Raw genomic sequence first — 493,565 nt, 5'->3', positions numbered from 1 at the left:
GAGGACGAGGACGCTGCACAAACCAGGGCTCTTAGACGAGCCCGTGAAGGCGGGCTGGGCCCGAGGCGAAAGTCCGCCGTTAGCCCCTACCCACCCATCTGAGATGGTGCCTCCACCGCCCCAGCCACACCTGGAAGGCCAGGTCTCCAGCTGGGAAACTCTAGGTTTCTGAGAGGACATCTTTTTGCCTTTGTTTACATATCTGCTGGGGCAGTGGAGGCTCCCAACCCCCATCCAGACACCTGGCTGCATGGGAACGGTGTGGTGGGCACTGCCCATGGGTAACAGGGAGCCTCTGTGACCTGTGGTTTCCTGGGCCAGTGATGCCAGGACCCCTGTCCACGTGACTCCATCTGAAGCAGGTTCACCCCAGGACACTGGCCACCTGGCACCTTCGGCTTTGTCTAGGTCTGGCCTTGGGAAGTCTCCTGGTGTTGCACCCAGCAGCCCACACTTGGCACACCAGGCTTGCCCTTCCCCCTCCCAGCCATGCCTCCAGGTTCCCATCAGCTCCAAACCCAGGCTGCCAAGACAACCAAAAAGCTGCTCTGAGTTCCAGAAGCACCTTCCTCTCAGGGCTCCAGGGAGTTTGCAAACCCAGGCTGCCTGTCCTGACACTGCCGTGATCCAGAGGAGACAGGACATTTCCGGCTGCCCCACTGGTACACACTGCTTCAAGGCCTTCTGTCTCTGCCCACACCTCCCTGGGCAGTACTTTCAAAGGTGCCGGAGCCACCCCATAGCCCACCATGGGCAGGGGCTTCCCTCACCTTCCCGTGGTGCCCACACTGGGGGAGGGGCTAGAGACGAGGATGCAGGCAGGGGGTACCATCTGAGCAGCAGCCACTGGCTCCTGAGTGCCTGCCTCTGTGTGGTCCTGCCTAGTGCAACCCTGACCACCACCCTGAGCACAGGTGCCCTCTTGGGACCCCACCACCACCACCATTTGTTTCTGTAAGAAAAACCAAAAGCATTTAAATGTGTTACCTTTCTTTACTCATAGACTCCAAAAACAAAAACCAACGCAAATCTTTATTTTTTGATTTAAAAGATATAATGAAAAATTATGGGGAGAGTATTCATTATGGCCGGTGTCTATCTGTAAGAAATATATAAATATATATCTATATGTCATATAGCTTGTTAGCAGGTTTATTTTTTAAATGAAAGGTAAGGAAGAAACTGATTTGAAATATATACCATGAGAAGTCCCATGTCCTGTCAAACTTGTCAGTATTTTATAAATAAACTTTTTTTTTTTTGAGTTCTGAAGCAACATTCATTTTCCCTGGAAGGTAAATGAGGACCCCCACCCCCATCTGATGCTCTAGCCATCTGCTCCCCCAAACACTCACTGTTAGCCATTCTCTGCTTTTGCAGAGAGAGTCAAGGGTCCAACTTATTTGCTTTCTTAATTCGTAGGTGAATGGACATCTGTGCCTTCAAGTAAAATGGACTATTTTCTTTGTTTTATGCTTTTAGGATAAGAGCCGCTCAGATTATGCCAAATTAGAGGCAAAACCGTAATGGTTAATAATAGCAATAGCTAACACTTGTATGGAATTCACCCTGTGCCAGGCGCTGTTCTAATGACTTTACATGGATTAACTCCTAAAATCCTTGTGACAACCCCCTAGGAGGGGAGCTGGATGAGGGAAAATGTAAGTGGCTTGCCCCTGAGAATTGGAAAAGCCAGGATTTGTACTAAAGCCATCCCTCTAGACATACCTGCTGCCTCTCTGATATGTTAATGTTAAGGCAAGTTCCTTGCCCATTTTCATTTTAGTTTCTACAAAACCGGCACCCCGCGCCCTAGGGGTCTTCATACAGTGAGGACCACGGTGGTGTTGGGTGGATCTAACCTAGTTAATCCACCCAGGTTTAGAGTTAAGGCTTGACTCCCTGCATTTATGAGTGCAGTGGTGTCCCTTTATACCACGTTTAGCTCACATAAATTAAGTCAGATGGGTTCAAAAAAGAGAGAGTGAAGGAAAGATGAGTTTAATGGTACATGTAATGCCGCTCGATGAGTCTACTGAGCTCTCATCGTCTGCATCGTTCTATTAAGTACATGAGACAGTTATTCACACAGGCTGCTGTGTAGAATCAAAACATAGATAAAGCAGGGAAGTTTAAATATATGTGTGTGTGTGTGTGTATGTATATACACACACACACACACATATATATACATTATACACTATTTTTATAACTCACAGATGTAAACTCGTTCACCAATCTTAATGTTGAGCCACAGTATTTTTCTTTTTCTGAGAATGGGCTCCACGTATAGAGTTCCCTGTTGTCTTTCTTACATAAACCACATCTCTAATGCATCCTCAGTGAATTCCAGTTTCAATCTCTTTAAAGTAAAGCAAACACGTATAGAAATTAGGAATTGAAGACTGCCGGTTTCCAGTTCTGCATGCAAGGAGCTTGGAAGTTCCCGGTCCACCCTAAGAACAAGTAAAAAGCTGAACATGCTAAAAAACAACAACAACGAACTCTTCTCAGATCCGTCAGAGAAGTGAAGGGACAGGGCAGATTGCTGCCTCCCAAATTGGAGAGACAGAGGAATATGGAACACCTCAATTTACCAGAGTAGAAATTATGGGTTGCTATAAGAGCAGAGTCCCAGATTTTATCATTTTTTTCCTAATAGTTTACAGTTCCTGTCCATGACTAATTCAAGATGCTCTTTTATTTTTGCAACGTACTCCTTTTCCAAAGCATTCGATGTAATTTTCAAAGAAATCACAATTCTTTCGCATTCTTATCTTAGGCACTTACGTCATACTTAATTAAATTGTGTGATTACTATAAAAAGTACAACTGGCACAAACAAGTTTGGGAACAGTGATAACAGACTCTGTAAACATCCAACTCGATTCGGCAGGAGCAGAAGTGTATACAGCGTCTTAGCCTTCAGTATTCAGGAACTATGGGCATTTAATGGTTCGCAGAAGGAATACAGAGAATCATTGAACGTGGCCAGTTGGTTAAGTGGAGTTCAGATAAGAGAGCTTCTCCTGTATATATTGCAGGGCACACCATGCATTCTGTACTTGATGGCCAGTTTTCAAGGTGCTTAAGGGATTTGCAAGGGTAATTTTGACTACACATAATCTTTACATTACACATCATTTGGAATCCACCCCACACAGAAGATGCAACTCCCAGAAGAGCGCGTTCTAGTTCTAGAATGGTAACTTGCAAACTGTGTGCAATCTACCACCCATCAGCTCAATGGAAAGAACCAATGAAATGAGATTTGAAAGGAAGGGCTTTGACCACCAAAGGCATGTCTTTCTGGTGGTCAACGCATGTTTCTTCTCAAGTCACACAACACTCTTTAATTGCAATCTTCCCATTCATTTCTAATCCCAGACTGGCCCCGCCCTAACTGTGGCCAGTGGTCGTGGACTTTGGCTGTCTCCAGCTCCATTATCAGTCAAATACACTGGAAAAAAAAGACAATGTCTGCACCCAAAAAATGAGGAAGGTAAATCTGCTGAGAAGGAAGGAGGGAGAGAGAAAGGAAGGAGCTTTCCAAAGCCAAAGCTACATGGTGGGATTATCATGCACTGGTCTGGATTATACACAATACTTCTTTCCACTGAGAAAGGTAACCTCACCTGGAAAACATCAAAGAGGCCTCTCAGAATTCAGTGGAGTTTCTTTTCTTAAAGCTCCCAGAGTTACTAAATGGGAAAAGCACTTTTGGTTGGCAAGGCTGACCAAAAGGAGCAAAATTCCAGCTGGAACTTGAACTTGGGTTCAACCTCTGCCAGCCTCCACTATCTCATCTGTGGAATGGGTGCAATATCCATCTGCCTTTTTTAGTATCAGATTCATGGAGCAAAGAATAGGGAAAAAACCATTCAGACAGAGGTGACCTCCAGGGGGGCTCTCTCCTGACACCACCACCCCCACACACACACACACACATGCTTCCGTCCCAGTTTCTCTGTCCCGTACATGGAAGGGCAAGTCCGGAACCATCATATAGCTGCTGTTTTTTTTGGTTTCCCGATCTTGATGGCAAAGCGCTTTGGCAATGGGGCTTGGCTGGAGTCAACAGATGGAGATGACGACCACTATTTTTCTTTTTGATTTCCTAGCTTCTGGCAGGGAGGAAGCAGCTGGCTCTGGAGTTTATGGGGGAGGTTCTTATACTATACAGTGTAAGAAGGGGCGATGAGCCTTGGGTGGGCCTGAGCAGTCAGGCTCCAGCTTGGTCTGGTCAATTGGCTCCATCAGACTCAAGAAGAGCTGCCCCCACCACCTGCCACAGGCTCCCGGCACATTTTGCAACCACCCTTCTCGAATGCTGGCCCTGAGAGGCTCTGAGGAAATCCAGGAGACCTTAGTACTTCCCCTTTGGGGACAGTTTGGGCTATATAGAGCCAATTGCTCAGAAGCTAACCAGTACCATGGGGATGAAAATAACTAAATAGTGTTTGGTTCCCTTTCCTGCCAGTGTTGACTGTCCAGGTCAACCAAGCCCTGTGGGTCACGGCTCAGTACTACTTAACCCGAGCTGCTGCCAGGGCCAGGTTACCCCAAAGGGCATGGGGTCAAAGCCCAAAGAGCACCATGCATTGTTCCGGAAGATCTGGATGCAGTGACACCCTGGGCCGTGTCACCCTGGACTCTGCCCTGAAGGCTGTTGCAGTGACCGACAGGGAGGCCCCTCCTTGTGGCCTTCCTTAGACATGCAGCTCAGGTAGGTGGGGCTGCAGGGTGCTGGGGAGCTGGGCTGGCTGCACCCAGCCCTCTGTAGCCACATGGTCTTGCAGGGTTTAGGATCTGTACAGCAGCTCTTTGTGGGGCCCAGATAAAGTGGCTGATGCATGGGGTCAGCATAGGTGACACCTATTGTCCCACTGTAATTATTAATAATGCTACCTTTAACTTTGGTCAATATGTTATCTGGTTCCCCTACTGATGGCTCTAGGACTGCCATGTGGAAGTTCTTGGAGAACTAAAGGGACAATCTCCTAGGCACAAGCTGTGATTTGGTACGAGGGGTGGCATGGAAGAGGCCACAAGTCAGGTTTCTTCTACCGTCAGATCTGCTCAGAATTTGGAGTACTGCGACCCCAAATTCAGAGGGAAGCTCATCCCTCTTGTAGCTTTCTCAGACCCCAACTCCTGCCCCTACTGTCTACTACTGTCCTCAGTTCTCCCTACCAAGGGCTCTGGGACACACACACTGGTGTCTGGAGGACACTGCCTTACCTAGACTCTTTTGAAGGAGAGGGTCTTATTAACAGAGTCACTGAAGAAAACAAGAAACACGTCTTCCATCTCTAGCACCTCCCCCCAATCTCCACTCCCAATCCCGAAGACTGACGGATTGTTTGTGACAGCTGGTCGAAATGGGGGAAATCATGCTGGTGCTAGTCTGCAGACATCTTATTGGTCAGCACAGCTGATACAGCAGAAAACACAGCCTTTGGACGGAGGAAACCTGGTTAAAGGTAGGGTTGCCGGATAAAACTCAAACCAAATTTTGCACAGGACCTATGTATCCTAAAATATTATTTGTTATCTGAAATTGAGATTGAACCCGGCAGTCTCTATTTTTATTTGCTAAATCGGCCACCTGACCCAAACCCTAACTCTCCACCAGAGGTGGGGGCTCCTACAAAACTTTCAGAACCTCAGTTTCCTCCTCCAGAAAATGGGGATGCTGAAAACCCCTCTGTGTCCCTCGCCAAAGAGCGTGTGGGTCTTAGAAGAGCGATTACTTGTGAACATAATTCATAAGTCATGCAACGCTCTACACATGTAAGGGATTATCGCTATTGTTCGTGGATAAAATGACACTTCTGTAGAATCATCCAAGAGCTTCTGGCTCTGGGCACCGTTCCGGCTCAATCAGTCCCCACTTCCAGTCCTCACCGAGTCGTGCTCTGCCTGCTTCAGGACTTTTCCTAGCTGGAAATCATCTCAAAAGAAAACTTCTGAATCTCAGCAATTTTTTTTGGCGGGGGGAGGGGTGGTTTGGAGGCGGGGAGAACACAACTGGCCTTTCAGGGTATATCAATCATGCTGGAAGGCAACAGTACACTCAAATTAGGATCATTTGTGAAGAGATTCATAGAGACCACTCCCCATGTTGTGGTAAGGTCAGGAACAGCTGGGTGCCATTATCACCCGGGGTCGGACATGGCCAGTGGAGGAGGAGGATACTGGAACCTGCAGGCAGAGAACGCTGGACGGACACAGAGACACCCCACAGCAGCAGGTCGGGAGCTGAAGCATCACCTTCTCCCCACTGATCTGCCTCTCCTTTTTGTCCTCCAGTCTCCTGCCTGGGCTTCTTACCGTCCAAACCCAGTGGGCAGTCACAGGTCACTGGAATGTGGTCCACACAGGCCAGCCTCCCCAGGGGGCAAACAGTAATGTGGAGCGTGGACAGGAGGGTCATGTGGGCGCCGGCAGGCCCACGATGGTGCTCACCTGTGTCTTCTAATGTTTTTTCTATGGAAAGTTCCACTCTTACACCCAAGGCTAACGAAAGGTACTTCTCTTACTCTGTTTTCTCGATGTTGATAAAGAATGGAATTAGGCCCAAAGAGGCTTGCTGGAGCTTTCACCAGAATAGGTGGGATTTTCTAGCGTATGAGAGAATTGACAAGGCTGTTGACTTTCTATGGCTGGCAACCTCCTGTGTCAGCTAGAACCTAATGACATCAATGAGAGCAGCTGACCTGTGTTGACCGGGCTCTATGCTGAAGGGCTTTTTTCACCGCTTGGTTAATCCCTACGGCAGGCCCACAATACAGGAATTTCACGTATCCCCCCATTTAACAGATAAGGACACCTGACGTGGACCGGAAGAGACCTGCTGGGTAAGTGCCCGAGCCAGGATTGGACCCCAGGCCTGACTGGCTCCACTACAGCCCCTCCCCCCATGTAACCATGCAGCCTTCACCCAGGGCTCAGACGTTGCTGGACCTGGAGGAGGGGACCTGGGCCCTTGGGGAGGAGGGGACCTGGGCCCTTGGGGAGGAGGCCTGTGCAATCTGCGCTGCCACAGGCCAGGCAGGGAACATTGTTTCAGGGCAATGCTATCTACATGGTTGGGCAAACCTTCTCCCTAAAGGGCCAGGTAGTAAATAATTCAGCCTTTTCCAGCTACGGTCTCTGTGTAGCATTTGGTCCTGGTGAGGAAATAGCCAAAGACAATATATATAAATGTGCATGGCTGTGTTCCAGTCAAGTTTCATTTATGGGCACTGAAATTAGAACTTCATATAATTTTCACCTGTGAGGAGATATCATTCTGGTTTTTATTTTTTCTGAATCATTTTAGAATGAATCATTTAAAAATCATTCTTAGCCCATCGACCACCCAACAACAAGCAGAGTTTGCTGCCCTCTGGTCTAAAGTGGCTTCCGGTCAAGTGTACACTTGCTAGAATCGCTATAGGGCTCTGGTGTGACACCCCTCCCCAAAATGTAGTCTGTAGGGTGCTGTAGGAGGTTGAGTGGTGTCCCCTAAAATTCACCTTCATCTGGAACCTCAGAATGTGACCTGATTTGGAAGTGGGATCTTCGCAGCTGGGATTAGTTAAGATGCGGTCATACTGCATTAGTGTGGGCCCTAAACCCACGGCTGGTGTCCTTATAAGGAGAAGAGAGGACACAGAGAGACACACAAGGGAAGAAGACCATGTGAAGACACAGGCAGAGACTGGAGTGATGTAGCCAGAAGCCAAGGAATGCCAAGGGTTGCCAGACGCCACTGGAATTAGGAAGAAGCAAGAAAGGATTCTTCCCTAGAGCCTTCAGAGGGAGCCTGGCCCTGCCCACACCTTGATTTTGGATTTCTAGTCTCCAGAACAGGGAGAGAATAAATTTTTGTTGGTTTCAGCTGCCCAGTTTACAGTTATTTATTACGGCAGCCCTAGGGAGATCCAATGTGCATCTTTTATCTCGGAGTTTAGGTTCAGTAGACTCGCAGAGGCTGGCAGGATCCCAGGACCAGGTCCCTCCCAGACCTTGGGCCTCCCTTTAGCTTCTCCCTCCCAGACTTAGATTTCTGTAGAAAAGTGCCAGCCAGCGCTGAATTAAATTGGCAACTATGGGATGCTTGTTTTCCTGTTTCTCTCCAACCTTACCCCTTCTTAAATTGTTTCCACCTCTCACTAGGAGCCAAACAACGGTCCTTCCCTGAGGGTCAGGAAAAACCCTCACCCACCACCAACCTGCAAAATATTAATCACAGATGCTGGTGACTAGGTGCTGGTGACAGAGGGGTCCTCTCTCCCTCTGTGGCTGTCGCTGGGTCAGTGCAGGGGGTCGGGAGAACAGCTGAGGAGAAGAAGGGGTGCAGCCAGCCTGAGTGTGGGTGGCGGGCAGACCTGGCGTTCTGGGCCGGGCACTGTGCCTGGGACGTGGTGAGGCCGGGCAGGCTTCCCTCTGGGTGCCGAGGACCACACACCCTCTCAAGACAAGGTTCCGCATCCCACAACTTCTACTAGGACCCGCCAGCAAAACAGGCTACATGGAGGGAACCCAAACCCCACCGGGACACCTGTACCTATGTACCTCTGAACAGCAGCTCACCCTCAGCCAGACACTTTCCTAAGCATTTTGCATCCATCCATTCATTCACTATAACAAAGGCAGACGTGGAAACAAAGGCCAAAGTAACCTGCCCGAGGTGAACGGGCCAGGGTCTCCAGTGATGGCCCCGATGGCTGGGGCCCAGCCGAAACACCCAGTGTCCCAGCTTGAGAAGAGCTCGGCGCTCTTTGTGGTGAAGGGGCCTGCCTGTACTCCGGGGGGCGGCCTCGAGCTCAGACCCCTTTCCTGGCTGCTGGTCCAGGACTGTGCCTGTGTCACTATCTCTCCTGAGGAGAAAATCATTGGTTGAGATCAAGGCTCTGGGGATGAGATTGGAATCTGGTCAGCAATCCTGGCATTGTTTACGTTAGAGGCTTGCGTTGTAAGGGGTTTTGGCCAGTAGCAGGGAAGATCCGGGAAGACGGCAGGACTGGAAGGGATGAGAGTGGCAGGAAGTCAGGGACGCCACCTCAGAAGTAGCCTCCATATCGTTTCTTGGAAGGAGAATGGTGGGGGCAGGGCAGAGGCGGGCGGGGGACCGGTGGGGCCCAGTGAGGGTGGCTCTGACCACATCTGTTTGCAGTTTTCCAGCTCCCCTCCCCACCCCCACCTCACCCTGCCCTCCATAATCAGCCAGCTGCCTGTGCTTGTCCGGCCTCGGCCTCCTGCCTAGACCAGTCCTAGAGACGCTGGGGCTGTGAATCAGAGGCCAGCTCATTTCTGTTGCCTCTGTCGGCTCTTGGGGTGGGGGTGGAGTTTTTCCAGTCATGACACCATGACTTCACCTCAGGGGAGTTCCTGGGGTTCTGCCTGAGGAAGCTTCCTCTGCACAGCTGGATTTCTCACCGACTGCTGCACTGCCTCGGGAGATGAGAGCCCCATGTTGCCAAGTTCTGATTCTTTAAGAACCGGAAACACAAATGTATGTAAGTCCCCCTATGCTTAAATATTAGCAACTAGAAAAATATTTTGTAAGCGTTGTTGTGGCAGATGGTAGCTTTCAAAAACAATTGCAGCAGTATCTCCCATCTCATATGCTCTTCTTATAAATGTAACTGACATTTCTGCCTTCCAAAGGTGGAATCCATGTTCACCCTCCTGAACCTGGTGGGGAGAGGCCTGTGACCACAGCAGATTTGCACAAGTATTTGCTCAAAAAGAAGGGGAAACATTCTCTTCTGCAAATTTCCATGTAATTATTGTAGATTCAATTACAAGGCCCATAAGCCTCCTTGCCCCAGACTCTCTTCGTGTTAACTTCGGGTGGCCTTGGACGAGCAAAGTTTTGCTTTACTGGAGGACTCCCTAGATGCCACTCAGCCGTGACCTCATTTGCTTCTCAGAAACTGCTCTCATCTGGGCTCGAGGCAGTCTGCTGCCTGAAACTGACCCCTCATTGCGAGCTGACCTAACATGTCTTTGGCCTGCAACCACAACGATTTTCTGAAGAGCAACTGGCTTGTGGAGGTGACAGAGGGCTTGGGGAGAGGACAAAGGTAGCGTCCAGAGGCATCAAGCTGGGGAAGTGTCAATTAGCTCTGACATCAGGCTCGGATGAGTTATTGTTATGACTCAAAGGCTTTGCAGGAGCAGAGGAAGGACACACACACACACATAGAAACACATAAACACACATGCGCACACAAGACAACACTTAGGAAACTGAAAACTCTGGAGAAAACAATCTCTAGCCACCGTGATGAGCTTTGACAATTACACCCAGCCCACAGACATGGTTTCCTTTACCTCTTCCTCATTCCCCCACCGCAAGAACGGACAGAGATGCCAGGCCCTTCTCCATTCTCACCCCTTCTTTGCAGCCATTGGCTCAAGACATAATCCCACTGGCATGAAAGTGAGGCAGATTTGCCTAGTCAGGGGACAAGGCAGATACCTCTCAAAGGTCTTTCTTCCAGAGAAGCACTGCTCTGTGTGCCCAGAGGGCTAGGAAAGTGTAGGGAGACCCCAAGGTCAGACAGAAGTGTACAAACAGATGTTCAACCTTAGGGTCTGGGATTTGGGGGGTTCAGTGCAAAGGGAGGGATGGCCATGGGAGCACCTCAACAAAATGCACAAGCACAAGAACTTGCTGATTTGAGGGCGCTGTTCCTTTAAGCGCTTGGAACATCTGGGCAGATGTGTCACATCACATTGAAATGGAGAGGATGCTGAGTGATGCCTCCAGCTCCAGTCCTTCTCTTCACCACAGGCCATGCACTGAGCTCTAGGAAAGCATTTAATTGGGGTCTTTGGTGTGGATGTGGGCTGGGGGTGGTGGGGTGACGAAGACAAAGGGGGACATTACTGCGGCCTTCGAAGAACTGCCTTGAAGTGGGGTGTGTCTGTTCTCCTTGAAACGATGTAGAACCTTTCTGGGCAGATAGGAGTCTGTCTGCTTGGTAAGATGACGGTCTGTCTCTCCGAGCGACCTTCCCTTGCCCACCATGGCTCAGTGTGGTAGCAAGATCACCCACACTTCAGCTAGAATCTGTTTCCTTTCCTGCTGTCTCGTGGCTTTGTGGCTACAACTGTGGGCTCTGAAGCCTGACCTGTCAGGATTTTCCGGTCCAGGATCTGGACTTTAGCTGTGTAACCTTTGGCAAGTGATTTAGCCTTTCCTATTTTTAATCTGAAAAGATGGGAATGAAGGCAGCAACTACTCCATGGGAATTGAGACGCAGAATTCCTAACCCACAGTAAAGTGCTCAGCAAATGACAGTGACCTTGCCTTTTCTCAATACTCATTATTTAGACCCCATTTGCCTCTGAGTCAGGTTCTAGGGGAGAAGAGAAGGCTTTTCTGAGCACAGATTTTTCCTTCCCCCTAGTCCCTTTTCTTTCTATCTCTCTGGAGGTCCAGGAGGGTGTCTGGCTCTTATGGGATGCCCTCCCACAGAGCTGGATCTCTGCCCACCCCTCCCCAGAGACAATGACAGAAAGTTCTGGTAAGCCCCCGGAGCCTGACAGACTCCTTTATCAGATGTCCTGGACTGCCTCTTGCACATAATAAGGGTCATTTTTTTTCTGTCAGCTCAATTCTGGGAAACACTAACGGGTGTGGGTCCACTCTGTACCCACGGAGGGAAACTCTCACAAAAAACTTGTTCCAGAAGGTCACCCTTGGACCCTTAATTTTGAGACAGGCTGGCGTCCAGGTGGAGAACCCTCGTGTGGCCCCAGCTCTATGCTGAGCTCTGACCTGCATTATCCACCAAACTCATACCAGGTCCATGTGGTCCCAATTTATAGATGAGAAAACTGAGTCCCATGGAGCTCAAATGACTTCTCTCAGGTCACTCAGTCAGGAGTCCAGCCCAGGATTGTCTGACTCTAGGGACTATGTTCATTATCCGGCTCTTCAGGAAACACCAAGAGGAGGTGTCGCCTGAGAGGCAATGCTGGGCTTTGGCTTGTCCCAGGGTTACTAGTGGGTGAAGCTCTGGGCTTCAGAAATCTGGCAACCACACGGAACATTCCTTCCAGGGTCCCTGTTTCTGAGGCTCACTGTCTTTAGCAGAAGCCTATGCTATTTTTCTGAGGAGCCCATTTTTTTCTCCCTCCCGGATAAACAGTTAGTATCATCTCCCAGCTTCCTGGATATGTCCCCACTCAGTGGTCAGGGGCACGTGTTAATAACATGGTGACATAATAACACAGTGACAGCTAGGACTCTTAGGTGAGGTGTGGGGTGCTTGTGCCATCTGTCCTTTCCCTTGCAGAGGGATGGAGGGGCCACCACACTCCCCAGAAGCCTAAAGTTTGACTTAGCAACAACCAAATAGTTTCCAGCGCCCCTTACATTGGCTTTGACAGTTCACAAAGCGAGGTCACATGCTTTATCTCCTTCCATCAGTCTGGTAACCTCCTATACTCTGGATTGTTACTACACCCTCCTTACAGACAAGCCTCAGAGAGATGAAGTGAATCTTCCAAGATCACATGACCCAGATGTTCTGACCCCACATGTGGACTCGTTTTCAGTAAACTCCATGACCTCTCTGCTCTGCCACCACCCTTGACCCACACCATCGTTTCTTCAGGCCTAGCTCAACCCTCCTGCTGCCTCCTGCCCCCAGAGGGTCCCCAGCCTGGTGAGCAGCATCTCCCCCACCCCACTCAGGGGTCCTCTGACACAGCACCTCCCTCAGTCCCTGAACCTGGGAGCTACAGTCCTAGGAGGATGTGTGACCCTGTGTATGGCCCAGCGAGTTCATTGAGGGGGTTACTAAACAAGGCCAGTTTGAGTCTAGGGTTGTAACGGGGAGAAGAGAGGGCTGTGGGGCTCTGGACACTGCTAATCTGTCCATCTGGCCAGTGTATTATGTGCCTACCCACAATGGAGATTCAAACACCAATCGGACACCACCCTGTCCCCTAGGAGCCCCTGGGGCAACCTGCTGTCATACTCCCTGGGTGCACGGGCTGCCCCAGAGCCCTGGTGTGTGTTAACTCCCTGAGAGGAGGGCTTATGACCTGCAGGCCTGGGGGTTTTCCCACAGTGATTGCGGGCCTTGCCTTGAGCCCCAGGCCTGGTATCTTGGGGATTTTCCCAGGCTGCTCAGCAGAGGTTGGCCTGCCCGTGAAAGAGCTCCAGGTGGTTCCCAAGAACAGGGAACCAAGGAGTGACAGACCCTTTGCCAAGGGTGTGGGAATGAATAGTCCAGGGCAGGGAGGGCCTCAGGGCACTAAGGTTCCATCCCAAACTATGCAGACATCAGGCCCTGGTGACACCCCGAGGTGTCCATCCAGGACCATCTCCACTAACCCCTGGAGGGGGACAAGTTACAGGGCACAGAACTCAGGATAGAGATGGAAGTCATAGAGCGTTTGTATGGGAAGGGGCCTTGGAGATCAGCTCATTCCAGAAAATGAAATGATCGACCAAGCGTCATACTTCATGGCAAACACCAAACTGGAGTGAGTGGGGCCTCCCACTTCTCTATAAGGAAATAGGATTAACCAATTTAATGGACCCTCTTAGGGCTGGAGCAAAATAATGTGAGCTCTCATGCCCAGAACCCAGTGAAGACAAACACTAGAGCAGGGGTGTCCAAACTGTGGCCCGAGGGCCAACTACGGTCCGCAATCCATTTTTAATTGGCCCGCAGCAAATTCCAAAAATATATTTAGGTTACTTAAATAAACCAGGTGAGGCAATACGTACTTCCCCTCGAGGAGTGGCCCGGCTGTTTGTGTATTTTACCACATATGGCCCTTGGACACCTCTGCTCTAGGAGGTGTGAATTTGGGGTGGGTGGGGCGCATGGTGGGGCAGGATCAGGCCCGTGCAGCTGTGAGGACCACATGCCTCCAAGTCCCAAGGGCAGGCCTCAACACCTGGGACAGGCAGAGACACCACCCAGGCCTAAAGGCTTAGAGGTCAAGTTACACCAAAGGTGCAGTTAAGATCTGAAATCCCTCTCCAGAGTCAGGGCTTAGCGCTTGCCCAAAATTTCAAGGTAGGTATTCAGGCGTCAAGTTCTTTATTATTATTATTATTATTATTTCCTCTGATTATCAATAGACAGCTCTTGTCTGAAAGGCTGGAGCAACACTTTGCCTCAGCAGATACTTAGGAGGCAGGGGCCTCTCTAAAATCCCAGGCCTGGGACTGCAAACTTCCAGGGAAATTAGCACTTTCTTCCAATCAAGCCTCCCTGCAAGGGTTCCAGCAGCGCCATGGGGAGTCACGTCTAGAGTCATCTGAGCTCCTTCCCTGGGCAGCCTCTGTCCACTGTGGGCCTCCTCAGGGCGGGATTGGGCTTCACGCAGCCTTGTCCCCACAGGCAAACTTCAGCGAACGTGAAATGTTGGTGGAAGGGAGCCTGAAAGTCAGAGCTAATGGGCAGAAGAAATCACCAAGAAACAGAAAGACTTCGTCCTGGAGTTGCGTTTCCTTGATGTACTCTAACTGGGAAGGCCAAGCCCCAGACACCTGTGAAAAGGTGAGCAGATTACAGTCAGCTAGTCCTAAAACAAAATAATTTGTTTTCAATGAAAGGAAAGAGAAGGGGCTGAGGGGGAGGGGCCTTGAAGAATCTGGAAAGCTTTCTTGCAACAGATTAAAGAGGAGCTGCAATTTCAGGAGGGAAGGTGTTAGGCATGACCGTGGGAGAACAATATTGGTCTATCAGAATTTATTTGGCGTGTTTGAGCTGCGGGGGGGGAGGGGGGGTCAGGCTAAAGCAGAGGGAAAAGATCATAACCTCCCCCAAGCTAACAGGTGTATGGAGTTTTATAGGAGGGGTAAACGAGGCTGTTTCTCCTTCAATGCTTCAGAGGGTTTTCCTTGACAAAGGGTTTCAGGGCTTGACCAAGCCCTCCAGCTCCACATCCTGGCCCCAGGTCGCTGTCTGGACGCCCAGGCTGTCTGATCACAGGCCCCTAGGAGATAAAGCAAGACAGGATCAAGACAAGATGGCTTTTAAGATAAAGTTTCTGCTCCTGGCCTAAATATGAGACCCTGGACACAGCAACGAGTTAGGGCTTACAGCTGGCAGCAATGAGGGGACAACACTAGCAGAAAGGGACCCACTAAGGGATCTCCTCCAAGGCCAGTTGGTGGGAAGGTCTGAAACCTCCACTACCTCCACCCCTCTTTCTTGAAAACGCAGGCAAGGGAGCGACTAACAGCAAGGAAACTTTGGCTTTGTGCTGTGTTCACTCTCCTGTGGAGTATTTCATTTTGATTAGTGACGATCGTTTACAGATGGAAGCTATCCCTCCTACCAGAATCAAACCCAAGGCCTGCTTCTCATAGGATTCAGTCCCTGGGGCTCAGGAGGCTCATCCCCTTGAGGTTTCCCGAAGTAACGGGAAAGCGGGACTATCACAGAAGAGTCTCCAGCTGAAACCCTTCTCACACCCGGTGCGAGGCTGGCTTCGGGGCCGGCTCCTCCCTGGCCCTCTCGTCTCCATTAAGTCGGGGGGTGCAATCTACCACCCTGGTGGCGCCAACCGTCGCCTTGGGCTCCCATTTCCGGTAGGTACTGAGTCCCGGAGGGAGTAGGCGGAGGTTATCGGCGTCTGGTCACTGCTCCGAATGGGAGCAGTCTCAGGACGACCTCGCGTTGGCTCCCCCCGGGGCAAGTGGCGCCTCTGGCTCCAGGGCCCCAGGTTGGGGGATCCGGCGGGAGCGCAGCGAGGCAGAGGCACCTCGAGGCCTCACCAGCCCGGGACCCAGCCGGCTTCCCAGCCCCGGGCACCCCACCAGGAGCTCCAAAAGTCTCAGGCTCTCAGATTTGAACCATGGAGGCCAAGCGGCCGGGCTGTAATTCCCAGCGGCCATTGGCTGCGGCGGCGCTGTGATGTAAGCGCGGAGGGGAGCGGGGGGGAGGATGCAGGCGGAGCCTGGAAGGGGAGTGTCCGTGAGGCTACAGTTCTGGAAGCCCGAGCCAGAGGGAAATAAACGCCGGCGCTGACATGGGCCGCATGCCCTGGCGCCGCGCGGAGCCCACTCAGCGGAGAGCGCAGCGATATATGCCCGGCGCTCGCGTCTCTGGGGACCCAGGTAGGCGACCGTGACAGCCAGCTGTACCCTGCGAGGTCCGGGTCCGCTCAGCTGGGGGGCTCGAGCCCTCCTGTGCGGCGGAGGGGATTGAAAAAGCCGCGATAAGGGTGTGGGGTGTGGACGAAGGCTCAGAGACACCCCTGCTCGGCGCCGCCGCTTCTCACCGCGCCCGCCCGCGGTGGCAGGGCTGGGGCTGAGGACCGGAGCCGCGCACCCAGTGTCGGAGCAGAGCGGGGTTTGGGGCGGAGGAAGTGGCAGAGAGCCCGGTGAAGCCTCGCTCGGACTCGATTTCCTCTCCCAACTGAGGTTCTCCGGCCCGGGCTGGGGTGGGGTGGGGGTGGGGTGGGATGGGGGCCCGGATTTAAAGGTCCACCCCTGCCTTGGAGTGGGGTGTGTGTCGGTGTCCGCAGGGGCACAGCCGTTGGCCGCGCGCCGCCTGCGGATTCCCCGAGGGGGGCGTGTGTGCGCTCGGGAGTTCTCCATGAATAAGAGCCGGATTATTCGTCTGTCGTGGCGGAGGCGTGTACACGCGCTCTTGCTCTCGTACACCCTGCAGCACACGCCACCCAATGTCACTGGGCCGGAGGAAGCTGCCTGGAAGGGACTGGCCGAGGAAACAAATACTCTCCCTCCAACCCGGTCCACCTCCGCCTCCTTCCCTGGCGAGCGGTTCCCTCCCCGCCAGGATCCCGCCTCGCCCGCCTCCTCGGAAGATCGAGAGGCCGCCGCGGGGTGGGGCCCAGCCCAACTGGCGGCCCATTTGGAGCCTGGGAGGGGGCTACGCGTGGGACCGGCGCGCCGGCTGCGCCCGGGGCAAAGGCTCCCGGCTTGGCCGCGGGCGGGGACTGGGTGGTTAATGATTTAATCACCAGCTTGGGAAGGTGGAGCTGCGAGCAGCCGTCTCTGGCTCCGCCCCCTCCCAGGAGCGCCCCCCTCTGGGGGTACAAAACTGCCCCCTGCCCCTGGTGCTTCCTGCACCAGCTGCCCTGCGGGCTGGGCCCCCAGTGGTTAGTTGCCGAGCGGGAAGTACTGGGCGGGAACCCAGAGAGGGGCCTGGAGGGCTAAGGCTGGGCGGGCTTCCTGGGAGAGGACAGAGCCGGCGCTGGGGGTTGTGTGTGAGACGGGGGGAGGGGTGCCCTCTGCTAACTCAAACCAGATTCCTTGTGTTTCCCGATGAGATACTGCAGCTTGGGCTTTGGAAGTTTTCTTTCTCTCCCTAGGAGAATGGAGGAGAAATACAATGGTTTTTCTTTTCTTGTTGTCACCCTTGCAATCTGACCGGCTCCCACGGCCCTCGCCGGCGTCCACGGTGCTCATTTTTTTGCCCCTGTGTCTGAGCAGTTGAATGGGGAAAGGGTCCCTGAGCTGTGAGGCCCCCTGCGCCTCTCTAGAGGGATTGGGTGCTAGAGAGAGACTCTCTCTCATCCTTACCCCCAGCAGCCATCTGGACCAGAGAAAGCTTTCCCCATCCAGCCAGCGTAAACAATGAGGGGCCCGTTGCAGGAGGGTCTCCCGCAATGCAACTTCTTTGCACAGTCTGGGTTTCTAATAACTCTCTACCCTCCGCCCCTTTCTGAGGCTGGGGTGGAGGAGGGGACCACCGGCAGGGTGGACTGAATTTTAAGAGAACAAAGAACAGGGCACAAGGAAGGGGGAGTGGCGCTGTGGATTTCCCCCAGAAATGGGGAGTTTGCTGGACCAGAGCTGGGCCCAGCCAAGCCTCTAGGTAGCCCCAGGGCTCCCTAAGCAATAATAGGGCATGCACTTGTGAGGGACTGTCCCTGTGGGGTAGCTAGGACCCTGCTGTGAATGTGGGGTGCCATGTGGGTTCCAGCTTTCATCAGCTGCACTGTGTGAGCCGCCATGTGACCAACAGATTAGAGTGGTTTATCTCTTCTCAACTTGGACTTCAGCCCTCCACTCCTTGAGGACAGCTGCTCCTTCCCACAAAGAGGGTTTAGAGAACCTTGGGAGATACTCAAGTGGGTTCTCCTGGTCACCCCTGCAGGGACTGGGAGGGTGCCAGTGTGATAAAGTGAGACTGCTCCCAGGAGGTGACAGGTTGAGGTGAGTCCTATCCCCTCTGATACCTCCCTGAGTTCATGGCCCCTGCTCACTGATGACTGAGGGCTCATATTATACTCTGGCTCAGGCCTCTACTTGGAGCTTACCTTCCATTTTCTGGAGTTCCGACCTTTCCGCCCCCGTTTCTCTCTTACACCCCCACCACGGGTGCTCATCCCAAGCGGATGTGCATCCAGACCCAACCAGGACTGAAGGTCAGGGAGCCCCAAACAGATGAGTCTTATCTACGAAATGGGGCGGGGTGGGGGACAAATGACCTGGGAGGGGAATCTTAGACCCTTCTTTATAAGTCAGGAGCTTTCCCAGAAGGGCCTCAGGTTGGCTCTGGTTCAGGGAGTTCAACCTCCTCCACCTTTGGAGTGGTTGGTTGATTTCTGTGGCCAGGACAGGCTGTGCCTAGGTGTGGCAGGCAAGGTGTTCACTACTGATATCTCCCTCTCTCTGTGTCTCTCTCTGGTTTAGATTGATTAGGAGTGGAGCCCTCAGACGCCAGAGCACCCAGGATTCCTGTTGGGCAGTGACTCTAGCCTCCTTTGGCAGGGTGTTCCAGGGACTCAGAGGGGCTTGTCCCCTGTAGGGGAGGGAGGAGTCTGTCCTGTGGAGGAACAGGATCTGGGTTGATGCCAGAGATAAGGCTTGGGGGCGGAGGGGGAGGGAGGGGTTGAGCAAGCTTGTCCTAGAAGCTGAGAGCTGACCCTGAGCTTAGGTCTTCTGACTCACGTACCTGAGGCTTTTCCTCAACCTTGGCAAAAGGTACCAAACCCTGGAGCTTCTGGCCGAGGGTCCTGAAGGCCAGCTCCAGCCAGGACTTGCTGGGGTGCCCTAGGGAGGAGAGGCTCATGCCAGCCTTTTCTGGACAGGGCACTAGATGGGCCTGAGGGGAGGGACTTGTGTGTGGCCAGACGTGGCCCTTTTCTCTGCTTGCAGTGCCTTGTGAACGAAGCTTATCCATTACTTTTCCTCATTCCCACTGGCTGTGTCCCTGAAGCCCCAACTTAAAACATGCCTCTTGTGAGCCTTGGGCCTCCTTCCAGTAACGTACATCCGTCTCCCCCAGGCACTGCCAGCGTGCAGCTCGGGGCTCCAGGCCAGGGTGGCAGCACTGGCATCCGGAGCCTTCCTTTGCTGGGGATGGGGCCATTGGTGGACTGCACTTCTCCTCCCCAGAGGAGGGAGGCTCTCCCCTCCGGGTCAAGTGAGGGCAGTTTGGGGCATATTCATGAAGGAAGGCTTACATTTCTCACCCAGCCACTCTGCACTGCTGGCATTTCCCCCTCATTCCTTCATCCCAGGGGCTGAGGGCATCTGAGAAGCAGTGGTTCCAGGGCAAGAGAGAGCCCCCCCAGCTGTGTACTCAGAGACAGCGTCTCTGCTCAGCCAAAGCTGCTCAAGCCTCCACCTTCTGCCCTGGCCACTGGGGTGGCAGATGGGGGCATGCAGGGCAACCTCCTTAGGAGTCTGGGTTCTGCTGCCTCTGTCCATGCAGTTGTCATGGTAACGGAACTTGGTCTGCAGGCCCCAGCTTCAGAGCTCCCCACTGTGACAATGAAGCCAGGCTCTGTTTCAGCTTTTGTTCCCTACCCCTCCTTCCCCTTCACCCCCAGGTTCCCACTCAGTGCAACCTTCTCCGTGCCTGAGAAAGTTGCCCTGTCCTTGAAGCATCAGAAGGGGACTGGTGTTACCCCCCACCCACTGTGGGGTTTAAGGCTCAATAAAATAATGGGAGTAGAGGGGCAGAGGGCACAAAGGAACCTCCTTAGGGCTGGCAGCACAATTTATGGACACCTAAGGAGAGTTTGGTTAGGCCCACAGGACCAGGCTGTATTTTATTGGAGGCTTTGTGCATTTTTTTGTTGCTGGTAGCACCCAAGGTCCCCCCAAATCCTGAGTTATGAAGGAATGGAAGTAGAATTTCTCTCTTCTACCTCACGCACCCAGTTGAAAGTGAAATCAGAAAGAGCTTAAGCCCTGTCTGCTAGAAGCCAGACTCCTCCGTGGGCATCATTAAAGGTGAAGAAGGGTCAAGAGGGACATCAGAGGGGGGAAGAAAGCAAGTTTGGGGCTGGTTCCCCCCCTCTGGTGGAAACTGCTGTCTGCACCTGGGCTTCAGAAGCTTGGCGCGCCCCTTCCCCTGCAACAGTTCATCCTGGGGACCACCAAGAACTTTGAAAGAGGTCAGCCCTGGAGCCTTTGGATGAGGTGTCCTCAGGCGACACTGGAGGTGTGTGTCCCAGGTTAATAGTGTGTCCTCTTTGAACTTAGGGGAGTGACAGTGGCCAGAGTGTCACTGGGGATGCCCGAATTCTCCTTCTACCTTTCAAGGTCTAGACAAAGGGCACCTGCTGAGGGAGAGAACACGTTCCATGTTCCATTATTGTCTTCCTAGCAAACACGCAAGGGAGCTCAGCCTTTATGCACCGTTGTGCCAAGGGCTTACATATATTAGCTTATTTAATCCTCACAGTAGCGCTAGGATGTATATAATGTTATCAATCGCTTTGAAAGCTAATGCAGAAACTGAGACACAAGTAACTTGCCCAGTGGGGCTGAGCCAACCCATGGAACCTGGGGAGTCTGGCTCTAGGGTCCACGCTTTTCACCCCCACATTACATGCTCCGGCAGGACTGAGGCTGCAGATTTGCGGGCCTGCTCTGGAGTGAGTCTGGAGACCCCAGAGTACCCTTTCACTCCATCCCTCAGCTGGGCACTCTGATCTCAAGAGAAGCAAAGTGAACCCTAACAAGGCCTGGCAGATCTGATTTCAAGCCCAGCCGCTTCCTTCTGAGGCCCTGAGGTGAGAGTGGAGGGGTGGGGGGGACAGCAATAGGGCCACTCCCAGATGAGGGAGACGTGGCTGCATGGGGACAGTAGGGCCCCCACCAGGCACCCCTTCCCCTCTCCTGGCTCTCCCTCTAGTGGCTTGTGGGGAGCTGGGGGTGAGGAAACAGGGCTCCAGGAAGAGCCCTGTAAACAAACAAAGTTGTTACATGTCCTTGAGTCAAACACTGGCTCCTCATCGTCTTGACTCCTGATTTGTCGCTTCCTGTCACTCCTAGGTCATGGCTTGCTCTTCCCTTCCCATGCTGTTCTAACTGGTGAAATGGGCTCCCCCCACCCAACCCCCCACCGGCCTCCCTCCCCTACGTCCACAGCCCATGGCTCTGGGATGACAAGTGAGGTGGATGCAGGGACCAAGACGCAGAAGCAGAGTGGAGAGAGTGCCCCATTTCCAGCCCAGGAGGAACAGCCGTTCCCCACAGGATGGACCTGGGGGTCGGGGGTGGAGGGACCCTGTGTTTTGTATTTCCCAGGATTTATCTGTACTTGTCCTGGAATTGTGGGGAATGGGGTGACCAGACCAGGGAAATTTTAATCTGAAATTCTCTGTAAAACTGCATCCTGCAGGTTTTATGCATCCATAACCTTCATCAGACCTCAGAGGCCTGTCCCCACCATGCGTCTGACCCTCCCCTGGTGCAGGAACAGTGGGAAAGGCCCAGAGTTCAGAAGCAGGCAGACCTAGAATCCTCTCTGCTCTGTCCTTAGCAACTGTGTGACTTGGGTAAGTCATTTAACTCTAAGCCTCAGTTTTCTTATGTTTAAGATGGGGATGATGATGATAACTCCATGGGATTGTTGAGATAAAATCTTTTAAATACCTAGGACAGTGTGTTGCTTATAATTAAAAAAAAAAAAAAAAAGGCAGTTTAATCAAAGCATCTAACTTGGTGTAGAGTAAAAGCTCAGTGAGTGTTAGTTCCTTTCGTATACTTCCTCCATGACCCATGGTTGCAGGAGGGGGAGGGGGTTGGCATGTCCACCTGAGGTCCATGGGTAGGGTCCAGGATGTCATTTCCCAGAGTGGGTTCCTCAGCACACAATCTCGCTAGCTGTCAGAGCCCACATTGGGGAACGGTATTCCCTAGCCCTCTCCATTACAAGTCACTGTCAACTGAACCAGACATCCTCTTCTATATTTTCCAGCAATGAAAGGGTAAATTATCCTAACCATGGTGTGTTTCCTGCTACTCAGCCTGGTTGAATTATTGCCATCCTTTTCCTATAAACTGTAAGAACTGTAAATTCCTTAAAATGCTTGAGACTATCTAAGCACGGTGATTAATGGAAATACCCTAGACAGTGCTGTCAATAGGAATATAATACTGGCCACATGTGACTTTCAGTTTATCAGTATCCACATTTAGAAAACTAAAGATAGGTGAGATTAATGTTAATGATAATGTTATTTAACATAGTACCGTGTTTCCCCGAAAAGAAGACGTAGCCGGACCATCAGCTCTAATGCGTCTTTTGGAGCAAAAATTAATATAAGACCCAGTCTGACACTTTAATTATATTATTATATTATATAAGACCCGGTCTTATATTAAAATATTATTATATTAAAATAAGACCAGGTCTGCTACTTTAATTATATTATTATATTATATAAGACCCGGTCTTATATTAAAATATTATTATATTAAAATAAGATCAGGTCTTATATTAATTTTTGCTCCAAAGGACGCATTAGAGCTGATGGTCCAGCTACGTCTTCTTTTCGGGGAAACACGGTATATCCAAAGTATTGTCATTTCACCATGGAATCAGAAAAAATATCCATGAGCTATTTTACATTATTTTTTTCATATAAAGTCTTCAAAATCCAGTATGTATGTATTTTACACCCATAGCGCATCTCAATTCGGGTGCCAAATCTCAGAAATATGCAGTCAGAATTTGGATTTCCTAAAAAGTACAGTTGAAAAAAGTACAGATTCACACACTCATGTTGTTTTAAACTGAAGTTTTCCCATAGCTGACCCAAGCATCAGGTGTTACATTTAAAAGAATTAACATGAAATAAGATAAAACGTTCAGTTCCCTAGTCTCACTAGCTACATTTCAAGCCCGACAGCCCCCATGTGGCCAGTGGCTACTGTGTTCAAGATTGGGGTTTAGAATATCACCACTCATGCCAGGAACAGAGATGTTTTATGTCAGCAGTATTATTCAACACGATATTGGCAATTGTAGCCAATATAACAAGATAAGAATGAGGAGCAGAGGAGGCAGAATTGTTATTAGTTACAGATGATGGGCTCGTCTACTTGCAAAGCCCGAAAGATTCAATCATAAAGTTGATTAGAGTGTGTCAGACAGTGCAAGCTTAGTAAGGTGGCTATGAAATAAATGTGCGTACATTAAAAAAATTGTGGCTTCCCACATTCTACCTCTAACCAGTCAGAATATATAGCTATGGGGGGTGAGGATGCAAAACCCAGTCACAACAAGAGACCATAAAATAATCCAGGATAAACATGGCAAGAAACGTGTAAGACTTGTAGGAGGAAAAAAACCCACATTTCATGGAGAATGTCTAAAGATGGATGTGAGGACTTGAAGTTGTGATAAAGTCAGATCTCCCCCATTCAATTTATTGTTCCCTTTCAATTCCAATATAATCCTGTCAGGATTTCTTAATACAAGGTTTCTAAAAGTCCACCTGGAAGACTAACACATTAGAAAAGCCAAGAAAATTTTAGAAAAAAACATTAAAGTTGGGATGCTACCCTACTAGATACTCAAAACGTATTTTACAGACTGTCAGTGGAGACCTGGTTTAGGAATGAACAGAAAAGGGAGTCTGGAGTAGACCCACATGTGGGTGGTATTTATAGATAAAGAATTTAATAGCTGATGAAGGTAGCGTCTGGTGCTTCACTCATACAACAATTCTATAAGGAATTAGTGATTAACATTACTTTATTGTTATGTTTTACTTTTTATTTTCTATTTTAAATGGCCGATAATTTTACAAGCCACAGGCATCTCTTAGTTTGTTGTAATTCCTTTTAGATTATTTTTTTCTGAGTAGTTTTGAATTATTGCACTACCTGGTCGTTTTATAAGTGAATATTTTCATAAAACTGGGAGTGGGATTGTCTTTACTTCATGATACTAACATGAGAAACCATAAAGCAGACTTGACCATGTACAAATTAATAAGCATCTATGGGAAAGAAAACAACAAGATCGCATAATATAAACAGGTGTATGATAAATTTGCAGAAATCTTTGCAAAATGTGATGGTCAAAAATTTAAATAGCTTTCATATTTTAAAAAACCATACAAATCCACTGGAAAAGGTGAAGCCCCCTCTCTCCCACAGAAAAGGGGGTAAAAGGCTTTAACAAGCAATTCACGAGGGGATACAGATGCCAGCAATATATTTTTTTAAATGCTCACCCTCGTTAGTAATCAAAGAAATGCAAATTACAAGTTTGTGAGGGTGGTGGGGGTGGTGGTGATTGTGTTTTGTTGTCTATTCAGTTAAAGAAAATGTATTTCCTGGTGTTGGATACCATCATCCTACTTGGTGAGACTGTACTTGGTAAAACCTTCTGGAAAACAAGTTAACAATAAGAAACAAAAGTAACTTTACTCACTTGTAAGTATGCATCCTCCGGAAATAGTTAAGGACTTACGCAGATTCAGCTGGAAGGATATTTGTTACAGAGTTCAAACAAAACTGAAACAACCCAGCATTCATCAGTGGCCCACTGAATATAAAATGTAGGCTCTTAGGATCTAATCTAAAATAATGTAACATTATTTACTAACATGTTCATATTTTCACCCAAATGTGAACAATGGTTGGCTTTATTCATCTCCAGTGGAAAGTGTTCCTTGTGTAATAAAAGGGAAAAAAGTCTGAATCGGCAGGATCCAACAGAAATATCATGCAAGTCCCCTATATAATTTACATTTTTAATAGCTACATTTTTAAAAGTAGAAAGAAAGGTGAAATGACCAATTGTAGTTAACCCGGTATATTCCAAGTATTACCATTTTAACATGTAATCACTATAAAAAATATTAATGACCTGTTGGGCATTCTCTTTTTCATTCCAAGTCTTTGAAGTCCATTGTGTATTTTACCCTTCAGCAGAAGTCAGTTTGGAACTCACCACATTTCAAACGCTCTCACCAGCCACATAAGGCTGGTGGCTGCCATATTGGACAGTGTAGGTATAAATTATTCAATAACCCTTGGAGAGGCAGCATAAAGTGGAAGTCGCTGAGAAGTTCTGGCCTGGACTACTGCCTTCTTCCTGTGCAGTTCACCCTATGAGCCCTGCTCTGACAAGAGCCTAGTGTCCTGGTTACCTAGGACGGCTCACCCCCTCCCCAGTCACACGCCTGCCTCCCCAGCAGGACTGCCTGGGGAATGTGTATTGGCTGCTTGCAGCTGTGGAGAGTGTGTCGTGAAACGGGGCCTTGTTCACTTTCCTTTCTTCCAGGAAGAGGCTACCAAAGCAAAGAATGTTTATCTCCAGGAAATGCGATCTGCCCGAGTGTGGCTGGGCAGTGGCACCCTTGGGCCTATGGGCCTGGTCTGGATTCGCTGGCAGGGTGCTCAGGCTGGGAGATTTTAGGGAGAGAGGTTGGGTCAGGGCACTGGTCTTCCTTCTTGGCAGCTGGAACTGTCAAGAAACATGGGATGGAGATTGGAGCATGAGAAGCGGGGCTTGTGCTGGGCCCACTGCTGAGTGTGTGGCGGAGTCCAGGCTTCTGTCTTCAGGGTGGTCCTCTCACCTCCCAGGGAATCAGAATGCTGGGAGGCTCATCAGAGCAGGAAGTGGGAATGAGATCAGGTCAGGAGGGGCCCATCCTAGCCAGGCCTGGAGTAGGTCTGTAATGGGCTTGTCAGTCAAGTGAGTACTGGTTCCAAGGGTCTTAGACAAACAGCGTCCCCAATCCCATCCTCCCCTGTCCCTCTGTGTGCACGTTCTCAGCTTTGGCCATCTGAATGAACCAGGGGGCATGGCCTCATACCGGAAACCATGTGTTCTAAGGTCTGCCCCAAATGGGCTCACATTACCATTTAGTGTCTGTGAGAGTGAGGGAAATCACCCTGTCCAAGCCTCAGTTTCCCTTCCTGTAAAATGGAGGCATACATTTAGGGTGTCCCAGCTCAGTGCCCGGCATGCAGCAGGCACCCAGTGAACAGGAACTGCTGACAGGATTGCTACTTCTGCATACGGCTGGGGGGTCCACCAGCTGGTGGAGCACTAGGGTGCTGGAGGTCCTTGTGTGACCCCCGCCCCTTCTGGTTTTCTCTGGTCCCTACAGCCATCAGAAGCGCTGAGCTGGGGCTGCAGGAGCCGCAGAAGTAGAACCTTCACCTGCCCAGGGTCTCTTGGACAGGATCCCATTGTGGGATCGCCCATGCTAAGATGCTGGCCTCCAGCTTAGAGCTTCAGTGTCAGTGGAACTTGGCCAATCTCCGGTGGTGGGCGTGGCGGGGGCGGGGGAAGGGGATGGTCATCTCTTATCTCCTGCTCAGCTGAGGAGGCTCAAACATCAGGAAGCAGCTGTTGGGAAGCAAGATCTTGTAGGATTTCCTAAGCTCCGGGTTTTCCCTGATGCCAGATTGTTCCAAATTGTTCACTTTCTCCTTCCAGAAGCCTTAGAATAAACAGAGGACCCAATAAACATGTCCAGCTTGGGGGTGATTTAGGGGGAGAGAGGGAGAAAGAGAATACACGTCAATGGGAGATTTTACCGTATCGGGGGAGTACACCTGAAACCATTCTCACCCAGCCCCCATTGGGTGCCTTGTATGAGAACTAGTTTTGAGCTGGTTTTGAAATTAGAAGACTTTTCCTTAAGCCTTTGATGCTTTGGGATTTTTAAATTATTATTAAAACAGCACTACCACATTAAAGGAAACTTTTTTTCAAAAGCCTGTTTTCCTCTCCGGCCTGACACAACTCCTCAATTTCTCTGGTGCCTTTAAGACTTTCACGAGGGCTCATTTTCGTAGAGATGCATCCAGTTCTGCCTTTTCCCTCACACTTGGTGCCATTGGGTGACCAGTTTTCCATGTCACAGCGTGGTCTTCACAGCCCCACTTTTCATGTCTGCGTGATGACCTGTTGAGTTAATGGCTCCCAGTTTTCCCAGCTTTTTCTTTTTGTTGGATATTAGGTTGTGTCCATTCTTTTGCTATTATGAATAAGGCTTCAATGGATACCTGAGTTTGTGACTTTAAAATATTAGGTTGGTGCAAAAGTAATTGTGGTTTTTGCAATTATTTTTAACCTTTTAAACCGCAATTACTTTTACACCAATCTAATAGTTCCATAGGGTAGATTGCCGACTCACATTTGTTTTACAGCCGTTATTTGAAGAAACTTCCATAGTTGCTGATGCCACGACACCCCCCGTCCTAGGATCATTTTGATGGTCAGCAGCTCTTGGTCCAAGGTCGTGTTCCTTTCTTCCTGCCCAGTGGCACCTAGTACCTGCCACTTGGTGGGAGGGACGTCCTTCCTTCCCTCTTGCCTTTTCCAACATGTGTTATGGGCGAGATGATAACAGACAGTAGATCTAGCCTGGTGCCTGGCAGTGAGTCAGTCCCCATGTCATCTGGGAAAGACTTTTCAATTGGGGGACAGGACACCTGGGCTCCAGTGCCACCTGGGTGACTCACCAGCACCATGACCTATGGCAAGTACCTCTCCCTGCTTCACCAGTTGGGTAGTGCCCTTCATTGGTCTTGGGAATCTAAAGTTGCAGGCATTATGCGTGCCTCAGTGGGTGTCATATGACACTATGGGTGCTGTGTTTTAGCACCCCCAGGGGTGTGCAGAAAATCCACTGGGATGTGGGAAGAAAACATAAGAACTTACGTGTATATTGATTTAACAAAAAACTAAAACTTAATTGATGCATGGATTGATAATAGACATGTCTTATAAATACATGTATGTATACACGTGGATACACACAAGTTCCATGCTCCATGTTTTTTATGTGCTGGGGGCCCCCTCACGAGGGGAGTGCGCGGCTATTTTAATGGCGGGAGCCCTGGTGTGGGAATACGGCCTTGGCTTCCGTCCATGACCTCGGGCAAGTCCCTTAATTTAGTCTCCATCTCTGAGCGTGGTCGCTCCACACCCAGGTATTTTAAGGAGATTATTTGACACAGACACACAAATGGTGCAGGACTTATAATGGTGATGGTTCATGTTTCCATCCTGGGCTTCTTTTTTTTTTTTAATTGTGGTTGTTCAGGCTCAGATTAGTTTAAGACAGTGCTTCTTAGCCTCCTGGTGCAAACAGCACACTTTCACATATGAGGGCTTTTGGCAGTGCACACGAAGGAACTAAAAGAGTCTGAGTAGCACTAAAGTCAGCAAAAAATCACAACACAGCCCCATTCAAGGCCCTCCGGCAGGATGTAAGTGTGGATCAAAGCAGCCACAGTTCTCCCCGCTGTGGAGCTGCCAATCGGCCCTGTCCACTGTTGGAATAACAGCCTTCCACCTTCACTGCGACGTCTTATCTTGCAGGATAAGGCTGGTGAGCCTTCCAGAAAGCACCAGATCTTCCTTACAGAAAGCCGGGTCCGTGTTTCTTGCACAACCCCCTCTCGCGAGTTGTTCCAGCTGACATTGACAGAATGCGTCCCCCACACAAGGCGTCCCCCACCTTGTGTATAGTAGAATGCCTCCCCCATCTCAGTAAAGTTACGTTCTACCTAGTGGTGGGACATTGGTCGCACCCCTGGGAGAAAGGTCCACAGCCCACCGGGGGAGACCCACCACTGGAAGAGGACACCTGGTGCTGCTCTAAGTGGCTCTGGAAGACCTGAAGTCCCCTTTGAGTCTGCCCTTTCTCTCCTCCCTGATCTGGGCCCTCAACATCTTGGGGTGTCTCTACCTTTAAAACATGCCCTGAATGTGGCCCCATCTGTCCAGCTCTTCAGCCACACCTGTGCCCTGGCCCCCTTCCTCTTTGCCCTGAATTCCTGCTTCCCCTGCCCCATGCCACCAACGCCAGCAGCCCTGGGAACTGCCACATACGCAGACTGGGTGGCTTGCCTGCTTAGGAGCTGCTCCTGGTTTCCTTGCTAACCTGGACCGGCATCCAAACGCCTACCTGCTCGTACAGGGAGGGGGGCCCTGGGTGACTTGGGCCCTGGCCACTAGGTTGTTATTGTGTTCCTCAAACATCACGACCTTGTTCTTACTTCTGGACCTTTGCCTGTGCTCTTCCCTCTGCTGGAATATTCTTGACGTGCCTGGTTCCTTCTCACCATTCAGTTCTCAGCTCACAGTGCCCCTTCATCAGAGGGGCCTCTGCAGCCCTTTAACTCCCTCGCTTGCCCATATCTCCCATATCACCTCATTTCCCTCTTGGCAGGACAGCAAGATACAGTTTTCTTCGCATGTTTATGGCCGGACTCCCCACCCACCGGCACTCACACTGCAAGTGTGCCCTGGAAGGCAGGGGCGTGGCCTTGTTTTCACTGCTCTTGTCTGCAGGGCCCAGAGAGTGTGGGAAAATCAGTGGGTTCTGTCTGCAGGGCCCAGAGAGTGTGGGAAAATTGATGGGTAGGCAGGTAAGTCAATAGATGAGAGAGGGGGAAAGAGAAAGAGAAAGAAGGTAGTGAATGAAGCCTCTGTGGCCATTCCAAGGCACGAGAAGCCGTGAGCCAATGCCTCCTGTCCAGCCATATGCTTGGTGCTGGTGTTAGATGGATGGTTAGCACTATGGAGGGGCCGGCTGTGCCGGGGCAGTGGCAGTGGGTGTGGAAGCATATGTACTTTGTGTACCAGGGTGAGCTGCAGGTCAGCTGCAAAGTGGGAGGCCTGGCTGCCCCGGGAGAACTTGGGTCTGTATCCTGCGTGGGCCAGGCTGCCAGGGACAGGCCACTACCTGGAGCTGGGAGCGCGTTGGTCCAGCCTGTCCTGCTGTCTGTCTAGCAGCAGCTGGGCTGGCTGATCTGGGAGGCCAGGGTGATTGGCGATAGTCCCAGGAGGGAGAGAGCCCAGTCGGAGGTGTGGCTTGTGTGGAGGACTGGCGACCTGGGCTTCAGGGGAGGGCTCCTTGCTCCTGCCTCAAAGGAATGTTTTGTGGTCAGCGGGGCCAAGGGTAGAGGAATCTGGTTCCACAGGAGGCGGGGAGGCTGGGAGAGCTGCGAGTACTGCTCTGGTTTCCTTAGCTCTGCCAGGAAAGTGGGATGTGGCTTCCGGGGTGGAGTGGGGGTGTCCCGCCCAGGGCGGGCTGTGGGGAGTGGCTGCCCTGTCCTGTCCTGGCAGCCTAACTTAGCCACTTCCCCAGAGCTGACTCATGCTTAGCAACACCCCTTCCCAAAGCCACAGCTCCCTTTGGCAGATCCCTTTCCATTGGGCACTCGGGCCTCCTGCTGCCCCCAGCGCTGGCCCAGTCCTCTCCTTGTGTTTGAACTCGATGTTCCGTTTCCTCCCCCCTCCCCCCAATTGTTCTGTTAGAAGCTTAGGGTGACAATGTCACTAGGGCCGAAAACAAGCCTGTGAATGAGTTCTCGCCAGCCCTCAAGCCTGGGCTGTCTCATCTGTGCTCTTAGCTCTAGGTCCTAGAGACCCAGCCCTCGCCCCCTCCCCAGGACTGCTGGGTCCTGCGGCCCCCACTTGCTGGGCAGTGGGACCGGTTGGTGGCCATTGAGGCCCCAACTCTCGGGACTTTTTCATGCTGGATATTGAAGATGATTTGGATTTTCACAAGCCCCAAAGCCTCATTCTCACCACAGGGAGTGAGACCACAGGCAGCAGAGAGCACCGGCCCGAACTCTCCCTGTCTTCTGGGGGTGTTGGGCCATGTAGGGTCCTGGTAATTCCGGGGCTGGCCTAGGGATTTTCCCGCTGGCCCCTCTCACTCTTTATAGCCCTGCCCACAAGGATATGCTAGAAGGAGGGAGGGTGGGAACGTGGGGACCCTCCTGTCCTGTGGGGACCCTCCTGTCCTGTGGCCAGGCCCTGTGGGTGGCCACGGGTCTGCATCATCCCTGCTGAGTCCTGGACAGCTGGGCCTGTGGTTTTCCTTTCTTTTTCGAACAAGCACTTAAGATGGGGAAACCACAGGCCTCAAGTTGCTTCCTCAGTCGGGGGATTCCTGCCGTAACATTGAAACCCTTAATGCAACTCTGGCAGTTCATGTCACTGTGTTCCCACAATTCTAACCCTTTGTGTTCACTCCCTGCCTCTCTCCCTCCCTCCTTCCCTGCCTGCACCCCTCTTTGCTTTTGTTTACCTGGTGAGTAAGTACATGCATTATTGTCACCTGTGTGTTCTCACTCCTGGGCAGCAGTTCTACACCCGCAGTGTTACCCCCAGACATTTGGCATTCCTGGAGACATTTTGGTTGTCACACTGGGGGAGAGATGCTATTGGCATCTAGTGGGCAGAGACCAGGGATGCTGCTAAACATCCTACGCTGTGCAGGACAGCCCTTCCCACAAAGAGTGGTCCTGCGCAGTGTCAACTGTGTCGGGATCTGCTCAACGATTATACAAGAACGTTTTGGAGGCAGCAGCCAGGCTCCTCCTTTTTCTGGACACCCCCTCCCCACCCCAGCCAGAAGTGGGGAGGGGTGCTCAGTTGGTAACTGATCAGGGATGCTACCCCCTATGGCCAGAGAAAATCCTGGGGTGGAGTAGCAAGAGCACTGGACCCGGAGCAATGGTGAGAGGATGACCCCAAAGCCAGTGCTTTTTGTGTCTATTATCATTTAAGAGTGAGCAAACTACGGCCCACGGGCCAAATCCGACCCACCACTTATTTTTGTAAATAAGGTTTTATTGTGACATACCCATTTGTTCATATATAGTCTACTACGGCTTTCCTACTGCTGCGGCAAAGACACTTTTAGCCATGAAGCCAAAAATCTTCACTGCCTGTCCCTCTGTAGAAAATGTTTGCCAATCCTGGTCTAGGTGTTCCCATCCAGTTGCTTAGAGGTTAGCTCCCAGAGTGTGGGCGGGACAGAGGGTTCAGGTTAGGGTAGGGGGGGAGTACTTTCCTAAGCATTGGGAGGGAGAGCTGCCTGACTGTAGTGGGTCATCTCAAGGCCTGCCAGGACAGTCGTCACCTGGCTCTGATCCCAGCCCAGGTCACCTGTGCGGCAGGGCTGTCCTGGTACCTGGCTCCCACTGCCTGCCCTGGACAACTTTGTTTGCTGGAGTGACAAGTAGTACCAGTGCCTGGGGTGGGCGGGGGGGTGGGGGTGTGGGGGTGGTGACGACTTGCTGATGGGAGAGCCATGAGACAGGATGGCAGCAGCTAGGCAAGGCAGAGAGCTGTGGGAGGGGGTTAGAGGACACAGAGGTCATGCTGGGAGCTCCGGAGCCGGGCTGTAAGCTGAAGTGAAGCCAGCACTATCACTGGGCTTGAGAAGGTGAAAGAGAAACTAGGGGGCTGGGGGAGGGAGGCATTGGCCTTTCGACAGGTGTTTGAAACCAACTGTGCCATGCACTGCTGGATGGGAATCTGGTGAACAGCCCCGTCGGAACCCTCTGGAAGCTCAGAATCCAGTGGGAGATTACAGTCCAGCCAGAAGGACGGAACAGTATAACCAGAGCCTGCTGGGTTAGAGGACATCCAAAGTGCTGGGACGGGGCGGGTGGCTGGCAGGACTTACCCTGGCTAAGGATGGTTTCCCAGAAGAAGTGACATCTCAGCTGAGCCCTGAAGGATGCTGGGTGAGCCAGGTGACGGTGTTGCAGCGGGGCACTGTATTCGTCCAGTCCTGGAGCCCAGGAGACAGAAGCTCAGGGGCTGGTACAGAGCACACTGGGGTGGCAAAGGGCGAAGGATGGCATTGAGTGGGTGTGCGGGCACTGATTATGAGACCAAGGAGTCTGGCCTGGAAGTCCTAGAAGGGTTTTTCCTAGCGAAAAGGAAGAATGAACTGGAAGGGGACAAAGCGGGAGCAGGGAGACCTGTTGGGTTGATGTCAGGGACCAGGTGGGATACGGTGGCCTCGCTCGGGGCAGTAGCCGGGGGTGAGCAAGAAACTCAGATGGCGCACCCACGAGTTGAGCTTTGCAGTGGAAAGGGTGGGTCTGCAATGAGGGTGCTGTTAGCAGGACTGGTGGCCCCTCACCTACCATCTTTATTAAGTCTCATCACCCTTCTGAGTCCTTTGCTGCTGGGTTTAGCATTTGGGGCAGGTCCCCCATGAGGGAAAGGGGCTGGTGTGGCTCTAACTCTAAACTTCACCTTGGCCCTTGCCCGGAACTGCGTAGGTGGCCCCTCCAGTTTTCAGCTGGCCCTCTGCTGTTCTTTGGTTCAGGTTAATCACCTGGGGGTCTGCAGATCCCGGGGGACCCAGGGTATCTAGGGTCTAGTCCTTGCTCCCCTGTGCCCCTAATGATTACAGGAATAGGGAGAGAGTTTTCCAGTCTTGATCTCCCCGAGAGGTGGAGTATAGGTCCTTGGCAAAGAGCTCGGGGCCCATAATGGAGATATCGCAGGTGGGATCCTCATTTAAGGGACACCCAACAAGGACTGGAAAGCCGGGGAGCTGGTTCTGTGGGTGCCAGCAGCCCCGCCCCACTTTTGATTCAGAAAGTGAGTCGGGCCGCCCAAATATGTGGCGGTGCCAAGCAGCACCTCTCTGGGGCCCATCCTGTCCCCTCCCTCCTGAGGACTGCGACTCAGGTGGAGGTGTCTACTCACTTTACAGGGATTGAGGTCAGACAGCAGGAAGAACTTACAGCACGTCTCCAGACTAGCTGTTTAGAGGAGTCAAGTCATAGGCTCGGTCTCTTTCCTAGACTGCTCTGTGGAGTCACCTGTGCATCTCCATGTCCTAAACTGGTCATGTTTACTCTGGCAGCATCTGGCTGGGGAGGAGGTGTGGAGGGCGGGGAGACATTGTCCTTTAGAAGAAAGATCTCTGCTCTCTCTCCCTCTCCTCTTTCTCTCCCCGCCCCCAAGTTTCAGGGAAAGTGTGTCTGTGGCTACTTGAACTGCAACCAGGTTTGCAAAAAGTACTCCCCTAACCGGAGAACCTGTGGATGAAGAAATAGTCAGGGTTATGAAATTGATTGCTGGCTCATTTCACATTATTTAATTTTGGTGGCAGCTGGGTAACAGCCTTTGAATAACAGCCCTTGGGCAGATGGTGAGGCCAGCCTGGGTTAACCCTTTGCCTGCTGTTCTTTCTTGCAGCCCTTTGAGCTCTTCCTCATCGTCCCCTCCACCTGCCAGACTTCAGATTGGACCCCAGGACTGCTTGCTGCCTCGGGAGGGCCTGCCTCCCCTCCTGTGGGCACAATGCCCATCCTCAAGCAGCTGGTGTCCAGCTCCGTGCACTCTAAGCGCCGTTCTCGTGTGGACCTCACGGCCGAGATGATCAGTGCCCCGCTGGGTGACTTCCGCCACACCATGCATGTGGGCCGGGCCGGGGATGCCTTTGGGGACACCTCCTTCCTCAACAGCAAGGCTGGCGAGCTGGATGGTGAGTCCCTGGACCAGCAGGCCGCCTCCTCGTCCTCCAAACGCAGCCTCCTGTCCCGGAAGTTTCGGGGCAGCAAGCGGTCGCAGTCGGTGACTAGGGGGGACCGGGAGCAGAGGGACATGCTGGGCTCCCTGCGGGACTCAGCCCTGTTCGTCAAGAATGCCATGTCCCTGCCCCAGCTGAACGAGAAGGAGGCTGCAGAGAAGGGCTCCAGCAAGCTGCCCAAGAGCCTGTCGTCAAGCCCTGTGAAGAAGGCACATGCCGGGGAGGGTGACCAAGAGGCGGCGGGCACGGAGGAGGTGCCCCGGCGGAATGGGGCCACCGCCCTCAACTCCCGCGACCCCCTCCTTGAGGAGCAGGCCTTTGGGGACCTGACGGATCTTCCCGTCGTGCCCAAGGCCAGCTTTGGGCTGAAGCATGCAGAGTCCATCATGTCCTTCCACATCGACCTGGGACCCTCCATGCTGGGCGACGTCCTCAGCATCATGGACAAGGAGGAATGGGAAGCAGAGGAGGAGGCTGGCGGTTACCGTGGCGACGAGGACCCAGGCATGGCTCCCCCTTCAGGGGCAGCGGCCCTTCCCTTGGCCAGGCAGGACGACAAGGGTGGCCGGGACTCACCCCCACTGCCCTCACACGCTCCTCCACAGGACGAGGGCTGGGCCGCGATGGCCCCCAGCCCCGGCTCTGCCCGAAGTGTGGGCAGCCACACCACGAGGGACAGCAGCTCCCTGTCCAGCTGCACTTCGGGCGTCCTGGAGGAGCGCAGCCCTGCCTTCCGGGGGCCGGACAGGGCCCGGGTCACTCTCTCCAGGCAGCCAGACAAGGAGTTCTCCTTCATGGACGAGGAGGAGGAGGATGAGATCCGAGTGTGAGGCGGGAGGCGGTGAGGGCTCCATGCTCTTGGCTTCCTCTCCCTGCCCCCAGCCCACCACCTCTTTTCCATCCCCTTCCCATCCAGGGGCAGCCAAGAGCCTGGCTTCAGCCACAGACCCAGGACCTCATGGATGAAGGGCACTGGCTGAGCCTGGGGGGCCCCATAGAGGACTTGGGGAGCTGGCCTGGGTGCCGACCGGTGTCTGACTTCGTCGCACACCCTGACCTCCCCAGCTCTGTAGGATGGGGCTGTGTTCTCCCAGCAGGAACCAGTTTCCTTTTCTCCACCCAAGCCGCAAATGGATGCCAGATGTCAACCTGAGTTCCTGCCTGGTCCTCATGCTTCAATAGCAGGGCAGCGCAGAGGGGTCGGCCTCAGTGCCAGGGCTAAGGACACCCAGTTCTTCTTTTCTCGCCTGGCATTTCTGCTGTGACTGGGGGTAAACGGGTGCGACAGGAAGAAGGAGGAGGTCACACGTCCCCTCCCACCCCCCTGCCTGGCTCCTGCACCTGAAGCCTGGAGCCCTTTGGAGTAAAGCTGGACGGAATGTGTACACTAAACGCGGCCCCTTCCGGGATAGAGAACAGGATGGGGAGCGGAAGGAAGGCCCCTGGGCTTCGTGAATTTTCAAGAGGGGGCTCTTCCAGGATGACACTAGGAACAGGCCGTAGCAGTCCCTCAGCCCTTATGGGTTTGTTTGTTTTTTCTTGTTATGTTTAAATCCTTCTCGAGCAATATAGGGAACAGTGTTCGTCCGTCTGCCACCAGAAGGAACAGCGAATCCGTTTAGAGATCCTTTATACTCAGTGCTTCCAAACTTTATTTAGAATTGTATGGGGTGGGTGTCTGCGTGTATGTGCCCCCCCAAACACACAACTCCATAGCTACTAACAACTGAAGGCGGCCAGTGTAGAGTATTTCTAGAAAATGACTTTTTCAAAAGTAATATATCATTCCTATGGAGGATGAAAGCTTTCTTTTTGGACTGGGTTTTCCCTCCTCCCCCTCCCCCCCACTCCCCCCCACTCCCCCACCCACCCCCCACTACTTCCTCTTCCTTTCTCAGGCCTCTCTGCCAGCTCCACCTCCTCCCTGACAGCTGAGGGCAAGGGCCCTGAGGGTTGCCAGATTTAGCAACAAATCAAAAACAAAAACCCAGGATTTTGAGTTGAATTCAAATTCCAGGCATACAAAGGATAATTTTTGTAGTATAAGTATGCCCCCGTGCCATATTTGCAACCTACTTATGCTAAAAAATAATTTATTGTTCTTCTGAAATTCAAATTTCACTGTGTCCTATAACCCTGCCCGAGGGGATTGAGTAGGAGCGTGAGTGTGGGCCCCGGGGGTTAACTGATGATTATTTTTCTGTCCTGGGAACGGGCTGACCCACCTCCTGTCCTCTTGTAGCCCATAGGGGGAGGGGAGGAAGGGGCGGGGCCAGCCAGGGCAGGTGGGCGGGGCCACACCAGCCTCTCATTTTCTGCGGGATCCTGACTCAGACACTAACTTAGTTCCTGATTCCATGCCCTCTGGGTGCTCAGTTTCCAGTAGTGTAGCTCCCACAGTGAGGGAGGAAACAAAGGGGTTGTGCAGCCCCTGCCAGCTGCCCTCGAAACCCATCCAGAGGGTGGTCAGTTCCAGATTCTCAACTGTATATTTTTTTCATGGTATTGTTAAAACAGCGAGGAAACATTAAAAAGCCCTATAGCATGCCCAGTGTCTGTCTCTGCTTCTGGGGAGGGTCATTTCAGGATGTGGGTGGATAGGGATGAGGGTGCAGACTGGGAGTCCTGTGGCTGCCCGTGCCCCTGTGGCACTTGGGGGCCCGAGGTGGCTTCTCTCTCAGTCCTTCTGGGGCCTTCACCTCCTGCACGGATGGCTCCCCAGCCTCTGCTTGGGCAGGCCCTTGGGGGCTCTGGCACTTTGGTGTCCCAACTGCCACTTACCAGTCGGGGCCCTTGGGCATTTACTCACTTAGCTGCTTTGTGCCTCGTTCTCTTCATCTGTGAAATGGGAATCCTGCTCCTACAGGGCTGGGGTGCAGTCACTGAGATGGTATTTGCAAAGTTGTTATTAAACTGAGGGAGGCTGTGTTCTTGCAAACCCCAGGTGCTGACACACGTGGGATCCGTCACCACCAGGACACAGCAGGTGCCGTTTACCATGTGACCTAGAAAATCAACTTACAGGTGGCATGATATCCTTCAGCCTCGTGGCCCAGTGAGGTAGACTCTGGTGTCCCCATTTTATAAAGGAAACATGCTGAGCGGCTACGTGGCCACTTTCTCCAAGTCAGAACATTACTGATTTAAAACCCTTTGCCTCACTACTCACAGGCACCTTGAAGCTTCATTACTTGGGGAAATGAGGTCGGGGTGTGTCTGCCCAGGTTGGGGACCAAGTGACCCCCCTGGCCTCACCACCCTCCCTTCCCAACACCCACCTTCCCCCCTGCGGTGGCCTCTGAAAAGAGAACATCAGCCTGGGCTCCTCTCCCCCTGGGGGCTCTGAGTTCCTGCCCCTGTCCCTTCCCAAGCATCTACAGAAAAGTTTGGGCTATACTCATCCTCTCCCTGAGAAGCAATCAGAAGCATCATTAAAATATTTGTCTCAAGATTGGCGCATGAGAGCTATGAAGGAGTTAGGAGCAGGCGGTGTGGTGACCCTGAGGGAATGCGGGGAGGGGAGGGGTGGGAATGGGGTGCACATCGCAGCCTCATTGGAGTGATGGGGCCCCAGGGGGCTGCAGTCTAGCTCTAGGTGGTCGGAGAGAGGAATGCACTGTTCAGCAAGGCCCAGACAGGTGCAGGGAGAACACCTGAGATGGGGCTGTGCTTCCCAGATTGTAAACCGCCCCCACGCCATTCTATCCACAACCACTCACACAGGATTCTTGAGGATGTGGGAGAAGCCAGACACTGGAGGCCCCAGACCTGCTTTTCGACTTGATGGAGCAGTGCCATTCAGGAAGACGCAGGGGCTTATGGAGAGACCTGGCAGGGCCCACACCTTCAAGAGCACATATTCCGATTGGGAGCTCAACAGGCCTACCAGACAAGTACGGGATAACCAGGCATGGTGAGCCTAACCCCACAGCAGCTCTGCTATTGGTTTGCTGTGTGGCCTTGGGCCAGTTAGTTTCCCTCTCTGGGAGGCTTCCATTTCTCCATCTCTAAAATTGGGCATTAGCTCAGTGCTTAAACTTTTTACCGGAAATTTTATTTGCAATGTGGTTGTATGTGGAACCCCTATACGTAAACAGGCTGAGCCAGAGCTTCCCTGAGTGGGGTTGGGGTTGTGGGGTCCTTTCTCTCTCTTTGGTCTGCAGGACTCACCTGAGAAACCTAGGGCCCCACAGAGCACCTCTCACCTTTGATGTTTGGTAGGGCCCTCTCCTGCCAACTCAAAGCAGGAGCCAAGAACTACTTCAGGGTAATGACGTAGTAATTGTAATTCAGATTGTAGCTAATATCTCCAAGAATGGGATGGGACCCAAAGCCTACTTACTGCCCCGGTCCAGCCATCATCAGGGCGGCTTCCTCCACCTCCCCACCTGCGAGGGGCTCTGCTGTTCTGTATTGATAATGTGATCAGGGCTGTGTGTTACCTGGTAGGACTGCCATATGCCACACACTGTTCCTTGTATTAGCCTCACTTATTCTTGCGACAGCTCTGAGAGGTCTATACTATCCATATTACCCCCATTTTACAGATGACAATACTGAGGCAGCTCAAGGGGAAGGAACTGGCTCAGCCCCACTGGGATGGTCAATAGAGGAGCTGGGACAGGCTCCAAGGCCCTTCCTTACAACTGCTGTCCCAACCTGATGATTGACACTTTGGGACCCAGAATGACCAGGTGGGGTCAGTGACCCTGGTTGGCAGAGACAGGCCCAGCTAACAGCCCGGCTGGTCGGGAAAGGGGGGTGCTATTTGCAGTCAGGTGAGAAGGTGAGGCATTGGCAGCTCTGGGCCCCTCTCAGCAGCAGCTACTGTTCACATTGTCCAAAGGGCCCAGCGGGTAGTGCAAAAGCCGAGTATACTGGGCAGGCAGACGCTGACCTTCCCAGGGCACCAGGCTGACTGTCGCTGCTGGTCAGAACCAGGGCTCCATCTGGACCCCCTTGCCTCTCATGCCTGCAGCCTTGGGTCTGTGTTCTGCTGGTACCCTCAGGCTGCTCACATTTGACTCCATTCTCACACATATACTCCAACCACCCCTCCTCTTCACCAGGGTTCACCATGTTCCTACAAGAGAATGGACAGAAGGAACAAAGGGTGTCAGGACACATGACAGATCTTCAAATTTTAGAGTCTCATTGACCACCTTCCTCCATCCCCATTTAATAGATGGGAAGACAGAGGCTAGGAGAAGAAGGTACTGGCCGAAGTTCCATGAGTAGAGCAGAGCTGAGAATGTGAAGTGGACTGGGCTGGCTTTGGCTCTGGCATGGCAGGTATGAGGGACAGGCTAAGCCGTTGGACTGTGGAGTGCAGCAGCTCACAGAGCTGGGAGTACAGTAGTTTGAGGGGTGGTCATGGGGAGGGGGGTGACCTTTTCAGGTATGTGTGGCACCCCCACCCCACCCTGCCTCACCTTGGCCTTCACACACAACTTCCTATAGTAGCCTGACTCCCTTCAATACTCTGGCAGGGGCCCTTCTCGGCCTGGCCCCCCTCTTGCTGTGATCACCGATACACAAAAGAATCTCTGGACCTCAGGCCCTGATTGAAGATGCAGGAAAGGAAAGTTAGGAACACAAATGGGAGAGTTTGTCTAGCTACTTCCGCTTTGCAGTCTCCTCTCGGCAGTGCGGCCTCCTGCCAGCAGCCAGATGGGAGATTGGGAAGAACGTTTCGGGGGAGGGAAGGTATTTCCAGGCAGATGGATGTTGGTGGCTTTGCCTCTAAAACCTGTTGCTCTAACCCACCGAGCTGTTGTTCTTCAGGGCAGACTCCCAGGAGGGTACTAGAGGAGCCAAGGAGAGCTGCCTTCTCAGCAGGACTCCAACCATGAAATGACACTTGGCCTGTTCAGAAGTCCCCGTCAAGGCCACAGGACTCTGCTGAATTTATTTTGTGTTCATGCCCTGCTTTGTTCCAAAAAAGATTGGAGGCGGCTTATAAAAATACGTCAATTACTATAGGATAAAAATAGGTCAGAGGGAAAACAAGGCTGGAGCACACAGGGCAATGAACTGAGGTTTGCTCCACAGAACTGGCCTCCATGGTTCTCAAAGGTGGGCTGCAAACTGGGCTCTGAGCTTCCTATCAGTCAAAGCAAAGAGTGAAATCCACCTGCTGGGACACTCACAATGTCCACAAGGTTGAAACAGTCCCAGAAGCAGCTCAGCTTTTTCTGACACTGGCATCTGACAGGGATTCTTGTGAGATCTTTGACGGGATAGGGCTGGCATCCCAGGCAACGTCCTCACGACGGTTTCCTAACATACAGTCGTGCAAACCCCGTCAGGCTGTTCTGCGCGGTATGAATTGAAGGCTTGATGCCAAGACACAGATCAATAAAACCAACTTCCTGGAGGGCCAGACCCAAGCCATCCAAGTCATTCATCCAAGACACACAATTTAGATTCTTCTAGAGCAAGGTTTCTCAACCTCAGCACTGTTGATACCTGGGGCCCAATCGTTCTTTGTTATCGGAAAGTGTTCTGTACACCTTAAGATGTTTAGCAGCATGCCTGGCCTCTCTACCCACTAGATGCCAGTAGCTTTCCCCCCTCCCCAACCAGTTATGTCAATCCAAAATGTCCCCAATGTCCTATGGGAAGCTGAAAATCACTGCTTTAACAGGAATGGTGAGAAGCCCCCCCCCCTTTTTTTTTAACATAAGGGCCAATTTAAGACAAAAATGTTTTCAGGTTACATGCTTTTTGTTTAAAGAAAAAAAAACTTACAGAGTCCCATGGGGGGAAATGTATCCGAGTATACTTGCATCTTAAATTACCCACTTTATTGAGAAAATTGGCACTTCTTTTCAGCCAGTGACATGTTACTTACTATCAGGGTATTATTTGAGAAGGAGCCACACAGAGGCACTTTCTAGTTTCTCATCCTGGAGTCAGACTGGGGAATGTATTGAGAAGGTAGCTTGGTCTATCAGCTGCTGTCTGCAGATCTAGGGCTGCCCTAGAAGATGATGCTGCCTCAATATCATTTCTTACAACCAAGGTTCCTCTCCTCCCTCAGCCAAGCCAGGGCTGATTCTAGAGAGTTTGGAGCTGTCTTCTATGAAAGCAGAAATCTACAGCACAGATTCATTTATTCAGCAGATATTTATTGAGCACCTACTATGTACCAAGTACTCTGAGAAGTGCTGGGAGGGACATACGAGTGTCTACGAGACAGTAGACAAGATAGACATAGCCCCAGGGTGGCACTGTGACTTTCATCAGCCCCTTCCTCCATAAAAGTTGTTAAAATTATGTTTTATGACTGTTAGTAAAAAGAAGAATGCATTAATATTATATATTAAAACTTTTTCATCGACCTACGGGCTCATGTATTTTCTTCTGGTTTTAAAGAAATTAAAGCATTTTCATGGGTCTGCTGAGCCTGATGGAGAAGTCACACGATGGGAGCCTGGTCCCTCCTCTCAATGACTTGGAGTGACGTGGGGTGGGGGGAACAGAGAGACCCATCAACAAGCAAGAAAATAAGTGGAAGCACCGCATGTGGTGCTCAGGGCTTTGGAGGAAATGAGCCGGTGGCTGTTGAAACAGAATGACTGGGGTCTCACTTTCGATAGGGGGTGGGAGGTCTCTTCCTGAGGAACTGGGGTTCATACCAGACCAAAGGATGAGGAAGAATCCAGGAGGTAGAGATCAGGGACCAGCATCCTCGGGGGATCAAGGACGCACCTAGCTTTAGGCTGAGCACCTGGGTGGTGGTGACATTCCCGAGAGGGGAAGACTGAAGGTGGTACCGATTTCTGGGAAGTTTGGTCTTAGACACATGGAAATCATTTCAAGTAGAAATGTGGGGAAGGTGGCCGACATTTGTGTTTGTGTTCCCCCTAAATTCCTATGTTAAAGCCCTAACTCCCGATGTGGTGGTGTCAGGGGGCGGGGCCCGGGGGAGGTGATGAGGGTTAATTGAGGTCAGGAGAGTGAGCCCCATGGTGGGATTAGCTAGCGTCCTGATGAGAAGAGGAAGAGGTCAGAGCTCTCCCTCCACTATGTGAGGAGAAAGCAGAAGAGGAAGTGGGCCCCCACCAGGAACCTCAACTGCTGGCACATTGATCTTGGACTTCCCAGCCTCCAGAACTGTGAGAAAGAAAGGTCTGCTCTTTAAACCCCTGGTCTGGGGGATTTTGTTACAGTCGCCTCAGCTGCCTGAGACAGTGGGCACTAACTTCCTACGTGTCTGGAGCTGCATATCTACATGGGAACTCGTGGCCTGGAGATGGAATTCAAAGCCAAGCCAAGAAGTGAGACCAAGGGCAGCTTTATGGGTCTGAATTCGCTGTAGGAGGCAAGGTCAGGACCCTGAGCTTCTCCCCCGTGGGCCCTGCTGATTCTCTCCCCAGCCCCCACCCCTGGTGGGCAGGGTTGTGTATCCAGGCTGAGAGTGTGGGGAGGGTGCCCTCTACTCAGCCACTTGTGCCACCCAAAGCCATCGGGCTTTGAACACAAAGTGGGCACCATTGACTCCCTGTCAATAGCCTGGGCCTGGAGGGTTTTTCCATCTGTACTCTGTCTGCCTTGTGACCCAAGAATCATTTAGAGATAACAGACTAGAGGGCAGTCTGTGGTGATGAAAATGGAGTTTTTCTTCCAGACTCAATTGACCTAAAGGCAGATCGAATGTGTGACCCTGACCACCAATCCATCCATGTGACTGCCCCAGGCTGTGGCTGGGAGAATTAATCCATCACAGCGGCCATGGCCAACTGGCGGGTCTGTGTTCTATAGAAACCTTCTGCTCCCACCTCATCACCCCAGGAGGTACACAGACCGTCCACTGTGGTGTGGGGATAGTAGAACTTTGCTCACCTAAGATTTTGAGCCTCCATTTTTTTTTTTTAAAGATTTTATTGGGGAAGGGGAACAGGACTTTATTGGGGAACAGTGTGTACTTCCAGGATTTTTTTCCAAGTCAAGTTGTTGTCCTTTCAATTGTTGTTGTGGAGGGCGCAGTTCAGCTCCAGGTCCAGTTGCCATTGTTAGTTGCAGGGGGCGCAGCCCCCCATCCCTTGTGGGAGTCGAATTGGCAACCTTGTGGTTGAGAGCCCACTGGCCCATGTGGGAATCGAACTGGCAGCTTTTGGCATTAGGAGCACGGAGCTCCAACCGCCTGAGCCACCGGGCCGGCCCCGAGCCTCCATTTTCTTGACTGTAGGAGAAAAATAATACTGGCTCTCTTTCCGGGGTTGGTGGGAATTAGAATATAGCGTATATAGTGATCCTCCACTGATTAAGTCCTAGTACCTGGTAGCAGAGGTTGGGATTAGGCCCCCATTCTGACATCTACTGGCTGTGTCAGCTTAGGCAGTCACTTCAGCCCTCGGGGCCTAGGTTTCTTTATCTGTAACATGGTAAGAATGACTGCAGTGAGCTCCACAGGAATCCCTGATGAGACATGCGGGGCAGCTCGTTAGTCCTGTTACTGTGCCCAAGCCCCCAGGAAGAGACGCCTTTCCCAGAGTGTAGTTCCTAGAATCACTGGACTCCCAGAGACCGAGCTCCTGGGTAAAGACAGAGCAGGACCACCTTGGCAGGACCATCGCAGCTGCTAGATGCCCCTGCCCTGTACTTCAAGTGGCTATTGTGGGGCCAACAGCTGTCCCCATCAAGTGGCATCTCTGGGACACAAAGAGCAATGGAGAGGGCAGGGCACACTGGCTCATTGTCCCTGGGGCTGAGTGGCAGCAGCTGTGGGTCACTGGGGTTCCTCCTGACCCCACCCCCTCCCAACGCCATGGCTGCCCAGCTGCGAGGCCCATCCCTAGTGAACCTGGTACAGCCCCTCCAACAGCACCTGAACAGCACGACTCCCCCCCACCCCCAGCATCTTCTATCAGGGCCCTTGAAGAAGGGGACACTCTATGGACCGGAGCAGCACACCTGGGGCCTTGAACAGCGGGCCACACCCAATCCTAGCGTCTCAAGGTGCATTCCTCCTGGGAAGGGCTGTTCCTGGGATGTGTGGGTGCTCACACAGCCGCACGGACTTCTCACTTGTCAGCTCCCCAGGGAGGTCCTGCTGTGGGTCCCATTTTACTGAGACAGAATCTGGGGCCCAGAGAGGTGACTAAATGACTGGCCCAGGATTACAGGCTAGGGACTGGCAGAACCAGGATTTGAACCCTGGTCTGCCTGATGCCACAATCTGCACCCTTTCCACGAACTCAGGGTGCCCAAGTGGCAAGTAAGGCAGATGCACAGATATCAGAAAGGAGGGTATGGCCACAATTCTACCCAGAAAAGCACTGGCTGTGATTGATTCAAGGCCAGGGGACTGGGCACAATGATCTCTGTCAGTTCCTGGCAGCCAGAGATTTCTAGAGCCCCCCGCACCCACTGCTTTTCAGAGCAATGCATTTACAAAGGGAGAGGAGCAGGGTGATGATGATTCAGGAAATCTGCAGCCGGAGTTAAATGACAGCCCCATAATGATGGTGATTAAAAATTATCACCACTGTTTGTTACAGCGATTTGCGCGTCCACTTCGCAGCCATAAATTAATTAATAAATGAAAACACAAATGCTGGGGATAAGCTTCAGGGCACAGAAGAGTGGATTGTGAGTTTTCAGAGGGGACATCCCAGATCTGGGGCGCCCGGCTCCCAGCCCTGTCCCCTCCTCTAGGGCATCGCCAGGACAATGGGGGTGCCACTTCACTTGGGCGCCATGAGGTGGTAGTATCACAGGGTCAGGGGTGGGTGACAGGCTCCCCTGGCCTGACTGGGACAGAGGTCCTGTGAAGTGGGAAACCCAGATCAGACTTCCAGTTGACACTGATTAGCTGTGGCACCTTGGGAGTCACCCAACCTCTCGGTATTTCTATTTGCTTGTCTGTAAAAGGGGTGAGGCCTTCTGATACTCAGTTTCTAAGTGGGAAGATGTATTAGTTTCCTGGGGCTGCCGCAACAATTTGCCACAAGGGTGGTGGCTTAAGACAACAGAAATTGATTTTCTCACGGTTCTGGAGGCCAGAAGTCCAAGGTCAAGGTTGGTTCCTTCTGGAGCCTCTGAAGGAGAAGCTGTCCGAGGCCTCTCTCCTGGCTTCTGGTGGTGGCTGGGCTTCAGTGGCGTTCCAGGGTCACTGGATCACGTCAGTCTCCTCCTCTGTGTTCACACGGTCTTCTTCTCAGGGCCTCTTCTGGATCTATGTGTCTCAAATCTCCCTCTCTTTTCTTCTTATAAGGACACCAGTCATTTTGTTTAGCACTCACCCTAATTCCAAGATGCTCTCACCTTGAGATCCTTAATCACATCTGCACAGACCCAATTCCCAAATAAGGTTAAATTCACGGGTACCACAGGGGTTAGGACTTCGATTATCTTTTTGCAGTATGTGTGTGTGGGGGAGATGTTGGGGGGACAATTCAACCCACTATAGAAGGAATTTTGGAGAACCAAAAACCATGAATGCCAGCCAGATATTGTTATTCTTACGCTAAACTGATGAAGAAGCATTGGGAGAAAGGCATCCATCTCTGCAGCATCCTCCCCTCACCTTGTACCAGCCAGGCACACAGAGGTGGGCCGGGAGTCCAGGTGGAGGATGGACCTGGACCAGAAGAGGAGGGGACGCTGGGCTGGATGGATGGAAGAGTCTCCCCTGAGGCCTCCTTTGTGCTCAGCCCTCATGAATTCTTTTGGGCCACCAGTGGGCTGGTAGTGACCTCAGCTGTCTCTCTAGGGCTCAATTATTAGTTATCACCCCCTAAGCAGCCTCCTGTCCCTGTTTTTCCCCTGTAATTCTTCCCCAGGGGGCTGTGTGTTGCTCTCCTAGCCCTTCCTTCTAGGCTTTTCCACTGGTTTCATGATTTAAAAAATCAAGTCCTAAAAGATACTCCAGATCCAGGCCCTACTTACTTCTCCAATCTTGTCACCCACCACTCTTGTTTGCTAAACCAGCTCTTCCACCACACCAAACCCTTGACCATCCCCTCAAACTGCCATGTTCCTCATATGGCTGGTCCCCCTTCTGGAACATTCTGCCCCATCATTACCAGAGTCTTGTCTGAGAGGCCTTCCCGAAACCCCTCCCTGCCTCCGCTTAGCTTGCTCCCCACTTCCTATTATCAGCCCGTCACCATAGCAACCCATTGTACAATTGTGCTGTTAAATGTGCCCCTACTTGACTGGGCCACCCAGCCCTGAGGACAGAGACACGGTCTTTTGTTTTGGGGTCCCCAGTCCCTAGTATAGAGATGCTCCTCGGATGTTTATAGATGGCAGTCATCAAGAGACATGGATCTGAGTTCCATCGTTACCAGCTTTCCAACCCAGTGCCATTGGCCTTGCTGGGCCTTGAATGCCTCATCTGCCCGCCCTGCCGGGCTGGTGTGAGCCTAAAATCAGCCTGTGTTGACAGATAACTGTGTTCTTGGACTGCGAATCAGTGCACACGAATAGGGCCAAGTGAAGCAAGGGACCCCGCTCCCTGCCTCCCACGGCCCCCAGCTCAGCCCTCTGCCTTCCTGGGAATGTGGTCAGAGGGAGGCCCAAGCTTCTAGAAACTCCTGGATCCCTTCCCTGCCCGTCCCGGTCCCACCTCGGCACCAGGTGTCTATCTCTCCAGCTTTTTTTTTTTTTTTTTTCTTATCCAGAGTTCAAAAGAACAACAAATCTAGGAGCTAAGGCCTTGGGGAAACAAAAGTCAGCAGGCTCATTCTTGTTGGCCCGCTGGGGACCCGCAGGGCGCGGCCCACCCTCCCGGCTGGTCCAGGAAGGAGGGCGGTTGGGTTCTGTGGACATGGACTCCAACGAAACTCGGAAAACACTAGCTCCAGTTAGAGAGAAGGCCAGTTAGGGGGCCAGAGCAGGGGAGGCACAGGCCTGCCCTACTTAGAGCCCTACAAAGCTCCTTTGAAAGCATTTTCAGATGTCCCCAGCCCTGGGGGCAGGGGTGGCGTAATAATAATAAAACAACATTTGCATAGAGATTTCATTTACAAAGCACTTTCTCAGGGGCGGGGAGGCTCTGGGGTGGCCCGGTGGAATCCTGGTGGGGAGGCGTGACCTCCGGCTGGTTCCACCCCCAGCCCAGTGTGCGATTGTACGCGAGGTAAACAAAGCACCATTCATCCAACTATTTCCGACTCCTCTGGGTTTCATTCCTCTTCCCTCTCTCCCATGAAGAGCTCACTCAGGGCTTGTCACTCTGGCCAGAAAAGGGGTGCCAGGAGTCCCAGAAGGAGGGGTTGGCTGGGACCTGATTGGAGGGAAGGGGGGGGGAACCTCCCTCCCTTTGCATCCCCGCCCGGCCCCGCCCCCACACCCTCTGGCTCCCAAACTCCTGCGAATCAGAACAGCCTGGCTGTGCTTGGTTTGTGCAACTCTTCACTTGCTAACCTGGGTGGTGTCTTCATGTTGAAAGTATGAGTACAGGTTTGGTAATGTCTGTGCATATGCTGTGTGTGGGTTTGGGAACAAGCAGAGGTAAACAGCATGTGGGTCTCTGCTAATCGCTCCCCAGCACAGTGCTTTGGGAGTGGGACTGATTTACACAATGTGGGCGTGTGGGGCCCTGGGGCTTCTGCACCTGTGCTGGTGGGAGGGGCGAGACAGCTGGGCCTAGAGTGTAGCCTGGCGGTCACCTGGCCACTGGCATCAGAGCCTGGCCCCTTAAGGGCCTCTATGAGCTATATAGGGTCCACCTGCAGAGGCCTGAGCAACTCTTAGCAGACCCAGAAGGAGATGGAAGAGGTCATTGCAGGGCTGGAGAGGTTCACCTTCACCTTTGAGAAGGATGTAGAGATGCAAAAGGGCACTGGACTCTTGCCTTTCCAGGGCATGGACAGTGAGTGGACAGGCACCAGCCATCCCTCTTGAGGACCCTGCACCATCCCTCCTTCCCTCCCTCCCCCAGCCTGCTCTACAGGCCTCTGCTCAGCACCCTGATGGTGTGGCCCCTTGGGTGGTTGTCTGGGCTTCCGGGCTTAGCCTCTCTCTTCTCAGGGGCTCAGGACCCCAGGAAAATGGGGCTGGCTTCCAGACTTTCCAGGTTGGGAAAGCAGAAGGTGAATCGGAAAAGCACACTGGCCTCCTGAGCTCCCAGGCTGGCCTCAGACCCCTCCATGGCCTCTGTTTCAGAGTTGGGGGGCTTAGGTATTGAGGTTTGGAGGCTGGGTCCAGAGACCAGCATTCAAAAGCAGGACCTGGAGGGGGGTAGCCCATGTCCCAGCTTTGGGGATGTTCGGGGGAACTTGCTGATGGGGGGGAAGGCCCTCCAGCAGCCATGGCCTCTGGGGACCCTCTTCCCTTCTCCCCTTCCAGAGTCTGGCTCAGCTTTGTGCAGCTTCTTCACTAAAAGACGCTGTGAGAAAGGTGGGTCAGCAGATGGCCTTGGGTGGGGTGGGAGCAGGGGCTGTCTAGGCCACACTGGGTTCAGCGTGGCCTGTAACAGGGTGTCGAATTTGCACCTGGGGAGGGGAAGTTGGAATGAGGCAGAATTTTAGTCTAATAAGAAGGCAAATGGACGGGTCTGTCAAGAAGCCTGCCCGCCAACCCCCCAAATTTCCCTGATTCAGTAACGTTGACTAGGGTGGCTAGAGCTGCCTGGAAGGGACCATTCCTTCTTTCCGTCTTGCTGGTGGTGGGAACGTTTGTGGGTTTCAGCCTATGTACTCCCAAAAGACCCCTGACCGCTTTGTTTTCTCCTATTTCCTCCCCAGCCAGGAGAGTGGCCTCCTCCCCACCCCACACTCTCGTCTTCTGAATCAATGTGGGACCAGCTCAGCTGTTCCATCCATTCCATATGCCCTGAGGTAGCTCGGGCCACAGTCTCTGGAATGTTACTGACAGGCACCCCTTATTTCTCCCCTCCCCAACCCCAACTTGGATCGAGCAGTACCCTCTTCCAAGCACCTCTCCCCAAGTGCAGCCATTATGGGGTGGCCTGACTCAACAGGCATTCTCACCGTTTCTTCGGGCTCATGAATCACTCACAGGATCTTCCTATAGAAATGCATAATTGCCCCAAGGTATTGCCTCTAATGTGGGGATTCCCAGTCCCCCTGTAGACGCAGGTCAATAATCCCTGCCACTATGAATGAGTTTCGAACCTGCTTTTTGGATCCATGTGAGTCTGCTCTTGGAAGCCGGGAGGTCAGGACAGGCCCAGGAAGGCGAAACCTGGAGCCATTTTTGCCGTGTGCCTTGTCTGTCTTTGGGCCAGGCCTGGACCATGGGTGAGAGGCGAAACGAGCTTACTGATCACTGGAAGGTTTGCGAAGCTGGGACTAAGTGACGCCTCCTCTGGCCCTATGTCTTCTGCTCGGCCCATCCAGTTTCTAGAGCAGTGGTTTGTCTTGCAAAGAAGGAAAACTGTTTTTGTGGAAGGTAGATGCAAGCAAGTCGATGGCCAGGGATGGAGGGTAAGGCGATGTAAAAAGAAACTTCCCAGCCCCCCTCAAATTCTCTCTGATGCATGAGGCTGGTCCTGCTTAGAAACTTGGGAACTGGGGTGTCCTTCCTGCTGATGGCAGTGCTGCCTTGATGAAGGTGACAGAGTTAAATATAACACTCCCATGTCCTTCTAATTCCTTGCAGAGTTGGCTCTTATATCACTATGTTAGGGTGTTAGGTCTTCGGAATCATAACATTTTTTTTTTTAAGACATGAATTCAATAGGCCCTAATGAGTACTTACTATGTGCCAGGGAGTGTGCTTGGGGGTCCAGGGCTAGAAACCATGGCTCTGCTCTCTAGGAGGAGCCCCACTCTAAGCCTGGAGGAGAGGGGGGTGTAAAGTGCTATGGGGGGGAAGTCTTGACAACAGCACGTCCTCCATGTTGCCTTTAGCCCCCAGTTGTAGCCTCCACCAGGGTCCAGGTGGGGAGACGAAGGGAGGTCAGCTGGGGTCTGAGCTCCAGAACGCTCCAGGGGAATTCCTTCTAGGGGTTGGGTGGGCCCAGGCTGGGCAAGTCAGGTTCACAGCTGGGTGCTCTGGTGTCGCAGGGAAGCTCTGCCCATTCCGGCACGACCGCGGGGAGAAGATGGTGGTGTGTAAGCACTGGCTCCGGGGGCTGTGCAAGAAGGGTGACCAATGCAAGTTCCTGCACCAGTACGACGTCACCAGGATGCCTGAGTGCTACTTCTACTCCAAGTTCGGTAATGCTTCTTCCTCGCTCTGGCCCTTCACCCCGGAGGGTGGCAGTGGGGGACGGGAAGGTTTGGGAGGAACGCCTTGCATGACCTAGGTGGCAGAGCAGGCCTGTCTGAGCCGCAGATGTCTGCCTCTCCAATGCCCTAGAGAAAGTGGAACCGGACTCTGGTCCCTATTTAACTGCTCACCAGCCTCAGGCACATACCGCTTACCCCCAAGGGAAAGAGAGGGTGTGGTTGGAATCAAAGGCTGAATTGTTTCCCTCCCCAGTCCTGGGTAATCACACACCCAGACTGACTGTCCGGAAATAAGCCCCAAATGGGACATCTCTCAGTCCTGGAGTTGCCGAGAGGGTCATATCCAGGCGAAAGGTCTGTCAGGGCCACTTTCACGATGCTTGCCATTCTCCCAAAGCACCTGTACAACTGACCTGCACCATCGTCTCATCTTTCAACTGTCTTGCTATTTTTAACTCTTATGTTAGAAGAAAACTTTTCCTGGCTTCCATAAATGGAAAACTAACATCACTTATTGGCAATAAAAGGTAACTGTACACATACAGCCATGAGGTTCAGAGTGTACCCCCTAAAAGTATCTTGTGTGGTCAGGTCTGGACCCAGCATCTTACCTCCCTCTGGCCTCATGTCCTTCTTTTGTCGTCCAAGGGGCTACCGAGGGGGAAAAGCCAGACACTTCCTGCCCCATTTAAGAATGGAATCTGCGAATGTGTCTCCCACGTCATCCTTCTCAATAAAATTCTATAGCTCAGGGCTTTACAGAGCTGGAAGGAGACTTAAGGACTATCTAGTCCAGTGGTTTTTAAACTGTGCTCCAGAAAGAGTGACCTCTGGGAGGGGGTGAGAGTTGGGACGGACAGTCTCTAGGACGCCTTGAACTGAGGTGGCTTGGCTTTGAAACTGAGCCCTCACAGTGTCAGTGTGTGTGTGTGGGGGGACTGAGGGGGTCCTTGGTATGTACCCATACGGCAAAGCACCTCCTAGGTCAGCAAGAGCTCCCTCCAGGCTGAAATCTGTGTCCTGCCTGCTCCTTGGAGTGGAGAGCTGTGGCAATTTGTGAGGGCTGCCTGCATGCGTTCCTTCAGGGAAAGGACAAAGGTTATCTGGGGCCCGGCTCCCTGCATGCAGTGCCTAAACCTCTTTATTTTACAATGCCACTTATTTACTCCTTCAATAAACCTGGGTTGGCTTTCTTTTGGGGATCGGGTACTGTGCTGGGCATGGCTATAGGAATAGGACCAGGTCTCCTACCCTCAAATGACTCCCATTGTAAGGCGCAGACATGTAAGTGGGTGATTATACTATGTAGCCTGTGTTTCTGTTTTTAGAGTATTTTTCAATATCATACCAAAGTATTTATCATTCTTGTTGGAAGTACATTGTTTCATTTTTAAAAATGTTGCTAGGGAGTGTAGGAGTGGGGAAGGGCACTTGAAAGGGGCTTCTAGGAAGTCCAAGGTCTTTGGCCCTTCTGATTGAGCGCCTCAAAGGTACACCAGGCGTCTCTGGAGGGTGAGGTGCGGGCGCCACCTGCTGGCCGTAAGGGGAACGCAGCGACATGCATCCAGGGCAGAAAGGCGATACCAGCGCATGCGTGACTTCCTGTTGTCTCCATCTATCAAATGTTCACCAGCCCTAGGTGTTGTGTCACTTCGAGTCTTTGGACGACTCAAGCCCAGAGTCAGCTGCACACTTGATGAGCAAGTGAACCCCTCATCAGTATGAGGAAGTGGGGTGAAAATGGATGGATATGGCGTCTCCCCTCTCGGGACGTGTCCTCGTTTGTGAAATGAGTGCTGGGAAAGAACTGCGATTTAGAAGTCTTAGGAGTCAGCGGTGCTCATCGTCAGGTGAACCCGTGCTTTGCAGAAGCCCACTGTATAAAACAGATCTCTTTGGAGCAGTAGGAAAACCAACGGCATAGACACACGGAGTTCCTTTTGGCTCTGAAAGGCACAAGCTGTAGACTTTTAAAAAGGATGAGATTAGAAACACTCCTCAATTCTCCATGTGAATGAGGTGAGAAGTGGACTGAGAAGCACCCTCAGGGTGCCTTCAGTGGCCCTGGGTCCCTAAGAGAAATATAAGAGGGTTCTCACAGCAACTCTCCAAGAGTCTCTGCAAACGGGGCTGGCTCCTTCCAAGACACACGGGTCTTGGTCTGAGCCATAGACAGGTGACGGCACGGGCTTAGGGAACCTACAGGTGCCCTTTGTGCAGTGTCTATCTTCATCCCTGTGCCACCTCTGAAGCAGGGCTCTGCTTTTCTTGGCAATTCCACCGAAAAGAGCTGCACCCCTAGACTCTGGCAGCAGTGCTGGTTTCATTGTAGAGAGGTTTCATTCTAGTCACAGCATACGGCAACATCTCCAGTCAGTGTCTTATGTCTTCTTGGATCCTCAGCTGTCAGCTCTGGGTGGCCCCTTCCCTGTCTCTCCTCATTCCTTCTGTCTGGATAGCATCTAAATGACGCTAGTTCCAGTCTGTCCTGGATATCCTGCCCCGCTCCAACTTTTCCAGATGTGTGTATTCATGCCCAAGCACTGCCAGGCGAATATGATTGGGGTCCACCCTACTTAGATTGCAGGAAGGCTTAGAAATACTTTACAATCTTCAAAAGCTTTTGACGACCAGAAGGAAGGCAAGCAGCTTATATTCAAGAGGCAAAGTCAATCCAGTTAGGGGTGGCGGGCGGGGGGAGGTGTGGATGTGACCATAAAGATGAGCCTGCTTGTACACAAAGAATGCTGAAATTTTCAGGTGAATGCAGCAACAAGGAATGTTCCTTTCTTCACATGAAGCCAGCTTTCAAGACCCGGGACTGTCCTTGGTATGACCAAGGTTTCTGCAAGGACGGTGAGGCCCTGACAGAAAGGGAACACTAGGGGATTTGGGTGACCAGGCTGGGGGGTCTCACTGCAGGGTAGTTTGCATATTGCTGATTGAAGCCCCATGGGAGTGGGGTCTGCCCCTGGGTTGAAATCCCAAGAGAAGGCCTTTCCATAGTTTTCTCCAGGCTCTCTCCAGTGGAAAAACCTTCGTGACACTATGACATGCAGCCTGGTGTGGTGCATGATGGGCTCTTTGGAGCAGGATTACTTGGGTTCAAATCCCAGTGGCTTCAGCATATATCGGCTGCGTGACCTTGAACAAATGACTGAATGGTTCATTTCCTCACTTATGAGAAGGGAAAATGCCTCCCTCATAGGGTCGTTGGGCCGCTCTGATGCAGGACCCCATAGGGAGCCCTTGGCATAGGGTCTGGCCATAGGGGACACTCAGTTCACATGTGTCCTCTTCTCTATTCCTTTTACCCACCTGGGGGTGTTCTGAGTGTCATGTTCCACCGACCCCATTACAATCAGCCAAACTTCAGAGGCAGGGCCCCCATTGGAGTCCCTGTGCTCTTAACATGTGTCCCTTCTTTTCCTGTAACTTCAGGTATGTCGTTCTCACTGAGTTCCTGGCAGTGTTGGTTTGGGGAGAGCGTAGGGGACAGGTGCTGAAGGAGGACCAGTAAGATGTGGGGTTAGCCTTTTCTCAGCTGTACTTCCTATGGCTAAATAAATAAAAGCTGGCAAATTACTGCCCACATCCATTAAGTCTCCCAAGACACAGTGTTAGGGACACTCCCCATCCTATGCATTATGGCGGTCCCCTTTCTTGTCTCAGTCACGTGGCTAGGAAGTGCGTTGGGGAGGTACGGGAAGGGCAGGAAGACTTACACCCCCGTTAAGTGGAGAGCCTGTGGCCATCCATATCCTTCCTAGGGAGCTGCGTCATGTGTGTTTCCCCCCCCTTTGCTAAAGCCGTCCTTCTGGCTGGTTTCTCTTTGCCTGGCAGGTCCCCTGTGTAAATACCGCCATGTCCACAGAATAATGTGCAGTAACTACTTAGCTGGCTTCTGCCCCAAGGGACCCAAGTGCCGGTCTGCACAGTAAGTATGGCCCTACTGAGTGCTGGGCCCACTGTCTGGCTTCTAGAGTTAGATCCTTTTGCACCGTCACTGGCGCAAGGTGGGAAATGAAGCACCGGCCCAGTGTTTTCCTTGCATTATCCCCCCCCCCGCCCCGTCCCCACCAACACCCACCTCTTTGCGGTACTGTTGGCTGCACTGAATTCTAGCCTGTGCTGTTAGTGTTCATGCTGAGGATGGGCACAGACTGTTCTGGAAATAAGAGTAGAAACATCGAATACCCAGTCCTCCGCAATTCTCCCTCACTCCCCGGCTAGGGTTCCAGCTCCTTCCTATGGGGTGTGAAACCAGGAAGGCTGGTTAGAGGGTTGGAGAGCCAGGCTGTAATTGTCTCTCTCTACTTCCTCAGTCCCAAGATGAATCTTTTATTCAACCCAAGTTACATGAAGGTGAGTGTAGGCAGGAAGGGGCAGGTCTGTCTCACGCCCCTTACTGCATGTGTTCCCTGGGGAGCTCTGAGTCCCTAGCACTGCCCTGTCCCCAACTGTCCTCACTCTCACACGATCAGCTCTGAGTCCCAATGGTGAGAAAGGCACATGCCATCACGTGTGTGTGGCACAGACGTGTGGTTGTCCATCTCAGACCCCCTCCAAACTCTATAGTCTCTACCTCAGGTAGGACGTCTCAGCTCTCAGCCTCTGAGGCTTTCCTTCTCAGTTGTATAATACTGTGTGCGGTTCTGTTCAAGAACGCGGGCCCCGCTCAGGACCGGTGGTCCAAAGCTGTTATTGTGAATCAGGGCCATCCTGGTTTGTGTCAGTCCCGCTGGGAATAGACTCTTCTACCCATAGCAGGCGCTGATGACAGCCTCCCGCAGGGTCAGCAAACTATGGTCCACGGGCCAAATCCAGGTTCTTGCCTGTTTTTGTACAGCCTTGACCTTGACCTAAGAATTATCGCTACTGAGCTCTGATTAATTAGCGGCCCTATATCTGGTCAATTAGCAAGAGGCCCTGGAACCGTGCTGGGATGGCGATGGCCCGGGAGGAGGGCGACCCCTGCCGGTTCTGAGTGGGGTCTCTGAGAGAAGGTGGGAAGCAATCTTCAGTGACTGGGGAATTACAAGCCCATTTCTAACTTCCATCAAAAGAGATGCTTTTGGCGATTAAAACTGTAAATAAAGGTATTTCATGCCTGGTTTCTGTCTGAACGCCTGGCCAGAGTCCCTGCCCTCAGCGTAAAGTCGCCCTGTGTGCACAGAAGGAATGTCTGCAGGAGATCCTTATTTCCTCACACTTTCCCTTTACCTGCAGCTTCTCAACTGGCCACGGAGTTCAGCACCTCCTGCTTCCGCCTGGAGACCTCGCAAGCCCCCTCCCCCAACGGCATGCCTGCTTCACCCCTGTCAGATGAGACCCCAGGAGCAGCTGGTCTCCTATTGCCTGGGGCCCAGGGTGCAGGTACATGGCCCCTGCTACAGGGTAAGAGCTATTGTTCTGTTGAGGGCTGGAGGGTGGGCGTGATTCGCTGCAGAACATGGGACTACTTTTCTGCCACAAATAAGAAAACCATACGTGGGTTTAGGAGCGTGAAATAAGAGAGTGAGGGAACACTGGTAAACCAAATGTTATAACTGCAAAGTCTGAACAACGGAATCTTATTTGTATCTTCTGCAAGACAAGACTGTTTATTTCCTTTAAAGGCTAATAAGTGAAACATCTTTCATTTCTTACTTTGCTGTCTACTAATTCTCTGGATATATAGTGTCCTCAGGGTTTGGGGGGCAAAGGTTGATAAGGAAGGGAATGTAGCACCTTGGTTTTCTTTTTGCTCTTTTCCGGTTTAGCAGGAAGAACCTGCTGTTTTATCATACTTTCATGAGACAGCCTCTAAATTGCCCTGAGCTTTGACTTCTCTATTCTGCCAAAGGTAGTGCTCTCTGGATGGGACGTAAGGATGCAGACCGTGGCCTTCCTCGTACATTTGATTTAATGGCCTTTGAACGTCCAGAGGTGTATTCTCGCAGATAGGGACGCCCAGCTTGAATCTCAAGGTCTTTCAGGCCTGAGATGGGGCTTCACTTATGAGCAGAATCCACTAAATTCCTAAGAAAGCCAGCTCTCTTTCTCCTTTGGTTCCCCAGACAATTTAGGAGTTTTCTCTTGGGATTTGAATTCACCAAGTCGTGTCATTAACTTTTTCTCTTTTCAGTGTCGAAAAATGGGCCATTATGCCAGTAACTGCGGTAAGACGGACCTGGTCCGAGTTACTGAAGCATCACCTCAGGTGTGTCTGGGGACTGGGCAACCTGCCAGGAAAGACTGTCATGGCCTTTCTGTGGTCTCCTCTGTTCCCAATGTCCCAGTGAACCCGCTGTCGTTGGCCTAAACGGATACGAGATGCGAAGTGGCCTGCTGTGTTTCGGTTTATTTCCTCTTATCCTGTATGTGAGCCCGCTACTAAGAAGACAACAGGACTGGACGGAGGCAGGTTGACTGGCAGGATGAGTTATCCACAAAACGGGGGAGCAGAGTATGTGTGAAACCAAAAGCTTGAGTGTACGGAACTAGTCGTGATCACGCTCTGCTCAGCTGCTGCACAGAAGTTGGGGCTGCGCATGGCAGTTCCTGCCCGTGCACGTGGTTCGACTGCGGCTCCAAACTGGCAATTAAATCGGTGGTGTTCTTTTGCATGACAGCTGCTTCCCTGTATGGCTTACTTCAATTGAAAGCTATATTCTGGGCAGGCCTCATGTGGGGAGTTACAGGGAAGTAGGTGGTACAAACAAGGTTTATCCTGGGAGGCAGGGACGTGGCATGGAACATTTAATGCTATACGATCTACACCATTGTAGAAGTCAACCCCAATGCAATTTAGTCCCCTGGGAGAGGGGTGGGGATGCTAAGCTGTGACTTTTGGAGAAAAGGAGGAAAGAGCAGCTGTAGAAGGCGGATGGTAGGATGAGCCCCCACCCCCCCACATCCTTTGGCAGATGGACAGCTGCCTGGCCTGCCTGGAGCTGGAGGGTAAGGGGTAAGGCAGCCTGAAAGAAAGCTGGCCCAGGAGGCAGCTTTGGGGAGTCTGAGAGCCAGCTCCTCCCTGGGCTGCAATATGACAAATACCACATAGCTGTGTAGGTCAATCACTTAATCTCCTCAAGCCTCAGTTTCCTCATTTTGGAAAAAGCATCATAGCACCTGCCTCCCAGGGTGAGTGTAAGGGAAAATGAGAGAATGCACGTAAAGAACGTTTGGCTTTGACAAAGCAAGCACCCAAATGGCAGCTTGATTTTAGTGTGGACTGTGGCGGGCTCTCTTTTGCTTGGTTCGAGTTTAGAATGTGAACATAGTACAATGCCACCAGAGGTTTTTTTGAGGAGCTGTTATTTTAATTCCTACTGTCTGTCAGGTCTTGCTGGAATTAAGATGTAAGACTTCTAATCTCACCAAATCTCTGCAAAGTACATATAATTACCCCCCACTTTATAGTCCAGACCATGGAGGCTCCAGTAAGTGAGGTAAGTTGCACAAGGACACACCCACCTATTTCACAGGTGAGGGTCTGGAAGAAGCAAATAATCAGAATAGAGGAATTCTCTTTATTTAAAAAATATTTTTGTTATAAAAGAATGGTGATAGTAATATGTAGAGGGAACATGGGTGGGAAGCAGGTACTGAGAGTAACTAGAATAATCTGCAAATCAGGAAAAACAGGACTAATAAGAATAGTGGCAGCAGAAAGGGTCTCCCAGAAAGCGTGCAACACCCTATTAATACAACAAAATGATTTTATTTTTAATAGCTAAATGTTTTAATGTATATTAGAAAAAATACACTGTCTTTAGTAAACTCAGTTATTTCCAATATTAAGGCTCAGGATTAAACTCAAGTAGGCCCCAGGGATAATCCACCTTGCACGGACCCCGTCAGTTACAGCAGGGGTTCAGGAACGTGAGTACTTCCGACCTTAGATCTCTGATCAAGGAACCTTCCGGTAAGTCTTCTCAACGGTGGAGCGCGCCCCCTGCAGGCTGGATGGGACGGTGGCAATGGATCGCTTGTGTGGACTGTCAGGCTGACCATGACAAATGAACTTGTAGGGATATTTGCATATACGAACAATGACTGTATCCTCATAGGACAAGTTTACACCAATATAGCCAACCAGAGCTAGGAGGCAGATTCCTTCATCGTGCTGTTTGTTTAGATCTCAATCGAGGAAAAAAATTAGTTATCGACCGACCTCAACAACTCTCTTAAACTGTTTTGAACATTCTGAAGAAACCCTTAAAACACTTAATAAAAGGTCTTCCAGTATTTTCCCACCTCTGTTACTTTGTGGACATGACCAAGTGACTCCAGAATCTGGAGGTTCTGCGGACGGCTTTGAAAATGGCCGCATCCTTTTATTTAAGAATCAATGCTGTGTCTAATGCAAAGAAATCAGTTACGATTTGCTTCCCTATTATGTGTGAGTTACGATTCTTGCTGGTGACTGTGTCCACCCCAAACCCTCTTGTTAATGTAAAATCCCGCCTTTGTCTGAAACTCGGCAACATGGGGCAGACAGCCCTTTGGGACTGATGGGTCACCGAGTAGTTCATTCATGTCACTAAGGATCTGATTTCCAGGGCTGTACAGAACTTATACTCTGAGATAAGGAAGTTAAATCTTTCCATTATGTTCTGGCGTTGATCACAACAAGTGACACTCGTTGATGTACAGTAATGATGACAATGTTCTTGATACAATCTTGGGGGGCTGCTACAAGCCACCACTGCACTTAAGTGTTGTGGGTAATACGGGGGCACTGCTAGGCCACTAAGTTACTAAGTCAAGAAAGGCTTCTCCTGCTTGTTTTCTAACCCAAAAATGTTTCAGAGCAGCAATCCTGCCTTCCTCACTCCAACACAGAGACCGTGAGGTGTCATATTCCTCTAGGGCAGGGGTTGCACCTTTTCTGTAAAGGGCCATACAGGAGGTACTTTCAGGTTTGCAGGCCATATGGTTTCTGTTGTAGCTACTCCACTCTGCCACTGTACTGAGAGCAGCCACCTGAGCACACGAGCAGGGCTGGGTTCCAGTAAGGCTTTACGAAACTGGGCAGTGGGTTGGTTAGTACCTGTGGGCCCCGGTTACCTGCTGACCCCTGCTCTCGGGGACTGGGGAATTGGGAGAGGACATCATTGAGAGGTCATTCTCATCTACCTTCGCACCCTGAGAGTTCCTGATCTGGAGTGAGGACAAAGGGGGAGGCACAGGGAGAATCCCTCCCTAAGTGTCTCTGTTAAAGAGCATTTACAAATGGGCACGAAGCCTTTTTGAAGGGAAAGAGACTATTTTGGGAGTTCCAATGAAGTTGTTAGAAATATTAAAACTAAAATAACTAAATGTAGTAGTACTCAACCATAAATTTCTCCTTATGGAGAATTCTAGTCTCCTTTTCCTTAACCATGAGAATGTGATGCAGAATTTTAGTATTCCCATGGGGGATAATTAGAGAGGGAGAGAGGAACGGGACTGGGAACAGAAAATGTAGATAAAGCAGAAGATAGAGAACCAGAATTCAAGTTTTGAGAGATGTGCAAAACAGTAAATGTCGGCCTTAAAATAGCTCACCTGCTTTTAAAAGAGGGCCTGACCTCACATATCCTGGCACGAGGATAACACAAGCAAAGCTTAGACATATATATACTATATACACACACAGAAAAAATGTGCCAGAAAAAAGTGTATACACATTTTAAGAAAGGAAAAAACTATTAAAACTGTACTACTCAATATAAAAGATGAATACAAGTCATGTTTGACTTCTTCAATTATAAGAGGTGCTCAAAGTGGTTACCATCAGTGTAATTTTAATAGTTTTTTCCTTTCTTGTGTATATTTTTTGGCACTGTGTATCATAGCTTTAGATATATAGATATGGGTATATCTATATGTGATATATAACCAACCCTCTGTGCTGGAAAAGGGGGTTGGAAAAACAGGTATCCATCTGTGCTGATGGATTAATTTCTTCAAAGATTTTTCTATCTCTAAGTATGCAAGTTACTCTGTAGGGGCCAAAGCAGAAGTCATAATATTTTTAGAAAAACACTGAATATTTTGTTGGGGGAGGAGTCACAGAAAACCACCAGCCCAAAACAACCCTAACAAAGTGAAAGGAATGTAAGTATTTCACTGAAGTCATCAGAAGAGATGGGGGTGGGATTCTGAGAAATTTCCAGGAAGAGATGATACACTGAAACCACTGGCTCACTATTGTAGTCACTTAAGATATATAAAAGTGATTTAACATTGTTTCGTGTGCTATTTTATTTTAAAAATAAATAGCTTAAAAAATACTTAAGGCTGTTGCATAGACTCACCAGCAACTCTTTACCCACCTTCCTTTGCTTTTTGTCTTCCACACCAGCTAAGATCTGGTTGAGGACCCAAAAGAGCATAATCATTCCCAAGGGGACGGGCCTGATGTATGCTGATTTTCTGCCAGTTAGATATTATTCTGTATCAGTATATACGTAGCTCAGTATCTAGTATAGATGAATAACGTAGTAAAATGCCAACATTTAGAGTATTTTAGGGAGAGATTTAAACTTGAGATATTAGTTTTTACTGAGAATTGGAAAATCGAAATTTAAAAATTTTAATGATAAACTTTGTCATCTTCATGTCTCCTTGAATAACATCAGCCTTTACGATTAAACAAACTGATGTTTTTCAGTAACCTTCAGTGACTTCTGAGAGCAAGTCAAAGAAATACCCAGACAGAACCAGGTATGTCCACATTAAAAAACGTTGCTTCCTAAATAACTGCTGTAAATAATTTATTCTTCTCACTCCCCGTCCTGCCCCCAGCACAACTTGAAATTGTTAAACATCTACTGCAGCAGTCGTCTCCTCCGCACTTGAGTTCCGGAGCGTTCCGGGTGGGGTCAGGTCGTCACTACTTACGCCAGCGCTGCAGCCCTTTGGACAAACAGAGATAAACGTAAGGATCCGAGAGGCCATTTCTATAGACTGTTTTTATCTCTTGTCTCTATAGATCATTCTGTTAAATTTTTGTTTTATAAATTTAGGAATGAAGTCTTAGGCACCAATGAGAAGTTTCTACTTCCCTTTCTTCAGCCTCAATTTAGAGATGTGAAAAATAACCTCCGGTATCAAGGAAATGATCCCTTTCGGAGGTGCAAGTCTAAGGAAAGGTCTTTTCCCTGCGAAAACAATGACTTCAGGTTTTCCGCATCTCCATTTCTGCAGGGACGGTCAGGAAGGAATCCTTCTTTCTCACCGGTACCCAGGTGTACCATCCCTACCTGTCAGTATACAGCCGCTGGCTGCAGTCCCATTTCTGCTGCTCTCCTACTTACTGACACTGAATTAGCCCCAAATTCCAATTTGAGTCCAATCGGTATTTTAGAAGTTTTCTAAAGTGCATTCTATTGGCTTTTATTGTTAGCGGTTATCTTGTACTTTTATGCCAAAAGTTTTCATTCGAAAGTGTCTGGGGTTTTGTTTGTTTTTCTTAAATTGTGGAAAAATACTGGGCTTTTTGACTATCTTTTTATATGTCTTTTTAAACTTTTAACTATAAGGATATATTTTTATAAAACAGTACATTAAAAAACAAGCAAAAGTCATCTTGAACTAAAAGAGAAATGAAATCCAGGTATTTTCCTCCTGGTAAGATTTGGTGCAAGCTGAAACTGATAACTAGAAGGGTGGTTGTTTTTTAAATGTTAAAAATAGATTAGCTATGACAGCTATTAGGTTGGTGCAAAAGTCATTGTGGTTAAAAGGTTAAAACGTGCGAAAACCACAATGACTTTTGCACCAACCTAATATGTATAAGCCTTAGACACACTGATGAGTGACAGCTGTATTGTTTCTCCCTGTCTTTTGGGGTAGAAACCTGTATGGTTTCAATCCTCAAAAGACGTTCTTAGGTAGGAATTAAAAAGTCACCAAGGAGAAGAGCCCTGATCTTCCAGGAGGCAGATCTTCAATGACAACCGTAAATGGAGCACAAGAGCAATTATGTAAATTCCAGTCAAGTCATATAAAGGCCATTATAACCAAAACCTCTTAGTAAAAAAGAAAAAATCCCGGAGCTTCAGGCAAAGCTCATTCACTAGCGCATGTCAGACAGTGCCAAACTGTAATACAAAAAGCAATTCTGAGAATCCCTGGGAGGTCCCTATAATGGGCTGTGACCTGTAACTGAGGCTAAAAATATAGAAAGGCTTACTCAGGTGCCTGAAGCTCCAGCTACAACAAAGAACGAAGTACCCGGTGACGAGCATCGTGATGCCACCAACTCTGGCACTGCACCTGATCCATCCTGTTTAAAAAGAGACAGGTTGAACTATCATGGTGAGCTGTCACCAGCATTAATTGCATGTTATGCAAATTATCCCAGTGAGCCTGGGAGATGGAATTGTAGTTTAAAGAGTTTACATACCACTACATATATATTTAAACAGGCGAAAAAGCTCAAGTCTGGAAGACGTTTATTTTAAGAAATTTCAATTAGTTCCTGTTGTTTTGGGGAGTTAGGTTAAAATCTTTAGTGGCGAGGAGATTACTACGATGGACTGATTAACGTAAGATTTAGTCTTCCTGGCTTTGGGACGATCAATGTGGGCGAGGGAGAGATGGGGGTAGGCGGCAGACAGGCGGAGGTAGGTATTAAAAAATGAAAGCTGTTTAATAAATGGCAACTGCTATTTTATTAGCTTTGGTGCTTTCAAGTATGTCAGACTCCAGAATGAAAGCAGACAAACAGATGAGCAGGAAGACGACACATTTGTCTCCTTTCTTTAGCCTTGACAGTCATGGCTAAAGAAAGAAAATTCTCCAAATGCTTGGAAGCAGCAACAGAACGCAACAGTTAATGACTCCGGCCTCACCTTTTTGCACAGCTCCCAAGAGCCTCATTAGAGAGACGGTGGAGGTTGCTGGTGGTTCCCAACTCCTCAGAGCAGTCAAACTTCTTCCCAACAAAGGAACTACGGTTCCAAACAGAAGTTACAATGATAGTTCATCTAAATGGATCCTCTTCCCGGACACTCAGTACCCAAAGTTCCCAGGGCTAGGCCTCGGGAAAGTATATTCTAAAGAGGTGGATTAACATCTGCACTGGGCTGCAGCTCTATTGCACGTCAAAAACAGGCTTTTCCAAGGCTGAGCGAGCCCTGGGGATCAGGACCTGGATACACTTTTCGATCTGAACACTCTGCTCAGATGACCCTGTGTACGTGCCTAATGGAATGAATCATTCCTATTCGCTATCACCTGCTAAACATCTTAGCAAAAAGCACGACCTTCTACGATTTGAATATTAACCACTGCTACTTGTCACTGTATCTACGCGCAGCACGTCTGTTCTAGTACCCCATTGCTATTGCTGATCAGTCAACATTTCTTATGTTCAACACACGGATAACCAAAGTGGAAACACAAAGGAGGGTCTGTGCCATGTATTTAGATTTTTCCTGCACCATTTTTTCTTTATGTTTAATGATAGGCAGGGAATGTCTTCGATTGCCGGTTCTCTGGTCTTGGTTTGCTTCATCAGGGACAGTAGATAAATTAAGCAAATATTTACGACACGTTTAGCAAGTGTGGTAAAAGTTGCCGTGGGTGTAAAAATATATACAAATGATCACCATTGTATTAAGTCACAATGAAAAGAACCATGCTAGCTTCCAAGAAATTGCACAGAAGATAATTTTCTTGCAAGGTGATTAGTCACTTGAAAAAACAAAGCATGGCATAACCCATTCATCCTGGAAAAAATTTGAAAAGATGGGGAGAAAACATCTGCAATTATACCCGCTTTCTCAGCAGTGTCAGGAGCCCTGCGTGTGGCTCCTCAAATCTGTTCTGTCTCCAGCCAGCTGAGCCTGTTTATTTTGGCTCAGGCTCAAATTTACGTGTATGACATCAATTCAGGCCCTGAGCAGGGATATCTAAGAAGCCCAGGAGGGGCCAGCTCAGAACCCACAGAAGTCCTGCTACAGTTTTTTCGATGCCTTCTTGCCTGTTGCCCAGGTACCTTGGGTTCTGATTTCCATCCCTTTTGGCCTGGTTGTGGGCCTGGGACTGCTAATACCCATGACCGTGTCTGTCCCCCCATCTCCTAGACACTGCCCCATACCCACTCAGGTGCATTTCAAACCCCACACGGGTGGTTAACCTGCCAGCAACACTGGCTCCACTAACTCAACCACTGAAAACTCTCACCTACCCTCTCGACCTCTAACATTTCCTAACACCCTTCTGGCCTAGTTGGAATTCCAGACGTATGATTTAACTTCCGCCTTTAAATCTCTGGCTATTGATTATATGCATGTTTTGATCTAAAACACCCCCTTCCATGGACTCCTCTGGCCAGTAGGGGACCTACACCCTGGCTTGTTATATTCCTGCGCAAGTTCTGATCCTGACTATTGAGCCCCTTCCTCACGTGCCCCACCTCGAGCATCTCTCACGATACCCGATGGATGGAAATGCTGTTTAAAGATTAGAAAAGAGCCTTCATTTAGCTGTTTCCCGGCCTTTAAAAACCCATGACCCTGTAAGGTTTCTCACTTTACCTTCTGCTATCCCCATCAGCTAAGTTTTGCTTTTTGTAGTTACGTGAACTCTACTTTTTCCAAATACCCTCCCCTCCACCCACCATTTGTCTGAGATTTGCCCACTGGGTCTGAGGCACCTACGTCAGCAGTTCTCTAACTTGGCTGCTCTACAGAAACACTTAGGAAGATAGAGGACTGGAGGCCTTCCGTCTCTACGAATCTTTAATCTAAATAATGCCCGTGTGAAACTGCTGACTGTCCAGACTTGGCAACAAGGACCTCGATCTCTTAAATTGAGTCCCGAAAGCCAAGGCACCCTGAATTCTGCAAAGGCTCCACCAAGTGCCCCCGGCTGAGCGTTCTCAAGGCTACGGGGACTCTGCAAGCTTTCCTCTGAATAACGGAAACGAGTTTCTATCGCTGTACCTGTTGAGTCTCTTGAGATTTAAATCTTGAACTTCTAAAATCTAATTTCTCCAAGGCCAGGAAAACTACTCATTTTGGTACTACCGTGTTTCCCTGAAAATAAGACCTAGCTGGACAATCAGCTCTAATGCGTCTTTTGGAACAAAAATTAATATATATGACCTGGTCTTATATTATTATATTACATAATAATATATTATATATTATTATATAAGACCAGGTCTTATAGTAAAATAAGACCGGGTCTTATTTTCATTTTTGCTCCAAAAGACGCATTCGAGTTGATTGTCCGGCTAGGTCTTATTTTCGGGGGAACACGGTAAGTCCATGAAAAGCTTTCTCCCTGAACCTCGAAAGATGGCTCCTGATGCCGCTGAACTCCGTAAGCTGAATTCTTATCCCTGATTGACTAAAACTCCATGGCACCCTCAGAACTATCAGTTGCCTTGGGACTTCCTAGCTTAGGCCACCAAAATATATCCATTTTTTGTTGGCCATGAGAGCTTTTGGTTCTACCTTGTTTCATTCAAATGACATAATAGTCTTTTATGCCTCACAAGGCCCTGGGCACCTTTTTGTCCGGTGCAATCACGTCGCCTCAGTTTGCTCAGGTGCCCTGCATACGAGGACTAGCTGCTGCCACAGGTTTCCTTACGTGGGAAGCGTATCTGACATCGTCCTGAAGCGTTACAGCCAACAGAGGAAAACGAAGCTTGGAAACGCTTGGCAAAGACCATCAGGCAATGTTAGATGCCAACCTTCAACTGAAACTTGACGTTGGGCAAGTTATTTATCCACTCTGAAACTCAGTTTCCTCATCTGTAAAAGGGGCTAAGACCAGCCTCTCAGGATTGGTACAAGTTTACCTGAGATAATCTATGTAAACATGCAGGCATCATAGCTGACATATACAGTTAATTCAGTTGTTAGCTCACTGACCCTGCCTGTAAGTATCAAAGAAAGATACTGGCTTCCTGAGGTAAAGAAGGCCGAATGGACAGCCCATGCTCTTCTGCAAAGACCCAGGAAAGTTCAATTTAATTTGCAGTCACTGGAGGTAGCCATCGCCTGGTGAAATGACAGAGGAGCCACACTTTTCATCCTTGTAGATTCTGATGGCCTTGAAGTCTTCCTTGGGCAACTGAAGAATCAGGTCTCGACCCGCGATCCTATGGTTTCCTCTAGTGTCTTCTGTTCATTCAGTGGCAGCATCAAAGTCTGAGCATTAATTGTGGAGCCTACTTCTATCGTTTTTCAGTTTGTAACAGAACTAGTGGCACTGTGATGGCCACACTTTGTCTGATAGGAAACCAAACTGATCACATACTACGGACTGTAAAAGTCTCTAGAAACAAAACAGTTCCTAACCCTATTCTAGAAGAACTTATTGTTGAAGGAAGGATTGTATTTCCCCCCATAGTCAATCTCAGAAGCCTAGTGATTTGATGACATAAGTTACTGTGTCTCTCTTCCATTATGACTGTATTCTTGGGACCCACTAAAGTGAGTGTGTCAACTAACTTACATCAACCACGATACCTACCACTAATTGCTACAAATAGTTGCCTGAGGCAGGGTTTAAAGACCGTGGATGTACAAGTCAGATGGACCTGGATTTGGATCCTGACTGCCACTTACGGTATGAGCATGGGCAAGTCAGTTAAGATGCCTGAGGCTCAGATTCCCCACCTGTGAAAGAGGGCAGGTCAGTGACATCACTTCAGAATTGTTAGGAGAGTTAAATGAGATAACAATGCAAAGTACCTAGCACAATGACTGGAACAGTCACCACTTGACAAACGTCAGTTCCCCCTTTTTTCTTCTAAAATAACAAGTGGATGTATCAAGGACACGCCTTAGCACTACAAAAGATAGTACAGACAACAAAGATTTGCTATGGGCTGTGTTTATGCAACTGAAAAGGACAGAGAAGGACAGAGATTTAACAGACACCTATGTATGTTTCTAGTCACGGCATATTTTCTACAACATGGCTTAGTGGAAAGGATTCAGCTAGGCCTCAGGAGACTGGGTTCTACTTGTAACTCTACCACTGATTGGCAACATGACCTTGGACAAATCATTCATTCTCCCTGTGCTTGTTTCATCATCTACAAAACAGACACAAAATCACTTTGCTCACCTCTCCGAAGGGCGAGGCCAAAACAATCGGCGGAAGCACTCGGAAAACCACAGCAACAAAAATGTTAACATTCATTCAACGTCTCATACGGAGAAGAGGCTTGAGAGTACAATTTTGTAAAGAGAGTCTAGATATTTGACCTGTTTGTAAAAAAATCGATAACCGCTGAGGCAGTTGAAGAAAATGCAGCTTGGGCTGGCAAGTCTTAATACACTTCCATTTTGAAATCTTCAGAAAGGGATAATTAAAATACGACAGAAAATGCTTTCTAGACCTGACAAACTGGGGTTTTGTGACTATGCGGTCATTTATAAAATGTATCCGAGGGAAAAATACATCCGTTTAGCAAGAGAGAATACAAGTTTTTCAGGTGTGAATCTATTCGGAGTCACTACAGGTCTCCTGTCAAAATACATCTAAAAGCATCAATAACACTGCACACACACAAACAAGATGGATGCTACATTAACCTGATGCCCCTAGCAAACCTAAAAAGGGAAAAAAACACCAAGTTTCCGGGTGAGGAAAATGAAGACAGTTTCTATACTGTAACTAGAGAGGTAGTCCAATAACTAAAGGTGAGATTCAGCAGGAAAAAACGAGGATACCTGAAATGACACTTGGGAACGTTTTCGCTCCTACCTGGGGCCTCAGTCCAACCCACTAGTTAAGCGATTCTAGGCACCAACAAGGTGCCTAGAAGCTTCTGAAGAAACTGATTTACAATTCAGATCAGTTTCGATGTCCAGTGCCCCCCACCCCCCTGAGCTAATCTCTTATGTCTTCAGGCTCAACCTCTGGTTGCATTCTTGGGTCCTGTTCTTTGTGGATTAATTTTTCTAGTGCATGGATGGCCTTCTGTTCCTTTTTTGCTGCCCCCTCTATTCCTGGTCCTCATCTCCTGCACCTCCACTTCCAACTATCTGCCTTGAATGCCGTGCCTCCCGGGACAGTTTTCATCTCATCTTGCCCCCAAATCCAAAAGTAGTGTCTGCTTGTACCTTGCCGCTCTAAATTCCCAGATGTTGCACTTGACCATAAACCTGGAACCTATTTGTGTACAACCTGGGCCTGACTGAAATCTGAACACAGAGCTTGTTCTATATAGGTGGACCCTTAAGTCTTCATGCTTTTCTTGAGTCTGTTCAGCTTGAATACCCACCCAATTTCTACTGGCCACGCCTCTTCCCAGGGTAGAAATTCAACTGTTATCAATATCACCAGCCACCCTGTCTTAATCCAACCTTCAACTACTGGTGGAGGGGAAGGGAGAGTGATAAAGCACTGTTACCCCTGGAACAAGAAATAATGTTTTCAGAACAATGTAAGTCCAGTGCACTGGAGTTCCCAGGTAAAACTAAGCCGAGTGAAAATATTAGTATTCTGAATCGCATTAATTTAAAAGGCACAGAGCAGTTTCTATGGGCTGGATGGCCCTTGAAATCGAGCATGTTTACCTTGTGAAAGTCTTTCCCCCTGGGGACTGATGAGCTGGGGCTTCTGGGCCGTTGAATTCCAATCCCGAGGCTTTCCTGGCAACACCCCTAATCCAAGATAACCGGGATAGAGCTCTGGAAACCACTCCAGCCCCAGGGAGCCGGGAAGGGCCTTCTTGCCGGGAACATCCACCTGATGGGTGAAGGGGCTTTTAGAAGTATGACGCTGGGTTGGATGTAAAGACGGCTGGCACCCAGGGTGTGAGGCTTGGGGCTGATAGCCAGATGGGGGCTGCCGAGAAGCTTGTTCCTCGCTCCCCATCAATGCCTTTACATCAGGGACTTGATTACGATTGCAGGCTGCTGCTTTCTCTTCTTGAAGAAATTTCATAGCCAGAGAGGCAAGACTTTGATTACGTGACTGTGACACAGAAAGAAACTCATTGCAAGTTGTGTCCCTTGGTGTGAACAAATTTACACTGGGACCTTCATCTCGAGATTTCTTCTCTGTGGCTGAATCATCGGTACTGAAGTTCTTCGAGTTGTCGCTCACGGAAGAGCATTCTTGCATTTCTGTTACAGATACACGTTCCCCTGCATGTCCTTTGTTCCCACATGCCTCTACCCCAAGGTTAAGTCCTCCTTGGTTCTTCTTGACTTGGATTTTACCTAATGGGCTAACTTTAAAACCTAAAACCCTGTTCTTTTCCTGATTCTCAGGGTCTCTAACCTCAGTAGAGACTTCTGAGAGGTGATGCCTGGCCTTGGAGTCTCTCTCATTACTTAAAAACGAAGTTCTTACTCTTTCATCCCCATCATTGACATTTCTGAGAGAACTATGATAATCACCAATAGGCATAGCTAGTAATGTTACTGGAAGCTTCTGTCTTGAGGGATCAATTTTGTCCAATTTTAAATGAGCATAAGTGGTTTGTACATCATTAGCTAAGGCTGAAGAATATTTCCTATCTTGATTTGACAAAGAAGGTTCCATTGGGCCAAAAGGTAAAGATTCTTTGGTTTCTGAAGGATTACTTCTACTTTCCCCTGATTTAGGCAAATCTTTGGCAAGTTCTCTTTTAGGAGTAGTGTTCTCTGATGCATAAAACTGAGCCTTAGTTTCTCCTTGGGAAGTAATCTTTGGTTCAGGATTTTTTAACATGTTGAGGGAGAGTTGAATTTGATTTTTGATGTGTTTATCTGCCTTTGTATTACTTGCTCTTTCCACACCAATAGCTGGTAGTGGGAAGGACTCAGTTGTCTCTTCTGGTTTGTCCTTTATCAACTTAGCATTTCTTTTCCCACTCTTTGTCACCAACTCTCTCTCTTCAGCTTTATTCAGGTCTTTGATTGGACTTTTCGTTTTCTTAGCACGTGAGAGTGTAGGCTGCTTGGACGGACAAACATTTTGATCAGCAGGCATAGTTGGTCCTATCATCTTACAGTACGGCAAGTGGGATTTTAATCGTTTAAATTGTTTCTTACAATACGGACACTCTTCCATTCTGGGTACAATATCCGTCTCCTATTCCTGAAAAAGGCAAACAGGAGAGTATAAGGAGCACATAATTTCAGAGTAAATACCAGTATTTTATTTGTGTCACACCTTTTCAATTCATTTGGAAGAACCTAGGTTAAAGATAAATTTTTAAAAGTTTGTTTTGATCCATTCTTATACAGGTAGAACAATAGAAGACACAGTTTGATTTTGATAAATGTCCCTGGCTCCATTTACACTTGGTATTTTACATTAGGAAGTCTTCTAGGAATCAATCCTTACAGAAGACTATCAAAGAGATTTCTCAACATCCCTGACTAGGAGGTGAGAAGATGAAAGAGTTACGTCTAATGAATTAATGGTTAGTGGAAGGAAGAGGTATCCAAATACCAAAATAAAAGGTTTGCTATTTAAGGTTGTAGCAAGTCGACTGGATATCACATGGGTAAAGAGGAATTGTTCAAAACCCTTAAACACATAGATCATTCAAGGAGAGAGTGGTGAAGAATAGAAAACTCGGGCCAGGAATTGGAGATGGTTGATTGGTTTCTAAAGTGATATATATGGAAGATTCATGGGGTGCAAGAAGAAAATATTAGAACTTCCATTATCTAAGCACGAGAAATTGAGCTCTAGTAACATTTAACATATTAGTAATGTGTATGTTTGTGTATATGTATGTGTGTATATATACATATATTACCTACACATATACATAGATAAAAGTATGTATAATGCACAAATCATATATACACGGAGGGAGCACGGCCCCCAATTTTTTACTGATATTTTGTAGTACAAAGGATTACTGGCAACTTTGTTTAGTTTGACAGTTTGTGACATTTATACCATATAAAAACATTAACAAAATTTATATGTCTTTATTATTTTCCAGTAAGAAAAAGAAATATTTGATTACAAAGTTCAGTTCAAAGTGATCTGTTTTTTTACATTTCTTCTTTCTATAAAGTTCCAGAGGGCAAAGACATGTCTATTCTGTGCACAGTATTCTCAAAATCTAGTACTCAGCCTGGCGTGGGATCCTTGTTCTATGAATTCTTTCTCTGGACATAAACACGCGCATAATATAAAGTATTGTAAGTGTGAATATCTTCCGACCACTACATAGGTCAAAAAGGGAGACTGAAACCATTTACAAAGTAAATATGTATCATCCTGGCCAAACCATTTATCAAAGCAACCAAGCCACCTTGTCCTACATGAAGTCAGGCAAACAAAACCTTTTCTGCCAACAGATTTTACAGTAATTATTCTTACTTTGCAGGTACCCCTTTGACAACATAGTGAAAGTTACGGGCCGGTTATTTACAAAACCACCCACAACTGTCGCCAGTCCCCGGGCCTTAGGCTAATGACTTTCCGAACCCGTGAGACGTGCCTGCCTGTACAGCGTTCCACCCTCACACTTCTCTGTGCCCTCACATGGTAACGTCTGACGGTGGGTGCCTGCTTTCTTACCAGCGCTTCTCTGCTAGGATGCTAAGTGTGCGGTTGTCTCTCCCGGATCTCCATGCCTCACGTTCGCCGTTCCCGAGTCTGGCAGAATGAAACCAGATTTTAATGTCAGCCTGTGCAAGACACAATCGGAGAAGTAACTCGACAGTACTGAACCGAACACAACTAACTGGGTTCTTCGCAGGGCAGCTCCCGTTCGGTGTTCCGGGAAGCGGCGAGTTCAGGCTTCACCGTCCTCCCGGACACAGGGCCGATCTCAAAGATACGCTTATCTCCGTCTTCACCCCCTACGCTCTCCCGCGGACATTTCCCCTCTCGGCCGTGTCACCCCGCCTGCCCTCCGCCCCTCTCTTCCTTTTCACGCCGCTCGCGAGCGGTTTCCAGCGGAGCGGGCGGGGACCGCCCGGCGGCTCCTGGGTCCGAGGCCGGCCTTCCCGCAGCCTCAAGCGCAAGGCGCCAGAGCCCCTGGGGCTCATTGTGCGTCTCGGGGAAGCCCCCCAACTGGCTCATCACCCAATCGACTCCCCTCTCGGCTCCGGACAGTCGCCCCCAGACCTAGGGCGGAGGCGCCCGTAGGAAAGAGCCCCGCCCATCGACACTCCCCCAGAGTCGCGTCCTCACCTCGCAAGACATAAAAGTGCAGGAAGCCCACGCAACAAGCTCCCCAGAGCCGCGCACAGGCGGCCTCCCAACTCCCGGTCCCGGGACCCGCGGCAAGCCGTCTACATGACTGCCTGAGGCTTCGCAGCTATTTTTAAAATTTTTGTTACCTCACAAGGACTGAACTCAAACCCTCATTATGTACCATTATTATGACATAATTTAATTTTATTGAAACCTGGCTTGGCTTTTACGCCGTCCCCGCGAGGTTGCGACAGGCGAAAGCTTCGGGCACCTCTAATGAAGGCCCCTCCTCCCAGAAGTTCCCAGTAGCTCCTCCCCCTCCGAGCCCGCCTCTTCCCGTTGGTGGGGTTACCGGCCTGAGAGGCCGAGGTCGCGCCAATGCGCAGCCGCGAGAGGGCGGTACCACGGCAGCTGCGACATGGGGGGGCGCGGAGCAGACGCCGGAAGTAGCAGTGGTACGGGTCCCACCGAGGGGTACTCACCGCCGGCAGCGTCCACCCGAGCCGCGGCGAGAGCCAAGGCCCGAGGGGGTGGGCGTGGCGGCCGCGGAAACACAACACCCTCTGTTCCCTCTGCTCGCGGAGCGGCGCTGCGTCGCTCCCCTCCACCCGCTGCCATGAGCGAGCGCCTCCGCCCCAGGTGAGCCTGTAGAGACCCCCCTTCCTTCCCAGCCCCTCGCCTGTCTTGGGGGATGGAGTCGAGGGGGCGCGCGAAGCGGGGTCCGAGCAAGTGTGGGCCCTGCGGGTCTTTATCTGGGTCCGGGGGAGGAGAGGAGAGGAGAGGGACGTGCGACTGATCGGGTGTCGGGTCTCTGAGGGTCCTGGAAAAGTGACTTCAGGGTCCAGGTCCCCCCCAAACCCATCTTTTCCACTGTATCTTTCCCTATTTGGACTGAAGTCCGGTCGGTCCCGGAAGAGACACAGGGGCCCTAAATTTAGGAGGGTGGGGGGATGGGAGGAATGTCTGCTCTTTGAGTGGGAGCCCCTAGGGCGTCTGTGAGGGGACGGGGCGGGGAGCGGCCGGCTCCCCAAGGTCAGGAAGAGGGAGCGGGGCTTAATTCCGCAGCCGGGCCTACGGACTAGGTTAGACGGAAGAATTGGTGCCCTGGACGGCGTGAACGCGGAAGGGCAGGTGACCCCAGTGGCTGGAGGAGGCTCCGGCTGTGGCACGTAGAACAGACAGGGTTCTAGGCTGTTTCGAGGCGGGGCCGTTTGACTCCGAAGGCGGGAGGTAGGATTGTGTCGCGACGCACTGCTTTTTTCCACGGAGCCTGGCCTCAGACCTGGGTTAGGGGGTTTACGCTCGCTTGAGAGACACTGAGGACCAAACTGCGATGTCCTTCTTTTCTTTTCATTTGCCCCTGTCACAAGATGGGAGGCGAAAGTTGGGATTGGGTTCCCCAGAAGGAAGAGGCTCAGCCTTATTTCAAATTAGGAAAATCCCTCACCGTGGAGTTTGCAGTGAAGACCTGTCGGTTACCAAGTCCAACTCTTTCATTTTTCTGATGAAGAAGCAGATCTGGAACGCTCAGTTGATGGACCTCGGTCTTTCCAGGTTGACTGCGCTTTGTTTTATTCCATGATGGTCTCAGTGAGGCTTAAGTGAATAAAATAGGACTGCCTTGGCCGATTATGCTGTGCATGTCCTTGTCGGTCCATGTTTTCATTGGCTCTGAATGTAACCGACAGTCTTTCCACCAGGACACTGCTCTGGGGGATAGTTAATTCCTGGGCTTACGATTCTGGAAAGCTTCCTGAGCTTATTTGGTCCAATAGTGAAAATTTAGGGTTCCTCGAACTTCAGCGTAGGATTATTGATTTGGATAATGGTGTGAGGGCGGCAGAAAGCCTCCTTGTAGACAAAATACGAGTGGATCAAATTTGAAATTAGGAGCCCAGTTACTGACACGCTCGCTGTTGGATTAGGAACAAGATCCTTAGGTGTAGCAAGCCTGATCTGACAAGCCTGATCTGACAAGCCTGATCCGACTGCCATTTTTTTCCTTCTCAAACCCAGTTTATACTTCTGATAGTCTCTCGGAACGGCTCACGTCTGAAGAAGTCAAAATATTTTGTACAAAAAAGGTTCCTTTTATCCAGCACTGTGCACAAGTACTCTGAGTATGTTTATACTGGTAGCAGATTTCTCTAGTACCCAAATAATGTCAATATGTTTATACTGGTAACTTCATTTCTATAAAAGAGGTCATTTGATTTGGACAAGGGTTTCTTACCTACTTTTCTCTTCACCCCGTGTTTCATGGTGTGTGATGGACCAGCTCTGCCAGCTCCAGCTATCTTAGTATCGCCAAGTCAGTTCCCTTCTCTGGTTCTGTTTTCTCCATTTTAAGATGAAGCGTTGGTCGACGTTGGTGGTTTTTCCAAATGTTCCACCGTGTCCTGGGATGGCCATAGAGGAGTGGGTATGTGGCAAGGAAGTCCTTACTTTAACCAAAACATATCCTTTACGTCATAGACTAGTATATTTGAGGGATTTTATTTTTCCGGTAGGAAGAAAGGGTTCTGTTACTTTAAAAAAATTGTTTTGAAAACCACTAGTCTCCATTCTTTAGGATTTCTTCTATGCCCGGTCTCTAGGAGATGACAGGAAGATTGGAGAGAAATGAAATGATGAAAAGTGATGTAATCAGCCATCCTTAGAAGTAACATGCTAAACAACCTGTAACTAGATGGCTCGGGAGAATATAATCAATTATAGGGTGGCTGCTAAAATGATAACTTGGTCTGTGTCACTGATGTTGAAAACTGTAATCTGACTGCAGATAGGATTGAGCATGAAGCTGTAATCTTGCCGATATTAATGACATTGTTGAAAGAAAAATGTTTCAAGGACAGAATCTGCAAAGAGCCTAGAAAAAGAATTGAAGAACAGGGAGGGCTCATTCTTAATCCAGTTCCATCCAAAAGAGAGCCCCCCCTACCCCCCCAACCAGGCCAAGGAGATAATTCTGGTCCATGGAGAAAGCAACTGATTATGAGGCTGGGATATTTCATGTGGCTTTCCCAGAGTTTGGTTGAAGTCCACAAAATCAGCCCATCCTCTTTGTTCTTACATTCTTTTTGCCTTGCAACCTCTCTGACCTTCATATTCTTGTCACTGGAAAGATATGTACCCCATTATAAGGGAGGAAATTGGAAAGTTTTAGTCAGCCTCATAAGTTTGGTTAGAGTGACTCAGCAGCCCAAAGCAAAATCAGCTGTTGTCACACTGATAAAAGAAGGGTTTGGGAACCAACCTACTGCCATTTGACGACGAGTTTCTTTTTGGGTGTTACATCAACCAGCCTTCAATTAGACTTTGCTCTGTTACTTCATCACATTCCCACGAACACTCTCCGGTCACACTGGGATAAAAGTAGCAATTTCTTGGTTCAGATCTATGATAACAGCACCTCTTTTTAATGATTATTAAATCCTGGTATCTAGTTTTTAGTCTGGATGGACTTCACATCATTTGTGGATATGATCTAACCTCCTGGGAGAAAGGTAGGTGATCTTATTTTACAAACAGTTGAGCTTTATTTAGAACGAACCTCAGGTAAATGGTGTAGCCCTCTGCCAATTACTTGGTTGGTGCTTTTTTATAACCACACACCCACTGTTCACCATTCCAAGCTTAAACTGGATCCAGACTCATTAATAAAGTTAGATGTATTCAGAATGTTGCAGAGTACAGGGAATTGAACTCAGGGTGATAACTTAAAGTTTCTTCAATATCCAGACCTCAACTCAAAACTTCAGGATGAAGGACCTGTACAGTAAGCCGCCCCGCTCACGTAGAAGGTCTATAACTGTACAGAAGGTACTCTGTGCTCGAATTCAGTGCTTTCCGAAAAGCTGTTTTTCCCTCTAGATAGAGAAATTTGAACCTTTAAGAGTTTGCGTTATAGCAGATTGTGCTGCTCTGTAAATTGGCCTCTAGTCAGCACTGTCCAGCAGCATTTTCTGCCGTTGGGACCCTTCCGTGTCCATGCTGGTCAGTACCATTGCCACTGGCTACACGTGGCCACTAAAAGCACTGAAAATGTGGCCAGTGTTACTAAGGAACTTTTCACTTTATTTAATTTTAATTACTTTTAAATGCCTACATGCGCTTGTGACTACCATATCGGACAGCGCGATTCCAGGCAATTTGACTTAAAATTATACCACCTATAATTTATTTCCACATTCTAATTGGGTTTGAGAACTTCTTCTGACAGCACTTGATTCTTGCATAGAAAACATACACATTTTGTCTCAGTTACACATTTGAGAACACTTGACTGAGAAAGATGTGTGATTTCTCTTTAAACCTGTACATTTTAAGCAGCTTATGCTACAGTCTCAAAGTAACAATCTGGTGAAGTGATACATATCGTAACACTAGGTGGTGTGGCTGAAATAATCTAGTTTATGTGTCCAAGACCAGCTTTTTCAGTGATTGTCCAGAAAAGTAATTTATTACGTTAGAGGGCATAGAGCTTTTGTTTAAGTGATAATTGGGGAAGAATCAGGGATGAAGGAAAACTGAAGATTAGCGGCTACCACGACCCTCTGGGTTTTCCTGTGCAGCACCATCTTTATATGGATTTTAAGCGTAAAATAGGCAAAGCAGCCAGCCCTGTCTTAGGTGTTATCATATGGAAGGGAGTAAAATTAGGTAACTTGGAATTGTAATTTCAGGGAATGTAGAAAGACGATAACATTAATTAGGTGGGGTTTGAATGCTCAGTCATTAACGTCTTCCTGTTCTTATTTATTCCCAGTAGGCATAAATTGTCAAGCTTCATTTCAGAAATTAGTCACACTAGTTCAAGCCGGACCGTATTGCTGCTATTTATGTTTTTGCTCTCTGTACCCAGTGATGGTGTGCTTCCGGTTTTTACCGATGAGAGGGATAGCATGTGATGAATGATATTTTCTCAGGCAAGAGGGCATGTTTCTATATTGTCATGGTTTGCAATTTTAAGTGTCCAAAAGATCAATTGTTGGATTTTTTTTTCCTCCTTGTGATTTAATTTCAGGAAAAGGAGAAGGAATGGCAGTGAAGAAGACCACCATCTTCCCCCCCAGACCAAAAGGAGTAGTAGAAACCCCGTCTTTCATGATTCCTGGGACACGGAGGTAGGAAGTGTGCTCAGAGGCTCTGCTCTTGTCGTTGCTTGAGCTAAATAGCGCAGTTTCTAATGTGTAATTCAAATTATTCTTCGAATGAAGAAAAGTGACCTTACTTGATTGCAATGGTTTCAACCGTTTTTGTCATGGCCCCTTGGAGGGAGCTGTGCACCCTCTTCCCAGCAAAACGGTTTGTGTCTGCACATATTCATACATACACCCTCTCCCCCCGCCAATTTGTATTTGTCAGGAGTTTCATGAAACTTTAAAAGCCCTTCTTTGAACCCCCTATTTGATATTTCAGAGGCCAACTTATTTTCTAATAGTTTATAAACCATTATTGTCTTTAAGGCAAATGTATTTTGTGGCTTCAATTCACTTATCTTTAAGAGAAACTGTAAGCATCCAGAGTATATAATGTCTATGCAAGCAGAATCCTGTTTTAAGTTTTTTCACTTTGTCATTCTGTTGTTCTGAAAAGGGCTGCTGGCAGAGTGACGGGGAGAGAGTGGGGACGGGGGAAAGTGCGCCTGGAGTTGGGTTTCCTGAAACAGTGCTTCAGTGGGCGTCCTGGGGAGACAGTCTCCCTGTGGTCCAAAGGCTGGCCTGCAGTGCAGAAACAGTAAAGGGATGCTGTTGTGAAATTAGGCACCCAAAGATTTTGACCCGTAACAGTTCTCACCCTAACAGAGAAACCCCTCCATGGCACGTTCCTAAGCTCTAGCCTGATAACGTCCAGCACAATTCTGTATACACAATTCTTGCACAACCAGGTAATTTGTAATTTAATTAGCTCTTGATAATAGGACTTGCCCTACATCCAGTCTTTACCAGAAATCCAAGGTAACTCCCCCGGAGGGGTGGGGAGGAGGGATCAGTAACTCGCAGGTAGGTAAGAGCTATCCAGGAGCAATTAATGAACAGTGCAGAGAGATCCTTCTATGCGGAGGAGATTCGAGTTTATTGCTTTAATCCCTGTTTTTAAAATGTTCTATCACATTTTTCCGTTTTATAAAAACAGAAAACTTGTTGAGCTTTGTGTAATGTGGTAATTAGGGAATCTCATGCAAGAAAGAAAACCAGAGCTTAGAGGCTACCGTGAACATGCAGTGATAAAACTGTAATACTAGTTGTTGAATTATAAGACTATTCCTTAAAGTGTGTGTGGTGATTACTTTCATGGTGTCAGCGTGAATATTTCTTTACTTGTACCTGTATGTAAATTCCGCTGTTATGTTCATCCTAGTTTGAAAGTACAGTAGGTCTGACTCTTCATATTGACCTTTTCTCTCTCTGTGTGTAGTTTTGATGCCTGAGAACAGGAATATAAGTTGTCATGTTTAAAGAATTAAACATTTCTGACCTCTTATTTCAAGTAAAACTCCTTAGTATTAGTTTTTGTTTTGTTGTAATTGCTGTTTGTGAAAAATGACCTTCACTCCCGTTCTAAAACCTGTGTGTTGGTGCCACAGAAGAAAACGTGTTGTTATTCAACCTGGTGGTTCATATGTCTTGTTCTTACTTGTCCAGAGAAATTCAGCAGCTAAACCACTCTGTAATCATTAGCCTGGGGACAGACTAGGTTGTCGTTGTTATAATTTACGGTTAATACAGGTACTTTTTATCAGTCGTGGTAATCTGAGCTCACCGGTAGGCCCCTCGCGGCCAGTTGTGACCCCCTGTTTCAGCTTTGCTGAGCAGCGATGTGAGCCAGCGGCCTCTGGCGCTGTGCTTCCCCACTGGTGGTATTAACAAGTAATGAGGCCCAGTGCACCCAAGGAGACCTAGAGAAGCGAAGGGCGGGGGAGTCTTCAACATGGAAAGATAGGCCCTGAATAATTGAGTCGTCACCACTGGACTGGGTGATTATGCTTACAGCACGGAGATACCAAGTTTAGGGGCGTTTGGCTGCTTTGGGACAATTGTGTGTAAAAGGGAAAATAAGAAAATGATTCATTATAAATGGATTATTAATTTTATTAATTTATGTACTCATCTTATTAAAGAAAATGTTATGTTTTAGTCCTAAGGTAGGGAGGGAGGGCCAGGGTAGGTTTCCTTAAGATTAACTCTTGTTAGGAGAAAATGTTTCCTGTGTCTTTCCTGAAATACATAATTTTAGAATTCTTTTTCTTATAACTTGAAGAGCTTTCATTTGGAAGGAGTTTGTTTTAATTCTGAGAGAGATTTAAAATTAATTCCCAAAAGTTACCTTTTTCTCCTAAATGTAATAATAGTAGCAAAGTACTGGGGAATAAGATGTGAGGTGTTTGAACAACTATTGAATGATGCCGCAAGTCAATCATAATTACCTGAAAAATGGAGCTAGTAGATGCCTCTTTTTTCCTAGATGGGGTTGGTGAGCCCCAGATCTTGACAGTTGAGCAGCTTGCTCCTAACCATTGTGGGTGCTGTCCCAACAGAAGACGGGACCGAGGTTCTCAGTGACTTGGCTGAATATATCCAGAGGAAGCTAGGTCCTAGACTGCTCTCAATCGTAGGAACAGAGACAAGTAGCTGGGAAATGTTCTCCCGAGTAAATTCTAGGATATGGTCCGAGCTAGACAGCCATGTTAGATTTCTAGCTAGAAAAAGTGCAGAAATTGGGGTGTAGTGTTTTTTCCCCAAAAAGTAATTGGTGTTTGAATCGAAGACCTTGAATTTTAGCTCCCGTGACTTAGAGTGAATGACTTGTGGGCCCTTGGATGCTATTTTTAAAATTGAGAAGTAATTTACTGGGAGCGGAATAAAAACTCTCTGTAAAGCTGTTCTGTATGAATCATGTTAGTTAATGTCTAAGCCTTGTGTTTCACTTCGGTGAGCAAGAAGTGAAATGATTCGTCAGTTTGTGTCTTCCTGTTGGCTTCTGCACAAAGGCAGCGACATTCCCTGATCGTGGATGATTATTTGGATGGGTAGAAATGAGCTGGGTTTAACTTACTCATAGGTTTGTTCTTTCAGGGGCTGACATTTTTGGTTTGAATTGTATCTTCACTTGTAGGAGTAATGCTCTTTGCCTTCAGTTTTAATACCCTTATCTGCAAAATACACTAGGCATGTCCATGTAAATCTGGCTTCTGGTACGTAGGTATATGCCTTAGAAAAAGGACGGCTGCCTGAGTAAAAGCAGTACCTTTTTACAAGACCCTGAGTTTTTAAGTATCTTGAACTTTACCAAGACCATTTTGATTTTTCAGATCACTGTGAAGTAACAAGCAGACAGTGAGAAAATGTGGAGCTAAAACAGAAGTGGCTTATCTGGAACAGCCTCTTCTTTTCCTTATCTCTGTGAGGGAGAACATTTTAGATAGCACTCAGATCCCAAGGGTATTCTTAGGGGAGTGTAGAGGCATGACAAATTAATAGAACCAGGGGAATTTAATAGAACCAAGGGAATCCATGTCTGATTAAAATTAGGATTCTGTAAATCCTTTTGTTTTAAGAAGAAGAATGAGCTGACAATGGTGATATTGAGCATAATTTTTTCAAAAAGTTATCTTAAGGCTTTTTCTTGGTTTTTGCTCATTCTCATCTTTATGCTGTCGTAGAGTGGTAGGCACATACTGAGAGACAGAGGTGTTTTGGCTAAAACCAGACTCTGTTTTGGGTAAAACTGTCAGGTTATGTGTTTAAAACCCTGTAGCCAATTAATTCTGAAATTAATGTCTAAAAAGGTCCATTCAAAATGGAGGTGCAGTCCGTTTGTGGTGTACATCTTAAGAAACTGGTCACAACTTAAGTCCTTGACATGTTTGTAATATATCAGCTTCTAGCATCAAAAGCTGCCCCAAGCAGTTTCATACTGAAATTGCATCTTAAGTCTGTTAAGTAATGAGGGTATGTGCATTCATGTGTTTCTGTACAGCTGCACATTATGTTTTGGCCTGCTGAAATTTAAACAAATGAAGTGATAACAGAATATTTTGGTTTGGAAAGGATTTAAAACACATTATAAGGTCCATCTTTAGCTTATAAGGATTGACACTGAAAATTGACCCACCTGCATTTTCTTTCCTTGTATCTTTAGGAAGTGGTTTAAAATACCTACTGAAGTCATTTGGAATCTTACTGTCTCACGGGTATTAGCAGACTTGGAGCTCTCTTAAAATTATTGGGCACTTTGCAAGCCCAGGATTTTACATTCGATGCTCTTGCCAACTTGGCTAGAACCATCTCTTGCACTTAATCCAGAGTCTGCAGTGGCCTTGGAATGAACTGCATGTGACTTTGGGATGTAGTGTATACAGGGAGTGAGATGGCGGTTTTCTTTTTTTTTTTTCTTTTGGTGGGGAGAAGGGGAACAGGACTTTATTGGGGAACAGTGTGTACTTCCAGGACTTTTTTTTCCAAGTCAAGTTGTCCTTTCAATCTTAGTTGTGGAGGGCGCAGCTCAGCTCCAGGACCAGTTGCCGTTGCTAGTTGCAGGGGGCCCAGCCCACCATCCCTTGCGGGAGTTGAACCGGCAACATTGTGGTTGAGAGGACACGCTCCAACCAACTGAGCCATCCGGGAGGCAGCTCAGCTCAAGGTGCCGTGTTCAATTTTAGTCGCAGGGGACGCTGCCCACCATCCTTGTGGGAGTCGAGGAATCGAACTGGCAACCTTGTGGTTGAGAGCCCACTGGCCCATGTGGGAATCGAACCGGCAGCCTTCAGAGTTAGGAGCACGGAGCTCCAACCTCCTGAGCCACCGGGCCCGCCCTGGCAGTTTTCTTTTGAAGCTCATGTAAATTAAAAGTGCCGGTGAATGGGGGATAGATGTGATGGAAAGCTGGGGCTTCAAAGAAAATAAAATACGCTGTTGATCTGCTTTCTAATTAAGAAGAGAAAGCATACAGCTCTAGGTAATAAATATACACCTATCTGGTTCTATTTTCATGAAGCAGACTCAGTAATTAAGATTCCTGCCTGGGGGGGCTTTCTAAAGGTTATTAGCAGAAAAAGTCTTGAGAGTTGATTAGGTTCTATCATGAATATAAATGGGTTCTCTCTTAACTGACTTCACACCCTGGGAAAAGAAATAAAAGGTAGGCCTCGCTGAGGGACCCAGAGGTCTTTTTACTTCTGGTGTAATCTATCCCTGTGGACTAAGAACATGAACTTCCTCAACCTCCTGTCCTCTGCTTCACGGTTTACATACGTATTCTTCCTTTCTGCCAAAGAGAAGGCAGTTTTCCTTTGCCTCTCTGTATCTGCTGGCCATTCCACCGAGGGTCCTGAAAGCGGCTTCTGGCATTCTGCCTTTCTCCTCATCTCTGCAGTCTCCTCCTCCACTGCCTCTTTCACCAGCTCCCCTTCCCGTCCCAGCTCAGCTTCTCTCTGCCGCACTGCCCCTCAGCGTACTCTGGGCCTTCTTTCTCCCACTCCCGCCAGCCAGCCTCTTCCGTCTCTTCAGTTCTCAGCAGCCGCTCGCTGCTGGTGCTTTCCCGTCTGCCTTCTCTCCTTTCCTCTCTGGGGCCTGGCTTCCTCTGGACGCCACAGAACGTTCCTCAAGGCTCAGTGACGTGCCTTCCATTCAGCAGCGTGTGCTGAGCATTGAGTACAGTTGACCCTTGAGCAACCCGGGTTTCCACCACGTGGATCCATTTATTTATATGTGGATTTTCCCCAGGAAAACAAACAGTACTGTAAATGTATTTCCTCTTGTGATTTCCTTAATAACATCTTTCCTCTAGCTTACTTTATTGTAAGCATACAGAATGTAATACATATAAGATACAAGCTATGTGTTAATCAACTGTTGTTTATGTTACTGGTAAGGCTTCTGTCAACAGTAGGCTTTTAGTAGTTTTGGGGGAGTAAGAAGTTATACGTGGATTTTTGATTGCAAAGGGGGTTGGCATCCCAGATCCTGTGTTGTTCAAGGGTCAGCTTGTTTGCCAAGCATTGTCCTGGGTGCTCGGTGTCAACTCGCATGTCTCCGTTTCTTCCTGAATCCCTTCCATCTCTGGGGTGTGACACATACCCCTTCATTTGCGTTGTCACAGTCTTCATGTGGGCCTGCTTCCTGCTTGACATATCAGAAAACTTCCCCGATGGCCTCTGTTCAGTGTCCCCTACCTCATTCGACTCAACAGCCCCCTAGCACCCTCACTCCTAGTGTCTTACAGGCCCGGAAGTTCCTGTAGACCTCAGGCACTTACCGGCTAGCATGACCCCTTGTGTGTGTTTCGTCTCACTAACACTTCCCGGGCGGGGTGGTGGCGGGGGGCGGGGCACAGCCACACCACACCATTCGCTTTCCTTCCCTGGAACTCTCCTGAGTTTGCTCTTACTGTTCTCCCAGTCTGTCACCCTGGTTATTACAATTCTTCCTCTTCCTTCTAGGCCCTGTTCAGACACCCTTCTTAAGGAGCCTCTCCATCCACACCTGTTCCTAGATTTCTGTCACTGCAGTAGCTGTACTGTTTGTGTCGGTGGCTGTATTGCCACCGTATCTTGGTGAAGCTCAGTAAAGAAATGCTTAGGTGGCCCTCGTGCCGTGCCTCCCGGGACACAGCAGGCCCACACACATTTGTTTGGACAGTGGTTGGACATCAGAATAACCTGTGCCAGGTTTTCCTGAGGTGGGACCCTGGCATGTACACTTTTTTGAAAAGCCAGCAAGTGATTCCAAAACAGCATTCTTCTAGTTCTTATCCAGGTGCCTGCAGGTACAGGGGTATATGGGTAGAGTTGATTACTGCCTAATTTCAAATCTTCCCTTTTCACCCAGATCTTCACTGCAAGATTCTTAGGAGTTGCCTTTCTATACTTAGAGAGAGCCTGTCCGTCAGAATCTTCATAAATGTAACTGTATTGTGCTTGTATACCTGCGGTTTTATTTCATAGATCATGACCTTTTCCTCTTGATTTGTAATACTAATTTGTCATTGAAAATACCCTGTGGTCAGCACTAAGCCTAAACTGAAAATTCAGAGAAAAGGAAGGAGCTTTGTAACTGGACTTGGTTAAACTGCCCAATGAGGCGTCTGTGAGGAGTCGGGCCTCCTGGGGACAGGACTCTGAGTTGACCAGTCTTTCTCAGTCCCAAAGTTTCAGTAAAAGAACTTGCTGTCTTTTTAAGAACAGGAATAGTAACCAGGTAAACACTTCTGTGCCAGTTTAGCAGTTGTAATTCTCAAAACCATGCCCTGTCAGGGAGTGCCCCCCTCCCACCCCAAGGCTGTGATACTAAAAGGCTCTACCAAGTGGGAGAAAGACGATGTTTTCCTATTTCAAGTTTTTTGGTTTTATAAGACAAAACGATTTACTTCTGTGTTTATCTTAAAGCACTGATAGAGACTTAAAATTTGATTGTATGCCTTCAGGGTTAAAAGTAAATAATAGTCTTTATCCCATAAAATAGACCACTTTGATGGCTGACAGTGTTAAGGCTGATGACAATAACTTTCAAACATTTTTGACGCAAAGAAATGTTTTACTTTGTGACCTAGTAAATACCAAATATATTTGTGAATAATGGAAAAAAAGTTTCACAGAACAATTACCCTTACCATGTTGCCCTCTGTTTCTTTCTTTTTTTTAATGCTGGTTGCTACCCACCAAATGGGTTTAACCCTCCGTTTGAAAAACACTGGCCCATCCATAGATTTTGAGATACTCCCGAAAGCATCTCTTAAAGCAAGAAGACAAGTCTGAATTGGCATAAAATAAGACCCAAAGTATCTCTGAAAAAGAGGTATCATTTTTACCTTAGATGACAGTAGTGTACACACACACACACACACACACACACACACACACACGTAACATTTCGTATGCATTAAAATGACACAAAGTGCTCCCTAGGTTCTGTATAGGCTGTTTTACTAATTTGAATAACACTGAAGCAGTTTTTGATATTTTCAAGTAGTTTGAGGAGGCAAAACAGTCTTCCTAAAATCTTATTGACAATATCACCATATAACTTGAAGGTCCAAATTCTAAATATTTTGGCATATATATACTTCCAGACTATATTTGGTGTATATATATGTGTGTATTATTTTAAAAAATTTAAAACCAGCTGACATACATACTGTATTGTAGCCTGTCAAAAAGATGTTAAAGGCTTCTATTTTTGTTTTTTGTGTGTGTGTGTGATCATTGTTAATAGCCGAATAGAATTTCATTGTTACGAATTATAATTCATGTATTATACTTTATATACCTATAACAACCAATTTCCCTATTGTTAGACATTAAATTGTTGTTTTTAGCTATTATAAACAAGGCCACACTAAACATTTTTATACATGTCTTTATAAAATTAAGTTACAAGATTTTTTAAATGGACTAGAAATTGCTGGTATATTTGTGTTCCTCTCCCCTTTTTTTATGGTTATTGTACAGAAATCTTTTCTAACCTGTTTAGGACCTTTTACCTTGTCTCAGAATAGTGTCACCTTTGCTGTTATATTGTGAAATAAATATAATTTGAGATGGAACCTTGACTTACTAGAAACTGATTCTAGTTCTTGCCTTAATTTTCAGACAGTACCTGTAATGAAAAACAAGGAAAACAGACTAAGAGGAAACAAGGTTTTCTGCGCGGTGGGTTTCTTATCTAGTGTAGTAGTAACGTACTTGTTAAACATTCACGACCTCAGCAGATGTACCAGCGGCCGTCCTAGGCGGATATACTCGAGGTTAGGGAAGGCTTTTATGGGAGACAATTTTTGTTTTTGAATTGGCTTTGACTTCTTAAGTCTCTAAGTAAATGTCATGGCCGCTGCTGCTTTCTCTGCCACCCATTGTCACTCAGTCCATTATGATCCATTCGTGAATTTTTTAAATTGTAGAACGATAGACAGGTTGTCTCCTATGACCTATGGGCAGTGGGATATGTGACCCATGTTAAGTAGCTCCCAATGACCCATGGACCATGACAGTTCTTGGTTTAAGTCTTATTAATAATGGATGCCTTTTGTGAACATGCTTTCTTTGCCATTTCAGGCATGTTTACGTACATATTGTTAGGTATAACTTTTGATGGGAAAAATGGATTGAACTAGTGCTTTAAAAGTCACTTTTAAAGTATCTATCTGAAACAGTATTTTATTTATACATTTATTTTGATAATGAAAATACATAATAACCACATTGAAAAAAGTTATAGTGAAGGATAGGAAAAGAGACGCAGCTATAATCCCTCCATTTTAACGTAACTACTATGGGTTGTTTGTTTTTGGTCTTTTTTCTTATGTGTAGATTTTACATTGTTGTAAGCAGACATTTCAAAACCAGTATCTTTGTCTAAGAGAATATAAATTTAACTCAAAGGGCTAATGCGTTAAAAAAAAATTTATACCAGATCATTAATTACTAGAATTCTAACTTTCTCACGCATTGATTCCTTTTAGTACAATATTGTATTGAGTTCTAAATAAAGGGTATTGCTAGTCAAGTTATTGGGGTTGTCATTTATTAGAAATGCAATGTTAACATTGTACTAACACCATAATTCTGAAAGGATCTTCACCGTTGCCTTCTCTTTTGAGAATCCCACCAGTGGAAGAAGGGAGATTTGTGAAATGACTCTTAGTAGGGATCCCTGGGTACCTTCTTCAAGATGACTAACACACTAAGTCATGTTAGTTACGTTTAAAAAAAGAGACAAGTTCATGCACATGCTTACACACATATAGAACTGCAAAAATGCTAATACAATTTTATAAGAAATACTTAAAAAGTTTTTCAGGGTATGTGTTCTGTATTCAGAGAATACCTTTCGTGTCCATGAGATGATAACCACAAAATTGTCACAGGTTTTTATTTTTTATTTTAACTTGTGCCCAGAAGCCATCATATTTGTTATAAGGACACCTTTTTTATGCCGTGCCAATGACTGATTCTTTTCCTTGGAAGCTGAGAACTTCTTCCTTTGATTATTGGAACTTATTGGAATGAATGATAAAAGCAGGTAGAGAAGACATGTACAGGAGTTAAGATGTAGTTGAAGGGATTTGCAGTCAGAAGGCCTGTGCTTGAATATGGACCCTGCCACTTCCTAGGGATGTGTAATGGGGACAGTATTCCCACTTGACCTTACAGGGGAGTTGTGAAGTTAGACTGGAATGTCTTAGGTGAAGTACTTTGTAAACTGTAAAGCCCAAAATATGTTTTGATGCCATTACTCCTCAAACCAGATAGGAGGAATAATACTCGTAAATAGGGTGTTGTCAGTTAAACCACAGTCAAGTTCTCAAAAAACAAAACAGCCTAACCATGAAACTGTGTTTTTCTCTTTCCAGTCTTCAAGCAGTGACAGTGGTGGGAGCAGCAGCAGCAGCATCAACAGCCCGGACAGGGCCAGTGGGCCAGAAAGCAGCTTAAACCACGTGGTTGCCGGGTGCAGCCCGCACAGCCCTCCGCCCATGCCCGAGCAGTCTGCACTGTGCCAAGGCCCTTATTTCCACATCAACCAGACCCTGAAGGAGGCCCACTTTCACAGCCTACAGCACCGAGGACGGCCTCCAACATGATGGGCTGGCAGCTTCTTGCCTTCTGTGAAGGGACAGCGCTGTGCAGATTTGATATTTCATCTTATGATGTTTTAAAAAATTGCACAAAAAAATGCCTGTTGGCTTTTCAGTCTATATTTGAAATAACAGGTTAACAGGCAGTTGTTTACTTGTGGTTTTGCTGCACTATTGCAATTTCAAAGGGGCTTTGAAGCAATTTTTATAGGATTCTTTTGAGGGTGGGTATCAAATCCATGTCAAGGTAACGGTATGAGGAAATCTCATCTGCGTGTTGAATCCATAGTTTGTCCAATTCAGATTAATTTCCAAATCTGTCAATTAGCAATTCTACTTTATGTAAAAAGGCCTTTTAAAAATGCAGGATCTTCAATTTTTTAAATTCAATAAACTAGTAAAGAGTATCTAGTTTCCATGAAAAAACATAAGTTTTTTTCCAAAATATAGAAAGCTTGATTCAGTCTTGCACTGAAATTAATCGCCATACTACCTCTTAGTATGTAGATGTCCTGTTGAAAGTACTCTCCTTTGTAACAGGGGCACAATCAGATCCAAGTGAGACTGTAAGTGAAGCACCCTCCCTAATGACTGTCCCCCTCTTTGTTACATATTTGTATTCCCGGAGAGAATGTCTTTCAGACTCTCGTATACCCAGATCACTTCTGTTACCATTATTCCTCCAGAGCCTACATCTCAGTAGAAAACATACAGTTCCGACAGTCAAGAAATACGTAACGACTTTTTGTCTTACAAACTTGTTCTATCAGCAGCTTTCTGAGCTCATTGTAGTATCGAGAATTGAGGTGTTGTTGAATGTTGACAACGTGTAAGGTACCTGAACTGAGGTCTAACGTCACAAGAATTGTGAGACAAGGATTCACCTTACGCTTAATGTAACCCCAGCAGTAACCAGTGGGCCACATTCCACCTTTGAAACTGGAAAGACTGGTGCGGCTTAGAAACAAATGAGCAGAGGCACCTTCAGAAGAAATGATGCAATAGTATTTATTTAGAGAGAGGTGGATACGTTCCCATGTTATTTAGTCATACCAGAGAGCCAACCAAGTTTGAATAACGAAGGTGCCGATGAGTCGTCTTCCTCACTGACAAGCTGTCTGAATAAGGAGCCAGGATGCACCGGGTCATCTGCTCGGGAGAGTGCCGCAGGGCCAACCTGCCATTGCACGGAGAGGAAAGTGCCTTAGAGTCTACCCAGGTCCTCTTGCCTGCTAACCCCACCACTCCCCTCAGTCCACACAGCACACAGCAGATCTGAGAAGCATGGATAGCTCTAGTGAAGGGATGTGAAAAGGATATGGGGACAGAACTCAAGTTTGAAGAAGGGAACTACTGTAGGAAAAGGGTAAACATACACACTTCCTTTCCATGGTTTGTTCCTCTACGGATAGAATTTAAAGGTTAGTTATCTGAAGTAGAAATTTAGAATTGTGGGGGAAAGTTACAGCACCAGCCCATGCTTATGAAGTGGATGGTTTGTGCAAGATTTTTTTTTTTTTACACTACCATCTCCCAAGTTTTAAAACCAGATTTTTGACTAGGATTTTGGATCTTAATGGGTTTGATGGCAGGGAATATGGAAAGGATTCATTGACAATATTTTGTCTAACAACAAAGCAAACAACAACTAAATGCTGTAAGAAGACAAGCTGTTTGAGCTCTCACACACATGTACACAACACAATGCAGAAATACCCAGGAGGACTCCTGCAGGCTTAATGGATGGCAGCCTACTGAGACAAAATACGTATTAACAAGAAAATGGAAAACTCGAGAACGCAAATTTCTTTTATTTACCATCCAAGTAAAAGAAATGGACGGTGAAACCACACAAAGAAGTCACTTTTTCCCCCCCATAAATATAATGGTAGTGCTGGGTTAGCAGTTCACTCTCTCACCCGACTAGAACCAAGAAATAACCTCCATCCTGTCCTGCATATGTTCTATAGCTTTGGCAGCTCGAGATACAGTTTGTTATGAGGCTACTTGATAGTGTAAATGGGCATCTTTTAAAACTTCTATCAGCTCAAGCTAGTAAAACCTTGTACTTCTATATTGCGCCACCATTAAAAGCAGCATTAGTGCACTTTGTCCTTCAGTTCTTTATTGGTGATTTAAAGGGGAGCGGACTGGGTGGTTTGGTGGGAGATGGGGACAGGAGCAGCAGGAATGAACCTCTTGCTTTCTGCACTAACCTGGGCTTTTGATTCGATGCTTCTGGTTGATCTGGCCTTTCGAGTGCTTGTCATGCTCAGAGGAAGAAGTCCGAACCTCCAAGACAAGATGGAAGAATTTCAGTAGCGTGAACAGGAAGCTTTGGGGCCCATCAAAAGCCTGAGGCTCATTCATTACCTGATCTGACTCGATGCCAGTGGCAGTATGTTATGGGGTTCCTGGGAGTTGAATGTACTGCTCCTGGGGGTGAACTGATTCTCTGTACCAGTAACCAATCCAAACAGAACCTGACGGATGAGAAAGGGGACAAATGACATGCTGGGTTTTTGTTGTCCAGTTAACAGAAAATCACTGTGTGTGTTAGTCATTGATCACTACTTTGTTTCTAACCATCCTTTTGGGGAATGTTCTTTTGAGTGTGTTAATGCTTCAAAATTACTGTTCTCACTGCCCACAGGTTGGAATCAGAGTCACATGCCTCTGACCCCTCTGAGGCCTTTGTAAAACCTTAATCCTTATCTACAACTGAAGGGGTCACCTCCTGGTTGCCTGAGTGGTGAGATTTTACTTAATCCTCTTTCAGTCTTTAAACTCAGCTATTTGTGTCTTACCGGCTCCCAACACTGCCTCCTGGAGCAGTAAGTGCTGGAGCAGGTTTAGTTTGTAACCTGAGTGTGGTGGTTCATTCACACTGATCCGTTCTTTACTTACAGAAGTTCGCTGCACCAAGCGATTAAGGTTGCTGTTGAGATGTGGTGTGAAAACATCCAGGTCGAATGGGTCAATGAGTGCTTCCAAGTCATCAGTCACTTTCTCAATTCTGAAAAGGGATAGGATGATGATGATTCTCTGCACGTTTTAAAGACAAAAACCAATCTTACGGTATTTTAATGCTATAGAAATCCTGGAACTGGATTTATTCTGCTTAATTGCTGATTTTGTGCTACTTGTCACTGATCTTTGTGCTTCAGTCGTTTCCAAGAGTTTTAACTTTGTGACGTCTAATTCAAGTCCATTCTTCCGTGGTGTTTTTAGGGAGGGCCCTCCAGGCTCAAATTAGAGCCAACAGTTGGTAGGCTGCCTCAGAAGAAAGAGGAATGAGATTCCACCTACTGCACTTGACTGTGGAATCTCTCCAGCAGGTGGTTATTGTTTGTCTTGCTGGTAATATGAGCACTTACTGTTTAAGACAAACACAGCTAATGCGCAATAAGAGGCAGACCGTTTGGTGGTGCCCCAGAAAAGGGGCTGTTTGCATTAGGCAGAGGCTGCAGGCTGCATTGGGAGAGCCCCAGAGAAGGGGATACCTGGAGTCCTGTTTGCTGCGGCCACTTTTCACCTCTTCACCCCTGGTTGTCAGAACAATGTTGAGATAACGCAGATCATAAAGCAGCTGCAGTGCCCGATTCTGGGTCATTGGAAATGCACCTTCTTTCTGCAAATCAATTCCCCAGCCACACCCATTAATGGAGATGACGTGTTACATGAGCGTAATAAACAGCTTCAAGTCTTGGTTGAGTTACAGCTTGTTATTTCAGAAGCAGAAGCTTATTATACTCATGTGGCCAGTTTTATCTCACAACAACACAAACAGGTTATGTTAGAAACTGGTCTTAAAACGAAAACACCTCACAGCAAGGAGGAGACCCAGCCCTTAAAAATGGCCTCAGGCTCATAGATAGTCATTTTAAAGGCAAAAAAGCTCCTTGCATGAAAGGAGCTCAGGAGAGAAGAGTTACCTGAATTCTTTCCCAAATCAGAAGGTGGTCTTGTCTTAAAAGTGTTACTGATGAAATGGGAATACACAGGAAGGGCAGGAGGTGTCACAGAAGGTGAGGGGACTGCACAGCAGGGACTCCCTTAAATGAGTATATGGACCTTGTGTGCCATACGCTGTGCTTTGTAATCCTTCCAACCTCCTCAAGTGTCCCCAGCACTTGATCTAAGTGACCACATTTAATCCTCAGGTAACGGGTTCCTGATTTGCCCCGAGCCCTCAGTGAGCACGTGGCCGTACTGGGGCTGGGAAGCGGGTCTTTGTCACTGAAGCTTTCATCCTCCCCTGCACTGACCTGCAGTGAAGGCCTGCTTGACCTCAGAATGGGTGTCACGACGCCAGCAGGACTACTGCCAGAGGCCTGGGCTCAGAGATCCTTAACCCCGAATCTTAACGCACACTGCTCACACCCAAGAAAAAGCTAAGGTTGTATTTGGGTTTTTAATGGAAAACAAACACCTACCTTCATCTGTTTTTCTTCTGAAAGCTTCTCATAGGCAGCTACTACTTGAACCATACAGCTTTTCAGCATCTCCTGCAGTGTCACCTTTGGCAAGGCATGGCCTCCAACCCGATTGATTTCCTGGCACAAGCTAAACAGGAAGGACTGTACATACCAGGACGGCTAAAAGAACAAAGCGGTGTTGACTCGCCAAGTTGCACCAATGAAATGAGACGCCGCAGTAAACATGGATCCATTTATCCCTACTAGGCGTACACGCCAGGACCTGGATCTCCAGTCAGCTCCTTACAGCAGACCAGTTGGCAGATACGAGTGACATTTGCTGTCATTTCCTCTGGGGCCAGGGGATAACCTGGTGGGTGGCACAGTGTTTGCTGTTGCTGTTTTCCCTTTAGGGTAAGTGGTTCTCTAATTAGCACACAGCCCGTTCAAAAGGAAAGAATCATTCACTGACTTCTCAAACGGTCTGCTATTTAGTTGGCCCTACGTCCACTTTGCCCCCAGTGGAAAGTTATAAATACTACTTGTAGCTCTTCCTCAGAAGCTGTCTGTTGAATGATTTTCTAAACTCTTTTTCCTTTTCCAGCCCACAGCTCTCTGATGGTGGCACTGGCTTACCTGTATAGGGAGTCGGATCTTGGATGTGACACTGCTGCCAGACTCTGCTTCCTCCTGGATTTCTAGTTCATCCCAGCTGGTGGCTGTGGCCAGGATTGAGCCGGCATCATCTAAAAGTAATGACTGGGCGAATCCATGAGCTAAAACCTGGTAAAAAAAGGCAAATAGCCATAAAGGCCGCTCAGATCCTGTAGAATTTGTTTCAAGTTTGTTTCAATATACGGGAGTAACCTTGAAGCCAGCTTCCACTGCTTAAGTCCTGTGGGATGGTGAGTGGCACACATCCCTCTTCTTTTGGCTACTAAAATCAGCAGTGGGAATTTTGTTGCTAATTACTCTACAAATACCAGGGGCCACCTCTTAAAATACCAGTGGAGATTATAGGGAATATGATATTTAGGTTGAAGAGCAGGAAATATAGACCCATGTCTAGCTGAGAAAGTCTTTCATTCTCATCAGATGGAAGGCAAAAAATCCAGGATTTCTGCCTTTAAAATCCAGGCTACAAATGAATGGAAAACTTGACATTTGAGCTATGTGGCAGAGATAAGTGAGAGTAATGAGAATTAAAATGAGATTGTTATTCCCTTACTATTAAAAGACCTTATCAAGGTTGGCAAGACCGGACTATGATAAAAGGGAGACCAAAGGAGGATGACCCGTGAGCACAGAAAGTACACAGTCACTGTCACTCACTTTCACAACTGCTGAGCTCCAGACCCGGTAGCCCGTCACACTCTGCTGCAGGAGGAGTTCCTTAACTTCCTGCCACTGGGCCTGCACAGGAAGGACTTCCTGAGCTTTCCCCTTGCCCTGTTTTTTCAGAGCCCTGGAATCCCTCGCTGGTTTCTCGGAGCTCCCTGATTTTCCCAAGATGCACTGCTTCAGGTGAGGACACAGTTCGGCCAGTGACTGGCAGAGTCTGGCCATGAAAAGGACCATATGCAGCTTGCCACCGTCGAGGGCATCCTGTTGCCCTTGCACAACTCCCTCGATGCTTTGCAGCTCCGCCCGGATGCAGTCTGTGATGTGCTGGATGCAGGCCACGGAGTGAGTGCGCAGCATTTCCTGCACAGTCCCGGCGTCGGCGTATCTGTCAAACGCACAGTTCTTGGCTTGCATGGGGGTGACATCCTTGGAGAGAGACGTGTCACCAGAAGGAAGGTAAGTCAGGAGGTCATCCAGTTTCACCTTCAGCTTAGAATCTAGGGCAGAACAGAAGTTCTGGACACAGGGGCTAACAGCTTGAGCTTTCATGGAGAGCCCACTGCCAGCAAAGTGACCCCGGTTGGCCACGCTGACCCAGGCGGCATCGGAAGGCAGGTCGTTAGCACTCTCGGACCAGAGGAACAGAGACATGTTCTGCTCAAAGTGGATGTGCTTGTTTACAGCGGTGTTGCTGGTGCTGCTTCCCAGTTCCTGCAGAGCTGAAACGAGGAGCTCTTTGGAACTAGTGGAGATGGAGTCAAAGCCCTCTTTTGTCAGAGTCTAAAAGAGAATGAGAAAAGCGTTCTCATGACAGCTGCTTTCAGGAAATCACAAAACAAGAGCACTGAGTGGCAGTCTATCCCCGCGTTCAGAATGTTCTCCACCAGGCTCAGGAAAATGACATGGTGTTGGCGGAGAACAAAGTCATCACTGATTAACATGGACACGTTCCCGACCAACTGACAGACGCCTGGTCTCCCTTTTAGCACCAGAATCCAGATCTCTGGTCATTTCTATGGTTCATTTATCCAAAAGAACCACCCCTGGAAGCCATTCTATGGGACTCCCTAGAATAAGTCAGCAGGGTAAGAATACACTTAGGATGTGACAGGAGTCAACCAGACGGTCAAAAGATCACACGAGGATTGGCTGTGAAACAGATGGACCCATGACTTCCCACCTTACCTGTAATCGGTCAAGGAAGAGCTGCTGCATCAAATCCTCCCAGAACAAGAGTGGCTTCTCTAGGAGCCGGCGACACACCACATCCCAGCTGTGACTGGTGGACTTGTTGGTAAGTAATTCCCACATGGCATCCCGGATCCCTGCGAGCCCTTTCATGCTCTTCACGTACATAAGCAGGTTGGTGATCCCGTTTTTAATGTCTTCATTACACCTGCAACACAATCGTTTTCCTTGGGCCTCATTAGATTTGTGGTTTCACACATTAGGAAAAACAGCAGGATTTCATTTGAAAACCTCTTACCTGGGTCCCAATATATAAACGTATTTATCTCAGAGCATTTAAAGGTATGTATACACACAGAATTTCTGGCTGGACGGAGCGGGGAGAGCCGCAGTCCTTACCAGGCCTACCCTTGCTTCTGTGAGGTGTCTAGAAGGAAGTTGAGAGCCCCGTAGAATGGCTTCAAAATCAATGCGCTAAATAAAAATTTGAGGAGTGGCAGAACCTTACATAAAGAGAATCTACAATTCCCTACATAATATTTTGAAAGACAGACTCCTTCTTGGTTCTCCCACAGTGGGGGCTAATCTGCCACGAAGGCAGTTGAGTGAGCGGCTGGTACCACCTATCGGGCGATACTCAGCGTCACCCAGGGGATCAGGCTTGTCCCCCAGCCCTCACTGGCCTTTGTATGGCCACATACAAGGCTGCCTGGGTGGCTCCTGCCAGCCCTGGGGAAGCTCTGGCTACTTACATGTGGATCCATTTCTGCAGTGTGTCTTTCAGGTACTGCTGGCTGATGGGATGTGCAAGCGTCCGGAGAACCGGCTGGAATTCGACAATGGATGCTGGGAGGTATTTGAACCAGCTGCAAAGCTTCATCTCTTCTTGCAGAACACCAATGCCCTTTCCTAACGAGAAGGCCAAGTGAGAAGTAATTGGGGCTATCCTCTGAATAGCATCTTAAAAAATGGACCGAGGAGGAATTTCCAAGAATCACCTAGTCTTCTCCGCTGAAGAAGGGGCAAAAGGAAAGTACAGACCGTGTCCAGGGCCTTCCTCATCAGGGATATTAAACAGATACTTATGTGTGGATTTGAGTTCAATATCCTTCTGTACCACTAGACTGTGACCTCCACGAAGCTGGGGTCCATATTTGTCCAGTTCATGCCGTATCCCCAGAGCCTACCATAGTAGCTGACAAATGGTAGATGCTCAGTCAACATCAGTTCAATGAACCAGAAAATAAAAAATGTTGGCTAAGAGCTCACCGTTAGGATGCTGGCCTGTGATGGTCTCCAGAGTTGAGAAGAGCATGCCACATGGCAGGGATGGATCTGGAAGCAGCCCTTCTGGTAAAGTGTAGAAAAGAGCATAAGCTTGGTTCAAAGTGGTGGCCAGCAACTCCACTAACGAGCAAATCTGAGCTTTGATACCAGCACCTATGAGAAGAAACCATCTTTGTAAACAATTTCCTTCAGTAAAGTTAGGAACAGAAAATGCTCTGGATGCTTCAGTCTCCCTGATCTCATCCTTCTCCATTCCTATGTTTATGGGCAAAGTGTGGAAAGCAGCCACACCTACCATGGTGCGGCTGGTTGAGGAGTTTCTGAATAGCTGTCTTTCGGGCCAACAGGAAGTCTGTTAGGGCTTGGCGGGGAGAACTCTCTTCTAAGAGCATTATAGAGCAGAGGGCGTCCGCTACAGCTTGGTCAGACACGGCTTGGCCTTTGAGCAGCATCTTGCTTTCATGCAGAATGGTTGACCTAGAAAGACGATGACAAAGGTCAGCAGGGAATTTTTCACACCATAGGAGAAGAACCTTGGTGCATCAGGAAAGAAGATGTGCTCCATAGAACTGTAGTGGTGAAGTGCGGCCCTCACCAGAGATGCTCTTTATGCTGGATCTACTTACCGGAAGTGGCTGGCTGCTGCCACCTGCCGGATGAGTATGGGGAATCGGGAGAGGATGGGGCTGTATCGGGAGCTGGAAGAATCCAGCTGGAGCAGGCTGTGAAGGTGGCAGCACAGCAGGTAGAGCTGAGTGGCATGGAGATACTGAGAGGCCTCCATCGCGCTCCAGATCTTCTCAGGAACTTCTAACAGGAGCTTGATCTGGGCAGCCATGCTGTAGAACTTCTCCTGGGATGGCTGTGGCTGCAGGGAAAGGCACAGAACTAAGTCAGAAGAACAAAACAAAAGCAAGGTCAGGTCCGGCAGGCTTGGGGAGAAATGCAGGGGCATTTTAGGGCACAAAGCTTTCAACAGCCCGATTTCATGCCATTCAGCAAGGCATCCAAGTTGGCGTAGTAGAAATACTGGAGTCAGGAGCGTGCTGCAGGCTCACTGGTTTTTCCTACCAGCCGTGTGCACCTTTGCTCAGCCCCATGGAGAGGCAAACTGCACCTGACCATCTCACAGTCTGCTTCTTAGGGACCCTTGTGAGGTCTCGATAGCGTGGGGCCCCACGGAGCAGCCCTTGAGGGAGCGTTCTCCTTCCTTTTTCTGAGCTTCAGTCTTCCTGTGTCTCCTCTCGCTTCTCTGAGTACATTATGGGCTTCTCTGCCGGCTGTTCTTCACCAGCCCCTTCACCTGGCTCAGTCCTCAAGCCTCCACGCCTCAGTGTGTCCTTACGCAGGATTCTCTTCCCTCAAACATCACCTCTAAGAGGAACACTACTACCGTATCTTTCTTAGTTGTCACCACTCCCCTGAATCCCCATCGAGCCTTTGTGGTTTCACTGCCATCCCATAATCAGTGTATGTAGAACTAAATTCACCTCCCTAACAACCATCTTAGCCATCTGCCCTCCTATGAATCTTGGCATATACCAGCACTCTGCTCCTAAATTCCAGGACAGTCATGTCCTGTACGTTTCTATGACCACTTCCACGGTTCTGACACAGGCCATCATCATCTCATACTTAGATTAATCCAAAAATATTTCACTGTGCTGTGTTCATTCATTACTCACTCCAATCTAGCCTTTTCCTTTGCTGTCAAGTTAACCTTCAAAAGCCATTTGGATCATATCTGGGCTTGGTTCTAAAAGGCTCCTCAATACTCAGTATCAGCCTGGTGGTCAAGGTTTCCTGTCCTTCCACTACTTTCTTCCAGGGCTGCTTGAATCCATTGGTGTGTGTGTGTGTGTGTGTGTGTGTGTGTGTGTGGAGGGGGAGGTCAGAGTGGCGGTGGGGGAGGGGTGATTACATCTCCCAGGGACTATGTGGCAGTATCTGGAGACATTTTTCATTATTACGATGTGATAATGAGTGAGGGGGGTTGGGTGCTACTGGCATCTAGTGCACAGAAGCCAGGAATGCTTCTAAATACCCTATGCACAGGACAGGCCCTATGACAAAGAATGACCCAGGCCAAAATGTCAATAGCACCAAGGTTGAGAAACCCTGCTTTAATCAGATTGACTACCTGTTTTTAATTGTCTTTCAATATTTTAGACCCACATTCCAAATCTCATGTCCTTAAAGGCCCCTCTTTACTGAGCAGGAGGCAAGTCTGAAGTAACTTCCTTCAGAATTCTTATGGTAAGTATACACAATTATTTTGGGAACCAATCACCATTATCAAAATGTTTTCTAGTGCTATTTGAAATGATTTCCATTTTTTTTTTACCAGCTTTCCATGGATTTAATTCCTTGATTAGACTGTAAGCTCTGTCAGAGCAGAAATTGGGGCACTTTTATTTCTTTGTGCCTTGAAGAAGGCAAAGTTTTGTGGGTTTGACTGAGAATAGGTTAGATATAACAATTATACAAATAAATACATTTCTAAAATCAGGCATAGTACAAATTAGCTTTTCAATAAACCTTGAAGCATGACTCATAGCAAAGGTTGGCCACATAAGGTGGGGACGTGGGGATGGGGGACATGTACTAAATGCAAAGCTTGTAGAGGGATGAGGTCTCTCATTTCAAATAGTAAGTTATGTATTTCCTCCCTTCTGCAGTTGTATTGTGCGAGCCCAGCCTACTGACCTGAATTCTTCTAAAATCCAGGTTGAATTAAAAAGTTCCAAAATGGAGCTAAATTGTACTTTTGCAATTTCTTCTTCCATGTTGCTGTAAGGTTCTTTTCCCAGCTTGTTAAAAACAAATTCCTTGTTTACCTTTCTCACCCTCAGTGCCCTTTCACTCTGTCATCCCTAAGTCAATATTCTGTATTTTTTTAAAAGTTTATTAAAAACATAGCTAACATACAATATTTTATTAGTTTCAGGGGTACACTATGATAGTTGTTTAACATTTATATACCTAAAGAAGTGACCACCATGATAAGTCCAGCAACCATCTGACACTGTACCACGCTATCACAATATTATTGACTATATTCCCTATATTATATCCCTGTGACTCATTGTTTTAGACCTAGAAATTTGGACCTCTTATTTCCCTTCACCTTTTCCCCCTTTTTAAATTTTTCAATTACAGTTGACATTCAATGTTATTTTATATTTCAGGTGTATAGTATAGTGGTTAGACATTAATATAATTTAAAAAGTGACCCCCCCCCCACTAGTCTAGTACCCACCTGGCACTATACATAGTTATTACTATATTATTGACTATATTTCCTATGCTTCACTTTACATCCCCATGACTATTTTGTAACTACCAATTTGTACTTCTTAATCCTTTCCCCTTTTTCACCTTGCCCCCCAATTCCCCTCCCATCTATCACCCCAACAAATCTCGTACCCATCTGACACCATACATAACTATAATATTATTGACTATAGTCCTTATGCTATACCCTACATCACCATAACTACTTTGTAACAACCAATTTGTACTTCTTAATCCATGCTCCTTTTTCACCAACCACCCTCCCATCTGGCAACCATCAAAATGTTCTCTGTATCTATGAGTTTGTTTCTGTTTTGGTTATTTATTTTGTTCTTTAGATTCCACAGATAAGCGAAATCACATTGCATCTGTCTTTCTCAGTCTGACACTCCACTCAGCACAACACCCTCCAGGTCCATCCATGCCGCCGCAGATGGGGAGAACCCATTCCCTTCCCTGGCTGAGCAATATTCCATTGTATATAATATGTACCTCCTACTCTTACCCATTCACCCATTGACGGACACCCCCGCTTCCACATGTTGGCCATTGTAAACAACGCTGTAATGAACATACGAATGCACACGTCCCCTCGAAGTAGTGTTTTGGGTTTCTGCAGATAAATACCAGGAAGTGGGATTACTGGGTCTTTCTTTGTCTCTTATTATAGTCTTTGTTTTTAAGTCTATTTTGTCTCGTATAAGTTTTGCTACCCCAGATTTATTTTTTGTTTTCATTTTTATGAAATATCTTTTTCCATCCCTTTACTTTCTGTCTGTGTTTGTTTTTAGATCGGAAGTGAGTTTCTTGTAGGCAGCATACGTAAGGGTTTTGTTTTCTTATCCATTCAGCCCTCCTATGTCTTTTGATTGGAGCATTTGATCCATTTACATTGAAAGTAATTGTTGATAGAAATGTAGCTATTTTATTATCTGGGAAACTCTTTATCTGTCCTTTGATTTTAAATGATAGCCTTGCTGGGTAGAGTATCCTTGATTTTCATCATGTTGAATATTTTGTGCCAATCCCTTCTGGCCTGCAAAGTTTCTGCTGAGAAATCAGCAGTCTTATGGGGGCTCCCTTGTAAGTTACTAGTTGCCTTTCTTGCTGTTTTTAGGATTCTTTGTCTTTAACTTAACCTTTGCCATTTGAATTATAATGTGTCTTGGTGTTTGTTTCTTTCTAAGTATTAGATAGCTCTGTTATATCTCCCAGTCTTGGCTGGGGAGGCCTTATGTAGTAGGTGCCCTGTGGAGCAATGGCACAGTCTCCCTGGTCACCTGCTCCAGGAGTGTCCTTTGTGTGGGTTGTATGTGCCCTCCTGTTATAATTGAGACTTGATCACTATTGGCACCTAGTAGATGGGATTTACCCTCAGGCTGACCGGCTGTGGGGTTTGGCCACATCCACAGCTTATAAGCTGATGTGTGGGGAGCTTACCCCACTGAGCGGGATTCACCCCAGCAAGCTCTGGAGCCTGTTGAGACCACCCTTTGTGTGTGCCACTTGGGCTAACTGGGTGGTGCTCTGCTGTGGTCTGAAGCCAAACTCCAAGTATGTTGGTTCTGGAGCCTCTGGGGAGGGGCTCCCGTGCAGGCCCAGGTCACCCACTGCCTGTGACCTGCCCAGGACTACCTGGTAGGAGTTACGAAGCAATCTGCGGTTGTTTACTGCCTGTGCTAAAGTTGAAGGTGCGTGTGAGAGGCCGCACTGTGAACTGAGGACGTCTGCCATTAGTACCGGGTTTGGGGTAGCTGTGCAAAAACCCAGGACTCCCGGAGGCCGGCTGCCACCTGCCAGTTCCCTTAAGATTCAGCCACTGATAAAGTCTCCTGAGAGTTGGGTGAGGCAGGGTCTCAGGGAGTCTGAAGAATGGGAAGAATTGTGGTCACCAGGTTAATGTAGACTCTGATTTGGTGCCAGTGCTGAGCCAGGAGCTACTCAGCAAAAGTCTTAAAGCACACAGAGGCCAGTCCCCGCCAGCCTGGGGCCTGTGGACTCCAGTACTTTTCTAAGAAAGACTGCAATGTGGGTGGGGCCAGCTGCTGCAGGGAAGTTGGGGAATTTGGGTGGGGAGGGGGTCCTAGTTAGTCAGCAGGGTGGAGCGTGGAGCTCACCAGGCCAATCAGATTCAGATTTGGCCGGAGGGGGCGGGCTCAACACAGGAAAGATGGAGCCTGCCTGGCAGCTGTAAGGGAGTAGGCACCCTCACAGTGAAAATGGTGCTTGTCCTCCAGGCCTCCCCTCCCACCCCAGGCCACACACCTCAGTCTCTCCCCCCCAGTCACCGTCTCTCTGCTGGAGCCCAAGGTGAGTGCGTGCGAATGAGTGAGTCTGTGCATGGGCTGTTTAAGAGGACATTTGGGTTTCCCGCAGCCTTCCGTCCCACACGATGGTTAGAAGCCCCACCATTTTTCACAGCCAGATGTTGTGGGGGCTCCTCTTCTTCACACCAGTACTCTGGGCTGGGGAGGCTGGTGTGGGGCTGGGGTTTGTCACTGCTCTGGGAGGACCCTCTGCAGAGGGAACTGAACTGGCAATTTTGTTGAGCTCGTGCTCTAACCGACTGAGCCATCCGGCCGCTCCTCCGGAAGCTCAGCGGCAGCTCGTTGTCTTCAATCTGGTTGTGGAGGGCGCAGCTCCCTGGCCCATGTGGGAATCGAACTGGCAGCCCTGCTGTTCAGAGGTCGTGCTCTAACCGACTGAGCCATCCAACCACCCCTAGTTGTAATCTTAATGTGTTCATGGAAGTAAGCAGACAGGTGTTTATCTACTCTGCCATCTTGGATCTCTCTCCCTAAGGCAACATTCTTTAGAGAAACAAAATGCTGCTCCAATATTAGGATGTGTTTAGGGCTGCATCCTTCCACATCAGGTCTCATCATTAGTATTTGGGGGAACCAACGCTTAGGATAACCTGATTAGAGAAACCTTAGTTCTTTGAAATGAAAATGTTGTATTAAAACATGATGGCTTCATGGCTGGTAGTATCCTCCAACAAGCGGTAGAAGAATGGCTATTTGGGATTGTGGAAGTTATTCTTGAGTGGGGTGGGGGGGGGAGGACGATTAGGATGAGGAATCAACAACTTGGAAGCAACGTGTGAACATAAAGGGAAAAAATCTGTTCTAAGAATAACAGGAGCAAATGCAGTTGAACTGTCTTGGGAGGGAGACCCCTGGCGTTTTCATCTAACGTTAGGCGGAAGAGTCCAGTGAACCCAGGGGGGCGGTGAGGGGACCGAGGCCCGGAAGTCAGGGAAGGCTCCTGGAGCAGCAGCGGAACGACTGGAGGATGGGTCAGCAGCCAGTGAAAGGGCTGCTGGCGGTTTCCCCTGAGCAGAGGAACCCCCAAAGCGGCGGCCGGCTCTTCGCAAACGCAGGTGAGGCTCCAGCAGGTGGGGGGTGGGGCTGACTCGAGGGAGTGGCAGGTTTGGGGGGGCGGGCTCCCCGGGCGGGGTGGGGACCTGGGGGTCAGGACTAACCTGTGGGTTCCGAGGCGGCCGGGACGCTGCCGAACCCGCCTGGCGGAGACGCGAGCAGTACTGGTCAGTGGCCTTCACGGCGTCCACCAGCCCCTCGGCGCAGCGGCGCATCTGGCCGATGGTGTCGGCCGCCTCGATCAGGTCGCGGTACCGCTCGCCCACCATCTGCCGCAGCTCCTCTTTTTTGTGCTCAATTTCGGCCCGAACTTGACGCTCCAGCCCTCGGATCTCCTCCGCTCCGTGTGTCTCGAAAAGCGCCGCAGGATCGCGCAGATCCAGCCGCTTCAGCGCGGGGGAGGCGGCCGCTGCTGCCATGTTGGACCCGTCAGTGGCCCAACAGGCCACTTCCGCCTGGCGGCCCCGCCCGGCGGCCATCTTGGTTGGGGGCAGAAGTACTTCCGCCCCGCAGGGAGCCACGCCTGTTCCCAGCGGGCGGTGGGCGGAGCAGGCCTTGCGCGGCATTTTTTTTTTAAAGAGACACCACGTGGTTCGGTTCGATCAGAAGCCCCGCCCAGTTCAGGAGGAACCCTTCCTGGTCGGAATTAAGCAGCCGCGGTCTGGTTGTAAAGCCTCCTGGGGATGCTAGTGTCCCTTACGCGACCCATCGCGACCCGCAGAGTGATCTCTTCCTTGCGATGACGCGATTGCACTCTTAACCGGTGTCCTTTCCCTCTGAATCCCGCAGCCGCCAGGTGTGCTGGGCGGGCGGGGAGCCCGGTGGATGCGCAGAGCCCGCCGCTGGTGCGGGACTGCGGCTGCGGTACAACTTGAGTCCTTAGCTCCCTTGCGGCGCTTAGTGTGGATCCTTCTTGGCGTCTTTATTTTTCGGAATTTTCTGTGGTCCGTAACCGAATGCCGCGCTAGGAAAAGAGAAGTTTGAATCCGTTTTTGTTCTTTGGAAAAGAGTAACGTCACTGGTGCTTTGAACCGGGACCGAGCGGAGGGACGGGCTGCCCCCTCAGGGGTGTGCGCGCAGTTTTGCTTTTCTCCTGTTGTTCATTAGTTCTTTGGGGTTTTAGTCTTTGTTTCAAACCGATGTTTCACCACTGTGTAAATAAAACATTAATTTAATAAAACATTAACCCTGACATAGCCTTACATAGGTTCCAGTCCGGGGGGAGGGTACTGGGCAGAGAGGAAAGACCCCAATCCTGAGAAAACAACGCCTGCGGGGGAGGGTGGTGGTGGGGGGAGGCGGAGCCGCACGCGGACTCAGTAATAATAAAACTTGGAGTGTGTTTGGCTGCCCAGCATCTGCTGCTTCTAGGTATTTCCAAGATACTTCATTTTAAACAAAACATTTATTATTAAAGATTTCATACCCATACTAATGTAGAGAGAATGGCATAACGTGCCCACCAGCTGGGTTTCACGCTTAATAACTCATGGTCTGTCTTATCTATATCGCTGCCCACTTCCCGTCACCCACCACCTCCATTATTTTGAGGCAAACCCCAGACATCAAGAATTTCAATCTGTAAACAAGCCATTCATTTATAATCTAGTTTACCTCACAATAGCCCTACAATGTAGGAAATAGTCTCATTTTACAAATGGATAACCCGGGACTCTGAGAGGCAAATGGATTTACTCAGGATCATTTTCAAGGCCTGTCCTCAAAATTGTGTACACATCAGCCCTGCAAGGTAAGTGGGCATCATTATCCTCCTGACAAAAACCCACAAAGCCTATATTACACCTGCCCAAGTCGCACAGCTAATAAACGACAGAATCAGCCCTTGGACCTAGAATGTTTGAATTCCTGGCTTGTGCCTTTTCTACTTTGTCACACAACTTCCCACAAGCTCAAAAAAAAACACTCGCTGATGGCGGGTCTGCAATTTGCTGTCACTGCAGCCCCATTCTGTAGGGGACACTTGTCTGTGTTTGGCTGCCCAGCATCTGCAGAATCTCTTTTCTGTGTTTGCGGATATGGCTTCTGTTTGCAAGATCTTTTCCCCTTAGAGCTGTGGTGGGTGGGCCAACCAGACACAACCACCTAAGCCTTTACATGGAGAGCTGGTGGTGCCAAGAAGCGGGGCCAGTGAAGACTTCATTCTGGTAGTGGCACAGGGACCGCCTGCAGCATCCACTCTCCAGGGCCAACAGCGGTATTGAATCCAGTTGCAGAGCCCAGCTGCCCGTGCTGGCGGTGGTGCTGGTGGCAGCTATGGTGACCACATTAATGCCCTCGCCAGAATCGCCCTGTGGCGTGCTTTGACTGGGTTTTGAATGTTTAGCTTCGCTTTGAGCTGTCCAATATCTTTTTGCTAAATTTCGTTTCTTTGAAAATTCAACAGTTTCGGTTGCTTGCCCTAGAGACCTCAAACTGACACAGACACTCCCCAAGTTTCCAGCTCCAGGGGAGTTTGCCTGCGTCTCTCTAACAGCAAGAGGGGGGAAGGTCAACGTATCAGTTAGGCTGTGGGGGCCTAGGGGTTTGTTTGAGGTGAATTGCCCTTGTGCACACACCTGTTCAGGTGTGTGGAGAAAAGGCAAGCTCACCAGCTGACGTCTTTACTGCGGAGCGTGTTCCCAAAGCCGCTGTGCTTTCGCTACTCTTCCTCTCGGTTTCCCCGGCCAAGTTCACCTGGCTGCCCTGTAGATGCCGCTGTTGCTCTTCTGCCTGCAGAACTGGGCGCCTAACAGGCTGTTGGTTACCGGACCGTCTTGCCTGGGCACTGGAAAAGCTCCCGAGGCTGGAGGAACCGCGTCTTTGATTCTTGACTCTCGGTGTCTCCTTTCCCATTCCCCCTGCATTGAGGCAGCAGCCGCTTCCTGTTCTGCCATCTATTTCCTTGCTCTATCCAAACCCGGATTGGGCAAAGAGCTCAGCTTCAGCAGCTGGACCAGGCGTTGTGCCCGCGACAGAGATGAGAACTGTCTTTTCTGTGTGAGTAAAGGGCACCTAGTTTTATTGCCATTGTTTAGTTTTGATTTAGCACGGATGTCTGTGTGTGTATCGTGTGGCGCCTCTTGACGTCATGTTTTCTTCCTTCTCTTTAAATCTTTAGGGGTAGAATTTTAGACATCCAATGTTTAAGTTCAAGAGATTATGTTTAGATCATCCTGGGCCCCTGATATCAAACCTAAGCATTCTGCCAGTTATAATAGCTGTAATTTTCGCCATCTAAGACCCGGTCTTACATTATAGTAAAATACGATGGGGTCTTATATTAATTTTTGCTCCAAAAGACGCATGAGAGCTCTGATGGTCCCTGTAGGTCTTATTTTCAGGGAAACATGGTACCTTTAGTTCTCACAATAATCCTACAGCGTAGGTGGTCTTACACTCATCCGATAGGTAAACCAAGACTCAAAGGACCAAGCAACCTGTCTGAGATCACACAGATAGTGAACGGCAGAGCCTGTCTTCATAACCTGGTCAGTTTCTCTCTAGTCCTTGATCTTTCTACTTTGTTGTATTATTAGCTTCAAAGAAAATTTCAGAATGTCAAGAGACAGATGGGCCAAACAGTTCTGAGTAACATTCAGATGGCACCCACACTGCTTCCTACCCTTTGCCTAAAGGTGGGTCTCTGCAACCGGAGGGGCATTTCGGGGCCCAAGCTGCATTGGCTCCCAGGTGATTTGGAAGCAGATGGCATGTGGGGTGGCCATGCCTGGTAGCCAGTGTCTGCATGCTAGAGGGCCATCTTTCAAAAGTGGGAACATACTCTGACATTTTTACTTTCTTTTGTCCCATCGGCACTCTTAGGCAGGTTTCTCCGTACCTTTTAATAGAACTGTAGAAAGCTAGCCAGCATAATGCCTAAAATAGAAGGGTTTTTTAGAAGATTTTTGTTCTTTCTGTATGTGATATGTGATCTAGCGTCTGGGAAAGGGTCTCACAGACCATGGCTTCCAAACTAAATGATTCCATAAGTATTTGCAAAGTGAGTGAATGGTGCCATACGTGTATGTCACAAAGTAGCTGCTCAAAGGATGTACCAGAGAAGGCAAAAGGGCCTTTTACCATCAGTGGTCTAATAGTTGAAATACTGAAAGTAATAAGGTAGTTCTCACTCATATCGCACCCATTTCAATGCCTTTTGTTTCACGTAAGGTGGCTGCATTTTTGGTACGTCGCTGTTCAATCTGAAGAGTGAACCTGCTGAATCTTCGAGAACCTGCTGAACCTGCCCTGATGATGTTGGAAGGAGGGCTATATAGAATTAGGAGGAAATGGGGGCTGGCCAACCTGGAGAAGAGATAATACACAGAAAGACAAAATTACCTAGGGCAGTTAACATAAGACGTTGGACTTTGACCACGCTAGGAGAAATGGAAAGGGAGAAAGCAGGAAGGAAGACAAAAGGAGAGGAATCTGACAGCAGATTCACGGACAGCGAGGAAAAAGGGAAATGTGACCTGGTGAAGGACAGGCTGTGTCAATGAAGGAGTGTCGGGCTGGACAGAAGGAAGGGTGGGATTCAGACATTTGGTGTTTGCTCTTGGCTGAGATGCCAATGGGACAGAGAGCCTAATGCAGTCGTCTTGACATTTTATCTTTATGGCAATGTTTATTAGCCTGTGTCTACTGGAGGTGACATTTGTAGTGGAATGGGTGGTTATTTGACTTACCTGTTTGCATATACCTGAGACTCTGCCTTCAACAAATACCCAGGCAGGCAGCACACATGAGGTAGGGGGCCTGGATGTCCAGGCTACACACATTCTCGGCACCTCAACTGAAAAAAGTGCTAGTGAAGCTCATACTGCAAACTTCATGGCCTCGCCTCGTGTGTGATCGACTACTTACTATTTTAACTAGCATGTAATTGAGTACTTACTATGTTAACTAGCTCCGTGCTGGATACTATGGAGGATACAAAGATATTTGATTAAAAGTGAATGATTCTGGGGCCGGCTCGGTGGCTCAGGTGGTTGGAGCACCGTGTTCCTAACGCCAAGGTCCCTGATTTGATTCCCACATGGGCCAGTGAGCTGCACCCTCTACAGCCGAGATTGTGAACAGCAGCTCTCCCTGGAGCTGGGCTGCTTGGAGGTTGGTGTAAGCTGCTGAGTGCTGCCGCAGGCTACCGTGTGCCTCACGGCTGGCAGCCATGGTGAGCAGCCGGCAGCCGGCAAGAGCTGCTGTGAGTGGTCGACCGACGACTGGTGACCGACTGCCTCAGCCGGGGGAGCACAAGGCTCGTAACAGCAGCATGGGCCAGGGAGCTGTGTCTAGACTGAGAAACAAGGGCTTGAACCGGAGTTGGGGGGGAGGCAGAAGAAGGGGGGGAAAGTGAATGATTCTGTGACAGGCTCTCCTCCGTGCAGCCTCCTCCGTTTATTTCCTCCTCCCCACCAGTCCACCCTAGCTGAGGAAGCTTTCTCATATAGATACAGAAGTAACCAGGCAGGAATGTGCTCACAGTGAATCCTTTATCTCTACCTCCCTGTTTGAGTCGATAGTCACACCTTCCACCTTCTCTCCTGTTACCAAGAACAAAGTATTCTTGCTCCTTTGACCTCTCCACTTGACCTCTGGATCTCACCCTTCCCACCTCTCAAAGACCTTACTTCCTTCTCTCTCCTACGTAATTTTCTCCCTTCCAGCCGGATCATTCCTGTTACTTCAAAATACTCTAGTGTCTCCCAGCTTGTAAAGATGCTCCTGCGTCTCCATGTCTCCTTCCAGCCCCTGCCCAGGCCTCCTCTCCTCGTCACAGTGAAACTTCTTGGCCTTCGGTAGTTGCTGTCTCCACGAGTCACCTCCCATTCTCTTCCTCACCTCCATCCTTTAGGGCTTCTTGCGTCACCGCTCCATCCACGGAAAGGCCTCCCTTCTCGACCTTGCCAATTTTAGTAGTAAGTTCTCAGTGTCTGGACCTTTCAGCAGTGTTGAGCATCGCTGGCCTGCCCCTGGTTGGCATGGTTTCCTCTTGACATCTGTGACATGCTCCAGCGACTTTCTCCTACCTCAGAGGCACGTCTTCTCAATCATATTTGCTGATTCTTCTTCCTTTGCTTGACCTCTCAATGTTGGACAAGCCCAGGCTCCAGCCCGAGTCTGGTCCATTCTTGGTCTGCATTGCCTGCCTAGGTGATTCCATCCCGCCCTGTGGCCTTAAGAGTTACAGGGTCACTACAGTGGATCAGGTGGAAGTTGTGATGACAGTGGAAATGGAAAGAATGGAACAGATGTTTGCAGATGGCTTCTACATGTGTTATTCCAGCCCTGAGCTCCTGGATTATGTTTCTAGCTGCCTCTTTAGAATCCCCACTTGGAGGTTTAAGAGACATCTCAAACTGAACACTTCGAAAATAGTAACCCTCTTCCTGCCACCCATCCCATTCCTCCAAGTCATCCCTGTCTCAGGAAATGGCACCACCGGTTATTCACGGCTACAATCCAGGAATAATCCTCTTTCTGTCACCATCCACACTCAATCCATTTATAAGTCGTATAGACTCTTCCTCCAAAATAGGGGTCGATGCACCTCTGCCGTAAGGAACCTTACAGTCAGGGACTTTGCAGCCCTGTGGTCCCCATCACCGCTGTTCCACAAGGCCCTGGAGCACAAAGTCAGCAGGAGACAGTACAGAGATGAACAGGCACGGCTGTGTTCCAGCGACACTTCATTTGCAGAAGCAAGGGCCAGCTTTGGTCCATGGACCGTCGTTTGTTGGCCCCTGATCCAAAAGATATCCCTGTTCTTTTCTATGTCCACTGTCACTACCCTCGTCTAAGCCACCAGTTTCTCCCCTGAACCACCTGAGTACCTTCTAATTCAATTCCCGTTTCTATCCTCGTCCCTGGTCTTGTGCAGCCTCTGCCTCAAACCTCCAATGGCTTCCCACCCCTCTGGGGTAGATGCAAACTCCTGTCCAAGACCTTCAAAGCCCTGCGTGACCTGGCCCGTCCCACCCCACTCTTCTTTCTCCTCCCTTGCTCTATTCCGGCTTCATTGGCCTTTCTGATTCATAAACAGGGCGTGGCCCACTCCTTTCTGAGACTTTCACTCTGGCTGTTTCTTTTACCGGATCTTCACATGGTGGTCGCCTCCTCCGGGAAGCCTGTCAGGACCACCCCAATCTAAAGTAGGAAAAGCTAACATTTGTCACGGGCTCACTATGTCAAACCCTGTTATAAACTCTGAATATGAGTTATCTTATTCAATTCTCACCAAAAAACCCTCTCTGAATTAGATCCTGTTCTTATCTCTGCTTTATAGAGGAGGAAATTGGGGCCAAAGCAGATTATATAATTTGTCCGCAGTCATCGAGGAAGTAGCAGAGCTGAGATATAAACCAGGCTGTATGGCTCTGGGGCCTGTGACTTGAGCCACCACTCTTTCCTGTCTATGTATTTTCATCGTGGCATCTGTCACTATGTTGAGATTACATGTTCATTTACGTGTGAGTTTGTTTGCCGAGTATCTCCCCTATAGCACAGAGCAGAGATTTGGTCTGTCTTTTGTCTCACCAAACTTCTAGCTTCTAGAACAGCGTCTGGCACACAGGAGACACTCAGTATTTGTTGAGCACACAAATAATAATTTTACTTTATAATAATTTATTGGTAGGTTAACAAGTCTGTAACTATTCGAAGTATACCTTACCTTAGAATTCCTATCAAAGAAAGAAAACGATCAGATTCATGTACTCTAATGTCAGAAATGTTGAATTAGTTCATATTCTGATCAGCCCTCTCCGCTCCCCCAAATGACGTGTGTGAATTCTTTGGACTTTCGAATGTTACTTATGGAATTAGAAAAGACGCCTGTACATTTTAACGTTCTTATTCCCTTATCATGCGGCTTCTGGGCTGCGTACGAGTGTGTTCACACACAGTGTTATTCAAGCACAACAATACTGAGGTCGGCATGAGTTCACGGAGATGGTCGCTGCTGACCTGGTTGAATGTCTTCAACTTGAGGACAGATCTATAAGAGCAGCTGTTTTATCACAGGAATGCTGCCTGGTGCAGTGGTCTCCTCGGCATCCTACGGAGATAGCTGCCACCTGAGGCTATTCAGCTCTGATGATAAAAGTTTGCTGGGATGTCTTCCTCTGGGATACAGCATAACTTGGGAGGAGGCAGTTGTCAAGTCCACCTTTCCTCGGGATGCTGCATTGGCAGGGTCACGACGCCCCATCCTGTGAGTCACACGGCCTGAAAATGATAAAGACCCGCTAACGACAGCTTAGAATATTTAAAATTCAAAGATTCAGGTGGGGAAGTCCGGTCTCTGAGAGCGTTAGGAGCAGGTATGCTTGCAGGAAGCTCTCCTTCCACTGAGTTGTGAGGTTCGTGTGTTGTGTGTCTTAGTTACGTTCTTCTAGGCCAGTTGGAAACATCAACCCTGCTTAGCCCAAAGGCTGGATGATAAAACGGCTCTGAATCCTTAGGGTAAGAAAATGTTCAGATTGAGTATTTGCAAATATAGTTTGGGAGCACATGAGCCATTCCTTGACTAAAACGTATTGAACAGCCTGGTTGGTTTCCCACAGGCCTTTGCTGTCTGGGGGGTAGTGGACAAGTATACTCCTCGACTTTTGAATTTGAAAAGTTGTGCGAATGAGTTTATATCTTGCGAAGGGAGAGCATAAAGTTGTATTCTGCAATGCCAGTGCCCAAAGCAGAGGTGAATCTTTGGGTGTTCACCCCCCAGAATGCTGTGTGAGTGGGTGGGGCATGAACCCTCCATACCTTTTGCAGCTCCCGAGCCTTCCAATGGTCATTTTCTCAAAATCCAGTTTATCGTTTAGGGTTTAGAGAGTGCTTCTAAGGTTGCAAGCCCCCAAGGGCCCCTCTGTTGTGTCTGTACCAGGTGGGAGTTTACATGAACTCGCTCCAGTGATTCCAATAGATCGTGGGTAGCTCTGAGAGTGCTGGGTTCCTGAGACGGGGGATAGCCCATGGATTGGAGAGCTGGTGGTTCTCTGCGTGCCTCCTCCCGCCACCTCATCCATTCTGTCCCCCTCTCTGGAGGCTGACCTCTGTGGACTGCCTTGTCTGGCTGTTTCGCCCTCCGGCGCTGGTTGATTTCCGTCATGGGAAGAGAGCAAACGGATCCACTGTGATTCTGGCCTTTGGCTGAATTACTTTGTGGCCACGTCTCCTGTTGGGTCTCACAGGCTCTCCCAACATCATCCTCTCCCTGGGCCCTGCAGCTCTAGGGCTGCTGAAGGCTCCACTTTTCCCTGGTCTCTGGGCACCTCATGTCTCTCTTGCTGATATCCTCACGCCTCCCCACACCTCTGCATGCAGTGCCTTCATTACATTCACGTCAGTCAAACCCCTCTGAATGTGCCATCTGTTTCCAGCAGGACGTGAAAGCGATGCAGACGGTTATAGACCCCGGATTAACAGCTTGAGCCTCTCCCTCTGGTTAGTGCCAGGCCCCAGGCCAACCATGGTCTCACTCTGGAGGAAGAACAAAGAGCTCAGAAATTTGTCACATGCCCGATTTCTAGAACGCTCTGGATATATGAGGCTCTGTTTAGGGAAGTGAGAAGTTATAGCCCTGGTCCATTTTGGCGGAGACCAGAATTCAGTTAGGCTTAGCCAAGGAAGAAAGTCCTCTAGCTAGAAAGGAACACGCTCTGTGTGGACAGAACGCGTGTAGCATTTTATTGGGCAGACAATGCATTTGCTTTTCTGTTCCAGACTTGGCTTTCATCTTGCATCACAGGGTTGGTTTTGATAGAGCCAGCTAAGCTTTCCATTAATGGCAAAATTAGAAGCCGGGGTTTAATATTAGCCCATTTGGAAAATGATCAGTTGTTTAACAACCAAAAAGAGTCTGATCTTCTTTTGCTGTGATTAAAGGGGAGAGAACTTAATATTTACCGGGCACCTCTATGCACCTGATAATGTAATAAATTATTGAAACTATTTTCTTTCATCCAATCTTTACACAATTCTGTGAGCTACGTGGTGTTACGCCCGTTGTGCAGACAGGAAGTGTGGGCTCTGGGTTGTCAAGGGCATGAATGAGGTCCCATATCCCATAGGTACAAGTGCAATGTGGCAAAGTGGTTGAGAGGGTAGGTTCTGGGCAAGAGACGCAAGTATGCGCCATACGCCTCAGTTTCCTCCTCTGTAGAAGGGCGTTCCCAGGAGTCCCTACTTCCTAGAGTTCTTATGGGAATTGAAATGAGAGGATGCATATCAAGGGCTTACAGCCCGGCTTGGTGCATTGTGGGCACTCCAAAAACTTGCTAATTTCCTTTTTGGATTTAGCAGTCTACTTTGGAGTTAAGACTCTTGTTTTAAGCAGCTGGACATTTTTGTTATGTTTTGATTTTGAGTGAAAGGAAGGCAAGGAGGTGACAAAAAGTTGTCTTCTTTGACCTAATTTTAAAACTCTTGACATTTGTCCACGACCAGTTTTGTTATAAGCTAGACCTAGCATGTCTTTATGGCATTTTCAGAGCACCTCTTTTGTCATCGGCTTTACAATGACTTAACCATGCTATTTAAACGGGGCTACAAAGTCTAGAAGAAATCAGATAGGGCCATTAAAAATCAGTCAGTCCTGGGGCAGCCGGTTAGCTCAGTTGATTAGAGCGCGGTGCTCTTAACAACAAGGTTGCCGGTTTGGTCCCCACATGGGCCACTGTGAGCTGCGCCCTCCACAACTAGATTGAAAAAAAGAAATCAGTCAGTCCTTGGACAAAATAGCACTCACCAGTGGCTGTCAATTTTTAAACTTTTATTTTTCTTTTGCTTCCAAACCAATGATTGCTAAGACAGCTAGAAAACATTTTGTAGGCTTTTCGTTGGGCTTAGAGTTTTAAAACAAATTGCAAAATCCCAAAGATTCCAGTTCAGTGTTTTAGGAAACCTGGAAAGTATGGGTTATGTCACTTGGGATTCTGGCCTATTTTCCTGAACATGTGGGGTCTTTTTCAGAGGTAGATGGGGACAGAGGGGAGTCCCCATACCTGGCCTAATGAACAAACTTAAGTCTGAATCGCTTCCATTGAAAGTACGATTTCATATGAAGGTCGTTTATTAAACAGGACACTTGCAAATAAAAAAAATATCAAGTCACTAAAAAGAACTGATTGCGTCTTGCTTTCTAGTATATACAATCAGTTGTAATAGCAAAGATAGAGGTACATTTACCTGTCAGGAAACATACACATACAAAAGCAGTAGCAGCTTATCTGAAAGCAAAACCAGTTTTAACTATATTTTTCTAAATTCTGGACAGGCAGGAATGACATGTTAGCAAGAGTAGCCACATTCGAAATACCATGAGAATAATAGCTTATGTGCACACCTATTCTTGATATATTAAAACCATCCTTTGCATCACATAATTGAAACTGTTTTTGCAGTTGAGGTGCTGAAGGCTTTTTTCTGGATGTCCCAGGTTTCCTTGTATCCACAGAGCGTGGAAGGAGAAGAAAACTCCATTAAACCTTCAAAGACAGGTGGAAACGAACACAAAGGCTCGCATTTCATGATCACTACCACCTCCAGAAAGAGGTGGGGAAGGGGTGATGACATACAGTGTCAGCACCACTCAAAAAAACAGAAGTCGGAGCCGGCCCGGTGGTTCAGGCGGTTGGAGCTCTGTGCTTCTAACTCCGAAGCTGTCGGTTCGATTCCCACATGTGCCAGTGGGCTCTTAACCACAAGGTTGCCAGTTCGACTCCCACAAGGGATGGTGGGCTGTGCCCCCTGCAACGAGCAATGGCAACTGGACCTGGAGCCGAGCTGCGCCCTCCACAACTAAGACTGAAAGGACAACAACTTGACATGGAAAAAAGTCCTGGAAGTACACACTGTTCCCCAATAAAGTCCTGTTCTCCTTCCTCAATAAAAAATCTTAAAAAAAAAACCCCAAAACAGAAGTTGGGTGAAATGCTGTATGGGAGCATGTGTACAAAGAATTTTCAGTCTCCTTGGATAATGATTGAGCTACTGCTTATAAAAACTCGCTGTTGTTTGTTGTGAGTGGCAGCCAGAGAGTGATGGGTAGAGTATGAAATAAGGAGAGTCTACGTTAGGAAAAATGCACTGTACATGTTACAGTATCTTTAAATGCATCCTAAACAGTCAACTCCATACACTCCACACTCTGTTCTTTCCTGGAGAGATGGTTCTTAGGCTGTTGGAAACTCAGATGCAGGTTTTTGAATGATCCCGGATAGCTGAATTGTCTGCTGTTACTTTTGTTCACCACCCAACAGGGTGAGCTGGGCGGAACTGTGCGGCTGGGGTGGCTGATTTCTTCCTGTGAACGGATGGGAGATCAGTCTTCATTAGCTGGTTGTTGTGACCGCAAGCCTTTTTCTCCCGCTCAGCTAGGTATTCAATTCCTGTCCAAGGCCGCGCAATGACCCAAAGGAGGGAGAGGCGGAGAGAAAGAATGAGGCCTGGGTCTGGGTTGTCCACCCCTAGGGTTAAATGCCTCTGCCGACTGTTTCCTTCGAAACCAGTTTCCAACCTGATTTGATGAAAACTAAGTGTCCTCTTCTGTTGTGTAAATGTGGGCATTGCGGCAAAAAGGGAAGACATTTTTAAAATTTCAAATTTTAACTCTAAATATGAGAGAGCCTGTTTTGAAAGATAGATCGAGGGTATCGTTAAAGCAAGCAAACTCTGACGGGTTCAATTTCAAAAATGTGAGACCCGCCCCTGAAAGGCAGCGTCCAGGTCCTGATTCCACCACAGAACCTGGACCTCTGCTGACCTCGGCACTCTCTAAGGTGAAGCTGACCTCCAACGGCAGGCTTTGCTGCCGAGTGACTGCCACCTCAGTGCCTCACTTTGGTTCTTCTCCAGCAACTGGGGTTTATTTCATTGGTCCTGGAGGCAGGGGTCCTCAAAATCCCAAGCCCTCTAAGTACCCACTGCCACATCGGCCCGCCAGCCCAGAACCATGTTGCTGATGGCCGCTCAGTCGGACTAGAAATGTTCCTTAAGATCTAGGAGGAATGGGTGTCCTTGGCTGCAAAGATGGCCCCTAGCAGAGGCCACAGGTGGCGTGTTTGGGGATGCGGTTCTGCCACCTTCCAGTGGATAAGCCCTGGAGCCAGGACATAGGTAGCAAAGGCGATTGCGGGAAGGTGCAGAGAAGAAAAGTGAAGCAGCTGTGGCCCGTCGCCTCTCATAGCAAGCCTGCCATCAATAAAACAGCGCCCATCTACCTGGGAGTTTGGAAGAGACACTTAGGAGACAATTTTAATCTGTCAAAGGCATTAAGCAGAAGCCAAACAAAGTGAGTCTTCATCCCGTCAAAGCCTTTGCTCCGGAAGTGTCTACACTCCAGTTTGGCAGCACAGCTGGGCCTAAGCTGACTTTAATTAATCTTGAGAATGAATCCTGCAGATCAGACTTCTGTTCATCAGAGGAAGATACAGCAACGCTCTCTCCCGCATCCCATACCGGCAGGTACTCAGAAAGCACAGGGTGAGCTGATGTAGAGAGCCTGAGCCATGGACACGGACTGGAGTGGGAACGGGGGCAAGGGAGGACATCTTTTACGTTGAAGAGAGATTTTGGAGGTGTGCCCATGGCTGAGGAAGAGAACCGCAGTTCATTTTCTTGGTGGCCGAACATCTCAGCATCCCCCAAAGCGTTCAACCTCAGATTTGTATTGCGAAGCTTGGTGCGGGAGGCGGGAGGAATGTCGATCTATTAAAAGACTGTTGTTGATGGGGTGGCTGGGTGGCTCAATAGGTTAGAGTGCAGGCTCTCAACAACAAGGTTGCCGGTTCAATTCCCACATGGGATGGTGGGCTGCGCCCCCTGCAACTAAAGATTGAAAATGGCGACTGGACTTGGAGCTGAGCTGCGCCCTCCACAACTAGATTGAAGGACGACGACTTGGAGCTGATGGGCCCTGGAGAAACACACTGTTCCCCAACATTCCCCAATAAAAATTTATGAAAAAACAGAACAAAACAAAACACTATTGGGGGCCGCAGGCTCAGGCAGTTAGAGCTCCGTGCTCCTAACTCCGAAGGCTGCCGGTTCGATTTCCACGTGGGCCAGTGGGCTCTCAACCACAAGGTTACCAGTTCAATTCCTCGAGTCCCGCCGGTTCGACTCCTGCAAGGGATGGTGGGCAGCGCCCCCTGCAACTAGCAACGGCAACTGGACCTGGAGCTGAGCTGCGCCCTCCACTGCTAAGATTGAAAGGACAACAACTGGACTTGGAAAAAAGTCCTGGAAGTACACACTGTTCCCCAATAAAAGTCCTGTTCCCCTTCTCCAATAAAAATCTTAAAAAAAAAAAAAATTAAACAAACAAACAAAAAAACACTGTCGTTGATGAGAATCAATTTGAGAATTGCTTGGAGTGATTTTTCTGCAAAGAAACTGTATTTTTTTTCCCCCCGCAAAAACATTGCTGTTAGCAGAATGTGTGGTTGACTAGTGGGGATGATTTGTAGTAAACCATTTGCACCCTTTCCCAAGTCTTTTTTTTTTTTAAATGGAGCTGGCCTGTTATTGCAGGGGTGGCTGGCTGGGGCTAGGCGTGTGGTCTGTGGCGTGGCGTGGATCCACTGGTGAGAAACCAGCTCATGCACAATGTCCCCCTCCCTTATCTAGAAAAAAGTGACTTACTATCCCTAGACTTCAAATGAACCAGCCAGTACAGTTATCTCTGTCTGCTGAGAACCGTGGAGTATCTCTGTGTTGGAGGTTTTGCCTAAACAACATAGGTTTATTGTGTGCATGTACATGTGTGTCACGTGTGCAGCACGTGTGTGCATGCATATCACACATGTGAGCAGGCCTCTCACTGTGCCACATGTGCTCTGTTGCATGACACGTGTGCATTGTTGTGTATGTTGGAGAGCGCCAACTACAGTGAAAGTGGAGGAGACCTTGCGAACTTTAGAAGACTATCCCTTTCTCCGGAGACGTGGGAGGCTGGTTCATGTCAAGAAGACAGCTAAGCCTTGGTTATGTTATACGAGAACCATTTGGGTTTCTTGTTAAAAAATAATATCCATGAGAAAATTATCCGCTCCCTCGGTCATGACCAGGTCTGTCGCCTGGGGCTGGGAACCCTCACAGGAACTGACACCCCAGCCATCTGCGAGGTCAGGGGAGCACTGCCCAGGGGCATGTGCCCCAGGTGGTACCCGGTGAGCTTACAGCAAGTCCGGTAACCCTGATCGTGGCTCTGGCTCTTTTGAGACTAGCAGTTGTCCCTCAGCGTTCCCATACCAGCCACTTTGTAATCTATTCTTTGCAAGGACCTGGGACATCTGTGTCTCCTTCTGTCCCAGTCTTATTTGGTAGACCGTAGCACACCCCTTTCTCTCTAAAGTGACTGTCACTGCAAAGAGACCTTCTCTACTGCTCAAGCAGTTGGAGGCCCCGGTCACTGAATAATTGAGTGGGCCAGCATGTGGGAAGCCATTTCAGGCCTTGCATCACGCTCCCCAACAGGCTTTTCTCAGAGGACAGGGCAGTTTTATCTCTAACCACGACATGCCTCTTCGGCTTCCAGTCCCAGCAGGATCAGGATGGGACGTGAGCCACCTCTCCCGACCAGACACCAATATTCTGGCAAAGAGGTCTTTTTCTCCCGGCTTCTGCCCCTTCAGTAACGCTAAGAGAGAGGAGAGAGAGGAAACAAATGAAGCCTCTCCCTTCTCCATTTAAAGTCCCTCTCTACCCGTCTGCAGGTGACTGTCATCTGCTCGCTCACGTTTACAGTCTTCGTCCAACGGCAGGCAGACGTCCACTGAGCCTAGTCACAAAGCCACAGCATTGCATTTCATGATATTATACTCACTTTTAATCTTGGAAGAATCAGTAACGTTTTATGTTCAGCTTGGTTAAGTCTTGGTTAATATTTAGCTCTGGTTTTAAGCAGTCAAGACACCTACAACCTGACCCTAGAAAACTTCATGATCTGCCTGTGTTTGATCACTGCTGAGTTAGAGGAAGGGGTGGGCAGTCTTTGAAAGTGTCCGTGGGGGTGGGAGGTGTGAAAGCTTGTCCTTGAGCTGTTATTCTCAACCCTAATAGCCTGCCAACTCAGATAACAGAGCTACAAAAGCTTTTTAGCTGTAAGTAGAATACAGTCCCTTGTGCCTACTTTCTAGCTGAGCTGCTGGAATAAAAAAATTAGAGACTCTGCCTATGGGAATGTTCCCAGAAATTTACTTAGTAGAAGCAAAGCGACCACTTAGGTAAAGGTTTCTTCTGATAGAATATTTGATAGGGAATTCGGTATTTTTGAATCTGGCAAAAATGTAGACGAGGCAAGTGATCGAGGATAAGTCATTACTTACAGGCTCACAAGCTCGGCTTGTCAGCTGTTGTGACTCTTATGCTGATACGTGTTTCAGAAACCCTATTCGGACCTTCCCAACCATATAGGGAAATGTGTGATGACCTTCTTGCCATATTTCTTCGCAAGGCCAAGGTTCATTTCAGCCTTCCACTGTGACTTTGCTGCCTTGCTTGAACTGTCACATTTGGAGCTGACTAGGAGCATGTATCTCAACAGCAGTTGACTTCCTACCTGTCTCTGTGACCAGACTGTACACTTTTCCAGAACAGTGCTCCCGTGTAGGGCAGCTGGGGCTGACTGCTTCCACCACCAACACTTGTATTCGGTCATGGAGAAGAGGTTACCTCTGTGTAAGCAAATAGACTCCAGTTTGCTGCCAGCTCTGGAAGTCCCATCCACCAGTCCACATTTTCTTCTCTGCAGACCATTTATGATAGGTATATAAACCCATGCAAAAATAAAAAGAGGTACAATTGTGAAACTGTTGAAGTTGTTACACAAAAACGCATGCAGTGAAATCCCACACCATCACTAAAGGAAAGGTCGGCTACAGGTTTAGCTCAGGACTTCCCCGCAGCCACAAGTAACAGAGTGACCCCTCCCCCTCTTCTTTTTTCTCCTCCTTATTTTCCTTCTTCTCTGTAAGAACAAGCAAAGGAAAGAAATGCAATGTTCTGGTGTCATCCAGTGTCCTTTTCCTGGTGTCGTCTTAGACTGTCCCAAACTACGACATGAACCCCACCAAAGTTTCAACTCCGTGTCCAATATTTCTGAACTCTCAGTTACTGAAATACAAGCTGACACCATTGAACACAGGCCACAATGTCAGATTCTCTCTCCCGCTACCTTTCTCACTAAATCCACTTAGGTTTAATCAGGGCTTAACTACCCATGCTAATGGAAGTTAGGTAGTTGCTTGCGCAATCCCAGTGACCAGGTATCCTAAAATCAATCGAGTGCATTACTTTTTATTCTCTCCCAGCACCCAGCAGATTTGTCTTCATAATGAAATGTTGAGTGGAGGCCAAGATTAAATTTTGGAATTAAAATTATGTTAACATTGAATTGAAAATGTCGATTCCCTCTTGGATAAAAGAAAACAACCGGACAGCAAGTAATCCTTGAAAGAGATAGTTCAAAAAGTGGAGAATACCTCTTCATGTAGTAGAGACCTGACCTTACCTGAATGGAATTACAGCCTCAATCGTCAAGGCTCCATCTGGTAGCCTCCGAGATCATTCTGCCGGTTGAGTACTCACAGTATACTGGCTGTGCATTTTGTTTCGAGACATGGCTGCTTTGGACCCCAGCTTCCTTGGAGGCAATTTCTCTGATCACGAGGCCATGAGTGTTATAGAATTACTCTATTTGCTTTGAAATTATTCTTTTTTACCAAGTCTCCACCCCTTGGAATCATTTCCCTAAGTAAAAATCAGCATTTATTCAAAGACCCTGGAATATCTCCAATTATAATAATGTTGGGTTTAAAGCATTTCATTCCAAATCTTTGCTTGTTTTTATGAAAGACGATGAGGAGGAGGTGGAGGTGGGGAAGGGAAAGGGAAGAGTCCCTCTCAGTTAGTTGTGGCTGCTGGGAAGTCCTGAGCTGAACTTGTCGCTGACCCTTCCTTTAGTGCTGGTGTGGGATTTTACTGCATGCATTTTTGTGTGACAACTTTCGCGGGCGTCTCCCCTTATAATTGTACCTCTTTTTATTTTTGCAAGGATTTATCTGTCGTAAATCTTACTGAACATATTTTTCTAGGGCACAGTAAGTACTTTTGGCAATGAGGCGGCATGAATAATATAGACAGCTGGAATAAAGACGGCACATTAATGATAGGCACACGTGGAGTTCCTGGTCGTTCCCACAGTCAAACAGCCCATGCATAGGGAGCAAGAAAAGACAAGCGCCATTTAGAATACGGTAAAATCTGTATGTGAGACACTAAGAAGGAGCTTTTCATATAAACCCAGAGGTGATGGCATCCTGACAAACACCCTGGAAATTGTGTTCAGTCAATGAAATGGGCATCATCTCATTTCCTATCACTTGTCCATGAGCCCATCTACAATTTCAGGGAGAAAGAAAATAAAATGCCACTGATGGTGCAAAGTGCCTGTGTATGGCAGTGCTTGAGGAAAATCTGAGTCTGTGGCATTGGAGGTCAGACGTGTAATGTGTATGTGGTGGGTGAGGAAGGTGGCACGGCCATACCTATGAGGATGGGGCACCCCCACTGCTCACCCCCGCACACCTGTAATGCTATATATTTATTGGCTGGTGTATATGCTTATTATATTTAGGGAACATTGTCCCCAGGTCTTCAGTATGCATTGTGATTTCCTCAGTGCCCAGCTTTGTATCGAGTCCTTTAAAAACTCCTTGGAGGGGTTGTTGAATTACATTTCCATCAGGAAGCCATGTCTGGCATTAAAAAACCCAATTTTCATGGTTTCTCATAAAGATGTAATTTTGCTTCATTCTTACTCATTTATTTTCATGATGGGGAGAATAAAATCGTTTCCCCACAAGAACTGTAGTCTGTTTTTAGCCTTGCATGTTAGTGATTCCCATCACCCCCTTTCCTTAGTTCCCTAAGAAAAATTAAAGCAATTTGAGAAGAAAAAATGCAATGTTATAACAAAGCCGGCCTTGTCTTGATAAATGCCGTGATTGATGACCATAACCATTTAAGTCATTTTGGGTAAATGAATAATTCTTTGATTATACCTAAGAAGAGGAAACACATGAATTTATGTTCTGGCTCCTCATATATCTTCTCCCTTCCCCTTCCTGCTTTGATCTAACTTGCCTGAAAGGAATGAAGCAGATGCCCAGGGGAAGAGGCTGGTTTTCCGAGGCTGGACACGTATACAATTTAAGGGGCCCTCTTTAAGAAAAAGAATACAAAAACATCTTCCTTTTATAAATTTTTACAAAAATATGTGGCCGTGTGAACCTACTGCCCAAGCCAGCAAGATCCCTGAAGCTTCAACTTTTATTGGCTCCATGGATAGCCCATTTCTGCAGGTACCATATTGTAATTAACGTCCAAATGCACTACGCACACTTGAATTTGCTACTTGTGTGTTTATACACAGGAAATGTAGATAATGACTGTACAGGGGCTAGATAGGAATATACAAGTGTAATACAAGATTACGTATTGGGTTCGAAACACACAAATACACAGACATTGCTGTCTACCTTTGCTGCGCCTCAGCATTTCAAAGGATCATATCCAGATAATCACCTCTTTTCCAGACTTTGAACTGTCTGCCAGTATTTCAAAGTTCACTTTTAGGGGGAGTTAATCCATGTAACACACATCAGTCACTCAGACACGCCGACTCAAACACGGTTCTCTGAATTGGACTCATGCGGAACAATTCCCTATTCTAGAAGCCAGGTGCGGTGGGTGGGAGGAAGGAAGTGGGTGGGGGTAAGGGGTCCATTGCCGGTTGGCAGAGCTTGGCATTGTATTTCTTTATTTCTGTTTTAGGCAGTTCAGATACTGGTCTGGAGGTCTCCATTCAGATACTGGTCTGGAGGTCTCCATTGAGGAGGGTTCTCTGCGTCTCTGTGGTCTCATTCAGTCGGGATTTGTCCTGCTTGCTGTCACTCCGTTCCCCGTCATCTGTGCCGCTCATCTTGACCAAACAGAGGACATTCTGGAAGCTCTTCTTGAAGTTGTCGGACAAGAAGGCATACAGGATGGGGTTGGCACAGCTATTGGCATAGGTGAGGACCACCACGAAGTCAAACATGCCTTTTAGGGCTGGAGTGGGGCTGATGGCCACCGAGACTGAGGAGACATTGAATATGTAGAAGGGGAGCCAGCAGAAGATGAATACAGCCACCACGATGGACACCATCCGGGTGACCTTCCTCTCAGACTTTTTCCTCTTGGAGGAACCCACTCGGATTCCAGAGGACTTCACCTTGATGATAATGAACAGGTAGCAAAGACAAATGATGGTGAGGGGCACCAGGAAGCCCAGGATGAAGGCGTAGATAATGAACCCTGTGTACCATGCCCCAGATTCCCCTGGCCAGTTAATGGTGCAGCTGCTCCTCCCCCACTGGTTGCTCCGAAGCCCGGCGTATATCATAATCGGCAAGATGACCAGCAGCGAGACGCCCCACACAGCCACATTGATCATCTTGGCTGTCCGGGGTCTCCTCCACTTGGCTGACTTGATGGGGTGGACGACAGCCAGGTATCGGTCGATGCTCATGACGGTCAAGCAGAAAATGCTGGTGAACTGGTTGATGCCGTCCACAGTCATGACCACCCGGCAGATGGCCTTGCCGAAGGGCCAGTGGACCAGAGCCACCTGCATGGCCAAGAAGGGCAGACCCAGCATGAAGAGCTCATCTGCGATGGCCAGGTTGAGGATGTAGATGTTGGTGATGGTCTTCATCTTGGCATAGCGGAGGATGACGTAAATGACAAGCGTGTTGCCACACAACCCAATGATGCAGACCACAAAATATATGCATGTGAGAACCGCATTGCTCGTCAGATCGTAGTATGGCTCTGTCTGGTTTGAGCTGTTGGCTGCCGCCACTGAGCCATTGAGGTCGAATGGAGAGGAAAGCAATGGTCGGCTCCCGTTGAACAGGTCATATGCCGTATCCATGGCTGCCTTCGAGTCTTAGGCGAGTTCCAACCAGTCACAGGTCTTATTCTCACCTTAATGGGTCCCGAAGGCAAAGGATCCACTGTGTCATCTGCAAGGGAAAAAGGAAGATTGACTCATCAGTCAGAGGCTACTTTAAGCTCTCGCCAGCTTTCCGTGTCTCTGGTTTACTCTCTCAGACATAGTCTTCAACTGAAAATTATCTTTCCACATCAACGAAGAGCTATCAGCCCATTCTCGTCAGTGTGCAGAATTTTTGAGTTGTTTGTCCAGTAGTGGGGAAGGGTCTGGGTTAAGCCGTCATAGTTTATCTCTGTCATCTTTGGTGACGCACATGTGGGAGATGGTTGTGGCTGCAAAAAAAAAATGTACTTTGATCCCTAAGAAGTTGACTGGTCCAAACTGTAAAAAGGGAGAGGGTGGAGAAGTCCAGTCTCTGACCTCCGAGGCTGTTGGCCTTTCCCCAGGAGGAAATCTATGCTGACCTGCCTACTTCTTTGGAGTTTTTCCATTCTGAAAACTCAATAGTGGAAAAATCCCGGACTTCAGAGGTGAAACAAACCAGGGTTCCACCACAGAACCTGTGTGACTTTCTTCCCAGCACCTAACTGCTCTGGCTCTCATCTGTTAAAATGGGGGTGTTGGGAAGGTTAAATGATGAAATGTACTTGAAAACGCCGCACGGAGTGTTGGGCTCATAATTGGAGCTCGATAAATCTCTTTTCCCCATTTTTCCTCTGCCATCTCCTTTATCTCTGTTACTGAAATCAGCCTATATGTAATGAACCAATTTAGTCTTAAGTATTTTTTAAAAATCTGGCTTGCTTTTGTTTTTAAAAAGTATGTTTTAGTCTATTTCTGTTTTTCTAATACCCCATTCTTGACCTCCTTGTTGCCTCGGAGCCCCTTCCTGAGGGGCCTCAGCACGATGCTGCCCCAGAATGCGTGTCTTCTAACACCCCAGAGAATGTGCCTGCGATCCCCGGATTAAGGACAAAAACAGGAGCCATGTTCATTCACAGAAGTGAACAGAAGGTTCCAAACCCTGATGTAGCTGATTCACACTCACTGTCCCTTTGATCTTCCCCACAATTCAACAAGTACTGACAGCCCAACATTGAACTCCACTTTCCATGGGACCCAAATGAAGCAGAAGTCCCTCGGAGACCTTAGGCCACTGACTTTTGGTTGATGAAATAAGATCCACTGTGATTTAAACTCATTCCTTCCTTGGAGGAGCCTTCCCAATCCGGACTGGCTCCCCAATTGACCACCTCTGCCACCTTCACCAAGCTCTGTCCATTTCACAGATGAGAAAACCGAGGCTTAGAGAGTTTAAGCAACTTGCTCCCATTGCCTGTACATAATTGCTGGAGCTGGGATTTGAACACAGGGCACCCACATCTTCTGCACTTTTCACAGCATCACATCTGCTGCTCAGTGGACTAGAAAACTAGCAGCTAATAATGGGGCTTTGGTCTGAAGCAGCTGACTCCTGTTTTACCTCCGTGCTGAGAAAATAATTGTAACACTGTTGGCTCTGCCTAAGGTATAAGACAATAGCTTATCACGTAATTAAATGACTTATCGACAGTCATTCCAGAACCATCACTAGGGGCTTCTTTATTCTGTACACCAGGGATACAGGAATGAACAAGACATGGGTGGTACTCTCTAGGAGGTGACAATTTAGAAGGAGAGCCGGGCCAGGAAGCCAGCACATGTCAGGTGCGAGCTGCAGCGAGAACAAAGGACTTAAGAATGCCTTAGCCCTCCTGAGCTGTGCAGAAAAGGCTTCTTAAGAGGGAGGCTTGAGCTGAGTCTTGAATATATGAAGAGTGAAGCAAGGAGGTCATTCCTGGAAGAGGGAAGGTGGTAAAGGGAAGGTGTGTTCGGCACACGGTGGGAATAATTCCCTTGGCGGACACAGTTCCCCTGAGCAGGGCACTTTTCCTGGTGCCTGAGTGAAGATTGGACATTGCTCCTTTATGCTTGGAGAGACTCCTGATGATGTAAGGGGGACTTAGCCGGCAACAAGTACTCGAGGATCCGTTTTTGCCTCTGACTCATTTTGCCCTGCCAGGCTCATTGCTTCTTTTCTCTGTGCTAATCTCCCCATCACACAACTGTCTATACCGTGGAATCGGCTTTGTGGCTGACCTTTCTGCGAAGTACTTTGGGGGACCCGGGATTTAATGTCTGCATTGGATAAAAAGCATAAATTGGTAGCTATCAAAAACAGCTGTAAAGAAACCTTTTTTTTTTTTTAATCTCTAGATTAACTTGGGTTTTTCCCACTGTCACTTCTAGCTGGCTTGTCAGTTACTTTAATTCTACAGACCCAGAATCCTATTTAAGCCACCTGCATTGGAGTGCAATTAATCATTAGCAATTCCAGAGTCCCATCTGTGTAATACGCAAGGTCACACTCCAATGTCTGGGTAAGACTGAAGACCCCTGGGTTCCAGAAGCCCTGTCTGGTATTTGTTGGGGTAGGGATGATGATGGTGCAAGTGTATGTATGCTGGAGGGTTGAATGTTGACCTCCAGACCTAAATGCATTTTTGGCTGGCATCTTATTCAGTAAAATGGAACTGCATGGGGTCAAATAGGATGAGAAGTAGCATTTCTCCACTTTTGAGAGCGGCAGCAATGGACAGGATTCAGACAGAGCTTGGTGAAGGTGGCTGAGGTGGTCAGTGGGGAGCCAGTCCGGATTGGGAAGTCTCCTCCAAGGAAGGAATGAGTTTAAATCACAGTGGATCTTATTTCATCAACAAAAAGTCAGCGGCCTAAGGTCTCCAGGGACTTCTGCTTCATTTGGGTCCCATGGAAAGTGGAGCCCAATGTTGGGCAGTCAGACTTGTTGAATTGTGGTTAAATTAAATGCACAAGGAAGTTTGGTTTTGCTTTTTAATTTTCCCGGCCTAAGAATTGTTAGTGGAAATGGTTGATTATTGGTTTTCTCTGATACTGGGTCCCAACTCTGTTGGAGAGGAGAGTGAGAATGGTTTCACACATCCCCAACGCTTACCAGAGGGGCTGTGGTTACCAGCCTAAGAATTGAGTGAGTGTTTGGATGGCGACCAGGCATCAGGGGTGGTGCGAAATCCTATTGCGCTTCAGTTTTTCCTTTCTCCCTAATATCTTTCTCCTATTCATCCACCACCCCCACATGCTTCGGGGCTTGCTAAACCTGAGTGGATCTTGGGGTGGCTGGAGCCTGAGCCCCGCTGGTGGGGAGAGACCACTGCCAGGTACGCGCCCCCGCGGCACTAGAGCGCCTGGGAAAAGGCCAGGAGGCGCTGGCCGAAGTGCATGGGGGAGAGGTGAGACTCCGGACCGCTGGTACAGAATATCCTCCGCCCGTTCACCCAATTCGCTGACCTTCAGACCCAAGGGATTCCTAAAGGATTCTCTGCTATTTACAGGCGGAAAAGGGTGGGGATCGAAGATTGTCATGTCAGGACCCGGGTCTCTAAACGCAAAGGAGGGTCGAGGTGTCAGACACTGGCCGAAAGCGGGCGACAACCGCTTGGGGATTTGACTGGTGGCTCCCTCGCCGACGCGGGCCACTCAGCGGTCTGTCTCTTCAAACCTCAGCAAGCTGTCCCTTCCGCCCGGGCGCAGGGGAAACGGACCCTAGACCATTTGGGATCCGTCTCCTAGGCCAGGCGGGGAGGAACAGAGAGACACCCCTCTTTTCTCTGCTCCGGCGCATGCCCCTCAGAGGCTGGGATGTTGGGGTGCACACCCGCAGGAGCGGAGGCAGTGTCTTCCCCTTACCCCCCAATGGCCTCGCCTTCTTCTAGTCAGTCCCTTTTAAAGGTGGCAGGGAGAGAAGTTGTCCCTGTTGCAGCTACCACCTGGATACTCGGTTGGGGGACCAGGACTGGACGGGGGCGCACGCCACGCACCCCGGCATGCGGCTATGCGGACACGTCGGTTCCACACACGCGATCCACAGCCCCCGACTCACGCTGGGACACCCGCAGTCGTTCATTCTCACCAGAATCACCCCCAAATGGAAAAAGAGCGGAGACCCACGCACTGGGACCTACACTCAGGCACAGCGAGGCGAACGCCACGGTGCAGCGTAGAAGGCGAACGCCAGGTGCCCAAGTGCGCGACTGGCGCGCTTGCTCCCTCTTTCTCTTCACACACACACACACACACACACACACACACACACACACACACACACACACACACTTACCTTTGCTTTTCCGATGCAATCCTCTGGTTCAGCTCGCCGGAACCCAGCAGTTGTCCCCAATCCAGCCCGGCGCCAGGGCGCGCAGCAGCTTGGCTGGCACCCTGCGATCGGTGTCCGGACCTGCCGGCTCCCGCTCGCCCCTGGCGCTGCCGAGAGCTCGCCGGGCCCGCAGACTCCGGGCGCCGAACCGCAGATGGAGGCTCGGGGCGCGGTGGCTGCGCCGCCTGGACTGGCCCTGTGGAGCGGGGCCCCTCCGCACATTTCCCCCACGCCCCCCCGTTACGTCACGGCAGCTCTGCTCCGCCCACCGGTCCTGTGGGAGGATGAGGGTGGGCCAGGTGGAGGATCCTACTGGTCGGTGGCCGTGGGCACAGCTCAGACGCATGGGGAAGGGGGACCCGCGTGCGGGGGCATGAAGGGCCAAGCGACTTCATTCGGCTGCCGCAAGGCTGGTGGCAGCCACGCAAGCTGCTTGTCCTCAGATTTCACAGGATCGGTTCTTTTTCACCCAGCATATTACAGGCAGCTGGAGTGGCTGCCGGGGTGACCCAGAGCTGCTTTGGTACCTCTGGCATCCCAGACAAGTTTGCAGAGCTGTGTCTACTGTGGGTCATCCCTGGGCACAGGGCCAGGGAAGGGCAGGGAGAAAATGGGTCCGGAGGGTAGCCTGTCTCTGTGCGGGGCTCAGTGCCCCTCTGCATAGTGTGTGAACCTGCGCTTAGGTCCCAACATTCAGTTCAAGGCGCAGGCAGAGGCTCAGGGGGGAGGGCGGGGGGCTCCTCCCACCGTCCCAGCTTTACACAGCCTGGAGGTTGCAGTGGCCACACAGCCAGTCCCCTTCCTTAACCTGTCAGTGGGCACCTGCTGGTGGGAGCCGGCTCAGCCCCTCCTCCTCCCCGCTGGGAGGGAGCCAAGGGGAACGGAAGAAGTGGGGTAGTGTCGCATCAAGTCGCAGCTCTTTATTTTTTGACTCTGATGATTCAGCCTCTGTTCCAATAGTTTAATAAGTCTTAATCAATCCCACAGCCTCTCCTTCCTTTTCCTCCTCCAAGTACACACACACACACACACACACACACACACACACACACACACACACACCATCCTGAGTACAGCTTTAAAGGATGGGAAACAGAAAGCAAACGCCAGCTACGCTTTTCTCTGCAGGCTGAGGTGTCTGTGACTGCCCATCCTATGCCCTGATTTCCAGTTCTCCAGTGAAATGTTCAAGTCCCAGGCTGTTTAGTAGGTAGGGTAAGTCGTAGAGATGGTTGCGTGACAGGGGAAGGGACCAACTGGGTAGGGTAGCAATCAGCTGGGCGAAACAGCGTCTTGGGGTACTCACTGCATCTCGGGGTACCCACTGTGAGGGCGGAAATCAGGGGTTTTCATTGGATTTATCTCTGAGGTGTTGGTCATGATGGGGCTTGCGTGAGTCACCCTGGAGCTCAGGGGCAGTGCCAGTGGAGTCAGTGACTGCTTGGTGTCTCAGCCCATCTAGGAGCCAGTTTCTCTTCAGACGCAGGGCAGAGGGGCTGGGGCGGGTAGCTCACTTGAAGAGGGGTGCCCCTGCTCACCATCAGCTGGAGGAGGGAGAGCACAGTGCAACTGAGGTTAGAATTCTGCACACTCGGAACGCAGCTGCTCCAATAGCACCTGTTGCTACCTCTTGTTTGAGACCAGTGACTCAACTGGTTTCCAGGAAAAGAGGAAAAGCAAGATCCAGAAATGCCTGTTCCACCCTCAAGTTCTTTTCCCTGGAACCATGTTATCTTGTCAAAGGTCTTGAACTGTTGATGCTGAACTCGTGTATCATGTTTAACAAGGAACCACAGTTTTCTTATCTATATAAGAAATGAACCACTGGGTCTCAGTGTCCCCCACCCCTTATGGTGACTCTGCTAGGACAATGCATGGGTTTTGTTGTTGTTGTTTTTAGCTTTAATATGAGTACTAGCAGCAAAATCAGAGGGCTCCTGGAGGGTCAGCTGAATTACCATCTCCCTTCAAGGCTCTGGTCATTAGTTGGCACCCTCTGTATGCTTATTGGTTTGCAACCTTGGGAGCTCCCTAGGTGAAATTTGAAACTGCCTCGCACTGTGCACACAGGGCAAGATGGGGCTGAAGAAAGAGGCAGGCCGTTCCAGATGGGTAGGAGACAGTTCTCGTAAGCACCGGGACCTACATAAGAGGCTTGTCTTGGGCACCGCAAGACGAGTACATCTCCACACCCACTTGTCAGCATCTTAAAGTTTATACAGCGGCCTTAACGGGATCGTCTCAACAACACATGGCTCTCTCGAGGCTGAGTCCTTGAAGTGGCTCCTAGTATGGGAACAATAGGTAGACCTTACGTTCCCAGGACAAGGGGTGGGGAAGAGCCTCCGATTGCCAGCGCCCAGGTCATGGGCCACCTGGCAGCCGTGTCTTCTCAACGACCTCCTCCGAGAAGACTCCTTCCCTTGGATGGTCTGATACAGTGAAATCCCCCCCTTCCACAGTCCTGTCCTTGTGAGCCTTCCCTCTCCCTGCCCCCATAAGTCAGGGTGGGGGGACCCCCCCTAGAAAAAGTACTGTCCCGGTCTAGGTACACCTGTCTCTACTGTAGACTGGGTGAGAGTGATCTGAATAACACTGACCTTGACAGCAGATAGCGTGTAATCTAGAACAATTGTTGATTTTGTCCAGATAGTGTAGGCTTCCTCCTCCCCGCTTTGAATGCCTCGAAAGAGTTGTTTGACTTTGCTGCCGCCTGCACTCAGCAGCTGCCCTCAGGCTCCAGTTCCCTGTTTGACCCTCTAATGGCTGTCCTTTTGACTCCCCCCTCCATCTGCTGAATGATGTCTGCGTTGTCACACTGGGGCTACCTCTCCTTCCTCTCCGCTCGGTTAGTAACTAAGTAACCAAACCTTGAGCTAGAAAAATCGAGGGGTTGGGGAGCAGATAACCTCCGTACTGGCTTGTTTGATATCTTGAAAGCAATTAAATAATACCCCTCCCTCTTTCAGCAGTTATCAGAGAGACAATAGGCAGCAGGAAATTAAGAACAGGCGCATGACAAAGGGCCAGGCCGGTGCTCAGCCTGGAGCACGGGAGATGCTGCTCCCTTCACTCTTGCAGTGAGAAGTTCACAGCCTAGAATACACCGTCCCAAGTAGGTCGTGCTGTCTCTTAGCGGCTTCATGAGTTAGATGGGGAAATTGTTACCCTGCAGTCACTTCAGTGAAAGTTATCCTTTTAATGGAGGGTGGAGGAAAGCAGGAGGGCCCTGTGCAGTCGGTTGGCCCGGGTTGGGAATGGTGAATGCCAATCTGAACAGCCAGTGTGGTTTTTGTTGTCTCCATGGGAATGCCAAGTACTCGTAAGAGGTTTGCCATTTCAGTTGGCGTGAAAAGGGCCGTGCTCTTGTGTGCACAGCATACAGATGTGCAGAAGGTCCCCAGTGTCCTGATCGTATTACGTGGATTTCCTGGGACACTCCTGTTTTCAGCTGTTCTGTCCCTTGTCACCCACAAACCATCTGCATTTTACCGAAATTGAGATGTCAGCTTCTCAGATGTGTGGCCCATGTCCCATCATTATGCAGGTGAAGATACCAGGCTCAGAGAGGCCAGGTGACTTGCCAGAGTCACCTAGATAGAGAGGAGGGAGGTCGAGAGTTGAGTCAGCCCTTCTGGATCACAGACCCAGGCCCCTTCCATGCGGATACCCTCCCCCGCCACCCACGTGGTGTGTGAAAGCTGGAGGAGAATGTTGTCAGCCCTTCCCCTCCAGTACATTCTTCTGGTAACCAGAACGCTGTGGCTCTCCCTGGCCTAAGTCCTCTTTTTCAGTCCCTTGGTAAGGGAGTCGGAAAACGTGGCCATCCCACGCTGTGATTTTTTTCCAGAGTGTGGTTCCTAGAGCACTGATTCCGTAAGACGCTCTGTCGAAAAAGAGCACAGGAATCTAGGAAACACATGCCCGCTCCTTTCCTTAAAGATCCCAGGCTTGTTAATAACACAGGTGACATTTATTAAGTATCTATTATGTGCATGGGGGAGCTGAGTGTTTCACACATCCATTATCTCATTTAACTCTCAAATTTTGAGATACCTTCCATTATTAGTACTGATATGGTTATATTGAGAAGTCTTGCGGTGAAGAGATCTATTTATCTTAAACCCAGTGTTTTCCCCAATTTATTTTGCCGTGGGAACCTTCCCTGTGAACCATTTTTAACACTCATTGAGTGCTTACTGTGTGCCAGGCACTGGGTAGGACCCTTTATATTAACTCGTTTAATCCTCACTGAAACTCTGTGAAACATGGCACCATGTTTACTGTCCCCATTTGGGAATGAAGCATCCAAGGCACAGAGAGGTTAAGTAGCCTGCCCAAGGCTACACAGCTACCGAGTGAAGCACGATTGGGCAGAGCAAGGCGTCTTGGAGAAGGCTCCTTCCTTCTTCACATCATTCTCAGAGGCTGGTTCAGGTGGAGAGGGGGTTATTTCGTCCATCAATGAGTAGCCTTACTTGTTTTCAGCGCTTTTCCCTTCAGTTTCCCCCTCAGGGTGTCTGTTGATGAGTTCTGGATTTCTTCCAAGTTCTCTGAGGCCCCGGCAAGCATCCAGTATTCCTAGGACCCCTTTTTGCTCCCCCTTCCAGATGGAGCCAGGTAACAAGTGTCTGGTGCTCTCCTGCTGTGTGAACTGCCCCCAGTGCCCCCCACCCCCATGCGGAATTAACCTGCTCCTGGTCAGGCCTCTGCCTGTGAACAGGGACCTGCCTTGAGGGTTGGATTTATAGCCCCACAGAAGTCAAATGGGCCTCAGAGGGGACCTCGTTCGGGCTGCACAACCAAGCTGCACATCAGAATCCCCCGGGGAGTTTTAAAAACGAAAGATGCTCTGGTTCATTCTTACCTGTTCTGATGTCATGGACCTGGGAAGGGGCCCAGGTCACGTTTTAAAGCCCCTCCCCCATGACGTCAGTGTCAGCTAGAGCTGGGAACCACCGATGCTTAAACTTCCTGATGCTTAAACTTTCTCCTTTTAGAGGTGCCGGAACTTTGGGTCTGGGAAGCGAAAAGTCTGTCCTGGGTCAGACCGCATGGAACTCCCTGTCTTAGCCCAGGGCCACTGTGGACTCACAATTCATCCCGTAATTCCAGGAGTCCTGTTATGCGGGAGGAGGGAGCGCTGGGCAGGGTTTGTGCAGGCACTGGGCCCGGGAAATTCTGCCCCATCGGCAGATGGGACCAGCGTTTTCCTCTCATAAGGAAAAGCCCTGTTGAGTAGCGAACACCCTGGTCTCGTTGTAGGGTGTCAGGGTGAGATGGGGGCAGGACCTCACTGCCCTTTGGCAAGTGCCCATTGCAGATGCACTGTCTCTTGTAGGAACGGGCATGTCACAGCTTGCGAGAGGTGGGCAGCGATTGCAGAAGTGGGTCAGAACCAGAAGATGGACCTGTGTCAGTGGTTTTGTTTGTATGTAGAGCAGGGAAGAGCAGAGCCGGATTTCATCCTGGCCAATGTTAGAGAATCATTGCACTGGATTGCCCTCCTACTTCTGGCTGTTCTTCCCAGGGTCTGTGTGCCTGTGGAGGCCCACAGCAGGGGCAGCGGAGGGGAAGAGGGGGCACCCCTAGTGAGCAATCCCACCTCATCCTTTCCATGGATAACTCCTTCTGGCTCTGGACAGTCTCCTTGTCCTTTTCTTCCTGCCTTAGTGGCCCAAGTGATAGTGCATCCTTAATAGGACATAGAATAGTTACATTCTCAAAGGATTTGGGGAGGCACAGCCTGCAGGAGAGGGTCTCTAAGTGGAGATGCTGGCTTGATGTCAGCAGAGGGGTCTGCACTTCGAGAGGCGGCTGTCTGATGGCAGAGTGTGTAGCCCTCTCTCCTAGAGTCAGGAATTTCTGCTACTGAAGGGCCTCTGTCCCCCAAGAAGCTAAAGCCAGGAGTTAATTCAGGAACTGCAGTTGACAGATTTATACCTTTCCCAAGGACGCTGCAGTTCCTTTGCTGGCCTCAAGGTGGGGTGAGCGCACAGAACTCACCACCCCATCAGACCTCTGCCCGCTTGGGCGTCAGGCCCGGCAGGATGGGGCCCAACCGCTCACCTCTCGGCCTTTCTTTTCTCCCTCCCACGAATCCGGGGCTGGGATGAAGCCCTGATGGAATCAAATTGATCACAGTGCCTGGGACCCAGTCGTTTGTAGCAGACTGAAGTCTTCCAGAAGGGGCAGTCGCTGCCTGTGCCCCCTTCTGTAGTAGTTGTGCCCCCTTTGGCATCACTGACAAAGACAATCTCCTTTCTCCTGGGCCACTATAGCAGAGATCAGCGTGGTCTTGCTGGGAATGAGGCAGCTGCCACTTCTTGCTGCCTTGCCTGGGCTGAGATGAGGAGGCACTGAGGGTAGACGAAAATTCCACAAGGGGAGTTTTTACAGCCAAATGGATTTGGAAAAGGGCCTTGAAGAGCTGTCTCATGGAGCTGGGTGCCTGTTCTCGGGCTGTGTGCTCAAGTCCGAGTGCGGCTGTCGCTGAGTGGGACAGAAGTTTCTGCAAGGCCAAGAGAACAGCTTCGCCTTCCTTTCAGAGGTGGCCCTATGGAGACCCACGGGCATTGACATGGGCTGCAGCTTCAGGAGGGGCCACGCTGGGCCAGGTGAGGCCCTAGTAATGAGACTTGGCCACTTTCCAAATGTGAGAGTAGAGTAGTATCTTCTCCCTGTCTCTCGCAGGGGAGCCAGGCTGTTGGCTTTGTCTGCTTTTTCAGCTGCCATCCCCACCTGCCCAGAACAGATGGCTGGACTGGGGAGGGGGGAGCCGAGCCTTGCATGCCCCACAAGCCATTCATGCGTCCCGTCTCACTCCCACCGCCCCCAACGGCTGCTCCTCCTCCTCCTTCACCCTGTCTCCCAACCCGCTCTCCTTCTGCAGCCTGAGCTCTTCTCCGACAGATTGTCCCTGTGGCTGCTGTCCAAAACTGATTTCTCTGTGCCACTTCAGACCACTCAATCTATCTCCCTGGCAAGACCCTTTTATTTGGGGTTGTGAAGCATGACAGTTCCTGGGTTTTGTTTCTAGCCTGCTGGAACATGGAACTCTTTTGAATAATTGTATTCAGGAGGTGTTTTTGCTCTTAGTAGAGGTGGGTAAGCGCACTGTGGGATCCTAACTGGACCAGACAAAGCAGGTGACGGGAGATGCGTCCTGGCATCGCTGAGGGACATTGCAGAAGGACTCACTTTAGGGTTCTTTCAGTAATAAGCTCATTTAAATAGAACTTAAAAATCTTTTTCCATGCACATTTTTTACATATACAGAGCGTATATGAACTTTACTCACCAGACTATGGCTCGTTCTAAAACTCAGACTCATCTCTGGCAAATGATGATTTGGCCCCAATGGGTCTATTCTAAACGTTCTGCTGTGGGCTCCAAAGTGAATTTTCAAAGAGGAGTTCTAAAGATGATTTGGCAAACGGCGATATTAATGCGTATTTAGTTTTCCAAGATGAGCACTTTTTAGCACTGTTACAGATCTGTTAGACTATTTAGAAATAGCCAGCACTCACTTTGATGCATAGTTCTGATGGTATTGGCGCAAAGAAACAAACCAGAAATGTACAACAGGCAACTGACCATGGGATTGTGCTTCTGAAGATTGTGTCTGTGTGGAATCCTCCTACAGACTACACATCTCCACTCATTCGTTCATACACCCATTCATTCATTCAATAAATGAGAAGAGTATATCAGAGAAAAGAGTCGAGAAAACTTGTGTTCTAAGTTCTGCAATCAAACTTCTGACCTTGTCTTCTCACGGGGAGGGAACTCAGAAGCCCCTACCTCAGACCCTAAGTCCTTAGCAGGTGCTCAAAAAGCGGCCGGGCAATAATTGCATTTGATGTGCCTCTGTGGACCTTTCAAAATCAGATTTAAAAAAAAAAATTTTTTTTTTTTTTTTTATGGACTCTTTATATCCCACACAGGAAAGCGACTATAGAGGGTTATCACCTCTGAAACAGTCTTTGCCCCTGTTTTTGGTATCCTGCCACAAAGCTGGGGATCCATCAAAAAACAGTTAGTGGTACATGACTAACCAAGCGTTTAATGCATTTCTTTAGTGAGCTAGGAGGGCAGCACTGGAGCCCTGAGAAGACAGAGGCAGCTCATGGATTCTAATTACTTATCTTGGTTAATTTCTTCTAACATGATATCATTCTCTATAATCTGAGGTCCAGATAGTAAAATATATGCTAGTACACACTGGTAGAAGGATTTGTTTGACTAGTAAAATCATTTTATTTTTAATTTAATTTTATTTTTATTAAAATGTATATATATTATGTATATACATACACATAGTATATATATATATATATAATATTCAAAAAGTCTAATAGTAAGATTAAGCTACTAATGAAAAACAGTGGACCCGGCTCCATCCTTCTTTATTTCTGATACATTTCCTAAGGGCAAACACTTTCAATTCCTTTTGCTGTTTCTTCTACTTATTTAACCTCCCATTTTATAAATGGCACACTTGCTCTTCTGTTTCTTGATTTTTCTGTTTTAGATTCCATTGACTTCCTAAAAAAAACCCTGCCTCACCACTAGTACAATGGATTTCTGTACCCCCTTCCCTCTCAACCCAGTTACCATCAAACCAGTGGTCAGTGTTTGCATTATTATAACTATGTAAATATTACTTAAAGCTGAGCCAAGCACTATTCTTTGCTGGCCTCTTCTTTCTTGTAGAGCCTTTTGTTTTCCTTGGAGTTAATGATTACCTCTTTTTAAAAAGAAAACAAAAAAAAACTTGCTTGCTTTTCTGTGTAACGATCAATCATTCATCCCCCAAATTTGACAGAGTTGAAAATCTCTAAATGTATTCCACGTGTTGGTTTCATTTGTGACGTGGAGGCGTCCTTCCTGGATCTCTTTGTTCTTCAGCTTAGTCTGGACCTATTTCCTCTAAGTCAGCATAGTTCTTATCTCAGGACTTCTCTTCGCCATAGTCCGGAAGACTTTCTTTCTTGCTTTCCATTGCTAGTTTTCTGTTTCCTCTCTCTAGCTCTGTGTCTGGCTGACCTCTTTGTTTTAGTGGAGCATCTCCTCCAGAAGCTTCTTGAGAAAGGGTATGTGGTAGCCAGCCTTTCCAGAAGCCCCCAATAATCCCGATCCCTTAGTACCTACCCACCTGGTACCAGGGTTGGTCTGGGTGACCAATAGGATACAAGTAAAGTGATGGTATGTCACTTCACAGATGTCTTTACAAAGGTAGTCTGCGCTCAAGTTTTTGTTTGTTCGGTTTTACTTTGTTTGCTTATCTATGTGACTGTTTTTCGTTTTTGTTTATTTGACTGTTTTTAACCAGCTAAGTATTAGTGACGTGGTTAGTTTTGGACTTGGTTATTGATTTGGCTTGCTAAGTGTAACTGAGCTGGGATCAGCTCACTGCTTGGTCCCTACCTAGAGGACAACTTGCTGCCTATTCTGTCACTCACATTCATTAATCTGGTAGAAGTGGGATGGTGGCCATTGAAGGGTCCAGCCCATAGTGGAACTGCTATGATTCCTAACTTTTCACTCTGGACCGACTTAGCCTCTGATGAACATAATCCTTTGCTGGGAACTGGGACTATAACTAACGAAGTGGAGAGGCTGTCTCAAAAATGTGGAAATGTAACTTCATTCTAGTTAGGGTACCTACACATGGCAGATGGTTGTCAGCAGGTCGTCAGGGCCACATGATGTAATTGACCACCTCCTACTTGAAACTCTTTCTTCTTTGAATCTTCCTTCTAGCTTGCCACCTTCTCCTGTTTGCTTTCTCCTGCCTCTCAGATCCCTCATCTGTCCGTCTAGCTATTCATTCAACCAAATCTGTTGAGCACCTGCTATGTGCTAGGTCCCGTCTGAATAAGATCAAAACACATCCATCACAATATAGTCACGGAGACTGTAATGGAAACAGGAAGGAAGGCCTCACACCCAGCTTCGAGCTGGAAGTTGAGGAGTTGGGGTGGGATGTCCAGATCGGCGTCACCTGGGCTGAGACTTGAGGGATGAGTATGAGATTTTAGAGAGAAGGAACGTAAAAGTGCTCTGGGCAGACGGAGCCACATATGCAAAGGCCCACAGGCAAAGGAGAGCCTATGACAGGCAAAAAGTCATTATGATTGGGCCATAGGGTAAAAGGGGAACGAATGGCAGGAGCTGAGACTGAACAGGCAGAGGCTGCCTGTGCCCTGTATGTCGTGCTGAAGAGTTTGAATGTTATGCTGAAGGAAATAGAGGAATTTTGAGGATTTAATCAGGAGTGTGATGCGAACAATTTCTCCTTTCATGGAGGCAACTGGCCCGCGTATGGAAGAGTAGATCAAAGTGTCAGAAGGCTGCTGGAGTGATTCAGGAGAGAATGGTTGAGGGCTTGACCTGTCCCAGGATATGAAACAAGAACTGTACATTTGCGAGCTTTAAGAGGGAAGATTTGGAGACCTAGTGGCTTAAGGTACTTAGGGGTGAGGGAGAGGGTGCAGTGGGGAAGATGAAGACTCCAGATATCTGGCTTTGGTAACTGGATGGATGGTGGTACCATTTACCATAAGAGGACTGGAGGAGGAGAAGAGATTGTGGGCAGGAATGAGGGAGTTCCGTTTTGGTGCGCTGAGTTGGAGATGCCTGTGGGACAGGTGAAGGAAGTGCCTAGCAAATGGTTTGGTCTTTGTATGAGTCTAGATAGATACCTTGGGAGAAAAAACTGAGCTAGACATTTAAATTTGGGAGTTATTATCTACAGGTGGTAGTTGGAAGTGAGGGAGTAAATGAGGTCACCCAGAGAGAATATAAGGGTAAGCGGAGGAGAGAATGGGGAATGCCAACGTTTAAGAGATGGGTCCTCTAGAGAGAGAAAAGCAGGGAGGGAGCCTCCTTGTTGTCCTGGGTGGCGAGAGGAGAGTCTCGCAGGGAAGGAGGGATAAGGAAGTAGGGCTATGGAAGAGGAGAACAGAAAGGTGAACGTTGGGTTTAACATCCAGGAAGTCACTGGTGCTTTGGGAGGTGGCGTGGACAGAAGGCAGCATGTTGAGGGGGGAGGAGAGGATAGAGATGCAAGTGTAGTCAGTTCCATCAGCAGCTTATCTGAGAAGAAGAGGAAGACAGCAATGGTTAGAGGAAAGCATATGGCTGAAAAGAGGTTTTCTTTAAAAGTGGTAAATGTTATATATATGTAACAGGAGAGAGAAAGAGAGGGAGAGGGAGGTTGAAGAGATGGGAAGAAAGATGGACTTGGACAGCAAATGGAGCTTCTCTTGCATTGTGTTTGGAGAAACTCTTACGTATGAGAAGTGACTGCAGGCGTCAGCGGGTATGTGGGTGCGGCGGTGCATATGGGAAAAGCAGGAAGAATTTGACAGATTTTTCTTTTTTTTGGTCCAAGAGTCATCCATATAACAATCACTTTTTGATTATTTATGCAGTTCCACACACCATATTTCTTACCAGGGTTAGGGACATGAAAAACGTACCCCTTCCTTTGGAGAGCTCACTGACTAGTGGGGCGGATGGACACTGACAAACAAGTACGCAAAATGCTGGGGGAATCTTGCCTTTGCCTGGAGTGGGGTGGGGTCAGGAAGCCATCATGGAGTGACTCTGGTGTCCACCCTGGAGTGAGGTCTGAAAGGATGAGAAAGAATTTCTAGCTGGACAAGGGGGAAACACATGCTTGGCCATGCAGACCATGAATATTTATTAAGCCCCTGTACATACCAGGTACTCTACCAGGCCCACGGGACGTAAGGGCAGTGAGATGCCACCTCACCAAACAGGATACAGCATCTGGTGCCCACATGCTGATGGCTTCAATGTAATGTGCTAAGTGTTCTGATGGTAGAATGGGTATCCTTTTGGGGGCATCAAACGTAGTTTGGTGTGGAAGGAAAACAGAGTATGGGAGAGGGAAAGGCAGGTGAGGCCAAGGTTAAGCTTTAGGGGTCTTAGGTCTTGTTGTATAATGAGTTGGTTTCCTGGACTGCCTCCAGATTGTGGGTCAGAGTTCTATTTGTATATATGACCTGGCCAGTGTCTGTTTGCATATTCAGCCTCTGACAAGTGAAGATGAGGTCATTAGGGTGGGCCCTGATCCCTAAGACTGGTATCTTTATAAGATGACACACAGAGACACAGACACAAAGGGAAGAAGGCCTTGTGATGACGGAGGCAGAGATTCAAGTGAGGCATCTCCAAGCCAAGGAATACCAAGGATTGTTGGCAACACCAGAAGCTGGAAGAGGCAAGGAAGCATTCCTCCCTAGAGCCTCTGGAGGGGGTTTATTCCTGCTGACACCTTGATTTCAGACTTTTAGCCTCCAGAACCATGAGAGATTACATTTCTTTGGCTTTAAGCCGCCAGTTCGTGGTCCTTTGTTATGGCAGCTCTAGGAAACTTAATGTAGATATCCTATTGGATGTTTGCTGGGGGAGGAACAGAGTTTCCTGTCCATGTGGTCTGTGGGCCGCCTGTGTCAGAATCCCAGGGGGTTTCCTAAGAATGTTGATTCCAGGCCCTTGCACATACCTGTGGAACTGGAACTTATGAAGAAGGGACTATAGCAGAATTTGGACTATAGTAAAATTCCCAGGTGATTCTTACGCTCACTAAAGTTCTAGCACTGTTTGTTTTCATGGGTAGTTCTAGCACTGTTTGTTTTAAGGGAAGATTTGAGGTAAGGGAGTAATGCCATCAAATTGTGCCTGAAAAAGATCATCCTATGGGACAAGCAATTTATTTTTTCAACAAATACTCTACAAGGAATACCAAAAGAAGATGGAAAGGACATTTGTAAGTTAAAAATGTCTGAAAAGACATGTCAGCCATTTCAGTGGTTAGTAAGTGACAGAGCCATGTCTGTCCCCGAAGCATCTGAGCATCGCACACACTCTGGTTCTCAGAGAAGCCTTCATGACCCACCTCTGTGCCCCCATGACAGAAACACACCCCCCTCTTTCATATGGGGAGGAGGGTTTGCTCTTAGGTTCTTCATAATTGGTTGTTCCTTTTGTCTTTTGCATGGCCTGGGACAGTGGCTCAAACCCCAGACTTCGTAATTTAGTGGGTGGAGAGGGTCCCAAGAATCTGCATTTAAACAGTCTCCCCAGGTGGTGCGTCTGAGGTCAGCCAGTTCCTGGTATGCAGTAGGCAATGAGCACATGGGCGGATGCGCCATGATTGCATCGGTTCCTATTCGTAGGTAGGATCCACGTCTTCACCCCACCCTATCCCTTTCTTCTGAACTCTTGTCACCTGTCTTAGCCTGTTTGAGCTGCCAAAAGAAAATACTACAGACCGGGGGCCTTAAACAACTGACACTTATTTACTCACAGTTCTGGAGGCTGGAAGTCCAAGATCAAGGTGCTGGCAAATTCGGTGTCTGGTGAGGACTCTCTTCCCCTGCTTGCATGTGGCTTCCTTCTTGCTGTGTCCTCACACGGAGGAGACAGACCATCTTTCTCGTGTTTCTTCTTATAAGGGCACTAATCCCATTCATGAGGGTTTCACCCTCATGACCTAACTACCTTGCAAAGGCCTCACCTCTGAACACCATCACAAATGGGAATTAGGGCTTCACCATGGATTCTGGGGGGTGCAAACATTGAGTCCACAGTACTACCCCAGGAGGGAATTGAGGCTTTAGGACATTATTTTTTGGTGGTGGGGAGAGGGGTAGAGGTGGTGGGAAAGACCAGACCCAAAAACCAGACCCATGTCTTACGTCTCATATCCGTTTTGAAAGAGCTCTTGCTTACCCTCCCCCTTCCCAGCCCACACTCCCCGACCTACCTTCCTGATGAGTATGCCCAGAGGAACGTATCTCTTCCTAATCAAAACAAATCATTACGTTTTGATTACAAAAGGATTGGCTGCTCAATAAAGATAACTTGAAAACACAGGAAAGCACAGAGTGAAAAACACACGAAACACTGTGTGCTCCCTGATGCTGTATCCAGACCCGATCTCTGTAAAAATGCTGTGCCTGGCTTTCCGGGCTTTTCTGTGTGCGGTGTAGCTTCATATAAACACACGCTCTTGCTTCTGGTGCATCCAGCAGCGTGGTTTCCTCAGCCTCCCCACTCTCCTTAGAGCTCCACTGGCTTTGTGGGGTTCCAGACCCATCTGTGCAGTCCTGTTCCCGTTTACTCTCTCCTTCCACAGGACTCTCTGTCTTTGGGGGATGCACTGCAAGCTGATACTGCCAAGTATTTTCCTGACAGTGCTTAATACCCTGTCTTCCTTTTTCCTGTCCAAGGACCGGGGGTGATACCTTCTATTTTAATATTGTAAAATTTTGGCTTAGCAAGAGAGGCAGGTTGAAGACCTAGATTCCTGCTGCTAATTGAAAAACACACAGCTCTGCAGGGGGTAATTCCCTGTGTCCCTCTCTTCTCTTAGCAGAGACTGAAGTCTACAGACAGGCTCTGTCCAATCTCTTGTTAGAAACATGGAGGCTGGCACCCACCCTGCAATCCTCGTGTTGGTGTTGCCAAATGTCACCCGATCATAGTGACTGGGGAGAGTAATGGTTTTATTTGGGGATAATAAACACGAGCTGCTTTGGGACCAAGAACAAATCCTGTTTCCATGTAAATGTAGCCTGCACTAAAAACCTGCCAGGACAGAAGTATGAGGGTGGCTGTTCCCAGTAATTGGCCCCCTTTGACAGCCTTCTTCAGAGTTATCCTGGGAGTGATGAAAGCAGCTGTCAAAAAGGTATGCCTGTGAAGGACCTGGGGGTGTGGCCATTCCTGCTGCATGAAGAAGTGACAGGGAGGCCGGAAGTTGGGTAGGGGGCTTTAGATACTGTAAAGTGGAAGGCCAAAGAGCAGCCCCTTCTCATCTCAGCATTGTTGGCAAAGCCATAGTTTAAAGTCATATTCAAACATTTACTAGTCCTACCAGAGCCGGCAGAATGGGTGCTTCACAGAGACTGGGTGCAGGAGGGCGGGATACAAATACTCACTCTGTGTGCTCCGTGCCCTGCGCCCGGTGATGCTGCTCTGGGAGCAGGATGCCAGCTAGTCCTCTGAACAACGCCGGGAGCGGTGTTCCCGGGAGAACGGAACTCCCCACCCCCACTCAGAGAAGTCAGTGGCTCCCTTCAGCTACCACAGCTAATTAATGCCAGATCGGTGCCACTTGGACTCAGAAACACGAATTCTTTGATCTGATCACTTGAGGAGCCCAAGTTGAGAGACTCACAGTTATCCCCGAAATCCAGAGAGAATGTTACTATCTCGAACCTCATGGAGGGGTCCATTCCAATACTAGCTGGAAACAGAACTGGGTCCAGGAAGCAGAGTTGAAAGAGGACACGACCCCATAGAGGCCCCGAGAGTCCAGTGCTTCTGGAAGAGGGCATGGCCTGGGAATACGGGGGTGCTGCTTTGTGTGGTGGCAGCAAACAGATGGTCCAGGAGCCATTTCAACTTCATCTTCCTGACCAGCTGTCACTAGGAAAATGTGCCCTAGGCTGGAAAGGAGCCAAAGAAAGAAGGGGAGAAAAACCAGGCATCCAGAGCTTCTTTATTTTTTATTCCTCTCCAACCCCCACTGCCAGACGACGGTGGTCTTCATGGAGTATAGACAGCAAACAAGAGCCTTTCAAGCCAGCCATGTGTATGTGTCAGCTTGCTGGGCTCTGGGGTTTGCATCTCCAGTCGGTGATTCATTTGCTTCATGCCCCCGCCTGCTCCATAGGTCATCCCCTGTGGTCCATCTGTGCGGGGCTGCTGTTTGCCTATGCGGGTGCTGGGCAGGTCTCTGGCTGCAGGACCCAGGCAGCAGCCTGTCTGATGGCAACATTGCCAGGCAACACTGAATGCAGCTCCCACAGATCCTACTTCAAGGGTTAAGCTCCTTGCAAAGCACCGTCTCTGCCCAGAGCACTTGGGGAGCATTTCCTGTGCCAGGTGAGAGACAGTGGGACTCCGCAACTTGAATGGCTCACAGGAGATGTGGTCAAAAGCACTTGGGTTGAGAGGATAATTATTTGCTCCAAGCATTGTGTTTGTGGTACATGTCTGAATGGATAATTTTGGTGGGCCATGGGGGCAATTTCACAGTATGTTACAAACTTTTTCAAAAAGGATTTTTGTCTTTTAGAGGGTTTTTTGTTGTTGTTGTTTTTGTTTTTTGGATAATTGGATGATTGCCTCCATATTAAAAAATTTCTGGTGAAACATTTTTTCCCCCCAATCATTCCTGTTTTGTACTGTTGGCAATTGTTACATTTGGAGACCATCTTGGTTTATGAGGCTTGATGAGAGGTGCCATTTTTGGAAAAAGAACTAGATCCTTGCATGGACAAGGGTCTGAAGTAACAGCCGGTATTTCAGAAGCTCACTGTATACCAGGTGTCTGCTCAGGGCTTGGTAGACCTTATTTCATTTAATCCACACAACAACCCTATGAGTGAAGGGGCACTGACATCCTCTTTTCATATATGGGAAAATGGAGGCTAGAGAGGCCGAGGAATTTGGCCAAGGTCATGGGGGTTTTAGTGCAGACAGTTTAAACCTAGAATTTTTGCTCAACACAAACAAGAGCTAACGCTGCTTGTCACTGGGAGGTGAGGTTGTGGGCATTTCACATTCATCTTGTTGTCTGTGTTTTCTTACTTTTAACATGAGCACACTGCTTTTGCAATGGGGGAGAAAAACCCCAAATTATATAAAAGTAGAAAAAAACAAGATAAGAGTCTGAATTTTTGGAGAATGCACAGTTGTTGCTTTTTTTTTAAATTGGGTAACTGTGTTTTTTCCAGGACCCATCAGCTCCAAGTCAAGTCGTTGTCGTTCAGTCTAGTTGTGGAGGGCTCAGCTCAGCTCCAAGTCCAGTCACCGTTTTCAATCTTTAGTTGCAGGGGGCACAGCCCACCATCCCAGGTGGGAATTGAACTGGCATCTTGTTGAGAGCTCGTGCTCTAACCAACTGAGCCATCTGGCTGCCCACTGGCAGCTCAGCGGCAGCTCGTTGTCTTCAATCTAGTTGTGGAGGGCGCAGCTCACTGGCCCATATGGGAATTGAACTGGCAACCCTGTTGTTAAGAGCTCGCGCTCTAACCAACTGAGCCATCTGGCTGCCCAAGAATGCAGATTTAAAAATTTCCAACCCACTTTCATCTAATTATTCCTGCTTCACTATTTTGGCAGTACTTTGGCAATTTAAAAAATTTGCAAAGTCGTTACAATAACCAAGTGTGTATTTGTGTCTTACGTTGGCATATGTGTTACTTTGTCATCTACCCTGATTTGTTTTAGTGAATCTGTGGACATTAAGGCTGTGTCTAACTTACACAAGGCTGGAAATAATTGGTTGGAAATACATTAGAAGTAAAAAGCACAAAGTAGAAAAAAATGGAATCGTAGACAAAATAAAGCGTTATAAAACCACCTCGGGATGTTCTAGAATTACTAATACTTGAGGGGATCACTGGGATAGCAGTTTGGATCAGATTGTCATCCCGACAATATTCAACCAAATTGTATTGTACAGGATACTTGTCTTGGTGGTTGCCCACCAGGAGAACTGTCTTCTGTCTGGGGCATTTTCCCCTTGGGAGACAGAACTCACCTCTGGAAGAACCAGGTGTGGGATTTCCTAGGCTCCATTGTAACTGGGCACATGGGTGCCATGCTGATCATATGTGCCTACACATGGCTTTGGATGAGAAGCTGGTGAGAAAGAAGCAGGGACCATGCTGAATCCATTCTTGTAAGGATGGTAGCAACGGCAGTGACTGTGTCCAGGTTCCAGAAGGTACCGTGGTGATGGTTATAGAAATGGTGTCCAGGGGGCTGGGGTGCTGGTGATGGAGGTAGCAGCACCCCTGTCCTCACTGGGTTGGTTCTATGGAGTACGTAATTACAGGATTGCACCTGGCTGTTTACCTCTGTTCCTCCTGAGGATTCTGAGAGCTACTCAATAACCATTTAATAAATTTTATTTCTGTTTAAATAAATCAGAATTAGTTTCTATTACATGCAACTAAATACTGATGGATGCACATGTGCTACCATTTATTCCCATATATTTACCATGTATGTCTTTAATCCAATAGTCTCTTTATACAATAAAATGGTAGTAGGGCCAGGAAATGCATTAAGGATCAAGAGAGTTTTTCAGAATTTCGGGGCTTTAAAAATTAATACAAGATATTTGCATGATTTATAACTTATGAGCGATTTAAGCTTAAAGTTTTATGGAACTCCCTGAGAACTATTCTAGAGGGATCTTAGGTTTTTTTTTTTAGCTAATCTATTGGGTCATGTATGTAAAGTTTCCGAGGGCCATGAAGGTTGGGATGAAAACCTTACTTGTAACGAATCCCATACTGCATCTTTTTCCCAAGTGGTGGTGCATTTGTATAATTGAAGGAGTTTCGTGCTAAAGTCTTTTGACTTTCTGTGTTGCTGCAATTCTAGCCCCTTTAGTCCAATATCATAGTATTAATATGATTGCACACCATTGAAATCTCCGTGTCTAGGAAATATCCAAGAAAAAGAAAATATTCTTTTTCCAGCCATCATCCCCTGCTCTGCACAAACATAAAACCACATATAGATGTACTTAGGTCAAGGATTTTATGACTTTTTTTTTTGACCATTGTATTGGGTTGTTTTGCAGGAGGTTGGTGAGAGAACTCCGTATATGTTGTCCATATGTGCCGCAAGGGTCCTTTCAACAAACGTGCCCTGAGAACTTCTCAAGTGTCTCCTTAGCTCTGTGCTCTAGGTGCTGAGGTCATGCATTACTTACAATTAAGTTCAACTCCAATAGAAAACACAAAAGAACAGTGGCTTAAGTTAGGTAGAAAATGTCCACAAGTAGTCCAGGGCTGGTACTATGTCCCACAGTGTTAGTGACTCAGGCCCCCCCTATCTTATTGCTCTGCTAGTGGTTATATTTATCCCCAAGGGCCCTTGTGGTCCAAAAGGGTTGCTACAGTGACAGCCATTGCATCACATTCCCACCAGCAGGAGACAGGAAGCAGAGAATAAGGGCATGTTTCCTCCTTTTAGCACACTTCCTGGTTAGAGCTTAGTCATATGACCTTGGATAGTTGCAAGGGATCCCAGGAAATGTGGCCTCTATCAAGGTGGCCAAGTTCCCAGCTAAGATTTGGGGTTTCTTTAACTGAGGATGAAGAGGAGAATGGATTTCTGAAGACAACTAGCTGTCTTATAAAGAATAAGATGAGTTTATTTTCTGAGGAAGGAAATCAACATGTATAGCAGTTAACTACCGTGCAATGTATTAAATGTGTTACTAGTGATGTATTCAAAGGGCTATGGGAAGGTAGGAAGGGAGGCAGCATGGGACAATGTAGAGGCCCATCTAAACCTGGTCTAGAGTGTGACTACCTGGGTTGAATTTGTGTGACATATCCTAGTTATGTGACCTTAGGCAAGTTCCTCACCCCCCCAGGGTTCCTACTTAAAATCCAGGACACCCAGTGTCCCAGTATTGGGGACATGCTTATACTAAAAAACCATGTGTCATTTTTCATTTCAAAAAAATTTAAAATTATTATTATTTTTTTCAACTATAGTTGACATTCAATATATTAGTTTCAGGTATATAGCATAGAGGTTAGGCATTTATATAATTTACGAAGTGATCCCCCCAATAAGTCTAGTACCCACCTGACACCATACATAGTTACTACAATATTATTGACTATATTCCTATGCTGTACTTTACATCCCTGTGACTGTTTTGTAACTGCCAACTTGTACTTCTTAATGCCTTCCCCTTTTACACCCCGCCCCCCAATCCTCCTCCTGTCTGGTAACCACCAGGTTGTTCTCTGTATCTACGAGTCTGAAAAACCGTTTGTTATTTATGTGAAACTTAAATTTCACTGAGTGTCCTTTATTTTTATTTGCTAAATCTAGCAACCCTACCCCTGCCCCATCTGTAAAATGGGAGTTACTACACTTAATAAACAAATAATTAGCCAATGAATTATATATATATATATATATATATATATATATATATATATATATATATATATATATATAATGTACTATATATATATATTCCCTGAGAGTTTATTATATGCTGGATACTGTTCCAAAAATGGGAATAAAACTTCCACGATGGGGTATTTAAGGACTAGACAAGTAAGTTCAGGATCAGAGCTCACTGACTAGTTATGTTGCTGCTGCTCCTACTCATTGGCCTGGGGAAGCTGACGGAGAAGCGGCCGAGGGGTCTCAGCAAAACAATTTCTGACGGTGAGGCTTTGGAACCTGTGACAGGGCAGACAGATGCTGACCATCTGGAGTGGCCACAGAAGTGGCCTGCCCACCCCAAGATCCAGCCCATGTTTTTGCCTCCCTAGAAAGCCTTCTGGGCTCCTCTGACTGAAAACCACCTACCCTTCCTCTAGATTCATAGTACATGTGTTTATAGCTCTTCTTCTGGCCATTCAGGAACAAAAGCCCTTACACCTCCTTCCATTCCATAAAAGATTTGAGGTGACTTAGTTGGCAATTTCTGAGTGACTACATTGGCTCTGCTCTTCTGTTTCTCTCTTTTTCTTTCCTCCCCACCCACCGAGCTCTTGCAATGTTTGATGTTCTGTGGTCTCCCCGCCTTGTTTGTAAACTTCCTGGATTCCAGACCCATGGCCAACAGTCCACAAGAAATAGCCCTTCCAGGTTCAGTAGCTGCAAGGTGCCTCAGTGTCCCCCTGACAGGTAGACCACACCCGTCTTTCATGTCTTTGGATGAAGATTAAAGTTTCACCCCCCCCCCATCCCTCCCATCCTTCTCCCTGGGCATCAATGGGTGGAGTCTGCAGAGCCTCTCCTGGTGTCACCACTGGTCACAAAGCTGTTAGCCAACTACATGGCTCTGCAAGAAATGATCTCACGAGCTGCCATGGTGACAGGGGAAGGAGTGCAAGTGACAGTCTCTCTGCTTTAAGATACTTTGAATAGTGGGCCTCTCTGTGAGGTCTTATTTGAAGAAAGGGTTGCTTGACTGAGTAAAAAGAACAATTAAGCCTCTATTCTACATGAAAGTTTAACAGCCTGGTGTGTTACCCATAAGTTTCAAGGCACCGTGAACCCCCCTGAATTTATGTGCAAAGTTGGGATGTGTTTGCACTTTTCTGGGAGGCACTTCCAGAATTCTTGTCAGCTTTTCAGAGGCTTCTCTAACTAACCAAATTTAAGAGGGTTTATTCTAGAGACAACTCCTATTTCTTGTTTGCATTTCGACTCCAGCTGGGCCCGTCTCCTCACAGGGAGGTACAGCCTGTCTCTTTGGAGTTCAGCTCCCTTTAGATCATTTCTGACTTCATTTCAGCCTCCCCACCTCGCAGTCGGTGGGGTGGTAGGGATGCTCTGGGAGTGGGGATGCATCTTAATGTCAGACGAAGTCATACATGATTAGGAAGGTACGTCTGCTGGGAGAGATAGAGGGTGATGGATGACTCCTATTAACATCGAAAACCAATTATAAATGCTTTGCGTTATCTACATCTTGGGATTTCGGTGCCATTGCATGCACAGTTGGGAGTTGGCTGCACTAGGAAGTAGAATGGCAGGAAAAACAAGAGGGAGCAAGGGACTTGCTGGCCTTGGAATAAGGAGAGAAGCGCTATACCTTCCCGTACAGTAGGACACTGTTTTCTTTCACTATGACAGAGGTCAGCACACTTCTTCTGTAAATGGCCAGACAGTAAATATTTTCGGCTTTGTGGGCCATATTGTTGCAACGACTCACCTCTCCCATTGCAGCAAAATGGCCGTGGACCTCACGTAAATGAGTGATGATGGCTGTGTTCCAGTAAAACGTTATTTGCAAAAACAGGCGGCAAAAAGACTTGGCCCAAGTGTGCCCACCCTTAAATTAAAGTTTACGAGGGCCCAGGTCTCTCTTGATTTCTTCTTTCCTTTGAAAGTTTCAACCAGTACAGGTTAGCAGAGCCCTCTGACTCCCACTCAGTCCGTCCTGGGGTCCGACCTGTTCTACCTAGGAGACCCGCTTTGACTGCAAATTGATCTTGACGTTGTCTGGGCCACATTTTGTGCAGCCTATTTCTTGGCAAAGAATGCTTTAGCTGACTTTTCTCATTAACGACTCTTGTTTCATAAGCCTGTTTGGATGGTTCCCCTGCATCTCCATGCAACTATATGACGCTTTTCCAATCTGTGCTGATGGGTTCCAGGGGACAGGAGATGGAGCCCAGGACTGACTCCTCACAGGCATTGCTCACCCACCAGGGTCATCCCCACTCAGAACCAGGCAGCAGGGCTCTCGTGGGCACAGCCACCCTCTCACAAGCCCATTTATGAAAAACAAAAATTAAAGATAAGTAATTATACATGCATTTGTACATGTGTCTACAGCTTTTTAAAAATCGTGGTTAAAAAACATATAACATTTACCATCTGTGGGGTAATAGAAAATATATATATTCGTCTCTGCCCCCTGGTTCCCTGCACAGAGCTCCCACAACCCTTGTAATTTCCTAAGTGATAAGAACCCCAGGAGCGGAAGGTGAGAGGTTTTGAAAAATAGTCGGTAACCACAAGATGGTCATGGGGGTTTGAAATTAATTTGGGGAACGTACAGAGGGATAGTGGATGGGGGGAGGGGGGTTCACACAGTGTGAGGGATATAAATGATAAACGTCTAAGTTTTGCTTTGTCTTGTGTACCTGAAACTAATTAAAAAATAAATAAATAAATTTGAAAAAAAAAAAAAAAAGAACCCCAGGAGCAGCTCTTGCTCTCTTATTTGATTGTTGACCCCATCCCTGACTCAGGGCTCCTAACACCTTGGTGAATTCCTGTGATAACAGCATCTTTTGGTCGGATAAGGTGACTCCTGGATGGCTTCTGGATGGCGGTGGTCACCAGAAAAATCAAGCCATAATTGGAAGCTTGGAATGTTTGGCCTCCCACCTTCTTCAGCGAGGGAAGGGTTGGCAATGGAGTTAAAGATCAGTCATACCCACGTGATGAAGCCTCCATAAAATCCCAGTAATATGGAGTTCTGAGAGCTTCCAGGTGGGCGAACACATCCACGTAACAGGAAGGTGACACACCCCAACTCCACAGGCTCAGAGGCCCTGTGCGCGGGACCCTCCCAGACCTCACCTTACATATGTCTCCAACTGGCCGTTCATCTGTATCCTTTATCATCTCCTTCAATAAACATAAGAAGCACTTCCTGAGTCCTGTGATTCCCCTCTAGCAAATTAATAGTCCCGAGGGGGTCATGGGAACCTTTGATTTGTAGCTGAATCGGACAGAAGTGGGTGACCTGGGGATCCATTATTTGCAGTTGGCATCTGAAGTGGGGTAGGAGCAGTCTTGTCGGATCTGATGCTGTCTCCAGGTAGATAGTGTCAGAACTGGGTTAAATTGTAGGACCCCCAGCTGGTGTGGTGGGGAATTGCCTGGTGAGGGTAAATCCCCCCACATCTGGTATCAGAAGTGAAGTGATCAGTGTGAGTAGTAAAGGAGACACATATAAGCCTGAATTTTTCCAGTACACCGTCTTACCCATTTTTAAGTGTACAGTATGGTATTGATAACTACATACGTATTGTGCAGCAGATCTCTAGAACATTTCCATCTTGCAAAACCGAAATTGTATCCCCATTGAACAACAGTTTCCTCAGCCCTTGGTAACCACAGATCTATTTTCTGTTTCTAAGACTCTGATGACTTTAGGTACCATATGAGTGGAATCATACACTATTTGTCGTTTTGTGACTGGCTTGTTTCACTTAGTATAATGTCCTCAAGGTTCATCCATGTTGAACCATGTGTCGGAATTCCCTTCTTTTTCAAGGCTGAATAATATTCCACTGTCTATCCAGACCACATTTTCTTTATTTGTTCATCCCTTGATGGACATTTAGGTTGCTTCCTCCTCTTGGCTATAGGAAATAGTGCCCCAGGGAATGCAAATCTACCTTTGAGATCCTGTTTTCAATTCTTTTGGATATATACCTAGATTTTATGGTAATATTACTTGGAATTTTTTGAGGAAACTCCATACTGTTTTTCATAGTAGCTACACCGTTTTACATTCCCATCAACACATTTTATTTTAAAAAATGGGAAAAATGTAAACAAGACCGTCTACATAGTTTCATTTTCTCTTTCATTCAAAAGCGTTTATTGAGCACCCACCCTTGGCTAGGCACTGGGGAGCTACACTGGGCCAGACGAGTCCTTACTTGCCCACTGGAGTTACAGTCTTGCTGGGCAGACTGTCAGTAACAAGTAGGCATATAATTCCACTAGAGAAATAAGAGTTCCATTTAGTTATGTTTTTTTGGGGGGAAAAGTGATATGGGGGCTTCCAGGATAGAAATGGAGGAAGTACTCCCGCGTATGACCCCTCCCAAGTCAGACAAACGCGTCTGCAGAAAACCACGGTTGGACCTTGATGTGGTGAGCCAATTCATCACAGACTTTAAAATAATTGGGGTGAAATACGAAGAACATAACATTAACCATTGTAAATGAATATAACCCATTAAGCAGTTACTAACCATTCTTCCCCCCCCCCCCCCCCCCGTCTCTGACAACCACTAATCTGCTTTCAGTTTTTATGGATTTGCTCATGCTGCCTATTTCATGTAAATGGAATCATATGGTATGTGGCCTTTTGTGTCTGGCTTCTGTCACTGAGCATATTTTTGAGGCTCATCCACGTTGTAGCCCGTGTCAGTGCTGCATCCCTTTTCACGGGTGATGTACCACATTTTGTTTATCCAGTCATTAGCTGATGGACATCCGGGTTGCTTCCACCCTTAGGCTGCTGTGGCAGTGCTGCTGTGAACAAGGGGGTACAAGGATCTGTTTGAGTAGCTGTTTTCAGTGGTTTGGATCACAGACGTAGGCAGCGGAGAGCTCACTCCAGTTCCATCCCATCATAAGAAGCAGAGCAGTGCAATGACACGCCACAGGTTCTGAATCTTGAGAAGTCTCTACTCTTCTCACACAACCCCCAACTCCCCTAATCCACCTCCACCCACAGAGAACGACCCACGCAGTTAGCCATTCTGGAGTCCCAGGAGCCCCTACCTGCTCTGGGCTGCCTGGCTCCCACCTGTGGTCTGCCTGGTAATGTCGCCCGAGGCTCTGATTTCCCTCTGCGGTCCCTAAGGGAGCTGGAGGTGGACCAGGCGGTCCTCAGGGTGGGAGTGGAGCTGGGCGCTGACTTCAGCTCTCCCCCCAGGTAAGTGCTTTTGTGAGGCAGCCTTTGCTTGCGGACAGTGATACCGTGTTTCCCCGAAAATAAGACCTAGCCGGACAATCAGCTCTAATGCATCTTTTGGAGCAAAATTTAATACAAGACCGGGTCTTATTTTACTATATAATAATACCGGATCTAATATAATATAAAATAATACATTGTAATATAATATAGTACAGTATAGTATAATATAGTATAATATAATATAATATATTTATAATGCCGGGTCTTATATTAATTTTTGCTCCAAAAGATGCATTAGAACTGATTGCCCAGCTAGGTCTTATTTTTGGGGAAACAAGGTAGATGTTATGGGCCAGTAGAGGTGACAAGAAGACGTTGTGGAAGCCCCTCCCCGGGGAGGAAAGTATGCCCTCTCCCTAAGTAGGTTCCCTCCCCTGTCCCCACCAATGGATCCCCTAGCAGACTCCCCCAGGGCAGGAACCTCTTGTCCTAGGACAGAGGTTCAGAAGATTCTGGGATTCTCTAATCAGGTGGCAGAGGCCAAAGTCCTTGGTTCTGAGTAGAGGTGACAAGAAGACGTTGTGGAAGCCCCTTCCCCGGGAGGAAAGTTTGCCCAGATGCTTCTATTTTAGGGTCAGTGATTTGTGACACTCCAGGGATCACCATTTGGTAATTCCTGGGAGCGCCATCCATCATCGGTAGGATTAAATAGAAGCCAGAAAGAGGAACATGGGAGAGTGGGAAAGAAAGAAGAATGGGGCATACACAGTAAAAGGAAACATACACACAAGAGAAACATACTGTGGTACAGAGGAACCTGCCTCCTTGGATGCAGTAGGCCAGGTGTGTTTGACCTTAAAGGGCTGCATTTTCTTGAGTGTTTAAGCCTCCCCAGCATTTAACAAAGAGCTCCGTGAGCAGTGAATGCTCAGTAATGAGTCAATGAATGTAACTGAATGACGTCTTCCACTGGAACGAGGCCAGGATGGGGGTATGCCAAGCTCACCAGGCTGCCTCCTTCCGCAGACCTGTGGGACTTTCCCTCTTTGAGATGATAAATCATTTGTTGGGCATCCAAGTAACACAAGTTACCTCTGCTCCAAACAGAATCAAAATGAAATGTCAACTGGTAATTTGGGTTCAATTTAGGAAATAATCATGTTTCCTGCCCAGGTCAGCCTGGCTTCAGGTCCTCAGTGGTCTGACTGACAAGGGTTTCGAGAACTTTGTATTCGCTTATTGGTCTAATGGACACGCTAGACGGTGGCTTCCCAGGACAGGGCTGCTTTTATGTTCCCCCCGTAGTCCTCGGGCATAACTTACCACTGGGGAACATCTGCATTGTCTAATTTCTTCCTTTGAAGCATTTCATTTTTGTTGGTTGCTCTTTAAAGGTCATTACCAAATAAACATGGAATGAAAGGTCACTGCACCCTGTGGAAAAATCATCATAAAGCAGCTTTGGTCCTGCTCAATTCCAACGCCAACCCCCTCGCAGGCAGAGTCTGGTCTCATGGTTTCATGTGGCTAATTGTGCTGCCTTGTGCATCTCGGCTCTGGATCTGGGAATGGGAGGCAGCAGTGGATGGCTGTAGGTGCCACTCTCGTGGCCAATCCTTACTTATGGAAGGGCAGGCTAAGGTGTGGGGGCAAGAGATGGGGATTAAGCCATCTCCAGAGGGCACCCCAAGTAGTGGCCGGGCCTGCTGAGCCCCTGTGTTCCTGTCCCGGATGAGTCGTGTGCTTGGAGACGTATAGTAGATGCGATTGTGGACATGCTGAGCAGGATTTTGGAAGACCATAAGGAAGGGGTTATGGCAGAAGGCCAGGGACATTCACCTTTGTGCTTTATAAGTGGTAAGAAAGGACAACACTTCAGTGAGGCACAACATGAGAGGAATCGATAAGGCTGCAGGGCGGGAGGCTGCATCTGTGTCACAGGACAGACAGGGCCGACCCTTCCCCGTCCTTCGGAGCACTTAGGTGTTTACTCAGCCACACTATACTCCAAGGGGAATGGCGAGGGTGGGGCGGGGCCTGGGCGAGGTCATGCGAAGAACAGCTGGAAAAACCCATATTTAGGTTGGAAGCGGGAGGAATTGGTGTGGCCTGAGTGCTGCCTTTAGGTAACAGGAAAAACATATAGGCGGCTCCAGAGGCAACCCGAGAACTATTGGGCAGAAACTCAGTCGGGGGAGACCCAACACTGTCACTAGACTGCTGGTAGGGTCCCTGTCACAGGTAGGGTTCAAGAGGCCACACATCCATTTTGGGGGACGTAGTAGAGGATGCTTGTGCGTTTTGGTGTGCCACCCCTCCCCCCCAGCCAACCACTGATTTGGGTCAGCCAGCGACTTAGATGAGCTAAGGCAGTGGTCTCCACTGTGTCTCTGGCCTGACACAATAAAGGGTTTGTGGCCCTTTCACCCCGACAGTGTCCCCAGGGCAGTTCTTCTCAATTACTACAGGACCTTGCCAATTGAGATGTGTCTTAGACACTCTATTCCTAAGCGTGGGGCCTGCCGCAGTCTCTCTATCTGTAGAATGGGCATAGTGTCAGTAGTTAGCTTCATTAGGTTGCTTTGAAGATTAAATGAGTTGCGATGGGTAAAGTATTTAGAATGGTACTTTGCCCACGGTAAAGTGTTAGCTAGCGTGTGTAATTTTTTAAAATTCCTGAGATGGCCCTGATACATGTCCCCAACCCGCTCCACCCCATCCCCAACCTGACCAGTCGAGAATCTCTAGTCTGAGCTAGAAGGAGGTCTCTGAACCAGTGAATTCATTGGTGAATTCAGCAAAGTCATTTCTTTCGGTGCCGGTCAAAGAAGGCTGAACAATATCGTGGTGTCGTCCAAGTGCTGTGGAGCTTACGTTCTCACAGGGAAGATGCAGACCAATCAATCACAAAGCAACAGCCCCTCCCCTCCCCACAAACAACTGTTGCAAGTTAAGTTTTCATAGGCCGATCCCAAGATCCATGCCCCATCCATTTGATGACTATTTAGCGATTGCCTCTACTAGTAAGTATTTAAAACCCACCATGTTGTACAGCGTCCTATGCTGGGCCACCATGCTCTCTCTGTTTTTTTTTTTTTAATCTACTAAAACAAATACATTTATTTTAAAAACACGTGTCAATATAGCGACAGTGCAATCACATATCCTGGTTTGCCCAAGTGAGTTCTAGTTAATGCCTCTTGTCCCAGAATAATTCTTCATAGTGCTCTGCTTCATTCCTTTCTCCCCCTGGTATCTTTTTATTTGATAATTTTTATTTTTCAATTACAATTGACATTTCAGGTATTCATTTCAGGTGTACAGCATAGTGATTGGACATTTGTATGACTTACGAAGTAATCACGTCGATCAATCTCGTAGTACATATCTGTAACACCATACATAGTTGTTATAATGTTATTGACTATATTCCCTGTGCTACACTTGGCGTCTCCATGACTCTTTTGTAACTGCCAATTTGTACTTCTTAATCCCTATCCCTTTTTCACCTATTCTCCCCAACCCCCTCGCATCCGGCAGCCATCAAAATACTCTGTATCTATGAGTTTGTTTCTATTTTCTTTATTCGTTTATTTTGTTCTTTGGATTTCACATATAAGTGAAATCTTATTGTATGTGTCTTTCTGTGTCTGACTTGTTCCACTCAGCACAATACCCTCTAGGTTCATCCACGTTGTGGCAGATGGCAAGATTTCGTTCTTTTTTTATGGCTGAGTAACATTCCATTGTGTTTGTACCACCTCTTCTTTATCCATTCATCCATTGATGGACTCCCAGGCTGCCTCTGCTTCTTGGCTATTGCAAATAAAGCTGCAATGGACATATGGATAGACATGTTAGGGGTTTCTTCAGATAAATCACTAGAAGTGGGATTACTGGGTCTTTCTTTGTCTTTTCTTGATGCCGCAGGTTCCCAAAGTCCATCCTTGTTGCAGCTGAATTTTCTAATTCTTGATGCCCGAAGAGAAAAAGGGGGCTTCCTCTCTCTCCAGGCTGGGCTTGCTGCAAGAAGACGGGGTCTCCCTGAGACTCATCAGCCATAAGGCTCATGTCCCAGCTCCTTCTAGTTTGTCTTCATCTGGCTGTGAAGCAGTTATTTTAGTCTCTAGTCATTCCTTGTTGGATCATCAACGGACCTCAGAGCTCAGACAGGCCCTGAGAGAGAAATCTGCTTGAAAGGTCGAAGGGCTGATGGCTGGCAGCATAAATGTCACCTGCAGCTGCTTGTAATACTGATATGCTAGCTGCCCTCTCTGGTTTCATGACTTCCTTGAGAACTCTGCGGTCCTGGGAACTGCAGAGGGGTTCGTTTCTGGTTCACAGGCTCTCACAGAAACCCTAACCCAGCTCATGTTCAGGGGTTGAAGCCAGCCTCTGCCACTAGTGCGCAGCTGTGGTCCAGATGTCCCACTAGCTTGGCAGCTTACCCCATACTTTATTATAGACACTCTGTAATTGAAGAAAAACACCAACTAGTTGGAGAGAATTCAGAGGACAGCCACAGTGATGCTGAGAGGATTGGGAAACAAAACCGCTGTAGGGTTCTGAGGAAGAGCCTAGAGGAGGAAAACAAAGCTGAGAAAAGGCCCATTAATCATCGTTGAGCATGGAACACATTATTATTGCATAGAAGGTTGGGATTAATTGCGGTCTAGTCTTACTGAAGAAAGGGTTTAGACTGATCACAAGAGATTTTGGTGAGACCAAGCCCAGCTAGAGAGCAAGACACTGCATTTTATTGATTCTAAGTCTCCATCAACCCACGGATACACTATTATTTTGTGAACCACCAAGAAAGAAAAAGGAAAACATACTGCCCCAAATGATATGACTTGCTTCTACTTGCTCGTTCTTCATAACCACCTAGCTCCTAGGGACCAAAAGAGTCGCTCTCTGCTTCTTTCCGACCTCCGAGGCCCTACGGAGAGTTTTACGCCTGTGCTTTCGATGTGGGATCGTGGGATCATGATCATGATGCCTGCTTCCGACCTGCCACCGGGCTGACGGCAGTTCCGCAATGATCAGATTTCTGAGATGCTAAACTGGGGGTGGGGTGGTAGTTCCCGCATCTTTGCATTAACAAAATACAGGCCTTACCCTTCTTTACAAGCCTGTTGTGAGGGTGCGACACAGGCTGGCCTGGAGGTGGAGGGGGGAGTTCTCCTCAGTACCCCAACCCTTCTGAGGCTACTCAGACAGTAAATAGCACTGCCGACAGCAGGGACTGGAGCTGCCAGTGCCCCAGCTGGTTTGGCCTGTGCCTCATGCTACCAAGGCTGAGGAGTGAGCCAGATGGTTTCCTCTGGTGATTCTAACAGGAACTACTCAGTGTTTTGTTTTTTGTTTTTGTTTTTTTTTAAACAGTGCTGTTAGAATCCCTCGAGTACCATTCAGCATGGTGCTATATTTAAGAAGAGAAGAGGTCTTCCATGTGCTCTGAGGGTTAAATGATAAAGAGCAGCTGTAAGTGGAGGGGCAGGCGGTCTGAGCTGATGGCAGTGGAGCTGTTTGTCTTCATTAGTGTCACGTCCAGAAAGCATCACCTTAGACATGGGGTGGGCCCTTAGGTCATCCAGCTGGTTTTCTCCAGGCGCCTGCAGGATCAGCTTGGCCTAGTTTTCAAGACTTTAACAAACTCCCTGGCAGGAAAGAATATTGCAGTGTCTCACTCTTGTTGCCCTAAGAGTGTCTCTTCTGTCTGAGATGGTGGTTCTCCACTGGGGGCTGTTCTGCCCCTCAGGAGACACTGGGCAATGTCTGGAGACATTATTGGTTGTCACAACCGGGAATGATCTGGTGCAAAATGTCAGTAGTGCTGAGGCTGAGAAATGCTAATCAACAAAGCAACCACTGAATCCAAGATGTTGTTTTCGACTGTCGCATTGTCTTTCCTGAAATCTGGAGAGGAGAAGGGAGAGAGGAAGTAAAATAGTTTTTAGGCAGTATCCTTCCGACAGTACAGTAATTGCTGTAATTGCTAATCAAAAGCTATAATCCACTTGGCACTTTTGGATGGTTTTCCTGTTCTTGAAATAATAAAAGAAATAGCATTTGCACAGACTCAGCGACTGCTGAAGGAATGAGTTTTAGCCCTCAGTCCTGTGCAATTCACACTTGACAGGTGTATAGAAATAGCCTGGGGATCTGGTTAAAATGCACATTTGCTTCGTTAGGTCGGGTGAGATTTTGCATCTCCACCAGGCTTAGCACCTGGGAGCTCCCAGGAAATGCCCATCCAGAAGCAAGGCACTCACCTGACCTGTGGTATTCCTAAACCTGTGGATGGAGTGGGAGCATGGCTCCCACTTTCATTTAAATGTGGATACTGCTGGGAAAACCCTTTGCAAAGTTCTGTGCGTGAATGGTCCGCTTTCCTTCACATGTGTGATATGATGTGCTGTGACCAAACTCATCCTGGTTTGGCCAGAACTGTTCCAATTAAAACCCAAAGTCCTGCATCCAGCAAAGCCCTCAGTCCTTTGAAACCAGAGTAGCTGAGCACCCTATGAGCCCCACTCTATGCCCAAGGGAAAGGCATAGGTGGACCTTTCAGACTTCCTTGAATGAGGAAGGCTCGGAGTCTCATTGCATTGGGGACTCAAAAAGGGCTTTTTGTTTCATTATTTTGTTTCTCTCCTATTCTGGGCATGGAAGTAGGTATGAAGTCAGGAAACCTCACTGCCTAATTTCAGGGCATAGTTTGTGTCACCGGAAGTGTTTCTCATCCTCTAGCTGGGACTTGTCTTCACTGAATGCTCCCTCAACCTCCTGTCTTTTCTTCTTCCATCCCTGTTACCCACCGATTCCAGATTCTTCCCCCTCCTTTGAGCAGGCCATGCCCCTACTCTGAAACTTTCATTATTTCCTGACTGATAACAGTTGTCCAGGTTTTTGCCCTCAAGGAAATAAGTTTTGTGGTTGGTAGACAAAAAGCGACAGAGGTTTCCTCACTCTTAAGTAGCTTGTAGTCTCAGTGGGTGGCAAATATCCATGCATCTTTCCTTTGAAAGGTCCAAGATTTTATATAACAGACGGCTACCATGTTAGATGGAGTGTAAGGTCTGTGTTGACGTGGATTTGCAGATGAATTAATATAGAATCAGTAAGCACACTCTCTAAACCAGGGGTGTCCAAACTGCGACCCGTGGGCCAACTGCGGCCCGCGATCCGTTTTTTATTGGCCCGCAGCAAATTCCAAAAATATATTTTGTTTACTTAAATAAACCAGGCGAGGCAATACATACTTCACCTCGAGTGAGTGGCCCGGCTCTTTGTGTATTTTACCGCATATGGCCCTTGGTGGAAAAACATTGAAAAAAGTTTGGACACCGCTGCTCTAAACCCTCCCTGACTGACTTGACTCATTTCCATGGGGTTAGCCAAACATTCCTGTTTAATTTCTGCCTCTGGGCCTTTGCTTCAACTGGTCTCGTGATCAGGTATGCCTTCTCCCTTTCTCTCTGCCTGCCCTCATCCTACACTGTTCTTTAAGGATCCTGCCCTCACCATCCCCTTCGTTCTTCCAGCCCTTAATCTCTGCTCTAGGACTTCTGGCATTCAATTGGTGTGGCATCGGTCACCCCAACCTGGCCCTGATGGGGAAACCTCTTTGAGAGAGAAGAAGGAATAAGCACTTAAGGGGGGGAGAACACCTTAGGGTGAGCTCCTCCCTAAATTCCCAGCTGGCCTTGTCACCTCAAGTTTTATCAGCCTCCTGGAGTGGCAGCTGCACTTAGTTCTTTGATTAATTTCGTACTTAGTGTTTTTTGTGTGATCACGTTCTAGAAGTCTTGCCTGGGAATATGCACTGTAAAAATTAATAGTCTTAAAAAAATGTAGGTCACCACTCATTTCTTTGACAAATATTTATTGTCTTCTCTGCTCACCAGGGGGAGAGCACACATTCATTATAATTCCCTTTAGGGCTGAAAAACCTCATTGATATACATGTTAGAACAGCAATGGACAAGGGTAGGGAGTTACTCACATAGTGAACTGTTTTGCATGGATATATTTACATTGTTGTTTTCCTGGCTTCTCAAAGGCAAGACAGTGTGTTTAATTTATTGTCTACTCCCTGTAGCCATGATTCTCAGCTTGGGGTTCCTGAGCTTGAAGGGACTGCCTAGTATTGTGTTCATCAATTATTAATATATCCAAGAGCCGAATGAGGCAAAGGCAAATTAAAATCCAATTTCTTTGCTCTGGGCTGGAGCGACAGCCTCTCATTCTGTCGGCCTGGCATCTTGTGTTGATCTGAAGCTCTGGTGGGTAGTTACGTAAGTGTGTCTTTGATGAATTAAAAAACGGGCAAAAGAATTCATTCTGGGTATGTGTCAGGGGCCCTGCATGAGGAAGCCCTGCTTTTGTCCTTTTCTGGGGCTGGAGGGTGGAGAAAAGGAGCCTTAGACTTGAACACTTTGCATTGAACTTGTGGTTTCCAGGGTGTATCAGGGGAGCACTTGAGATGGCCAGAGGAATGGGGTCTCCCTACGTGGTGGGAGCCCACACGTCTGTGGGTGTTTGAGGGCTCAGATGTTCGGTCTGAGCCAAGGCCCCGCCAACCATCTGTCTGTGAAACTGGAAGGCAAGAGACGTGAACTACAGTGTGACAGGCTCGCCCCATGGTGACAGGCCATCCCCAGGGACTCCTGGAGGAGCATGTGTGAGTGGTGGCAAGGGAGGGCCCTTCCTTGGGCGTTGGGTTCTCATGTCATGGAGACCATCTCTCTCATTCTGCAGCTGGCCTGTGGAAGAGCTAACGAGGTAAAGAAAATTCTTGGGAAATGATTGATTAAAACAAATGGTGGACATTTTCAAGGGAACCTGGCTTTCTGAAGAGCAGGCAGCTTTGGACATAATAAGCACAGAGAGTATATTTTATCGACTGAGAGTCTTGGGCTGAGAATCAGGAGTGTAACTACTGTCTTCAGGTCTTATTGTTTAAGCTTGGTTTCTGTACTCACCTTCTTTTATACCTTATTCAAATATTTTTAAATTATGTAAGGAACATAATATTATAGAAAGGGGAGAAAAACTCTACACGCTCATCACCAGTGCCCCAACTATTTTAATTTGTATAACTTCCTTTCCAGTTTTGTTACTTGCGTATTTTTTTTTAACCACTGTGATCACAAATGGCATCTAATTTTGTATATTGCTTTTTCCCCCAAAATATGACGTCATAAATATTTCATCTGTGTTGCTGCGGTCTTTACCATTTTGACTAACTGTGGAAAAGTCCACTGTATTTATGTTCTGTAATTTATTGTACTGTCCTTTTGTGTAGCATTAGAATGATTACTGTCTTTTATCTCCTGTAGGTTAAATATTTCTATGAGGCACGTTCCTGGGAAATCATACTGATGGGCCAAACCCGTTCGCAGGAACAGAGGGCACGGTTCCAATTGCAGACTCCACCACTCCATTTAATTAAACAAATGATTCTCTGAGTGCCTTTTGTGTCTGAGGCTTTCGGTCTGTGTTATTGTCTCTTGCAGGCCCCTGCTGAGGCTTTCTGGCCACGTGGCAAGACTGTACAGCCTCGCCAGTTACGACGACTTAAGTAAAAGGTCAGTGTGAAAATGGGCAAAGTCTTAATGACAAACTGTTTTAAAATAGTTGTAGGAGTTATACCATGAAAATCACTGTAGTATTCCTATTTCTTGTTTTCAGGATGTGTTAAGATGGGGAATGGGAACCCCAGTTGTTTTGTCAGTGAGTAGGCCCGGAAAGTACTTGAAACATTTACCCTGTTTCCCCGAAAATAAGACGGGGTCTTATGTTAATTTTTGCTCCATTAGGGCTTATTTTCAGGGGCTGTCTTATTTTTTTCATGTACAACAATCTACATTTATTCAAATACAGTCATGTCATCTTCTTCTGGAACATCGTCATAACATACTAAATGCGTCTGTCTGGCTGAGATCTTAACTGGGGCTTCTTTTAGGGGTAGGTCTTCTTTTCGGGGAAACAGGGTATATTGGGATTGGTGTTCTGAGCCATTCCTTGTCGGCTTGCTCACCGTAATCCTTTTTCCTGGTTGAGATGGAAAGCTGTGACTCTCACCCGATGGTTTAGGATGGGTGATTAGGGACTCACAGGTGTGTGAAGTGGGAAAAAGGGGGCTGATGGGAGAGTGGGGTTCCAGTCCCAGTTCTGGCAGCAACCAGCTCCATGTCCAGGGTTGTGCCACCGTCTGTCACGGGAGAGGCTTTAGACCCAAAGTGTGTAGAGGTTCTTCCCAGCACAAAATTTTACTGTGTAAACTACAGTGACCTTCGGCTCTGTATTAGTGTGTTAGGACTACCTAACAAAATACCACAGACAGGGTGACTTAAACAACAGAAATTCTCTCACAGTTGTGCAGGCCAGAAGTTTCAACACCTGAAATCTTGGTGTTGGCAGGGCCATGCTCTCTCTGAAGATTCTAGGGGAGAAGCCTTCCTTGCCTCTTCCACGTTCTGGGGGCTCCAGTCATTCCTTGGCTTGTGGCTGCATCACGTCCATCTTTACCCCGTCTTCACGGGGCCTTCTCTTCTCTGTGTCCTGCCTCTCCCCGCTGTCTCTTACAAGTAGTACACGTGTCATAGGATTTAGAACCCGGTCTGGTTAATCCAGGGTAATCTCATCTCGAGATCTTTAATTATATCTGTAAAGACCCTTTTCTCAAATAAGGACACATTCACAGGCATCAGGGGTTAGGATTTGAACGTATCTTTTTTTGGGCCACCATTCAGTGCACCAGACAGGGCTTCTCAGATGACCTTGTACAGAAGCCACACGTTTCCATCCTGATTTTGTTGCCACTCAGCTCATTGTGAAGGGGTCTGGAGAGCCTTGGGGCCTGCTTCTCTCTTTGATTCTAGAAGGTTGAGGGACCACCTATATACCTTCTTCTCTTCTGTACTTGAAGGGACTTCCCTCCCACTATCCTGTCTTCTGTGGGTTCCTAGAAAGAAAGAGGACTAGAGCTTCTTGGAATCCTGGTTCCTTCCCCATTCCCTGGGGCCTCTTAGGATGTTTGTAGGCCCACAAAGGACTCCTGTTTTGTGAAATCTCATCTCACATTGCACCAAGCATACTAAATTGCTCCCTCATTACACATCAAGTACTTTTTCCCCCATAAAAATAATCAGGTCTTTATAATTTTGATTTTGAAATTCTTTGGCTGTGATTTCTTGGCCATTATTATGCATACTTAGGAGTTCTCTTGACGTGAGAAAAGCTAAGCCTCAGATTGTTTTCTGAATGTAATTAAATTTTTGTGAATATCAAAGTCAACAATTAACAAGGTTTTATGGACATTAATTAAACATTTATTAATTTAAATTTCTACAGGTGTTTTTGTCCTTTTGTTTTGTTTTGTTTTTTTTTGAACCCAGGATCCAGTATGCCTATTTTTTCAATTCTTAACCATTTCATAGGTCCCTGGAAAACTTGGAGACACCAGATACTGGTCTACTAGTTTCTAATTGCTGAGATGGCACTGCTTTTTCCCTTGCCTAGTCCCTCCTTCCCACTAGGAATGGGAATTTCTCCTTCCCTAATCCCAAGCTCTCCTGACAGGGTGTCTGCTTCTGCCCTCCCTGGGCTGGCTTGAATCAGGACTTTGGCGGTCTAGTTATGGTCTCCCCTATGCTGTCCTTCTGTCCTGAATGCCTTAGTTCTGAATCTCTCTGTGGGCTGTTTGCTGAGTAACCACCCCGGGCCTGATTTCCCAGTGTTGACATTGTGGCCTTCCTCAGCCTGGCCTGCCACCTCCGCCTCCATGACACAGCCAGCCTCACATAGGCAGACACCTGTACAGGTACTCATGGCCTCACGCTCAGAAAGGCTCTCTGCTTGGTTTACTGGTCTGCTGTCACCGTCTTGAGATTCCTAATCATTTTATCTCTGCACTGGTGTTTTCTAAGCAAAGTCTGATGGGACAGTGGATTCTGCAGTAAGCAGAGGAAACATGTGAGGAAAGGAGAAAACTTTATATTTTCATACTTTCAATGGCACTTTTCCCCCTGCCTTTTGAATAAGGGACCTCCTCCCGTTTTCATTTAGCACCAGGCCCTGCAAATTAGGTAACCAGTTCTGCCTATTGATGACCACGGGCAAAGACGTCGAGGGCGGTCTTGGTGATTCATAGCTCCACTGGAGAAGGGTGTCAGTGAAATTAGATACTTCCAGGCAAAAGGAAGTGTATGGGTTTCCTATTATTCCTGTAACAAATCATCAGAAATGTAGTGGCTTAAAACAACATAAATTTACTATCTTGCAGTTCCAGATGTCAGAAGTGTTAAAATTGGCGAGGCTGTGCATTCATTCTGGAGGTCGCAGAGGAGAATCCATCTCCTTGCCTTTTCCAGCGTCTGGATGCTGCCTGCATTCCTGGGCTCACAGCTGCCTCCCTTTGACCCACGCTTGCATTGTCACATCTCTCCTCGGACTTTGTGGCCTCTCTCTTCTTCCTTATAAGGGCCTTTGTGATTATAGTGGGCCTACGGCATAATCCAGGATAATCTCCCCATCTCAAGATCTTTAACTTAATCACATCAGCAAAGACACTTTTGCCATGTAAGGTACCTATTCACAGGTTTCAGGGATTGGGACATGGACATTTTTTGGGTGAGGAGGGGTTCAATGTTCTGCCTGCCAGAAGGAGCTATTTGTTTTCCAGCTTAAATCTCTAAACATCTACTCTGGGCACATCAGCTTTTGGGGCTTCTGAAGCTTATACAATTTTAAGGGTCCCCTTTAAGAAAACAATTAGACATTTAGCTCTGAAAATGAATATTACTTTAGAATGAAAAAGAAATCACAAGACTTAAATCGAGGTCCTTTTCTTCTGAAGCCCGTCTTGGCAATTATCCTCTCCCCACCTAGAGCACTGTCCACTCCCAGCAACCCCCTTGCAGGTGGCCACAGGGGTCACTTGCCTCTCTATCCGCCAAAAGGACGCGGTTCTCTCCTGTTGATTTGTTGTCACTGGCTGGAGGAAAGCGTGGATGTTTCCTGAGGAATAAGAGAAAGAAAGAATAGCTGAATACTAATACAATAGTTTTCATAATAAGCCTTCATTTATAATGTGCAATCAGTGCCATGTCCAGAGTATCGAGACCAGAAACGTCATGAGGGCACAGATTGTGTCTGTCTCACTTACTGATGTGGATCCAGGGCTTCAAACATGCCTGTCACATACCTTGTTTTCCCGAAAATAAGAAGACCTGACCGGAAAATAAGCTCTAGCATGATTTTTCAGGATGACATCCCCTGAACATAAGCCCTAATGCATCTTTTGGAGCAAAAATTAATATAAGCCCTGGTCTTATTTTCGGGGAAACACGGTAGTAGGTATGCAGTAAACATTTGCTGAATGGTTGAATGAACCAACAGATCATTCATTGATCCGTATAGCTATAAAGGAACAGGTGTGAAATGGAATTTATTTGTTCAGCGATTCCCCTTAGTGATGATAACAAAATGGCCTTCATAGAATTATTCATGAGAAGCAGAAGACGTGTTTGAAGCAAACGCAGAAAATTCAGAAAACTGACTTACGCCGATTATCATCTTAGAGACAGGCTTGGATTCAGTTTAATCAGTGGTGGTTCTTATCTAGTAATTCCATGTCATATTAAGCCAGCAGTTGAGTAAGCTTGGGTTTGCATTTTAAATACCTGTCTCAGTACTGGAAACTCCTCTCTCAACAATAGATTTGTATAGTCAATAGAGTCTGTTCTTTTATGCCCCCACTTGAGCACCAGTGGTGCAGGTTCAGAATCCTTATCTAGGCAAAAGTGAGAAGGGACCTGACTGCTGACTCAGTTTCTCCCTCTAGCCCTCCAGGGCAGCTCTTCCCTGTGCCAGCCTCCGAAAAGTGGCATCCAGTCACTCGGCTCCTTTGGAGGGTGCGTAGGAAAAGGCTGGTTAGACTCCTGTCATCAGTTTATCAGTCACAATGGAGAGAAAGTCTCAAGGGCAGCCAGATCTGTCCCACCTGTCGGGGAGTCACTGCCAGAGCCCTTCCAGGCATTTCCATTTAGGAAGCCCTGTGATGTCATAGTGTCCTGCGGATGTCATCAGAAACTTACACAATCAAGACCCAAAGGGGTGGAGGAAATTGAGCACATAGCATGTGTGATGGTACGTGTATTTGTGCAGTGATTGTGCTGGACTCTAAAGATTGGTTGGGCAGTTGGTTCTCTTCTTTCTTGCATTTTTGGGTGAATCAAATGCATTTTAGAGTGGATCAGTGTCTTGACTGAGGCCGGATGCTTCTTGAAGGCATATTAAAATTTAGAGAGTGATTTTTATCATTATTTCATAGGAAGAAGCTTACCTTATGGGATTATGCAGGGGTTACTCAGTCTTGACACTGTTGACATTTTGGTCCAGACAGTTCTTTGTTGTGGGGGTTGTCCTGGTCATTGTTGAATGTGTATGTACCCACTGGCACCACCCCACTTGCCTATTGTCCCCTGTGGGGCAAAATTGTCCTTGGCCGAGAGCCCTGGATGACTATTGGGTTAGAAGGAAGTAGTTGGACAGTCTGACCCAATATACAAATATTGTTTTCCCCTAACTCTCAGCAAGGTCTTTAATATGCAAAGTGTAGCCAACAAATAATACTTTTGTATCTGAGTGACTTATCCATTCAATAAATATTTAGTATCTACTATGTGCCTTGCGCTGGGGACACAGCAGTGCAAAAGGCAGACGTGGTACTGCTCTCACAGAGCTTGCATTTGGGGGACTGAGTAAATAAGAATGGTAGATATCAAGAAGTGCCATGAAGAAAATAAAGAGGGTTGGAAGGTCTATATTACAGTAGGTGTTCAAGGGAGGCCTCTGCAGAGGTGACATTTGAGCTGAGACCCAAATGACAAGAAGGATCCAGCCAGGTGCAAATCTGGGAGACAGATGCACCAGGCAGGGGTTCTAGGCAGTGTTCCAGAGTGCAAAGGCCCTGAGGCAGGAGTAGGCTTGGTGTTCACAGAGAAGGCAGACCAGCCTGGCCGAAGCAGCTTGAGGAAACGGGACAGCGGTCGAGAGCGAGCAAGCCAGGTCACGTAGGGCTTCAGAGGTTAAGGGAGGGAGCTTGAGTCCTATTCCAGTGAGGAGTCCTCAGAGGGTTTGCGGTCGTAGACTGACATAATTGGACTTAATAGCTTTTTAAAAAGCACTGTTTGGAGAATGGACCGTTGGGAAAGATTAATTGGGTGGTCAGGCAGGATGAGGAGTCAAAGATATTATTTTGGGCAGAGGTGGCAGCAGTGGAGATGGAGAGAAGTTGATGAATTCTGGACATATGGGTGGGGGCTACTTAAAAAATCCCTTAAAATAACAAAAACCCCCTTACATTTCAATAGCACTTCCATAAACGGCTTATTACTTTTACTTCTATGATGCCATGAGCATATCTGAGTGTAGTGACATAAATGATATCAGGGGCATGACAAAGTGCTCTTTCCTTGGGTTTCTGCGGCTTCAGATAAGACTGCAGGGGCTTATTTATACATGCAGAATGTTCTTTCTGCTTGGCCTCAGGGCTCTGTTCTACCCGCCCCATCTGTTTCTGAGCCTGAAGAAGGCTGTGAACCGGAGAATTTATTCCTCAGGCAGGATCTGCCAATCACAGCCGGGCGGGGCGGGGCCTGGTGGCTGGTGGGACACGTGTGCTGGGAGGGAAGCAGGAAGTGATTTCGGGAGTGGAGCCGGCGAACGAGCGGCAGCGGGGGCTGATGGAAGTGGAGTGGGGGCTTGAGAGGGCACCCTAGTGAGTCGGCTTTTCTCTCCTTCAGCGCCTTCGGTCGGGCTGGAGGCCTGGGGTCTGGGGCCGTCAGGACAAGCGTGTGGGACTGAGAAGGGCAACGTGGAGTTTGGAAGGCAGTTCCTCCGGGGAGCGGAGGAGGTTGGCGGGGAAGCAGGGCGGCTGTGGCAGGTGGCAGAGGAGGCAGAAGGGGGGCGCGGAGCCCCCCTGCCCCTCCCGGGGGCAAGTTGGAGGGTGTCGACCTGCCTTCTTTTGACAGTGGTTTTCCAGGATCTTCTTCATTTAGTGCTTCATGGTGGGCTTGTGGGGGACCCTGGAGCCCTGGGAGTGCAGGTGGCTGCCGTTCCAGCTGCAGCGTGTCTGTTCCCACGCGCTCTGGGGGTCAGCATGTCCTGAACTTGGCTGGGCATCTGGCTCAGGTGCAGCCGGCCCCAGATGGTGCATTTCCAGTCAATCCCCAGGTCAGCTGGTCCGCGGGCCACACTGAGTAGGGAGGTCCTGGAGAACTTTGCCACAGTCACAGCAGCCCAAACCCGAGTCATTTTGCTGGATTCCCCCCGTGGAGTCAGGGCGTCTGTGTGCAGTTCCATTGTGCGCTGTTTCCACCTCTGCAGCCTCACCAACATCTTGGAGCTGACTCTTGGAAGCAGGGCAAGAGGCTTGAAAGGGAGAGAACAAATCCTGGCTCAGCTGGGAGCACCTCCTGTCCTGCCGTAGTGCACACGTGGGGTGGTGTTGGCATCTTTGAAGTTGGGGTGGGAAGAGAATAACCCCCTACTCTGCAAACTAATCAAGGTTTATGTGTTAACATCCAGCTTACAAGGAAGCCCGGGCCTCATTGTGGAAGCTGAGTGACGTCCCCAGGCTGACCGCTCCCTGTCCCCAAGGTGCTATTGGTCTACCTACAGGAGAAAACTGGTTGTTCTCTCGTGACTTGGCTTGGCGTCAGCTTTGCCAGGCCCTTGTAGGGCAGGAGAATCACTTTCTAAGCTCTTGGTCTTGTAGAATTTGTTCCAGCTTTAGACCAGTGCTTTCCACATGAATGTGCCCTGTGCCTAAGAATGCCCCATGCAACCGGATAAAACTCAGATTCTGATTCAGCAAGTCGGGTGGGGCAGAGAGTCAGCGTTTCTAGGCTGCTCCCAAGGGTGACCAGTGCTCCAGGTTCTCAGACCACCCTTTTTTAAAACAGCAAAGGGGAGAAACTTCTCCAAGAGCGGCTGGGCTTTCATGACCAATGATCAGTGCTGCGACTGTTGGGGTGGGAAGGATGATGGCCTTGGTCTTCCTTATGTGTTCCTTTTTCTTATAGCTCAGGGTGCTCAGCTGTCAACGGAGACAGGCCTGGAAGAGTGCCTTTCCCTCCCACCAGCCCCCAGGAACACCCACGAGGTCCTTGTTTCCCAGCCCACAAAACCCACATTGACTTTGGCCTTTTGGGAAATGCAAATGGTTTCCTCTCTTCTGTAGCTGTTAAAAGGCACGAATTCAGTACTGGGGGAAAAAGGTGTTTATTTGTTTGTTTTAATGACCTGTTTTGGGTCACAAGTACTAAGAGGATGATAGCTGTATGCCTTTCTTTGTAAATACTATTGAAAATTTTATCCATAAGCAGCTAGAAATAGAAAATGGGTGTCTTGATCTAGATGTGTCGTTTTAAAAACACACAAACCACTCTTTTTAGGGTAACTTAAGATGACATGTATAAAAGGGTGTATTTTTTTAATGATTTTTTTTTTCTTTATTTGGTACTGTCACCATCCTGGGTTCTACTTAAGCTATGGGGACACCATTTGAGTCCATAAATGCTGTCTCTCTCAGAGGTTTCCTGGCACCGGGGCCGAACCTGGACTCACCTGAGCTTGTTGGGTTCCCTGGACCCACAGCCTTCCTAGGTTTGAATCCTAGCTACGCTGCTGAGCCCTGTGGCATAAGGGCCCCTTACACCCTTGGTCATGGTTTTCTTCCAGGGTCAACAGAGAGAGGCAGTGTCTAGCCCACAGCTGCTGGCTCCGAGCGCTGGGACCTGGCAGGCCTGAGCCCGGTGGGGTTGTGTCCAGCCCTGTGGGTGCTGGAAGGCCGGTGGGGAGCTGAATGAGTCCTTTGAGACGAGGAGGCCCTCGCCCCAATGTTTTTGTACCAGAACACAGGACTTTTCAACAAATGGGTTTCTCCACCGTGTAACTTTCCACAGCGAGAGTCTGATTCCGTCATTTCAGAGCTAGGGTTTAAACACGTTAACACGTTAAAGTCTAGAAGAGGCTAAGCAAAAACACAAGGGAATGTCCTTCCCTTTCTTTCGTCTGTGGGCAGTGGTGTAACCAGCATCAGCAGTTGACTGGGGAAATGCCCCTTATGCTCCATTTCCTTGTTCTTGCTGGGTGTCCTATCAAGGTAAACTTGTCCAAGGTACCATAAAAAAATTCAAGCATCTTTTGGGGGTGCCAGAAAGCTCTACCTACAGGGGTGCCAAATGTGAAAAAGCATCATCCCTGCCCTTAAGCAGCTGATGACATAAAAGATGAAGGAGGCAAGCCCACACAAAGAAGGTGCCCAAGCTGTGCTCATCAGGGACGAGAGTGGAACGGAAAGCATGGAGTCAAAGTTGGCATTAGGTGGACAACAGAGGATGCTCTGGGTGTGATGGCTGAGGGGTTGGGAAGGAAGGCATTCTGGGAGGAGCCACGTGAAGAGAGACTTGGAGCAGGACCCTGTGGGGCTCGTCCAGGTGCCATAAATAATTTGGTTGAGCTGGAATACGGTGCCCACGTAGGGCACCGTGGTAATAGTGGGCAGGCTAGTTGAAGGTCTGTCGGTGGCATATGCCCTTGGCGGGCCACGGGAGCTGCCATGGGGAACTGTTGAAGGTTGGATCAAAACTTAGGTGGAACAGCTTCGAGAGGGAACCTGAGCTAGTCACCTGTATTCGGAGGAGACCGACCCAGTGATTGGCAAGGGCAGGAGGAAGGCCGATGGGCGGGAAGGCTGTAATTAGACCCTCTGCTCCCTGCCTTCAGGCTAAATAATCCACAGTCTTTGAGCTTCCTGTGTTTGGAACTATTTTCCAGTGTTGTAACCTCTTTCACAGGTGTCTTGGGCATCTCCCCAGGTGTCCCCACATTTCTTACTAAGGGATGGCATGGCTGAAAGGTGCATACACCAACCCAGACACAGGCCAGCTCAGGTGGAGGGGGTTAGGACACCTTAGAACACGTGCATGTCGCCGAAAGGGACCGCCGGCAGCTGACCCTCTCTTGCTCCTCTGCACACAGCCGTATCCAGCATGCTCCAAGGTCACAGCTCTGTGTTCCAGGCCTTGCTGGGGACCTTCTTCACCTGGGGGATGACAGCAGCTGGGGCGGCGCTCGTGTTCATATTCTCTAGTGGACAGGTGAGTTGCCTGAACTCAGCCCTTGTAGCAGGCTCTGAACCACTCTGCACAGGCGGGCGGCAGACTCGAGCGCCACTGGCCACACCTCCAACTTGTGGGTGGTGTCCTCTCATTTCCCCCCTTCTCCCTGCCAGGCCTGGAGAGCAGGTGTCTACGGTTTAGGCATCGCTTGCTCCTCCCCTCCTGATTCGAAGGACGGAGGGAGTGAGAGAAGCCCAGTGAGTCAGGCTTCTTTAGCCGCCTGCCCAATTTCTATCTTCTGTCTAGTTTCTTTCAGGCCTGGTGCAGCCGATGTGCATGACTGAAGGGGAACAATAGATTCTGGGTGTGACTGCTGTTCTCTGTGACCTTGCCATAGCTGGGGTGACTGGACAGATTGGGGGGGGGGGAAGGGAGGGAATCTGTTCCCTCTCGTTCACCCCAAATCCAGGGCACTGCATTCCCTCTCCCACCCGCTTTGGGATGGATACACTCAGACCGGCCTCGCCATAGGCCTACAGACCCCCACACCTGCCCGCCCCACCCCCACCCACCTTTACTCTTCCTATGCTCCCACGCCCAACCCCCCACACCCCTGTATCCGCCATACCCCCACATCTGTCCCTCCCCCATAACCTACACCCCCTACACACTCCACATATGCTCCCCCACTCCCACCCTCCTCACACACCCCCACACATTCCACGCACCCCACCCCTTTCCTCCACGGCTCACGCCCTCCTCCTCGGTCCCAGATTCCTTTTTCTTCTCCACACCCTTGACTGCCTCCATCCACTGGTCTAGAGTGGTCCATGGATAACTTGATGAATGCAGCCTTAGAAATTGTAGGCGTGGTAAGCAACTAAGTGATTTAAGATCTATCTAAACATGCTGTGAGGCGGCTCTGGAAACTGAAACGCGCCTGAGAAGTTGGCAAGCCAGGCACTCTTGCGTTAGAGACCAGTAAAGCAGGTATTGATGTCAGTGATGAGATCTTGAGATCTTATCAGACCTCCCTGGCTGCCCGTCCCTGCCCTCCTCAGCGCGAGGCTGGGAGAACATCAACGCACACAGCCCGAGTGCCAGTTTACTGTCCACAGGTAGTGAAAACGTTCAAAACCCGGTTCCTGAAGGAGAGACCCCCACCCCCAGGAGCCAGAGGAGGGGGCACCAGGTTACCTAACCCTCCTCTTTCACAACAGCCATGCCAGGTTTGCTGGGGTCCTGTCCTTGTGGGCAGAGCAGCCCATCTTTTCATCTGCACCAGTTTCTTTTCCTTTAAGAAGGAAAGATCTGAGCCGCACTAGCTGGGGTCTAGCTGGCCGAGCTGGCCCTTGAGACCTGAGTTCCATGCAGCACTGTGGTGAGTAGAACCTCATGGCCCCATGTGGCTCTGGCCAGTGCTATGGGGCTCTTTGGAAGCGGGGAGCCATCACAGAGGGGCCCCCTTTTCCTTTGGAGCTGCAGAGCCCCTAATTTGGCTCGTGTTTGGGTAACCACCCAGGTCAGAAGGAGGAATTGCTGAGACCTTTCTCTTTGTGGACGCATACAGGGGGTCCCCAAGACCACACGTTTGCTGATTCACTAGAGGGACCCATGGGACTCAGCATGTAGTTGTGCTCCTGGCTAAGGTTTATTGCAGTGAAAGGACACACAGCAGGGCCAGCAAAGGAAAGACACAGGCCGAGCGCGGGGGAAATGTGTGCGCAGGTGTCTGCTGCTCCCTCCCTCCTGCGAGGGGGCACACAAAGTGTGCTCTGTGTCCCAGCAACCTAATGCAGCAATGCTGGGATGTGGCTGCCTGGGGCTGCCCGTTAAAGACTCAGCTCTCAAGGTGTTCATTGGGCGCTGGCCACGTAGGTGTTCTGTCCCGTGCTACTTCCAAAATTCTAGACTCATGGGAGGAAGGCAGGTGCCCCACATCAATCACCTGGTTTGTAAAACAGTCCCAGTGACCCACCCTTATCCATTAGGGAATGGAGGGAACAGTTCCAGTACCCAGTTCCCAGAAGCCAGCCAAGAACCAGGCTTGAAAGCAGGACCTTCTAAAGAGAACAGGCTCAGGTGGGCTCTGTCAACCCTTTCTGCACAGGAGGTGTGTGTGAGAAGTGGGAGGGGGCACGACATAGGGAGACAAAGGCCACTATAGACATGAGTCCGCAGAGGTGTGCTCTGGTCCCCTGAGCAAACCTTACTTTCCACCCGACTGAAATGGGGGCACTTGAGAGGAGAGACACTCAGACGTCTGCCTTCATGTGCTGTTATCAACATCAGTATGGCGTCACTCAAAATTTGTTTTCCTGATTTAAAGAGTCATATTTTAATTATAGGAAACTTGTAAAATATGGAAAAGCTTAAAGAAATAATTTTAAAAAGTTTCTAATTCCACTTCTAAGAAAAGAAAAAACTTTCAGATGTGTTCAGTTGTATTTGAACATAAGCATATGTATATCTATTTTCTTTACATAATAAGGGTCAGATTGTTTGTGATGTTTTATTACCAGCTTTTCTCACTTGATATCATAAGCACCCTCTTGTTTCCCTAAATGGGTTTTTGACTATTTTGATTATTTTGGTTACATAAATGGCTATATATATATATAATATCCCATCATAAAGATGTACTGCAATTTATTTGTCCAATCCCTAATAGCTGGACAATTAGGTTATGTTATTTTTCCTTGCTTTTAGAAATAGTGTTATGAGCACAAATCTTTTGAGCATATATCTGGTTAGTTCCTTGAAATAAATGTCTAAAAGTGGAATAACAGGTTTATGGACTGTAAAAAACGTATAATGTTTCTCCCTTGAAGATGCAGATGAATGCTGATAGGGTGATTTTCCCCTGACTTTTGTATGACAGCGTCTGGTTTGATTAAATTAGTTGGTTAGATTAACTTGGCTTATGGCATGGCGTGCTTAGAGAAGAATGTCGTTTCTTTGGCTCACCGGAGTTAAAACCTTCCACCTACCCCAGAGTCATTCAGAGGGCGAAGATGCCACTGGCTGTAGATGACTGACCAGGCGGCTCTAGCTCCCAGACCTCAGTGGGAGTCTCAGGGATCGGGTGGGTGATCGCCACCCCAACATGTCTGTAATGTGTTCACGTGGCTAGAGATTATATCCCTAATTTAGGCCACCTCTTTAAAATAAAAGGTTTTTACTGAAATACAAGGTGCATATAGAAAAATGCACATTTCATAAGTGTACAGCTTGATACTTTTTCACCAATGCCCATGAAAATAGTTTCTAATTCTAGGTCAAGCACTAGAATAGTATCAGCCCCCCAGCAGCCCTTTCAGGCTCCCTTCCAATCACTATCCACATCCCCAACCTCCATTCGAAGGGCAACCCCTCTCCTGGTCTCTAACAGTAGAGAGTAGATTTCTCTGTTTTTATGCATTATGTAAATGGAGTAATCACATAGCATGTACTCTTCTGTGTCTGGCTGATTTCACCCTATTTTCCAGTCTACTGAATGCTCCTGCCTCACTGTGAGCTCCATTCATATATATACATATATATATGTATATACACATATACGTATATATATATATATATATATATATTACATACATATATATACATATATATATATCCATCTATATATTATGTATATGGGGGTGCCAAAAAAATGTATACAAGTGGACACTTTAGTCAGTGTTGCTCAAGCAGTAGTTCGCATAATCAGAAGTGTCTGGATGCTGATGGGAACCACTTTGAGCACCTCTTGTCATTGCACAAGTCAAACGTGACTTGTATTCATCTTTTGTTTTTGGTGTATATTGAGTATTACAAATTTAATATAGTTTTCGTTTCTTGAAATGTGTATACATTTTTTTTGGCACCGTGTGTGTGTGTGTAGTGTGGGTTCTCATTGCCATATGGCATTCTGTTGTTGTATGAATATATCCTACCTTGGTGGGCATTGGGTAGTTTCTTGGTTTTGGCTGTCACAGAGTGCTGCTGAGAGCATTCTTATACACGTGTTGGGAGAATTCAAGTGTGCATTTCTGTTAGGAGTGGCACTGCTGGGTCATAGGGTGCCCTGGTCACTCCCAGTAGATGCTGCCAGTCTGTTTTTCAAAGTGGCTGTGCCAGTTTGTAACCCCACTGGCAGCGTGGGAGGGTTTTGCTTGGTTCACATGCTTCTTGCCACCACTTGCCAGTTTCCATCTTTTAGGCCAGCTACCTACTAAACGTTTATAGTCATAATTCACAGGGAAAGTAAGAGGCCACACATGAGCCGATGCAAGCCATGCACCACACTGAAAGGAGATTCTCGTTGGCTGTGGTATAGATGGAAGGTTTAGAAAATTTTTTCCCCTGGTTTTTGGGCCACTCTATAAAGCCTTGGATCCAGGCTTCCAGGCTGGTTTGAAAACTCAGGTGTGGGCCAGTCTTTATTCCTGTGGCTCTCTTAGGTGTTATGGCTCCTCTTGTCCCAGGAAACAACCCTTAGAATCTGAAACATCTTGTTTTCCTTTTCAGAGGCGGATCTTAGATGGAAGTCTTGGCTTTGCTGCAGGGGTAAGTAGTCGTCATAGGAGGGATGTAAATTGGTACATGTTTATTCTGACATTTCTCTGCCAAAGGGTATTGCAGTTTCTTTCCTTGTGACGAGGATGCATCTCTGTGATCTTTAGGTGTTAATGGCTCCCTCTTATCACCCACCCTGTTTATTTCCAGTGTATTGAGTGTCCTCTCCCCCCCACCCCCACTTTAGACAGTGAAAAAGGCTTGTTGGGCAGCTGCCTGAGGATTTGTAAGCTAAGGTAACACTTAGGAAGGGCCTAGCGCAGGGTTTTGTTGGCATTAAACTTCTGTTTCTCTCCTCCTCTTCCCCCTCAAAAGACCTTTTATTATAGACATTTTCAAACAGGTAAAAAAAAACATGGAGCGAATCCTATGACGCACCCCCGGTACCCTCTGCCCAGCTTCAATTGTTGACATTTGGCTCATCTCATTTCATCTGTCTTCCCCCAACCTTCTTGGGAGGTTGGGATAGTTTGTAAAAGCAAATCCCAGCCAGCATGTCATTTCATCTGTAAATTCAATGCACATCTCTAATTGAACGACTTGTATTTTTGAAGCACAATCACCATGGCATTATCACACCTATCAAAATTAACAATCATTCCTTACCATAATCCAGCACCTAGTCCACTTTCAAATTTCCTCCTCCATTTTTTTTCCCCAAAAGTTGTCGTCTAAAATTGTTTTGTTAGGAACGGGATCCAAATAAGATTTTCATATTGAACTTGTTGTGTCTTTTAAGTCTGATTTATTCTTTAACAGTCCCATTTTTTCTTTTGTCCATACTAGTAATTTGTTAGAGAAATTGGATCCTTTGTAGAATGTCCCGTATTCTGAATTTGGCTGAGTGCTTCCTTGTGCTAGCAAACTTATTCCTCTGTCTTCTGAATGCTGGGAGTTACACCTAGAGGCTTGATTAATTCAGATTCCGTTTTCCAGGTCTGAGTGTGTCATGGTGGTGCTGTGTATTCCAATTGTGTCAGTCACATCAGGAGGCATTTAATACGTGGTTTTCCCTTTTGGCTGATCAGGATTTAGTTCAGTCCTATATTTATAGTCCTGTGAGCTACAAAAACTAGCCCGGGGTTGAGACCTCCCAGAGGTCGGCTGAGTCAGCAGCCATCAGACTGGATGGAGTCTGCGCTTTGGAGAGCAGTGGCGACTCCCCAGGTGTTACACAGGCATGGCGTTGACACAGCCGGGTTCCAGGTTCTCAGCTTCCCACGTTGTTCTCTTTCCCCAAACGGCTGTGCCGTAGAATGCCCTGACAGCTGGTTCTCCTTACGTACGTCCACTTGAACAGTTGCCCTCTTCCACTTCACAAGAGAAACACACATGCTTGTCTTATTGCCTGGTCTCTGGGCAGCACATTCTTGGCGCATAAACAGGGGGACCCCTGGAATGTTGCTGGTGCAGGATTCTAATCGCTTGTCACTGGGCACAAATCCTGTAGCAATTCACATGCTATTCTGTCCTTTGACTGTGGATCGAATCAAATAGTTAGCAGTGAGATCCTTTAAAGTAATTTTCCATGATGGGCCACTCTGGGATTTGGGGCCTGTAACTTGGAAAGAGTTCGAAGAACAACATGGCAATATTTTAACAAAATATCTATTTTTTTCCCATTTTCTTCTTAAGTTTTTAAAAAAGAAAATAAAACAAAGAATGATAGAAATAAATTGATGCCTAAGTCTGTCTTTTTCTAGCAGTGACTACTTAGTATTTATCCACGGGTATATGAATGAATTGAAAAAACAAGAAAAGACTCATCTGTGAAAATGCACCTCTCCAAGAATAGTTACTTTTTAATGTTTAATAATTATAAAATGATGTACTATATTTCTGTTGTTAGGAATCTCTACCACTAATAGTTGTAAGGGTAATTCAATCCAGGAAATTGTTATTTAAGCAGTTAGCACCCTAGGATCAGAGGAAATTTAAAAAAAATTATATTGAAATGTATGCAGATATTTATATTGAAGAGAAGTATGATAAAGAAATCAGTAATAGACTTTCTAGCCTAACATATGAGTTGCTCTAGGATAAAATTCTGTGGGGAAATGGAATTGAAATATAAGTCGGAGCAAAAGGAACGATGTAAATTTTTTGACTTTTGGAGAAGAGCTTGCCTGTGCATTTTGGTGTGTGTGGAATCTAACCCACAACCAGGAAAGGGCATGAAATGTAAAAGCACAGCTTAGTTTATATGTAATTTCAGGAGGATAATGGTAGGTGTCAAATCCCTGCGCTGTTTCGATAAAACAGTTTTGTTTAAATGCCAGATGTTTACATGCCAGAAATTATACCTTTTGCAACTCCATCAGCTTAGATGAAAGCATTTTAAATGTCAATTTCAAAATGAGTGAGGGGTGCCTGGTGTTTCAAGGTTCTTATAGGAGGCACACAGATACAAAGTTTTATGTTCTCTGCCATCTCAATGCTTCTGTTCAGGTGTTTGGGTGTCCTGTTACTGTTTTAGGCCAAATGACACGGTACGTTTGACATAGCAAAAGACAAAAAACAAAAGGAAACAAACAAAACCAGAGGGTGTTAGTCTTCAGGACGTGTAAGAATGAATTTGGGAGCATTTAAACATGAACATTGAAGATCTAATTTCCTTAAAAACATCATCGGACCAGTGTATTCCTGTGTTCATTTAACTGTGAGGATCTGACGTAGTCTTAGTTCTGATTTTTAAAGTAGTTGGTAGGGAAGGAAAAGCAGTTCTAAAAGTTATTTATGTTTATTTATCAGAATATAAGTCATTTGCTTTTCTAAAGTTGACCTTGAATGTGAGCCAGTTGCACAAAGGAACTCCTGGCAGGTCACAAGAATCAGAGAGAAAAGTCAAAGCATGAGGTGGGGACATTTGGGACTCAAACTCGGGAGATTTCAATGGCGTTGGCGAATAGAAGCCTTTATTCTTATAAATGCTCCCCAAACTAGGGAAAGGCAATAGGGTGCAGGTGGCCTGATCTGTAATACTTGTTTGTACTGATCGTGGAATAATTGATATTTAATGTAGCTCACCTGTTGGTTGGGACAGTGGTTCTAAATCAGGGGTGATCTTGCCTCTCAGGGGACATGTGGCCTGTTGGGTTGTCATAACTGGCATCTAGTGGGTAGAGTCCAGGAATGCTGCTGAACACCTCGGGATGCACAGGTCCATCCTCCCCAACCCCCAAATAAAAAATAATCCTGCTCCAAGTGTCAGTGGTGCCAAGCTGAGAAGTCTTGGTCTAGAGAATTCTGATGTATCCTGTCTAGTCGCAGAGTGGAATGCATAAAAATTCAGATGTTTTTAAAATTAACAAGAAGAAGAAGAACATCCCCTTGCCTCTCCCACTTGCTTCCCAGATGTCACCACTGTGAACCTTGAGCTTGATCTTTGGAGAACGTTTGTTATGCCCGTGCAATGTGTTGGGACAGTTAAACGTAGCCCAGTGGCTGGTATCGGAAAGGCTCTGCTTCCTCAGCACAGCTCTGAGATGCTTTTGAATTCATATCTTGAAAAGGGGAAAATTGACCATCAGTCAGTTGACTGGGGTCCCATCGTCCCTTGTGCAGATGTAACATGTTTTTATTATCTGTTGTGCATACATTTATGTATGTGTTACGTGCATTGAAATATGTATCTAATATAATGCTGCAGTGACTTATTTATATGGTATCGTGCACTACAACAAGTGTTTCTATAAGAGAAATTTCTGGGATAAGGGTCATGTGTATTTTAAGCGTGCTTAGCAATATGTTTTACGGTTTGTTTTTGCTCATTAGCAAGGCCTTGGAAGGCATTAATCAGCTCTCCTTAAATGACTCCTCTTAAAATCCATTTGCCTGTTTGTCTCCTGACTCCTTAAATCTCTCTCCAAGACTCGAGTAATCATTGTCTTTTTTCTGAGTACCCATGTCTGGCCTTGATTTTTGCCTGAGGCATGAACTTGGGGAGAAATGTTACCAATTAAAAAAAAAAAGAAGGATAGTCATTATTTTCTGTTAGAGTCCCAGAGTAAGACAACTTTAAAGCTGGAAGAGAGTTTAGATGAGTATGATAACTCATATTTATCAAGTCCTTCCTAGGTACAAGGTGCTTTGCCAAGCACTTTCTGATCATCTCATTTAGTTTTCGTAACAGCTTGGTGAGGTATGTATCCGGTACTCTTATTTACCCTCACTTTGCAGATGAGGAAACTGAGGCACACTGACTATAAATACATTATTCAGGATCACAGAGAGAGCAGAGCTGGGATTAGAACCCATAGTCTGACTGTAGAACTCCCACTCTTAAACCAACATGCCTTCCAGCTGATGTCTGGTCCAGCTGCCTCTACATGCAGATAGAAATCAAATCCAGAGAGAGTACATAACTTCGCCAGAATTGACAGTTGCCTGACAGGGGCAGAGCAAGGATCATACCGAGATGAGAAGTCAGGGGCTGCCAACCTTTAGCTGTGTGACCTTGGGCAAGCTTCTTAGTCTTCCTGGACTTCAATTGACTCTGCTGAGAACTGAGGACATGGGACTGGGTGGTTTGTTAAGAGCTTCTTGGGTTTTCACATTTCCAGGGGTGAGTTCCTGTAAAAGTTAGCGTAGACCTTTTTGTGGTAAAGCAGTTTTGAAGTGTTGCTGTTTGATTTTTGGTTTACCTACTCACTTAACCTATTCGAATGGTAAATTTAAACACGTAATGGAATGTCTTTCTATCCCAGTGAGAATGCATTCACTGTCCCCAAAGATAAACGTTTAGATGAATTTGGAGAGGCCGAAACGTCCAGGGTCACCATTTTCATTTTCATCACTCTGATTCTGAGGTCTCTTTTTGATGAGGCTTGAACCAACGAGGAAATCTCTAAATCAGTACACATTTTCTCGAGGAAGAAGCACCACTTGTGTGGAATAAATGTGACCGTGGAACTGCAGAAGAGAAACACAGCCTACTTAATCAAGAAACTTACTTTTAAGCATGAAAAGGCAATTTAATATCTAGTATTTAATCCCACAGGGAGCTGGTTTCTTATGGAAGACATGATTTTCTTAAAGAGATTTTGGCTGAGTCTGCTTTTGTGCTGCAGCCAGTGGTGAAGAACATTTTCTCCACATAACTGGCTCACTGTTGGACGTTAACGATGCTTTCCAATGATGGCCTCTGAGTCTGGAGGGAGGATGGTGACCAGCTGTTTTCCATTTCCGTGGAGCTATAGATGGGAAAAAATGCACTTAATTGTAGCAGGAGCGATTCAGGGAGGAGATTTCAGCCAGATTCACTAGAAAGGTTTATTCTAGAGTAAGTAGAGAGAGAAGGGCCAGTGCTGGAGAGCAGCCATTGCATTGGGTCTTCAGAAATCCTAGCTTGTATCCTGTAGATCCTGACTGGGAAGTAATCACTGGTGTTACCTTTTCTTTTTCTTATTGCCTGAGAGGTGAGGAAGCCTGATATGTCCTAATGGAGACTTTTTTAATGTGAGGTCTTTTGCGCTACACTGAAATGGGCTGGGCCACAGCCAACGTCCCACCAGACGGTGTATAAGGAGTGGGCTGTCGGGCTGTAAAGAGGCCCCTGCAAAGGTCATTGCTCTGTTTCTCTGAGCCAGGATGTTCCTCTTTGTGAGGCTAAGAGAAACGAAGGGCGCAAGGTGACCTTGCAGGGACACTGAACATGCTTGGACCGGGAGCAGATCCCACTCCAGCATCACTTTAGCTGGACAAATCACCTTGTAAGTTTCGGGGCAGTTGTCCAAAGTGGACCTCCTCTCTTAAATTTGCTTTTTCAAGATTTTGGGAGCTGGAGTGCCCCGGGGCCTCCCAGAGTCTGTTCTCTGCAGGCTTTTTGTCCTGCACTGGGATGTAATGACCAGGGAGGTGATGTTTGTCTGCTTTAGGGTTAAGGCTGCCCTTTAGATGGGCACTCCGTGAAGAAGAGGGCAGGTGTACCCGTGTTAGCTTGGCGGGACTGTAAGCTACTTGCCCCCCCTGGGGGTCTCCTTTGACAAGAAGCTGAGTGTGGCACGATGCGTGAAGGAGATGTGGGGACGGGCCTTTCTCTAAGCAGGACTGTCACAGCCTGACTTCGGGATTCTTGGCACAGTCGCTAAGGAGCCCTAGCCACTTGTGCCATCTTTGCTTCCTGCATAGTGACGCTATAAGATACCGACACTCTGACCTCTCATAATCGAGGGCCCGGGACTCTTAAGGTTTGTGTGACGAGGCATTTTATTTTTAAAGGTTTCCGATGCCTCAGCTAAGACAGGTGTTCTCAAACCCTGCCAGGCATGGCCAGGAGACCCTGAACGCACGAAGGGAGACAGGCCTGACTTTTGGCCCGGCGCTCCTGGCACCCAAACAGTAGTGGTTCTTGTAAGTGCAGGGGCCATGTGATAGCTGTTCCCTGGCTCTCCCTTCATCCCGGGCAACATGTGCCTGCAAGACGAGGGCCTTTACTCCCAGCTCATCCTGTTTCCTGGTTCCACGTTGGGAGGAAAAGCAGCTTTGCTGCAAGAAGGGGGTGTGCGTGAGACAGGAAGAAAGGAGAAAGGGAAGAAACCCACTCAGGAAGGAGACAGATGATTATTTTTTTATTGTGTTTCTTTTCAATTTCATGCTTCAGATTCCCAATATCATTATAAACAGTGCTGAAAAGGAAATGATACATATCACCTCTCGACACTGATGGGAAGTAACAGCATTTGTCTTGGTGGAAGAGCTTACGTGTATTTTCTTGTCCCGCCGAGCATCGGGGGCAGTGTGGCCCAGCCCCCTGCATGGTCGCCTCCCGCCCCATCCTCGCTCCCCTCCTTCCCTACGTACATCTTCAGGCTGCCTCCGCTCTCCTGACCTGTGCTCGCTTCTGCTTTTCCTTCCCGGTCTGGGCCTGCCACATAGATTGGGCCGGGCCATTGTCCCTGGGGTATTGGTTCCTCTTTGGGGACAGCCTTCCCTGTTCCCGTGAAGGAGAAGGTGGGGGTGTATGTAAGTAATGAGCAGGAGATTACAGAGGGCCCAGAGATTCAGGTTAAATAGTCAGATGTGAGTGCTCCAAAGTCACAATAACTTTTATTTATCTCTCTGTAGGAACAGGTAGATGTTTAATACAACGGGGGTGCCAAAAAAATACACACGACTTGTCTTCATCTTTTGTTATCAGTATATATTGAGTATTACAATTTTAATACAGTTTTTTCCTTTCTTAAAATGTGTATACATTTTTTTGGCACCCTCTGTATACTCTTTTAAGATGATTGGCACGTTTTCATTCATTCATTCATTCACTCACTCATTCATTCAGCTGTTGGTAAGAACCTGCCACGTTCCAGGCACTGTACCAAGGGCTCAGGATTTCAAGAAGTGCTAGGAGACAGTCTCTGTCTTTAAGGAAATCATGATCTCGTGGAGAGGTGGGCCCACTACCATATTTCTGTGAATGCAGTAGTCCCCCCTTATTCATGGCTTCCGCTTTCCTCGGTTTCGGTCAACTGTAAAGCACAGTTGGAATGTATTAAATGGAAAATTCCAGAAGCAAACAATTCATAAGTTTTAAATTGTGCTCCGTTCTGAGTATCGTGATGAAATCTCAAGCCATCCCTATCTGTCCTGCTTGGGACGTGAATCATCCCTTTGTCCAGTGTCTCCACCTCGTTGATGGTCCCCCTCTGTTAGTCACTTCGCAGCCGTCTCGGTGGTTAGATGGACTGTCGCGGTGTCAGTATTGCCGTGCTTACATTCACGTCACCCTTGTTTTACTTAATAATGGCCCCAGAGTGCAAGAGGAGAAATGCTGGCAATTCGGATACGCCAAAGGGCTTCCTTGGAGTGAAAAGGTGACAGTTCTTGTCTTAATAAGGGAAGGAAAAAATCGTGTGCTGAGGTTGCTTCGATCCACGAACGCATCTCCTGTCCGTGAAATTGTGAAGAAACTTGTGCTAGTTTTGCTGCCCGTAGCTCCAACTACAAAACTGTGGTCAGTGCTTACTTAAGATGGAAAAGGCATTAAATCCGTGGGGCAACACATGAACAGAAAACGTGTTCTAATTGACGGCAGCGTGTTGTACCAGAAAGCGTGGAGCCTGTGCGAAAACTTCACCAGGGAGCCCCTGAAAGAAGTGATCTCGTTCTCCTCACTTTTATTATGGTAGATTGTTATAATTGATCTATTTTATTATTAGTCATTGCTGTTAATCTCTTACTGTGCCTAATTTATAAATTAAACTTTATCATAGGTATGTGTATGCAGGAAAAAACATAGTATACAAAAACAGAACATGGTATATCTAGCGTTCGGTACTGTCCAAGGTTTCAGGCATCCACTGGGGCTTTGGAAAGTATCCTCCCACCAGTGAGGGGAGAACAGTAAAGACTTACTGGAACCTAGTCATGCACATTTGTTCACATATTGTCTGTGGCTGCTTTTACATTACAGTGGCTGCAACAGGGCTGTATTGCCCTCAAAGCCTGAAATATTTACTCTCTGGCCCTTTACAGAAGTTTGCCGACCGAGTTCGTGGCAGGGTTTCTGAGGCCTGGTGGTCGCACGAACAGCCTGTGACCTTCAGAATCACAGCCCTGTGCCGTGCAGGGCCCGGGCTGGAAGTCTCAGCGTGCACCCTAGAGCAGGGGTGTCCAAATGCGGCCCGCGGGCCAACTGCGGCCCATGATCCATTGTTAATTGGCCCGCAGCAAATTCCAAAAATATATTTAGTTTTCTTAAATAAACCAGGTGAGGCAATACATACTTCACCTCGAATGAGTGGCCCGGCTGTTTGTGTATTTTACTGCATATGGCCCTTGGTTAAAAAACGTTGAAAAAAGTTTGGACACCCCTGCCCTAGAGTGTCTGGGGTTCCCGAGTAGGTTATTTTCTGGGGGCCCGGCTTGGTGGTGGGCCCTCCCACACGAGGCCTGGCCTTCGCTCCCCCTTTGCTGGGCTGGGCCTTGGAAGAAGATTCTGGGGATGGCTTTGTCGTGACGCCGTGATGAATTATGTGGACCCCTTTGCTCCATTCTCCTTGTCACATAAGGCACACGGTGTTAAGACCGATGGCCAAAGGCACAGTGTGCAATTTGAGAACGTGAAAAAATGAAGTTAGGTTTCCAGGCTCAAACCAAATTCAGGTTTGCAACTGTCGGTGGCATCCGTGGTCTATCAGAGTGAGCTAACTTGGCCTTACATGGTTGGCAGTTCGGTTCCAGTAGCTGTCTCTTTGGGGGAACCCCCTTCATTCTGATGCAGTGGTTCATCTCCCCTGGCTGCACAGTAGAATCACCTGGAACAATTTAAAAAGCCCAGTGCCCTGGACACATCCTCAGAATCTCCAGGGCGGGACTAACAACCTCAGAATCTCCAGGGCGGGATGAGGCTTCAGTGGTTTCTAGAGTTCCCAGGTGATTGATGGCAGTGTGTCACCAAAGCCGAGAACCCCTGTTCTAGTGCAGACTGTGTTTTAATGAGGGGTGAACGGGTGTTTGGAAAAAGCAGGCTCCATGTAGCTCTGGGGCTAAGAATCTAGCTGAGCCAATATGTAGGGCTGGGTCATGATTAGGAGAGCACTGGACATGGAGAATTGGGCCTTGGAACTTGGATGGGGGAGCGGGGGAAGGCTTCTGCCTGTGGTCTCCAGCTGCAGCCCTGTCCGCTGCAGGCTCCCATGGCAGCCCACCACACACTTGGCAGTGTCTTGGCTCCCAAGGCTGGTTGATTTTGATGGCAACCTGGCGGGGGAGGGGGCAGTTGTTATACTGTCAGGTTCATTTTCTAGTTGGTCCGATGATATTGGACAGCTGCCAGCTGGGAGCTCAGACTCTTCCTCTGGACTCTGACTCCTGCAAAAGAGAGACGGGAGGCAGGATCTTTACTGCTTGGCTAACTTTGGCTTGAATTTAAATTCAACTTGATGCACAGTCCTCGTTGGGTCATATACTGTGTCTGAAAAATCTTAGGACTGGCAGGCCTTCTGGGAGTTGTCTCAGGCACGCCTCCCTCTGCCATCAGACAGGGTGTGATGTTTTACTGAATCCATCTGGTGGGAGTGTAGCTTGTTCCCCAAGACTTCTGTGAAGCAAGACGTTACACTTCTTTTTTTCTTTTCTTTTTCTTTTTTTGGTAACCTAATTGAGAGTTGAGCTAGTTGTTAGGAACTTATTTAGTCCAAATGCCTTCTGCTGTAATTTAAAGAATAGAGAATAGCTGACTTTCTCATAGGCATTTTGGTACACATCACATTAAAGAGCTTTCTCTGAGTGTCAGTTCTTTTGAAAGAGGCTCTGAGTGCAAGGGATCAAAGTTAATGCTGATTAGGTTTTGCCCTTTAGGCTTTGCACGACAAGACCAAATCTATACACATGTGATTAGCACAAGTGCTTTGTGGAAAGGCTGTTGAAAGGCTGCATATTATTGCTTTTCTGTGGCTTGCCCACATGGAGGGAGAAGAGCCAGTACTCAAAGCTTTGTCAAGGGCCTGTGCAATTTTAGAAACATCCCAAATGTGTGCTCTGTTTGCGGAATAGCCGATTGTTTTCTTCCTTGGAGAGCGCCTGCCCAGAATGTGGAAGCAGGGAGGGAATTGTCTTCAGGCCAAGCCGTCAGCCATTTAGTGAGCACCAACTCTGTGCAAAGCATTGTGGGGAATATGCAAAGAGGCAAGATAGAAATCCTCTCTGCAAGGGGCTTAAGGTAGATAGGGAAGAGAAGTCACATTCACCTGTAATCATGAGAGGTCAGCATGTGGTTGTAAGAAGGTCATGGAAAAAGAAAAAAAAGGTGATGGGAACCCAGACACTGGGAGGTTACGTCTAGTTGGGGAATGAGAGACGACTTTTTCATGGATAAAGTGCTCAGGTTGGAAGGATAGCGGAGTTTGAGGATGGGGTGGGAGGAGAGGAAGGAAATGAATTATAGGCAGAAGGAACACGAGAGAGAAAAATACAGGGCTGTTGGAATTTTTGGTTTGGTTGGGAGGACGTGCCAGAGATGTAGTTTGGGGTTGGATTTGGACAGCCTGAGAATTTGTGCTTTGTTCTCTAGACTGGTGGAGAGATCCTGGAGGTTTTTGAGAGGGTGCCGTGATCAGTGCTGTACTTTCCGGAAGTGCCTTTCGTGGGTACATAGCAGATAGCGTGGCCGTTGGGAGCGCGCAGGGGAGGCTGGCAGTGGAGAGGCAGGCGGGAGGCCCTTGCGTGACTTTAGGTGGTGCCTTGACTCATTAGAGGCCTTGCGTTCGGGCCGAGGCAGAGGAGTTAGGAAGCGGGAGAGCCAAGGACACTCCTTCCTGCTGGAGAACTGAGGGCACCTGGCCGTCCTTGGATTGTGACAGCAGCCAAAGAGGTTTAAGCCTACGACAGGTGCTGTGTTCCTGGGGCGGCTTCCCCTGGGGCTGTTGGAGAATTTGGCATCAGCATCCTGGCATATGGGCTGAGGGGGAACTCTACCAGAAAAGGGGGGGATGGCAGGAAGGGGATGTCTCTTAGGTTTACATCAGGCCTTTCTCATTTGAGTGGGTTTGTACTTTGGAATCTGTGTGTTGGGGTGGTCTCCATGGCAACCAGACACCCACAGCTAGTTGTACTGATGGTGATATTGCCTGCTGCTCTGTTTAGGATTGGGCTTGACTGAGTAACGGGGAGCTGGAAAACAGTGGCTTCAACTAGAAAGACTCCTCTCAGGTAGAAGAAATCCAGTGACTGTGGCTGGGAAAGTAGGTCCAGGGGGTCACCAGGGGTCTAGACTCCTTTTTTCTTGCTCACTGCTTTGCCCCAGAGGTGAGCCTTTGTCCTTCTGGCCCAAGGTGGCTGTGAGAGCTCAGGTCATTACATCTGCCTTCTAGGCCGTGACATGGCAAGAGGGAGGGAGATCCCTTGAAGTCCTGCATGATAGCGCCACTTATGTCTTGTTGGCCAGAACGTATTCGTAGGCCCTCCTCAGGCTGCAAGGAATGCTAGGATGCATGGTCTTCTAGCTGTGCTGTAACGTGCCCAGCTAAACCCTGGGATTCTGGCTCTGAAGGAGAGGGGGGAACAGAAACTGGACTAGGCAGCTAGCCCTGTTGGCCACACAGCCTAGTGCAGAGAGAACTTGGAGCCCTAATGCTGTTACCAATTTACTATCTCTGTGTACATTTTGTATATGCTGTTTTTTAAGCGAGTTGTGTTGTTTATTTCTTTAACTATTAATAGTTTCTTTCAAAATGGAGACATAATACATAAACTTGGAAAGAACTTCAAGAAGTACTAAGGGTGTACAATAAAAAACGAGTTCCTCCATCTCTTTGTATCAGCCAGGGCTTTGGGCGTCATGAATGATGGAAAAACTAAATCTGGCGTAAGGAAGACAGAACACATATTGGCCCATGCAATTAAAATATCCAGGCATAGAACTGGCCTCAGATATGGTTACTCTCTGCCACCTGGCTTTCCCCATCTCCTGGCCCTGCTTTTCTCTGTGTGGACACCCTCGGATAGTCTGTTCACATCCTCTCAGGCTCAAGTCCAGAGGAAGGAGAAGTCTTTCTTCCATGTCTCAGACTGTCTTAGAATTGAGTTCATGGGCAGGGAGTAGGGAGTAAGTGGCCCGACTTGGGTTATGTGCTGTCCCTGACCGCTAATCCTTGTTGCTATGGGCATGTAGTGTGTTAAAGGGCCGGGCCTGGGCCACCTGCCCTGTTGCATGCCCCCCCACCCCCATTAGCTAAAAAGCAGAGACTAATGATGACTAATACTGGAGGGAGAGGTGGTTCCTCTGAAGCAAAATTGAGATATCATTGCCAAAGTAGGTGTAATAGATGCAACATACAGCAAAGATCCCCCCCCATCCCCCGTGTCAGTTTGAAAGCACCCCAGCTTAGTGGCTTATGTCAACAGTCTGTTATTTCTGATGATTCTGGGTTGGCTGGGATCAGCTGGCTGGTCCTTCTATTCTTGCCTGGGGTCCCTCCTGAGCCTGTGGGCATCTGGCAGCTCGACAAGGCTGGAGGGTATACGAGGGCTTCCCTTACGGGCCTGGGGCCGAGCTACTGCCTGTCGTCTGGGCCTCTGTCCACACGGTGACACGTGGGTCAGCAGCGTGTAGTGCATGATGGGGGGAGGGTTCCAGGAAGGTGCAGGTGGAAACCACAAGGTCTCCAGAGGCCTAGTCTCTGGAGCTCACACAGAATCACTTCTGTCAATTCCATTTGCTAACTTCAACACCCAAGGAAGAAATTCGAAGACCCAGTGAAGCTTGATTTGTTCTCTGTAAGCAACAGAGAAGCTAAACCTTTATGGGCCCAGATTAGTCATAGGTGTTCTGGTCTCCTGAGAGGGAAGGGTTTGTTTGGGCTGAGTTCTTCTCAGTACAAGGGCCGTGTTGTTCTGGAAGCAAGAATTAACTGTCGGGTGAGGTGGCATTCTGTGGCTAACAACGTAACCTCCCTAGCCAGAATCTTTTTTGTCACACTACCTCTTGAGAGTGGGTGTGTCCAGACTGTGGAGTTGGAAGGGGACAAGGAGAAATACCACTTCTTACATTCCACGCTTGGTTTTGTGGGCCTGCACCTGTATGATGTTGATTTTTTGTTTTTAAGGATGAAAAGTTCTCTTTCACGTTCCGGCATCAATCTTCTTCCCTCTTTGCAGGGGAGTCTGTCTCATTTGTTGAATGTACGGGTATAGAGAGCCTTTTGCTGAGGGCAGAGTGATGCAGAGAAAGCCCTGGTGTTTCTCAGGCGGGTGGGTGTGTGGGCAGAGCAGAGGGACGATGCCAGACTGGTTTCTGTTCGTTTCATTGGCCCCATGAGCGGGTGAGAGGCCACGGAGCCATAATCCTGGGCCGAGAAGCCTTGCTGGCTGCCTTTCCCAGGCCCTGAGAGGGCTGGCTGCAGGATGGCGCTGGGGGTTTCTTGGGCCTCTCCGCTCTCCCTCCCTGATGCCTCCTGCCTCAAGGACTGGGCCCTCAGGATGCCTTTGTGACATGGCCACTTTCCCTGGGGGAGTGGCGCCCCTCTCCGGCAGGCAGCCCGAGCCCCCTCTCCGGCAGGCAGCCGATGCCGGCCAGGAAGCAGAGCTCTGATCCTGCACAGTAATAAAGAGAGTGCCTAGGCTCAGACAGGGGTCCAGCTCCCGGGGTTGTAGTTCTGGTTGAGCTGCTTCCAATCCCTGTGATTAGTGGCGAGTCCTGTTACCTCCAGGCATCTCAGGGCTCCACCGAGACTGCAATCCTCTCCCCGCTACCTTGTGTGAATAGTGAGAGGAAGAAACCCGGTCCTGACTGTTTAATGCTCCTGACTGTTTAATGCTCTTCAGAGCACAGAATAAAATAACAGGGAGGCAAATGCTCTCAGAGCTTGCTTGGGGAAGCTGGTCTGTGCTGTCAGGGTGCCCTGACGTTTAATACCACATTTGACTTTGGCTCGGGGCCAAGAGCCCTTTCCCCCATGACTGGCCAAACAGCCAAACGGAATAGAGCCCTCAGGCCCCGTGGAGATTCAGCTGCACCAGATTCCAGCATTTGACAAGTGCGGGAAGGGAAGGGAAGGCATCGCACTTACCTGTGCACACATTTTTTTTTCTCCTTTATTTTCCTGTAGCGTTTCTTTGGAAACCTCTCTCAGTTTCTAAAGCTCTGGTCTTCTTGTGAAGAAATCAACCACGACAGCCCTGGAGCTAAGTGAGTTAGTTCTGCAGGAGGGTAGAAAAAAATTTATATTTGTTAAACGCGTAAATGAAGGGAAAACAGATTAGTATCGTATTTAAGGCAGGAGGCAGGGGCCCGGAGTCATTGCCTGTGCATTGGCTTTAAATAGATTACTGATTTGAATTTTCGTGGAGTGAGGGAGTGTCCATGAGCTGATGCTGGGAACACTGCGTCTCATGGGCTCATGAGCCCCAAATATTATTATGTGACATTGGCTTATGGCTTTACGTTTTTCAAAGCAGTCTCCCATCCGTTCCCTCACCTGGCCCTCCTAATAATCCTGTAGCTGTGGGCTTTATTGTTTGCAGATGACAGATGAAGGTTTTGTTGCATCCCATGCTGGACTCCTTTGTCCGACCAGGCCGTGGGATGTAGGACAGTGGGGAAAAGAAGGGGGCCCCCGGTGGTTCTCCCGCACCCTCCTGCTACCCCGGTGTGCCAGGCGCTGTGTTAGACGCTGGGGGTGAAACAGTAAACAGCCGACAAAAATTCCTGCCCTCGTGGGACTGCTGTTCTAGCAGAGAGAGTCACGTGATAAACTCTCCAGTAAAACATACAGCAGACAAGTGTGATGGAGAACCATAAAGGAAAGGAGGATAAGTACACCCTGGCGGGGGTGGGAGTCCGATGTGAGTATGACAATCTTAAAAAAAGTAAATCAGTAAAGATGTTGAGGATGTGGTCCTGACATGTGGGAGGCGCACAATACGTGCTTTTGATGTAGTGAACAAATAAACATGCTCAGATGGATGGATGAATATGGATGGATGGATATGGATGGATATGGATGGATGGATGGATGGATGGATGGATGGATATGGATGGATGGATGGCTATGGATGGACGGATGTATGTATGTATGTATGTATGTATGTATATGATTGGATGGATGGATGGATGGATGTGGATGGATGGCGATGGATGGATGGATGGATATGGGTGGATCTATATGGATAGATGGGTGTATAGGGATAGATGGGTGGATGGATATGGATGGATGGATGGATGGATCATACCCCTGTATAAATCTGGGCTCCCTTGAGAGCGTTAGTGTGCCTGAATATTTTCGTACTCCTTCGCCCCATTTTACGAATCAGTGTGGAGCACCCTAAGTGGGACCTCGTCTCATGTGGCCTCTGGAAAGGGGAGCCCCTCCCTGCGAGAGAGAGCCAGCATCCAACTGGCTTGGAATAGGAATGCTCCTGGCGCTGTGTGTGTTGAGTTGGGAAGTAAATTGTTACCCGCTGGTCAAGGGAGACTTTGCCTTCTCATTACTCCACCTTAGGCTTGTCATCATGGACCCAGTTCCCGAAGCCCCGGGGGTTTGCCTGCGCCATCCCTCTGGGAGCCTGTCATCAAGCATTTTCTCCTTCAGGGAATTGAGCGCCTCATCTCCCCCCATCATAATTCACCGTGACACGCATCTGTAGCTCTCTGTGCTTATTCTACACAGCACTTCTCTGGAGGTTCTGACTGCTTATTTGCTTCTTCCTCCCCAAACTAGACGCGTCTAGAAGGCAGGGCTTGTTGTTCCCTGTTGATCATTGGTCCCTAGTACAGGGGCTAGAACATGTAGTTGGTATTCAAAAGCATTTAAAATAAATGGTGAATGAGTGTGGTGTATGCATTAGAGGTTTTCTTTGGGGCTGGCCGCCTTTAGGCGTCCTGCCCTCCCTCCTGCCCCCGTTTCTCCAGATCTCCTGTGTGTGCTGATTTACATCCCTAGAACCTCAGAATGAAATCTCAAAAAATCGGCAGTGAGAAACCCTCCCCACCGAGTCTATAAGGAAATCGGTCTTTCTGATTCTCCCGATGAAGGAAGAAACTAATTGAGGTAAGCTCATTACATCTCTGAAGAGCTTCGAAAATTTCCCCACGATTTAATTATGATGAACTTCTCAGGATGTAGTCATGCCAGGAAATGTCTCAAAACCATGAGCCGCATGGCGTAAACTAGGGACAGGGGGCACTGGATACCTGGAGGGTGGGGGGTTTGCTAGTGGAGATGCGCTCTGCTATTGTGACGAGCTCCAGAGTCACCTTGCTCGCGTTTGATCCTGGTTTCTCAACTTATTCGTTGTGTGAGCTCGGGCTCGTGACTTAGACTGTGTACGCCTCAGTTTCCTCATCTGTAAAATGGAGAGAATAGTATTGTCTCCTTTATAGGGTTGCTGTGTAGATGAGATGAGTCCGTATATTTGAAACAAGCGCCTCTTAAATGCCCCATACGTCTTGATGATGATTTTCTCACGTCACGGGAAGCGGGTGGAGGACACGTGTGGAATTTGGGATTGATGTAAGTCAGTGAACTTGGGTATTACGGTTTGGGATCAGGTTCCTTCCAGTATGTGGCCCGCCTGCTGCTAAGCAACCCTCTAATTCATCCCCAGTTGATTACCTTTTCCCCGCAGACTCCTCCAAACCTTTCTTCTCAGCAGCATGATCCTATTTAGTTTATTTATATATAATTTTAAGAAATGGATCATACTGTACATCATGTTTAAAAACATGTTCTTTCACTTAATATATTCTGAAGTTTTTCTTGTTGTTTTGGTGGATACGTGGTAGTCCATCCCACCAATGGACCATAATACTTGTTTTCACCTTTATTGAGGTATAACTGAAGTACACTAAACTGTATACATGACCGTGGTATTTTTTACTAATGACGTGTTGGGACGTTTAAGTTGGGGTCGACTTTTTGAATCATTGTTTCTTTTTATTAAGACGCGCACATCTGGAAAGAATAAATGTTAATAAAAAGCTTATAAAGAAAAGAAACAGCAGTCCTGTACTCCACCTCCCATGGTCCTGTCCCCTTTTCTAGAAGTAACCACTTTTGTGTGTTTCTTGAGAAGTTTCTCCCCACCTTGCTAAATAAAATTTATTCTGCAATTTCTTGATTTGGAAACCAGTGTCCTTCAGCTCTGGTAAATGTTATTTTAATAGTTTCCCCCGCTGGTCCTCTGTTCTCTCTTTATTAGTCTTATTAGTTGGCGCTAGGACTTCCTGGACCAAGCCTCTCATTTTCCTCCCTGTTCTCTTGTTATTTTATAATCTCTTTACTACTTTGTTCAGTATGGTGGGGAATTTCCTTGCTTGAACTCCATACGCAGAGCAAATGTTTCTTTTTTTGTTGTTTTCATAGTTCCAGTTTCTGAAAATTCTTTCTTCCAGTTGTTTTTCTCTCTCTAGCATCCTGTTTTTGTTCATGGGATTCTTCCACCCACTCAGTCTCTCTCTAATGTTAATGATAGGTCTTTCCCTGTATCAGGGTTCCCTCCCGGAATTCGCTGGGTTCCCCCCGAGTTCCTTCATCTTTCTTGTTTGATTATTTCCTCATGTAATTTTCTCTAATAATAATAATAATAATAAAAACAGACATATCGTATGCACACGCGTATGTAGTGTCTGGCATTTATAGAATCTGTGGGCCAATTTTTGTGCTGAGCATTTTATACGCATTGTGGTATTTAATCCATATAATGACTCTCGGAGACAAACACTGCCTTGGGGACCATGTTTTGGTCAAGAGCACGGACTCCAGCGCCCACGCTGGCTGGGATTGAATCTTGGCTCTGCTGCTTATGAACTATATGACTTTGTTAACTACTGAACCTCTCTGTGCCTCAGTTTCCCATCTGAAGTAAGGATAAGAACAGTACCTGACTCTCAATGTTAGGAGGATGAGGAAAGGGCCTGCCTGGCACATGGTCAGTCTTTATGGAGGAAATGTTGTTATTAATTCCATTTACTTTCGAGTGTCACTGTTATTTCTATTATTATTTCCATTTTTCATATAAAGGAATAGTAGCCCTGGAAAGATGATTCTCTTACCCAGGGTCTTTCAGCGGGGAGCTTGAGGTGGCGGAGCTTAGGTATGAATCAGGTAGTCTAACTCCAGAGTTGTGCCTTCTCCACGTCATAAACAGGGAGGGCGAGGGAAGGAAAAAAGATGGCAGATTGGCCCCAGAATTGCTGGTGGGGCTCCCACGGTTGCCAGATAAAATCAAGCATGGCCAATTAAGTTTGAATTTCAGATAAAGAACATTTTTTCAATATAAGCATGTCTCAAATAAAAATAATTACTAATCATTTATCTGAAACTCAAATTTAAGTGGGAGCCCTGTATTTTTATTTGCTGCATCAGGCAGACCCAGGTTGGGGGGCTTTTTCGTACTCCCGCCAGTCCCGTCTTGAGATTCTGGCCCATCACACCTGACTGCTTGCTGTTCACCCCTCCCCGGGTCCCTGCAACCACACTGGTGGGAGTCTCTGGCATCCTTCAGGTGAATTAGCACAGAAAACACTCTGACAACCCATGTTTTCATGAGTGGTGAACATGAAATGTGATTTTGTTTGAAATGGGGGTGGCATTTGCCTTCTTTCTTGACCATGAAGCTCCTGCACCTGAGCCTCACGGGTAATTTCCTTTGAGCAGAGAGAGGCACAAAGCCAGTAGTTTGGTGCTTTATCACTTCTTTAGAGGGAGATCGCAAAGCGGGGTTGGGGGTGGGGGGCTGAGGGGTGGGGAGGTGTCCTCCTACCTAGATGCTTGCGTTTTTTCTCAGTGGAGCCAGATGGCTCACTCATCTCTCCCCCTTCAGATGTTAGTAGGGGCTGCCTCCTTAGCAGCCAGACCTGGGACAGATTGGAGGTGTGAGTGAGTGCTGGTGTTTGGGGTGGGGAGGGCTTGACCAGCTGGTGTAATTGCCTATCAATAGGCCGAAGTTGAGAGGGTGTTGATGGATTGGTGGCTGGGTGCCATGGAGAGGTTGCTTGGGGCGATATCATGTTCTCACTCTCTTGGTGACCAGCTGGTGAAAAGGTTCAATAAAGATGCCCTCCCCGCACCCCCGTTTTTTGGTCTACGTGGAGTTAATGATTTTGTCAGGCTGAAGGATCTAGGCGTCCCCCCTCTAGCTAGTCCGAATCTGCCATGGAAGGACTGAAGTAAGCAGTGCACTGGCATCTCTCCATTGTTCAAAATAATGGGTCTCTGGAAGAGGAGTGGCAAACTCAAACAAAAAGTCCAAGTGCTACTGGAGTTTGCAGCACTGTGGTCTTCGTTTAGGTGTGGGTAACATCGTTGCCAGTGGGCGCTCCAGTGCAGTGGGGGTCTCTCACACAGTCGTTGCTTAGCAAATATCTGTTGAGTAGAATTGCACACGGGAATGAGAACTTAGACGTGGAGCAGGACTGGGCTTGGTGGTAACTCGTCTTTCGCTCTTTTCCTCTCTTTTGCAGAGGAAGTCAGAATTGGGTTGTTGGTCAGTATATGTAAAGCTTAGATGTCTTGGGTGATTGTCCTTTCTTTCAGGAACTTAGTGCAGTCTGGGGCTTCACCAGCAAATCCCCATGCTCACTGAGAATGGCTTCTGAGAGGTCCTTTGGGGTATCATTTCTGTGCTCGTCTAATATCGCTGGTCCTTAGTGTTTCAGAGTGGCCTGCCTCTCAGCTGCTGTCCCAGGCCGTGTCAGGTACTGGGAAGTTGTGTTGGATGACCTACGCCTGTCCCCACAGAGACCGTTTTAGGGTGGGCCCTAGAACTTGGATTCCCAATATACCGTCCATGGTGCCAACATGGCTCCTCGGAACGTGGGGCTGCCTTCCTAAGGCTTTTAAAAAAATGAATATCATTTTTTTTTTTAACTTTTATTTATTTAAGTGTGTTCTTCTAGGACCCATCAGCTCCAAGTCACATAGTTGTTTCAATCTAGTTGAGGAGGGCACAGCTCACAGAGGCCCATGTGGGGATCGAAGCGGCAACCTTGTTGTTAAGAACACGGCGCTCTAACCAACTGAGCTAACTGGCTGTTTCCCCCCCACCCCGAAAAAAAAAAAGGATATCATTTACATTTATGCCCAGATCTTACAGAGTCAGCCCAATGAGTTTTGACAGTTGTATACACCTGTGTAACCACCATCCAAAATGAGACAGTGGCTATGTCTGTCACCCAGAAAGAGCTCCTGTTACCTAAGTCAATAGGTAACCACTTTGTGACTTTTGTCACCATAGGTTAGATCTGCATATTCTTGTGCCTAAGTGGAATCGTGTGTGTGTGTGTGTGTGTGTGTGTGTGTGTACAGCCTTCTTTCACTCAGTGTAAGGATTTTGAGATTTGTCTATGTTGTGATGTCAGTAGTTTTTCCTTATTGCTAAAGAGTATTTTTTATTTTATAAATACACTACAATGCTGTTGATGGATGTTTGGGTTGTTTCCAGGTTTGGGCTATGAATAAAGCGACTGTGTACATTGTTGTATAAGTCTTGTGTGGATGTATGTTTTCGTTTCTCTTGGGACAGTTGTCTAGGGGAGAAATTACTGGGTCATAGGGTACCATGTTTTTTTTGTTTTCTTTTAAAGCACAAGTGCTCTTTCCTGCTTTGGAGAGTACACAGACGTGTCGGCCAAGCCCCTGCCCATCATTTTGACTGGGTAGGCGTGTAGCCAACAAGAGTCAGATCATTCCGGCAGACCTGCATCAATTAATAACTATAATTAAAGCTGAATGTAAATGAGTGTAATTTTGATTACAATCATTTAGGTTTAATTCTGTAAAATTATAGGAAGCTGGTATATTATGAGGACTTTTTGATAAAAGGAAATCAGTACAGATAAAGTTCCCATATAAATTTGATTCATGCTTGAGTCATGACTAATAGTTGACATGCGAAAGTGGAAAGCTGACTCAATGTGCAGTTCATGTGGTCACCCCTCCTGGGTTTCTGGTGGGTGATTTGATGTGGAACCGACATGGGCGGCCTCATCCTGAGGGTTGTATGTAGACTCCTTCCTTCTTCCCAGGCCCCCTGCCTCCATTCTGATCAGGCCTTCACCACCTGCCATCTAGAGTATGTCAGTAGCCCAGCAGCCAGTCTCTTGGTTTGCTGTCTAGGAGAGTTTGTTTAGTAGGTAGTGGACGGTACCTGGCTTCTGTAGTTTGAAAATTCCGCATGATTCTAGTGTACAACCAGAGATGGAAACAACCCACCCATTGTCTCAAGTCCTAGCCATTCTGCCCGCCTTCTGAACTATACCCAACTGCCTCGTGGGGCCCCAACACACACCCTCTTTATAAGCCAGGCTGATCACCCTGCAGCCCCCACATCGTAAGCTTTGGCGTGCTTGCCTCCCAGGTCGCTCACACACTCTTCCCAGCTAGAAGTTCCTACTCTCCTTTCCCTTCCCAAACCCTGTCTAACTTTTAAGAGCTCTTCGCCACGTTTTCTTTGATGTTGTACTTTTTTTTTTTTTTAACGTTGCCATCTCTTTTCTTGGAGGGACCGCGAACTTTCTTCCTGTGTCATTGCAGATGCCTTCTCTATTTATCATTTCAGCTGTTTTCTGTAGTCTCTCTTATTATGGTACATAGCCAGCTCCTCAAAGGCAGGAACTCAGGTCAGCTTTTGCATCTTCCTCTCTCTTAGCCCCCTAGGGTCTCGCATGATGTTGGTCATGTAATGGTCAGTACTTAGGTACTTATTAATTGACAATTACAAATTAATTTTTTATCTGATTTGGAGACAGAGGTAGAGGCATTACTTGGCTCCAGTACTTGCAAAGTAATTATTGGCTTGATTTATATGGATTGCAAGTTTGTGCCTACTCCTTAATTACACGGCCTTGAAGTGACCTTGAAGTTAGAGTCCTGGTTGATTTGCTTCAACAAACACAGGGAGGACCCACTGTGTAGCTGGCCTTGAGTTGGGTGCTGTTATTTTGAACTCTGTGTTCCTGTCATGTGTAGAGTTCCATGCACCTTATTTTTAGAGGCATTATTCAATGGATGCTGATATTCAATGCATTGTAAATGATCTATGTGCAATACTTTCCTCTCCCCTTTTTATTAAGAGGGAAATTTAGTGTTGTGGCTTGGATTTTCTTCCCCTCTTTAAGCTGTCATTATTATCATAAAAGAAATGCTTAACTGCCCCATCATGCCAGAATGTTCTGATGTATTTTCCTCAAGGAACTTTTCACAGATTCATTTATATTTCCAGAGCGGAAATTGTCCCAAAATGAGCACTTAAGCAGAAATGAAAAGGTTTGCCTGCTGTAGGCTACGGATTTAGTTGATTGTTTTTGATTATTCTGTGCTGGTACCTCTGACACCAGAGGGAAATTAGTAGCATTATAAAGTGTGGCTCCCTGAAGCAATTGCATAATACTTTGAGAAAAAGGAGCATATGAGTTTTGCTAGGTTTTAGAAGTCACAGAGGGGAAATGGGGGGTTTTACCCTCAGAGCTTGCAAATGTCTGCTGATTTTCCATGTTTACATGGTTCCTCCAGTCGCTTTCAGTCTTCTGGTGTCAAGGCTGTGACTTAGATGCCTTCAACAAAAACACACAGTCCATGGGGGTGTCGCATTGTCATGCAGAAACATTTCTGAAAACTGAGTTTTTGTACATAGGAGCTTTTCCCCCATTGGATTTTCACTGTGAAATCAGGGTCTTCTATTATTAAAACATTCAAAAATTTTATTATAAATTTACAATATTTGCTTCTGTGTATTACTTTTGCACCAACCTAATAGTTATATATTTTCAAATTATCTTACCGGTTTATTTTAAAATTTCCCCTAAAGATATGCATGTATAATTTAAAAAGTCAGGGCTTATAACAAAAGCCCTGCAGGGCTTATAACAAAAACCACCAGTCTGCTGACCTTCCCCACCCCTGATTCCCACTTCTCAGAGATAAACGTGCACAGACATTTTAGCTGTTTCTTCAGCATTTTGTCTCTACGTGTCTCTGCTTTGTGCTTACTCTGCCACTTCTTGACCTTTTCAGCTTTAAACATAGCTAATGATTTCCTAGTGTGGAAGGTGAGGATTTGGCTCTTGTATCCCTACCTGCGTCCTACACTATGTCTACATTATATGTTTTATGTTAGTTCAATAGTCACAGCTTAAGAATGGCATATTATTCAGCCATAGAAGGGAATGAAACTCTGACACCTCCTACAACGTGGATTGGCCTCGAAAGCATCATGCTAAGTGAATTAACCCAGACACAAAGGGACAAATGTGTGATTTCACTTTATATGAAATATCAACAGCAGGCAAATTCATAGAGACAGAGTAGATTATAGAGGTTATGGGGTGGGGGCTGGGGAGAGAGGAGAATGGAGACTTAACTACTTAATGGTTACAGAGCTTCCGTTTGGCGTGGTGGAAAAGGTTTGGAAATAAATTGTGGTGGTGGTTGTTCAACCTTGTGAATGTAATTAATGCCACCCAATTGTAGACTTTAAAATTGCAAATTTTATGTTAGATATATTTTACCACAATAAACAGACAAGTTAATGAATAAATAAAAAAAGGCCAGCTTACATAATTAAGACTGTAAATATTATTTATTTCCTTCCTGTGCAATTTTTGTGTTTTCCAGAGTTATAAAGGTCTCAGTTTCTTCATCTACTTTTTAGGGTACCAATCATTAATTGGCCACCAGTCTCCCACCCAGAAGCGCAAATCTCTCCTCCAGGCATTCAGCCCTTTGAGGGCTCTATAATGCGCTCTTCCCGGGAGCCCTCCGCCCTCTCCCCCCTTCCCATCTGGGCTCTTGCTCTCCCCGTCTGTTGCACTGTGGCTCCCGACATCCTCTTTCACCACCCACCTGGGGATTCTCTTTATTTCTCTCCCCCGGCCTCGACTTGTTTTACTCCCTCATACCAGTGAAAAACACACCCTCGAGTATCTTCCTGAGAAAGGGGACCTGGGAGGTAAAGTCTTCAGCTGCCTTCTCCAGAAGTAGGGCCTGCCATGGGGACTCCTGTGCAAGGAATTCAGGGAAAAGAAGCCGCCGGGAATGGGGGATGGATGGGGCTGGGGAAGGAAGAAACTGGGCTGAGATGTGGGAGTGTGCCGGGCGCCTCAGTACATAAACTTCCAACGTTTTCCCCGTTTTTGGTGTGGTGTCCTCCCTCCTGGCGGGGACATTGGGGGCGCTCCTGAATGTCTAGTGGGATAGTTACTTGGCCGCACGCGGTACAGGAAGAATCTGGGATCTGATGGGTTCTTATCCAGGCTTTCTACCAATCCTCTCTATTGGCCCATCTGTGCTCCCATTTCCAGTGGTTCCAGGGCCCTCCACCGCCGGGCTGTCCTGGGGTTCTGTGGCATGAACTGCCTTCTTCTGAGTCTCTTCCGCTGGGCTCAGGTGTCAGCCTCCGTGGGGCATCTGCCAGTCATTACCTGTCCTCCTTTCTAGCTTCCAAAACGCTATGGCTGTCATCTCCTCTCTGGCTTCTTTTGTCTCTGTGGTTGAGATCCTTCTAGTCCTTTTCCTCACACTCTAGTGGGAATTTGGGGGTGAGCAGCTTGTGTTCAGTGGCCACGTTTACTAGAAATGGCCTAGGATTTACCCATTAGCTCAGGAGACATTGCTCTTTGTAAACGTAGTCAACATTGAAAATGTTGGGGATGCTGAAGGAAACAGCACCTTAAACCTTGTCTTTACTCTGTAACTCTTAGGATTTCTTAAAAGACTGTGGGTCAGGGTGGGGGTGAAGATGGGGAGTAACATGATTTGGGGGTGGTGCAGTCAGCTGTGGATGCTGTTAGCTTGCTTTGGGGCTTGGGAACGACGCCCAGTCTTTTTGGGTGTCAGATTTTCCATCTATTAAATGAAGCATTTGGACCAGCCAGCCTCCCAAAGTCCCTTTCAACTCTACAAGTGTGCGATTCTGTCAGCGGACTCTGTTCAGTGGATTGTCCACAAAGCTCTGAACATTTTATGTCAACTTCTTTCCATACCCAAGAAATACTCCATTATGTTAAACAATTCCTCATCAGTGTTTGTAAAAGGAGTGAAGGCGTTTGAGGATGCGCCTATATAGCACTTAACTTGGAACGCACCAAATGCCACCGAATCGCACAATACAAAATGGTTACTGTGCTGTGAATTTTACCTCAATTACAGAAAAAAAAAGCAAAAGCTGAGTTGGGCCTAACCCTCCCTTAGAACTCTGGCTGAACCCTCCAACCCCCCTGCACTTCCATCTGCAAAATTGCCAAAATGTCAAAACCCATCTCTCGTGCCCTGTCTTCCAAGCAGCCCAAACCCTGTGCCTCAGTCCACATGTATAATGGATGGGAAAATGTGGGACTTAGATTCAGGTCTGAGTTTGAATCTTGACTCTGCCAACATACTCGTTAGAGAGCCCTAGGCCAATAACCTCAGCTCTCTGCAGCTCAGCTGGGAAATAGCTGAACATGGGGGCGGGGATACTACATAACAAGGTTGCCCTGTGGATTACTTGGGGCAAGGCGTGTACCACGCCAACCTACTTCCCAGCAGGAAATACGTGTTGCGTCAGTGTGTGTGGCATTCTTCCCTCTCTCTGAGCCTGGCGTCATTCAGCACGCCCTCACTCATCCTCCGACCTCTCTCCTAGGGTGGCCCTTTGCCATCACACTGGATTCATTATCTGTGTCCCTATTTCCTTCGGGGCTGGGATTAGGGCTGAGCTCTGAGCATCTCTGTGCCCCAGTACCACCCGCCTGGGTCGCCCAGGACAGGGCAGCTGTTCGGTATCAGCGGCCTAAATGGGTTCTCTGTTGTCCTTGCTGATGGGAGGCGCCATGGGGGTGGAGAAATCAGAAGAAGGTATAATCAGAAAGTGATTCAACATTCATTTTTTAGTCTATTACCTGGATTTTGCAGTGGTTTTACCTTCCAGTGTTGTGCTGTCATCCCCTCTATTTAGTCTAAATAGTTTCATCACCTCCAAAGGAGACCCCATACCCACTGAGCAATTACTCCGCATGCCTTGCTCCCCCCACCCCCTGTCAATCACTTATCTGCTTTCTGTCTATGGCTCTATCTCATTTTTGTGTCCGGCCTCTTAGCATGATTTTGAGTTCATGGTATAGCGTGTATCAGTGCTTCATTCCTTTTCATGGCTGAAATGTATTCCATCGAATGCAATATTTTGTTTATCTGTTCAATATCTGCAATATTTTGTTCATCTGCGCTGTTTCCGTCTTTTGTTGATTATGAGCCAGGTCAAGATCAATGTTTAAAATGAACTCAGGTTATTCACGTGTTCGCTCGCCCATCTGTCGAGATGGGAGTTGAAGGCATGATCGTGGCCAAGAGGCCATGGGCATCGTATGAAGAATGAGAAGAGAGCCAAGGCCTGGGAAAAAGTGAAGCACACACAGCTTCTCAAACATGAGCTTGCCCGAGAATCTCTTCCTTCAACATTCAGATTCCTGAGCCCTGCAGTAGACCTGCCAGACTAACCAAAGGCTAAAATTAGACCCTCAGTCCATTGTTGGGTTTATTTCCTCCTTAGCTCTTTTGCATGAGTTGTTACTGTTATTGAAATGTTCACTCCCTTGAGCTTCTTCAGTTATTTAGCAAACATTTGGGCTGCTTTGGTCTTAGCAGTAGCTAGCTTAGAGGTTGGGCTCCACCCAAGCTATCCCATGACTCATTCGATTGGTTGGGATTTTCATTTTTTGGGGAGGGGACTAGAGACAAAAAGGACTTTGGGATAACTGCAAGGCCCCTGCCATGTGTGATGAAAGCCGATTATACATTCCTTTTATTGACAAAGGTGGGGAAGCGGGGGGTACTGGTGGTCAGCTCCTCAGGCGTACATGTGATGTCTTCAGGGCTGGTGCTGTTGGCCCAGCTGTTGCCTTTGTAAGCAGGGTCGCAGGTGTAGAAAGGCTTCTGGTATTCTACCATCTGGGTCATACAGGCACTGGCTGGCAAAGAGTTGCCTGTGGAGCCCATTCCCTGAAGCCTTGAGCCCAAGGCTCACCTCTTCCTCCTCGGTCACCTAACCCTGCTTCCTAGGGGTAATTGAGGGTGAATCAGATACACTACTTCCTGCTTCTCTATCACTAGTTAATATGTCACCACACCCAGATTTAAAAGTGCCCAACCTTTAAAGGAGCTTCGCTAGTGCTGAGAGCTTCAGGCAAGCCACCTTTGTTGAGGGACTATTAAAAAAATAAGGCTTATCATACAACCCAGCAGTTTCACTCCTTGGTATTTCCCCAACGAACTGAAGAGTTACGTCCACACAAAAACCTGCGCACAGATGTTCACAGCAGCTGTATTCGTAATGGCCCAAACCGGGAAGCAACCAGGATGTCCTTCAGTAGGTGATGGATTGGTGAACTGTGGTCCATCCAGACAACGGAATATTATTCAGTGTTAAACAGAAATAAGCTATCAAGTCACGAAAAGACATGGAAGAACCTTAAATGCATATTTCTGAGTGAAAAAAGCCAATCAAAAGGGCTCCATAGTATGTGATTCCATCGAACATTCTGGAAGAGGCAAAACTATGGCGACAGCAAAAAGAGCAGTGGTTGCCTTTTTGGGGGAGTGCTGAATAGGTGGAGCACAGAGGATTTTTAGGGCAGTGAAACCATTCTTTGTGATACTATAGTAGTGGATACATACCGTTATTTATTTGTCCACACTTATAGAATGTATGACACCAGGAGAGGTCGCTAGGATAAACTATGGACTTTGTACGATAATGGTGTATTAACGTAGGTCCATCAGTTGTGACAAACATACCACTGCAGTGTAGGATATAGATAGTTGGGGGGAGGGGCCGTGCAGGTGTAGGGCAGGTAATAGATGAGGATTCTCTGTCCTTTCTGCTCTATTTTGCTGTGAACCTAAAATTGCTCGAAAATGTAAAATACATAAAATAAGGTAAAGTGTGCCTTTATTTACTGTATTCGTTTCCTGTTGCTGCTGTAACAAACTACCACAAAGGTAGTGGCTTAAAGCCACACCAATGTCTTGTTTTGCAGTATGGGAGGGAGGCCGCAAGTCCCGAACCATTTTAACTGGGGTAACATCAAGGTAGCAGCAGCGCTGTGTGCCTTCTGGAGGCTCTCGGGGAGCCTGTTTTGGCCGCCTGCCTTCCTTGGCTCATGCCCTTTTCTCCGTCTTCAGGCCAAGAACGTAGCATCTTCCAGTCTCTTTCTTTTTTTCTGCTTTTCGCATCTTTCAGATTCTGACCCATCTCCCTCTCTCATAAGGACCCTTGTGATTACGTTGGCCCCACCCAGATCATCCAGGGTAATCTCCCCATCTCAAGAAAATTAACTTAATCAGAGCTGCAGAGTCCCTTTTGCCATGTAAGGTGACATATTCACAACTTTTGGGGTTTAGGCTGTGGTCATCTTGGAGAGGGGAAGTCATTTATTTTTATTTTTATTTTTTTTGGGGAAGTCATTATTTTGTCTACCACGTGTATCCTTTAAGTAACTTTCCTCTGGGCCCTGTTGTCATTTCAGGCAGGTAACCCAGTTTCATTTCATGTTCCATGATCTTTGGCGATTTTCCAGTTGATGTGAAATAGGGAGGCTGCCGAGGGAAAGAAATGAAGGAAATCCAGTTGGGTCCTGGGCTTGACTGGAAGGATAAAGTGATTGTCAGGGAGGGGCCGCCCTTGAAATACCTGGGATGCTTTTCCATTTCAAGCATCCCAGATCCTGGCAAACCCTCCCTTGAGGGGCACATCTCTGCACCATCGCCCATCACTGGTCCATGAGGACATGTGTGTTTCTTACCTGTAGGGGCAGAAAAAAGGCTGGCACCCAGCAATGCGAGGGATGCAAAGGGGCTTTGGCAGAAGAAGTTGGACTTTGTGTTGAAAAGGGGGTGGGGAGTTGAGGCTGAGTAAGTACCGCAGGTGACACTGACAGAGATGGGATGTGGGGAGGGATTGGAGGATGAGATGAGTGGCCTGACATGGGGCATGTAGTTTTAGAGCTGTGAATGATGGGACTGTATGCAAGGCCCTGAAACACGTGAGGAGAGAGATTCCTGGGTAGCTCTGTGCTTCTGTGCAAAATCCTCCTCCGGGGGGCGTTTTCCGTGAATGGCAGCTAGCAAGGGCTGTTGAATTCTAAAGCTAGTGCGACAACAGTCTGGAAAAGGGATGGGTTCGGCCACGGCCTGGAGGAGGAGCCCACAGCTTCCTTTGATGGCTTCATGGAGCTGAACCGATGAGACATTTTCATCCTTTTGGGGCGTTTCTAAGGCATTTGTAGTTTTCTGTGAGTGGCACTAAGACTTTTGCTGGGAGGACCTGGCTCAGAGCAACTGTGTGTAGATGATGGTTGGTGGAAGGGAAATCACTTTCTGCATGGATTTGTCCTTTATTGTTACTTTTGTCATCCTTGGTTCTGTCACTCTGAATGTTATTTCGGAGATGGATGATGCAGACGTATTTTTTAAGACAAGGCATAATTAAGTCATTTTTAGAAACCCATTCAGCATTTTATATGGCAGTGATGATTGTCATATGGTTACGATGGGTAGTGGGTGTACTCAGCCAAGATGTCACCGCATCGTACAAGAGTAAATGACTGCGGGTGACTGTTTAATTTGGTAAACACTGGAGAATCTTTTATTGACTTGACCTCACTGAGATTTGGGTCCAGCTTCATTTTTCACTTTGGCTTATATTTTTCCCCTCATAAGGTAACTATGGTCTTGCTTACTCAGTTCCCTGGATCTGTCACTTATTGGCTGTGTGACCTAGAGCAAATTATCTTATTACTTTGAGATTCAATTTCTTTATCTACAAATAGCAGTAGAAAACAGTATCTGCCTCCCAGGCTTGTCACGATGATAAAAAGAAGAGATCAAAAGTGAAGCTGCTGTCTGGAAATAGTGGGTGATCAATAAATATTAGTTCCCTTCTTCCTTTTTAGAGATAAGACAATTGACGAGACCAAGCTGACATTGACTCCCTGGTTGCCTCAAATATTTCAAAGGCTGTCAGAGAGGAAAAACACATTTGGTGCTCCTGAGAGCAGACTTAGAGCTAATAGGTAAAAACGGAAGGGAGAGCGATTTCAACTCAACATAAGGAAAGCCTTTGTGATAATTAGAGCTGTCTTCTAATGCAGTGGTGCTCATGAAGGAGTGAGCAGTGGGTCCTGGAAGTACAGTAGTACCTTGGTTTTCGAACGTTTCAGAATTCGTACAGTCTTCCGGAACGGATTATGTTCGAAAACTGAGGTACCACTGTATTCAGTTCAAACAGGATTTCTCAACAGTGTTACTGACATTTGGGACCACGTAATTCTTTTTTGTCAGGGGCTGTGCATTGTAGGATGTTTACCAGCATCTCTGGCCTCTCATCACTAGATGCCCCTAGTCTGTCTTCAAATGTCCCGTGGAGGGCAAAATTGCCCCGGGTTGAGAACCATTGAAATAGAGGCTGGATGACAGCAAACCAGACTCGATCCTCCCAAAGTCAACTCCGTTCTACCCCAAACTGAGTTTTTACAACCAACATTGGTTCCAGGAATTCCAACGGTGGCTTTTTGGTTTGGGACAATACTGTGTTTCCCTGAAAATAAGACCGGGTCTTACATTAAGGTTTGCTCCAAAAGACGCATTAGGGCTTATGTTCAGGGGATGTCCTCCTGAAAAATCATGCTGGGGCTTCTTTCCCGGTTAGGTCTTATTTTTGGGAAAACACGGTACCTACCATTGAGAATTAAAGGCCTAACACATGGGAAACTGTTGGGCTCAGTGTGGGCCCTCGAGAGCAACTGAAGTTCCCCTTGGAAGGCCTTCTGTGGTTGGCTTAATGGTTTGTTTCTCATTGGGGTTTTGCAGGTCATGTTAGCGGCTTCTTACTGGTCTCTCCTGGCCCCAGCGGTTGAGATGGCCACGTCCTCGGGGGGCTTCGGGGCCTTTGCCTTCTTCCCTGTGGCTGTTGGGTTCACCCTTGGAGCTGCGTTCGTCTACATGGCCGACCTCCTGATGCCTCGCCTGGTGAGTACCACTCTTCAGACGTGATGTGCTCTGTGAAGTAGCCAATGATACCGGAATAGATATTTCAAGCCATTTAGGGCTTTGATGTAGAGGAATTGAATTTGACTTTTTTCCTGAAAGAAAATAAGCTCTTGGTCATGTGGCTAATCATCCCCTTAGTTACGTTTTGCTAGGTTCAGATTTTAAATGTCAGGCTTCATTATAAATACAGAGTGCAGCTGACATTGGTGCCATGTGGCCCTGTATATATGAGCGGATATAGAAGCTGGGAGAAGTGAGTGACTGTGACCGTGGTCCTGACCCCTCAAAGCTTATGACGTCACCAGGGAGATGACAGCTCATCCAACTATAGCATAAGACCAGTGACAAAGCATCACACCGACAAAGGCTCATTAATAGGAGAATGAGACAGGAAACCTGGGCAGCAGGGCTCTGGGTGGAGCTCACATCTGCCATTAACTGGTTGCATGTCCCTCAGCTCCAGTTTCCTCTCCTGTGATGTCAGGGTGACTCCCTGTAGGGGCTGCAAAGTCAAAGTATCTGAAAAGGTACTGGAACAGGGCCAGTGGGTTGGGTTTGGGGAGTGAATGTGTACTCGCTCACGGAGAAGTGTGATGAGAAGCACCGCTTGAAGTCTGGCTGTGCTCCCAGAGAGAGTCGAGGCCAGGCCGTGAGCTTGGAACCGACGACCATTGGCTAAAACCGGGTTCCCTGCGCAGGCGACCATGGACACATCAGATCCATGTCAGTAAGCACCCAGCTTACACGTCGCCTACCTCACTCTGTCCCGACAAGTCCTCCAGGTGGGCAGACGCCCCTGTGAGACGTCAGCCGGTGCTTGAATTCTCTGCCCCCCAGAAAGGGAGGAGGCACAGATGGTGGAGAACGGGGTCCAAGGCCGTTTCTTCTGTGGGATCCAGGTGAGCGAGGCTCAGGTCAGGCTCACTGGTCTCAGGGGGACATGTACTCCAGGAGGGGGGCTGACGTGCTCTCCCGTGCTTACCTGCCTTCTTTCTTGCCCTAAATTCCCACATGGAGAAAGAGAAGGGAGAGTTCCTGGGAACTTGACTCTGGGGTTAGTGGGAAACTGATTACTCGTGTCCCGGGAGGACCAGCCTCTGGACCAGACAGCTGGGTGTGATGGTTGGATGGAGAGCCATGATACGGTTTTGGAGGAAAAACCATGACATTTTGTTTCATCAGAAGCTCGAATGGCACTGTCGCTTTCTGCCCCCTGGGCCCCGGGCTTCCTTGCTGTCGAATACACCTGCATGGTAATCACTTTGAGAGGTGGGCTGTCATATTCTGCTCTCAGATGCACCCTATTAGTGTGTGAACTTGCTGTCGGGAGGTATTTTACTCCCCCTGGCAGGAAGATCTCGTGGCCAGTGGCCTTGTCTCCCAAACGGTAGGCAGGGGCTGGCTCGGCAGCGTTACACAGGCCCTAGTGGGTCTCATTCTGCCTTCCCACCTGGGCCCCACTGGGCTTGTCTTTTGCAGAGGGCTCTTTGCAATCATGATGGGTCACCACCCAGTGGTCCTGGAGGCAGGAAGGAGGTCAGGTATATTTGATCAGCTGTCACAACGTAGGGGCTTTCTCTGCGCAGTGTAAATAGTGCTTGGCCAGTGTGTACTGTGCAGCAGTGTTCTAGTGCTTTGGCTTCATGTTTATTCTCATGTCTGCTTTGAATGTGAAGCAGATCCCAAGGGAAAGTCTTGGATAGACTCTACAGAAAATTAGTGATGGTGTGGGAGTGGTGGCTGAACAGCTAGGGAGAGAATGAAAGGGGTCCAAAGAGTATAATAACCATTCACGCCCAGGGCCTCGCTAATTGGCCGAAAGGTCAGCCTGACAGTAAACATCTGTTCTAGGACATTTGAAAAGAAATTCATTCTTGCTGTTGCTATAAGAGGGGGAATTTGTCTTGGAAGGTCTTATAAATAGATAAGAATTGTTTATAATTGCTGCACTCCCTGAATACGAATGTTGCCGTTTAAGAGTGGTTCTTGCAAGCAGTCCGCCCACCCATCCATCTCTCTGAGACAGAATAAAGGTTTCCCTTCAGAGCAGCAGCCTGGATCTGTGGAAGGTGCTTGGTGGAGTCAGAGGTAGTGGGTCTTGACACTGCGTCCATGTGGCTGTCCAGCATTGATCGAGCGCCCATAGAGTGTAGTCTTCGGTGGGGAGGGGGGTGGTCTAGAATTTGATTTCAGAATGCTCACTGTTCTGGGAATTCATGAGCCTGAGGGAGCGCTGTGGGCAAATTCAGCTTGAGGTCTGTTCAGTTTCCAGTTCGTTCTACCTTACGACAAAGCCCTGCTGTTCAGCACGTGGCCCGGGAACAGGAGGAAGTGGTGAGAGCAGAGGCGTGGCTGCAGCCCGTGGATGGAGGGGCTCTTACCTGTGGAGCAGGCCCGGGACGAAGGGGGCCCTGCCTGCAGGAACCCCAGTGCGTGGAGTTTGACGGGTGAGAGGCAGTGAGTCAGTGCCTGTGTCACTTCCCCTGGAGAACTGCAGAAGTCCAGCAGGGGCCGAGGTGTGGCTGGAGGGCTTCTGCAGCAACACCCCAGCCTGAACCCTTGCCCATGGCCGGTCAAGCACCGGTTCTACTGCCTGGCAGCGCCAGCGCCACCCACCCTGGATCTGCTTGTAGCTACAGTTCCCGAAAGGCAGCAAGACTCTTGGGTTGGTGGGGAGGAAATGGTTAACAACGGACTCTGTTCTCTAACTCCACGTCCCTTCACTTAGGCTTTCAGATTTATTTGTCCCCGTTTTGGAGCCAAAGCAAAATATGGCTCATGAAACGGGTTTTACTCATCACAGCCTGGCAGGTTGAAGCACTGGCTTTGTTAACTTCGAATGCTGCAAATCGCTGTCTGAGCCGGGTATTGGTTTTTATTTATTTATCTGGGAATCAAGTAGAGAAAGCTCATGCAGTAACTGTTAATGTGATATGAACTGTCAGGGATTTACAGAGACTTTGCCAAGTGGTGTCTTAATGAAAGGGAGACAGCGGCGGCAGGGAGATGAGGAAGGTACCGCCTGCTTGGCGTAGGAAGAGGGCTGGCCAGAGGACGGGTGATGGGCACGCAGCGAGGGCCAGCCCTAGCTCAGGGCTCCTCCCTTGGGGTCCTAGGGAGGAACCGAAGGGCTGTGCAATCGGTACATACTGGCATTTTGACATTGTTACGTATAACATGAGTCAGTGGTATAGACATTCTTATGATCTCTTCAGTTTTGCATCTGCATGAATTTAAAGATGGTGGTAGGTGGTGAGCCTTCCCCTTTAGTTGAAAGGAGAGATTTTTCTTCTGGTGAGTAGAAGGGTGGGGTGTGTGTCCCCAAGGTCTCAGGTCCTTCTTTTTAATCATATCAGTATTACATCCATTCCATACGAAAATCGCATTCTGAAATAGAAAAAGTTATGTGTAAGTGCCTTCCTGTTATGGACTGTACCCTCCCCAAATTCCCATGTGGGACCTAACCCCCAACGTGGTGGTGTTTGGAGGTGAGGCCTTCTAGAGGAGCTCTAAAGAATGGGATCAGTGCCCTTTTAAAAGAGTCCCCAGGGAGCCCCCACACCCCTTCTGCCCTGTGAAGATACAGCAAGAAGACACTGTCTGTGAACCAAGAAGGGGGCCTTCCTCAGACACCCAATCTGCCACTGCTTTGATCCTGGGCTTCTCAGCCTGCAGAACTGTGAGGAGTAAGTTTCTGTTGTTTGTAAGCCACCCGGGCTGTGGTCATTTGTTACAGCAGCCGTAGCAGACTAAGACCCTCTCCTATTCCCATTCTCTCCCCAGACTAAACCAGTCAACCATTGTCATCAGTTTAGTGAGTATCCTTCCAGATTCTCTTTTTCTTTAAGAAAATGAATTGTGTGTGTCTTTTAAATACTGAAAGATCAATACTTTCCCCATTTGCCTGTATTGTTCGAGTATGCTTTACATCAACTTGATGGCAATACAAGCCCTGACTCGTTTACATCTCCCATCTTTCTACTTATGGATGTGCATGCATACATTTTGACACCGTTGGAAGCAGTCTGTGCGTTGTCTCGTGTGCCATTTTTAAATTCGAACTGATTTTTATCTGCGGTGATTCTAGTACCTGTACAACAGCGTCCTGCAATCTTAGTGTAGTCTGCCTGGCAATTTCCCTATCGTTGCGTAGTTTGATTGCTCTGTGCTTTTCCGTATGAATGTATGTAAATCCGGAAAAGTAAGTCTGTTTTGTATTTTCTGAAAAACAAATGGTAACAGGCTGTCTGTGTTGTTGCTTCTGGCTTTTTTCAGCTTGCTTTTCATCTTGGCAGTCCTCTCTCTGGGACCCACCCCCACCCCTCTCTCTCTTGGGATTTTCCATCTTGAGAGGGCCACCCAAGGACTGCAGGGGGATCGGAAGGTAGTAGGTGTCTGTGATTCTGTTTGAGACGCTCCTGTCTGAGCCAGCAGACCTGATAGTCCTGCCAGAAAGGCTCTAGGAGACGGGAGATTCGCAAGCGGTAGGGGTACTACCTTCTTGGCTCTCTTTGTAATTTACCTGTGTCCCCAACCTGTTCAGTTTCCCGTAGTTTTCTCTCTGATGGCAAAGAAGATGCCTCTGCTGAAAACTTAAACGAGCAGTATTTGCACATACTTTTAATATGCACCCAATTTTTGCTGCTGTCGATGTGGGTTGGCTGGAGTTGCTATGAGGGACCACATATGACAAGAGCGTGGAAGTGACAGATGTGGCAGGAGGCGATTACTTTCCCCTAGAGGGGTGTTTGCATGTTTTCCTCTCCATAGATTCTCTCCATCTTTAACATTCTGATTCTACTTCACAAAAGAATACCTTAGAGAGAGAAAGGGAGAGGGAGAGGGAGAGAAAAAGGGGGAGGGGGGAGGGGGAGAGAGAGAGAGAGAGAGAGAGAGAGAGAGAAATGGCAAGAGTATCTTACAGAAAACAAAAAGGAGAAATTGCCAAGGCATCCCCATACCTGAGAGTCTATAGCATAAGCCTGATATTGTCAGGCAAGGCCAACTATTTTTACAGTGAAAATTGCCTCAGTTCTGGTATTTCCTTCTTTCTTGTGCTTTGTTGAGGTTTGAGACTCGCAGTTCTCGTTCGTGCTGTATGGTGCATCCTGAGGTTGACTGATTGCTGAAAGTTCGGCCGGGTTGGACAGAGCCTCCAGAGCAGTAGCAGCAGTTCCCCCGGGGTGGGAACACGACTTGTCACCCCAGGGGAAGGTTGGCCAGCTCCACTGTCTTTGGAGCCAGGTCAAAGAGGGATGAGGTTTTTGCAAATGGGTCTTTTACTTAGCTGTCCACACATTTGTATTCGTTTCCTAGGGCTGCCATAACAAAAGACCACAGACTGGGGGGCTTAAAGAACGGAAATGTATTTCCTCATGGTTCTGGAGGCTGGAAGTCCAAGATCAAGGTGTTGGCAGGTTCAGGTTCTCCTGAGGCCTCTCTCTCTGGCTTGCAGATGGCCGCTTTCTCATTGCGCCCTCCCATGGTCTCTCCGCTGTACAGGCGCACCCCTGGTGTCTCTCTGTGGCTCCGACTTTTCTCCTCTTATAAAGACACCAGTCACACTGGATTAGGGCCCACCTTAAATGAAAGTCCTCATTTTAACTTAACCACCTCTTTAAAGACTCTATCTCCAAATACAGTCACCCCTGAGGTACGAGGGGTTAGGGCTTCAACACGAATTTTGGAGGGACACAGTTCATCCCATAACAATATCCCCTCCGTTTCTCTTGATATTTATGGTACTAAGATTGACAGATGACTGGGGTAGAGATAGCTCATCCTGTGGATGTCGTCGGAGGCCATCAGTTAGTGCACTGGGGGCTCTGAACAAGAGCCAGCAGCAGTTCTCCTGGCGCTTGAATGTGCGGGTGACTGGATATGCCCCGAGCAGCAGAGCACTAATGAATACACAGGCTAATTAATCCTGTATTTCTATTGGAGCGAACCTGTGAGCTTGCCAGCAGTGGGAGCAGTGGCTGATGAGTCCAGGCGGGGAGCGTTTTGAAAGCTTGTTGTTCAAAGGGATTCACTGACAAAGGCGAGTATTGAGTCTTTTGTGAAACAGACAGGACATTTCATCACATTGGGGGTTCTTGGCACACTGATGTCCCAGGCCCTTCACAGTGTGATATTTGGAAAGCGTGGCCTTCAGGCACCCCGGGTCCCAAGCAGCCATTCCAGAGGTACAAGTGGAACCCATGGTGGAGGTTGTTTCTCTTGCCTTTTGATGCATTCTGCAGCCTCCTGTGACTTTCAGGAAGATGCTCAGGTGTCCTTTTTGGTCCTGGTGGCAGGCAGAGGAGTTTAAAAGGGGGTTGAGGCAATCTCCTGCTTGCTGATTCTTGGAGAAACAGCAGATTTAATCGTCCCGTGGAAGCCTGCAGTGCACATTTAGCTTCTGAGAACAACGGTACCGTGACACCCTCTCTTCCCCTCCATATGCTCTCTTTGTTTTCTAGGGCAGGTGGTGAATACCCATTTGTGTGCCTGTGCGTGTTAGCTGTGCACAGAGTCCGGGCTTGTTGAGGCTGCAGGAAGAATATCTGTGGCTTCTTGGAGTACCCTCGGTGGGTCTGGCAGGGACGCACACGCACACGCAGGGCACACGCACACACATGCACGTACATATACACGTACTGAAGCTGCCACTTCAGTATAGGCTGGCTTGCTGAGGGGACGCCCCAAGCTCTGAATGGTTCTTGTTACTGTACTAAAGTGGCAGGGATTCTTCAGGGCAGGTAGTCATGGCTGGAACCTGTGGGACTTGGGGTTTCCTTCTCCGTGCTTAGAACACCGTTTCATGCTTTTGACCATCAAGTTGTGACTGAGTACTTGTCCTCTCTTGCCATCCGTTGAGCCAGGAAACATGTTATGAGCAATATCCACAAGCCACTATGGAAATTTATTGAACCAGTGGATGGTTGTGGGCAAAGTGATTTACGAGGCTGGTTGGCTGAAGGAATTGGGGGTGTGTGGAATCTCAGCTCTGTCCCCCAGAGCCGGCGGGGCTGTCTGTCTGGCTCACAGCCATACCCCTAGCTGGATGCCTGGTGCGTCAGTGCCCACAAGGGCAGATGCTGGCCGTGCCCCTGTTGGCCCTCTCCTCTCAGATTGTGGCAGTGGTAGAGAGGTGCTGATGGCAGGTCCCAAGGCTGGGGAGTCAAAGCCTCAGAGGAGTTAGGGTTTTGGTGTCAGAGAAGAAAAGAGGACTGAAGTTTGGGGACAGAGGTGTGGTTTGGCCAGTTCTTGGAGAGGAAGGAGTTGGATTAAAGCCACTAGAAAAATTGAAACATTATTCTCTCCCATATCGAGCCCTGGGGATACATGACAGAAGGCATATATCAGGGGCAGTAGTGGATGGCAGCGCCCTCTGAAAATGCTCTGTGGCTGCAGTTCTTCCCACCGTCCTGTATCCTAGGGCTGGTGGAAGGGAGGGGATTTTCATCTCTGTGTCACGAAGCATGATGTGTCTCCAAGGACATGGGCGAGCAATAGGAGGGCTTACCTTACCTTGCCCAGAGCAAGACAGGGGTGTTCTGAATTTAATGCAAAAACCGACAGGTAATTACAGACACGGCGGCAGGTGGTGAACAGATCAGAACACTGTACCTCCATGTTTGCCAGACTCCTTCCTGCTTACCGTACGGGGTCAGTCTGTGTGTTTCTTCCCCACAAAGCTTCTCTGACCACCCCATCTTGGTTCCTCCCCCATCCTGGCCGTTCTTTTCTCTGTGCTGCCATTACCTGTGGACCGATCACTGTGGCCTGAGGCAGGGGTGTGGGAGGGACAGGTCTGCTCTGGTCTTCCATGTCCTTCCCACCAGCAATGCCCAGCACATAGTAGGTCTTCAGGAGGCATTGGATGAATGAATGAATGGAGATGTTGGGAAGATTAAATGAGGTCATCTGTATGAAAACTCCTTACATCTTCTTAGTTGAAAGTGGTTTACACATGATGAGTTATTTTCTGGAAGTAGACCCCAGGCCCTTTGCAGTGGACCCCCCTTTTTGGCACTACCAACATGAGACACAGATAATTAACCATGCAGGGCCAAACTAGAAAACATTAATCTGAAATTTGAATCTGTTGCATGATTTTTCATGCCTTATTTACTTTCTTAGTTATGTTTGCCTAGGAAGCTGAAGACTTAGACTGTCATTTAGAATAAGTGTCTTCTGGGCAAGGCTGCTGGGAGTGTGTTAGAGGGAGGTAGGAGGGGTGGGGGGGAAGGAGCAGGGACAGTGCCTTTGGTGCCTTAGAAAGATACTGGTACCCGACCCTCCCTTGGAGGTTCTGGTTCATTCATGTGTCCGGGGTGAGGCCTGGGCATCTGGAACAAAATGCCCACAAAGGCCGAGGTTGGTGACCACCAAGTGAAGGCTCCTTAGAACTTGCTTTTGTTCAGGTAGTTGTTTTGGATGATTCACTGCAGTTCAAGTCCCTTCCTCCTTCCCTTGGAAGCCAAAGTCTTACTGTTACAAAAGGCTCAGAAAAGGGGAAAGAAGGACTTACTGTAAGTGATGAAGGGACAGTCCCAAGATGTAAAGGGAAAAAGACTTGGGTCTACGCGTGGCAGACGTCAGAGCGCACAGGAATCACTTGGGAGGCTGGACATGCAGATGTCCAGACTCAGTGCCTTATGTGCTCTTGAGGTGAGGCCTGGGCGCCTGCATTTGAGACCAGGTCTCGGGGGGAGTTTGATGCTCACCCAAGTGAGAGGATCACAGAACAGTCCAGAAAGGTGAGTAGCAGAGCTGGAAGAGTCTGGAAAGCAGTAGCATCTGAAGGATACCTACTGGGGGATGGGGCCCTGCAAAATCCTCCCCTATCTCATGGTCTCCTTAAAAAATGTATATATATATATATATATATATATATATATATATATATATATATATATATATGTATGTATGTATGTATTTTTATTGAGGTGAAATTCACATAACATAAAATTAACCATTTGAAGGTGAACAATTTGGTGACATTTGATCCATGCACGATTCTGTGCAACCAGCACTGCTATCTAGTTCAAAACCATTTTCATCACTCCCAAAGGAAACTCACCTCACCTCCCCTGGCAACCACGAATTCACTTTCTGTTTCTATGGATTTACCTATTTTGGATATTTTATATAAATGCAATCATACAATGCGCGGCCTTTTGTGTCTGGTTTCTTTCACTTAGCGCAGTGCTTTCCAGGTCCATCCACATTGTGTGCAGTGTGTGTCGTTCCTTCTTATGTCTGAATAGTATGCCGTCCTGTTTCTGTGCCCTCGCTTGCTGTTCCATTCATCCATTGGTGGACATTTAGGTTGTTTCCACCTTCTGGCTGCTGTGAATAACGCTGCTGTGAGCATGGGTGCACACGATTTGTTTGATCTCCCGCTCTCAATTCTTTTGAGTCTATATCACGATTTCCCTTTAACCAACTGTTAAGTCAGGTCAGTCCAGGTGGGCGCCCGCCTGGCGGCTCGGCTGACCCACAATTGGCTGGAGTATCATGTGCAAAGCTGTCTGAAGCTCGGCTCTGTGTAAGGAGTGGCGGGGAAGTGGACTGTGCAGTTTTCAGGGCCAGAGGAAACGGGGAGGTGGGGGCTGGTCAGGGACAGGGAGGGTCTGTTTGGCTGGGGCTTCAGGCTAGCTTTCTTTTTAAGTGCTTTACCCTGCAAGTTACAATGGAAATAGCGAGAATAGTCTTATTAAAAACACACGTCTGACCACGTCACTCTCTGGCCAGGACCCTTTGATATCTCCCCATCAGACCTGGGCTTTTGTCTGTTTTTTTTCATTGAATATAGACTTACTTCCTGGCTCTCCTCTGGGTGCCCCCTGCCTTTTAGCTTCAGCTCGAGCTGGTTCTGCGCCACCCAAACCAGCCACCAGCAGCTGTAGCTGGTTCTCAGGACCTGTGATGCCATTTGTCACGCGGAAACTTTCTTCAGTCTCCCTCTGCCAGAAACCACTTTGCTCCGTCAGCCTTCCCCTGGGCAGCTCCTAGTTCCCTTTCAGGTCCCAGCCACAGACGTCTCGTCATTGAGAAGCTCTCCCGGAGCTGCGGTCTGGGCTCAGTGCTCCTCAATCTCTCCGGGGCCTGCCCTCACCGAACCCCTGCAATGGCAGTTACTTCTGTGCTAGGTGTAATCTCTTGAGGGCAGTGGCTTGGTTAGTCTTGTTTGCCTGGCTCGAGCCCGGTGTGAAGACAGAGCTCAGAAAGTGACTTGTTAGGGGAAAAGAGTGAGTGTATGTTTAAGCCTGGATATTTATTTATCATGGATTCCTCCACGCCTGCATCAGTGCCTGGGCCGTGCTAGATGCTGTGGTCCCCTCAGACACCTCCCAGCCCTGCACAGCTTCCTAAATATGTGAGTGATTGGAAGGAAAGGAGAATTACACGTGATATGTTATATGTATTTACATATGTGTGCAGATATGTGTATGGGCGTGTGTGCATTTTTTTTCTTGTTTACAAACTGAATTCTAAGTGAAGTACCTGAGGGAAAGAGACTGATTTTATAAAGAATCAGGTGGTCAGATGAGCTCGAACAAGCAGCATCCACAAACTCTTTCTGTAAAGGACCAGAAAGTAAATATTTTAGGCTTTGCAGACCATTTATGGTCCTTCTTCCCTTCCCTCCTCATCCCTTCCCCTTCTTTCCCCTTTCACAGACTTAAAAAATATTAAAGAAATGCTTAGCTCATAGGCTCTACAAACACAGGGCACTGGCTGGATTCGGCCCAGGGGCTCTAGTTTGTAGATCCCTCATCTAGGCCAGTTGCTTTTTGAACTTTGCTCTCTACTGGTCTCATGTATGCATTCACATGTTGTGCTTTTCTTGATGGTTTAAATTATGTATGTTAATTGTAAAACAAAAAAAGAGACTAGAAAAGTACCAAGAGATAAGAAAAATCCCCTTTTAATCTCACCACATGGAAGCAACCATTATTGGCCACCATTTTGTATGGGGCGTTTTCTTCGAAAGTCTCATGGGTTATCATCATTCCCACTGTCACTTGGAGAGAAGATGTGGAGTTGGCTGATGGGCAGAGCTGAGCCGCTAGGCCAGGCCTCCAGCCCCTGTGCAGAGAGCGCCTGTTACTCAGAGCTCCTTGGTTCTTGTTCATGGAGCAGCCCTGACTTCCACCGAGCTCAGCTTTGTCGTTAAGAAAGCCCTAAATTCGTACTCTCCCCACTCATTTTTAACTTTTGCATTATAAAATACTCGTATGCCATGACCAAGCAAGTCCTCAGGTATATGATCTCTGAACATTCTAGCAAGCGTGCACTAGGAACCGTGTGTAGGAAAGCGCATTACAGCATTTCTTGGAACGGTGAAAATTGGGAAGAAAATACCAGTCACCACCAGAAGAATGATTAATGAAATTGTGGCGAATTCATAAGATGGCGTGCTAAACAGCAGTTAAAGCAAATGAACGAGACGTGCATCTATGTCCAGTATTACTCAGAAACCAAAAGTAAGTTTCAGAATGCCACATACAGTAAAATATTATTTAACCAAAGTTTGGAATTCTATAAAATAACATACATATAGTCAGGTATGTAAAAATCTATAGGCATGTCTATTAAAAGTGTGAAAACACGGCTGTGGATTTTGATCTTGTTCTCTGTATTATTTTTTTTTTATATCTCTGAAGTGGTTCCTCAGAGAAGGAGTCTTAAAAGCTATAGATAAATACAAATTGTAAATAATAAAAATAAATGACGTCAAAGTGAAGGAGAAAAATTGCATTTGACAGTGGATCAATGGACTTCATGTTTTCATGTAATGGTTACCAAAATATCTCTTCCATATTTTGTAGTAAATGGTCCCTGGCTTTGAAAAGTCATGTGATTTAAGTACTGTAACATTTTAGATCTAGTATATTAAAAAATCTGTAAGATTTTGGTATAAGTGTGTGTGTGTGTGTGTGTGTGTGTGTGTGTGTGTGTTGGGGGAAGGTGAGGATTATTACAAAATCCTAATATTAAGAGGAAATGCCTTGAATACATTCACACCATTTTACTTGAACCCTTCCTGTGTTTTTCTTCCTGGTCATTTTGTAGTGACTATCGTTACATTTCTAATTTGATAACTACTAAGAATTAAGAATTAGGTTGTCTAAATTTGGCAGTCTTTGGGTTTGTAACTGATTGTTAAGAGTTTTTTCTTAGTCGTCATCAAGATAACAGTGTTGATTTGAATTGCAGCGTTCTAACTTTAACACCAGGCAGGACACGAGGGTGGCGTACGCCACCGATTCTTACTGTACTAAGTTCTCAGCCTAATGCCTGCTTCTGAGATGGAGTATTTGTAACACGATGCCTTTCATGTCATCAGATAGATAAGCTATTCACAGCATCATCTGCAAATAGTCTGATAATATGTGCAGCTTTACCCATTTTTATGCTGGGTAATTTAGGATGACTTCTCATGGAAAGAGAAAATCGCTCTACTGATGAAGACAAAAGAAAATACTGGAGGGCTTCTTACAAGAATGTTCATTTTATCCTAGATGACAGTAATATCCTCAAATAATTAAGTTTTGTGATATCCATATGTGAAGCCCATCACGGGCAAAGCAATATCCAAGGACTCAAACACTGATGGATACTCTGTGCGTGGCCTGTGCTTAACTTTCAAGATGGGAGCTTGCTACTTTTAATGAGTATAAAACTACATCTTGAAACAGTGGAATGACAAAAAGTGTCTTCACTCAAAGCCTGGCTTGATAAACTCCAGGAGGTGAGGATGGATGACAGATTGTCATTGTGAGTTGACATACTTCCCAAGTACCATGGTAACTTCTAAGAACAGTAGATGACCTTTAAAAATTCTACTAAAAGTCAAAAACAAAGATACCAGCCAGGATTGTTTAAAGGTAATCTGTATCCTTAAGACATATCTCGGGATGGTGTAAACAGACTGATTTGACATAAATGGAATATTTATACCCTTGCTATTATCATGTTATAGGGCATGAGAGTTGCTCCAAGCAATTTAACAGAAACTTGTACTGTATGCTCGTTGTTCATTGTAATCTCGGTAAAATCAGTTCACTGCAAAAAAAGAAAAAAGAAAAAAAAAGGATTAAACAATTAGAGGAAAGGAGATAGCAAAGTAAGGAAAACGCTGTAAAATGCAGCCTAGATCAGGCCATGCTGTGGAACTCGAGCTGTAGCAGTTAGTGAGGATGGCCGACTGTTTTCTGTTGTTCTTTTTTTGTTTGTACTATGGAAAAACACAACAACAAAAAACACATAACATAAAATTTACCTCCTTAACCATGTTTAAGTGTACAGTTCAGTAGTGCTAAGTATATTCACACTGTTGTAAAACTGATCTCCAGAATTTTTCCAGTTTGCAGATCAGACCTCCATGTGAGGTACCCATTTAACAGCAATGCTCCATTTCCTCCTCTCCCAGCCCCTGGTAACTACCATTCCACTTTCTGTTTCTGTCAATCTGAGTCCTTTAGAGATACCTCATAGAAGCGGAATCGTATAGTATTTGCCTTTTTGTGTCTGGCTTATTTCACTTAGTTAGCATAATGTCCTCAAGGTTCATCGATGTTGTGGCACGTGTCAGAATTTCTTTCCTTTTTGAGGCTGAATAATATCCCACTGTATATATGTGTCACATTTAGCATATGAATGTTTCGATTACTTTGAGTCCCAGAAGTAGGACTGCCAGATCATATGGTAGTTCAATTTCTATATTTTTGAGGAACCTCCATACTATTTTCTATAATTGTACCATTTTTACAATATCACCAACAAGGCTTCCAGTTTCTCCATGTCCTTTCCAACACTTGTTATTTTCTGTTTTTTCGGTTTTTTTGTTTACTTTTTTTTAAGTATAGTAGCCATCCTAATTGTGGTTTTGTATTTCTCTGGTGATTAATGATGTTGGACATCTTTTCATGTGCTTGTTGGCCACTTGTATATCACCTTTGGAGAAATGTCTGTTCAAGTTCTTTGCCTGCTTTTTAATAGGGTTATTGGATTATTTTTGTTGACTGACGATTTTTCTATCCGGGCTTTTCAATTTAATTTACTGGGGGATACATTTTATCAAATACGGTATTTCTATTTTTAAAAATGGAAATCCATGGTAAAATAGGATCTTCTTAAAAAAAGAAAAATCTGAGTCTTTGAGGTTAACCTAAAAAAAAAAAAAAAGCCTTGATGTCTTAAAATGAAAGATGGCTGTACTTGGAAAATGAATACTTGGCTAGTTAAAATAAAACACAGACCGCGGGATTTTCTCCTTTTGTTTTTGATCTGATCAGCTAACAAAGAAACAAAACAGAAACTGGTTGCCATCTTTTGTGTGGATCTCTTTTCTGGTTTATGGACGCTGTTTTGAAAGGATCCATGCCGTGGGCCAAATGTAATATCCATTGGAAGAAATAGTCCCCACCTGGTGTTTTTTCTGTTTTGTTTTTTTTAAGAGGTGTCATTTTTGGATGGGTGAGTGGATGACGGGGATCCAGTCTACTTCTCTTTAGAACGTTATCTTTCTCTGTTAATTTCATGAATTTTTTGGCGTCGGAAGGACCTGGTGTGGAAGAGGAGAGGGTATTCTGGTTCAGGACTTTATCTTCATTCAAAAACGAGAAAAGTTTTTTGTTTTTTCCCCCAGAGATTTCCAAAGACATGCCATCCACACGCTACCGTTTAACAGCCCATTCTATTTGTTTTTTCGGGGCATGGGGAGCACTTTTAACATGCCTAAGTTTACTGTGGGGTAGTAAATTACCCCCATTCGTTTCTTTAGTGGATTGTGGGCTTAGCTGTTCACTTTGTCTTATTTATGTTGCAAATTCAAGAACCTTTGCTCAGTGCCTTCAATGAAAGTGGATACACTTAACACAAGTCTGTTGGGTAATTACCTAGTAAGAGACAATTTTGGCTCCTCGCAGAGCTTCGTGATACCCTATCCTTTTTATTCTTTCACCTCTTGAATAAAAAAACTATAGTCATTGTAGTTGAAGATAGTAACTAGGTCATCCCTTAGTTTTTTTCTAGATGGTGTTTATTGAGTGTTTATTATGCCCTGGACACAGTGTATTAACTCATTCAGCCTCTGAGGCATGTGCTTCGTTCTCCCCATTGTGCAGATCAAAGAATTGAGTCCCATCTTTAAAAAAAAAAAAAAAAAGAATTGAGTCCCAAAGCAGTGACGTGAGGGAGTCCGGCTACAGTGCCCATGATATTGACAATGGTGTAATGCTGCCTGTCCCGTTACTCTGATTTATTTATCCTTTCCTCATAATCATTTGACGTGCACCTGGCATCTGACCTGACAGTGTACACCGTTCACCTGGGGATCTTATTAATGCAGATTTCTGATTCAGCAAGTCTGGGGTGGGCCCCGGGGTTCTTTATGTCTCACGAGCTCCCAGGTGAGCGTGGTGCTGCTGGTCCATGGGGCCCACTTAGCGTGGCCAGCGCGTGGAGGACATGGCAGCGTAGCAGTAATGGACTCTCAGGTTGGAGGGGCCCTGGAAGGCTCGGGGGCTCTCTGCCTGGCAGGTGGTAACTCATTACCGACTGCTTGATGTTTTGATGTAGGACCCTGGGCTGGGGCTCAGACGTCTGTATTTCTGACAAGCTTCCCCTCTAGGGGGCTTTGGATGCACCGCCAGGTTTGGGAACTGGCCGATCTAGTCCAGCTCCCCAGCTGCGGTGTGAATCACCGTCTCCACAACTCCCCATAACGCCTGTATAGAGGTAGCTCCTCGGGCCAGCCTGCCTTAGGGGGAACCTAGGGTCTCACTGGAGAGTGTGTTCTTTTCCTAGAGCTGCTGTAAGAAAGTGCCACACACTGAGTGGTTTAAACAACAGAAACTGATCATGTCAGTTTGGAGGCTAAAAGCCTGAGATGAAGGTGTCAGCAGGGCTACCCTCCTAAAGGCGCTAGGGGACCTGGTGCGGCCTCTCTCCCAGCCTCTGGCAGTTCCTTGGCTTGTGGCAGCATGACTCCAGTCTCCCCGTGATATTCGCCCTGTGTGTGCACGTCTGTCTCTGTATCCAAACGTCCCCTTTTAACAAGGACACGGTCCTATTGCATTAGGGCCCACCCTAGTGAGTGCGTCTTAACTTGATCATGTGCAGAGACCCTATTTCCAAATCAGGTCACATTCTCAAGTACTGGGCATTGGGACTATAACATCTTTTGGGGGGACACAGTTCACCCCATAACAGGGAAGTAGGGCATAGATAGCTGCAGGATGAACAAATGCAGTATCAAATGTCAGACTTTGGCGTTTGCAGGGAGAAGATGAAATTGGGGCCCTATGCAAATACCAAGGGTGTGGATGGAAATGAATCTCTCAAATACCACTTGACAGAGTGGGGTCTAGCAACCAGCCCTGTCGGCAGAGTTGTGGGCAGACAGTCTAAGAGTGATGGCGGGCGTGACTTGTCCCTCCGTAGGTACCTCCAGCTTTTCCTGCCCAGCACTGGTGTGGAGGTCCCTCCTGGGCCACCTCAGCTTGAGCGTATCAGTGCCTTGTACCTGGTGCCTGCAGGGGACATCAGTCACGCTGAGCGGTTGCACTCCTGGGTGGGTTGCAGCCCCAAATGAGTTAATGTGATTGTACCCAGCCCCTAGCCTGGATCTCTCAGTGCTCTGATGAACTAATCAATGCAGGTTGAATTGTTAGAGGGACCGACTTCTTTGTTCCTAACAAGAGAAAATCAATTCTGTAAGAGGGTTATTGCTGCTCACGCAATTCACTAGAGTTATTGATTAGCAGAATCATTCGCTGTAGACGTAAATGCAATAGACTTGGGATATTGTTATGTTTCAGATAAACAAATGGCCTTCTTTCATATTTGTTTAGCATTCTGTTTCCAGGGGGAAATGGTGGATGACTCAGGGCCTGATGAAATACTTTGTGCCACCCAGGACCGGCCACCAGATGCTGTGTGGCTTTGTTTTTCACCGCTCCTGTAAAAGGCTCTGCCTTACACACTTCCCTCTTGTGAATCCCTGCACTGTTGGGCCCACCCCCAGAGTGTTTGGTTCAGAAGGTCTGGAATGGGGCCCCAGAATTTACATTGCTAATAAGTTCCTGGGTGTTGCTGATCTGGCCCTGGGACCTCACTTTGAGAACTGCTGCCTTCCTGAAGAAAAGCCAGGCTCCTGGGAAGGCTTTTGGATTGGGTGTGCCTAGACCTTCCATGTCACCCACAATTCCCAGGGGACAAAGTCTTGTGTTTGAGTCTTCAAGGAGCACCAACCTGCCTGACTGTATAATTAGCTAGGAGTGTTGCAGATAATGTGCCCTGAGGTCATTATGGTGACACTTTCCAGCTTCCATTCAGTTTTCCCTCAGGTCCTATTTTAAGTCGGCCTCATCCAACAAGAACCCCTTTCTCGGGGACCATGGTTACAGCCATGAGTGTGTATCTTGGTCTGCAAGTGTAGATATACTGAATATCTTTTTCCAAGCTCTCATTCTCTTGGGATGGCAAAAACTCAGTCCTCGTGAATTTAGAGATTTTTTTTCTATTTCTCTCCTCACTCCGCAGCCTGACAGATCCTTTCAGGGGTTGAAGGCAGCAGGCGTCTTTCTGCTCTGGGTCCACGTGTCATTGCTGCCTTGTCTCGTTCCCTGCACCAGGGTCAGCAAAGTTTTCTTCTGTCAAGAGCCAGATTGTAAATACTTTCAGCTTTGTGGGCCGAATGGTCACTTGGTGACTACTCAGCTCTGCCACTATAGTGTGAGAGTAGCCCGAGACCGCAGGTAAATGAGTGGGCGTAGCTGGGTTTCAATAAAACTTTATTTACAAGGAGAGGCAGTGGGCCGGATTTGGCCCATGTGTAAGACCAAGCCTCTTCAGGTCTCATGGCTGCCTACCTCTGTGCTTGTCCTGAGTGGGCTGGGTTTATTCTTCTGCTCTGTGAACCTCGAAGGCTTTCTCCTTCACAGGGAGGCGTAGGGACAAGGGCTGGTTTTTGCTATCTCCCTCCACCCACTCCATGGTGGAAACTTAATGCATGGGCTTAATTCCATTTCTCCTCATGTCACTGGCTTTGAGGCTCCCAGGATTATTCCACTATTCTAGCGCCACCCTGAGTCAACAAAACCATGAGGCTGTCTAAAGTTCTCTCTGCCTAGACAACCACTGCTGCCACCTCTCTGGAGTGTGCCGCCCACCCTGAGCTCCACCCAGGAAGGAGACCCTGGGGGGCCCTACTCTTTGATTCCTTGATCCTGCTGGGGATTCTATGGTTTCCCCACTCTCCATGGGGCCTGGCCCAGGCAGTGAGGGCAGATCACAGGGCTCCTCTTTCTCAGGACTCACCCCTTCGCAGCCCTCCCCACTTCACTCCTGACTTCTTTCCCACTGCTGAGAATCTTTATCAAGACTGCATGGAGAGGTCCCTGGCTCATATTTGAACAAAATAAAATTGTATGCCCATGGCTCACCATTCAAAAGGTGCAAAAGGGATGAACAGTGAAAAGTGAGTCTCTGTCTCACCCTGTCTCCCACTTACCTAGTTCACTACCAGCACTTTTAACCAGGCCTTTTCTCGATTCTTCCAGAGGTTCCCTATGCCTATCTAAGCACATAAATATAAATATATCGATATTACATTGCACCATGATTTTACCACATCTCAAAGAAGGTTCCATATCAGCACATCTGTATGTGCTGTCTCGTTTCTTTTTCTTTTCTATTTTTTTTTTTTTTTTTAACAATTGCATAGTAGTCCATCAAATGGAGGTATTGTGACTTGTTTAACCAGTTCCCTGTTGAGGGACAATTTAGGTTGATTTATGTGCTTTGCTCTTATAAACAGTGTTGCAATGACTATCCTGGTCCTTTAAATATACACTGTCTTTGTTGACCTTGACGTAATGGAGTTGCTTGATTAATAGACAGTTCATGTTTCTGTTACCTGTAACACTTTTGAATACCTGCTGGCGAGACCCTGCCCTGTCGTCAGCTGACCTAGAGTCAGTTGTTTGTTAACACAATTATTTAGGCTAGTTTTTTATACATATTGCAATCACTTGATAATATTACAAAACGGATGAAAGATGAGGGTGAAAGGAAAAGTTTTGATGAAAGTTCAGTCAACTGCTGTGAATAGATTTGCTCATGGGGAATCACCAAATTTTTGTTACATAAAGCATGACAGCTGTCCAAGACTGGGCAATGAATCAGAAAAACTGAAAACCATTCTGTTTTCAGATTTCTTTCCACGTGTCTTTAAGTCCTTAACACTTTACAGAAACCAAATCCGAAGATTGTGAATGTGGTAGTATTATGGCCATGGCTTTTGCAAAACAGATGAAGCCAAATGTGATCGGTTGACCTCTATGCACTAACATGGCCTCTGTCTTGCATCATAGGGTGGGCAAGTTAACGCACATTTATTTGCTTGAAATTAAAATCGTTTTTGGGGAAGGTTCTTCCCTTTGTCCACTTTAAAAATCAACCTGCTAATGAGCAGTTTGGCCACATCGGAAGAGAGACTATCACCTGCGTGTGTTTGGGTCCATGCGAACACGTCTGTAGCTTAAATTCCTAGGAGTAGGATTATGTTATACAATGGTTGGTGAATTTTGCATTTTTATAGAAGTTCTCAAGTTGCTCTCTGTAGAGCTTGTACTGATTTGCACTTTCATCAGCAATGTTTGAGCATGACTTTCCCCACACTGTCACCATTGTGAGGTTTTAGCAGACTTTCTGAGTTTTAGGTAATAGGGCTGATGGCATTTCATGGAATCTTAATGTGCATTTGTGTGACCAGTCGGCTTGAGCATCTTTCCATGTGTTTCAAAGTCATTGATGTGTCCTTTTCTGTCCACTGTCTGTGCCTTCCGCTTATTTTTCTGTTGTGTTGTTGGTCTTACTATTTCGGAGTTGCTTATATATTGAGGGAATGATCTGTCACGTTATTGTAGTTACTTTCTCATTTTGTCGCTTACGACTGTTTATGGTGTTTCTCACTATGTAGATTTTTATTTAATTTGGGCTTATGTGAACTTAGTAGTTTTTCATTGAGTTACACCTAGTAAAGTCTTCCTCATCCCAAGATGGTTAAAAATATTATCTATTTTTTCTATGACTTTGTTTTCATTTTTTACGTTTAAACATTTGATCCCTCCAGCATCCATTTCAGTACAAGGAGTGATGTAGGGATTAAGATGTATGTATTTCCAGATGGCTACTAGGCGTCCTAACACCTGATTCGTTGAATAATACATCTTTTCTCCGTTCATGTGAAATGCCAGCTATATTGTGTACTAAATTAGAGAGTGCATTTATTTATTCATTTCTGGATTTTTTAGTTCTTAGGTGAATAATGTGCTAGCTGTTCGCCACATGTACCTATTTGGCACTTGAAATATGGCTGGTCCAAATTGAGATGTGCTGTCAATGTAAATTATGGAACAGATTTTGAAGATTTACACACACACACACACACACACACACACACACACAGACACACACACACTTCATTCGTAATTTTTATATTGCTTACATGTTGGAGTGATGATACTTTGGATATATTGGGTAAAGTAAAATATATTATTATGGTTAATTTCACCTGTTTCTTTTTTCTTTTTTTTTTTTTTTAATTGGGGAAGGGGAACAGGACTTCATTGGGGAACAGTGTGTACTTCCAGGCCTTTTTTCCAAGTCAAGTTGTTGTCCTTTCAGTCTTAGTTGTGGAGGGTGCAGCTCAGCTCCAGGTCCAGTTGCCATTGCTAGTTTGCCCACCATCCCTTGTGGGACTCGAGGAATCGAACTGGCAACCTTCTGGTTGAGAGCCCACTGGCCCATGTGGGAATCGAACCGGCAGCCCTTGGAGTCAGGAGCATGGAGCTCTAACCGCCTGAGCCGCCGGGCCAGCCCCAAGACACCTGATCTTTTATCAAGTCTCTTATGTTGGCAGCTCTGAGGCTGATGTTCCACTTGGCGACAGTCAGCTGGAGCCGAGTGGCTGCTACCCTTTCTACGTGCGACCCGAACTCTCCAGCACCCCTTCCCGCTCATCAGCTCTCGCACAGTGAATGACATGTGGTTGGGGTTTGTTAGGTCCTGCCAGGCATTTGATCTGTGACCAACTCCTGGCTTTGAATTTTTGGAGGATGGATTTATGTAATGCTTATATAAGTGGATAGTCTCCAGAATCGAATTTACCTTAGTTTTTGATAAGATCAGTGTTCTATTACTCCCTCTAAACCCACCGGCTTTTAAGTTCCATTTTGTTTTGTGTTTTTCTATTTTTCGTACCATTGCCCATTTGATTTCTTCTGTCCCTGGACCCTTTCTATGGAAATCCTCTCTTTCTTTGAGACCTAACTTCAGTGACACGTCTAGAAAACCTTCTTTGATGATCTCAACCCTCTTCTGAGCCTCCAGTGGCATTTTGGCTTCTGTCTTCATCATGTGGTGCTTTTCTGATACTACTTTTGTTTCCTGTTCATCTGCCTGCATCGCATAGACCGTTTGCTGTGGTCTTTGTCTCCCCTACAACTCCCAGTGTGGTGCTTTCAGAGTATTAGCCGTTTAGCAAATATTTGATTATTGTTGGAAGCGAAAGAAGTGGAGAAGGTTTGGAGCAGCTGCTGTGGGGAGTAAGTCATGATGTTGATGGCCGCAAGAAGAATTGCTGAAATGTGCCCAGCCTTGGTTGTTAAGTTATACTCATGTACTCAGACCTCGGGGGACATGTTATTTTGTCCAGGAACCACCTACGAGATCGGAAGAGGCACAGAGAGAGTGCGTGGAGGGGTGCCAGAGGGAAAGAACGCGCACTGAACGGATGTCCTTTATGGTCAGGCATTGTCAGCGACACCATGAATGGGTGATTTTATTTAAAATTCAGAACCACTGGCAATATTCTCTCCTATTTTACAGATGGTGAAATGTAAACTAGGAGAAGTTAAATAACACACTCAAAGCTAAATGGCTGAAAAATGGAAGCTGTGTATTGAACCCCCTTCTGACTCTAGACCCCCTAATTCTGTTTCTTTGAGGACAGTGGGGACAGTTTAGTGTCACATTGCTGGGCCAGCTCTGCAGAAGGGCGGCTGAATGTGATCCAGTGTACCGGTGAAAGGGTTGTTAAAGCAGCTGATGCAGTGACCTGTGTGGGGAGGGAACCAGTGGAGGTGGTGATGTGAATGAAGCCCCAGGACAGAATCTAAAGGTGAAAGTGACCTGAGGGCCTCCAGTTACACCTTCCACTATGTACAGAAATCTTGGCTTCAGCTTATTTAACAGGTGGTCCTTCTGCCCTCCGTTTTGGGCAGTTCTGTGAACTGGAAACCTGTCATTTCACCAGACAGCGAATTCCATTTCCGAACAATTTTAAGAGTAAGATCATCTTTTCATTTGTCTGTTAAAACGAGACAAAGGAGTGGAACAAAGGAGAAGGTGCGAAATGGATCCTAGACCCCGATTTAGCTTTAATAAGTGGATTTTTTCTTTGAAGGCAAGCAGCGTAAAAACTCTGCAACTTTTCCTCAGCCCCAGGCTTCCTACAATCAGAGAGCTCTTTAGAGCCATTTCATAACCCAGACAGTTCATGTTCCCAGACAGAGAAGTAGTCTGGAGTTGTCTTTCTGCTGAGTATCTCATTCTTCGTGGTGGGAACACTGTCGGTGGAAGCCACTTGGAAGTCAGAGGAAATCTGATCCTGGGGGAAATGGATTCCTTTTCCTTTTCAGTTGGCATGGGATCTTCTTGAAAAGAAGCCGTCAGAGCAGGCTCCCGAAGGCCTCCCTCCGGGCATCCTGTTTCTGCCCGCATTGCCGACTGTTAGCTCTATGGCTACAGGTGGGATTCCATGTACTTACTGAGAATTAGATGTTTGGATGGACTTGGCCTCTTCCATTCGTTTCCCCACCAGTGGTTTTCCTGACTTGGGCAGCGACCTTCCTGTACCACAGGATTTCTGAGTCTCTTGAGGGACAGAAGGCATTTTGCCAGCTGGGAAACATAGCTCAGGATTGTGCCCATTGAAGACATCAGTGGCTTTTCGCAAGCCCAACAGTGTATGTGCAGAGAAGAAGCAGAGAGAACAAAAGTACCTCAAATGCCAACCAGACTAAAGCATCTTTGAGCTGGAGCGAATATGTTTAATGCAAATAAATCAGCCATTTGGCATGATTTTCTCTGAGTTACCCTGGGCTGGTGTATCAAAAGGGCAATGGCACAGATACTTGTGGAGTCCCTGATTATTTATTTATTTATTTATTTTTAATTGTTGGACTCTTTTGGCACAGACTCACCAGATTGCAACTGGAATGGGAGAGTAAACCAAAAAAGCATTGTTAGATGCCCAGTGCCGGCCGAAAGGGATTCATTCATTGTTGGTTCATTTAGTGATAGTGGGCTCCTGAGGTGGCATGTCTCAAAGCCTCAGCGAGGTAACAGTTCTGAAGCCTGAGTCTGGGACATTTTTGCACGTGCACGTCCAGACGCGAGAGCGTGCTTTGTATCCCAAGGGTTGACCAGCAGACAAGCTCATTCAGAGTCCAAAACGTCTTCTGGGATGGCTCTTGCTGGGCTCTCTAGGGATTCCTGGGGTAGACCCTTCTTTGAGGGCTCCTGACAGAGTTGGTGACCATCTGTTTTTTATGGTCTGTATACCTCGCTCTCCCACCGTTTTCCTATTCCCTCAGAAATGTTGGAGCCATAGCCATGACTTGTATGGCGTCTTGGGTGGTGGCAGGTGGTTTGGGTGGTGGTTATAAGAGCAGAGGTCGGGAGTCAGATCGCTGGCTTTTATTTCCCAGCTCCTCCAAGATTCTCCACGTGTCCTTAAGAAAGATCAGATCTCTAAGTCTTAGTTTCTTTCCTAACTGGTAAAATGAGGATAAAAATATCACTTGCCCCAAAGGATTGTTGAAGAGGATTAAATAAAAATTCCACTTAACGCAATAATCTCAGTGCCTGACATTCAGTTAATATTAGCTCTTATTGTCTTAAGTGAGACTCTTTTAGCAAAAACGACTGGCGTCTTATTGAAGCAAAACTCTGCACCCTGAGGTTTCACGTTGGAGGGAAACTGCATTGCAGGCACCTGACGAAATCCAGCTCTTTGCCCAGTCTCCACTTTTGATTAATGTCACTCTCCCTTTAACACAAAAAAGTATGTTCCCAAACGCCTGACTCTTCTTTGCTGAAATAGGCTGACGTTTTTAAAGACTTTGTGAACTGCTAAGGGAAGACAACGGGGAAGTAAATCAATAAGCACCGAGAACAACTAGCTTGCAAAGTACAGGTCCACTCGCAGGAGCTTCGCTCTTCCGCACGACAAACGAGAAGTCTCCAGTCCAACCCCAAAGGACTGACACAACACAACCTCACAGGCATTTTGCCTTAATTCTTTTCTTCCTCATTCCCAGCTTTCCTCTATGTGGGGGCCGATCAAGGTGAAAGGTCCCAAAGGGTGAGGAATCCCCAGAGCATTTTCTCTGCCTGGAGACGCAACTTCAGGAGCCAAACTTCAGAGGGGCTGCACTTGGTTTCATGTGGCCTCCCTTTACCTCTTCATATTTCTTCCTCCTTAACTACCAAAAGCCACTTGTGACCTTACAGTGGGACACATCACACTGGCTTATTTACACTTCTTCCCAACTTCTCCAGGTCCCCTCTGCAGTATTGGCTGGTTCTGCTCAAGGGCTCAGACCCTGTTCCCTCCAGGTATGCTGGCTGGTGTTTGCTGTGGTGTAGGGTTCCGGCTGCACGTTGGCTGGGAGTCCAGTTAGGTCAGAGGAGCTGTGATTCAGCAGCACGGAGAAGGGGCTTCAGTCCCTAGTCGTCTTCTGACCCTCCATCCTCTCAGGGGTGGAAACATTTTGGCGGGCAGACTGTTCCATCCCTAGTTTATCTTTAGACACAAGGAAAGCAGTTGAGTTGGGTAACTGTTATTACTAGGGCTGTCCTCAGGCCCTCCCAGCTCCCCTGCTGGTGTGTTTTGCTGTTGACTCAGTTTTGTTTCCTGGTGGTATCTTCTGGTCAGCTCTGTGGCTGTTGGCTGTGATTTGAGTATTTCTGGCGAACTCCATTGCAAGGATCACCCTGTGGAAAGCCTGGGGCCTCCTTCCAGGCCTGGGATGTTTTAGCTTTGTACATTTCCTTCAGAGATGTTGCAGTAATTAAGGAAGCAGTCCTGTGGGGCACATTGGTGATCCCATTACATCCTTGCCCGGAAGCACGAATTGCTTCTCTCAAAGCTGCGCGTAAGCGTGGCACAGTTCACGTGTGGGAGTCATTGTTCCTTTGCTTTAGGAACTGAGTACCGGGCGTGCAAGACCAAGGACTACTTAGGTGTTTCAGCCTTACGTTCACTAGGGCTCATCTTTGGTGCTCTAAGTCTCGTTTCTCCTGTGACTTCAGGTATCTGTGAGCACCAGGGGGTCCGTTATTGTTGGCGCGTGAATCCGAGCTTGCTGTGCCTGTTCCTGAGGCCCATCTATGCAATTGTGTTCGAGAGTAGGCTGGGCGGTTTTACACTCGGTGGGTGAGGATTGCGAAAGGGCTGTCTAGTCTACCACCTTCCCACGTGCCCATCAGCGTTACCTGGGAGCTTGTTAGAAGTGTGGGCCCTGAGCCACTGAGTCAGAAGCAGGGTTCAGCAAGCTCTCTGTGAGTGATTCTGCTGCACATGAAAGACCGAGGCAGATGACTCTAAAAGCTTAGATCTGCCGGGAGTGGTGACACTGCTCTCTTTTGTACGCCGAGTGAGCTGGAGATCGTTCTGGAACTCCAGAGTCATGGGTGGGTGGTGTCTCAGGAAGCAGGTTGGGAGTGGGAGGGTTGGTGGGGAGGGCAGGTGTGCAGTTGGCTTTGAGCAAAACTCTCCAGAAGGGGATCAGGTTGTCTGAATCACAGTGTCCAAAGGGACATGAGGAATTTCGGTGTCAATTGCTGAAAAATTCTGGAGCCCATGAGTTGTGGGGAGTCGGCATTGGGGGTTTATATGTAGTGGAGTTGCTTGGACTCAAGTGGGAGCTGGGTCTGGTTTGGGTGGATTCTTCCAGGAGAGGCAGGATGCCCGGCCAGCATCCCGGTACAGGTTTTGTTGGAGGGAGTTACGGATGCACATAGGACGTCATGGTCCAACAGAGCAGGCTGGCTGGGGACAGGGAAGGCCTGGATGGCAGCTGGAGAACTAACGTGCAAATCAGTGGATCGGGTTCGGGGAGCAGGTCACAGGGAGGGGGCAGCCGCTTTGGGCAGCTACACTGGTTTGAGAATCTGCTGGCCAGCTGGTCTGAGGGCTCGGTTTCCTGGCACGCCACCTGCTTTAGTCACAATGTGTTTAGGTCTGATTTGGAGACGGGATAGAGGATGAGCCCTGTTCAGGGGCCTCTTGGCAGTAACTGAGTCGGGAGGAGGCAGATGGTTCCAGAACAGTTTATAGCATCGAGTGGTTTCCATGCCTTCCTGGTTCCCTTCCCTAGAATGTTCTCCTGTCTCCTCAAGAGCCAGGTGAGGACGGATGGCATTTTTCCCTGATCCGAAGTCCTCTTGGGCGCTCACACCTCTCTCTCTCAAACTCTCGCAAGGCGTGAATTTTCAGCATCACTTATTTGGCCCCAAATGACTGTCTCTCTTTTAAATCTTTGTTTGTTTTGTTTCTGACTTGATGGCCACCTCTTTGAAGGCAAGAACCAGGCCTCACAGTTTGTCTTTCGGGGCGAGGGCAGTGCGGTACCCAGAGTCTGCACACAGTAAGATTTGCTGAGAATAAAGATGGGCTGTCGTTTCGTTTCCTTCTCCCAAATGCGTATGACTGGCTCTTTTTTCAAAAGGTGTTGGATCCGTTCACGCCTTTCCTATCTCCACTGCTGACATCCTAATCCATCATCCGCTCTTCCCTGGAACTCACTCTGCAGGGGCCTCGCCACACGTCTTGCTGCTTCCACGGCCCCCACCCTCGTCCAGCCCGTGGTCTGCATAGCAGCCAGCCTTTAGCACAGCTGACTCAGAGCATGGCCACCCCTGACAGCTCTCCTTGGCGCTTAGCATTAAAGACACGTCACTCCACAGCTTCGGCTGCTGCACGGCACCTGCGCCATCTCACACCTTCTCCTGCCGGCCGCCCTTCTGCTGCTGGGGCTCCCCAAGCCCCGTCCCACCTGCAGGCCATTGTGCGCTGCTCGCGTCCTCTGGCTGTCGCTTCGAGCAGCTCTGCACACGCCGCCTCAGCGCAAAAGTGCCTCCGTGCCTCCTCCCGACCCCTCTGCAACGTGCCTGCCTCTCCCAGTTTATTTACCTTAGAAACTTGACATCATCTTTCATTCTCCAGTTTGTATTTTTCCTTCTTCATTGTCTGTCTTCCCCACCAGAATGTAGGCTCCTTGAGTGCGGGGACCTGTGAGGCTTGTTCTTAGCTGGATGGCCAGCACCTGTCTGGCACAGGGACTGGTGTGGATAAATGCACAGCAAATATCTGATGAAGGAAGGAAGGGAGGGAGGGAGAAAGAAGGGAGGCAGGGAGGAAAGCCCCAGGGGCACGTAAGATGAGTGTGATTCCTAGGGTTTACAAATTGGGGCCGGACCCCAGGAAGTGAGGGGCAGCCCAGTTCTCTTGGACCCACTGATGGAGGACAGTCCTGAGCCCCCCACAGCCATTCTAGCAAGAAAGCCAATGATGATGGAGAACCTCGGGGGCTGACATTTTGTTAGCTTTTCTCTGGTGGCCCGGTGACTCAGTGCTGGTTGTCACTCACAGCTTTGCGGGTGAGAGAGGCTCCTGGCGACAGATGCTAGTGGAGTCTATTTCCTGGGCACCTTGGCTCTCCAGGGCAGCGGGTGGGCTGCTGGTGTTTTCCAGCCCGGCCCAGCTGCCTTCTTGCTTTATTGAATGAAGGCTTTCACTCTACTTGGGGACCTATTGCGCTTTGGACCAATGCACCTCTCATTTCCCACACTCACTGTTGCTGCTTGGATGTTTCCGTGTCAGCTGTGTGGTTTGTGTACATTACATAAGGTGCTAGCACCCATGGTTGTTTTCCACATTATCTTCCCGAGCCCCTTTCTCTGTGGGCATCGTGGGGAGCTGTTTGCTTCCTCATGTTCTCCAGTGCTTTTGCAGGTGGTTAATCCAAGTCTTGGTACTAGCTTATCTAACAAGACAGGGCCGTCTTCTCCCCCCTCAGCCTCATTGATGCACAGACCAGACCCCTGGGCCACGCCCTTCCCCTGCCCTGGTGTGTCTGCTTTCTCTTGCTGTGTAACAAATTATACAAACTTAGTGTCTTGAAACAGCAGCCATTTATCAGCTCAGAGGTCTGCAGGTTAGAGGTCGGGGCTGACCTGGCTGAGTTCTCTCCTGGGGTCTCAGAGGCTAAAATCAAGATGTCGGCTGGCAGTGTTCTTGTCTGGAGCTTGGCTTGCTCATCCACACTCACTCTTGGTGGCAGAATTCAGCAGGTTTATGGGACTGAAGTCTCTATTCCCTTGTTGGATGTTATCCAGGGGCCTCTCTCAGCTCTGTAAGGCCACCCGGGTTCCTTCTTACATGGCCTCCCCTACCTTCCCACCAGCAGTGGTGCATCTACTGGGTCTGACTGTCGGACCTTCTGACATCACCACAGAGTGCTTTCTGCTTTTGAGGGCTCATGTGACCAGATCCGGCCACCCAGGTCATATCCTTACCTAAGGTGAGCTGTGCCGTACAGCACAGCAGAGTCTTGGGACTGGTACTTGTCATAGTGACAGGTTGTGGGGATTAGGGCCGGATGTCTTTGGGGGCCATTTCACACGTTCTGCCTACCACACCTGGCCCAGGAGTCGAAATGTGTGCAGTTGACCCTTGAACAACATGGGGGTTACAGGTGCTGGCCCCCCATGCAGTCAAAAATCCGTGTATAACTTTAGACTTACCCAAAACTTTACTAATAACCTCCTGTTGACCTCAACAGTCAGTTAACACATAGTTTGTATGTTTTATGTATTATATGCTATATTCTTTCAATATAGCAAGCTAGAGAAAGGAAACGTGCATGACTAAGAAAATCACAAAGAAGAGAAAATACATTTACATTATTTATTGAAAAAAAAATCCGCGAATAAGTGGACCCTCGCAGTTCAAACCCACGTCGTTCAAATGTCAACAGTAATCCAGAAACCTAACAGAAAAAAGTCCTTGCCTTTCTGCAGTTAAGACTTTCTCCCCCAGTGTAGTTGTTTTCAACAGTGGTTGCCAACGAGTGACTCACATTTCCTCTAATATGTCAATTAATTGCTGTTTAAAAAATTCCAAGTGGAAAATTGGGATGGAAGGTGAGCGTTAGACTTGGAGGCCAAGCTGTTATTTGTGATGGCCAGACACCTTTGTTCATTTATTAGGGAGGTGTAACCCTAAAGTGGTTCGCGATGTGTGTTCTGGAGACTCCTGGAGGTTCCTTGAGATCCTTTCAGGGGACCTAAGAGGTTAAAATAATAATAACAAATTGAGTCACTAAAAAATGAATTAACTTCCGTAACAATACGAAGACGTTTGCCATTTTCCGTCTCATTCCCTCAAAGCCTGAGTCCTGGCTGATACCTGCCCTATTCACCATGTCGGCCCCGGGCCAACGGCCAGGACTTCTTCCTAAGACATAATCTGCTGTCATACTTTAGCCATTGCCACCTTTCTGTCTTTGTTACAGCGCCTGAACTGACACCCTGCCAGATGTCCACTTCCCCTTTCTTCCTTTCCGACAGAGCAGAACCCCGATTTTGTCTGCTCTAGTGATGTGCCCAGCTGTTAATCCTCAGCATGGCAGCCTCCCTGGCAGCGAGACCCATGTGATGGGGTCGTCAGAAGTCTTTAGGGCCGACTTCCCTTCTCATCTTCTCCTCACCCCTTCTTCCTGGAACAGCATGGCAACACTTGGGGATGTGGCACCAGTCACTAAGGGTGACAGGGCAGGGAGGCAGAAGGAGTCAGTTCCTCCTGGCTGTGTCGGGGCCACTGTACCAGCTCAGTTGTTGACCCCTGGCATTCTTGACGAATGAGACAAACAAACCCTTTATGTGTGTAAGTCACTGCCATAGGGTTTTATGTTTCTTCTAATCAAACCTAATCTTAACTAGCTATTTGAGCTGACTTCTGTGCAAAGGAAAGAGAGCTTCTGTAATTTTTCTATTTTGCTGTTACTTCACATTCCCTAAAAAAGGGACAAGCAAAACAAGGCTTGGCAGGATCCATGGTGGGCCTCGTATGTCCAGGATGGGCATGAGGGCTCAGCTGGAAGCTGTGTGGTCGCTGCAGATGGATGAGTCCAGTTGCAGGACCTGGTCATCGCGTCCAGCAGCCCGCAGCCTCCCCTCCTTTCCTGCCTGACCGACCACAGGGTTTGGTATTTACTTTTTGAGTTCTGGACAAAGAAAAAAGAATGTGCACCAGGAGGTCTGTTCAGAACCGACCCTGGCGGAGAAGATAGGGGGCAGGAGGCTAGGCAACAGAATGTGATGAGTCATGTCATTTTCATGGGTAGGACAATATCCTGTTTCTGAAGTCAGCTCCGAAAGGCCCAGTGCGGACTGTCTTTGGGTGATAGAGTCTGGGAAGGGAGCCTCACAGACCCCAGGAAATAATCTGTGTTTGGCAAATAGAGAACAAGCTTAGAAACAGTGACCTTTTCTTTTTAAGCTTCTCCGAGGGGTGTGATGATGGAACATAATTACGAAGTCTCAGTTGGCCCAGGGCCCCTGAATGGAAATAGGAGAGGCTATTGATTAGCTCAATATCTCTTTAAAGAGCTCGCTGTGTTTGCCCTCATGGCTCGTAAGCAAGCAGCCTCTTCTCTGTGTCCTTACTTATCGGATTTTAGGTGGCAGTGCACACAAATACTGCTTTCACTGGGTAAATATTAGGCTTATGATTGGACGGGGAGACTGCAGAGTGATTCTATCAAATGGAAGGGTGGGAGGGAGCGATCTGTGTCGCTCCTTCTGCGGATAAAAGCAGAAGGATGGCTGGGGTTCCTGAGAGCTCTTTGGTCGTTTCCCTCCACGTGACCTCAAGCACAGCCGGCAGCCCTGTGGACTCTCACACGATTGTCCTGGTCTTAGAAATGGGGGGAAAAGGACAACACCGAGCAGCCAGTTGGCAGTGAGTCAGTCCACACCCTTTCCTGCACTGAGCCTCGGGCCCTCGGTATTTACCTTCACAGGGACACCCCTCTAAGTTCAGTAACGGGCACCTCCCCTTCCTTCTTGCCTGCCCCTTAGCTCATGGGGTTTCTTGGGCAAAGCTAATCTTCCAGATACACACTTGTTCCCATCTTCTGCCCACCCTCCCTTTCTAAAGTGACAGGTCACGATGTCCTCCATCCATGGTGAAGGGAAAAAGTGATGGCATTGATGAATATAAAAACCTGTCATTTTATTTACTGTGTGATTTGCTTTTATCTGCTCACTTAGATGCGAGGGACAGGTTTTGTTAAAACTACACTGAGTCCGTTTTCTTTCCCCTCCCCTATTGCTTCCACGGCTAAGACAGGCCCAGTCATCGTTTTCCATCTAATGATGATGATGAAGATGATGATGATCGCAGCTAATATTAATTGAGGGCTTATTCCATGCCCGGTGTCCTGCTAAACTCGTTCTATAAATGTCTTTACTCTCATCCTAGAGAGAAGCTCAAGACCCAGCAGGTTGGAAGCAGAACTCAGACATGCCTGCTTTGTCCCAGAGTTGGAATTTCAGCTCCTTTGTGCAAATCGTAGCTGCTTTGTAGATAAAACCTTGTCTCCCCACGTGGCTAAATTGGAGGTCTGCAGGCCTTCCACTGCCTGAAGCTCCTTTTCTTTAATTAAACTAGTTACAAGCCAGTGTAGGTGTTCTGTGCTCAGTTATACTGGGTACAGGGCACATTCAGGGAGCCATGGGCTCCTAACAGCAGCCCTCCTGGGAGGCTGCCCTCCTGGGGCAGTAAGAGCGTGACCCTCAGGGGCAGTCCCCACGCCCTGCCCCACGCAGGACGGACGGGAGCCTCAGGACCACCGCGCATCTGCGCTCTGCCCACCTTCCTTGCAGAGCTATTGATCACAGGGCTGATGGCGGTCTCACTCTTGTGATTTTTATGTTTGCTCTCCATCTGGATGGAAAATAGGAGAAAACACATTCTCAGTCAGGAGGGGTTTGGGAATAAAGGGCTGAGATTTTCATTAAAATTGGGGGTATCATGCCATTTCCTGTGGGAAGCAGAGCTGAATAATCCACGGAGAATTTCTGTCTTTGCCGCCTGAGAAATAAACTGATTTTCAGAGAGAGGAGGAAACTGAGACTGTGTGTGTGTGTGTGTGTGTGTGTTTGTCTGGTGAGGGATGGGGAATATAAGCCTTGATCATTTCCGTAAGCAGATTCTAGAGGTAAGTCGCTACCAAAAAGCTCATTGTAACTCAAATTCCCGGCCATTCCCAAATCCATCACGAGAGGTGGCCCAGGAAGCGAGCCACCTTTGTGTTTTACGTTCTCCCTTCTCCTGCCTCACTCTTTGGTAAGGAGGGATTGATCAAAAAGCACGCAATGCAAGGAACAGGAGGTCTGGGTGGTTCAGGGCAGGATCCTCAGGTTGTCGGTTATGTCATCTGGCATCACTAGGAGGTGACTGTCAGCCTGTGTCCTGAGCCCTCAAGGTGGCAGGGACACTGCGTCCCCAACGCCCCGGAGGTGCGGTGGAGGAGGGCGTACAGGGAGATGAGCCAAGACCCGAGGACACTGGCCCTGTGAGGTGAGCTTGCCAGGGGCCTTTCAGGAGGAACGAGTTTCCATGGGTTCTCGACTTTGCTTCTGATGGGGGGCTTCGTGTCACCCCTTGGGGAGGTTAGGTGCCCAGTGTGACCCCATGACTCACTCAGGCTTCCCTGGGTTGCCATTCTCCTAGCTAATCCTCCAGCTGCCTTTTTAATAGGCATGAAAGCAGAGCCTTCTCAGGTACATCCCGGTGTATTACAGCCCACTTAATTCTCAGCAGTGAGTATGCCCTCAGCAAGACGTTAGAGCTTGATTTTCACGTAGATACGAAGCTGGTGGGGCCGTTACATGTACGGCTTCTTGTCCCCGTGTGTTCAGCAGTTCAGTGACACACAAGCTGAAGAGTCTCTTTGTTTCAGGCATGAAAGGGAACTCCTTTATTCGCGTGGTGTGGCTGGTTCCTGAAGGCTGCAACTGCTGATGGCGGGCTCGTCACCTGTCACGAGCTCACGGTTCCCAAATAAATAGTATTGCAATGTAAAGGGGAGAAGGTCGTGATCACGAGAAGCAGATAGTTAGTTGTAAGCGAGGCATCTGGTTCCTGGTTCAGAGGAAAAAAGTAATTTCTTTTTTTGGGGGAAGGGGTTTGAGAGTGAAGAGGAGAGTATACTCTGCTGATACCTTTTCTCTAACCCCACAAATGACTCTGCCTTATTTAGTGATTATTTGTCCTGCCTTTTTTTTTTTTTTTTTTAAGGTGGCCTTTTAACTACTGAAAGTGTAAAGGGTAAATGGTTTGGGGACTTTTAAAAATCATTTGGGCAAAAGGTAAGTGCCCCGTGGATACTGGGGGCCCTGGCCAGGCTGCCACTGGCCTCTTTCTCCCTGGGGAACAATCCCCGACTCTGGCAGGACGGCTCCGTTTTGGGAGGAGTTCCCTCTGTCCCAGTGGCTGGCATGTCAGCTTGGGGAGGCCACAATAGTCAGGGATGAACTCACCTCACTGTGACCTGTACGTGTCACAACTGCCCTCTGGGTGTCACTTTTTAAAGAAAATACTAAAGATAAGACTGACATCATTGTCTCACCATCTATTTTTAGTGACTTCTCCTCCCCACAGTTGGGGAGACGAGTTTGGTGTCTCCTTCCAGAACCTGGGACCTGTGGCTTCCCCTTCTGGGGCCCTGGCTTCCTGTGGTGACACGTGTGCTGTGCATTTCAGATGGGGGAGCCAAGGCCTCTGGACTCTGATCTCCTGCTCCTGCCGGGGATAGTGAGGGCCCAGAACCACCCTGGCCTGGGAAATCAACCAGAAGAGACCAAACATAAATAATAATAAATAAATATGTGTTTTTTTTCCCTTTTAGTTAACTCCCTGTGAGGCCCAAGGCTGCATCTTCAGCCTGTGTGTAGAATGTTCTGTGGCTCTGGCATTTTTCTCACTCAGTAGGGGCAAAGACCAAGCCCACTTCCTTGGTCCTTTCTCCGCATGTGGTGTGGAGTCCAGGAGGTGAGGGAGAGGACTCAGCACCAAAAGTACAGGTGTGCGTGGAAAGTGGGGCCTTTGTGGACGTCATGTGGCCCTCCACTCCCCCCATCACCTGCACCCACTGCTCCTGCTCTGGATGGAGGCAGGTGGGCTGCAGTCTAGATACCTGAGAGCCCATTGGTCATTTCCCTCCACATGACCTTAAGCATGCTCAGCATGATTGATTGTCCTGGTCTGAGAAATGGCGGGAAGACGACAACATCGAGCAGCCAGTTGGCAGTGAGTCATTCCACACCCTTTCCTGCACTGAGCCTCGGGCCCTCGGTATTTACCTTCACAGGGACACCCCTCTAAGTTCAGTAACGGACACCTTCCCTTCCTTCTTGCCTGCCCCTTAGCTCATGGGGTTTCTTGGGCAAAGCTACGTTTCCAGATATACACTTGCTCCTATGACCAAATCCGAACATTGCTTTCCAGGCCCCCAAGGGAGCATCTTTTCTCCCTGTTCCCAGGCCGGCATACCAGGACGATGGTACAGGTTAGATGAGGGATGATGCCGCAGGAGGAGGAGGAGGTGGCAGGGGAGAAGGGGTCTGAGTCGTATAGTTGCCCATGTGGAGACGACAGCATCTAAGGGTGGAAAAGAACCGAGCAGGCCGAGGACACTGCTCCGCTTCGACGTGTGGTCCAGGGGCCGGGGTGCAGTGAACTCTGGTGTTAACCTCTCTCCCTGCTCCCACGTGTCCTGGCAATGACTCTCTCCCGCTGGCTCTCTGGTTAATCCGAGGCTGATTTTCTGGTCTCCTGCATCCACTCAGAAGGTGTACAGTGGGAATGCCTCATATATTGTTCCACCTGCGGTTACGCGATGGAGAAAAGCAAGAGGTACCTTTTGCCTCTGACGGATTTGTGTTCTTTGCCAAAGACTCTTTCCTCTGGCTCTTGGCGCTTTCTGTGAGGGATTATTTTTCTAGTTTGGGAAGAGATGCGCGTGATTTTTCTCTCCTAAATTAGTCTACGTCTCCCAGGTACCTGTGGACACAAAAACTCTTTGGCCTCCCTGTCGGAGGACACTCTGATGTGGAGGCCAGTTTTAGGACTTCTGCCATGATATGTTTGTTATCGGGATAGTCCAGAAAACAGGGACACGGATACACACACACGCACACAGACACACACACACACTGCACACGCGTGGATGTGCATATTCTCAGCAGGGCGCTTTCTCTATAACAAGAAGGTCTGGTGTCTCACTGTAGCAGATCATGAGTTTCTGAAAATACTGTCACCTTCAAAACATTCACGTCTTTACCTGCGGACGTTTCATATGCTTCCCTGGGTGGTAGGGAGGGAGTTGTTACCTACAGATAACCCTCATGGGAGAAACACGGCTGCCTGAGAGGGTCTGGGTTAGCTGGCGTGGGTGTCAAAATTTTCTCAGTTCAGGCCCCGCCTTGAAGCCCTGGGAATCCACCCTCAGAAGAGCTGGGCATTCTTCCTGTTGCGAGTCCTCTGAGTGTCATGTCCCCACGAGGAACCCCGATCTGAGGAAAAGCAGCCCTGCTACCCCATGCCATTAGAGGTGCCAGCCTGTGCCCCCTCTCGGGCACCCTTTTGGGTCTTGAGTGGCTGCACTGTTGCCCTCCACTGGTCTTGTCACCTGGTGGGCTTGTCACCTGATCCCCCCGGGATGAAGTCCCACTTTGCAGCCAAGGCCTTTTTCTTTAAGGTGCACCATATAAGTGACTTGGAAAGTTATTGTGGGAGGAGAGGTGGGTGGGATTCCCCCTTCCACGGAATGAGAGTTGATGTCTTTGTCTGGAACTAGAAACTTGTAGAGTCAGAGAAGGTTGGGTGTAGAACAGGCCTTAGGGATTATCCAGTGTAAACTGCTTTGTTTTACAAGCAGTTGAAGGATGTTATTAACAGACCTTCCTTTCCATCTGGGTTTCACAGCTCTTGTGGGGGGCGGGCGTGACGCCCCTGCCCCTCTTTCTGGTGCCGTCCACCCGCCCATTAAGCCTCTCCCTCTTCCTTGTACTTCTTCTCATCCTGGCATCTTTCCATCCTTTCTTTCCCCCAACTCTTGTCGGAATTCTCCACCTGCCTTTCAGTATTTCACACTCGTACTTACCTCTGTGAACACCAAGTCACGTGCTCAATTTCTTCTTTTTATTTTTTAATAGGATGATGATCTCACTGACATTGTTGATAATAAATGGTTTTCTGCTCACTTTCTGGCGTTTGAGAAGGACTTTTATATCCTGACATCACCCCCCCTCCCCAGCCATTGCCCCCAGCTGTGATCTGGTTGATGAGAATTAGGAATGTACAACCATAGACTCAAACAAAACTTAAGTGGCTCATCCAGGGACCCACCATGGCCTGATGAGCCCTGTGTTTATAGCTTCAGGCTAATTTGTTCCCATTAGATTAATTAGCATATCAGCTCTGTCCTGCGGTGGCCTGGGAACTATCCTGATTTGTCACTTAGCACTCTCAATTCACTTAGTCCAAAGGTCAACCTTGTAGAACCAAGGCTTAACTGATTCCGCTTTCTGAGACGGTGGAGCTGTGCAAGGAGCATTACGTGCGCCTTGAAGGGGCACCGCTGCCAGACCCGCCTTTGGACTTTCGTGGGCCATAGGGGCTTTTGTCTTTGTGGGTTCCTTCCTCCACCAAAAACAAATTAAAAATTACATTTTACAGCTATGTTGGTGTAACAATGAATGTAACGCAGGCTGGATTTATTATGTGTTCATTGTTATTCATTTTTTCCTTCTGATTTTAAAAGAAATTAAAACATTTTCAGGGGCCCCCCAAATTGGGCCACTGAACCCCGAACTTCCTGGGCCGAGTGAGTCAGTTGACCCTGAGCCCAGCACACGTCTCTTTCCCCTCGGTGGCTGAGCCTCTGCCTCTGCCTGGCCAAACCTCTGGAACACCCACCTGGCCACGGTTTCCTGGTGAGTCAGAAGACACTGGATTTGTTCTGTGAGGTTGGGGCTTTGATGGGAAGTTTAGGCTGAAAAGAATTGGTTGAACGCTGCATCTTGTCTGTAACATATGGCTCCCAATTTAATCCTCTACGGGACCATTTAGACTCTAGAAATCTCCAGGTGGTCAGAGGAGAGAGTTTGTACTGTGGGCATCCTGCGTGGCAGGTGGAATTCTGAAATGGCCCCTAAGAGTTGCACCGCCCTGAGGTACAGGCCAGAGAAACCCCTCCGCTCAATGGGATTTCACTCCCCTTAGGTTACTGCTCAGGTGACCGATCAGTTGAATTTGGATTCATCCAAAGGGAGAGTATCTGGGTGGGCCTGACTTAATCAGGTGAGCTCTTAAAACAGGGACTGGGCCCTTCTTGAGGTCAGAGGGATGGATTTGAAATGAGACAGCATCTTCTGCTGGCCTTGAAGAAACCAACAGCCATGCTGTGAGTTGCCTCCGGTGGGGCAGGGGCCTGAGCGTGGCCTCTAGGAGCTGAGAGTAGTTCTCGGCTGTCAGCCAGCAAGAAAAGGGGGACCTCCATCCTTGGTCGACAAGAAACTGAATTCTGCCAACAGCCAGTGCGCTTGGTGGAGGGCCTCAGGTACGATGGCAGCCCCAGCCGGCCCTGGTCTTGATTGAAGCCCAGTGAAGCCCGGAGCAAAGGAGCAAGGACCCATTTGATCAGCCTTCAAATGGCACACAAACCAAAGGACCAGGGACCCATTCCTGGATTCCTGAACCATGGAAACTGAGAGAGAAGCAATGAGAGCTGCTTTCCATCGCTGGATCTGTGGTAAATGCGCAGCAGAAACCCCATTCAGGCATGCCGTGTGCCTCAGCTTGGTTGTTTGCTTTGGAACTCGGACTTAGAGAAGAGAGAATTGGGGAAGATGTCAGGTCCCCACCTACCCACGGCCAGAAGCAGAAAAACATTCCTTAAATTCAAGCTGCTTCAATGCCTGCTCAGCTGCCAACTCCTCATCAGGCCCAGAGAAGCTGAATAATTAATTCTGCTCCAAGCGCCGTGGTGCCTTGGATAAAGCCCCGTTATATAAAAAAAAATCAAGTATTCAAAGCCCTCGCTTCTCTTTTGAAGTGGTTTGTGTGCCATTTGCGGGCTGTTTCTTGAGCATGAAAATACACAGGGATTTCCACCCTCATGAAGCCGCTCCCCCTCCCCTCCCTCGCTTACTGGCCCCTGAGTCCACCTTGACCAGCGGCTCCTTTGGGCTGTGTACCTCATCAGCAGTTCTGTTTGGGAAGCTGTGTGTCTCCGCCTCGTCTCGGAGGCAGCCGTTAGCAGGAGGCAGAAGGACTGTTTCCAGGGACAGTTTGAGGTTTCAGACCTTTATGGTCAAGGCCCCCATGGGGATGGGGTGCTGCTGAGAAGGCTGCTGGCTGAGATCAGGGGCCGGAGGCTGAGGAGTGGATGGGGACATTGGCTGTGGGCGCGAGAGGCAATGACAGTGCTGTGAAGCCCTCCCCACACCCATGGCCTCGCTGGCAGCCTCCCCCAGCTCCCTTGTCCTGCCAGGCCTCCCTCTGAGGACTGCCAGCAAAGTCGTGCTTTGCCTGAAATGGTTGAAGAGACAAACGCCGAGGCTGTCGTGACATCTCCACCCTGCTGTGACCTTTCTTTCTCTCCTGTTCTGTGGGAGTTGGTGCTTGTCTCTCTCATTCTCCCTTGACACTAATTCCTCGGGTGGATGTCTGATGGTTCAGCGCCTCCAGTGTGGTGCTAAAGGCACTTCTGTCCCTTCTGATGACCAACCTCTCTCTCTGTCTTACTTCTCATTTGAGGCCCCCTTTACTACCAGTGGTAGTAGCCTTCCCCAGGTTTTCACCTGTGGCCTGGAGCCCTGGTTTTCAGGTTGGGCCATTACCCCATAGACTCTTGCTTTCATTTTCATCCATGAAGTGAGTTTTCACGGGCCATCACGTGTAGGTTGAGAAGTTGAGTTTCATGGTTGCGTATGTCTGGAATTCTGTCAGGACTGGGGAGACTGCACTTACTGGTCCCCCTGTGTGAACATCATGCTCAGACAGCATCTCTGCTGAATACAGTGCAAGCTGGTGCCTGGTGTATACGCATCCCCACGCACACCCCTTGGGTCCGTATCAGTGGGTTTCCTTCCTGACACCTTCAGTTGCCTTACACAACGAGGGTTGACCACAGTGTGGGGTGGGAGAAGTAGTGAGATTTGGAGACAGATGTTCTGGATTCAAATTCTGATCGTGCCTCTGATTTATAGTGTCATGCTAAGTAAGTCTTTTATGACTTAGGTTCCTCAAATGTAAAAGGTGGGGAGGGTGGTATATTAGTCTGCTAGGGCTGCCGTAGGCTGCTGTAACCAGGTACCACCGACAGGGTGTCTTAAGCGGTAGAAATTTATTGCCTCACAGTTCTGGAAGCTGGAAGCCCAAGATCAAGGTGTCGCAGGGTGTTTGTTTCTGAGACTGCGAGGGAGGGACCTGCTCCAGGCCCCTCTCCTTGGCTTGTAGGTGGCCATCTTGTCCCTGGGCCTTCTCTTCGTGCATGTCTGTGTCCAAATGGCTTCTTTTCATAAGGACACCGGTCATACTGGATTAGATCCCATCCCAACGACTTCATTTTTAACTTTATTATCTCTCTCAAGATCCTGCCTTCAAATGGAGTCTTGTTTTGAGATGCTGGGGGTTAGGATTTTAACACACGGATTTTAAAGGTGGGGAACAATTCATTTCATGACGGGGTAATGATGCTACATACTCATCTATATCACAAGGGGATCAAATGCAGTAATTTAAGAGAAGGCACGTTTGAAGCCTAGCATGGTAGAGATGAGGGTTTGTGTAAACAGAGTTGTTTTCTGTTATGCAGGGGTCAGTGGATACTCCTTTCCAACTCAGTCCATATTCTGTGCCTCAGCTCACCCTGGATCTGGTGCTGCGTCGTTCTAGTACTCCGATTCCTCACCAGACGTTTACGGGATGGGGCCTCTTAAACAATCAGTCCACTCTTTGGGTTGCGACTGTCTCATGGATGGCTCTTTGGCTCGCTCTCTCATTTTCCTCGAATCAAGAAAAATCATTTCATGGTTGTCAAAAACTATAAAGAGTGGTGATAAGCCAGACTCCAGCCTTTTTTCCTCAGGAGTACTGTGATAAAGGTCTCTTTTCTAGCACTGATAATAGAAAGGTCGAGTTTTTATTATTATTAATATTATTTTATTGTGGTTTAAAAAAAAAGAAGAAGGGCTGGGTTTTATCAAATAATAACTTTCTTGGGTTTTGTAGCTGGTGTGACTATTAGGGGAGGAACATACCCATGCCATAAATTCTACTGACTTGTCTTTAAGGATGGTAAACAGACCTTTATTTGGGAAAAGCTATTGGTAATTGAAGCCAAGGTCCTCCATCCGCCGTTTTTCTTTTTCTGGATAAAATATGATTTTGTTCCAGTGTAAGGAGAAATATTTTGCTAAATATTCTGAGCATTGGGCTCAGAAGGGAATCACTTTGATCACCATTCCCTAAAACTTCAATATTAATAGGTTTTATGTGTGGTCAAATCAGTATGGGAAACGTGGAGGGAAGCAAAACCAGTTTCTTGCTGTGGGATTTCTCTGAGTCTTTATCTGCTTACCATGTTTCCCGAAAATAAGCCCTAGCCAGACAATGAGCTCTAATGCGTCTTTTGGAGCAAAAATGAATATAAGACCCGGTATTGTATTGTGTTGTGTTGTGTTGTGTTGTGTTGTGTTGTGTTATATTACATTATATTATATTATATTATATATTATTTTATAGACTGGGTCTTATATTCATTTTTGCTCCAAAAGATGCATTAGAGCTGATTGTCCGGCTAGGGCTTATTTTCGGGGAAACAGGATATGTATGGACTTTCCCAGATTCTCTGTATTTGTCCGTGGAATCTTTTCTCTTGGAGCATCTCGTGGAACAGGGAACTCTGGGGAATTGCAGCTTGGGACAAAAGGAGTCATTAAGGAGATTTTTGTTCACAAACGCAGGTATGTGTGGTGTCTCCATCAGCGTGTTGCTCTGACTACAGGAGGCACAGAGAGAAGTGACTTTCGTATGTATTCATTTTAAAGGAAATAAAAGCCACACATTCCCAGTGTTGATTCGAGTTATTTTTACTGTACTGTTATATACATATTTATAAGCATAAATATGCACAAACATAAAGGTAGCTGTATGTTAGGCCTTATGCTTTTGACTCTGCAACAGTCATGAAACCAAAAACTTGCCAGTTCACATCAAAACCCCCAAATCTATAAAAGCGAAACCAACAACATTTTCGTGATGTGGCAGGTGATGTTGTGCTAAAAATACAGCACCAGTTGTAAATGCCAGGGGTACTAATTGCTATGATTAAGCTCCCTTGGGTTCCAGCCAGTCTGTCCCATGAATGTTGTTGGATGGAGTCAGCTCTCCCATGGCTGTTCTACAAATACTTGGGAAGCTCAGTCATGTACATGGGGCTGCATGAGGTCATTTGGCTTTAGCTGGGCTCAACCATATGATGTCTGTTGAGTCTGCCCTCAACAATTAACCCTCAGCCATTAAGATAGGAATACTCAGTACCAGCTCAGTCGTAAACACACATGCAAACAAAGGCACTGAAATCGAGCAGTAGGATTTGGTTATAAGGGGGTCATGCTAGTGATTCAGAGTGCTGGTGTTTAATTCTTTCTTTAGATTAGCATTTAAATGAAATTAACAAAATTAAGACAATTTTATATACAACTTTCAGAGTGTTGAGAATGTGTCCCTAGGTCCCCATTGGAGAAGCACTGCTTTCGGCGAATGAGACGGAGTCTGTGGATTTAATCTAGAGCATTTGTTTGTAGGCTAGATCCACGGAGGCCTGCATGGACTTCATGGCTCCTTGGTACTGCTCGCACCCTTTTGTATGTCTGTGCCTCTGTGCTGTGGTAGATTGCAAAAATGGCCACAGATTCCTCCCCGGTTTCACCTCTGCTCTGACAATGTGACACTGGAGTCTCCCAACAAAGGTACACTTGATTCATCCACCCCTTCAGTCTGGATGGCCGTGGACTTGCTGAGGTCAGTGCGATGGTTGCAAACCTGAGGCAAGCAGAGACTTGAACAGCACTTGACATTGGTTGTTCTCTTCTCTTACTGCCCCCTGGAGCCTGGAGTTTACTGTACGAATGAACCCAGTCTAGCCTGCTGGAGGGTAACGGGCCACATGGAGAAAACCCAGCTTTCCCGGACAAGAGGCAGGCAGTTCCTGGCTCGCAGTCTGCCGGCTGCCAGAGGCTCGTGCCATCTTAGACCATCCAACGCCCGGGCAAGCCCCGAGCTGACCACAGAGGTACAGTGCGTCCCTGTGATACTCAGAGCCTCAGCAGGCCTGCAGCATGCCCAGCTGGTGTGGACTTATGAGGAGTAATCACTGGTTGTTGTTTTAAGCCGCTCAGTTTTGGGGTGTTTTGTGACCTAGCAATAAGTGTCTCATACTCATGCCTTTTTACCCTGGAAAGAGAAGTCTTGGCTTTTTAACAGATCTCGATAGGCATCTGATAGCCTCCAAAAGGATAACATAGATAAGAAAAAGGTGCCCGAACAAGACCAGCTAGGGGTTTTCAAACTGTTGAGAATCCAGAACAGACTCAGAGTGGATAATACGGGTACATTTTAATGAATTACAGGACTGTGTATAAGAGTAGCTTACGAGTGATGGGTAATCATCGAGGCTTAGAAAGACAATACCTCATTACAGGTATTCAGGTACCTGCACCCTTGGGATTTGTATTTTTGTTTTAAGGAGAAGATACATTTTGAGGTACAAGAAAAAGCGTAATGGTTTGGAAAACTCTGCCAGGCCCCAACTCCCTGTCAGCCGTGCTAGTGGGAAACCCAGCTCTTCGGAACAGAAGCATGGAGCTGTTTACCTGGGACAGCTAGCTGTTGGAGGGCTATTTTTGCAGACTCTCATAGAGCTCTATCTTTGCAGAGCTGTGGTGCTTTAAATTCTGTTTAATCTGATTAAATAGGCTTGGTTATGAATAGTAATTTAGCATCAGAAATAGGAGATGGTTTTGTCCCAAAGAAGACAGTTTGAGTAATAGCATATTTATGCAGCTTAAATATAACTAGAGGGCTGTAATTAACTTCCGCCATTGTGAACCTCCAGGCTAACGTCATGTCAGGGGAGCACAGAAAGGGACACATATTTAATCCAAACTAGGCTGGGTTTATCCAGGAAGGCTTCCTGGAGGAAGGCGCTCGGGCTTCTTCAGCCAGGATTTTGAAAGCCTCAAGTAGGGAACAATTAGAAGCTTGGAAACCTGCCTCTCATGGGTTGGATGTTAGGATGCTGTGGTCGGGAGAAGGGACTCAAGCTGAATGAGCGGTGAAATCCTAGTGCCTCACGGCAGAGTGAATTGTGCTTCAGGAACTGGTAAGGACCCTACCTCAGTGTCTGTGCCACTCTGTGTCCCTGTTTGCTTTGAGGCCAGCTGCTCCTCACCCTGAGCCAGCCTGTCCTGGGCAGCATGCCGCTGCCGGGCTCCCCAGAAAAGAAGGTCATCTATTATGTAAGCATCATCCATATTCTGGCTGGTGATAAGCGGCGACATTTAATTTTTTTTCCATTATGTGGAATAATTTAAGATTGTGTTACGAGTGTCATTATTATTGCAATTTCTCGGTAATAAACACAGCATCAATTATTTAATGTCACCTTGTATGTCTGGGTTAAGTGGGGATGGCGAGAGGCACAGGCAGGTGGTGGGGGCGGGAGGAGGGGGGCAAAGCCTTCAAAGGGCTGCAGGCCCCTTTCCCAGTGTCAGCCCCACCCCCAGTGTGGGTGGGGGAGCTGGGGGGGTGGAGCGGTAAGGGTGGCTTCTCTTGAGATCCCCCTTTCCTTCTCCACTGGGGTGCAGCCCCAGCCCTGCCTTAGCTGTGGCTGGCAGGGAACACTGATTAATCCTCTTCCTTTTCCCTTTGCTCTTCATCAGGGACTTTTGACCTGCAGACAAACCTCAATTAAAGAGACTGCCCAGCACGGGCCTGGGGAAGCTCAGAGGCACCCCAGTTTCCCCAGCCTGAGTGGACATGACGGGAGGTGTGCCTGGGTTAGGTGAAGGTCAGGCTTCCTGCAAGTACTGGGGAGTGGCAGAGGCCGCTCAGCTTTGCTCTCCCTGACAGTTAGTTAGTAGTAGTGACACATCCCAGTGGGGGAAGAACCAGAGACAGGCGAAGACACTGCAGATTGCTGCTGGGACTCAGAGCAGACGCCTCAGGCTGCCTGGCCTGCGGCTGGGGAGTGCGGGGCTGGCAGGGCGGTGGCAGCTAATGACATTTCCCCAGTCGTGCTTTTCGTGGGGGCTTTCCGTTACCTTTGTAGAGACTGCGTCCTGTCGGTTACACACTAGGCTTTTCCTTTCGTGACTCTAGAAGCGTCAGTAACCAGCAGTTGTCTTCCTAATGCCTGGGACAGCAAACCCTGGTGAACAGCACCGGATTTCGTTGCTGGAAGGAGATGGACATCCGATTTTCTGAAGCTTTTTGTTGTCATGTAAGGCATATAACCTTACATTTTATTTCTTCCTGCTTTCCTTTTCCTCTCCAGTCCATCTCTTTTCCTTCTGGAAGGTACTACCATGTTTCCCCGAAAATAAGACCTACCCAGACAATCAGCTCTAATGTGTCTTTTGGAGCAAAATTTAACATAAGACCCAGTCTTATTTTACTATAATATAAGACCGGGTCTTATATAATGTAATGTAATATAATATAATATAATATAATATAATATAATATAATAGTACAGTATAATATAATATAATACCGGGTCTTATATTAATTTTTGTTCCAAAAGACGCATTAGAGCTGATTGTCCGACTAGGTCTTATTTTCGGAGAAACAGGGTAATTATTCCCCAGCTCCTGCCCCTTTGCATGGCCTTTCCAGAATGGGTAGAAGTTGCTCTGTTTATTCTGAGCCAGGGACCTGCCCCAAACCATTAATAATAATGATAATAATAATAATAATAATTCTGTGGCAAGAGGGCAGTGATCTCAAGTTCCTTGGCCCTGGATGAGTGTTGCCTGGTGCCTCCCTGCTTTCTGTACTGAGCTGGATTTGGAGGAATGGGTGGGGATAGGGGAGGAGGGCAGGAAAGGATTTGGGGGAGGGAGTGATGCAGAAGGAAAGGGACACGTATGACTTAGGAAGGAGCCTGTGTATCTGGCACCTTAACATTTGGGAGCTGCAAGGTGACATAGCAACCCTGAACTATCCAAAGCCCCAGGAGCCCAACTGAAACTGCTCGGGTAGGGTGGGGTGGGGGAGGGGCGGCCCGGCAGGCTCTCAGGGCTGCAGTGGGAAGTCAAGCAAGCTTGCATGAGTCAAACGTTTGCCCTGTTGGTGCTCTCACCTTGCTGTCCTCACAGGGCTGCAAGGATTGAGTGAAGTAGTGTGAATGGAAAAGCTTTTCAGAGGTATTTTTTAAAAAGCCCCAGAAGTGTAAGAAAGGGATACTATCAAGTAAAGAGGGCCTTGCTGCCATCACACAGCAGGAGGAGGATGGAGGGAAGGAATTTCTCCCTGGGGTCTTGGTCACTTCCGCACAGGCCAACGCTGTGTGTATGTAAGGCTTCCTTAAAGAAACGCAGCGCCCCCTCCACCCGCAGTGGGGCTCCAGGGAGCAAGGGGTGATGCCAGCCCTGCAGGGGAGCCACCTTGGCCCGCAGATGCCCCTCGACTTCCCCACCATCATGGACATTAGGATAAAGCCAGCAGAGCTGGGCTGGCAACCCCACCCGGCTGTTCCTTCCTATTCCCAGGGACGCATTTCTTGGATTTCCTCATCAGCAGTTGAGAGTGGAGGGTGGGAATGTTGGGAATCCCAGAAGGAAATCTGAAAGGAGCCTTGGAAGCTGGCCGGCCGGTGCCTGGGTGCGAGCGCGCGCGCACACACACACACACACACACACACACGGAGAGTGTTGCCACGCGTGGGGGCGTGAGGTATGGAAGCAGTTTGTGGCATCAGTCTGAGGATGCCCATGGCCAGTTGTCCCCTGGGAGGGGCACGAACTCCCTCCCGTTGAAACCACTGTTCTCAATGAAAAGCAGGGCGTCTCCAGGCTGCACCTTGCTAACTGGGCTCCAGTCTAATAAACGGCTCTGAGCACATGAATGCTGCTGCGTTTCTGCTGTAATGAAGTGGTTCTCTTTTCCATAGTCTTCCCCCAGTCACGTATCAATCACGTTATAAAAAGAAGGAAGACAAAGAAAGGAAGGTCAGCTGACACACTCTTCTAGCGAAAACACATCTTTTATTGCTGCCATGATTCCTCAGATGTCAGCATGAGATGTAGGATTCGAAATAATTAAAGCACATAAACAAACAGAGCTGCGACTACATGGTCCATGACACAGACGCCAGCTGTCACGCGGGGGTGGTCGGGGCTTTCTAAAGGGGGAGAGACTGGCCTTTTTACAGTCCCTTCTGTCCCCAGGAGTCCATCCATCTGTAGTGTCAGCCTTGACTGCAATACCGTGGGACAGGCTGCCTCTCTTTGTGCTTCTTCCAGTGACAAAGCAGGAGGAATCCCGCAGCCCGTACCGTTCTGCAGAGGGACCTGAGAGCCACACGGCTATTTTTTCCCCCTTTTCAAACAAGGTTAAATGAAGGGTCGGCACCCTGATATGCATTTTAGAGGACATTGCAAATAAATGATTACGACAGTATCGCTGTACTGGACAAGCGAGAAGACGTGAAAGGAAGGGTTTCTGTTTCCATTTTTATCATTTAGTTGGAAGGAAAGAATGAAATCAAAAGGCTGAATCATTAGATTTTCTTTCTGATCCGTGTGTGTGCGTGTGTGTGTAAGGCACAGCCAAGCATAACTTTGGTGAGATTCCCTCAGGAAAGAAACTTACCCAAGAAAACAGTGTTAGTGTTTGCTTATAAAAATGGCTTCATTTCAGTGACTGCATCACAAACCTTTGCCTTTCCCATATTAGAGACACATATTTTTAAATGGAAACTTCTGTTGGTTTGGAACTGTTTTTGCCTGGTGTTCAAAAAAATACCTGCTGATTTTTTTGCCCATTGAGATGATTCTACTCACCTTCCCTCAGCACTGAGGGGTTTGGGGTTTGTGTAGGTGGGGTCACCCCTTTTCCTTGTTCCCGTAGCGATCCAGTGCATTTGTGAGCCATTAGCAGGGTTGGGGGTTCCTTGGGAACCTGAGGCCTTGGGAGGAGAAGCCCGTTATGGATTCATCTGTTTGCTCCTAACTGGATCATAAGGGTTAGGTTAAATAAAACATAACTTTGTCTTGTTTTATTCGCCAAGTAGCCACAAAAGTGGTGGTCAGTCGATATTTGTGAAATACACGTGGGAATCCATCCACACTTTGCTTAGTTAACGCAGAAACAGTAGAATGAAGTAGCTGCAGACAAAGCAGAAGGGTGACACGGTCGCGTTAAGGCCATCTGGACGTGACTGTGTGGTGTCTTCAAGACTCTCACTTGTGTCCCTCTTGTGAGGTGCTCTCATGTGGATCTCGTCCCTTTTGATCTCACGAGACATGTGAGGACGCTGAATTCCTAAAAACTGTCGGCCATGGTTCCTGTGGTGAGGCTGCCGTGCAAGGGAACCTGCCATGCGGGCTTCTTTTGACCCTTCAGGGACAGAGTCATTTGTCCTGTGGGGCTTTGATGTACTTCCTCCCCCCGCCCCCCATTTCTAGGATCAGCACCAACTCCTCAGATCCCGTTCTTGTCACCCCAAACGCTCTACGACCAGAAAGCTCGTTACCTTCCTAATGGCCCAGCCTGCTGCCAGCTGGTCCGGCCCAGGGACTGGCCCAGTGGCCCTGGTGCTCTAGGTAGAGATTGGCTGAGCCGGAGGGGTCTGGGGAATGAAGGTAGTGCAGGTGTTACAGTGACTGCTTCTTGTTTCAGGGTGCAGCAGAAGACCCCCAGATGGCCCTGGCCCTGAACTTCGAGCCTGCGTTGATAAAGAAGTCTGATGCCGAGTGCCCCACGCTGCTCCTCCCCAAGAATGAACTTTCCATCCGGATAGGCAGAGCTGGGCTTCTTTCAGGTAAGCTCCCTGCGGCAAGACCCTGGGCTGGGGCCTGGTGGAGGACGCGTGACAAGGGAAATGCCGGGAACTCTGTCCTATCCCTCCAAGTGACCTACCCCACTGACCCGGCATCTGGCCCAGGCCTGCCTTTCTCATTTGTTCTCCAAACCACCTGCTTAGTACACAGGAGGTAACAGTGGCTTTCGATCGATTGTGTTTCCAGCTTGATTGTCTTTCCACCTGGGACAGTGTACCAGGACCCCTCTGATGGGATTGGGCAGATTTGGGTTAGAGTATCTGGGCATTTGTTCCTCTGTCTCCCCATCTCTGACGGACCCTGAGTGCTCCTTTCCACATACGTGACTTTCATCTTTTTGACTCATGTGGGAAACTGGATGTTTCTCTTACTGATTCCGTTTGGAGCCAGAAAACCTAAAAACTCTGACAGCAGAGCCGTGCCTTGTAAGTTAGAAGGACTGCATCCCTTGAGAGGAATCAGACAGCAATTCCTGAGTCTCCCTGGGGGACGTGCAGCCTGGGCCACTGAGAAGGAGTTGAAAGTGTCCTGGAAGGTGACGTCGTTTTCCCGTCTCAGTGTCAGGCTCCCCCTGATGCCCAGTCATCGCCCACTCAGGGCATGGGGCTGATTTAGGGCCCCTGACTGCACACAGAGGTGGATGCCTTTCTTTTCCTTTGAATTTGTTTAAGTCCCACCTTGAACCCGCAAGCCCCAGGCGCTATGAAACATTTCCTGCCGTTGCTTGGAGTCCGGTCCGGAGTGAATTGGGGAGGAACAGCTTGGTGACTGGTCCCCGTCTTCACATTAGTGATGTACGGGAAAGAAGTCTTCACGTTTCCGTGCTGCATCTTCATGTGGTATTTTCACCATGTGGAGGCTAAGGGTGAGCTCTAGAGCACGGGGCCAGTCAAGGTAGAAAAGTGACAGCGATGTCACAGCTGGTTCTCAGTGATCTGTGTTCAGATTATGTCCTGCATGAATTATTCCTGGGGAAATAGAATATCTTTTCCACTCGGGCTAATCCTCACTACCTCCCACAAGTTCCTATGTGGAATATAATCAGGAAATTAAAATGCGTGTAACATGAGCTCAAGTAGTAGAGGGTTAGTGCAGAAACCGCCCCCTCCCTGCAGCCCCACATTCGAATTATACTCAAATCAGGACAACTTTGGTGTTGCCTGCTGTTCTCCATTTACTGGAGTCAGGACCTGGATGGTGACTAAGATGGACCAGCTGTCCTCTAGTAAAACTCGTCGTTTTTCGTGGCCAGCCGTGGGGACATAGGGACAGAGGGCTTTCTGTCAATTCTCACTGGCTGTTCTGGGCTAATCATCCTGTGTGCCCCTGGGAAGACTCCAGTCCTGACTCTGAGCCTTCTCAAGAATGAAGCAGGGGAAAGTTTAGTGCCTGTCAATCAAAGTAGATAAAGAGTGGCTATTCCTTCATGGACCTTTTCCAGTGGGGCCACGGGAATATAGGGCCAGTGGGAGTTGGCTCCGTAGGAGCGTCTCCCAGAACTGCTGGACCCTCTTGGCCACCTGGGGTGAAGTGCTACGCGAGGACCTGTGTGGGAGGGAGATGCAGCCCTGTCCTCTGCTCAGGACACCTAGGCCAGCCCGTTACCAGGTTACCAAGCAACCCTAGGTTTCTGTTGCTAACTGTTTATATACAAAGGCAAATGCTGCTGTTGGGGGAGATCCAGAATGCTGTAGGGAGATGGAGAGAGCCCAGCCAGCTCTGGAAAGGTCGCTCTTCTTCTCACCTGGACACACCTGTGGGTGTCAGGCAGTGGAGGACTCTAAAACTGATAATGGCTATTTGATGAGTGGCCTCATGCAGATCAAGCCTGAATATGCATTATCTGTACCATCTGGATTTGCCTTTAAGCTGGCTGTAAATGGAGCAGGGAGATTGGTTTAATGGGTATTTAGTGAACAACATAAGCCTTTAAAAAAATAATATTGGCGCTGCTGTTATAATGTCCCATAATTGGTTCAGCAAGAGGAAAAGCCAGAAGATCCACACTGTGGGAGAGAAGGTTCAGCTGCTCTGAGCAGTGGCAGCAGCCCAAGCTGGGAAAAGCGTTTATGAGCTACTTGCCTACCGCGTTCCCCTGAAAATAAGCCCTTGCCCGACCATCAGCTCTAATGCGTCTTTTGGAGCAAAAATTAATATAAGACCCAGTCTTATCTCATCTCATCTCAAGACCCAGTCTTATATTAAAATAAAACTGGGTCTTATATTAAAATAAGACTGGGTCTTATATTAATTTTTGCTCCAAAAGACACATTAGAGCTGATTGTCCAGCTAGGTCTTATTTTGGGGGAAAACACGGTATTTATATCTTGGTGCCAAATGTTTTATGTTATCAACTATCCTCAAGGCTAGGGATATTTTGGGACTTAGCTAGACCAGAAGTTCTTTTTAAACTATCAGTCTCTCTCTCTCTCTCTCTCTCTCTCTCTCTCTTTCTCCCTCCCTCCAGCCTTCCTTCCTCCCTCTCCCTCTCCCACCTTCCCCTATTTTCCCCTCCAGCTATTTATCTCCAACTAGCTTTCTTTTAATTAAAAAAGTAATAATGTGGATTAAAAATTAAAAAGTAGTTTTTCATCCATCTTCAAACTGCTTATGGTCCAGGCTCCCATGTCAGACGCAAACACTGTTTCTGCTTTCTTATATATCCTTTCAGAAACATTATATTTATACAACCATACTTGGCCCATTTGTTCAGTACCTTGTGTTTTCCACTTAACAACACATTTTGGTCTTTGTTTTCTGGGAGACTCATCCTTTCATGCCATCCTTGTTATTGGCCATGATCTTACCTAATCTTTCCCCTCCTGATGGCCCTTGAGGTTTCCAATCTTTTGCTACAATGAAGAATGCAGCAGAGAGCATTCTTAGATGTACATCTCTGTGGGCAGTTGTATTGCTGAGTAAATTCTAGAAGTGAGGCCGGGAGTTCTGTATATCTGGGGTCCATGAATGGGCACCAAAGGGTTTCTGAACCTCTTGAAATTTTATGCCAAAAAAAGAGTGTGTTTTTGGAAGGCAGAGGTCTCTAATTTCCCTGATGGCCCCATGACCTCACGTTCATCTAGGTCTTGGACTTCACTACCTCCGTCTCCTCCATTCAGCTGCCGAGTTGGACAGTTTCTTCCTCGCTAACACTCTTTTGGCTGAAGAAGGGTAGTAAAAAGTGAATCAGTCCCTTCTTTTACAAATTAACTGCCCTATCTCAGTATGCTGTTTGTTTTGAGAGAGGAAGTTGAAACTCTCCAAGAGTGAGGGCTTGTGTTCATGCATCCATTAGCATGGCAGACGGAGAATTGTCTATAATTTTGTATAAATGTGGAAGGAACAGGAGTAGGCATTATTTTCTAGCAGAGGAAGAGGTGGATTTAATTTAGGAAATTATTTAGTTGCGAAGTGGCTATTTATTTTCTGTAAATCGTTCCGAAGCTTGTTTGGGGGGAAAGTGAATGAGTGCTTAAGTCAGGGAATCGTGATCTGTAAGAAAGCGTTGTTAGAAGCCGATGTTTTCCTTCATGTCCTGTTCTTTTGTAGTAGGAGAATTCACCTGGCGGCAATAATTCTACCTGGACAGCCTGGTGGATTGGAAACCGCGGTTTGCAAAACGGAAACGATGCACTCCTAGTGTTAAGTAGGTTATATCATCAGCCCATTTGCAATACCTGCTTGTTTGTACCTTAGTCTAAATTCGAATTCCTTATTGGTTATGCTACTGATTTGCCTGGCGGCATCCTCCTATGGAAATAGAACTGATCTTCGCGGAGAGAATTTGCGTTTTCCAACTCAAGGTTCCCGAGAGCCTCCGCCCTCAGCTTCACCCACCCCCGCCTCCGCCTCCCCCGCCTCTCCCGCCTCCCACCTCCAGGTATCATACTGTCCTCTTTTAATCTTGCACTTGGAATCGTTCCTCTCTCTTATTTTCCCTGTTAAACATCCTCCCTGAGGTGCCGCTGGGAAAAGATATGATAAACTGATGAACATGGAGATATTAACCGTTGGCAGCGGTTTGCTCCTGATTATGTGTTTGCATTTGAACTGGGGACAATTTCTCTAGCTGCATGATGGACCCAGTAAATGAATTTTCACACTAGTTGGCCTCTGAGGATTAATTTTTGGTGGATGTGTGGGTTGTGGGAGGGCAGCCAGGCTGTGTGGCATGAAATCCCTTCTCAGAAGTCAGCTTGCCTGTTCTCTCCGTAAGTCCAACCACATGTGTTCAGCTCCCCCCTTCTGGATTTCCTTGGCACTCAAACTCCTTGGCGAAGCCTAACCCTAGGGAGGCAAAGAGGACCTATTCAAACAGCTTTGAGGCTCCTGTGACAACCGCTGTTGTCTTTTTCTGAATCTTCTAACTTTCCAAGTCTTCCCTGAAGGAGCTGGCTCCTTCGATCACCGATATTTCCGGTGCAATTTAGTGAGCTTAAATTTGATCAAGAGTCAGACATAGCGCCTAGGAGAAATTCTGAGTGTGTCTTTATAACCAGGTCTCCAAAATAGGGAAGTCTCTGAGATGTTATTAGTAATTTTGACTTTTTATTGGCAAGATCTGTAAAGATGAAAGAATAACTTTCCAGTGAGTCCCCTAGATTTAATGTCTAGGCATGTGATTTTAGTAACAAGACCTTTTTTTTTTCCCCCCTTTGTGTAACTGGGTGGTTAGGGGACATTTTAAAGTCTTCTCCTGGCCTAATTGAGACGTGTTGTCTGGGGCCTGAAAAACAGGCAGGTCCTGGCATTGCTACCTTCTTTCTGGAGTAGGCTCTGTAACCTGGGTTTCCTCAATAAAAGGTTGGGAATGAGCCAGATTTGTCAGCACATGGCAGTAGTGAGGCTATAAAAACGTGCCACATTTTTATACGAAAACCTTTTGCTCAAAGGTGAAGTACAAAGTGTTCAGTCACAGTAATTACCAGGAGCTCTTCAGTACCATGGATGCTAAATAAAATAAGGAAGTAGTACAGAAAGGCCCTCTCTGGCAGGGAGGGCTCCGTGAGGGTGTTAGTGCGTTCCAGCTCACAGGAGCGTTATTAGGTGGATACATTTTTTAAAATAGGTCTTTTGGCTTCTGAACACTGTTATATTTTTGCCTGATAAATATTTAACACTCAAATAGTATTTTTCCTGTTGACTTCCCCTTTTATGACTATTATCATTCTTTTTCGTCCCAGTTGTCTAAGCTGGGCAGTCATTTCAGGAGCACGTTTTCACGAGGCCTCGGGGCTGGAGGCAGTTTGGCACTTGGAGAAGTTGTTCCTAGGGCGGCCATAGCAAAGTACCGCAGGTGGGTGGCTTAAGCAGCAGACGTGATTTTCTCACAAGCTGGATGTCTGAGGTCAAGGTGTTGGCAGGCTCCTTTCTCCTGCGTCGTCTCTCCTTGGCTTGTAGATGGTTGTCTTCTCCCTGTCCTTACATGGTCTTCCCTCTGCCCGCCTGTGCCCTAGTCTCCTCTTCTTGCCGCCATGTTAGAGTAGGGACCACCCCGAAGACCTCATTTTAACCTCATTAACTCTTTAAAGATTGTATCTCTAAACACAAATTCTGAGGTACTGGGCATTAGGACTTCAGCATGTGAATTTGAGGGGGGCACACCCCAACCGTAACAGCATTTAACAATTTTTTGAAAAGTTGTCCACCTATGGATGGTAATAGACCTAAAGGAAGGCCAGGTGGCAAGAGGACGTGGTTCTGTTTGTTTCTTTCTGCCTTTTAGGCTTTCCCCCTGTATGTGTCTCCTTATCTGTTAGTCTCACACCTGGATGGGCTGGGAATGCTGGTAAGCAGTATGGAAAAAGAGTTGGCTGAACTTGAAGAGCTAAGAGAGAGCCGCGAGAGAGAAAGTCATGATCTTAAGTCTGATCTTATAAGACTGCTGGCAGGTGGACAGTCTCTGCTTATGACCTTGTGGGGCAGTGCTGTCCACTGCCCCCATGACCTGGGAGGACAGACCCAGGTGACTTTTGGGGAGATTAATATGAGTACACACACATTTGAATGTGTGGACGCGCTCTCCTGACTGGATTCGTTTCCGAGGGCTGCCATGACAACGCACCCCAAACTGGGTGGCTCAGAACAATAGAAACATGGCCTCCCACAGTCCGGAGGGCAGAAGCCTGACATCAAGGGGACATTCTAGGGGAGGACCCTTCCTTGACTGATAACTCGGAGTGGCTCCTGGCACTCCTTGGCTTGTAGCTGCATTGCTCCAACCTCTGCCACTGTTGTCACCTGGCCTTCTTCCTTGTGTGTGTGTGTTTGTGCGACTGTGTCTGAACCACCTCCCTCTCCTTTCTCTTATAAAGATCCCAGTCATTGGACTGAGAGCCGCCCTGATCCAGCACGACTGCTTCTTAACTAATTATGTCTGCAAAGACCCTATTTCCAAGTAGGTTATTACCTTCTGAGGTTCCGAATGGAGATGCATTTTAGGGGGACACTTTTCAACCAGTACACTGACCAGCCTCTTACCCCGATCACCCCATGACCAGCTCAGTCTGGGTGGGCTTGTTTGTCGTGTACAAGTGAGGGAGAGGGGAGAAAATGAGAGGAAACAAAGAGGCCGATCCTGGCAGTAATAAAAACCCATTTAATTCATTGGGAGCCTTTAGAGCACAGCTGCCGGGGCTTTTTGTTTGAAATATTCATTAAGTGTCTACTGAGGAGTTAGGGATACTGTCTCCTTATGCAAAATTTAACATTTGCTGGGCCAGCAGGTTCTATCATCTTTATAAGAGTTCTGACACATTCATTTCAGCTCATAAGTCTATTAAACCAGGAAATGTGTTTTTAATGTGCTTTGGGGAAACAGAGCAGCCAAGTGGCTTGGGTAGCACCAGCCCCTGTTAGGATATTCCTGCCAGGCGTTTATTACCCAGAGATTTGGGGGCTGCTGCCAAAGCCTGGCAATCTGGGCTCTTTCCTTATCATTTTGTTTTGTTTTTCAGATGTTATTTTTGTTTTTGCAGAAGCTCCTTAAGCCGGAGAAGCACAGGTGGCACTTTGGTTTCAGGTACTTAAGATCACAGTTGTTTACTTTTCGTTCATTTTGCCTGTTACGGAAAGTGCCTTAAGGAGGCCTGGAAGCTGGCTTAGAGCCTGTGAAAAGGGGAGGAATCTGCTGCCATTTACGGAGATGGGCAACCTCAGAGAAAGAATGGGCTGATGGGAAAGGTGAGGAATTAGGGTTTGAACCTGTAGGATCAAAAGCAGCAACTCTAGCATCTGGGATGGGCTCGGTGCAGTCCTGCCTTAAATAAAAGGGTTCACGATAAGCCCCATTCTGCCTGGGCTGTCTTTGTCAACGTGCACGGCCTGTTCAACCTCCCATGTCCTCTTTGGGCTGTGTGCGTTCTAGTATTTTGGTCTGCTTTGTTCTCTCCAGTACATTTCCCTTCCTGGGACCAGAGAAGGAACACAGCTCCAAGTAATTTGAAACGAAGTCAGTGGTCTCAATGAAACACAGTTTTGAGGGTCATAGCATTTTGGAGCTGGAGACGTCAAGGGCTGTGTCAGCGACTCGCAGTTGGTTATCCCACGTAGCACTCTCTCTGCTCCTGGGTTAACCCAAACTCATCATCAGCTGGCAGGGGAGGCAGCAGACGCATTCGGTGAGGATGGCAGAAGGGGATGCAGAAGATGTCTCTTGCAACTCAGATGTGGTGGACCAGAAGTGTCTGCTCTCTTCCCTAGCAGGCCAGGCTCACGTGGTGACTCCTCCGCAGGCCTCGGCAAGATTTGCTCAGGTCAATCGTAGTCAGCATTGATTGTGCTCTTTCCAGCAAGGAAGCTCCTGTCGTTACACATAAAAACAATTAGGAGACGTGTGCCTTCAAGGAGATTCAAATTTTCTTGGGGAAACAAACAGGCCATTTTATATATTTTAATGTAACATATGTAAACCTCTAACTATGTCACAAGTAGGTCTTGGATATGTCCTTGCTTGTTCCCACACAAAGCCCTCTATTTTGAGTTCTTCTTGGATAAGGAGTGAAGTAGTTTGAGGTTCTGTTGTTTTTGTTGTTGTTGTTTTTTAATATGGATATTCAATTGTTGCAGCACCCTGTATTGAAAAGACTGACCTTTCTCTATTGACTTGCCTTGGTGCTTTTGTAAAAAATTAATTGACTGTATTTGTGTGGGTCAGTTTTTGGATTCTCCAGTTGGCTTCATTGGTTTATGTATGTATCCTTTCACCAAGATCACACTCTCTTAATTATGATAGCTTTATCGTTAAGTCTTGAAATCAGATATTATGTGTTCTCCCACTTTATTCTTTTAAACAATTATTTTGGTTGTTCTAGTTTCTTTGCCTTTATATACAAATTTTAGAATCAGCTTGTTAAAATCTATAAAAAAATTCGGATGGGCTTTTGGTTGGGTGGCACTGAATCTCTAAATCAGTGTGGGGAAAACTGACATCTTAATAATATCGAGTCCTCCGTTTCATGAACATGGTATACCTCTTTAAGTCATCTTAGATTTCTTTTATTAGTGTTTTGTGGTTTTCGGCATGTATATCTTACACATATTTGGTTAGATTTATACCTAAGTATTTCCTTTTATGGTGCTATTATAAGTGATACTGTATTTTAAATTTTGATTTCTAATTATTCATTGCTAGTATACAGAAATATAAGTAATTTTTATGTGTTAGTCTTGTATCCTGCAACCTTGCTGAACTGATTTATTAGTTCTAAGAGTTTTTGGTAAATTCCTTGGGATTTTCTGTGTCATGTTTGTGAATAGTAACAGTTTTATTTCCACCTTCCAATCTGTATGCCGTTTATTTCTTTTTCTTGCCTTATTGCACTAACTAAGACTTCTAGAGTGATGTTGAATAGGAGTGGTGAGAACAGACATTTTTGCCTTATTCTTGATCTTAAGGAAAAAGCATTCAGTCTTTCGCCATTAAATACGATGTTACCTATAGATTTATGGTAGATGAAAGGCATAGGTATTCAAAAAGCTACCAATTTCTTGAAAGATGTCACAGTATAGAAATGGTGCAGAGCTGGAGTGGGCCAGAGACTACGTTGTACATTGAGACTGGGTTTGGATTCTGACTCAACGCCTTAGCAGCTGCTAGGCCTTGGGCAGCCACCCTACTCTGCCTCTCCCTCAGTTTCTGTATCTAAAATGAGGGTAAGAGTAATTACCTCCTGCAGTTACTGCAAATATAGGCTAAGTGAATGCATGTAAAATGCTTACCATAGTGCTTAGTGTGTTGCATGCCCTCGGTGAATAGTAGTCCTTGTTATTCTATCTGGACAGTAAATGGCTGCCCATATTGAAAAATACAGAGGGCTTTTGGGTTGGGATATGGATTCTCCAGTCACGGAGCCATTCAGGTCCCCGATGCTCTCAGCGAGCTCAGACAGATGTACAGAAGTTCCAGTTGGACCAACTCAGGGATGGAGTAACCACACTGGCACAGAACAGATTGTCCCGAAGCTGGACGAGGAGGTTTCTCAGAGGAAAAGGAATTAAAGAAGCATAGATGTGTGGTTTAGGGATAATGTACCATGCGATAGATTTGAAAAATTATAGAGTTAGGGGATACAGAGAGAAGGTCCGTGTGTGTGGTGAAGAGCACGGGGTAATAGGGTCAGAATATGTGGGCTAATAACATGGGCTCAGGAACCATGAATGGACTGAGCTCCCCATCGCTGGAAGGATTCAAGTACAGGCTAGGTGACCAGTGGTCAGAGAAGTTAGAGGGACTTCCTGTGCACCGTGAAAGTTTGAGATGAGTAACTTGCTGAGACCCCCTTCCTGCTCCTTAGTTCCTTACCCATGTGCCTACCAAGAATACCTGGGAGGCCTCCTCTGTCCACCTGGCCTGTAGGGGAAGGGCTCATGTGACCTGAATTTCTGGGCAGCGGGTTCTGGTCTTGGAGTTTGAGAGTCGGAGCTTGGGCACAGGCTTCCAGGCACAGTCTCAGGTGAGTAGCACTGGCAGGTGTGGTCATCACACCAGGGACCGCAAGTGTCTTCTCTGGGCTTAGTTACATGGCCTGTGCTTTCGGCAAGCTGTCGCCATGGTAACCATACCCCTTGTTTCCTCAGTCCACCAGCACTTCTTGGCTTGGTTAAGAAGATGTCTCCCTTTGTCTGGTTTCATCTCATCTCCTGCCTCAGTCTCTCCATCTCTCCTGGTCTCTATCACTCCCCTCTTTGTGTCTCGCTCTCTGTACCTCTCTTTTTGTACCCTCATCCTCTTCTTCTGCTCTCTCAGGTGATCTGCCTCCCCTCCGTCCTTCCTCTGTACCTGAGGCTGGGGTGAATCTCCCGCCTCCCCCTCGCTCTCTGTATGGACAGTCCTTGGAGAATTCCCTCGGGCTCTGTTGGTCCCCTAGTGCCAATTGCAGCCCCGGCACAGCAGTTCCTGCAGGGTACAGTAACTGGAAAAGTTCTTCAGAGGCACTTTGTTCCCTCTGTGTCTAGACATCCACGCGGGCAGATTCCACCCAGGGCCCCTCGCTCTTGCTGGAAAATCAGATCTGGGTGACGTTCTCCTTCAGTTTTTTTTGTTGGGTTGGCTTCACAGAGTGGACGCCCATTAGCCTGCAGTGCTAATTAAGCTCGTCCAAGCGATCTGTTGTTAGGGTCCCCGTCATCCGTCTGGGGTGGAGCCCTGTGAAAAGTCTAGACGCAGTGAGATTCATTATGGAGAAAGCTTCTCCTGGAAGGCATCCTTCTTAGTGTCTCAGGGACAATCCTTCAGCCCGCCCGCCATCCAGCCCTACGTAATCGAGGTATTAACTAACCACTCAGTGTCAAATGGTACCTGCTTCTTGTAAGGGTACCATAGCCAGGGGAGAAAGAGGATTTGCCGTATGCATTTTCTTTTTTGCAGGGTCTTATGTCCCAACACTACTCAACCTGAGGGGTCTAATTGTACTGCTCTTCTCCCCCTCGCTTCTCCTTCCTGCCTGGGCCTGGAAAAGAGCAGCAGGGCTGGCATCTGACAGGGTCCTATTATCTGGCCAAGACCTCAGAGCCTGTGTTTACGAGTGATCGGATTAAGCCGCCCTGTGGCTCAGCCAATTTCCAGGATTGGGCGAGCAGAGTGCAAATTTTGCAGGCGGATTACTTAGCCTCAAAGGGAGGGGACAGGAAAGGCTACAACTGGAATGAAATGGAAACAGCTCTCCCAGAACTAATGAGCTGCTCCTGCCTTCCCCGCCGGCCTGCTGTCGGGAAGTCGTGAGCTCCAGGAGCTTGTTTAAAATTCTGAATGCGGAAGGCTGCATGAAGGCCAGTTTTGATCATCCATCTCGACTGGCAGAGTAGGACGTTTTGGCTCAACCTGTGTTCTGAAAGTCTGATTAGGCGAGCTCTTGCCTAGGGCTGCAGAAGCTGTCATCCCTGCCTTTCTCTTCGTTTCCTCCCACCTTGCTCCCCCATCTCAGTTATGTGTGCGAAGTCAGGGGCATTTCAGTGTGCATCTCACTGGGTACGTGCAGGTAGGCAGGTACCTTGCTTTTCTCCGGAGGGGACTCTTTAGCACCGTACATTAAACACAAAAATGTGTCTTATTTTCTAAGCATAGTGTCTTCTTTGAACCAGTTGGCAATTACTGTCTTTATCTATAGGGTGCTTAATAGAAATGAAATCCACGGTTCCCAAGGGCTCAAAGGCCCCTGGGACACTACCAGCGGGGTTGGGGGAAGGCAGTTATCAGCTATGACTAGCAAAGGGCCTTGATTCCTATTTCCCTCCCCTTGAGAAATAGAGGTGCAGCTTTAAACTTAAAATATGACATTTCAGTATTCAAAGCATTTTAAATTCAGTAGAAATGTTGGCTCAAAATCAGGTCCTCTGAGGTTGTGTGATGGCTGCTTCGTTGCTCTGAAGTGGCCACTAACCTCCTCCTTAACTGGGCCTTCACATGATGACCCTCCATCCTCAGAACGTCTGCCTTGACCGTTTTGTGGGAAGGAGACCATCCGAGCACCTGATGAAAAGCACAGACTGTTAGGTTATTGGCATTTGGGGTGGGACAGTTCTCGAGGTACAGTGACATTGCGTGTTGCTTAGCAGCCCTGGTCCGCAGCCACGAAATGCCTGTAGTAACCCCTAGTCCATGTGACAGTGGGGCCACAGTGTCCCAGACATTTCCCAAAGCCCCCTGGAGGGCTGTCCACAAGGGAGCAGATATGATACGGCAGGTTGGGTGTTGCACAAGGATCCCAGACCCAAGGAGTTTGAATTCCAGCCTCGCTTCTGCTTGTGGCGTGGACAGCCTGGGGCCAGGCTGCAGCTGCTCAGAGGAACGGGCACCTTTGGAATGTGCAGTGAGTGCTGTCTGGGCTCACTGCCACCCTGCTGTTGCCCCTGGCCGAGAACCATTGTCGGCGACCCTCTCCATGGAGAAAGGCACCAGTGTGGGTTCACACACATTCTATGTTCGATTTCCAAGTGCTTCTTGACTGGCCCAGCCCTGTGCCTGCCACACAGCGGCAGCTAAGGACACGTCTATTCACCGAGTGAACTAAGTAAAGCCCAGTGGTGGTTCTGTCGGGGGGTCCAAAGGCCCTCGGGGAGCTCCTGCCTGCTCCCCACATGCATGGGCCTCCCTTTGTTCGCGTCACCTCCATCTTGAAGGATTCTCATGCTGGTACTAACACCTGGGGTACAGGTAGTGGGAGGCCGTGGGGCAGCTGGGCTTGTTTCGGCCATGAGACTGAACGGGCACCGAGGGGAAGCAGAAGAGCGAGAGAACATCAGCAGTTAGGGCACCGAGTCCCTGGAAGCTCGGTTGTTGGTCCTTCAAAGCCCGACCCTGGACTTCTTGGTTGTAAGATTCTGAGTCTGTACATTCCCCCGCCCACTGCCCTATCTGTCTTCTCTTTTCTTTTACTCACTCTCATCTCTCATCTCTTAATGTGACGTTTTGGAGTTGTGTTCTGTGCTAAGAGCTTGAACGAAGAATTCCTGCTGTCCCTTTGCTTCCTTATTGCTGGCCAGGTTTCCGATGGGATGTGATCAGGCTTGGTGCTGCCGAGATTCACCGGTTTCTTTTGCTTTCGCACAGAATGTTCATGTTCTGTTTTTTGTTTAATAGTTCATTCCTTCATTCGCACTTCATCGAGCCAACTGCTCTACTTGGCTGAGTCTGATCAGTGAACTTGGTCGCTACCTTCAAAGACCGTGGGAGAGGCAGACGCATAAAACAAACCATGCCCCAGTAATTACAACTAATCGTGCTGCGACTTTGATGCTTGATTTCTTTTATAGTCTGCAGAGGGTGGTTACCGTTTCTAGAAAAGAAGCCAGTCATTAGGCCTGGGATCCTCTTCTCTGAAGGAATTTTATCCTTTCTGGACCACGGAGTGTAATTTGAGCACGTCAAATTCAACCTCGTTAGACTCTAATGGTTTCTTTCCCTATTAGCCCATGTTCTCCGGACTAAGGTATATGGATCGGGGATATTGCAAGCGCTCTCTTTTCATTGCTGTTCTCTGTGTGTGTACAGAGGGAGTGGGAGTTCTCCAGTGCATTCATGCACGTGTGTGTGTGTGTGTGTGTGTGTGTGTACTGACATACTTCTTCCCAGTAGAACTGAATGTTCTTGCATGTAAGAAATGAAATTGCCTACTGAGTTCACAGACTATTTGACCCAATGCACTTTTCCTGCTGAAATCTGACAGGAAAATGAAAGGTACGGGAAGCACACGTTAGTGACACGCCTGTGGAGAAGGAAGCGTGACTGAAACGTGGAGCTGGCGTTGCCATCGGTCCTTGCCAGTGAACGCTCACTCATGAAATATGCAGGCTCTCCCACGTAAGCCTTAAAATCACCAGAATATTTTTTAAAACGGAAACAGTGCTCCGGAAACTCATGGGCTTGCCTTCCATCCTATTAGTATCGGTAAGAACCTTTTTAGAATGTGTGTCGAGATGTGCGTACTTAAGAGCATGGCGTCAGGCGTGGAAGTGCTTCTGTGAACATGGGTTCAAACCCAGGTTGGCACAGCAGAAATTGTCCGCAGGATGCATTTTTATCCACAGCTCTGTGTTTGGCGCTGTTCAAACCAGGGTAAATGGTCTCTTCCGTCCAGCAACTAACTCTTGTGCTGGGTGATACGTGGCACTGATTTGCTACCAGAAGACTTTTAGTCTGCTCTCCACTCCCGCCTGATTCCTAGGTGTCCCCTGGGGAGCTGGGTCAGGAGCCAAAAAAGCCACTAGGGCCTACCGTGCCCCTGAGCTTCCTTCCGAGGTGCTCGATAATCCCTTTTTGGGTCAAAAATAGTAACTGTTTAAAAAGTAGTAGAACTGATATGCGAACAAACACTGCAGAGCTCATCTGGACAAATCCATCAGTTCCCTGAAAGTGGCCACATCCCAAGGCATTACTCGAAAGACTGTTTGGAAGCCTCTTAGGAGGCTCTTTAGGGTTGATTTACAATCCACTTTAAAAAAAAACCCAAAGCAGTCTTATTTTCTTGTGGCTGGGCGTCGTTTTCGTAACATCAACATTCTCGAAACCACCTCCCCCCACAACATTCAAAATAATATTTCCAAAGCCACAGGGGCCTCCACTCATTTGTCCCTGCTGCTCCCCAGTAGGAGGGACGGGGCTTTCCAAGGGTCACCCATTCCCTGGTGCTGTGTTTTTAGGACATTTTCTCACATCTGTTTGACTTTTGTGGCTTTAGCTGGCTGGCCTTCTCCTTGGCTCTGGAGCCACTGAGGTTGGGTACGAGGGCACGATAAGAATGCAGTGAGAAGAGAGATGAGAACACACTTCAGATACAACTTGTTGTCCAGAGCGTGACTGGTTAAAAGGAAAAAAACCGTGGTTTGAATTTTTGTTTTCGTTGTTTCATTAAGTTTCACTGTTAGATGACTCACAATCATGATGGCATTTACTCAAACTTTGTGCTCCCAGGCTCCTTCCCAGCAAGCTGTGATTTAAAGGCCTGAGGGCTCACATGGGACTCCAGGCGTATTCCTTACATTAAATTGTGTGCTGCCAAGAGTTTTGACACTGACTTTATTTGTCTGAGCTAATAGGCTGGATGAGTCAGCTTTGCCTTATACCAGGTACCTCTCAAATCTCAGGGGCTTACAACCACACAGCTTGATTTTGCTTTCAAGTTACATGCAGGCTGCAGGTTGGCTATGTCTCTACTCCATGTGTCTTCTTCTGGGTCCCAGGCTGAAGAAACAGTCCCCGTAAGGATATACCTGTGGCATGGTGGAGGAGAAGCGGAAGAGGCCTGGTGGAAACGAGTGATGCTATTTTGAGAATTCTGCTTGAATACAGTCTGTTCATAGCCACACGCATTCTGTTGCCCAACAGATCGTATGACCACTGCTGACAATCCGCAGGGGAATGTTGTTGCCCTCTAGGTAGACACTGCATGCCCAGGTGGGGATGTAAAAATTGTCTATAGGGAAGGGGAGCATGAATTATTGTGAGTACAGTACAGTCTGCTAATCTTCCCTCTTCGTCACAAATAGTCACTTCTGTACACAAAATAAATTCACTTCTGACCCAAGGGAAGATCCCTCACCATTCTCATCCAACCCTGGAATCAGGTCTAAGTTTTAGGATCTCATGATAGGCTGTTCATCAGGTCTGGATTTCGTTGCTCTTGATCTGGAGACCTGTGAACTAAAACCTGTCACCTGTCCTACACATCCAACATGATGGAGCGAGAGTAGGATAGCCCCGGTAGACACTTTGCCACTTGGAAAGAGGAAGAGGGGCAGCCACATAACCATCACTGGTACGTATCAGTTCTGAAATCCCACTGGACAGACTTCTGAGGGCCCCTTCCCTGGGTGCAGGGAGTGCTCCTTGAGTGGGTCTGGAGGGGTCTGGCTTCTCACTGGGGGAGATCGTTCCTGGTGATCCACATCTGAGCAAGTGTCAGAGCATATGCCTTCCATGGGGGCTCAGTGTGGCTTTCTCAGCCTGCTTCCTGCCTGTAGAAATTTAGGACCCCTAAAGCTGTTGTAGATCTCCAGGCTGGTGTCTCTTTTGGTGATGTAACTCGTTCTGAACCGTTATCAGTTGTTATTTCCATTTGATTTCAGTTATTCCATCGGCCAATAGCCATACTCACCTTTCTCTCTGAGCTAATTCTTTTCCAGACACACAGCTCTCTCTTTCTCCATTTAATTATAGGCACTTTGAGCTTATCAGGTTTCTGTAAGACCAGGCCACTAATCACTTTTCCTATAGCCATCCAGCTAAAAGGATTTACCAGGGGTGGAGTGGGGTTTTATTTTAATCCGTTTAGAGATCTTAACATGCCCTTGGGTTTGTGTGTGTCCTGAGGCTGGGTCTGAATCATCTTTCCTGCAGAGAGCATTTTTTTTCTTTATTGATAAGAGATGAGAAACAGTTGTAGCTTCCAACCTATTAAGTTCTAAATTTTCTAGATTTTCTTCCCCCGCCCCCCCCCCCACCCCTTAAACCCTACTGGAAAACCAGCTGATTCTTTTCTGAGCTCCCCTGCCCTTTTTTTTTGTAGTACGTACTTTGTCAAACGCACCTAATAATAGCTTGTCATATCAGTAGTGTTCTGTTTTGTGATTTTTTCACCGAAAGCCATATGTCTATTGGCTGTCCCATCTGCCTTTTCAGTTATCACAGGGGACAATTTTCTCAAAAGTGTTGCCACTGTCCAATAAGGGTCATTATTTTCCTATCCTCATAGCCATTCTCTCATCGTGCACTTTCCTGCCCCAAACGGAATGCGTCATATCTCAGGTTTTGCTGTTAGGTCACACCCCACTTCTGGTACTAGTTTTTGTAATTCTCAGCTTTGCTGGAGCAGCACACACTTCTCCATCTCAGTGTCTCGTAGCATCTGGAGGCTGCAGGTGGACTGTGGTTCTGCTCTACACGAATTCCTATTCTGAGACTCGGGGGAGGGGCAGTGCCAATGGTCATACCTGTCCTTGGCACCTCCCACACCTTCTGCTTGGATGTTGGGTACTTCACATCTACTCCTGCCCCATTGTCCCAAGCAACTCACATGTCCAACCCTGATGTGGGGCAGGTGGGGGGGGGTGTAGGCGGCCTATATAGCCCCGCGAACCACGTGGCTCTCAGCGAAGGGGAGCATTGAGGAATGGTGGGGAAAAAAATTACAGTCGCCCGCCTGTGGTAGATACAAAATGAAAGGGAGGAGCCGAATGTTGATACCAGAGCTACGGAGAAAGTCACACGCATGTCACCAAACAGCAAAATTTGAGAGGGTGCGGGGGATTAATGTGTTCTTGGAGAGATTTCGTTCAGGTTACCTCCCAGGTGCTGGTATTACTGAGTTCCTAAAAACTCCTTAGGGGAGCGACAGCACACCCTGTTTGAGAAGACACACAATGTGATGAGTATTTCTTGTCAAAACCTCTGTCTCCTCCGCTTCTGCAGGATGTACGTACACAGGTGCTCACACAACCTTCCAAGACTTTCTTTGGTGAATTAATTTTTTAAGGAGGGCCCCGCTCACAGTGGCCCATGCGGGGATCGAACTGGCAACCTTGGTGTTATTAGCTCCACTCTTTAACCGGCTGAGCTAACCGGCCACCCCATCTGTGGTTAATTCTTTGATACTAGGGACATGTTTTAAGGTTGACAAGGAAGCACGCACCTTTTGTTTCTAAATCCCACTTTTGACACAGAGCGCTGTCTGTTCTGGGTCATTAAGTTCCACTTCATAGTTTTTTATTGAAGTGAGAGAGGCTAGAGCGTTGCTGGAAGAGCAGATGCTGCTTAGAATAGCAAGTGGGGACAGTGCTCTGGGCATGTGGAAGTTTGTTTGAAGCATTGCTTCTGGTACAAGCTGGGGGCTTCCACGACGATTCCACACCCAGCGCTTCTCTGTGTGTCCTCATGCAGCTACCTGATGGTGGGAAGTTCTTGTCTGGCACTTGGTTATAAGAGCTGCAGAAGTGGGAGCCATGTCTGCGTTGGGAGGTGGTATGCTGATGTGGGAAGCTTTCGGACAGACCTCAGTTTGAATTCCCTTTGAAATTCTGGCTGTGTCCTCTGATAGGATACCGATGATAATACTTATCGCACCGGGATTCAGGTCAAATAGGTAAAGGGACTAGCACAGTGCTTGACATACACTGCGGTTTATAGATTCTAAGACTCACTCAGTTTTACATTTCTGACATTTCTGAAATTCGTATTTGTCTCATCACCAGTGGCATGTTATAGTGAAATTGATATACTACGTACGTAAAACAAAAGTGTGTCTTAAAGTTGTTATGTCTTAACGTTTGGTGAAATATGGTAATATGCACATAGATGGGTGTTTGATGGAACTAAAACGAATTACAGAAAACATTCTAGTATAAGTTAGTGTTTCTCTAAGTTTTTGGTCAAGGGTCACTTTGAGAAGCGATGGATCTTTTCCCAGACATAGTCCCACAAAATTCTGCACATGATTTCAGGGATTCATGGAATGCCCTGAAATCTCTTCCCTAGACCCACCCCTTTAGGAGAAGTATGGATCGCGTGTATTATTATTATTATCATTACTTTATATTTTCCCTTTTCTTCCTTTCCACTCTGATTTGCTCTCTGAGTTATATTTAAGTTGTAACTGTTTTCATCTTTCCATTTTTAAGGGCATGTAATAGCCTTCCTATGACGAGTGTTTGCCGTTTTAGTTTTATTCACCTGTCCTTGCCCTCCCCCCGATTCTGACTCAATGTCACCAGTGAATTCCCGCTGAGGAATAACGCTAGCCTTCAGTGGCTGACTGCCCCAAGTCTAGCATTAGCAACATGTTTTCACGATGTACAGCTCTATAGTTGTTAGTCCAGGCAGGGAGAGGGAAGAGTATGCTTGGGTTGTGTTCTTACCTTCTCCATTTCATGGACAAATTCTTCTTGTGCCACCTGGATGTTCTAGGCGCTGGGAAATACGATAGTAACCAGGACAAACAAACAAACCCAACGATAAAAACAACACAGAGAGCTGACATTCTAGTGGAGGAGACAGATACTGAGTTACACAGGAGTGAAATACATTATATATTAGATGGTGTTGACTGTTAAAGAAGAGAGAAAGAAAGTAGGAGAGGGGCTAGGAAGTGTATGTGTGGATGGGATGTGACACATTCAGGTGGTCTGGTTTGGGATACCTGAGAGGTGACATGGACGTAAATCCCTCGAGGACGTGAGGGATCAAACCATGACACTATCTGGGGGAGAAGAGCTTTCCAGGGAGAAGGGATGGCAGATGCAAAGGCCTTGAGATGGGGACACACCTGGCACCTTCAAAGAAGAGCAGAGGGAGGTGTGCTCCACGCAGAGAGGAGCAGGAGCTAAGAGGTGAGAAATGAAGTGAGGGCCCCCTAAGTCGTAGTTAGACGTTGACTTTTGTGCTGAGGGATCCAACAAGCCACTGAGGGGTTTGATCATAGTCTGACTTAGGATTCAACAGGACTATCCTGGCTGTCGTGTTTGCTCTCATTCTGGTGTGCTTCTCCTGCTATAGTCACACCGATTTATGTCTAAAAAGGTTCCAGCACTGTTTGGTAGGCAGAGCAATCGTAAATACGTTTATAAAATGTTTACCACGATACCTTTTGAAAATTGCCACACAGGCCAAATTTATTACCTGTACTGAAATAGAGAATAACCCAAATTCTAGCTTGCCCGTTTCTCCCAAGCGTCACTCAGTACAGTGAGAATCTGCAGCAACAACAAGCGTTTGAAGAGGTCCTTGAAATTCGTTGCAGTCAGATTTGTCTTCGTCAATAGAGCTCTCGGAAAATGGGTTTCAACCAGGTCTTGCATTCCCAGCAAGGCACAGAGGTAAACCGAGGGTCACAGACACCCCTTGAGTCTGCACTGTCCAGTCTCCCTTGAAGCTCGGTCTCCACCCCAAAGGGAGTCCTCAAGGTCAGAGGGCTCTGAACTTCTCTCCCTTTGGGTTGTCAGTTGCTGACTTTCTCCTCATTTCTGGAAGGAAGATCCACTTCTGGGCTCCCTGTGCTCCGTGTGTGTCATCCAAAGCTTCTCCAGGCTGTCCATCAATGTTGCTGTGCACTGTAAGCCTCTCTCGCTCTCTCTCTCTCTCTGTCTCTGTCTCTGTCTCTGTCTCAATCTCTCTCTATATCTTATGATCATGGTAAAGTGCTTTGGTTATTTCTGTTTTTTTTCCCCAGTGATTTTTGGGGTTTAACCAGGAAGTAGGGAAGAGAGTGCTAAGCCTTGTGCATCCTTAGTTGGTGGATTGTGGGAAATGTCAGGGCTCACCTGGCCCCGCCTGGTGGCTTTCTGTGTCATGCAGTGGCTGAGAGGCCTCCCAGTGGGGATGTGGAGCTGCCCTCCCCTTTGAGCATCATCTTACCAAGGGTAGGGGGACCACTTCCTGTCTGGGCCCTGAGGTTAAGGAGGGCAGCCCTGAGCAAATAATGACGTTTATACGCGTCCCCTTCCTTTCTCGACCCTTTCCAACTTCCTCATACCCCTCTCTAATTTGTGAACATTCTAAGAAGTGTACAGTTCCACCACAGGATTAATTAAATAGAAGTCTTTGTGTGTGTGTGGAGCAGGTGTGTATTCCTAGCTTAAGCTGTGTCTGCCAGTGGGATGCAACCCTGTCTGGGCACATTTGATAAATTGATCAGGTGGGTTTGACATGAATCGAGGTGTGGGAAGGATGGGGGTGCCTCCTGGGAAAGTTCACGTTCCGTGAAGAGAAGCCAGGCACACAGTGGGCGCAGGAAGACAGCGTCAGTGGCCAGGGGAAGGCTGGGGTCCATCCTTTGAACTTGGCCCCTGGTCTAATTCCAACTGTTGGCTTCCTGCTCGAGTACTTAAGAAAGAGGGGCAAGAGAGAAGGGTATGTGACATGGAAGTGACATCCTGGAGAAGAGGCAGCCGTGCCCAGCTAAGCTGCTGCTGTGGTGACAGCTGGCCCTGGGTGCCTCCAATCTAGGGCCCAGAGGAGGAGACTAGGGAAGAACAGGAGGGTGGAACCCTGGCTGCCTGCAAAGCAGTGGGACCTTGCTGGAGTTCCTGGCAGTGGCCTGGGGACTCTGAGAAATACCTGTAGGAGTCCGGAGGCCTGACTTAGCCAGTGTGACAAGACTTAGTGACATACTCGTATGGTTATATTTACGCTTATGGTGATGAAATAGTGTTTTAAGGTCTCCCCCCCCCGTGTTTGTATGTGTGCACATATTTGTGTGCATGTGTACGCATGTGCGTGTGTGTGCGTGTGTGTGTGTGTATGCATTCCACGACTGTGAGTGCAGCTTAAAACATTTCATGTCTTGGAGATTAAATGTAATAGTGGAATTAGTGGAACATTCAAATGCAGCTAACTCCAGGGCTTGTGCACTGACTGAGCAGAAATTCCCATTGTTCCAGAAGGTGGAGTGGCTCCCACTCACGCTCCCCTTTTGAAAAACAAAAGGCCCCATCTCCTTTGTGTACGGGAGTGTTCCTGGTAAATCCAGACGTTATGACATGTGCCTCTGTCGACTGCACTAGACTTCGGCATATGGTTGTGTGGGTGTAGGTGGCTGGTTTATGTTTGCACAGACAGAATGTAGACGTTTCTTAAAAATGCCTACTTAGCAGACTTAAAAAAAATGAATTCAGTGACATTTTAGTTAAAACAGTCACAAAGGTGTGAATGCGGGAGCCGCTGTGGTGCGAGTTGTTCTAGGCTGATGCTGTGGGGCCATCTGGGTCCCTGGTATGTGGCTTCTTGTCGCCTTGACTCGGTTTTTGCCCACTGCCAGGATTAACAAGGTGCTAGCATGGGAGTTAAGTGTGTGGTGCCCTGGAACCTGGGGGATGGCTGGGAAAAGGCTAATTTGGGGTGGGGTGAGGAGTGGGGTGTATCATTTGTACGCATGAGATTTTAATTGATGGAGGTGACTGAGGGGTACCACGCAGAAGCCAGTGCCATGGAAAGAATTTAATATTCATATTTCCCACGAGGAGGGGCCACGCCAGGCCATGCAGGACCACAGGGAAAGCATCAGGCTGACCAGGGGCAGAGGACACGAGTGAGGGAATAGCCCAGGCCAGAGCTTTTATTGGGGTTTCCATGGGAAAGGCAAGCAGGCCAGGGTGTGCAGTTTAGGGTTGGCTATTTGAATAATTGCAGCGGGCTTTGGGCTGTAGGAACTGTTCCTAGCGGTCTGGTACATGGCTCAGTGGTGATTCAGCGGGGGGGGGGGGGGGGTACTGGCTTGGTGAGGGAGCGTTTGATTAAGGCGATAGTTGGCCTGCATATAAGAGGCGTTCTCCCAGCTAAGTTGTTTACTCTCTAGGAATTAGCTCGTCCTGGAGAGGCAGTCTCTCCCTGGGTCTGTGAGGCCCCCAAAATGTTAAAACATAAGGTGCAGAAACAATATATATATAATACATGGGGAGGGGCTGACAACAGGATGCTAAGATTGAGTGCTACCGAGACAACCTGGGAAGATCAGGTTAGGACTGCAAAACATCCACAAATAAAGAGAAAAAATCCATTGTTCCCACTTAAAAAGAAGCTAATCCAACTGTGCCACTAAAACACTAGGAGAATGACTTGAATGGCAAACAAAACCAACCAAACAACCAAACAACCAAAACACCCACCATGAACAAAAGGCTCAGCTATTCAGACTTTTGTATATGGATTTCTTTGTCTTTTATGACTGCATATTTCAACTTTCCAATGCTGATATTCAGACTCTGACATTTAACATTTTCCCTTGTCGGTTGGAACTAGAAACAGTTGGAGAATATGGTCTGGAAGATGATTGTGATGTATGTAGACTGAGGTTTTTCCTACCTGATCCCTTGGTTCTCTAAGCAGAGAAGTGTCTTGGTTGCTGGGGAGCAGGCACCTAACCCCGTGATGCTCCAGGTGTTCTCCATGTCAAGTTCATGGTCTCTAACGGAGGACGAGCCTTGGGTGAAAGTTCCCGGACCTTTACCACACACCAGATGTGCTCTGCTCCCTCGCTGTTTCCCATGGCGACTAGTCCAGATCTTTACCTTTCTCCCCACACCCTGCCTTGTCCTTTTGACTTTTCATTCGCCACCGATGATGTCACCTCCTAGTTCATGGAGCAAATTGAGCCTCCCAGGAGGAGACTCCAGTAACTTCCTTCCCTCTTGCCAAAAAAATGTTCCTTGATTTTGAACTTCTTTGCTTCCTTTCTTCCTTTCAGAGGAAGTCAGGGCCCTGCTCTTGTCCAGATTTTCTCCAGCTGTGCTCTCGATGTCTTCGGGGAGCTTGTCTGAACAGTTAGCTTTCCCTTCCCTGCCTTTGGGACAGTGTCCTCTGCCTTGGTTTCTTCACTTGCCTATAAAGATGCTCAAGGCTGTCCATTAAAAAGCTTTTTTTTTGGATGGTATGTTAGTGTCACACAGCGAATCATATATTGTCTTGGTCAGACACAACCATATTGTTTAGGTTGCAAAGTGGTGAGCCCGGCCCTGGCATTGAAGGGGACGCTAAGACCTTACCTACCCCTGAAATCTCTCTCCTACGATTCCCCCCACCTTCTGCTTCCAGAAGAAAACTGTTACAATGTTCTTTATTTGAGAAAGGATGGAGGCTCCTAGGTTCCTTCCACGCACACCTATGGATTTATTAGGCCAGATGGTTAATGTCCCAGGAGGCAGAGCCTCTCCCAGGGGCCTGGCCATGGAAGCCTCAGGTTTTGGTGAGGACAGTACAGATGGGAGAAGCCCGGGGGGCCAGAGGATAGCCTGGGGTCTCGCCCGGCTGGTCCAGGAGAGCAGAACATTGACTGACGGAGGGAAGGAGGAAGGAAGAGAGAGAGAGAGAAAACAGAGGAAATGTCTACACTGCAGTGATGGCAAGGGCGAGGCCTGCTCTTGATGCCGAGGACAGTGCAGAACGCTTCAGTGCTTCCGGAGCAGATGAGAGCCAAGCTGTAGACCGGTCTCTCTCTCCTGTTATCCATGCACCTACCACGCCTGTGTATCGCTCCCTCCGCACCCCCACACACGCCCATGGTCCCTTCTTTTCCCCTTAGCACAATAACCTCCCCCTTCCTCTGTGACTGCCCCCTGCTGGTACACAGTCTGTCGCCTGGGACCTGTGTGTGGCGCTTGCAGCTGGAGAGTCTTTCAAGTTGTCGTCTCTCTCTGCAATGGGCGGAAGTGCCTGGACCCGATTATGGGAACAGAACTGGAGCACCTGAATGGAGGTGGGGTGGGGAGCGGTTGGCTCTGTTCGTTGTTTCAAGGGAGGAGGGGGAGAGAGGACAGCTATTTTAGAACGTTTGTGAGGCGGGAAGCTGCATGCCGATCTGGGTAGGAAGGAGGTCTGTCGCCATCTTTCTGACTCATTCTCTTCTGACAGTGTTTTTCCTCTACATACCTCCCAGGACCAGGGGAAATGTGAGCGGGAGAGACCCTCCGGATGAAAACAAGGGAAATACCTCTGCCTCCTTAAATGCCAGCTCTCCTTCCCCATTCTCTCCCTCTGTGAGTGGGGACTTCAGCCAGCCCGTCTCCTTCTGCTGGATGCCTGCGGCCTCTTGCACGGTGGTGGAATTCGCTGTCGGAGCTTTTCAGGCCGGAGCAGGCATTTTGATTAGGTGGCCCTGGCTGTCGGGTGCAGGAGTTGGCTCAGGGGCACTGCTGGCGGCATTTGTCTCTTGAAGGGTGGTCTGGATTTACTCTGTCATGTTTACATGGTAGGTTTCCATCCGAACATAAAGCCAGGTGGAAGAGAAATATGGTACCGTAGTGATGTGTAAAGTTTGCTGTAGAGGGCACGGATTATCTGAGCTATAACTGGATTTTGATTTTAGGCCTTTAATGAGATTTATTTAAGGAAGCTCTGCCAGTGGATATTATTCTGAGCTGTCCATTAAAGCCATGTTTCATTAAACAAGGTCTGTTTCAGATGAGTTGCCTTCTGTCGTCAGTTGCAGTCTAGAAGATTCAGTGTACTTTTTTTTTTAAAGAATTATTTTAATGGTAAAGCCTGGATAGCTAATGTTAGAAAAAAATTGATGTATCAGCATAATTTGTCTTGGGTTACCTGACTAAAAGCACACCCAGGGTGCCTTCTCTTTTTCAATTTATTTTAGTGACCTCATACCGTCCCTCCTTGCAGCCTTTCACGGTTTTCAGAGACTTTGTGCTTTGCGATCTTCAAAGGCCTTTGTGTGTTAACACATCACCCGAACGTGGCCCACCTGCTTCTTCGTCTGTTTTCTCATCTCCGTCTTTCAGTGGAATTCCATAACCCGCCGACTGACTGGAGCTGGTTTGCTTTTCTTTTTTGTTTCTGGTAGTGGTTGGTCTGGGCTGTGTCCTAGTGCCTGTCCCATAGATAGCCGTTAGACGTGCAAACAGAAACCCCATAACCGCGCAGGTCGGTACTGCCACTTGGTTCTTCACTGCTGCAGTGGCAGCAGCAGTAGCTGCTAAGTTTAAACCTTGCTGCCCAAAGTTCCCCATCGTCTCATAGCCTCATTCTTTGGCTTGGACAGTATAATCATCAGTCCCCCTTTCCTTTGAAGAAAGAAGTGGATGGAGGAATTTTCTGTATATTAAATGTGCTCCTTTGGTATAGGGAGAGAGCAGCCGTATGACAAAAGCCACCTTGAGTTCATACGTAGTGCAGGGGAAAACCAAGCACCTGTTTGATCTGCTACTGTTTCCGTCACAGCAGAGGGAGCAAACAATCTAGTACATCACCCATCGAACATACTCCTTCACATGTTTCGTTTTCACAGCTTTGTGTGAATAATGTGCAGGGTACAGCTTTCCAAACACCAACACCACAGCTCTGGGGGCTTGGACCCCCACCTCCCGGGCGGCAGGGTGCACAGTATAGCAGAGCGAGCTGCCAACACCAGGCTGCACGCTCCCTGGCTTCTTGCGCTCCCTGGAGTGGTGCTGGCGCCCATGGGAGCCAGGCCTGGTGTGTGTGGACACACGTGCTCAAAGCAGCCAGAGCTGCGAGGTGTCGGTCCACTTTTTCCTCCGGTGGGGTCTGGCCGAGCCGAACCCTGCACCCAGCTCTGGTTTCGGGTAGGAGGTTTGGATGGGGACACTGCCTCCAATGGCAGGGGTGCCATTCTCACCTGCAGTGCCCATGTCTCTGTCCTGACTTTGGAAGACTCCTTGGCCTGGCTTCTGGGCTACTTGTGGCTTAGACCTCCGGCCGACTCCCTCCCCTTCTCCTCTGCACTTCTGGACAGGGCTGATTTCCCATCTGCTTTCCTTTATCATCACTGACCTCCCTGGATCTCATCTCTTTCCCCTGTGACTTACAGGAACTTTTAGGGGTCCTCTAGCCAGACTCCTCATTCTGGCCCTTCTGGTCTGCTCTGACTGGTTGTGAGCTTCAAACAAACATTAAGTATTGAGACATTCTCACTCTTAATGAATGCTGAGTGGTGATTGCAGGGGTCGGGGTTGAGACTAGATATTAGGGCAGCACAGAAATGGTGTGTTTGCCAGGACAGGTGACAGGAGGAAGCACAGAAGCACCTGTCATGGAAAGTGACATTGAAGAGCAGATCAGACCAGTATCTGCTGGGGTCAGGTTAGGAGAAATCCGTCCCAGAGAAAGAAGAACTGAGATGACCCGGAATTGGGGGCTGTTCTGGGAAGTGTGTCTGCCAAGGTGGACGTTTGCATTTCTGCCATCGACTTCGGGAAGCTCTGTGCTACGGATGTGCACTTGCTCCCAAGATGCTCATGGTAGAGGAGGTAGCTGGAATGTTTTGCAATGCCTTTTATAAAGCGCTGTAAGTGGCCCGGAACCTAGGGATGAAATGATTTATCTGAAGACATACAAAGGGTCAACACGTGTCTATATTTAACAACAAGCACAAGTCATTTTGATTTACAGTCACGTTAGTGGCATGTGACGTGGAAAATACTGGCAGAGCTGGGACTGAGACCCTGAGCTCTGCCAGCCTTGGCACATCTGAGGGCCAGCTGGGCACTGCTTTTGTCTCTTTGTTTGTCTTGCTCTGGGCAGGTTCCTTCTCTGCAGTTCAAGGGAATCTTATTTACAGTGAAGAGAGGTGGGGCAGGAGGTGGGGAAGGGAGCTTGTTTGCATGTCCGACTGTGGTTTTGCCTCCTCTGGATGGGCAGTCCAGCGTGGCGCTTGGCCAGCGGCCCGTGGGTCCTGTCGTCCGTGTTCACAGTAGTGACAGATGGGAACAGGGAGCCGAATTCTGGGGAAAATTGGCCCCTCCAAAGCCCGCTCCAGATTTCCAGGTCGTCCCCGTAATGTCCTGGCATAAGCGTGGGAGCTCGAGAACACTGGGTGAGAAGCCAGAAGCTTGTGGTCAGCAGCACCCACCAGCTTTCTTGCTAACTCACGAGAAGCTGTGACCCAGGGTGGCACTGGTCACTGCTGCTTTCTCTGCAGTTGGTGACCTTTATTCCTAGGTTTCAACTTAAGTCATCCAAAGAATGAAGGACTGAAGACTGGCGACAAAGAATCCTTCCTTGACCAAACTTTAGTGAGTTGTAATTGAATACACTTGACCTTAGTTTGCTGAGCTCAGTTTTAGGAAAAAAATCCGGCTAAGTTGCCTTATGGAGAATTCTCCCATCGTTGATATCGCCTCACCTTGGCCTGCCTTTGGCAGGAATCCTATTAGGCCAGTTTAGCAAGAGTCCCCCTTCTTTTGATATCTAACTAAATTCCTACATCCAATGACGTCCACCAAAAAAGGATGTCTTCGCCTGGCTTTCCCCTCTCCGGGAACTGATGGCAAACATCCAATAGACACAAAACATATCTGCTTCCCTTGTCTGAAAAAGCCCTTCACCTTCTGTCATAGTTTGGGCTGCTATAACAAAATACCGTAGGCCGGGAGGCTTACAAACAACAAACATTTATTTGTCACAGTTCTGGAGGCTGGAAGTCCAAGATTCGGTGTCTGTTGAGAATCTGCTTCCTGATTTCTAGACAGCCGTCTTCTTGCTGTGTCCTCACGTGGCAGAGGGGGCCTGGGGGCTCCTTGGGGTCTCCTTCATAAAGACACCACTTCCACTCATGAGGTTGGAGCCTATTCATCTCCAAGAGACCCCACCTCCTGATAGTGTCACATTGGGGATTGGGTTTCAACATAGGAATTGTGTGGGGATACAAGCGTTCATTCTACAGCACCCTTACTCTTGGAAAATTCTTCCTAACAGTTAGCTCTTTCCATGGAGCCTTCCCCTGTCACTACTCCTTCATTATGGTCCTCCCCTCCCCGGCAGCAAGTACCAGTGCTAACTATTGGTTTATGAAGTCCCTCTCCCAGGAGGCCTGAGCTGCGTCATCTTTGTCTTGGTCCCCTGTGCCCGGCACAGGGCCTGGTATATGCTGAGTGAGCCTCCAGCATCTGTTCCCGCAGGCTCACTCGGCATATACCAGGCCCTGTGCATCCGCCAGAACGTTTCCCTGCCCTGGAGCGCACGGGCTCCCCGTCTGTACAGAGCAGGAGTGGAGAGGAAGGAGGGCAGTAGGTTCAGGGCGAGAGTGGCCGAGTTTGCAGGTCGTAGGAGGAGGCTGGGTAGCGAGACGTCCGGATCTTTTGTCTCCTTTTCCTCTAGGCAGACAAATCACTCCAGACAAATAGAAGACCAATCAAGCCCAATTACTTTGAAAAACTCCTGATTGTTTCCCTCCATTATCTTGTCTCCCCACCGCCCCCTTCAAATTTAATGGGGAAAAAAAAACACCCAAAAAATTATGAAGATAAACGATCGGGTGCCCCCAGGCTCCTGCGATCTCCAGTCCGCTAAAGACTCTGAGGCTTGGCTGCCGTTCTGTGCTGCGGGGCTGGCGCAGACCTCCAGGGGCGGCAGCGGGCCCACCAGTAAAGCCTCGAGGGACTCACGGTTGCTGGAGCCATTGCAAGTAGTCATTGCAGAGCATGAGAAGACAGTGATTATTTTTCTTGTGCCTGACAAGGGGTGTCTTAGAAACCAGGAACTATCACAGATTGGGATGTGACTTCCATTTGCCCAGCATCCGGGGCTGAGCTAGGCTTTTGTTGTGGGCAGTCCATCCGAGAAACTAGACTTGACCTAGACTCGCCCTTGCCTAGGGGTTCTGCCTGTGCCCCCCTGCTCCTGTGCACGTGGATGGGCTTTCTTAATGAACCTGTTCCTTAATCCTTTCCTAACTACGATTTATCATCTTTGACTAAGAGGAAAAGAACCAAAATAATTCTTGGTTATTTGTAAGATGAGATCCAGTCCGAAATGGCCATCGGAAGAGGAGTGCCCTGAAAAGGCCTTGGGTCTTACTGAGCGACCATCCTGGGCAGAGGGATACCCGCCAGCAGAAAGGGGTTTTTAAGCTGATACCAGGAAACTAATACCACACGTCCTGGTTTACTTCCATCAGCTAGCTGTTAAATCTGTTTCTTCTTTTACTAGTTTTCAAAGCATGGATAGTCAGTCATTCTAGCTATATACACTTGTTTTTGGCATGCTGCTGTGAGCCAGCCTTCCCTTTTCTTAGTTCATTCATTCATTCATTCATTCACCCTTCCCATGTCTTAGTTTCCTGGGGCTGCCATAACAAATTACCATGAACTTGGCTGACCAAACAACAGCGCTTTGCTCCCTCACTGTTCTGGAAGCCCTGTGTCAGCAGGCCTCCGCTCCCTGAAGGCTCACACAGCTTCCGATGGCTCTGGTCAGTCCGTGGCATTTTGGGCTTGTTCATGCATCAGTCCAGTCCCCTCCTCTCATCACATGGCCATCTCCTCTGTGTAGCTTCTCCTAAGGACCCACTCGTGGGATTTGGGGCTCCCTCTACTCCAGTATGACATCATCTTTGTTATATCTGCAAAGACCCTGTTTTCCAGTCAGGTCGCATTCTGAGGTTCTGGATGGGCATGGATTTCGGGGCGATGCTCGTCAACCAGTTATAAGTGGCATTCATCAAAAAGCCTAAAAATGTGCCAGGTGCTGTGCCATCAACTGGGATTAGTATGTTCGTGGGCAAACACAGACATGGCCCTGTCCTTCTAGAACTTGCCGTCTTGATGGGAAGACAGTGACGAAACCATCGCACATGCATCCAGTTACAAACTACAGCCTGTCTGCTGTGGTCTCCAGGTCGTCATCAGCTGTAGCTTGTCCAGGTCCCTGCTGCTTTCCTATGTCCCGATCCCGTCGCCTTTGCCGCAGCTCAAGAGGGCTGGGCTCTCGCCGCCAGCTCCTGCCTTCCACTGCAGCTCACACCTCTGTCTTGGGATCGGACCCTGAGCCATGCACTGGTCACCTTCAGGATGCAGGGGGCCTTCACCTCAGTGGAAGGAGGCCTGTGGGTGAGCAAAGCCTCCCCCTCCCTGCTGTGAGGTGTCCAGTACCTGTGACTGAAGTGCTCCATCACCCGCCATTGCAGCCCACATTGCAGTTCCGGGCGCCGAGGCCGCCTCATTGGCTTTCAGCCTTCATTCTCATATATCTGCAAGAAGAAATCTTTCTCTCCAACTTTACTTAAACCCTAGTTTTCATATTTTCAATTTGATGGATTTCTCTGCTGCTATGACCTCCTGCAACATAACCCTTCTGGAGCGCAGCGTGCTTTCTCTAATAGGCACAGACTCGTAGGGGATCATTTTGAAGCTTGGGAAAAGGGAGGTGCTGGAAGCAAGCGCCCCTCTGCACTGTCGCTAGTGGATGCGGGACTCTCTAATGGCTGCTGTTCCATAATGACTGTCCACTTTCCCAGCAGAGTGATGCAGAAACCCCTGCAGGTGTGGTTCTGCGGCTTAGAGTTGCATCAATAACTACAGATAAGGCTCTCACTAAATAATTGTCCCCAGTTACTTACTACCATTTTTTATGCCCTGGAGGGCTGCACCTGCCCTCTCACTGATCCCTTTGTCCCCACCTTTCCTTCCTACAGTGAGTTCTCTGCCCAGCCTCCAGAGTGACCCTGTAACAATGCAAATCAGAACCAAGACTGTGTCTGAACCAAGTCCGAGGACGTAACCATAGGACCTTCCCCTCTGTCCTCTGTCTCACCCTCACTGGACCTTGCAGGTCCTCAGTCATGCCTGTGCCTGCCTTCTCAGAGCCTTTGAGCTTGGGCTTTCCTCTGGCTACGCACAGCTCTGGTTCCTCCCTTAGTGACCTCTCTGTTCAGATGACTTGTCATCCCCTTGCCCTGTTCCCCTCTCCACCATGCTCACAGCAGCAGACACTCTTTTTGTGCGCGTTTCTTTGTTGCTCGTCTCCACTCCTGAGCTCGGGATTTCTCTGTTGCCACAATCCCAGCGATGAGAAAAGCGCTGTATGTTAGTGCAGGGAGGTTGTAGGGTTGAAGTAATGAAGGAGAATGACAGAGATCATCAAGTCTGTCAACCCTGGTCTTTCCAGAAGACTCCATTCTCCCCTCCTCCAATTGGGATTCAACACAAAGAATAGGGGATTTGAGAAATACAAGATTTAGATGGTTGTGATTGTTAGGGTTGAGGATGAAAAAGCCAAAACAGCATGCAGGCTCTCGCTCAGGTTGGGAGGCAGATGGAGAGGGCCTTTTCCTTTGCTCTCTCTCTGTCTCCTCCTTCTTGGGAGTAGTGGGGGGGTGGGGAGGTGGGGGAGGAGGGAGCTGGGTGGGCAGGTGCTGCCAGGGCCACAGAGCTTCCCAGTGTCTGAGCTTGGACCTGGGCAGGGCTGTTTCCGTCCAGGCGCCCTTAAACATGGCACTGCTAATGTCCGCGCAGACAGTCACCTTGTTTCCTTCTTTTCCTGTCTGGGTTTATAAAAGGCCATTAGAGTTTCCACATGAAGCCAGAGAGAGTGCAGCCCAATTACTTGGGCTGATGGGGGTGTCAGTAACGTGGCTTTTATTAAAACAGTTCTGGATGCTTGGCACACTGCTTCAGGCTGGGCACCGTGTAGTCCTTGAAATGGCACCTCCTGCCCTGACAAGAAGCCTTCTCTGCTTTCTCTGGGCAGCAGCCCCCTGAGCGCCGAGCAGCTGCTGTGGAGAAGGGTGCTGGGTCTGGTGTCGGGAGTTCTGGGCTCCTGACCTGGCCCTGCCGCTGTAGGAGAGAAAAGAAAACAGGTGGTGTGTGTGTGTGCATATATGTGTGCATGTGTGTGGACATGTGTGTACATGCATACAAGTGCACACATGTATGCATGTGTATGTGAGTATACTTCACACATGCAGTGCATGTATACATGCATGTGTATATATGCACACACGTTTGTGCATGCATGTTTGTGTCACATCACAAGTGTTCTCACACACACCTGTCCATGCATACATGTCTACAAATTCACCACACGTGAATTTGCTTATGTGTGTACACGTGTGTACATGAGTGTGCATGCATGCAAATGTGTGTACGTGTGTGTGTTCCTTCTTTGATAAGCTCAGGAGCTTTCTAGTGAAAAATCTCTGCCTCTGAGCCACTGAACCAGGTTTTCACTGTTTGTTTCACTAGGGTTCTTGGGTTTGGTTCAGGTCAGGGGAGAAGCCTAGAAACTTATGCCTTGCCTCCTTCAGGGACCACCTTGGGGCTGTTCTAAAGTGTTAACACAGACAACAGAACATTTTGTCTCTGACAGCAGTGGGATAACTCAGTGTGAATTCCTCTGGGGGATCTGAACTGTTCTGATAGATCATTTGTGTGCTCATAAGATTGGATGTTTCAGCCCCTCAGAAATTCGCAGTACATCTCCACTTCTTTGGGGGCTGCCAGTTGAGAACTAACATTTCCTTCATGGTTTTGTGCTTAGTCATCTTCCCACCATTTGTCCCCTGGAACTGGTCTCACTAGGTGGCTTCTCAACTGCTAAATGCAATGGACACTGTTTGGTGCCGTGTTGGACTTCTGACTGCCTTTGATTCACTTTGCTTGTTTTTCCTTTTTTTTTTTTAAGGAGGGCGCAGCTCACAGTGGCCCATGCGGGGATCGAACTGGCAACCTTGGTGTTATTAGCTCCATGCTCTAACCCACTGAGCTAACTGGCTACCCCTACTTTGCTGTTTATCCCCTTTTCTCATCAGATACGCTCCATCCTTGGTTTGACCGGTACCACTTCTCCTTGCTTTCTCCTCTCTGCTCTGCTCGGTTTTTCTGCAATGTCCTGTGCTTCTGCGGATCCTGTACCTCCGCCCATCCCTTGACTGCTGTCTGCACCCCTGCCCCAGGTTCAGTCCTCTGCCCTCTCCTCTCAGGTAACCTTGCCCACGCCAGACGCTTCAGCTGCTCTCTGTGCACCACTGACTTCCGCTCACCTGTTGGGCAGCTCCAGGATGTTGGTCTGTCCCACCCAACTCAGCCTGTCCAAAGCTGAACTCATCAGCCGTCCCCAAACCCACTGCTTCTCTGGCATTTCCTCTCAACGAGCGTCACCGACACTCACTTATTTGCCTTAAGCCTGAAATGCTTGGCTCTTCTAGACCAGCACTTTCCAGAATTTTATGTGATCATAGAAAAGTCTCTAACAGGACTGTCCAGTATGGGGTCTACTAGCCGCAGGTGGGCATGGAGGACGTGAACTGTGCTTATTGTGACTGCTTTAATTTTAATTTTATTTAGTTTTAACGAGTTTATGTTTAACTGGCTGCGTGTGGCTGGCGGCTTCCACATTGGACAGTACAGTGTAGGTGGCTTCCTTTCTCACCTCCAGCGTCCAGTTGGTCTTTGTCTGTTCCCACTGTGATCTCCTTGTTCAGGCCTCTAGCGTCTCTCCCAGGAAGGACCACAGTGGCTCCCAAGTTGGTTTCCATGCTTCCAATCCTTTCCGAAGCTGTGTTCTTGGAGAGCTCCCACTCCCCTTACAGGACTTTTCTGCAGCGTCGTCTCTCAAGTCAACCGTTTTCTTCTCTCACTCCCATGAACAGGCAGAATTGAGCGCTTTTTCTTCTGTGTCTCTTTTCCTGTTCCTGTTATTACAATTAACATACATGTTATAAATATGATTGAAAATAGATCTGTGTGCGCCTCTGTGGCCTCTTTGAGGAAGTGCCAGTGTGGTGTTTACTCATCGCTTGGTGCCCTGTGTGGGGTGCAGAACTAATAAATGTGTACTGAGCGAATGAAGGAGTGATGTGGATAATCCCCAGTGTGGTCCCTGGCTTTAGATTCCATTATATGCTTCTGATAACTTGTTGTAAAAATTCCATCTATTGAAAAAATCACGTAACTTGAAAACTGAGTTTTCCTAGTACCGTGGAATAAATCAGATTCACTGAAGACTGTTGATTGTAAGATCCCGATTCATGCATACACACACCAAAAAGAGGTAAAAAAATCTTTACTAGGAGTTTGGGATTATGTGTATTTTATTAAGCACGAATTCTTTCAAAATTCGCAATTTGTGTGTGATCTATAGTAGCAATTTTCATTTAAGTACAGCTTTCGCTGAAATAAAATATCCCTTCCCAACCGTTGAAAGAGTTTGTTGAACATTCTCACCTGGGTTTTGCTAAATAAAGGTGATGTTACAATGGAATTGTATTTCCTTGAACTCAAAGCAAACCATGGTGGGGCACTGACTCAGAAGAGACAGTAGAGAAGGAAAGAGGGAACTAGAAGTGGAGAGTTCCTATGGATGGTGGGGACCGGTGGCTGACGGGCTTGCTTCTCTGTGGGGGAAGGGTGGGGGGAAGCCTGTTCTTGATACAACAACATGTTTAGGGAAGGATTTAGGTAGTTTTCAAAGCAGGACAGGGGTGTTTTCTTCTGTCTGTGCAGTAACATCTCAGGAATGTATTTCCAAGCTGGCCTCTCTCCATCCTCCTGCGGCCTCCCCGCTTTCCTTGCCCTCTGCCTGTCCCTTCTCATTCCCAGCGATGCTACCAGTGGCATTCACCTTGAAATAGCCAGAGCAGCATTCTTCTGTATTCAGTTCATCCATTAAGCAAAGATACGGATATTTGATCAGTTACTGTGCTGCGTTCTGGGGAAACAGTGGCCAGTGGGGTGAACCGTGGTCCCCACCTTCACATCACTGCCTAGACTGGCTTCTGCTGCTGATAGGGTCACGTCCACACTCTGGCTCCAGGCAGGAGGCCTTCCCCACCCACCTTCAGCCCACCACCTGGTTGCATCTCCCACTGTAGCACCGTCCCCCCCCGCCCCCTCCCTCCCCCCCAGTGCTGTGCTCAGATTGTCTTCTGCTTGTCAGGTTTACCCCACAGCCCGGCAATTTCAGACTCATTCTCCAAGACTCAGCTCAACTATTCCCTTTTCTATGAAACCTTTCAACTCATTCAGGCTGAGGGACCATCTCCTTCTGCATTCCCTCTACAAAGTTTTTTCATAGATTTGTCGTCAGCAGTGGTTATGTTGTGTGATACTTGATGAATTGACATGTTGATCTCACTCACTGCTTGCTTCTTTCAGTTCAGAGGCTGTGTCATACCTGCCTTCGTATGCCGAGCACCCGCAACACTGCCTCGTATGTGGCAGGTATTCAGGAAGTACCGAAAAGGGAACAGTATTTTTATTGGGGTAATAAGTGCCTTCGTAGCCCAGGAGAACTCACTTACTGTCTTTGTACCCAACAGCGACTCATCCCACCTCGTTTTTGTCCTTTGGCCCCCTCTCCCTAGCACCCCATTAGAATAGTGGCATCAAGTCGGGAATCACGTCTTGTTTTAATCCATCTCTTCATAACCGTGTTTTTTTTCATGTGTGCACTGTGGGTTTTGATAGCAAATTAATGTGCCCCCCCCTTTGTTCTTCCAATGTAAGATTCTCAGGCGATTTAGCAGGAATGAGACTTAAAGAGCAAGCACGGTGGCCAAGGAGCTTGCTGCTATATTGAGCCTCTGCTCCACGTGCCTTCTTCACCCAATAGTATTGGGTTTCTTTCCCCCCCCCCTTTTTTTTTTTTTTGGTGGGGGCAGCAATAATAGGGGATATTGTTTTCTTAAAACTTTGTGTAAATGATCATTTTGACAAGGGAACAAAAGCCCTCAGTCTGATTGGCACAGTATTTGAAATCAAAGTCACAGCTATCGTTATGAGGACCTGATTTCCTGGTGATTGATGTAACGTAATTGCCTCTCGGAGAACTTCCCCTGCGGAAAACAGGAGTGCGGGCAATGAGTGACAAGCTGCACTCAGCCCCCTCCTTCCCCCCAGCTTCTCTCTTGGATCCAGTGAGTCAGTCGGAGGAAGTCGTTTGGTGAGCAGTGGCCAAGAAATCTTCCTGAACAGCACCACACTGAGCGCTTTCTAACTCTAGACATTGTGTGTGAATCAACCTGGTGCTTGGTTTGTGGACCAATTGCTCCTGCATCTTATCATCTCACCTAGAAGCCACAGGCGTTTATAGCGCCTTTTAGCCCTAGAACCAAGAGATTCGATTTGGCCTGCTGCTCACTTAGAAAAGACAGGGGAAAAAAATCACCCCAAATCAATGGGGAAATCGACTCCTCAATCTGGAAGGAATGGTGCAGTGTTATTAAACTATTTCTCTTCATCCTTCTTCTACCCTAGGAAGGTAATTATCTCATGTTGTTTTTTCCTCCTTAGACTCTCAAGAGAAGGAGAGTCTATATATTTTTTGTCTTCTACTCTGGTCTCCCAATAACTTTTACGATTAGAAAAGAAAATTATAAATGCCTTCCCTTTCGCCATGGAAGCTCATTTCATGCTGTGCACTCCTTGGTAAAGAGCAAGATTCTCCTCTCTGCCTTGGTCCTTCGTAGCATTCGTTCAGCAGATCTTTACTGAGCACCTACTGTGTTTTCCTGATCAAGGTGAGGCTCCTTCTCTCGGCCCCTCTTGCCATGGAGCCAAGAGGCAGGGTTCATATCATTTTTATTTTAACCTGTAGTTAAAAGCCCTTTCTCTTCAGGCTTGTCTTGTCTGCCTGTCAGGCTTGTGTTAGTCAGCGCAGGCTAACTGCTGTAACAAACAGCCCCTACAGCCCCGGTAACGGGTTGCTTCTTGCTCAAACCACAGTCCCATTTGGGTAGCTTGGGGTGGGGGTGTCCTGCTCCATACCCTGTCCCATGCTCCTTGCTGTATTCTGGCACCTAGACTCCATTCATCTGGTGGCTCTCAGAGTCTTGGAGTTCTCCCCTAGATTCTCTGCATTTGGCCTGCAGACAAGAAAAGAGCATTAGCAAGGAGGATTTTGTGAGAGATTTTTTTTTCCGCCAAGTCTAGAAATGTTATGTATCTCTTCTGCTCCCATTCCATTGGCCAGAACCGAGTCACATGGCCCACCTAACTGCAAGGAATGCTGGGAAGTGTACTCTACCTGGATGTCCAGGAGGAAGAAGAAATGGAATTTGGTGAGCATGTAGCCGTCTCCCCCGTTGCTGTCAGCTTCCACGTGGGGACAGTTCTGGGCAGTTCTTGGTGCGTTTTTCATCGGTCTCCCTTGGGATCGCTCCCTGAGCTTTGTTCTCAGTTCAGACTTACGCTTCAGTGTGCTGTCCTCTGACCTCAGCATCCTGTCTTTCTACACCCCTTGTTAGTTTACTTCGTCCAGAGACCTCTGTTTTGGACATGTTTTTACAGTCCTCACCTCTCCTTTCCCAGGTTTCTTCCCTACTTTCCTGTGATCGTCTGAATTACTGTCTGCCCAGCTCTCTCACACCTTGTCCTCCGACCTCAGCCTTGCTGGACCAGTCTTACGAGCCATCTTTGCTCCCCGTCTGGGGCTGCCAGGGTCTCTGAGAAAGAGCACACAGCATCAGGGAATCGTGCCAGTCCAGATTCCAGGTCTCCAACTCAGCTGGGTCCTAAGGCGTTGGTCAGCTCTTTCTGTTGTGTATTCGGTGATAATTCAGAGATTCACCAGGCTCCGGAAGCCTCTTCTCAGCCTTCGTCCTCCTCTTAGCGCACAGCTTTGTAAGAGACAGTAAGGCAAGGACACCCGCAGCTGCCTGCTCCCCTCGCTGGACCCAGACTTGTACTGAGGAGCCATCTCCTTTCCTTCAGTCCTAGAAGGCAAGGTGTCTGCTCCCCCAACTCGAGGCAGTTCTTTGTTCTTCCTGTCTGGCTTCTCCCTTTCCTCCTTCCACTAACTATCCCTTTCCCTGCCTAACCCCTCCTCCCCTGGCTCTTTCCGTCAGTCCACACATGCTCGTGTGTCCTTTGTCTTGGGGAAAAAAAAGTTTTCTCTCAACCCTGCGACCTCTCTCTAGCTGCCACCCACTTTCTTTTTTCGTCTTTTCAATAAGACTTCTAAAAAGAGAGGTCCACATTAGCTGTTTTCATTTCTTCACCTCCCATCACTTCTTGACCAGTGATCATCTAGACATCAAATCCAATGGAAAACTGTGTCATTCTGCTGGAATTCCCAGCACATTTGCAATGGGGAGCCTCTGCCTGATTTTAAACATCTGCCCTCTCACTTCTGTGGCCCTCCCAGTTCTTATCCTTTCTTTCTGGAAGTGTCTTACCAACCTCCCTGGGGCTTCTCTTTCTTTGTCTGTCCATTAGAGTAGTGTTTCTCCCCTAGCATTTCATCAGCAGCCCTCTTGTATTTGTACTCACATTCTCTCCTGGGGATCTCACTCAGATTCACAGTTCAACTTAGAACTTGGGGGCAGAGGCTCCCAAATCGATTATCGAGTCAAACTTTCTTTCATGGATGTCAGAATCAAATATTCCCACTCTTGTTGGCTATCTTTACTTGTTTGCCCAATAACCACATATATTTAGTGGGTCTAAAATGGAAACTCGATTTCCTTTTCCCCCGACCTCAGCTTTCTCGATCTCCTTTATTCCTGAGACCTGGAAGAAGGTAATGGAACCAAATCTAGTCAGCCTCTCAAGCCAGAAACCTCAGCATCATTTATCTCTCCTCCCTTTTTTCTAATCCCCCAAACCCCCTTAGTGGCCAAGCCCTGCTGATTTGGCTTCAAGATTTGGCTTTAAGATCGTTATTTCTTGAATCCCTTCCAACTATAACTGGTCTAGTTGAGTCCCTCATTGTAACTTGCCTGGGCCATTCCACTCGCCTCCTTACGCGTTTCTCTGCCCCTGGTCTTGCCCTGTCTCTCCCCAGCCTAAATGTCTGCATTCACTTGCTTTCGAGCCTTCATTGGGTCAGAGTCCATAGCTCCTTACTGGCACCCAAAGCCATGCTGAGCAGCTGAACCTGCGGTTACCTCGGGCAAATCAAATATACCCCTATGGTATGAATCAGAATGAAATCGAACAAAACAACTTTTCCTGGTGCTGTGCTATGCGAGTGGGAACTGTGGCTCAGAGTAAAATTAGTAGTGATAGCATCATATGTGGATTATGAAAGAGCCGAATCTTAAATAACTTAGATGAAAGTCAAAGCTGATGTGCTGTTGAAAACTGTGCAATGACTCAAGTCTCTCTTGTGAATGTAACAACTCCGGTGTGAAAGACACAGGGATGGAATGAAACTGTTATGTGGAATGTGAGAAGAGCAAGTTAATATATTATTTTATATAACATTTTATTTAAAATATGCATATGTAAGTAAATGGTGAAGTAGTGCAAATAGACATTTGACTGTTCCATCCACATCTGCACCTCCAAAAGTTTATATATTCAAGTTTGGCCAACTCTGTCCTCTTTAATGGGAAAATGGAGATTTGCCCTATATTCAGAGTTGGTGTATATTTGGGCAATATAAGCGTCTGTTAGAGTTTTGTTTGACTATTAGGCCAATGACGACGTTTGAGCGCTAGAACACCAGGCCTCAGTGACTGTACCTAGTAACTCCCCAACCCTTAGCTTCAATGAAACAAGCTTAGAGCTGATCAGGTCGGCAAAGCGATAGTGCAGCTTGGGACTCTGAAAAGATCGTGCCTTATAGGATGCTTAGCTCTCCTACATAGGTGAGTGAAGGTTCTAGAAGGCCTTCTGAAAGACCGCTAAATCCAGGTCAGCAAGCAACCACTAACCCCATCAGTTGGTACTGGGTAGAACTGATGTATTTGGGTTCCTTCGAGTGGCTTTGTTCACATCTATGAAAGTTCCTGGATTGAACGTTAATTGAAGGTTCTGTACAGTCCTTTTCTTGGTGCTGTGGTAAAATACCAAAGAAATAGAAGGTATATTTTAGACTTTTGAGCACCTTATAATTTAATGGAGTTCAAAATGTAGACAAAAAATGTTTAGTGTCAGTCTTGAGATGAGTGTAAAGGTCTTCCATCTCATTCTATCTTCATCTCAACGTCCTTGGGTTAATTATTTAATTTAATTCTGACTCGTTTGACTCTAGGAAGAATTTTGCAGCTCTTAAGATGGCTCAATTAACACAAACAGAAAAAAAAAGTACGTCATTAGAAATGGTGAGTTGAGTGCAAGGGCAGTAGAGTTTGCAAGGTGGGATGGGAGCAATTAGCGAAAGTTTCATTTCTAAACCCCACTTAAAAGAATCGGGAAATGGGGGAAATCATTTCTTTTTTTTCCACAAGGACATTCACATTTAGGGTTTAGGTTTGCATTTAGTTAGAACAGAATGAACAAATGGAAGCAGAGATCTGCTGAGGAGAGCTGGTATTTTTTAATGAGGATTTTTTTCCCTTTCTATATTTGCTGTAGTCCTGGCAAGCGTGTGCACAAATAGCCACGATTTGTAAATTGTTCCTGACATATGTTCTGCTCTTTGAATTCCCTGAGTGCCTGCAACATAATTAGAAAGAAGCAATCTTTTACATCAGTAATGGGAAAGGGGCCATGGTTTCAGCATGCAAATAAGATGTTACCTAAACAGAAAATTACAGATGCGCCAGCAACTGTTCTCATGATGGAGGCAGAAAGGGAGCTGTTGGGGCAGCGGGAACCGCTCCTAGCTCTGCACGCTGACATTTCTGTCTGCTGCTCAGAGCCACTGACTGTAGGGAAGATGATGCAGATGAAAGAGCAGGAATGCAAAACGCTCCGGAGAAATGCACGCAGCCTTTATCTGTGTTCCCTTTGTGGGTTGGAGGCTACGGACTTAAAAACAGTTTTTCATGTGCTTCCTCTGCCCTGTAGCACAGCCCCTCTTCTGATACAGAGTGGAAGAGCTAGACACACTTTACAAGGGGTACAGCTCCTAACTTCAGTTGATGACTCATTCATTCATTCATTCATTCATTCATTCATTCACTCACTCACTCACTCACTCTATTTAGTGAGTGTCTGAACAGTTGAGTGTGTACTTAGTGCCATCCTAACCTCTGGGCCACATCAGCATACCAAAGAGACAAAGTGCCTGCCCTTATAGGACTTACATCCAATGGGGGTCCAGATAGTAGACAGATACAATGTTCTCTGGTTGTACGGGGGAAAATAAAGCAGAGTACTAGGATGAAGTGTGACTAAGCTGTTACTTTAGATAAAGATATTAGGGAATGCCTCTCTGAGAAGGTGGCTTTTGAGAAGAGACCTGAATGATGTGAAGGAGAGGACCATTACAGTTTCAGTGGCGAGGGTATCATGTTCAGAAGGAGCCTCCTGGTCGGGGGGGGGGTGCATCCTGGTCATAGGGAGCACCCCAGGCAGAGGGAGCATCACTGAGAAGGCCCTGGATCTGGGAAGTGCTTGGTATCTCCGAGGAACGGCCAGGAGACCAGTGTGAATAAGGGGAGTGTGGACAATAGGCAGCCAGCGAGGTGGACAGGCCTCAGACCACAGGGGCCTTCAGATATTGTTTCAGGGATGACAGAAAGCCATCAGGAGATTTGATCAGAAGAATCACATGAGTGAACCCAAGTTACAAAGTAGTATTCTGGAGGCCTGTGAAAAGTAGATTCTGGGAGCTGGGGGACAAGAGTGGAATCCAGGTTGGAAGGATTTGTTATAGTGGAGGAGAGGGCGGCTTGGGCTGAAGAAACAGTGGTGGAGCTGAGTGTTGGACTGTTGGGATTTGCTGCTGGATGAAGGCTCTGGGAGGAGGGGAAGGGCCAAGGAAGAGTTCTAGACTTCGGGTTGAGTGACTAGGTGAATGGCTGCAGAACAAGTGAGGAGTGGGAGTTCTGGACCCAAGATGCCTTTTAAATATCCAAGTGGCGCTATTGATCAGACAGATGGAGCCATGATTGTGGAATCCATAGCGATGTCTGGGCTGGAGATACCGTAGCAATCCCAGAAGAGGATAGTGTCTCGGAAGCCAGGTAAGGAATATTCCACAAGGAAGAATTGATGAACCAGGTGAAATGCTGAGAGGATAAGGAGGATTAGGTCTGGGAAGTGACTCTGGCGTTGGGCCAGATGGAATCCAGTGGTGACTGACAAGAGCTGTCTTCTTGGAATGGTGGGGATGAAAGGCTGGTTGGCATGGGTCAGAGAGACACTGAGAGACTGACAAGTGAAGAAGTGAAGACAATGGTGTAGAAGACTGTGGAGGAGTTGCATTGTAAAACGGAATAGAGTGGTGGTTGAAGGGGAAGTGACATCTGTGGCAGGAATTTTTTTAAGAGGGAGATGTTCTAGAAAGCATATGCTAATAGGAATAATCTAGTAAAGAGGGAGAAATTGGCGACGCAGGAGAATTGCAACGTTGTTGGGTAGGTGAGAGGGGGTGGGATAGGAGGAAGGCTAGTCCATCTGTGCATCAGGACAGAAGGCAGAGCAGATGACACAAGGACGGGAATGCTGGTGCTTTCGGTGGTGGCAAGCTGAGGAAGCTTTCTTCTGATTTCTCAGTGAAATAAGAAATAAGAAAAGAACATCTACTGGGAGGAAGGAGGTTTTAGAGGATCAAGGAGAATGAAGGTATGGAATAGACTCCTTTGAAAGTGGGAGCATGGCCTCCTGAGATGAATGTAGTAGAAATGCCTAGCAGCCTGGCGAGATTTCAGACCCGGCCGGGCATCATGGCACTATGTTTTTCTCCAGCCTGCGTTAGCTGTTTGGGAACAGGTGTGGAGAGGATGGAAGCATGGCATTGATAAGGCACGTGTGCAGGTAGAAGCCGAGGGTGGTTATAATGCAGGACCACTGCTGGATAAAGACGGAAGTGAGGACACAAGGTGGGTGTTGAAAGTAAACAGGTGGTTGAGCCAATGGCATAGAGGTACGAGTGGGACCAAAGAATTACTGGATTGAGGATTCAGAAGAAAGGAGATGGAAATATATGCGTAGAAGGCCGGTGATCAAATATCTGGGCTGCCCGGAATTGAGATTTTTGGAGGTAGTTCCTTTATAAATAATGCCCTTGGGATTAGTTGGCTGAAATAGTGTGTCGGACTTGCATTGGAGGCGAGGCATGTAAGGAACCAGATAAGGAACCCAGACCAAGGTATTGGATGGCTTATTTACACAAATACTGACATCGTTAATTATGGTGCTTAAATCTCAATAAATTGGAGAAGGGTCTAGGTGAGGACTAGATGATTGGGAGAGATGACCTCTTAGCTGTCAGCATTAGAGGGGTATAAGGATGTTCTAATAGAATTAATTTTAGCTTTGGAATAGATTTCACAGCTGCATAGAACCAACACTTCATTTGAATAAATATGAAACTTAAGTTGAGTATGCAGCAATCATTGCCATTCCAAACTCCGTAATAAGCTGTTTAATCTGAAGATAGGAAGCAGAAGCTAAAGAATAGCTAGTCTGAAAATACAGTCATAACCTAGAAGTTGATTTAAGGATCCAAATCTAGTCCACAGAAAATCTCTTCTATTTTGATAGCCTGCAAGTATCATCAGAAGTCCTTGAGACGACCAGACAAGAATTGCCGTAGTTTGATGGTACTCTAGAAACATACATACGAAAATCATTTCAGTGCTGAAGCATCTTTGTCTGATAGGCTTTTTAAGGTGATGATACTAGGTTGGTGTAAGAGTCATTGCAGTGTTTGCAATTATTTTTAGCTCTTTAAACCGCAGTGACTTTTGCACCAACCTAATGCATCTGAGAAAAGGGAAGTTTCCTTCTGTAGCAAGAAAGATACGTTCTCATTATTGCTGTATTATCACACATACAGTGATGAGTCCCACTCACTGTGCATTGTTCTTTTTCCAGATGAGCCTTAGAATCTCTTTGTCCAGTTTTAAAGTTTTATTATTTTGTCTGGAATTATATTAAAGCTGCTAATGTGAAAAGAGTTACAGTGGCACCTTGGTTTTCAAACGTAATCCGTTCCAGAAGACCGAGTTCTGAAATATTTGAAAACCGAGGCACGGTTTCCCCATAGAAAGTAATGCAAAATGGATTAATCCATTCCAGACCTTTAAAATCAACCCCTAAAACAGCAAATTTAGCGTGAATTTTACTGTCTAATGATACCATAGATCCATAAAATTTACAGCATTCGTAAACCGAAATGTTCATCAACAGAGACGTTCGAAAACCGAGGTACCACTGTAGTAGCTTAAGAGTTCATCACCTTTTTATTCAAGAAGACAGAATGCCCCTTCATCTGTGTCTTATTTTGTACATTCCAGTTTGTCTCACGTTTTCCTTTTTATTAAAACCTGTTGTTTAAAACAGACCCCAGGACTTTCCTGCTTGAGTGCCCCACCGTAGCAAGGTAGTCTGGTCATTGAGGTGTGAATATGATAGTTTAGAACAGGAGGCTACCTGTCAGATTCAAAGCAAGATACGGCGCAGGTGACTAACAGGGTGTGTTTCTTCATCTGAACGTGACATGAAGCTGAAGGCATGTCCTCCATTTACGGAGTGGTCGTCCTGGCTGCAGTTCTGTTCATGGGGTGAGCTGTCTTCCCAGAAAAATAAAACGGGGACGTACAGCCTTGTACAGCAAGAGACGAAGAACAGGGCAGATAGAAAATACACTGTGGATTCATGGTCTGAAATGCAGTTTGAAATAATTCACTGTTCCTACAAATGGCTGGCAACACTCCAACAGCACACGGACCACCACATCGGGCCGTGAGGTGATGCGCTGCTTTGTGGGGCTCAACCGTGGGGCGTTCAGTTATAACACATTCTCCTTCCCATGGGCGGTGAGACAAAATAACAGTGCCTACCTGGGCCCCGCAGGAGAAGGTCACACGTCAGTCTTCGACCTATGACATACGAAGACAGCTTTTCCTTCCCTCCCAAATGGAGGAGCGGGGAGGAGTGGGGCACGTATGGTAGGCATCTTCATGGCTTCCCACGGTGCCAGGTCTTTCTGATGAGATCAGAATACACTTTTATTGGCTGTTTCTCCCTTGCCACTTGCTGACAATGGTCATTTCTCAGTCAAGCCACAGAAAATGTAGCCACTTTCCCCTGAATCACTCACACGCTCCAAGAGAACCGAGACTCAAACCTGGAATATCTTCCGTGTCACTAACTGGCCAGCTCCTACATCCATTGAAACTTTGAAAAGCTTTGGTATTCATGAGGGCTGAGCACCATTTAAACATGACCCAGGAGTGGACCTTACCGGCTCCGTCAGCAAGAAGGCACCATTCTGGGTCGTCTCTGTGATTTTCATCCAAAGTTTTGGCAACAGCCCCCTCCCTATAGAGGCTGTACGGAGGATTTGAAGAGGAAGCAGTGTTGAGGAGACGGCTGGTGCAGGCAGCTATGATAACAGGCAGGCCTGCGAGCCCAGAAGACTCGGGGGTGTCTGTGTTAATAGTATACAGGGTGCTGTGAGTACAACACAGCCCTCGACCGTGCTTTGTATAGGTTTTGCTCACGCGTGCCCGTGCTTCCATTGAGCCAGTCTGCCCGAGTGGCACAGGGCTGAGCGATGCACCCTCTTCATAATTCCACTTATAAGCATCTTCTGCCTCAGGCAGCCTGGGAGATCTTTCATCAAGAAAAGCAGCCGACCCCATCCTGCTGAAGTCTGACGTTTTTCCTCGCTGGTGATCAGAGCTCCAGATGCAACTCAGACGACGAGATTAAACAATTGCAGGAAGTGACTTGAATGAAAGAAACAGCGGAGCAGGCCAGCCTAGAAATAGGGTTTGAAGAAATCCGTGCAGACCTGCACCTCTTGGGATCAGTCCTGGGTTTGTGAAGGAAAATATGCACGGAGCAGTAAAATTAACAATATACAGAGGGTGCCAAAAAAATGTATACACTTTTTAAGAAAGGAAAAAACTGTATTAAAATTGTAATACTCAACATATACCGATAGCAAAAGATGAATACATTTTTGTCATGTGTATACATTTTTTTGGCTCAGAAACATCATCACTCTTAGATTTTCTGAGTGTTTCTCTTCTCCTTGTCTCTTGAATTGTGGGTACAGTAGCCCCCCACCTGCTTATCCACAGGGGATATGTTTCAAGATGCCCAGTGGGTGCCTGAAACAGCTGATAGTACTGAACCCTCTATATACTGTTTTCTCCTTTACATGGAACTATGATAAAGTTCTGTTCACAGTGGTACCTCAGTTTTCGAATGTCTCCATTGACAACCATTTCAGTTTACGAACGCTATAAATTGTATGGATCTGTGGTATCATTAGATAGTAAAATTCATGCTACATTTGCAGTTTTAAGGGTTGATTTTAAAGGTCTGGAACGGATTAATCCATTTTGCATTACTTTCTATGGGGAAACTGCCTCGGTTTTCGAACGTTTCAGAACTTGAATGGTCTTCCCGAACAGATTACGTTAGAAACCTGAGGCACCACTGTATATAAATTAGGCACAGAGAGATTACAGCAATAACTACTAATAAAGCAGAACTGATGTAACAATATACTGGAATAAAAGTTATGTGAATGTGGTCTTTCTCACAATGTCTTACTGTACTGTGCTCACCCTTCTTATGATGATGATGTCAGAGGATAAAACACCTGTTTCATTAGGTCGAGCACTTTCACCTTTACACTTACAGGAAGCACTTCACTGCTTCTCTCTGGCGTATCTGAATTGCCAGCATCACTACTCTTGTACTTTGGGGCCATTGTTAAGTAAAATAAAGGTGACTTGAACACGAGCCCTGCGACACCACGACTGTCAGTCTGGTTGCCGAGATGTCTCCTAAGTGACTAATTGGCGGGGAGCAGCTACAGCTGGGAGACTCTGGGCAGAGGGATGAGTCACGTCCCAGGCGGGATGGAGTGGGGCAACACGAGATGTCATCATGCTACTTAGCAGGGCGTACAACTTAAAACCTATGAATTGTTAATTTCTGGATTTTCCATTTAGTATTTTTGAACCCCTGTGGACCATGGGTAACTGAAACTGTGGAAAGAGAATCCATGCATAAGGGGCGACTGACAACTGTATATGGAGTGTGTTTCTTAAAGAAGGAAAACGCTGTTGTTTCAATCGCGCCCTTAGAATGCCATACTCTGGAGGGCTCAGATAATTGAGTATTACTGTTACTAACAATGACACCCACCTCTAGCAGATGTCGCAGGATGGAGGAATGAAACCCACTAATCAGGCCTAGCCAGTACCTTCCTGTTCAGTAGAGACTGAAGAGAGAACAACAGGATCTGGAGCTTCAGGAGAGAAGCTAAAGTAATTTGCCTGTGAGGCAAAGTACACACATTTATTTGAGCAGCTGGCATGTTTTCACATATATTAGAGCAGGTTTTATGAAATTGGGGACCTCTCTTGTTTTGAAGACAATTTAGAAGGCATCTTCTTGTCATTTGCAACTGAGAAATTTCTGAGTCAACAACGGATCTTGTCATATTTCCCAAAGTGATCTGTGGAATGCCAGCTTCACAAGACGCTCATTAAAATAATAAAAGGATTGGAAGAAGTTTGTGAAGTGTCGTATATTGTCTTTTGGCAGAGTAATAATCCTCACTTAACACTCACATTTCCACAGAGGCTGTGGAAATCCTACCGAGAAGAGACTCACTTCACATGATTTAACCCAGAATTTCCCAAACACCGTAAATAACTTCCTGAGGTACGACAGACACGTAGTAAACTGCAACACATTTAAAGGGTACAATCTGGTGACTTCTGACGTGTGTACACCCGTGAGAACATCACCGCCATGAATTCCTTTGTATCGCGGTTAAATTTCATTGTATGGTTATATCAGATACGTTTGTCCCTTCACTACTGACAGACATTTAGGTTGTTTCCAGTTGGGGCTATTACAAACAAAGCTGCAGTGAACATTCATGCACAAGCATAAGTCTGTGTATGGACATAGGCCTTTTTTTTTTCTTTTGGATAAATACGTAGGAGTGGAATGGCTGGATCTTAGGGTAGGTGTATGTTTAATGTTTTAAGAAATCGCCAAATAGCTTTCCAAAGTGGTTCTGCCATTTTCTTTTTTTTTTTTAATTTAATTTTATTAAATTTATTGGGGTGACAATTGTTAGTAAAATTACATAGATTTCAGGTGTACAATTCTGTATTACATCATCTATAAATCCCATTGTGTGTTCATCACCCAGAGTCAGTTCTCCTTCCATCACCATATATTCGATCTCCCTTACCCTCATCTCCCACCCCCCACCCCCACCCCCCTTACCCTCTGGCAACCACCAAACCATTGTCTGTCTATGAGTTTCTGTTTCTCATTTGTTTGTCTTGTTCTTTTGTTGCTTTTGGTTTATATACCACATATCAGTGAAATCACATGATTCTCTGCTTTTTCTGTCTGACTTATTTCGCTCAGCATTACACTCTCAAGATCCATCCATGTTGTCACAAATGTTCCTATATCATCTTTTCTTACCGCCGAATAGTATTCCATTGTGTATATATACCACAACTTCTTCATCCATTCATCTATCGAAGGACATTTTGGTTGTTTCCATGTCTTGGCCACTGTAAACAAAGCTGCAATGAACATTGGAGCACACGTGTCTTTATCTCTAAATGTTTTCAGATTTTTTGGGTAGATACCCAGGAGAGGGATTGCTGGGTCATATGGCAATTCTATTCGTAATTTTTTGAGGAACCTCCACACTGCCTTCCATAACTCTGCCATTTTCTCTTGCTCTTGGCAGTTGGTGAGCGCTCCAGTCCCTCCACGTCCTCCCAACACTTAGTATGTTCAGTCTTTATAATCTTAGCTTAATAGGTGTGTAATGGTATTTCCTTGTGGTTTGAACTTGCATTTCACTGCTGAGTAATGAGTGTGTTCCCATGTGCTTGTGTGTCCCCAATTCTGCCCAACTCAGGGAGTCTGCCAGGTTCCACCTGGGGTCCCTGTCCTGGCTCTGCCTCCTGGGAGCTCCCTCAAGGTGGGGAGCTGGGAAAATTGTAGGGTTCTCTTGATTCCCCCTCTCTCAGAGACCATTGTCTTTTATTGTCTATTGCCCACTTGAAAATGGGGTTTCCTGTATTTTGCCTGTTTTGTTTTGGTTTTGTTAGGTGGAAGGGCAAATTCAATTCCTGTTACTCCAGTTTTGCTGTAAACAGACGCTTCTAAACAGACAGTTTTATGTTTATCTGACTATGAAAATTAGTTTTCCTTGTCTTTTTTAGCTCACAGAACTTTACTTCTCTGGAAAACATATTGGCAAAGATGAGATTATAGTTAACATACTTAGTCAGGGAACCCTATGATTTTGATTAATATGTAGCAGATGTATTTGAATTATAGCCACAGTAATACTTCGTTGCGTTCTGATTGTGTGAAATGTATTTGATATGTGTCATCTTCATATATCAGGTTTGTAGTTGAGGCAGATGTCATCTTTTCCATTTCAAAAACAAGGAAAGAATGTCACACATGTTTTTTAATGAACACGTTTCAGTCTTACTGACTCATAGTGAATATAGGCCTAGAAATACCCATTTGCCTTTATTCTGGTCATGTTGAAACCTCCAAGGGATGTACCACTGGATATGGGAGTTGATGTAGAGCTTATCTCGAATCCGTCACCACACTGCTGCAAATGTGAACTTTCAAAAATGCAGAATTGATGCCGTGATTTTTTCTATTTAAGGCTTAACCTTTTCCCACAGTTGTAGGATAAAGTCCAAAATCCTTAACATGAGATAAAAGCTTTTATTATCTGTCTCTTGCCTCTCTTGATTGCATCGTCTCTCGGTTTTCCTCGGGGCTACCTGAGGGTCCAGAAAGAGCGCCTCATTCTTGTCCATTTCCTTGCTGCTAAGAAATGTTCCTTCTGTCTAGCGAACCCTTTATCTTTCAAGATGGTGCAGGCCTCTCTTCTGATCTTAAGACTTCTTGGACTTCGCAGGTCGAGTCAGGCATGACTTTCTCTTGCTCCTGCAAACCCAACACCAGTGCCGCCATTTTGTATGAGAACTGCCCACATCCTCCTCTCCCAGCAGATGCACTAGAGCACGAGTGTTTTTAAGGCAGTGACTTGGTCTCTGTTCATCCCTCCATCTCCAGCCTCAGACAGTGGCTGGAATAGGGGCACCCAAGGAGTGAGCGCACCGAGGCCATCTTTCTTCCTTGTGCAGACGTAGCATCTCAGACAATCAGCAAATACAGCCAAAGCCTCCTAAGTGTGCCTGTGAGATGCCTGGGTGAGTCATAAAACGCCGTCCAGGTGTCTCCCAGTCCAGGTAGTTTAGTAGTCCTCGTGTAACACAGAGCTTTTCTGCAGTTCAGAGCAGCGCCCACGTCTCACGTGGGTCCTCACTCAGAGGGTGCTGCGTTTGATCCGTCTGGACCGCAGCTTGGGCTGCGAGGTCCGGTGAGTCTCTCTGGCCTGTCTGAGACAGCATAGGTTTCCCCAGGCTGTCAGAGCAGCTGATTCCTTCAGGCTGCTTGTCTGTCCTGTTTGTCAGTCTCTCCCAGAGAAGGTTCAGCTTCATTAGACTTCATGTCCGAGTCTCTCACGGTCCTTAAATCCTGTAGAATGAGGAGGTGTTTGGTTGTTGGTAAGATTTGTTTGTCCTTTGTTTTGAAAGAGGTGCTGCATATTGCTATCGAAGTGGATTAGTGTGAATGGTCAGCAGAGTATGTTTTGCTTCACGTTTAAATAACAGTTGAACGAAGACTCTCCTATGATGTCTTCCCAAACGGAGGTGGTCATCTTTCTCTCACAGGTTTCCAGGGGCAGCAAAGCTGCAACGAAATATGATGTTTTAAAAAGACGCTGGAATATTTTTTGTTTCCATTTTATCTGGCAGAGGTTCGGAGTAACCACAGCGCAATGCCACCACGTCTCAAAAATATTTTAAGTACTTTTCTGAAAGATGTATTGTTCTAAATGTATTGTTCTGCCCTTCCACATCGTTTATTGTACGTACTTGTATTAGTTCTTTAGGCCTAAGTCATAGCTGATATCAAAAAGCCTAAGTACCAGTAGGAAAAACTGTAAGCTTTCTATGTGTGGGTTAATTTTTCATTGGATTTAGCTTTCAAGTCTAAGGGAAAATCCAAAGTACGGTAGGAAGTGAACTTGCCTTTGCTCAAAATTTGATGTTGGTTTTGTAGTTCCGGAATCAGAGTCAGCTGAGCATTTGCTCCACGATGTGGGGTAAGGGTGGGGGTCTTGCTGGCCAGAAGCTCATTCATACAGCACCTTGGAGCTTCTGTCTCTGCAACCCTTTGTCCCGAGGACAGGAGTGAAGAACCCATGGTTAATTAATAACCATTTGGACTTGCAAGAAATTTTTGTGTGTATGTACATTTTTCTAAGGAGATGGGCGGTGCCTTTCATCAAATTCTCAAAGACATCTGTGATCGCAGACAAAAGTTAAACATCACTTTTTAGTGACAAGATGTGGGAGCCACCTGGGGAAGGGAGGCCCCCTGTTGGTGTGAGATCACATGTATTGATGGGTAATCCTGTTCTACGTGTCCTGCCTTTGCTCTTTGAGACAATGACTTCTAGGATGCCAGGGTCACGGTGCTGCCACCTGGGCAGAGCCAAGGGTATAAACAGAAGTAATGATGCCCCTGCCAGGTGGTCTCACGAGAGTTCCTGGGTCTCAGACGCTGCTCTCCAGTCTCCAGTCTCTTAGGTTGTTGTCACGAGAAGGTAGTCCTGATCTTTCCAAGAATCTTTCCTGGAGACGGGAACCGCTGAGGGTCAGCTCCACGGCACCAGCGGTTCAGACTGACAACAGGAACCTCTGACAGACCCCAGGCCAAAGCAGAAACTCTTGATGAATGGAAGGGGATTTTTTTTTTTATTGTAATCCCAGGACCACCATGCTGTCCGTGACAGATGGAAGAACCATTTAGATATTGGCATTCAGCATTCTCAGTTTATCTCTCTAATAGGAATTTAAGGCACAACGGTACAGACCACTTAAGATGCCAAGAACGTTGAGAACAAATTCATTATTAAAGAAGAGGAGGAATTACTTTCACGCTGTTTGCAGAGGAGGAATGCAGAATTAACTAGTGCAGGAGGGTGTATGCAGAAGGGAGAAAGGAATGAGAGTCGCTAAAAATGGGGAGAAAAAGAGAGACACCTATCCTTTCGTTATCCTCTGCCCTGTCTGGGTCTGCAGCTCTCAAATGGGCGTTACCTCCATGGACTTTGAAGGAGTATTTTTGTGGTCGAACAAGGCGACCAGCACGGTAGCCCCCTGAGCTATTTAGGAAAGAATCCAGATCTGCATGTCAGCCTGTCATTTATCCACGTGAAACAATGGAAGAAGCAGGTCAGGAAGCTGAAGTCTGTCTCACTCTTCCAGGGATAGGAAAGCACACGTGACCGCCCTGCCACCCTCGTGTTCCTATTTCCCAACCATCTTCTGGACCCTCCCTGCCATCCCCTGAGATGATCCCTTTTTTCCTTTGCATTGAGACTTCATTTTTTTTCACCCTGGAAGATTTTCTGTTGAAGACTCTGCCTTCATTTTTAAAGGCTGCTGGTGCAAAGGAGCAGCTGAAATACCTCAGACTGGTTTAATTGCACAGGGTTTTCTGTTCATTTGTGACTTTATTCAGTAAACATTCACTGAGCATCTACATGTCCGGTACTGAGGATATAACATGAAACAAATCGACAAGCCCCTTGCCTTCGCAGGGTTCGTGTTTGTATTGGGAGCACCAGTAGGAGACAAGGTGAAAAGGCAGACCATGTGGGAACTAGAGAGCAGTGAGTGCCATGGAGAAAAATAAGACAGGAAAGGCGAGTCGGAGGGTTGCTGACGTTTTAAGTGGGATGTTGAGATTGTTCACTGAAAAGACGACCCGTGAATAAGGGCCAGCGGGAGGGAAGGGACACGCCATCCGGGCGTCTGGAGGACGAGAATACCAGATGGAGAGGGCAAAGCAGAAACACAGGCCCTGAGGCAGGGGCAAGCTTTGCGTGTTCAAGCAGCAAGAAGGCCCCTGGGGCTGGGAAGCCTGTGTACGTTCCTGAAATATGCGAAATGTCCCAGAGAAGTGACGTCAAGAGCCCCTTTCCACTGTGGCCGGGAAAGCTGACCGTGTAAGTGACGGAGCTTCCTTTCTTGCCAGCGAGCGGCCCTGGTTCTGGAGAGGAAGGGATCCCTCATGCCGTCTTCACTGCAAAGGTGACGTCCTGTTCAGTCACTTGTCCTTGGTGTGAAAACACGAGCCAACCACAAACCACAGAGCCAGAAATAAGCACTCTCGTCTCAGGGCTCTGTCTAAATCCATCGTGACTCTGAAGCGTGTCTCATGGGCTCCCAATAGGGACATCCGAGTCCGGTGTCTGGAAATGTTTTTCTTCGAAAATTACCTGCAATTTTTTCCTCTTGCCCAGCTGCAGTTTTTTTTTTCCATCCCAATTACCTCATGAATTACTGGGGGGAAAAAATAATTGATGGGTTTCAATGGAGTGTCACAAACTGACTACAAAAAAGAGACTTGGGCCTCTTTTTCCGCTTTTCCCCCATTTTAATGTGACACTGACCAGAGTGAAGATAATTGGGTCTGAGGATCTAATTGCCCACACTTCAAAGGATTCAGGGAAATAGGCCCGATTATAAAGCCACCAATAATTTTGCCTTGTGAGTTACTGTTCAAAGACCCAGTGTGATGGGTGGTCACGAAGCAGTGGCTTAAGGGGGAAAGGAAGATGGAAGGAAACCTAGAAGAGAGGGCAAGAGAGCGGTAGTTAGATTGGAAAGACATGAACGATGGATCTCGAAGCCTTTTGCAACATTTTCCCTCAAAAGCCCACCCCTAACACAAATCAACTTTCCTCAGTAGAACTTGGGACTTACGTGTCTTTCTCAGATACATACAATGATCTTTAAAAGCATGTGGGTTGCTGCTTCTGAATCTCTTGGTAAGATGGTACTTAATTAGGTTTTAGCGAAATAAAGCGGAATACTAACTCACATTAGGCGTTTTCTCTTAGCTCATGTCTCATCACTAAGGACCTACACGTGCTGGGTGCGTTGCTGGCCTGGGGGCTTTTCTTCATGGCTGTGGGCTCAGGGAAATTGAAAGGGTCCCTATAGGCTGTAAGTTTCTGTGGTTGTCGCCCCACTAGCACTATAATCTAACAAGCAGAGTCAAACATTTAAAACTTAATAACATGCTCGTTGGCTCTTCCCTACTTGACTTTGGTTTTGCGGTCAGAGGAAGTGAGCCCCTGGTATGAAGCATTTGGCTGCTACCCACTTCTCCCCATAAGTACCACAGCAGCTCTTTATTTATTATTCCTTTCCCGACCATCCTAATCCAACCTCTATTTCCACCCAGTGACCTGGACATTTTTGGACATGGCAGAGCATGGTGAGGTCTCGAGAAAAACAAGGGAAAATTCCTCTGGCCCTGCTTATGTTCGGTCCTGAACGTACCCCTTCCATCTTGCAATGGACTACTTCTGTGCTCACCCACTTGACCTTCTGACTTGCTGGGTCTGATGGAAAACAGTTCACAGTCGACAGTTACCATTAGAGTGATGGAGATGGGGACTACAATTATCTCAGGGCTTTCGGGAGTCAGGTGTGCACCTGAAATCTCAGGGTGTCACCTCCTGGTCATCAGGAGGAGTTACATGGGTGCAGATGTAGTTGCATCCCTTGGACTTAACTTTGACCCTTATGGAAGCTGGTGCTAATCCACTGAGCATTGACAGGAAAAGCGAAGGAAACGAGGAAAGAAACCCTGACTCCACGCTGGGTAGTCGTTACTAAATGAGCGTGCGCACACACACACGGGGTAAGCAGTGAGAGCCGCGTGAGTGTAGCTCGTACGTGGCGCTGTGTGCCTATGTGAGGTGGGACCACGAAGGGTGGATGGATTGTGTGGCCTTTGGCAGCACGGGATTTGAATGGCTTTTCCATAAAACCGTGTCTCGCTTTCCAAGTCCGTTGGCATATGCTGGAGATCCTGGATTCAGGGAGTTTCCGGATCCCTTTGCCCCCCCAGGAAGTCCTCAAGAGCGTGGCAGCTGTTCTCGGAAAGGTACCTGTCACCCTGGCCTTTATGAAAACGGCATCTTTTTTCTTTTGGCAGCTCTCGGGGACAAGAAAAATGTTCCACTCAGCCTGGATGTAATTAAACTTTGGGTTGTAGTTTTACCCTGCAGCTTGGCTGGCACATTCAATAATGATGAATTAAGCGGAATATTTACAGAGTTAATGCGAACAGGATTTAAAATAATGTATACAGTTCACTTCATTACATTCCTCGGGATTACCCCTCACCTTCAAAATGTTATTCCAGCATCCAGTCTAATTGCACCAGCTTTTCCTTCTCCAAAAAGAGCCCCTGTCTCCTGCTTTTCTTTCTCCGCAGTGATTTGCCATTTGTCCCCTTACCGTGTTTGTCCCCTACCTGCCTGGGTGTTTTGGGTTGTGAGGTCCTCTCTCCCCCTGGTTTATTCAATCTGCAGCCACTACAACATACCTTAGCTTTCTTTGGGGCTATAAAACAACTAGGCCATATTTTCAGGGGAAAGAACTAGAAATGATTGGGTCCCAAACTCTCCAATCTTGTCCTACTTGCTTTGTCCACAGTCAGCTGGGAGACGCTGGCTGTGCCCTTTCTCCTGGGGAGGTGGAGAGAGCAGGGCCCTTGGGAGGTATGGCCAGCACAGACGGCAGCCCACATCACCACCGTCCTCCCCTGACCAAGAGCACTTCTGCTCATTGGTTCACAGCTCTCTTTCCTCACAGAGTCGTCCCTGGTGGTTTCTTTGGAAGCAAGGTTTTGAAGGTGACAATGGGAGACAGGCTTTTAGTAGTTTTCTCTCTGGACTCATAACTTCCGGCTCCTATGTATCAGCCCCTTCATCTGCAAAACAGCAGATTTGTAGGACCTTGGTTTACCAGGGAGCAGGATTTTCTCTTTTCCTGGTGCCTGAGCTTTGCACGACAGCCTTGCAAGTCGATGCCCAGATTGTCGTCCTCTGAGCATCCAGCCTTGACAAGGACTGAGCTTTCCTGGGATTTAGGCACAGAATTCCAAGAGGGGCCCTCTTGGGTCTGGGGTGGCAGAGAATGCAGAGAGATGGCCCTGTGTCCAGCAGGGGAGGCAGAGTGGACTCTGGGCCTCTCATCCACGCTCCCCTGTGCCAGAAGCTTGCTTTTCTCGGGCAAACATTTCCGTGGTCATTTCCAACCCGCTGTTCTCTTGTTCCACCATCAGCCGTCAAGACTTTATCATCACTGCGGTTTTGTCTTGATCAGGGAAGGAGCTAGTGGTTGAAAGGGAGGGCAGTCTCCTTCAGACTGGCTGGCGGAAGAGAGAGTGTGTTTTAAGGACACAGACTCCAAGGGGACCTTAAGGTCAGTTGGGCTGCATGGGGTACTGGACTTAGGAAGTGTGAAGCTGATGGTACGTGTTTAGTCATTCTTCTTTGCCTCCTCACCAAGGCCTCTTCTGCTTGCCCTCTGCTTTCTCGGCTGTGCCGTAGCCCGCTAAGGACTTCCCCACAGCTCCCATGTTGCTGCCACGTCGGTTCAGGAGAATAGTTGAGTCTGAGAATCTGGCAGAGTTGGTGAGTGGTACCTGCCTGGTCCAGTTGCCTGACCACTTGTGGGGCGCATTGCAGAGCACGCCTGCATCCCAGGTTCTCTTGCATGGGGGCAAGGCACCCCCAGAGGATGTGGGTGGGGCGTGAGCTGAGATTTGGGACACACCCCAGAAGATCGATAAATCTCGGGGTGTGGGTCTCGGCTTCCAGCTCCCTTCACCTCCAGGACTCTGTCTGCTGGATGGGACTGCCTGCCTTCCCCTCTCCACCTGCAGACCCCTGAGGATGGGCACCGTCGCTGCAGCCAGGGAGGGGGGACTGCCAAAGATGTTTGGAGATAATTAGGTGAAGCGTATCATAGGCTCATTAGCAGGCACACTGTTTCCAATTACAAGATGAGTGAGACTGCGAAATGGTGCCTCAGGCACTCAGTAACAACATTGTCTTTGGAGCAACTTAGCAGTCAGCCAAAACTCTGCAGGAGAGTGTGTCCAAAAGCAGGAGGGAGGTGGGTCTCTCTGCATCTGGACAGCACCTGGGGCTGGGTGCGGCCACCCTCTTGGCCGCTCCTTTGGCTCTGGCATTGAACCAAGATTGCAAATGGATGCATGGTCCTCCCTGATGCTCTGCAAATGAGCAAATTGCCTCCAGGCATAGCATTTTCAGAGCTAAAAAGGCAGGAATAATTTCCCCGGCAGTTATTCCAAGACCCTTATAGGTGGATAAACAGTCTGGATAGAAACACGCCTAAATGCAAGATGGTCAGAGCTCTGCTGGGGCTGTGTTTGTTGGGGAGACGTGGGGCACTTCCAAGGCCTCTGCCGGGATTGACATCGCAGCCTGAGAGGGGTCAATGGGCATGGACTTGTCTTCCAGGCCCAGATTGGTCAGTTGGCCTGCTGACCGGCCCCTGCTCCCCCCACACTTTAGAATCTTAAGCACAGATTGAACATGTGATTCTTTTCCTACATTTTATTTAAATGAACAAGGTAGGTTTTTAAAATGCAGATGTAGAAAGTTATATTAAGCCAAAAAAAGTGAACTACAAAACTGGAAACAATATCATTTCTTTTGGTTAAAAAAAAAAGAAAACTATGTCCTGGTATTAATATACTATTTTTTTTTCCTGGAAGAATACATGAGAATCAGTGGTGACTTGGGGCTGGAAAGGGGACCCCTAGTTTTCATTTCAACCCTTTATCTTCTATTTGCATCTCTAACCACGTGTCTGTGTTACTTTCATGCTTTTCAGTGTCAGCAGGGCAGTGGGATTCCATAGCAATTTCTTTTCTTGTCTATGTGCTTTTTGCCTTAAGAAAATCAATTTTAAGAATGCCATTTTTTAAAGAAAGGAATCTGCCACTGGCTTGGAGTACCCGATTCTTTGGGGAGGGAGCCCAGGGGTCCATATTTAACATGCCCCCTGATATTTGAGAATGTAGGGGATTGGAGCAATGCACCCCAAAATATGCCTCTTCAGCATATTGATGATTTGGAGCTGAAGATGCTTGATAAACGACAGATGCAGGAACGGACGTACAATTTCCCTTGAAAAAGGGGCCCTCCTGGTACCAGGAAGGGCAGAGCACTGGTCATCACTAGAGACTCAGCAGCCCGGAGAAGGCCCCAGAGGAATCCATGGAACAGACCTTACTGAACAACCCTACCTTCCATTAGTTCCTCCTCATACGAGTATTTACCTTCCCGCAGTTTGTCCTTCCTAAAAGCCCAAAGGTGATTATTTATGCAAGATGTGTATGCGAGGGGGAGGGGAGTATCTTGGGTGCTAGCTTAGGATTCTGCCTATTACATGAATGCTAAAGAGACCATTTCTATGTTTTTACCATTAGTATGATATTTACTATAGATTTTTGACAGATACCTTTTGATATGGATAAAAAGATAGTTCCTTTTTTATCCATTGCAGTTTTCATCTATCCTGTTAAGTGAGTATGGCCTAAAATTTTCATGTGTTTTATTTCTCCGGTTTAAATATTAAGGTTATGCCAGCTTCATCCAGAGATGGGGAGTTTCTGTTCTCTTCCCCTTCCTCCTCCTCCTCCTTCTGTTCCTTTTTCCATTGATTCTCTGGAATAGTAAGCATGGGCTTGAGATTATTTGTTCCTTGATAATTTGACAGTGTAGAAGAGGGGGGAAAAAAACCCTTACCTCTCTATTCTTATGTTCTGTGCCTAGAGACTGTGAATTAAACTGACAAAAGACAGATTAACACGAGAAAAGCATCCAGATTTTATTTTTAATTTTACATGCACAAGGGCTCCACAGAAAAGACATGAAAACCTCAAGAAGTGGTTACGGTTGAGAGCTTCTGTACCATTTTAACAAAGGGTAATAAATTGTGTTGGAGTGACGAGACAAAGAAAAAAAGATTTTGGGCTTGTAGGGGCCACACATTGTAGGAAACAGACGTACAGGGGACGCTAATGGTAGGCCAGGGTTATTTAGTAAGATTGGTTATGCAGTCTCAGGTTCTCTCTGGTGTTCTCTTTCTGGCACAGGGAGGGGAGGCACCTTGACAAGTGAAAATGTATGTCACCTTTACAAAGGACAATGTATCCCTGCTCTTAGGCAGAAAAAGGGAGCGGCTAGGGAGCTTCTCCGTGTCTGCTGTTTCTCAGTTGCCTTAAGCTCAGAATCGTCCTTATGTCAAAATGGTATATTTTGGGATGGCATATCCTGATCTTCAGTAGTCTTTACCAGTGATATCATTTTGCATGTAATGTGTGTGTGTGTGGCATTTGCACTTAGTCCAACACACCAGAGGCTGTTTACCTTGGTGACAAACTGTGGAGGCTGCTATGTCATCCCAGACTTACCGTGCTTCTCCATGTCTTGTGCTGTTCTATTTACCATGCAGGCCCTTCCCTTTTCTTCTGCCTTATTGGGTTGATAGACATTTCTGTATCTTCCTCTTTGTTTCCTTAACCTGTATCGGTTTGGAAGTTCTTAACTCAATTTCTTTTTTTGTGGCTGCCTTCATTTTTTTAACACGTATATTTGACTTCATGATGTGCAAAATTAATCAGTATCTCTGCCCTCCTGTCTAGCAATTTCTTAGGACCTTAGAATTCTTGAACTTGGTTTACTCCACATCTTCCATGTTATTTTTTCTAATATTTTCGTTCCACCTTGTTTTGCTATCTCCTTACAAGTCACTAGTATTGTTATTGTTTTTTTTTTAATAGATTGTCAGCAAAATTGATCTGAAGGTACAGAGATTCCCCATCTACTCCCTGCCCCCACCCCTCCCTAACCTCCCCCATTATCAACATTCCCCCACCAGAGTGGCCTTTGATACAGTGGATGGACCTACACGGACATGTCATACGTAAGTCACCCAAAGTCCAGAGTTTATTTTACAGTTTACTCTTCATGTTGCACATTCTGTGGGATTAAACAAATGTATAATGACATGCGGCCACCATTAAGTGTCATGCAGAAAGTGTCACTACCCTCAAAAGCCTCTGTGCTCTACCTGTTCACCCCTTCTCTACCCTTCCTCCTGGCAACCACTGATCTTGTCACTGTTTCCATAGTTGTGCCTTTTCCAGTGTCATCTAGTTGGAATCTTAGTAATATGCATTTAAGGTTCCTCTGTGTCTTTTCATGGCTTGATAGCTCATTTCTTTTTAACACTGAATAATATTCCGTTGTCTGCAGGGACCGCAGTTCACCAATCCATCACCTACTGAAGGAAACCCTGGCGGCTTCCAGGTTTTGGCCATTACGAATGCAGCTGCTGGGAACATGCGCACACAGGTTTTCGTGTGGGTGTAGTTTTCAGGGTGGGGTTTTCCCAGACTAGAGACTCAGCGCTCCGGCCTGCTCAAGGTGAAAGAAAGTCCCTGGTTTTTATTCTTCAGGCAGTTTTTTTTCCTCCAAAGACTAGTCAGAAACATGTGATTATCCCTTGTCTCTCTGATGCTGGATGGATTTTTTTTCTTCCACTCTTCCACATTGGGACACAATTTCATGAATCTTATTTATAGAATTTCACCTCCTGCCTCGGCGGTCCAATGCGTCATCTTTGCCCCCTGTCGTAACACCCAGGATGTGTTCTGGGACCCTTGTTATTCCTTAGGCAGCTTCTGAACTGGTTTTGTTGTTCAGGCTCTGGTTTTTGCTGCTTTATCATCAATTGTCCCCTTTCTTTGTTGCAAGTTCAGCTCTGCATTTAAAACTTTTCGTTTGTTTATTTCATCCATCATTTCTGTGTGTTTGTGGAGGGAGATTTTGGTTTTATCTCCATCTTTAATCTTGCTGGAAACAGACATATCTCTAGTAGAAATTTAAATCTGCAAAACAATGGTAGTTAGGTCTTTTCTGCCGTCATTTGCCAGGTCCTGTGTGTCCCAGGTTCTGCCCGGCAACAAGCCGTCCTTCCATGTCACGTCCTAGAGCTTCAGGAACTTCCATCTTTTTTGAGACTCATGACTTGACGTTTCCGTAAATTTGCCAATGAAATGAAAACACAAACAAATGTTCACGATCACCAAGACTGACCTAAGAGGCAGGTTAGGATTTCTGTTCCGCGGTTAGGCAGAAAGGGAATTTTTTGAGTGGGGACTCATTTTATTACTGTTGAGTTCATTCGTGAATGTTTTTGAGGTATGAGCATGTGTGCTTTCCCATTCCACCTTGCCACTTGGAGAAGGCATGCCTTGATAATGACCCTGGGAGGTGTTTTCATGTGAATCCATTATATTCAGAACCATGTGTTAGGGAACTCGCCATTGCAGTAGTGTGTGTGAGAGTGTGTGTGTGTGTGTGTGTGTGTCCTGTTAACCCTTTCATGGTCCCACGGCTTATTTGGTGAGTGACAGGCCATTGGATGTCCAGCTGTAGCTGAGCTCAGCCTGCCCTGTAAAGGACCAATCTATGGGAAAAGCCCACATCGGTTGGTCCACATTTCTCACAGGGTGGACTCTGTTTACGTCAGGATTTCCTGGGGTGCTAGGGGGAAAAAAACCAGATGCTAAAAACTCTGCTACTGATTTCCCAAAATCAACTCTCTTGGGATGGGGCCAGGGGATCTGCCTTTTAAAAATCCCCAGGTGGTTCTCAGCGTGAGCGTATTTGTCCTGGGTGCCCGCAGTGAGGTGGTGATGGTGAAGCCGGTGCATTCCTAAGAATCTTTGAGGTGAATAAGCTACAGACAGGGGGAGATGTGGGGATTTTAGTTGTTCTGTGTTTGGGCGTGGTGCGGGAGAGGGAGATTCGGTTCAAGTGGTTTATCAACAGTCTCATCTTTGGAGGTGATTTGTTTTGGAGGGAGCGAAGGGGATGGTTAAAAGCCACTTAGTGACATGAAAAGAAAGGGGGGGAAAGAGGACAGGAGAAAATCTAACTCAGCATTAACTCCTGTAGGGTTTATGTTAAAACGTTGCCTGGGTTTCAATTAAACAGGGCACCTTCTTTCCCATCCCTGGTTGATCATGGGTTGCCATGGCAGCAGGCGCACTGCTCACTGTAGCCCACCCTGCTGCCTGCCTCTGCACAGGGGTCCTACAAGCTGCTCTAAGCTAAGACCTGACTTCTCTGCAGGTCTGGGCTGCACTGCATACGGTGGGACAGACTGGTGGGGAGGTGAGCACTTGCCGTGTCAGGTGGTTGACGGTGGGTAAATGCTACACTTTAATAAACTTCAAGGAAATGTGCCAGGCAGCTCTGTCTGGGTTGGACTTTCCGGTCCTGCTCACATGCCTTGGACGGGATTCAGGAACTAGATGAGCAAAAGCATCTGCAGGTTATCCTGTGTGCAAAGCGCACCTCCGTGCCCCTCCCCTCGGTACTCACACACCCAGTGTCTCTCCATGGATTTCCCCTGAGTCCTTGGGTCCTCCCGGGACACTTTCCATGGGCTTTCCGCACTGACACTAGCCCCGATGTTTGGTTCGATAAATGGGGGAGATTATGGAATCTGTCATATTAAGAGAGGTTGTAAGACGAGGAACACGTTTTGGGCAAAAGATGACGTGTTCCATGTGGTGTAAGGTGAACAAAATGACGGTAAGACCCCCCCAAGTGAAGATTCTCGGTAAACAGTTGTAAGAGGTCTGGGCTAGACATACAAGCTTGCGAGTCCATTCTTAATGGGTTTCCATTGTGTTTTCCTGGATCCTTCTTCCTCCCCTAAATTATGTTACCCAGAGTGCCTGTCACACGGACAGATGCCTGAGCCCTGCCTACATCTACCGTGAGTTCCAAGAATCTGCACTGAAAATTTTTTTAAAAAATATGATTTTTATGAAAGTTATCAAGGTGATAGTTCTTTTCTTTTTTTAAACTTTATTATGGTACGAATGCTTAACATGAGATTTACCCTCTTAGCAAATTTTTAAGTGTAATTATTTTTGACGGTGCGATGTCGCACAGCAGATCTCTAGAGCTTTTTCATTTTCCTTAACTGAAATTTTATGTCCATTGATTAGCAATTCCCTATTTCAGAAATATGGAACACCTCACCGGTCTGGGTGTGAGCCTTGAACAGGGGCCATATGAATCTCTTTATCTTTCCAATTTTAGTATATGTGCTGCCGAAACAAACAGAAGAATCAGCATTTTGCTCAAGCTCCCCAAGTGCGGGTTTTTGTTGTCATTCATTCATTGATTCATTGATTCATTTTCATACGCTCAAGTTTGAGAACCCCTGTGAAACTGTGAACTTGGCCTGGGCTCAGTGAAGGTCCTCCGCCATCGGGCTGCTCACAGACTGCTCTCAGCGCACTCGCGTGGCCTCAGCCTCCCTCTTCTTTCTGTGTAATAAGAGCTCCGATGGGAGGTGAGAGTCACGGCTGCTCCCTCTTCCAGCCCTGTGGTCCTTTTTCACATTCTGAGTGTCAGCAACGATCTCTCTATCCCTTGGACTGTCACGCCTTCTGAAGCCTTCACTTTCAGCAAGGCATTTCTGCTTTCAGCTGAAGCTGAAAGAATACCGAGCTCTCACCGGCCACATCTCTCCCCTTCTCAGAACCTCGGCTGGGTGGCATTTGTTTTCCCGGTAGGAGCCAAGCCATTCTTCGCGTGTCCCCTGGGCTTGCTGTCTCTGGAGACATAGGCTGAGAAAGTGTGTTCGGGCAAATGTTTCTGCTCTGCCCCATTAAGTCTCACCGTTTCACCAGGCAGGGCTCCCCCTTGAACACCAGGGCGGCCTCCTTTGTCCCCACACCGATTTCACAGATATGTCCCACTCCATTTGATTGTTCGTTTCTTGTATTCCTACTATCTCAGCACCAATTGTTTTCTTTGCTCTGTTAGCTCCCAGCCAGCTCAGGTCAGCTCAGATACCTTTCCTTTGCCTGTCAGTCTCCCTTCTGACCCAGCGCTTCTGCCTGAGAAAGCAGAGGGCTCAAGACCTCGGCCTCCCCACCCTGAGAGCCACACGGAGCCCTGTCCAAGGCAATTGGGCATCTGGGCATCGTGCCCCACGGCATTCATGGCACAAAGACAGCCACTCTGAAGACGTGGTGGCCCTCAAATCTTAAGCAACAATGGTGGAGAAAAAGATGTGTTTTCCTTGCTGGGAGCTGCACTCTGATGGGTTAGTTTCCAGAAACTAGTTTTCCTCCTGGCCATTTCCTTTCGTACCTGTGTTTACGGTGAAATCTAGGGAGTAAAGAGTGGTGTCAGTCTTCCCGGCACTTAGCTGTCTGACGCTATTTCATCAAGCCATTAAGTTTCAGTTTCCAAGGTGACTTGATAAAAAAAAAATACACACACACATACACACACACATATTAGGTTGGTGCAAAAGTAATTGCAATTTTTGCAATTATATTTAACCTTTTAAACCACAATTACTGTTGCACCAACCTAGTATGTATACGTACACACAATTTTTGAAAATATTAAATCCGAAAATGGCAACATAAAAGCTTAATGAAATAGTATCAGATGTATAATACAAATAATATATAGCTGATGTATGCGTATGTGTGTGCAGATACCATCCATCCGTCTGTCTGTCTGTCTGTCTGTCTGTCTACCGATCATAATTTCCTCTGGATGATAAGCAATCACCCAGCACACTTCTCAGATGCTAGTGACCTCCTTTGTCCCCATCTCCCTGGTTGTAACATTTTTTAGGAAGTGCAAACTGGTATTAATGTTAGCCGGAATAAGCTGCATTAGGTAAGTAAATCCACTATTGAAAGAAAAGGAAAGAAAGACAAGGAAAGCTGCTTTGTATTCCAAAGTAAAATAGAGGGTCTTGCAGGGTACTAGCCCTCTCCTTTTATGGGCAGGAAGTCTATTATCTTTAGCAGCAGGTCATCCTTTCTGAAAAGTGAAAATGTCAACATGATTGTGGAATCTTAAAAAACCTTCGCTTTATATCCGAGTTCTGCTCTGCAGACATGGAGAATGGGGATTTGATGGTACTTGAAATTCCTCACCAAATCCCCTTATGAACTAATTTTTTTTCTCCTCCACTAAGGACCTGCTGCCCTTTTGGATTTAAGTCAAGAATGGATTAGGTGTACTAAGTAGGCCATTAGCCTTTCCTTTATATTCCTATAAATGTAATGCGAGTTCTTTGTGGGAACTGTCGAAACTCGGTTTGTGTTGTGCTTGATATGTGCCAGCCAGAGAGGCTTCGCCCCCACTCTCATCTGCTCCCCACAAGAGCCCTTTAGGGTGGGTAATATTATCATCCCCGTTTGGTAAACGGGGAAACTGAGGCACAGGGGTATCAAGTGACATCCGCAAAGATGCATAATCAGGAAATGGTCAGGTGGATAGGGAAACAGCTGCTTTACGGTGAGTGAACCCAGGTTCTTATCCCCCACATCCGCTCTTCCCTGCTCCTTTCTACACAGTGACACTTAGAGCTCTTTGTGTCATTCATGACCTTGGAGAAAAAGGGAACAAGAACCCTGAAGAGGTGAGAAAAGAGGAAAGTGCCAGAGAGCCTGCCGTGGACTTTCCCTTGTCTCCCTGGTTTGTGCTCCCTGGAGGGCTGGACGCCTTCAGCCAGCATGCCAGCAGCTTTGGCTGTGTCAGCCCTGCCCCTGCCCGCCCACACCCACCGCCCATCCTTTGCTTTGATTGACAGTCCCCAGAAGAGATTCAAAGAGCGCTTCACATCAAATAAATTGGTCATCATCAGCATGTGACACATATGTGCATATTCTCTCGCTTTCCCTTTCCCCTCTGTCACACACACACACACACACACACACGCCATGTGTAGGCTGAAAAGGTGAGTAAAAAGAAACCTTTGGGACTCAGCCGCTGTAACTTTCTTCCCCGTTAATCCTGGTGAGGGAAACAGGTGGCTTGGAGTCCAAATCACGTTGGCTGACCTGGCGAATGGGGAGGTGGTGGCAACTGGCAAATTGGTGTCTGATCTGGCTGGGATTTCTGCCCTCGTGCCTCTCTGGTAATGCCGGCCTGTCAACTTTCCATGTCAACTCCCCACCCACCAGTCAAACCTGGGCAGACGTTTGCCTTACGGTGTGATGTGACTCGTGTCCTTTCTCATGGAGAACACCCAGGTTGGGAGAGTGGTTTCCTTGATCCCTCGGGACCCTATTCTCGTAGATGTTTTTCCTTGTAGCGTGGGTGGCTGTGCTGAAGGTTACCTTTGCTCTCTGTCTAAAACACATTAACGTTTCTTGAACACATTAGCAGCACGAACATATTATTGCTGGGGAAATATTTAGCTAATTAAGAAAACAAACTTTTAGAGGTGACATTTAGCTGCATTTACATAATGAGTAACTTATTTGCATCTCAGTGGTGAGCTCAGGGCGCTGTACTTATTGGCCCACGGTGATTGGCAGTGAGCCCACCTGGCCCATGAATGTCCGTTAGAGCACTGAGGTGGCCTCAGCTCTCTAGCTTTGTGGGCAGTGCCAACACAGGGTTCTTCTCTACCCCAGAGAACACAGGTGCGTGTGCCCGTCGCAGGTTCTCTGTGGCAGAATACACTTTGTGATGAGCTCCACCCTCGCCCCCAGAAAAGGGCCATTGTTTGCTGACCCTTGGGGAGCGCTGTGCTGTTTGCCCCCCCTCCTTCCATTTTGTACTGGAATCTCTTCCTGGTTAGCAAGCGCCTCCATTGACGGACAACCCAACTACCGGTCGCAGCCCCAGCTAGTCCCTTGTTCTTCATGGGATTTTCTTGAATGTGGTCAGCGTCTTACAGCCTTCAGTTTCGGTCAGGAAGGGCTTGCCTTGTGGGAAAGGGGGCCCACGTGCACACACTGCCGCTTCACAGGCTCCTCTGGGCTCCTCCCTTCCTGAACCTGCTCTTCTCTAGACAGGCTTTTGGACTGAGTTGAAATGTGGGTGACCAAGCCCTAGGACTGGCCAGTCAAGAAGACTGGCTGCTTTGCGGGCCGAGGGGTTCACCTGGACAGAACTCATGGCCAGGAGACCATTGTAAGGAACTGGAGATTGATGAGGCCGGACAATTAAGTTCGTGAGCTTGTTGCACTGATGTTGCTAACCTTTTTTTTGGTATCAGAGAGATTATTCATTATGAATTTGTAGCAAGTGGACAAACAGTTAACCAAGTTTGCTGTTTGGAAGTGCTGAAAAGGCTGCGTGAAAAAATTAGGCGACCTGAATTTTTCGCCAACAATTCATGGCCCTTGCATCACGACAATGCACCAGCTCACACGGCACTGTCTGTGAGGGAGTTTTTAGCCAGTAAACAAATAATTGTATTGGAACACCCTCCCTACTCACCTGATCTGGCCCCCAATGACTTCTTTCTTTACCTGAACATAAAGGAAATATTGAAAGGAAGACATTTTGATAATATTCAGGACATCAAGGGTAATATGACAACAGCTCTGATGGCCAATCCAGAAAAAGAGTTCCAAAATTGCTTTGAAGGGTGGACTGGGCGCTGGCATGGGTGCATTGCTTCCCAAGGGGAGTTCTTTGAAGGTGACCATAGTGATATTCAGCAATGAGGTATATACCATGTTTTCTAAAATGAGTTTGTGAACTTAATTGTCCGACCTCGTACATGGGTAGAAGCCTTGGGTGAGAAGATGGACTCGAGTCTGGGCCTGAAGGCCAAGTTCCAGTTCTCTTTGCCCTCAGATGTCTATTTGGTTCTGTAGCCTGGGGCGAAGCCTGCCAAGCTTACAGTCAGTCACCCCAAGTCTGCTAATTACTTTGGAATTACAGGGTTCTTGCAGAGGCCAGGGCTGGGCGAAGCTTGGAAAATACAAGGTGGCTGAAGAGTTGAGACGCTCCTGGTGTCTGGAGGTCACCGGTGCTCCAACGAGGATGATCTTGGAAGGGTGTCTGGTGGCATGGGCATGAAAGGGGGCAGCCTCAGAGCCGCTGCTGGGTCAGACACTGATGCTACTTGACCCAGTGGTTCTCATTCACCAGCTGGTGGAGCCGCTGCACCAGCTCCACTCCAGAGCCTTTTGCAAAAGCCAGTTGGCAGGCTCCACCCTCCCACCTCGCACCCCGCCGCCAGAGATCCCGATCCAATAGGTCTGTGGCTGAGGCTGGGTATCTGGATGTTTTTAATTCCTCAGGTGATTCCGACGTGAGGCCAGGTTTTAGAAGCACCAGTCTAGCCCTTTCAGGAGACTGTCCTGATGGTGAGGCTCCTAAAGCTGGCGTATTCTCCCTGAAACCCTTCCTGTTCTCACCTGGCCATGAAGAGGTAAACCATAGTGAGCACGAAGTACAACCTGCAGGCCAAATCTGCCCCAATACCTGTTTTTGTGAACAGAGTTTTATTGGAACTCAGACAGGCCAGCTCATTTCCATCTTGTCTCTCGCTGCCTTTCTGCTACAGTGGCGGAGCTGAGCAGGTACGGACCGTGAGGGAATGACCACGAAGCCTAAACTATTTGTTATCTGGACACTTACAGAAATGTTTGCTGACCCTGATCTGTGTGTCCATACAATAGGCATTTGCGTACACAAATGTTAGTCTGTCAGTAGATGGGATATTTTGGAATGAGCTTCTTAACCTTAAAGACGACCAAAACTCCTTGCAAAGCATTCTGTGTAGATGGGTGTGGACATTTTTCTGGGCAACAGCATCCATTACATTTCATTATTCATTCCATAAATATTTAAGTACCTCTTCTGTGCCAGGCACTGTACGTGGCACTGTAGGTAGAATTGTGAGCAAGACAGAGTCAGGCCCTTTTCTCATGGTGTTTATGGATGCATCACACTGGTAGACCATCAAACTGACAAACAAATGATACACTGGAAAACCGTTAAATATTATGCTATTATGGAAAATTAGGCTACAAAAAGACACCCTACCCCATATGCATGTTCTTTCCAGTACAGCATTTCAATTGGGCTTGCAGAAGGCAAGGCTCAGAAACCACTCCCAAAAATAACATTTACATCACAGAATTCTTAGAGCAAGAAATATTGGCCCTTTTAAGTTCAACCAACATTTGGCCAATTTTTAAGTGGTGATGCATTATTCCTGTCCAGCTAGCTTTTATTATTCTAAACACCAGAGCTCACTAGAGGCCTGGAAGGTAACTGGCTATGCCTGACCTTGAGATGGTTTGGACAATAAACATATCTTTTCTCCTCACAGGAAAAAAATCTTGAGTGTGTATTCTTAGTTCTGTTTGGCTGCTGGGAATTCTGCATTTGCACATTTTGAGCTCTATTAGCTCAAGGAAATTAGGTAGAGAACCATTGATCTGGGGAATATATAATGACGTAGACTGTGTCATTTAAAGTCATGTTTCAAAACAGCGTGAGCCAATTGAAAAATGTGTGTGTGTGTTCGTCTCTACATGTACAGTATTAATATAAAAAAAGATTGTCAGGATTTTTTAAATGCCGTCACCTCTGGGTGGTGAATGATTTTTAGTTTTTCTTTGTGCTTAGCAATATTTTCTGTATTTCCTACAATGCATGCAAATTTCTATTTTGTCAGGTATTATTTTAATAATTTTAAAGGAGAATAATGCCTTTTATTTGGGGGCACAAAGAGATGTTGATTCCTGTGGGAAAATGGATTTGCTCTTCCTTTAGTGGACGTTCCTTATTCTGTGAACAGTTGGGAAGTGTTGTCTCTGAAGTTCATCTTGGGGACACTCTCAAGGTAGAATGGAGTTCTGTAAACACTGGCCCTGGAAACAGCCAGCCTCTCCTACTCACCGGGGACGAGGACCATTTGGGCCAGCTGTGTCCAAGGCTGTCTCTGGAATCATAGAATGTTAGCACTGCAAGAGGCCCTGAAGTCTGCTGGATTCAGCTCGTTTCCAGTCGGAAGAAGCCAGACCTTTAGAGGTTGCGACTTTCCTAGGGCTGCACGCTGAAAACTGTAGAGTTGGCCTGAGAATTCTATGCCATGGATTTCATGCACTTAGTTGTGTCTTTCTAACGGGAGAGGAAAATCTGGGGCATATTTAACGCAGAGTACAGTGAAGGCAGGCATGTCTGAGGCCATGAGCAAAGCTTCCCCATGGCCGCTTTCCCCTGCGCGTTCCTTCTCTCTCTCCCTCCTTCTTCCTCTCTAGCTGCTTAGCTCCTGAATCCCTTGACCGTGTTTGGGACTCACCCTTCACCCCACCTTGGATGTCTTGGCGGAAGGCAGAGCCTGCTTTTCAGGATAGAAGTTGGACTTCCAGCCTCTCCTGCAGCTACAGGTGACCATGGCCTGATCGGTGAGATGGACCTGATAGCAAAGGGGGCATTGGTGCCAGTAGGAGGGGCCAGCATTCAGCGTCAGTGACCTGCGCTGGGGCATTTGGTGTCTGGCACTGAAGATAGAGGTGCTGCCCCAAGGGAGATATGGTGGCATTTTGTTGGTGGAGCAGGAAGTCCTGTTCTCCCTTGACCCTGTCTGAGTTCTGGGATGGGTTCTGTGGCCTCCTGGGTCCCCAGAACCTTCTGAAGAAGGTGTCGGTTTCTGTTGCCCATCTTGGGACTGTGCTGGATAAACTCTCCTATTGAAGCTGGACATGGACTCAGACTCTCCAGTCTCAGTTCTCCTACCTCCTTGTAACAAAGACAAAAAGCAAAGCCTACGTCTTCATGCAAGTGCTCATCTTCTTTTTTGTTGTTATCTCCACCGAGTATCCTGTGTTCGAGCATCAGTTGTTTGCTACCTCAAAAGAAGGAAATCCATACACCGAGAAATGTTTATGGAATTGTAATCTCACGTAAACCTTTTCAGCATCACATTTTCCTGTGTGATGCAGCCCTTGACAAAAGAAGGATTTTGTTTCCCTGTTGTCGTTTGCAGAATGTAATGCTGTGTGTTAAGGTTGAGACTATGTGTGCTCTTGATTGTAGCAGCTAAGAGTTTTCATGGATGCTGTTCTGTTTTGCTTCCTGGTGACGCCTTGGACAAGAGAGGAAACAGGAAGTATAAATAGAGAGAGGGACTTAATAACAAATAGACTTAGAGCACACATAGACCCTGTGTAGATTAGGGAAGAGGCGAGAATGCCTGGTTTGGGGGAATTTATTTTTCTCTCCATTATGTTCCTGCTGGTTGCATTTCTGTGTCATGGCCCATGTCCTCTAAAGCGAAAGGTGGTTTTTATTTGATGTAAAGAAGTGATGGTTGTGAGCCCTTTGCAAAGTTCTTATACCATTAGTGTTCTCCAAGATGCCCTTTCTCTAATGTGTGCTGGACTCCTGAAGCAAATGTCATCTTTTGCTGGTGGACTCCCCCGCCAAAAGATACGACGTCTCTTTCCCACTGGGGTGTTTGCATTGAACACACACATGCGGGGTGAGCTAAGAACTACAGAGAGGGCTTTGGAGCCCACCCAGGATTTATTTTTAGACCACAATCAGTTAATCAGGAATGAGCTCATGTTGATAAAATGGTTGGTTGTGCCTTTAAAGTAGAAAATCTGACCTGGTATATGGACGTTTTAATCTTACTGGAAATTTGGGCTCTGTTGACAGAGTAGAAATTATTTCCTTACTTAGATATTTGGAATGAGCACCGTTTTAGTGGGTGGTTTGCTTCATGGATGAGAAATCTTTAGCTAATAGCGAACCCATCTCTTCTTGTGCTGTACATTTCATTTTTACCAATTATGCAGATCTATTCGTGTCTCTGTTGTCACTAAGCAATTGCTTATTCATAAGCATCAAAGGTACAGCGTGGATTACTTTCAGTGCCTGGAGAATATACGAGGTCAGACAATTAAGTTCGTGAACTCACCCTAGAAAAAATGCTATGTACGTCATTGCCGAATATCACTACGGTCACTTTCGAAGCACTCCCCTTGTGAAGTTCCCCATGCCAGCGCCTAGTCCACCCTTCAAAGCAGTTTTGGAACTCTTTTTCTGGAATGGCCATCAGAGCTTTTGTCGTATTGCCCTTGATGTCCTGAATGCCATCAAAATGTCTTCCTTTCAATATTTCCTTTATCTTTGGGTAAAGAAAGAAGCCATTGGGGGCCAGGTCAGGTGAGTAGGGAGGTTGTTCCAATATAGTGATTTGTTTACTGGTTAAAAACTCCCTCACAGACAGTGTCGTGTGAGCTGGTACATTGTCGTGATGCAAGAGCCATGAATTGTTGGCCACAAGTAGGTCATCTAACTTTTTAATGCAGTCTTTTCAGCACTTCCAAATAGTAAATTTTGTTAACTGTTTGTCCATTTGGACAAATTCATAATGAATAATCCCTCTGATATCAAAAAAGCTTAGCAACATCGTTGCAAAAAGTTCGTGAACGTAATTGTCAGACTTCATATATGAACTGACTGAAAAGACATGGTATTGAATCAGCCCCCTTACACAGGCAGCCTGTGACCCTCTGATAATCGTGTGACTTGTGATTTTTAGAACAATCAACGGTGATACCTATGACAGCCACAACGATGGTAAATAAGTTTATTGTCATCTTTCTTAGACTCCAAATGCATTTCTGCCTAAAGGTTAGTAACTAAGCATAATAAATACTTCACTTATCCTCCTATGAAGCTTCCTTGGTCTCTAACGGGATCTTTTCCTGCCCTGGGTTATACCTGACCCACACAGTGCATCCTTGAAAGGTTGTACAGGGAGACGAATGTGGAGCTGCTTCCAGAGGAGAGTACGATCAGTTTGCCAGACTTCTCTCTACCCAGAACTCAGACCCAAAACTGGGCACAAGTAGGACTGTCCAATAAAGCGCAGGATACCCAGTTCCATTCAAATTTCAACTGAACAATGAATACTTTTTAGAATAGGTATATCCCATGTGATATTTGGGACATAATTTCTATTGTTTGTTTTATCTGAATGTTTGTTGTATCTGAATTTCAAATACAACTGAGCACCTTTTCTTTTTTACTTGCTAAATCCAGAAACTCTATCAAAGGGTTGTGGGGACAGAGTCCCAGAGAGCAGTTTCCAGGCTCTCGGCCTCACGTGGAAAGGTGCTGGCTCGGGTAGTAGATGGCCATCAGCTGTTACCAGTTAGCCATTAGCCACTGATATTATCTGCCGTGGCTAAACTAGCAAGCACGGAGTGTGGATTGCAGAGAGGCGGATTGCAGTTAGCAAGTGAGGTGGGTTGGCAGAGAAGCAGACGGCGGGTTGCGGATCGTGTGGATCCTGTTTCCTGTGTCTCCAACCCAGCCGTCAGTGAGACTATAGTGATATGACTCCCCTACCTATGGCTCCGTGGGTGTTCCTTTTTGGCCTCACCATGTCCTGTGTTCTTATGTGGGGACTGGGACCAGAGACCCCACAGGCCGCCCTGCATGACAGGGTCCTGTCCACACTAGATTCCTTTCGCTATATGTACTGTTTGCAAAACTGCTCTGTTACTTGCAAGAATCCCAGGATTGTGGGGGGAAGGAAGACAAGGAAGAAAGCTCAAAAATATCTTCTGCTTTTGAAAAGATTGATGTTTCAGTATTGAGAGAGAAAAGTAGCTCTTGAGACCAGACCAGGTAGCGGCATAAATAAAGCAGATAGCACGTTTTTAAAACGGTACTATGCTGTTTTGAGGACTCTCCAGAAGGAGTTTACAAATGGAGGCTGAACATCCGACTTGGCCAGGTGGATACAGCTGTCTGACGTGTAATCATACGTGCGGCTCCCAGTTAGGTCTCATCAGTCACTGACAAACACGTGGATCACAGGAAAATTACCTGTGTCTGTAAGGAATTAGCTAGTTATCTTATTACTTAGAAGCCTCATTTCACAAAAGAGGGGAAAAAATATGCCTGAAACTATGAAAAATGTTCAACTTCACTTGTAGTCAAAGAAAACACAAATGAAGAGAAATAGCATTTTCCCCTCTAAGTGGATACGTTTATTTTTAAATGAGAAACACCCAGGCTTCTAAGAAACGGCATAACCTTTCTGGAAATGCCTTAGATGCATCAAGGTCCTCTCTGATCAACAGTTCAACTTCTGGGAACTTTGTCCAAATTTCTGATTGTTTATATAGGTTCAAGGTTTTGCAGTGATACTTACAGGAAAAAGAAAAATAGCCTAAATGCCCAATGGTATGAGAATGTAAGTACAAATTGGTACAGTGTGAAGTGTTTGTAAGGATTTCTCATCACATGGGGGAAGTGCTTCCGTTGTTTAGTGGGAACAAAAAGCCGTCTATAACTATGCATCATGATAGCTCAGCTATGTAAAACCCCATGAAAAAGCATGGAAGGAAATCCTCCAAACTCTAAGCAGTCTTTGTTCTAGGTGGTGCGATTATGTTTGATTTAAATTTTCTTCTGTTGCGCACGTTGAGGTTTCCCAAGGCTGCTTGAAGATGCATTCATATCTTTATCATCAGAAATGAGGTTCCTCGCAGGAGTATTTTATCCGGGGACACTTGCTCCATGGCAAGATGGATTGAATGGCTGGCCAGCCCTGCCTTGACCCCTTAAACCACTAAGTTTATTATACTGATGAAATTTAAATGAAGGCTCTGCTGTTGGTTTTATGCCAGGAGTTCACAGTGCAGCACATATGTTGACAGTTCAGAGGGTTTCTGGGGCATCTCATTCCACTCCTGGGTGAGTGAGTAGCCTTCTAAGGCTCTGAGAAGTGAAGGAATTTCTCCCGGGAAAGGCACCCTTTCTCCGTCCCCCTTTTCAGGGTCTCTTGCCTAACGACGTACTGCATTGTATTGCCACCCTACAGCACTGCCACTTTCCCAATTCCTGACAGTTAAGTCATCTCTCAAGTGCCCTGTGGCTTCTACAGACAGCAATTAATACAGAAATGCGGAAGAGTCAAAACCATCCCCTTGAAAATCCCTTTTCTCCCTGAAACCACCATACCTTGGCTCCCCAGAAGATCAAAAGCCAAGAACTAATTTCTTTCTTTTTTTCCTCTCTCTTTTGACTGATGCCTCTCCTTTTTTGGGAAATTGAAGCCAAAATTACTTTAAAAAGGTAGGAGGGGAAGATGGAAAAGAAAGCCTTGGGAAAAGGAAGGGAATTTCCTCTTTATTTTCAAATGCCTGTACCTGCATTTGCATTTGTAAAATGCACATGTGACACAGCACCACAGTCATTCAATTTTAGGAAACCAATCGGGCAGTTAGTTCCAGTCAAGCACATGAAAGATTTAAGGATCTTTGCACAAAGATTCCCCATCTGCAATGGGAACGTTTCCTCACGTGCTTAGCTGTTTCCTGGGGTAGATCAGCCCCTTTCACATGTTCCCATGCTGTATACAAATTGTGAAGCCATAAAACAAAGAATTCGTACTGGAAATCAAGACTGGAACTTTCCCTGAGTGGATGCCCATTCTCTGTGGGAGGGAGCAGAAAGAGTGTGCCCCCATGTGGCAAAGGAGAGGCACTGCATCTATTAGCATCTGGAAAAGAGTGCCCAAACTTGGGTGAAAAGGAAACAGTTTCACAAACGACAGGCTTAGAAATAAGCAACATGCCTTCATTAAAAACTAGAGTTATAAAGGCTAAGAAATCTAGAGACTATTTCTGTAGTTTTAAAGAAATAGGTAGAATGTGAAACCGTACATTAAAATGTATAGTCAATAGTAATAGCTAACATTAATTGTGCTTTTTGTGTGCCAGACACTGTGCCAAGTGCTTTACATACATTTTATTTCTCATAATAACCTTACTAAGTAGATACGATTATTAAACCCAGTTTACCAGAAAGCATTGAGGCATAGAGACAGCATTTGCTTGAAGCCTTATGGCTAATGATTGACAGAGCCACGATCCCAAGGTTGACAGAGCCACGATCCCAAGGTTGACAGGGCCACGATCCCATGGTTGACAGAGCCACGATCCCATGGCAGCCAATGAGATCCAGCATCTGTTCTTGTCACCATTTACATTGACGGCTAATCTTCAAAGCATCAACGTGCATGAACTGAACACAGGTAGGGACAAATGACAGTCATTGTGTGAGGGATCTTGGGATTTTTTTTCTCTTTGGGAAATGGTCTTGAATGTGGTTATATTTACAGCTTTACAAAAGGGAAACAGAATGAGAGTTGTGGATAGGTTTAGAGACAGTCATAGGCTTTAGTTTTGAATGTGTCTGAGCTGAGGGGTCTTCTGCTGAGACTGGGAGAACCACTCTGGCTCTTCCTTGAAACTTCCAAGTGACTGTCAAGAAGGACCTCCATGGGCTCTGGTTTCTTCATGTGCCAATATTGATGCTAACCAATGTTGAATAATTATTTCATGTTCAAATTCAGCATCCATGATGTAAAGGGACACATGCTGATGCATAAATGATGAAAGAAACTGAATGGAATTCCTAGCAAGCACTGCCACACTCGTGGGTGACTGAATTTCTTCCCCCAAATTATTCTGATTCTCTAGAAAACAACAAGGCAGGGAAAATACAAGTCAATGCACCCTCCTCTTTCCCAGCTCTCTCTCGATTAGCCTTTTGATTTTATTTGTGCATACGTAGTACACAGTGAATAGACATCACCGACTACTTTTCATTTTATGTTTTGTAAGAAGCATTTTTCCAGGGATTTGAAGTTTTCTGCCCTTAACCGATGAGGATTTGCCTGTTCAACCAAATCATCTCCAGTCATATCTTGGGGATGTTTCTAAAGCTCTCGTGGCTGGTGACCTGTTCATTAGTATTGCCGTATTCACTGGAGGCCCACGTTTCCATCCTGGGGCCTGTTAGATTTAGTCACATCATCACAGGGACAGAAAACCTGCCATGTTTCTGGTGGGACTGGGTCCATGGGTCATGAACAGAAAGGTTGGCATGGCATTTATTCAGGAAGATATTCTCTGTGTGAGGTCCTTGAATCCATAAGGGTTCACAAATTATTTTAAAATCATCTGTCAGTGTATTTGTTTGTTTGTTTGTTGCTGGCGAGAAGATCGCAGCTTCCACCATACTTTTGAAAGCCGTTCCTGACCCAACATGGTTTAGAGCTGCTGAGACTTCCGGGCCTTTCCCTTCACAGGGGAGAAAGTCAAACCCTGAGGAGGGGTCTTCCCCAGGCAGCGGGGTTCACTTATGGCCCCCGGGCTTGGTATCATGTCCCTTGTTTGGGAGAGAGAGGAAACCAGGAAACAGATGTGTCACGTAAGGTCACCCCTTGATTCAGTGGGAAAAGTGAGCCTTGGATTGGTCCCTCTGTCCCACTGTGGTCTTCATTCGCAAACGCAGTAGCGCGGTGCCCCTCTGGCAAAGAGGAAGTGGGGGCATGACAGGCTGAGGCCCAGCAGTGGGCCCCTCTCCATGAGGATTCTTAGATGCTTGAGTTTACATTTTACAACAGCTTTTAGACGACGATCCACTTGGAAGGGGTCCCTTTCTTCCTTCCTGAAAGGATTGTAAGCACGGTTTGCGTGCCCAGTGTTGCTAAGTATTTCCTACTTGCAGCGGCTTTACACTTAGACACAGTAGGCCTAATGGGTTAAAAAAAGATGGTTTTCATGAAACGTGTTTAGGTTTGTCTGTGAGTGGGAATGATGGTACGAGATTTCCCCTGAGTTTTTTCTGCCTCTGATGTCACTCACGGCCAGCTCACTGGACCCCCGCTGCCACCTAGCCATCTCTGAGCTAAACATCTGAACTAAAGCCCCTAAATGTCGTTGCTGTGACTGCTCCGGCTGTCCTTTTTTTTGGCGAGCAAAGGAGCAGGTCAACACTTTACCCCTCCACCCCCAATTAACCCCGGGGCCTGGTTAAGAGGTGGCTTCTGGAGGCAAAGGACCTTGGCCTGACACCTGAGCTCTCCTGGAGGATGTTGTGACCTGGGGCAGTTACTCCATCCACCTCTCTGCTCTTCAAGTTCCTCGTCTCTTAAAGGGAATGATTCCTACTTCACAGGGCTTTTGTAAGGATTGAGGGTTCTTAAGGGAAGTTCTCACTGTCACCTACTAGCCAGTATCACTGATGTCACTTTCCATTACTGAACTTGCCATCAGCTGTTCCATTCCTAAGTGTCCTTCCTCTTTGCCCAGTCGTACTTCAGAAGTTCCCAAACCTTCCCTCTTTCAGGAGATGTCCTGGGTTCTGGGCCCTCGGGCACACTCCTGCACCCCACACCAGGCGTGGGCGTCGCCTCCGTGAAGCAGCCATCCTTTGCTCACGGCCAGAGCATTTTCCTTGATGGCATGTGATGGTTAAACCAGCCTTAGCAGGAGAGACAGCAGGAAGAGTCGTTGCTCAGGACGACTTCTGCATTCTCTGTCATGATTTATTTGGACTAATTTTCCTTGCTGCAGACTCATTACTGGTGGCTTATTTCACTTTGATGAGTACATTAGGCGTTCACACCGTCCCATTTCCCGTTCTGAGAAGGCACATCAGTTGTCACCTACTGGGACCCCAGGAGGAGTCGTGCATCTTGACCTCAGTTCCTGACCCCGGAAGCTCCTTGGTGCTCCCATGAAACCCATGTACGGAGCTGGAACGTGCTAACGCTGCTCCCGTCTCTTCCACTCTCGCTGCATTATTTGCAGGAAATGCAGAGTCCAGTCCTTTAGTGATAATGACAAAAAGAAATGCAGCCTTCAGTGCTTGTTAGAGACGGTGTCGCTCTGCCCCTTAGATTTACAGGAATTTATTGACAGAAAGACCCTTCTCCCCTGTCTGTCATCTCTTAAATTATAAAATTCTAAAGGGAAGAGTCATGGGGGTGAGGGTGGGGGGTCGTTTTGTTGTTGTTATTTTGGGCCCTATCAGCTCCCACTGGAGAGCGTCTAGTGTGGCCCGTGCTCTCAGAGGGGGGCCCAAGGAGTCAGCGGGGTTCTCTGGCTGGTCCAGGGTCAGCTGTGTGCCCTCTGCCAGGCGTGGCTTGGTTCCTGCACAGCATTCCGGCCGGCTCTGCCCACATCTTCATGGGCTTGAAATCCCAGGGGTTTAGTTCAATTTCCCTAACAACCTCTGCAGCCTGAGTTGTTAGATGTCAGCAACTTAAAATGTACAAAAACATTCCCCCCACGTATATGCAGATACTCACACACGTGTGCAAATATACACGAAGGCTGTCTGATGTCTGAGGCAAGAAAGATGGCACCGAGCAGCAACCCTGTGTGCGCACACACATGCACACACACACACACACACACACACACACACAGCAGATACCACACAGTGAGTACTTAGCTTCCCCTCGTGCACATCTCATCTGGAGGAGTTACTATCCAACGGGGACAGTTGTGTTCTCCAGAAGCCAGTTTTGTGAGCTGTGGTTGCTAACCATGGGAGGGCTGGCAGGCCCAAACTTCAGAGGATCAGTAAAAGGCCCCTTCTCCCTAATGGAATGGAGTCAACTCTTCCAAAGAGACAACTGAATGGGACGTAGGGAGGAGAGAGTCCACTTGCCCGTTGGCGTTTTCTTACTCTTCTCTCGATTTGAGTGAGCAAACACAAAATGAGTTTCAAAAGAAGTGTGTTTTGTCGTCTCCTGTTTTTGAAAAATAAAACAGCATTCCACTTAGGCGGGTTCATCTGAAAAAGGAATCAAAGATCCGGTCAAGTTTATAGAGCCCCCGAGAGGGTGGGATAAACGGCCCGCGCCTTGCATTTCAGCCAGGAGTGAGGAGAGGCTGGCCAGACGCCCGTGGTCGGGGATAAAGGAATCCCCAAAGTTGCCCCTTGTTTCTTAATTTGATTTTGGGAAAATTTTTCTGCAGCTTTCAGCTTAGGAGTGAGAGTTCTTTCACGAGTGGAACATATGTAAATAGAGAAGGGAAGTAGGACGACCACAGAGAGTTGCCTCCTACCCTTCAAGCTGATCTCAGTGAGGGATGTCCCACAGCAGAGTGGAGTATCCGTCCAGCTTTGGCTGTTTCCTCCAGCCGGGGAGCCACATAATTTATCCTCCAAACCAAGATACTTCCAAGAGTGAAAGGGCCACCAGTAAACCTCCTGGGACAGAGAGCCACCAGTGGGCTGTGTGGTGGGTCTCCTAAAAACGTGTTCTGGTTCCTGACCGTGATGTCTGAGTTAGGCTTTGCATGTCATGCTAATTCATGATGGAAAGACCCTTCTTTCCACTCAGGCCACCATGTGTTTGTAAGGTTTGCTCGTTTGTAATGCCACCTCTGGAAGCCTCTCCCACAATCCATCTGTGCTGTGAACCGCAGTCGGATGCCTCGTCTCACCTTTGTGCTGTATTTCAGATCCAAATGTTTTACCTCCACTAGGAATAAACAAAGAACCCAGGAGATCTTAAGTATTTGGGACCATCTGGCCCTAAGAAGTGACACCCTTCACATATATACCCAAAAGGGAATCTTTAAAAGGAGGGTTAGTTCATGAAACTCAAGGGCTGGGTACTGTAGTCAGCCCATGAGGGTCAGGATGTCATATGGCACCCAGGCTGCCATCTGTCTGTCTGTCTGTCTCTCTCTCTCTGGATGCATGATGTCCCATCTCTACTTGTCTGTATCTGCGTCCTTCTGTCTATGTGTCAAGCTGCTTCCTTGTTCCATTCTTGCCTGGTGCATCGTGAGTGGCTGCCCTTCCATTGCATGACCTTTGGTCCTCACAAAACCCCTGTGGGGTAGGTCCTATTACCCCGTTTTATGAATCAGGAAACCAAGGCACACAGAGGTGAATCAGCACCGCAGGGCTGGTGAGTGGACAAGTTGGTCAGTGAGCAGGTGGTCTGGTTCCAGAATTGGTGCTTCTGATCACTCCTCAGTATTGCTTCTCTGAAGTAGGCCGTGCTAACGTACCCCATGTTCATCTTTTTTTACGCTTTTTAATATCTGCACGTTGGATACTGAATATTCAGTGCATGTGTGCTGAATGAATGAATGAGTGAATGAATGAATGAATGAATGAATAAGGGAAGGACCAAACAGGAGACTAGGAGACCATTAGGAAGTTAGGAAGTAGCCTCCCCTGCTGCTTGCCCAAGTACCAGTGCGCTCATTTTCAAAGGACTCTCTTGTCTTGTCCTTCTGTTTCTGCTCAGACAAGAGTGAGAACGGCGAGGCGTATCAGAGGAAGAAGGCTATGGCCACGGACCTTCCCGAGGTCCCCGAGGCCCGTGTGCCACCTCGGGGGAACCTGGCCGTGCCCGACGGCAGCAGCTGGAGGAGAATCGCGCTGCTCATCTTGGCCATCACCATCCACAACATCCCAGGTGAGGTCCTGTCCCCGAGCGGTCCAGCCACCTGCCTGAAGGTGCCCACCCTCACTGTCAGCTCAGGCGCCGGGCCGGGAAGGGAGATGGGCAGTAGTGATGCAGGCGGAAGCGCACATCTTTCTGGACTTTATTTTCGGGGTTACTTGTTCTAGATTGATTATTCTACGTGAAGCCTTCCCATTCCACTTACTTCAGACAATGCCAGTCCTGTTTCCACCAGTGAGTTCCTGACTTTACATATGTGACACAGCTCGTTTGGAGCATAACGTCACCCCTATTGCACGGTCGCTCTGGAGGGCGCCTTCCGTAAACACGGGGTCTCTGGTTCTGCTTCGTGCGCTTTTGAAATACTGAATTCATACAGTTTGATGTTCGTCTCACCTTTCTTCATGCGGGACCTCGTCCTGACATGCCCTTAGCAACCCTTTCCTTTTAGCATTTTGGAGCCATTGGGTCTGTGTCTTTGGATCTATTTTAATTGAAAAACAAAAAGTACTGCTGTTCTGTTTCAAAAAATAATGCATGTTTCATTTAGTTTAACTGGAAAACACTGATGGTAATACAAAGAATAAAGCTATTAAAAAACAAATTGCGGGAACCTGAGGCACTCCTTGGGGTCCATTGTGGAATTGCAGTTCTGCTATTTACTCACACGTTTATCTGGACAAGTTACTTGAGGTGCCCTTGGTTTTCTCATCTATGAAATGGAGATAATGCTACTGCTGAGATAACGGAGATATTGTTCATAAAATAAACGGCACATATTTTGATAATTAAATAAGATGCTAGACAAATATATATGTGTATATTTTACTTCAGTACTTGGGCTATACGAGCATTTGAAAATCATGGTACCTCTTCACTAGCATTAATAGTATTCCTGTCCTCCTTTCCAGCTGGGACTTCCTCAGTCTTGAGTTCTTAAACATTCTGATCCATCTTTCATTGTTTTGGAACCAACATTTGAGGAATAACGTTGCTCAGGGAGTGTCCGTGCGTGATGTATTACCTGCGTCCTCGCAGAGTTCATGATATCAGGCGGTGACCTTATTACAGGCGCAGTGACTTGAGTGGGCGAAGCTGGCGAGAGGCACATATTTCTCTTCAGAGCTCGTACAGATGTCATTCCATTACCTTCTGGCTTCATACTGTAGAAGCAAAGGCCACAGCCAAACCGAGTTTATTCCTTTGTGGGCAATTCAATATTCTTTGGTTTGCATGATGAAGATTCTTCTTTTTTTTTTTCCCACTCATCTTTAAAGAATGTAAATGTCAATGTTATATATTCCAGACTATATTAAACCTGCCTAAAACACTGTGTCCAGTCACTTTTGAAGCTCAGATCTTCCTCTAGAGAAGAAGCATTTTCCTCTGTTATTTCTTTCCTGATCTTAGCAGTTTCTGTCCTCTGATCGTGTAGGCTGGGTTGCCCAAATGTTTCTTCAGCATCTGTTTCTCTTATATCCTCTTGGCCCTTTCCCTTTGGGTGATCTGTAAACTTATTTGGTTGTTTTTTTTAGAGGCTGATATTGAGTATGCCTTGAGATAAAGTCTTACTCAGGACCCCAACGCACAAAACTGACCAGTGGATTTGCCCTGGGTGAAGGTCCGGTCATACTTACCCCTGGTATCTTAAAGGAGCTCATTGGAAGACCGAGAGCTCCACAGAGGACCACTTGAAAGCCTCTACAGTCACTTTCAACCTGTTAAAAGCTAATCATTAGAGGTGACTTATGCTTATTTTGGTCATAATAGTAGCTGTCACTCTGCCATTCAGGACCCCCTCTTTAACCAGGTGAAAAAGAATAAAGAGCCATCCAGTGGGTTTAGAGCCAAACAAGATAACTCTTCTGTCTTGAGTGGGGACTCTGTCTCCCTGCAGAGCAAAACGGTGTTTTAAGGTCCAGATTTCATAGCGATGGGCTTTGAGGACCCAGGAATAAGCTTTCCTCTGCCAGACCCCTTCCCAGATCACAGCTGCCACTGCCCTACGATGTCCCCATGTGCTCAGTTGTAACTGTTCCCCGACTCATTTGACAGGAGGTCGGGGAGAGTCAGAGTCCACTCTCTTATGCTTGTTCATTGCAGTGAGAACTTGGATTAAGGCCAGAAACAAAATGTGTCAGCAGGAAGATGGGGGTGCAGTGACACCAAAATTTGATGATCCTGAGTCAGCATGGGTTCAAATATTACTTCTTCCCTGACAAGAGACCCTCTTCTGGATCTTGGCGTCTCCAAGTCCCAGTTCAGCCTCGCGTCTCTTTTATGGTGAATGCAGAAGTACCTTTGGAAAGGAGGACCAAGTGGATCATAGGACGCTGAACCGAGGGGGCTTCATGGGAAGTGGCTGGTCGTGGTCACTGGCTCAGTAAACTGAGGAGCAGCTGGCTTACCCAGATCAAGAGGCTCGAGGGGACATTTCTTTCCCAGTCTTGCCTTTATTAATTACATTTGAGCAATGTGTTCAAGATACTTGAGTTTACCAGTCATAGAACAGAGCAAGATCGCTGGCCTCCTGTAACTAACATTATAGCAGGGGAGGCAGGCAATGATCATAGTCATAATAAGTGAATTCTATATTATGGTACAAGGTGGTGAGTGCTGTAGAGAGAAAGGGTTCCGTGGGGGCAGAGGAGAGGGCACAGTGTTACAGAAAGCAGTTGCAATGTTAAGTGGAATGGTCAGGGTGGGTCTCATTGAGACCCCCTTGCCTGTGAGCCAGCGATGCAGATCTCGGGGGGGGCAGTGAGTGTTCCAGGCAGGGGAGTCGCCAGTGCAAAGGGCCTGAGGCAGGATCATGTTCAGCATCTTACAAGGAGTAGCCAGGCGTCTAGGAGTAAGAGGGAGAGGACTTAGGCGGGATGGGGGTGGAAGCAGACAGACCTGTGAGGACGCTGCTGCAGGAATCAAGTGGAGGACCAGACGGGGCGGTGCTGGCGGTGGTGAGAAGGCCTCCTGTTCGGGTGTCTGGCAGAGGCGGGGCCAGCGGATTTACTGATGGACTGGATGTGGGTGTGAGAGAAAGAGGAGCCAGCAGGACCCTGAGGTCTCAGGGCTGACCAGCTGCAAAGACGGGGAGTTGCCCTCAACTGAGATGGGCAAGGCTGCAGCTGGTGCAGGTTTTAGAGGGAATATCAGGAATCCAGTTTTGGACTCTGGAGTTTGGTTGTTGTTAGACATTCAATTGGAGGCGCTGACGAGGCAGCCAGATGTATCAGTTTGGAGATGGGGTGCAAAGTGTGGACTAGAGGGGTGCATTTGTGAATCGCTGGCATATAAATGTTACTTAAACCCATGACGTGGAGGAAATCACCCAGGGTCTACATACAAATACTCGTGTCTTCAAAGACCCCCCGGGGCTCCTTCCTGGAGTCTCAAGCTTCTGACTCCAGGCTGAAGAGCTGTCTGGCGGAGGCTACCATTTAGCAGCTTCACGCCCTTTGATGAGAACCATTTCAAGAGCTTATCTGTTATAAGCTTATCTTTGAAAAGGTCTCTTCTTTTAACATTATCCTTTTAGTTTATTAAAAATTTAACGAAAGCTTTGACATTCCCTGAGACTCTGGGTTTTAAAATAGACTTTGCAGAGGGACTAACTGGATAATTGATTTTTTTTTTTTTTTTTAAGATTTTTGGTCTTTGCTGCTTCAGTTTTAAATGTCCTGGGGATGACATTTTGTTTAAAAAAATTTTGTTTTGAGCATGGAAGTAAAAAGAAATGCTTGTTAGCGAGTGTCGTGTCTCCTGCAGATTTCTGGAATGTGAGGACACAGGCGTAGCCATGGGCACACACAGGGCACTTGGGTTAGGCGTGAATTCACATGTGTGAGCACAAATGCATCCTTCGTCTTCTGTGATTCTTTACGAATCTGATAAGAGCTCCGCCCCCTCTATGATAGACTGGTGCTCGTACAACAGTCTGCGGGCAGTTTGGGGAATTCACAGACCTCATGAAGACTGTCTGTCTGCAGCTCTAGAACAGGAAAGAACCTGAACAGGTGTACAGGTGTGCGGGCAGTTACAGTGTTTCAGGAAGAAAGGGTGAGGACTGATGGAGGCCAGCCGCCGCGAGCCCCCCTGGCACAGGTAGTGGACTCAGGATGCTTCTGAGGGTGGTGGCGCCTTGTCTTTTCGTCCCACGCTCCTTCTCGGCGGCGGTGGCCTGGGGCGCTCCAATCCCTTGGAAAACGGTATCCCGAGGAAACCCTATGTGTTCTATGGAAGCAACCCCAGACTGAGCACACTGTCTCTTAACGTGCTTTGCTTGCAAAGTTGTACAGACTCAAGGGTTCTGAGACTTCTGGAGATTCCTGGGCCTGAGGACACCAAGCTCCCTTTCAGTGTCTGAGTAGAACTCAAAATCAACTAGCAATTGAGTTCCGGATAATCTCTTTTCATGAGTAACTTAGGGTCTCAACAGGACACTATACCATTGCTTTGGACATGAGAAAGTTAAATTTAGAGCTTAAAGAGATTCATTCAAACTCTACTCCATTTGAAAATTTAGGTGGTGTGTGTGTGTGTGTGTGTGTGTGTGTGTTAAATTGTCATTATGGTTCCTTCCAGCCCTGGCATTGGATGATGCTGTGAAAAATAATGCAAATAGTACATTATTAATTTCATTACTAATTTCATTTATTTGGTGGTGATAATCAATCACACCTTCTTCTCTGACACTTTGCTGTATCCTGTGTCTTCTTCTCTCACGATACTTACCGCTTTGAATGGCAATTGTTTAAAGGTGTTTATTTCCCTGATAGATGGAGCTTCTTACAGGAAGGTCTGTGCCCTCGTTCGTACAGTTCATATTGAAAAGCAATAGATACTCGGATGCCTGCAATGACTGGTGGAATAGGTCACCTAACCTCACCTCTAGGAGAGCAGAGGCCACTCAGGAGGAAGGTGGCCTAGTTCCCTTTACCTTAGCTAGTAGGTGCACTAAGGGATGGCATTTGGCTTCTGTGAGTCTTCCTGATGCGCTGGGCTTTCCTTGGTGCTTGAAATTACTTACAAAGGTCGGCAGAAGAAAAGGTTAGATGAGTCTCCTGCTTTTTATTATTTTCTCAATGGAGTCAAGAATCGAGTCCACTTTGCTTGTTGTTGTCATGACACAGAGAGAGCTGCGGGTCACAGCTTATGTCTCCAGAACTGTGTGACCGTTTATTTTAATGATTTGGCCTGTCCTCATTGATGACTTCTAATAGACCACATTTCATTCTTTAAATGCTTGGAGTTTTAATCACAAGAGATTGTGTTTCAGGGAACCCACAAATTTATACACTAAAATATTAGCAGTAGTTGGTTCTTCCTGGGATTATGGCTGAGTTTTATTTTCTTTGTGTTTTTGTGAGATTTATCATTCTTCTTTTCCATAATGAATATGTATGACTCATGTGATCAGATAAATATTTTGGAAGGGAGACTTGTGTCTCCTAACCAACTTAATACCCCAACACCCAGCACACACACAAAAGTGTGGAAGTAACAATTATTCCTTTATGCCTGAGATAATTGGGGTTGTTTCAGTTACAGGTTGGAAACAGAATAAAGGATCGTATGAGTTTCCTGTGGCTGCTGTAACAAATCATCACAAACTCAGTGGCCTCAAACAACCCAGTTTATGCTCTTGCTGTGTTAGAGGCCAGAAGTCTGCAATCGTTTTCACTGAGCTAAATTGAAGGTGTTGGAGGGCCTGGGGGAGTCTGTTCCTTGCCTCTTCCAGCTTCTAGAGGCTGCTGGCATTCCTGGCCTCGCAGCCTCATAACTCCAACCCCTGCCTCTGTGGTCACATTGCTTTCTCTTCTGTGTCTACTCTCCCTCTGCCCCCTTCTTACAAAGATCCTTATGGTTGCAGTTAAGGCCCAACCAGATAACCCCAGTCATGACCCCAGCCCCAGATAATCCAGGACAATCCCGTCTGCAAAATGTCCTTTGTCACAAAAGGGAATGTCCACAGGTTCCGGGGGTGGTTGGTGACCTGAGTCTGGGCATTCACTGTACCCTAGTGTGGTCTCCACAGGCTGCAAGGGTCCCTTGGGAGGGGTAGCACTTTGAGTTTGCAGAAAGGAGCCGAGCCAATAGCTAGAAAGAAGAACTTACCAACTCCTCATTTTCCTGCGACAAAAGACTGAATAGAAAATTCTGTTAGGAGACATGGACCTTTCAAGGGAATACACTGATGCAACAGCCTCCACTTCCCGTTGCTCAGCTTCCAGAAACTGGAGGAGTGTGCGCCACAGCCAGAGACTCAGGCTCAGCTGATGAGTAAGCCCAGCACCCCTGAAAGCCAGAAATCATTGGCGGTAATCAAATACACTGGCGGTACTCGAGGCCATCACTTGCTTTCCAAGTTCCAAGACATAAAGTGCTCCACACATGTGATTCTGATATTTGTATCCCTGTTTTACATGTTAGAAACTGAGACCCGGAAGGGTTAAAGACCAAGGTCAAGGTCACAAGCAGGTACGGGTAGCGCTTGATTCATGCTCAGTCTCTACGTTGCCTCCAGCCTCCCTTCGCTTTGGTGAGCTTGCTTCTTTTCTTCCGGTGGACCACCACGTTCTTCAGAGAGGGTTACAGAAAAGTTCAGAAAATGCTTCTCACTTTCTGAAGCTTGCCACATTAGACGTTCATGTCTGCAGCATGGCTCTGGCATGCTCGTGTGCTGACCGTTCCAGAGGCATCGGGCTTAGTTCAGCAAGGAGATTTAGGCGGGGTGGCGGGGAGACTCATCCACACACAGGGCTGGCCACTGTGGGCACTCTGTACGTACGTGTAGAATGAGCCCCGTGCAGTCCCCACACCCCCACCGCCACCGCCGCCAATGATCCAGGACCCAAGCGCATGGTCAACCCTTTCACCACATCAAGCACGGTGACGTGGGGAGATAGGACACGCACCGGATTTCAAGTCAGAAAGGCCAAGACTCAGATCCTGGAGCCACCAAATATTTTACTAGCTGGGAGACCCTTAGGTAAGACTGTGGGAGTCTCAGTTTTCCCAGCTGTAAAATGGAGGTAACGTCTCTCTTGCAGCTCATTATTGAGGTGACGGGGATGGCAACACACGAGGCCTGTTGCTGTGTTACCTGCTGTGAAGTGCGTGTCATGAAGCCTAGAATTCAGTAGGAGCTCAAACGTGTCATTCCCTTCCACCTGCTCTCTCCCTAGCCCCCTTCTCGCTCCTACTTTGTCTTCATTTTGCTTTGAGCGTCCAAAGTCGTTTGGTTCTGGTCTCGGTGGTCTCGCGTGAGAAGATCCCAGATCACTTGAATTTTCATCTCCAGCGGGTTACTTTTGAAGATGCTTCTCATTTCCTTCAAGAGTTTGGAAACACTGTAGTCTGCTGCTATAATTATCTGTGTCTCAGTGGGAAGCCTGACATTATAATCAGTGCAGGCGCCTGCCTGGGATGACATTTTGCTCAGCATAGCATGTTCCTGGATGTGTGCTGTAGCACAAGCTGGTAGCACACTCCCGAATCATGTTGTTGGGTGTGAGCAGGAGAACAGACGCCCCGAGTGTAAAATCACCATCCTGGGAGCCCTGCCTGATCACACAAAAAGTGACAAGGCAACTTGGAGATTCACTGTCAACTCCTGCCTCGGGCTCCAGACACACAGATGCCGTGTCCTGACCTGCCTTCAGATGACGTGAGCTGCACTCTAAGGCTGCACAAAGATTAGGGTTAAAATCAAGGCTCACTTCCACATCTACTGGACTTTGTCACCCTCCTATCTGTTTTGTAAATTAAAGGAAAAAAAAAAAGCGAGAGAATTCAAACACATTTTTGTATCAGGACTTAAAGTTTCCAGTAACTTCCAGTTGTCTTTCTACTGTGGCCAGGTAGATATTAGCTAAAACATGGCTTTCCTCAGGCCCTTTAGACCTGCCGTGCCCTGTACTGCAGCTCCTAGCCACATGGACACAAGTATAGGCTTTAGGGTCAGACAGGAGGAGGGTGTGTGTGTGTGTGTGTGTGTGTGTGTGTGTGTGCGCGCGCATTTGCGTCCTGGAGCCGTCAAATCCTCTACTTAGCAGAAGTAAATAAAATGCAAAATTTGGATCCTTACTTGTAGGTGAGCCACCTGTCAAGTGCTGCATAGCCAGGTGCATCTCCTGGTGACCATATTGGACAGTAGAGCCACAGAATTATCACAGAAAGTTCCAGTGGATGGCAAAAATATATCACGAGTAAAATACGTTATCAAAAAATCAGTATTTTAAATAAATTAAGGGTGGTACAGAGTGACCCTTGTGGTGCCATCCTTCTTGTACCCTCTGGTTCTAATCTGGTTTCTTATTTCTTGAGTGGGGGGGCAACATGGGGTGGGCACGGCTTGTGCAGGGGAACCGTGCAGCAGGCTCGTCATCGTGTCTGATGTTGGGGGCAGAGGGGAGATGGAAGCAGCTGCTCCAAGGATGGGCTTGTCATCCTCTCCTCTGGGTACTCTGTGTTCGTTATCTGCAAACAGACAAGGTGACATCATTGGGCTGTGTCAGCTTAGTCCCTCTCAAAGAACACCTTCTCCTGGTTCAGCTCGTATTTTGAAGAAAGGACATTAACTGTCATATGAAAATCACCACCGCATTTACTGTCAAATTTTTGTCAGGGACACTGCCCAGGTCATTGCGTAGTGTTTGTAAATGAGATACTGCACAGGCTGGAAAAGCTTGCCTCTCTGGTGGAAACAGTATTCATAAATTATTGTGGATTCCTTTTCTTTTTTCTTGGCTGCCGAGAAGCACCGAGCCCCATTTGCTGCTGAGATGAGGATGCAATGTGCTCTTAAGGATTGGTTATCTGAAGATTATTGATTAATTGCCACAGGTGATTTTATTCCTTTGTTGCTAGTTTCCTTTGTGTTGTTCCCTGGGCAGAGATTATGTTTCTAATCCAGGTACCTAGCCTGAAAAATGCTCTTCCCTGGTTATAATGAAGACTGGAAAGCAGGTGAGAGGTGATGAAGTAATCTGTTTATAGTGTGTAACCAAACAGTCAACCAGTACTTTCTGGAGACTTTGTATGTGGGAAGCATCCAGAGTACCCTTGTCCAATAGAAACATAATTCAAGCTACCTACGTAATGGTCAACGCTCTAGTAGCCACCATGTTAAAAAAAAAAAAAAAAAAGTAAAAAGCCGTGAAATTAATTTTTTAAATATATTTTATTTAACTTAAAATAGCCAAAACAGTATTATTGCAACATAGAATCAGTATTTAAAAATTGAGATATTTTACATTCTTTTTTGAGGGAATCAAGAGTAGATTAGTTGAAGCAGAGGATCGAATCAGTGATTTGGAAGATAAAAAGTATAAGAAAACACCCAATCAGAAGATCAAAAAGAAAAAAAGAATCCAAAAAAATGGGGATAGTTTAAGGGGCCTCTGGGACAACATCAAGTGTACCAACATTCACATTATAGGGGCACCAGAAAGAGAAGAGAGAAAACAAGGAATTGAAAACCTGTTTGTAGAAATAATGACAGAAAACTTGACTAACCTGGTGAAGGAAATAGACATATAAGCCCAAGAAGCACAGAGAGTCCCAAACAAGATAAACCCAAAGAGGCGCACATCAAGACACATCATAATTAAAATGACAGAGGCTAAAGACAAAGAGCGAATCTTAAAGCAACAGGAGAGACTCCTAAAAGCAGCAAGAGAAAGGCAACTAGTAACTTACAAGGGAACCCCCATAAGATTGTCAGCTGATTTCTCAACAGAAACTTTGCAGGCCAGAAGGGATTGGCACGGAATATTCAAAATGATGAAAAGCAAGGACTTACAGCCCAGATTACTCTACCCAGCAAGGCTATCATATAGAATCAAAGGACAGATAAAGATCTTTCCAGACAAGAAAAAGTTAAAGGAGTTCATCACCACCAAATCAGTATTACAAGAAATGTTAAAGGGACTTCTTTAAGAAGAAGGAGAAGAAAGAAAAAATATGAGTAATAAAATGGCAATAACTACATAGCTATCAACAATTACTTTCAATGTAAGTGGATTAAATGCTCCAATCAAAAGACATAGGGTGGCTGAATGGATAAGAAAACAAGACCCTATGCTGCTTACAAGAGACTCACTTCAGATCGAAAGACACACAGAGACAAAAAGTAAAGGGATAGAAGAAGACGTTTCATGAAAATAGAAATGAAAAAAACAAAAAGCTGGGGTAGCAATACTTATACCAGACAAAATAGACTTTAAAACAAAGGCTATAACAAAACAAGAGACAAAGAAGGACCCAGTAATTCCATTCTGGGTATTTATCTAAAGAAATCCAGAATGCTACTTCGAAGGGACATTTGCATCCGTATGTTTGTTGTTGCATTATTTACAATAGGCAAGATATGTAAGTGCTTGCTAATCAACAGAGGAATAAAGAAGAGGTGGTACATATACAATGGAATATTACTCAGCCATAAAAGAGAATGAAATCTTCCATCTGCAACAACAAGGATGGACTTAGGGTGTATTGTGCTAAGTGGAATAAGTCAGACAGAGAAAGACAAATACCATATGATTTCACTTATATGTAGAATCTAAAAAACAAAAAAAACCCTGAACAAACAACAGAAACAAACTCATAGATACAGACATCATTTTGATGGTTGCCAGATGGGAGGGGTGTTTAGGGAGGAAGACGAAAAAGGGGGAGGGATTAAGAAGTACAAGTTGGTAGTTACAAAATAAATGGTCATGGGGATGTAGAGTACAGCTTAGGGAACATGGTCAATAATGTTATAATAACTATATGGTGTCAGATGGGTACTAGGTTTATCAGAGTGATCACTTCGTGGGTTGTATAAATGTCTAATCATTATGTTATACAGCTGAAACTAATATAATATTGTATGTCAACTGTAATTGAAAAATAAAAAATTATTAAGACACACACACACACACACACACACACACACACACACACGTCACGATTGAACCTGTAGCCAGTCCACAGTAGAGGGGATTGGAGGAAGCACAGGGCTTTCCTCCTGCACAGGGACAAACAGCAAGGGCCAAGGCCACTGGTTGGACCCCAGGCTGTTCTCTGTCCTCCCCCTAGTTAGTAGGGTCACTAAGGCAATATGTAACCACAGCACGGACCCAACTCCGTGTGTGTGGTACAGATCTGTTTGTGTCAGGAGTTGTCTTTTCTGCCAGAAGTTTATTCATGCTGCTCTGTTCAGCCAGGTGGCTCCATCCTGGGCCAAGGCTGCAAGGATCAATACCTACAGACCCTTTCCTCCCCGTGGAAATGCCCCACGGAGGACAGGCCCTGCTGCACACAGGCCCAGCTGCTGCCGGCGCATGAATCCAACACATTGTGATGTCACTAAAGGTAATTCCAGAGTCCCACATTATTCACTGGCTTTACGATGACTTTTGACAAGGTCCTGAGTTGTCTTCACCGTAAAGAGAATTGCAGCCTTTCTAAACTTTGGTTTGTAAAGATACCCGGCTCCTTCACTAGCAGGATAGTTTTACCGAGGAGCCATCTCAGGTGCTGCTGTGTTTCTCTCCTGTTGAAGTGGTCTCATTTGTTTAGAAGCTATAGCAGATAACAAGTTTAATCAATTGATAATATTTGAGATGCATACTTTGTAATCGTCCAAGCTCATTCATATTTATATATGCTAATTTGAGTTCACATTAATTATGTATTGACTAAGTCCCTGTTTATTCTATTGTGTCTTCATTGCCTTGATAGCTGTTGTGTAGAGTTGAAAATAATTAGAATGTTACTTGTGTTCTGCAAATAACAGTTAAGCAAGGCTGAATTCTGAAACCCAAATTCCATTTTCTTTCCTTTTCTCTGATTAAATACGATGAGTGAAATGACACCAGAATGTACTTTTCGGTCCATTCCTCGCTCTGTTGGTTTGTCTCACTTTTCAGGGTGGTAATTGCCAGTGGATCGCTCACCACGTAGCACTGATGTGCCATGACTTAAAACGACACCCGTTGCTTTAGCCTCCCCTCTTCCTGTTGACATGGAGCCGCATTCAGAGGTGATGCACTCAGCATGAGGGTTTGGGAGAGGACAGGAAAAGATAGGTTGCTGTCCTCGGAATACACAAGGGGGTAGAAGTTCTGTAAGTTCAGTCAGTGTGAAGCCCCTTGGGGTCAAGCTTCCTCCAAATGGCCTAGGTTCGCAAGCCGTTTCCAGCTCCGTCACTCAGTGGGTCATCCTTCTGGGGACTGACAACCCCTTGGCCTGTGTGTTTTGCATATCACCTGCCCTGAGGGGCAGCCGCACGTCCTCATTCAGGGTCCGGTCCCCATCAGTTGTGACTCTGCCTGCTCATGTAGTGGGTGGCACCTTTTGGGAGTCTACGTTTGGCCCCATTTCCTTCTATCTTGGACTTTGTGTCAAAGCTTGCCGCGCCCAATGTCCTAGAAATTACTAGAGCGCAGTATCTGCCCCTGCCTGCTAATCTCCTGCTACTTCTTGTCTCTCCTCACCCTGGAAGTGGCCCTGAACAGTTGATCTTTGCAGCCCATCAGCCCATCGCGTGGCTTAGGCCCCACTCTCAGCCTTGTAGGCTATTGGTCCCTCAGCTTCAGCAAAGCAGCTATTGTAAATGCCACTCAGATGAAGGCTTGGAAATGACCTGACTCCCTTCTGCTTCATAATTCTACTCAAGGGAGAAGGAAGAAGGAGAGGGATCTCAACAGGTCCATCTTGGGAACGAGCTCCTGAAAAAAAATGTAACCAGAAACATAACTGAAAGTTCAGGAAGACAATGAAATTTGGAAATTGCCTTTGAATTATTGAAGTTTCGATGAGCCAAATTCCCCATGACCATGGATAAGTAAGAGTTAGGTGTCAGAATCCATAGTTTGCAAATGACTGACTGTGTGATTGTATGTCAGTGTGTGACAGTGTCTCCAAGATGTGATTTGCACATCCCGGAAGGAAGGTGGATCATTCCGGCCCCACCTCCGTGCTTCACAGGTGATGTAAGGATAAGATACAGTCATGGACATGAGCCTGCTTGAGAATTCAAGGTACCAGGTAAACAGCAACTGTCCTGATTATTGGATACGGATATGTTGAGAGCACAGTTAGCTGGGCCTGCCACCTCTAAATCCCATTTCCTTTCAGCTGCAGAGCTCTTTTGTGCCGATGAAAGTTCAGACCTGTCATTTCCAGATATCGTGTTCATTTGCTGTTCTTCTGAATGTTCTCAGAAATCCTTCCTGGCGCAGAGATATTAAGGAAGAGGTGGGCTCGTGTGGATGGGAAAAAAAAAAAAAAGTCTCTGAATTCTGTTTTCAGGTTGCAAACAAGCTCTTCTTAAATGTCAATGCAGCAATACAGGCATTTTCTCTCAAGCTCTTTTAGTTAAACGCTGTTCTCCAGCAGAGCCATTTGTTTATAAAATCAGTTAGTCACAGCGGCGTCTCAGTTTTCCTTTCTGTGCCCTGTTCTCAAGGGTCAGCCTCTCCGTCACACTAGAGCCATGTAGGGCTTTTCTGTCAGGAGTGGGGCTTATGGGAGAAGCCAGCTGAGAACTGAGTCATGACCCCTGTGGAGGACAGAGGACCTGCCAAGGGGAGGACAGTGGAGAGGTGGAAATCCAGGCACAAGGACCTTGGGGGGTGACGAGGTGTGTATGGGGTTTGAGAGCACCTGTCCCTGATCCTTGGGCTCTGCCCTGTAAGGGACCATCTGCTGCGCCCTGACTTGTTTGGTTCTTGAGGACTCCGGATAGGATAAGCGCCCTGGGCTTTACCTCCTGGTAATTCTGGAGAGTGCCCTGTTGCTTAGAGACAGGGGATGGTGCCTGGAGTGAAGATAAGGTTGTCAAGGAAACCAAGCCACAAATTCCCCTGTTTTTCTTCAGGTTGCTGGACAGAAGAGTAAAGGATTTTTGCTGACAACTGGAGGAAAAGTCTCTTGTTCTCTGTGTGTGTTTTAAACCAATTGATGTGCTGTCCAAGACCCAGCCAAGTTAGTACCCAAGGTGACCAAAACAGGGTGTTGAGTTTTGCATTGCTGTTGTTGTTGTTTTTTAAAATATATGTATCATTGAGCACTTTCTGATAGACAGAAGTAAGCAGCCATTTTGATCCTGATTTTTTTTTCAGGTGTGTGGACCCCAGCACCCAACCCCCCTCCATATACAACTTAGCTTTATGGAATTCTGAGTGTCCATTTATTGTCCCAACTTTTCTCTTTCCTTGGAGTTGTGATTTTTCTCCTTTGGCGAGTCTCAGCAGCAGCATCGCCTTTTTCCATTGTCCATCTTTGATTATTTGCATGTATCAGTTGGTGGTAATCAATAAGCCTCGGCATCTGCCTCTTAACTCCGGTGTGAGTCAGAAAAAAATAAAGAATCCTTTTCACGGTCATTCACCCTCAAATGATTCCCTGTTGAAGCCAGAAAAGTTCACATCTTCCCTGTGCTGTTGTGTCAGTGGACCAAAGCATTGGAGGGGCTCACGCGCCGAGTGGTACCCCAAATGCTCCTTCCCCCCAGCACAGGTAAAGGGCATGAGGTCGGCCGTTTGTCAGTGGCAGCCATGTTAGCTCGTGAGGCTAAAAGCCTGCTGGGAGCTTGAGGAGCTGCGTGCGTGTGTGTGTCCCCTTACCCTCTATCGTCCCATACCTTTCCCTCCTTGTCTGTTAGAACTAAGCAACGGACCCAAGGCCCTCCTTTCCTCCCTCCCTCCTGCCTGCGTATTCCACTTGGGTAGCAGCTCGTGTTTTCTGAGTCCCTCTGAGTCATTTTCTTGTCCCGTCCCCTGACCTTGCATGGATCTTCTGTTCCACGAGGTGACATTCCTAAACACGCTCAGTTCTGTCTTTTTCCTGGGTTCTTGGAGTATTTCAGACCCCAGCGCTCCCTGGGGCAATTTGAGGGTTGTCAACCCAGTGAGGGGAGTTGAAACGCACCCACGGAGGGGGCCGATGCTGTGACACTAATGACAGAGAGAAGGGACACCAGGAGCAGAGAGGACAGCAAGACCCTGTGTGGGGCTGGGGAGGAAGGCAGGCTGGGATAGTGAGACAGTGAAAGTTGCCGAGGACTTTGATGCACGGAAAAGGGGAGAGAGAGGAGGGATCTATCTGGGTCTTTCCAGAACCCAAGACATGAGTTGTTCTTGACTAAAATATCCCTCGAGCAGTAACACAACTATTTTGTTTCGACCTCCAGTGTGGTGCTGTGGCCGTGTCTTTTCAGATTTTTCCCGTGATGCCCCTCCTCCCATGTAACACCCCATTGCTCTGTCAGTCACGCCCTCTGCCCTGACGAAGGATGGACTCGGGGATCCCCACGCTCTGATTTGTCTAGAGGCTGCCACACCCTCACCCTCCCTCTCCCTCCTTCCTTTCCTCTGTCCTCCCGTTTCTGGCCCACCCTTTTCACATAGCCAATTTCTACTCATTCTTTAGTGCCCAGTTCCAGGGTCATCTCCCTGTGGAACGTCACCTGATTCCACCTCACGTCCACCTGCCCAGTGTGCGTCTGTGGCCTCTGCTGGTGACCCCAGCACTCTGGACTCCCCCAGGCTGCATTTCCCACCCTGTTTCACAGTGACTTTTCCTCAACAAGAACATAGACTTTTTGAGGGCAGGATCCAGCTGACCCCCCGTTGACTCGCCAGCCCCAAGCATGGATGTGTATTGGAGTGAGTGGGGTGGTGAGGGGGCCCACAGCCCTGGCTCTCCCTGCCATTTGGGGGTACATTGTGAGAGTGCCCTGAGCTGTCAGCACACAGCACGGGAGAGAGAGGAGGGATAAGGAAAAGGAACAGAGGAGCTTGCAAGGCCCTGAGGAGGCTCCTCTCTCACCTTGCGTAGGACGGATGTCTGCTCTGCAAACATATGCCTGAGGATGGGTCATCCTGATAACGTAACCTGGTGCCAGGTGACCTTTCGCTTATAACCAAATTCTGTTACTTGGAAGGTAATTCCAAAGTCCAGAGGGGAAAATAGGCCAAGATTATGCTACAGAGATCAACTTCTTCTAAACCTACCTTTTCGAACAAGCAATGGGCCCACTTTTATTATGATTCTCCGTCTGTCCTATCTCCCAACTGCATTCTCAGTCATCTTCCCTCTTACTGTAAGCTGAGAGAAGTCACAGAAGTTATTTATTTTGTGGCTTCAGAATACCTGTTGTTAATTGAAAGTGAGCCGGTGTGTCTGGGCTGTGGTGTCTCACCTGCCCTTACCTGCAGTCCTGCCACCTTTAGCATGTGTGGAGGCCCCAGGGGAACACGGGGGCCAGCACGTGTTTGGGGGTTGAATCTGCGACAGCACAGCATGCAGGGCCAGGACGTGGTGCTCCTCTTAAAACTGAGAGGGGGTCCTTGCCTCTAGGTTTTCATTCAGAGGTGACCAATGTCTAGTTTCATTCCCTTGAGCCAGTTTTTTCACTTGGCTACGATTTCCCATCTGCAAAATGCAAGTAATAACTCCTGTGTCGCTTACTTTCCAAGATGGTTGAAGGGTCCACCAAAATGGAGGGAGGCAGTTGGAAAAGCCTAAAGTACAGTCAGTACACTGTGAAATTGTTCCTGCAGTTGGTACTCTCATGAGTGGGCCTTCAGGTTTCTAGATGCTCAAAACCTTTGCAGACTGGCTCACTCTTCTCATTCTAGGATTGGTTTTGTTCCTGCCCGAAATGGGGATGGGCCTTGTATGGTCCCTGGTGAGCAGAGAGATGGGATAGGGGAAGAAGACATACAGAGCTGAGCGGGGACCCCAGGGGTCAATCTGGTTTCTGTCCCTCAGTATTACTTCCGAGCGCTGCTGAACAAATTGCCACAGACTGGGTGGCTTAAAGAACGGAAATGGATTGCCTCACACTTCTGGAGGCTGGACATCTAAAATCAAGGTGTTGGCAGGGTTGGTTCCTTCAGAGGTCTGTGAGGGAGAATGTGTTTCACACCCCTCTTCTTGGCTTGTAGATGGCCTTCTTCTCCCTGTGTGTCTTCACATCACTTTCCCTCTGTGCCTGTTTTATAAGGATACTAGTCATACTGGATTAGAGACCCACTCGACTCCAGTGTGACCTCATTTTAATTAATGACATCTGCAGTGACCCTATTTCCAAGTAAGGTCACGTACTGAGGTACTGGGGTTGATTCCAACATAGGAATTTTGAGGGGGACGCAATTCAGCCCACAACACCCTCCTTCCTGAAAGACCAGACAAAGGCTGTTTAATGTGTCTTTTCAAACTTGTAATATGAATATAAGCCAAATACAAGCTAAGTAATCACTCAGAGGAGTATATTGATGGCCTGACAGTTAGGAGCTCCACCCTAATTAATAGGGCTGGGAGTGACAGGTAATTTATGGGATGATTAAATCATTAAACCAAAAGACGTCAACATGCTGGAATTCTGATGAGCTCTAAGAAGGCAAAAATGGGCAGAAACTGAGACCTAAGTAGAGTCTTGAAATTAGATTCCCCCCCAAGCAAGTGATAAGAGCATCTTCAGGAGCAAGAAAATGAATTGGGGTTTTAATTCAATAAGAAGCGTCGTCATTCATTCAGTCATGTGTTGATACAAGTATTCATTGCTCACCACCTCCCTGTGAGGTGTGAGGTCGGCCAGCAGGTCTGAGTCGCTGTGTGACCTGGTTCCTCTCAGGGCTCCTGCTCCATCTGCAGTCACTTATCCATTGCTTGGGGGGGTTGATGGGGCGCCTCCTCTGGTTACCAAGAATAGAAGGGAGCCCCACACCCTTGGACTTGCAGACGAGAACTCCCAGCAGGATGGGCTGGAAGCTAGAAGATGGGAACAGTGGCTAAGATGACTGAATCTTTTAGGCTGGAGAAAGACGATATAGGTGGTATAAGCTACTTTGTCTGGTTGGGACCATCTTGACCTTGGGTTTGTAGAACCAAGGATAAGGGACGGGGGAATAGGTATTAGCAGAGTATAAGGAATAACCTTTGCACAGTTAGAACCGACTAAAAATGAAATACTTTGGTTTGTTGTAGGAGGTAGTGATGTCATCATAACCAACATCTGTGGAGCACCTACTGTGTGCCAACCTGCTCTTAACTCTTCAGGGAAAGAGACCCCAGGCATTGCCATCGTCAGCCATTCCTACATCTGACATAATACAAAAGGCTCCCAGGAACCCTTGAAGTCAGAAAACACTTATGATCCAGCTAATTACTTTCTTGCCCAGACCAGAGTTTTGAAGGGACGAGTTACTTGTTTATTAGTGGATTAGAAGTACATTTTTCTTTTGGAAAAATGTGTGTTTTTCCTATCTGTACCCTTAAGCTTGGGGCGCTGGGCTGTGGTGTATGAAATCTAATCTCTGCTACCAGGAAAGGATTATTTATTTGGACACTTCCCTAAAATCCATTAGGCACCCTGGAGTGTTAGTCAGGGATGATAAATTTCATAGCTGTGCTGCTGACACTTTGGGTTTGTTATATCTCAGATGAGCCCCTTTTCCGTGTGTAGCCAATGGCTGAAGGGATTGGGAACCCCAGCCCCAGCCGTAACTGACAGAAGCATCTGCAGGTTTGGATCACCTCTCCACGAGCCTGGAACGCTTTCTTCAACCCCCATTGCTTTCCTTCATAGGAGAGTTTTGCTCTCATAGATAATTTGCAAATGCTCTTCAAGCAACTATGCCACCACTTTCCGAATGCTCTGCTTCTAATTAAGACAGAGAATTGGATGTAGTCTTCCTGGCTAATTTTTTTTCCTTCCCTCCATGGCACAGGGGATGGGGGTGGGAAGGGAGAGCAAAAGGAATAGCTAAGAGATATTTAAAAAAATAACTCTCTGCTGCCACCAGTGATCAAAGCTGTGTCCAGGAGTTCACTCCTGTTAGAGGCTTAGGGATCCCCCAAGTTCAAGTCCAATCTGAGGAGCACAGTCTTGGAAATATAACCACATCTACAACTGGGCGACCTGCAGCATCTTCTCTTGGCCCATGAAACGTGGGCCGGTGATTTTGAATGAAGCAGGTGGGACTTCTGATGTCCCAGTTAGGCTAAGAGGTTGACTGCGTATGCCGAAAACCTGAAACACGCTTTCTTCTGTGATTTAACTGACGTCCAGAGATAGGCAGTCCAGCACAGCTGTGGCCACTACCAAGCAACGCAGCGAGGACCGTGGGCTGCTTTTTGTTTTCTGTGTTGCATACGATCTAATATTTAAAGCTGCATCATAGTCTGAGATTGCCGTTGGGGCTTCACTCATCACTCTTTCCTTCAGATAGTCCTGAGGAGGACAACGTCCAACTCTTGCTTTGCCTTCTGGAAAGTTCTAGCACACAGTGTCCTCTTGTTGAGGAAAGGGTGAGAAAGGATATTGGAAGGCAACAGCTGCCTCTGTCCCACACACACAGGGGCCAGTCAGTCAGGCTCTTGGGACTGGCATTGTGTCTAAGTAACCTCTTGGAAAGGGACCTCCATTCAAGTCATGTCCCTGCAGAATATAGTGGTTCGGAGCCTACCTGGCCTTGCACCTTGGCTCAGCCATTCATTGCTGTTCTTGCGACAGTTACCGACCGTCTTTGAGCCTCCGTTTCCTCCATGTAAAATGGAGCTAATTATCCATGTGTCGTGGCATTGCCATGACCAGTGGTCTCTGTGCCCAAACTGGCAGGTCACCTGTGTCCTGTTAATGTTGTGCTCTTGCCATCGCGTCCTCATGGGCTTATTGTACCCCACTGTCCTATCTGGGCTGCACTTTTCCCACGCCTTCCTTCTGGAACCTTCTGAGTTCATAGGATGACGTCATAGAACAGCTTTATATTCTCGCGTCATTATCTAACTTCTCTGTTGGTCCTCCCTTTCCTGCCCCCGGGGATTTCATGGGCAGATGCCTCAGTTTCCCAGTAAGTTTCAGGTTCATGAGCACTTTCATTGCCGTGTCCGATGCTGGGATGAGCCAGTCTGACAGACCCTCAGCCTCTCCTTCAGTGTAGCGCTCTCTCCTCCACCGCCAGTCCTGTTCTGATTAGGCTCGGAAGTCTGCAGTGGGTCAGGAATAAGTGCCCCCTTTTCTCTTTTTTTTACCCCCGACCCTGCTCATCTTGTGGATTCCTTAGGTTTGAAGGAAGAGAGAAAAAAGGGGGTGGGTATGTTTGGGTGGTGGGTGCCACAAGGTCTGCCTTCAAGGTCACAGTTGTAATTTCTCTACGTAGCAGAGTCTCTCAAGCAAGGACTCTCCTGAGCCTCCTCCTGTGAATATCCACTGGTGTGGGCAGGTCACCCTGTGGATGACCACTTAGGAGTCCCCTGTCACTGCCGACGGTCCTGTCCACACAGATTCCATTAGAGTCAGTTTGCCCTTGAAGGCGGACCTCTCAGAGAAGGCGGACCCTTACAGATTGTTTGTATCTAGTCACCTTCCATGATGTCAGCTCAGCCCTCTGCCCTCTGGAAATACAGGCTACTCCCAGCACAGTCCCCTCTCCTCAGCCACTAGAGTTCTCCCAGCCACCTTCTCCCCTGGGGACTCATCCAGGAGATGTTCACAGAGTAGTTCTCCAGGGAACCATGCCACGCTCTGCAAGATGTCTTGGAGTGACCCCTTTCTTGGCCTGAGTAGGGAGAAGTCCCTTCATCCTTAGGGTGCATTCTGATAATTCTCTCCAAGAGTCCTTGCTCAGCCCGTGGGACCACTGGGGAGCAGCACCCTTTGGGGGGGCGCTCCTCGTGAAGACCTGCGTGGAGTGTCAGGCACCCCGGTGTAGTTCCGTGCTGTCCAGTAGGACTTCCTATGAAGATGGAAACACTCAGTGCCTGCACTGTCCAACATGGTAACCACAAACTACCATGTTGGATGTGTGGATATGTCATCTTGTTTAATTTTAGTTAAAGTTAAACACTACACGTGGCTACTGTATTAGACAGCACAATTTTAAGATGTAAGGGGGGAAAGCCCACTCTTCTTCTCCGCGACAGTCTTGAGACCAGCTCAGTTTCATTTCATGTCTTGCTCTGTTCTTTCACAGAATGACTTTGAGAAGGTCCTTCTCGAAGCCGCCTACCCACCCTTCCCCAAACACAAATAAGCAGCACTGTCAGTTACAAATCTTAAATTTGGTTTTCCAAAGCCACGCTATTGGGGAGGCTGACTGGAGTGTTTGTTACCGGGACGTAGGTGTCCCTCTCTGCAGCCGCCCTGTGCCCTGCTCTGTCCTGACTGGAGACATTGTACTCTTTCTAGAGTAATGTTTGAAGTCTTAGCTCTGGCACGTCTTTTGACCACCTGCTAAAAAGAAGCACATTGCTTTCCTGGCACAAGTACTTACTCCCAGTGGTGCTCACGGGCTTTTGGCTGAGCCGTCAGCTTCTGCTTTTCTTCCAGGAACGCTGGGTAGACTGGACGCTGCCAAGAGCTGCACAGCATTCTGGTGATACCCATGATGGTAGAGAAGGCAGAACTGGCTTCAGAGTTTGATACTTGAATGTGGTTAAACTTAGTTCAGGTCCAGTAAGATAAAGAATCATGCTATTATTGTACCCCGTTAATCTTATACAGTCTGCAAGCAAGACATCAAGATTATGATTTGGAATGTACAATAGCTCTGCTTATTTTACTTAGAGGAAAGGGTGGTCTTATTAGACCAATAAAAAAAAAATCTAGTTTTTTAGAGTACTTTAAAATGAATTCAATTTTATTACATCAATGTATGAATTAAGGTCCCACAATGGACCAGAAAAGAGTTCTGTGTCTGATGGGCTTCTCTGGTTGTAAGCAACAGCTGTCAGCTCTGGCCAGTTTAATCATATCAAGGAGTTTGTATGAGAAGTTACGCAGAGAATCAAATGGACACTCGAATGGCCAGGCCTTGGAAGACGAATAGCATGGCATCCCAAAATCTGCAGTGATAGATGTGAGCTAATGGACAGTCTCTTCAAAGGGCTGACACCAGAATGACTCAGGAACAATCATTTTCTGCGCCTGTATCATTCAGCTCAAGGTTCAATTCTAGAAGAGAAAAATCGGATTGCCCTGGTCTGGTGGGGAATTTCTCAAAGAAAAGCCTAGTACTACTGTCTCCAAAAAGGGGGTAGAGGTGCTAACTATATAAGAACTAAGATCTTCCTCACTTCCCTTCCCCGTCCCTGGCCATATACAGTGGTTCTTTAAATAGCATTTACACACACAGGAAGGGGTTATAGGAGCCAACTTTGTGTTTATCATGGCTATTTGTATCCATGTATCACAGAGTAGTACATTTCATCATATGTAGGGGGCTTTGGAAATTATTTAGTTTACCCTAATATGCTCAGTCTACAGATCAAATCACGGGATGACTTGTCCAAGATTCCACGTCTAGAGATGGCAGAGCTGGAAGCAGAAGCAGGTCTTTTGATACAGTGTGATGTATTCCTGCCGCTGGACCATTCTGCCCCACACATCTGCAAATGTTTCTGCGTTGCTGGAAAGCACACTATCTTCTTGTGTGGTTAACCAATTCCTTTTGCCATCTTACAGACACAGTGAAATTGCTTAGATATCTTTATAATAGATTATATCCAACCCTAGACTCTAGATTCTCAGTCATTCAAGTTCACATTAATTTTTATCGTTGTTCTGATTTTAACCGGCAACCAACATGTCCAGGATACAATGGTGTGATTCTTAAACTTGACTCTCAGGAAGATCTGCTGAAGGGAAAAGGCTGCCAGATTGACTGCCCTGATACTTGTCTCTCTTAGAAATGGTCGCTGGCCGGTTAAATTAAGATGACTTTGGGAGAACCTGAAATCTATGTAACTTTACCAACAATTGTCACCCCAATAAACTTTAATTAAAAATAGATGTATAAATAAATAAATAAAAGATGACCTTGGGAAGCAGCTTTCTCTCCACATGTGGTACGTTTAGGTTTTTTTTTGGTTTTGTTTTGTTTTCTTATTCTGGTCAGAGTTTCCTTTGATGCCATGTCATTTCTACTGAGGCCAAGTTTGGGCTGGGGGAGAAAAGGCAGTTTATTCAGTGGCCCATTAAGTTGGCTGGAAGAAATAGATAGTAACTCACTCCCAAGCCTTGTATTGTTAGACAGTTTTGCTGATAGAATTTTTATTGTGGATGCAATTTCATAGCTTTATAAATGCAAGGCTCTGCGTTAGATCCACTATATTTCGTGGCAAAATAAGGCTCTTTCATTTAACAGCATCTGCTAAATGCGTCTCACTGAGCTAGTCAAGTACAAAAGACGGGTGATGTGGTGTCCGACCACTGAGAGCTTATTACCCAGTCAGTGGTAGGAGGATGAGTGAAAACATTGTGTGTCTGGTTGAAAAGGAGGAAAGAGACACAATACCATTTTTTAAAAATAATTTTTCCCCCCAGTGGTCAAAGAATTTTAGAGTCGGAATGGACCGCAAATATAACGTAGCTCAACCCCTTTGTTTTAAGAGGAAATTGGAACTTAGAGAAAGCGTGACTCGCCGAAGATCCCACCTCTGATGCAGAGCAGGTGGAGGAAGGAGGACCGAGCCGTGTGTTTTAGTTACAACATCTCAAGGACTGCACTTCTCGTGTGCAAAGATGCCTGGCCCCTCCGCTCAGTTCTGTAATCCAGATGGGTTTCTACAAAAGTAGTATGTCCATTGTTGCCCAGAAAATCTTTTCCCACAAAGCTTAAGAATTAAAATCAGTGATATTTTTTCTTCTTCTTTTTTAAATCAAGTTATAACGTATGTACAGTAAGACAAGTCTTAAATATACAGCTCAAGGGATTTTTACGTGTCTGTACATCCCTGTAACCACTATTCAGATCAAGGCACTAAAATTTCCAGCAACTTAGAAGGCTTCCTTATAACCCTTCCCAGGCAGTGACTTCCTCCAAGAGATAACGGCTATTCTGACTTATTTTAACATAGACAGGTTTTGCCTGGTCTTGAATGTCATCTAACGGAACCACACTGAATATCCTCTTCTCTGACTTCTTTTGCTTTAAGATTTATCCATATGTGTTGCATTAATTGATTTATTTGCCATTATATTTGTATGCTGCTATTTATTCTGCTGTGGATAGATACTGTGGTTTCCAGTTTGGGGCTATCAGGAGAAAACCACAATGAATATTTTGTACAAGTGTTATGGTGGACGTGAGTGTGTGTGTGTGTGTGTGTGTGTGTGTGTGTGTGTGTGTCTAGGGGTCAAATTGCTGGGTAATAGGGTAGGTACATGTTTAGCTTCAGTAGACCAACCAGTACTATTTTAGAATTGGGAAAGACATTTTCTTATCATAGTATTCAGTGATTATTTTTACTGGTGTTTTCTCCATTAAAAAACAAACAAACAAACAAACAAACAAAGAAAACACCCAGAGGCTTAGAATAGTTAAGCAGACTTCTGTTAAATGTGGCAGACTTAGCACATGTATTTCTACTCCCTCCCAATATCCCACTGAAATGACAGTAAGGAATTAAAAATGGATACCTATGAGGAAAAGACCTGGAGTGGTGAGAGGTCAACAGATGTTTGGAATATGGAAAGCAGATAAAAGAGTCCTAGTCGATTGACAGAGTGGAGACAGGCCCGAGCTAAGTGCCTGCAGAAGGGAAGCCACCAAGAAGCCAACTGAAACGTGCTGTGTAAGTCCTGGGAAGCTGCGAGAAGCCAAGGCCTCAGGCTGGGAGTCGAGCAGGGACAGGATGGGACAGCCACCAGGACAGTTGATTGTCATCTGTATCAGCAGTGTTTAGCTCTATCCCATACCGAACAATTGGATATTCACCTCTCCTGGAACAGGAGGAATGTTTATTATCAAATAAACAAACCCAGAGAGGCGGTGAATTGCCAGAAAGGACTGGCTGGAGAGGCCAGGAAGAAATAAAGAAGATGGTCAAAGTTGGTGTAGGGAATAGTGACACCAAGAGTATATCATGTCCTCCAGGGAAGGAAGGAAAGGACTTTTTGCTGGAGAAACTAAAGGCTCTTAGACAAACGATGATCAGACACTGACATTTGGGAGCCCACCTCCCAGAAAGATGACTTGATGCTCAATCCCCCTGGAGTTTTGTCCACCACCCAACAAGCCCCAATCTATACTGGGCTTCCAGTGAGCTTTTCCATGCCTTGCGATTAAGTATGACTAGACAGCCCAAATTCCTGAGGCTCCTGAGGAACGGCTTCCTTATCAAAAATGAATATGAGAAGCTAATTTGGAGATATCAGAAACAATGCAGCTGTCACCCACACACACAAACCCACATGAAAACAGAACAAAACAAAGTTAATTTCCTCAGAGGGAGAAGGGAACGTTCCATAACAAAAAGGGACGATCAGATAAAGAAGGAGCTCTTGGAAATGAAAAACAAAGTAGCTAGATTTAAAAAGTAAAGGAGGTTAAAAGGTGAAGTCAAGGACGTCTCCCAAACAATAGAATAAAAGACACAAGGATGCAAAATGTGAGAAAAGAAGGTAAGAAAACGACCAGATGGATCCAGTGGGATCAGCTACTGACTACTCGGCATTCCAGAAAGCAAGAGAAATGGAGCTTCGAGAGTGGAATAGTGAAAGTTTCCCCCAGCGGCCGTAGACGGGAAAGGCCTCCTGAGTGCCCGCCCAACAAACGAAACAAGGGGCCCTTGCCAAGACACGTCATCGTGAAACTTCAGAATGCCATCGTTAGCGTTTGCAGAAATTGGGAAACGGTCTGGAATGAGAAACGCATCAAACATCTCAACAGCAGCGCTTCACACCAGAGGATGGTGGACGGTGGCTTTCAAGTGCCCGAGCTTCCAGCTTTCAAAGTTCTGAGGGAAAACGATGTTACACGTAGAATTTTCTATACCCGGTCACCGATTCACTCACCTGTGACTCAGTGGAGTGACTTATGTGTATCCGCCAGCAACTCAGCCTTCCCCACACCTTGGCTCTTCCTTCCAGTATTCCCCGGAATGAATAGGACCTCACATCGCCAGGACCTCATCCTTTAAAGCCCTCATCTGAAGCCTCCTTCTTCTCTCCTGACCACCTTGCTGGAAGGTGGAAGGAAAGAAGTTCAGGTGCCCTCTACCTGCCATGTTGTGTTCTTCTGTGCTCGTGAGACCCCATTCCACAGCTGTGGAGACCAAGCGAGTCGCAGAGGCTCTGGATGGCCTCCAGCCGTAGGGTACACGCGACCTTCCTCAGGCACATTGTTATTATTTATCATGATGCACCTACTAGAGTCTCGCGCTGCTTTGGATCACAGTCTTTGTGCGGGTGTGCCTGTGACACGCTCAGTCAGGTTGTAAACTGCTCGGGGGCAGAGCCTTGTGTGGTGTCAGGCTGTGCCGTGTCCTGCACAGGGAAGCAGGTCAGTGTGAATGCACGCACTCCGCAGATGCAGGCCCTGCTCCCTGTTTGGGAATAATGTTTCCAGAAGCTCCTCAGGAGCAAGGCAGTCCCAGCCCCACTCCCCCGGAACTCCCAGGGTCTGCCCCATCCCTGGAATCAGCTCCGTTCTGACCATCTTGGCTGAATCACTTATTTGGCTGGTGCCACCTGCCACCTTGCGTTACATTGTCATTTATCCTTTGTGTGTGTGCGTGGGGCTGGGGTGTCTTTTTGTACACTGAGCGCTTACAATATCAAGCTAAGTCACCATTAAGTACAGTTCCGTGAGGCCCCTGGGTTTGAATGTGTGTGGTTCATTCTGGATGCAGTGAGACCTCCCCAAGGCCTGGAGTGTTTTCCCAGCCTCCCACTGTTGAACTAGGTTCCCTGCCCTTCCCTCTGCCTCTCTTTCTCCTGTGATTCACCTTTGCCTCCTGCCCTCCCCTCATCTTGCGTTTCTACTGGGGAGGTGGAAGGTTCCACCTGCCGAGGCCACGCAAGTGACAGGCTGCTGCCCAACTACTCAGGACCCCCTGACTCCACAGGGAGGATGTCCTTCTAAGAGTCTGGGACAGGGGTGCTGGTCACAGCAGGGCAGGGGGCCCCCATGCATGTGGGGGGGTCCCAAGTGGAGGAGGCAGGGCAAACCCCCAGCTGCTGCTAGTGCTGGGAGCAGGACTAGAAGCCTGTCACCAGGGTAATGAGGAAAAGACTCATTTCGTAAAGATGTGATTCCCAGACTCCTCTGTCTCGTTTATTGGAAACTAGGTTTTCTGTGGCGAGCAGAGGCCTGCTGAGCCAACCTAAGGAGCTTCCTGCTGTTTGAGGCTGGGCCTCTCTCTTCAGGACACCAAGGCTCTGAGCTGCAGTCAGGAGAAAGGGAGGCTGCTCTGGATGGAATATGCGTTTCATTAACATCCCGTTGTATAAAAATCAGCCCCATTTTGACTTCCTTCTTGCAGTCATGTCCTGTATCCTGCGTCTTCCCCCCCACCCTGTTCTTCAGTCCCCTTCCGTTTGTTACTTGTGCCTTCATCCAACACGTGTTTGTGGAGCCCCGAGTGTGTACCAAATGCTGTGTTAGTCACCAGGAACATAACACACGACAGTCCTTGCCTTCATGGAATCTTAAGTTTAGAAAGAGAGACATGCCACCCTACAAGTTGCACACGTGATTAGTTACTTGCTATTGTGACAGACGGTAAGAAGTAGAAGCATAGGGTGCTGTGACCACTGAGCCCTCGAACAGGGAGGTTTGACTTCACATGCTAGGATGGTGAAGTGGGTTTAAAATATGTCCGTACAGTTTCCGGTATTCCTTCCTTCAAGAAATGGAGCCTGATCCCTCTTCCCTCGGGTGTGCTGAGTTTAGTGAGTCGCTTCTAGCACGGAGGGAAAAGCAGGCGTGATGATGTGCCCTTCTGAAGACTAGGTCCTCCAGTCTGTGTGGCTTCCATCTGGGTCGCTCTGTCGCTCTCTTTCTTTCTCGGGTCACTTGCTCTGGGGAAAGCCAGCTGCTGTAGTGTGGGCTGCCCTCTGGAGAGGCCCAGGCGGTAAGAAACTGAAGCCTCCAGCCAACAGCCACGTGAATGAACTTGGAAGTGGGTCCTCCAGCCACAGTTTAGCCTTCAGATGACTGCAGCCCCGATCAGCAAGTTGGCTGTGGCCTCAGAGAGGCCCTGGCCAGCACCACCTGGCTAAGCCACTCCTGGACTCTTGACCCTCAGAAGCTGTGACATAGCACATGCACTAAATTTGGGGGTAATTTGTTACGTAGTAATAGATAAATAATATGGTGGAGATCCTTTCTTCGATACCCTGCTTATCTGGAAAGTCTTTATTGTACCCTGACTTTAGACCGATGATTGTGTGAAGTCCATTCTATAGTTGGAAATCTTCTTCCCTCAGAATTTTGAGGGTGTTCATCCATTGTGTCCACTGTAGTTGTTGATATGGCCAGTGCCTTTCTTACCCCATTCCCAACTCACAGAAACTACGTGAGGTGACAAATGTTTGTGGCTTTAAGCTGCTAGATTTGGGGGTAACTTGTCACCGTGACGGATAACTATACAGAGAAGCAGAGATAAGAAGGGGAGGATCGTGGGGGATTTGCTTGAGGAAGTGAAAAATGACATTGAGACCTGAAGAAAGAGAAGGAATTGACCAGGTGCAGAGGTCGTTGGTGGGGGGTGGGGAGGGCAAGCATTGCCAGGCCAGGGCACTGCACACCCAGGAGCCCTGCACCAGGAGGGAGTGTGACGAGATGCAGGAAGACCAAGGCCCATGCAGCTGAAGGGTGAAGGAGGGAGCAGCAGTGACGTGACATAAAGTTAGGGGTGTCGGTGGGGGACAGGGCACCAGGACGTCAGGAGCCACCCTAAGTGATTTGCATTTCTTCTTGAGAGTGATGGGACGTAAAGCAATTTTAGTCATGCTTCATTTAGAAGCACGAGCTTCTGAATTTCCTATTTCTAGGGGAAAGGAGGTTCTGAGTCCCACTGTGAGCAGCGTGTGGTGACTGTTCCCAGGAGCTGCCATCAGCTCCAAGGTGCCATCTCATTTCCCCGGGATGGGTGAGAGCGCTCTCGGGAGAACGCCGCCAAACTCAGGCACAGCTGGATGTTAACAGCGACCTAGATTTTAAGGCTGCTATCACCAGTTGGAGACAAGACCGCCGGTCTCTCAAGGTTCCAGCCTGATGACTGTCCTTTCCCCCGAACGCCGGCCTGTGCAGCTCACCTGGGGTGTGGGGAGCCCGGAGGTCTGGTTCATGTTGGCAGAGCGGGACTCTTGCACATAGAGGTCCTGCCGTGAAAGAAGGGACTTGGGATTCAGGCTCTGCATCTGCTGAGGTCTATGCTAAGCCTCCATCTCAGAGGCACACAGCTTGTTTATCACGGTGCGTATTCCCTCTCTGTGCACCATATTCCCTTAATTCAGACAGAACAATGTGTTCATCGAGAGGCACTTTTCCCCTAAAAGATAGAAATCTATTACCCTTAATCCTTTTCCTCCCTTACCTGTTCACACAATTCATTCTGTCACCAAATCCTAGGTATTATAGTAAAGAAATCTGTCCAGTCCAGGGGTGACAAATAGAAATGCCTCCTTGGACCAGGCAGTTCCTATAAATACAGCAGGTCAGCTAGTAAAGGACATTAGGGAGGGGTGAGGCCTGCGGCTAACTGGAGATGCTTGGCCAGCCAGCCACGGGGCTTCATACAGTGTGTCTTCTCTGGCCTGTCTGTGGCCCCCGTTTGGTTGGCACCCAGAGAGTCTGTGATTCTGCATCTGACTGATGACCATCCTACTATCTCGGGCTGTACAACACCCTTTTGTCCAGAAGCTTTGCCATAAGTGCATCCTCATTCTAGCTTTCCCCACACCCTGCCCCTAGAATGATCTTCCTAAAATGGCACCTCTTCTCGTCAGTCCCCCACTAAGGGCCTTGCGGACTCACCAGAGCCTGCAGGATGCAGCCGAACCACCTCGGAGATGAGTATCAGGCCCTGGGTTACGTGGCCCAAATGCTCCATTCGTATCTTGGTTTCGTCTGCTCAGCTGAGAGCTTTTAGAATCTCACTGTTTTGACGTTGCCTTTGCGTGCCAGGTGCCTGTTAAGTCCTGGTAAAAAGGGTCAGTGCTGTTTGCTGAGCAAATGAATGTGTTCACGAGGGCACTGCACACCAGACAGGGTTTATGCTCTTCCTGATTTCCACGGGGCATGTGGCGCAGTCGGTAAGGAAATGCAAATGCATGACAGAGCATTTAACTCAGTGGCTTTGAGCTTGACACCCACAGCCTCCCTGACCCAGACTGCTGCTTTACCAGGCGTGCGTTGGCCCAAGAGGGATTATGGCCATTGTAACAGTGGTGTCCAGTGCAGTTCGCTGGATGGCAGTGGGGAGACAGATTGATGGTACTTAAGACGAGAGCGTGGACTCTGGAACAGGTGGACTTGGCTTCCAACCCTGACTCCGTCACCTCCTACCATGTGACCTTGTGTATTTGAAGACCCAAAATTCTGTGTGCTGCCCTGATGTCTTTGGGCCTCAAAGGGCCCCAGTGTTCTAGCTGTGCGTTCCCTGCTCTCATCAGATATACTGTCCACCCAGGGGAATAGGGTTCCCTCTCAGCCAGACCACCCTGGTCCTCAACCTAATGGTTTTACCCCCCTGTCAGCGAACAGAACTGTTCAAACGAGCCACTCACACCCTCCCTCAGGAGTCGAGAGCCCCCTCCCCATTATCATTACAGAGCCGGCTGCCCACGGCCCCTTCTGGTCCCCTGCTCCTGAGTACAACCCCCATGGCCTGCATGGCACGTGGTGCCCCTGCCCCTGGCTGTGAGTATGTGTAGCTGATACACGGTTGAAGCATCTCTCTGGTGTCCTCTGTCCTGCGTTTGGCCATCTCATACTGTCTAGGGTGGGGAATCCCTCCTTCACTAGTAACAGGAGGTGGTCAGAACACGTTGTGAACACTTTCTGTGCCTCGGTCTCCTTCTCTGTAAAATGAGAGGTTATCATAGCACCTGCATCATAGGGTTGCCATGGCATTAAGTGACATAATAGCCATACAGCACTTGAAGTGGTGCCGGGGACACCGGAAACACTGTGTAAATGTTGCCCTTTATAATTTGCTATCACTGATGTAGTGCAGTGACTCTCAACCTTGACTGGGTGTCAAGATGACCTGGAGGGCTTTGCTGCCCCGACCCCTCACCCCCGGAGTGGCTGATTCAGTAGAGCTGGGATGGGCCCAAGAATTCGCCTTTCCACCAAGTTCCTGTGTAATGCTGGTCCTGCTGCTTTGGGGACCCCGCTCTGAGAACCACCAGCTTCGTGGAAAGACCTACCAGTGAGGGAACTTGGGCTTTTGTCCTTGACTTGGCTAAGTGACCCCATGGACTTGGACCAGTCGTTTATGTTTCAGCTGCCTTTCTTCCTTCTGTTCAGTGTCCCACTCGTTTTGCATGCAAATGTGACCTGAATTCCAGAAATTCATTGCTTCCTTTGAAAAAAGGATGTTCTTCCTGTCATCTCACTCGCCGGAGATGCAGGTTCAGGTCGCCCCATGGTGTAGAGACTGTCCTGGCCTGGCCAGGGACAATATGCCACCAGCTGCTGCCTCTGTACTCCTGCGGGTCGCACTTCTGTTCTGGAGTGGTGCCCCCTCCATCCTTGCAGGCTCTGTTTGTCCAGGTCACTTGGTGTGTGTTCGGCATGTGTGTTTGTGCAAGTTTGACCGTAGGCAACCAGAGTGGAGTCTTTTTCCCAGGCAGCAAACCTCTGGGAGTAGCCAGCCTGGAGTCCTGGATGGACCAGTCTGCTCTCCTGGGGACAGGAAACATTGATACTAAATGGGACCTGATGTCTTCGTCTACGGGAAGAGGAAAATACATGGACACGCTGCCAGGTGTGTTCTTCCCAAGGCCCCCTTGTGTAGCCAGAGAGAAAAACCCTCCCTTGCACCTAGTACAACCGCTTTACCTCTCTGAATCCTAGGCGGTGAATGGATTTGATTTTTCATGGCATCCTGGCAGCCCTGATTTCCCCCAGCTCAATCTTCTGTCCTCTGGGGAAGTAAAAAAACCAAATTAAGCTTCCATTCCCTGCACGCACATGTCCAGGGGTGCCAGACCACACCTGGAAGGAGAAGCTTGATCAGGTTCATACATGATGCGTTCAGCATGGCCAGAGGCCCCTCCTGCGTAGGCCTCGCCCGTCTCCATCCAGTACTGCCCGACGTCCGGCCTGCACCGCTTGCTGTCAGTGCCTTTCAAGTACCTCGGAGAGCGAGGGCCTGTAGGCTCCCTCAAAAGGAAAAGGTTCTTTCTTATAATTCATTCAGACGCTTTAATTGGGTTGCTGTCTTCTGCCTGGAGACTATCCAGTGTCCCCTGCGCAGTGGGTGACTGATAAGTGTTTGCTGCCGTGAACTGAAAGGTGGAATCAGAACGCTGACTATTATGCTCCCGCTAATAGGCCTGCTTCGGGGGTGGTTCTCACCTTGGTGACAGTTTATCTGCTCTCATACCTAGTCACAAAGCCATCCTTCATCTCCCACGCCCTTTGCCCCAGCACTCTTCTTTGACTTGAGTTTCGAGGTGACCAGTCGTGGCCCCAAGTCATGGCACACGTGCCAAGTTAATAACATAGGTGGAGAATTTGGGCCTGGTGGAGTGAAATACTGCTCTGCCTTCAAAGTCTTTCTCTCCGTCGGTGACTGGGAGAAAAATGGAACGCTGACCTCTGAGAAGTCAGTGCTCAGGCACTGAGTGAAATGAATGTGATAGCCTCGGTGCAGACAAAAGATAACACACAAGGATGAATTAGCTGGCCTGGTCACTGTGCATTTCCCCGTGCTTTCAGATGCGTGGTTTGTGGTTTCTGCCTCCTTCCCCTCCGGCTATGCCTCACATTCTCCCACTGACCAGTCTTAATACACAGCCTCCCGTCCCAATGTTGGCGATTGGGGTCTGTGCTGTTGTGTAGCTGTTGTGTAGGACTTACGTTCAACTGGTGGGAGTGTCACCTCTTTGTTGTGTACTGTTGACTCATGTCATCGCCATCAATTTTTGGATGAAGGGCCCTCTGTCTTTCTAAATTACGCGTGTAATATTCTTGCACTCCCTTTTCTGGGGACAGGTTATTGAGCATGCCTGAGGGAGAAGTGGGTTTTAGAACGTAGAAGAGCCAAAAAAGTTGAAAGATTGGAGACGGGAAGCCGGAACTGCTACTTGGTTGTGTCAAATCGATCGATTTCCTTGACGTGTTTTCTCTTCTGAAGAAAAGAAAATGATAAACACTAATCTTCAGAGATTCACCAGACGCTAAAGTGATATTCTCAGATGAGAGAGATCTGGAGAGAAAACTGCGAATGCGCAGAAAGAGGGGAAGGGATGATTTCAGCCGGAAGAAGTGATGGGAAAGCTTGATGCAGAACGCATATTGGCAAAGGGGCCCGGTCAAGACATGTCTGATTGCGGGACCCAGGAAGTGTGGACTGAATAGCCTGAGGTGCTGGTTTGGGTCTGACCAGTGGGGAGAGGACCTCAGCTTCCCAGGCCCAGGGGATGAAATTACTTGGCTCTGTAAATGCTGGAAAAACAATGATTAGTAGATTAAAGCCTACCAGAGCCATGCTCAGTGCTGGGAATACAGCAGTTAATAAAGCGTGCTGTCCCTCTCCTCGTGGAGATTTACAGTCCAGTGGGGAGAAGGACATTAATTAAAAATTAAACAACTAAATGTGAATCTTCAACTGGGACAGATCTACCCACAACAGAGAGAGGGTCACGGTGCCGTGAGAGCACGTCCGAGCAGGACTGGCCCCGCGAAGGGGTCCAGGGAAGGAGGAGGAGGACCACCTGGGGTGGGCAGTGCGTCCTGGGGGGGACAGATGTGCCAGGGATGAGGGGCATGGTGACTGCGGCTTTGGCAGGAGCGTGGCTACCAAGATGAGTTTAGCTGGACCGAGTTGGATTCTGTGTGTCCTTGACTTCTGCTACCTTAAAAATGATCTTCACCCCCAAGCCTCTATAGCCATTAGCTGAGTGTGAGACAGTCTGAATAGTGACTAGGAGGAAGGGTTCCCAGCAAAGGGGAGCAACTGTAGAACCCCAGTATTTCGATCTAAAAGAGAAGCATTGCCTTGAAACCTCTGGGTTGTCACGGCAACAGTGACAAATGGTAAATGCTGGTGGCACAGTAAATATTTCAGAACCTCTTGAGGTTGTTTGTCCCAATAAGCTGATGCCAGGTCCCCTGTTCTGGATCTGAACGTACGGGGTTGCCTCTCTGTTCAGAGGCTGCCTCGAGGACCCCGTCCCCGTGTCCCTCAGAGCACTACTTCCAGTGTCCCCACTCCTCGATCTCATTGCCCCTCTCGATATTCCTCCCACTTCCCACCCACACAGAAGGGAGGGGTCTAAGGCGGATCAAGAAGTCGCTGTGTGTACCCCCCAGTCATGGAGGATCATGCTGGTTGTGTTCCGATCTCAACAAGTGCCCCAGAATCCATCCTGTCATCTTATGTTCTTGGGACAGATCGAACATGTGTGAGGCAGGGGGAGGGGGCTTGCTTTGGCATCTAGGACCGCTTTCCTATCTGGATGAAAAGGCAAGATGCGATGTGTATAAAGTAAGACATGTGGGGGAGGGTATATCGAGCATTTGCCTTTGAAATTGGGTTATTTACAGTAAGACAAGAAGACAAATGTAAAAATTTCACTCGCACTGGCTGTCGGTTAATTGTCTGGAAAAGCCAGGATTGAAGGCATCTGTACTTAGAATATTAACTAAGAATAGAGCTTTCCATTGGCTGTTGTGGCGTGCTCAGCGTCTGAACTGAAGCTCCCCATATGTTTGTAGACGGGGTAGGGTGATGTTTCCATCAGATTCCAGCTGGGAGCCCAGGCCCTGACGCCTACTTTCCCATCCAGTTAATTGCTAAAACCCAAGATGATACCACAGGGCCTCAGCGTGTACTCACTGCCTTTTGGGGCGCTCCCAACCCTCCTCTAGGTTTCTGATAATTGTGATCGATAGAGGAGGGAAAACAACAATCTCATCTGATGAGGTAAAGAAAATGAATATTCGCTAGTCTGCAGAATGGGCTTTGACCAATACGATTAAACACTTTTTGGAGCATAAAAGATCATTTCCACACAAGCTGATGTGTTTTCCTGGCCCGAGGTATTTTTGCATACCTAGATATACGAAATGGCTTTTAGTCTCTCCGTGTGCCCAGACCAGGACGATTCAGACACATACCTTACTCTTGAAGCTCTTCACATTCAACTGGGAGTGCGAGAAAAACACATGGGGAAAAAGAAAGCTGTTTGCCCAGCATTCCCATCGTTGCTTTTCCTCAAACTCTTTTCCTCCCTCCCAGAAGCAGTGAATTAAAATCTCCCCTGCACCCTCAGCTCTGGCGATTGTACCTCCAACTTCTCTGAAAACTTTGAAGCCATCCGGTGGAAGCTCATCCACTCCCCTCTCTCTCTCTTTGAGCTTAAATGAGGTCCCAATCCATTTTTCAGCCTTCTTTCCTCCTCTTCAGGGAGATTTAAAAGCCCCAAAATTCCAAGTTAGTGCGTCTCCTTGGTCATGGGTGCTCCCACCATCTTTGCTCAATCCCTCTCTTCCTCAAGTTTTGTCAGTTATTCTCTTGCCTCATCTTTTCCCCTTCTCTGGCTTCTTCCCTTCAGCCTACAAGCATCTTGGTTTAGAGAGAAGGAAGGATGAAGAAAGGAAGGGGAAGAACGAGAGGGAATTATCTTTGGTGACGATTTCCCCCTCAAGCGCTCTTCCGGTTCCCTTGCTTCTTTTCATCTCCAAACTTTGCCGAAGTAGCTCGACACCCTAGAACGTGATTCCCACAAACTATGCTCACGCTGTTGACATGCTGGTGGCAAACCCTCTGCCTTGTACATTTTTACCGGCTTTGTTTGTCTCCTGAGATCTTCTGAATGTTTCATTCATACTTCCTTTGCTTTACTCCCTCCCCACAATTCCCCTCACCACCCGTTTCCATAGAGCCTTTCTGCACTGAAGGGGAGGCCGCTGGGGCTGACTTTTTGGAAAGTTAGGCTCATGTCTGCTTTCTCGGTTCCTGTTAATTCTTCAATCCGTATTCTGACGTGGCCACCTGTTATCTCTGACCATTTCTTCTCCCTCCCCTTTGCAGGCTGGTCTTCTGCCCGCCTTTTGGCAGTTGATGTTTCGTTTGATCTGATCTACAGATCTGATCCTCTGGGTCTGTGTCTCACCCTGGGCCTGTTTACCTGCCACCATGATTTCTGACCGCTCGTTAATAGCTTCACATCGATGTCTGCAGTTCAGACTTCTCCCTTCTGCTCCAGATCACACTGCTTGCTGCTTTCCAGCTATCTGCCTGGTAGGTTCACGTGCATAGTCGCTGCGTTTCAACCTCGAAATGTGACAACTTTGAGCCTGGATCATTTGCCATCATCTCAATTTCCATTAATATAAAAAACAATCAATTTCCTCCCCAAAAGAATGTGCTGTCCTTGATCTGTTTTCTCTCATGTATAATATCTGATTCATACCCAGGTCCTCTCACTTACACCTTGCAGGTGCCTGTTTCGTTCGTCTTCTGTCTTCCATCCGTTCTGCCTCAGTCTCCCTTCAGTTCAAATCAGCAGAACAAATGTTTCATGGGTCCCCCTCTGCTTTGTCACATAGGCTGGTTAGATGTGCTCCCTGTACTTAAGGAAAGAACCTCTCAGACTGATGATTTTAACCCTGTGTTGCTACTGAGGAGGTACATACAAGGAGGACCCAGGAGGCGTGTGGAAGGGCAGAGAAGGCCTCCTGGGGGACGGGGACATCTGTGCTGAGCCTTAAAGGGGGATGAAAAGTAGAGAAAGCAGGAGAGTGTCCCATCCGGGGGACGGAGAACAAGCGCTGTTCTGCCACGTGGGAGGCAGTTGGGACTTGCTGAGGGATGGTGTCTGATAGAAAGTAGGGCCAGAGGGGCCGGCTGTGCCAGTTCCAGCGGTCCCTGTCACCACGCGTGGGAGCGGGAGGCTTCATCGGCAATGGACAGTGCCGATGTATGCGTCACACAGATCACTTTGGCACCGTCATGGAGAATACATTTCAAAGAGAGAAACAAGAGGTGTGAAAGATGATTTGGGAGCCTATTGCAACAACCTAAATAAACGGTAACCAGTACCTGTGTTCTGTAGGGTACTGGTTACGTGGCTGTTGCAGACTCTGAAACACTTGGCTTATATATGATAGACCTGTATATGTGTCTTGGTAGTTGATGTGCCTTATTCCAGTCACAAGGGAGGCTAGACATAAAATCTCTAGCTTGCCAGCCCTGTGCCCAGCTAAGACTCTGTCACTGGGGAAGGAACAGAGGATGGGTTTAGAGGGAATGAACTCAGTCTCCCAGAGTAATGATATTGGGGGTGACTCTTGGGGGTGATTCAACAAATATTGGGCTTGGCAGTTGATGGTTTTGGAGAACAGGAAAGAGGGGACACCTGAAGATGCCCGTTTCTGGCTCAGGCAAACAGGTGTCACCTTCAGGAGAGCCAGGAAGCGTGTGAGAAGGGGGGAGGCTGAGCGAAAGCTGAGGCATTCTGGTTGGGATGTGTTGACTTTGAGCTTCCTGTTGCTCCTCTTGGGGGTCACGTCCATCTCTTAAAATTGATGTGCCAGCCTTGAGCCAGGAGGGAGGTCCCCGCCAGCGATGTGAAGTGGCTAGCCAGAGCGTAATCACAGCAGGCCCCTCCCAGCATGGCGTGACTTCGCTCCCTCCCTGTCTCCTGTCACTCCATCTCAGCCCCTAGTTCCAGCCACACTGAACTCACCATTCCATCAACGAGCCACACCCTCTGAGAAAGCCAAACCTGCACTAATCACTGTCTCCCCGCAGGGTCCTTTCCTCTTCCCTCCCTGGCAAATTCCTATACTTCCTCTAACATGCAGCTCAAAAGCCACCTCCTCCACAAAGCCTTCAGGCAGATTGGAGCATCTCTAAGTCAAGGTCAGAACATCTCACATCACTGAGGTCCGACAGCTCATCCCGTCCATGATAGGTCCCGAGGCTCAGCACAGAGGTGGACAGGTGTGAAGCGAGCTGACCAAGGGCACGGGGCCTTTCCCAGCAGGGTCAGCAGCTCCCTCTGTGGGCTCCCACTCGGCCCAGCACTTACGACTTGGACTCGCACCTGTGTGCTCACCTGCTTGTCTCCCCGCTTAGGCTGTGTGTTCCTTCCGAGCAGAGATGGGATCTGATTCATCTTTCCATCACCTGGGGCTCGGGACAAGTCTGTAAGTCAGTTAAGAAAAGAGAGCGTTCAAAGATCTGCTAACGTTCTTACTATGGCAGTTTAGAGAAAGAAAGGTTATTGAGGCTTCCAGAGGTTTTAAGGAGGCTTCTTGGCAGAAGTGGGATTGGAAACTTGACCTTGGAGGGTAGGAAAGGTTCTTGTAGACGAGGGAGTGGGAGAGCATCCAGAACTGGGAGAAAAAGTGTCAGCAAAGGCACAGAAATGGAATGGATGGGGGACCTGCAGAGGCCCAACCACACGGGAACGGAGTAGAGGAGAATGTCTGGTTCAATGAAGCCAGGGCCAACCGGGTGGACTTGAACATCCTCAGAGGAGCGGTAGCCGGGAGCTGGGGCAGGTCCCGGGGGCTGGGTGCAACCAGAACGTCACTTTAGAGAGAGGACCCTGACAGCAGGTTGCCAAGAAGCCGTGTAAGTCATTGCAGAATGAGGTGATGGGCATCGTGACCGGGGCTGTAATGGTGTAAACAGAGGAAGGAGGGAATCTGAGAGGCACTTTGGGAGAACAGACAATTCTTAGCGACCTATTGGTTTGGAGGCGGAGAAGCCAATGACGAGTAATGCAAGTTTTCTAGCATGGGGCGTGAAGAGATGTAGTTTCTTTGGTGGAAGTGGTTCATTTGGGAGTGAGGGGCGGGACCCACAATAGGACCCATCCTGTGAGGCTGGGGCATGTTTGGGAAGCTGCGGGGTGGCAGGGCTTCGTCTGCAGCGCTCTTCTTTTACTTTAGTTGTGTTTTGCCATGTGAGCTTGTCACCCACCTTATTCCTCTGGCCCCGTCATATTCAAATGAACAAGTAGAAATTTCAGTCACAGTTTTAATGACACCTGGTGGAGTGATGCATCATCTCTGTTGCCATCTTTGTCAACCCCAATCTCTGCTTCTGCTAACAAAGTGGTGGCTTCAGATTCTGTCCCTAAAAGTGGGTGTCAAGGGGCGTGGCTGGCTGTCACACAGCACCAGAATCTGAGTGGTTTTATTGTCTCTCCATCGTGGAGGTAAAAGGTCCAAAACCAAGGTGTTGACGGTTGGTTCTCTGGGGGCATCAAGGAAGGATAGCTTGTGGCTTCTGGTGGCCACCGCAATTCATGGCATTTCGTGGCCACAGTCACATCACCCCAATCTCTGCCACCATCTTCATGTCGTCTTCTCCTTGATGTATCTCTGTGTCTATTTCCCCTTCTCTACTCGTCAGGACTTGTCATTGGATTAAAGGTCCATCCGAATCCAGGACTATCTCATCTCGAGATCCTGCCCTTCATTATATCTGCCAAGAGCCCTTTTCCAAATAAGATCGTATTCACAGGCACAAGGGTTTAGGACTTGGACATAACTTTCTTGGGGGGACACAGTTCAACCCACTACAATGTGAGGGAGAGTTTTTTTTGTAAATAGGCTCTTTGTTCTTTTTTCCCACTGGTGATGGATGGAAAGTCTGAAGTATTTTCCCTGAACCAAAGGTGCTGAAAGTCTGTCCTTTAAACACAACAGGATCCTGTATTTGCTGTTGGTAATAGCAACTCCACTGCCTCCCCACCCCCAACCTAAGATCGGATTAAAAATTAAATAAAACAAAATGGTGGAAACTTCAAAGCATTTTCAAAGAGATGGAAATAAGAGGATGGTAAAAAAAAAAAAAAAAAAAAAAATCATCTCACCCCCGAAAGTTTCTGGGAAAAGGGGTTCTCTGTCTGAAGTGGATTTTCTTGGCATGGAGGGATTGGATTTGAGGCAGAGGGGCAGTGGAGAGACCTGCGTGTTCAGCGTGACAATGGGAGAGGCATGTCGAGTTTCCATAGGTTTCCTCACAGAACCAGCAAGTACAGTTTTGTCACCTCACGCTGACTGGTGATGGTGGTGTAGGTGGACCAGAGGAAAGGGGAGGGACTGCAGAGGCCAGACCAGGAGGGTGATAAGCGCTTGGTCCAAGATGATGGGTGTGGGATATAAACAAAGAAACTAATCTGGGAAATATTTTAAGGAGAAAAAAAAAAGGAACGCTGATTTCACACAGAGCGGAGATAAAGGTGAAAGAGGAGTTGTGGTCTTGGCGGAAGGATGAACCTCTGAAGTCTAGGGGTTGCTCTGAGACATTTCTGTGCCCCCCTTGTCCCAGTCCAGTTCCAGGCAAGGAGTAGACATGTAGTAAATCCCTACAAATTGTATAGGGCTCCTTCCATCCCGACCATCAGCTCTTAAGTCAAAATCAAGGCGTTCTCATTGGGCCTCTCAGATAAGCTGTGTTTCCTCATGATGGGGTTGTGTTCATTTCAGGGATATGAAAGCCAGTCCCCCAGCCAGACCAAGAAGAGAAACTGGGACATGTACAGTAGGTCTCGTTTGGGAGCTGTTTTCAGAATGGCCTAGTTGACCCAACATTTACCCTGTGGTTAAATCCCTTTCTTTCACTGCTTTCTCTGAACAGGCTCAGCCCACTCAGAGCTCTCACACTCTGTTGCTTGTCTTTCCGGCATGCTGGAGTTCCAGAAACTGTTTGGGTTGGAACAAAGAAAGTAGGGTTTAGCCCTTCTTCACCTTGGCCTTGGGTACACAGACCAGGAGGATGGTCAGGGCTTGACCACAGAAAAGAGGTCCATGCCAGCCTTGTAAGTGGGTCCAGGGTCATGGGGAAAAGACCTCTCCAATGCCGCATACTTGGTGTAGAAGGGGAGTGGACTACCGGTAGGCGTGTGTCCTGGCCCCTTGGGTTCCCTGCCCCATTGGGAGGAGCGTGGCTGCAGGAGACCCACAAAGGAGCCCTCTTAAGTTCAGGGCCAAGAGCGAGCCTGATGGCCCCATCTGAAGGCAGTTCTGGGTTTGAATGGATCCTCACCGTGGATGGGTCCTCATGTGTGCAGCAGAGACACAGTCTGGGGGCCACACATTTCAGCAGGAACAAGCCGAGACAGGAAATGTGATATGCTGCCATGACAGTGCTGAGTGGATGGGGGGTGTTGGTGGCATCCCCCTTCCCTGGCGGTTGCAGTGCATGGGATGATGGGAGGTACAGTCAGATGGACTCTCTCGTCAGCGCTTGTGCTGGAGAAGCAGAAGCTGGACAAGAATTTAATAAGTGCCCCGTATGTCCCAGGATTTCGGGGAGGCTCTCTAAGCCAGCCCCTCACATGCCTTCTAAGTCCATCCCACCGATTGGAGAAACAAAGTGGATGGGCACTAAGTGAGCAGCTGGCTTTTGTTGGGGAACCTGATATAATTCACTCTCTGCCCCACAAAGTGGGTGCTTATACACAGTTCAACAAGGTCGGGGTAGGCGTAGGATGGTCAAAGCTCATTTGTCGTGAATGCAGCTGGGTAACAGGACATCAGGGGTCAAAGGTGTCTGAGTTCCAAGAAAGAGGTCAGAAAAACCCAGAAGCACATGGGTTTGACCCATAAAGAATGCCTTCGTCCAGAATACTGTTTACTCTCAGTCTCTGCCCCATTCTAAGACATTTCGTCATCTGCTTCCCAAATCTTCATTAGATGAGGAAGAAAACCCAAATGAAACGTGAAAGGGAAAAGGTCTTGCTCTACACAGGCCTCCTGACAACTGTGCGATAAGAAAGCAGACGCCATAATGACAGTGAGGAGGACATAAAATTGATGACCACATGTCCTTCATACGGACGTCCCCTCAATAAACAGACCCGATGGGGGCAGCTCTGGTGGGGCCCTGACATCCCCGCCTACCTCCAGGTGTCTGAGACCGTCATGTTTTATGGCCTCACACAGTGATAAATGTTTCTGAGATGATTCTGAGTCATCAGTGCAGAAATGAAATTAAGGATGCAGGAAAAGGAAGATTGCCTTTGAGAACGTCTTCTTTCAAAATAAAGGAAAATATCAAAGCATAAGTGTGGACCCTCCGCTACAGGAACAAAACCGTGTTAATTAGCTGGGCTCCCCCCACGGTTCTGAGTAACAGAGTTTCACTCCATTAGGGGGTGTGCTGTGAGAAGGCAGAAGTGGCCCCCCGTGGCAGTGTGTCCCAATGGCCGAGACCAATGCTGGCTGACCAGGCCAATCCTGCTGTCTCTGCAGAGCTGTGCGAAGTTGGCCAAGTTCCAGTGCCTTGCGAAGCCTCCATGGTCCTCTCTGAGAAATAGTGGTTCTAAGACCATCTCCCTTGTAAGATGAGAAAGTGAGAAGAGGTACATAAAGCATGGTCCCTGTCCCAGAAACTTCCCTTATTATTTGTAGGAGTTTCCTAGAGCTTTCGTGACCAAGTGCCACAGCCCGGGTGGCTTAAAGCAACAGAAGTTTATTGTCTCAAAGTTCTGGAGGCCGGAAGTCTGAAATCAAGGTGGTCATAGGGCCGCCCTCCCTCCGAAGGCTCCAGGGCAGGCTCCTTCCTTGCATCTGCCAGCTTCTGGGGGCTGCTGGCGCTCCTCGGGGTTCCTCGGCTTCGAGATGCCTCAGCCAGTCTGCCTCTGGCCATCTCCTCTTCACATGGCTGTCTCCTCTCAGTGTCTGTGTGTCTTCTCTTCATAAAAGGACATCAGCTCTTGTATGTAGGACCCACCGTAATCCAATATGACCTCATCTTAACTAATTACGTGTTCAAGGACCCGACACCAGTTCCAAGTCAGACCACATTCTGGGGTTCAGCGTGGGCATGAATATTTTGGGGGGACACTGTTCAATGCAGTATACTATTCCCTGGTGCAATTTATAATTTCCCGAGAAGGGTCCCTGCCAAATACATAGCTCCCTTCCCCCACCCGCCTGTCTCCCCTTACCTAGCAGACCACATGAGACTTGACTCTATTAGTAGAACTTCCCTCATTTGGCTTAAAGCTTTGTCTTCTGTTAAGACACATGTAGTTCCGTGAGCCCCATATGACGGATGGGAAACATGCAGTTGAGAAAGGTCACTTTGAGTCCTGGCATTGAGGCAGGTGGTGACCAGGTGAGAAGCTCTTACCTTGGGCAGGTGACTTCATCTCTCTGAACCACAACTGTTTCACCTGTAGAGTGGAATGGATTCCATCGTCTTTGAAACGCTGCCATGAGAATTAAAGTAGACGATGTGGCCATAATGCTCACCTGGAAATTGCCCAGTAAAGGCTAGTTTCTCTTCTTCTCTGTCTAGAGGTTCTTTTACCCACAGCCTGTCTCCTTGTTTTACTTAGTGCTTGCCCGTGGTCCAGGGATGGTTTACATTTGGGAAATGTCAAGTGCAGGGATGGGGGTGTGTGGGGGAGAGGGAGGGGGAGAATGGATGCAGCAGCCATGGGGTCCCCCCCAGATCCGAGCATCTGTCTGGGGTGCGCACCAGGCGGACATCCTGGCGGGGGGGTGACGCCACTCTGCCATCTGACGCTTGTGTGTGCATGTCCCGTCCCTGCTGTTTGTAATCACGTCTCCCCCAAGCAGGGGGCCTTGCCCATCTGTATTTCCCAGTTCTCAGCCCAGCCTGATCCAGGGAGAGGTAACATGTGGCAGCTGCATGGGGTCTGCTGGAAAAGAGGTTTTCGTATCTACCTTGGAACCACAGGGGACCTGGGGAAGGGCTGGCTGAGGGGTTCTGTGTCAGTATTTGTGGTCGTTCAGAAATAAGCCCTGATACAAAGCGGGCAAGTGCCAAATTCTCTGCAGCAAAAAAGCCCAAGCTAAAATCTCATCCGTAATTTCTAGCCCGTCTCTGTGGTGGGTGCTTCCATCACTGGACTCCAGAGAGGGGGTCAGCTTGGTCTTTGAAGGCAGAGTCTGGCCTCGAGCTTAGGGCGGGCGATTCCTGTGGGTTGAGGCTTGAGGGTCACCCATTGAAATGAACTGGAACCTCCCAGCCCAGCTCCCTGCAGCTGCGCCCAGGTAATGAATTACTCGATTACTGTAATCATCTTGCAGGATGCAATCCCTCAGGAAAGACTGTCCTGGAGGCTTCGGTTACGGTGTAGCTCTTCCTGCAGCGTCACCTGTATAACAGGTCAGAGAGCTCACCTTTTTAGTACCTTACCTACCTGTGCCCTGGACCTGGTTCCCCAGTGCCTCTAGCAGGCAGTACCAAAATCAGCCTGCTTCAGGTTGCTTCGTGTCACTGAAGCCACGTGTGTGTTTTTGAGGAGGGCCACAGATGGTTCAGATGTAGCCCATCCAAGGACCAGCCAAAGGACAGTGTCCATTGGGACACCTCTGCCGCCTGGCAACTGGGCTGCAAGGGACAGGGGTCTTTGGTGGTGCTCCAGGCTTAGAACCACCAAGGCTGTTGTAGAGACGAAGGTGCTACTTGGCGCAAGCTCCACAGCGGGGGGGTCTCTGGACTGGAAATGGGGCTTTTCAAAGAAAGAGGAGCGGAGAACAGGGCTGGGACGGTGGGAGAAATGGACGCTCACAACATTAGCCAGAGCTCACTCTTTCTCCCCTCCCTCCCTCCCTCCCTCCCTCCCTCCCTCCCTCCCTCCCTCCCTCCCTTCCCCACCCCCCTTTCTTTCTTTTAGCCAGGCACCATTATTTCCTTTCCTAAAAGTTAGACAGGCATGAATCAGAAGATGGTACAACCAACATGAAGCCAAAAAGAGGGGAGCTGTCTAAATGCCTGAGCCTGGTGGAGAGAGAAAGCAGGGAGAAGAGAAGAAGAAGATAGCATTCTCTGAGTTCCAAGTCACCTGGACTAATGGCACGTACCCCTGACTTTGGCTTAGAAAGAAGAATAAAGCAGTCTAGCCTAAATGGAGAATGTTTACAGTCAGATCCAGGCGGACGTTCAAACCAGAGGCCACTGTTTCTTTTTCAAAGAAGCTTTTAAATATTTTAAACAAAGAGTGGGGCACACAAAATGTCCCGTTTGTCAGCAGTTGATTGTGTCACAGCCTGGCCCATTAGGTTCTTGAGGCCACCCGACACAGTGATAATGCAACGCTGGGAAACCCCCGCGAGGCATGACTTCAGACTGGTCTGTTTACTCTGGTTTGGTGAAAAGGGGTCTTAGCAGGATCTTCGCAGGCTCAGGTTATTCCGGGGAGATGTAGCCTTAGCCAATTTAATTACATGCTGCTCTGGAGCTACTGCTTTGCAAAGTGAAGAGCTGTAACGGAAGACCTGTTATTTGGTTGCTTGGAAACTGGTGCTTTTACTTCCCAAAGTCATCACCGAGCCCTTCTGGGGAGTCAAGGCGAGCTGCCACCGGCTCTCCCAGGCCATACATTTCTTAGGAGCCAGGCGATAATCGTGGAGCAAAAAGATGGAGACTTTAGTGGCCATTGTCCCCTTACAGACAATCTCACTCCCCGCAAGAGGCATGAGCCTGTCTGGTCCCCACTTCTGGCTCCAGCTGTCTATTACACAAGCACTCTTGTCCGTTTGCATTTCCATGGCCAGGTCACCATGCAGTGTGAGGACAGCTACTTACCTAGAGAACAGCAGAAACCAGGAGTGATTCTGTGACATCTTGCAACCAAAGAGACTTGTACTCTGGACCTCGTTCCCCAATGCCCGGAGCGGTTATTTGGAAGCCCAGGCAGCTTTGGCTTCCATGTTGTCCCCACCAGCATTTCTGGTCTTGTTAATATCATCCCTTACTCTTTGGCTAAAAATTTTAAGTACACATCCTGCCTGGTAGGAAAGCTAGGTGCCTCCCAGTGAAGGCCCAGCTGCTCCTCCCCGTCCAGAAGGTCTGAGGAAGGTGGGTGTTGTGTCCCCTCCTTAAAGACGTGTCTACCTTGTTCATAGCTAAGCCTGAAATTTTTTCTAGGTCTGTAGGTCAGCCATTGTAAAATGGTTCAGGTCCTGTGCTAGTGGCTCTGAGGTGCTCACAGCTCTGGGCAGCCTGGTGCTAGGTCACAACCTGTGCTTTCGGCCACACAGCAGCAGACACCACCCCATGGTGTCCCATGCGTGTGTGATGGAGAAAGAGGTCTCCCTGCCTTTAAGAGGCATCTTGAAGCCGCAAATCAGTCGAGGCTAAAATATGGCTCTAGGGAATTTCGGGATAGTCCGATTGTGCCACAGAATCACTTCTCTAGCCAACTCTTTCAGGTCCAGGAATACGTGTGCCTTCGTCGCTCATCTTACCCTTCCTCTCTATTCTTTCGGTCATTCTTTCTGTTCTTTTCGCTCATGTGTTTCATTCCTCTGTTCTCCCTCCGTGAGCCATGCCCTGTGCTGTGACAGCTGGTCTGTAGTGTGGGTGACGAAACAGGAAGTCTGCAGCTCGTCCGTACTGACCTTCTCTTTCTGTCTCTCCCCTCAGCTGAGCCCCTCTGAGTGGGGACTGGTTTCCCTTATTAATTTCCTCACTCCCCAGAACCACAGGCAGCATTTTCTCGAGCAGCGCTGGCCGTTCTACGTGTGGATTTGAACACTCACTCTGGCTTCCAGAGCCATGGGGACACAAAAGATACTCATGGCAGGGCTGTGGTCCCTAACCCCTAGTAACTTAGAGACCCGGGAGGGAGAGGAGTAACATATATAAGAAACAGAGGAACGTGAAGGGCAAAGATCTATGTCATTGTGCTAAACCTGGGGTCCTGGTGGGCGGGGGAGGCCCAGGCGGCCTTGAACTTGGCTATGCCGGGAAGGGAACAGCGTGCTCAGGTATAATGAGGAAGGAACAAGCACGGCGTGAAGGATGGGAACGGCAACCACTGCTCTACTGGGGTGGAGGGAAAACAGCAGGTTTACGGGGGAGTCAGGTGCAACCCCTTCCAAACGACTGCCGTCGGTCCTGCTCAGCCCCCCTGCAGCTCGGTCTTGCAGTGAAGGGCTGTTCAGCCAGCGCCTTCCACGGTCCAGGGTTGTTGGAAAGGGCTCAAGGGGGGGAAGGTGAGTCCAGGAAATAGCTTTTCACCTCAGGTGTGTCACCAGGCCAGGAGGAGGAATGACCTGGAAGAACAGAGAATGAAGCATCTGGACTCTTATTTCAATGAGAGAAGAGGTGGGGAGGGTGCAGGAGAGCCAGGTCGAGATGGAAGAAAGCTCCACTCTGCAGGCAAAGGCGCGTCGGGTGGTGGGAGATGCCCGCTGTTTGGAGGCGGGTGGGGACGAGGGTGAGAACTCACTTTGCATCGCCACTCTGTTTTCCCCCTCCGGGCTTTTGGCACCCTCTCCATTTCTTTTTCTGACGACCAGGTTATTGCGTTTTAAAAATTAACGCAGTGTGAGAAGTTCCGTGTTCCCTGATTGTGTGACATCTAAAAGATAAAAATCGTTCTCTCCGTACACCGCACATTGATTGTTCTCGTTTCTATATTGCAGTTGGCCTCGGCCCTGGCTGGTGGGCACATCACAGCAGAGTCTTGTTTCATTAAGACTCTGAGCCATGCACTTTATTACCTATTGTCATGTCTTGTCCCTGGTGGCGTGTGGGGTGAATCCAGAGGTGGCCGCGCAAAACTTTAAAGAGAATCCATCAGACCACAGAGACGCTCAACCCAGAGGCTCTGTCTTCCAGGGAGAGGCTGAATCTCGGGGAGAGGAGGCAGCCTCCTTCCTGCAGGGCCAGGAGTGCTGAGATTCTCCATTTCCTCTTGCAGGTTAACTCCTACCAAGCTTAACAACAGGCCAACCCGCTCTCAGTGGCTTCTGGTTCCTCCCCGTCAGGGCTGTTTTCAGAATTTTTTTTTTTCTTTAATGAGCAACACATGAAAGGTATAGAACAGTACACGGCGTATAGTTAATGCTGAGTGAAGTTACTGTTACTTTTATCATCATTAATTATAACCAAATCGCGTATGTGCAACAACCGCTTACCCTTTCCTCACGTGCAGAGTGAGGATGGGAGTGCCAGCCTGTTTCCTCGGTGCAGGGTCTGTTCATGTTTCCCTTGAGCAGGGGCTTACTACACATTTATCGAAGGAATGATGTGGTCTGTAAGCTGTAAGATCTGAATTTAAGGCATTTGTTTTTTGTTGTTTGTTTTGCTGTTCTTCCAAATGCATCGGGCTAGTTCTAAATGCGTCTGTTGCTTTGCACTTGTTGGGCGTTTCACTCTTTTGGCCAACCTGATGGTGTATCAGCTCGGGTCCTCCAAAGAGCAGGAGCCAAGAAGGGATCCGATATTGGAGAGATTTGTTGGGGGACATGCCTTAAGGATGCAGAGGAGGGAACAGGAGGTGGCAGAGGGAGCCTTCAGCCTGTGATGCAGGCCTGGCACCTGTGAAAGGAGATGGGGAGGAAGGACTGGGAAGGGACCTCCCGCCACAGCACAGTTCCAAGGATGTTTTGGTGAAGACCCTGTGGCGGGAGGTCCTTGAGCCAAAGGTGTCCTTTAAGAAGAGTCCCATGTCCTGCGTTGGTTCCCTCCGTCCCTAACCCTCACACCACCACCATCCACCCCCTCAATGCTCAGTCACTGGCTGGGAGCAGCTGAGGACGGGGGAATGTGGTGATGGGTCCTGCAGAGCAGCAGCTGGGACCATCAGTCACCAGGCTTCCCACACCTGGAGATACGGAGGCTGCGTTTTCATGGCCACCACAGATGGTCAGAGGGACTCTGTCTGGAACAGGCTGTCGCCTGTAAAGACATGGAATCCATGGTCCCTTCTTTTCCCACGTTGGTTTCTACTTGTGTGGAATTGGTGGACAGAGCTCTGAGTGTGTTGGCTGAGGCTTCCTCAGGAGGAAGCAGGAGACTGAGCACGCCCTGCGGTGGGGGTGGGGAGTTAAGAGTCCAGACAAGGGGTTATTTATCGTGGATCGATTGTGAGGCATTGTCCAGCAGCCCTCCTGCTGAAGTTTGATAGAAACACAGCCGTGAGAAGCCAGCAGCTTCTGAGGAGAACTGGCATCCTGGGGAAACACTGAATACATTTGCCACCACCCTTTGGCAGATGAGGAAACTGAGGCTGAGAGCCAGTGTGACCCTTGTAATCCATCAGCACGACTGCCGCCATTTTGCTAGTGGCCTGAGCTGAGACTTCGCCTTTGGTTTTCTGGCTCCTGGCCCCCTGTCTGAAGCACCTTGAGGGTCATTGTAGTTTAGTGGGAACATAATGGACCTGGAAATCTGAGTCTCTGGACTGGCACCGTAACTTCCTAATGAACTTGCTGAGTGGTTTATTCAACCACGTATCACTGTGGGTGGCGTGCTCAGCGCCATTGGGGATTCCGGAGGCCTTGAGAGCACATGTCCCCCGTGTGCCTGCAGTTTTCACCACCAGCCCAGCCTATCTATAAAACAGAAACCCTACAAAGAGCAAGGGTTGGGGGTGATATTTGGAAGTAACAGAGGCCTCTGTCCTATTTCCTTCGTGGTTTGTTAATGGAGGAGCTGATTTATTTTAATGTTTCCAATAATATTAGATATGGTGTACATTTTACATCTAAAGAGGGCACACATGGCTTTTGTCCTGCACCCTGTATTTTTCTTACTGTGGTAACATAGACATAACGTGAAATTTGCCGCTTTACCCATTTACGGGTACAGATCTGCAGCATTGAGTCTGTCCACACTGTTGTGCCCCCATCCCCGCCATCCATCTCCAGAACTTTCCCGTCTTCCCAAACTGAAACTCTGTCCCCATTAAACTTTCCCCCCGTCCCCTGCCCCCGGCAGCCACCATTTTACTTTCTGCCTCTATGAAATTTGACTCCTCTAGGGACATCATGGAAGTAGAATCGCACAGTATCTGTCCTTTTGTGACTGGCTTATTTCAGTTAGGGTAACCTCTTCAAAGCTTATCCATGTTGTAGCATATGGCAGGATTTCCTTCCTTTTTAAGGCTGAATCCTATTCCATTGTGTGTAACAAATGGATTTTTAAGGGTTATGAGTCTCTGCTGTGTGGTATCTTAGGTGAGAGGTACCCTGGAAAGATGTGTATCATTCAGGGCAGAGGGATGTTTGCTATCAGGGCTCTGGGATCTCACCACCTAGTATTAAGGTGTTTTTCTGAGTCAGAGCCACTAGCTAATAGTGTGAACTACAGGCCACTTAGGGAGGGCGGTGAGCAGTGAAGGGTGTTTGAGACATTCAATCTAAGAATGTCAATCTAAGAAGCCAAGCAGATGACCAGGCTCACCACCCCCGGGCATCTCCCAGAGGCTGGCTGGATCCAGCTACACCAACGACTGTGCCATAGGCCAGTGTAAGCGAAGCAGGGAGGGCTGGGAGGGTGGTAGAAGGGGAGGAGAAAGCTGACCGCAGTTCCTGCATCAGATGAGCACAGCCCCAGTCAGCAGCTGGGAGGCAAAGGGCTGGACCTCCCATGGCCAAGACGGCCCATGAATCTGTCATACGTGGGCATCACTGACATTAGTCAGTCCGTCTTTGCCTCCAGCCCACAGAACGGAAGAGCACCTTCACCTATTTCACAGGTAGTGAAAAGAGGTACCTGTCTGGGACAGATGCAGTCTGGGCTGGCTTCTCCGGCCCTCGGTCAACAAGAAGATAGAAAGAAGCAGGAGGGACTACCTCTCTCTCTAGAAGATAAGTGAATCCATGAAAACCAAAAGTTCCAGCGGCTGGAAAATACTGCATTTCCTTGGAAAACATGTTTACAATGACTAAATTACGAGGTTTTCTTCTACCCAGTGAGAGATAGGGCTGGGATTAGACCCCCTTCCGTCCACTGCTCGTTCGGGACTGTCTTGACCGCAGCTGAACAAGGGATGACAGTGGCAGCCTGTGTCACACTGTGCTTTATAGGTTGGGAAACCTTTCCCATGCACTGTCTCCCTGGGTCCTCGCCTCAACCTGGTGGGTTCAGTGTTATTACCACCCTCCCTGGCCTCGTGCTGAGGCTACTGGGGCACTGTGGTCATAAGTGATTTGACACTCAGCGGGTGAGTGATCTGAGGCCGCTCACTGGGCACCATCCTCATCTTTAAATCTGCACCCACATCCCACCGTAAGACCCTGTGGCCTCTTTGGCTGAGAGGAGTGCCTAGCAGCTTGGTGGCTCCCGCCCACCCTCCGGCTGTCAATTGTGAAGAAGATTGATAGCTGGAGTGCTGTCTGAGCTCTGGAGGATGATGAAAAATTTTCCATTATCTCGCTACCAGTGCTGGGTCAAGTTCTGAGTCAGACATTTCTTTGCAGGATGGAGGGGGTGAAATCTCTCTTTGGGGGGAACCTTAGATACTAAGATGAAGATAAAGCTGACAAATATATGTCATTACCAGCTTAAAAAAATCACCGGCTTGCTGCTGACCTGCTTTTCTAAGTTTGTGGCTGCAGGGGAATATTGCCGGCGAATTTATTTGAAAGGAAAGTGCTCCAGCCTGGCCGGCCCAGCTCTCCAGAGCTCTTAGGTACAGTTCTCTGCTTGCCGGTGGTGGGTATCCCCGGTCAGATTGACCTGACTCCACCATCACGGGACAGAGGGTGGGTCTGCAGAGTATTGTGTGAACACCCCCCCTCCTTCCACCATCCCTGTAATTCATTTTTCTCTCTTATTTCTGGGCTATAAATTGCAGATGTGTAATATAACTTCCATGAGATGTAGGATCAGACCCAGACTCCTCAGCTGGGCACTCAAGAGTCTGATAACAGGTCGTCCAGAATCCCCTGAGCTCATAATGAATCCCTGCTCAGTCTGTCTAGCCCCCGCTGTCCATGGGCTGTCTCACTGACAAAGCGTTTAGGCTCTTGTTGCTGCACAAGACAGACCCCAGGGTTACTCTAGGGGAAAGCGGGGCACTGAAGAGGGTACACAGGGCTGGAACTGTAAGAGGAAAGCTGTATTTTCTCCAATAACCCAGTGCCCATACCCACTCTTACAATTACCCACCAAGGGCGCCCACTTCAGTTGTTGTTACGAATGAACCAAGGGAAACTTGGGGGTGGGGACATTACACTGTGGAAACACCCCTTTGCCCGGGACAAGTGTAGAAGAATTCTGCCTTCGTTTCCACCACAGCATCACCGCTATGAAAATCCAGGTTTGGAAACCAAAAGGGAACAGAACGGTGCACCCCTCCCCAGAACGCTCTCCTTTCTGTGTGCTGGAGTTTCTGAGACCCCACGTTTTGTCTCCCACATCCCCAAAAGGTCAGCCATTATGACCGCCCCGCACTTGGCCACGTGGGGTTTCCTGAGGCAGAGCCCTGGTGAGGCTCAGAGACACACAAGAAGACAGAGGGAAAGAGTTGTGTGGAAGAGGCTTGTCTAGTGACTCTGGGCGTCCGTTGTCCAACTTCAGAGCATATGGCACAGAAGCACCAAGCCTGGAGGAAATGGGGCCCTGGATCCAAAAGAAATCAGATCAACCTTTATCGAGGTAAATGGGAGAGGACAAGGCAAGCCGAGGCAAGGGAAGCGGCTGAGGCATAATCATGTTTCCCTCAAGGCTCCTGGGAGGCCGGCTGTGAGAACAGAACTGGGTGTGACCAGGTGACCTGGGTCAGCCTCACTGGCCTGGGCACTGACCAGCAGCTTCCTGTCCTGGAAAATTCCGTTGAGCCCCTATTCTTCCATGCAGCTCCGACTCCTCCAAGCCAAGCTGGCTGTTTCACCTCAAAGTGCTGTTTCCTTGGTCAGAGCACTCAGCCTGTCCCCAGTTCTAACCACACACCTGTACAGAATCAGTAGTTACTAAGTCCTTGTGAGTTGAATAAATGTGTAAGACATCTGGATGAGTGAGTTGCCTTCTATTCAGGTCCAGTGATGGGATGGGGTGAGGAGTCTGAGAATGGCTCAGAAAGCTCCTAATTGGTTTGAATTCTCTCAGACAGTAATGAGTCCCGCAAAACACAGATTCTGTAAGATGTCAGCAGGGGTTCCCTGATAACAGGGTCCTGTTGTCAAATGCATTTGGAAAACAAAGTTGTACAGGTTTCTTTACTGTGGGGAATCCTTTGGGTCTTTCCATTGTTAATGTGGATTCTGAATCTTTAACAGAAGAATATTCAAGGTTTCCAAAACTCATTAGGTTGGACCATATGAAATTGCTGTTTTGTAGTTTAAAAAAAAAAAAAAAAAAAAAAAAAAGATAGTGGTTCAATAGCAGTGATGTCAGATGCTTCGACTGAATATTTGACCATAGGACCTTTAAAGTTGTTGCTGGTGATAAATGGAGCTCAATTTGGAAAACATTGATCTAGGAACTGGCTTTCCTTTTGGAGGGAGGGAAGGAGATGGGGAGGAAGTTGGGGGACGGGGCGTGGCTCATGGATGAGAATAAATCCCCTCCAAAGCCATTTTGCAGTGTCCACCTGACTCAGGTGTGACCATCCCCGCCTCTGCCACACGGCAGCCATCTGAAAACCACAGTCTAGGGAGACAACCCCTGGGAAGACCAAGCACTTACCTGCTGGAGGTCAAAGCTTATTTCCTCCTCCCAAACAAACAGCATTCTAGCTGAGCCCTAACAGTCAGAAGACCCACAGGGAGCAGCCGTGAACATACGTGGTCACCAGTCACACAGTGAGGCTAGAACCTACTGGGCATTCGGGTTGTCTGTCTGTAGTTGAAGAAGGTTTAGTTGTGTTTAAGTAGGGGTGGTGGGCAGGGCTGCAGTGGGTCTGAGGAAACGACGCACCCCTCCTTTGGGGGAACCCTCACATGTACGGCACATCCATGGATTGGTGACAAAGCTGGTTGGAGAGGATTCTCCCAGCGCCTGCCCGTCTGTCTTGGGAGTGTCTTAGATCAAATCTGACGTTAAAGAAGTCCTCTGTGGGGACTTTGAGCATCTTGCTGGCTGAATCGCATGTTTTATTAATATTGAACGTTTACCCTCAATTTGCCGAGTGCTTTATGAGATCGTCTTCACTGCTCGTTGCTGGGTGGTCCCTCCCTCAGCCAGCTGCCATGGCTCTGTGGCCGGTACATGATGAGATCCAAGGCCACCCCCTCCTCTGCTCACTGGCTGTCCTGCTTTTGTTTGCTAGTTTTAAGACACCATCTTGCTCCATCCTGATGGGTTTCCTCCTCACTTTCCTTCTTGCTGCCCCGCCCGTTGCCTCCATTTCCTGACTTCCTCGTCCTTCATCTCTTTGTAACCCACCCTTCATCTGTCTCTTTATTAACACTTTACTCACAAAGCTTTTCTTGATTTTTAGGCAAGTCCGTAGGTCTTTTCTCATTTCTCATCTGTGACCCCCAGCAGTTATTTGAAACCAGTCCCCCTGTCACTGGTCTCTCTTCTCCATCAAGGTTCCTGCTTGTGTGTGGTCCTGAGTTTGACATTCGTAACCAGAGGAACCAGCCCTGGGGGTTTCTGTGTGACAGATGGGCCCTGCCTACCCAGTAGGATGTTGTGCGGATAGAGTAAGGCGGGCTTTGTGGAAGGGTCGTCTCGTGTTTTAGCATTTAAACAACTGATTCAGACTTTTGTTTCCACGTATGTGGGCCACCTTTCCAGTCTGTTTCCATCCACACTCGTGTTACGATGTGTGTACATGTGTGTATGCACACTCACATCTTCACAAGCTCCCTTTTATTCACACCACTGCTGCCCTCCTGTGTGTGTGAGCTCACACCTGCACACACGGCCTTCTACTGACACCATGGCCACCCCCTGCGTGTGTGACCGTCTGTTCCCTAGCGAGGCTCTGCACCTCCCACAGTGTGTTCCTGGCAGAGATGTCACCCTGGCTGTTGCCCATCATGCCTTGGGTTTCTGCTTCACAAGTAGCTGTGTGAAGCACACGTTATTAAATCATTTCCAACACTGTAGTGCTGTTGTAATCTAAAAATTGATGGCACTTAATGCTGTTATTCCTACACTCGTTTCTTCCTTGATTCTCCCTGCCCCAACTGCCAAGCTGAAGCAATAACCTCTTGAAATGAAATTTTAGCTTTGTCAGAGAGGCCTGCTGGGGAAACAGGTTTGTATAACCGCGGCGACCTAGTCAACCTCGTGCTGCAACCACGAGCATGTTCCCAAAGCCAAGGATCACCAGACATTTGAAGAAAACGCAGGGAATGGGAAAGAAGGACCAAAATAACTAGAACAGCCTACCCTGGAGGAAACAGACAAACCCAGGAGACCAAAGAGAAGGTTGTAAAAATTCTCAGGAGTATGTTCAGCTGATTCAAGAGGATGTTATTATCTCCATAAAGCAAGAACTAAGTATAATCTAAAAGGAGCAGTCAGGAAATAAGAACAAGTTCTTCAAATTGATAATTGCCAATTTTTTTTTAAAGTTAAATGGATAGACTATTAAGAATGTTCTGGATAAAAAGGCAAGCTGTTCTGAAAGGTTAAGTAAAAAACAACCCTCCAGTTCACAGACACCACCTCAAAGGGGTAAAACGTGAGAACAGACATGCAGGGAAATTTTTCCTAAGCTGAAGAAAAGCACAACCTCACGGATGGAAAGGCCCCATCTAATACTGAATAGAATGAACAAAAACAGATCTTGGTGAGATTTCAGTTTTCCAAACACAAAGATGGAAACGTTTAAGAACTTCCAGAGAGAGAAACCAGCTTTACGGATGCATGGACAAGGAAAAAAATGAAAGATGGAATCTGATTTAGACCTAGGCAATGAGAAGAATGACAAACAGATCAATCCACTGGGCCTTCATTGTGGGGACCGTCTTCTTCACACAGGAACAGTTAAAACCTTAGGACTGTTTTCCTTCTCTTCATCCCCTCTGATTATATAGAGAATAACGTGTTATCACCCCAATATTGTAAATTCACTTTTTCTTAGGACTGCGTTTTTTTTAATTGACCTGAGAGTAAAGCAGAGATGAACTACAACTACAAAACAGTATCAAACTCTATAACTTGGATTGAGGAACGGTGGAAAGAGAGCAGAGGTAGGAAGACTGTCGGCCGTATTCCTTCCTTATAAGGAAGACTCAGCAGAGTAAGGCTGATAAGTAAGAAACAATAGAGCTGTCAACAGACCGTCCAAATCAGGACTGGGATAAATTAAGAGACTAGTGGATTAGTATATTATTGAAAGTCATAGTGGTACCCCTCAGAGAATTGAAACTCAGAATTGTTAAAAAAAAATATTGTACCTCTTGGGAGTGGAACCAGGATGGGGGAGTGGAGATGCATTACTTTAGACATTTTTGAGCATTCTGAAGTCTTTTTCCACGTGTAGGTATATTACTTTGATGAAAAAGTGGTAAGTAGTGTAATTTAAAATACCATATTTGAGTTTCAAAATAAGAATGAAAAATGAAGCATTTATGTGTCTAAAGTCTTTGAAGATCTCTTCAAACATAATGGAGATAAAGCAACTGAGGCAGTTATTAGTGCTAACGGGGATTTGAACAGAGGGACTCCTGGAAGGCAGTGAAGGGAAGTGGGGGAGAACGTGGCCCAGGGGTGTAGAGAGCAGTGTCCACATCTCTAACAGGGCTAATGACGACACCCATCTCAAAGGGTTGTTGAAAGGACCAAATTAAATTATCCACGGAAAGACCCCAGAACGGTGCCTGCACACTTCGTGTGCCAGGATGTAGTTGGCTCCCTAAACTCATAGCTGTCATTCCCGGTCTAATTGCACATTTGGAGCTACCTGGAGACCATTTCTAGTGAATGTCTTTTTTCCTTTGAACTCCACATATCAAAAACCATATTCATCCTTTTTGCCCAGTTCCCTTTTCACACCCTCATTATGCTAGTTTCTCGGAATCCGTCTTGGCATCCTTTTACCCACCTCCTGCACTTTCCCCTCATGCTCGTCGGCTCACCAAGTCTCACCAGTGCCTGGCAGTACTCTGAGGTTGACCCCCCTGCTGTAACCTGGTCCCCCTCTGTGCCTTTCTACAGCACTCTCCTCCCAGCCAGTCTCCCTGCCTCCCTTCTTTGCCCCAAGTTTCAGCTTTTCTGATATTTCAACTTTGTTCTGAAGATCTCTCTTTCTAAACATTTTGAGCAGAGAAATAAGTTTCTAATTTTATGTCTCTAAAAGAATAGTCCAGGTTGGGAGCCACTTAAAGATAGGAACCGGGTCCTACCCAGTGCCCCCCACCTAATGGCTATTCGATAAATATTCACAGAGTGACGGTACGCACGTGAATATTCTTGCCGGTATCGACTCCATTCCCAGTCTTTTGGGTCCTAAGCAAAAAAGGAGGCACAGTGGTGAACTAAACAAAAAAGTCAGTGTCATGTGCCCCGAAATGGAAGGAATGCATAGGCTGAACGTCCTCTGAGGAGCTGTGTGACTTTGGGCGTGTCGCTTGACCGTTTTCAGCCCCGGTTTGCCTATTTTACCTATCTGGGAAATACACATAGCAGCAGTAATGTTGCAAGGTTTGGACAGAATTAAATTAGATAGTAAACACATAGTGCCTATGACAGAGTTAGGTGGAAATATTGAGTCTTTCGGTTGCAAATTGCAGAGCAAAAACTCACAAGGGTTTAAGGGAAAAAAATGATATATTTATTAAAAGGATGTAGACGCATCTCACATCCCCACAGGAAGGACAGAGGTGCTGCTGGGCTTCAGGCTTTAGGGGTAAAGTGAAGCGTAGACACAAATGCTTCCGGGCCCACTTTGCTTTCTCTGTCACTGCTTCTCTTTCCACGCCTGCTCCATTCTCTCATTCCATAGAACAGCTTCTACAAGACCCAGAGTCGGGATGACAGCAGCTCCTGACTGTCCCGTCCTGGGGCTGCCCGGCCCTCTTCTCTCCTCGCTCAGTTGAAAAACCCCAGCTCTGGTTGGGCCCACCTGGCCAGGTGCTCGGTCAGCCGTGGCCGGGAGGACAGGTTCACACCGTGGCCTTGACCACAGGGACGCACCCCAGGAGCCCACCGCCTGGCGCCTGGTCATCGCTGAACTGGGATGTGACAGGCGGCAGGTGGATATTTTCTTCCTCCGTTAACCTTCCTGTGAGATGCCGCTACTCCCTATCAGACAAAAATGTACCCCCTTAGATACGTGCATTGTACTGTCAACCTGCCATCAGTGTCACAAAACAGAATGATCTGGGATGTCAGACTCTTTTCTTCGCCTGCTTTTTAGAAATACTTTGGTGGGAGTCAAGTGTGGGGAGTGACATTTGACCTGTCATCCTAAGAGAACTACCAGAGTCTGAATTTTGTTCAAAAGTCCTCCAAAGTGGTTAAAAAAATCCTTTCCCCCCAATTTTCCTAGGCCCTGAAGTCCACATGAATTACTAGACCCCAGTGAGTCCCCCCACACCTGCAAGGGCTTCCCCGACTCAAGCACGCGCAGGAGTTAGTTGTTCACCGTGCCCGGCTGATGGGCAGAGTGCCGCCAGGTTGGTGCAATGCCAGGGCAGCTGGCGCAGCCTGCCTTCCCCTCTAGCAAGGCAGCTCCTCTCTTCCACGGGCTGCGTGATCTTTGGGGCAGGAGAATTGCTAGCATAAGTCTGTGGGTTCCCCCGGAGTGGAGTACAGAATGGTGACGCCATCGTGCCCTGGGAACGGGCAACTCCCCGCCCACCTCCCTTTGCTTGCCCCAGGCATCCCCGGCTTCTGGTGGAGAACATCACCCTTCTCGTGAAGCAGCGAGAAGCTGGGCTGTCAGCTGTGCCCAGGTATGCCTGTGCGTGTGCTCTCAGCTGCAGGCGTCTCCAGCTCGGAGGGATCTCTGCCTAGATTCCCCCTACAATTTCCTGAGAGGTTTATGAAACTTGGAAATGGGGTGGAGGCATGGGGCTGGCGCTGGGCCACGCTTTGCTTTCCCCCCTTCCTGCTGGGTGGAGTCCAGGGATGGTGCCCCATGTCCTACCACACGCAGGCCAGCCTCTTACAACGAAATGTCAGTGTGACAAACCCCGCAGGAGAACACTGGAGCAACTAGCTCAGCGTAAGCGCTCATTGCCAAGTTTGTCCTCAAGGCTCTGCCTCGCCCTGCATCCATCCTGCTGGCCTTCTAACGCCAGGTTCCCAGTTTCCCCTCTCTTTGCACCTGAGTTAATGGCAGTGGCTGTGAACAGAGGAATAGCTTACTAATAATATTCCAGTCACTTGGATTTAGTCGTAATTACCTTCCTAATTTGCACTTAACGGTGGGATACCCGGGGCGCGAGCTCCCGTCCGCATTTTTCCTCGGCTCCTTTTCTACCCAGCGGGTTCTTTCTACCATCTGTTGCTCATCAGTGTCTGCCTTAATCCCTTTCTGTATGTCCTTTCCCACATGTGTAATTTGTCTTGGATTCTCATTAGTTTAGCTCTCAGGTGTTTTTCCGCCTTCAGACAAGGTAACAATTACATTCGCTTCTGCCGTTGACTCTCCTTCCTCTTCCCCTTTCTGAATCATGGGAAATGCTGGCTGCCTCCCCAGGCAACCTGTGCTTTGGGGGCAGGGGTTGTGGTTCCAAACCGTCCTGGGGGCAGCAGGAGAACAGGGAGGAGGGACCTGCTCATTTGCAATCCGTCACAGGACGTTCCCTGCCATTGGCGTGACCAAGGCACAGGGCCGGGTAGAGAGTGCGTTCACCTTATCCAGATCACTTCAGGAAACAGACTCAGGTGCCAGCTCTAGCTGCCTGCACGTGGCAGAAAGCCAGAGCCCAGGTCAGCAAACGGCGGTGCAGGGAGAGGTTCAAGGCCTGGCTCTGCCCCTCCACTGTATTTCTTTGGGCAGGCTCGCTCTCTCCTCCCCCACCTCCAGGAGCTGCTGTGAGCATTTCCGGAAGTCAAGTGCTGGGGCTGCATGCTAAAGAAATAGGAAGGGTTAGTTTACTAATTACTGTAGGTCCTGTCGCTCTGGGCTGCACTGTTATTTACATTAAAATGACTAATTAGAGCAAAATCTTAACAAAAGAGCCAACCAGCTACTCATGGTTCAGAAAACAAAGGGAGGGATTTGTCCTTCTCATGTCAGGAAACCCCCCTTAGTCCCTCCCTAGCTCTTGACACCTCTCCCCAGTGGGCGAGGGGTCTCTGGTGAAGACCTTTGTGCTGGAGACCAAAGTGGAGTGGGTCGTGGTCTCGGCAGGGTCGGTTCAAAACAAGCTTGAGAGCAGCAGGTTTGTAAACACTGGACTGACTCTCCGAAGGTAGCAGGTGGCCAGATGGAGACACCTCAGATGTCCTCTTAACTTTTATACCCTTGGGACCCTGGGCGTGGGAAGCTTCTGAGGTTCCAGGGCTGCCTCCTCCCCGACGGGAAGGCTGTCTGACCTCAGACAGCCCCCAGAGCCTGTCCTGCAATTCCGCTCTCACCAACATCTCGCACCTCACCTGGGACACTGTTCTTGCCTGGCCTCTTTCTGAAGCTTGTCAGATGCATCAGGCAAAGCTGAAAATGTTGAATATGTATCCAGACCCCTCCCTGGAGCCGTCACTTCCACCCTTGGAGGACACTTCTGGAAGGGAAGGAGAACAACCAGCGATGGACAGGGAAGAGCCTGGACCTTAGAATCGGAGCCCACCTGGGCCCTGGGCCAGCTTCCCTTCCCCTTTCCTCTCCGACTCGTAGAGTGAAGGTGACAATCCCTACCTTTATTTCATGTATAAGGCCTTTAGCCCAGGGCCTCACATCAAAAGGGCCACCAGTCTCCCATTTCTCAAGAAAAAGACACAGAAAGGCTGAGCTCTTGAATACTAGGCCTTGTTTGGAACCTGGAGTTGTCTGAGAGGAAAGACTTGATGAAGTCAGCTGTTATGAAGAACCAACATCAGTTCTTAACTGATTTATTTAACAATAAATAACCACTTTAAAGCTCACTTTTGAAATGTCTGGTTGCTCTGAGAGTGTTTGCTCGGCAGCCACTTCAGCCGAGAGCTCTTGGAGGGAGTATTACAGGGGCTTCTGTGCAGCCCCTGTGACATGCGTCATGCATGCTGGCAGGCTGGGTCCAGGAAGCTCAATGCTGCTGTCTGGTTTTGGAAAGACCCCCAAACCCCTGGCTTCTGAGTCTGGCAGTTGCCCAAGCATCATGCCAGGTGATCTCCAGGGTTTTCATACTTCTAAAGTCCTAGGACTCTGTATCCCATGGTTGGTCATTATGGGAAGATATTTGATGGGGCACCAGAATCCCACATTCTCAACCAGCAGCCTCCGTGGCCATATTCACCCCGAAGGTTCCCACAGGAGACTGAAGCACAAGGGGAACACTGCATGCCTTAGCAGGGTCTTTGGGTGAACCAGACTGGATCACAGCTGAGCTCATTTGTCTTTACATAGGACAAACCTGTGGGGTCGTCTCGTCCCCAGTGCCTTCTGGAGTCATTACTGCAATCGCAGGGTCCTTGGCCCACTCTAAACAGGACACAAGGAGAAAAAGAGGCAGTTCAAAGAGACAGTGAATCCCGAAAGGAGGCAGGCCCTTCTACTCAGTGGATTTTGCCCTCTTCCCTCTTCATAACAGAAGTCCCTCCTGGCCCCGAAAGCCATTGGGCTTGATTCTGACCAATATTGGTAATTCTACTTCCTGTTTGGATGGAGGCTGAATCCCCCATAGATGTCATGAAGTGTCTTCACATTATTGCTCTACCCCATTGGTCCCAGGCCACAGGGGCAGTTCCTTTCTTTTTTTTCCTCATAGCCTTTACCTCTCCATCAGACACTTGTAAACTAGCATTGCCCTTCCACATTTGATCATAGGGTGTTGGTGAACGTGATAAGCTTGGAAAGGACTTGGAGAATCATTTTGTCCAACCCCAAGCTTCCAGCTGGACTATAGCACCGTCTCAGAGGAGGCTGTGACAGTCTCTGCCATCTGAGGACGTCTCGTCAAAGGTCTGCGATAACCTCATCGGGCCACCATGTTAACCTTGGACTTCTTGTTGGATGAGCTAATAAAACCCCATGTGTCTAGGGCAAGGCTCATCAGACTCTTCTGTAAAGGGCCAGATAGTTAATATTTTAGGTTTTCGGGCCATATGGTCTCTGTCACAACTACCCATCTCTGCTGATGTAGCACAAAACCAGCCATTGACAGTTTGTCAACAAATGAGCCTGGCTTTGCACCAATAAAACTTCATTTATGCATGCTAAAATTATGTAAATGTTTATGTCATGAAATATGACTCTTTCTTTGATTAAAAAAAAAGCTATTTTAAAATATAAAAATTGTCCTTAGCTTGAAGGCCATACAAAAGAAGTAGAGGGCTGGATTTGGCCCCCTGGCGCCATCGCCTGCTGACACCTGGTTTTGTTGATTTTGTGTGTGATTTTGTTGTTGCTGGCAGCCTAATGCCATCTCACCTAACACAGTGATGACGATGAACCTTATTGGAAAATGATTTCTAACCCCTCATGCTTTCTTGTGTCTGTTTCAGAGGGTCTTGCTGTTGGAGTTGGATTTGGAGCAATAGAAAAGACGGCATCGGCTACCTTTGAGAGTGCCAGGTAAGCCAGCACCCAGTGCCCTTGGATGGGGCACTGTGCTCTGGGAATGCTTGTTACCTGGACCGGCAGTCCCAGCCACACGGAGCCAGGACTGGTGGAGGTGGGGGGAGGTCGGGGCAAGTACATCCCTGAGAGTCCTTCGTCAGAGAAGCCGGTGTGCGCCAGGTTTTTCCAAATGTGTTCTCATTAACTGGCAACCACTTTGAAATTGCAACATGGATTTAATCACTTGCCGTTCTCCAAACCCTTTAAATTTATAAAGACTAATGACAGAAAAACCACATAACGAAGGCAGCAACTGGTGCTCCCTCCTGCTCCTGCCTTTCTCTTTCTGGACGCTGGCCTCTCCTGGTTGCATCCCTTCCTGTCTGCTCTGGCACGGGTTCTTCTGTGGGCTGCTCCTCGTGTGGCCTTTTCTGAAATGTTGATGTTGCCCAAAGGTTCATGTCTAGGGCACCCATTCTCCTACCTCACACACCCTCCTTGAGGAACCGTCTCCATTTCCATCACTTCATTGTCCGTCTATCTGCAGTGGTGCCCACGTTGACCTTCAGCCTAGACTTTTCTCCTGAACTTATTCCTTTGGACCTGGGTACCTTCTGGACATCTCCACTTAGTTACCTCACAGGATCCTCAACTCCGCGTTTCCAAAGCTGAGCTTATTGTTTCCCTCCGCTGTCATGCACGCCTGCCCTTCTCAGAATCTCAGAATACATCCCCCCCCAAGGCAATGGCACCACCTCCGTTAGTGACCAACGGTGTATCTAGTGATAATGGTTGTCAGGAACTAATTTCTCACGGAACCCCTTTCCACCCTTCCCCGGTTCCCAAACTTGTCTGGGACCTCTTTATGCCTCATTACCTCCTTCCATCAATTCCCGCAGCTGATGTGGGGCCCCTGCGTGGTCAGTATAGTCACTGAATTCGAATGCTACATGTTAAGGGATGTGTCAGCCCTGTACATGTGTGTGGGCTGGCGTGTTCTAGAGTGAAATTTTCCCTGTTCTCCACTTGTCATTCCTGCCTTTCAGACTCCCAGAGCCCTTCCTCGCTCCATCGCCAGCCGCAGCATCTGTTAACGTGATGCCTATTGTGAAAATCAAATGAGACAGGATATGGGGAGGGGCCTTCAGAATGTAAGAAATGTCACCCAAATCGAGGGTTAATTATGATTCATAAAGCCCTGCAGACAGCTTTTCTAGCATCAGACATGGGGAGGGGGAGTTTGACTCTGTCCCTTGGCACCGCCGTTTTCATCTCGGCTTCGTTTAAACCATGAGAGATTCAGGCTGGCAGGATTCAGGGGGCTGAGGAGCCCCCAGGGGCTGACCCCACGAGGAGCCGTCACAGGCCAGGTCCTCCCAGAGCGTGGAGATCTGTACACACTGCACAAGGTCTGCGCCCAGCAAGTGACAGCCCTGCCCCCGGCATTGCGCTTACAGGTCGGGCTTATAGGCTGGGCTTTCTCTCTGGTGGCACCACATCTCCTGTGACATCAAGATGTCAGCTCCAGTGTCCCCCTATGCTGCCACCTGCACTTTCTGCCAATCTTTATACCTATTTCTGTAGAAAAGAGAGCCAAAGCCTCTCCGACCCAGCTCCTCCCTTTCCTTGACCAAACAGATTTTACATAAACCCGCAACAGGACCCTTGCCCGGGGGTTGGGGGTAGCGGGCAGCAGCCCTCAGTGTTTCCAGCCTGACAAAACCCTCTGCTAAACAAGGGTCATTGGGAGATTCTCATGCCGCCGTGTTCCACCTGTCACAGCCTGTGGGGCACAGCTGTTAGAGCCATGCCACTGAGTCCAGAGTGTCCTGGGGCGGGGGCGGGGGGAGGCAGTGAGGGAGGGGGCGTCCCTGTAATGCTCTCCCTCAAGCAGACCCTACCCTTCAGCCCATTTTCCTCACTTGTAAATCCGTTGATAGTTCGTGATTTGGGTGCTTCCTTTCCGAATGCCTGTGACCTTACTCTTCGTTGGTAAAATGCTGAATAGCCCCCAGGCGAGGCTTGTTAGCTTTCTCTGCCCTTCGCTGTCTCTACAGACCACAGACCACCGGGTTTAGTGGGAGGATGTGGACGAGAGGGTAGCAGAAAGGGAGGAAGGTAGGAAGGAAAGAAGGGACGGGAGGAGGGAGGAAGAAAAAGAAAGAAAAACAGAGTAATTGCTGGGGGGAGGGGTGCAGAAACAAAGTCAGCAAATGATTGAACCCATCTTTTCAAAGAGAAAGCTTTTGCTTTTTAAAATTCCAGTTCTATGTGATTAACACGTGGCACACCTCAAACACGACACAGAAAGGTTAAAAATAAAGGAAAAAAGATACAAGTTGAATACTGATCAAAAGAAAGCAGATATTACAATTTTAGTATCAGACACAACAGACTTGAAGGCAGAAAGCCATAGGAAGAATAAAGGTCAATACTTAATGACAAGCGAAACAATGCAGCAGGGTGATATAATGACCCTGCATCCGTTTGCAGCTAGCAACATGGGCCTTAAACTGCTTAAGAATTGTAAAGAAGGGCAGCCGGTTTGCTCAGTGGTTAGAATGCAGTGCTCATAACACCAAGGTCGCTGGTTCAATTCCCACATGGGCCAGTGAGCTGCGCCCTCCACAACTAGATTGAAAACAATGACTTGACTTGGAGCTGATGGGTCCTGGAAAAACACACTGTTCCCCAATATTCCACAATGAAAAAAAAAAAAAAAAAGGAAAAACGGACAAACCACCATCAGGCTAGGGAAGTGCGATTTCCCTCTCTGTCACTTATTATACAAATAAAAAGTTAACAAAATATACTTAATGGGCATAGATAGAACCCAAATCCAGCAATTAGCAAACTTACATTCTTTTCAAACGTGCGCGTGCGGTTTTCCAAAATGGATTAGAGTACTGAGCCCAGAGAAAATCAGAATAGCCTCAGATCAATACCATTCGGACCACATTCTCTGACCTCAGCGTGATATAATTGAAAATCGATAATGAGAGATAGCCAAAGCAATGTATTAGTGGGCAGTTAAACCCACAGGCACCAGAAGGGCAGCACAGCCTAAGCTCCGAGGGAGGAAAACAAACCAAACTAAGAAACCAGTGGACGAAGGGCAGGTGATGGAATGAGCTATATTTCATCCGGGGCAGGGGGATGGTCACCTTGGATGGATGGAGAGGAGAAGGGCAGGTCATGCGGTGAGCAGGGTGGGTCCCGAGGTCTTTGGGCCGTGGGTGGAGGATGCAGTCCCCATGTGTTGCAGTTCCCACGGTGCCTTATGGAAGGGAAGGTTGAGGGGTAAAGGAGAAGCACGTTTCAGCAAGAGGTTGGCAACTGGTGGTTCTGACGCAGGGAAATGACACAAGCCAAGAGGAGGTTGGAACACTGCCCTGGCTCCGATGGGGGCGTCTGTGGGGAGGAGGCAGACGGACCAGTGTGAAGAGGTCAGCAGTTGGACAGATACCTATTGACCACCCACAGCTGTGTTTTCACAGCTCCGAAGGGCATTCGGGGTGTGGTGACAATAGTGGGGTGCAGAGACGGACTGATGGCAGGAAGAGACTTTAAATGCAGAACCAACAGACAGCATTTGTCAGCGATGTCGTTGCTGTGTGGGAGGGAGACGGAGAAGCCAAGTGCAGGGGACAAGGAGACCTAGTAATCTCGTGCTGTGGAAGGGCTGAGAGGGGAGAAGAAAAGTTACCTGGCACGTGCCTGGCGTCCACGTGGACCGCGCTAGCTGAGCCAGGGAGTTTCCTGTTCATTTAGTGTGGGGGTTGGCAACCTGTGGCCCGTGGGCCAAATGTGGCCCAACAGCCATATCTGTAAATGAAGTTTTAGTAGAACACAGGCACACCCATATGCTTCTGCGTATATTGTCTGTAGCGCCTTACGTGCTGCAGTGCTTGAGCTGTCTAACTGTCACAGAATCTTAAGGCTGAGAGCTGAAAATATTTATAGTGCGGAGAACCCTAAATTAGTGGACATAGCCCATGTTTTAGTCCAGATTCACCAAACCCTCTGACACCAACTGTCTTTTTTTTACAACCTCTTGTGTCCTGTTTATAATGTATCTGGAAGCAAGAGGCATCACAGCCACTCACAAGAGAACTGAAAGGTAAAAATAAATACTCCAAGAAGGCAGTCTTCAATTCCGTTTCACTTCCCTGACCAGGAAAGAGGGCAGGTCCCCAGCGTGTAATTTCTGTGTGGCTGCTGCCATCTAGTGTTCAGATGCTATTACTTCACCTTTTTGGAGCCCACCCCAACGTTCTCTTCCACTGGGTACACCTTCCTTCCACGCTTTATAGCTTGCGTGGGGGTATTCATTGACAATTCAACGTCCCCTGAATGATGCAGAATCTCAGCCAGCAAAGGGAAACCTGTAGTTCAAGGGAAACACAGCTTTCTTCTTTCTGACCTGGTCCTTAGCAATGTCTTTTGGTTTCATCACAAATAAATTCTTCAGCCCACATATTCTTGGGGAGTTGGCTGCTTAAGTGGTTTTCCTTTCTGAAGTGTCGTTACCTCCAGAGGACATGTTTTTCAGAGAGGAAACATGCACTCAGCTCTCACTTAGCTCGGTGGCAGGCAGAATTCAAACCAGCGGGGAGGACAAGGTCATTTATGCTTAAACATTGTGCTTCACATGTCACTTCCTGTTTAAACACACATCCGGGGGTGTTTGTCACCTGTTGATGTGCTGCTGGACAGGTGCAGCAGGCATCCTCGAGCAGGCTGGGCTGCGTGTCGCCGAGGAGGCTGGCTGCAGACCTCACAGTGTGCCATGATCCACAGAGCACCTTCCCGCTGTACCCCTGGCGTGTTTGCTGCCGAGGGCCCCGACCAGCTAATGCAGACCCCCAGCCAAGGATGCCAGCATCTGGACCTAATCTAGCTCCTTAAGTTACATGTGGGGACATCAAGATAAATTTGAGAGTGTGCGTTTGTCTCCCAGATCAAAGAGGAAAACACAAGCCTGTCTTCAAAACCAATGTGTATGTGAAAATATTAACAATCATTTTAGACAGCAGCCTTTAGTCAACCAAGCAGCTATTTGTTTAGGAACAGAAATGGCAACAGACACAGTTTCCTGGTCATCAGTCAGCATTAACCATTGACGAGTATGCCTGTCTGTGTAAGCCCTGTTATATACGTGCGTCTGTCTGTCCAAGTAGCCCCCCTCCTTTGGTTCCAGGATAGCCTGGAAAACAACATTTGCAAGTTAAATGCAGAGAAGTTGAAAGGGAGACCGTGTTGTGGTGGCGGGGAGGGTATCAGAGAAGTAGAACGGGACCTTTTTCATGATGGCTCACTCAGCCATCTTAGAAGGAGCCAACTGCTCTAGCTACCTGCACATCACACACTGGTCTTGGGATGCCCCCAGGTCTCCCTGCAGCAGGACCAAGTTCCCAGACTGCCTCATCTTGACCTCCCTGCCTGATGAATTGGGTCTCGCCAGCACCCCTGCCTGAGAAGTAGAACCGCAGCTTGAAGACAGGAAAGTGCCCAGGGAAGGAAATAGTTTCACACGTTGACCCAACCACTCCCACCGCTTTCCCAGCAGAATAACACACACTCTCCCCCATGCCGCCTCCTCTCGCCTTTCAGTCACTTAAGCAGCATTGGAAAGTATATTCTTGTGCTGTTACTTGCAATAAAAGATGGTGCTCTCGGTTTTATTTTGTGCAGACAAGCCCTTCTCTTGAACCCATCGAATTCCCGTGCTTGGAATTCTAGAGAAATCTATTAGCAGCCCCTTCTCTTACATTTCTCTTTCCAGTACTCCCACCCACCGATAGCCTTCCCTTGAACGATTAAAAGACAGTGGAGTTTGGAAGTGGTGGCCGGCAGGCAGCGGTTGGCAGACAGCGCCACCCTGTGGAAGTTCCCCGTCATAGCTTGCTAGGTGATGTATTAATACAAAACAGGACTAAGGTAGGACGCAGAAGGCAATTGCGGGAGGTCTTAGATGTCGGAGGCAGTGTGCAGCTTCTACAGGAGTCATACCTGCAAAGCTTAAGGACCGTGTGCAAGATTGTGTACAAGTTTATAAAATTGCTCTGTGCGTTTTTTTCAAAATAGTGGTGTCTTTATATTCCAGCTATTTTGACCCTGATGTCGCTTTCTTCATTGAATTCAGCACTTACAATTTTCCATTGTCACCGTATTTCCCTGTGTCAGAGACCAACAATACCGTTTCTATGTGTGCCAACACAGAGGGGAAGGGAAAATGGGAACCGGACAATGCGAGCAGAAAGCTACTCTCCTCTTTGACTGTCTGTGCTAGCAGAGGGAGATAGAGGTGTGAAGACCCCTAACTGCAGCACAAGCCCCCCCAAAAACAATTTGGTTTTTATGTCATTTTAGGGGTGACACATTTATTTTTTTATAGTGACTTTATAGAAATAATGGCAGGTATTAGATCACTCCCAGCAGTAAAGAGAAAGGGCCTAACGCCAGCCAGACACATGCGTGAAGCCAGACTGGGACTAAGCAGTTTCCCATAGACGATTGTAGGTGACAAGCAATCAAGTCATTTATCCGTCTGTCCATCTGTCCAGCCGTCTATCCATTCCTCCCACAGAGATCACTGAGCCCATTGTATGGACGGACCACATTTTGTAAATCCATTTATTCGCTGATGGGCATTTGGGTAGTTGGCACATTTTGGCTGTTATAAATAGTGCCGCTGTGAACACTCGTGTACTAGTGTTGGAGCAGACCTGTGTTTTCATTTCTCTCAGGTACACACCTAGGAGTGGAATGGCTGAGTCATATGGTAGCTCCATTAACTTTTTCAGAAAGGGAGCCTAAAAAAGTTCCTTATGGCCCAGGACCCAGCTCTCTACTGGGGTCTTCGATGGCCTTGTGGTGATTTGCTTGGCCAGGCTGGATGAGAGGCTGAGAGAGTGAGGGGTGGGTGGCTCTTCCTTCCCACTGAGTTTCCTTTGCTGCAGACCCTTTGCTGTATGTGTGGGGTGGGGGTGGGGGTGGGGGTATTTAAGAGCATGGATTCTGGATCTAGGCTACCTGGGTTCAAATCCTGGCTCTGCCACTTACTGGCTGTACACGGGGTGGGTTTGTTTTTGTTTTTGTTTTTCCTGTGCCTTAGTTTCCTAACCCGCCAAGTGTCCATAATGATAGTATGTATCTCAGCGGATTATTCTGAGAATTAACTGAGTTTATAGACACAAAACACCGGGAACAATGCCTGGCGTGCATGTGTAGCAAGATGACGTACAACGCAGTACTTGTATTGCTTATTGGCCCTGGCCAGCCCACTCCTGTCCCAGCCCGGGTTTCAGGACAGGCACTCCCACCCAACAGGAGAATGCATTCACAGTGGCTTCCGCAGTGTGCGTGGAGCCAACACGCAGGCCAGAGGCCCGGGTGCAGGAATACGGGCCGCTGGGTGTGTGTGGCCGGGCTTCGCGTTGCTGCTGCTGTCCTGTGTCTTGGGCTCCGTGCCTGACTCCGCCTCAACGTCCTTTCCTCGATTTCCCCTTTGGCCTTCCCAGGCTGACGTTGCCGGGAGGTCTCACGGCCCTTCCTCTGGGTCTGCTGGGTAACGGTCCTCACCGTCATTGCGTGGCATATGCTTTTCTCAGTCCTGCACCCTCACCGGGGAGCAGAGCCTGGGCTGTCTCTTCTGTTCTCCGCACACACAGGATCCAGGACCCAGCTGTGCGTGGTCTGCTTTGCATGAGGGGCCCCGATGGCCTGGAATCCTACAGATGGTTTTATAATGGGCAGCCCCCTCCAGCCGGCACCGGCTGCCTCACTCTTGTCCCCACCCCCTACTTCCCTGGACTTACTTTCAGGCCCCTCTAATATAACTGCAGAAGTTACGCCCTCCACACTGGGAGGGAGGCACCGGGCGGCCCGCCTATGTCTGCTGAGCAGCTTGTCCCCCGTCAGCCGTACAAGGGGCCGTTTATGCTGCGGCCCCCTCCTCCGCCGCCGCTGCCCCCAGCCACCCCCACCCAGGTCCCTGGCGACAGAGTTGGACATCTTGGCACAGGGGACGGATCTCTACACAACGTGCACTCTGTTTAGCCTGAAGCAGGCTTGGGGGGAGGCAGGGAACCCGCAAAGCTCTTTGAGAACAGGAGTGTGGTTTCTTTGTGACTTTCCCAGGCGCTGGAGATGACACATACTTTTCTCTCCTCAGTTCCCATCGCTGCCCTGTCCCAGCCTCCCTCACGCCTTGTGACAAGCCACTCAAGGCAGAAAGCAACCTTGTTTGCCAGAGCAGCCGTCTGCGGGAGCCCCAGGTCCCACCGAGGGAGCTCTAGGCGTGGCTTGTTGGGACGGTGGTCTTCATTTCACAACATTTTGCCTGGCAAGCGAGGATGGGCGGCTTGGGCGCCTGTGCGGCACTAGGATGGGCAGCTGTCATTATGAGCTGTTTACACGTATCTTTTTGGCCTCGCGGCTGTCCCAGTACGGAGAGAGGACGCGGGGCCTGGGGACATCCTCTGAGGTCATGCTTACGGCAAGGGGCAGGTTCTGGGTTTAACCGAGGTCCCTCTGATGCAGAAGCCCCTGAACTAACTGCCTCTGCCCGGCTCTCTCACCCCACCCCTGCCTCTAGCAACCACGGAACAATCATGAAAGCCAGCATTTACTTAGTCCTTTCCCTGTGCCGCTCCTGTGCTCACTGACTCACGTGGATTAGCTAATCCTTAAAGCCCCCACCCGCACCCCATGAGGGAGAAGTGATCACCCCTGTTTGACAGATGCAGGACACACCCAGGGGCACGCAAGTAAGGGGCGGAGATGGGATTTGAACCCAGGTACCCTGTCTCTGGAGCCTGTGCCCTCTCCTACCTTCCCAGTCTTACATAGCTGCTGTGGCCAGAGAGCCTTGAAAACTGCCCCCCAAAGTGTTTGTAGGAAATGGGGTCAGCTCAGTTGTAAAAAAGCATCTAATCTCCCTTTGGGAATACTTTGACACTGGCTGTAGGCGTTCTGATTCCTTTGTCAAATGCGTCTTTAAAACCATGTCTCCTGTGGCGTGTTGGGAAATAGAAGCATATAAAAACTCCCCAGTGAGAGACAGACTTTCCAGCCAGTCTCCCTGGAAGCAAGTTATTTCTGTTAAAGATTGCACTGAGCCGCGCTCCAGACATTTGCTGCTGCGGTGAGAACCGTAACCCTTGCCGGGTGCCTCCGTGCAGCGAGGTGCCGAGGGAAGGAAGGGGAGAGGAGATAAAACTGAAAAGAGACGGTACTGAGCTGGGGGCCATGTGCCATGACCCACTTCCCAGCCTCACCTCCTGGAAAACAGGTGGACGGGTGGGCTGGTCTCTGGGAGGACAGAATTCCTGTGCAAGCGTTTCCTGTGCTGTAGGTTCCAGAACAAGAGGCAGTGGTCAATGGCATAGGAGCCCCAAGATTTTAGAATGATGGTGTTGTGGGTTGCAGTGTGTCCCCCAGGGAGGTACCTTGAAATCCTAGCCCCCCTGTCCCGTGACCTTCTTTGGCAACAAAGTCTTTGCAAGTGGAGTTAGTTAAGATCAGGTCATACTGGATTCAGGTGGGTCTGGTGTCCTTGTGAGGAGAAAAGACACACACACAGAGGAGAAGGTCATATGTCAACAGAGACACAGAGGGACCCCCCCGGCCATAGGGTGACAGGCAGAGATTGGAGTGACACAGCTACAAGCCCAGAAATGCTAAAGGTTGCCAGGAGCCCCCAGAAGCCGGAAGAGCTAAGAAAGTTTCCTGCCCTAGAGCCTTCTGAGGGAGCGTGGCCGTGGTGACTCCTTGATTCTGGACTTCTTGCCTCCAGAACCGTGAGAATAAATCTGTTGTCTTAAGCCACCCAGTTTGTAGTACTTGGCTACAGCGACCACAGGAAGCGAATACGTGGGGTCTCCCCACTCTCCATCCTCCCGCCCTGCTCGGCTTTCTTCAGTTTCCCCCATAGGCTCTGAGCATCACTTTTTAATCCATCGTCTTCTCCACCTCAATGCAGTTTGTGTTCCCCACCCTTTTGGTGGCTTTCATGTTTTATTGCAGGAGGAGGTTAAGGTTTCATTTCGTTTTGTTTTGTTTTTCCCGTAAGTCTCTCGCAGTTCAATTTGGACCAAATTAGAGAAGAGCGGTGGCTTTCTCCTTTTTTCAGCAGCCGCCTTCAGACGCTGGCCCATGGGAGAGTCAGGGCTGTCCCCCGTATTGGAGCTATTAAACTGTCGTAAGAAAGAGGCCTTTGTCACGGGAAACACGGCACTCGGCTCAGAAACAGAGGCAGATTGTGCCAGAAAACAAACAACAAAAAAAAAGGTTCAACCACAGAATTCTTTGGGACTTCAGTCATCAGCCTCTCGCTTGTTCTTAAGAGACAAATTTCCTTTCTTTGGTGTAATTCCATCAGATAGGTCGTCAGGTTTTAATTCTGTCCAGAACCGAGGGCTGGGGGCCCTCCCCAGACCATGTGCGCGGGGCCACCACCCAGCTCCCCGTCTGCATTACCTCATGCCTGCAGGTTGGGGAGTCAGAGGCCCCACCGGGCCTGCTCCGGGGGCTGGGCCTGAAATAGATGTTTTTCCAGTCCAGGGAAGGGAGAAGCAATTGGAGAAGCCAGTGAGGACAAGTTGCAAACTCCTTAGCCCATGAGTGTGAACACTTTTATAACTTTGCGTTCCGTTTGGGAGAGACCTCAGAGAGCCTCGTGGCCATGCACGAGGCCAATGGAAGTGAAGTGACTTGCCCACAGCCACGCCGGTCACTAACGTCAGACCGTACTGGCCTGCCCAGGACCAGTGGTCACAATGCCACTTGACCCAACAAGGCACTTGGGAACTGCTGTGGGCGCAGAGCCTCAGAGGCGTGACAGTCACCCGGGCACAGCTGAGCACGCAGGGTCTAGGTCCACACTTCAGACGCCGAGTCAGATCTCGGGATCTGGCCCCATGTCAGTATGTTCCACAAGTTCCCTGTTGTGCGGATACCCCCACAGCAGAAGAACCACTGATCTGGAAGGAAAGTAGAGAAGAGGGGAGCCCACCCCCATTTCCAAGGTCCCTTCTGGAAGGGATATGAGTCCCAAGCCCACGTCTTTCCTAAGCTGGGGGAGGGAGGCCCCCCTGCAGAGTATGTCGCCCCTGGCCTCAGGTGAGCATTTCATTACAGATGAAGGACAACAAAAGAAAGGCTGGCTTTTTATTACGTGAGGGCAGATTATTACCTAATTTGCAGGACCTTATGCAGAATGAAAGCGCAGGGCCCCTTGTGCAAATAGCAGGGAAAAAGCCTTTTCCTTTCTTCCTTGCTGTCTCTCTCTCAACCTGTCGTGGTGCTTTGTTCTGTTAATTTTTAATTTGTGGTAAATTCTACACAGCATAAAATTTACCATCTTAACCTTTTTAACTGCACAGTTCAGTGGCATCAGGTACGTTCACGTTGTTGTGCCACCATCACCACCGTCCTTCTCCAGAAGCCTTTTCATCTTGCAAAACTGAAACTGTCCCCATGAAACACCAACCGCCCCCCATTTGCTCCTCCCCCCAGCCCCTGGCAACCATCCTTCTACTTTCTGTCTCTATGGCTTTGACTCCTCTAGGGACCTCATATAAACAAAATCACACAGTATTTGTCCTTTTGTGTCTGGCTTATTTCATTTAGCGTAACGTCCTCAAGGTTCATCCATGTCGCAGTGCGTGTCAGAATGTCCTTCCTTTTTTTAAAGCCGAATAATATTTTGTTCTATGTAAATGCCACATTCTATTTGTCCTTTCATCCATCGGCAGACCCTTGCGCTGCTTCCAGCTTTTGCTTTTTATGAAGAATGGGGCTATGAACACGGCGCACACATATCCCTTTGAGACCCTGCTTTGAATTCTTCTGTGTATGTACCTGGGAGTAGAATTGCTGGGCGGGTGGCATGGGAATTCCATTTTTACTGTTTTGAGGAATTTGGACATGGTGTTTTTTATTTGCTGTTTAATGCTGTGCTCCCTTGGGCACAGGGGCACTTCCTCGAGGGGTGCAGACCCTCACCCCTTGATGGTATCCGACTTCGTGGGGTGTGTGCATCCAACCCTGACCTTCCCGGGACTCAGGCCCCTAAGTGGCTGCACTGGTTGCCCAGCCTTGCATGAGAAAGAGCAGAAGGAAATCGGGGGAGAACATGGGGCTGCCTTGAGGAGTAAGGAAAAGTGCAGGTGTGTGGCAGGCACTGGACCCCAGGTCGCTGTTAACACCCACCAGCAGGGCTGTGGATGTTTACAGCTGTGTTTCTTCAACTGTGACTGGAGCCTGCAAAGACAGGATGGGGTAGGCACTTCCCAGAGGGACTGGCTGGTAGCTGGACCGCATGTCTCTGTTCTGCCTTCACGTTCCTTATGGCGTCCGCTTGTTAGCAAGACACAAGCAATGCATGTCATCAAAAGTGGCCGTGATGTCATCACTCTGACTTGTGTGCCGTATAGCACGTGGCGATCTCTGTTACCCCACGTGATCATCCATAACCTGGGGCTTCTACCTCCTTTATACACCTTTAGAGAGGGCCCACTCTCCAACTAAAGACTAAAGGACCTGGCATGACGTTCCGCTCAGTGTGTACCAGACAGTGGTTTAAAAGTTAACATTCATGATAACCATTGTAAATGGACCTAATATGTTTTTGTAACAGCTTTATTGAGATATAATTCGCTCATTTAAAGTATGCAATTCAGTAGCTTTTAGTATATTCACAGAGTTGGGCAGCCATCACCACAATTGGTCTTAGAACGTTTTCATCGCCCCAACAAGGAACCCTGTACCCTTTAGTAGTCACCCCCATTTTCTCTCAACCTTTCAACCCCTTAGAATTGCTAATAATCTATTTTGTATCTCTATAGATTTTTGTACATGTATATATGGAATCATGACACATATGGTCTTCTGTAGCTGGTGTCTTCAAAGTAGCATAATGTTTCCATAGTTAATCTACATTATAGCATGTGCCAGCTCTCCACTCCTTTTTATGGCCAAGTAATATTCCATTTATGGGTATACTTACCTTTCGTTTATACGTTCATCGATTGCTGGATATTTGGGTTGTTTCTATTTCGACGCTATTGTTGAAAAATGCTGCAACGAACATTTGTGTGTAAGTGTTTATGTGGACATTATTTTCAAGTGTCTGGGGTATATACTTAGGAATGGAATTTCTGGATCACATGGTAAACCTATGTTTAACCATTTGAGGAACTGCCAAACTGTTCTCCAAAGTGGCTACATCATTTTTCATTCCCACCAGCAGTTCAATTTCTCACATCCTCCTCAACACTTGCTATTATCTGATTTTTTGATTATGGTCCTAGAGGGGAAGTGGCATGCCATTGTGGTTTTGATTTGAATTTTCCTGATAGTTAATGATATTAGACTCTTTTTAAAGTGTTTATTGGCCATTTACATATGTTTGGATAAATGTCTATTAAAGTCCTTTGCCCAGTTTCTGTTTGAGTATGTGGCTTTATTATTGAGGGGCAAGAGTTCTTTATGTACTCTCTATATATGTAAGTCCTTTATCTAATATATGACTTGCAAATATGTTCTCCCATTCTATGGGTTGTTTTTTTTACTTTCTGAATTTTGTCCTTTGAAGTACAAATTTTTAAAATGTGAAGTCCAATGGATCTCTTTCCTCTTTTGTTGTTTTTCGGTGTCATATCTAAGAAACCATTGATACAAGATTGATTTCTGTTTTCTTCTAAGAGTTTTATAGTTTGAGCTGTTATGTTTAAGTATTTAACTTACTTTGAGTTAATTTTTGTTAATAGTGTGAGATAGGGGTCCAACCTCATTCTTTTGCATGTGGATGTCCAATTGTCTAACACCACTTATTGAAAAACAGTCTTCTTTCCCCTTTGAATTGACCTGACACCCCTGTTGAAAATCAATTGACTGTAAATAGGAAAGTTATTTTTCCTGAACTCTCAATTCTGTTCCAGTGGTTTCTATATCTATCCTTATGACAATACCACACAGTCTTGGGTACTGTAGCTTTGTAATACATTTCTAATTCAGAAAGTGTTAGTCCTCCAACTTTGTTCTTCAGTCTCAAAATTCTATTAGCAATTCTTGGTCCCTTGTGTTTCCAAATGAATTTTAGGATTAGTCTATCAATTTCTGCAAACAGTCAACTGAGATTTTGATAGATCAAGTTCAGAAAGTGTTGTCATCTTGCCAACATTAGGTTTTCCAATCCATGAACATGGGATGTCTTTCCGTTTGTTTTGGCCTTTACTTTTCTTTCAGTAATGTTTTGTAGTTTTCAGTGTACAAGTCTTTCTCCTCCTTGGTTTAATTTATTCCTAGCTGTTTTTTAATGCTATTATAAGTAGAATTGTTTTCTTAATTTCACTTTCAGATTGCTCATTGTTAATGTATAGAAATACAATAGATTTTTTTTTTTTGGTATATTTATATTTATATCCTAAAGTCTTGCCGAACTCATTTGTTAGCTCTAACTGTTGTTGTTGTGTGTATGTGTGTGTATGGATTGCTTAGGATTTTCTGTATACAAATTCATGTTATCTTCAGATAGATATAGTTGTACTTCTACCTTTCCAATCTAGATGCAACATTTATTTTTCTTATTTAAATGCTGGCTAGAGCCTCCAGTATAATGTTGAACTGAAGTGATGAGAATAGACATTCATATCTTGTTCATGACCTTAGGAAGGAAGCTTTCATTCCTTCACCATTAGCATGAGGTATGTCGGCTGTGGGTTTTCATAGATACTTTATATCAGGTCAGGGAAGTTCCCTTCTATTCCTGTTTGCTGAGGATTTTCATCATGAATCGGTGTTGGACTTTGTAAAATGCTTTCCTTGCATCTGTTAAAGATGGTTGTGTTTTTCATTCATTTTTTATTCTATTGATACGGAATATTGCATTGATTTCCGACATTAAACCAACCTTGTATTCCAGGGTTAGATCCCACTCGGTTATAATGTATAATCTTTTTAAAATATGTTTCTGGATTTGGTTTGCTAGGATTTGGTTGAGGAATTTTGCATCTATAGTCATAGAAGGTATTGGTCTTTAGTTTTATTTTCTTGTGATGTCTTTGTCTGTTTTTGATATCCGGGTAATACTTGCAGTCCAATTAGATACACCCCTTAATTTTTTTGGATTTGTACAGCTAGGTAGAGACTAGTGCCTCTCACAGAGGTTGAGAAAAGAATGATGAGTTTGATGACTGAGTTTAGAGCAGGGTATGAGAACCCTTTGGGTTTTATCCCTGCTAACCTAGCAGTTGCTCATCTGTATTAAGGAAAGTGTGGTTCACGACCCCCAGCTTCTCTGGGACACTTGGTAGGCTTGTCGCATCCTCTTGGAAACTCTCATCTATATTCTGGTCAAGGAATACAGGTATATAGCTCCTGCTGTATACGATATATAAGATTCATGTCTGGTATTAAGGTGAAACTTGCTGTCAGACCTCTCACCTAAGCTTGGCTCCCTTGTTATTTATTTAAGTCTCTGGCTCTGAATTCTTTTAGCGGGGATTCTGACCCCATTTTCTACCTGGTCTGTGGAGACAGAAGTCCTCATCCTGTGCACCATGGAGCTTCCTCACTCCAGGCTTTGATGGCATGTTCTGCCCGCTTGAACCTGCCTCTTTTCTGATACCTTCTCCTTTCCCTGGACTCTTCAGACTGTCTTGTCTGCTTAAATTTTGAGTTGCTCATCTGTCCTTCCTCACTGGTACTGCCTTTTTCCATTGCCTCCTTCTCGCCAGGATCTTGACTTTTGTTTCCCCATCTAGACTTGACTCTTCTTGCATCCCATCCTAATACCAACTGACCTCACCTCTTCCCAGTATTCCCACAATGTCTAATCTGTCCATGTTGCTGGTCCTGAGTTTCTCTGGCCTGGCCCACCTTGCTGCTGATAATATCTCAACGGTGACCCATGGTATTGACTTTCAAGGTAAAAATTTGATTTGTTACCCTCTATGGTTTCATTAAATACATGAAAGCATATCTCTTGACCAAGGGTCTTTGCAGATGGAGAAACAGGGAAGTGCTAAAGCTTTCCAGAGGAGAATTGCCTTTAAGCTCTGTGGAAAGTTTCTCATATCACCCAGCAAAGTATTAGAAACCTTTTAAAACAGACCAAAAAGTCAAACCCTTACAATCACAAACCCTGCTCTCTGGAAGGGCCATACCGAGTATTTAGCTGGACTCAAGATGTCTGGTATGCTGTTCATCCTGCAAATGCTCTCTCCACATTGCCTTTTAAATTACCTTCCATTTAACGTAATGAAAAGAGGGAGAGGACAGGCCAAAATGAGATAGAGGGTAAACAATACCGGTAGGTATGGTTGGCAGAACAGATCGTCCTGAGATATCTACATGTTCCCAAAGGAACAACCAAATCAATTTGAATAGGAACAGCAAACTCATAGTTATAATTAAAAAGAAAATTTCTGGGTCCTGGTGGAAAAAATACCTAAGGATGTAGCTGAAGAGACCTCACCACATTTCAGGTGAGTTTAACGTAAGGAAACTTGAAATTAGACATATCCTGGACAACTTGTTGAATTACAAAGATCAATAAAATGCCACAAAATCATCCAGATAGAAAAAAATCAGGTCATTTATAAAGGGATTAAATTCAGATTGATCAGAAATTACCTCAAGTGAAAAGGGACATTCATTGAAAAGATACAGGGAATTAGGAGCAGGAAAACCTGCAGCCTCATGAACAACTGAAATTGGGCCTAAAAAATCAATCACTCCTCTCTCTCTCTCTCTCTCTCTCTCTCTCTCACACACACACACACACACACACACACTTACGTGCACACAGGTACATACTTCTTTCACTTTTTATACACAGCTCAATAAGGCAGTTGGTCCATAATTCCTTTGTTAAATTTTAATTAACCAGGAAAGGGAAGATATTTGGCTCAGCTCATCTGTTCAGGAAGGGGCCCTCAAACAACAGGCCAAGGACTAGCCTAAACATCAATTCACGCTGGACCTGATATCCACTCCTGGTCTAATCAGTGGGGACCCCAATCCAAGAAAAGAGCTCAGCTCTTTCCTGGACAAGCAGATGAATTGAAAAAAGAAAAGGCCAAGTGTCTGAGTATGGGTTTCTTAGAAAATAGAGCCTAAGGCAAAGTTGATATGCTGCCCAACTGATTAGGAGAGGTACCCCCAGAGAAGCAAGAGTGAGGGGCAAAGAAAGTGCATGACACAGGGAAAGCAAGAAAGTAAATCCAAGGCATATCACTGAGTTGGCTGTAGCTTCTCAGAGAAAGAAACCTTAATGCTCGATCCTGGCTCGTGAAGAACGTCTTCCAAGAGATGGAACGGAACTGCTGAGCCTCAGAATGACCTGTTAGAAGGTGTAGATGGATGGCAGAAGAACGGAGAAGCAGTTTATCTCATGATTCCTTCCCATTTCCTGCTTTTTTTGCCCAAGCCCGCCTTCCCCATGCTTTAGAGTTACACATCGTCCGTCCCTCCAGGCAGCTGCCGTGGGTCCCGTTGGGGGTGTGGGCACTGCCGCTGCCGTGAGTCCAGTTGGGGGTGTGGGCACTGCCGCTGCCGTGAGTCCAGTTGGGGGTGTGGGCACTGCCGCTGCCGTGAGTCCAGTTGGGGGTGTGGGCACTGCCGCTGCCGTGAGTCCAGTTGGGGGTGTGGGCACTGCCGCTGCCGTGGGTCCAGTTGTGGGTGTGGGCACTGCAGCTGCCGAGAGTCCAGTTGGGGGTGTGGGCGCTGCAGCTGCCGAAAGTCCAGTTGGGGGTGCGGACGCTGCAGCTGCCATGGGTCCAGCCACCACGGGTGAGTCCCTCTCCCTCCCAGAGACCACCCCCAATGTTGGGAGGTGGTATCTGCAGGCAAGACTAGGAATGGCATGATGTATTAGTCACGGCTCTCTGGAGAAACAGAAGCAATTCCTTATTATAAGGAATTGGCTCAAGTGATTCTGGAGGCTGGAAGTCCAAATCTGCAGTGTGGGCTGGCAGGCGTGAGACCCAGGAGAACCAGTGGTATCTGAAGGCAATCTTCTGGAGGTTTTTTCCTTACTCTGGAGAGAATCAGTCTTTTTCCTTCCATGCAGTCCTTCAACTGATTGGATGAGGCCCGCCCACCCCGTGGAGGGCAATCTGCTCTACGCTCCCCATTAAGATGTTCATCTCATCCCAAAACCCTCACGCAAACACCCAGAATGATGTTTTAGCAAACACCCGGGCACCACCTCGTACCTGTCACGTTGACACATGAAATGAACCATCACACAGGAGAATTTCTGGGGCTGCTCAAGAAACTCTCTGCCAAGGTGCAGAGCTCAGGCAGGACCACAGGGAACTGGGATAGAGTCTACTGGTCCAGTAAACTGGACTTGGGAATGTCTGGTACACGATTATTACCGTGTAGTTACGTATTGTTCTGCAAAGACTATCACTGATTATGTATTTATCTTTAAATTCTGTTGACTTGCTCCTTCCTGATTAACCTCTGTCATTTCAACTGGCTGTGCTTTGAGGATATTTTTGCCGTGCTTGATTGAGGAGAATGGATAAAAAGAGGCTCCAAGGTTGAACTTTGACTTTTACTTGGAAACTATTTATTCCATGCCTTACTTAGCCTTTGCCTTTCTAGTCATGTTCTCCTTGGTGGGAAGAAAATGAACCATGACTTACTGGTGATATAGCAGAACAAGCACGCGTGTCCTTGTGGGTGTGGGGGTGCCAAAGAGGTGACTGGAGTCTGTGCTCCTGATCCATGGAAATAATGATGTCTTAAGAGGTGCTTAAAGATATGCAAGCTCTCCTTCTGCCTTTCTCTTCCTTGAGTGATTCCATATTGATTTCTGGTCTACCCCACAGCACCACCCATATATTCTTGCAAGCGCATGCACACACACGCACGCACACACGCACACACACACACATTCTCACTCAGGACAGGCTGACATTGTTTCAATTATAATCAGTGTAACAAAATGGTCAATGATATAGTTTGCATTTTCTTTTTTGTGCTTACTCCAGTGTGCATTTCCCATTTACAGCACATCTCATTTTGGACTGTCCGTGTTTCAGGTGCTCAGTAGCCACATGTAGCTTGCGGCTGCCACATTGGATAGCACAGCTCTCGGGCAGTGGTGCTAAACCTTGTCTGCACGCTGGCATCACCTGGGGAGCTTTACAAATACTGATCCCCTGCAGTGATTCCGATTTAATTGGGCTGAGATAGGGCCTGGGATCCTCAGGTGACCATCGTACCCTTTGGGCTGAGACCCACTGGTCTACAGGGCACTCTTCTGGGAAAGGGAGTCCTTTCCCCCCTCTCTGACCAGACCTCTCTTTCCCCTCATCCTCATGAGACTCACATTGTAAACATAAATTAAGCAAGCTCTAACTGGGTCATGGATAGACGAAAAACAGAAACAGGATGGTATTACATTCTGCCTGACAGGCAGGAGTGAACAAGCTGAATCGCTTGTCTTCTCTGGGTCTGTTTACCAACAGGCTCAGCAATTATTTGTTGTTCCCCCGCCCTTTAAGCTTGCAGTGTATTTCTTGTTCTCTGAGAACTGAGAATCATTTGGCCAGGTTTCCTTCCCCACCCCCCCATCCCCGTCTTCCACTGGGGGCTTCCAAAGGGAACAGAAGCATCCCACGAGGAATCCTGATTACTAGAGAGAACTGCAGGAATCTATGTGACAGGAAACCAAGGATATCGTGACTTCTGCACAACTCACTTTGCTCTGCTCTTGACAAGCCAACTCTCCTTTTCCACAAATAGAAACCAGTCCAGATAAACCGCAGAGACTCGGGTTTCTAAATGCATCCAAAAAAGATTGTTTCAGGGAAGTGGACAAATGAGGCATGAGTAATTCAATCAGCAGGAAAACAAACACGATGACGCCCCACATCTGAAACCCAGGGTGTCGGCAGGCAGCTGTTTGCCAGTTCCAGCAGCTCACAAACACCTGGGGCCCCATCTGCCCCGTTGGTCGCCCACACTTAAAGTGGACTTGCCAGGGATGGCACAGAGCTGGGGGCCATGCGTCTTGGGCAACAGAAAACTGCTAAGGGACCGTGAAACCAGAGAAAAATATGTGGAGAATAGAATCACTGTGGGGGAGGTGACACTTGCTCGATTCTACTCCATTTAGATGGTCTCAATCCAGAATTCCTAAAGAACTAACAGGCCCAAGCAAAAGTTTCTAGCTGTAGCGGACATGCTTGAGAAAATACACATAGCCCAGCCTTTGCCACTGAGCCAGGTAGCCCTCCGTCTACTAGGATGCCAGACCCCTTATGCTGACCTTCAGGTTGAGATGGGCCAAACCATCCACCCTTATCCATGCAGCTCGTCACCCAGAGCCTATAAGTGCAAATGGCTGGTAGGGTCCAGTGTGACTATGGATGAGAGCATTGGTGTAGTTCAGTGCATAACACAGACACAGGAACAGATGCCATGAATGACTAATGACATTCACAGATAATCAGCTGTGCTTATCAATAGTTTTTGTGAAGTCAACCACATTTCCAGTGGTTCCAGTGCTAAAGTTATCGTTTTCCTTTCAGGTGTGGGGAGAGGGAGCAGGATCTCGATAGCCAGCCTTTTTCTCACTCTCTTCCCAGCCAGTACAGGATATTTTTGCAAATGTTTTAATGAGGTATTTTAAATTTTCACTTACATCATTTGTAAGAAACAGAATCACAATTCATCTTGTCCTAAGCTAAAAAGAGAAGTTACTGATTCACAGAGCTGAAGAGTCCAGGGCACTAATCCTATCATCAGATTTCCCCTCTGCTTGTTTTTCTCTCCTTCCGCTCTGCTCTCCTCACTCTTGACTTGATTCTCAGGTTCTCCATGGGGGCAAGATGGCTGGCTTCTTGCTAACACCTCTAACCTGATGTCCTCCCAAGTTCAAGTCGAACAGAAATAGGCCATCTCTTTGCCATAGCTCCCCTGGGATCTGATGAGACAAACATATCACATGCTCCCCTTTGAACCAATCACTGTGACTAGAAGGACGGACCCATCTGGACCCGTCGTCCAGAGTAGGATCCCAGTCTGCTTCCTGGAGCTCTGAGTGGAGCCTCAGCTGAACCCCGTGGATTGGGAAGGGGGAGGAGGGTTCCCCAGAGGGAACTGCCAGGTCACTCTAAGGTACGAGAAGGGGCTTTCAACCTCTTAGTCCTTCATGGTTGATTTCATTGGTCCGTCTTGGATAGACCACACACAGAGAGGCGGTGCTTTGGCTTTTTGTTTGGTGCCAGTGTCGTGGCATGCACAGAGGCGGCCATCAAATTCGGGGCCTTGCCGGACCCGCTGGAGATCACGTTGAAGGAACGTGCTTTGTAAACTGCCTCGCACTTTTCAAACTCAAGTCCTCTTTTTACTGCTATTCCTTAGGACCTGTGACGTCAGCTGCTTCCTTTACCTCTTTAGTCTAAAGGACTGAAGGATTCGGGAGTTATCTCCAGAGATGGAGCCTTGTGCAGTGGTTGTGACTATGGACTCGGAAGCCAGGCTTCCTGGGTCCAAGTCTCTGCCGCCGAGTAGCTAGGTAGCCTCCAATCACTTACTCAAGGTCTCTGTGCCTCTGTTTCCTCGTCTGTAAATCAGGGATGATGAGAGTATCTCCCTCATACTGCTGAGTTAATACGTGTCAAAAGCTCAGATCAGCGTCTGGCATGTAGCAGCTACTCTCTAGTAAGCGTGATGGCTGTTACTACTACGAAGTGGGTTCCTCCTTTACGGATCATCAAACAGAAAGGAATTTCTAAGCGCCTCTCAAAGAGACACTGAGGTAGAAGGTAGCTCAGCCTTTGTTACACTCACTCATGGTCTTGGTCTCTAAAAACCCTGAGTCCATCTTGGTCGGCAAAGGGATGTTAGCACTTTTCTGAGAAGGATTTAAAGACAGAACCTGTCAGGTCCTCAGTCCGGCCTGAGAAAAACCACTTCGGCTCATCAGAAAAATAGAAACAGGAAACGTTACCCTGTTGTCAAGACAAAGAGCGTGGATGACACTGGTGGAGGCCTGTGGGGTAGACGCGGCCCCAGTGCCTTACGTGGGCACCGCGCTGCCGGTGGTAACTTCACCAGCCCGGAAAAGGCCCCGTCAAAGGTTTGTTTGCTTGCTGTGTATGCTTATCCTAATAGTTCTGCCATCTCTGCCCCCACAGCACTGCTATAATTAAAAGGCCATCAGCTCTGCATATCATGACTTGGCTGTAACAGCCGCTGCAGGCTGGAACTTGAGTCCAGAGGGATTTGATTTTGATACACAGGGTTTACGTTGTTGTCTGTCTGCCCCCTGAAGCATAGACACAACAGGAACCTCGGTCCCACAGGCGGGACTTTTCCCCGCCTTATGGTTTGGAAAGGATCCACTCCGGATGGAAACCCCCTAACACTTCAGGAAAAGCCCATGAGACAAATCCCAGTGCAGGGAAGCGGCAGGGGAATGAAGACGCGACCTTCCACAGCTCCAGGGCCTCAGGGACAGGGCGATAATGGAACACGAGAGATCAAGCAGCCCAGTCAAGGCTTTTTTCATCCGAGACTCCCAAGCCCACAAGGACAGCTGGAATCCATTCTTCAAATTCCCTGGAAAAGAGACATTCACATCCTCTCGCAGGGACCCTTCCTGCTTTTATGCGAAAGTGTTTGCCAGAACTCAGCACTGTGGATATTGGGGCTGGGTAATCCCTTGTGGTGGGGGCTGCCCTGTGCACTGTAGGATACCTAGCGGCCTCCCTGGCCTCTTCCCACTGGATGCCAGAAGCACCCCCCCCCACACACAGTGTGACAGCCAGAATGTCTCCAGGCATTGCCCAGTGTCCCCAGGGGCCAGATGGCCCCAGTGGAGAAGCTCCGCCCAAGTAGTACATCCTCAGAGGCCTACGCTGTGCGATGCCTGTGCCAGGTTCTGGTTACAGAAACAACAGTAGGTTTCTACCCTCGGACTCGGGACTCAGAAGAACAGAGTTAAAAGCGCTTGGAAGTTACTGTAAATGCATCGAGCATGGGTGGTGCATCCGGGCTGAGTTAATGAGCCGTTCACTCTGACAGCCGTCTGTTCCTCAAGCTGCATTACTTACTGTCTTCCGAAAGAGCTGACCCCAAGGCCTTCCTACTCAGCTGCCCCTCGAAACCGTTCCGGGTGCCCGTGTCCGTGGAAAGGGAGCAGCTGCTCCCAATCTGCCGCACAACCACACATCAGAGGCTTGGCCGCCTTCCTGCGCGCCTGCCTCTCTCCAGGCGAAATTCCAGGTTGCTACCCTCCTGGGAGGCATTGTGGGTAATGCCGGAGCCGTGCCAAACATCTGGATGCGGACTGCGAACTGTGGCCTGTGCTTCCCAAGTTTCCAAACTCTGCCACGGGGATGGAATGTGCAAGTGTCCGCCACTGTGTCATAGCGTCCGCGCTGGTTTTGGCACTCAGGCTGCCAGCTCTGCAGTGGGGCCACGCGCTGCATCTCCCCCTCCGTCTTCCCTTTCTTGTCCCCAGTTGGCTCGCTTCGGATTACCTGTATGTCTCTTCTACGAGGGTCTCAGAACCTGAGGGTGGGGACTGTGCCACTCCAGCTCCTATGTCTCCCTTCCCTGCCAGCCCCCAGCCCACTAACTACATCTCGATGTTCGCTGTGATGTATATAAATAGTCAGATGTTCCCCTGGCATGCAGTTTCATGCAAACGGTCTGATCCGGAAGCAGCTGTACTCATCGCCCTAAAATCAGACGGAAGTGACTCTATGATTCCGAGACTTCGTATCTCCTCCCCACCAGATGTGGATAGAACACCATCAGGAAAATCAGAATCCAGTTCTTCGTCTCTGTCAAACTCATCAGAACGAGCACAGGATGCAAAAGATGAGCTTTAAATGTAAAAGAGAAACTGACCCAAACCGTGCCCACCTCCTGGCAAAGAAACCAGCAATAATCAAGGCATTTTACCCTGGGGAGGCGCATGGAGACATGTTGACATGACACCGAGGTTTCCACGTTCTCGACCTTCTCCCAAGAGCCTCTGTTCTTGCAGGAACCCTGTAACTTGTTTTCTATCGGGCATGGGTAGGATGTCAGAGGTACAGCCCTGGGGCAGGCTAACTCCCCCGTAGGGTTTCCCGTGGACTGATTTTTTAGGTGTGGGACTCCACCAAAACCCAGATTCTGGAAACAGCCTGCTGAAGGGTGGACATAGGTGGCCAACCTGAAAGCTGGTGATTCCAGAGTTTCAGCTGCCCACCCCCCACCAATTAAGATAAATCATGTGTGGTGCAGTGAGCACAGCACAGAGAGCGTTTGTCCCCTGCTTCCTCGCTGACAGTGTTCACGGCAGCGGCATCTCTTGCCAGCCTCACTCTCAGGATTGCTGTGTCCCCAGAGATCTTTCAAACCAGGAGAGACAGCTGTTGGTCCTGGGTATTTATAGCAGGGCCCCAAGACAAAGTGTGGGTCGGACCCTCTTTGGAAATACCTTTCAGCCTTAGAGGGCAGGGCCAAGGGGGAGGCTGTTATTAGTGAGTGACGTGAAGAAACAGATCCCAGCATTCACTGTGGGAACTTCCTGAAGGCCCCCACCCCCACCCCCATCCTGCTCCAGGATTCTTAAGAGTAACAGACTGGCTAAATTCCCAAGAGGCCAGGCCAGAACCACTCCCCTGACCCAAGACCCAGCAAAGTCTAGAGTGATTTCAATCCCCCACCAAGACACCCCCTGTCCCCAAAGGGATCCTTAATTGTTGAAGAGGCCCAGCCCCATGTTCACACTGGTGGAATATTTGATCTATAAGAATAAGGGCAGCGCTGGGGGGCCAGCCACCCCATCTGTCCCATCCAAGCTGTTTTCTCAGCACCTAGGACAGGATGTGGCACAAATACATATCTGTTGTATGAATGAATGAAGGAGAGGAGAGAAATGGCTTTGAAGCCATTGCCTTTCAGCCAACGTCTGTTTTTTCTTTTCTTTTTACCATGGAACATTTTAAACAAACATACAGGAAGCAGAGCACTATAATAATAAACCCCATATGCCCATCATCCAGCTCAGTCATTATTCAGCCAAACGTGCCTCTTTTGTTGTGTTTATTATGGAAATTTGAAAACATACACAAAAATAAGAGACGACTATAATAAACCCCATATGCCCACCATCACCCAGCTTCAACACCAGCAATCCAGCTCCCCCACACTGAAAACCCTGGGGACAGTTTTAGGGCCACCCCTTTAGAAGTAACCAAATCAGTATATTTCTGAGCTGTTTGGAGAGAGACAAACCTAACATCTTATAATTACATCCAACTTCCTTTCTGGAAAGAGATCCAGAGAATGGTTTTTCTTCTCCCTTTGATCTGAAAAGCAGCTCCCCACCGTCAGCCTGTACGCATGTAAATGCAGACAGAAGACACATATATAAACGCACGTCCCCTCCAGCAGCTCATTATCTGTGTTTATCTTATCAGGGTGCTTCTAACCCAGGCCCACTTAGGACAAGGCGTTTAGTCTTTGCAGCCCGGGCTTCTGTTCCTACTCACCAGTTCAGTTTATAAACCCACTGTCCCAGGCGGAAAACAATTTGAAAGGCAACATTGTTTCTGGACAAAGCTGTAACTGTGATAACGGAGCTTGTGTGGCTCCTGTCTGCTAATAAATTGCTGGGCCCAGAGTTGCGGCCAGGGGGCCTTGGCGGAGCTCCGCGCCCTGCATCTTCTCCCCGCCACCCCCCCAGCCCGTCCCAATGGCCACGTAGAGTTCAAATCAGACAGAAGTGCGTTTCCTGAGCCCCTGGGATCATGGGGCGGTGGGTGCTGCTCTCAGGGGCGTGGTCCCCGCCGTGGGACCCATCCCCAGCCATGACTCATGTTCCTTGGAGGGAAAGCTTAGCCAGGGGGTTCTGGTCTGGGGACTTGCCCTGTAGTGTAACGAGCTCATTGTTCTGGACACTTGGATTTTCGGCTTCTTTGAGATGGTTTGGTGGCGGTGGGCACGGATGGCGGTTCCAAGAGGCCGGGTGGGCCCAAGCTTCCCCCTGGAGAGACACCTTCATCTGGGTGGTCAGGGGAGTTTCGTGCTGTAAAATGACACATGCAAAAGTACTTTGTAAAACCATAAAAGGCCATATAAGTTACTGTTATCAGCGGAAAAGTACAAGAACGCTGTGGGCAAGGTATGATACAACCCCCAGGCTCAGACAGACGTCACGATCCTCGGGCCAGGGTCCTAAGTTCTGTGCACAAAATGCATATCTCACAAGGCTGTTATAGTAATAAGCTAATCATATTTATCTACAGTGTCATTCATGGTGTAGTTTATAGTGCTAAACGAGGTGGACAGGACTGTGCGTGAAGTGTAAGTTTCCTGATAGGGCCGTAGATTAGGAGAAGCTTTACATGGAAACCAGACAGGGGCACCCGTGTTCCTCTAAGGAGTATGGATTTTTTATCTCAGGCAGTGGATGACTCCTGGAGAACCTTGATTTAACCGTGCGAGTGTCACTCAATGCCACCAGCCTCAGGTCTCTGGTCTGTAGAACAGGCGTTAACGTTAGCCACTCACGATCCTGTGGCTCGCCTGGTACGGTGACTATATTACTACTTGCGCCTCAGAACGATTGCCCATCAGTGGGAGGGAAAAGGGGGCCAAAGCAGGGCCCAAGGTCAGGATCCAGGTGAGGACCAGGTGCAGACCTCAGCTTGGCTGCTCCTCCCTGTGCCTGAGACCTCAGCGGAAATGCCAGCTCCTCTGAAAGGCCCCCCTCTCCCCCACCCCCCTTTGGGCTCAATCCCACCCGCCGACCTGTTTCCTCGGCCCCTCACAAGCTGTAATTATGTAGACTTTTCTCTTTCCTTAATTATTGTCTGTCGCTCCTCGCAGACTCTTTGCCCCCCACACGAGGGTCTGTTTCACCACGCCCGGCGTCCAGGTGTCACGGATGCCCACCCACTCTGTGTTAGTGTCCTGGGGCTGCTGTTACAAATCAATGCCAACTGGCTGGCTCAGACAGCAGGATGCTTCTCTCGCAGTTCTGGAGGCCGTAAGTCTGAAGTCAAGGTGTCGGTGGGGCGGCCCTCCCTCTGGAGGCTCCAGTGGAAAACCCTTCCTGCCATTTCCAGCTCCGGGTAGCTCCGGGCGCCCCTTGGCTTTTAGGGGCCTCAGTCCAGTCTCTGCCCCCATCTTCACGTGACCCGCCTCTACTCTCTGTGTGTCTCTCTTCTGTCTCTTATAAGGACATTTGTCATTGGGTTTAAAGCCCTCCCAGATAATACAGGAGGGTATGGTCTCCAGATTCTTAACTTAATCACATCTGCAAAGACCCTTTTCCCAAGTGAGGTCCCATTTACAGGTTCAGGGGCATGGATTTATTTTTTTGCGGCCCAGCGTGCAGCCCACTACACCATCCTTTGTGCGAGGTTCTCCCTGAATAATTTTTCTGCAGTAACAACTTGCCACGTGCTGACTGTATGCAGGGCACAGGACACAGCCAGGCATGTCCCTGGAGGTGCCCTGCTCTCGCGGAGCTTACCTTCCTCCAGTGGGGAGGGACTGATAAGAACAATGACCATGAATGTGTCGGGTGGAGAAATGTGCTGAGAAGACAAAGCCAGCCGGGGAGAGGCAGGGGTGAAGCAGGCCACGATGGGACTCGGTGCTGGTGGGAGGTTCTATTTAGACAGGTGCTCAGACACCCCTCCCCCCACAAAGCACCGGGCAACCCCACAGCGAATGAGTCTGGGGAGCTCACGTCTTGGGGGGAACTGAGTCTCAGCTGGTTCAGGGTCTGCAACCCAGCCTAACTGGCTCTTTCTGGGGGAATTTCAAGGCCAGTCCCACTATAGGACTAGAGGTCCCATAGTCGTTGGGGCCATGGAGGGGAGCACTGCAGGGGTACCCCCAAAACGGCAGAGCAACGAGCAGCTGACGTCACAGGGGACTGTACTATTTGTGAGACATTAAGGAGACCGTGCCTTTGAAGCCCTAAACAGGAGAAGCCAGAGCAGGAAGCAGCGAAGGGTACCAGGGCTCAAGGAAGGGTCCCAAAGGAGCCAATTCCAGCTTTCTGCCTGCAGCTTAAATAAATAAGAAAATGATGCAACCTCAGAAAGAAGCACTAGCTTCAGTTTAAACTGTTCTCCCACCCGGTAGTGACCTCACAGTGGATTTTGTGAGGTCAGCTACAGAGCCCCTGTCTCAGAGCCGCTGGGAGGGCTCCGCCTGCCCTCAGCCCCTCCTAGGCTTTGCTACAAGTCTCAGCTGCAGGCTGGGAGGCCAGCACTCTCGTCCTCTCTCTCTTCCTCTTCTTCCCCGGGAGTTGTTGAGTGTGGATGCACAGACTGAGAGCCTCAGGGCAAGGAGGAAGGCTCAACAGGTCTGCCATCTTTTTCTCTAAAAAGCCAGACAGTAAACATATTAGGCTTTGTAGCACCTCCTAAACTCTGCCGTAAACAATACCTAAACAGGTGGGTGGAGCCGGGCTCCGATAAAACTCTATTTACAAAAACAGGCCAGGTTAGATTTGGCCCACGGCCACAGTTATGCTGACGTCTGCTGTCGGCAGTGGGAAGCTATGGAGTGTTCTTGAACAGGGGAATAGCATGACCACTTCTGTGCTCTGGGAAGATGACTGTGGCAACCGCAGGTGGCAGAGTCGGGCCTGGGGCAGGGAACACTGGACTCCCTTTTGCTCGGGGTCTCCGGGGGCTGTTGGAGTCTGTACTGCTGGGTGGGCAGCAGTTTTCCCAAGATAATGGGGTGGTATCAGCCACACGTATAGAACGTAAGATGCCCGCTACTCTGGGACCACCCAAAGAATAGATGTTTCATTGATCCAATTTTTAAATAAAATATTTTAGTAACGTTCACAAACCTTCTAGGCTCTCTCCACGCCAAGACCCACCTGGCAACTAGGTAGCCAGCTGGTTAAAGAGCTCCTGCGGGAAACTCTTCCAGTCTTCACATCTTTTATGACTAAAGATGGGCGGGAGGGAGGGAGGGAGAGACGGAAGTTCCCCGGCCACAGGCGAGCTGGACAGTCAGTGGCCCGCACAGCTTTGGAGAAGGGAGGGAGGGGCCTGTGAGGGGCCAAGTGCTCATTCACCCTCTCGGGGCGAGAGGTCAGTTGGAGGGTGGGGTGTGCCCAGGTAAGAGGTGGCTGAAGTGTGTGCCTCGGAGGGCTCAGCCTTTTGACCTAGATTGGGGGACACCTTTGAATTTGTAGTTCCCTTATTTCCTTCCATTTTCATCTGGGGACACGCTCTAATTTAAAATTGGTCCAGGTGTTGGGTTCCTATGATGACAGTTGGCACCTGATAAGAGCCACGGAATGCTGACAGAATTTAATATTCTTTTAGTGCTGCTGGGTAGATCCAAACTGTGTGTAATACTAGTGCTTCTGGGCAGACAGGTCTTGTCTGAGAAGGTGGACCGTGGGTTGGTCAGAGCCCAGTTCAGACAAGATGCTAAGAAACGTGGCCGTGACCTTTCAATGCCATTGTCTCTGCGTCTCCTTCTCCCTCCAGCCCCCAGCTAAGCAAACTGCGTGCAGTGAGCATCTCGTAGACTTTGATGTGACGATGAGTAAATCTGCATTGTCCTTTGCCTACTCACCATCACCCCCAACTATGGCCTTAAGGATCTCAGCAGTTTTATGAAAATGCACTCAGCATAAATGGGTGGACATGTAATCCAGTTAGACAGGGGACAGATTGCAGTCTGCCTGCTCAGTCCAAAGCTCCTGGGTTTAGTGGGAGAGGCCTGTTCCCTTGTCTCCTGATCCCTCAAAACCGGAAGCCCCATTAGCCCAGTTGGCCAAACTTTGACAGTGTCATAGGTGGAAGAGTAAAACCAGGTCTGGAGATCCACATGTGTGTAAGGCCCTGGGAATGTTTTAGAGATCGCCTTCAGGGACACGCGTACGTGACTCAAACGGGAGACAAATGCAATCACAGGCTTGATTCATATTTTGTGTTCACTAGTGACTAGTTCCCCCAAATACCCTAGGTTCACTTTTGCAAGGTCAGTGAACGTAACCTCCGACAGCTGGAATTATTTATTTAACGTACTGTTTCAGTTACAACACCGTCTGCCCCACTACCAGAACATTAGTTCTCTGAGGGCAAAAACATCAGCTCTCGTGTTTCCGACACAAAGTAGGTGATCAGTAAGTAACTGTTGAGTTACTAGATGAACCTACATGTGCTGGCAGGCCGTCAGCTTCAGAATGGTGGCACTGGCTAACCATTTTCTGAAAAAACAATTAATCTCAGCGGGCTAGCCCCAGGGTCTGGTGGGTTACAGCTGGATAGAGGATGCCGGGACACAGCACAAGTCATTTACACGGAGAGAAATAGGTACAGAGAATGTAGTAACTCGCCCAAGGTCACCCCTAGGAGATGAATAAGCCTGAACTTGAGCTGAAGGTTTTTTTTCTCTTTCCCCCACTTGGCGATCGAGTTCAGTGGGCTTCGTCCCCAGGAGTCAGCATCCATGGTTTGAAAAAGCTCCCGTGTGCTCCCCCACCCCCAGGCTGCCTTTGTGTTTCAAACCTCCATTTCTAGAATCATTCCTTTGAGATGAGGCTTCAAGAGGTCTTGAGATGTGCTGGGAAGAAAGAAGAGATCTCATGTAAAGTCGAGTGGCCCTTTTCATACGTGCCCCTTCGGTTAAGGGCTCGCTTCCTTGCACATTTGGTAAATCTGGTCTGGGTCTCTGCTCTGGGGGTTTCACGTGACTGCTGTTCTTTGGGGCCCGTGTTTTTGTCCCCTCTCCCAACCCCACCCCGGGCCCGGTCACATTGACTGTGGCTGCCTCAGGACTCATGCTGTGACCCTCACAAGCCCTTGACGTCCCAGGAGAAAGGAGAAGAGGAGACGATGGTTGGGCCGCCCTTCCTGTTGACTCTGCCTCTCTCTCCCCTTCCTACCACTCCACGTGGTACTTCTGGTATGTCAAGAGTCGCTAAAAGGTTTCAGGGAACCCAAAGGGCATTGCCACACAGGAGGGGAAGAGGTGACAAAACTCTTCACGAAATAGGACTCTTTCCCTGCCTACTCCAAGGGGACATGCACCCAAGAAGCTAAAACCTCCATAGGGGGCCCATGTAAGTCCTCCCCCACCCCCACCTGATTTCTCAATGTTCTTCTCCCTTCTCAGAGCCAGCGAGTAGTCCTGCTTTATCCTCTGCGTTCCTATCCATTTTTAGAACCCCTCCCCTCCAGCCTTCCCCCATGGGTTGGTTCCATCCCCTCTCCCCAGCTGTAGATTCCCAAGACCAACACAGCCCCGTGTCCTTGAATTCCCGGAGGTGGGCGGGGGATGGTCTTTGCTACCCACATCCCATGGAACAATCCGGACTGGGGTCCTGGAGGTCCTGCCCCTTCCTGGTCAGCCTGGGTACAGACGGGCCGCGCCCTCCCCAGCGGGTCACTCTTGGAGCACCTAAGAAGGAAGGAAAGTGCGTCCCCCCCAACAGTGGAGCACAGGGTCCTCTCCTGCAGAGCCTTGATGATGCATTTCTTTGAACACCCTGCCCTCTATTTTAATTGATGTAAAATTCCTACAACATAAAATCAGCCATTTTCAAGTGAGCAATTCAGTGGCGTTTAGTGCATTCACAGTGATGTGTGACCACCACCTCTGTTCCCAAACATTTTCACCCCCCAAAAGGAAACTCCATACTCGTTAAGCTATCAGTCCACACTCTCCCCCCCCCAGCCCAGGCAACCACTAATCCAGTTTCTGTCTCTATGGATTTGTCTGTTCGGACGTTTCATACAAATGGAATCATGCAACGTGACTTTTTTTGTGTCTGGTTTCTTTCACTGAACACAATGTTGTCGAGATTCAGCCACATTGTGACATGTATGAGTACTTCATTCATTTTTATGGCCAAGTAGTTTTCTGCTGTGTGTGTGTCTATCACATTTTGTTATCCATTCATTCATTAGCTGGTGTATATTTCAGTTGTCTCCACCTTTTGGCGATCGTGAAATACGTGTGTGCAAGTATGTGTTGGAATACCTCTTTCCGACGCTTTGGGGTATGTACCCAGCAGTGGAATTGTTGAGTCACATGGCAGTTTTGTGGACACCTTCCTCCTTTTTAAAAATTCTGTTCCATCGATCATTCCATGTACCCTTAGCTACACGAGGGCCCAGCTGAAAATTTTCAAATGATCACTTGAAAGGGCCTGGCTAATTTCTTAGGAACAGAATATCCCCCAATGTCTGTCTTGGAAGAGTGAGAGGAGGTGAGATTTTATCTTGTCAACTGCACTTAGAATAACTTAGTAACACTTTCACGTGAAGCTGAGCAGCCAGCTGGTCACCTACAAGGCTGTCAGCCGTGCCGAGGACACCAAATTCATTCAGGATTTCGACTCAGGAGGAGGTCGGGAAAGCTCCATAGCGCAGGCAGCTGACGGGGATCTGGCTGGGCCACCTCGATGCCTGCTCCAAAAGGGGTGCTGGGCACCAGAGAGCAGCCAGGCGCAGACAGAACCCTGGGTGTCTGGGGGTACAGGTGCCCAGGGCCCTGAGGGTGTGAATGGTCAAATGAACTTGACATTTTCACCTGTGGAGCAAGGTTGGGATGGAGCGGCACCATTTCCTGAGCACCAGAGTCTACCTTCCATGGGCCGTGCTCGCCTTCCCACCTCTCCCCGGGCCCTCTGCACCAGAGCCAGAGGCTTGGTTCTGGGGAGTCACACGTGTTAGTTGATGCAAATCCCTTCCTCTGGGGTCCTGCTACCGTTGGTCCGCCTAAAACCATCCATTACTCTGGGGAAAGTAATTTGGCTGCTAGAGGACTGTCTGACATGTATCTGTGAACTGTTCCTGACCTAATGATCGCCTCCCATTGCCCTGTCAAACTCAGGGAGCCACTAGGGGACACCTAGGAGGCAGATGATGCATCCCCCACAGCCTGGGAAGCAGCCCTCAGGGCAGGCATTGGTCCTGGGTGGAGGGCAGCTCAGCCCTGTGCGCCGGCGTGATGGCCTGGCAGCCACCGATTGGCCTGACCTGTGTTGATGTGCTTGTCCAGCATGAGGTCATGGCTGCAGGGTTTCCAGTTAGAAAAGTTGCCTTGTTTGCCCAGAAACTATTAACATCTTGCCTTTCCTGCAGTAATGCTTGGCCATTGGGCCCTTTCATAACCTGGCACTGGCTTCCATCTCCAACAATGACGATACTTTGTACTTCCCCTGGGCCCTTCGTTCAGGTCTCTTACGGCCTGTTCTTGTTCTGCCCGGTGCCTGCAAAGTATGGCTTCCTTATCCAGGGGGCAGACACAGGCCCCAGCAGGCCCGGGGAGCGAGCTGCCGAGTCAAAGCACACTTGTCTTTCCTCAAGTTCCAATTAATCAGCCCAGAGCACTTGCCACTCAGCTCAAGTGGCCTCTCCAGCTGTTGGGTTCTTCCTGCTCTGGAACCAGCTTGGGCCGTTCAGCTGGAGTCACGCAATCCTTATACACAAAGGAGCCCTCTGATGCTCCTGGGTGTAAGTGGAACACACCTGGGTTCAAATCGTGCCTCTTGGGGAGGCATGTGGCCGCGGGGGTGGCACTTAGCCTCTTAGAGCCTCGGTTTCTGCTCGTGTAAAATTGGAAGAATTATACCTACTTGGGAAATATTTTAGAGGTTCAACAACAGAATATAGAGAGCCCTGAGCTCAGTCTGGGCTCATACTTGCTGCGTAAAAGCGATTATTAAAAATAGCATTTAAAAAAGGTGTTATTAAAATATTTTAAGTATTTATGGAAATGAAAATATATTTACTATTTTATTCGAGGCAAGAAGCTGTTATTATTTTGTCGTCCTCATAGTTGTGAGCGTGATGGACCCCTCACAGAAAGTGCCTCGTCCTCAGGGACCTGGGGCTCCACTGCTTAGGATCTCTGAGTTGTCAGCCCCGGTTTTCAAACCGTCTCCCGCAGAGCTCTAAAGTTTCCATGGTGGGAGTGTGGAGCCAGGCTTGGCTCCCATCTGTTCTAAATATGATGCTTTTACCCAAGACTTTCTTGGAAATAAAGGACTCCCCAGCCTGGTGACTGTGGAAAGTAGCTATTCTAGAAACCTCGTGAACTGTCTGTTTATTCCATCAGCAAGGCTCCCCTGCCTGGGATGGATGCTTTGCCAGGTAGCACAGGCATTTGCTTCCTTTCATGGCACACGGCAGAGGGATGGGCCAGCTGCCTCTGGCAGTCCTGCTGCGGCCCCTGATCTGATGGCACTCTCATTTAAACCTCCTTTACTGCAACTTAAGCCCATTCACTAAGGAAATCTGCTGGCTGTCAGTCTGCTCTCCCTCTCCCCTTAGAAACGTGAATATCTGCACCAATTCCTGCGCGGGGGGCACACCAAATCTGTATCTCAGGTGGGCACCCTGCTAGTTATATCTTGGGCCACAGCTGGGAATCATGGCAGCAGTTGGAGAAGAGATGGCAGAGGTCTGGCCCTGGGACTTAACCTGCTCAATGGACAGAAGCACCCAGCTGCACGTGCCGAGAGGGAGCGCCACCAGCCAGGCAGATCTAGGGTCTAGAGGGAACGGCCCCAGACAGGACGGGGTACAGTGTCTTTACCAGCAAGAACCAGCCAAGAGTGATGCATAACATGGGGTCCCAGAGGCAGGTGGAAGACGGCCGGACCCAGGATCCGGCACCGTCTGAAAGTGCAGGCAGATCGCAGGCAGCTTTGGGAAGTTTTGTCGCCATACAGCAGGCCTCTAGACCCTGGATGATGGTTCAGGCAGGACATGGGCTCTCAGAGCAGAGGCTGGCGACAAAGTGCCAGTAAGACGGGGCTCCAATCCTAGAAAAACTCAGCATCAGACAGGAAGGGTGCCAGCGACAGAGCTGGGTTGCAGGGTTAAGAAAAATATACCATATTTACAGAACAGCATCGAGGGGATGTTGCATCTCCCATCATTGGACTAGAAACTAAGTGTGTCTTGTGTTAAACTAGGATTGGTCCTGGGGATGAGAATGGAGCCCACAGGTGGGGGTCCAAGGGTCCAGTGTGGATAGAGCTGGTGCCGAAGTTGGACCTGGTTGTTTTGAAACCAGAATGTCACCTGTGTTCCTAACTTGTTCCCTAATCCTAGCTGGCCATCTCGCATCTGTAAGTGGGGTGTGAGGGAAGCCACACAAAAAGCATGAGGGGCTCGGTGCAAACCCATCACGAAAACTAAGCTTGCCATGTTCCTGAGATTAATTCTCTTGGGGTCATGGCATTTGGAATAAAGTTCCAGTTCAGTCTCCCCTCACTCAGTAGACTCCAGCCACACAGGACTGCTTCCAATTTCTGAAGCATGAAGGTCTTGCCTACCTATGGGCCTTTATTCCATCTCTTCTCTCTGCACAGAAAGCTCCTTTCCCCTAGTGCTCACTCTCTAAATGCCTCGTCCGCCCTTTCATTCTTCAGATCTCAGTTTGTTTCACCTCTTCAAAGAGTCCATCTCTAAGCACCCCTTTCCAAGGTAGGTCCTCCCCTGAAATTCCCTATCAGATCCCCAAGGTCATGCCCTTCCCAGCATTGATCACAGTTCCTTTGTGCACAGGTGTTTGCTTCCTTGCTTTTTTACTCGCCTTCTTTACTGTCTGCCCCCTGTCTTTGTGGGGACATGGAACGTGGCACCTAGGAAATGGTCAGGACATTTTTGTCAACTAACCGAATATTCAGCAGAGATTCATAGAAGATCGTTTTCCTGCTCAGCACCGTTTCCGTTCCTTGCCTGTCCCATCCGGAATCAGATCAGCTGGAACCAGAGGCCATAGGGTGACAGCCATGTTGTCCATGAAATGTGTCATCAAAACCCCCAGGTGGCCTGGAACAAGCCTGTGTGCCGCAGACGTGCTGACAAATCCAAGCTCTCGGGGACTGAGTCTGCAGAAGCCCTGGTTTCCAGTAGCTTTGTGGGGTCTGGAGGAAAGTCTTATGAGTTACCCTTGACCATTGTTGTCGGGACCTGCTGTGTAGGCCTGCCCCAAGCCAGGGTGGTGGCTCTATCAGCTTCTATTGGCAGAAAGAAGGTCTTCTGTCCCGGCTTATTGGTTCCTTAGCATTTGCTGCTCACGTTTATGATGTGTTACTGTGCTGAGAAATTGTCTGCCTGGGCAGAGCCTCCAGGCCACAAGCCGGACGCATGTATCATTCACTTAACCAGGATGTGGTGCCGTAAACGTCCCACTGACCTCTGGTGCGGTGAGCGCAGATACCTCCCAGCAGGGGAGAGGGGCGAGGAACCAGGTCTCTGACTCATGAGCTGTCCAGGGAGCCTGACAAATCCTTTGGATGTTGCCTGAGGATAATCTTAAGCTTTCAACAGGGCCAGGGAAGTAACCCCACACCTCCTTGAGGGCCAAAGCGAGAGCAGAAAAACCTCCTTGTGAGTCACTGCAAATATTTACCCGCAAAAGTGTGATTGTGGAATCTTCTCCGTTCTTGGATGGCACTACCCCCAGGACTGAATGGGCCCTTGTGCCAGCAGCGGTCAGATGTACAGTGTGGAAAAGGGTCTGGCAGGACGATCCCCACTCTTAGCCTGGGCATCGCCCCAAGCTGCCCGACCTCCAAGAGGAACCTGGGGCTCATTCTTCTCTAGGAAAATGCTAGTGATGGTGTCGCAGGTTGTCGGGCCCTCGGATAACTTGATCTCTAACAGCACGTCTGACTTTCAGCTGCTCTTCGGTTTCCTGGCTCTGTGTTTACCTAAATGGGTTGCTACCAGATCAACCCGTTGCCTCTCAGTAGGAACTTTTATCAGCCAGTTGGCTGGGTGTGAAATCTACTGCTCCAAACTTCTGTCCTCACTCTTCTCTAATTGGAGCAACAAATCCAAAGCAATCATGATGTTGGGTATCTTATTCCTTTCTTCCATGGGACGGTTTCTTTCATCCATTCATCTGCCCTCCCTCCTTCCCTCCTTCCCTCCTTCCCTTCCTTCCTTCCTTCTTGCTAACCAAGACCTATTAGGACCCGCTCCATGGGACCGTCAGAGTGGGTCTTTTGCCAATAGTTGCTTGTGGTGAATTACAAAGTAGAAGGCACCCAGAAGATTCTACAGGAAGCAAAGCCTTCTTGAGAAGCCACTGATAGGCCACGTGACAGATTTTCAGTCTGGGAGCTGAGCCCCCATGCCTTCCTGGGCTGCCGTCCGTATAGAACAAGAGTGGAAAAATCACGTGTGAAGACCGGGCAAGAATTTGTCTGGTAGATGCTGGTTCCCTGAACAGGGATGAGGAGATGGACTGTTTTCATTTTGTTTTGCTGACATTTTGTTTGTGTTGAAAAGAAACGGGTGCCTCAAGGTAATGCTGTAGGTCTGTTGGGTTATTCAGATTTGAACTTTTACCTTGTGCTTGAGATTGACTCATAATATGTCAGGCAGTTGTATAAATAACAGTGCTGATAAGAAGATAGCTGAGGCTCCATTTGAATAAACAGCTTCGTTTAGGGTGGAAATCACCGAAATCGGAGGCAAAGAGCTGAGCTGCAGAGCCAGGTTACAGGAAATGGGTCCCTCAGACATAATAGGGGCTCTTAGTTAAAACAGACTGTGGACGTTTTGGGGGGAGCCAGTGAGTTTCTCATAGTCCAGCTGGGAAGACGTTCAAAGTCAGCTTGACACGCGAGTCTGGCCTGCACTCGGCTCTCATAGACCCACTGGTTGTTTCAGGGGCAAGTGTCAGTGGGGAAGATGATTCTTTCTCACGTGTGGCCAGAGGGCCATAGCTATGACTGGAAGAACAGTAGAGGCACAAGAGAGGAGGAGGGGAAATCTGTCCCTTCTCGCCTTGCCCCTGCCACTCTCATCTGGTCTCTCCCACCTGGACTGAGGTTCACCACTGGCCACTCCTGCCTCCCTCCGACCCTCTACCCATGTCAGCCATAGTGAGTCCTTCAAAATGCAGTTCCAACCGTGTGGCTCCTCACTCAGCCAGCTTCCACCTGCTCCTAAGACAAGCCCCAGGTCCTTAACGTGTGACGCACCCATTCCACGCCTGTTACCCCACCTAACTGACACTGGTACACCAATTCTTGTAGCAGCAGTAGTCACAGCACCCCAAAGCCGGAGACCATCCAAATGCCATCAGTGGATGAATGGATAAACAAAAGGTCTGCCCGTACAATGCAGCATTTATTCAGCCGTGAAAGGAGTGAAGTAGTGATGCTTAGTACAGTCTGGACGAACTTGGAAAGTGTTGGGCTCAGGGACAGAAGCTACACGCGAACGGTCCCATGTGGTGTGATTCCATTTGTAATGCCATCCAGAGTCAGCAAATTCATCCAGACAGAAAGCATATCAGTGGTTCCCAGGGGCTGGGCGTCCAGGGGGACGGTCGTGGGGCGTGGGGAGTGACTGACTTAATGGGTACGGAGTTTCCTTTTGGGGTGATGAAATGTTCTGAAACTAGATAGAGGTGACGGTCGCACAATATTGTGAATGCACTAAATGCCACTGAGCTGTTTGCTTTAACATGGTTAAAACGGTGAAATTTATGTGATATGTATTTTACCACGATTTTAAAAACCATCCTTACCGGGTCCCCTAAGGCCGCCTGACATCAGGCCCTCCCACAGCTGCCGGCCACAGGGCTCTCTGCACAGCGTGGCTGCTGCCGCTCGTGGGCCCACGGTGCCTGGTCAGCGTCCTGTAGGACCCCCTGCAAGGACCCTCTTCTCTCCCAGCAGCTCCCACCTGCCCCTCCCAGATGGGATGCCTGGGGGTTGTTGCCCCCATTGGTGTTGTCAAGCTTTATTCTTTGCTGTATCCCCCTGAGAGAGAATAAGATGAACCCCTAAAATCGCTTCACTCTCATGAGCCCAAGGGCAGGATCTCCTGGGAGCTTCAAAACTCGAGGACGCCCTCCCAGTCACCACCGTTTGGTCTCATTCTCCTTTCCTTGGGGCTTTCTTGTTCACTTCCCACTGTTCGGAGGAAAGGCATTTCCCATGGAGGGAAAAAAACAGCTTACAAATAGTGATTCAGTTCCCGAACTCCCCCCGCAAGCTTTACGTAACCCGTAAAGTACTTAAATCCTTACAAACTCCTCACGCATGAGTTAAATGGGCTTTTGTGAGCTGAACGGGCACCCAACCTGTCATTTATAACAAGGCTGTGCAGGAAATGTTGCTGGGAGCTCAAAAAAAGGTTTAAACGTTCTGTATTCCAAAAATGCTCGGAAGTTTGGCCTCTCTCCTAATGTCAGTGAATATGGTCGACCCTCTTCTGAGATGCATAAAGGGAGGAGCCAGACTGAGTTTGGCATTCGGGCTGAGAGGCGATGCACTGGGCTTTGCTGGGTGTGGAGGTGGTGAGGTCCCCAGGATGGCTTTGGTGCTGTGCCTTGCTACGTTCTAGAGATTCTTTCAGGACGGTAACTAAAGACTCTGCAGAAATTGAGCGGGGCCCTTGTGGCTTCATTTTCCCAGTATCACAAGTCTCCACAGATGATGTGCCTTCTGTATACAGCGCCCACTGTGCACTGTGCAAAGGTATAGAGTGGGGTTTCTCAACCCTGCAACTATTGACATTTTGAAGCAGATCCTTGTTTGTAACGGGCTGTCCTGTGTGTTGTAGGATGGTTATCAGCACCCCTGGCCTCTTTTTACAGTAGCCAGCGGTGATAACCAAAAAATGCCTCCTGACATGGCCAGCATCCCCTGGGAGGCCAAGTCGCCCCCAGTTGAGAACCCTTGGTCTAAGGAACTAGGGGGGACAGTCCCTTTCCCAGATGCTGCAGCCTTTTCTGGAACCCAGCGTTCATGCCCACGTGGTGGGAGAATCCTCCAGCAGAGCCAGGACCTGACAGGTGCAAAGAGGGTCCCACCTGGATCTGGCTTTGGCTGGGACACCCTGCTACTGCCTGCATGGCAGAAGGTGCCTGAGATGGGAGGGGGGAGGGTGCATATTCTTGGAAGGCCCTGGAGCTGATCACAGTTCTGTTTCCCCAGAGCTCTGCCCAGACTGCCTCATGGGAGCTTTTGGTGAGCTCACCTCTCCTCTGCCTGTGGGGACGGACTCCTGAGGTTCTCTCTGCCCAGGGTGGCTCAGGCTGTTTGGAGCAGATGTCAGCCTCTTCCTCTTCCTAAGCTGCAGAAGCCTACTTCAGAAATATAACTATTTCTCTGTATCAGTGGTTTTCAACGTGTGGCTCCTGGCAACAACTTGTTAAAAGTGTTCATTCTCGGGCTCCACCACAATCTACTGGGTGCCCTGGGGGTGGGCCCAGCAGCCTCTGTTTTAACAGGCCCTCCAGCTGGTTCTGATGCTCCCTCAAGTTTGAGAACCGCTACTGTCCATGGACTTAGCTTATCAGCTCTCATTTGTCGGATGGTAAATACAGGCCACTTCAAGAAAGACCCGTCTCTTCCAGTTTTGAATTTTCCCGGATTGCTATAAACACAGTCCATTTGTGATTTCTCCTTCTCTCTTTTCCTTTTCCCCAAAGGAGAGCTGAGTTCCCAGAGGCACTCATCTCCTGACCGAGGGGAGTGGCATCTGGTCAGGTGCTGTCCGTTTTCCTTGCAGCATCCACCGTGACGTGACAGGGCCCACCTGCCACTGGGCCTCGTCTCGCACGTGCCTCTGTCCCTGGTCCCTGTGGCCCCATGGTGGCCTCTGGCCCTGGGTTTTATGTACTGAGCTTTTTTCCAGTCCACTGGCTCTCTCTGCCCTCAGCCCCCGCCTCCACCCACTAGTGTCAGGAACCCCGGCTGCCTTCCACCCACAACCCCAGGATGTGATGGGTTCTCTGAGCACCTTCCCTTGGGTCGAGGCATCTGACACCAACCTGTCACTGCTGCTACTTCTCTGCTGAGGTCCCCAAGCTCACCGCCAGATGTGGTGATTCCCCGCAAGGACTCACAGTACTCGGCCTACAGTTGTACTTGTGGCTCAGATGTATTACGTAGGATGAATACAGAGCAGACGCAGCAAGAGAAGAGGTGCAGGGCGCAGAGTCTGGAGGAAACCAGGCGCAGCTTCCAGGAGTCCTTTCCCAGGGGAGACACACAGGAGGCGCTTCATTCCTCCAGCAATAAATTGTGACGACCCGTACAAATTATTGTTTACCTGGGAAGCTCGTTAGAGACAGTGCCTGAAGATTTTACTGGGGGCTGGTCACGCAGGCGTCCTCTGCCTGCCACTTACTATTATAAAATTCCCGACTCCTGGAAGCAAAGCAGGTGTTCAGCACAAAAAGCTTTATCCACACAAACAGTATAATCACAGTAAGCCACTCTGATCAAGTTCCCAGATGCAAGTCAAGGGCCGTGCCAAGGAGAGTAGCCTCAGGCCGGCTCTGTTAACTTTTTTCCACACACTGCTTTGATCACGATGATGATGGTGCTGATGAAAGGCAGAAGCTAGCATTTGTTGAGCGCCTGCTCTGTGCCAGGTGCTGTTTGCAGTGCTTTCAGTGGCTAACTAATTTCAACCTCCCAGGTGCCATATTGGGACATTACGATCATCCAGGCTACATCCCGTTTGCACTGGGGACCCCTCCCCTCCAGAGAAACTTATCTGGAATTTCTGTTGAAAGCACATATATGGGATTTTGACTTCAGAAGGTGGCAAGGAACCAGGGTACCTCCGTGGACCATCCACCGGTGTCTGGGTTACACCATATCCCTGCCAACCCACTATGTCTGTGTCAGGCAATTAAGGCAGGTGTTTCTTCCACTTACAGAAGTATTACACTTTCATTTAAAAACGTATTTGAAGAAAAGAAAGTGAGTTGATTTAAAGTGAGCAGTCGTGGCAAACGTCGTAAAGGTTGATGGGGAGAGACCAGGTCTGGGAAACCCGCCTATAGGACCTTGGCTGGATGGGGTTCCAGGGGACAAGGGACACCTGGCTTGGGGGCAGGGCGGGGTGGGGGGTGATTGGACTCAGAGAGCAATGGCTAAAGACCTGAGACCTCCGTCAGTTTGCTCAGCCTCCTAGGGGCGTGCCCAGCCCCTTGGCACCGAAGTTCCCCATGTGTCTTGTCACATGGAAACCAAACTGTGAAGGCAAAGCAGACTGACCATGTCTGCTGTAGCTACAGAAGGGAGCGTGGTGGCATGTTGACAGCTGGCTCATTTTGCATGTACATGGCCCAGGAGGGGTTCTTTTTACATGCATATCAGACGATTGTCTCTTTAAGGATAAACACACACCCAGTCTCATACACACACACACACACACACACACGCGTGCGCCCTTCCTCCCTCCACTGAACCATGTCACAACTCAGGACCATTCACCTCTGCGTACTTCAGCTGCGACTTTTAAGATAACATTCTGGTAGAAACATGGGGGGAAGATAAAAGCGTACTGTTCACAAACAGAGGTATAAAAATAGCCCTCAAGCATATGAGGAAAATGTCGAAACTCGCACCTAATTAGGAAAATGCTAATTAAAACACCACCATGATACCATTTCTTACCTATCAGATGGGCTAAATGTAAAAATATGACAACATATTCTGTGATGAGGCTATGGAGAAACCAGAGCTCTCGTGAATGGCTGGCGGGAATTCAAATGGATGTAAGCCTTTCTGGAGAAAAACTTATCAATGTCTAACAAACTACACATGCATTTTCCTTTGATCCAAGATTCAACTCTTAGGAATCAATCTGAAAATACACCTCCAAGAACATGAACATACATATATGTACAAGGTTATTTATGCATTGCAACACTGCTTGCAATAGCAAAATATGGGAAATAACTCAAGTGTCCTTATATAGGAGAGCAGGTGAGTAGTCTACAAGACGTCCACACAGTGGAATAGTATGCAGGTCTACAAAATGACATGGAAGAGCTCTGGGAACAATTTGGAACGATTTCCAGGATATACTGTTAGTGAAAAAGAGTATCTGTAGTATACTACCATTTGTGTAAAAAAGAAGGGGAGTTAAGAAAATATACACATATCTACCTGTTTATACAAAAGGTACAGGAAGGATAAACCAGAAACTAAACAGATTGCTTCCTCGCAGAGGGTAGATGGGAAGGCAGGGGCTGGGGACAGGATAGCCCCCTTGTTTTTACGCTGATGTAACATGCTAACCTCCAGGGTTTGATCATTGTACTGTGGTTATGGAGGCTGTTAACAGTAGAGCAGTCCAGGGGAGAGGGATAAAGGAGCTTTTCCTACCATTTTTGCAACATTTCTGCAAGTCTAAAATTATTTCAGAATAAAAAGTGAAAAAAATAAGTATCTGGCACATAGTAGGAATGCCAAATATGTGATGAGTAATTCAATTTGTGTATTAAATTATTGGAGAAGTCTTAAAGTAAAGCAACTTATTTAACTTTGGGGGGTGGGGTGGGGAAAGAATAGACGTTCTCCTGCATAAACACACTATTGAGTATCCTGCCTAAGGAATTTACAGTTAGCTAACACACTGACCCTATCCAATGTTTCTAATGATTCCCGGATGTCCTTGATAAATGTTTGTGGTGGTTGCTTGGGTGATGCATTTGGTGGTCTTGTCTCCTTAAGTCTCCTTTCATGGGAGGCCGAGTCCCTACGTTTTCTGTCGTGAATGACACCGACATTTTGAAGAGGCCAGAGAACTGGCTGTTTTCGATAGGATGCGGTGGGGAAGGAGACCATCTCTGCAAACGTGTATTCACACAGGGTGGTTCTTCTGAAGTCTCAGTTCTCAATTGATGGGCTCGGAACCCCATGTCCCCCTGAGTGACTCTTCAGGTGGGACCGAGCAGCTGTCAGCATGATTGTGCTTTCTTAGCTCCCTGGTGGACAGGTCCCTCCTTTCTCCTCCTTTTATGCCCAATCAGAGCCTGTGGTTATGCCCGCCCCTCACTCTGAGTTTGCCATTCCTTCCCCGGCCATGCTCACTTACCCCTCATAATTGGCTCCCTCTAACACCCCTGCTCCCAGGAAAGCTGGCGAGTTCCTTGTACTTCAGGAATGACCCCCGTCAGGGGGCATCCATTGGAGCCCATTGAGATCCACATATAATGATAGCCAAGGAATTCTTTGTAGTTACTGACTTGGTCAAGAGAAAAAAGGACACTCACTCATGCCAGAACCCAGCCATTCGTTGGAAATACTAGGAGCCTCTTTTCCTTTAAAGAGAAGTAAACAGCTTTCACTGATATTTTAAATTCGCTGGGATCTTTTACAGTGTTGGTGCCCCTCCCCCCCTGCAGTGGGAAATGGGTAATAGATGACTTCATGGTCTGAAATATTGCTCTTTATCACAGGGGGTCCCTCATAAGCTGAGGTTACAGAAAGACCCACCCTCACCTGCGCTGTTTGTGTAGCAGTGTGCTGGCAGCGTCGGACACGTGGGCTCTGGAATCATCAGATCTGAGCTGGAAGTTCAGCTGTGCCATGTACGGGCCGGCAACCCTCTCTAAGCCTCAGTGTCTTCATCTATAAAATGGGTTGATAACATTCCCTGCAGTGGTTCATCACCAGAATGAAGTGAGATGATGTGTGAACAGCGCTTGGCATTGGGCGTGGCACAGGGGAGAGGCTCAGTGCGCCTTCCTGGAGCTCTTGCCATGGCTGCTGTTAGCCAGGCGTGTCTGTGGTCATCGCCAGGCATTTCTGGAAGAAGTGGCTCCAATGAGGGCGGCTGTCCTCTTGGTGTCATTAGGAGCATGTGCAAAGCAGCAGGTGCAGACCCTTCCAACGGCCGGTTACCTCCCGCCCACCCACTGGCCCCGGCTTCACGGACATGCATCCCGCACCCACCCTCAGCTGTCCGTATGCAGAAGCCAGGTCGTTTCCCCGTGGCAGAGCTCCGAGTCCCCAGCTAGCTAGACAGGAAGCCCCCAAATAAACAGCCCTACAGTACGAAAAGATGCCTTTTGTTAGATTTCTTTCCAGTGTCTCACCTGGTTTTCTTAAAGGCTGGTCTGCACTCAGACCTCAGCAGCTGCGAAGTTGCACGTGGGTAGAGCCCCACATCTCCTTGTACCCCCTCCTTGGCCTGCCCGTCTTTGCCAGCTGCAGAGACAGCAGGAAGTTCAGAACCCCTGAAACTCATTTCATTTACAAAGAGATATCATTCCTCTTTGTTCTGGGAGCCCAGGCTGGTTGTCAAACAACAGAGTACGTATTGACAAGCAGCTCTCTCGTCCCAGCCACGAGGGAAGGAAGCTCGTTCTAACTGCGTGCAAATAGCCAGCAGTTTCTCACTTCTCACCAGGCGTGCAGTTCAGTCACTCTCCCTAAGGAGGAGGAGGAGCAGGTGGTGCTCAGCTTTGAACTTGGTCCACATGCCCCAAGGATAAGTGAAGGTATAGTTCGTTCTAAACAGGGCGGGGGGGGGGGGGGATCCCTTTTCTGTAAATTGTGTTGGCTGGGAGCCCGGCAGAGAGAGCAGTGTGACAGAGACCACAGTCACAGGCTATTGAGAGCGTCTGTTATTCAGCAGCAGAGCATTCAGCCTCTCACATGGTGCCCAGAAGATTGTTTTGCGGGTGGAAAAGAAAGGAGCCTTTCAACCCCTCGCGTTTGGCCTGCCCTGCAGTTTTCGCTGAGCAGCCGTTTCGAAGTTTCCTCTTGGAATGATTGGTTTATGCTGTCCAGATGTGCACAATGTGCCGGTTTTGTTTTCTGGCTTCCCAGATGTGCACGGACAGGAAAATGAGCTTTGGCGAAGGCAGGGGCCTGTCTCTGCAACCCCGGGAATCTGGAGAGGCCACAGTGCCGTCGTTGTGCAGGAATCACAACGCTTAGGGTCTGGAAAAGAGCTTACAGGTCGCCCAATGTAACCTCCTTCTTCTCCAGCCGAAGAGACCCAGGCCCAGGAGGGTGTGACGTGCTCTCCGCTGACTGATTACCTGCCTACAGCTGGGGGCTGACAAGACACCGGCCTTGCTAGACTCACAGGCCCGTATCTGTACGCACGTCTGCTTCCGCTCTCTGTGCACCTGGCACTCTTCTGGGTGCTTGGGACACACTGTTGAGCAGACAGAGTCCTAGCTTGTTCTGATGCCAGATCAGATGTGGGGGAAAGAATGAACAATGAACATAAAAAATAGGTACATTATATAGGAGGTTGGAAGGTAAGAATTGCTATCAAAGAATAAAGCGGAGAAGGCGGAGGATAGACTAGGGTTAACCAGGTATGGGGGTGCTGCGGTTGTTTACAATTTTAATTAAGAGGGTAGGTTTCATTGAGAAGGTGACTGTCTTAGTGACCTATTGCAGTTCAAAGTGTGGTGGCTTAAACCTGTAAACATTACATCACCTTTTATGTGGGTTAGGAATTCGAGAGCAGCTTTGCTGAGGGTCCCTGCTCAGGGTCTCCCTTGAAATTGCAGTCAAGAGGTCGGCAGGGGCTGCCATCATCTGAAGACTGGATTGGGGCTGGAGGATCCACTTCCAAGATGGCGCCCTCACGTGGTTGTTGGTGGGAGGTCTCTGTTCCTTATCACATGGGCACCTCCATAGGGCCACTTGAGGGTCCTATGACATGGCAGCTGGCTTCCCCCACATCTAGCAGTTAAGAGAGACAGATGGAAATTGCATTGTCTTCCATGGCCTAGCCTTGGAAAAGCCGTAGGACCTAGTCTTGAAGGAGGTGAAGAAGTGAGGCATAGATATGTGAGAAGGAATGTTCCAGTAGAAATGCCCTAAGGTGGGAGTAACCAACGATGTTTGCAGAGGAGCGTGGAGGCCAGATGGCTGGAGTGGGAGGAGCCAGGGGGAGACGACTAGAAGAAGAGGTCAGAGAGAGGATGGAGGGCGGGAACACGCAGGTTGCTGCAGCCAGGGGAAGCGCATGGGCTCTGCCTCCAAGTGAAATGGGGAGTCGCAGAGTGGAGGAGCAGCGTAAGCAGACACGGCAGATGCGCAGAGACTAGAACAGACTGTGGCGGGTAAGGGGAGAAGCAAGGGGACCAGGTAGGAGACCGTCCCTGTGAAGCAGGAGGGAGATGGTGGACACTTCCACCTGGCTGTAGGAATGGGGGGGATTGTGGACAGGTTAGGCTCTAGGAGGTCAGACTGGGGGCGGGAGGGTGATAGACAGAGTGGCCAAGAATGACACAGGGTTTATGACCTTCCTTCCCCGAAGCTGCCACTGGCCACTTTTCCTCTGTGGCCACTTCCTGCTGAGGTAGAAGAGGGCTTGGAGCCCAGCGCTGTTTCGCTTACTACAGTGACCCGTGCTGTATTCTTCCATTTGTCACTCACCCTTTGTGCGCCTGGGTTACTACAAAATGGAAAATGAACATATACCTCCTAAGTGAAAGCTACAGTCAGTGTTTATGAAGGACCTTAAAGCTCTTTAGAAGAAAGTGCCAAAGTGCTGGAAAATTTTTTAGTGGTTTGCAGCGGTATTTTGCGTGCTGGAGAACCAAATGTTTTTGTTGCAACCCCTCCCCTAAAATGTTGATCCAGCTAATGTGCTGACTGAAGCGTTGGGCAAATAAGAAACTGGAGTGAAAGGAGATGTGGGGGGCGGGGTGGGGGCGAACTTAGGGTACCCTGAGGAAAGGACATCAGTGTATCTACAACTCGCAGCCAGTGGTCTAAGGAATCGACTCCCCGGAATCCAAGCTCCGCAGGAGGTGACAACATAAAGCATCCAAACCCTCACATGACCCTCCCCCGGGGTCTTACAGGCGCACGAATGATTTATATAAAGTTCAAAAGCAGGCACAGCTACGCTGAGCCCTGAGAGGTGAGAAGTGAGGATATGACTTCTTCCCTGGGGGAATGTCTGCAGGGCAGTGATGAACAGGAAACCGAGGGTTGGGGGGGTCTGAGGGTGCCGGTAATGTTCTATTTCCTGATCTGGGTGTGGGTTTCGTTAAATCCATCGAGTTTCTGAAAATTCATCAAACACACTTATAATCTGTGCTCTTCTCTGCACGTACATTCAACTGCAATAAAACATCTTTATTAAAAGGCAGTGGGAAGTTATGCTTCTCCCCAAAGTGTAACACCCTCCCCAAGACCTGAGCTCCTGCCTTTGGAGATTCCTGTGTGCCCCAAGGCATTGTTTTAAAATTCCAAACACCTTAAGGAGAACTAACCAATACGTTGGCCCTTGGTCATTGACACTCATTCCAATTAGGAGACAAGAAGGCATAGCTTAGTTTTGCCTGTTTGGGACTTTTTGTAAATGAACTCACAGCATTTACCATTTTGTGAGTAGTTTCTTTCACTCAGAATTGTGTCTGAGATGCCTCATCCTGTTGCATGTAGCCGGAAATTATGTGTTCTCATTGCTGTGTGGTGTGTGAATGGAACACAGTTTATTTATTCCCTCTGTAATTCACGGACATTTGCTGAGCGTCCAGTTTGGGGCGTGTTATTGATACAGCCCCTGTGAACCTCCTGGTATCTACCTTTTCATGAATATGTAACGCATTGTTCTTGGGTGGATACCCCCAGGTGCCTTTGACATCACACACCCAGCCTCATACCTGAGCAATGCAGAGCATTGATTTATTCTCTGGGAAACGTAGCAGGTAAAGCTCCCCAGGACATCCCTCAGGGAGTTAGAGATCAAGGGTTTACCTGGGAGGCTTCTGTACCTCTCAGCAAGGAGAGGTGTGCAGGGGTGTCCTGAATCACCCTCAGACACCACCCTGCCTTGTGACGTGACTTCCTGGGCTCTTCCCCGCCCACTCTGGGGAGGGCAGCTGACTTGATGGGAATGGATAGGTCATCTCATCTTTCCAGCCTGTGGCAATAAGCCTCCCAGAACCGAAGGAAGGGGGTGAGGGAGGATCCCTTGCGTGCTAAGCCAGCTCCCCTGAGCAGGTAGGGCCTGGCAGCCCTTCGGGGAACATCCAGCCCCTTCCCACCTGCAGGCTCATCAAACACCTCGACAGGCAGCCCCAGTGGGAAGCTGGTGATGTCATCGCCAAGCCTGAACAATCAGGCCTTTCACGGCAGGACGATAACAATCAAAACAGTATGTAAGGGCCTGCCACGCAAGAACACACACGCTCCTCGCACAGGGGAGGATCTGACAGCGACGTGAAGCGGGGCTTGTCAGGAATATGCTGTTCTCCTTTCATAACCAGAGGCCAGAGAACATAGCCTGGAGAGCAAGGCTGTGGGTTGCAGGGACACTCACTTGCCAGTTCTCAGAGAAATCCACGGCACTCCCAGCCCCCTCCCCGACCCCCAGGAGGCCTCGCTTCCAACCCTAGCACTGAACCCACCACCCAGCAATAACCTGCGGTTGGAGTTTGAGCAGGAATGTCCCACTGTACAACTCCAGGGCACACTATCCACAGAGAACACATGTGCGAGTGCCCCAGAAGGGCGGAACACTGAGGTCCCTTGCCTTCAGAACGAGGGAGCAGAGGCCTGCTGGCCCTTGAGGGTTGTTTTCACCTTGGATCCCAGGGATCGGTCTTGCCACAGCTAAGTTCCGTAGAAGATTCTGGTGCACTGAGCTTGAAATTTTCAGACGAGACACGAGATCAGATGTTTTCCTTGCTTGGTTTGAGCAGTCTCTGGGGTTCAGATATTTGGTGGGGTAGCAAGCTCACCGAGAAGTGGTTCTCAACCAGGGATGATTTGGCCCCTAGAGACATTTTTCAATGTCTGGAAACATTTTTGGTCATCTCAACTAGAAGGATGCTGCTGGCATGTAGGGGGTACAGGCCAGGGGTGCCCCGAAAGGCCCTACAATGCACAGGACAGGCCCCCACAGCAGGGAAGGATCCAGCCCACAGTGGCTGTAGTGGCAAGGTTGAGAACCCCTGCTGTTCCAACCCCGCTAACCTGAAGGTTTCTGGTTAACGTCTCCCCCATCCGGCCTGCTCTCCTAGCCTCCCAGAGCAGGCCAGACCCTTAGCTCACCGGCTGAGTGGGCAGAAGGCAGTGCCTGATCCCCTGCTGAGGATTTGAACCCAGGTAACTGTCGCTATGATGGCTTGATGGCTCAGTGCGTCCCTGCTGACTCTTCACAGCTGGGTAACCTTGGGACAAGTCACTTCCCACATCTGTATAGAGGGGATAGCAATGGCAGAAAACACTTAGGAGGTAGTGGAGAGGGCTAGGCGTGCTGCTACACGTAACATGCTTACAACCAGGCCTGACACTTAGTAACACTCAATAAAGGCCCGCGATCATTATCGTTACTTTTATTCTAGCCGGAGGCCTCAGGCTCCCTCCCATGGGTGTGGCAACCAAAGATGAGCTGGTTTCGGCCGCAGGTTGTTGCAGCGGGGTCTGCCGTGCTGCACGCTCCTTCTGGCACATGCTCTGCGCTGCTGCCAACACACACTGACAGCGCTCCCCCAGCTCCAGGCCTCAGACATTCTGAAGTCGAAAGGTTGAGTGGAGGCAGCTAATCAATGGAATTCAAGGAAGCCCCTCCAAGCGTCCCATTCAGCACAGGGGTCTGCCTCCAAAGATGGGGTGCAGGCCCCGGGGGTGGAGCCCCACACTTGGCCTTGGGAAGACCCCGGGGTGGGGCTGGGGCGTTCAGCACTCAGTCAGGTTTTGCCTCAAAAGCCAGTAGACTCAGCTGTCCTCAGGGGGCGTTCTTAGAAGATGCGTGTCATGGAGAGAGGAGCTTTGACTCCAGTGCATTTTTTAATCTTTGTGTGTTGGCTTTAAGCTGTGGCCGGGGAGAGAAAGGAAGGCCTGGGTCACCCTGCCTCCCATCCCACATCTTTGCTGGTGCCACTCCTTCCTCCTGCAGGAAGTGCTTCCCCCCCACCGTCTCTGTAGCTATTAAAATGACCCCCACCCTTCCATTGTGAGTGTCACTTTCCCCACAAGGTGTCCTAGACTCTTTCTCTGCCAGACTCATTCTCCCCGTATGCTTTGCGCTTCTCTTACGGCCCTTGGCCAGTTCTGTGCTGTCCTGCGGTTCTTTGCACACGGGCCTTTTTGCCCTCTATTAGCTTGTCAGTTGCTTGAAGGATGGGGCTGTCTTCAGCATCTTCTGTGTGGCATCAGCTCTTGCACACACGCAGGGCCATGCAGTGGATTCTCGAATCACTCCTGAAAAGGGGCTGCCAGCTGCTCGTCAGTTGCTATTTCTGGCCTTGGTTCTGACCAGGAAGCCACAGAATCCAGGAGGTGAGGAGCTTGAGTTAGAGAAGAAATCTGTGTGAAGTCGGGACGATCCCCAGGGAGTGGGGGCCCCAGGCTCCGTCAGCCCTGCATCATTCGGGAAGCGCAGGCAATTTTAACAGTAGCTGCCATTTAAGAAGCACTCATTCTGGGCGGCAAGCGGGGACCAGCACCTCACCACGATTGTTCCCCAGCCAAAAAAGAACCCTGAAAATGGGAACATTTTATGTCCATTTTACAGACAAAGTGAAGGCCCAGTTTCCTGTAGCTTGTACTTGGTCACAACAGTGCCTGGGGGGGGGGGGAAGGGGGGAAAAAGGGGCAGGGACGGGGGAGGGGCGGTGCCTCCACCCAGGTCTGTCTGGCTCAACCACTACATCCTCTCCAAAGACATTGAACTTCTCCATGCCTTTGTCTTCTACCTGAACAATGACGTTGTTGAGCAAGGGACCTGTAAGTGCTCTTGCAGCCTGAGTGAGTGTTCTCTGACTAACTCTGGGGTCTGAGCTGGAGCGAGATGCAGGAGATGAGAAGGCAGCCCCCAGCAGAAATAGGGCGCGGCCTCCGGTTGCCTCCAGACCTCTAAGAAAGAGCAGGAGCATCTGCCTACTGTGGCCTTTGTGCCAGTCGCCCGTCCCTTGGGATCTGAGGTATCTGAAGATAAGGGCAGGGAGGCCCACTCTAACCAGCAACCCCCATTGCATGGGAGGCACCTGGAAAAGCAGCATGCTGACCGGAGAACGGGCACCGTCTCTGCCTGCGTCCCCTTGGCACCCCGATGGATCCGGCCCCCTCCATTTGCTGGGGGTCAGTTTTCATGAGTGAGCCCAGTGCCTTCCCACTCCCACCCAGGTCCTCCCACCCCTAAACAGCCTGAAATGTCCCTTTATCTCCCTGCCCCAGACAGAGCTCAAAGTGTCTGCCGCTGTCACTGCAGGGAGGTCATCTCTCCTGCCCCTGCCATGCCTGGCCCTCTCGGAGCTGGGCTGGAGATGAGAGACCCACACGGACGCCCTGGCACCCACGGGGCTGGTGAGGGTTGGAGGGAGATACATCTAACTGGTCCAGGAGTGGTTGGAACTTGCATGAACCATCGGTGTTGGATGGGACCTTCTTAAAAAGCATCAGCTCAGGACAATGTGACCTCTGCATCGCAGCACTCGAACTGCATTCAGGGAATTCTGCCCCTTCACATACTGGCTTCACTGCCAATGAGAAAGCTCTGAGAGATTAGAGAAAGCATTGCTGCTCTCCTCCCCTGCCTCAGGGTGATGCTTGGTCATCTTCCTTCTTGTCATTCTCTCTTCTAGTGTAGAAATTAGAAAGAAAAAAATCAAAGTCTTAGGAAATGAACTTAAAAACAGCCTCATTTCCTTTAGCACCGGACTGGGTCTCCCCTTCCTAGCAAATTCCGATTCCTAAGGGAAAGGAAAAGTCTGAATGACCCAAGTCGGCTCCTCACTGGAACTGCTCCCCACCCCCCATACACACACACATACACACACAGACTCTGGGCTCACCTTCCCAGGTGAGACCTCTCAGGGCTGCTCTTGTCCCCCAGGAGTCATCCATCCCACACCCCCTGCAGTGACACCCTCCCCCTCCCTCTCTACCCCCTCACTCTCCCTCCTCCTCTGCCCCTGCTCTCTCCATGCGTGGCCTTCCCTGGCCCTTTTCACAGAAGCCCCTCCCTGTTACTCCCATGCAGTCCTGGGTGACAGGTCCCTGTGGGGCTTGGCGTCACCCCACCGAAGGGCAGGGATACCATCAGGGGACAGCCTGTGGTTTCTTTGCTCAAAGAGCCCTTCACTCCCACTTCCCTCTTGCCACTCATTTGCCGTGGTCCAGACTGGTGATGGTGTCTGTACTCCCGCTGGGAAGAGCAAGACAGGAGACAGCGGCTCCACTGTCTTCCCAAGGGCAAGGCTTTGGGGTTGCCCTTGCTTTGGAGTCCTGCTTTGAGTCTTCATAGCCTCTCATTTGGATTTGTCCTTCCCAAAGTTAAAGGATGGAGGGGTGGCCCGGCAAGCTGCACTGCCTGGGGACGCAGGAGGAGAGTGTCCTGTAGTGCGGGGGCCATGGGGAGAGCTGGGGAGGGCTGCCGGAGAGAGGAAGCTTGTTCGGGGCTTCCCCCATGCCCCCGAGTCCCCCGCATGCTGCACGTTTCCCTCTCACAGCGTCCCATCCTGCTCGCCACTTGGTCCCCACGGCTCCCGAGTCAGCTCCCAGCTCGCACTTCCGAGGGACCAGGCCTGCCAACCTGACCGCCTGCTCCCTTCTGCTCCGTCCCCCTTGGGTGGCTGTTACCCCATCAATTTTATGGATACATCCTGTCTTCCTAATGACCCTCCGCTTGGAAGCTCCTGCACCTTGTTTCCAGGATCCCCTCCAGGACCCCCCAGTTCAGGTTTTGTGCCCGGAGAGCACCCAGTTGCAGGCTGCCCGACACATTCACAGGTGGCCACTGGTGTCCTCAGCATCAGGGCCACCCTGCGATGCTTCTCAGCTGTCAGGATGGGGGGAAAGGGCTCCTGAGTCGGAGGCAGGTGCAGCCACCACCCTCATCCTCATCCCCTTGGATGATGTCTCAGGTTAGTGGTTCTCCACACCGTTAGCACCTTGTTCCAATGTGCAGACCTGGGCCTGACACCACAACGGTCAATCAGAATTCCCGAGTGTGGCGCCCGGCACCAACGTTTGCTAAAGCTCCCTGGTGACTGGAGTGTGTAGCGAGGGCTGAGAGCTCGGGGTTTAATTCACAGTCCAGAGCTGATGCACGTGGGAAGGGGAGCAGAGGGCGTGGAGGGGCCTGAGCCTGCCCATTGGCTCACTCCTGCCTAGTTGACATCTAACATGCACAGCATACAGCAGAGCTAGGGAGCGTGGTGGGCCAGTGTGTGTGTGCGTGCGTGTGCGTGTGTGTGTGTAGAGGACAGCCAAGTTAACAAGGGACATACATGGACGTGGAAGGGCAGAGAAGCTGTGGTCCAGCCCTTGCTGTGGGTGAGAGCCCAGGAGAGACTCCGTGGTCCCCCAGTGGTGGTGCCCTGCTGAGAATGACCTGGCAGGATCCCGAGGGTGGGGCACCGGGTTGGGCAGCAAGCCCTGTGCCAGAGCTGGGGCAGGGCAGAGGTAGCACCGCTTGCCAGAGATAGAAGAATGGGGTTTCTGTGCTGCTTATCAGGACGGTGGCTCCCGGACAGGATGTGGAGGAAGCTTCCACAGCCCGCCTGGCGGGTGGCTGCAGTCAGCGCTGTGTCATGGGGAGGACTTTGGACGGGGCGCCCCACCTTGGCTTGCTGCTGACACTGGGCTGACAACTCTCCATGGTTGGGCTGGAATAAGTTATGCACCTACCCATGAACACGAGGGTAGGTGATGACCATGGACGGTGAACCAGCCACAAAGTGCTATTTCTACATCCTCCAAGGGCCTTAAGACCTGGTCTGACACCTCGACCTTGCTCATTGGAAGACCCTCATTGGGTCTTTATTTCCATCTCGTCAGATCTTTCTGTAGCCACTGAGGTATTAGGGCAGAGGTCAGCAAACTGCAGGCTATGGGCCTAATCCGGCCCACCACTTGATATTATAAATAAAGTTTTATTGGAACACAGCCCTACTCATTTGTTTACATTTTGGTTGCTCTCCCACTACAATGACAGAGTTGAGTAGTTGTAACAGAGACCCAGGGGCCCTTAAAGCCTAAAATATTTATAACCTGGGCCCGTGTGGTACCCCGTGGCATGGCTGAACCTCTTCCTCTCTAAGAAGTGAAAGGAGAGAACTGCCTTGGATGAGAGTCTGGGATCCGATGAACCCCTGGGAGAGGTCAGCGGACACGATGCAGCCAGGGGCCCTTTGTGGACGTGGCCTGAGCCAGGTGTGCAAGGGTGTCTTCTTGCCCGTCCACTTCATTTTATGCACAGGTGCTCCAAGTGAGTGATGTGTCATGCCTAAGACACCAGAACATTTCTTTTATTAAAGAGTAAATAATACTTTCTCAGATGCCATCACTTTGATGAACTGATGGGTGAATGTTGAAGGGACATGTTGTAAAGTTGTCAAGACAGAACAGGATGCGAGTTCACTAAGTGAACCACATGCAAACCACATGTTGAGAAGTCCAAGGTTATGGTGGGGTCGGCCTTTTCCTAAGAGTCTCCTTGATCTGGCAGCCACCAGGTGGAGGCTCCCTCCTCCCATGTGTGTGGGACCGTGAACCCCGTATATGGTGTGTGTGCATGAATTGGGGAGATAAAAGCCAACACAGGCTGAGGTTCAAGCCCTCAAACAGAAAGATGAAATATTAAACCCTGAGGATTATCCTCTGTCTTCTTTGCTGGAGGACAGGATAGGAGGCTGTGGCCAGAGCTGGCCTAACGGGACCGTCCAGGGCAGCAAGTGTGTCACTGTCCCAGGGGCCTGTGGTGGGTGAGTGGGCAGGGAGGACAGGGTGGAGCCTGCCAGCTGGTCTGCAGCACACCTTTGCCGCTGTCCAGAGCTGATGGGTGGGTTCCACCTGGCAGCAAGGGGGACAGACATGAGCAAATCGACTACAAAGCCAAGTGACAGTGGAGCTTCCCTTTTCTGTCTATTCCACCCATGATCCCTTGGTGCTCATGCCCAGCATTGTCTGCCAGGCGGGCACCCTCTTCTCACGCCCTTGAGATCTTTGGGGATCAGATGGGCCCTCTGTGGAGGGGCTGCCCCAGGGACCTGGGCAGCCAAGGTAGAGGCTCGCCTGGGGAGATGCTCTAAAACTGCCTTCCCATTGCATGCAGACTGACGCTGTTTCTTTCCCATCAGGCTTTTGCTTTCTCTGAAAGTTGACGTTCAGTGTGTATAATAAGGGTTCTTCATTCATGCGTGTGCCTTGTCTCCCTGGGGATCACAGCTGCATTTGCACCTGGCTCGTTCTGTTCCTCCCTTCCTTTGGCATGCCCACAGCTGGTCTGTGTGCAAAGCAGGCTCTCAGGGCTTGGCTCTCACCAACTGACCGATGCGTACAGCACAGCCCCACAGTGTCCCGCAGAGGCAGGCGAGACGGTGACAGGTACCACAGGGGCCCCAAGAAATGCCGTCCCAGTGCTGGATCCACACGGAGAGTCAGTCCATGGGGAAGCCGAGCCCAGACCCAGGATATCTGGGCCACTGCTGGATTCTGTATCAGTACGTCCTTGTCCCATTTCTGAAGTTGCTTCTAGATAAATTGGGATCTGTCGCTCTCCATGCCAGAAGGGAATGGAAACCAAAACGTACTGAGCCGCTCACATGTGTTAGGAACTGGACAGGCATTCGGTCACTGGATCACAGCGATGCTTCATGGTAGATGCAACCCCTTCCATGTGATGTAGGAGGGCCTGAGGCTTAGAAAGTTAAATGATGGTGCAAAGGTAAGTGGCAGAACACGGCCCTCCTAACACTCAGCCGTGTTCTCTGCTGAACTGCAGCACCGTAAAGATAGAGCGTCCCCAAGGACTGAGGACAGCATCCATGTCACCCCTCCCTCTCCTTGTGTTCTCCACCTACACACGTGTCCTGACCTTTCTCCTTCCTCCACCGGCCACAGGTGTCACCTGGATCTTGAACACCAAAGGGTGCCTGGGGCCTCGGCCAGGGGCTCCCACTGCGGGCGGCTCGCTTCCAGACGACCACCTTCATGTGTCTTCTTGGTCTTTCAGGAACTTAGCCATTGGAATTGGGATCCAGAATTTCCCCGAGGGCCTTGCTGTCAGCCTCCCCTTGCGAGGGGCTGGCTTTTCCACCTGGAGAGCCTTCTGGTAAGTGGTCAGAGCATCAGCGCTCAGAGGCCAGGGTTGTGGCAGACGGAAGGCTCAAAGCGGTCCTCCATACCAGCTTCTTTCCTCGGAAACAAGCTCTTCTGACCTGGAAGCGAATGAGGAGCTTCTGGTAAAACACCCACAATCTGGCTGAATCCTGCACTCCCAGGACTGGGAGGAACCTCAAGAAACTCTTCTCTTGACCTGCAGCCTTTGCATAAACTGACCCAAATGGCCGTGTTTCTGTCTCAGAGCCCCTCCTTGGATAGCCACGCCATGTCCATTCCGGGTTAGGTTTTCTCCCCTTTGGGAAGGAAGAACTGAGGTAGACCATTTGTGTGTTCTACTGTCACTTGCCTTCACGTAGGCTCCTGGTACCTTGGCCTGTCCCGAGAATCATTGCAGCAGCTCCATCGCGTCTGGGGAGACAATACCTGTTGTGCTCATGCCCGGGATTTCATAGTCCCCAAAGGGCTTGCTAGCCTATTCCTTAAGGTTACCTTTTCAGTGACATCGAAGGTGAGTCCCCAGTGTGCAGAGGAGGAAACCATGGCCCAGACCAGCTCATGTCACCTGGCTCCTCAGCGGTGACTCCAGGACTGGAAATCTGATCTTCTGCCCCTCGGCTCAGGACTCTGAGCCTCAGAACACCTCTCTGTTAAAACAACCACTGCTGTAGAAAGTATGGTCAGAGCATTCAAAGGGCTGCTAATAACGACGATAAAAATGCCTTCCATTTTATAGGGCCTACGACTGACAAGTTCCTACACGTACTTAAATTATGTGATTTCCACCCTCTATCATCTCTTTCTTCATTGTTGCATCTGTAGAATAGAGGATCCAGGGGAGGGCAGGGTAAAATGGCCCTCGAGGTTATTTTCAAACGCAAGTTCCATGCGCCTGAGGCAGGAAACATCATTTCATACAGTAGAAATACCACGAGAGGAGGGGAGGGAATAGGGGGCGTCTAGACCCTGAGATAAAACTTTTTGCAATTCTCCAGTCTGGGCTTGACCTCAAACCGACTTTTTCCTGAAGTGACAAAGCCAAGGTCGGGAATTGTACACACGTAATTGGTGACAGGTCGTGGCCCTCTTAGAGGAATATGTGGTACAGTGTCTCCCCCATGCCACCCGGCTGCTCTCGGCCAGGGAGAAGCAGGGCCGGTGGGAGTTGGCAGTCCCCACAAGTTGCCCTTGCCACCATCCCATCATCTGGGGAGGCTGGCCGGAGAAGTCGTCTCTCACTCCCATTTTACAGATGGAAACGTGGAGGCTCAGGCAGTACATCTTCCCAAATGGTCACAGCAAGGGACAGTGGGAAAGATGTCCCCATTCTCTTTCTAGCGCAGGTGTCTCTTGCCAGTGAGACTCAGCTGTGGAGTTGAGGTACCAGCTTATCTGCTGCACTCTGAATTCTCAGTGCTCACGTGGCTGCTGTTTTAATCAGGGCTCATTCGATTTTGAGCAAGAGGCCCACTCGTACTAGCTCAAATGAAGGGATTTTTTTTTTTCTTTTAAAAGGAGAAAGCTCACCTTAATCCAAGATGGGGGCTGTGGGGACAGCCCTCAATATACACATGGCCAGGTAGGCCACGTCTCCAGAAGAGGTGGGTGGGAGCAGTTTCTTCAGAAGGGGTGCCGTTGTGGCCTGAACCCCCAAGCGTTCCAGGCACAGCTGTCCTCGGGAAATGCCCATCCTGTTTCTAATCAGTGCCCTAGCCTTCGAAAGACAATGTCGGCATCAAGTGATGGATATATGTATATGCCGTGTATCCATACAAACGGATGTTATTCAGTCTAAAAGGAATCAAGTGCTGTTTCGTGGATGCACCTTGAAAACATTGTGCTCAGTGAAAAGAGCCAATAAAAAGGACCACATCTGGTATGATTCCATTTATATGGAATATCCAGAATAGGCAAATCCATAGAGATAAATCGTAGCTTAGTGGTTGCAGGGGCTGAGGGGAGGGAGGGATGGGGAATGAGTGCTAATGGGTGTGGGGTTCTCTTTGGGGAGATGAGAATGTCCTGGAATTAGACAGTGGCGACAATTGCACCACCTTATGAATATAAACTATAAACCGCTGAACTGCCACATTAAATGGGTGTCCCATATGTCATGTGATTGACGTCTCAATAATGCTGTCATTTAAAAAAGACAATGTAGGAGACTTAAACCTCTTAAAAAAACAAAACCTGGGAAGGGGGGGCTCTCCTGTAAGTGTAAGAGGGAGCAGGGGGAGGAAAAGGAGGTGGTGAGAAAAAGCAGGGCTGCTGAGCCGCCGTGCTCAGATGCGATGTGGAATAAATGCATCCATTTGTTAGAGTCGCGTCCACAGCCTCAGCATGTTGCGTGTCTGCCTGACCCCCGCGGTGGCACTGTCTCTGTTCTGTCTGTAGGTACGGGCAGCTGAGTGGCATGGTGGAGCCCGTGGCTGGGCTCTTTGGGGCCTTCGCCGTGGTTCTGGCCGAGCCCATCCTGCCTTACGCTCTGGCCTTTGCTGCCGGCGCCATGGTCTACGTGGTCATGGATGACATCATCCCCGAAGCCCAGATCAGGTTGGAGAGCATCCCCTCCCTCATCTGTCCCTGTCCCAGCCGGGGCCCCACTCTCCATATTTGCCCTTTCTTCATTTGCCACTCTTTTCTTTATTTCTACTGTCTCCTGCGCCTGCCCAGTATTACCCTCACCCCCTCCACAACTGTGCTTCCTGAAAGCAAAAGAAAGGGGAGTTGACAGGCAGGTGGGGCAGGTGGGTGGGGAGGCAGGCCAGGTGGTACTGGGCAGTGGCATGCACACCCCGCCTCTCCACCCCCCATGACACAGACTAGTATTTTTGCATCTCCCCTGCTCCCTTCCTCCCTCTCTCGATTTTCCTGGGGCTGGAATGAGGGGCGAGGTGAGCTCTGTTAGCCAAAGCTATGTATCCACGGGCATTGTCTAGCTACAGGCCAGGTGTCGGGGGCTGGAGGCTTCTTTGTTTCATTTTGGATTTTATAGCAGAATGATTATGAGACTCAATGACATGGTCAGATTAAATTATAGCTTCAAGAAATTAATTGGCACTCTTTATTATTCAAGCATGGATTCCAGAGCCAGGATAGGTGACCTTCGGCAAGTTGCTTAACTCCCCTATGCCTCAGTTTCCCCACGAGTAAAATGGGAACAATAATCATACGTATCTCATGTGGTTATCCTTTGGGATTCCATGAGTTAATCCATTTGCCTGGCATAGTGTAAGACCCGGTAAATGTTCCGTGTCAATATTATTGTCATTATTAATAGTAGTAGTATGTTTTCTGGAATTGGCCCTTGCAGAGGATGCTTTCAGCTTGGATCATGTCCCAGAGCACATTAAGACCTTACTTTTCTCCCTTTCTTTCCCTCCTAGTGGTAATGGGAAACTGGCGTCCTGGGCCTCCATCCTGGGATTTGTGGTGATGATGTCATTGGATGTTGGTCTGGGTTAAGTGCTCAAGTATCCCGGCCCCGGGAAAGGCAGCACGAGAACGTGGCCATGGTTGGCTTCTACTGGACCCCGAGCCTCTTTCTTCACAATGAAACATTTTTACTTTTTCTCCTTTTCGTCGCATTATCCTGATTGACTCTGATTGTTTGCCAATTTTTACTTTTCTTTTGAAGGAGCTAATGTTTTTTTTTGGAATTTCAAGGTGTCCATGGGACTACAGATTTTTTCTTTTGTTTTTTTTTTGCCACTGAATGGAATCTTTCTTCAGTGGGATTACCGAAGACATACAGATCAGGGAAATGTCTGCTTCCGTACCTTCAGTCTCCCTCGCTGGACTCAATGGCAGCTCCCTAAGGTCACCTACAGAAGCAAGCTACCCAGAGAGAAGTCTCCAGAGCATTTTTGCCTTGTGACTTAGAGCAGAATCGACAGGACATCTCATCTGTCCCTCCTAATCTTTCTCCATTGGTCCTCTACCCATCTAGACCAGAATTGGAGGTCACAGACATACCACCTACTCTCCAAGGCCTGGCAGCCCCAGGAGGAACATACCTTCCTCTGCCTCCCCCAGGGTGATGGAGAATGGGAGAATGCACAGCCAAAGGGAAGAAAATCAGCTAGTCTTTCTCTTTCTCTCCCCCCCCCCTTTTTTTTTTTTTTTTTAAGAGATTGACTCTTTGAAGTCAAGGCAATTAGGATAACTGTGAACACAGTGAGCTCTGTGAAAAGAAAAGAGTGTAGCTTTGATCAGAGACCTCTGCTCTCTATGGATTCCAAGAAAAAAGTGGTTTGTCATGGTTTTCAAATCCCCAAAACACTTATTTTGATCAGTTTATAGCCTTCCTTTTTCTAAGAGACTTGGGGATACCTGCAAACTGCTTGAACTCAAACCCATTTACTTACGGAGGGAGCCACTTAAGCTAATGGAAGTGAATGGAAGACATTTGGCATCTGCCATGGGTCCTTCCTTCTCTGCTGACCATTTGGTCACTTGTAACCTGACCCAGAAGTCTTAAGCTGCAGCAAGCTTTCCTGGAATTTGACCAGAGAGCTTAGGATGAGAAAGGAAGAAGGGGTAGGAAAAGAAGAGATAAGATATTTTTACTTTCCCTTGTAAAGTAAATGTTCATCAACTCATCCTTGTTTAGGGTCATGACCCTAAACAATGATTTGAACTAGACTGGGAGCCAGTGTGCTCCCTCATACACATAGCTTCTCCATCAGGGGTGATGCAACGCGACTGCTTCAAACCCAGCTGAGGCCTGCCCTCCTCACTGGTCAGAGGAGCAACATGGGACTTTGAACGGGCTCCACTGACGAGGCAGGAAGCCCACGAGCCAGGTATCCAGGCATTGTACTGTCAGCGCCTGCCCTCTGAGTTTACATGTTTGATTGCTTCCAAGGGTGAATACCCTGAGACCTGCTCTGTGAATGCCCTGAGACCCCAAAGGCCAATCTTAGGTCCGGCCTATGTATGTTCTTCCGAAGCACTGATGATCAAAACTGAAGATACACGTCCAGAGGTTTGATTGGTTGACATGATTTGTTTTGGTGGTTGGTGTATGTGTATTTTTACATCTTTGTATGTAGTTCTACATAATGCAAACTTCTTTCTGATCGACAAGACCTTATAACTGTGATTCGCGTCAATAAAAGGGATATTGTTGTGGATGGACCTGGGCGATGTACAGTCCTTCTCAAAGCTGCTGCTTTCCAGGCTTGACAAGAGCTACCTAAAGTTAGTCCAAACATCTCCCCTGCCTAACAGCAGTAGAAGCAAAGGAAAGAGCTCAGATGAGAGAGGCTAGTTAGATTCCTGGTTGCAAACAAGAGTATCCAACTCCAGCTTACTTAGACAAGGAATTTAATAGAAGGCTGTTGGGAGCTCACGGGATCCAAGAGAGAAACAGGCTTGAAAATGGATTAGATCCAAGAAAGCTAGAGGTCTGGGACCATGGCCCAATCACATCTCAAAAACAGCTTGGTTTGGGTGCCGTGGCCCGCAATGCTGGTCCCTGGATACTGAACGCCACCAAATTGCAGCCCCCTGATGCTGCCACCACCCCCAGGGGAATGAACTCCACACTGACCACCTCTCTCATCACCTCCTTCAATCATTCTTGACTTCCGGTCCTATAGAAATCCCACTTTACTGAGCAGGAAGGTGAGGTCCAGGAAGTCTTACTTGCCCAGGTGGCGTGAGCCAGGGGCAGGGTCGGTTCTGCTTTGTTCTGCTTTGCACGAGGATGCAGAAATTGCTTTCCCACTGTCACCCCGAAGGTTTCCTGGAGCAACGTCGTGCACACCTCTACCCTTTAAAAAGGTTGATTGGATCTGTGACAGTTGGGAGCGAATGGGAGCCCATGGGCTGTTCTTTTCCCCTTTTAAATGGAGGAATGATTATCACAAAGTCACAGATCTTAAGTGTATACGGTTCCACCAATTTTCACCTGCGCCACCCGTCCCAGCTACGCGGCCCGGCGCCCTGGCGAGGTGAGGCCTGGCGGGCGCACATTCCCTGGGCGAGGCGCCAAGTCGCGTTGTATTTCCCGGCCGGGGCCTCTCCAGGGCCGGGGGCGTGTCCAGGGGCCGGAGGCGGGGCCGGGGGCCGGGGGCGTGTCCGGGGGAGGCTCCACGAGCCGCGCGGCGCTGTTTATCTGCGCGGGGCGGGGCCGCAGGGCGGTGGCGGACGCGCTTAGTCGCCCCGGCCTTGCACGCAACGGGGTGAATTCCTGGGACCTGTCTCCCTGGGCCACCGCTTGCGGAGGGAGGCAAAGCATCCTCTGTCACGTGCTTGCCTACAATGAAGCAAGTCTGACGCCGCCAAAGGGACACCTGGCTTCCCGGGACTCCCCACTGTCCGTCTGCGGTCTCATTGCTCCCAACTTGCCTCTTCCAAGGCCGGGTTTGGGGGATGTAAAGTTTACAATTTCAGGAGCGCTCTTTGGGAAACAAACATACAAAAGTACAAACACAAAGTTAGGCAAGGGGCTTTGGAAGGGGCACCTGTGAGCCAGCCTTCCTGCAGTTCAGGCTTCCTCGGCTTTCAGGTACGTTCACCTCTGCTCCCACACTTTTGATTTACTCTGCTTGAGGGCAGGGCAGGGAAGGAACATAGCCCAGCCCTGCACCTGGGACAAGGGGTGGATCTCAGTGTGTTCATAGACTAGAGAAACACACATTACAGCCTGCTTCTCGGTCCTCCAGCAGCAAGAACTAAACCTGGAGGGGGGCTGCCGCCATCTCCTTCCAACAGGATGCAGGAGGGAGGCTGGACCCGGGCTGCCAGTGAGAGCTGTGGGAAACAGCACCCCTGAATCTATTCCACCCTCTTCCCTTCTAGTTCCCTGAGCTTAACAGTGCCATGGCTCTGCCAGTGGCTTGAAGGTGAAGGGGCCCTGCATAGCCACCATCTGTCCCTAAAAGAAAGCTGTCACGAGACCTCTGCACTTGCTGATGGGGCTGCTCAGCCTCAGGGCCCTCTAACGTCCTCTGCACTGGCCCCTGCCCTCTGTTCCAAGACATGGATGGATGGATGGATGGATGGATTGATGGATGGGCGGGCTGAAAGGGCAACTGGATTGTGTTGGCCCAAGGAAGAGCATATGATCTGTATCCCAGCATGCCTGTACCCCAGGTTCCTCCCCCAAATTAAAAGACCAGACTGGAAATTGTGTGGGGTCCTTTCTGACATACTCCCCACTCTCTGGCACACTACGAGCCATGAAGTTGGTAAGTCTCCCAGTGGCCTCTGTCCATCTAGCAGGGAGGGATATGGATCTAGCTTGTTTGGAGGACCCAGCCCTGGGGTTTTAGGCCAGGCTAGCATCTCCACTCACTGATTGCAAGAGCCATGACCTCTGAGAAGTCCAAGATGCGTTCGGGAAAAGAAAATGTAGAACAGGCTTGGGGGGAAGCACACAAAGAGAGGAGAGGCCCTTAGCCCAAGTTTGGTTCTGCTTTCTAGGTGTGCAGGAAGGGTGTTAGAAGTGTACCCCCTTATCTGACCTTTGCCTTTTAGGGTGAAGGTTCACTATGCACTTGGGTCTGCAGCCTCCGTTGGTCACTACCACACCCTGGAGGGTGTTTCATGAAAAAGAATAATTAACTAATGTAAGCTGAGCACTCAACGTTTAGACTTCAAAGTTTCTCTTCACTAGGCATCTGCTCCGTTTTAGCTTTTTCAGTGAAAATACTGACTGAACTCTATGTGAGATGATGGAAAAGTAAGTTTTTTCGTTTACTAATAAGCCTATAATACAAGTTAAAAGAAAACAGAACACTCTTAAGTAAATGGTTCATGAATCTGCAGATTTCTTCCATGTGGAGATTGGTCATAATTGGTAACTCGTGGGAGATGGTCATTGTATTAGCTCTCTATGGTTGTATAACAAACTACCACAAACTGAGTGGTTTAAAGCAGCACACATTATTGTCTCAATTTTTCTGAGCCAGGAGACTGGATGTGGTTTAACTGGGTTTCCTGCTCAGGGTCTCACAAGGTCAAGGCTGCAGTCAAGCCATTCTCTGGGCTGTGTTCTCATCCGGGGGCTTAATGGGGAAGGCTCTGCTTCCGGGTGCACTCAGGTGTCTGGCAGAATTCATTTCCAGCAGTTGTAGGCCTGGAGCCCCAGCGTGTGGCTGACTGTCGGCTGGAGGCTTTCCCCGGTTCCCAGAGGCTACCTGTAGCTCCTGGAAGCTGCTCACATTTCCTTGGCACATACACGTTCCCAACATGGCTGCTTACTTCATCAGACCAGCCTCAGGGTGAGTTTGCTAGCAAGAGGGAATCTTACACAATGAAATGCAGTCACAGGAGTGATCTCTTGGCTCAAAAACCAGGTCACACAGTTGATTTTATAGGTTCATGGTCATCTGTTTCATCAATCAGGATAAGCATGACACAACAAAGTACATGCAGGCATGATATTTTATTCTCTCTTTTGCATGTATACTTCAGAATTCTGGTCTTTCTGCCCTTCTCTTCTTTGAAGGGTTTCTGTGAGCTGAGACCCCAGTACTGTGGGTCAGGGCTGTGGCCAACTCTTGGCTTCTTTCCACGACCCAGTGATAGGAACTGGAGGTGCTGAGAGCTTGGGGGACAGCGTCTGCAAGCCTGCTTCCCCCTCCCCCATCTTCCCTCCTTCCCCACCTTCTCTCATTAGCACAGCAGAGCTAAGTGTAAAAATGTTTTGGATTCAAGTCACTGTATCCATGGAGACACCCACCTGGATGTGGCAGAGGTGCCTCAATTTTGGTCACTGCCTTTCGTTTGGTCTAGGAACTTTTACAAAGCAACTGCCAACATGGCACATTCCATGGCAATTGCTGTCTAAGTCCCAGCCATTGGCTGTACTTTGCAGGCAAAAGGAAAGGAAGGGACACATAGGGACAATACTGAAAAAGAGTTCACAACCAGACCTATAAGAGTGTATAGACTTAGAAGTCTCCCAAGGATTTTTTTATATATAGACCTGTATATTCAAAAATTGTATAATAGAAACAAAGATTGTATAGGTTGAAAGCTTTAACTTTATTGCTTCGGAACCCAAACTTTAATGTGAGGGAGGTGTTTCAGGTTGTCCCATGGAGATGAGAACAGATGATGCTCTGGAAACCGGAAGGTTCATGAACCCATATTGCCCTCCTGCCTGTTTGGGAGGAGGGGTGATGTGTGTGTGGGGGGTGTTTATTTAATGTAGAATTCTTGGCAGATATAAAATTCTTGGCAAACCTATCAGGTTAGCAGGTGCTAAAAAGTCAGATCCTCTTTTTCCACACCAGAGAAAGTGATAACAGTTTCCCATCACCACCCTCACAGCGCCACCAGGCCGAGTGCCACCTCTCTCAGTGCTCTCTGGATCCAGGCACCAAACACAGTGACCGCCTCTGGCTGGATGACACAGCCATCAAGGTTAAAGGGAAGGTCAGCTTTACATCTTTTCCTCCATGGGCTCCGTAATTCTGAATGTTCATCTCCCAGCTGTGAGAGACAAGGATGGAAACGGGTGGAAGGTTTGGCTTCATCAGCAGGTTTGGGTTGGGGTCGAGGGGGCAGGAGGAAGGGAAGTTAACGGGGATTCAGGCTGGTACCATTGGCACCAGTGGAGACATGAGCTGCCATAGACTTGGATGGCCAAGCGACGTAGCTTTGGGAAGAGCCAAGATTAGGTCCCTTAGAAGTCACACACTAAGTGCGTGTGTGTGTAAAAGATGACAATGGTGATAGCAGGCAGATTGTGCTCAGGCCCGGCAGCGAGTGCCAAGCAGGGCTTTGTGGTTTGGAAAAGTGCAGCAAACAAGGAGGGCACACGGCTCCCTCGGAAACACGCCTTTCTCTGCCCAGGGCTGCCACCACCACCCACGCCCAGGTTCCTCCCACCGTGAACTCAGCTTCCATTTTCTCCCTCCTTGCACTGGTCAGGGAGGCTGGTCCCACCTGTTTGGCCCCTGGACATATTGCTATGAGCACCTGATGTCCTGCTTTTTACTGGGTCATTGACTTCCCACGTCCCATAAATTGGTCAGCACCATCCTTGATTTAGATTCTGTTGGCAGGGATAAAGAGGAATTGTGCCAGCCCAGGATGTTAGATGCTTAAATAAGTGGAGGAGGAGGCTAGGATCTTGCCAATCAGAAGAAAGGATGGCACCTATGGATTTGGGATGTGACTGTTACGACTCAGATACTGAACTGGTTCTTTTTGGTATTACCTCTCTCATCACTAAAACAACAATAGCAAGAGGAAAAGATTGAGTCGCGGATAACATGAGCCTGAGCAATGTATCGATTGAAACTGCAACCGCCGCTGTCTCGCACATCCTACAAAAAGAGTAGCAATGTCCTTCAGGCTCCTGCCAGTGCCTTACCTAGGAGAGGTAGGTGACTAAAATGGTTTTTGCCAGCTGGTCTGCCCTTCCTTCTGACAGCCTTCTTTTAAATCATCCCTACAGTTTTGATCAAAATGAATCCTGAGTTTAGGAACTGCCTTCAGCCCACCTGTGTGACATCAACCTGGGACCACAGCCTGGGAGTAAATGTCACTAGATGCTGCCCTGGAATCCTGCCAGAAATGGTGAGTGTTTTATCGTCCGTACTCACCTCCTTACTGTCTGGTTAAAAAAAAAAGGCAAAACGAAATCTATTTCAGCCATTACGCTTGCAAAGCAAGGGCAGATTTGATCATGGGCCTTATGATGCGTACGTGAGTTCCTGCATTGGCAGATTTATGCATTCCTCTGTTTTGATCTTTATAATTTGTTTTTGTTGTGCTGCTTCTTATGGAACATTTCCAACAGACACTCAAGTAAACAGAAAGGTGTCATGAACCCCCATGTACCCACCACCCAGTTCTGACAACGACCCACCCCCTGGCCAGTCTGGCCCCCTTCACCTTCCTCCTCCTCAGTATTTTGGGGAAAAAACAAAAATCGTGTCATTTTATTCATGAACAGGCCAGTATGTATCTCAGAAAGGAAAGGATTTATTGCTTTACGTGACCCTGATATCATGACCACACCAAAACCAAAGTGACAGTGTTTAATTTAGTTTAAATATTGCATATACCTTCTTCCTTCCCTTTGAGTTGAACAGTGGCCTTTGGCCAAAAACAATCAAATCTTACCTGCTATTATTCAGCTCAAATATCCTGTATTTCCAAGGGAATTTGTACTTTTCTCAAAACTCATCCATGAGCTCATTTCATTCCCATAAATCAGCCCGTGGGGCGAAGCCCGGGAGAGGAGACCCAGGGAGAGTGGCTGAGACAGCACGAATCGTAGCTCTGAACTTGCCTTGTACCCCTGGCCTAGGCCGATGGTGCCAATGACCCCCCCCCCAGAGGGACAGCACATCTGAACACCCCCATCTCTCCTGTCCCCTCCCTCTGTGTTGTGCTGGGACCAGTCTAGGAGTCTCCAGAGGAACAGCGATTGCCCGAGGAAAAGGTTTGTGTATTCCTGTTTAGGTGCCTGGTGGTCATTGCTGATGGAGGGTGGGGAGAGAGGGGGTTGACCTGACAGAACAGGACAGTCAGGAGTGGTTTGCAGGACTCTGGAGAAATAGACGTAACATGGGCTGCACCCATAGAGATTCCTTCCAGGTGCTCTTAGGATACAACATCCCCAAACTTGTGGCGAGCCTGCACCTCGCTGGCTGCAAAGGATGGCGTCACACCTTTCTGGTTGGCCACGCCCCTCGCCAGGGGCGTGCACGGCACACATGCGTGTCGCATCGGCTGAACTAGCTGGAGGAAGAGCCCTCTGCTAACACGGGGAAATGATTTTTCTTAAAGCAGCTCTGTCGGGGCTGGTTTGAAGAAGGGATGTGTCAGAGTTTCAGGGGCACCTTCTCTGGCCTTGGTTGGCTCTTGGGAATGAGAGCCCAGTGCCCCCCTTGCCCAGGTCCCCACCCAGGGGTTTTAGAAGGTTGACTGACACTTTGCGTGTCAGTTAGAGCTGCGTGCGGGAAACCTCGGGCTTTGCTGAAGAATGTGGGTCACAACTTGCATTGTGAGCATTAAGGGCCCTGACAAGTGCTGATGGATGTGGCTTCCCTGCTGATCCCAAGCTCCGGGTGGGGACAAAGGGGAGCATTGTTTGGCGGGGCAGGCCTCTGCCTGTGAACCCACTCATTTGCCTGACGGTGTAGACAGGTGTATCACACACTCAGCATGCCAGAGTGATGCTGGGTGATTAAGATCTTGGCTTTGTTCCCCAGGGCCAGGCTTACAGAAGCAGATGTGTGCAGACGGATGGCCGCGGTCACCCTCCTTTCCCTGGAACCTGGCTCCTGGCTTTTCTTCTTTTCGCTTGCTCTTCTGAGCTCTGCTTCTAAAAACAACATCTTGTATGGTTATTATTGTTATGAGTTTCAAGGGTACAAAACAACATAGTGATTAGACATTTACACCCCTCACAAAGTGATAACCCCCCAAGTCTACTAGCCCTCTGACATCGTATATAGCAGTTACAATACCATTGACTATATTCCCTGTGCTGTACTTTCCATCCCATGACCATATGTATATATATAATTATAGTTGACATTCAATATTATTTTATGTTATTAGCTTCAGGTGTACAGAGCAGTGGTTAGGCATTAATATAATCTATGAAGTGATCCCCCTAATAAGTCCAGTGCCCCTCTGATACCCTACATAGTCTCTACATTATGGATTATATTCCCCATCTGTATTTCACATTCCTGTGACTATTCTGTGACTATCAATTTGTATTTTCTAATCCCTTCTCTTTCTCCCCCATCTCCCAACCCCCCTCCCATCTAGCAACCATCAGTTTTTTTCTCTGTATCTTTGAGTCTATTTCTGTTTTGTTTGCTCGTTTGTTCTGTTCTTCAGATTCCACATGTAAGTGAGATCATATGGTATTTGTCTTTCGCAGTCTGGCTTATTTCACTTAGCTTAATATCCTCTAGGTTGTTGCAAATGATAAGATTTCATTCTTTTTATGGCAGAGTAATACTCCATTGTATAAATGTCTTTATCCAATTGTCTATTGATGGGCATTTCGGTTGTTTCCTTATCTCAGCTATTGTGAATAGCGCTGCAATAAACATAGGGGTGCATATATTTCTTTGAATTAGTGTTTTGGGTTTCTTTGGATAAATACGCAGGAGTGGAATTGTTGAACCATAAGGTAGTTCTATTTTTAACTTTTTGAGGAACCTCCATACTGTTTTCCAGAGTAGCTGCCCCAATCTGCAATCCCACCAACAGTGCACGAGGGTTCCCCTTTCTCCACATCCTCACCAACACTTACTGTCTGTTGATTTATTGATGAGAGCCGTTCTGACTGGAGTGAGGTGGTATCTCACTGTGGTTTTAATTTGCATTTCTCTGATGATTAGTGACGTTGAGCATCTTTTCATATGTCCACTGGCCATCTGTATGTCCTCTTCGGAGAAATTAAAAACAGCCTCTTGATAGGGATGGGAAACTGGGTCCTGTCCTGACTTCTTGCCGTCATTAGCTTGGGTAGCAGTAAGGTGCTGGCCATTCTCAGTGGGGACAGCAAATTTGGATACTGCTGAGTCAAGGCTGAAAGCACCGCCCAGCGGTATTCCCTGTTGTCACCTGGGGGGGCCATTTCCTGTCCCTAAGAGACTTCCAGCCTGCCCCACCCCAGCTGGGGGCAATGCTTGGGTAGGTATTTTCCTTGGGACTTCTGGGTTGTTGCCGTAAGTCCTCCAAACCATTTTCTTCAGTTTTTAATTAAATGTTTTATTTTTATTGAGTACCAGATAAAGAAAGCTGAATGAATCGCACAGCATGGTAGCATTTTTAATGAAAGCCGGTCATGCTCTGCCCTCCTTACCCTCACCTGTGAATCCGCTCCCCACAAGTGCCCCTTTCAATTCCGATTCAGATGTTTGTTTTCGTATTTACCCCCGGTTTCCCAGTACCATGCCTGTCCTGGCCTTTCTCCCTATTGTGGTTTTAGACATTATCTATTGACTTCTTACCCGGAAAAGTGAAAGTTTCCTTAGCCTTGCATTTGGCTTCATGTATAGAAAGTCTCCCTACAGTGGCATAACCAAAAGAAGATTTGTTTCCCTCACGTAACTTTACACTAGAGGTTTGGTCTGGATTGCAGCAAATGGCTCGGTGGTGTCATTGGGAGCTCTGCCTCCTTCTCCCTTTCCACTCTGTAATCCTTAGCACGTGCCTGCCTTATCACCACGCTGCGTTTTATCCTAAATAAAAGGACCCAGATTTTGTGCAGAACTGCAGCATGCCTAGTATGGTAGACAAAGGTGTCTACGTCCTAATCCCCAGAGCCCATGAATATCTTACGTTCCAGGGCTAAGGGCCATCAAGGTTGTAGGTAAAATTAAGGTTGCTAGTCAGCTGACCTTGACATAGGCAGGTTATCCTGGCTTATCCCCATGGGCCCAGTGTAATCACGAGGGTCCTTATAGTGGAAGAGGGAGGAGGAGAGAGTGAGTAGAATGATGTGATATGAGGAAGCCTCCACTGGTCTTCGCAGGCTTTCAAGATGGCAGGGGCCATGAGCCAAGCTGGAAGAGGCAGGAAAATTAATTCTCCCCTGCAGCCTACGAAAGGAAGTGGGAGCCCTGCTGACGCTCCATTACCTTCTTATCTCCTGTGCCAAACAGTTCGATACTATTCAGGTTTCTGATCCCTTGTATGTGAGAGCTCCCTCTGCTTTCTTCCCCTCCTGCCTCCCTCCTTCGAAGTTTTTTTTTTTTTTTTTTTTAACTCCCAATGAGCTGAAATTTTATGATGCAGCGTATAGATGTGGGTCTGTTTTCATTCATCAGACTGGGAACTTGATAGCCCCTTTCAACCTAGAAACTCATGTCCATTTTCTTATTTATTTCACAGTCTCTTCCCCTCAGTTTTTCTCTGTTTCTCTCTCGGACTTTTCATTCGTTGGATCTTGGAACTCCTGGCTTGATTCTCTTTCTTACTCCCCCTCTTGTATTTACCATGTCTTTTTCTGTCTCATGGCTCTCTTAATATTCCAGTTCTACTACTGACTTATTATTTTTAATTTCTGCCATCACATTTTTAATTTCCAAGAGTTTGAATTGCCAGAATAATCTTTCTTGTGGCCTCCTGTTCTTATTTGTTGGATACAATACTTTCTTATTAGTACAAGGATAATAATAAAAGGAGGTAGTTGGTTTTGTTATGTTTTTGTTTTCTTTTGCTCCCTGCATTGTCTCGGTTTCTGCTGGGTTTCTTTCTTCTCCCCCACCCCATGTTGTTGTTTTAGTCTCTGCCTGTCCTACTCGGGCCTTCTCCCCAATGTCTGCTGACGTGTGCCTGATTGAAAGCTCTGTATGTGAGGTTGAGGACAGATGGGGCCCGACAGCTGGTGAACCCCACTGGACGGCATTAGGGCAGAGACCAGACTTTTCATGGGGGACCCTCAAATGTCACTCTTTTTAGGTCTTTTCTCTTGGGGTGATCAGTTTTACCATTGAGGAATCCAGACATTCCTTGCAGGGTTGTGAGTCAGTTGCTAACATTTGGAGAGCTGACTAGGTGAAGGGGCATGTAGACATTCCTTTGATATACCCGTCTCTACTCCATGCTTTGCCCTGCCCTCTGCCGTCCCCACATCTGAACTCTCTCTGGTTCAGTTTCCCTAGAAACTAAATTGTCAGTCTCCAGTTGGGTTGAGGGTGAAGTTGCCTGGCTGCAGAGGGTGGGGATGTGCTGGGTATCTGGGTGTTCTAGCAGCCGCTGGTATAGCGCGTTAATCTGGAAAGATAACTTTCAAGAAATCTGCTGTTCCCGCTGCAGCTCACACTGTGCCTTTGGATGGACCCAACACCTCCAATTCCTCTGCCTTTCCAGTGTTCCAACAAGCAGGTGGGCTGCCTTGGGTGGCTTCCTTCTCTTTACTCAGCTTAATCAGTTCCTGACTTTCAGAATCATCTCCTGTCCTCTCCTTTTTCATTGTTTGTCTTTCTGACTCTTTTTTTTTTAAAACCTTTTAAATTCATTTGCCGTTATTGAAGTGTTTTATGGAAGGAGTGTTTTATGTGCTCAATCTACTATGCTTAGCTGAAAAACCTGGATCTTTCACTGACCGTGAGCCCAGGAACCCCAGCCCAACAAATCTCTATATTTCACTGGTAGAAACTGAATCCCAGAAATATTATAAGCAGCGGACACATAGCAAATGTTTGGCTGTTTGGTTTGGGCTCACAGATATTAATTGCACATGATAAGCCATACACTGGAGATAGAAAACTAGGTAAGACAAAGTTGATGCTTTTAGGAAAAAAAGGGGGTGAGAGAATAATTGAGTGTTTATTAGGGTTTCACGTATTATCTTGTGTATTCCTCAAACAGAGTTTTCAGGGAGGTTATGTGAAGTTTAGAGATCTGAAATAATCTGCTTGGGTTTCCCTCCTGAAAACGACAATGGCCTCAAATGTAAGCACAGGTCTGTATAACTCTAATGTTCACTGCTCTAATCCACTATGCCTTTATTGTTCGGACTTTTTCCAGATCTCACAGTCCATGGCTCTGCTCCCGGAGTCCTAGCTTGACATTTAGCCTTCTATTTTCCTGCTCTGCCATCCTCTGCTTGTTTTTGTTTTTGTCCTCATGTTTGACCTCAATGTCACAAAGTGGCAGCCGCAAGTTCCTGAATCATGTTCCTATCTGTAGTGGGTTGAATAGGGTTCCCCCAAGTTGATGTCCACCCAGAACCTTAGAACGTGACCTGATAGAGTCTTTCCAGATGTAACGAAGGTAAGGATCAAGATGAGATCCTACTGGATTGGAGTGGGCCCTAATCCAAGAAGCATGTCCATATAAGAGATGCAGATGGGCATACAGAGACAGAGGGAGGCAGAGATTAAAGTGCTGCTGTCACAAAGCGAGGTATGTCAGGAACTACCAGAAGTTGGAAGAGGCAAGGAAGGATGCTTCCCCAGACCCTTTGGAAGGAAAGTCCCTGTTGACCCCTTGATTTTAGACTTCTGGCCTCTAGACTGTTGAAGAATTAGTTTCTGTTGTTTTAAGCCACCAAGTTTGTGGTAATTTGTTGCGGCAGCCCTTGGAAACTAATACACTATCCAAGTCTGGAAGGAGAGGGGTGTTCAGTACCAGCTGCATCCCTCCCTTTTATCAGGAGAGCAAAACATTTCCTGAAAGTCCCTCAGCTGACTTCCTATAACATCTCATTGGGCAGGGATATGTATATGGCCAATCCTAGCTGCAAGGGAGTCTGGAAATACAGGAGTAGGATTTCATTTATCCAAATGTGGCCGTTCTGAGTTTTGATGACACTTTCCAAGCTCTGGTTGTAAAAATGACCAGGACACACCAAGAAGTCAGCTGATTGCTTCCCTAAAGCCAAGAGACTAGGAAACGTCTTCTCTCATCTCTGCCTTCCCCTTTTCTTATGACCTCCTTTGTTCTTGTTCTTCCTGCCTTTCTAGCTGTACTTAACTCAGAAGAGTGTCATGAATGTTAAATAAGAAAATATGCAGTGAACTCACCCAGCGTATAGTCTGTGCTCAATAAAAGTATACAGGAAGGAGGTTTAGAAAGGTAAGATTAGACATAAAAACTGAAAGTTGGAAAAGACTCACTGAATGCTGAGAAAAATGCAGCCTTAGAGATGTTTAAGAATTGAATAAATAGCCATGTGTTTGTGTTTCCCTCCTGAAATACTGCTCAGTATCTCAGATTAAAATACTGTTCTCCCAGAACCTGGGTCATGATTTGGACCAATACTTCTCGCACTTAGATGTGCTTTAAACAGTCACGTGTAGAGTTTATCAGATGTGGATTCTTGGATTCCCACTCCCCACCCTCGCTCACTGGCTGGGTCTGGGACAGGGTGTAGGACTCTGCATTTTAAACAAGCCCCAACAAGGTGGTCCATCCACTTCCCATTTGTGACCAGATTCCTGACATTCTTTCTACTCCCAAGATTCTGAGATTCTCCACAAGCTGCCTGAATTGATTTTCAGATACTTTTCAAAAGAAACAGGACAAAGCTCTCTATTCCTGGATTTTTGATTGGGATTTGGGCATAATAGGCCTTCAGTCTCCAAGGAACTTTTCACAAAGGGGGGTTCCTGTAGTATTTTAGGATGGCCTTGGGGCCAGAGGCACATGGGGCCAGAGGCAGAGTGCTGTTGTTTGTTGCAGGATGGGCAGGAAGAATACGGCATTCCATGGTCTGATATTATAGGTTCTTGTAACCATCGAAGGCATGCACACACACCTGTACAGCCACCTGCTGGAACAAAGGGACCAGAGGCTCCTGCAAGGGCACCTGTGCCTGCTTTCCCAGCACGATTCCAAAGATGTGGGGAATAAAGCTGGTTAGAAATGGAACTGGGACACTGTCACTTTTGAACATTCCAACAGTGATTGTTTCTCTGCCTTGCCGTGTCCAGACGTGAAAACTGTCTGCTTGTTGTTTGAATTCCTCCATTTCTCCACCACCCTTCTGTTTTATTCAGTCTCTCTCTGCATATCATACCACATACCCTCTCAGATGCATCCGTTTCCCTCTCTTTTACATAAATAAGACACTAAAGACAAAGCACTCAGACCAGCACCCAACACATAGGAAGCGCTAGGTAAGCGCTAGCCATGATTATTGCCTTATACCACCGGGCACACCTCTCACTGGCCTTGTTCTCACACACATCCTCCTGGCAGTGCCCCCCCCCCCAGCCGCCCACCTCCCTCACCCACTCTTTTCCCCTCTGCCATTCCCAGCCCAGCGGGGTCTGGCGCTGTTTTATTGCCAGCCCATTTCCCGGCTACACAAAGGGGGCCTTTGTAGCAGGTCCTTCCAGATGTTGAATATTTGGAAAAACATTCCAATCAGAAGGTGTTTGTCCTCTCGATGCCCCCGGAAGAGGAAAGGATCCAGGACAGGGATTCGGGAGTGGCAATCCAGATCTCAGAGCTGGGACTCTTTGAGGGAACTGGGGAAAATTGTGGGTGCTTTGTAGCCTCTTTTCCCCATCGGCATCAATTCAATCCCAGTCAGTTCCCTCACCACTGAACTGACGCCACAGCAGAGACCCACACCCCGCCCCGCTCCCGTGTGTGCACCTTGGAATTGACTGAGCTTGGTCACATTCCCGTCTAGTTTCATCCGGCGATCAGTGAAAAGGGCCAGATGCTTTTTCTGGCCCTTTTCACTGATCGCCGGATCAAACTAGGAATGAACCAAGGAACCTGTATTGACACCTAGGGGGTCCTGGGGGACTCCCAGTGATTCCTGGGATGTCAGGAATCATTCACAAACAGAAATTGAGGCCCAGAGAGGTTGGACAGCTTGCCCTGGGTCACACAGAGTCAGAGGCCGGGGTGGGGCTGGAGTCTGGCTTTGGTGGGTCAGTATAGGGCCCCTTCCTGAAGGCCCGAACTTACAGGAGAGGGTGGGGGCTCAGCCTAGGGTCAGCCATTCCCAGGCAAGCCTGGCCAATGACCTGGCCTTGTGGAGGCTGTGTGGGGCACCCTCCTTCCTGCCTCTTGGGACCACACTGGGTGATAGGCTAGCCCTCTGTTTCCATGGCTGAGCCCCTCTGTTGCCATAGGTTGGTGCCATTTCCTGGGTGCACCGTCTGGTCCAGCCTGGCCCAAGTACTCCATGTGCCTCATCAGCAGCTGCCCTCTTTAGTCTGTCTGGGCCTCAGTTTCCCTCTTTACGAAGCACCCGCTCTCCTCCAGAGAGCCTATTACAAAGACCGGGGAGAGGGTTGTTAAGAGAGAGGGGTTTGGGTGGCAGTGGGTGAGGAAAGTGAGCCAATAGGAGACAGGTACGTGGAGAGAGTCAGGCTGAAATAGTGGTTCTTCCACCAACACTGTGGCTGCTAAAAAGTTGCTTTTTGCTTCTGTGGAGTAGGGATAATCATACAGTAAAATGTAGTTTGTGGTTGTCAGGAGGATCTCATTTAGTCCTCAAAACAGGGTGCTCAAACCACCCCATTTTGCCCAAGAGAGAGGGGTATCCTGGGATGTGAGACTTCCAGTGCTAAAACCAGGCAAGTCCCAGGCCAACAGGGACAAGTTGGTCACTCTGCCTTAAAACAACCTATACAGGAGGAGTTAGCCCAGGTTTTTGAGGCAAGAACTAAATACTGGAAGTTACAGAGGGCCTATCACAGCTTGGATTATTGTTTAGTTCATATACACCTTCTCTCCTTCCCACTCTGTCTGCACCATGGAGGTGGCCCTGGCCATGTGATTGCTTTGGCTGCTAGCGACCAAGCCAGGAGAAGAGGCTTGGCTTGGTTTGAGCTCCTACGGCCGCCTTGAGAAGCACACGCCCTGAGTCTCTGCTGGCCCTTCAGTCTTGGCTCTGGAAAAAAACCCAAGTGGAGCAGATCTAAACCCAACTGTGGTAGATTGTGTGAGTCGTGAACTCTGTCCCACCCCTTTGAATGAGTCGTGCCACCCTGACTCCATGACCCTTTGAAGTTGCCATTTGTGTCATTATGAGGGAACCTTATTTCTACTGCTCCCCCTTGGATCTGGGCTGGCCACCTTGTGACGTGCTTTAACCAATAGAATGTGATATGTGGGGGTTCCAGAGGCTAACCCTTAAAGAAACCTTGTATATTGGACTCTGCTCTTTTGGAACCCTGAGTCCACCATGATGTGACCGAGTCAGACTAGCTTACTGGAGAATGACAGGCCAGGTGAAAGAGAACCAAGGATCCCAGTGGGTAGCCAGCTCCAACTGCTGGATATGTGAGTGACGTCATCTTGGAGCGTAGCCACTCGAGTGAGCCCAGGCCAGATCAGCAGGTCTGCCCAGCCATGTACTAGAAAAAGAAAGTGAGGGTTACATGCCAAAAAAAAAAGATGATGGATGAGAAACTATTTGTAAACTCTGTAAAACTTTATAAACAGTATATCCTTAAATAAAAATTAAAGTAGCCTACATTACCCCCAGCAGAGCTGAAGAAGAGAGAAGCATAAACAGCGGAGGAGTCGAGAAGAGAGTCGACGAAAATATGTCTGTGACTTCAGGGTAGGGAGGCTGCACACTCCATGTAACATAATATGATGCCATGTTGGTGAAGTTCAAAAACAGAACTAGGCAGCCAGTTGTTTAGCAATCCATACATGTGTCGTAAAGCCGCAAGGAAAATGAAGGGAATAAGAAACAGAATTGGGTCTATTTGTCCTTCTGGGGAGGAGAGAGATGGGCGACTGGGGAGGACAGCATGAGACTATCAGTGGTCAGTTTCTAGATCTCAGTTGGGTGACACATTCCAGGTATGCATGTTACCATTGGACACACAGCTAACGTCCGCTCAAGGGGCAGCATAATGTGAGGCATAGGTGCGTGGACTCGGGGTTTGAATTCTGGTTGCCACTCATTTAGGTCTTTGGCAAATAGTCTCAAGCTCTTTATGCCTTAGTTTCCTTATCTGTGAAATAGAGATTGATGGCGGCCGTACTTCCCCTTGAGCGTTCTTGGAGAGTTGTTAAAACAGTGTCTGACACATAAGTGCAACCACGGGTGGTTAAATGAGTTGGCCAGTGTTATTTTGTACATATCCACTATTATACAGTAAATGAGACTGAGTGGCAAAGGCTGCTAATTTGTGCTCATTCATCAACTTGACACGGATTAAGCATCTGCTTGGAACCAGGAAGGGGGACTTACGAGGCTCAGCGGAGGTAAGCTGATGAGTTCTGTGGCCCAGCACCGTTGATCGATTTATGAAGAAAGAGTTTTAATGCAATTGGTGTTGTTCTAAAGATGTGCTTTCCCTGAGATGTCACAGACAGAAGGGTTTGGGGGAGGCTTCATGGAGGAAGAATGTCACTCTCAGCGGCCTAGAGCCCCTCTCTGGATGTGGGGCTGAATGGGGTCCCCTGTGGTCTGCAGTGATGACCGTGGATTCTGCCTTGGCCTTGAATGGAAGTGATCCATTTGTGCATGTGCAGTTCAATAATTAATTTGCCACAATTAGACCAGAGACTTCTGTCTCCAGCAGCAGATAAGCAAGCAGAGAGCTAACAACGGGGAAGGGAGGGGCGGCTTTGACAAACCGGTTGTGAAGGGCAGGCGAGGCTGATTGAGTGTTGATAGTGGCCGTCATTGCTTTATGGTGGCAATAACGTTGTCATTAGGCATCTGGGGGACCCAGGAAGACTGGCGTCAGCTGCCAGCAGAAGGGGGGAAGCCCCAGCCAGGTTTTCTTCACAGTCTGCTGGGTCACCAGGGAAGGCTATGGGTCCTCGAGATGGCGCGTTGGTGATCAGCTCACCCTCTTCCTTCCTGTCTGGGCCAGATGGACCTGGAACAGCTGTAGTGCTGAGGTCTGACACCTCCACCAAGAGGCAACTGAAGTCAAGGGAGGACTCATGCAGATGTGATGGTCAGCCCAGGGGGAACGGCTGCCCCCTGGGAAGTAGGGAAGGGAGCAGGCTGTGTTAGGTGAGACTCCGGAAGAACTGCCTCCTGAAGGAGATGACCAGCACACCTGACAGCTGAGTGCTTGCTATGCCCAGCACTAGGTGCTTCACGGGATGCCACTAATTCCTGTAACCACAGTAGGTGCTTTTATTACCCCTCTGTAGAGACGAGGAAACTGGGTCCCATACAAGCTAAACACCTTGCCCCAGGCCACGTAGCTCCAAAGTAGCAGAGACTGGAATTGAACTCAGACAGCCTCTTCTTGGAGCCTCTAGGCTCTGATTATCCTGTTTCCCCAAAAAGCCCACCCATCGGAGATATTTTAGCACCGTCTTCTCTCTGGAATCTGCCTTGATCCTGTTGTTCCGGCATTAGTCAGCGGGTGTGGACACACACACACACACACACACGCCCCCCACACATCACACACATGCACACACTGTATAACCAGATATCTCGCACCTACCACACACATACATACATGCCACATGCACACATATCACACATATCACAAGCGCACACACACACACACACACGCACACATCACCCTCCCCCATCCCCACACATACCTTTGACAAACTGGCATGACTGCAACTGAATCATTGACCTGACAGCAGGTTCTTTTCCCCAGGGCAGCTGTGGGAAGACCGTACATCCAGGGTTGTGTTAGACCCACAAACACTGGTCTCCACGGCCACACTGGAAAACGGTCTCCTACTGGCCTTGACGTTGTCCACACTTACTGCGCACTTGGCCGCAGTACTTGGGTCATGCTTCATCTTTGCAGGAGGTCCTTCTCAGAGCACTTCAAACTCCTCAAAGAGCTCATTAAACATTGCAGTGGTCTCGAGATGGTGACTGGGGACCATCGTTGCCCATGGTGACTTTATTAAATTGAGGCCCAGTGAGGGTGAGAGTCTTGTGTAAAATCGACTGGCTAGTGAGCAACCCATTCAGTAGGGAGAAAACAAAACCCCTGATGCAACCTCCCGAGCCCCCAACCTGCCAGGGTTGGCAGAGAGTCTAAGACAAAACGATAGGTACCCACACCCCTTGGTACTGAAATTAGTCTGTTAAACAATCAGGCAGTGACTAAGAACACTGGTTTGATAGATGTACTGCCTCTTCTCCGTGGTGGGGGTCCTCTTTGCTCTGTGGTTTTGTTCCCAGAGCTCGTCAAAAGGAGATCAGTGCCTTATTGCATGTGTCACTCTAGGATTTTCCTCCCTCATTTACCCTGAAAGAATGGGTAGATTTATGGAACTGTCATGGGCTAAAGGACTGACTGATGCCATCTGCAAAATTAGAGGTGGCCTGGACCGCGGATTGGGTTCTGAGACATAGATCTAAAGTAGGATTTCTCAACCTCAGCATGGTGACATTTAGGGCTGGATCATTCTGTGGAATGGGGGTGCCGTCATGCGCATTGCAGCATGTGTAGCAGAATCCTAGCCTCCACCCACTAAATGTCAGTAGCACCCTCACCCCCAACTGTGACAACCAAAATTGTCTTCAGACATTGCCCGGTGTTCCCTGGGGGTAGGGGGAAAGATCGCCCCTGGTTGAGAACCATTGGGATAGACATTTTTAAATTTGCGAATATGACTCTCTTCATGCCAGCAGTCGCTTTGCCTCTTAGTCTCTTTACCTTCTTTATCCATCCCCACCCTTCCCATCTGTTGAATTGGAGTTGTGATTACCGAGGACTAAACATTTGCTTGGAAAGTCAGGAGGAAGGCAAAACTCATGACCTATCCCACAGTGCCTATCTCACCACCAGCAGATGGGGTGGCAGTTGATAATTGCAAGAAGCCATCCTTCAGAGGGTTGGGGCATGGGCGCTGGAGAAATAGGGCTTTATTTCCTTTCCCCTCAGACTCCTCCATCTCTGCAAGGTCCTCGAATGGCCAGTGGCCAACTGAGACTCTGCAGGCAAAAACATGCAAGCAGCGTGCAAAATCTACTCTCTCCTTTCTCCAGAGAGTTTTCCTTCCTCCCTCCTCCCCTCCCTCCCCTTATAGAAACTCTTGTTTTTTTCCCATCAGTCCACTTGCACTGCCAACCCTTCCCCACCCCCCTCCCCTCGTCTTGGTACACCTGACTTATTTATTTATTTACGGCTGGAGTATTTGAGCTGAGGGTTAGTTCAGGTCTATTAAGTTTGCTCCTTTTCCTGCCTGGGAACCCGGGTAATGAGTAACCATAGCGTGCTACAGGCAGCTGTCTCCGACAAACCCAGAGACGCTGTGAGAGCTGCATAAGGGAGCGTTTGTTCTGTCCCTTCTCAATAGTTCCTTGTGCAGGAGGCAGGGTGATGGGAGGGAGGGAAGGAGGGAGCGAGGGAGGGAGAGAAAGAGGAAGAAAGAGACAGACACTAAATCACTGCACTTTTGACAGTTCCTCTCTTCTCTCCCCGCCCCCACCTACACCCATTATCATGGACTTAGGAGTTTCAGACTCCTCACTCACTCCGTGAACCTGGGGACAGGCTCATCCAAACCTTCGGGGTACTTTTCTTAGTGAGTTGTAGACGACTTGAAGCCCCAGGGCTGTTTTTTCACGTGGGGATGGTTTAGGTACCCTGGGTCGCTCTCACTGTATCCATTAGCACAATGCCTCTTGTCCTTTTGTTCATTTAATGATCCAATAAATCTCTAGATATCTATTCCCAACCTTGAGTGCCTGGATGTGGTATAAAGCTCTTTGACAAATGTTTTCATAAAGCAGTTCAAGTATATTCCGGGATTAGTCATATTCCCCATCATCAACTTTGGGCTCAGTCGGGCCAGACTTGATTTGTATCATTACATACACAGAAGAGACAGAGGAGGAAAGATATTATACCTTTGGCCTTTGGAAAATCTTGGAAGTGGTAGTCATATCCATTCATTCCGTATACAGGTATTAAACACCTACAACAAGCCAGCTGCTTGGCTAGGTACTAGGGGCAACTACAGAAATAAACAGGGCATGATTTAAGTTTACAGGATGGTGAGGAAAATAGGACAGAACCCATGTGTCTGGATTATGGTTATATAAGGTCGAATGGGATATATGCCACATGAGAGGTACAAGCAAAATAGTTAAGGAGAATGGAGCAAGGAAAGATCCAAATCTTTTGGGAGCTTGAAGGAAGGTAAGGTTCCAGGAAGTCAAAATGAAAGGCAGCCCCTCCTCCAAAGGAAAACTTCTGGCAAGGAAATTGAGGCAGACAGCGTCGTGCATATTTGGGGAACAAGGAAGGAATGGGTTGGTTAAGTCCTGTGCAGGTGAAGTAACATCCATGGTGTGTATTAGATCAGTTGGACTATGGTGTGTTCGATACATTTAAAGGGGAAGACACTGGCGTTGTGGAAACCAACAGCAGGGGATGCCAGCTGACAAGATCAAAGAGAAAAGACAGGATGGAAGAGATGGTGAACCGTGAGGGGTTAGTGACTGATGGAGAGAGCAGAGTGGAGTGGCCCTGAAGCTTTAAACCTGGGTGACCAGAAGGACAGAACTAGAGAAATATACTACATCTGACGGTCCAGCAGAGATCAGAACTGAGCACCGAGGGGAGCAGTGTGGTTTCGATGTGTTTTTAGGAGGCCACAGGGCTCCAATGGGCAGATGTCCCATAACCAGGTGAAAATGGGGGTTTAGAGCTTGGGTGCGAAGTTAGGACGACCTTCTCTACCTAGTTTTTCACTCTGATGCTTCCACAAGGGTGATGCCCTCCTTGAAACACAGACTGAACTTCTTCCCTTTACCTGTCCAGGTCCTACCCCCAACATCCCCACCCTGCTTTGTGCCCCAAGAGTTGCCCTGTGAGACTCTCGTGGCCTCTGGATACGAGCTGGGTCCAGGCATTGGAGCAACGGGCACGAGACTGGAGGGTGAGAGAAAAGGAGCCACAGTGCCAGCAGGCGGTGCTCCCTGTGTAGCTGCCTTCTTTCGATTCTGGAAACAAGTGCTCCCCTCGTCCCTTCTGACTCAGTGGAGACCAGTCCTCAATCCTAAGGCTGGTTCTGAGGCCCTGCACTCTCCCTTGTCAGTTTCCCTGAACCCCACCCATTCCCTTGGTATATAGGTAAACTCTCTTCAATCCCCCAATTTGGATGAACCGTCTGTATCCTATCAGGACCCTGAATAATGCAAAACCTCAAGAGTCAAAGGGCATGCAGAACATAGCCTGTCTTTGTCATGGGTGATATTCCTAATTAACAGGAGGCTTCTAAGACATGGACACATACTCATTACAGTGGAGAGAAGCTCTACAAGCCGAAATGATTCACAGATTTGTTAGGTTTCGTCCCTCATTCTGAACATTAATGTATCCATTCTCGACCTTTTGCTTTTTAACATTTCTGGGTTCTGCTCTATGAGACTGCATCTGCTACCAGCTTCCCACGGCCTTCGAAGCTTCCTCTTAACACTAAGGTGAGATGCTGTTCCAAGTCTAAGCCACGCCTCTCAAGCAGCTTCCACCTTCTTTCCCATAGTGCTGCTGGAGATGGACTCTTGAGCCATCCCGAAGCCCCACCAACCCCCCAAATGGTGGGCCACTTTGAGTGGAACCAGCATTGTCTGAGCAGAAAGGAATTCTGAGCAGGAAAATTTGCCTTTTGTTCAAGTTTATTGGACGTCTTCTTTTAAAACAGAGAGAAATTTAGCTGGAAGATGGTCTGTAAGCATCAATCTATTTTAAAATGCATGTGTGCACTCCATGCTGTGATTGCTTTCCTATCTCCAAGGTTGCTGTGGCTTCTTTATTGTACATGTTTTGGGAGTAGGCACCCAAATGGAACCAACATAGACCCAAAGAGGAATTTATTGGAAGGATTTTGAGGCAAAGTGTAAACCCAAATGAAAGAATGAAATGTCAAAAGGCAGGATGGAAAGAATATAGTCCATCTTCAGAACACATGTCAAACTTTCCCCCTGCACATTAACTCTCTTCTCTCCCGTTGCTTTCTTCATGTGACAGGAAGCAAAATCATTCTCAAAGGAAGGGAGGGGTATGAAGCAAAAGATGTTTCATTACAGGCATCGCTAAACAACCATTATTTTTTTTAAAAAAGCAAACTAATCATCATTAAGAGACTTTACTGGGCTCAACAAACACCGTTTGGCATATTCACAATTTAATAGAAGCTATCAGTTAAGCAAATAAATAAATTGGGTCATTGCAGTGTCAGTGTGGGAACAGCTTGCTATTTTCTGATTGATGATGGATGGCTTTATTATTTGATAAGGTGGTGATTGAGGCCCATTTATGTGCCATAAATGAGATGACACAGGTTCCAGCCCCAGCTTACGTGACCTTGGGCAAGTCTCTCAATATGCCTGACCTTGTTTCCTTATCTACAAAAAATGGGAATAACAGTACTTGTCACCTCATGGTGTTGACATGAAACTGGAATGATATACTGTTAGTAAAAGGATGTGGCAAAGCCTCTTAGAGTTTAAGATCCAAGAGGAAAGAATCTGTGATACATAAATGCCAACACTGCCTCAGGTTTCTATAGGCCTCTTGCATCTCATTGGTTTTCAAAGTCATCTTGCAAAATAAGGAGGGATAGGACAGTTATCCCCACATTTGAGATGGAGTAAACAGGTCCAGGAAAGTTGAGTGACCTCTCCAAGATCACACAAGAGGGTCAGTACCAGAGTGGGCTAGGCATCCAGACGTCAGCCTGGTACAGTCAACATGGCTGTCCGGTGACACAAACCCCAACGTGACCTGTGAGTTTGCACAGTGAGGGTATGTACTACCTCACGTAACAAGAACTCCAGAGCTAGGACGGGGTCCAGGACTAGCTGATTCAGTGGATTAATGATGTCATCAAAGACCCAGGTTCTTTCATTTTAGCTCTCCCAGCCCCTGAGTTGCCTTCATTCTAAGGCTAGTCACGGGCACGGTTGCATGATGGCTGGTGTTGGCAATTAAGGCCAGGTGCTTCCGTGTTTCCAAAAGAAAAGAGAGAGAGAGAAACCTCTCATCCAAACATGTTTGAAATTAAGGCCAACTATGGAAAACTCACAGTTTGCATCGTATTCAGACTCCTGAATGGCGAGAGACTGGATGTTTTCTGATCAGGAGCAAGACAAGGCCGTCCACTGTCACCACTTCTGTTCAACATTGCACTGGGGGTTCCAGCCACAGCAATTAGGTAAGAAAACTAAATAAAGACATCCAAATGGGAAAGGAAATGGTATAACTATCTATTTAAAGATGGCATGACTTTAACCAGGGACTCAGAGCTCGTTAAAGAGGGGAAATTGGAGCGAGGATTGAAGGAAGTGGTATTTACATCCTTCTCTTTTGCAGGAATCTGCTGTTTCTTTTTAGTAGGAATCTACTGCCTAGTTCAGCACACTGTTACATTCGCACTTAGGTATAAAATAAATATTACTTAATGGTAGTTTTATCTATTACTTCTGATTTCCAATTTGTGGCCATTCAAAGAAATATGAACCCTTCAAGAACAAAGAGAGAGTCTACCATGCTTCGTATACTCTGGATTGCCTAAGTGGAATGAAGTCAAGTCATAGATTTCTGAACAGGAAAGGGTTTCGCCCCACCCTTTCATTTTGTAGATGAGTTTTGAATGCCTGGCCAAAAGCCACGTGGTGAACGAGAAATGCAATAGGTGATTAATAGGAAACCAAGTGCATATATGGAAGTGCACCTCCATAGAGGAACTTAGACGGCCAAGGATGGAGGGCAGATTGTCACTTCTTGGGTCCTGGTTTGTGTTAGAAATTTCCAGATGTCACAATTTGTCATCAAATATTATAGTCCAGCTGTTTTAAATGTTTTCGACAATATTGGTTTATTTCATTGCCACTTTAGGTGACATTGAAATTGCAATAATTTCTAAATGTGCCTTTATTCTCAAGGTTCAGTTGGAATCCCAGAATGCCATCACTTGGAGAGTTCTTATTACCCTGGGGTGTCTTGCTTGTCCCTTCTCCCTTCAGTTCTTTGCCTCCCTCAGTCCCTGGCAGCCACCACCCTACTTTTTGTCTCTATGAATTTTCCTGTCCTGGACATTTCATACAAATGAATCATGCAATAAGTGACCTTTTGTGTCTGGCTTTACTTAGCACTAATGTATTCAGGGTTCCTTTGTATTGTAGTGTGGATCAGTGTCATTCCTTTTCGTTGTTGAATACTATCCCATTGTATGGATGTGCCACTTGTATTTATCCATTCGTCAGTTGCTGGACAGTTGGGTTGTTTCTACCTTCTGCTGTCATGACTGATGCAGCTATGCATATTTGTGTACAAGTTTTGTCTGGATATACATTTTCCGTTCTCTTCAGTATATACCTAGGAGTAGAATTGGTGGGTGATATGTTAACACTATTTTTAATCCATTGAGGATTAGTAGACTGTTTTCCAAAATGACCACACCATTTTACATTCCCACCAGCAATGTGTGAGGGCTCCAATTTCTCCATATCCTCACCAACATTTGTTATTATCATGTCATCTTTAAATAGAGATAGTTATACTACTTTCTTTTCAATCTGGATGTCTTTACTTAATTTTCTTGCCTAATTGCTGTGGCTGGAACCCCCAGTACAATGTTGAATAGAAGTGGTGACAGTGGACGTCCTTCCTCGTCTTTTTCCTAATCAGAAAACATCCAGTCTTTCACCCTCAAGTAGGATGTCAGCTGTGAGTTTTTCATACATGGCCTTAATTAGGTTGAGGAAGTCTCCTCCATTCCTAACTTGTTGTGTGTTTTTATTATGAAAGTGTTTTGGATTTTTGTCAAATGCGTTTTCTATGTCAATTGAGATGGTCATCTGGTTTTTGTCCTTTATTCAATTAATATAGTGCATTATATTGGTTGATTTTATTATGTGAAATGAACTTTGCATTCCTGGGATAAATCCTACTTGGTCATGGTGTATGATCTTTTTATATGTTACAGGATTTGATTTGCTAGCATTTCGCTGAGGATTTTTGCATCTATATTTACAAGGGATATTGGTTTGCAATTTCCTTGTGTTGTCTTTGCCTTGTTTTGGTAACAAGGTAATGCTGGGTATTACTGGCTGTCAGGGTAATACTGGCCTCATAGAATGAGTTGGGAAGTGATCCCACTTCTATTTTTTACAAGAGTTTGTGAAAGATTAGTGTTAATTCTTTAAACATTTGGTAGCATTCATCCATGAAGCCATCTGATTTTCTTTGTGCGAGGTTTTTATTTTTATTTTATTTTTCATTACCAATTCAATCTCTTTACTTGTGATAGGTCTATTTAGATATTCTATTTCTCAGATAATTTTTGAAAATAGGTCGGTTAAAGGTCAATGTGTCAAATAAAATAGTTACTCTTTCCGTTTGAAATTACTACTGTGACAGTATTGAATTTCCAGGGTGGTTTCAAAGGGTAAAACCATGGAGCGAGCCCCTCCCTGCTCTTCAGGACCTGGCTCTGCTGTTCGTCGTGTGTGACTATGGGAAAGTCACTTTGTGTCTCGGATTGCCACTTTCCTCATCTACAAAATGGGTTTATTCGCGTTTCTCTCAAAGGGTGTTGAGGGGGGTCAGGTGAGACATCCATCAAGTGCCTAGCATATAATAGACCCTCAATAATGATAATCTGTTTTCTCTGTTGAAATCACATAAGCACCTACTATGCATTAAGCAGTCTTCTAGGGATTAGAGATACAGAGGTGAGCAAAACCAGACTCTGGTGGTTATATTCTAATGGGAGAGACACTAAAAGAAATGTATCGGGCGGGTTTAAGGAGGTCCCTGCCTGATTTTAAACCAAGAGACGGACACAGAAATGACACAGGTAGAGTGTCCGTGTTAGATGTACAACGAACAGAGCTGGGTTGGAGGACCTGTCTGGACTGTGACCAGGTGGGCTTACCTGAGGATTATGTGTCCTGCTAGTCTAATCCTTGGGACCGACCTCTAAGGGGATGTTTGAGCCCAGCTCTGGGACTTAATCTCTGATCCTTACTTTCTTTAAATCAATTAGCTGACCCCGCTTGAAAAGCCTGGACCCGTGGCTCTCGCCCACCAATCAGTCCCCTTGTCCTGAGGACGGCGTGGAGAGGGAGGTCAGAAGTGTTATTCAATGGAGGTCCCTTCTCATTGACACAAGGAGGAGTCGAGGATGTGTCCCCACCTCCTCCTGCCCATGGGGTACTGGGTTAGAAGGTAACAGGGCTTTCCGAAGCTGGTGACACTTGGGCAGAAACCTGAATGATAGCAATGAGCTAGATATGCAAAGATCGGGGGCAAGAGGGTGTTCCAGGCAGACGCGCCTACCCCACGGTGTGTCATCTCCTTTCCTCTCTCTTCCCACCCAATCTTTCTGATGCAGACTCCATCTTCCGCAGAGCCCCTCTGTGTCTGGGGAGCAGAACAGGCTGTGCTTTCCAGATGGTCATTTCTTCAAGACGATCGCTCTTAGACAAGAGCTGAGTCTCAAGTCCCTGAGCTCCCACGGACAGACCCGGCGGGCACAAGTGGCTTTCGAGGCATTTATGACCACCTGGCTGCAGGACAGATCAGGAGCAGCTTGAAAAACTATTTGCCTTTCTAGTTTTCCTTCTGGTTGATTTAGTGCTGGAATCAGAATTTCCCGAGGGGACTCATGGGAGTTATTACTAAGAAAATCAAGGCTCAGATTTAAACTTTGTCTCTGGTGAGTTACATGTGTACAAGTGACCACCCCTATGGGGAGGCATCACTCTGGCAAACACCTGGGGTTCTGCCATGCCACAGCCCTGTACCCACCTCACGTGGCATCTGACGTCATCGGATGTAGCTCAACCCCAGTTTCCAAAGACAGAATGTAGTCCTGGCACCTCCAGTGGCCCTGACATTTCTTGCTTTCCTTAACCTTCTGTGCTTCCTACCCAGGGACAGTCTCAGCCAGGTGGACGGGTGGGTCCTATTCCTGGGTAATCAGACAAAAGTCTCATTTTCTTTGGAGAGGAAATCTGACCTGTGATATGACAGATTCGCTCAATGATGTTTTGAGGTGCAGCTTTCCAGCATCAGAACTTCAGATGCCAAATGAATATTGACAGAGGCTGTGTCTGGGGCAGGGGGTTTCCTTTGGTACTGGACTCAGAACCCAGCCTCACCAGAGTGCATCAAACTGGGGCTTGTCATCTCCAGCGGAGCACCTCCTGCAGGGAGGCTGGCCTCTGCCAAAAGATCAGTGGCTGTTTCCTCTTCCAGGGACATCAGGAAGCTTTGGCTTCCTGGCTCAGTTGATGTAGAACACGACTCTTAGGTTGGACTGAATAACGTTTCCTACCTACTCAAAGGCCCCACTGTCAAGTCAGTTTCCTCCCCTAGGACACAGCAGCTGCCTTGCTGTGTGACCCAGGGTGAGTCACTTGCCATCTCTGAGCCTCACTTTCCGTATCTGTGAAATGAAGCATTGAACGAATTCCTCAGGAATGTGCCTTCTGCTTCTAGGTTGGAAGGCTATATTCTTGTAATTTCTCCCTGCCCGGCTCTGTGCCTAGAAGCCTCTCAATAATTGAATGACTGAATGAAAATGACGGTTTGCTATTCTAGCTCATCACGTGGGCCTTGTCTGTGGAGCCCATAGCAAAAGCCTGATGGCTTCTGACGTCGTCGGCGACTTGTACATGAGGCCAAGCCCCCCTGTTCCCGCAGAAAACCCAGACTCTGCTAATGAAGGGCTGATCCACAACTTGAATCTGGGCCTATCCCTTCCTTCTACCTGGGATGTCTTCACAGAGACCCATCCCTTCAGCTGGTCTGAGGTCTGGCCTGCAGAGATGCAGGGATGTAAAGGGAAAACCCACAGGTCGTACCGTCAGAATAACTGGAGTTCAAAGACCGTTCAGGCGTCCACCCACCACTTGACCTCGGTCAAGTTCTTTGGCTTCTCTAAGCCAATTTTCGTATCTGTACAGGAGGTAGAGTAATAATGCGCCCCACCCCACTGGGATTGGCAGGGGACAGGCTTGGAAATGCACGTGGACCTTTATGAGCTACCGCTCCTTTCTGCCGCTCTCTCCCCACTCCCCTCCAAACTCCTCAGAGAAGGTGAAGGAGGAGACGGAACTTTCAGTCTTGGATGAGGTAAGTGAGGAGGCTGATTTCAGAACCTCCAGCAAACAAAGCCACAGTGTTCCAAGGGGAGCTCCGGTGTGTGCCTCCTCCTGACTGGGGGTGGGGGTGGAGGTGGGGGGGAGGAGTGGGGTGGGGCTGAAGCATTTTCCCGGCACTGTTCAATCACATCTCCCACCCATCTGACCTGCTCCCTGAAATGGAAGATATGATCCAAGGGAGAAGGGAGGGCATCTCAGGTGAATGAATGTCTGGACCCACCTGGACCTATGTCCTTGAGAATATTTGCATTACAAAACTTCTTGCAAAATCTGGGTAGGGCTTCCTGCTAAGCCTGAGGAGAAGCCCTGTGCAAGTCCCAAGCTCTGATATCCCTCCCAGCCTGTACACACCCGGTGCCCCTCTTCCGTGATGCCAAACGGAAGGATGGAAAAGATAGGATATTTATCCAACGAGTCCCTTCCCTTGTTGCTTGCAGGTTGTCCTTGGAGGGTTAAACCCCTGGCACTTCTGAGATGCTCCTGTAAAGAACGGAAGAAGCCCCAGGTGCATAAGAGAGAGAGAAAGCAGGAGCCACCGCTGGCAGAGAAAGGAAGCAGACGCTTGCTAGAGTTACCCACTAGGCTGCAGGGAAACTCAGCAGTGAGGGAATATTGGGTGAGGTATCAACAGTGCATGGGTAAAGATGCTTGTACTTAGACAGCCTGAGGTTGAGGTGACGTGGAAACATCCAGCAGAAAGGCAGGAGACAGTCCTGGAGTCCAGCCAACCTCACCGTGGGCAGGATGGGGTGTGAGAGTGGACAAGGCACCGGGGGAGGGAGATGAGTGGACAGCTCAGCACATGAGCCTGGGATGTGTCTCACGTTTAGGGGGTAGGGATGGGAGCATCAGTAAGCAGGGCAGAGAGACCTGGGGCCTGGCACGCTGCTGCAAAAGCCAAGGGAAGGAGGGATTTCAGGAAAAGAAACTGCAGAGAGGATGAAACTAAGAAAGCCTGCACAAGCTCTCTGGACACAGAGGAGGGCTGAGTCTACTTGATAAAAAGCCAAGAGGGTGAAAGAAGGAAGATGGATAGTGAGAGAAGGGGTTGTTTGGCCACAGGTGCATTGCTCTCGGTTATCTATAAGACAACAATGATTTTATTTCCTGTTGTTTAGGGTTATGTGAGCATTCACTGTTTGTATACTTGGCACAGAGCCCAACAATTAGTAAGTGCTCAGTGAATTTTTTTTTAATCATTTATGAGAATTGAGCACGTTTGGAGGCAGAAAGGGAGCAGGTGATAATCTTGTGACATGAAGAGAGAGGGTGGGCTCTGATGCTCCCTCACATGTGACCACTCACGCTTGGAATTGTCCAGAAATCTAATAGCTTGGCTGACCCTTTCTGAAACTTCTTGGCGGTTCCGGACATTTCCATTAAATGATAGTTTTTTCTGAAATCTGTCTGGGTTTGCCTGTGTCTTATTTTAATCCCTGCACCAAGCATAGAAAACCCAGTAATGTGGGTTTTGTAATTAGAGCCCGTAGATATGCCCTCTCACTTCTCCAGTGTGCCACCCTGTCTTTGGCTCTTTCCTTGTGCAAGCCGCCCTTTGATACTTTTGGACATCAGCACCAAGCTCATTTACATATTTTTACCCAGCCGATACGCATATCCTGTGATCTGAGAAATTCACAGACATGGGGTATCAGGTCGGTCTTGGACTTGGTTGAATTTCCTCCATGTCAGACTGTTTCTGACCACTATACACTAGTCCCTCCTTTTCCGTGGTTTTGCTTTCTGTGGTTTCAGTTACCTGCAATCAACTTCAGTCCAAAAATATTAAATGGAAAATTCCAGAAATAAACAATTCATCAGTTTTAAATTGCGTGCTGTTCTGAGTAGTGTGATAAAATCTCACTCCGTCCCGCTGCGTCCCGCCTGGGACGTGAATCATCTCTTTGTCCAGAGTCTCCACGCTGTAGACGCTCCCCGCCCATTAGTCACTTAGCAGCTGCCTCGGTGGTCAGACCGACTGTTGAGGTATTGCAGTGCTTGAGTTCGGGTCACCCTGATTTTACTTATAATGGCGCCAACGCCATTCACGTAACTATTATTGTCGTCTGTTGTTGTAACTGTTCTATTTTAATATTAGTTATTCTTGTTAATCTCTTACTGTGCCTAGGTTATAAATTAAACTTTATCATAGGTATGTACGTATAGGGAAAAACATCACACACATGCACACACAGACATGCACATATTTCCATATTACTTGTGGTTTCAGACATTCACTGCGGGTCTTGGAACATGTGCCCTGTGGATACTGTGGATAAAGGGGAACAACTGTATCTCCCTTGAACTTCTAGGTTTATGAAAGTTCTCCGAAACATATTGCCAATAGACAAAACAACGTTACAGAATGAGACCTAGGTAGGGTTCCATTTGTTTAAAACGAACACTCTCATCAAGAGGTTTTGATTCGATGATATTTTTAAAAGTAGGATTATGTGTGTACTTACGCCCGCTTGGAGAATTCAAAAGTTAAAAGAATGTGCATCAGGAGACACAGATTCTAATGTTCAGGGAGCAGCCTGAGATTCCGCAGCTGGAAAACAAGCTTCTGAGCGGTGCTGAGGCTGCGGCTCTGTCTAGTAGAACTTTCCGCAGTGATGGAATGGTCTGTGTGTGCGCTGTCCGATGCATTAGCCACTGGACAACCTGTCACTATGGAGCACTTAAAATGTGGCTGGTATCCCTGAAGATCTGACTTTTAACTCTGAATTTTATTTACTTTGAATTAATTTAAATTTAAATAGCCACATGGCTACTGTATGAGACAGTGCAGTTCTCAATGGTAAATTTTTCAAGGGTTGGGACAATGTCTTGTTTACCTGTGTGTGCTCTTCAGGATT

At 48.1% G+C, this 493,565-nt stretch overlaps 7 protein-coding genes, 1 non-coding gene and 1 pseudogene across 30 annotated transcripts; 4 read left to right on the top strand and 5 right to left on the bottom strand.

The window, feature by feature from the left end:
* Positions 1-15,932: 15,932 nt before the first annotated feature.
* CDC42EP4 (CDC42 effector protein 4) lies at positions 15,933-37,062 on the top strand. 2 transcript variants are annotated; one of them, XM_019740451.2, is made up of 2 exons: positions 15,933-16,090; positions 34,182-37,062. In XM_019740451.2, exon 2 carries the CDS (start codon positions 34,287-34,289, stop codon positions 35,343-35,345), a length of 1,059 nt encoding a protein of 352 aa, XP_019596010.1. In that variant the 5' UTR covers positions 15,933-16,090; positions 34,182-34,286; the 3' UTR covers positions 35,346-37,062. The 2 variants fall into 2 exon arrangements, with proteins under 2 accessions (XP_019596010.1, XP_074175608.1); XM_074319507.1 differs by lacking the exon at positions 15,933-16,090 and adding an exon at positions 32,490-32,707.
* A 5,535-nt stretch (positions 37,063-42,597) lies between these two features.
* Positions 42,598-58,178, top strand: CPSF4L (cleavage and polyadenylation specific factor 4 like). 12 transcript variants are annotated; one of them, XM_074319978.1, is made up of 9 exons: positions 42,644-42,846; positions 48,817-48,867; positions 49,215-49,307; positions 50,499-50,651; positions 53,424-53,519; positions 54,507-54,600; positions 54,989-55,028; positions 55,893-56,060; positions 56,791-58,178. In XM_074319978.1, the coding sequence occupies exons 4-9, from the start codon at positions 50,537-50,539 to the stop codon at positions 56,965-56,967; spliced, it is 690 nt and encodes a 229-aa protein (XP_074176079.1). In that variant the 5' UTR covers positions 42,644-42,846; positions 48,817-48,867; positions 49,215-49,307; positions 50,499-50,536; the 3' UTR covers positions 56,968-58,178. The 12 variants fall into 12 exon arrangements, with proteins under 12 accessions (XP_074176075.1, XP_074176079.1, XP_074176078.1 ...); XM_074319979.1 differs by lacking the exon at positions 42,644-42,846 and adding an exon at positions 47,842-47,928; XM_074319982.1 differs by lacking the exon at positions 42,644-42,846 and adding an exon at positions 47,891-47,916.
* A 3,033-nt stretch (positions 58,179-61,211) lies between these two features.
* On the bottom strand, positions 61,212-72,979 carry MTNAP1 (mitochondrial nucleoid associated protein 1). Of its 3 annotated transcripts, none has more exons than XM_074319970.1 (6): positions 72,762-72,979; positions 72,144-72,253; positions 69,188-70,697; positions 63,491-63,589; positions 62,830-62,922; positions 61,212-61,550 (listed from the first exon to the last, which is right to left on the bottom strand). In XM_074319970.1, exons 3-6 carry the CDS (start codon positions 70,668-70,670, stop codon positions 61,528-61,530), a joined length of 1,698 nt encoding a protein of 565 aa, XP_074176071.1. In that variant the 5' UTR covers positions 70,671-70,697; positions 72,144-72,253; positions 72,762-72,979; the 3' UTR covers positions 61,212-61,527. The 3 variants fall into 3 exon arrangements, with proteins under 3 accessions (XP_074176071.1, XP_019595982.2, XP_074176072.1); XM_019740423.2 differs by having other exon boundaries at positions 72,144-72,221; XM_074319971.1 differs by lacking the exon at positions 72,762-72,979 and adding an exon at positions 72,311-72,702 and having other exon boundaries at positions 72,144-72,221.
* Positions 72,980-73,100: 121 nt separating this feature from the next.
* On the top strand, positions 73,101-90,447 carry VCF1 (VCP nuclear cofactor family member 1). Of its 4 annotated transcripts, none has more exons than XM_019740427.2 (4): positions 73,101-73,403; positions 77,791-77,890; positions 86,356-86,415; positions 88,116-90,447. In XM_019740427.2, the coding sequence occupies exons 1-4, from the start codon at positions 73,183-73,185 to the stop codon at positions 88,344-88,346; spliced, it is 612 nt and encodes a 203-aa protein (XP_019595986.2). In that variant the 5' UTR covers positions 73,101-73,182; the 3' UTR covers positions 88,347-90,447. The 4 variants fall into 4 exon arrangements, with proteins under 4 accessions (XP_019595986.2, XP_019595987.2, XP_074176087.1 ...); XM_074319986.1 differs by lacking the exon at positions 73,101-73,403 and adding an exon at positions 73,768-74,318; XM_019740428.2 differs by lacking the exon at positions 86,356-86,415 and having other exon boundaries at positions 73,107-73,403.
* Positions 89,324-103,704, bottom strand: COG1 (component of oligomeric golgi complex 1). 3 transcript variants are annotated; one of them, XM_019740417.2, is made up of 15 exons: positions 103,356-103,704; positions 97,204-97,445; positions 96,873-97,054; positions 96,560-96,730; positions 96,043-96,199; positions 95,288-95,498; positions 94,091-94,882; positions 93,395-93,541; positions 92,777-92,938; positions 91,844-91,971; positions 91,248-91,356; positions 90,714-90,823; positions 90,557-90,632; positions 90,057-90,091; positions 89,324-89,517 (listed from the first exon to the last, which is right to left on the bottom strand). In XM_019740417.2, exons 1-14 carry the CDS (start codon positions 103,668-103,670, stop codon positions 90,077-90,079), a joined length of 2,817 nt encoding a protein of 938 aa, XP_019595976.2. In that variant the 5' UTR covers positions 103,671-103,704; the 3' UTR covers positions 89,324-89,517; positions 90,057-90,076. The 3 variants fall into 3 exon arrangements, with proteins under 3 accessions (XP_019595976.2, XP_019595975.2, XP_019595974.2); XM_019740416.2 differs by having other exon boundaries at positions 89,324-90,091; XM_019740415.2 differs by lacking the exon at positions 90,057-90,091.
* SLC39A11 (solute carrier family 39 member 11) lies at positions 103,119-462,358 on the top strand. Of its 4 annotated transcripts, none has more exons than XM_019740426.2 (11): positions 103,119-103,253; positions 163,221-163,292; positions 172,756-172,874; positions 177,345-177,383; positions 208,670-208,828; positions 256,959-257,100; positions 338,032-338,202; positions 400,372-400,441; positions 457,117-457,215; positions 459,618-459,776; positions 460,610-462,358. In XM_019740426.2, the coding sequence occupies exons 3-11, from the start codon at positions 172,767-172,769 to the stop codon at positions 460,686-460,688; spliced, it is 1,026 nt and encodes a 341-aa protein (XP_019595985.1). In that variant the 5' UTR covers positions 103,119-103,253; positions 163,221-163,292; positions 172,756-172,766; the 3' UTR covers positions 460,689-462,358. The 4 variants fall into 4 exon arrangements, with proteins under 4 accessions (XP_019595985.1, XP_074176073.1, XP_019595984.1 ...); XM_074319973.1 differs by lacking the exons at positions 103,119-103,253; positions 163,221-163,292 and adding exons at positions 169,454-169,489; positions 170,299-170,370; XM_074319972.1 differs by lacking the exon at positions 163,221-163,292 and having other exon boundaries at positions 103,141-103,253.
* On the bottom strand, positions 114,008-129,103 carry SSTR2 (somatostatin receptor 2). The gene is made up of 2 exons (XM_019740424.2): positions 128,445-129,103; positions 114,008-124,319 (listed from the first exon to the last, which is right to left on the bottom strand). Exon 2 carries the CDS (start codon positions 124,226-124,228, stop codon positions 123,119-123,121), a length of 1,110 nt encoding a protein of 369 aa, XP_019595983.1. The 5' UTR covers positions 124,229-124,319; positions 128,445-129,103; the 3' UTR covers positions 114,008-123,118.
* Positions 282,173-313,672, bottom strand: LOC141568952 (receptor expression-enhancing protein 3 pseudogene; annotated as a pseudogene).
* Positions 320,170-320,271, bottom strand: LOC141569024 (U6 spliceosomal RNA). The gene has a single exon (XR_012492421.1). It is a non-coding gene; the product is annotated as a U6 spliceosomal RNA (small nuclear RNA).
* Positions 462,359-493,565: the final 31,207 nt, after the last annotated feature.

Source organism: Rhinolophus sinicus, linkage group LG15, assembly GCF_036562045.2.
Source record: "Rhinolophus sinicus isolate RSC01 linkage group LG15, ASM3656204v1, whole genome shotgun sequence".
Lineage (NCBI taxonomy): Eukaryota > Metazoa > Chordata > Mammalia > Chiroptera > Rhinolophidae > Rhinolophus > Rhinolophus sinicus.
The sequence above is the reverse complement of the archived record's forward strand: the minus strand, read 5'-3'. Positions and strand labels throughout refer to the sequence as shown.

What these genes read in the sequence shown, in the direction of transcription:
- CDC42EP4 (XM_019740451.2), top strand. Translation starts at nt 34,287, where the DNA reads ATGCCCATCCTCAAGCAGCTGGTGTCCAGCTCCGTGCACTCTAAGCGC.
- CPSF4L (XM_019740452.2), top strand. An exon ending in TAAAAGACGCTGTGAGAAAG is followed by an intron (nt 48,868 to 50,498) that starts GTGGGTCAGCAG and finishes CTGGTGTCGCAG; the next exon opens with GGAAGCTCTGCCCATTCCGG. An exon ending in CTACTTCTACTCCAAGTTCG is followed by an intron (nt 50,652 to 53,423) that starts GTAATGCTTCTT and finishes TGAAATTTTCAG; the next exon opens with GTGAATGCAGCAACAAGGAA.
- MTNAP1 (XM_074319970.1), bottom strand. Translation starts at nt 70,670, where the DNA reads ATGGAAGAGTGTCCGTATTGTAAGAAACAATTTAAACGATTAAAATCC. An exon ending in GGGGGAAAGACTTTCACAAG is followed by an intron (nt 63,590 to 69,187) that starts GTAAACATGCTC and finishes TTGGAACCGTAG; the next exon opens with TTCCTTTGTTGGGAAGAAGT. An exon ending in CTGGAGCTTCAGGCACCTGA is followed by an intron (nt 61,551 to 62,829) that starts GTAAGCCTTTCT and finishes GTTTGTCCAAAG; the next exon opens with GGCTGCAGCGCTGGCGTAAG.
- VCF1 (XM_019740427.2), top strand. Translation starts at nt 73,183, where the DNA reads ATGGGGGGGCGCGGAGCAGACGCCGGAAGTAGCAGTGGTACGGGTCCC. An exon ending in ATGATTCCTGGGACACGGAG is followed by an intron (nt 77,891 to 86,355) that starts GTAGGAAGTGTG and finishes CTTAATTTTCAG; the next exon opens with ACAGTACCTGTAATGAAAAA. An exon ending in GAAACAAGGTTTTCTGCGCG is followed by an intron (nt 86,416 to 88,115) that starts GTGGGTTTCTTA and finishes TTCTCTTTCCAG; the next exon opens with TCTTCAAGCAGTGACAGTGG.
- SLC39A11 (XM_074319972.1), top strand. Translation starts at nt 103,166, where the DNA reads ATGGGTCAGCAGCCAGTGAAAGGGCTGCTGGCGGTTTCCCCTGAGCAG. An exon ending in ACCTCCTGATGCCTCGCCTG is followed by an intron (nt 208,829 to 256,958) that starts GTGAGTACCACT and finishes TTCTTGTTTCAG; the next exon opens with GGTGCAGCAGAAGACCCCCA. An exon ending in CACCATCCACAACATCCCAG is followed by an intron (nt 338,203 to 400,371) that starts GTGAGGTCCTGT and finishes TGTCTGTTTCAG; the next exon opens with AGGGTCTTGCTGTTGGAGTT.
- COG1 (XM_019740415.2), bottom strand. Translation starts at nt 103,670, where the DNA reads ATGGCAGCAGCGGCCGCCTCCCCCGCGCTGAAGCGGCTGGATCTGCGC. An exon ending in CACAGGCCAGCATCCTAACG is followed by an intron (nt 96,200 to 96,559) that starts GTGAGCTCTTAG and finishes CCTTCTCGTTAG; the next exon opens with GAAAGGGCATTGGTGTTCTG. An exon ending in AGATCCGACTCCCTATACAG is followed by an intron (nt 92,939 to 93,394) that starts GTAAGCCAGTGC and finishes TTGTTCTTTTAG; the next exon opens with CCGTCCTGGTATGTACAGTC.
- SSTR2 (XM_019740424.2), bottom strand. Translation starts at nt 124,228, where the DNA reads ATGGATACGGCATATGACCTGTTCAACGGGAGCCGACCATTGCTTTCC.